Below are 452,807 nucleotides of genomic sequence, written 5' to 3' on the forward strand. Positions count from 1 at the left end.
TATATAATTTAAATTATCCTTTTATTATATCAGTCCTTAATGACGATAGAAGAGCATTCAATGGCGATGGAGGAGCATTGGATGGTGATGGAGGAGCATTGGATGGTGATGGAGGAGTATTGGGTGATGGACTTAGAAGTTTAGATGTAATTCTGCCGTTTTTCTGCCAGTTCTATCTAGGGGTTTTGGAGATTGGCCGTTATCGGCCGCCGTACTGGTGGCTTGGTGGCTTCAGGCTGGGCTTGTTTAGTGCTTTTATTGGCAGGGGTTGTCGTAAAACTTGACTAAAAATGGGTTGAATTCATTCGTATCCACACAAATGCATTATTAGCGCGACTTCAACGACGGGGATCCCGCCCGGTGCCCTAATTGCTCGACGTCCACCGCTGATCACGCCAGATACCAATTTCTGAGTCTTGCACTTTGATGATCGCCTGATAAAAGGCCTCGATTGAGCCATTGAATCGACCACCATGTGAAGACTTGAATGGTCGCGATGCTACTTTCATTTGATGTATGAAAGGCAGTGATAACGCCGAGGTACGTGGCTGTATAGGGCAGACCTGTAGCTAAATCTAAGGCGACCCACTCGAGGATCCATTCACCCCGCTTGTGTTTCGAAGATACAATATTCCCATGCCCGTGGTCCTCTAGGGCATTTACAGTAGTACTGAGTTCTTGAATTGGGACCTGAATTCTTCCGGTGGCGCAGAATAATGTTTCTTGTCTGCGGCTGGGAAGATATTAACTTAGGACGCGGCGAAATGCCCCGCTCCGAAGGATTCGTACTACTATAGGAGAACTTTGAACAATCAAGCTCAAGGCTGAACGCTAATTACCAATTCCATTGGCCCCTCTTGTTAGCCCCTTTGGCTGGCAAAGTTTGGGTTCGACTGGGATGCTGAGACCAATCCAGAACCCAGATCAATGTGCGCATACCAACAAGGTTTAATCTTGCAACGCTTGTATTTTGGAAGAATGGGAGATCCATGGTCGTTGATATCATTCTGCCAGACCCCTTTTCTCTAATTCTTCAGTAATTGTGGTCACTTTTTGAAGAGAATTCTAAATATCGCCCGCTAGGGTGAGTCCTAGACGGCCTGTCCAGCTTTTTCTTTTGTCGACAGATCTCCGATCTTTGTCAGTATGGCTGAACTTCCTGCGAGAGATCAGTCTGGGGGCACTCCATCCCAAGCGCAGGAAACGAAAGTCCCGGCAATTATCATTTGCAATGCGATTCTGATTGTCGCGTCGACATTGGGTATATTTGTGCGCATATTTGTTCGACTTCGATACATTCATTTTGGGTTGGACGATTGGTTCTGCGTGATCGGATGGGTACGTCCTCCTCTCTGGAATTATGGCCATTGATGACAGATGTTATCTATACTGAAGTTCTGACTGATTACATATAGGCTCTCACATTCGTAGAATGCCTTGTTTGTATATTGAGTATGTACCTTGCATTGGGGGGAAAAGCAGCCGATGAATTTGTTCGCGCAGTTGATACTAAATCTTCTACTAGTGACAAATTACGGATATGGCAGACACAGCGACACAATTCATGACTCTGAAAAACTGGTTATGTTTCTCAAAGTAAGTGTCCAGTTCCTTTGATCTCAATTGGAAGATGCTAAGCCTGGACTGCACTTCTATAGCTCGACTTTGTCACAGAAATTTCCTACGTTCTCGCTCTCGGGTGCATAAAGATTTCATTCTGCCTCTTCTACCTCAAAATATTCCCGGGAAAATGGTTTAGGATTATGTGCTGGTCAGTACTGGTCATTCTAGCTGGAGAGACTACCGCAGACTTCTTCGTGGTTATCTTCCAGTGTTCTCCGGTTTATAAAGCATGGGATGCCGCTGGCGTTGTGAAGGGAAAGTGTTTGCAGCTCCTTACCTTCTACTATATCGCATTTGGAATCCGATTGGGAACGGATGTCGCCCTTCTTGCGCTTCCTGTACCGAAGCTGCTCAAATTGAAAGTCACGGGCGGGAAACGAGCAGGTCTGATTGTGATGTTTGGACTGGGTGCATTGTGAGTGTCCGAATGCTAGTTTTACATAATCTCTTTCCACTAACTAACCCTTCCCCCAGAGTCACGGTGACTGGTATCATCCGAATCACCTATCTCAATAACTTCTCAATTGATCATACGTGTAGGTTTGGACACCTCTCCTTTCAAGGGCGACAAACTAACCAAGCAATCTAGGGTCACTCGTCGATACTCTCAACTGGTCATCCACCGAGCTTGGAGTGGGAGTTTTTATCGCCTGTGTCCCTTCCTTCAAAGCCCTAGTGACATTCCGCTTCCCCAAACTGCGCTCGATATTTGGCCTTTCAAGCGACCGTAGCTACGGCGGGCGCTATGAGATGTATGGAAACGGCACGGCCAGTCGACGGGCGACCCGCCCGGATGATCCTCGATCGTGGAAACGGTCCCACAATCACACAGGCATTGGCACGGGCAAGCTGGGTGGCACACAGACACAAACCGAGATTGAGGCAAGTCGCAATGGCTCCGAAGAGCGTATTATCTCCCACTCTCCCGAAGGGATTCAAGTTACGACGGATGTGATGGTAGATCGAGCAGAGCACCAGCAGCCGGGCGACTCAAATTGGCCTCTAGGACGGTGAAAAAGTAAACATGAAAAAGTGGCAGATTAACGAGTGGGGGCTAACAGTTGCATCAAGTGGGCCTTCTTGTCTCTGTGCCTTGTCCACTCCCAAGATCCATTCCATGTTCTTATTTTTCTTAATTTTTTCTCTTTGTTTGTTAAGGTTTTCTAGAAATTGAGATTTATAATGAGGTGATTGTACTACACATATTGTACCATGGTACTTCTATGGCGATCGTAGACGGGAATTTAGGCATTCTTATCTGGCCCCTCCTGCCGCTGTAGCATTACGTCCAGAGCTTGCAAAGCGCAGTGCTTTCGAAATATAGTAAGGAGAGAGAAATTGACATTCGTGTCTCCGAAGGATCTCTTGGTAGTGTCAAGGGGGCTTCTCGGCGCCAAGAAGCCTTGGTACTCTTGGTATAAAGTGATGTTTTATAGTGACAGTCGTGGGACAGGGGGACGCCTAAACCTGATCCTGGCCCTGCAGAAATCTGCAAAATTCCAAAACAAGGAGGCGAACCTGAACCGTAGATCTTTGTTTCTCACATGGATAATGGATGTTCATGAATCTGGTGTTCTTCACGGTGGACTATATTGTCATACTCACCATACAAAATTCTCCGTAAACATTTCTGTCCTTTCGAAGGAATACATGTGGGCCATACAGCTACTTACACTTTGCAAGCGCTAGACAGGGATGTATATGAAGGTACACACTATAGTGACACTAGGACTAGGATATCATTCCTCTTTCTGTACAGGTGGGTCCGCTGAGAGTTAAGCAAAAAGCCAACCGGCACTACCAATCGGGCTGGAATCCACACCTTCATGCGGGGGCTAAATCAGTATATTATCTTCCAACCACTCGGTGAATTAGAACACTCATTCCTTGAATCCATTCAAATTCTGGACTAATATTATAGTGACGAATCGAGCGCAGCTAGACCACATCGTAGCTGGCTTCGTTCCCCCCATCCGTGCTAGCTTCCTACCAACCACTTGCCGGCATAGAACCGGCGTTTTGCCGACTAGTGAGACGCATAGGGCCAAGAAATTCGGCCAGAGATTTGTCGGTGTTTCACCCTGATTTGGTAGCTCGTATGATTGTGTGTTTTAGGCGAACAATCTGGGAATTCCGAGGATTCCCTTAGATTGTGGCTCAGAGCAATAACCAGGAGCCTTGGGAAGAGGCCCAGACTTGTCTTTTCCTGCGTCGTATTACTACATTGTATGTCTGCCCCACGGTTTTTGCTCGGATCAATTCTTCTTTTCCTTTGAAGTATTGATCTTCTTCCTGAAATCCGGCACTCGAGTCCTTTGTCCACTATTCTTTCGTCCTTTTACTTTCATTCTTGATCGGCGCTGCCAACGAGATGGAGACACACGGAGATATCAAGTCTACTGCCGATGCTGAGTCTGCGTCTATTCGAGATACTCCGACAATGCCTACTACTGCACAGGCGATGGATCTAGATAACCTCCCAGATGGGTATTATCGGAGCAAAAACTTCATCGGCTCGCTGCTTGCAGTCTGCCTCATGGCAGATAGTTTGTACCTCGGCTACGTTCTGCCGGTCAACAGCTTGACCAAAATCAATTCTGATCTAGGCCCAAACCCGAATTACAGCATGATTTCAACTGTTTCCACTCTTCTCGCAGGTGTATGTTGTCACGGTAGCCCTGAAACCGAGCCCGAGAAATCGTAAACTAACCTCCCGGTATTAGGTTGGTATCCTTCCAGTTGGACGTCTAGGTGATATCTTCGGTCGCAGATATTTCCTGATCGGTGGTCAATTACTAGCTCTTATTGGGGCTATAGTTTGCTGCACGGCAAAGGATATTCCTACAGTGATCGGCGGCAGTGTGTTTATCGGTTTGGCTGCCTCTGTTCAACTGACCTTCACCTTTGTGATTGCCGAGTTGGTCCCCAACAAGTATCGCCCACTCGTGAATGCTGGAATTTTTGTTATTACCCTTCCATTTGGTGCATTTGGTGGATTGATCGCTCAGCTGTTGATCGCGAATACCGCTCAGGGGTGGCGATGGGACTATTACCTGAGCATAATCGTTTGTGGGCTGTCTCTCATACTCTTTGTTTTCTGCTATTTCCCTCCAGGCTGGGAGGTAAAGTCTCAGGGACGGAAAACTCGTTTGGATGGACTGAAGACATTCGATTATATTGGTTTCATCCTATATGCTGGGGGTCTCGTGCTGGTCTTGCTGGGCCTTTGTGAGTAGTTTTGCTTTCCCTTTCGTGGAGCCTGTCACCCACTCACTGAAAAATGCTGACAACCGGTTTAAGCCTGGGGAGGCAGCTCGTACGCGTGGAGCTCAGCCCACGTGGTTGGTGTCCTTGTCGTGGGGTTCGCCTCGCTGGTTATTTTCGTGATTTATGGTAAGCGACCCCGAGATCTCATGTTTGGAGATGTGATCTGGTTTGCTGATTTTTCCGTTTAGAAATTTTTGTTCCCTCGCAGCCATTGCTCCCAATGTCATTGCTCAAGAACCGTGGATACAGTGCGACCGTTTGTTCTGCGCTCGTCGGTAACATGGTCTACTTCTCCATGAGGTTGGTCCACTGAAGTATTGAATGAATGGCTATGTGTATATCTGACTCTTTCTAGTCTCCTCTGGCCAGAAGCCATCGCAGCTCTGTTCACGACTGATCCAATCCCCGCTGGCTGGATTTCGGTATGTTCTAACTTATCCAGTCTCCACCCAGGAACGTTCCTAACACTGATAAGATCTCTACCGGTACTGGTGTCATCGTTGGCGAGATTGTTGGCGGTGCACTCATGAAGTCATTGGGGCACAGCAAGATCCAGCTCATCGTATGCACGGTTTTTATCACGGCCTTTTCTGGAGCCTTAGCTTCTCTGAACCAGCACCGAGAGGCCTATGGCATCGCAGTATGACACTAAATTATCCCTTGTCATCAAGTCCTATACTGACACTTGATATACAGTTCACGGCAATTGGTGGTTTCGCTGTCGGCTATCTGGAACTCATCACGCTTATCATGTGCCCGTTGTATTGCAAGCCCAAAGATATTGGTCTAGCTAGCGGCTTCCTTGGCTCCGCTAAGCAAGTCATGGGAACGATTGCCAGTAAGTTGCCAACTTTCCATCTTTCGAGCTACTGCTCCCCCGAAAAAAAGTCTAATCAGTCCCCAGCTGCTATCTATATTTCAATCCTCGACAACCGTGTCGCGGCTACTTTGCCATCCGAGGTCTCCGAGGCCGCACTGAATGCCGGCCTTCCCAAGTCCTCTCTGGCGGCGGTTCTTGAATCCGTCTCCGAAAGCACTAGTATGACAAAGATCCCTGGAATTACCGAGAAAATCATTCTCGCCGTCACCGACGCTGTGAAAACTGCCTACTCGGAGTCATTTAGTACGGTCTTCCTCGTCAGCATTACGTTCGGCGGTCTCTCCATCATTGCTGCTCTGGCTTCTGTTTCGGTTGATGATAAGCTCGATAATGTCATCGCTGCTAAGCTTTCGGGCGCTGGTGCAAGCCAAGAGGAGGTTTACCACGAGGAGAAGAATTGATTTTGATGGTACTGATTTATTCGGAGTGGATTTCGACTGTTTTTATGTTTTCAATTGGAGAAGAATGCTTTTTTGGGTCAGCTTGATCCAGGGCTATTACAACTATAACTAATCTATCTTTCAAGTGGGCTTCTCTGCCGTTGCACCCAGTCACTTCAAGGCTCAATTAAATCTCGGTCCGCACCAATCGCGATTTTTGAGTAAGAAGTGCATTGAGTAGTATGGGTCTAATAACTCGTGTATAAAAAAGACGCCAGGTCTCATGTAGTAGTAGATATTAAGCTATGTTGCGAAAACGGCCTCAAATTGCAGATGTGATTTTTTCTTGCCCCAATCAAGAGATAGGTGTCAAGACCTGATTATTGGTCGAAGGATTTGGACCACACCACCCATACAAATCGCAGCGACACTGTTCCTCAGTCGCACAGCTAAGACGATAGTTAGCTTCAATTCTCAAGTAGCGCACAAGCCTTCAACATACTAGACAGCAGGCATTCCGAAAATGATATGCCACAGCTTTTCAATCAACCAACCAATACCATAGTTGTCCGTCATATCAGTCGTGGCAATCCACTCCAGTATGCGAATATAATCACTCTGAGGACGTTCCTGAATTCGTTCCCGTGTCACGGCAAATTGTGCGCAGCATTGATGCCCAATATCAGTTGGCACCTCGCTGGGGTCAATTCCAAGGAGATAACCCAGAACCTCGGGTAGCTGGTTGATCATGTATTGATAGTCGAAGTCAATGGCTACGGGGTGGGCTTGGAATATTGTGCTTGGGCAGCCGGGTCTGTTTGTGCATCGTAGATTGACGTAGCCGTTTATGCTGACGGCTTGATACCGGAGGTTTGCGAGTACGTTTGGCGTGTTTGGCCCCGCTACGTCGTTGTGCCATTGCTCTTCCCGACCGTGGATGAAAATTGTGTAGGGTGCAAGGTTATCGTAGTGGTCGATGATATAGCTCAGGTATGCACTTGCTTCGTGGCCCTTTCTGGAGTATGGGACGAGGAATTCGCTATCGGGTTGCGCATCTAACGAGTAGATGTAAGATGTGCATTTGCTGTTGAAATCTGTTAGCCGGAAATCCCCTGATTTTCAATGACGCTGAATATGAGGTAAGAGATTTACATACTAATCTTCGCAAAACTCTTCTATCCAGTCCGTTGATTCAGGTCCAGATCTTGCAGCCACAATACTGACGTCTTCTGCGTTTTCATGCGGTATGAAATAGCGCTGTAACGAGCCACTGGCCGTTCGATCCGACTGAGACGAGTCTTCGGCCGAGGCATCTCCATTCAGAGAGGAGAGTGAGATTTTGTAAGGGCTAGTGTTACCTGGTAGATGATCTTCTGTAAGCTTCGAACGAGAAGGAGATTATCGGTGTCAGGTTTTACCATCTGATGTTATATCATTCTCTTGTGCATCCTCCTGTTGAAGACCAGCAGTTTTCGACCGCCATAGCGTCTGATCTGTTACAGTCGCAAGATTGTGCATGCGATAACGGACCACCAGAATAGCAGCGGGTACCATTAACAGGAAAAGAATCCTCTTAAAGCCGGTAGTAGGTTTTAGGAACATCGAGAACCCGAAGGATCTCGATGAGCTTGGTCTGTACATGATCGAAGGCAAGGGCATGCCAAGCCGTCAGTTAATGATCGCCAAACATTAAGCGGGAATATCCGTATTAAATTGCATCTGAAAGGCCAACGAGCACATGTTTCCTGACATGCTTCGGAGATACCAGGCAAGCTCGCGATGAGTCTATACGTTTTTGGGTGTTCCGTGGCGGAATTATCGTTCTGAGCTGCGTTCTGTGTTGCCATTCCCTGCCGAACGGACGTTTCTGGCCATGATCAGGGACGGAAACGGACAATGTTGCAGATCAAAGTGCCCAGACCACGATCGGTTATTTTTGCCCTTGAAGATTGGAATGATTCGATTGGATGTAAATTCAAGGAGTAAACATTCTCTAGCTTTCTTTGGCATTGTCCGGGGTGCATATGATCAGCCCTATGGTCTATGTCTTTCGGTAGCTCCATACTGTCCGCGGGCGCTATCTAGGTCACATCCGCTCCTCGGCCTTTTCCACAAGCAGGTAAATTCCATATATCCTTATCTCTCATTCAAGTTTTCTGGAATTATTCGCTCATCGCCCGAGTAATGTCGTGCTTGTCATCGGTCTGGCCAACCTTGTCTTTTGCCGTTTTCGGCCCGAAGCTGTGAAGCATCTCGGTCGGGACAACCGAAATTCGGCATCTTCGTTAACCCGAGGCACTTAGACAATCATGCTCTCGACTCTTTAGTTTTGAATTCGGAATTTAATGAGAGCTGAATTTTAGATTAGAATAATCGGATTTGAATCATATCCTAGAAAAGAAGTACTGCCGACCTCGCTGCCTCCAGGGTTGGAGACCTATGTCGAGAAAAAGAATATTGAATCTACAATCTGTAGCTATGAAAATCTACATAAAACAAGTTAAAAGAAGTCTTTCAAGTATGAGCGACTGGCACGGTTATATTTTGTCGACTCATAAAATTCACGAAATGCACGCTTGTGGCTCGAGTACATGGGCAACACTATAAATTCCTTCGTCCGTCATAGAGCATATTGACCTCGTCGCTGTCAAGTATGACAAAAATATTATTAGACCCTCCTTACCAAGAGGCGACTCAATTTCAAAAACACCAATATCCAGAGAAGATTCCACGCTCCCTGCCTGCTTTATCAGTCAAAACCTCCCTTCCAAACAAGGATCAATCAAACACCACTTACCCCTTCAATCAGAAATCTCAGCGGCAACCACCTTCCACGACCGAATATACGGGATATCCGCATCAGGATTCGTGCAAGTATTATTCGCAAGAACCTTACTCGGCCCAGAACAATGCTCGTAAAGGAATGCGCGAACCTCAGTCTCCTCCTCCCCGAACGCCGAAGCATACGAGTAGGCTTTTTGGTCTTCGTCCAGACTGATGCAGATCTCATTTCCCATTCCTTCGGTCGTAAGGAGTAGTTCGCCGTTTTGCGGCGCGTCGCCGCAGCTAAGGCCGTCCCATGCGTCGAAGTACCACCAGTCTGACGAGGCGGATGCGAGGAGTGCGAAGAGGGGTGCGAGGAAGAAATGCATAGTTGAAATTGCGAGGACTACCCTGATCAGATACTGGGGATCGTGATAGCTGGAAGTGTGCCTTATATGTCATGGAGACCGCTTTGGGATGACTTCCGCTTTAGGAAATGGAACACTTTCCAGATGCAATCCCTTGTTGGTGGGGGAGTGCTGATATCATTGGGGGCATGTAGTATAGGTCAAAGGACCGATAAGGTATTTATCCCCAGGTGTTTTATTGTCGCCATCGTCAAAAGTACGCCGGGTGTTTGTTCCTTTCGATCGCATGTAACTTTGAACTAGCGACAGGAACAGGGCATAGAAAGATGACAACCATGGTCTTTCGAGAGACCCTCTTATCTGATCTATTATTTCCAGTAACATACAGGCCAAGAATCAGTTTGGATTTGGGCTGCCCCTGTTAATCAGTAAACATATGATTCTCTTCGAGCATGAACTTGGATTTGGACAGAGATCATCCTAAGTGCATGCGTAATACGCCCTCCAAGATAATCGTCTCATCACTGAGATCTCTCAAGACAATTCAATTCATAGGGTCCCTTCCATCGTTCTATCAAGTCATTTCGACGAGTACATAGCTTTTAGGAATCTGATGAAGATGCGATTGATCGTCAACATGCTTACATAACCTAAATAGTCTCACGCTGATCCGGCGCCGATTCCCGAGTCAGGTGACGTTCTGAGATTTACACTGGCGAATCAGGCGGTAAACAAGCAGTCACTAGTCGGCCCAAAAGGGAAAAGTCAAGACACTAAAAAAGGTGACGGCGTACGTATGCAATGATGCGGTCATGCACGCCACATTGGACATAGTGGCTGCAAGTCAAGAGGGGTTTGAGAATCTGAAACACATAGCATATGCAATATGGAGTATCTAGGAAGCATACGAGAACCGAATTGAAGAGTTGATGTTTTCATTCTTGGAAACCAGTGGCAGGTCCAATTGTATGGTATGGTATGGTATATGAGACGCAAAAAATGGACATTTCATGAAAAAAGAAATCCACAAGATCAAGGACCAGCCTGATAGTCTATATCCCACAGAAAGTGAGGGTAACCGATAAAAGGACGAGTACCAACTGGGTATACACCACGACCTGAAACACCGGCGTAGAAGCCCCAAAAAGCAAGCATGATTCTATAATTTTTCGTTATACTTGCTTGGCGCGCCACACAAGTATTCACTCCACTCCGCTCACGATGATCGTTTAAGAATAGTCGATGGTGACGGCCAGACGGACAGGGCCGGAAGAGAGGTTACCACCGATACCACCGACGTCAGTCTCGGCCTTGGTGTAGGCGTTGCTAACGGTACCAGCACCGGAAGTGATGGAAGAGCAGGTAGAGCCGAGAGCATCGCAGATCTTCATACCCTGGACGGTGAGGCTGGCACTCTGGGCAGCAATAGCAGAGACATCGAAGCCAGACCAGCCACTGTTGACGGTGGAGCCGAAATCGAACTCACCCCAGGTGGAGGCGTAGCCACCGTTGGAGTCGGTGGGGATAGTAGAGCCGGAAGCAGCGGCGAAACCACCGTTGGTGTCCTCGTCAAAGGCGATGTACTTGGTGGCACCGGCGGCGAGAGTGAAGGTCTTGCAGGCGTTGCCGTACCAGCCGTCCATCTTACCGTCGGAACCGTACTTGTTCCAGATGGCAACGGTCCAGTCGTCGGTGTTGGAGCCCTGGAATTGCATCACGTACTTGTACGAGCTGGCGTTGGAGGCGGAAACTTCAATGATGTTGCTGCCGTAGGGGTTGCCAACGTTGCCGGTGTAGGTGTCGCCGCTGCCGCTGCTGCTGGTCTGGCCACCGAAGCCGGAGGTCGAGTAAGTGCCGCTGGAAGGAGTGTTGGTCCAAGCACCGCCGGAGGAGGTGGAAGAGGACGAAGCAGCGCTGGTGGTGGTGGCAGTTGCAACCTGGCGGCGCTCATGGCCTTCGGGACGAGCGATGGCGCTGGTAGTGAGGGCTGCCAGCAGCAGGAGAGGCTTGGCGAACTGCATAGTTGCGAGGGTTTTTATAAAAAAAAAATGAAGGATTTGTGGTCACGTCAAGTGATCAGAGAGAAAAGAATGTCCTGGACAAGTCGTAATGAACGGACTTGTAGAAAGGAATGACAGAAGTTATCGAAACTTCCTGAAAAAAAGAAGGAATGGTATGAAGAGAATGAAAGTGGTGTGGATAAGAAAGAGAGAAGATTATTGCAACCAGCGAGAAGAGCCATTATATACCTTCTTTCTAGTCCATTCATTCTGCAAGCGACAGAATCTGATGGGCCCCGCGCCACGTCTTTTCCTCGCCTCCAGCCCAGATGACCAGTCGCAGACCGGCGTGCCTGGTACCTGAACGGGGCTATCCATGGGCTGGTACACCGGGGCTACTGCACGTACGTCAAGGGCTGGAGTGGTTTGCGAATGGGAAGCGATGGAGGTGCGTAGACATTTGGGATTCCAGAAGGGCCGACTCCGTGGGTTGACGTGTGGCCAGTTGGGCCCAGTGGGTTACGGTGGCTTGTGGGCTTGGTCTCGATTGGCGCTAGCATCGGAGAAGAAGTCTGGCCCATTTTCTCTGGAGGAGTTTGTTTTTTACAGCGTCCGGAAGGTAAATATCTCATTGGTTGGGGATATTTCAGGCGTGAAAGGCGTTAAGGAGGGAGGAAATGTGGTTGTCGTGATTCGTGGAGCCCTAATTTTTGGCTGTCGGGGGGAACCACCGGCTGGCCAACGTTCGGGGATCTTTCTTCCACAACCTTGAGACTTCGAGGCTTTGTGTCTGGATCAATGGTAAAGAAGGACACAAGGAATGGATTATCCGGAATTCCTTGGTTCAGTAACAAAAGACCTTTCTTTGAAAAAGGGGCTTAACACTGGCACTACATTTGACAATGGGACTGAATTAAGTTGGACAAAATCGTCACTAGGCTTTTATAAAACTAACTATGTGTCTAGCGGCACTTGAAACTCGGCCAAGCCCCGTGTACACATACTACGACACCGGATAATCGCAGTGGACACTATCGTTAAACTCTACAGCGTCGTGGCTTCCTCTCCTCCGGCGAGGCATCTTAGCGTCAAACAGTGGGCCACCGTTTGCTCGGCAGTGTAGTTCGGTGGGCGATCAGACAGCCTTAACTACGCGCTAGCGGATTCTTACGAACTGGACTGGATTCTAGACCTTCCGGCGGGGTCGTCGGAGGCAATTGATCAGTGCAGATTCTCGTTTGACCGCGTATTTGCAATTCCTCCCACCATTCTTTGATCTGTGTGACTCTATGAATATATGGATTGCATTGAATATTCACACCCCTCTTCTCGGTTCAGGGGTAGTTGACTATTCAGGTGGTTACGTGGTTTTTTCCCGACTATCGAATTTGCAGCGCCATGGACAGTCATAATGTGGTCCAGGGCAAGAAACAAAGCATTACAATTGGATGATAATCCCCGTAAAGTGGATGAGGACTGTAATATAAACCAATGATAATGCTTGATTATGTCTTGGCAGGGCAAAGCATGGCCTCGAGCCAATCACTACCCGTTGCGGATCATCAACTCTGGTGAGCGAGAAGAGATTTCCATGGGACGAAATCAACACAACCTGACTTTTGTGTGTTCTCATTGTTAGAATGGAACGAGTCTTTCATGTGTTACTTCTATTAACGCCCATAAGTTTCCGGGTAATCGTAAGGACTACAGTTGTAGAGTGGTGGAAAATGGCCTTTTGCCATCCATCATAGATCTCAGCAGACTGGCAATAGAGTGGTATAAGGCTGTAAATACCTAGTCTTCAATGCAAGGGTATTCTATTATCCTTGGTTTATGCGAAAAGACTACCCACCGATCTCTTGCCGCTCTAGACTGATCTAGACAGTAGGATTGCAATGAAAGGTTATGACTACCCGATCAGGAAGCTTAGCCGCGCGAAGAAAAAAGAACCCTGGACGAGTCACACTTCCATTTGCACACCTTTGAGCCCTAGAGTAGGCCATTGTGATAATATTACATTCCAAATATCCTTCTAACGGCTTTGATCGACTGTTGTGGGCCTATTTCTTACGCCATTCAAACTTTTGCGTACTCCGCTTCTTGTTCCACTGAGGGGGTTTGTCAATAAGGTCTGGGCTCAGTGGAAGTCTCAGCCGGTGAGGATTGCAAGGAAGATCTGAGGATCTGGATTAATACGAAGGAAAAAGGACACCCGGGCAGAATCTGCGGTGATGCTTTTGTAGTAGGAGGTGTTGATGTCATAGCATGTGTTTTGCCGAGACAGTCGAAGTTTAAACGATACCACCATAAGATAGGTCTATGACGAGGCATTGTTATTTTTATCATTTCTATGAATAACTAAAGAACAGCGAGAATATTTTCTTTGCGCGATTGAAAGTTTGGTCTTTGTTCGGGGTGAGTCTAGAAGCAGTCTGTGAGGTCATTGTTAGTTACATCCGTTTTGAACCGATTCGGCGACACAAGATAAAAGAAAACCGCCAAGTATTTTCATTATGGGAAGTAAGACACGAGAGGGACTTGAACAAAACAGGAAACTGAATCCTGTATCGAGAATGTAAGTCGAGTTCAAGTGACCCTTTAAGAGGACCCGAATGTGGTGGACAAGGTCAGAGCATGGAGTTTCCAGAGACGAGGTAGTAGCATTGCTGACTCTGGAGGTACCTAAACCCCCGGAAATTTCCGAGGGCTTGGGCTTTGGCTAGATTTGTGTGATCATCAGTCAAAGCAGAAGAACCGTTTGCAACGTCCCTGATCAGCTCGCTTCAGAGGAAAATATTATGCGTAGGAATAAATTAAGTTCGAATCCATTATGAAAATATGGGCTTCCCAGAGCCCTACATGAGACGTGATCACATAAGTCATATCATACCGCAAACCACAATAGTATCCTCCTAAGACACACAGTCATAAACCACCAAATCATAATATACCAACCGCTCAATATACCGTCGAGACATTCTGCCCCCAGGGCAGAGACATATTTGCAAAGAGAAACTTTGGATGTGTCGTATCATTCTTGACCTTCAAAGCTGTCGAACTTTAGAGGCGATACTGCTTCTTGATCATATCGGCTGCCTTCTCGGCCACAGCGTAGAGTGTACTTGTCAGATGCCCACATAGTTGGAATGGCAAAACGGAGGCATCGATAACGCGGACATTTTTGGTGCCGTAAACTTTGAGCTCGGGGCTGACAACACCTCCCATGTTGCGTGGGAGCATGCTGGCAGTTCCAACTGGGTGGAAGTTTGATCGATCTGAGTTGCTGTCAGTCAGCTTTCTAACGCTTCTGGGCCATTGCGATATATACATACAGTTTGACTTGACCCAGTCATCCCATTGAGAGTCGGATGCACTGTCGGGTAGATTCTCCATCCCTGGAGTATACTCATCTCCCACAAAGTCACTCAAAGGAGCCGTCATGAATGCTTTACGAATAAAACGGGCAACGTCGACCTGAGCGTCGAGGTCCTGTTTGAACATGAAGTAATTCGGGTTGATGGAGGCCGGCATCGATGCGTTGGCGGATTTGATATGGACACTGCCTCTCGAGAACGGAAGCAGCGGCCAGTATTCAGAAGAAAACGAATCGGCGATCGGAAGGAGAACGATTTCGGCGAACGGAACTTGAGATTCGAAGATCAAATCATACTGAAGCTTGAAAGCGGCCAGGATATTGGCTTCTTGAACTGCACCCTTGGATGAGTTAGACACAACCTTTGCATACTCAGCCATGCTTGAATTGACATAGGAAGCGACGTTGGAGACGTTGTTTCCATATATCTGATTAGCTGACGGTAACACGGAAAATGTCGGAGAGCCGAGCCAAAATTCTGTCCCCTGATAGGAAAGGCCGTTGTTCGTCTGATCCTGCAAGTTCTCACCAACGGTGGAGATGTTAACCTTGATTGGGATGTTATACTTACGGAGAATATCCGGGTTGCCAACACCGGATAACTCCAGGAGAACGGGCGATTTCAAAGAACCAGCTGACAGGATGACTTCCTTGGAGGCGTATATCGTCTCGACCCCATGAGCGGTCGTAACCTCGACTCCAACTGCAGTTGCCTCGCTGTGAGAATTGCTGGACCATATGATCTTATTCGCAGACGTGTTTGTGATAATCTTGAGATTAGAACGGTTCTGGTAAGGCCAGTAGTAAGCTCTAGCAGCGTCTTCGCGGACATTTTCCTCTGAATTGACTGTGTTAGGGTGAGAAGTCAGGCCGACCATACTACCACCGTTGACGTCGCGATTAAAAGTGACACCTAGTTGGTTAAAAGTTTGATCAAGCGCGGGGAGCATGGTGCGGTTGGTGATCTCCGTGGGCCAGCCCACTTTCAGAGGGCCGTTCATCCCGTGATAGGTGATATAGTAGTCGGCACCTCGAGATATCTGGTTCAGAATTGGTATCTGGAACATTTCGGATTTTTGATAGTACGGGAAGAGGCTGTCCCAGTTCCATCCTTTGTTTCCGAAAAGTTCCCAAGCATCGACTTGGACGCTTTGAGCTCGGGTATAAGACATTCCTGAGGAGTAAGAGTCAGAACGAGTTGTAACCTAGAAGCAGGGGACGGGTTTACCGTTGATAGTACTTGTTCCGCCGATAGCCTTCCCGGCGCGCATTATTTGTTTCGATCCACCGGCATATTCTTGATCTTCTGTCTGATAGGCCCAATCAATATGGGTTCCGAAAGCGCGGCCGTAGCCGAAAACATTGGTGACATTGGGATTGTTGAAGACTGAATCCCCGGCTTCGATGACGGCGACTGTGATTGCTTTGTTTTCGGAGAGTCTGTTGGCAATAACTAATCCACTCGTTCCTCCACCCACGATGACAAAGTCATATTTTGGTCCTGAATCACTCTGGCTGTTTGCTGGCACTGTACCTAACAAGTAGGTCAGAGAAGCAATTGCGACGATGTGTGTTTTCATTGAGAGTAAGGGGGGCTTGTGAAGGAGATAAAAGCGCGAATTGTTTTGGAAAGGATGAGACTTGTTTGTATAAGGCTGCCTAGGGGAAAAAACCTCTATATGTGTGTTTTGGTTCGTTGCTCTCAGGTCCCGTCGGGCCCCCCGGCCAACGTTGGAATGCTCGCAACGACCTTTTTAGGAATGTTCGTCGACGCATGGGTGATGATAAGCGACTGGAGTTGAAGAGACCCACATGATGATCATCAGCATAGATTGATAATCTGTCAGTAACATCGCAACGGATAAGCACCAAATTATAAATTTCCTGCCTCCATATGGGCCTTGTACTCCCGAGAGTTTAGGGGGTAGGATCCCGATATTGTGGATGTTGACGTCAAACAACGTAAATAGATAACTATCGCCGTTGAAAAGACTACGCAAACGGAGCCTGGTCTTTTTTTACTTTTTTCTACCCTCCAGGTAGTTTTTGGTCCTGGACCTTGCCATTATTAGAGCATCAAGCCATCCAACAGATACTGCACCACCTTCATCCCATATAGTCACGTGACTATAATGCGTCCAATGCTCCCTGCGACATGGTGGAAAGAGTTATTGCAATTACACGATCTTCATGAATATTCTTATGTTTTCATTTAATGAGAATTTGAGAAAGGTCTTATACGGTATAATAAGCTGAAATCTCCATTTGTGTCATCCCCTACACTCCCGGTGTGTATAATCTACATCTCAAAGTATATATCCCTGAAAATACTTCTCAGATCCACCTTGAAAATCTGAAAATCGACCAAGGTTTTATCCAATCAACCTTATTTAAAGCTTTATCCGAATCTCAACAATCCATTAAGAATAGCAGTTTAGAACATGGATATGCGTGAACATAGGCGATGACATGGCAAAAGGCGGTGAGCACATGTTAGAGCAAGGCTGTCTAGTCACATGATAACAACATCAATTCTCTCGAATACCTCTCTCAACGTCGATTCGCAGAGTTTAAAAAAGCTATCATGAGGATAATATCAAAGTCGAAGCAACTGAAAGGCGGTGATTTGATCCGCACGTGGATAACCCAAGCCGCTGGTAGCTATCGGGGAAGCGGCCCCGCAAATGTCAGCCTCGAAGCCACAACAGAGCAGGCATGACATAGCCACGCTCGAATCCAGCACTAGCGAGTGACTACATACTCGAAGGGGCTGAGTGAATAGAAGTTTGAGACGGGATGGCACAGACGCACTACTTGCACAGCTGATTGCTGTTTGCGCCGCTCTCCTCAAATGCATCACCTTTGCCCGACAGGACCCCAACCAATAGTGCGACACGACTATCGAGGGCAGATCTCCACCCGGGTTGGTGGCGCTTGAATGCTGCTAGAGGACCCCGAGCAAGTGGTCAAACAGACGTCTTTTTGGCCCCCATTTGAGGCCCAATCTCCAGATTCTGCGCGCTGATATAATCATTCCTGATTGGCAGCCCCCGAAGGGAACTGGATGGCAACCCTCCAGCCGCTTCCAAACTTCCTCTGGAAATCACCCACAAGCCCTCTGGCTTCAGTCTTCTTAGCTACTTTCATTCTTTTGCCTCTCGCCGACTGAATGACATCCATCATCTGCATGCCTCTGCGACTAGCACTTAGTGCCTGACGGTTTAACAACTCGGCGCTTCGGATGTTTATCAGCTGAGCTTAGGCCCGTTCTTAATCAAGTGCACAACAACACTACTAAAATGGATGGAAGAGATCACACAGACGAGGATGGCACGGAATCAGATCCATATCGGCCGCCGAAGAGGCAGAAGACATTTCACCATGATGCCTCGGCTACTCTGGGGCGTGGCTTATATACTGTCGCCTGGATTTGTGCGCTTCATATTGAGATGGCGGCAGCTCTAGCCATGCTGGACGAAGTCCACGACCCTTTGCATACATACCCAGATGATAGCAACACTTATAAACTGGGGCGCATCAAACAGCACAATGTCGTCATTGCATGTTTACCCGCTCATCAATACGGAACGAATAATGCGGCGAACGTCGTGACCAACCTCAAACGAACTTTCCCATCAATACGTGCCGGGTTGATGGTCGGAATCGGCGGAGGTGTCCCGAGTAAGGCCGATATCCGCTTGGGTGATGTTGTTGTTGGGACCCGAGTTATGCAGTACGATCTCGGAAAACTCCTCGGGGATGGACGAATGCAAAGGACAGCGATACCAAAAGTCCCCCATCAGCTCCTTGGCACAGCTGTATCGGCCCTCCGATCAAAACATGAACTGGAGCCTAGCCAGATTCCGTCCATTTTGAAACAAAAACTAGGGGCATATCATGGCTACGGTCGCCCAAGCTCACCAGATCGCCTCTTTTGCGTGGAATATGACCATGAAAATTCTAATTCCACCTGCGACGATTGTGACCAGTCTAAATTGATCTCTCGCTGTAAGCGGGGTTCAGGCGATATCATGATTCACTACGGCGCGATCGCTTCAGGTAATCAAGTGGTCAAGGACGGCAGGACCCGGGATAGCATTTCTCGACAGTTAGACGTTGTTTGTTTCGAGATGGAAGCGGCTGGCTTGATGGATACCATATCATGCCTGGTCATTCGAGGGATATGTGATTATGCAGACACTCACAAGAGCAAGGAATGGCAGAGGTATGCGGCAGCAACTGCGGCCGCATATGCAAGAGAGTTACTCGAAGAACTTCCAGTGACTGAAGGATATGCAAAAGCTCCTTTTTTGCCTGACCCCCGTAAGTTGCCTTAGTCCCGATTGTTCCTTCACTAAGAAACTTACTCATTTCTCACTGGTAGAGGAAAACCGAGTCCATGAGCGTCGACAGCGGTTGCTGGAATCATTACGATTCGAACAGATTGACTCTCGCAAGTTGACTATCAAGACCGCCCATGCTAAGACATGCAAATGGTTTCTAAGCCATCCCGACTATAAGACCTGGCTTGACCCGTCAATGTTATCGCAGCATCACGGTTTTCTGTGGATCAGTGGTAAGCCTGGTGCCGGAAAGTCAACGATCATGAAGTTTGCCTACACGAATACGAAGAACAAAGCTCGCCGTCAAGGCTCCGTTGTGGCGTCGTTTTTCTTCAACGCTCGAGGCGAATACCTGGAAAAGTCAGTTTTTGGCATGTATCGATCACTACTTCTGCAATTACTTGAGGGATATCCTATTCTTCAATCTGTGTTGGATGAGTCCGATCTCATCCATGACCAGAATGGCTGTCCTTCTTTGAATGTTCTCAAGGATGTATTCTGTGATGCTGTTCTAGCTCTCGGTACAAAGTCATTCACCTGCTTTGTTGATGCTCTCGATGAGTGCGATGAGCAACAAGTTGTGGAAATGGTTCAGTATTTCGAAGACCTCGCCGAGCAATCCGCATCTCGTGGCGTACCATTCTGAGTCTGCTTTTCTAGCCGCCATTATCCTTACATCGTCATAAAACAAGGAATCAGACTTACGCTCGAGGACCAGGCAGGCCATTCTGAAGACCTAGAAGCATACGTCTCAAGCCACCTCCAAATTGAAGACCCCGCTATTATTGACGAGCTGCAGCCCCAACTCCTTGGCAAGGCTGCTGGCGTATTCATGTGGGTTGTTCTTGTCGTCGATATTCTAAATAAAGAGCACCGACGGGGTGGTCTGAGCCTTCGACGGAGACTCGCAGAAATTCCGAGCGATTTGAGTGAACTGTTCAAGGACATATTGAGGCGCGACAACGAGAATGTGGAGGATTTGCTGCTTTGCGTCCTGTGGATTCTCTACGCAAAACGACCGCTGCAGCCAAAGGAATTCTATCATGCTTTGTGGTCCGGACTGTCACTCAAAGGCCTCGTGGATGACCGACCTCCTACATCCGAGGATCCGGACTCAAAAGACAGCTTGAATAGATTCAACAGATGCGTTATCAGCTCGTCAAAAGGTCTTGCCGAAATCACGACGAAATCGAAGAAGCCAATCGTGCAGTTCATTCATGAGTCGGTCCGGGACTTTCTGATCAAAGACAAGGGTCTCCAGCAAATGTGGCCGGAACTAGGTCTTGACCCGGAGGGCCCAAGCCATGAAATGCTAAAACAATGCTGCAACCTATATACGAACCATGTCTCTCCGCCAATAGTCGCAAAACTCCAAGATGAAGAAGACATCAACAGGGAGCATGAGGTCCGGAGACCATACCCGTTTCTGGAGTATGCCTGCCAACATATCTTCTACCACTCGGACGCAGCCGCCAGCTCTGTTCCTCAAGACGAATTCCTTGATACTTTTCAAACTTACGATTGGATTCTGATCAACAATCTTCTCGAAAAGCTCATGTCTCAGACATACAGGTCAAGTGCGAGTGATGCAAGTCTGGACTATATTCTCGCAGACATAGGGTGCCCCAACCTTATTCGCGCGAGACTGAAGCATAACCCTGATGTCCATCGCCGTTCCCCAGCTGAGAGATACAAATACCCACTTTTTGCCGCGTTGGCCGCCGGTAACAAGGAGACTGTCGCCGCTCTTCTGAATACTCCCTCCCACATCTATAATGGAGAAGATCTCACGGAAGGCCTCAATAACAGAAAAGATATGAAAGCCTATGGGCGCCTGACACCTTTGACTTGGGCGGCGCAGGAAGGACGGAAGAGCATTGTTGAACTGCTTCTTCTCCAAGACGTTGACATAAATGAGGAAGATTGGAAGATGTTCACTCCTCTTGTTCGGGCTATAACCCACTGCCATGAAGAAATTGCTACCCTCCTCATTACCAGCGGAGCGGATGTGAACATCTGTGGGCCGCTGCACGCTGCGTGCTGGGGAGGACTGGATAGTCTTGTGGGCCTTTTGCTCGACGAAGGAGCAGAGATCGACCAAGGTTATTCAAGCTCAAGCACGCCGCTTATTAGAGCCAGTGAAGGTGGTCATCTCAGGACTGTGATGCTCTTGATTGAGAGAGGAGCAACATTGAACTTTCAAGACGAACATGGTGTTGCACTACTTTTGGGTGCATCTACTTCCAATTGCTTGAAGTTAGCGCAGTTTCTTATCAAAAATGGGGTAAATGTGAACGCTAAAGATGAATATGGAATCTCGGCTCTTTCGAGGGCATCGCAGTCGGGAAGTGAGGCAGTACTTCAGCTTCTTGCTGACAGTGGAGCTGATGTTCATGCGAGAAGCGACAAAGGATCTACACCCCTTTTCCGGTCTGCAAATGCAAGGATAGCCAATATCCTTATCACAAGAGGGCTAGAAGTCAACATGAAAGACGAGGGTGGAGACACGCCCCTCATAGATGCTGTTCGGCGTTCAAACGATGTGTTGAAGCATCCACGCCGCAAAAGAAGAACCGAGGCCAGCTCTACAAGTGAAGGTTCAAATTTCTCTGCCCGGACAATTATTGCCAACGAGTACGACGGAGTAGTAAAAACCCTTATTGAACACGGAGCCGACGTTAATGTTCAGAATCGAAACGGGCAGAAACCGCTCATGATGTCTCTGCTCTATAGGAACACAAGTTTGGCGAAGCTTCTTATCGAGCAAGGGGCGGACGTCAATATTGAGACCAATGGCGGAGAAACACCCCTTCTGATAGGTATAAGGGGCATGGAGGAAGAGATCGTGAGACTTCTTATTGAGCGAGGAGCTGAAGTCAACGCAAGAGATGATGGTGGAAACACGCCTTTGCTTATGGCTGTGCACTGGAATCGCGAGGTCATTATGCGACTTCTCATTGAGCGAGGAGCTGACGTCAACGTAAGAGATGCTTGGGGAAGCACGCCTTTGTCTATAGCCGCGAAAAGAGCAGATGGCGATGCCATTGTGCAGCTTCTTATTGAGCGAGGAGCTGACGTCAACGCAAGAGATGATGATGGAAACACGCCTTTGTCAGAGGCCATGAAAAACGCAAATGGAGAGGCCATCGTGCAACTTCTCATTGAAAATGGAGCTGTGGACAGCGAGTTGTCTGAGTGAGATACGCTCTGAAATCATGTAGCATCATCGTGTCTTGCGACTAGATATCGATGTGACAACATGTTGCATGCTGCCGTACCGTTTTCTTCCTCGGCTTGGAGATATTGAGAGTGTCCAAGGAAGAGTTGATACTATTTGATCATCAATTTGGCGATTGTGTAGTCTCAAGACTGGGGAGTATTGGGTCTGGCCATTCCGGGTCTAAGACGATGTCGTTTAATGGAGCAGTCATGTAAGAAGTACTTTGAAACTTAGAATCGTGCTATGCGGTGGATCAATTAGAACGAATTAGTCCAGAAGAGGTTCATTTGCACAAGCTCTGTTGATGGAGGACTTCCATTGGATACTTTGATGGGCTCGAACTAGATCTTGATATCGGATGCTGTATGGGGCAATGTCATTTTATGTGCCCAAAAGTATTTTCTGTAATGACCAGAAGTCTTTCAAAATGCTCTGATATGTCAATTCAATTCGAGTAATATGCCTGCCAGAGATGAATTGATATCAAGTTACTTTTGATATTGGCACAGTATGAACCTGCCCCAATGTCATCTACACTGGTCCATGGTCTCTATTCCCTGGTTACAGGGTTGCCATGGCGTTGATGTTTGCTCTTCCGTTTAGGAGGGTGAGGTCCTATCGTGCCTTCCTCAAGTGTGTGTTGACATGTCATTGTGGTGGTTGTCATGAGGGTTTGTTGTTCCTTCCTCACGATGATTGCCCCCGTTGCCATGGCCATGACTCCCAGACTCCCAGACACCCCAGGGCTCCCCTTTTTCTTCCTTCTCCTCCCTCCTCCTCCTCTTCTTCTCTCCCCTCCTCCTCACACCTCGGTGATCTCCTCGTTGGCCCACAAAGCTTTCTTGGTTCCCCCTCTGCCTTGGTGTTCTGCTCGTCCTCTTCCAGAGGCTTTCCCCCCTTTTTTATTCTCCTTTTCTCCAGACCCCGACATTCCGATGGCCTTCCCAGGTATCTGTTCTCCTCGATCTGCCCGCCTCCTTCTTACTGGGAGTGTGGATTTGCCCGAATTCGCCTTGAAGACGGTAGCTGATACTCGACCCTTGGCGAAGGAGCCGCCTATCTACTTCCCCGGTTTGAAGCCACTCGTTCGTCCCTGGCGTCTTCCTCCTTGGCTTCGACCTCATGTCGATGACTTGGTCAAGAAGAAGTCGGGTTTGTTTTTTTCCTCGGCCGTGTCTCGTCCCCTTCGTGTTGCCCGTCTTCCTGTTTTGCCCCCGCCTGTCCCCATCCTCAAGCGTGCTGAGGGTCCTGCGAAGCTGAGACGTCAGGTCTCCTTTGGAGATACCGTCGTCCATGAAGTTGAGCGGTTCCCTTGGCGTGTCTTCCCTCCGCCTCGCTTTGCGGTGTTTGAACCCAAGCGACGGTTGCCCCTTCCTGTTCCCTCTCATCCGGCTACTCAGGAATTGCCGCGTCGTGCTTTGCACCTCGAGGTCACTGTTCGCGGGCCTACTTTTGGTCAGTGGATGACTGGACTCGCTGTTGGCGTTGCTGCCATGACCGTCCTCTCGTGGTTGCGTTGATTGGGGGTTTTTATGTATTTAGATACTTGCTTCTGTTTTCTTGGTGCTCTTTTCTCGGTGCTGTTTTCTCGGTGCTCTTTTCTCGGTGCTCTTTTCTCGGTGCTCTTTTCTCGGTGCTCTTTTCTTGTTCTACTTCTTCCTGTGGGACCGGCCTTTTTTCTTTTGTCTTTTTCCTCTCCTCTTTTCTTCTTCTGATCCAGGGAATCTTCGGAGACCCGCCCGGTTACGCTAATCGGACCACAGATACGACTTCGCCGAACGACCCCCAAACGACGCCGCCGAACCGTCAGAGTTGCAGAGGTTTTGCCCACCGGAGGCTATTAGGGGAGGATGGTGGCGGGCTCTTGCCCAGGACAAAGATATGTTGCCTCCATGATACTCTGATGCGATCTCTACTGACATTCCTCTTAGGTTTACAGAGGTTTCTGGGTCCCGATTGCAGACACATGGCCGCTGGAGGCAGACCGGGGAGGATGGTGGCGGGCTCTTGCCCAAAAACAAGATATGTTTTGCCCATAACATCTTGATGCGACTTTTACTGACATTTTCTCAGTTCAAAAGATTCCACTGGGACCCCATTTCGGGATGGAATGGATGCCAAGGGCAGATTGGGGAGGATCGTGGTGGGCTCTCGCCCAAGAGAAGATATGTTTTCTTGGCGGCATCCAACTCATCTGACCTTTTGCTGACCACTTTGACATCTCGATCAACTCGAGCGCCCTTGGGATGATCAGGCTCTGTCTTGAAAGTTGAATCCTGAAGATTGTCTTTTCTCCCCATGGTTTCCATGTCACAGCTCAAAGGTTTCACGGACCTCTTGGTGTGCCGGAAGACATGCCCTCGAGAAGAGAAACACCTTTGATGAGAAATTGTTTGGACGGGTTCTCGGGATGCAAGAGGATCTTATCATGGAGCTGGGCTGAATCCTGTTGTTTGACTATACTGACCTGACAAGTTGTACATGTAGAGACTAATGCAATTCGTAGTCAAATTGTTCATGTTCTCCATCATGACTTCCATTTTGAACTTCCTGAGTATAGTCCAACAAGAGTTTCATGACTAACTTCTGAGGCCACGGCTTGTTTACGGGCTCGCAGCCAGCGCTCCGTCAACATGATAATCTTGTCAAATAAGTATGTCAACCCCGGTGATGCCAGAAGAGTATCTCAATCTGTCTGTACTGTAATGATTTTCTTGTTCATCAAGTTCCTGGCGCTGTAAATTCTCTTCATCGACAATGACTGGTGGTGCACAGGCCATACTGCTGTCCATATTGTCCGAGGATGGAGCTTGTTATGACCGTCTCTCCGGACAACATGTGGCACCGATGCAAATCAGTAAATTGTAGAATGTTATGATCGGTATTTGGAAGGCTGGTTTAGTCTCTGGACTTGATCTCTTCAAGTTAGTCGGTAGCGCACCCGCAAGGTCCTACGGCCTATGGTCGCATATCGAGCAAAGCTATCTCGTATACGTGATGCGAGGAAAAGGAGCAGAAGATTATGGAGGTATACTGAAGTCGCATCACTACCAGAGCTTATGAACTTGAGTATTTTGTGGTTACCCTGCTAGATTGACACTTCAGTGTTTTTCTACTACAACTTGCCCTTGGGGCCAACATGCTCCTTTTCCCGTAGAGCTTTGTAGAGTGCCGTTTCCAAGTCGATCAACAAACCAGTCACCGCCGCATCCCCAGGTGGCAGCAGCTGAGTGAATAGTGCAGCTGTAATGTCCGTTTTTTGGTCGATCCACTATTTCCCAAAATGCACATTAGTAGACGGATTTTTGATGCTGGCAGAGTACCAAGGGTTTGTTCTCACCCAATGTAGATTTGGCAGCCCACTCCAGCTAACTGTCCCACATGGCCGACGACCGGGAATGTCCTTCAACGTTACCGTCCCAGCCAAACAATGATCAGCCTGGTCGATATCATCAACTGATTTTATCCCGAGAATAGTTCGCATACGGCTCCCAAGGGGCAGCGGCATTGCAGCCCGGGACGCATCACTAAGCTGTGGTTGAAACAGTATTTCTAAGCTATCTTTCGTCAATAACGGCTGTCCACCTCTCAGCAGAGTAGTTAGAAGTTTAATATAGTCGTTTGGTGTACTCCAAAGCCCAATACCTCCTAGATCGTCTTTCAGTGGTTGTCCCAGAATGACTGGGCCGGCTTTAATAGATTTTGTTCCCTGGCCAACACTTATCCGGTTTGCCATTTCTAGTTTCGGCGGGAGCGTATCTGGGTATAACTCTGGATGGAAGGTTGTTGATGTTACTCCGAGTTTGGACCAGATATTCTTTTGCATGTATTCCTCGAGTGAACAATTGCAGACATTTTCGATCTGTGGTGATTAGTTCGTGGATAGCCAACTTTGGGTAAATTGTCAACATCATGTTCGGGATGACGTACCAGGCGACCAGCCCAGTCTAAACCGGCTCCGTATCCCCATGAGGTTCCTGGCTCGAAGAGAAGGGGGTGTTTATATCCTTCCTAAACATAGAAGTTATAAGTTTTGGATTTGGAAATTTAGCAGCGTGATAGAACTGACTATGCTTCCTGTGAATGTGTGTGCCGATCGACCCACCGACTTCGACCACTCCTTCAGCAGATCTGATGAACTGTCGTAAATAAAGCCAGAGGTATGACTCAATAGATCACTGAGTGACCCCATATTTGATTTAGCATGTTGATGGTTAATCCATAGGGATGAGCCCGATGAACGCCAAGGGAGCTTACCGAGGAGTTATCTTCCCTAGGACCGGCCGAAGCTGTGGCTGCATCGATCCTGGAGGATCACCTATCAACCCTCATTAATTGAAATCACCGAAGTGTCCAGAATTCAATTCACGTACCCTGTTTCATTCCCCCCAAGATCTGTATATTCGCAAGCTCGGGTACCCTTTTGCGGACATCCTCATCTAATGAGAGAACTCCCCGTTCAACAAGTTGCATAATGGACACCGCAGTTACAAGCTTCGTCATGGATGCAACCCAATATAATGCATCGAATCCCAACGGTTCTGCATCTTGTGTATCTGTTTTTGTTCTCCCGGAGGCGCGACTGTAGATTCTTTTGCCTATTTGAGACTGTCAGAGCGAACGAAGAAATAAATCGAATTGGACATTACTGGGTATTGACATACCTGAGCTGTCTACAACAATAAACACCGCAGCATGCAACGACCCAGTTGACGGGTCTGTAAATGCGTCTAGAATGCGATCGAGGGACTCCATGGCTGGGTTTGGGCTGTGATAGGCTGCTGATCGCTATGACTAAACTAGGATAGTGGCAGACCCTTTTCATGCAGGGTCTTCCTCAATACATTAGTCGACCTGTCTGTTTACTTTTTATCTTGACGGTGGACCGTGGAGAACAGCCGAGGTACATTGTCGATCGTCCGCATTGACGCGACCGAGGCTTAAGACGTTGCATTGTTCACGGTGGGCTTGGCATATTGGAGATTATATTATCAAACCTTCGACGACAGTGGAGGAAACTCATTGGTGTTTGCTCGCGCAGTTGCCACACGTTCCAGTCCTTCTGTGCTCGCTTGAGTAGTTGCATTCGCCTCCAGATAACGGTTGCTGGTTACCAATTTTCTACGGCAATATTGGGTTTGCAATATACTCGGCAAGGCTTCAAAGTGGGTTTTCATTACTCACACTTCGCGAGAATACGACTTCCCCGCACCACAATATCTGAAGCCCCCGCTTCCCCGGATTCGGGGGTTTCGCGGAGATTTCCCAATGCGCTGTAGTGGCTGGTAGCAAATGCCTCGGCGATTAAACGGAGGCTTGCACCTCATATATTCTCAGAATATTTTATCAGGCTGACTGGATTACCATGGTCTTATCGACTTCAACACAATGATGGATTCGTGATTAGCGATTTTCAACAGTAGTCGCAATCAACAGGGAATAAATGATTGAAAAGATTTGAATACCACTCCATGTTCCGCAGTGTACACGCGGAGAATATCCTTCCCCTAGCCCAGTGCAATTGAATCATCTTCGCATGCGACTTGTCTAGCTTAGGACAGCATCACAGACGCCGCGAAAATACCCACTACGGCATTAAGCATAACCGTGTTGGCTGACGCGCTGTTGCCGGTCGGGGTTGACGTTGAAGAGGCCGTGCTGGTTTTGCTAGCGGTAGCTGAAGACCCGGAAGCATTGGTGGAAGAAGCCGCCGAGGTTCCAGTGGAGGAACCAGCAGAGCTGGTTGTCGAAGCTGTTGAAGCAGTCGAAGCAGTGGCACCTGCGGATGTAGCAGTGGTGGAGGAAGTAGTAGAGGTAGTCAGAGTAATACCGCAAACTGCCAAGGCATCGAAAGTGAATGGCATGTTTCTGGCGTCACAATCCGCTTGCTGGCGCACAATGGAATCTGATTATCGTACGAATGCTGGTTAGTGGTCCATGTTTGACGCGAATAGAGCGTAGCGGAGCTTACCAGGCAAGACGGAGCTGGCGCATTTCTTCCCCATGCAGCAGAAGTAGGCTTCGCGGTATTTCTGCTGATCGCACATGCAGGCTGCATCGTTGGCGCAAGACCCGTTGAAGCTGCTGAAAAAGCACCCGTTCTGACCGAGATAATCATGTAAGTTACTAGTCTCTCGCGTCGCGACGAAGCACATTTTAGCTGAAATACAACAAGACACGAAAACTTACATCGCAGGTCGCGTTTTCATTCTGCTCTGTTTCATTGTAGGCGGCAGCCACCAGAGGCGCGCCAAGAAGGCCGACGAGCGCCAAAAGAGAGGAAAGTCGGACCATAGTGATGAATGTTAAACGAGTGACTAAAGCGAGCGACGAATAGTGAAGACAAAGGTTGGATGTTTTTTCAAAATCGCCCCCAGCCGAACGGCGAGGGCCCCTGACTTTTGTAGAAAAAAGTAGGCATCGTTCGAAGAGCGCTAGCCTGAATGGGGCAGCCTTACGATGGTTTGGAGAGCCTAGTGCTGATTTCTGACTCGATTGTTTAAGTGGCATTGCAGCAGACCCATCGGGTGATTCGGGTCGAAGCGGCCAGTGTGACCCTTCAAGAGCCGCATAGAGGGTCTATTGGCTCAGGTTGGGGGCTAAGTTCGGAGTCAGTCACCGTATGGGGCGAGTTACCGCATCAGGCTGGGGCTGATGGGGATGAGTAGCCATTGAAAGGGCTAGTTATTCATGGAAATCATTTTCGATCCTCCAAGCGAGGGTTCGTGGGGAAAACAAGCCAGGAACTATTCGGTCTTAGTGGAGGATTTACCCGTTAGCCGGTACCAGGCACACCAATCAGTGCACATGACCCCCTCGGCTAAGATGACCGAATCTCCTATCCTCATACATGCATAACCTATCCCCCCGGGTAAGTTTATATAGGGGATTTTTTGATAGGGGATGCTAAGGCTATTTTTTGAAGATTTCTATTCAGTGGATGCTTGAAGTGAGAGAAATGAGTTCCACTTACAGTTGGGCCTTGATGGCCGAGTAAGATGACAGAATCGGCATAGTGAAGGGGTGGCTCTATGTCAAAGAGTTTAAAAAAAGTAAGTTGTGCAGGTTGGACGCACTAATCATGCCGAATGTTGTAGCTAGTACGACCGTATGCTTGTTTCTTCTCAACAGACCACTAGAAGAGAACAGAGAATGGAGCATATGTTGTAGAGTTCTTTGATCAATGCCAGTCATGACATTATCCAAAATAAGGACCTTTTGTTTTGAGTACAGCGCCCTCGCTAGTGACTGTAAGATAGATCAGCCACGACACAAAAACAGCTACCGTGAAGGAGTGTAACTCACTATAAGCATCTGCTGTCCACCACTTATCCGAAATCCACGAACACCGACTTGAGTATAATGTCCCTTGGGCATGTTTTGGCCATCAACGTCTAAAGCACACGCTCGCAGAACCTCATAGTACCATGGCTTGTCCCATTCGTAAGATCCCGGAATGTTGTCTCGAATTGTTTCTGAAAATAACCATGCTGTCTGGCCACAGTATGCTGCCTGGGAAGCACTTGTCCACATGCTACCAAAGTATGGAATTTCATGCAAAAGTAGCTGCAAGAACAGCGACTTGCCACATCCAATCTGACCTGTCACCATGGTAATTCTTCCTTCGTCGATTTCTAAGGACAAATTCTGGAGGCTCGGTATTTTCATCTCAGGGAAACGCCCGCTGACATTACGAAGAACGGCAAACTTTCCGGGAAACGTTTGCTCAATGTCGACATGACCGTGAATGATTGAATCTGGTGGAATGAATTCCCTTTTACCTTCGGCATGTTCATATTCCGAATCGTTTTGTGTAGTTAATTGGCGCACCGGCTTCTCGTCCAGAGTTAGGTATTCTTGTATTCTTTGGAATCCCTTCAATACCGCTATTAGTTGCTCGCCGCCCTTTACCAACGTATTGACTGGTTGCTCCAGAAGGGAAAACAATGTCAGAGTGGAGAAAGTGACGGAGTGGGTCAAAGCGGTGCCATTCCTTTGTGAAAGTAGGCTGTATACGGCGAACCCTAGCATAGGCGCAAATGTGGCAGATGTATAGGCTAGGATATTGTATCATTAGAAATTGGGGGACCAATGAAGATCTTTTTACTTGCACATCACGACCAGCAAAACATCAAAAAGTCGGGCTATCCTGGAGCTTTTGATCTCCTTAGTCCTAAAATCTGATATTCCAGACGCAACGGGCTGCGATATTCCTCCAATACGGATGGATTTCATTGTAGAAAGTGCTTTGGAGGTCACCGAAAGACGCTGTTCGATAGCTTCCAACCATGGGAGGTGAGTATTTCCTGCTGCAAGTGCCAATGGTAGTCCCGCAAGCACACAAAATAACCAATCAGCGGTTGTTTTTCAAAGAAATAAGGCAAACAAAGTCCAAAAGAACCTTACCAACAACAAAGAAGGTAGAAACCAACGCGGCCACGTGGAGTAACCGAAACAACAGCCAGATGGCCAAACCCGCTTCGATGAGACCACTGTAGAATTCATGTAATTCTAAAAGTCCCGTACTGACCCAATCAACACCCCCGGTCAGACGCGTAACCCCCGCCGTGTCTGATATATTTAAGCATGAAAGTCGAAGGGTCTTCTGGAATATCATCGTGCTCAAACTGCCGCGGGCCATAGTTATCACACGATACGTCTTGTGCTCATAGACCGCCCTGGTGATCTGCCGAAAGTGGTCAACACTTCTCCTGATTCAAGCAGACCGAACTCACTTACTGCAAGACCTATGTATACAATAGCGTACGCAAGAATCAGATAAAAAGCCTCCGTGTGTGAATTCGGTGTTGCGACCCCAGATACGAAATCCAGCACACACTGAACCAAAATAGGCTGCGCGAAGGAGAACCCTGTGTGGGCAAGACGCGGTATCACCCCCGTTGTAAATTATACATTCGTATCCCAAGCAGCAAGCATGCAACAATTGCGGGAAGTATGGTCAATACACTCTCTTCGAAGAGCAAGGTCAAGTCATATCCTCCAAGGCATGATGTATAGACCACTGGACCGAAAGTTGCATCGTTCTTCTCGAGGCATTACTGCGATTTGACGCTATGCCGATGGCTCCTGTTGCGTTCCTGAAGTGGACGAGGGGACCTTCAAGCTACAATGAGGGGTGGAGGCTCTACGCCAATAGAAGAGAACAACCAAGGAGGTAAAATATACAGGAGTCTGAAAAGTATCATAGACATTTTGTCATTTAAAGGCCAGTTCCGTCTTTGCCGAGGGCTATCGAAGATGTTCTTCTGACAGATTTCTCGTCCTATACGGAGGAGGCTCGCAATAATAATGATCGAGACTGCCGAGTGACGAGGGGGAGACCTCCATCTGAAAGTCGTGAGTCACGACGATGCTGGGCTGACTTTTGCTTTCGGCACGCAATCTTGCGCTATGGTTTGCATTGCCTGTGGGATTATGACGGCGATGGTTCGTATTTGAGAACAGCTCCACGCTGCCTCGATGCGGTTGCTGCCAGTAGCTTGTGCCCTGGCGTGTACTGCTGATAAGATTCGGGAACAACCGATCGACAAAGACTTTCGTTGGAGGTATGCTTGCTGCAATAATGGCGCAGCATATCTCTATCGTCGAAGAAATCGAGACAAAAGCGGTGTTCCAGGAAGCGTCTTCAGTGGTGTATAATTTGATGACATATACCAAACGAACCACACCGGCGACACATGCACTATTCACATATCAGAAAAGCGAAAGGTACTGTTGATGGTGAATTTCTTACAAGGCCCCAAGCGAGAGAAGGAAAACAAGGATCATCTTCTTTTTTCGTGATATATGGAGTCCTAAATAATCACGTTGTCAGACAGGAGAGCTCACATATGCAATCAGGCAACCAACCTAGAATTGTTCTCATTGGAAGTATCAAGACCACAAGGTCAGACGCCAAAAATAGCGACCCGAATGCAATCCAGAACGGCAACGCAGAGAAGCAGGTAAAGCTGTTAAGTTTATAATTCCACGGATTCCAAGCAGCGCCAATAGGATGACATCTGAACGATGCGCCTAGAATAAAAGTTAAACCCATGGTAACAACGAATGTGAGAGTTCCAATTATCGCCCATCGAAGTCCTGGGAATAACCGTAGGTATAGCATGAGTATCGAGGATTTCACGAGAACGGTTGCAGCGGTATACAGAAGGTGGGATATGAGTCGATACTATGAAGTAGAAACAAATATTTTAGCAGAAGGGATCAGTTGAATAGGAGAATAACGTACCTTGATGGCGACTTGGGATTCGGCGATGGGAAGTGTACTCTCATGTCGTCCGGTGCCGTACTTGACTCCTACGCATGGTTAGCCCGGCCCAAGATTGAAGCGTAGACCATATTCACCTATCACAATGCAAATGACATTTGCAATCGTGACAGCGGTGGCTCCCATGATTAACCAGTCATCTGCCCCTCTTAACCGCAGGACAAAAAAGCGAGCGGCGATGCGGAGAGCCACAATAAAAGTGGTCACAATCATCATGATGACTGTCACGATCACAACCGCTCCCCCTTTATTGGTATAGTCCTATGTAAACTTGTTAAGTTGTCTCATTTCTCCTCGTTACTGCGAACAGCCATACCTGTACCCCATCGGTCGTTCCCAGTGGGGATCCCCCGATTGGAGAAGGTTGGGTCCCATTTCCAGCTGCATGCTTGTCGAAAGTAGGTGTTGGTGTAGACATTGATCCGGGCCCTAGACTGGGGAGCCCATTGGGGCAGGCAAGGGAAGAAGGTCAGAGTTTTCAGCGTGCGTCAGCCTCTCTCGGGGCCACGAGTCCTGATATATCTTGCCTCTTGCTCTGCTGATGATGGCTAGACTCTTCAAAAATTACCGTTGAAACACGGATTACCCCCTGATTTCTGCGTCTTGGCAATTCATCCATGTTATCACTCCATTGGACAAGGTCTTTCAAAAAGCCGGAGAGACTACTTATTATATGTACCCCGCAAGTTAGCCCACAATGTCTTTTCGATTCCGAGAAGCTATTGACGGGAAATTCCCAGGGTCTGCGTATAGAGCGAGCAAGGGTCGAAATGAAAAAGTGGAGCCGGAGTAGAGTATTTGGTGTGTACATTCTTGTGACAGTCGAGTATGTATACCCAGAATAGAGAAAAGGGTGGAGCCGAAATGACGCCCGACATCTCGGGAGAGGTGGATCTCGTTCGGAACACCTTCGCACCCTGGTCCAATGATTGTCATGCTTGGCTGAAGGCTAATTCACATTTTTCGATGACTGATGTAGTGGTTGTTTGAGAAAATGGAGTAGATTGAAGATGGAAAAGGCTCTCCGGCTGATAGGAAGGGTCAAGTGCTGGTGGTCCCTGGGGCTGTTTTGCCAAGGGTAAGGGGGGACTAACTGATGTCCAGACTCCGTCTCATACTTTTCTTGAGTGAGAGCTTTTTTTGTACACCTGGCATATTTAATGGCATATTTAATACCGAAGTCGTGAAGACTAGCCCTTGAATATCTCAGGCTATACCCTCCTTGATCCCCGACTGGTAGATGTTCCCTGAACTGTTTTCAACACACAGAGGATCAGCTTAATTTGGAAAAGAAAAGCCGAGACACGATTATACCTAGCTAATAACAGCATAGAAGCTAAAATTTCAGATGGTGTTTCCCTTCAAAGTCGAGAATGTCAATGCGAACAAGCTAGTTGTTCCCCAGATACATGCTATCTGGTTAATCGGCCAGAATTTCTCTAAGCCAGGTTAGCAATTTCGAGTGAGTGGAACAACAAAATCAAGCATGCAAGGACGTACAGATAGGCCTCCCCCACCCCAATGTTGTTTGTTTGTGGGATTGTTGCTATCAGTTCGGGGGATCACCGAAGAGTCAGGAACTTGCCATTTACTAACCACAGAAGGTGGTGGTGGCCGTCAGCTACGGCGTTTGCCTCTTTACCTCTCTGCCTCTCCATCTTCCATTTTCTCCATCTCTCCATCATTCTCCACCTCCTTCATCTCTCTGCCTCTCTTTTCTCTACCTCTCGTCTCCTTAACTCTCCCTCACTCTACCCATCTCCGATCATCATTCGATACCATCTCACTCACTATCAATCTTCACCAACATCAAGTACGGTATGATAATCAAGACCGCAAATCTCGTATCGACAGCCTACTGATGACAGAGAACAGAACGAGACCATGAGCGACTCAGCTGGGCCGGATTGCCCAGCTGGACAATCCGGGGACGAGCAAGGCGGCACTGATCCACTTGACTTAGTGAGTATCGCTTATCCCATCTGTTCATCACTTAGTAACAGTTTGAATCTAGCTTCTGGGTGAGAATCTGAACACTGCGACAGTCTTCATGCGAGAAGTTCTCTTTTACGTCGGGCGGGTTCTTTCTTTAAAGGACGTCATCGAGAAAGAAAAAAGCGCGCGGGATTACGAAGAGAATTGCAGGCTATGAGGAAGAGCTTACAACTTCACGCATTAACTACCTCCAATACAAGCGCAAGCTTGAGACCGCGATCACAGAACTGGGTGATGAAGACAGGGAAGTGCTGGTTGCGGCCCACGGCGAAGACTTGGCCTACTCCCGGGTTGAAACAACTGCCGGAATCGATATTAAACGCGATACTGGTGCACCTGACTCGGTGAGTACATCTTATCCTAGCTATCCATTATTTACTAACGCTGTGATCTAGATTCTAGGCGAAAATCTGAAGACCGCGACGATCATGCTGAAGGAGCTTGTCCTCCACGTGACGCAGATTTACGCGGCTTTGAGGGCTTCTGAGGACAATGCAGCAAATGCTCAGGCTGAGAACACCTCGACAGATGAGCTAAAAGCGGCACGTATCTCCTACCTTCAAGGCAAGCGTAAGCTTGCAAAGGCGATTTTTGAGCTATCTGAGGGGGAAGAGGAGGTGCTGATACAGATCTACCGCGAAGACTTGACCTACTGCCGGGTCGAAGCAGGTGAAGGTATTTGAATGGCGGCTCTTGGTTTTGAAGCAACGACTACTGAGAATGAATCTGGGATGTGAGAGAACTAAGTTAACTTCCCCATAACTAAAATGCCTGTGAAGAGCGTAAAACAAAACCAAGGAAAACGGGCGTGCAGAGAGTATCATGAACGGCGGGAAGAGCCCAAAGATGGCAAGGGGTCATGGCAGGGAAATGTTGTGATCACTTCGAGGAACCAGCGTGTTCGTTGGCCAAGTGCGCAGCGAGGTTCACAACTCGTCCTTCGAATTCTGTGATTTTCCCCTGCGTAATGCTGATTTGTTTGGCCAGCTGTTCCATGCCATTCTTCATCGTAGTGATGCTTCTGGCCATCGATTCACCGGCGTTGATCGCGTCATTGTGAGTGTTGATCATGGTGTTGTGAGACTTGGTCAACGTTTCGGTAAAATCAGTCAGCGCAGCCATCTGGGCGATGATTTGATCCTGATTGGTCTTGATGGCAGCGATTCCCTTCAGCAGTTCTTGTGTCATGGTCATGGTCGCTCCCGCGGGCTCGTCTTCATACGCGCTGTCGGCCCGATCACGGGCGAAACTGCAGCGCTTGCCCTGGTTATTATGGTGGCAGGAGCCACAAGCAGCCAGCCCTCGGGATCGTCACGCAGAGTGAAAAGGGGCCTTTGTTACGGTTGCAGTGACTGCAGGGGGTGGAGGCGACGTCACCGACTGTCCGGATCGCAAACGCTTCAACATTCTGTCTATTGTTGCCGAGGCGGACGACAAGATCACGGCCAGTGACGAAGGCGCCGAGGCGGACGGCAGGTTCCCGCTTTGTGGGCATTCGAGAGAGGACCTGGAGGAGCATGCTCTTGAAGCCCTTGCCGTCCTTGGCAAATGACCATTCCATCTTCTGGGCAATCTCTGCCTATGCACCAGGGGCCGCTATGGCGCGACCTGTGTAAGGAGCTGGGAGTTGCTCCAATGTGCCCATGGCACCGGTGTGGAGTGTGTCTTGGTCGCTGAAATACGTCAGTTATAATCAGTAAATTTGCAGAAATTAAGAACGTACACAGGCATTTTGTCAGAGAGATGACAAGCTTTCGACCAGACAATGGAAGGAGGGCTAGGGAGAGGGGAGGGAGGGAGAGAGAGGAGAGAGATAATGATGGTGTTGATGGTGATCGTGTTGCTGATGAACAACTGTTGATGATAGGAGAGAGAGGAGAGGACGAGAAAACTAGAGGCTGGAGGGTATATATGCTATTTGCTCCGCGTCTGCAAGACATCTAAGTCAACGTCGCCACTCGAAGACTTGTTCCAATGGTACATGCAAAGGCTCTACGCTAGCTGTCGTACCTGAAGTTGCACTAGAGTATCAAAACCGGTGTATTTCACATCTCATGTCATTATCTGGAGATGCCACAGAGGTTCAAGATGAGAACTTGCTCGCGGCTGCGGTGATACTGCGATTTTACGAGGAATTAGATGGTAAGCGATCCATCACTGGATGTCCCACCAAGAATAATTTGACAAAGGAAATTTAGCTACCCTCGTGGGCATTGATGACGAGACATATCTGCGTGGCACGCAAGTCTTTCTAGAAGCCCAAGCTAGCATGGCCGTAAATGGGCAAGGATTACAAAATGCAGCATTCTGGGTCGGATTCCGCCAGGAGTTTCACAGGGCCTTTATCAAGCAACGGCCATTTAGGTTTGACCTAAGTTGTTGCCGAGACTCGAAATACAAAACGCTTGAAAATGCCGATGACTTCACTTGGCCAATCGAGTCATGCTTCATTGTGCTGAGACTTTGGCTTTTTGCTATGGTACAGACGGTCATGAGCCCCAGGTCTACAATAAGCTATGTGAGTATAATAACCGGTGGAACGATTGTAAGCCATCAAGCTTCAACCCGATATACTTCAAACCCCCCGATCGATCAAAAGACGAGGTTTTCCCTCAGATCTGGTATATTGGGGATTGCCAAGGTAAGAAATCTACTTTGGCTATTATCGATTGTTCAGGGGGATATCTCTAACTTCAATCCAGTGACCGCTATCCAGCATTGGCACATAGCCAGAATCTTACTTTCTGCTTTTGATCCCACCACGCCCCGTATGGGGCCGAAGCAAAAGCGAGCTACGACGTATCACCCAAGACAAGTTGGCAGTGCTAAGATGAATTCCAGGCTGAAATCAAGACGAATGTGTTTCGCCTTTGCGGAATCGCTTGCTCCAACAAAGCAGCACCCGGACTCATTACTGCGTGTATGGGGGTATCCTTGTGTCAGTAACCGGCCATCTACCCTTAAGATTCGATATCACTAAGACTTTTGCTAGGCGGAGATCGAGTCACGGACAAAGTGGAACAAGAAGCGCTGCTTCAAATACTCATTAAAACGGAGGAAATCCATGCATTATCCACCAGGACCACCCCAGGGGAGCTAAAAGAGGCGTGGGATTGTAGTGTTCATGGAAGAATATATCTGGGTTCAAAGAAGGAAAATAAAATAAATAGTCCGGGCGGTAATACTAGAACTACCTATGGAGACGCCTCAAAAGATATCTAGAAAGATCCCTCAAAAGAATGGTTGTCAAAAACGTATCTAGCTAGACAGACTATTGTCTGACGATAACTGGATCCTATCTGGATCGACGGACCGACCGTAACCTCTTCGGCTCGATCCTCGATTGAAGCTGGTTGGAATTTCTTGGGCAAAGATTTCGAAAACTGAGCTGGGTATGTATTTAAGGACCCTCATTATTAGTTTGAATCAACGTTATTACATTCGACAAGGCCAAAAAACTTGGGCGATCCGCCCAGTGAGCGAGAAATATGTGGCCTGAACACGCCACCAGTGCGTCCCTCGGAAGAAGCTATTCAGCTTCAGTTGAGCCACAATCATTTCCCAGGACAGAGCTCAATTTATCTCTCCGTCGGTCTGGTTTCGAAACTATTATTTGTGACCGCACTCGCGCTTCCTGGAGCCATTGAGTTGTGAGGGATTTGGCCCCCAAAAAGGACGCGAATGCACCCCGCGCGTAAAGCCCCTCTTCGGGTTTAGCCTGGGACTTTGCCATCCCCTGACAGGTGCTTATGCGAGATTTGTCTCAATCCCTAAAACTCTCAGTCTCGATCGATAGCCTCAAAGAACCAGGGGTAAGAGACGTTGGAGGGATCCTCCGTTCGGATCTAAATAAGCACAGCAATTTGAACAGAATATCTTGTGATCAGGCACACATTTTGAGAGCAGAATTCTGACCGTCATTACTCATTCCGCGGTCATCTCATAGCTCTCTCGATTACCGATGGTCGGTGTTCCAGGTCGTTCCAAAGCATGTCGTACCTGCAGGCGGCGCAAGAAAGGTGTAAGTTGATAGGGCTTCGGCTTCCTCTGAGGAATGTGTCAGCTTCAATGATATTGACGGAGCCACTAGTGCGACTTAGAGCAACCCTCATGCGGACAATGTAGAAAGGCCTGCATACCATGTGAAGGCTACTCCACGTGCTTAACTATACATCGTTACAATTACGATAGCAAACAAGGTTCGGGACTGTTAAGTCTTGAAACAAAAGCCGACACCCAAAGCAGCCTAGTGTTGATCCCCCGGACCAGGGTTTCACCAATCAAGGCAGAATCGCCTTCGTCAGTGACTGTCATGGATCAGGTCACTTTTTCCCGTGCAGCTTTGGAATCTGCTCTTGAAGGGATGTTCTGGGACTCTTATCTTCCAAACAGTCGCTGCTCGTCCCTCCTAGATTATAACCAGCGTATTCTTGGAGGTTCGATCAGCGTGGTGAGGGAGTTGCTTCCTAGCAGCCTCCTGCTTCGCACTGCGGTTGGAGCTATGGCCCTTCGGTCGGCGGCGAGCACTAATAACGACCCACACTCGTCGAAACAACAGGCAATGAGGCTCCACGCCAGTGCGTTGCAGCAGGTGAGGAAAATACTCACCACCCGTGGCAAAAATGACCTCGAGGTTCTCAGTGCTACTCGAGTGTTCAGCTTCTACGAGGTATTTTCTCAATTCCTGTCAACATCTTTATCAAGGTTTTTCGATTCCTTTGGTGTTTTTAATTCCTAACCCATCTTTTTTTTCTCTAAAAAACTAGGCATTGTATGGAAGCGACTGGGCTGACAGAGGGGAACACTTTCGAAACTGGAGTGTACATCACTCTGGCGATCTTGCACTGATGGTTTCAAAGCCGCCGAGTTATTATCGCACAGGCATTGCTCATCGACTCTTTGTTGATGGACGAGTCAATCTGGTACTTGATTCTTGCATTGCAGCTTGGAGAAAGACTAACAGTTGTGGCCACAGGCTCTTCACGCACTGACAACCCGAAAAGGGACCATCTTGGTACAGCCAGCCTGGCTAAATGATCCGTGGGAGATCCATCCAAAGACGGTTAAAGATATGTTGGTGGACATCATTCTAGAAGTTCCCTCATTATACGAGGGCATTGATGAGATGGAAAGCAACCAGCGCTTCGACTCCAACTCGCGCCAACCGCTTCAACAATCAGCATATGCTACCATCGTCCGTTTACTACAATGGGGCGAAAAATTTGCCATTCAAGGGGTATCCTTACGACCAAACTGGCAGCATCACCCTGGTTTCACAACCGAGGAGATAGTTGGGGTGCATCTGATGACTTTCTACTGGGCCACGCTTATGCTGGCACATGGCGCATATCTGACGATCTCGAATGGGGAGCCACATGGCCTTGATATCGATGCGGATGATTGTTGTCGCAAAATCATCCACTGTATCCCGTTATTCCTCCACCCATCAACTGGTATTTTCCGCCAGCATCTCATGCCTTTCCCAGCAATGACGGCCATACGACATCTAAACTTGACACACCCGTCAGTATTGCGACCAGAGCGCGAGTACCTCTTATCGATCTCCGAGACGCCGCAGCTTGCTGGAATGCGAAAGTTTATGACAAGTCTGCATCCACAGCTATTCACGGACGCTGAAGATATAGTCACGGAGCCGGAAAAATAAGGAGGTTTGGGGACTGGCCAGCCAGGTGCGCTTCCAAATTTTATCCTTTGGGCCTTATTCTGTGTCATCCTTCTTTTTTATTTTTATTGTATCGGTGGAATACAGTACTTCAGCCTTTCAAAAACAAAGCCTTTAAGAAGATGATCAGGAACCAAAATTTGAAAATTTCTCCAAGATATGGAATTTAGAGATAGAGCGCTATACAAGCCAGATATACCTTGGGGTTTAAAACAGCCAAGCACTTCATACGTTTCCTAATAATCAATCGCAATTATGAGCGAGAGAAACCGTTTTTGGATTGAAAGTATGTCTCGGGGCAATGTCGGGGCAATGTGCCCCAACATGACTGTTCTTTATGTGCCGCTTTTCTAGAAAATGAAGTCTTACACCGATGCCAAACCCCACGCATCAGACTTTGGCTGCTTCGCGATGATTTACAGTGACTGTTTGCCCTGCGTCTCAATTGGCAGGAAGCACATCGCCACAAAAGAAGCCAGGATCAACGCACCCGCAGCATAGATTGGTGCGACCGGGTCAGTGCTAGCATAGATTCCGATGATCGGCGCCATGAGACCAGCAATTCGGTTCAAGCAGCTGGCAATACCAGATCCCGTGCCGCGATTGGGAGCGGGGAAGACTTCAGGAGTGTAGGCATAGAGCACACCGTACATAATCATCTGGAAGAAAGACTCCAGCGATGAACAGACCAGCTGAACGTTAGAATCCTTTGAAGCCGTGAAGCAGAACAACAGGATTCCTGTGATTAATGTTGAGCCGGCCATTGTTCCCTTGCGACCAATATATTTGATGTCAACGGTAACCCATCCAAGAAGCGGCCCGGGGATTCCGCAGACTGCAGTGATGGCGTAGTTCCGGTAGGTCTCGTAGGTTGTAGAGTTTTGGCTCAGGTATTGTGGGAGGAAAGCATTGAAAAGTGTGTAGCCCATTCCGATGCATGTCCAGCAGAACCAGATAAGAATAGCTAAAAGCTAGTTAGCAATGTACATAGAACGGGATAAGCCACAATATCATACTTGAGACAGCGGTTCGCTTGTTTTTGAAAAGCGGTGCAACCTGCTGATACGAAAATCTTTCAAGAGACCTCCTAATGATCTCTACGGTAGACAAGCCCTGCTTCTTATCCTCTTCAGGGTACCCTCCAATCTCGTTGAGAGTTTCCTCGGTGAGCCACGTAGTGGTCTTGTTTTTGTGGGCGATTCCTTGGACAGCAGCCACGGCTTCCTCCTGACGACCGCGGGAGACGAGGAACTTAGGCGACTCATACAAAGTGAAGAGGAAGAAACGGCAGAGGAAGCCAACGAATGTAAGGGCTCCTAGAGACAGCACGAGGTATCTCCAACCCCAGTTGTTGGCTTTAGTGCATGTCGCGTAGCTCTCGCAGGAAAAGTTGGGGATGAAAGCCCAAGCAAGCATACTACGTCGGAGTCAGTTTCAACATAAGAAAATATAGATGGTCACGTTGCATACCTGGCAATCAGAGTACCGACAGACCACCATGTGGCCAATCCACTGAGAATACTACTGGAGTTAGGAGGAAGGCATTCCAAGAAGACGGCCGCATCTACGGGTAAATTTCCACCGACACCGAGACCCAAACAGGCGTAAAGTGCACATGTACTTCATTCAATGTCAGCTTGGTAAATGTTTAGGAGCAGGATCCAAGCTTACCCGATCCAGGTTGGCGCACCACCAGCAGCAAGACCAAAAGTGCCGCAAATACAAAGTGTCATGTTGAAAGCTGGACGTCGGCCAATAGCATCTGAAGCAATACCCCAGAACGAAGCACCGATGATCAGACCAACAAACAGAGAGCACGTGGCAAATCGAGAATCTGTCTCGGAGATGCCAAATTCCATAGCGACTGGAGTCAACGTGAGAGCGACACCCTGCATGTTGTCAGCTAAAAACTACAAATTCGGTCGAGCAGTGTCAACCATACCTGCAGCCAGAGGCTATAACAAAAAGTTGTTAATACGGTGCTTGTCAAGGCAATAATTTTAGCAACTTACTTATCAGCGACCCAGCCCATGCCGCAGAGAACAAACAGTCCCCACTGATACCGGCCCATACCGATGTCTTGGACAGCTCGATTGATAATTTTTGCCTTTCCTTCAATTTCACCCAATTTAGCTTTGACTCTTGTTTGTGGAGGGTGGTTTTTCGAGGCGATATTCAGTCCACGGCATGAAGTCATGCGAAGGTGGTATACATACGGTCATAAACAGTGTCGTGCCCTGAAGCAGCGATATCCGATTCAACTTCAGCTCGTAGTGCTTCCAATGTCAGCGTGGTACCAGCGTGAACACCGCTAGCACCGTTCTCTTGAAGAGAAGCCCTGTCAAGACTAGAGTTCGATCCGGCATCTTGAGTCTTTGGTGCAGATCCACTAGCAAGGGGAACCACGACCTCAGGGAATCCTCTGCGGTCGCGGTTGGTAAAGAGGTCCTTCCAATTCACGTCAAACATGGTGCGCGGGTTTGATTGATCGCAACGGGGCAATGAAGCAACTGATGGGTAAAATCACCGGTTGGTGCGACGGAATGATACTACTCGTGCGGGGGGTTATTCTTATCGCGGTATATCGTTACTATATGCTCGTTAAGCCGGTTGTGGCGTTTGGCGCAATGGTGGGTGGAGTTCACAGATGCAAGGGCTTCATCAATTCGAATTGCAATGCGACAGACGGAGGGAGTTGCGCGGCGGGATAGCAAGTAGAGTCGAAAGTGTCGCAACGGGAGTGAAACGCAACTATTTGCTGCTACTTTCAGAGTTTCGAGCTTGTGCTAGATGTTGAGTATGGATCGAGTTTCTCTGACTTGAAACTATCTAGCGATTGGAGGTCGAAAATAAAAACTTCCCGGTGACTTGAGCTGGATCTGAGCAAAACAAAAGGGTTGGTTGAAGTTGGCCCGTTGGGAGGAATGGTCAGTATCTTCTCCAAGGATTGGGGGTAGTCGGCGAGTAGTCTTGATCACCGGTTGAGAGTATAGGAAGAGGGTAAGGAGGCAGAGCGAGGGATTAAGAAGAATGCCCACTTATGATCATTATCATTACTCATAAAAATCTTTCGTGAAGCCGAAACATCCTTAGATAATATAAAATTACTCGTGTGGTACATGCAATGTCGGCCAACCAGGCAAGCTCCATATGGCCCTATGGGTCAAGCTACAGCCACTGATGCATGGCGTACGCCCAGAGTATCCACACCTGATCCACTCGCTCAAGCCTCCTTTGGAAGGACAATTGCAATCCGATTTCCGGCCATCTGCCAAGAATGCTAAGCGAGGATTGGACAACGCAACTCTCACATTTTTCCGTGCCTTCATGGGCATGAAACCCAGTTTATGTGTGTTATCCTACCCGCTGATGCTCCACTCAATGCCAACACCCAACATTCTTTACATAATCTTGAGTTTGGGCCTCCTTCATATCCCCGATCGACCCCGATTGGCCATGGTGCAAATTCATGTGCTGAGTAAGCCACATGAAGCGCCGGGGCAGGGCTCAGGTACAGTGGCAGTAGGCATTGGAACAATTATTATTATAGATGCACTCGTAGTGTTCATCCAATATAATTACGAGATGATTGCTGTAACCGAATGACCCTCATTTGTTTCATCCCTTCGAAATAAACAATCTGTAGGGAGCTATCAGCTAAACGTAGTTTGAATTGGGCCTTCGACTAAACAACTGCTCGGTTTCGAACATAAGCTTCTCCGTGCTATCAACGAAAGTAAAATGTTGGAACCTTGGGATCCTGTAAGAATCTAGCTATGGAGTAGTGAAGATACTCTCGGGTCTGGTCGACTATTTTTGAGTCTTCTTACCATGACATGCCACCTCATCATAAACGTAGTAGTGCCTGGATTTCCGCAGGGTCCCAATGATCGGCGACATCTGTTCCCTCTATAGTCGATCGCGGTCGCGTGATCATCGTTGACTTCGCTCGGACAAGGTCCAGGATATGTAGTATGGAAAAATATAGGCTAGGGCCTCTTAAAATATCCAAGACAGCCATTCCCTCAACGACCGTAATTATGTTTTCAAGCAGAAGGTCGCATGGCTTCTTAAATGTCGCTTTTATATTTTTCTTCAAGCCATACGAGTTGCTAGGCAATATAAGAGAAGGGATGTACCTGAGCAGCCACAAGTTCTTACGAATATTTTAGACATCTGTTCACTGTATTCTGCTGCCTCGGCCATCTACAGATTGGTTAGTAACCAGCTTTGACACAAATCGTTAATCTAGAGATTTATCATACCTTGAAAAGAGCCTCTTGTCCCACTTTTATGGAGCATGAACATAGAGCACGGAGTCGCATGTAGCGCAGACATACTGTCGCATAAGATCGTGGCTAATCTTTTTGGCGGGTTCAAAAGAAGGGCTATGTTTGAGATCTATAACGACAGATGACAACACGGAGCGAGAATATTTGCCATTACGCAAAATCCTCCATTTGGTGATAGCGGGGAGATAAGCCGTTTCACCGCTTGAACGCGATTTTAACTGCAGTATTGTGAGCTGTGAGGCAGAACGTCCCGTTCGCCGGGAGCGCATATGTCATCTCGCTCTTTAGTTCCACCACGTCCATCATTGGAGATTCGATGGGTAGCTTAGTGGTCTGGCTGACTGTCATTCTTTCAATGGAGTAGACAAGGCACCTTGCTGCACATTCTGACTTCGAAATCTCCTCCATCTCGAGATGGATATGCAGGGGGCCGGCTAGGAAGCACGGAGCAGAGACTGCCGGGCTGATGACGCCAGTAAACGTGTCACTGGGCGCTAAAACACAGTTACTGAATGATTTGCAGTCAACAGGCGGCGTATCTGCAATTGGGACCGCACTTTCCACGATTTCGGACTCTGGAGAGACACCAGCGACCGACGTCGTTCTCTCCGTGGCGCTATCGACCGGGCCTTGTGCAGCGCTCATCGTCGATGCCGAGGCCCACATCGGAAGCAATGTACTTTCGTTTGGGTACGGACGGGGTCTCATTTGACCTTTGTCCAGGGCTTTGATAGTCTGTCGAGCATGGTCCAGAAGGACTTCATTGAATCGATGCTCTAGCGTCTTCAACGGCAAAAGCATTGGCAGTCGCCAACTAGGGTACAATCTCCCATGTGTGCGTGTTGTGTGCATCTTGCCATGACTTCGAATGAACGCATTGCATAGAAAACAAGCATCCTTGCTGGAACCTATGGCCCGGGGGAATGGTGTAGATGATTGAATTTCACAGTAGGCGATCAGCTGGACTTCTGCATGTATTTTGCCCTCCTGGAGAGTTCTGGTCGTTTGCTGGGAGAAATGGTCACTTAGATTCTTGGCCTTGTCACCCCTTATGAATCGAGAGAGTTGAGAGATATTATACTGTCTGCCATTGATCTTCCCTAGCCGAGCAAGTACGGTTGAAAGTCTGGGCGAGTGTGCTGGGTGATGAGATCGTTCAAAAGCCTCTTGGGGTAGGGTTGCCAGATGAACCTCGATGTTTCGGACAAGAGCGAACTTCTTGGCAATGCGATAAAGCGCACGAGCGGATTCTTTATATCTAGATACTTTTCAAATAATGTTGAGTAGAGTAACAGTAAATGTCGAGTCTTTGATCACCCTCGTGGGGCCAGAGGGAATCAGGTGGAGGAGTTGCTGCAAGCCAGGTACATTGTTCAATTGGTACATCTTTTCCACAATATCATTGAGACGAGAAGGGACGCGATAATTAGACCATTCATTGACTGACTGGATCACGCTTTTGGACTTTTCTTTAAATAACGATAAGCATTCTCCAAGATTGGACTGGCTGAGCTTTTGGGGATCTATTTGCCGAGTGGCCTCTGTCGCATTTTGTAGTAGGGCTTTGATGGACGCTTTAGATTTGTTTAATTTTTTGCCAGTGAGCCGTAATCGAGACGCAATTCGAGAGGAGCACATTTGTACGATCTTCTCTAGAAGCTCTTTCGTGATCTCCGTAGAGCTGCCTCTCTCTGGTCACTTTCGAATCAGTAGCTACAACGAACGGAGGAGACCAACGAACCATTTAGGGATCCTCGAAGTACGTTAAAAACGTTTTCCAATCCCATTTTCAATGATTGAAGTAAGCCATTTCCGTCTGTATATGTTCTCTTATTGACCGCCAGGAGAACCTTTAATGCACCGCCATTAGGATCCTGCTCAATACATACGGCCGGAATATAATCCGGCCCATCTTTAGTTTTAGCAATAAACGAGAGGATTTCCACCAGGTCGCTTTCTTTAGAGAATGGTAGTACATAGCCCTTTTCGGAATCTCTGAAAGATTTGATGGGCATTTGTTTCGGTTGTTCAGGGACTTCATGGAGTAGGTAATTAAGAGCAATATTCTCTGCACAATCTACCGCAGCAATGTGCAGTTTACCGGCCATTGTGCCAGAACCATACAATCTGAGCGACCGTGAGGAATGTCCGCTTGGATCTCGATGAGATCTTAATAAATCATGAGTCATTATATTCTTATGAGAATTGGGTCACAGGGCAAACATACCCGGGCAGAAACCACTTGAACTGGCTGTGAGGGAAGAAAGGAGAGAGATGCAGATGTTCCTTGTAAATCGGACATGTCACATCCAATCGTAGGTCAACATGTAGCGCGGAGATCATGCGTCCATTTCCATCGGGCTCTGCGGCATGGATGGCAGGGACCTCTGCTGCTTGACGTGGCAAATAGTGCGGCGTCCAGCCTAAAGACGGCGGTGCTATATGATTCGCATGTCCTGCATGGCCACTTCGGCGAGGAACCAGAGTAAATGAAAACAAGTCCATATTCCACGCCAGCTTCCATTTTTTCAGTCCCGTCGTTTCATGCTTAGGTGCTTGTTACAAAACTATTCGCTGGGCGTGCTCGCTCAATTACACCAACATAACGGGGGACTAAGGGCTAATTTCAAGGGCCTCTCGCTATCCACCCGTAAGCTATATACGGTGGCGGCTGTGATAGTGATTCTTCATCATCTGCCAAATTGAGTGGTGTACGTGAAGCAAAGTGTAGTTCATCTTCTAAGCGCCCAGTAACCCCGCAGATTTCGAAGCCTTGGTGTGCCCCCAGGTGTATCATATTGGCCCTGGGGGGTCTGACCCCATGCAGCTGATTCGGACCATCGCTGAAGCAGTATTAACTTGTGCTCCTGTTGGGGCCAGACTGAGTCCTATGCAGGTTATCTTGGGCATGTTGGCATTCTGGGCCACTGGTATCGTGAGGCGGATTTGCGGAAACAGGGGCTTGCTTATAGGGAAAGTGGGGCGAAGCGAAAAGCTGCCTCGCACGTCGGCATGGCATTATCTTTACCCACAGTACCGTATCGTGGTCAGCCTCTGTCATAACAAATATAGTGAATACCATCGCTAAATTCTTAGTATTCTCACTCCATAGGGTCATTTCTCAATTCCAGGGATAATGCGGCTCTTTTCAGTTCGAACCAATCGTACTCAAAGCGATAGATAGCTTGATCCAATTGAGAGCGAAATGCTGGCTTACTTCGACAATTATTCGCTCTCCGTATTCCACGTTAATCATACTTAAGGGCCTAGCCATCGAGCCCGATCCGACCTAGTTCCTCTCCTCAATGAGGCTTTCCTTCATTCCGGCAGATATTCATCTATGTTTTAACATAGCGCCCGGTTTTTTGTCACTGCGAGTCTCTGTGGTTCGCTATAAATGATAAGCTCTAAGAACTCCTCTTCGTTTAATTGAAGTGTGAGTCAAAATTGCGTCTTGAAGCATTGAAAACATCCTTGCACAATTAATATTTATCTGTTCAACTACCTAAATTCAATTTTCAATTCCTATATTTGCTCTTTTCACTTATGGAACCTTTTATCCCTCAAGGGTCAAATCACACTAATGTTCCAACCATGCCAGGCTTAGAGAGCTCGCTAAATGCCAGACTTGGTATGCCAAGTGCCATTCATGAATACTGTCTAAGTGCGCACAATGAAGGGCATACAAGATGCATATGGACCTGCATGAAAAAAGGGAAGAAATAGATAGCAAAGGACATCAAGGTTGACCAAATGGATGGTGTGTTGGGGATCCCTGAGCTGCGCAGGCAATGCAGTTGGTGGAAGCGCCATTCCCTCTACTCAGTAGTGGGGGTCAAAGAAGTTATGGTACAGTGCTTGCCTTCGTCGCTCAATTCGAAACATTGCTGACGAGTCACAGTTCCGTTTCGCAAAGTTCGACAAAAGAACGAAAGAGGTTTCTGTTTACGTGAAAGACTTTGACTACAAGTCCAGAATAGCGGAGATCGAGTCTGCTGTTAACCACTTGCCGAGTATTGAAGATCCTTGGGAGTGTGGAGTTGATATAATGGGAAAAGGCCACACTCCAGTTGATATATGCCCGAACACAGCTTACGATAGCATTGACGGCGAACCCTATTGTGTTGCTCAGGAGCTCCGGAAACGCACACTGCAACGAGAAATGTTGGAGTGGTTGCCAGCAATGATAGAATTCTATTGGCAAAATGGAATTGAATCAGACCAAGTCGAATTTCTTGAGAACGGCAATTTTGTGAGGCAATACGAGTAAGGGAGCTCTGGATTCACCTTTTTGAATTGGTATCTGACTGGGCACTATAGGGACCTTGCATGGGACCGAGGCACGGATGCACTAAGTCCTTATGGACGAGTAATATACGGCTTTCAGTTGATTGAAGGCTGGCATATCCGCTCTATTTTCTGTCTTTTCATAGGTTCTTTGTTCCTAAGTGCTTGCGTCGTGGCGATATCTACTGCGATTCTACACAGCTTCGAGGCGGGATTGACGGCAGGTTCATACGCACTTGCAATCGCGGCTGTGACTCTTGCTGGCTTGACCTTCTTTAGCGCCATCATTTGAATGACGCATAGCATCTCCAATGGATGGGTTACCCTACAATATAGTCAATTTCAAAGTGTTTAAATATATTGATAGACCTCCGTAAGCTAGATAACTGGATCATTTGGGACACTATTGGTCGGAAAGATGTTAAAAGATACATGACGATCTACCTAGAAGATGGGAGGAGATATAGGATACGCTTAATGTAGGGGATGATATAACCACACCAAGCCCCGGACCTAACCTGCAAGAATGGCCGGAAGAAGTATACTTCGCTAGCCAGTAGAGTCCCCTCCTCACAAGAGGGGATATAGCGAGGCTGGGGTTACCACTCCGACCCCTAGTCAGGCTGGAATTGTTAGTAACTGTAATAAATTCCATGAAGTTGTTAGCGGGGACGGTTGTTACCCCATTGATAAAGCGGCGGGTATTACTTTGGCCTAGTACTCCGTAAATGGCACTAAATTTTGGGGGCCAGCCAAGGAACCCCAGCAAATGGACTTTCTTTGTGCTACTAAAAGTGCTAAAAGTTGAACTAGGCCTCGATTTTCTCTAGTACAGTATGTCTTTCTGGATCCTGGCGGCGTTAAGCCTTGCGGGGCCTAATTTCAGTGGCCTTGCAATCACCAATCCCATTCGCCTCCCCAGCAGCTAGGCTTTCGGCTCGATTTCAGGCCGAGTTGGGTTAAGCCGGGTTAAGCCATGTGCTAGCTCGAAAAGACCCGCCCTGATCATGAGGCTCCATGATAACTCGGCTTTTCAGTCTCCAAGCAGCTGCGGGTAGCATCCGACAAAGATTTTAGAAGAATACGAGGAAGATTCTTAGAAATAGTTTAAAATGGACCTAATTGAAGTCCTAACTACAGACTAGTTTGCGTTGCATTGTCCATAGGGCCTACGGACTATAAGGAGAAACTAAGTCAGCCACAGTTCAGGGTCGCATAGTCCCTATTCCAACTTTCTCAGGGTCACATCGTCCCTGCACCCACCATCCAGCCCTAGTCTATCTGGGGCTGGTTGGGCGCCTGGGGTCGACCCCGGTTACTGAGCTAAATACCCGTCGGCTTTTCACGTTTTCCCACGTCTTTGCAGCCTCTTTCACCAGCTTGTTCTTATTCTTTCTGTTTATTTCTTTGTCTTTTAGCTCCATACCCAGAGAGCGTTCTCCCCCTTAGCATTCGATTTTCCTTTCGACGACATAGCACAATGAGACGAATTTTGTCCACATTAGCTTGTTGCCTCCTTCACCCCCTAATCGCATCCGCGATAGGAGACGCGAGATACAATGCTTCTCTCCCATTCCGACCGAGCAATATTACAGGACTAAGTGATATCTATCTTTGGGTTGGGTCGTATGTTAGCTTTTATTCACCTACATCGCTGTTGCTAACTTTCGGGTGTAGGTATTACAATGCCACGACGAAGATAGAGTTCACGCCCGAGATCGGATCGACAACTAACAACTCTGTATGCAAAAATCTCCAGGGCCAAACATTCACAGCGGAATATGAGTCTTTACTCGCTATCACAGAGAGGGGCCCTTACAATCTGGGATCAAACCTAGTCAACACCCTATTGACCCTCTGGAACTCGGATGTAAACCTTACCTCGCTCTCCTCGGGGTCACCATGGACCTCCTCGTCCCTAGACTGGTATCTCGAGTCAGCCCCGTAAGTCAAAACTCACCCTAAATTGAAACATGTAAACCCTTTCTGACTAATTCTAATTCTTGAAGCTGGGTGTACTATGCGAACAATGGCTCAACTGAAAGCGATGCGGGTACCGATTCTTCTGTCAAAGATGTCTTCAATTTGACCCTATCGCCAGAGACTAAAGGACCTCCATACAAACTAACAGCAAACATCAAGGACGCAGACTTGATGCTGAGTAGTTTTGAAATGGATCTCAAGTCTTGCAACACTTCCACTGAGACCAGCCAGAATCGCATGACGCTCGTTGATCGTGATTGGTCTAATAATGCGGGTTGGACCTGGATATATCCCACGGTTGACTTCCAATTTGATAGCCGAACGGCCAACTTCACTTTGAATGGATATGCCGCTGGGTTTCCCTATTTGATCAATAGATCCGATCCCTCGAAGTCACTAGGTCCGGATGAGGTACAGGGGAAGATCAAGGTGTCCTTCTTCGGGGTCATCGACTCTTACCACTCCGATACTTTGGTCAACAGCAGCTCAACGCCCACCTGGCTTCGAACCGTCGGTTTTGGAAACAACTCCGCGAATATAGGCTATGATAATGCCTCTCTTGGCTCGCCCCGTCCATGGCACTGGGGAGCTGTTGCGGTTTGCTCTGTTGTTTCCTTGGTTTTTATGTATTTCTAATCACCCTCTGACGAATGTATATATGAATATAATTAAGCATTAATCAAGAAACCTTGTTCTAAATTTGTTTTCTTCATCCCAAAATTGTCTCCGTATCTTGAGTAAACACACCGAACTTTGTTGAACGCGAAGTTCTCCGGGTCACCCCATCTTTACAATATCGAATTCGATGGAACAACTTTGGATTTGACGTGAGACGAAAGACATGGACATCTTTGAGCTAAACTTACCGATTGAGGTACGGTATTAATACTGTGTAAAACTGAATTAACTGTCATTATAAAGTACGCATAGTGCTCAATAACTGTGAGAAATGTCAATGTTATTTTCAACCTCGGTTGTGCCACTTAGTCCGGGCACTTACAAATTGAAGTAGTCATCAAGAGAGAAGAGAGGTGCTGGTAGAAATCCCAGTCGAGGGACCAGTCGAGGTGCTAGTCGAGGTGCTACACCGATCGATGCAGAGTATCCAGTACACCCGTGATTAACCTAAGACCATATCGCGCACTCACCGGTATTATTCATCATATACAGAACGCTAGCCTTAGCGCTCTATATATCAGCGCAAGTGAGAAGGGCGAGAAGTAAGAATTACATTTTCTGCCTATACTGTACATTCATTCTCGAAATCGGCTCGTCCCCGCCCCGACATAGAAGTATGATACTATGTCCATAGAAAATCATCCAGGAAGCTATGTGGATAAGTTGAAGGGTGTAAATAATCCTTACGGTTTGGCGCAGTGGTCACGTTATGACGAGGCTGAGATTCCCCCTCTTTTAGTCAGAGAGAGAGAGGAAAAGTCCATGTGGTGATCTTAGGATTGTGGCCTCCCAACCTGATCCAGTCGGTTCAATAAGGCTTGAGCTTCCCTTATAAGAGCCCTGCGTGCATTCTTGACTGTCTCGTTTCGCGGTTCGATCCCATCGGCCTTCAACATCACACGCGCCAAAATCGTCTCGCTCAACTTGCGGTACTCAAACTCCAGCTTCCTCGGGCTGGCGGGTGGATCAGCCAGATATTCCTCACAGAGGGGGGTCAACTCTCTCCGGAGGTATTCGATCAACGTGTTCGCCTGCTCCAGTGGGGTCTTCAACGTCATCATGCGAGGTGCTGGAGGGATTATTGCTTCATAACGCCGCTTAGGAGCGACACTAGGCACAGGGAGAGGGCCAGTTGGCTCGCCGCGGGATTTCTTCTCCTCTGCAATCAACAGAAGGCGCTCGAAGTCTTCCTGTCCCGAGTCAACGTGTCGCTGGTAGTAGCTTTGAACCTGCTCGATCACATTAGCTCGCAGAAGGCCATATTGTGAGAAGTGGGAATTGTTACCATTACTGTAGTCTTGGTCTTCATGAAATTCGAAATGCCTTCGAAATCACCACCAAAGTGGGCAAGGAGTCGGGGGAAATCCCGTTGTTCTGGAACAGACCAGTAACTCGTCGGTTGGAGTGATCCATAGCCAGTGGATACCCGCACCTTCCCACCGTTTTCCCTGGTGGTGTCATTTGGATTCTTCGGTCTTACCCCATCGACAAAGTTATCTTTTTCGATGTTGAGACTAGTCCCAGTATCTTGGAAAGAATGGTCGAGATACGATGAATTCGCTGCTGATTTGACCTCATGCAGGAGAGGACCGGGGAAACTTAAAAGCACCGAATCTGCAACTTCCGAATCTGGCGGTCGAGGCAATTGAATAAGTTCATCACTCGTTACCCCTTGAAGTGGAAGGCGCGGCGGTTGATTAGAGACTGGACGCGGCGCAATAAATGATCTTGAATCAGGGGGACCGTTCAGGCTATGTTGGATAACTCGAGGACTGTTTTTCTCATGCCTGCGTTGATCTACCCGGAGGGCATTCAGTTTGCGTTTCTTTTCTGTTATCTCACAAGAGGCGTCTGTTGATATCGTCTTCGCTATTCTTTTTTTGGGAATGGAGCTTGTATTTTCCGACTTTGGTAACCCTTGTGAACCTCTTGGCTTGGCGTTCATGCGCTGGGCGCGAGGTAGATTGGACGTAATCATGGGGGCTTGTCAAACGACACCATTCCTTGCACTCGAGGGGTCGTTTCCGTGGCGCATTCCCTTACAGGGCCTTCTGGGCATTAAGAGCCAGATTAGGGGGCCAGCATATGTAGGACATGGGAAGACCCCTACTTAGTCTTATGGAGAAGCAGTCCTGAGGACTTCAGCTTTCTCAAATTAGGTCAAACGACGTCGAGGTGCTGAATTTAGTTCCACTTGCAATGGACCAGGGCTTAGAGGGTGTCGGACCTCACATTCTGTTTCAAACGTTAGAAGAAGATAACGAAGAGATTTGAAACGATTAGGCAGCAGTGCGATGGCTAGGTATCCAATTGCAAGCCTCTACTAAGCGCCGGGTTGCCTTGTACCCCGCGCCAAGTCTAAGGCTGAATACAATTCCCACCCCCGCAGATGTCTCACAAAACCGTCGCCTTCACCTCCATTGCTAACACCACTTCAGTAAACATGACTCTTACTTATCATAACTATGGTGTCGTAGTTCTTTGTGCGCTCAGCATAGAGCTTCTTGCCGTACAGGCCTTGTTCGATCAAGAGTATCCGTAGCTGAAAAGTGTTAAACAAGACATAAACCATTACTCTTTCGGCCGAATGAAGGACCACTAGATGGTAGGGACGTGCCTTCTATCTGGATAGCATGGTACAAACGGTCCAGCTGCGATAATGTGGAACTTATAACCAAGTTTTCCGAAAGTCGAATATTGTCTGCTAGTAGGAATCGGTAGAGATGTACGCTTGTTAGTAAATAATATCCGGCTCGGTGATATCAGATTCGAAAAGTGAATAACTAGCTATTGTATAGTACGATATAGGAAAGATATTAGAGAACGACCGCTTTAAAAGGACTAGAACGCTCTACTAACTACCTTGTCTCCTAATAATAGTACTTAGTATTCTCCGGTCTAATCCTAATCTAGAATCTAGTTTGCTTTAGCGCTACCTAGAGATAATTAGTTAATGGCGACCGAAGTATCGGTTTTCTAGTCGGGAAAATGATATTTTATATACTATAGATATTCTTTATCAAATAACTGATAATACCTACTAATATTATCATAGTAATAATATTAGTAGGCACTAACGATCTTCTGCCTAGCCTTCAATATTTTATGGCCCAATTAGACCAGGAAACTAAGTTATGAAGAGTGCTAAATCGCGAGTCCCTTAGGGAAATATAAGTTACTATGACTGGGCTGGGACAATTGCTGAAACCGCTTAGAGCCGAAGTTCAGGGAGCAGTAACATTATTTATACAGTTACCTACCACCCCACGTCCATGTCTATGTATCCATGCTCGAGAACCAGTCTGACTTTGTCAACTGATGAGTCACTAAAGCGTGCTTGGACTTGTAGTTAATTGTAGTTCAGCGTTCCGCAGGTTCCACACGCCAAGCTGGCATTAACTGGAAGTCTGCACATTATTTAGTTTGAACAAATCAGCCTCGAGCTATGATTCCTGTGAAGGGTTATCTCCCCGTAGAACTTGCCTAATGTCGACCATATCCACCAACAACTCAAACCCAAGAATATTATTGATTTCACTTGACCGGGAATCATTCTTTAAAAAGCGACCTCCGCCAATACCTCAATTATTTACATGATAATGGCTCTGAAATTTCACCTTATGTGCATTACAAGAATAGAGGCGCCTTTCAAAGGAAACCCATTGGATAGACTTGAATATCATCGTCGGTCTAGTCGCCTCACCTGTCGGTGTGGTGATTCAACCGGCCACCTCAGCTCCGCACCCAAAATTAGGGGAGTTCGCTGGCTTTCGCTTTCAGTATGCGACTGCACCGAAAGAACTCCCTGCAAGAAGCTTAGACTATTCGGAAGGGTGGAGCTTAAAAAAGAGGTTATACCCACCTAACGCACCTATTATCCGACCGTAAAAGGTATTTTAGGGCTGCTGCTCAAAGAATCGCCTTATTGTGTTGCATCAAGAGTCTCCGTATTCTAGGTCTGCATATCTCCATGTCGCCCGACCTTGCCAATGACACAAATACAGAAGCCATCGCCTATTCCGGAGCACTGGATAACCTCCACTACTGGAATATATGTCATTTTCAAAGTCCACCGTTTCGCATAGTAGCACTGTAGCATTGATAGACGGCATCTTCGAGTCTACTTTTTGGCATAGAAAAATTAACAGTGGTCGCCTGAATGAAGGGGTTTGTTATTGGGATTGTAGAAAATGAAGTGAAAGATTTACAGGGTGTCATAGCTAGAAAAGGGACTCCAGAAGCTCTCGGAGACTCGCAATTCGCTGATGAGGTTGTTGCAAAGGTATAAACAACCCTGCCAGTGCCTAACGCTTTAAACGGGGTCTTTGTTAGGCGTGAAAGAAGCGAAAGGCGAAAGATTTGTTACTTAGGGCTGTTTGTATTCCAGATGAGACAATGATTTTGCAAGTATCATTGATCACTAGCATTGGTCTTAGGGAGGAAAATAAACTCTGCTCAAGGTTGGGACCTTGTAGTCCTGTTGCTTTTTCTCTTTACCTGCAGGTAAAAAAAGATTAGTGTCTCCGGGCAATTTCAGGCCACATCTCATCATGATTTGGAGGATCAGGCCCGTCAAAATAGGGAATATGATGAGCATCCTCCTTCAGGTATGTATCCAAGTCATGCCTTCTCTTGCACCAAATACAACGAACATTCCCATTAGTCGGCGATCGCTTTCCACATGGACACCAAAACTGAACAAAGAGAATTATCAGCAGCTCGAACACTGCGATCTTGATAAGTGAAAATATCCTCATACGTACCGCTAAAAAAGCATCTGAGTCCATAAGCCATAGCCCCCGCCCGCCTCTGCCCGGCGGATCACCCTCCCAAACCCGTAAGGTGCTAGTCTTATAGTACTCCTTATCCTGTTTTTCCTCCTTCCACCGACACGTATAGCATATCCAACGGGTATACTGATCACAGTCACAAATCTCCGACAGCCGCAACGGGAGTGTGCTCTGCACCTTTTCATCACATGCTGTACAATAACACACGAGCGTGTGATTAGTGCCATCGATATCAATATGTGGTCTGCGGTGGGAGTGATATCTAGGTGCGTCTCTGACGCGTGGCACATATCGGATTCCTAGGTGGAGATTTAGTGGAAAGAGCCCCGAGCAGGCGGGGAGACGTACTTCGCAGACGTTGACACCGCATTTAAGACATGGGGGGGGCATCATATGGGTCGCATTTTACATTCCATAGACGGACTTCGATTTCTTCTTCCCATTGCGGTCCATACTCCAGACCAAAATTGACATATGGGCTATATACCCAAGGTCTGTACATTCCAGTGAAGTTTTGGCACTTGAGTAAACCCTGGCCGTCACAGATATTGTGGCGCTTAAGACTGTTGAATATTGGTGGTGACTCGAGGATGACCGAGTATAGTTCGTGGCATGTCAATGCGACATTGAATACGTCCAGAGCACTTAGATGTTGAGCCGCACGGTTGAGCAGTTCATACTGCGAAAAAAGATAATAGAGATTTCGAGGAGGATCCATAGGATATAGACTTTCTCATCTCTTTCTTAACTTTAAGAAATTGAAATGTTCCTGGGAGGTGGAAGTATCGAAGATCAGCAATAGCGAAGAGGCTGCTAATCAAGGTGTTGGGAGGGGCAAAAATACGAGAACGAGCAGGTTTCAGAAAGTGACCTAGAACGAGCAGCGAGGGGTAATTCGGTTTTTATTGCTGGTACAAACCCACAAAACAGATTCGCAATATGAAATCAGATACAGTAATATTAATGAATCGCCAAGGCATCGCTCTTCGATCTTTATAGTTTCTATGCGGGATTAATTTATCCTGGAGGGTCGTTTTGTCAGCGATTGTACTTGTCTACTCACTTATCACGTGCCTGCCTGTTTTTGTCGTGATGATTTACCTTGATCATGGCAACATATGACGATCAACGGGCCATGAACAGCTGTTCTTTTCCCGAGATATTCTTAATCCAAGAACCCTTCCACGTTCCATAAAGCGTGATATTTAAATCCATAGCTTCCCTGTTGTCCCTCCCTCTCATACTGTCCTCTGCAGAGCATTCCAGATGGACGCGAAAGCCCCTTCCAGCCTCCCACCGGTATCTGCTCAACGAACACAAGCCTTCGAATACCCCTTAAGTCGTATACTAGAGACGCTACGATTTAGTAGAAATCCAATTCGGTATGCCTCTTTCCTTCTTTCAGATATAAACAGTATACTAATCGTTGTGGAGATTTATGATTTGTTTATGCGCATTTATTATTCTCTTTACTATTCTATGTCGTCAACATTGTGACGCTGATTTATGTCGTTATTACCCTCAAAATATCACGGAAGGCCGAGGTCTTTTTCCCCTTGTTTATGGGGTATGGTTCAAGGTCGCGACCAGCCAGAGACCTTGTGGCGGAAACTGAGGAGCGGGCGGTCCAAGTTGAGAAAGTGTCAGTATCTGTTGACCGAAAAACAGATAACCTTAAGGAAGTTGATTAAGGGCGCTTGAAATCAGTTGTGTATATCTCGAACTCTATTTTGAAACTAAGCTAGTCTATCCTCTATTCAGCTGGCTACAGGATGTTGAAAGGCTTTGAGTGTTTTGAAATAAAAATACTGACTTTCCTTGCAGTTTAAAGGCTGCTAGAGCAGTATTACCACTGGGTGGGAGTATTCCCTTCCAGTGAACTTTACCACTATAAATACCGCTTGAAATAAGATTGTTCATGTAACACTAATAAATATGAGGATTAGACCGGGAATGCAAGTCTCTTCTGTAAAATTGAAGTCCGGCCTGGAATAATATATAGTGTATTACCCATATTCTCTATACTGTTCATGTGACCATTCCTGAGTCTGAATACAGCCCTCGCAGTGCCTAAATTGGGTCTTCTACATATCTTTGGGTCTCCCGATCCATCTCAAAATTTGTCAGTCAAGCTCAACATGACTTGTACCTGTTCGCGGACAGGCGCGATCTTTATGGTCGGTCATAGGCCACAGTGGCTAGAATGTGGGGACAATGTGGAGCATTGACCACCACTCAGCGACACTCACCATGAGTCAGTCTGAATCACCCCGGTTTACCCCACGTCATTTACCACCAAGTCTACCCTGAAGGATTCGGTAGCTACACGCTAAATAGATTATAAATAGGCCATTTGGGTCTAATCTGTTCAGCCATCACACCATTTATCCATTCAAAGATACAACATTTAGCCTATCAGAGAACCGTTATTCTATCGTGGACACATCATTCGCCATGTCAACCGTTTCAAATCCACCCAGCTCTATCGTCTTCTACGATATCGCTATGCGCCCCCCAGTGGAGAAGAATTGCTGTGGAGTAAACCCCTGGAAGACTCGACTGGCACTAAACTTCAAAGGTGTGCCATACTCGACCTCGTGGGTGCCTTTGCCCAATATCGCAAAAGTCCGCAGCAGCCTCAAAGTACCACCCTGTCGCAAATTTGCCGATGGCAGCGACTTCTTCACGTTGCCCATCATTGAAGATCACTCCACTAATTGCTCGGTGGGTGACTCTTTCGATATCGCGGTCTATCTGCAGGAGACGTATCCGAACTCAGGCGCGGGTGACCTGTTTCCCCCTCAGACGCTCGACTACGTCTTCACGCCCCCTGCTGCGATAGCTGTACCGCTCTCCGACTGTCGCGAGGGTGAATTTTCCGAATACGCCAAGTTCAACATGTATGTTGATGGCGCCTTCAGCACACACGTGCAGCTTACGGTTCAATGTTTCCCATTCGACCCTGCTACTGCGGAGATCAGCAAGGCCGAGTTTGCCCGGCGTGCCGGCGTTTCAAGCTGGGATGACTTTTCTTTGGTTGGAGAGGCGCGAGAGAAGACGAAAGAATCGTTCCGGGAAACCCTTGGCGAGCTGGCCAAGCTATTCCGAAAGGACACCAGTGGACCCTTTGTACTCGGAACTAAGGCTTGCTATGCGGACTTGATTGTTGGGGGATGGCTCCGGATGATGCGAGCTGCTCTGCCCGGGAGTGAATGGGAAGAGCTTCGAAGCTGGCATGATGGCATTTTTGGGCAATTGCATGACGCATTGGAGGTATATGCGGAGGTGAAATAGGTCTTGCTTGGGCATTCACTAGGAGTTCATTTTCGTTAACCAATCTCCATTGAATAAGCTTCGTGGTCAAAAATTGCAGGGCTGGATTCCCTACCGATTCATCTATTTAACCCAAAACTAGAGTTTCTTACCGGATTAGCTTATGGTCAAATTTCAGATAGTGCTCTTGACCGTGATCTAACAAAAGGTACGCAATCTATATCCAGTCGTCTTCAATGTCAGCTAGTAATTTTGGGGGCCCTGAGCGGATGCATCTAAAGTGGCCTTACTCTCGCCAATAAAATAACAGCCATGCCACCCCAGATGAGCGCAAATTCTCACCAAGTTCATCCCCATCTAGGAAATCTATGCAAGAGTATTGCATGTCTGTCAGAATAGCGGAGGTAATCAATATGTCCTCATAGACTAGCATTACATCGGAGGATCGAATAACCATAATCTAATTATAAGCAGCTCAAGAAATTCTATATGAGATCTAAAAGCCAGACCTTAGGCAGACATGAAAGAAATTCCAGTTGAAATGTTTGTCTTGAGCTCATCCAGGGCAATTTCAAGCAGCCTCTTCTCATTCTGAGATAAATCGCCAATGGGGAGGACCTCGGTCGCACCATCCTTTCCCAGTACAGTCTTGACAGCAAAATAATCGACGCCAAGCTGAGAGGCAATTGCCTTTCCACCTGGAACACCCGGCAGATACACATATGCCTCCTCCGTCACAGCCTCGCCATTTCCTGTTGACAAAATTGCCTTGACGAAGCGGAAACCGGCATATGCCATGCAGGTTGTAGCACTACCAGCTCCCTGCTTGCTCTTGACGATCTCATCACCACCAAATTGCACGCCTTACACTGTCAGCATAACTCTTAACTCCTATATTTGCAAATTGCCTACTTACGATTGATAAAGGTCTCGATGAGGAAGCTCGCGCGGCTATGGTCGCGCTCGCTGGCGCTGGCCAGGCTGACCACGAGGTTATCTCGGCAGAGATACAAACCATATCCCGTGCGCTGCAAGAGGCTGGTAGCTCCGAGCGTGGTTTTGTCGACCTTTTCAAGGATAACCGTCAGCGTCTCTTCTATCGTTTTTGCCTTGCCATTGGCGTTAACTTCGGTGCACAAATGACGGGTGCCAATGCAATTTCTTATTATGGTACAACCATATTTCGGTCGTCCCTTGGCTTACCAGCGCAAAAGGCATCACTCCTTAATGCCGGCGTGCTCACTTGGAAGATCGTTGCTGCCATCTCAGCTTATGTCACCGTTGATCGCTTTGGGCGAAAGCCGCTCTTCATCATCGCCAGCATGGGGATGAGTGTAAGCATGGCTTCACTGGCCGTGAGCGTCTGGGTCGTACAGAATCACTATACATATGCAGCCTCCGTGGCGGCCACTTTCTTCCTTTTCTTCTACATGACATTCTTCCCACTCGGCTTCCTTGGTGCGAATTTCCTGTATAGCACGGAAATTGCCCCGCAGGATCTGCGCATGCATCTGTCCGCCATTGGAACAGCGACACATTGGCTTTTCAACTTTGTCATTGCGGAAATTACACCCATCGCTTTCGTGACGATCAAGTACCGCTATTACATTGTGTATGCCGTCATTGCTGCCTCTGTTGCAATTTTGATATTTTTCTTCTTCCCCGAAACCAGAGGCCTCTCGCTTGAAGAAATGAACAACCTCTTCCAGGATCCCAAGCACTGGTGGCAAGTCACCAACTACTCCAACGCACTGCGAAAGTGCGGAGTACTGGAGCTTGAGACTAGTGAGAAGATGGAGGCAGTCCGTCATATTGAAGAAGCCGATAATTGAGCAGTCAGTGTGTGATTTTTCAGGGTGGATCATGTTGAATTCATCGAGTCCCACGGTAGCTCTTGGGTACCTCAATTGTAGGGGTAAATCTTGACATTCAAGTTATTTCTGTTCTGGCTGTCACATTCGGCAAGTCCATCTGCGTTGCTGAATACAGTGTTTTGATCCCACATGTAGGGACCTTTCCTGCCTGAGTTCTTTGCATTGTAGTAGCCCTGATAAACTAGTGAAATAATTCCCAGATACGTTTCCATCACGTGGTGTGCCTTGGAGCTGTTGGTCTAGATCCAACAGAATGAGGCCGCAGAGACCTTGTTTGAGACTGTGGCGTATAAACGCAACCTAAGCACCTGCAAGCCAGACCATGGCGGGAAAGCCTCCACTTCGGAGTTTTGTAGGGCATTTGGTCTCTAGATCAAGCGTTCAGGTGCGATAGGTGCGTTCAATCCGTTCCGCGTGTCTCTGGTCCCGATCTCGACTCGTGCATTGACTGAAGACCATAGTCCTAGGGATTTTATTGTGACAATTCCCATCGTGCGCACTATGGGCCCTGTATTTGGCGGTGTTCGGTTGTGATTAGAATCGGTATGCGGTTCGATAGAGGATCGTGAAGCTCGAGTCTGGCCAGCCTGCAGACATCCGCGTTAGCATCAAGGGTCTCAAACTGATGTCCAACAGCCTGGCAACGAATGGTCACTACATAAACACTTCATAGGAGCGGTCATACATTGGAAACAGCGAATAACGGGTCGGTCACGGTGAAGCTGGTGAAGACAGAGCAAGGACCACTAACAATGGTGGTACTGAGCAATGCCATCCAAGCCACACCGGACAGCTCTGGTATAAAGATGCCTGTGTCGATACGATGTTGTGCTGGGATGGGAGACGCAAAGGGATGATGGCGTGTCAAAGGCGTGGTTGATCTATCAGATAGTCAGCAAATTATTGTCAACAAGCTTACGAGGCCAAGGGTGAATAGTAAAATAACAATATGGCCAAGAAAAGGGTAGAAACAAAGTAGTGGAGCTGGTGGGTCTCGAAGTAAAGCCATTTGTTTGCTTCTGAGAAGCTATGTATTACTTCCAGTTCCAAAATGGCAAGAAGGCCCCTTGGTAACCTAGTGGTAAAAAACTAGACTTACTGCACACCTCTGGCGAGTGGGAGGTGTTCGAAACCGGGTGGTGTCAATGCACTCGCCTAATTGACGCCGCTCTCCCCATGATCGTCGGGTTTAAGTACCGGACGGCCAGTGGGGCGGAGTTAGCGGGTGACCGGGGCCAATGCTCCACCTGGGCGGCCCGGTTTCGGCCTTCTTTTTCTTCAATATATTTCTTGTACATTGTATTATTTTTCTCTGTTGTTTTTGGTGATGTTGAGGACTGACGTGTGGGGTGTAGAGTTGGAGGTGCGGGTCACGTCTGATTAAAGTTGTCACAGGGACGGACGAGCCGCATACCACGTAGATGGAATATAGTATACAACTTTAATTAATGTTCGATGCCTACATAGAGGACAGTATTGATGGTTTTCGTGTGCTAAATGGAATTCTTGTTCCCTCTAATAAATCTAGAAGATCTCTCCACCCGTAAGTCAACATTTTTGTGTGGTGCAACAGCAAGATATCCGATTAACGCATATATTCGGGTGCGGTGGAAGGGAGTCGGCTTGTCGAAAGCTGGACACTGTGATCCACATACTTTGGGTACATCCGACCTCGAGTAAATGTACATGGAGTTTGGGATTATATTGAGCTTCTACGGACTTCCCCACACACGAGGAGTATTCTGTTCAATTTACATAAGGTTTGGCACCAAGAATCATAGAAACTGATTTGTGGAGTATGAGTGGGGGAAATGTGGATACATGTTGCAGTGGGGGCTCGAACCGACGACTTCTGTCCCGATTTGGTGGGAGACGCTGTCACTTTGGACTTGCGAATAGCTTCACCCTCGATGCCAGGATATCAGCTTCAACCCCCAGAACTCAATCAGAACTCATTTGAATTGCCTCGAATTTGCGTAGAATAGCGAATCCAAATTATAGAAGCTGTTGCCCAAATTTCAAAAAATTTAATCAAGTGTAAGGTGGTGATCTTCCGGTCGTTATACGCAATGCGGCATACCTGAACCCTTAAGTATCACTTCCCGGAATGAAAATCAACCAACCCCCTCCGGTGGTCGAGTGGTAATGTCTGGATTCCCGGCACTCCCTGTACTAAGGTGAAAAGTGGCCTTTGCTAACCTTCATCCCAAAGCAACGGAACCGGGAGGGAGGCATTACTTCCTCGGTCCGCCGTCACCTAGGGAGAAGCCTGTCAGGAGCTTTGCCAAGACTACACATGGGGCAGACCGGATGAGTGGTTGCGTCCACGGAGCCCGTAGCTAGTAACATTGCCGATGCCAGAGGGACCCCTAGAGTGTGGGATCGCAGACGTGTGATCCTTGAGCCCATATAGGTCTGGGACCCTCCGAAGCACTGGAGGTGTGGGGACTTTTTTGTTATTTTGATAATATTTTTTGTTAATCCTTCCCCATCCCCATTACTCCTCTCCACCCTTTTCATATACTTTCCCCTACCTCGAAGGTTACCACGTCCTCGATATCCTCCACCTCGAGCATATCGAGTCCTCGACCTTGATAGACCCACCAGTCCCGCATCCTAGTCTGAGTGATCGCCATTACCCGAACAGGAATTTGGTTGCTGACAAGCTACTCTTCTCCAGATACTACATTCGCAATACGCTTCGCCGTTTCCCAATACAGGGAATTCGTCTTCAGGAACATGAAACAATGTCGATCGTCGCCGCTGATGACTACATCGTGACAAAAGCAGTATGGAACTGCGATGCGATGCTGGAATATAAATATCGTCGGGTTGCCAACCCGGAATTATGGCCATGCTAGCATCGCAAGTCCCTGGATACTCCATTCAACCATTCGTGAAGCTACAATGGCCATCCTCAAGCCCACCCTGCTCGCTGCATTGGCATCAATGGCTGCGACCACGCAGGCCCAGTCCACCAACCCAAGCGTGGGCAGCAACTCCAAAGCCCAAGGTGCAACCGACGACGTGACCCCCAGCACCGGGCCAAACGGGTACCGCATTTCTTCCCTCCCCAACTACCACTCTACAAACACTAACCACTCCACAGATCCGAGGACTGGCTAAACACCGGCATCACGGGAGACGGCTGGACACCCCCCTTCCTCGCCCTCTCCGACGTCCTCCACATAACCCTCGACCAATTCTACAGCGGCATAGGCTCCCCCTGCGCCCAATACGATACATACTTCCAAAACGCATCCACCAAATACACCATCGACCCCGTCATCCTCGCCGTCATCGCCATGCAAGAATCATCCTGCAACGCCAACGCCGGTGGGCCCACCCCCGGCCTGATGCAAGTATCCTGCGACAACTATCCCAACGGCCAATGCACGGATTCCATCCAGGACAACGTCGATGCTGGGACGAACTATTTCAAGTCCCAGCTTGACGCCGCTGGGGGTAATGCGATCCAGGCGTTTGGCGCGTATAATGGGTGGTTTACGGCGGGGAGCGGGTTGAATGGGGGCAAGGGGTTGACGGAGGGGTCTCCTTGTTCGGCAGAGGGGAGGGCAAATGGGGTTCCGCAGAATTTGGATTATCTGCATCAGGTTTTGAATGGGTGGTTGATGGGGTTGGATGTTTATGGGGGTGATAATTGGATTGGGACTTATAAGTGTGATCAGAGTTGTGCGGATGGTAGTAAGTGTTAGATTAGATACGGCGATGAGATGTCTAGAGATGCTCATTGTGAAAACTCTGTACATTGAAATTGAAATGGGGAGTGTTTGAGAATTGTGATAACCCTTGCAGGATTGAGTAGAGAGTCCAATCTGTACACACATTGATAATGGAGATTTTCTCCTCGGCGGAATCCAGTTCCTTTCTCATGCAACGCCAACCCAATGCTATGACTCATATAAACTCTCCTCGGGCGGCGTATCCAACACAACCGGCTCAACCGTCCTATCCACAAGTTTCATATAATGCTGTTTCGGCGTATCTATATACTGCGGATCAAAGTCACGCAGCGCCAGGCCCATAAACCTCTTTTGTCGAGGGTTCACCCGATGCCATACCGCCCAAAAGATTTCATTCAGTCGAACTGCAGACTCATATCCTCGCTCGGAGCCAAGTAACAACGCCTTTTGACACCAGACGAATTTCTCCCAGTTCCCTGCTTCAGCGTAGGGGTTGAGGATTTGACTTAGGCCCCATAGTAGCGTAGAGTAGCCCCAGGATTTCATAGAGTCTTGCACGCAGTACGGAACGGACCGGCCGATTTCGTCGTGGTAGAACATTGAAAGTAGCAAGTCCACGTCTTGCGTGCGGTCGATGGGTATGTCGGATTCGTTGCTGTGGGAGAGGACGAGGCCTCGGGCTTCGTAGATCATGCGATGGCTGATGGATAATGCGACCCAGAAGACGATATGTAGCTTTGCGTTATCGAGTGATGAGAAGCGGTACGATACACCGAAGAGATCGTCTGTTGGGGAAAGTCGTGGGTTCAATGTTGTACCAGGCTCGCATTCTGAGGGTCCGCCGCCGAAATCCTTTTTGTGAGCTGCGTACCATGCCATCAGGGCGTCCTTGTGTGCGATGCATTTGGCAAGGACTGTTTGACAGGCTTGATAGTCTGAAGCATCGACGTTGTTGATTGCGTCTACTATTGGAGAGGCCTCGCCATAGAATTTCATTAATCCGTTCACGGGTCGATCGTCGCAGGGTTTTGTGAGGTAGTCATAGTCTTCTGGGGACATGCCCCTGCCCGTTGTTGAGAATAGCTGAGATGAGTTAGCGATATTTCAATTAAGAGACATCGAGGCCGGAACATACTATTCGTAGCTTTTGGTGTTGATTGTAAATGGCGTCGATTAAAGGGTTCTTCCCTGCCCTTCGACGAAAGTGCCTTAGGATCGCATTGGTGCCTGCAATATGTGCGACCCATACATGCAGGCCATGAGGGCAGTAGCATGACTATACGTAGAAGATCCACATTAGCTTCGATTGGTCTCCACCTCCTGGAAGCTTCTTAGCAACATACCTCTATTTCTTGAAAGACAATCGTCGTATACACGATATCGTCGCAGTAGTTATTCTGGCTCATCATGACCGAAAGATGGCGGATGGCACTATTATACAGCTGAATGCCATGATGAAAGAGATGAGAATCATTTCGCAGCTTGCCCAAGTAGAAGCACGCCAACGCTGCGATCGCTTTATCCAACATCTCCGTCTTCTTCGGTAGCGCTGAAAACCCGGAGATCAGGTAATGCCACACATCCAGCGCATAACTCGTATCAATGCTCTGCGGGAAATAGATATTCGCAAATTCGGAAAACACTTGACTGCGCATCGCTGGGCCTGAGGCCACAGCCTGCGGCATAATCCATGGCTGTTGGGGCTGCAGCGGGGGGCGTTTAGCGACTTGAAGCTTCCCCGCGCCCTTGGAAGAACCAGCACCACTCGCACCAGCAGTAGTGCCACTATTAGTGGATCGTTTGGACTTTCCAGTAGTCACTTGATGAACGAAGAAGCGGTCCCTGTCGTAGCCCAAACATTTTATCCCCGTCTTTAGGCACCGTGCGCACTCGGGTTCCTGTTGATCGCACTACTTTCCCAATCAGTCACCGTTGCGAGGCTGTCACGCCAGCAGGCAAAAAGGAAAAAGAGACAGATGCCCACCTTGATCTTCCGCTTCCGACATGTCCTGCAACCCTTGCTCTGCCACGGAATGCCACCCATCTTCGCTCCTGCACGACCTCGTCCGGGGGGTTTGTCGAGCCGATATCAATTCCAACCAGGACTAGAAGAACGGGGGGAGATAATGTAAGATTCCTGAGTCGGGGATACAGCTACGGGCGGGGGGTTCCCTTCCTAGGGAGCTCTCAGCCTGGGCTTCTGGTTTGTCGTGGGGCTGAGGAGGGGGGTTTTGGCCCCGATTCTTGACGATGCATCCAATTAGATTGGAGATAAGGCCGAGTTGGGTTTAGTTTAGGCTGCGGTGGACGTCTCGGCCAGTGTAACCGGAATGTAAAATTCCAAATTAATAATTTCGGGGAAAGCCCGGTCAAATCAGTTGTGCTGTGGATGTTGGTGGAGTGCTGAGATGTACATCCCTGCTCTTGGATTAAGGTAATAAGGTTTTATGCTTAGGTTGGTCACGTTGGTGGGCTGTTTTAAGATAGTTATCTATGTTGTCGTTTATCAAATGGTATATTTTAACATATCATAGTTCAGATTACGCTACAGAGTCTATATATGCTAGAACGACCATACTTCCCCAATGGGTGCCAGGTCCATGATCTATCGTAGGGCCATACGTATCACTGACGTTGACCGGCAGTGGCCACTAGCTAGAGTCGATGATCTGAGACCATCACAAACATAGACTTGCACAATTTAATATTCAAGACCTTCCTCATGTCTCAGCATTGGCAAGTCATTGCGCCCGCGCGCAAAGAAACCACTGGCATCTTGGGCGACTTGATCGACGCTCTACTTACGGGCAGCGCGGCTGGTCTCGTTCCACTTTTAGCAGTCCCACTTAATGCCCACCGGTCGGCCGATCACAACAACACAATCTATTAAGCAGGGCTAACATGTTAATTCCAGTGAACACATCGATGGACTTCTCCCGGGCGAAAATGCCGAAGATAACCAGGATGACGATTTCGAGTGCACGACGCGTACTCGATGCAACGGTCTCTCCCAGAACCACTCTAGCAAAGCCGCGAGAATTGAGCATCACAATGCAACCGAAGTCAGTCTGACGAGTCCGAAATCCCTTTTCAATTTCCCCTCGGAGATTCATCACCGCATTTTCTCGTTGCTCGATGTCGTGGAAGACGTACTGCGGTTTAGTCTGACAAATCGATACTTTTGGGCGGTCGGACTTGCCCATATTGAGGAGCATATCATCGCTTCTCTCGCGCCGTGGGCCGGCGAGAAGATCATTTGTGTTAGCGATAAAAGTGATCCTCATGATTTCCCGCCAAACCTACTCACTCCGACCGAAGCCGAGGAAGTCAAAGAGCTGAACAAGCTGTACGATTTCAACTCATTCTCCATTCGGAACACCTACAAAAAGATCGGTGGACCTCCCCTTTCGCAGAAACTGCAAATATGGTTCCTCGATTACGAAGCGGGTCACTACATGGGCACCGCCAACAGAGCAGAGATCATGATGGGTCTCAAGCCTGAGATTCTGGAGTTTTATCCGCGCGACCAGCGGTGGATCCTGCGGAATCTGACTACTCGGGAATACGTGCGAGGAGAAGTAATTGCACTGAAAGAAGAGTTCATCCACGGTCCACAGATTGAAGTCTTTGGCTTCGCTGAAGTGTTGATATCCCGGATCTCTTGGTCGACGCAGCCTGAAAAGATTGGTGGGGGGAATAATATTACTCGTGGGAAATGGGCGGGTCATCGATTCGATATTACTCCTCTCGCTTGGCTTCAGGAGAAACATGGGAAGGAACCTTGGAGGGATGTGAGTAACGAGATACTGCGAGAGATTGATTTGATTCTTGGAGGTCGAATGGGTGATGACTGGCGCGACCAGATGGCACGGAACTATCGGAAGCATGCGAAGCAGGCTCTTGTTGAGTATTCTTGATTTTCATAGCAAGGGCTAAAAGTGCACACGATTGTCAAGCCATACATTTTACATTTCATTATAGATTAGTTTCGATGTTCAATTTTTACTCAATCACTTAGCCAAGGACCATATGGATGCACTCTTGACTCTTTGAGTGTAGGCCAATTCTGAATGATATCTCGCAAATCGTTTCGCCTCATGCTACCAATCTTTTAGACATTACACATAATGGGACATGTGGCTTCTCTCTCGCTTCATCAATTTCTATGGCTCAGAACCACTCTTCTTCTTTGGCCCGCAGAGATTGTTGGGTCTGAATAGTAAAGCCCCCAGGAGCAGTCTTCAAAGTCTTCCTGAAAAGACAACATACGCCCACCCCAGCTCTGACAATCTACATCCACCAATACTCTCTTGGGCGAGATGAGAAGTCCTGAAATGCCCCTTGGGGCTCAGCGGATATTCTCGGGCGAAATGTCAAATCTTGGGAACTCGCAGTTTGAAACCCTCTTCCAGAGGGCACCGGGATCTCTGGCACACGATCACAGAATACAGTTGGTAGCTGGAGCGGTGGGCGGTAGTCGAGAACTTAATACCGTGAGAATATGTCAGTGCATTTGCTTCCGTAAATGTAATATGACGATGGATGTGGTTACCAGGCCGCTTGGTTTGACGTCTATTACGCTTGTCTTCAAGGTTATTGAGACTGTGGGGATGAGTTCATGTATAAACAAGGCTTTCCTGGTGTAACTTGTACTTCGCTCTGGAATTTCGAGTCGAGCTTACCAGGAAAGTAGGAGTGCGATTATGAAATAAACGGAGATCGCGAGAATCACGGAGCTTAGTGGAACACATGTATTTTGAATTTCGTCAAGTACTCTTGTACAATCTGGGATTTGCTTGGGGAGATAATCCTTGATGGTTTTCGGAATTGATGTTTTATGTAGATTGGAAGGTAGTCTCTGATGTAGGATTGAATATTTGGAGGAATCATTTTCATTGGATCATAGAGCCGACTTTGGAAAGGGATGAGACTTGCCTTATAAGAAGAGCAGATGGTAGAATCCGGGATTTTGTGTTTGGTAGATCTTTTAGTTTCTATCTATAGCTCGTTTGCTGTCCTGGGAGGAAGTGAAGATGGAAGCTACCAGAATAGAGTAGACGGTAATGTGACAAAGAAAACAGCACATTAGCCTGCTTAAGGACCATCTTGTTTACCGAAAATGACGCCTAGTATCGCCAGAGTTTTGGTTTACTCAATAATAAGATATAATTACCATAGTATTGCAAATTTTTCAGGTCTGAGATATGTCTAATCAGTACAGATGTGACACATTATAGTACCAGTATATCTGTCAATAAGAAGACCCCCGATGCAAATACTGGGCCTCAAGTAAGTCAAGTATCCGTTTAGCTATACTTCTTATTATAATATTAGGAAGAGACCCAACAAGGCAAATGTCAAATTGCTAAAACGCTACATGATGCGCAGATACGCTATGTGCAATGCAATATGAAAGATACATCCATTGGTAAACCAAACAATCAAGCCTCAATCAAACACCGATGACCCTGCGGAGCCATCAAAAAGAAAGACTTCATAACCATGTCCTCCTCCTTCATCCCTTCTTTAGTTGAAATGCGCGCATGGGGGAATTTCCTGAAGAAAAGCGCCGTACCAAGACGCAGCTCCATGCGAGCGAGATGCAATCCGATACAAACTATCGACAAGATTAGCAGGGACAGAAATGCAAGGAGCTTCAAAATACTCACTCCTTGAGCCTCCTCCAAACGGCAACGACGCATCCTTCATATCTTTCGTCACTTCCTCCCATCTTTCAGGCTTGAAGTCATGCGGGTCTGGGAAAATTGTGGGATCCCGATGCATACTGTAGGACTGTGTGGACACCGTGGTGCCACCAGGAACAAAGTATCCACTAAACGTGGCTCCTTCGGGGGGAGTAGCCCGGGGTAGACCTAAGGGGACGGCCGTGTACAATCGCAGTGTCTCGTTGATGACCTGATTCAAGTAAGGTAAATCGCGCAGATTACGATCAACCACTGGCTCGGGCACGGTCGCCAGTTCTTCGACCAGCTTGTCTCGAACGCGGGTGTCACGAGAAACAGCCCAGGTGAGATATGTCAACGTGACGGCAGTGGTGTCACTCCCTGCAACGATGTATCCTTGTGCCTCCTGTCGAATTTGGTCGTGGGTGAGGCCGCTTTTCTCGGAGTCGAACATTTTCGTGAAGAGGGTTGGCTTTGGATCGTTGGGGTTCTCGGCAATCATTTTCTTGTATCGCTCGATTGATTTTAATGAGTAGCTTCCCATTCTCTTTCCTGCATCTGCGGTCTGCTTGAAGACTGGTAGTGGCAGGTATCTGCCTAGTCTGACGAGGAATGGGAAGGTAGTTCGGATTGGCTGTAGACTGGAGATATGTTCGAGGTCCACGCTATATTGGGTTTTCTTTTGGGAGTCTTCATTAGCCATCATTCTAAACAGTTTCGGTTTCAAGCATGCCCTACCTCTCCAGCTTCGAGCATCCGGAACGATTCTCCAAAACTAAGCTCGCCAATGACATCGGTCGCCATAAACAGCCACCACTTGAAAACATCGGCTACACCACGCTTCCCCATCTCCTCCGTTATCCTGTCAACTGCCATGTGTACCCTCGACGAGATGATAGGCTCCATACGCGTCAGTGATGAATCCGAAATAGGCGAAGCCAACAAACGCCGACGCGAGGAATGGAGACTCGGGTCTGTGGTAGTGAACACATTCTCTAAGTTATTGGGAACGAGCTTCCGATACCAGTCAGATTTCAGGAAACGACTGTTCGTTTTGTGGATTTCTTTGACTGCGTTGATGTCGCAGATATCAATACGACTCGGACCTGTGCGAACAATCGGGCCTGGTTGAAACAAGCTTTTGGTCAGCACTTTATTGTGACCGGGACTATATGATGACTTCAAGGAGGCTACTAACCATATTGTTCATGGATCTGATGGATGTAGAATGGTATCCGGCCGTTGAGCCAGTAGTAGATATAGACAATGTCTGTCCATTTCGAGATCTCAGGACCCGGTATCCGCGATAGTGGACTAGTAAAACGCCTGTATAAAGCATGCTGCGAATATACTTAGCATCCAGGTTCATCCCAGAATCTGACAGACTGAGCTTAAGCTTACCAGGCATAATATCCCGATCAAAGAACCCAGAATCATCGGGGCGTTGCTGACAAACTCCATGACTCCGACTTGCTGCAGACCTTTGCTTTGCTTTTTCGGCGATAAAATGCAGGGTCTGGGAGGATTTATATATCCCTACACATATGTTGGAGGTATTAAGTATAGTACTCGATTTCTTTGTTAGATAACCCCACACTCGGTAGCGCCCGCCCCGACGGTCCGACTTGAGCGCGAGGGCGAGAACGAGAGCGAGGGTGAAAGGGGTAATGGACGAGTGACTATTCGGTCATTCGCCAACAGCCGACGAGGATGATCTGCAATGGATACATGCAGATGTAGCTAAAGTGGGGTAGTGTTTGAGACCCAGCCTTGTTTCGTGGAAACTCACATTTGAGTCTTCACCGACAAAAGTAGGCAACCGAGAAAGTATAAGAGGTGATCCTAACTAATCTAATTGTGGCCGTCGGAGAAGACGTTTAACTCGATGGGATAAGTATATTGACGCATAGTGGACTTCGAGTTACACTGTTCTTTTAGCGGTCGTCGTAAGGCCACCCAGTACATCCATCTATCCGTCATTCACAACAGACCTACATCGACAGTATACTTAAAGTTTGAGCGGCAATAGCGCTGAAAGAATAAGGCTGTCCTACTGCAGTGTTACACAAGTCCAACGAGGCTATGTCTGTTTTACGGAAGACTACCGCCAGTTAGGACTCTTATACCCAGGCGACATTGTAATGTCTAACGGTCGGGTGGCATATTAACCTCATATGTGTAATATGTTTCTATTTCAAAGGATGAGATCATCTATTTCGTGCAGGGTACAGGGTATAATAAACAAGCAAAAAGAAATGTACAGCCCCGACGTCCGGACGAGACAACCACGATAAAACCCCTATGCAAGCTTCGGCCGCTTAGAGTTGAACACAGAGTCCGGCCTGGAGCGCTTGCGCTCAGCAGCGTCCATCTCGGCTTTCATGATCCTCTCCTGCTCCGTCATCTTCTTTGGCTGTGCCATGACAGGTCCCTTCTTTCCAGCCAGTGCATTCTTCTTGGGGCCTGAAGCAAACACGTTCTTCGGTTTTTGTGCTCCGCCAAAGGACATTGAAATCTTGGCGGGGGCTTGAGAAGGAGCTGGGGTGGATGTATTCGTATCTGTCGGGGCAGGAGAATCCTTAGCATCAGAAGATTCCTCCGTTGCTGCTACCGTCGCCTGGGGTGCCGCTGGGTTGGCATCTGTCTTGGGCTTCGCGCTGAATCCGAAATTCAACTTCACTTTCTCCCCTTCTTCCCGCTGTAGCAGCCTTTCCTCCGCAGTTTCCTCCTTCTCTTTTTCCCTCGCATTGCGCTGTGCCCGCTCAACCTGCTCCTGGATCAAGCGCTGCTCACGCTCTTCGTCGCCTTTATCTTGTCGTTCTTTCTTCATAATCGCCTCGCGTCTGCGCATCGTCTCTGGGCTGTTGTCGATCCATGAGATGAATAGGCCCTTCTCGGTCTCCTCGACTCGACAGATTCCGTTCCGCCCCAAGTGTGCAGTGAAGGCTGATAGCGATTTCCATTCCGTAGCGTTCATGTGAATATGGGTCTTGTCGGCGATGACTTGTTGGTAGAAATGATTGGCGTTGACCTGCTTCTCGCCGTGTGCTATCAAGGATTTCAGTTAGTATCCATGTCCAATGAATAGGGTAGGGCAATGCGCACTCGTTTTCAAGAGATCAACAAAGTTCTTCAAGAACTCGTTGGAGAATTGTTTGATGTGTTTCTTGGGATCTTCGCCGATGAGCAGCATTTGACGGACATGCGCTTCGCTTTGGACATGGCACCTTGGAAACCCATATGTTAGCTCCCAGATCTCACAGCAGCCTGAAGTAATGGGAAAGTACTCACTTGAAGCCATTCTCGTCCCGCATTTGACGCTCACTTTCAAATCATTGTCAGCTCCTGGATCTCGTAGCAAAGCATTTAGACTTACCATGCTTGGCAGTACCATCTCAGTCTTCCCAGTCCTAGTAATTCAAGAGCGCAGTCAGTATTTGTAAACCTCGGCATGCGAGAGCTTGTCGACCGGAAGAGCGCAACGACTCGCAAGAACTTGCTATCCTCCAACAAAGACTCACCTTTGCTCTTGATCTTGTTCCCAATGGCCTTGGTGCTACCTAAAAGTAGAGTTAGCTACATGAGCTGACCAGAAGAGTTGTCGAAGAGAACTTACCGGCCTCTGCGCGTGGCATGGTGAAGGGTATGTGCTGTAAGCAGGAAAGGCTCGAGCTGAAAGAATATTTGAGGAGTCTGAATCAAAGTCGTAGTATCGAGAGCTTGAGTCGAGAACAAAAGGGAGGACAATGTCAATCGTGGATTAGTGATCTGTGACAAAATCACTGGCGCGGTGGCGTTGCGAACGATATCTCCGTGTCACGTGCCGATAGCTAATCCAGAGTGGGGACCAACCAAATTTAAGGTACAGAACAGGACTTTGACTGGCCTACTATTGATTACTTCGGAGTAAATGTCCGGATTTACGGCTACAAGGAAAATTGATATTGACACATGTCCCATATGAATTTGTTTACACTAGTCCTAAGGGACAGAACCGAACTCCGGAGTCCCCACCCAGCACCTGTATCCTGAAAGAGCTTTTCTAGGAAGCATCAAAGCATAAGGAAGGAGTACAAGACAATTGTAGGCGAAAAGGTTGAACCAGGGTTCTTCGAATATAGCAAAAAAAAAGCCAGCCCACTTCGCCAGATGTTCCGATGTTCCGTATGAAAAAGGACTCATTAAAAGAATCAAACAAAAACCGCGCTCAAATCGTATGAAGCCGTCGTCATGGCCGTTCTCGTTGAGGTCAGGCCCCGTCTCACAGAGAGTACTCGTGGATGGAAGACGGTCCGTTCTCGTTATATTCGACACGGGTCATAAAGCCCTTAGACAGACCCTGATCAACCACGAAGATGACCCGAGCAGCCATCTGGGTACCGAGGAAGGTAGCTTCCTCGGCGCCGTGCCCGCCTTGAGTGGCGCTCGGGCCATGGCTGGCACCGGGGGTGTTACGGTTGCCCTCGTGCTTGAACTCGGGGAAGTAGTCGGGCAGTCTCAGAGGCTTGATGGAAGTCGGAGTCTGCGAGTGACCGGTCGAGCGGCTGTGGACGGAACCGTTGGGATCCATGCCGGGCGTGCCAGGGACTATGCCAGGGTTGTTGTGGGTAGCTGCCACAAGAAGAGGGTTTACACCATGGGCAGCCGGGTGATACATAGGGCCAGGCTGGCCCATGGGCGCCGGAGTATTAGTGCCGCCAGTAGGAAGAGGTGTGGTGAAGGCTGAAGGGATTTCAGAGGTGAAGATGGTTGCAGAGGGAGAGAGTAGGTATTTCTGGGTGAGGACTCCAATAAGAGCCTGAGCGAAACCTGTACACGTTCAAAATACTTAGTCAGAGTCCAACACGGCCGAAAGGATTGGATGAAAATCCATAACTTACCTCGAACTCGGCTACCACATCCGACGATGATAATGGAGTCCCAAAGCTCACTACGCCTAGTCGCGTTCTGAACAGATAGGATCGTGTGATAGACTTGGGCGGCGATATCTTCAAGGATGCCGCTAGTCAGTCGGTCTCCGCAATTCTGCACCGGCGTCGCGAGGAGGAAGCGCTCGGCGCCAACCTCGATCTCCCGAGTGTGACGAATGTATCGACGGGAACCACTAGTGGGTGCGCTATCGTCATCCAATGGGACGAATTCCTCGAATTGGAACGTGGCCTTCTCCTTTTGATGGTTAGGGGCGTTCTTCTGCTTAGGTTCCGCACCACCCTTCTTGCTGGTCTTTTCCTTCTCCATCTTGGCAAGATACTCTGTGGTGTTACCGCTAACGATGGCAGCAACGTCCAGAACTCCATCATCCTCCTCGCCGTTGGTATCGGTACCGATCTGGGTGCCCTCGCCTGGGCCACGAGGAATAGCATCGTTTCCACCTGTTCCACCAGTCGATGCAGCAGCTGCCGGGTTTGTGCCTTGGCGTGCGGTAGCCGCAGCTCTGGGAAGTGGTGTACCGGGAGCTAGAATCTCGGCAATGTTGCTCCGCTTGAGCTGCTCGCACATCTCACAGGTGAAGCCCTTGGAACCGAGGAGCTCGACAAGTCGGTCGGTCATAGCATCACCGCCGCATCCTTCCAGAGCAATGCCCCGGCCGTATTCGCTGACCTGGCAGTCCGTCACTGCAGTCACGTCCACCTTGCTTTTGCCAACGTCAATAACCGTAGCGGTTGTCACGCCGTAGCCGTAGCATGTAGCTACCGCAGAGTCCATGATGCTAAACGCGGGCACCTTGAACTTTTCAAAGACAAATTGAGTGATCGCCTCGCGGTCGCGCATAGTCCAGGCCGGCTGCGAAATCAACAGGATCGGAGTGTGGAATGGAGGGCTAAGGGCGTTGTAAATGTGAGTCAGGAGGGCGAAGAAGCAAGGCCAGTCGACAATGCGTCCGCCGACGATCGGATACACGGCGCCTTCATCGGATGTGACGTCCTCCTCGTAGAAGGTCTCTTGGACCTCAGTCTTTTCAGCACCTTCAGTATTTTCCTCCGCAGGCTTCTCGGCATTCTCAGCAGGCTCGGTCTTGTCCGCGCCATCTTGGCCAGTGGACTCCGCGTCCTTCATTTCCACATCCGTCTTGGGAGGCTCGTTCTTGGGCGCGCCGTTGCCATTGCTGGATGCAACTGGCTGGCGTCGTTCGCGGACTCGGTAAGGCTCGAATTCTCCCTTCTTCTGGGCAGGGAACATGCGCGTGGGGAAGCGAAAGCGCGCAGGCGTGAATGTTTCGGGCAGCCCGAGCTGCGCCAGGGTCATTTGCGAACCTGGCGCAATCAACTGGGACAAGAGTTAGGAGACTGTGTTGCTGATGGAAAGCTCATAAATAAGGGTATAAAGCTTCACGTACCAGGATATGCTCATCCTTGAAGGGTGGCATGATTGAAGGTTTGCGAATGGGAGACAATGGAACGTCGTCGACTTTCCCTTCCAAGGCCCTTCTGGCGCTCGCTCTGGTATTGGGGCGTCCCATCGTGGTTTAGCGTAGTTAGGGTCTTGGCGTGCTGAGTCACGTGGGGCTGTAAGCCTGAGGCGATAGAGCCATATGATTGAGTTATCGCCTGAGGAATCAGGCGAAAAGGGAAGGGTCGGGTCAGGTTTGTGGCCTGATATTTCAGGTGTCATGGAAGAGGTTGAGATAGCAAACAGCTGGCACGGCTCGAGGAATTTTACAAGACAAACACACTATTCTAGGTACTTGACACGGTTACTCCCGTGCAATCCAACTTTCGTGAACAGGCTAACGTAGAGATTCGAGGTTCAGGTCCTACCACGTAGAGAGTCTGCGTTCTCTGTTCGCGCAACGACTAATCAGCCGCCATCGAGGGCGTGAATACTTAGTACGCTAAAGACAAAGATCTATATCATCTGTTTGTGGAGTTCCACGAGTAGTTTGTTCAGAAGTCTCATAATGCATTGAATGTCAAGATATGCCATTAGTTGTATCGCGCCTGAATTGCATGCTCCAAAAATCACAGAAAGATAAAAGAACCATCGAAAAACTCCAAGACCACACCATTCCCGTAAAGACAGCAAAAATAACGCCCGGCATCCGTTTTCCTCTATGACCAGCATGAGCTCATTCTAGCACAAGAAGCCATCTTATTCCGGACCTGCGTTGTACTTCTCGGTGGCAGACCGGAAGAGTTCCTGCTGTTGCCGGAGGAGCTCCTCTTCGGACAGGCCACTCTGCTCCATCTTGCTCTGCTTCTTCTCCCGTGACTGTTGGAAGTATATGTTAGCTGGGGCAGTCGAGAATACCATAGGAAGATCTGGCATTGAATAGGCCCGTGTATGCGCACCTTTAGCTGCTCTCGGTGCTCCTCAGCCACCGCAAGTACATCGGGGATGTAGTCTGCAAAGCCGAGATCCCGCAATGCCTTCTCAACATGCTCGCATGCAATGGTCTTCTTGGCTTCTTTTTCGCTGATGTCGTTCGCCTCGGAAGAGATCAGAGTGATGAACTCGACGCAACATTCCATGAGCAAATCGCGCGCATCCTTGGAGAAGGTCTGGCCCATGCTAGGGGGAGGATTTCGGTGATGATCTTTTGGACCGTCGCTATAGTGAATCGGTATTAGCAAGGCCTGATCAAACGCGCGGGACTGTCTCTGTAGGCGTAGCAAACAGAGGTTTCCCCTAAAGGGATCAACGCGATTCAAATGTTGGGGCGCGTCTGAAGCGAGACTCAATTGTGGGATCCAGTCATACCTTTGGGCAGCGACAGGTCATCGTTTGCTAAGGTGAATCCAAACATGTCAGCTTGCGCGCAAACGTCATCAGTGTTAAGACAGGTATGAGACTTACAGCTGAACTCTCGATCGGACATGGTGGGAATATAGGTGGTAAGAGATGAAAGAGTGCGTCGACAGCCACGAGTGTAAACAAAGAGAAAGGTAGTGACAAGGGTGAGCGTAACACTTTTTTTCTTTGAGTTCCTGCGTGGGGCGAACTTGAAGCATTAAATGCTCCCCGAGGCGCGCTTGAGACTCGGGCCCATATATTTTCCTGCCGGCAGATCCTCACCGCCTGCAACCACATTTATTCTCAATTTTTTTTCTTCCAGCTTGCATTTCCTTTCTTTCCTTCATCAACCACCTGCTCTCGATACTCTTCCTCAAGAGTGGATTTTAATGTGAATTCCCTCTTGAGGCTGGTCACTAATGGTAAGCTTCAATTCCTCTTCAAATTCCTCCTTGCATTTTCTATGATGAACAACGTTGTCGCCCCTATCATACAAAACCGTGGTGATTACACTGTCCTAGCCAAACGGACGAACTGATCTTTGCACAAAACTCTTGCTTCTGCTCATGACTGCATTATGAAGAATCTTCGACTGACTTCTTCAAGAATTCTAGGATTTTCAAATCTGTTTCTTTGTGGGATGGGAAAAGATATCGCGGGCTGCCGCTTAGAATTTTTCAACACTCGGTTCAACCCATTTTTTTCTCCAGCATATTCGATAGGTACGAATCACAATCACTCTTTCTCAATACACACCCTCTTTGTATGATGATCATCCTACATTCCATGCTAAGTATGAAGGTGTTCTGCACCTAATGCTTATAAAATGTACCTGCTTTTCATCTTTCGGCTGATTACATTTCATCTGCCCCTGACTTTTACACCCATTGCTTTTATGGCATTCAATACTGATTGCTGTATAGAACTGTTCAACCCATATAACTTGAATTTAATCATAAACAATGAAAAATATAAATCTATCCCTGGAAAGAGTCTAGCTCCTTGTCGTTCCATCTGCGTATTGTTAGCATCATCCGAGTTTTCGTAGAACTGTAGCACATACGAGAAGAACCGGCCGCTAAGGTCCTTGGGTGCGTCAAGCACCAGCTTGGCCATAACATGACCCGGCTGCTCGGGCTTGACAAGCTTGCCATCCTTGTGGGCACCTGCAAATTTGGAGTGCATCTCGGCATCGAGGTTTGTGGCGTGGTCCTCACGCAGCTCCCGCTGCATCTCGGTGTCGACCATGCCAGGCCGGATGGCAATAGAGGTGACATCGGGCTCTTCATTGCCCAAGCTCATGGCGAAGTGGTTCATTGCGGCCTTGGTAGCTCCGTAGAGACCCCAGCCACGGTAACCGGATACTGCGGCACCAGAGGAAGTGAAGATAATCTTGCCCTTGGACTCGCGAAGAGCCGGGAGAGCTGCTTTAGTCTGTAGACTGGTCAGTGATATAATTGGGTAGTCTGGTATGAATGAGTCCCGTACGAAAGCAACCAGACTAAAGAAGTTGACATCAAAGTCTTTCTTCCACTGGTCAATATCGGCAGCGGCAATCTTGCCGACCTGGCCCAGGATGCCGTGGTTCAGCACCACTCCGTCAAGCTGACCGAAGGATTTGAGGGCGGCATCAACTGCCTTTTGGGCGAGAGAGAAGTCAGCCAGGTCGCCGTTCACCACCTCAACCTGCTTGCTGTACTGCTCCTTCAGCTTTTGGAGAGGCTCGACGCTGCGGGCCACCACGACGACATTGTGTGCCTGGGGAGCTGTGAGAAGGTACTTGGCAATGGCAAGACCGATACCTGGATGTTGTCAGTCTGAGCTACAGAGGCGAGCTGGGGGGCACCGACCTCGAGAGGCACCTGTAACAATGATAGTCTTGGCTGACATCTTGAACACTATGAACCTTGTCAGTAAGCTTTCAAGTAGATTGATAACAAATTGCGTTGACAGGGTTTGTGGACAAGGGACCCTCTGCCTTCCACTATCGGCCCTCGCTATAAGAACCCAAACACACAAGCTTGGTCTGTACACGAAGAAGATTATCTCACGACAAACGTTCTGAAAATTAACCAGGAAAAGAGAAAGTAGCTCACAATTCAAGTTATGATATACACGAGTAACGTTGTACCTGGAATGCCTCGATATGACTGGATCGATGGGACCTGCAGAATGCTGGCAGAAGCCGTTCGGTGCGGGGCTTATTAATCTCGCGGGGTGCCCGAGGCATTCGGCCTGCCGACGTCATGCTGTGCAACTCTAGAGGACAGATTAACATTATTCATGATAATAGAGAGAAATTGAGTGTAAAACTCGACTATAATTGGATCTATATGAATACTTTGGCGAAGTTAGAGATCCCCTCGAAGGATGGAATTGCTGCGACTTCCAGCAAAACAATACGTAGAATCGGCAATATATATCTGGTTTGACTACAGACTTCGGGTATTTTTTAGACCTTGAAAACCAGATAAATTTCCCCCAGAAACATAGCGATAGAGCAAATAATATCACACTATCCTGTAGATTAGTTGTTCCACACTTGAATAGTTCCTGAAGCCTTGAGAACCTGGAAATTTAGCGTCGCCTTGAACTCCTCTGGAGTGTAAAATCATGACTTTTCCATGTCAATACGGATGTTCGGAAACGGATGATGGAATCCTTGATATAGAGCAAGTAGAAATTTGAAAGCCTGAGATTTTGGTTCAATTCGCACCCTTAAACACTCTTCTTATACAAAGAATAGTCATTCCTGACATATCCAAGGCCCTGCTTACAATGCATCGGATGATAGTTGTTCCGGTTTAAGCTCCCTGGCTTTAGTCAGCTGTGCCACTGGAGCTCTCCAGAAACTTCAGGCATCCGATATCACCAAGCAATCATCCGCTCCCTCGCAATTCTTCTCTCGGTCGCTTCTATCGCCTCCCCTGCGCGGATCACCTTCATCCTTCAACCTCCCTACACGACTCTTACTCCGGCGACCGAAAACCTCCACATCAGCCCATCATGGCCAACTACCTCGCCTCCATCTTCGGTACCGAGCAGGACAAGGTCAATTGCTCCTTCTACTACAAGATCGGCGCATGCCGCCACGGCGACCGCTGCTCGCGCAAGCACGTCAAGCCCTCGTACTCGCAGACCGTCCTCATGCCGAACATGTACCAGAACCCGGCCTACGATCCTAAGAACAAGATGAACCCGAGTCAACTGCAGAACCACTTTGACGCTTTCTACGAGGACGTATGGTGCGAGATGTGCAAGTATGGCGAGATCGAGGAGCTGGTTGTCTGTGATAACAACAATGACCGTAAGTTTGTACCCGCGGTGTTTTTGATTCCACTCAGGAGCTTTGGGTGTAAGTGGCTAACACCTTGTCTTTAATACAGACCTGATCGGCAATGTCTACGCTCGGTTCAAGTACGAAGAAGACGCACAAGCAGCATGCGATGCATTGAACTCCCGGTGGTACGCCGCACGACCCATATACTGCGAACTATCACCCGTGACGGATTTCCGAGAAGCGTGTTGTCGACTTAACAGTGGAGAGGGATGTGTACGCGGGGGATTCTGCAATTTCATTCATCGCAAAGACCCCGGCCCCGAGTTGGACCGCGAGCTGCGACTCAGCACAAAGAAGTGGCTCAAGGAACGGGGTCGCGATGCTCGCAGCGTTAGCCGCAGCCCGAGCCCTGAGCCGACTCGACGGAGATATTAAGCGTCGAGTGACGGTGGTCTCCTTTCTCTCGTTTCCTTTCTGCAAATGTGCTTTTCCTTTCTATTCCTGTCTTCATACTCCCGGCGTTGGGCGAGGTTTGTGGACTGATTGATGCCGCTTTCGAGGCTTTTTGTGCGCAAGCAGCGCCGTAAGGACTGGGGGTTCAGCATATGCTTTCGCTGAATGGCATCTTGTATTTTACCGCATGATATCAGACCTGCAAGTTATCGATTTTAACATGATTGAACGTCCTCTGTTCTGCTTGTTCTTGTACACCGCGCTGCCTACCGCCTTGAAAGCCGGCTATACTAGTAGATACTAGGTGCTTCCTATATGGCAGAGGTATGCACTTGTAATTGGCCTCTTGAGGGAAAGGGATCCTTGTAACTTTGAGGAATCACTAATCTTGATGTGGCACCATGAACGTCGATCTGGTTTGACGGGTATCTGCTCCTTGACATGGCATACTGTACTACAAACACTCTACGTAGATTACTTATAGAATATGGGGACCTATGAACTCGATGCCGAAAATGACAGCCTTTGGCGCCAGAAACGGCCTCCTTTCCACCAGTAAGTTTGGACGGCGAGCCGCCATTTCAATTTTTCTCTCTTCTGTAATATGTCCAATATCCCCAAAGACCAAACTCCCCCTAAACCCCCGCCTAAGCCGCAGGCAGATTCTGATACCCAGCCGGACAATCATTCGGGTCGAAGAACATAGTGCCCCAAGTACAATCGCCACTATCGGCAATCTCAGTGCCTGGATCCCAGTCCCATTAGCCACTTCCTTCCTTCCGAATATTCACTACTCCAAGACAAGGAAAGGGAATAGAAAAAAAATTAAAACATACCACTTGCATCGGTCAATCCGCCTAGATACCAAAACACCTCGCCATACCAATCCGGCCAGGTCACCTCACCCGGCCGACAGACGAACCAGTCTCCAGCTTTCTGCTGTTGACAGACGCGAATATATGCCCAGCCGTCAGAGATCTGGATGCTGCTGTTAGGGCCAACGTAACTGGTGCTGCCGTCTTTCTTGGCGACGTTGATGGTGTAGGCAGAGTCTGTGTTGTGCTGTTATGGAGGTTTGAATTGTTAGCCAAGGACGTAGGTATGGGAATGAAACGGAGTGGGATCATACGAAAGTGGTTGCGTGCACCATAGTGGCGCTAAGTGCAAGGATTCCAGCAGAGGCTGGGAAGGTGAAATGCATATTGGAACTAACGAATGCGGTACTGGTATTAATCTTTCTGGTTCTTAAGCAGAGTTGAAAAAGAGGATGAGATGGTAATTCTGAAACTTGAGTTTGTCCTTTGGAATCAATGAATTTATATCAGTCAAGGCTGATGTACTACTGCCTTGGTCCTACGGCCGCATACAAGACATTTTTATAGATCGTCAAGTGGGTCTAGCTTACGGCCGTAGGTGTAGCCTATGTCGAAAGACAGGTTAACTAAATGACCAAAATGCACAAAGAGCAGCCATAGGAATTCTTAAGAATCTTAAAAACGACTTGCTTTGTTAAGTGTAAGTTGTGTTGAAAACCTTAGTGTAGTAAGTAGTCAAATGCCGGCCATGCCTTTAATGGACAGCACTTCTTTGTCCGCGGGTCTTGGCACCCCACACGCGGCGCGTAGAATCGCGTCCCACCACTTCCTTTAAACCTTCATATTTCGCAAGCAGCGACATTCTCTCCACTTTCAATCCTACTGATACAGCTTATCCAGAGACTCCGGCATCATGGAAGTCAACGGATATAATGACAGTAATCGCGCCTTTCTCCAGGCCTTCATGGCCCGCTCAACCATGACCTTCGAAGAGGCTCAGCCAGTGCTAGCAGCCATACTCTCCGCTCACCGTACGCATATCTCCCCTCTTTCCTGACCATTATCTTTGACAACGTCACTAATCACCACCATACGAGCAGAAGGAGAAACCGTTGAATCAGAGCATATCACCCCAGAGGACCTCAGCTCCTTCGTCGAGACAGCCAACTCCGCAATCTCTCCCTTTGACCTGGAAATCAGAACCTCCCGCCGACAAGACCCTCAAGAAACCCACCAAAATGCCTCAAATACACCTCCCGTACTAGTCTACGCCCTCGTCAATACCACCAGCGATCCCCTAACCCAACTCGCGACCACATACTCCGCCGACGAAATCGCATTCGTCAAGCGAGTCCTGGATTACATGTTCGACACGAATAACACACGCCGATGCGAGGGGATGGTTATAAGCTCCATGCAAGCCGTCCAACTCCACAAAGCAGGCGGAGACCGTCGGCGAACAACCAATCTAGGCACGCAACAGGCCGAAGGCGGCGCGGCGCAGAACTTGACTATGCATCAGGCGCAGGATATGATGAAGTTGTTGACTGAGGAGGGGTGGTTGGAAGTTAGTAGGAAGGGGAATTTCAGTTTGAGTCCGCGTGGGCTGATGGAGTTGCGGACTTGGCTGGTGTCGACGTATAATGATGAGGATGTGAATGGGCAGACGGTTCATCGGATTAAGAACTGTAATGCTTGCAAGGATATTATCACGGTGGTCAGTATGCGATTTGAATCTTCTGGGTGGCGGGGCTTTGCGGTGTACTGATTATGAGCTTGCAGGGCCAACGGTGTGATGATCGGAATTGCTTGGGTCGTCTTCATGATCACTGTGTGCGCAATTTCTTCCGCGCCCGACAGGCAGAGAAATGTCCTGTCTGCAAAAAAGACTGGTCTGGAGAAAACTTTGTGGGTGAGAGAGCTGTCGAGGCGGCGAATCGCCCGAGACCGAGTCGGAGTATGCGACAAGAGACTGAGGCCTCTCCTGAATTAATGGATGAGGATGCTGGTGCTTCTGAATACAGTGAAGAAGAGGAGGGTTGAAATTGAGCAAATGATCGGTGCGCATAGTATGATCAAGGATCAGAATACTTTGCCATGCACCTTGGACAATTTTCTCCAATACCTCTACTAAGTCCTAGAGGCCCCTCTCCGCACCATAGGTGGATGAGTGTTGCGATCTTCAGGCACAAGTCCTTAAAGAGGACGGTTATGCAGGCATGTCAAGTTCCAGGTTCTCCACATGGGCGCAAGAGAGAGCGCCGATTCATCCGACAACCAGATGGACGTACCATAGCTCTGATGAGCGACATTGATCGCCCGGTTGTGCCGCTTCTCGAGAACTCCGACTGTTCGCTATTCGTGATGTACGTCTTAGTCTAGAAGATCCAACCGCTCGGCAAGAGGCCGACGCAATCCCATTATGGTTCAAGACACACATTCCATTTAGTCGATATTCATCCTACCCCGTAAGGCCCTGCCGTAATTGAAGCTGCGCTTGTTGCGAAGCCTGGCTAGACTGTACGGAGTGCTGTTGATATGCCCATTTTTATTGTTTAGAGAACCATCAAGGGTAGGTGCTTATCACACTTGACTTATGTTTCATGCAGGGTCAATTTGACCTTTCTCGAGTCTCTATCGACATAGACTTGAATAGAACGGAAGTTTACCAATGTCTCTAGTGTATCATGTATACTATGCACTAGTTAATGCCTCAGGCGTGCACCCAAGCGTTTTGGCGCTCGACGGTCGGACAACCTTAAAATGAAGAAGAGACATCGAGAACATTTCCATCAATTTCCCCGATGGAATAACCCGAAACAAACACAAAAGTACTTACGCACCGTCCTCTTGGTCCTCATATATTAACTTCATTCTCACAGGGACCTGCCTTTCCCGGCCAGCCATGACGGGCTTTTGTCGGGCATTTTATGGGCCCCGCGTCAGTGATCCCGTCCGGGGCTCCAAAATCACCTCAATTGACCCCACACGAACTCTGCGCCAACCCTCTTTCCCAAGGATCCGGGCTTAATGACGAGATGCCGTCTGCTCCCAACAGAATCGCTGCCTGGTAACCGGGTCCGGGAACAAATGACATTCTCGGTCCTGGAATCTTCGGAAACTAAACAAGTACCGGCATCGAGCGGCACAACTGACAACCCCCCAGAAACCCAGATTTCCCAGAACCTACACAATCTCAACCTAAAATCAGCCCACAATCGTCATGGCTTTTTGCCAGTTTCCGGGTGGAGATGTCCTTCTTAGCCGGTTCTTCCGGCGCCACCAGAAGCCAAAGACTGGGGGATAAATGCTCATCAAGTCCAAGTTGTACCAGCCTCATACGACATTTTTTGTCTCCACGACTCGGCTTGGCGGGGCGAAGCTGCACAGACAAAAAACTCCACTTGGGGGAAACCCAGTGGAAGGAGATCTGCAGCTCGTATAATTTGCCCACATCGAAACAAAAACCCAGTCACTGAGTTTTGCTGTCGTAACCCCGACTGCAACGTGAAGTAACTTTGCTTTCCCCACATTGAACTCACGGGATGGCTTGGGTCTGAGCGAGTTGGGTACTTTGTACTCCTGCTTTGTACAGTATGTATTAAGTGCCATGTGGTTCTGGGATCGGCGCTCTTTTTGCTGAATTCAACCGGCGACGACTGGACTTGCATTTAAATAGCTAGCGTATTGCCGTCATTTCTTTTTTTGACACTTTTGTATTTACTTGAACGTCCCTCCTTCCTCCCTCTGCCACCACTTCTCGAGAGGAGTATAGTCGAAGGACCCCCCACTTCTTTCCCACTTGACCACAGCCGAGTGTCCTCAGTGGGAGGATAGACTGCAAAATGCAGTTCAAAGTGAGTATTACACTCCACTACATTCCTCGGGCCAGTATTAACCCCGCTATAGTCTTTCCTTTGGACGGCACTGCCGGTGCTCCTCCAACTGGACTCACTGGCCGTTGCGGATTCTCCAGCAAGCCGTGTGAACAGATGCTTGAAGGCCTATGCCGGAAATGGTGCATCCGCATCATCCAAAAGCAGAAATGTCTATCAGACCGACTTTGAAGGCGTGACCTGGGACGACGACAATTGGCTCCTGACAACCACTACTCTCGAGCAAGGTCGTTTCCAAACACGAGGCTCCGTCGCTAACGGCTACCTCGGTATCAATGTTGCCAGCGTCGGTCCATTCTTCGAAATGGATGACGAAGCTATGGGAGGCGACGTGATTAGCGGATGGCCGCTCTTCTCGCGACGCCAGTCGTTCGCAACGATTAGTGGTTTCTGGGATTCCCAGCCTACCACTAACAGCTCGAATTTTGGCTGGATCTCCCAGTACGGCAGTGACAGCGTGATCAGTGGTGTTCCCCACTGGAGTGGTTTGATCTTGGAGCTTGATAATGGTACCTACTTGGATGCAAAGGTTGATAACTCGACCATCTCGAACTTTACCTCTACCTATGACTTCCAGGCTGGTGTCCTGTCGTGGTCCTATCGATGGAAGCCCGAGGGCGATCATGGTACCTTTGATATCAAGTACCGCCTCTTCGCCAACAAGCTGTATGTCAACCAGGCTGTTGTGGATATGGAGATTGTTGCCTCCCAGGACTCCAATGGAACTATTGCCAATGTTCTGGAGGGATATTCTGCCGTTCGCACAGACTTTGTTCATTCCGGCGAGGACAATGGTGCTATTTACTCGGCTGTGCGGCCAAATGGTATCGCCAATGTCACGGCCTATATCTACGCCAATCTGACCGCCACTTCTAGCGTGGATCTGTCTTCGCGGAAGCTGGTTGATAACAAGCCATATGTCAGCTCCAACTCTTCTTCTATCGCACAGACTGTGCCCGTCACTTTCAAAAAGGGAAAGACCGTGCGTGTCACTAAGTTTGTCGGTGGCGCTTCTACCGATGCGTTTGCCAACCCTCAGAATGTCGCCAAGGCAGCGGTCTCGTTTGCGGCTATGAACGGATATGCCAAGTCACTTCGCACTCACGTTGTCGAATGGGCAAGTGTCATGCCCGTTGACTCGGTCGATCATTATGCCTTCCCCAACGGCAGTCTGCCCGAGGACAGCTACATCGTCGATTCTGCCGTGATCGCAGTGGCCAACACCTACTATCTCCTGCAGAACACCGTCGGCAAGAACGCCATGAAAATGTCCAACAGCACCACCCTCAACCGAGACAGTATCTCCGTCGGTGGTTTGACCTCTGACTCCTACGCTGGTCAAGTCTTCTGGGATGCCGATGTCTGGATGCAACCCGGTCTGGCTGCGTCTCACCCAGAATCTGCTCAACGCATTACCAATTACCGTGTGGACAGATATGGCCAGGCCCAGGAGAACATTAAGACTGCGTATGCTGGCTCGCAGAACCAGACATACTTCTCTCCTGATGCTGCTATTTATCCCTGGACCAGTGGACGCGCTGGAAACTGTACCGCTACCGGTCCTTGCTGGGATTACGAGTACCACTTGAATGGTGACATTGGCTTGTCGATCATTAACGAGTGGGTTGCTAGTGGTGACAACAAGACCTTCAAGGAGAGCTTCTTCCCGATTTATGACTCGGTCGCAACACTCTATGCCGATCTACTGGTGAAGAACGGATCCTACTGGACTCTCACGAATATGACTGATCCTGTGAGTATCGACCTCTGTCTTCACTATTGATGACAATCTAACAATTTCCAGGACGAGTATGCCAACCACGTCGACGCGGGTGGCTTCACTATGCCGCTCATTGCTCAGACTCTGTCGTATGCCAATCAATTCCGCCAGCAGTTTGGTCTCGCTGAGAACGCCACATGGGACGAGATGGCAAAGAATGTCCTGGTCATCCGTGAGAACGGCGTCACTCTGGAGTTCACCACTATGAACGGCAGTGCTGTCGTGAAGCAGGCCGATGTTGTCCTGAACACTTATCCTCTGGACTACACCACCAACTACACCACCCAGGATTCCCTGAATGACCTTGACTACGTAAGTGACAACTCGACCATGCTCATTCACAAGCATGACAAGCTAACACTCCACAGTACGCAAACAAGCAATCCCCCGACGGACCAGCCATGACATGGGCCATCTTCTCCGCCGTCGCAAACGAAATGTCTCCCTCAGGCTGCTCAGCATACACCTACGCGCAATACGCCTTCAAGCCCTACGCCCGCGCCCCCTTCTACCAAATGTCCGAACAACTCATTGACAACGCCACCACAAATGGGGGCACCCACCCAGCCTTCCCCTTCCTAACCGGCCACGGCGGTTCCAACCAAGTAGTTCTATTCGGCTACCTAGGACTGCGCCTCCTGCCCGACGATATCCTCCACGTCGACCCCAACCTGCCCCCTCAAATCCCCTACCTGAAATACCGCACCTTCTACTGGCGCGGCTGGCCCATCTCCGCATGGTCAAATTACACCCACACAACACTCACCCGGGCAAACAGCCAACCCCTCGACACGGCAGACACCCGCTTCAAGAACTCCTCCATAACCGTGCACGCAGGGCCAGAATCAAACTTTACTTCCTACAAGCTATCCACCCACGGCAAAATCGTCATTCCAAACCGCCAAATCGGCTACGTCAACTCTATAACCGGAAACCTAGTCCAATGCCAACCAATCACTTCCTCAGATACCTACGAACCGGGCCAATTCCCCATCTCCGCCAACGACGGCGCAACATCCACAAAATGGCAACCAAGCCTCGCCTCAAACCTCAGCGCGATTACAATCTCCCTAGAACACGAGGCAGGCCAACTAGTCTCGGGCTTCAAATTCGATTGGGCCCAAGCACCACCGATCAACGCAACCATCATCTTCCACAACAAGACCCTGTCCAATCCCGCGCAGACCTACGAGTCCGGGTCTAGCAGTGATTACCAGGTGATTAGTTCGCTGAGGAATATCACCTTGTCCAATCCGTATCAGGAGGGTGTGACCAATTTGGATGCTATCGCTATTCCGGTCGGGAATACTACGAATGTGACGCTTTCGAGTCCTGTGCCTGTGGCGCGGTTTGCCTCGTTGCTTATTGTGGGTAATCAGGCGCTTGATGAGGTCGATGTTAAGGCTGGGAATGGGACTGGTGCGACTGTTGCTGAGTGGGCGATTATCGGGCAGAACTCTAGTGACAGTCAGAGTGGTGGTTCTGCTAAGCGCGCTATGAATGCTCGTATCGCGGCTAGTATGGCTGGCTCGCGGGCGTTCATGGAGCGTCGGTATAAGAATTCTGTCAAGAGCGGATTGTAAGTGAACCGTCTGGAGCAGATTGATGAGTGATCGAAGGAGATGATTTGTATATATAGTATTCGCACCGGGTTTAGTTCTATCGTTGAGCAGAATAGGATTTATCATTCCTGGTGTCATCGTGATTCATTCCTGCAGGATGTAGTACATACAACGGCCGTGTCAAGACTCAAGCAACATAATAATAATCATAAAGACGATCTCGAAGACGAGTCATCCCCAAACAGTGATAATATAATAGAGTAACTCATCCTCTGCGTTTACTCATCCAGCGCAAATCGATCCAAGAACTTGAACGTAAGTAGTCCATCCTTCACATGGTTGGCGAAATCGTCATCAATCGCATCCGCGACGTACACGCCGTCTCGGTCAGCAGAGATCTGTGCATCATCCAGCGCAAGAACACCCTGGCCCAGAGTACCGACGGGCTTGCCAAAGCGGAATGCATCGACAAGAATCTCCAAGGGCCGACCAGCCGGGTACAAGGAGGTAGCGCCCGACGCCTTCGCCGTGGGCAATGCGGTAAAGGAGTTGGAGCCGAACAGCCCCTCGGCGCCATCTGCAACGATCACGGCGTCAAAGTTGATGGCATCCGTTGCCGAATACGTCTGGTTCACACCATCGGCCAGTCGCTCGCCGACAACAAACACATCGACGCCAACTTCTTTAAGCTGGCTCTGAAGCTCGGCGCCTTGGGCGATAGACGATGCATTCGAAACGGAGGCAAGAATGCCCACCTTCAGGCCATCCAGCTTCAACAGCCTCTGTCCGAAGGCGCCGATGTTCGCCGTTGTGTTATCGTGATAGTAAGTCGGGTCAGGCTCGGGTACTGTAGCACCGATCGCCTCAGCGACGCGCTTTGCAAGGTCATTGCTGATGCGGTTAAGCTGGATGATGACGTTGTCACGAACGATGGTGCTCTTAACATTAGCACTCTCGAAGCGCATCGCGTCCACGACGAACTGCTTTTCCGCGGGCACGAGCGAGTTCCAGAACAGGCGCGGCTGCGACCAGACATCCTCGAAGGTAGAGCTGACGGCACGAAGCAACTTGCCGCTTGTTGTACGGCTGGACGCGGTGAAGAAGCCGTTGCCGACGGTTTGATTGGCCTGTTTCGGGGAACCGTTGTTGAGCGTGTTGGGTGTGTAGGCGTTCGGGTTGAGGGGGATGAACATCTGGCCAGCTCCATCGCGGTTGTTGTTGTGAATGGGGACGCGGGGACGATTGATGGGAATCTGTTCGAAGTTGGGGCCGCCATTTCGATTGAGTTGAGTGTCCAGATAGGAGAAGAGGCGACCCTGGAGAAGTGGATCTTCGGTGAAGTCAACACCACGAACGATGTGACCAGGTTGGAACTAAGACTATCAGCAAGTGTTGACTGGCATACAGAACGGAATATGTACCATGACTTGTTCAGTCTCTGCAAAGTAGTTCATTGGGTTCCGATTCAACTGCATCTTGCCCAGCTTGGTGACTGGCACGTATTCCTCGGGAACGATCTTGGTCGGATCAAGAAGGTCGAATCCAAAGCGGAGTTGATCATCTTCGTCCATGATTTGAACGCCGAGCTAGGTGCTGTTAGCAAGATGAATATCTGCTGACGGTGGAAGTACGTACCTCCCACTCTGGATATCGACCGGCTTCGATAGCATCAAACAGGTCCTGACGCATAAAGTCCCCATTCTTACCGGACACCTGCTGTGCCTCCTCCCACACCAGGCTAGCCTTACCCTGAAGGCCCTTCCAGTGGAACTTGACCAGCTTGGATTCACCATCTTCGGTGACCAGACGGAAGGTGTGCACACCAAAACCGTCGACGTGTCGGAAGGATCGAGGAATACCGTGGCCAGCCATTGCCCATAGAAGCGTATGCAGAGTACTGGGCTGCTGGCTGAAGAAGTCCCAAGCAGAGTCGTGCGCAGTCGCTGCTTGAGGGATCTCATTGTCGCCTCGAGGCTTCACTGCGTGGATCAAGTCGGGGAACTTGATAGCATCCTGGATGAAGAATACGGGGATGTTGTTGCCGACGATATCTAACTTTTGTCAGAGGTATGTCCTGACAGGGTTTCGAGGATCAAGATAGATACCAAAGTTTCCTTCATCAGTATAGAAGCGAGTTGCAAAGCCGTGCACGTCGCGAGCCGTATCGGCACTTCCGCGACTTCCAGCGACGGTTGAGAAGCGAACGAAGACGGGGGTCTCTTTGTCCTTCACAGAGAGGAAGGAAGCAGCGGTGATATTCGACCAGTCACCGTAGGATGTGAAAACACCATGGGCACCCGCACCACGGGCATGAACAGCGCGCTCGGGAACCTATTCAGCCAAGCGGTGTCAGCTCATGATACCCATTTGGCCATAATGAAAGAAGGAAACATACTCGTTCATGATCAAACCGTTGGATCTTCTGGCGGAAGATAAAGTCTTCCAGAAGGGTGGGACCACGCTCTCCAGCCTTCAAGCTGTTCTGATCTTCAATTGGACCGCCAACATCCGAAGTCATGAAAGCGTCCTCGTCCTTCAAGTAGAAGTTGGACAGGAATTCTTCGGTGCCTGCAGTGGCATCTCCCTCATCACGACGAACCAAACCAGCCTCGCCCGTCATGTATGGACAAGCAGCATTGGCAATGCCAACAAGGCCCGTAAGGAGGGCAAGTCCATGCATTGTATAGAATGCGAGAGGTAACTCAATTCGGAAGGGAACAATATAGAAGACGAGCAGCAAGAATAAGAATCTTCGCACGTAACCTGGGGAGTTGGAGCAGGTTTGTTTATATAAAGAAGTAAGCTGTGCCGGGGGAAAAGGATCTATTTGACAGTCATTATTCTTATGAAAGAGCCAATGACGAATCCAATTCGATCGAATGATGCAGGGCCAAGGAAACCACATGGGCATCGCGCAGCCACGACGGGCTCGCGCCTGCCAATCCAGCGGAGACGTGATTATCCTAGCAATAACGGGCTAGAACTCCAGTTTTGTGATATGACTTGGCTCGTCGGCTGGTGGAGACAAAAAGGTCTCGGCATCGTGCAGGGATTCGGCATCGTACAAGAATACGCTTCCTGCCTGGAACCCGTTTGTCCTTTGGCTGGTCTCGAAATTAGGACTGATGTGGTTGGGTATCCACCGGAAGAACGAGGAACTTGTACGCCCAATAAAGGGCGACCAACAGACTGGAGGTCACAAAAACCGACGAGTATCGTTGCAATGGACTAGCACGGCAAGGAAGCGATCGTCCACCGGCCGAAGGGCTGCAACAAACATCTTGGCGGGGACCGGACCCAACCGGAGTAGAAGCCTAGAAAGGAAGACCAAGAATTGATCAGAGTGTGAATTGAAGTGGACATGCTTCTTGGCTAGTGATAGCGTTCTTCAATGGAAGGAGGGCTGATTTTCAAGCGAAATGGTCGAGCCCGTCGTGCTTGGTAATGGCGTTGGTCTGGACGGGGAGCCACTGATCTGCAGTGCTCCATTCAGCGCTGGGGGGTTTGTAAAACCTCAGATGATGTCGGACTTGGCAGCATAGGGCCAGTAGCGTTGAAGTTAGACTAGTCCCTAGCTTCTCATCACAACAATCAACTTGCGGTACTGTTAGTTAGGTCCATCCCAGTAAATGACGTATAGAGGCGGGTTGGGCTTCAAGGTGGAGCTAGGGGTTCTTGCATGGTCGCAAATTGAGGCGTCGCGTCCACAGCTCTTGTTGATTGCAAGTGCCGAGCATCTCGAATCAGACCCTATCGATCTGATTCATTTGCCCCGGATCATATACCCACGACACGTTGGCGATGGGCAGCAAGTACGGAGTACAAGGTACCTTGATCCTGGAGATTGCAAGGGACAGGGATAAGCAGTACCAAGGCGCAGCGTCGCGTAAAATTCTCCCCTGTCTACCTGCAATGTCAATCTTCACCGTACTGAGTTGATAGATTTCTCTCCGTAGTTTTGCCGATCTTGGCTTTCCTGACCAACCCGGGGAAGGGGGGCCTGTGGCTGACTCTCAATGCTCATGGCTGGCTGGCCTTCTTTGCTGTCCAAGCGGCAGGCTTATTGCAAGTGGCAGCTGGAGGCCTAGATGAGGGGAATGGCAAAAATATACCTGGCTCTTGTCTTGCTCACGCGTGGTTCGTCATAGCATCCTTTCATTGCCGAGTATATGGCGGCAAAGCTGGGCATTGCGCGGGGAAGCTTGGCGATGGAAAAGAAATTATCCCTATAGAGTTGGGGAAATTGACTTTGACAATAGGATACTGAGTTTCAGTCTCAAATAAAGCCACGATCTTCAACTAGCCAGTCACCTCCAGGGCTTATCTACACATCTACGGCAATTTAGGAGGCCTCTGTGGCCATATACCTACGGAACAGACTGCTTCAAGAACTTTGCAAGTCTACAGCCTTGGTACCTCTAGCAGCGGAATATATTTCTACAGACGCATGGTCGAATACCAGTTACCTATTACCACAAGAAGATCATCCCTTCATTCGAAACTCTATACAAATCTAGACTACTTCCGCGCCATCGAGGCAACTGTACTCTCAGAACCAGGTAGGCTGTGGTCCACAAACCCGAACTTCTCATACAGGGGAGCTCCAGCCTTACTGGCATCAACATATGCGCCAACTCCTTCACGATCGGCCAAATCACATCCCCATTTGACAAGCATAGAACCTGCACCTCGCTTCCTGTAGTCCGGGTGTGTACCCAGCATGTCAAGATCTAACATCGCAGATTAGCACTCAACATAGCAAAAAAAAGCAAATAGATTTAGAATGTAGATCTTACAATAATGCTTCAGATCCCCCATGATTCGAATCCGATTTTGATCGACCCCGTCAAAGAAGGCAGCACATTCATCCGCAGGCTGGTCTTCATGCCAAGGTGGATAGCGAGTCCCCCGATCGGAAAGCATGGACAAGTCCCATTTGGCATACGCAATCATCCGCGGTCGGCCCTGCTCATCGGTAGAAGCTGTGTCGACCACTTTTATATACTTCTGGAATGGCTTGTTGATCATATCATCGTGATTAGCCTTAATCCACCATTGACGGAATCCGGGTGTGTCGGGGAACAAGTGTCGCATGTCAGGGTCTGTGAAGGCCGCAAACCACAGTTCCGCAATAGCGGGGGCATCTTCGAGAGTGGCTGGTTCGAGCTTGAGAGTGCCCGCGGTCGCCATGTTGTGATCGGGCTTTTTATGTCGTGGAACTGGTGTTGTGTTTCACTCGAGCTGTTGCTGGAGACGAGGTGGTCGTGAGTGAAATGTGGACGAGACGGTCGGTGTAGCCAGATTTAAATTAAACCACCATGACTGCGTTGGTAATACTAAATCTCTTGTTGAGGCAACCCCTCCCAGACTCGTAGACTAATGCGAGCTTCTGTTCGGTCTTACTGTGGCGCCTAAAGAAAGTGACCAATCACATCTAGAAAGACACGAATTGAAACGCTACCGTGGTATGGTCCAGATTAGAGCTGAAAATAAGCTCCCGTAGGATGTTCATTTCAGGAAGTTGCTTTCAATTCCTTTAAAAGGTTAGTATTATCGAGCGAATAAGAATGGCTTTTGCCGTCTTGTCGATCTCTCTGCATTTGGGGCTGATGTACTAATCTGCAGGAGCCTTGTACATTCCAAGACTTGCCCCTCATCGCGGGGTTCCACATCACAAACGAGCAACTCATCATGTTTCAAGACTTTGAAACTTTCTGCCAGCTCCCTTTACACTATATTATCGTGGGAGGCGGCACTGCAGGGTTAGCAGTCGCAGCCCGTCTCAGTGAAGACCCTGAAGTAAACGTGGGGGTGATCGAAGCTGGTCCTTCAGCGCTAAACGGGGAAGATGGCGGTGCGATTACAGTGCCAGGTCGCTATGGCGAGACTATCGGATCCAAGTATGACTGGCAGTTTGAAACCACTCCTCAGCCAGGTATTGGAGGGCGATCGCTCAAGTGGCCTCGAGGACGAGTACTGGGTGGTACCAGTGCACTGAATTTCATGGCTTGGAATCGTGGCCATCGCGAAGACTATGATGCGTGGGCCCGGCTAGGCAACAAAGGCTGGGGATGGGATGATTTACTGTAAGTTCTATCGCCATCGAGTCGGGTTGCTGACCATCTCTCCCCGGGTTTGATGTGACTAACAGTCGCAGTCCGTATTTTCGACGAAGCGAGACCTTCCATCAACCCAGCGCTGCACATCAACAGTATTATCACTCTTCTTATGACGATGAATTCAATGGGACCAGTGGGCCTCTTCATACCACGCATATTAAACAGTACGGACCAGCACATCAGTACTGGCATACCGCTCTTAATGAATTGGGGGCGGCTTCTAGTCCCGATTCCCTCGCTGGCTCAAATTGCGGAGTCTGGAACATGGTGTGCACGATAAACCCTCATCGACAGGAGCGAAGTTACTCTGCATCAGCTTACTATGCGCCGGTCGCAGGGAGGAGGAACTTACATGTCCTGACCAATGCGACCGTGCTGAATGTGCTGATAGAAATGACCAATGGCGAGTGGAATGCGACTGGCGTGAGAGTGCGATATGGCGACGAGGAGAAGGACATCAAGACTATCCGCGAGGTGATCTTATCCGCAGGTAGTATACAGTCGCCGCAACTATTAGAGCTCTCGGGCATTGGTCAAAGAAAGGTGCTCGAAGCGGCTGGAATCGATGTAAAGATCGATAACTCGAACATTGGAGAGAACCTGCAGGATCATATGAGTATGATTTGTCTCCTTGTTTGAGACTAGAGCTCAGTCTAACAAGTTTACTAGTGACTGCAACTATTTTTGAAGTTTCACCAACCCTCTCATCTCGCGACGACATTCTCAACGACACTATCTTGCGTGAGGCCGCCGACCGAGCATACTACGCTTCACAAACTGGGCCATGGACTGTGTTACCCTGTTCTGTTGCTTATTGTCCTCTAGCTCAAGTGGCATCTTCGACCGAACAGGCCCAGCTACAGATAACGGCGCAGAATATTGCCCAAGAGACGGGACGGTTACAGGACGAGCTTCTCGGTGAACAGTTCGATTCAACGAAGAAAGTGCGAGGCCAACTAGAGTACATCTTTGATCTGGGTAACTGGAGCACATATTTCAAGTCAGAACCGGGAAAGAAATACGGAACTCTACTGCAGATGCTCCAGTATCCGTTCTCTCGAGGCTCTATTCACATACCTGCTCAGCAGGACCCGTCACGCAAAAGTTCAGTTGATGATAAACCTATCATTGATCCACGGTACTATCAAGGACCTGGAGAGATTGACCGGGATGTTATGGCCCTAGGTCAACGAATGGCCAAAAGAATATCTCAGACAGAGCCTCTCGCGAAAATTATACAGAAGCGGGTCTTTCCTCCTCTGCCTGAAGATTTGGCTTCTGAACAGAGTGTCTACGAGGACTTTGTTTCAAATTATACAGTTACAGATTGGCACCGTACGTCCAAGATCTCTTGTGTGATATCGCTGCATAAACTAACTGTCGATCTAGCGGTTGGTACCTGTGCGATGGGAGGACGTGAAGGAGCAAAGGCTGGGGTCGTCGATGACCGCCTACGAGTGTACGGGGTACGAGGCTTGCGTGTTATAGACGCTAGTATCATGCCTCTACAGGTTGGCGCACACATTCAGGCAACTGTGTATGCTATTGCAGAGAAGGGAGCCGCCATGATTCGAGAAGACTGGTCTTGATCTACTTGAGGCGTCGTCCATGTCATCAAAATGAGTCAATTCTCCATAGGTCAATGTTTCTAGAATTTTGCTGACCAATTCAAGCAAGAGTGTCCTTGACTTGCTTGACAAAGTCGACCACTGTCTCTTTGAAAGTGTGATATTTCACCCCGAGCTCTCGAGCAACCGTCTCCCCGTCAACACCGTAAGAAGCATGTGGCTTCTCCCCTGCCTTGTAGTTGCTCGTGACCGATCCCTTCGCCCAGTCAAAACTCTCCTTCATAATATCTGCTGCGTATTCATACGAGAAGGGCTCAGGAGACGCAGGGATAAATCTCTTTCCACCAGCCTCGGGCCTAAGCAGGGCTTGAACATGCGCCTCAGCTAGATCTCGAGCATCGATCCAAGCCGGCACACGGATTCCGGGAAGGGGGTCAACACCCGCAGCTACACTCCAAAGAACCGCGTTAGACTCATTCAGTTGGTCAATATTGGGAACCGGGTGAACAACGGGGCCGAACACCATCGGTGGGCAGAGGGCGACTAGGTCAAACTGCGGCTTTTCAGTCTTCACGAAGTCCCATGCCGCAAGCTCTGCAAACTTTTTGGATCCGCGGTATGCGACGATTGAGGTGGATTTGGGGTCAATTGCCGTTTCGTATGTAAGAGGGTTCCAGTGAGTACCGGTGTAGGTGAAACCGGCAGGAGGATTGCTGTCAATATCAACGACCGATGCAAAAGAAGAGGTCAACACGATACGCCGGACTTTACTCCCTGGTTTGGCTGAGGCGGACAGTATAGACTTGACGCCGTTTATAGCAGGTAGGATGAGTTCCTGCTCATTGTTGGTGGTATCGTAGAAGAACGGCTGTGAGCCCTGTTAGTGGCATAGAAGGGCATCTGAAGAGATCGAACTTACACTGGCAACATGAATGACAGCATCGATGCCCTCCATCGCCGCATCAAAAACACCAATGTTGGTAAAATCCTCTACCACCACGAAATCCAACTTTGGTGCGTATTGTGGACGAGCTGCTTTCATCTGTTCCCCCTTCTTGGCCGATCTTGTGGCACCACGGACTGAGATTCCACGAGCTAGGAGGTTGTCAACGACATGGGCGCCGATGAAGCCCGTGGAGCCGGTGACAAGGACGTGTCTGCTTCGGTTAGCTTCTACATAACCTGATAGAATGGAGGATGAATCGTACGTGGGCTGCTGATATGACATTTTGTGAGTGCCTGCAATGTGTCAAGCCGGAGACTTGAATGATTGAGACCTCGAATAGCCCCGCGTGGGGTGGACATGGGGTAATATCTACTCGGACCAACTCCGATTACGGAATGATGGGCGAGAGGTGAAGAACCGATAGTGGCACCCCCACCTTTAATGTGGGGGGCCACTGATTCCATCAATAGGGTCTACAAACAGGGTAGAACGAAATATGCTTCTAGCTGTCGTTTCAGGATCTAATTAAACGTGAAGATGCCAAATTATGGTTTATCTCTATGCAGCGACAACAATCGTGAAGTAGCACCTGTGGACGGACTGCTCGATTGGTTGAAGTCAATGTTGCAGCTATATTGATAAATATTACAGCAAAGCATCTATAAGTATATACGATGGTTCAAATCAAGCTGCTATGACAACGTCCCTTCGAGGAATCCCTCTAATCTTCCTCCGCAGGGTCAAAAATGGGCCCAGCCGGTGTCTTCTCCAGTTTCTGACCGTCCTCCGTGATAATCTCCTTTGCAGGTATAACCACAGCAAATATCCTGGCAACATCCTTGCCACGATTTACCCACTCGTGATTCGTTCCCCGACACACAACGACATCATGCGGCTTGAGAATTTTCTCGACTTCATCATCGGTGATCAGACCCACAGTCCCAGACAGGACGACGGCATAGTCCAAGCTCAAGGTTCGATGCATCCATCCTTTTTCAGCGGGAGGGAGGTCGAAGATCCGACAGGAGGGACCTTTGGTATCGGCCAGAGGAACGAGAGTTCGGTTCGGGTCGGGAAGTTCGCGCATATTATCGGCCGGGAAGCTGCGCGATCGGTGAATTTGCACAACGCCAAACCCGGAGTTTGGGCCTGGAGTGGTGAATTCTGGGACTGTGGTTGGATCATATGGAATGAGTGTTTCGTCCGCAGCAAAGTAGGCTTTGCCTTTGGAATCGTGTGCAGTAATCACGCGACGAACAGGAGTGTCCATTTTCCACATGCGGTTGGAGGTGTAATTAAACGCTTGAAGAGAGGACCTCACGAGATAATTTGCTGGTTACTAGGCCCTTGTCTTAGAAAATTGCTTTAACTTATACTTTCGGTGCATCAGGGGTTTCTCTATATTACTATTAGTCCTAATTCTTCAAGACGGCCCTGTTGAGAATGATTGATAATCGGAGCATTTATAAGCTTGGGGCCAAAACATCCCACTCCACCATCGTGTCGATGTCTTGATTGTAGAAGGTCCAATTATCACACTAAATTGGCTCTTGGACTAGCCTCGAAAATTATAACAATTATAACCCCATTTAGTAAGGCTGTCCTCATTTACTAATCTCCCATCAATCATGGCGCTGTACGGCTCGGGCATTAGTGGTTTAAGTCCGAAACCATGACAAATCTCACCGGATTATGAGCCTCCTCTCAACAAGTACGACAATGGGTGAGCTAAGTAGGGAAATATTGACGATGAGGAGATTAAATAAGTCGTATAAATGAGCTTCGGAAGCAGTCAAGCTGATGCTTGTGGGTGGTATTGTTACTAACGGTATGGATACGCACTCCAAGATCACCGAGATGGAGACTGGGAAAGTAATTCTGTACTGTAGAAGGAGTTTCTATTAAATAAGTTGTCCACTGTGAGGAAGTTCCAAGTCGTACTTCATGCGATCTCTTTATAATAGATTTCCCCATTCGGAGTTTAGCTTGCATTTCCCCGCACTCCCGTGACATGTTGGCCAAACCAGACACTTGCTGACACCATAAACTTCCACCTTTCAACACTCTACCACCATCCAGCTATCACCGAAGAAATATCATTCATCAAGTCAATATGCCGACCGCAATAGCCAAAGTTGGAGATCTGGTGCTGGCTGAAGCTGACGCCTGGGAAACGGTTGAAGGGAATGTATACGTATGTTGACGGAGAATGGAAAGACTAGATCCATGTTAACGCCACTCCATTTGGCAGTTTCCGCGCTCCGCTATTAAAGATCTGGATACTTTCCAGAGTTCTGACACGAAGACGTTCTGCCCGTGGAAGGGTGAGGCAGAGTATTATTCGGTAAAGACCGGCGGTATGTTGAATGATCGTCACTTTGTGGAAATATACTTACTGATGGAATGTTCTAGACGCTGTCATCCAAGATGCTGCCTGGTATTACGCAAACCCGTACGAAAAGGCGATGAATATTAAGGATCATATCGCATTCTGTAAGCCGAATAACTGCTAATATGAAGGATCGAGCTGATTCTTACCGTCTGAACAGATAAGTCCAAGGTGCAAGTCACTGTGGAGTGATGAGCGCTACACTCTGGCATTTGTAAACTGCATTGGAATCAAAATGAATTCTGTTGAAAGTGAGAGAAGAAAATTTAAATCAAGTAGCCTAATGCAATAGTTGAGACCTTCCTCCGGTCCTCAGAAGAAAGCACCGATACCTAAACCAACCAAAGCAAGCCAGCTCCCCGTGGCTTTCACATTTGCGGCCCCCTTAGACGGCTTCGCAGATTCCTTATGAGTGTCCAATATCTTTGCCCCAGTAGATGTCGGGCTGGCTTCGTTGTTGGTACTCGTTGCGGTTACACGGACATTATTGTAGAAGTCCATCGTCTTCCACGTGTCTGGTACGACGGTATGTCCTTTGTCGTAGGCGTTGGCAGTAGCGCAATCAGAGGCACTGGATGACTGAGCGGCGATATAGTCTGGGCTGTCGGGGCAATTCACGTAACAACTGTACGTACAAAGATCAGCACTCTGGAGCGAAGAAAGGACCATAGAAAAGACGAGTGTTTAATGAGTGATTGAGAGGGCGGGAAGTCTAGATTGTACTCACTTTGCGATATTTGCGGACCCTGAGCATTTGCAATCCCAGTTATCCGATGAGCATTTTTCAAGAGCCTTCTTCATGATTGCAACACAATTATCTACAACCCTGCTTGCCATTAGACACGTTGATTCATAGAAGAGTTTGCCGTCGGTACCTACTGTTGAGAAGCGCATTGTGTACTGTCGCTTGGCGTGGCTGCGCTCTGAGACACCGGTGTAGGCTCTTGTGCGGCGGCGAAAAGAGCCGACACTGCTATTATGAGAGGAAAGTAGCGCATGCTGACGTTCGACGGATATATGAGCAGAAAAAAATTAGTAAAAGCGATGGATATGCACTATGATAGAATGAAAATGCAAAAATTGAAATAACGACAAGAAGAACGGGCTCTTTCGTAAATCCGTCCTGAAGATATAATAAGATAAGTCTAAGACCACAAGGAGGAGGTTACATTCGAGTGGTGACGAAATTAATGGAACCTTCAGATCTCAACCTAAGTGATCTGGGCCTGTTCCTGACGGCACGTTGACAGGAGTGGGGATTGTAAGTGACTTGCTCCATGGAAAGGGACTCTGGGCCCTCTGAGGAGATTCAAAAAAGTGAGGAGCGATTAAGTACCATGGAAATCGAGAAACCCAGCTGTCCATGGTTGTAGAAAGGAAGAAATTAGACGAATTCGGAAACAAGCTATAGGCTATGATCTAAATTGCATATTAGATTATTAGAACCCGTAGCGCTTTCCCTTGATGCCGGGTCGAAAGCTAGAAAACTTTCGTGCCGGCTTGCCGAGCATACATTCGGCCCCCGATGGATTGAACTTGTTAGCATTCAAGAGCTGCCATGTCGTCGTAAGATCTTAAGATCTTCTTAGGGTGACATTCCATTTCCCGAAGGGGTTTGGGTTGCATTCTTCGGTTAACCCCAATGTTTCCGTCAACCAATGGTGACGGCGATGTGGCCGGATGAGGAATGTGCAGGACCCTTATCTTCTTGATCTCATTATCTCCTCTGATCAAGAAAAGGTGGCGGGTACCTGAATTAGAATTACAGGATTCTAGTGCATTGACACCAGGGATAATTTAGCCGACTGCACGCATGCGAACAAAAAGCCGTTCGTTCTAACAATGTGGCTATTGTTCGAGGATATTTCGCCAACCAAGGATCCGAGGTCTAGATTTTGGCGAATTTAGTTCTACGAGGCCAATAGATCAAAGGCTTTGCTTCAAGTATTTTCTCAATCCAACTCAGAAATATGATACTGGGAAGGGGGGTCTTTGATGTACTGAGAGACGGACCAAAAATAGTTCTCCCTACACTTTGATCGGAAAATGTTTTAATGATTTGTGGGAGAAGGTGATATTTATGGTCACTGGTATACTCCGCTGGCATGACCTGATCCGGACACTGATCGCGTTTGTTGCGAGGGTAGCAAGCAACTTTGCAGCATGGATGAACCAGAAGAAGTGGATTCATTGACAATGTTACCATCGGCCTATCGGGATTTGGGCATGGGAATAGGGCGATGAGGCGATGTCAAGTTTCTCAAACGAAAAAGCGATTGTTCAAGATCCACAATGATAGGCGACCAATTAGCCAATAGAATAGAACATACGGTAGTCATATGTACTCCAGGCACCTCTCAATCATAGTCCATAATTGACCACTGAAGAATCGTAGACCTTAATCTCCTCCTGGCTTCTCATATTGCTGATCATATACCTCTTCGTCCAGTTCCTTGCCTTTAATTGTAATCTTCTGCATTGGCAAAAAGACAAACAGCATTCGACACCATTCCGTCGAGCTTCGATTCCGAAAGCAATGTGCAGTGCCTCTCTGTACGCTTACGTCGCCTCGCCGTAGATGCCGACTTTCCCCGGAGTCCAGTATCAAATCGACTTCGCCCTCCACCACCACTCCGTAGTCGATACTAACAGTGCGGTGCATAGGGCTGATCTTACCGGGTCGAAGATCAATCATCCTGAATGTAGTTCCTGACTCTGTTGTAAGTCCTGGTGCTTGGTGGAGAAATTCGTCGTAAATCGCTATGTCGGCTTCGTCATCGATGTTGGTTGGGACACTTGTGGTGGCGTATAAAAGTGCTATCTCGCCATCTTCGCCGGCTGGCTTCGATGGCATGTAATCGGGTATTTGCGCATGGGAGACAAACACTGCTTCGCCGTCGGAACTGTGGGTGGTGATATAGCGGTGGATGTAGGGGAGGTCGTTTTTCTTGTGGGGGGACATTATCTGTCAAGTGCGTTCGCATTTGGTTCTGGGGAGATGGTCAAAAGGTTGAAAAAGAAGTATTTGATCAACAGTGAATACTGAAATTCTATCCTTTAGAGTTATAATGAAGCACGGCGGAGATGGCGTCGTGCATCATCATGGCATCATTCGAGGAGCCAAAATTGCGGGCGGCTTACCCGGTGGCACAGACAAGATTGAACGCCTTTACAAACAGCCTCAAATGGATACTTGATATTTCTGACACACATTGGAACTATTTGAGCTTCAGGGCTGCATTGTAGGCTTTGCCTTGATCTGTGCAAGCTTGTTACCCAGGTGGCTCTCTAACATACGTTTATGCCCGTTCGAAATCTTCAAGCGCTCGTCCATCTGCCTTGCCGCTTTGGCAATACACTCATCAAGACTTGGGACCCCTTCGAACTCTCGATCATCTTTCTTTGTCTCCACCACACTACTCCAAAGGGCCTCCAATTCATCCCTCCAGCCAAGCTTGTCGGCAAATTTACGTACCCCATCATCACAAGAGCCAAGCACACAGACATCCTCTTTTCTGCTACCGATATCTCCGGATCTCTCTATATTGATCAAGACCCGCGGAGTCCCCTCTTTGACAAGTCGTGGTAACTGTGAGCATGGAGCAACCTTCAAACTCGTTCCCATAACAAGCATAAGGTCTGCCTCTGGCACAAGCTTCTGCTTTTCATCAAATTCAAGAGGCAGAGATTGCCCGAAGAACACAACATTCGGCTTGACTGCACCGCCACATTCGGGCTGCTGGCAATAAGGCACTTCACCCTCACGGATCGCCTTTTTCATCGAATCCTCTGGGTATTCGGCCTTGCATTTCCAACAATGCTGACTCTTCCAGTTGCCATGTGCCCATATGATCTTGTCTACAGGAACACCCATGTCCTGCTCAAGACCATCAATATTCTGGGTGAAAGCAAAATGCAGCACATTCTTTTTCGCTAAAAGTGCGATGAAAGCATGAGAAATAGTTGGTTTGAGATTTCCCGGATGGCGAGCTTGCGCAATTGCATAGAAAGGCTCCGGAGTGTGGGAAAAGTAGCTGATGTGGAAAATTGCCTCTGGATAGGGGAGATTCAAAGGCGCGAGTTTGTCGTAGAGACCAGTGTTGGGCGATCTGAAGTCAGGTATGCCCGCAGCAGTACTGATACCAGCACCAGTCAAGACCACCACTCGAGTGATCTGGCCGTTCTTAATGCGGCTTGCAATGGCTTGTAGATCGATCTCTTCATCCGTATGAGCAGTCGCTTGCGACCTGTTCTCGGTCGTGAAGGCCATCGCGTTTTTGCCCTTTGATCTGTCTTAAGATCTAATGGCAGGCTAAACAGACACGCTCGAGAGACTGAAACAGGCAGCATAAAATCAAAACATCATGTGACGGGGCTTTGTTGACAACACTGCATGAGCCGCATTGCTGACATTGGTGCCTGCAGGTCGCCCCCAAAGTGGGGCATTGGGTTCGTTGGACTCAGCAACATAACAGTGTACATCGGCTACGAAGCTCAACAAAAAGATAGATCGAGGAATCACTTGCACGAGTCATCTTGGTAAGCTCGGTCAATCAGATTGCAACATTAAATCAATATCTTGATAGGCTCCCTCAGTTCCTCATCCCGCAAACCCCCAATTATGGATGCGTTTACAGTAAACAGTTCGCTTCTACGGTCGGGCAGAAATATGCCTTGACTAGTTCCCACCCTGTGAATAGAAAATTTCTAATACCCCCTCCGGCGGCGATAGTGCGCTCGTACGCATTTTGGAGTCTATCAAACAACATACACTCGGTACCTGCCCCTTCATGGATTTGCCCGAATACATGTAGCCTTGGTCGAATTCTCCAGAGTGCCTCCAGTAGACGAGGGCAGCCCAATTTTAGCAAGTCAAGATGGGCAAGTGGTGGACCGTGAGTAACGAGCACATCAATTCCATCTGGCACCGAACTAGTCCACACGTCTTCACCTCGAGGATATTGAAAGGCCCAGTTACCGTGGCGTATAGAATAAGGACTCCCGTAGACCCTTAGTTGGCGACCATTCGGACAGGAAATCGTCACCTCCTCGTTTTCTAGGTAGATAATATCGCCCCAGTCGAGTTGAGCTCGTTCAGAAGCTGCCCCACCTGATAGGTTATAAAATTTTGAATCAAGTAGTAGATCATGATTGCCGGCAACAACAATTTTGGTGGGATGGGGCTGGATGCGTAACCAGGCGAGTGCTTCTTGGAGTTCCTTGAAAGATCCAGATTGCGTGAGATCACCCGCATGAATTAGAATATCTCCATCTGGAATACTGATCTGAGCGTTATGAGTGTCGGAGATACAGACAATCGTAGTCGGACTTGTGAGCGGCGTAGCTGGAATGGGTTTATGCCAACCGTAAAGTGTGCGCGCGAGGAATATACATGGCTGGTCTCGGAACTTCTGCCATGGCCCTGGTCGTTGTCGATGAAGGAGTTCGCTGAGGTTGGACATCGTCGAAGATATATGAAGGCCAGAGAGAATCGGGGATTTAGAATGGTGATTTCACACGATATGAATGTCACCTAATCTTCTAGATCATCGTAAGGAAGCGTTAATCTTCTGACAGGATGGCATTATCTAAATGGGCTTAGCGTCGCTTAGTGATCTAAACAATCTAGAAAAAGTGACGTCATAACACAATAGCTTGAAGGTCATTCGCTTCCAGGGACAGTAGCGTTAGTCAGTTCCGTCAACAGATCCATCCAATCTGGGGTGTTCAATGCAACATGAGCACTTTCGTCAAGCATCTGACTCCACAAATCTTCCAAGGGAATCTGCCCAAGTTCGGAATTAACTGGGTCAATGGACTGGTCATGCTTCTGCTCAGGATCATCAAAGCGGACAGTTTTAGAGTCTTCAACATGCCCGGCGGTTTGTATATCACTCTGATCGTGCAAGGCAGAGGCATCGAAGCCAGGTGAGGATGGTTGTCGGGCTTGTGTCCCACTGGATGTGATTGGTCTCCTCTCTTGTTTCCAATGCTTGCGAAGAATGCCCATCATCGCGTTGATTCCTTCTCGAGCAACCGACGAGCATTGCTGAGCGCGGCTTAGCAGTCGGCAAGCATCAAGAACCTCCTCCTTCCTCTTAGATGCGAGAATATCGTCCCAGTTGAAACAAACATCAATCAATAAGATAACTGCTGCCATGAAAACATGATGCATGACTGCCCAGAAAAAAGAGCTGTTAACTGTGAAAAGAGGTTCTTCCTCGTCCATAATGCGCTTAACTTCCAAGACCTTCCGGGCAGACTGAAGAGACACAACATGCGAGTAGGAGTATCTTGGGTCTCTTGCACCACGAATAAAGTATTGACGATGTAGCCGACAAAGACGTGAATGGTAGCCCTGTTGGATAAAGGCTCGCTGCCACGCTATTTCCCGTCGCTGGAGATAAAGAGTCGCAAACTGACGGCGTGATGATTGGTCAAAGCGGAAGAATGCTGGAATTTCTGAGTATGCCTGTTGCAGCTTGCGATCCAAATCAAGTACAGTCTCGTAAGGAAGCTCTTTGCCTTGAAGGTGGTAAGGTGCCGCTGCATCGACAATCTCCCGGCATACTTCGGCCAATTTCAGGCGCTGTAGGGTATATGACATGCACGTTGGCATAATCAATGGCAGCCCAGTCTCGATTCCGATTATATCATCTTCTCTATTCAACGGTCGGCGCACATTCATGTGTTGAGGGTGGATTGTGTACGTCCATTCTTGGGGGCCACTCAGGAAACCGATTAACCTGGGACGAGATTGTGAGCAAAATGGCATCCGGTGATAGAATAAGGAGGGTTTATACCAGTCATAAGACGCTAGATCCCACCACAGCCGGCGTTTCAACTCAGTCTCAGCCTTGTCAATTCCCTTTTCTTGACGCTCAGCTACAACTCGAGGGGAATCGAGTAGATGGAGACCGAGACTTTTAGCCTGACTCACAAGCCCACCATGCAAAAACAACGAGCTCACACATGAGTTCAGGGTTAGGCTTGACAAGTGATGTCCGATGATCATGGCTGCCTGCAATCCCTCTATCGTTGGATAGGCAACGTAGTTGCTCTGAACCAAGGCCGCGCCAGCGAGAAACGCCATCTCGCGACTACAGTTCTCGGCAACTTCTGAAGACTCAGTGGATAGCAGCTGATAAAACAAAGCAGTTGCAAGAATGCTGAAAAGGAGAGCGATACTATTCAAGTCCTCCGACCAGCCGCGGGCAAGTGCACGGTACAAATAGCGGATATTTTGCTCCGTTCTGGCGGGAACAACAATATGATACTGGTAGTCGAGGTGACTAAGGTAATAGTTGAAAAGGCTTAACGCATCATCCTCTGGCGGCAGAAATGACGCCAGATGAACGGTGGCTGGATGTTCAGAAGACACATAGCCACCATCACGAATCATAGTCAGAAAGCTGCTGATGGCAGTCCCCTTGTGTGGTCGGGAGCGGGTTGCTTGCATGGGCTGAGGTCTGGACAGCTCTTCTCGGAGAGCTGATGGAACAGCACTCGGGATCCGGTGACCCATGAGGATATTCTCAAGCCGGTCTGCCGTCATGAGTGGATCCTCTGTGCTGCGAGTCTGAACACTCTCGCGAGAGGCCTCTGTCGCCTGTATCGGTTGAGAGGACGTCACGCTATTGCACGGTACATCACCCACCTGATCGACGGGTGTTGCAACGGGGCTAGGAGCCACTGGGCCATTACCGCCGTATGTGCAATCAATTCGTCGAGATTTACAACTGCCACAGGGAACCTGTCGGTCGCATTTCGTCTTTTTCTTTCGACACGACTCGCAAGACACTGGGTCTTGTCTAGGCTGCTTTTGTGGCGTGGTACTCTCGTGTGCTGATTTGCGCTTCATTGCAGTCTCCTGGTCCTGGGAATGAGTGCAGGAGGAGGTTTTCTTGAAGAAGGAGGAGTAAAAAAAACTAGATGACTAGCAGGAAAGTTGGAGAAAGGGGCTTTATTGAGGTGGTCATGGACAGGATAGCTGGAAGTCGTGGTGAATGGTCATTGAGAAATGGATCATTGGGCCTGTAAATCAATGGATCTTGTTACTGCAAGGCGCGACCACGCATGATGTAAAACAGGTCGCGTTTGTTGTGGAAGGATGAGGAGGAGAACAAGCAGAAGGGGACCGGACTGTCCGCGGACAGCCCGGTCTTGGCGTCGCCGATCGAGACGGAGCCTCCGAGGAAGCTTGCAAGTTGCTAGAAATATTTCTTCACGGGAAATTTTGTACATAAAAGCTTGCGATTCGCCATAAAACTCAGATTCATTCCAATTTTTAATCTTCATCTCCTTGAAGATTTTCCAGGCTCTACTTGACTCTGATTACACCGTTTCCTCTCGCTTCTACAGCACCCGCGCACAGGATTGACATTAAACATGGGGTCTGACGAGAAGTTACAAAGTGAATACACGTATGTGATTTCAAGATCTTTATGGCCGGATATATGAAAGACTAAACAGCTTCGAAATGCAGCCCCAGAGCTTGGCTCGTCATCTCTGGAGCGGCTACCTGCCTCTTCTGCACTGTGGGCTTTATGAACTCCTTCGGAATCTTCCAAGAGTACTACGCAACAAATCAGCTAGCCCAAAGCTCCCAGTCGACAATTGCATGGCTTGGCGCAATATCCATTTTCTTTCTATTTTCGATATCTGTCGTTTCTGGTACAATGCTTGATGTGTTTGGCCCCAAGGTGAGTCGGTAGATGCAAAGAATTCGCGAAGAAAAGAAGAACTAGTCTAACAAACTACTTCCTTGAAGCTGCTGGCATACATCGGATCTCTTGGAACAATTTTCGCAGTTATGATGACGTCCCTATGTGAGGAGTTCTATCAGTTTTTCTTAGCACAAGGCGTCCTCCTCGGGATATCTATGTCACTAGTTACATGGCCGATGCTGGCTCTCGTAGGGCAGCACATCAAACGCAAGCGCGCTTTGGCCATGGGAATTGTGCTTGCAGGTTCATCCCTGGGTGGGGTTATTTGGCCCATTGCCGTCGACAAGCTGTTGAAAATCCCTGATATTGGGTTCCCATGGACAATGCGCATTGTCGGCTTCATCATGATTCCATGTCTTTCTTTCTCTTGCGTCGCTGCCAAACCACCGATAATCCCCAATGCAGCCGTCGAAGACATGGACCACAGCCGGGGATCCAGTACCGACAATGCCATTTCTCAAACAAAAGACACTGACAGAAAGACCGAAGCGATCGCATTGCTTCGCAAGCCAGAAATGCAACTTCTCTGTGGCGCCATGTTTATTACATACTTCGGCATGTTTTCGCCCTTTTTCTACACAACTTCATTTTCTGTTGATAAGGGCTTTCCCTCGAGCTTTGGCTTTTACACAGTGTCAATTGTCAACGGCGCGTCTTTCTTCGGTCGCATCCTGCCAGGTATTGTTGCTGACAAGTATGGAAAATTCAACTGCTGTATTGTGTCGACCCTAGTGGCGGGTCTCGTGGCCTTGTGCTGGACAAGGGTGGAATCAGTAGCCGGATTGGGCATTTGGTCCGCAGCCTATGGATTTGCATCTGGGGTGGGTATATTCCCAGTATCATTGCTTTGAACGTGCTGACCGAAGCCTTAGGGTATCTTATCGCTTCAGCAAGCCTGTGCTGCCCAAGTGGCCACTCCCTCTACGCTGGGTCTGGCTATTGGCAGTGTTAGTGGGTCTACGGCATTGTCGTAAGTCATTACTCTAATTGAATATGAATGATTTACTAATATAGAGCTCATAGTGCCATGGCAAATGTTCCCATCAGCGGTGCGTTGGTTGAAAAATATGGGTACCTATCGTTATCTATATTTTCGGGGATCTCGCTATTGCTGGGTGGCGTCTTGCTTGGGGCTGCTCGTTTGGCGCAGAACCGAAAACTTGCTGCCATTGTTTAAAGTCTTCCCTTGATATTTTATCCCTCGTAAAGGTAGATCCGTGGTTGACTGAAAAAGGGACCGAAACTCGTGTCTCTTAAATAGTTGCATTCGGCATGTCGTGCTTAATACTCGGCTTAATGGTGATTTGCGCATAGAAGAAATAAATAGGTTGGGATAATCAAGCATTTGTACAAGGAGCAATGAGTTCTGATGTAGCGAAGCAACCCGTAATAGCCGGCATCAAAGCCTACGCAATGCAAATTGTGCGCTTCCTAGATAGTATAGCGGAACCCTGCCACACCAGCAATGATAAGCTCGCCGCGATCTGCCTTCTTGTTACAATGTCGGTACCAAAGAGCCAGGGACAATACAGTTAGAAGGAAGACAATATTTGCGCTAGTTATATGCATTAGCATGTCCTTTGTGCAGTTTTCAGTTGTTTTAAAATGTTACATAGGGGTACTTACCCAAGCGCAGTATATACACCCGGCCGGTATCGAGGTGCATCTTTCTCGAAAACCAGGCTGGCAATAATCCCTCCGATACCGTCGAATGCAATCAGAGTAGCGCTGGAGAATGCACGTGTCCACTGGCCTCGGATATTATTGGCTTGCCATGCCATGCAAGCGGGAACATTTGCGTTGGCTCCTGCAACAGTCAAGAATACTCCAACGTATCGAGCTGCATTACCCTTCAAAAATCCCATCATAGGCAGACCAATAAGCGAGAGGCAGACGTTGAAAAGTAATACTGGAACCCGTCTTTGAATTGTATCTCCAACCCAAGCCGTCGCGAACATGACCAGAACCGCGAATACCCATGGTGGTGCAGAGAGACATTGAGATGCTCCAACCCCGAATCCCATGCCATCAGAAAGAATGAGAGGAAGGAAGTATGCCATGGCGTATGTGTTGATAGTCAAGCAGCTGCAAGGTAAGTTTAGTGCGAAGACCTTATTGTATTGAGACTGACTACTTACCCGAACAGGACTGCAAATCCCCAGATCTTAATATCAAGTGCCGGCTTTAGAAAACGTCGAAGTGTAAACGCCTCTGGCTCCGCATCCAGTCGATCACGATCAATGCGGCGGATGACGAAAGCACATTCTTCCTCAGTGAGGAAATTCCAGCTCCTAGATGCTTTGTCCGGGAAATCAACAATGAGAATATAACAGAGAATACCGAGACCAACGGTTATCTGATAAAGTCAATATCCAAAAAGGAGCATAGATGATAGAGACTTAACATACCACTCCTTCCATGATGAAGATCCAACGCCAACCCGAAATTCCCTGAACACCATCCATTTGGATCAATCCAAAGGCCAAGATACCTGCCAGGGCCGATGCTACACAGCCCACGCCGTAGAATACGGAGAATCGCTTCTGTACCTCATCTGAGAGGATTGGCATACATGGATTAGTAGAAAATTATAGATGTGAGTATCCGCCAGTTGAAACTCACAACGAAGGTACCAACAGGATAGCAAATACATGCATCCCGGGAAGTAACCCGCTGCAAAAACTCCCAGGAGTATACGGATGGCGAGAACCTGACTCCAAGTCTTGGCAAATCCCATACCCTATGACACAGTCAGGATAAAGTTATCTCAAGATTGACAGTGGAGAACTCACAAGCATCAATATTCCCCAAGAGAAAATGATTACTGATAGAAATTTAGGGGGTCCAATCTTCCTGATTAAAATTGTTGATGGTGGTTGGAATGTCACATAGGTGACAAAGAACATTAGAACCACCAAGGACTTGATACGATTCATTAGTGCCACGCGTGGTGCTTGGGATTTAAAGGGGGTGACGGGACATACATATCGATAGCCGACAAAATCAAGGTCCTTCAGCATTCTACGCACATCAGTTACTCTTGACTATGTATGTTAGGATTGTGATTATTCTTACCCTGCGATGGCTGCCATTCCGACATTACCTCGATCCATCAAATTAACAGAGTATCCTAAAGCAGCACCCAAAACAAGGCGCAAATCAATGCGCCGCATTATCTGTTTCTCGCGGTGAGACAGAATGTAGTCATCCTGGGCGGATTCCTTGGCGACATCCACCGATTCTGTGCCCGCGATCGCCATGATGAATATTTCAACAAACAGAGAATCTAAAAGGCAATCCTTGGAAGTGATTTGCAATTTTATCCCACCGGGTATACGTGTGCTATATAGCCGCCTGAAAGCCCCCTCGCTTTCACAACGCTCCAAGGCCCTAGTGCTCGAGAGCTCAGCGCATCCACGAAAAGGTCAAAAGAAGCGAAATGTGCGACACAGACCATTCAGAGCATTTCTTCTTTCGGATCCGAAAGGTCTATGTGAAGTGTCAAACCAATAGAAAAAATTCGTCGCTAGTAGTGCCAAATTCCTACTTCCCTAAGCAACGACTGGATGAACATCAAGATTCGCTATTCCGAAATGCTGCGTAGACAGGGATCTTTTGGCAGCGAGTGAGGATATCGAAGACTGCTGCACTCATTTCAACTTTGCAATTAAATTGTGCCAGGTCATCGACTAGGATCTCGGAGCTTAGTGTGACTCGAGCCGAAGCAATCAGGCATACGAGGGCCTCGGATCGGATCCGATCCGCTTACAGCTTCAATCCACCAGACGCCAGATCAAGAAGGCTTGATCATCCTCGGCTAACAGGATTGAAAATGTATAATTGGATCATCGGGAACAATTATAGCAATTTCCAGATTGAGTAAAATTACTGGGTATGAAGGGATTGAAGCGAAAGGAGTGCGCAAAGCGCTTGACCAAATTATTGATCTGCCGCTAAATCTTCCGTGTATATAAGGAGATATTATGTTAGTTTCATCATTCATCGATCCCTATTTACGACTAGTCACCAAGTCGGGCTCAAGTTGACCAAAAGGAGGGACTCGGCGCAGGTTCTTAAGAGTACATTTTTGTACTGGCGAGAATGACATTATGATCATTTCATTAAAATTTACGTTGATCTCAGATTTATTGATTCCTGAAGAGCAGGGTCTCGGAACCGGCTGTTTCTTCACCTCGCTTCGACAGGGTTACTCCGCGAGTTCCTACCCCGCACGCCAGCATCCGACTCCGGGGTACGCACAGGCTTCATTATTCTAACTTGAAAGGCAACGAAGCGGGAGTCCGACACCCTATCCCTACCAAAGGTTGCGACCCCTTCGTTTAACGGATCCGAAACGTGGGGTAATCGAGTTCTTCACGACCTCGACCTAGTTCGTCAAGTGCTTCCATGTGACCTAAACAAAACACCAAGATGAACCGTGTGTTTACATCGTTACGACATGGGCGAAGAATAAGCGAAATCGTCTGTATATAACACGCTCTGAATTTCCTCAAAAGATACCCGAAGCAGGACAACTTCATTTACAATCCACCTGCCAGAATAAATCTTCAACATGACTTACTGGGGAAGCCTCATTGGGCTGGCTAGCTTGGCAGGAACTACTTCCGCTGCAGCCCTGGGGGCCTATAATGTCGACCCCAGCTCTGTATCGGTATCCGGCCTTTCCAGCGGTGGATTCTTTTCAGCCCAGCTCGGCGTGGCATATTCGAATGTCTTCCAGACTGGCTTTGGTGTGTTCGCAGGCGGTCCATACGACTGCGCCCGCAACCAAGCGGTAAGAGCACCCATTCGTGGAGCACCTCTCATCAATGTGATCAGCTAATCCCTGAATTGACCTATAGTATACCAGCTGCATGTATAACCAGAACCCGTCTATAACTACACCAATTGCAAACATGAAGTCGTGGAGTGGCAATCAAATTGCGCCAACTAGCAACTTGAAGAATCGCAAAATATATCTCTGGACTGGAACTTCGGATACAACTGTGGGACAGAACGTGATGAATGCGCTGAATTCCCAACTAAGCAACTTTGACACTTCGGCTGATGTTTCATACGTGACTACAAGCGGTGCTGTCCACACCTTCCCAACTGACTTTGATGGCTCGGGTGACAACTCATGCAGCATGTCCAGTTCACCTTATATTAGTAACTGTAACTATGATGGCGCTGGAGCAGTACTGAAGTGGATGTACGGCTCTCTCAACGCGAGAAATACCGGGACCCTTTCAGGCTCTGTTGTTTCTTTCGCACAGACTGGTGCATACGGCGCTTCTGGAATGGACACCACCGGCTACCTCTATGTTCCTGCTAGCTGTCAAAGTGGTACCACTGTCTGCAAGCTTCACGTTGCCTTGCATGGATGCCTACAAAGCTATAGCAGTATCCAGATGAAGTTTGTTCAGAATACGGGCTACAATCAGTGGGCTGGTAAGTGGGAGATGTTCTTACATTATGCGAAAGTATGACTGATTTTCCCCCAGATACCAATAACATCATCATACTTTACCCCCAGGCGATTCCTGACAATTCCCTGCATACAATTTGGAGCGGCACTCAACTGAGCAACCCGAATGGCTGCTGGGATTGGGTGGGTTGGTATGGTTCGAATGCAGACCAGATTGGAGGTAAATGGAATTTCCAAGGAATAATTTTTGAAGTAGTTCTCACTATTTATAGGAGTCCAAATGGTGGCCATTGTCAATCAAGTTGCGCAGATCATGAGCGGTAACTCTGGTGGTGGTAGTACCCCCACCAGTAGTACCACATTGGCCACGACCACGAAGCCCACATCTACGACAACGTCTTCGGGCAGCACTGGGACAGGTGCGCCTCTCTATGGGCAGTGCGGTGGATATGGCTGGACTGGACCTACAACATGTGCCCAAGGAGTTTGCACTGCCTACAGTATGTTGTATGCTCAGTGCTTGTTACCTTTATAGAGGTCAAGGAGAGATTCGCGAGTGAAAGTTCTCGTCCTTCTGTCGCAGGAGCCTTACCACGTATCGAGCGAGGTGCAAGTTGTTAGGTCCAAAATACCAGTCTATTTATTCCCTGATAAGGCTTCATTAAGCACATACGACCATAGGGTGTGGAGAACAGGGCTTCCCGTCCGCTCAGCCGTACTTAAACCACACGCCGGCCAGTTAGTAGTATGGTGGGTGACCACATGCGAATCCTGGCTGTTGTATGTTATTGTATTTTTTTTTATCAAAACCTGAAGTACGTAGTCCCAGATAACTGAGCGAAGTAGCGGTTGAAGAACTTTCTCAGGCGTTGATGTGCAAAACTCCAATGTAGCCACCGCACCCCAAGGTGCCTTTCATACAGCTCTTTCCTGTGGTGAGGAAAGCAAAACGCAATCGGTTGATTGAGCTTTGTTGACTCCTCCTTGGTGCTCATTATCGAAGAATAATGATGGACTGAACACAACGAATGCCCCCACTGCTACCGCTATTGGCCCCATATCGAAAGCGACGAGATACCATTCAGTGCGCACCAAATGGCCATTCCATCCACCCGACAATTCGGCGATTCGATATGCATTGCGAATAAACACCATAACTGTTGAAACCCACATAGCGAGCATGGTCGGCCATCCAGTGACAGAAAGTTGCCGCATACCCTTCGAACGCATCCTGAATATTGCCCCCAACAACAACAGCACAAACAAGACGGCATTGCTGAACTGAAATATGATTCCATCCAGCATGATGTGCGATCCATAGTTTAGTTGGTCCATGTTCTGGGCACTTGACACCAAAACTCCTCCTACGGTTTGAATGGATAATGAGATGATATCCAGGAGGATAAAACCAATCCAGAAGAACTTGGAAGAGATATGGAACAGCCGAGGCCTAGTATTTTGGATACTGCATCTTATTAGCAAATTCTTCCCTTACCTTTTGATCGGGTTGCTTACATTTGGCAAAACAGGACATAGTCTGCGGCGGAAACACAGACCGGAGTGATGCCGAGGCTGCAAATTTGGATCATGAATGGCAGCCAATCATCTGGCTGAGATCGTTTCAACAATATATTCCATGTGCATTACTGTATGAATTCACTTACTGTGATATGAGCCCAGAGTCGCGCCCCCCAACCGAGAGCCTCCCCCACAGCAGCGAGGGCAATGGTGGCCATCCAGTAGTGCTTGTATCTTCCAAAAATAATTTGAAGACCGCATAGGATTGCTGTTGTACCAAAGTAGACAATTCCAAACAAGGCTGCTGGCTTGCTAGGGAGATACCCGTAAAAATCGGTTGACTGAGACATGATGCTAAGAAAGATGTCGACTTGGCTTTGGGCATTGTGAGTGAGAACGACCGGAAAATCTCATTATAAGGTAAATGGTGTGATGTCGACCTTTTTTTCATCCGAATAGGCATCCAGATTTCATATCGTTCTACCTATCCTTCTATTCGGTGGTTGGCCATGAGTAGTGGCAGAAGTTCCGCGAAATCACCGCATTATTTCCGCTAATACACCTTGATTGTACATGTTAGTCACGTGCCTTCGATTTTCCGGGCATGAGAATCTGCCGCAGAATCTCCGCGCAAGTCCCGCTTTCCTTGGTTCCTTGATTCCAACAAAATCGCCGCCAGAACTTGCGCTCTCGAATTTACGGTGACATTCTAGAAATGCAGCTCAAACGAGGACTGCCGCGAGAATCATGCGATTTCTGCCACCGACGAAAGGTCAAATGCGACCGGTCACTGCGCGCAAGGCAGGGTCTTGCCTCATGTTCTCAATGCAGCCTGCGCCAGGGACCTTGTATTTTGAATGACCCAACTGAGAGACGTACACGACGGCATGCCCGTCAAGCTACCCACGGAGGTAGCGCGGGCGTGGCGCTAGGCGACGGAGGATCACGGATGGTTCGGGTTGACCTAACACAAGGGGATAACCCAGCAACATCCCCGTTTGCTTCGGCATCTCAACTCGAACCTCTACTGCCACTGGAGGAAGATCCTTCGACATTAATACAGTATCCCGATGATATGTTCGGTGAAAATTTTCTTGGTCTGAGTCGTGACAATATCTTCTTTCTCGATCAAGTTTTCATGGGCGACGGTGCAGGATCATTTGAATGGCTCGGCCAAGCGCAAGATGCACACCACGATACGCAAGCTTGTACTAGCGCTGATGATCAGATTCGTAACGACGAACTACCACGGCAAATTCACACAGAGCCGCTTCAACAATTTCCTTGGCTGGACAGTGTTGTAGACTCGAACAACGCTTTCACTACTGCACTACATTGCTACTTCAAGTTTGCGGCGCCATGGCTGCCGATTCTGCTTGAGGACGCCTTCTGGCAAGACTACCATAACGGACGCTGTAGTCCTATTCTGGCGTCTGCTATAGCCTGTCGTGGGATGCCTTTCACGACTGTTCCCGACAAATGGGATCTTCAGCAGCGTTTTGCCCATGACTTTCGAGAGGCATTCCTAGGTGCCCAGAGCACGGCATCCAACGACGGAACAATCAGACTTGACAATGTTGAGGCGCTGGCTCTTATGGTAAATTTTGAATACGAAGATTCTAACAGTCCGCCGCTCCATTCAAATTTAGGAAGACTCTTTTTAAGGCACGAATCGCTCGTCATGATGATGTTGCAGTTCCGTATCCAAGAGCGTGTCTCCACGGGGACAGACTCATCAGTGGCGTTGGCCAGAGCTCGGGAGCGGCGCGTGCTCCTTTATTGGCACGTATATGGTCTTGATGCCTTCAATTGTCTGGATCGTAAACAGATATCTCTGATTCCCGACAAGGATGCAAGCGACAAGGACACTCTTCCCCAAACCGAGGCTAGGGACTTCCTCGATGCTGTCTTTGAACTCGCAGTGATTGCCCGAACTATTCTGCAACAGTTAGGCAACAACTCGGCAAGGCGTCGTGGGATTGAGTCAAACGATGTGCATGACATATATGCCCGAATCTATCAATGGAGGAACCACACTTGTCCCCGTCATTTGCGCAGATATGAAGAAAGTCCAGGGACAGTGACGACTCACGACAATAATGGTCACTCAACTGGGATACAGCAACACATCAATCTTCATCGAGCTGTGCTATGGGCATTAGAAATTAATTGCTTGATGCAAGTTGAGTGCTTTGTATCCGAGTTCGGCATCAAGGAGAGTGGAGATCTGCGGGCAGAGATGACTAGATCGCGTGTGGAATATGAATGCCTTCGTGCTCTGAATGACATGTTGGCTATATGTCGTTGGATCGATTTGAACACCATCTGCGATGAACAAGGCAAGCAGCACTCTCTGGTCGATCTCGCGCCGTTGGCGCTACGCAATGTGTGTGCTGGGCTATGTTATTGGGCATGTCAACGCGGTATTAAGGCGATTCAATTTTCCAGTACGAAGGCTCCCGACACAAAGGAGCCTCCAATAAACAGTCAAAACCGCCCTGCTCATGCTTATATTGAAAACGCGCAGCTACTACGAAACGAAGCTGCGAAGGCAACGTCGCACAGGGACACGGCGGATATCCTTGAGCGCCTCGACAAACAAATCGCCGCGCTCAAAGCAGAGTTCGATAATGATCCTGTGCCCGGAGACTAAACGATAAAAGCCAAATTCTGGATGGAGCGAACTAGATCCTCGGAAGTAGGCCATCCTGCGCAGAGCCACCTTGAAGGCCATCCTTGCGATGGAAGTGGATAATATTGCCCGCCTGCAGGGGAAGAAAACAAAGGCGAGATGACTGGGTTTCGATATTTAGGAGATTACATATACTGAATATTACCACCTCTGCACATAAAGAAAGATGATATGACTGTCTCTATCAATATGGAGGCTTATTTCCGAAACACGGAGCTGAGAATCGCACCTAAACTGCACCTAACTGACAACTTTTCCATAACAACTCGCGTGATGGAGTGCGGTTTAGGTGCACCTTAGGTAGTTAAGAATGTATCATCCTCGAAGCACAGACTGGCATTTTGACAGAAATGAACACCGTCAAGCAGAACATTGCGGATCTGAGAGCCTGCCGCAAGGTTCTTTACGCGCATTTCATCATTTCTTAATATCTCTATCAGCCCATGAGTGGAGCTTCGTTCCCCCGTCCCCGGAAGGTGTGCAGATGCCAAGAAACCAGGCATCCCAGGTGGATAGAAGTGAACCATTCAAATCGCACGAGGCTTCAGCTGAGATCTGTGCGCCAGTGCTGGATGATCTCCTTTCTTCTCGCACTGTCTGCGGTATACCCACCTCAATTAACACAAACCCTTTTCTAGGTGCCTCATCCTCGATAAGAGTCATATGCGGCCGTAGAATAAGATGGATGTGGATTGGACCATGGCAAATTTCATAAGAACGCGTGTTAAATTCTTGATTTTAGGATGTTCTAGGGACTATGCCGCCTCCAGTTCTTCCCATAGGTCCAGTCCAACCATGCAAAGCCCATGCAGCCAAGGCACAAGCCACCGAATAATGTGAATGTCCAGCCTGGTCCCATCGAATCCAAGCAAACCTGGAGAAAGGCAAGACCTGCACCAGCAAGGGAGCATCGGACAATATTGTTTGCTGCCTGCGGTGCAGCCGGGGATTCGGGATTCAAGTCGGTGAGAAGCTTGCCACAACACTGATTCGATTGGAATTCAATCAATTTAGCGATACCGCTCTAGAATCCTGGTCAAAGGGAGTGCCCGTTTACTTACATTGAAAGTGATCGCAATTGCGAATCCAATCATAAATTGTAGGATAAGAGGGAGCGCTATATGCTATATGCCCTGTACGTTAGTTCTACCACCATCTAGCACAACCAATTATTGTATTAAATAAAAGAGACCACTCACGGTACTAAAATGTAGGGTCCATCCATATCCAGCGGTGGATATTCCCGTGGCACCTATGGAGAACCATATACTTCGAAACCTGGCCTTTTCGATGAGAAATGTCGTCATATCATCGCCATGTGTCCTGTCAATTGTGAAGTCGTGAGCACGAGCTGTCAGGCGGTAATAACGATTCATTATCTTGCCTAGTTGTGAAATAACTTAGTCAAGTCCGAAGAATATTTTGCATGACACAAGGGCAAAACAGTACCCGAGCAGCATGCACCAACACATGATCCGACCCCGAAGGGAAGATACACTAATCCTGCCTTCAGCTCAGAGAGTCCATATATCTCAATGAAGAGGTTCGACAAAGAGCCTTGCAAGCAGCTGAAATTCATATAGTAAATACCATATATGGCAGTGATGAGCAGACTCAGCAACTTGCCTATGGTTTCCATCGCACTCCCGCGTCCTATGGAAATGGATGCAGCAACAGAATAGGCTGTTGATCATGCTGAAGGACAGCCAAGGCTGGTATTTAAGGTTCTTGGGTAGAGTTGGAGGGACCATTAGAAATTCCAAAGCGGTCATTCGCTTCACTTTGGAAGACTTCTCATTCTTAAACTCGAAATATGAAAGAGAGTCTTTTCTAGCTTGTCGATTCTACGTCACGGTATAACTCTAAAGTCCTGAATAGATTCCATTTCCGACTTCATATATAGCCAACGAATTTCCGTTCTAGCCCTTTCCCCTTGATCCAACGCTTTCATACTTTCTCGGTATTTGTGGGATGGTTCCAGAGTTGCTGGGATGTGGAACGATGTAAGCCGGATTACATGGCGTCCCCGAAGTTCGGGGAATGACAATCGGGAATCGCCATGCGCGAATTAGAGACACGGCCCTAGGGAAAACCAAAACCTCGTCGGGGACAGTGAAGAGTTATTTGACTGGGGCACCTTGGTTTGATTATCTAGATGCGTGGTACAATGGAACCCTTCACGTAGCAACACTCCACTACTGTTGGTATTGGTATATAGAGGACAGAGCCAATCGAGAATTGCCCATAGCGATCACATATAGCTCTCCTAAATACTGATAAAAATTCCAGCACTACCTGAATTGCTGGGTTTATGGATATTCTCATCGTGGGTGCTGGAATTGCCGGCCTCGGCGCTGGAGTTGCTCTCAGCAGAGCAGGTCACAAAGTGACGGTTAGCATATTCCTCCTGCCCTAGCAATCCGCGGCCATTCTACATCTTCTAACCTGTCGCTGGATAGAAGATTCTCGAGCAATCGTCATTAATGCACGAAGTTAGCGCAGCCATCACCATCAAGCCCAATGCCTCGCGCGTCCTCAAGTCATGGGATTTTGTTCCAGAACGGTCTGGTATGGTGGCTCTCCGTGGAATGAGTCTCATCGACGGCACAAGCATGAAGACTCTCGTCCCAACCTACTATAAGGACTGTGAATTAATGTGGGTGTTGCAGATGTATGCTGTTCACCGTGTGGATCTACATTCGCAGCTGAGACAGCTCGCTACCCAAGTCGAAGGACCAGGGCGTTCCTGTGAGGTGCGAGTGCGAGCCAAGGTGGTCGACCCTGATGCTCAGACCCAAAAGGTCACGACAGAAGATGGTGAGGTCCTCCAGACTGATCTCGTTGTTGCGGCAAACGGGGTGCACTCCACAGCTGTGAAGCATGTCCTTGATGACGACAAGATTGTTCAGGCTGGAGATACCGGCTGGGCATGTATGCGGCGGCTGGTACCGAGAGATGAAATTCTAGCAGATCCAGAGATGGCACACATGATTGTCGACTTTGCTGCGAGATACTTTACGGTAGCTGATGGAGCCGCTGGTTTGATTTGTATCCGTGTCGAAAGTGCGTTGTGTTCCGTTTCAACATGGATTGATTACGACCTTCTCTATTCTCCCTTTTGTTTGGCTATACATGCTGGCCATTTTCCTTAGCAACGAAGTCCAGATTTCGTATATCTCTTGAGGGAGTTTGACACATTGCATGTTGGAGAGGGTAGTGTACAAAACTGTTCTGGTTGTTCGAAATGACGATTTGCACCGAATACTTATGACGCATCTGAACTAGATTTCCAAGCGATGGTCAACCCAAGCATGCCCTTAGATTATTCCAAAAAGCACTTCGCTCCTGCTCTACAAACTGTCATTAAGTAAGTTGGAAAGTATCTTGAGTGGATAAGAATATCACCTTCCATGCTGCGCAATCGCTCACAGTGGATCGGAGGAAATCTCCATGTCCTGTGGTACTAAATGCGAACTCCAATTATTAGCGAAAGACACACGTTAGCTGTTACTGTCTAGATCTTGGCAGTGCATTTATTCGATCACTTGTAAGTAACATGAATTCATGAAATCTATTCTCTTTAAAATGTCGCACAATTGATAGAGTGGCGCTTGGGAACAGACTGGTGATCATTCCAATTTCTGAGCGATCGACTTGATCAGTCCCTTAACCTTCTCCAGGTCCCACTCTTTCAGTGCCAAGAGAGGATTATCATCCCGTACCCAGGGGTGCGCAAGGGCCTTGTTAGCGAGACAGTACTGAATTTGGACCTCAAAGGTTGCAGTACTGATATTGCCGGTCTTGAGATCAGTCATCGCTTGCGCCAAAAGAGGCCCCATGTCGCTATGCTTGACCTCCCATCCCTCGGTTCCTAGAACCTCCTTTGTGGCGGCCAGGATCTGGTTTTGCGACATGTACACGGAGTGAACATAGACCGGGCGGTTCAGAGTCTCTTCCGGATGCAAAAGAACATTTGCAGTCGCCGTACCCACATCCTCCAAAGTCGACCATGGAACAACGTTGTTTCCATCACCATAGATGGAAGCCTTCTTCCCTTCGAAATCCAGCCCAAGGAAACCGGTGGACAAACTCCAATCAAGGAAAGCTCCACATGCCGCTAGGGTGTACGTCAAGCGGTTCTGAGCCGCCTGTTTCTTCACGGCCTCGTAGGAAACCTTCTTACGCCCGAAGACAGGCATGTCATGGATACCCAGCAGTTCAGGATCGAGTCCAAAGTCGCTAGTAATGCTGATAACGTGATGAATTAGGATCTTAGTTGAAGTCAATTCGTTATCAAATTGAGGGGCAAACCAACAAGCGATACACTCCTGCCTGGACTGCGGCGTCAATCAGGAGAAGTGGCGTTTCAACCTCGGGGGAGAAGGTAGTGTCAATTACTGCATCTTGTCCAGCGAGGACAGCGGATAATGACTCCACCGAAGTAAAGTCAACAACTTCCACGCGCGCGGCGGTTGGAAAGGGCTTAGGAGTGCGCGTGAGCACTGTCACGTTGAATCCGAGATCAAGTAATGCAGTAAACACCCGAACTCCGACATTGCCACTAGCCTAAGAGCTTGTTAAACTTGTACGTAGGTGTAGGCTTTTGGCTACCCTTACCCCGGCAAGAGCGACGTTCTTGATTATGTGTGGCATTTTCATCTTGACAGTATTGATTGTAGTATATCACCCGGTGAGAGGATCATTAATTTGGAACAGTGGCCCATAAACTCACAAATTGATTATTATTCCGATATTTAGATACTTTGATGTGCACACCCTAAATACAGGTGATCTGCGTGTGAGCGGCTTTAGTGGGAACCCGATACAGACTTGGCCGGAGATCGAGATGCAGAAAAATAAAGTTTAGGCCTTAAAAATAGTATTTCTTTTTCGAACTTGCATTTATTCCCGATTCTTCAACAAGTACGTACATCTGATGATCTCCGTGGCCTTTCACCTTCCACATTCACATACATCCGGTCTCCGAGTCTAAAGCCGGACACGTGGCACTCCCTATCTCCGTATATCTCCACGCTTTGGAATTAGTACCTTGGACCTGATCACTAGAGTTGAGGATTTTCTTTTGCCTCAAACTCTTGCATGTCGATACATTAATCTCAAAGTCAAACTAAACTTGTAAATTGCTCAACCCTTGAGATTTCTTGAATATCTCCACAGTTCAGATTGACTGAGCAGTATAATGTCCGAATCAACTATTGTCCTCATCACCGGTAAGATTTCAGTTGCATCCTATAAAGTCAGTATTTCTCACTTATTTCAGGTGCCAATTCAGGTGTCGGCTATGCGACAGCCGAAACCATCGCATCCCAGCCAGGCTACCACGTAATCTTGGCCTGCCGAGACATTTCGAAAGGAAATCAGGCGCGCTCTCGGCTCGAAACTACAAACCTAAAAGGAACACTGTCTGTTCTTCAACTCGATGTCGAAGATGACAATTCAATCTCCAAGGCCGTGAACTCTGTTTCCGAGAAATTTGGACGAGTCGACGTGTTCATCAGTAACGCAGGCACAACTTCACCCGGTTCCACGGGACGCGATAGACTGCAAAAGATATTCTCAACGAACGTCTTTGGTGCCATGCTTGTTTCAGAAGCTTTTATACCCCTCCTGCTTCAATCTAGTCGCCCGTGTCTTATTCAAATTTCAAGCGCATTAGGCTCGGTCGGACTGGCATCTGATCCAACCAGTGAGCACAGTATTCCACCGTGGGATGAATATCGCATGAGCAAAGCTGCATTGAATATGATGACTATCCAAATGCATAAGCGACTGAAGGACCAGAATGTTCGCGTTTTCGCCTTTTGCCCTGGCCTCGTGCGATCAAAACTGAGGGGTGATTCGGAAGAAGCAGTCAGTGCTCAAGGGCATGCTGGTGATCCAATGGAATCGGGAAAGGCAATTTTGGACATTGTGGCAGGTCGGAGAGATGAATATGCTGGCAAATTTGTCTGGAAGGATGGATATTATCCTTGGTAGTTGTCATGCGCATGGAACATAGAAATAGAAATCGCGCAAACTCGCAATCTAGGGGAACCATTTTTCGTTCCGTTGCAAGGAATAAGAGTAACTAAGCTTCCGACATTTCGTAGTTTCAATCAATCAATCAATCAATCAATCAATCAATCAATCAATCAATCTGATCCAGTGTAATATCTCAGGTATTGACTCTACCTTAGTAGCGGATTCTCCCTACCCCGCCCCCGTGTCTTGGATATATATTTCATCCTCGTGTCAAGATATTTTCCCAGCCTTGGAACCCCTAGGCATTCCAGGTCCTGGGCTTCGAAATCCTCCTGGGATCATATTGACAAGTCCCCACACTCCTACTGGAAGGATGAAGCCAAATGAAAAAGGGTCCTTCGACAAGCGATTTCCTATTCCATTTCAATGTCACGTGATTATATGTCAGCTCCTGATTGTTAAAATAGCCATTGATGAACGTCGAAATAGGCAATTTATTTTAGTATAGAGCATCAAATATTTGCTCCTGATTATGCTAGAATAATGCCAACATGAAAGGAGCACTATTGAGAGGTCGTCTGTCTTGATGGGCAACTAATGTCTCGCTCATTGTCACGGGCCAGTGCCCGATATAGGTCACGTGTATCACGAGACCTTGGCATGTTGACGTGGGGAACGCACGGGATAAACTTCTTCTCCTTAAGCTTTTTGTAAACAGCATGTTGGCCTAGTCAGATTGAATCAAGTCTTACTTCAGCCCCTTCACATACAAAAAGCTTCTTTCTACACCTAGAAGTATCATTGGTCATTGGAAAGTCCTAGGAAAACGACCTAGGCACTCATTGGAAATACCCCTGAATCCCCAGCGATTCAGCGACGAACACCTATTAGAACGGAATCCTCGCGCATAAACTCTTAGCGCTCGAGACGTATTGGAAAGTCCTAGAAGACCTCAATTCCTAGGCATATTAGATCATTGGCACATTGGAAGCGGAAGGTAGACGAAAAGCGACCGAAGCATTACCGGCACGCTACACAACCCCTGGCAGCTATGCAGCACCAGGAATCGACGAGCCCTCCTGGGTGGGCGCAAACGCTACTGCAACAGATAGCACAGACCCAGGCTATGCAGAACGAAGAACGGGAGCGGCACTACCAACAGGAAGCTGCTCAAGAAGAACGGATGCGTCGCCTGGAAGCAATGCTAGAGCGCCAAGTCTCACTGGCCACAACGACAACCGCGACGAACGAAGGACAGGCGACACCAGCGCGATCGGCTACCGAATCGGTGCCGATCTCCCCACGAACAGAGATCATTCACCGACCGAAGCCCCGTCTCCCAGACCCAAAGTTATTCGGGGGAAGCACGAGCGATTGGCCAACCTGGCGAATTTCGATTGAGAACAAGCTTAGCGTAGACGGCGAAGCTATTGGTTCTCCCCAGGACCAATTCATATATGTCTTCTCTAGACTAGAGAAGCTTGCATGGAAGAACACCGGAACCTTTGTGAAACTCCGCCGAGACACTGGCGAACCACAGGCCTTGCTCGACTACCTCGAGAATATCTACGGAGACCCGAATGTCAAAGCACGCGCAGCCAGGCGACTCCACCAGATTCGGCAACCGGAAGACATGAGCTTTTCTAGGTTCCTGCCACGGCTAGAAAAGGAATTCGCTGATGCAGACGCTCTTGATTGGCCTAATGAGGCTAAGCGACAGATTCTTCTTAGCGCACTCAATAAGACAATGACGAATTCGTTAATGAATCGGGGTATCCCCGCTACCTTTTCGGACCTGATTTCTCGGCTTCACGAGATTAGCTCCGATATGGATGCCCTTGACATCACAAGAACGGAACGAGCACGCAAGTCGCATACGCCTGGACAGAATGACGACGAAATGGATTGGACGCCTACTGTGTCGGTAAACCGAACCGAAACCTACACGAAACACCACCGATCCAGGACTGGAGTGCCGAAGCAGGCTCAATGGGTTAGCCAGGACGTACTAGAGCAGCGGCGGGCCGATAGGAAGTGCCTACGATGTGGAAAGGTCGGCCACTTTATCGGGACGTGCACACTACTACCAGCACAACGGCCTAGTAGTGCACGGATTGCGTCCGCTTCGAGCAAGAAGGGAAAGGAGCGTACGGTCAAAGTGAAGAAATCGAAGCCTGTGAGCGACCAAGATTCAGTCACAACAGCCTCTGACGACGAAGATGTGACTACTGAGGATGGATCGGGAAAAGAATAGCTCCTGTTCTGAGCCGCGAGCAGGAGCAAAAGGGGGTCGAAAAGCTACTGGAACGTGAGACATTACCGTTCATAGTCGATGCTAGAGTGAATGGAATCCAATTTACACAAGCTCTCGTCGATAGCGGTTGCCGCTGTTATGCAACAGTAAATGAGTCCTTAGTCCAGTTATTCGACCTCCCGCGCATCAAGATACAGCCACGAATCCTCGACGGAGTTATACCGAATCAGTACCGAATCACCCACGCCACCCACTTCGACCTTGATATCCACGGCCATCAACAAGGCCGTGTGTTCGCCTATATTATCGGACCACAAAGTGATAGTATGATACTAGGAGACCCATGGTTACACGACGTGAACGGGCGATATTCAGCAAGAAGAGGATACCTAGATATTTTCACAAGGTCTGGGGAGCGGACGAGGTGCTGGAATCGCACAGATCGCACTATTGGGCCTATTGGGGTGAGGGCACTACGTGTTGCCCAAGCCGAGGCACTATCTATCCGGCAACTCATACAGAGCGTATCGGATATGAATCGCCTGCGAATCGGTAGGGTTTCGCTAGACGACATCGAGAGAGCACTTCGTCCTAAGAAGCATATCGACCCAAAGGACAAGCTACCAAAACACTACTGGCGGTGGATAGCGGTTTTTAGCCAACAACTTGCTGATCAGCTACCACCACACCGGCCTGGGGTCGATCACAAGATCCCTTTGAAACGCGACCGAAACGGCGTCGAAGAGCCACCACCTTATGGTCCTCTTTATGGCATGAACAAGGAAGAACTCCTTTACCTACGGAAAACGTTAACAGACCTACTCGGGAAGAACTTTATACGTGTGAGCCAATCGCCCGCGGCGGCACCGATCTTGCTAGTCAGAAAGCCAGGTGGAGGCGTACGCTTCTGTGTTGATTACCGAGGGTTGAATGAGCGAACAGTGAAAGATCGCTACCCTCTACCACTAATTCGAGAGACATTGCGGAATATAGGCCAAGCCCGCTGGTTCACGAAGCTTGACATTATCGCGGCCTTCCATAAGATTCGTATTCACCCTGGAGAAGAATGGAAGACGGCATTTCGGACGCGATACGGGCTCTACGAGTGGAACGTGACGCCCTTTGGGTTAACCGGCGCACCAGCAACGTTCCAGAGGTATATCAATCAGACGCTACGAGAGTACCTTGACGACTTTGTGTCAGCATACGTCGACGACATAATAATTTACACCAACGGAACGCTAGCGGATCACCGCCGAAAAGTCGGCGATGTGCTACAGAAGCTAATGGATGCTGGGCTACAATGTGACATTGCGAAGTCGGAGTTCGAACAGGACTCAGTGAAATACCTTGGCTTCGTCGTCGAAGCTGGAAAGGGGATTCACGTTGACCCAAAGAAGGTGGAAGCTATCAGAGCATGGGAGAGACCGAAGTCTATACGGGATGTGCGAAGCTTTATTGGGTTTGCGAACTTCTACCGGCCATTTATACCAGGATTCGCCGACCTTTCGGCACCGTTAACACGGCTAATGAAGAAAGACGCTATATTCAAATGGAACGACGATTGCCAACAGGCCTTCGCGGAACTAAAAGAGCTATTCATAAACGCACCAATCTTGGCACATTTCGAAGAGGATCGCCAAACAGTCGTGGAAACTGATGCCTCCGGCTGGGCAACTGGCGCGGTTCTATCGCAATATGGACCGGACGGGCAGCTATGGCCATGCGCCTATCTATCTCAGAAGCTATCTCCAGCAGAATCAAACTACGAGATCCACGATAAGGAGCTTTTAGCGATTATACGTGCTCTACGCGAATGGAGACCCGAGCTGAAAATGGTGCCTCGATTCACTATCGTGACGGACCATAAGAACCTTCGATACTTCGGAAAAGCACAACATCTTAACGAACGGCAGATGCGATGGGCAGATCTCTTAACAGAGTTTAACTTTGACCTCCGTTATCGCCCTGGCAAGCTTGCGGTGAGGCCGGATGCACTATCACGACGGAGTCAAGATATGCCTAAGAGTATCACTGACGAAAGGCTATCGAACCGCTTCCGAGTCCTACTCAAAAGGGTCAAGATCAAAACGGGACGACTAGACCCTCAACCAGCCGAAGATCGACCTAGCGAGGAGGTCGATTTCGAGAAGGATATACCCCTCTTCGAAGAAGAAGAGCTTCAGGCAGAATGGAAAAGGGCGAGGGCGTCCGACTCGATCTACCAACGAATCTCCCACGCTTTGCTAACAGGGGAGCGCCGAATCGCTACCGAGACAAACATCAAGACAAGCCTATCGGAGTGCCATTTAGACGATCGGGGGTGCTCCATTTTAGACAACGGATCTGGATTCCCGATAATGAGGTCTTACGCACGGGGATTATACAGAAGGTCCACGATTCACACGTCACGGCGCATCCTGGGCGAGACGCTACCTATTCGATACTGTCTCGACGGTTCTTCTGGCCAGGAGCAGCAAAGGATGTACGACGCTTTCTGCGTAATTGCACAATCTGCGGACGGAGCTCAGTATGGCGAGACACGAAGCATGGACTATTAAAGCCACTACCGATTCCACAGCGAATCTGGGCCGAGATATCAGTGGACTTTATCACCGGGCTGCCACCCTCCGGCCCTACAGGAGCGACGAATTGTATGGTTATAACTGACCGGTTGACGAAGAGCGTGGTTCTGATCGGAATGAAGAATACGACGGCAGAAGATGTAGCGGAGGTGTTCCTCACACACTTCTATATGCATCATGGGGTGCCACTAACGATTGTGAGCGACCGTGGCCCCCAATTTGTGAGTTCTTTCTGGGAAAGGGTATGCGAAAGGCTATCGATTCAACGCCGATTATCCACCGCTTTTCACCCCCAGACCGACGGCGCAACAGAGCGTGCTAATCAGGAGATCGAACGAATTCTACGTGTGTTCACGACGTACGCACAGGATAACTGGAAGGATCTACTGCCAATAGTTGCTGTGGCAATTAATAATCGTGACGCTGCTTCAACCGGAATCTCGCCATTCTTCTTCACCCACGGCTATCACGTCGACCCGATTGGTATCGATGAAGCAGGGCAACTAGAAGACGCCCTAACACCACCACGAAAGGCAGGCGAAACGTTCGTGAATCGCCTTCGGGAAGCCACCGATTGGGCCCAGGCCGCCATGGCTTCTGCACAGGCCCTTCAAGAAGAACAAGCGAACCGGCGCCGACAGGCCGCGCCTGTCTATAAGAAGGATGACTGGGTCTGGTTAAACCTTCGGAATGTACGCACTCAACGACCGTCAAAGAAGTTAGATTGGCTGCACGCTCGATACCGAGTAGTAGACGTTCCGTCACCGTTCACAGTCCGACTAGATGTGCCCACTGGTATACACCCAGTGTTCCATATTGAGTTAGTTCGTCCGGCAGCGACGGATCCATTCCCATCTCAGCTAGTGGACGATCTACAGCCACCGCCATTACTGGTTGCTGGAGAGGAGGAATACGAGGTTGAGCAGATCTTAGCTGTCCGACGGAGGAAGATTAGGCGAGGATATCGTGACGAAGTACTAGTGAAGTGGAGAGGATGGGCAGAGCAGACGTGGGAAACACTAGATTCAGTGCGGGATTGCAGCGCCCTAGATACCTTTGAGGAGCAGCACGGCACTGTTTCGGACGTGATTCGTCAGCAAATCGGCACCGAAGCCCATATCGTCGTGCCCCTAACGAGACTAAGACTAGGAGGGGGTATTGTCACGGGCCAGTGCCCGATATAGGTCACGTGTATCACGAGACCTTGGCATGTTGACGTGGGGAACGCACGGGATAAACTTCTTCTCCTTAAGCTTTTTGTAAACAGCATGTTGGCCTAGTCAGATTGAATCAAGTCTTACTTCAGCCCCTTCACACTCATCAAGAGAATAGACTCCGTCATGCCTACAGACCTACCATTATCTGACGGTAGAGACTGAGAACTAATTCAACATTTCAATATACCAGCTGATCTCGCCAAGCTGCTCTCCATATACATTCCTTATTCTGTCAAAAAGTCATCTTTCCATCTGATGCTCTGTGAAAGAGATACCGCTTTAGGCAATTCAAGCGTCCGCCGTTCGCAAAAGGCCGCATTACCGCTTTCGGACAATTAAGCGGCTAGCTACCTACGAGTCTACGTGAATTTCACAAGTTATTGCTGATATTGTTCGGCAAGTCAGACAGTTTTATTCTTGTCACCGGATATCAATTAAACGATGGGGTGTCGGCAAATTCCCTGCTGATGGAGATATAGCACGGTCGGGGAGGGCCGACTGGCTAATGTAGCTTTATGCTTAGGTGGCTAGGGCTGCTTGTTGTCGGAGACCTCAGAGGGCAAATATCTCAATTTACCACGGTTTATTTCGCAGTCCTTTTCCTGCTTGAATTTTATGGATTTTACACAAGACTTACTGCTTAGATGGGGATTCAACCAGAGAGACAAGCTAGGATGGGGCAGATTAATGTATGAGTGTCATCGACTCAACAGGACCTTGTTGGATTGGGAGCATGTCTGCAATTCACTGCTCAAAACCATCCAACTTCTTCAATAAAAGCTAACCACTATCATGCTACACTCCTCGCCTAGTTATGGGTAGATCAATGTGAAATTAGAATAAAGGACTTTTTTCTATCCTCGATCTATCTCTATGTCCAGACATCAACAAATATTACTCAAATCATGAGACAAAGAAAAATTAAAACACAGAAAGTAACAAATCGCTCGCTGACCAATATCTATTTTCATGAATGACCCACAATATCCAGCGGGGGCCGAGGGGGGAGGGCATATAGTACAAACAATCTAATCAATGTACTTGGGGATGGTCTTCAGGATACCATCCCGGGCGATGTCCTCCATGGCAGTGGTCATCTCCTGAATGAAGCGCTTATCGCCACGCAGATCATCACCGAAGAGGTTCTTAATGCTCAGCAGCTCGGCGGGGTTGGTGCCACCGGCGCGAGCCTTGGCCTGGAGTTCCTCGCGCATCGGGTCGTCGACTTCGAACTTGTTGCCGTTGTCATCGACGCCGTTGATGTAGTGGAACCAGGCGGCGGCGATGAAGCACAGACGGCGGAAGGGGCCGGTGACCCAGATTTGTTCGGCGATGGAGGGCATGATGAATTGGGGAATTTTGCCGGAGGCGTTGAGCGCGACGCGGGGCAGTTGGTCCATAATAGTGGGGTTAGAGAAACGCTCCATGAGGGTGTTGCAGTATTCGTCGATGTTGACGCCCGGGATTTCGGGGAGGAGAGGCTTGACTTCTTCTTGCATGTATTGCCAGACGAATTTGCGGAAGAGCGGGTTCTCCATCACCTCGTGCACGTACTTGAAGCCTGCCAGTTGGCCCGGGTAGCCGATGGCGGAGTGGCTACCGTTGAGCAGGCGCAGCTTGTGCTTCTCGAATTGCTCGACGTCGTGCACGTCCTTGACAACCTGGGCTCCGACCTTTTCGAAGGGAGGGCGACCGTCGGAGAACTTGTCTTCAATTACCCATTGCATGAAGGGCTCTGTGACAACGGGCCATGAATCCTCAATACCGAAGTTCTCTGCGAGGGCGACCTTGTCGGAGGGGGCGGTCTGGGGGGTGATACGGTCGACCATAGCGTTGGGGAAACCGCCCTGCTCGGAGATCCACTTTGCCATCTCCGGGTCGCGGAGGCGTGCGAATGACTCGAGCATGTGACGTGTGATGGAGCCGTTCTTCAACATGTTATCGCAGGACATGACGGTGAAGGGCTTGAGGCCTTGCTGACGGCGACGAACAAGGGCAGCGTAGAGGAAACCGAAGGTAGTACGGGGGGCGTTCTCGTTGGCCGGGTCGAGATCGTGCTGGATATCGGGGTTCTCGCTCTGGAGCTCGTGGGTGTTCTCGTTGTAGTAGTAGCCGCTTTCGGTAATGGTGAGGGAGACGATGTGGGTATCGGGGTGAGCCATCTTGGCAATGACGGCCTCGCGGTTATCGGGGGCAAAGAGGTAGGAGTTGATGCTACCAACGACGTTGGCGAAGCTGCCCTTGGCCGACCGTTCAATGACGGTGTAGAGGTAGTCCTGAGAGCCAAGAGCATCCCGCATGCCGGCATCGAAAGGCTGTAGGCCGACACCGCAGATGGCGTAGTCGGTCACGCCATGCTTCTGCATCAATTGATCGACGTAGACAGCCAAGTGAGCTCTGTGGAAGCCACCCACACCGACATGGATGATTCCCTCCTTGACGGCGCCACCGCGCTTGTAGGTTGGGATCTTGACTTGGGTCTCACCCGCGGTCGCGATCTGCGCCAGGTTTTGGTTGTTGAGCTTGAAAGGTGCCATTGTGAAAGGGGGAGGAGATGGAAGGTAGATGACAATGACAAGGGGAGAGAGAAGCGAATAAAAAGGGAGGAAGAGGAAAAGGAGGAGAGAGAGAGTATGTGAGAGAGAAGAAGAGAAATGCAGCAGCTCATGAAGGGGACACCGCCGGTTTTGACGGATCGCCGAAAAATGTCGCCGGGAACAGCATTACATCATGTCATGGGCGGTGGGGGGCCCAGATCCATGGGAGAAGCTGGAGATTGGAGAATCTTGCGAATCTCTGGGTCTCTTTGGGGCAAAATGGTGGAGATAAGGGGGAGGTGGAGATAAACTTGGCCATCACGGAGGCAACTTTCTGTTTTGAGACAAGACTGCTCCATAGTTAGACTCCATAGTCGAGGTCATCTGGTCATGGGCAACTCCTTAGCGAGATCATTAATTGGAAGACTGGAGAAGATGGCTCTGCGATAGACTGATAGTCGATAGTTTGAAGATAAAATTAGGAAGGAATCTGGTCATTCGCAAGTGAAGAGTTTTCGACAGAAAGTCAGCTGCCCCACACCGCCCTTCGGACCCAACTTGCCACCCGATTTTTAAGGGTTTCTTATACTCAACAGTATACTGACTACGGTGTACACTGGTACTTTTGTATATCACTGCCAGATTGACTCTCGGATCTTCGCCTAAAAGCTAATGCAAGCCGCCATGCTTGTCTATTAACGCACATCCTGTACCTCATACTTTGACACGCAATTTGAAAATTCTGTCTACTCGCCCGAGACATCTACAAAGTTCTTCGTAGTTCTTCGCTATGGCCCCCTATTTCCTGATATTCCTTTTTCCTCTCCACAGCTAAGAATCCCAATCATCATTTCAAGAATGGTCCCGTGGAATTAATAAAGCCCGTTCCGTACTTTCCATCGCGATCAAAGTTTGATTGTTTGATCGACGTCCACCGGCCAGGTGTCCACTTGCTAAGCTCCTAGATCGGATGGACCCCTGGGAAGCTCATTTAGGAAATCCAAGCGCGAGATATATAAGCTCCGGCCATGATAAAATGCTCCTTATGGTTGAACACAACGCTAAGAATGTTCGAGAACTGAGTTTCGTACCTCTAGATAGGGGCTTTGCTAAGGTGGGGCCATTTACGCCTAGTATCTGCCAGTTGTGAACCTTTGCCGTATCGCAAATTCTCCTAGAATGTCGCTATTTGGAACTCAACGTGGCCCAGGGAATTTCCATCATCCGCATTTGGACGTTCGATTATATTTCATTTTCCTATTCTCAGCCACTGTCTTTAGGTTGTCTAAGGGGCTGTTACACAGAGGCCGATACTCTTAAACAGCAGCAGAAATATTATTCTGCGACGGATACGAACAGCGAGTCAAAGCAAGGTACTAGGCACGCCATATGAAACTCACCTATCATGACCCTCCGCGTTTGAGCCTCCTATCAGATTTTGCTTTGATGTGGCGATTCTGGTAGGGCTGGTGGCGGGACCGGATAAATCTCGGCTTGGAGCTATCAGATCAAGCCAATTTCTGCATGTCATCGGAGGTGCAGGACATGAGCGGAAAACTGGAATTTTGCAATCACTCCCGCAATCATCGGTCATCTGGAAATGGAAACAGACCATAACACGGTGTATCTATGTTGGCTGTCGCTCGGTCTCAAACGTCTGTCTTACGGCCAATTTTGAGGCCAAGTTATGGCACATGTAGGGAAACCCGGTGTCTTGCCTGTAATTTCGATCTCGGTTTATAGGGCGCAGAATTCTACTTTGATTTAATGCTTGAATAGCTAGTTGGCCAGTTTTATGGTAAGATGGATAGGTATGCCATATCCGAGCTGCTAGAATAGCTGTATCGCCATGATTCATCGAAGAATGGAAAGGGAACGATTGCAAAAAGAACTGATATATCATGGTGCAACACTCACAGTGTTGGAGACATTGAATGTCTTGAGCGCCTCTTAATGCCGGGAGAAATCGTGTTTGTCTGGAACATGATGAGATTTTCATTCACAAGCTAAGACATCTCGGAAACTGATTCTGGGTCACATCAAGTCATGCATAGACTTAATAATTATATTCGAAATCACCCCATTCATATACATGCGGTAATACGCCCATTAATCATCAATACTCAAACGACAGGAAGATTGATCCCGTTAAACATGCGCAGATGCCTGCCCCTGGAACTCCCTGTGCTCATCAGCCGGTCCCTTCTCCCCAAGAGCATTCGAAATCTCCTTCTTCTCAGTCCAAGTAATAGTCGGCTTCCAGCCAACACTCTTCCTCGCAGAGCTAACCTCATTGTACAGCTCATCAACCTCCTCCAAGGTCAAGCCCTTGGTCTCGTAGATCATGGTGTAGACAAATGTAATGCAGAGGAAGCAGCAGCCGAACCAAATGAAGAAGATCTTGGATTGCAGGTTCGCATTTCCGGGTCCGTAGTTGACCAGGTAAGGGGTGGCGAAGCTTAGGGCCCAGTTGAGGAGCCAGTTGGTAGCGGTGGTCATGGATAGAGACTTGGCTCGGACCTTGAGGGGGAAGATTTCGCCAGTGACAACCCTGGAATTTTGTTAGCTGAATGTATGATTGGGATTGAATCAGGAAGGAGACGTTGAACGTACCAGGCGATCGGTCCCCAAGAGGCTGCGAAGAAGAAAATGTAGATGCAAATGAAAGCAATGGCAGCCTTTTGGGCAGCCTCGTTGTGGACGACAATATTTCCAAGGGCATCTTGGCTGGTGGTGGTTGTACCAAGAACAGCAACAAGGAGTTGAGAGACAGTCATGCCAATGGCCCCGGCAAGCAGGACGGGACGTCTTCCCCACTTGTCAATAGCATAGAGACCGGGGATAGTAGAGCCAACATTGACACAGCTAGTAATTAGACTGATCACAAACTCATTCTTGAACCCAGAGTTCTTGAAGAACTGAGTGCCATAGTAGAAAATAAAGTTGATACCAGTCAATTGTTGCAGCGCCTGCAGGAGACAGCCAGTAAGAAGACGCTTTCCAAGGTTACCCTTGAAACACTCCACGTAGCCAGCGCTTCCGATGCTCATCTCGTACTCGTGGTTTGCCCGGATCTCGGCAAGTTCCGCAAGCAACGCGGGGTCATCGCCAGGGAGACGTCTGAGTTTGGCCAGGCTCCTCACAGCGCCTTCGTGGTTATCTCTCTTGATCAAGTAGCGGGGTGTTTCGGGGAGGATGAGCATGCCAACGACGAGGATAATGGCCCATGCAAATTGGACAGCGATCGGGATGCGATATGAGCCAGTGTCGTTACGAGAATGGGTAGCGTTGTTCACGACTGCGGCTAGCAGAAGTCCAACTGTGATGGCGAATTGGTATGAGCCGACAATGAATCCACGGATCCATTTTGGGGCAGTCTCTGATTGGTAAAGGGGGACTTTCCAAGGAGGACTCTTGTTAGTACTGAAAGTAGACATGCAGTAAGACAGGGAAGGTACTCACTAAGCGCCGAAATCAAACCAACACCAAAACCAGCGAAGAAACGACCCGCCAAGAAGAGAGGGATAGCGGTTGCAGCAGTCTGGAGAACAACTCCAAGGGTAAAGACACCAGTCGAGGCAATTAATCCCCAACGACGACCAATGAAATCTCCCATGGGGGCAGCACCCAGAGCACCGAAGAAGGTACCCGCAGATAGAATCGACACAATGGCTGAAGACTGGCTGGAGGTGATTGTGAGGTTGCCATCAGAGTCTGTGTAGCCAGTTGAGAATGTCCTATCCCAATAGGGCATGGCGAGAATGCCACTGATTGTGCCTGTATCGTAGCTGTATAAATCATGAGCTCATATCTAGAGGAATGGGGAGCTGTAGTAGACGTACCCAAATAGAATACCTCCGAAAGCGACGAAGCCACTGATCAGAATGGCAGGCCATGCCTTTCCCGCAGTGCCCTCGGGCTGTTTGAGCAGGATGCCCATGTTTGTGATGAATTTGAATTGAAACAGAAAGAAAAGTCGGTTCCAAGAATCAAGACTAATACCCTAGCAAGGTAGAATAAAGCTAGAGGATGTGAGACCTGGAGAAGATAATCGGGGGATGCAACCTGACATTTATAGTTCGATGATCAGCAACGCGGGGACCCCAGCTCTCAACGACTCACCCCCTTACCAACAAACTTCATCTCCATGGTCTAACAACCCTCCGGCAAGGATGTCTGGGGTGGTATCTCTGCGGGGAGAAGTGTGTACTGTCCTGCCAGTTGTTGGTTGATTGCGGAGCGGTGGAGTCGCTCCGCGATCGGCTCGGGTCCATCTCGGAAGGACCTCGGGCAGGCTACTCGGTGTGCTAATCGTTATAGGCCATCGGAGACAGTCTAAGGGCCGAAAAGAGGCCCGGCTCCCGGGTTGCGACATTTTTAAAGTTTGCTACCTGTAGGACCCTTTGCCGTCCGAGTCGGGCGCAAAAGCAACGACACACGGGCCGTACAGGCAGCTTGGCTATCAGACACTTGATGGCTATGGTTGGTTGTTTTTTTCGCCACTGCCGGCCAAGGCTGCTCCGTACTGTGAGGGATTGGACCCTCCAAACACTAAATGACGAGGGTTTGTAGAATGTAGAGCTTACCGGGGGTTTCTCGGAGAATTTATGCTTAGCGTGAGATCCCCCGCGCCCTGGTGGGTCCTGATGCAACAACAGGACGGATAATGGCCCCTACAGAAGTCTAGTGGTAAATGAAGTCTGGGGTTTTGACAGGACAGTTGAACTTGGCCGGTGACCCAAAAAGGTCCGAGAATATCTGCTGTGCTTAACTGGTGTGGGGTGAGATATTCGGGGGTAGTTTGGGGTCAATCTTACATCGCTATCAAAGGAGTAGCTTTCGGCCAAAGTTGCACCTGGAACAAGGCAGAGGACTACTCTGTTCCGGGCAGGACTATGATTGGATCATAATACGAGTATCATAAGCCACTTCCTTTTATTGACACTCGGGCTAGTCAAAGCCAGAATTTTACAGATATCCCCCGCCCGATCTTGTAAAGATCCCGAGTACTTTTGAGTTTTTCGGTGAACTGCAAGGGCTAGAGGCATCCGATAAAGACGTATTTCATTGCCTGACTCGGCCGGTCGGTATCTTGCAGTGGCCTTTACGGAATGGGATGAGGTAGAGATTGCCTTGCTCCACGGCCGTTGGAAGTTTATTTGAGAAGCTGGGAGCCGGATGAGCAATTCGGGCCGCGGGAGAACGGAGAGAAAGCGGGGTTAAATTAACCCAGAGGATGTGTCTCCAACTTTTAGAGATTTTCGGAGCCGGTAAGCAAATATAAGGAGTCTTCTTAGGCAAAACAGACAGGTCAACGGGTTGTAAAATGCCGACTAAAGGATCAAGCTTCATTTGAACACCATGATGATAGATAGACCGGGGCTTATATTTGAAGCATCAGCACAATATAGCAAGCAGCTAAAGGCTTAAGGAATATATCGTTTTATTCGGTGTAGAAGCCCCATCCGGAGTGCAGCTTCCACCCCTAAACATCTGTTAAGGCAGACTTCTTGTCCTGTTTCAATAGTATGTGTGATAAAATTTCGACAATAATTCAATTGGAGCATTTCCACCGGGTAGCCTATCATCTTGAAAATGCCAGAGTCCCCAGGAAAGTTAACTAGAGGACTTCGCCACCGCCTGCCTGTCAAGCTCCTTTGGGCCCAAGTCAATTATCTTTCGCAGAACCCATTAGCTCCTGCTCGTTTTCCCACGCCCCCACCACGTCGAGAATTTCAGAAAGCTCCTCCTATGTGCCTTTTTTGACATAGATCTCTGAAGTCTGGAGTTGCTTGAATGGGAAGATATAGTCGAGTGTACTTGCGAAACGTCGGCTGCAGAAAGTGGTTGCAATGTCTGCGGCCGACTCTTTGCCTGCATTACCTCGAACGCCAGGTCCCATTCGGCGCATCGCTCGTCCTCTATTCTCTGCGCCTCCGTCCTCTTCCCTCCTAGAAGGGTAGAGAGGCGGTCTGCCTCTTCACCACGGCGAACAAGTTCCAGATATCGTAAATCGGCAAGAGAGAAAGAGGTTATATCTATTGGAAACGACAGTTAGAAAGGGTTTGCGTGATCGCGGTATAGCTGAGAGCGTACTTTGTGTTCCCTTCTTTCTCCTATCAAAATCAATCGCAAAGAAAGAAATTGACCTATCCTCATCTTCAGAGCTATCATCATTGTCTGTAAAGTAATGATGATATTGTAAGAATGCTTTAGTGTCAAAGAGGAAGCTACCGCTTAAGATGATATCCGCAGGTGCGTTCTTCAGAATGTGAAAGTTCAGAGGGTAAGGTGAGCTAAATTCACCATCACGACCAAAGCACCAATTGACATCATAGGCGATACCAGCCGTATTCGTGGTCGAATTATCAGCGAATGTTAGCCTTGTTTGATATTCAGGTCCAGTGTGAATATACACCCCAAGACTGTGTGCATAAGCCTCATCCATAAGCAATAACCTCGAGCCAGAATCAGCGAGAGCTGTATGTACCTGGCCATTGATAGACCCCTCAACCATTGGAGTAGATGCCCCAAGGTATAATAGATGGAACTGCGAGGCACCTTTAGTAACCCGTTCTTTCACCCGACGATGGAAATTAGCGGCGTTTGAGAACGTCTTGGTGAGTTTCAGGAATGGCTTCCCAATAATCACATTATGGACGCAGGTAGGGAGAAGCTCGAATTCAAGGTTGTGCACCTCAGTTTCATCCTTAAAGCTGAATGGTACCATTGCAGTTCCCACAGTTGTGACTTGTTTCCCACTACCGATGGTGACATTGCAGGAAGCATTCCAGTTTATCCGTAGCCCCAAGTGCAATGCATATTCTTTGTCCATGAAGTTTCTCTCTGCCGCATAATCCCCAAGCACGTTCGCGGAATGTCCTGCAAGTTGACAAGGTATATCGAAGACACGCACCTCGCGATCATGGGAAAGAGCACTCCTCGATTCCGATTCTTGCGTGTCATGCACTCCCGTCCTCTGATACGTGAATCGTGGGTTGTTCAATGAGCTTGGAAAACTCAAGAAGTCATGATCCCTTATTAATTGCTCCGAGGGAAAACGGTGTTTTTCCTGTCGTAATAACTCCAGCAATGGATGGGTACCATATCGCCACATCCGTGCAGGCGTCTTGTATTTCCTCGCAAGGCGCTTTAGTACCAGGGTTGCCGACGTATATTGCGAAGCCAAGAAGAAAGCTTGCTGCACCTGTAAGAGTGTGCGATGCAAGGATATCATCGCTTGCCATTGTTGCCCCGATAATTCCGCCCTCGATTCCGTCTGTGGCTTGTCGAGCTCGATGCACTTCTTCTCCACCATCACCAACCCGGCGTAGATTTGTCGAACTTCATTCACTAATTCCTCTTCTGTGACATGACTGGGTTTCTTTTGTATGCAGGAACCTTGATCACCATCCCGGAATGCCCTTACCGAGCGAGCCCTCGGCTTAGAATGGACCAGAAGCGGATACGCTGACAGAGGGGTTGAATCGACTGTGGAGGGCTCTGACTCCCTTGTTCCATCTACAATCGGTCTACCAAAATATCTCCTATGAACTGTCAGAAGATGAATAAACGCAACCTTCCTATCGCATGACATACCGTGAGGGACGACCCCGTCGGCCCCCATGTTGGCGGAGTCCTCTTTGGGCGGTCTGCCGGGTTAACTTTCTCATTAGAACCTAATGTAGAAAATGGAATGGGCGGGCTGGTGGATAAAGTAGAAGTCGAAAATACAAGGTCCAAGTCTATGGAGGCCCCGCAAGTTGTCAGGCAGACTAGCACAGCCACGTTGGGCATACTCGCGGGGAAGAGAGTCACATGCGGCCGCTAACTCCCTGCCGCAAGTCATCCTCGCCCTATGGTCTTATGTGTTGGGATCAGTGATGATTTGATCGCATCACATAAAGTCTACGATTTCTTGACCTGTTCTTAAAAGGATGTTACTTGGGCTGCCACGGGACCGAGAAGACTAAAGGTGAAGAATAATTCTTTTTCATTGCATAGAGGCACATATATGCCTGTTAGATGCCACAGAGACAGACTCTGGCGCGGACATGGGGTTGGGGCGAGGATCTGGAGCACCGCCAGTCACATCTCACCCGACGCAGTCAGGGAACATTGTTTCTTGCTGCGTCTTTCAAAGGGGTAATCGATAATGTGGAAGATTTGGAGTAGCTGTTTAATTTCTGGCATGATGGTAATAGGGTCTGCTTCTATGTCAAAAGTGACTCGGCGTTGTTGCGACAAACAGATCCCACTGAGCGATGATGAGTCGAACAAAAATGCTTTCGAAGCCACGCAACACCTCAAATCCGGGTTCATGCCCAGGAATAAACGGACGCGCTTTGAAATTATCTGGACCCCTCACGTCTCCTATAGAAGCTGGAGATACCCCACCAGGATACAGTAATCTACTGATCAAGGAGAATATTTTCCTCAGGGGAGGAGCTGACTAGTAGACCACTGGTCTCAATTTGATGCTGGTGACTCTAGTCTCATGCTAGGAGCGCGAGGAAAGTGAAGGGCGAGACAGCTGCCACCCCTGGATTTCCTGCGCACCCCCTGGATTTCCTGCGCACCCCCTGGATTTCCTGCGCACCCCCTGGATTTCCTGCGCACCCCCTGGATTTCCTGTGCACGCCCTGGATTTCCTGCGCACCCCCTGGGATCTCAGGTATATGTCTAACGGGAATTAAATCTGTTTACGCCCGTCATGAGTATACGTATCTTTTCGGAAGAGTAAGTAGGCTATCCGGAAGGATAGCCTACTTAAAATCTCTCGATGCAAGCAGGTAACTGTCCTTCAAAGTATGTCTAATGAGATGATTTCGATGTTTGGTCAAGATTCTGAACTTACTATCAAACTCTACTATATAGCAGACTGCCAGATAGACTACTTTGTATTATTATGCCAGGCAGAAATCTATGGCCCCAGGGGGTGCAAGTGGAAAATCTAGGGGGTGGCAGCAGCCTTGGCCAAAGCGAATGCCTAGTTACCTGTGTCGGCTGCTTACTCAGGCCGGATTCCGAGTGCTCAACATTTAAATTCACGTTAACGGTTTGGAATGTTTGATTAAATAATGTTGGCTAGGATCAAGAATTCCATTTTTGTATTGGAAAATCAAGAACGAATATTATAGATATCTATGTTTCAGACTCAACTATCCCTTTAGACTGGATAGCTTACTAAAATCATTCTACTAACCTAATTAATAGTCATTTCTTCTCGCTAGTCACGACCTACGCATTCCCATATATGCGGTTGTTATGGGGCGCACATTTGCACATGACTAAAAACCCTAACTCTACTGTAGACCCTGGCAGCAGAAATTATATGTTCTAGAATCGCGTAATTGTAAATTACTCAAACTCAATTACTGTTTAGGCATTCCTTCAGCAGAGTTACAGTATTTCCGTTTCGCATTCCGAGTCTGTGTTTAGAATTCTCTATTTACGGGATGCATGTTTACTTACACATGTTTGTGGGTCCCATTCTTGCGGGTTCTTTTTTTCGCGGTGAGATGAGATGCTGGTTCAGTATAGTACGTAACTCTATGTATGGTATGTGAATGCTTGATCAGTTCTAGAATGGCCATAAGACTAAGTTTTACAAATTGTTCAAGTAATCCTTGGAATATCTTACGGAATGTGTAGGGTTAGGAGTATAAAGTCGCATCTTTCCCCCCCCATGTCTCTTTGCTTCTCACCACACCCAAAGCAAAACACATTACTCAAGCTCTCTGCGACCGCGCTCAAACAATCGCGTAAGTCTCTTATACCACTGGATAAGGGCTTTTTATCTAATAATGTGCAGAAACTACTGAACTCTCACCGAACAAAAATGCGCTACTTATCAACTGTCATGGCGCTTCTTGCAGTCACTTTCACTGCAACGGCGTGCAACCCAGGCACTTACGAGTGTGGATCTAGTGGTGGGGTTGCTGTTGTCAACGTCTGCAATGGTCAAAGCGCGTTAACCGTTGCTGCGCGTTGTAACCCAGGGCAGAGTTGCACTATAGAGGGTGGTGTTGGTTATTGTGTTTGAGAGCAACTTAGCTGCATGTCGGAAGAGCATGGATCACCTTTCGTGATCTCTATCGCTCACCCTGCTTGATGGAGATTTCAACTTAAACCTGTTAAAGTGAAGGACGGGTCTTCGATGTGTAACTCATCTCTTACTAGCAATTGAGCATGCATACATGTACTGGCTTGCATAAATACTCCTGCCTAATTCGAGATTTTCCAGATCCCTTCAGCTATTGAATTGCTTCTAAGCCTACCTGGACATACTTTGAATACTCATTAGCTAGCGCACAAATGAGCCTTCGCCTACCTACGGAGACGTCATATCCCAGTGATTACAGTCCCCTGGGAGTTTCTGCAAGGCAGAAGCGTCCCAAAATGAAGAAGATGGTCACACTGGATTGAGTTATAGGCCCAAGTCGACTGACAGGTGGGAAGACAGACAAGACCTGCAAATGAGTCATTAAGTTGTGTTTCAGTCGAATATTGTAAAGAGCCAGGTACGACTCGGAGATCGATAGAACCGATCACATCTATCATAAGTCACAATCAACTTAGTAAAATTGTACAATCGGTGGTTGGTTGGCGTAGAGCTTTGGCCTAGCGGTGTGTATTCTGGTGGATGTCGGATGATATAACAATATCGGAATCACAGTACTTTACGCCTACACTGCACCCGAATATGTTTCTGATAAGCGGATCCTCAGGTCTACCAGTTCGTCGTTGACAAACCGCCAGGAAATGGGTTTGTACTTGATCCCCGTAAGAGACAACGTGAAAACCTACGATCCAAAAAGCCCCGGGAGCTTGAATCTCTCTGTGGGTGTCAAGGCACAGGCCTACCATAGTGCTAGTCCCGCGGGTAGATTGTCAATTTGGTTAATTCAATTCCATTCTTACTGGCGAGATACTCCATATGTTAGAATACGGGAGAGCTGTTCAATTGTGTTCATTCACATCAGAGCTTCTGTACCATTTCTTTGGACTGTTCACAGTGTCATTGAGCGACAATAGCTGATAACAGGCCAGATGGTTATGGACGTAAAGCGAATCTACTTTTTGTGGTCAGGTGCCCATTACTGTGGGACATCAGATATTACTCTGGGACACCAGAAAGGTAGAGGAAGCGCGCGGGATTTCCACAGATACAAGCACGGAGTAAGGCCAAGCAGCCATGTCAACCCGTCAGGGTATTGGGGGGGGGTTTCGGTTTGAATAACACAGTGGCTTTAGAGCGTTTGGGTGAAGCAGCCCATGGGGCCGAAGAATAGGCAACGCAAGGGGTCGGCAAAACACCCAAAAGAAAACATACAAAATCCAGGATTCGCATTTAGTCACCATAAGTACGGTCGTATTGCTTAACAGTTGACTCAAGTCAGGCAGGCGGTCTTAAAGCGGCATGAGAAACACCACTTGCTAAAAGTGGCCACTGGCGGCTGCCGTATGTAGGTCCGATTAGCTACAGTACTAAACCCAATCTAGCACCTCCTATAACTAATTACTACGTATTACATGCTGCTACCTTCTCACGCGGCCACGCCCAGCTCTTCCCGCAAATCTTCTACACACACCCAAACCTCAAGTCCTTTTACAAGATAAGCCGCCAGCGGAGACCAAATAATGAACGCGATCAGTCACCATCGCAGCCGAATTTACAAAAACTCTTTTGCTCTGAGTGTTAGATGGGAGCAAGATAACACGGATGTCTTCGGAGACACCGAGCGTTTTCAGGCGATATTAAGCACACTCAATCTGGACTGAGCTGAAGTTTTGATCATGGCAGAAGCGGATCCCACCCAGAGCTGGACACTTAATGATAAAATATCAGGTCCATTTTCAAACGCACAGTAGACACACCTTGCAGATCCATCGTTCTTATTCACTATTCTGGAGAGGTTAAAGGGGGGCAACTCTCTGCTGCTGGAGGCCCGTCCCGCCCAAGCATAAACCTCCAAAATATCATCGATACCGTTGTGGCAGGGAATATCCAGGACTTCGACATCAAAGACACAGACACTGTTTCGTCCTAGATTCCCATTCCTCGTATGCAGCAACACGGGTGTTAAGCGACACGGCTCACGTTATCCAAATTCTGTCTACGACCGATGATCACACTCCAGAGGGCCTTGTATCGCCGTATATTACCCTAAATACAGCCGCTACCTCCACACCCTCTACTCGTGTACTTAGTTCTGGTCGCTCTATTTCCGGGCCTAACTTGCAATCTTACTGAATGAGGCAAACCCGAAATTTTCCAAATCAATAACCGGGTTTAACGGAGTGTATGAAAGGCCATATGGCAATCATAGTACATCCGACATCTATATACAGCAGTATTTCAAAAACTTGAAATAAGAGATAAGCCTAACCAGAGATGCTATAATCTGCTATGTTCCTAAAGATCTTTCGGTTTGTCTTTTGAATCGTTTTTTTTTTTTTTGAATCGCCTCTTGAGACAGCCCTAGTAACATCTCTCTCTTTATCTCTTAAAGTATAAACGATAATATGGTTTAGAGCCTTACTTGGGGTTGTTACTATTATGGAACTTCACTGTATATACCTCCCTATGTAACATAACCGCTGGTCGCTGATGCCCCTAGTATCGTTATACCATTCTGGACTAGCAAGGCGCGCTCTGATTGGGCTCAGTGGCATAGTGCCATGAAAGCGGTTTGTAGAAGTATAATCCAAAACAAAATCCAACACTATTCGAGACCCTAGGGCGCATGAAGAACTTTCCTCGTACTCTATGTGGCTTATTTACGGTGGGGAGCCCTGTTCTCCACACAGCACGGTTGTATGTACAGGGATGCTCCGTATTTGAGAATGCAACTCTATGTGGAAGGACATTTCACCCAGAGGGAGGAGTGGTTGGGCAATAGGCAATCACTTGATCCGTTCTCGATGGTATGATCGTCTGCTAGAAACCACGATTTCTTTACAAAGGTTCACCACTTGGAACTCGAGGAAAGATAGTTCCTGATACGTTGGATAATTGCCGTTGAACGTGGGGGTTGGTAATCGCAAACATAGCTCTGGCAGGCAGGCTGATTGACGACAGACAGAATCCGCCTCAAGAACCAAGAACTCCGCGCAGAGTTGTGCATGTTTATTGTATTTGGTGCTTACTAGAGCGTAGACCATACTCGGCATGACTCGTACTAAGAGGCCTCAATTGCTCCGAGTGAATCATCTGTTCCCACAACTCCTCGCCTCCTGATTGACCGGGTTGATCTGTGTAGAAAAATCCGCCCAAAATTTCCCGCGCTGCACCCCAGTCACGGATTCCCAAGTACAAGGTCAACTCAACCAGCTGCACAATAAACCACGAATAGCCATCATGTCCTCGTGATGCCATGCCGCCGATGAACAGTATCCAAAATAGTACGTCGGGGGCGGTTTCTTTGATTTGTGTCAGGATTGGGATCGGTGCGGTGGAGGATAGATATTGTTGTAAAGCATTCACCATTGGTTGCATGACTGGAAAGACCTGGAAATGCCAGACACACATGTTCAAGTAGATGAAGAGGGTGATGCGTAGGGGCTCGTTTAAAAGGGTTGAGACCGAAGCCGAAGGGTCTGGTGGGTAGCGAACAGAAATAAGGTGGTATTCTAGGAGCACAAAAAGGTCGTTATCTGTTGGAACAATGATTGACGGTCGTAGGCATGCAACCTCATAGTATTGAATCGAGCGTTGGGCCATGTGAAGAAATTTCTTCATACTGTCTTCTAGGCCCTCGTACCAGGGCGCCGCGAAGAATGAAGTCCCGAGAACACATAGTTGAGATGCAGTCCTTTTGAATCTGTCATCCAAAAGGGCGATGAAATTTTTTGTTGAATAGAAGACCTCTATTTCTTGTCGAATTTCGTTGCGCCAGGTTGCTGTTAGAGGCAGGGTCGGGGGCGTGTTTGTCAGAGCTGCTCTCATAATATCACCACTGGATAAAAGAGCAAATTGTTAGAATGAAGAAAAAAAGATCAGATGCCATTAAGGTATAAGGCGTACTGGTAGATTTTAGACAGAATCATGTGGTCCATCGCTTTGAGGCCACCATTGAGCTGGATCAAAACTTCGAGGCCTTTTGTATGTGCCACGGCCGCTTCGGCACTACCTTGGATCGCCTATAGATTGTTAGAATTTGTACATTTCGAGCCGGATGGGAATGAAAAGTACCTCAATTGCCCGGAGCGACCCAACAATAAGGACCGTTGACTTGGCCGCGGCTGGGTCCCGGAGAAGGCCGTTCAACATGTTTATCATGTTTCCTTGAAGGCGGAGATGCTCCCTTACTGATTGTTGTAGATGTCTAGAGGGAGTATTTTGAAGAGTGTTCATCGCGTTCTGGTGGCCTGCAGCCGAGGAAAGTAGTGCTAATTGGATTACTGGCTGCGAAAGTCCCTGCTGCCACCACCATACACTCATGCGTGACTGATCGAGGGGATAAGAGCCGGGAATGGTGAAGTGTCGCACTATTCTATATCAGATGGCACATTCAAAACAATTGTTTAACGAGGGAAAAGTGGTGCGCTAACATTGATGGAAGAAAGAGTTCATAAATTCAGTCATTGGAAATGCGCTTGTAGAAAAGGGGTCTATGAAACCATCACCCAGCAGTGTTTTGGGGGACCCGATCCTTGCCAGCGGGACGATCTGCTTGAATTGTTGAATATCCGTGCCAGCTGTAGCTGCATCCAATTCTGAGCTATCTTGTTCGATCTGCTCAGCTCTGCCTGGTTCGGCCTTCTCTATCGCGGAGGGCACATATGGCAATGGAAGGCGTTGGCGAAGGACAAGCGTCGAAGATTTTAGCCTCCCTATCGCCACGAGACGCTGTTTGCGTTGATTAGTTCTTTGCACAAACCCATATTTTTGCTTCTTAAGTGAGCGATTCTGCCGGTTGTCATCTTGATGATCGATGAAAAGAAAGTCTGTCATGGCGCAATGGGGAGCCCCTTGGCGAAGGATTGAGGGACCCTCACGGATAACAGAGCCGTGTGTTTAGCGGAGAGAGTTTTTCGGGGCCATTTCCCTTCCCGCCCCACGTCGATCATTATGTAGGGTGCAAAGCTCGCTAATAACGGAGCGCTGGCGATTCTAACCCGAGATTGTGCGTGCCGCCTGATTCCAATTGATGGAACAAAGATAAGCCCCACTCCAATGCGCCGAGTACATCTTTATGCAAAGGCAACTCCACCCGGTGAAGTGCGCGGTCGGGTTGGCCGATCAATGACTTGGGGTTGAAATGGCGCAGAATCGAATCTTGGTGGTGAGAGCATCAATCCCGCTATTCGGGAGTAAGTATAGGACTTTGCTTGTAGGAAAGTACGCTGTCACTGACCTAGCCATAGGGACCATTGTGATTCGGCATAATCAGATTATGCCTTAGATTGAGGTCCAGCATGTTGGGGATTCAAATTGAAATTTTCCGTTACTACATGTCCGAGGAGGAAACGGGAAGCCTGGCCGTCTTATATAGGACTGGGACTGGGTACTTTGAAAATAATAATGCATGCGTAAGAGCTTAGGTCATGCCATGATGGCACGACTAGTTCTTGTGAGGCGTTCTGTACTCTGAACCGGCAAATCGTTGTTTGTGAGTGTTTCTGAAAGAGGCTTAGCGGCCATCCCGCACAACCCAAATATGGATTATTCATACATGGCCAAGAACTCGGAGGTACGGTCGGAGATTGCCACCAAATAAAATCCACTACATAATTAAGAACCCTGCCGTATTTGTCCAAAATCGCTCTTAAGTTTGGCCGATTTTTCTGGCTTTCTACTAATGCTATATTCTTCGGATAACCCTCTTTCCAGCGCAACTAGGTAACTGTGCATTAAAAGGGAAGACTTAGACGTTAAATTTTCCTAAAGTAGCTCAACACAGCATGACTTCGACAGATTTTGTCGGGTGGCTTGAATAATGCAGTAGCTTTTAAATGCTTCGGTTCAATCGGAGAAAATCAATATTTCAGGTCACTGGAGTTACACAATGCTGGTGGAGACAAACAGGTGGAATTTCCCGAGATAGTGCTGGGAGATGGATATATATCCTACGCAAGGTACGGAGTAGATCCGCCGCAAAAAGGTACAGCAAGGCTGAAATCTTGAAAAGCAGAAAAATCAGGGGTATCAGCAGGGGAAAATAAAATCGCTCGGTTTTATTTTGGTGCCGAGTTTGGCCATCCACATTATTCCGAGTGCATGAACGGCATTTGCTTTCTAGGTAATTGCAAGCATCAAGATGGGATACATGGATAGCATAAAAGCCCAAATCTGTGGACACAGACTTGAAGGGTCCATTCTTTGTAATTCATCAGATTTAGTAATTCTGTATGATTACTATGTTATCATTGCGACCGTCATCAGGCAAGAAGAAAAATCAGGTCTGAGTAGTGTGTAGTCTACGAGAGGTTGTATCTAGAGAAGGAGAGATTTGAAAAAGAGACTGATACATGAAGGTGTTAGGCTTCGTGTTTGATCAACAAATCAGGATGTGCCAATTGTTCTACTTTCCACAGCCGCCGGCAGTCATGTCCGTCACGTTTCTGCAACATGCAGGGCGGCGCCATGCGGAGAGCGCTCCGACTACGCAAGCCACTTCGTAGTGTTTCTAACGTGTGGTTTTTTGCACATTCCTAGCGCCATACCTTGGCAAGACACTTATTTCAAAGGTGGAGATTGCATATGCGGGGTTGCAGAATGACGCTTCTGGGATCGCCAGGAAGAAACAAAACCTCAACTCTAGCAACGAGAACCACATCTCTGTCACTTCTATACTACCCGATAGCTAAACTTTTTTACCACTATGGATCTATCAGGATCTACCAGAGAGCTCCACCTGGTTTTAAACTCGTTCTCGACCATAGACAGACGGGTGCCCCGCTAATCTTGCAGTAGCCTGGGGAACACCTGTTTCTCTAGGCATGTTTAATTATAAGCTTCCGCTAGAGCTAAATTCCCTGTTTTGGTCCGGGGATGTCCCCTTATTATCCATTCTCCGCGTTTCAACTTACTGTCCACTGTGCTAGTAACGCCTTATGTGAGTTCCTGCTCATTTCCAATCCTTACCCTTACCCCAGATTTCCCTGTGCCGTGCCCAATGCCGTGTCCAATCTAGCAATCGCCAATCTGCACGACCTATTCTGTCTTCGTACCAGTGATTCATTTCCCGAGTACCCTATCAAAAAGAGTCAGTCACAGTCGGCAGACGGTCCGAAAAACCCATTTCCTTATGTGATATCCTGCAGAACTGCGGGATGTTGAAGAACTTTCTGCAGTGGACAAGGGCCAACACGGCTGTATGGCCGCGGAGGAAAGGGGAATTAGCGACAGGATCGAAAATTTAGGCTCGTGCTTTCATATAAATTGCTTTGGAACCACAGTGTCCAAGGAAGCCAATACTCCAAATCTGCCAGAAATCCAAAACGAAGATCTAAAACAATGAAATACACTCTGCTGCTGGCTGCCAGCGCTGCCCTGGCTCTTGCAGGGCCTCAAGCCCACTCTAAGCGGGCCTCTTCCTTTGTTTGTATGTGTAGAACCCACCAATCCGAAGCGGAAACTGACCATCCTTTGTAGGGTTTGGTACAAGCGAGTCTGGAGCGGAGTTTGGCAATCAGAACATTCCGGGTGTTCTGGGAACCGATTACATTTGGCCGGATACTTCAGCCATTCAAACGCTACGCAACGCGGGCATGAACATCTTTCGGGTGCCATTTATGATGGAGCGATTGGTTCCCACTACGTTGACCTCAAGTCCAAATGCGGCTTATCTGGCAGACCTGAAGAGTGTATGTTGTCGTTGTCTATAATACAGCCCACGCTAATCGTTTTATAGACAGTTGAATACATCACGTCTACCGGCGCATACGCTATCGTGGACCCCCACAACTTTGGGCGATAGTAAGTTGATTCTTTCGTCAAACTTAAAGAGAAACTCTGCTCATGGGTGAGTTAGCTATGGCAATATCATCAACTCCACAAGTGACTTTGCCGCGTTTTGGACGACTGTGGCAACAGAGTTCGTATCGAATGACAAGGTCATCTTCGACACGAGTAAGACTCAATATTCCACTAGCCATGTTCCTCTTCTAACCGACATCTGCAGACAATGAATTTAACACCGAGGACCAAACCTTGGTACTGAACCTCAACCAGGCGGCCATCAATGCCATCCGAGCTGCTGGCGCCACCTCGCAGTATATCATGGTGGAAGGAAATTCCTGGAGTGGTGCCTGGACGTGGACGTCAGTCAATACCAATCTCGTCAGCTTGACAGACCCCAACGACAAAATCGTCTATGAGATGCACCAGTATCTCGACTCAGATGGGTCCGGCACATCCGACACATGCGTCAGCTCGACTATCGGCCAAGAGCGTGTGCAGTCAGCGACAGAGTGGCTGCAAAGCAATGGGAAACTTGGGTTCTTGGGCGAATTCGCGGGCGGCGCCAACTCGGTCTGTCAGAGCGCCGTGACTGGAATGCTGGACTACATGCAAGAGAACAGTGACGTCTGGCTCGGAGCATCCTGGTGGGCCGCAGGACCATGGTGGGGAACCTATATCTACTCGATGGAGCCACCCTCGGGACCTGCTTATTCTTACTACCTCAATATCTTGTCTGCCTACTTCCCTTCAAGCTCGAGCGGTTCCACAACCACAACCACAACCACCTCCGCTACCTCCGCTACCTCCAAATCTACATCGACGACCACGACTGCATCGACCACAAAGTCGACAAGCAGCACAACAACCACAACTAGCACAGGATCAACCTCTACTGCCACGGCAGCCCACTGGGCACAGTGCGGCGGCACTGGCTGGACGGGAGCGACGACATGTGCTAGCCCGTATACTTGCCAGGTCCAGAATGCGTATTACTCGCAGTGTCTGTAATCCAGAGGTATCAGAAATATAACAAGGGCCATCCTTCTTTCATCTATTAGTCTTGATCCTTGAATCTCATGCTTGACAACCCCCATCCCGTCCAACACTACTTGTCGAAGACTGATAAACACCTTTATAACCGTCGACTGTCTCCCCCACTTCTTCAAATACAATCTGTGCAAGCTTCGCATTCTGGTATAGTACAACCCCATTGGGATTCTTGACTTCCATCAAGGCACCCATCGCCCCCTCGTATCCCGCGTCAACGACTCCGGCATGGATACCTATACCAGACCGCCATAGAGACGATCTAGGAAACACACTTGCCATGCAGTTTAGTGGGATTTGAACCGTTTCGTTGAAATCAACCAAGTAGGCTCCTTGTTGTAAATTGATTTTTTGGGTGTGATCGTCGAAGGGCAACTGTGAGACTTTGGCGGACTGACGATTCGTGTTGTCGAAATCGATTGTAGCTGCTGAGGTCCATTTGGAGACTTGGCGTAAGGTCAGGTCTATGCCACATGGTTGTTGCTGCTGCCCAACGAGTTGCAGGTTCCGTACCAGCTGACGGTTGATAATCTGGAGACCGCTCAGAATCATAGCTTTTCAATGGGATGCTATTCCCCTGAATAGTTGAAGTCTCAAGCGTAGTATGATATGTGGATTTGTCTACGAAGGGGAGACGGATGATTGCGCCATAACTTCTATCTATTTCTACCATGATTGCTAAATTGTCACACCGCCTGTTTGGAACCAAATGCATGACCTACGTCGCCGGGGCAACCACGAAATATAAAGCCTCATCACGCACGTCGCGAAAGGGAAAAAAAACAGGTAGCAATTGTACTAGTGTACGGAGTACATCGTGCATACATCGAGTATCTTCCTCTTATCTATAAACATTCACCGATTTGGGAGCTGCTTCAACAACCAGCTCTCGCCATCAAAAATACCTCCTTCAAATCCTTGAGTTCCGTTCTCCATCTGTCTGAAGAAATAAACATTCGAAATCGCGATGCCATCAACCTCCAAAAAAAGCCAAATAATTGCACTGTTCTCGCTAACAGCCTCCACTCTGTGTCCCCGTAATTCAGGAAGACCCCCCAGCTTGTCCAGAGGACCTGCAATAAGCAGTACGTAAAGCGACGGGTCGCATAGTTGAGTGATGGCTCCATCTGCAAAACAAGAGATTGCTGGAAGGTAATAGGTTGCCATTTTGGTCGCACGTTCGGTTGAGGTGTTGAATTTGGACGAGGTCAAATCGGCACAATACGACAAGATGTGACTCTCTGCAGCGGCGATGACACTGGCTGTATCTTGCTTGACCGTCATGATTGTAGTTTTGATTTTGCAGGGATAGTGCACGCTTGGTATTGGAAGAGATAATCTTTGAGTGGTTTCCTTGGTTACAATTATCATCCTCGAGTCAAGGAACCAGGTTCTTATAGGAGATAGTTAGGTTAGTCTAAGGAGGATTACATATTGACCTGATCTACTCCCGCCGTTTCTCCGTGGGTCGGTCGAATTCGACCGATTATGTGCCATACCGGGAGAAGGTCCGGAGAGTTCGCGCTTCTCGCAATTTAAAACTTCCCAGACTCTCAAAAGGCCGAGAAACTTCTTATCCACGCTCAGCCCAAGGGGTGTGGATTCAAAAGCTGCTCATGGCCAAAGTGTCATCCTTCATCAACTGAGGCTATCACCAACCTTTATTGACGACTAGCAGCCCTTCCCAGCTAGTCTCCTATCGGATTTTGAGCCAACCAGGAAGCGCCATATAGCTCGCTTGTTCACGGCGAGGGGAGGCGTTGTGTTGGTAAGATGTGAAATCTGTCATCCGTTGGGCTAATCTTTTGACTTTCCTAATGCTTTATTGTAACCGAGGACGGTCTTAGCAGGAGAGATGCATGCAAAATTGCTGTTTTTCCTATGGTACGATTGACATGGAAATAGCGGAGTTCTTCGCTATTAATAAGCGACATTAATCATAGTTATATTGGTGGAACAGCGTTTCGAGCAATCCCGCTTGCCGAATATCCGGATTTATGACTATAATGTCCAACTACTCATGAGATCTGTATTCAACAGACTGTCAAAGAATATCATGTCGCTGTCCGGGTAAAGCGACTGGCTTAGATCAAGACCTCCATCAATAATGTTTGGTGTACCACCAAGTTGAAGATGACCACCAGAGCACTGCAAAATAGTATCGCTTCTCGCCAAATCGTTGCCAGTGAATTTTTCGTCATTATCAATTGTTCCCTGTCGGATTCTTGTTTCTGGCAAGGATGGCAAATTCGGAGTGTTATGAAAGCTCATCGGCGAAGAATACACAGCTGACCCTCCATGCCGAAGGGATGAAGCTGTGTGGCGCGGGTTTGCCCCGAGCATCCGCTCTCCTTCAAGCGGATGCACGGCACCGCTACTTGCAATCCTGATAGTCCCAAAAAAGGGAATGTCAAGACACAGATTGCGAGGGGAGGTTCTTTTGTAAAGAATATCTTGAAGTGTGCGAATAACTGAAATGCTCTGATCTCCAACGGACATACCGGCACCCTGTTGTTTGAGCCTCTCGAAATTCCGAACAACTGTTTCTACAAGCTCAGAATCTTCGCGCCTTCCTTGTAACATAGCCTGATTCGAACTTGTCTCCGGATGTAAAAGCCCTAACAAGAGGGTGGTTGTCGCCGTGAAAGCCTCGAATTCAATAAGATTTGAAAAATAGAAACTCCGTTGACTCTCACGAATGGCAAGCCATCTCCAGATGAGGTTTCGGCTGGCATCCAAACAGGAAACACGCGAGTATTCATATCGTCGATCAGCTGCCGTGCGTAGCATAAATGGCAGGTGTAACAATGTTGCTAACTCGAAGTGCCAGACCTGGCACATTACCCGCTCGAACTGAGTAGAAGACTTCTTTGTGCGGGTTTCTGAAATATTGGTAGGTATTTCCCACCAGGAGGAAGGCATTCGTTCGGCGAGCGCATCAAGTTTTTCACTAATCCTTTGGGTTGTGGAGAATGAGTGTGTCGAGTCTTCTTGGTTGCGAGCAAGTATGAGACCCGCTATGTCGTATAAATGCTTGTGATAAACTTCTTCTGGTGAAAGCCAACTAGCACTGTCGTCAAAAGGAAGAACAGCCGAGCCTGTGGCTGATGGTACACCGAGTAGGGTAGAAAGGTAACGTTCCTATTTGATATAAGTCTTGATGCACAGATAGAAAGCATGAGTATTAGCTTACCCCTCTGGCGACCTGAAACCACAAATGTTGTCTCCTTGTCGTCGAAAAATCATGGTTTTCTTCAGATGTACTGACAGACACTCTGTGTAGACCCAGAAGCTGAGATAACGTGACTGCTTTTCGATATGCAAGCCATGATCTCCGAAGGTTCCCGGCATTAACTTCATGTATTCCTTGAAGAGCCACACATTCTACTCCTTCAATAGTGGCAGTTATTTCATCATCAGATGTAACATTCTGAATTAGAAACTCCATGATACCGTTCATTCTTTCTCGAATTGGCGACTTAGTTTCAAGCTTTTGCATATCGAAATCAGGTGGCAACTGCTGGGTGCAGATAGCTATACAGAGAAGGAGTCTTGCGATCATCATAGGGTGTCCTTGTGATACGGTGCTGACGTTGAATATACCATGAGAGTCATTTTCAGTTGATTCAGGTAAATGTGTCATGATATGTTGCTGAATGAGCCACCACCCATGAGTTGAGGAAAATAGAAAATCCACGTCTGCCTGAGTGGGTAGCATTCTGGCAAGTCGTTGGCGCAGGATCTCAAGCTTTCCAACCGCCGAGCTGGCTTCAGTCTGGTCTCTGGAATTTTCTGGTGCTGCTATGAAGAGAGGTTGAGGCTCATCTACTATCACCGGGATAGATGAAGGAGTCAAGTTGCCAAGTTGACCCTGGGGAATCCCCGCCATCAGTGTCTCTAGTAACGATTCTACTCTGGCCATGCGGCGAGCTAATGCTGAGTCCTCGGCATGGTGTGATTGATGATCATCCACGTACTCCTGACTGAGGCAAGGGGTACTTCTCTCTGAACAGGCAGTGCATATTCTGGATTCTGGAATTGGAATACACTTGATCTTTCGCCGCTTGCCTGCTGATTGTCAGTTGCACTCTGAATTAAGGAGTTTGGGTGCTTACATTCCCAGCAGCTTTTCGTTCCTTTGCGGAATCTTTTTCGCTGGGGCTCTTCAGGCATTGGCCTGCCGAACATCTTCAAATTTTCTGTTGGCTGTGGTGTTTTTCGTTGTCGTAAAACATTCAGTTTTCCCCGGGGGGGGGGGGGGGGGGGGGGTGGGGGAATCGTTGCTGACGTTCGGGCTAACACGGTCCAATTCGGCCGAGCAAGAAGGCTTAGTTAACTATTGTCGTGGAAAAGTGGAGAGTTTCATTACAGTGACCTCGGATTGGTCCATTTCCTTCCCAGATTTTGTATGTGTTTGTATGTAATATGCGGGTAACCTTTCGACATCGGTATGGTCACTCGAATACCCGGTTACACCGCCATGGGACAGCTCAACCTGCCCCTTTTCCAGTCGTTCGAGTCCTTTCCTTTCTTCAATCAATCAACCTTGTCCGTATGATTCCGATAGTTCTCATTCGTCCATATGCATACTAGCCTATACCAATTCAACCGGTTTTGATAACTATTTAGGCCGAAACTCGCTTAATAATCACTTATGAAGTTGGAAGAGCTAACTAGTTAGAGCCACTTTTTGATAGATGTCTTCGACTTCAGGGCAGTTTTCTATTCTAATTAGGTAACCACGCATTAAGCATCTACCAAGGTGGTAGAATGAAAATGGAATAAGTCGAGAATACTGATAGAAACACAAAGTGAGTTGAAAAGATGAGCATAAAGATAGGACAATGTTATTGACACGACAAAAAAATTCACGGCACGACAGAGCTAGTCCTAATTAGGAACGTACCCCCCAGATACAAAATGCTACCTTCGACATCCACATAATAATTGCCAAGCCCTTATGTATGCATATTCCTATACATAAGCGCTTCCCGCGGATGCTCTAGTGTCGTCAGCGGTCATACCCGCCTCTATCACATGACCTCTATTTGTTTATCTCCATGACATACCAAGTCGGCTTCCTAACCCACTTCCTACCATCACCCTTTTCTAAGGCTATTTTACAACCACCTAATTCATCTAAACATGCAGGGATTTGAAGCAGAAGCAATTTCAAATTTCAGAGGCTAATTAATATATTATCTAGATCGATTTCACCCTCATACACGCCCTTCCCGCCCAATCCGCGCAGTACGCTTCCTAACAACCTCGAAACCAGAAGGATCTCGCTTGGTAGATCGGTCTAATCGATTTGACCGGCGGGTGGCTTTCTTGGTGGTCTTCAAGTTGCTAGCTTTGGTGGTTTTCAAGTTGTTAGCTTTGGTGGTTTTCAAGTTGTTAGCTTTGGTGGTTTTCAAGTTGTTGGCTTTGGTGGTTTTCAAGTTGTTGGCTTTAGTGGTCTTTGGCTGTTTCTTTGCTGCCGTGGCATCAGCAGTCTCCTTCGCTGCCAATACAATGGGGTCTTTTCGAGCATGGTTAGCTCGCCCGGGGGGCGCCCTGCAGCTTTCGCGATTGCTGGCTCCTTGACTTGAAGCACACTTTGTATGTAAAGTGGCTGGTAATCGTCTTTAATTGAAGTAAGGAGCCACCACTGGCGATGGAACTGATCCCTTTCGAGAGGCAGATTGCCTTCAATAGCCACCAAAATCTCATGGATGCATGGTAAACCAAGTGCCTGCCGATGGTAATTGGTGCAATCGACCATCTCCAATTCCTTCTTCCTATATGCATCTAGTTGCCTAGCAACCGATTGAAGGGCTTTCCGGTGCACCCAACCAAGAACCTTACGAAACAGGGGCGTAAGGAGGTTCCCTGGCAGCTTCTCACGCTCCTCCGCAATCGATTGGTTGATGGTAATATGGCGAGCACTGACCGCAGTTCGAATCCCACACATAACAGTGTGGAGGTCGCCAACTGAATACTTAATGAATCTCTTCAAATAGGCATGGGCCCCTTCCACTCGCGAGGATGAAGTTTCGCCGAAATGGAAGGTGTTATTAGTATAACAGCGGAGAAAGCGTTGCTGCATACCATCCTTCATCCATTGATTCGAGATGTAGTCAATTGCCTCTGTGAAAACCTGGTGCTTATAGTGCTTCTTAAAGCTCTTCCAAGCAGTCTCCATCTCTGCTATTGTAGGTGCAAAGATGACTTTATTGAAGAGGTCCTTTGCAGAATTCCATCGCCCGTTGATATCGTCTCGAATGTCCCCTTCCTTCTCAAGATAGACAAGAAGATGCTGGGCAATCTTCGGCCGCAGTCTCTTCTTAATATTCTTCTGGATATGCCATATACAAAGCAGGGAGGTTGTATTTGGAAAGGCCGTTGCTATAGCAGCCAGGAGACTCTCTGCATCGTCAGAGAATATAGTTGTTGGAAAGGGGATTTGGTGCTTAATAAGTTGATCCCGAAGGATCTCCAGAACCCACCGATATGCACCCTCTTGCTCATCCGATATAAAAGCGCAGGCAATATAGAAGGTTTTCCTATTAGCTGACCTTCCAACAATATTAACCATAGGCATATTGAACCGATTGGTCTTGTATGTGGCATCAATCCAAAGGAGAGAGGAAAATCGAGCGAGAAGGTCGAGGCCCGAATGAGATGCGCAGAGTATGTGTTGGACCCGGCTTTCTCCCCCTCGGTCTCCTTATAAAAGACGTCCCAGCCCGGCAGCCCCATCAGGAGGGCCGAAGTAGGCGTACGTCCCCTAAGAAACCGCTTCCGTGCACGATAGCGAAGGTTCGCCAAGTCTCTTGGGTTGAGGCGAATGCGGGATTGGTATGGGTCTTCTGCATCAACTTCGGCCTTGCTATAAGCTCCCTCTTGCCGTAGGATACTGATAACTTCGAGGTTCGAATGCCTTAGCATGAATAGTTGAATTACCCGCTCCTGGGTCTCCTTCATCTGCTGGCGCCGGTGAATTGGGTGTATTGCAGGTGCAGAAGCCGTGTGGCCAGTATGAGAGCCCTTCTTAACGGTGAAGAGCCAGCCGTTGGTTTCCTTCTTAAGGTAGGCAGAGAAGTGGCAACCGCAGCGGCGAGAGGTAGTCTGGCGGGTGGTTTTAGAAGGGTGCTTCCTAGGCTGGCCACCCCGATCGCACTGGAGGGTAACCGACCGATCGTTCGAATTCGCAGTGGTAATGGCGTATCCTTGGTGAGAGGCAAATTGGTTAAGGATAGCCCGGGCTTCCTGGCTAGTTTCGACCTCGATTAGCCAGTTGTTCGGCGGTGGTTGAAGAGCCATGTTGAATTGGTAGGAGTTGAATTGGTAGGAGTTGAATTGGTAGGAGTTGAATTGGTAGGAGTTGAATTGGTAGGAGTTGAATTGGTAGGAAGCGAATTAGAAAGAGATATCGGCCCTAAGGAGAGAATCAATTAGCCATTGAATATAAAACTTGGTGGTAGGAAGGGGGTTAGTATGTAGGAATGAGTTTGGAATGCCGACCTGGTATGTCATGGAGATAAACAAATAGAGGTCATGTGATAGAGGCGGGTATGACCGCTGACGACACTAGAGCATCCGCGGGAAGCGCTTATGTATGGGAATATGCATACATAAGGGCTTGGCAATTATTATGTGGATGTCGAAGGTAGCATTTTGTATCTGGGGGGTACGTTCCTAATTAGGACTAGCTCTGTCGTGCCGTGAATTTTTTTGTCGTGTCAATAACATTGTCCTAAAGATAAGGTCAATTTCAAGGTAACAACTTCCTAACAGCCATACTGTTCGGGCATTAATAACTACAACCTACCGAATATAGAACGACTATCTACTATACACATTCCCTTCCGCCTTCTCTTTCGTCGTTAGAAGGTATTTATCCATATCAGGACTAGTTCGCCTGGGGTGTCTCTCGGCTTGATTTCTGATTTTGACAGAAAGTGCGGCTCCTGAGCGATCATTTACTAACAATATCGAAATACTCTTCTTCACTTTCACTCTTTCTCTAACCTCGGTTCAATAAACAAGAACTACATCACCCTCTTACCCTCATACCTACATGTCGGTCTTCAACGAACAGAGGATACCTCCTTTCTTCTTTCGACGCCTATCAAGCATGACGCTACCCAGCCTTCCCTTCGCCAGTTATTCGCTGGTTTTTGTCTCATGGCCTTCTCGGAGCCAAGGTACTATGAAGGACGGGCATTTCAGCCGAGAGATGTAAGTAATATTGCGGCCAAGAGAGAGACATAGTGATAGTGCTAATGTATCGAGAACCTACGAGGCCCTCCCTCTACCCGTGTTTCCCCTTCTCATTTGAGAACTCCCAACAAACTACTCCAATCATCAACCACCGAACAGGTCACCTCAATCAGTGTCATCATCAACACTGATACATCTGCTCCTACGGTGATTAATTGCGTTCGCCAGTTATCCGGTCCAGGGAACAATTTGAAGGCAACCTGGCTAGCTAACATGGATGGAACGCTAGTGGCAGTTCAAATATGAGGAGCTGTAAGTCAGATTACCTTTCTTGCCTACTGTTGGAGTTACTCATTTCATTTAGGCTCGATGCCGAAGCAGAGGTTTACGAGCGTCTTTGGACTTCGCAGCTATCTGGCCTTTCGAATTTCGCCAAGTGGACTTTAAGAAGGAATTTCGCCAAGTGGACTTTAAGAAGGGAAATTGTTTGTTCGAGTATTTTCCCATCCGGATATGCTCTGGTATTAGAGTATCGAGACGGGATCTGACTTGATCGCTTGTGGCGTTCTCTGTCTGTGCTGGAACGAGCTAGTGTCCAGGCTCGTTGCCTTCAGGGCATCAATACTTTGCGACAAGCAGCCTCCCGGCTTGATGACGTGGGAAAGCAGAATGTTCTCTACGACAAGGAGAATGATATGGTAACTTTACTCGACTTTGAGATCGCCCGGGAAGTTGGAAGCAAGTCGGTTATCCCTTCGAATTATGAGATGGATGATATTTTTGGTTTTGAGTACCTGCTGGGATGTCCCTCTGGTGGCTAATTCTATTGTTATGAATTTGGTGTGGTAATCCCTGTGTACTACGCTATCTTTAGTTCTGATTTGGTGATGGGGCACTCCTCTCGTGGCTAGTTTCGGTGCTTTGCTTTGCTTCATGTATGGAATTAACTGCAATGGCAAAGCAAATCAGATTATTGACCGCCTTTTCCATTAATGCGGCGTGCAAGATACAAATGTTTAGTATAATACCCATAGAACTACTTCTTAGCACTATTGCTCTACGCCTAATTAGAAACAAGCCTCTGTGACGAGTACAGAATAGTTCAATAAGAGTAGCCCCGAGCAGTGGTTCCATATAGCTAGGCATTAACAGTGGGGTTCTAGATTTTTAACCATCCCGACTAAATTATGAGTCACGCCTTAAAGAGATAAATCGAGAGATATGAAGATAGCCTTTCGAAAAAAGATTTAAAAAACATAACGAAAGATCTTTAGAAATAGTGGTGGCTATAGCGTGTCTGCGCAGACCCTTCTTACTCTGTCTTGCTTCAAGCTTCTAAAATACCACACACAACACGTATGGACGGCCTCACCTTGATAGGGATTACAGAGGTATCGGGCATACCATTTCCGACTCCTATGGTACGTTCTAGATTGACTGCGACAGAGGACCATTTATACAGGCACCATAGGCATGGCATTGAAGTCTGTCTCAATATTCCTATAAACCTTTCCCACCTGGCTTGCTTGTTAGATGAGTAGCATTTTCCATGTTTCTTGCATCTACATGGGTTTGATACCCCAATTAATTTCTTCTCCTATCGCTTTAGGTCAAAAAAGGTAATTAACTCATGGATGTTTTTATGCCATTCAACCTTGCTAGGTCCCCCACCGCGGGAGCTTAATCGTCTGGGAGTCAAAATCATATTTTCCCACGACGACCTCCACGTTTCCTATCGCTTACTCAAAGGCCTATTCCAGAACCTCCCCGCCCAGCACAGCCCCTTTGAGTAGGCCCCCGGACTTTTTTGTGGCTTTAGCACAGGCCTTGGTATCTGATAGCCATTTTCAGTAAGAAAAACGGTACTCTTAACGCCAGATATCATTGAGCAGCACTTTTACAGCAGATTTATAATGGAATGTTGTTACTATTCAGAGCGGTTTTAAAGCACATCGGACCGAGCGTGAATCGGGTCAATGAAATTGCTCATGCATTACGACTGATTTTCCCGGTTTATCACCATCAAATCTATAGAAAGATCTCCAGACCTCGCTTACCATGATGTGCAGGCTATTTATGGAAAGTAGAAGCATAAAGCCACAAAATGCGGGGCTAAGGGTAACTATCTCCGATGAACAGGGTCCGGCCGGAGAAGGGTCTTCGGTAACCGGTCCCTGCCGTAGATCGGCACCCGCCGACAATAGTACATTAGTTACTCTGCAAAATCTCGCTGCAAGAGTTAGCTCTAGTTGTTCGAGTAACACGGCCGCGTACTTGTGGAGGCTGTACAAATACCTATTTGGTGAGATTTCGAAAAATTCGTTTTTGATTTATTCAATTGGACTCGGAGATATTTGTGCACCCTATGTCGTGTCTCAGAGCCGGAATCGATGAATAGCTAAGGGAATCGAGTATCAGCAAAAGACCGACGACTGAAAGACTGCGATTTAAATATACGTCCTTGAAAATTTAGTAATTCTAGAGATAGCAGCGCATCACTCGACTGTTTACTAGATAGAGCAATCCTTGCTAAGCAAAAATCCCCACTGATGACAACCAGCGGATCCCCGAGGCTATGCCGACCGACGCCCCCATTGGATGGATTTATTCTTAACTCCATAAAGCCCCCTATCATTGGCCCCAAGCTTAATTGAGCTGACACTAATGCCAGTGGCTGACAACGCCAAGCTCCAGTCGGCATCCCTGGTCTCGGCTTTACTGGCAATGTTTAAAGGTACTTGAACCAAGCGTCTTGGCCACAGTCCCTGAAAACTTGGTGCCTAATCTAGATCAACCGTTCAGGGCGGTTGTGATCCACAGTTTGATGACTGCCAAGAAAGCCCTGCTCGCAAAGTGTGGCTTGGGTAGCAGGATTCTGGGCGCATGCTTGGCATTCGATAAATGTTGACAAGATGATTTTTAATCCAATGTTTGGATTTGATGGTGGAACGGAATATAAGACGCACTATGTACAGTATATCTGATGTGAAATTCGGTGTGATATCTGTCTGTATCTATTTCATCGACTCGTTGGTTTATGATGATTCTAAACGCTACTTCCATGCAGGCCGTTACTTGGGGTGGGAATCCTCTTCAAGTTAATGTATCAACCCTGCCGATACCGGAGATTCTTGACTCAACAGATGCCATTGTCAAAGTTAGTCTGTCAGCTCTTTGTGGTGCCGATATTCACACTTACAATGGGGTTTATGAGGATAAAGAGGTGCCATGGGTGATGGGACATGAAGCACTCGGGATCATTGTTGAAGTTGGCAATTCAGTGACTTCCTTCTCGATTGGCGATAAAGTTGTTGTTCCAGATCAAGCTTCGAGTAGTCTTGAAGATCTATCCACGGCTGAGTTGACTGGGCTGGGGCTTGGTTCGGACTATTTCTTAACGACGGGTTGTCAAGGTAAGTCACCAACGATTCCGGTGTTATTCTTCCCGACAGATCATTCCAATACTGAGATTGAATAGCGGAATATGTCCGGGTCCCATTCGCAAACGACAATCTCTTTCCCATCCCCTCACAAAGCGACGACGGCTCCTCAAAATCGGCTATCGAAAATATCGATCTTGATTACCTCCTCGCATCAAGTATCTTCGCTACAGGATGGGGAGCTCTCGATCTATCCGGTTTTCAACCAGGAGATTCTGTCGCTATATTTGGTGCGGGTCCCATAGGACTGATGGCTGTCTACTCAGCTATACTTCGCGGTGCCACTCGCGTCTTCCTCGTCGACGGCGATCGTCAGCGCCTATCGATTGCGGAGGGTCTCGGTGCTATGCCAATAGACCTTACCCACTCAGATCCAATCACGAAAATCCTCCGCCAAGAACCAGATGGTGTTCTCCGGAGCGTTGATTGTGTTGGGATCGAAGCGGCAAACAGACTTGAGCTTAAGGAAGATAAGGTCTTGCAGAATATGACAGCTATCACAAAAGTTGGCGGTGGGATTGGTCGAGTTGGCAAGTTCCACGACACGAGCGACTCGATGAGTACTTCTCCATGGCAATACATCCTGCCAACCTTCCAGCTTGCTATGTCTGGGTTCTTCAAGAAGGGCCCGCAGGTCAGATCAGGTGCTATCGACTCGGCCTTGATCGCGCCCCAACTTATCGAGATGATATTAAAAGGCAAAGCAAAGCCTAGCTTTATTGTGAGCAGCATCATCGGTGTCCATGAGGCGCCGGAGTTTTATGAGAGGGCTAGTCAGCATCTGGAGACGAAGGTTGTGATCAAGTTCCCTTTCTCGTGACGGGCACAGTAATACTGGGCCAATGAATTATGTGAAATGATTCTCATTACAAAGCTTGAAAATCCGAAACCTTTCCTTTCAAAACAATCCACTCCAAGAAGGACCATGGCGTCAATTAACCGGTCTCATCAACTTGGCCAAATTGTCAAACGCCTCGCGGCGTTTATCAACGATCTCATTAAACGTCTCCGCAGGACCGACCGCACCAATAATGATCTGGTCCTTACCCTCGAGAAGACCGCTGTGCGCCTCATCTGTAAACCTATCCACAGGCATACCCAAATCTCTGCCCTTGTCACCCATGTAATCGTGTAATTCAGCTGGGATGATTTGTTAGAGGTATTTCTCAATCGAAGCCAGGGATTAATACCCACTTTGTACAGGCGGAGGAGAGACCTCGATGACCTTGACATTTGTGTTTCGAAGATTCTCGCGTAGACAGAGGGTAAAGACGTTCAAGGCCGCTTTGGAGCCGGAGTATGCAGGGAGAGTTGCGGCGGGGACTATGGCGATGTTGGAGCCAGTACTGGTATCTCTTAGTATAGTTCCTTCGACTTTAAAGTTGCAGGTTTGTTTCTTACAAGATAATGCTCGTTGGTGTATCTCTTTTCGTGAAGACTGGGACAAACGCATGCACAAGCGCGACAAGGCTAATGTAGTTGATGTGGACTTCGTTCTGGAACTTCTCCAGATCAAAGCTAGCGGGATCGCTTAAGTCGTAAACATTCTGGGTACCAGCATTGAGGAATAAGCAGTCAATGTCGGGATACGATTGAATCACACTAAATGATCAAGTCAGTCATTTTGCATGATCAAGGATGGATGATCAGATATGCACGATCAAAGAAGAAGCGAAGCGTCGACCTACCTCTGAGCAAAACCCGGAGTCTTCGAGATATCAGAAATATCAAACGCAACTCCACTAGCTTTTTCCTCACCATACTTCTGCACAAACTCATCTAGACGGTCTTGCCGACGACCAACGGCCGTAACCTTGACTCCCGTCTCAATGAATCGATCAGCCATAGCACGGCCGATACCTGCCGTAGCGCCGATGAGGAGGACATGTTTGTAGGGGAATGACATATTGCTTGATGTTCTGAAGAGTGGAAATTTGACGAGGATCAAATTCTGGATAAAGAGTTGGTGCCAGGTTGATGAGGTACACAATGACGAGGGATGAGACATTCATCCTCGTTGGTGGTGCAGGTATTATATTTCCAGGCTAAACCCCGAAGCCGGGGTATCTCCGGCGATCTGTGCCCTGATTTTTCAAGGCAATGATTAAATCTTTATATGATTTACCGCGGAAGCGTTTTCCAAATTATGGCGCACAGTATTAATTCTGGCTCATAAATGGCAGGAAAGATTGTATCGTGGATAACCCCGGTAGGAACGGGTCTCATTCTAGTATCCAATCTCCTGATTGCTGTGAACTTCGCTCTCAATTATATACAAGAAAATAAAAACATCACTCATGATCCAGCCCAGGCTTACTGCGAAGCATAAAGCTTCACGGGCACACCATGATCATGCATCATCGTCAAATTCGAATTCTTGATCGGCTCCAGCCGGGTATCCGGGTCCGCATTCTCAAGACAATCAAAGTGCTGCAACAGTCTGACGACGGTATAACTAGCCTCGGTAAGGGCATATTGCTCTGTATAAAGATCAGTATGAATTCAAACCTCGCGTAGCTACATCAATATGTAGGCATGCACGAAAGAAGGGGTTCGCTTACGGCCAAGGCAAATACGCGGGCCACCGTTGAAAGGCAGATACTCCCAGCCATGCTTGGCGTTCTCTTCCCAGCGCTCCGGCCGGAACGTGCGAGCATCTTTGCCCCAGAGATCGGTGCGACGGTGCATTGTAAAGACATTGTAGGCGACCAGTGTGCCCTTTCTCACGTATACCGGGGATCGACGGTCGGCACCTCCTCCGACGGGGAGGGAAGTGTCTTTCGTCGCGACACGGAAGTTAACAGGAACTGGGGGTTGAAGACGGAGAACTAGAGTCGCAGGTGAGTAGCTGTCATCAACAGCAGATTCGCAAGAAGACATACCTTCGTTTAAGACATATCGCAGATAAGGAATATCCTTAAGCTTAGTCTGCGTAATCTCGACATTCGCACTCTTGCTATCCCCAAACGCATCAACAATCTCTTTACGCAGTCGCGCAAACACCTGCGGATACCTCGCAAGATAAAAGAAAGTCGACGACAGAAGACTCGCCGTGGTATCACGACCAGCAAGCAAAATATTCAACATATTATCCCGCAACATCTTCGGATCATCCGTCTCCGCCGCCAAAGCTTCCAAAAAGATATACCGACCGTCACCCTGCTTGCGATCCGGATTGCGCTTCGCCTCCAGCGCAACGTTCACGTAGTGATCGACGACCTCGTGGACGCGGCGATTCGCTTCGCGGAATTCCTTGGGGTTGATCACCCAGTATAACCCCTGTGCGCGCGATCGCGCGGCGAGGTAATCCTGGGCGGTGGTGAATGCTTCGGCGAAGCCTTGGGCGTTACGGACGGCGGACTTTTCGAGGACGCCTGTGGTCATGGGGGACATGCAGCCGACGGATTCGCCGAAAAGGAAGTGAGTGGCGGAGTCAAGGGTAAGGAGGAAGAAGAGGCGTTGGATGTCGAAGCTGCTGCGGTCTTTGGGGATTAGGTTGATTAGATGGGTGATGTGGTCATCTAGCATTGAGAGATCGGCGACCTGGGGAAAATTAGACGATGAGCTTCAACAGAGCTTGAAAAGCTGTCTTTAGTGTATGCAAGGTTGACATACCTGATCCCTGGTAAACTGCGGCCTCAACATCCCACGGGCATGTGTCCAACCAGCTCCATCCAACGTAAAGATCCCATCTCCCAACAACGGATAGAACTGCTCATGTCTCGTTCCCAAACAGAAATCCTGGAACTGCGTCGCCAGAATAGCCTTCACATTCTCCGGCTCAATAGTGGTAAGCAACTTGCGCGACAAAAACCGCTGCGTAAACGTCGTGCCATGAACGTCGAACTGATCGCACAAGTAATCAATCCATCTCTTCTCGCGGACGGCCTTGCTCAGCCGCAAAAACGCCGGGATGCCGAACCAGGCTGAGTTGCCGGTCGCTGGGGGTTGGCAGTGTAACTGCTTGGCGAGTTTCCGGTGATGGTGTAACTGGACGAGGTAACGCAGGACTACGAAGGTTGCGTATAAAGCGCCGAATAGCACGATGGCCGGGCTGAGGAGCATCGTGAGTAATTGCGGGGCCCGTAAATCTCCGATTAGATATGACGTGATGCGAGATGGTAACTGTAGACGCTCAGTGCTGGTGGTGATCTATAGTGATTAAGGAGTGGAAAGAGGCATTGTCAAAAGAATGGAAGAGGTATGAGTCAATGGAAATACGAAGTCGATTAAAAGAAGAATCCCCGATCAGCCAAATTGAATGACCGCGGGGAAGTTTAAAATCCTCGGCAGCTCAGCACGTGCTGATCATCAGGTCTTCCTTCCGGAACAAAGTTAATGATTGACTTCTCTTCTCTTCCTCCCGACATCGCAAGCACACCAGAAAAGGGTTTAGACTACCCGAAACTGCGAAGAAGATTACACATCATATTTGCGACTCTCCAGAGCCAATCAGCAAGAATTATCTTATGAACAAAACGAATGAAAATCCACCAGCGACGGGTCTCCACCACGCCGATCCCTGAAGGCCCGCCTTAGTGGGTTCCTCTTTCCCCCTTCATCGTCATCCCCGGAACGAACTGCCTGGACAGTTCGGGTCAATCCCGACGCATACTTCACAGAGCAGCACCCTTAAAACAGGGCAACCATGATTTCAACGCCTCGTGAAAGTACCCCCGCGAGATCTTCCCCGGACCGAACCCGGTAATCAAATCAAAACAGTGCTCCGCATTCTCCATAATGTACCCAAACAGTTTATCCTCCCCCGTCTCCACGCCACACTTGGGGATCTCCGTCGTGAACGTCACACCCTGCGGCGCGATATCCTCGGTGGCTAGCGGCGACAGCGTGCGCCAGGGATCGAACTGGCCACCACTCCAGTACACGTTGGAGGGGCGAATGGTCCAGCCACCGGTTTCCTTGTTTGTCGCGTCGACTTGCGGGGTTTTGGGCAGGAGACCGCTTTTCACGGCGTCGGGGAATTGTCGGTTACAGGTGTATTGTTGGTATTCGAGGGTTTGGAATTTGGAGAGTAGTGAGTGTGGGCCGAAGTTGTTGCTTTGGTAATATCCCCATTCCGTGCAGAATTGCCAGGTCCAGCTGATCGTGTCCGGGTCTGTGGATTTCGGATTCAGTGTGCACTCCAACGGCTTCGTGGTGTCAGTTTGTCGGCAGTTAGTGTCATAGTTGAAGTTGATCAGGTCCACGAACGTGGGCCACGAGGCGAATCGCTCGGCGACGTACTTCTTGCCCCGGTAGGGTGCGAATCCACGAGGCCCGGCTGGTTGGAGGGTTGCTGCGTCTGTCTCGAGATACTCACAGAATGCGCCCAGGCCAGCGTCGCCGCCACCGAGGCCGTAAGCCTGGAAATAGCCATAGATGCCGGCCAGAGCTGCGGTGAAGTCGCCGTTGTTGTTCTTCTCTGCGCCGCTGCCGAAGAAGAGCTTCTTGATTGCGGCAGCTGCAGAGGCGTTCTTGGAGAGTTCATCGTCGATGTACTCGAGTCCCGCTTTGATGTCCTTGGTGCAGTTCGAGTATCCGTTGGCCACCATTCCGGCATAGACTTGGTCAAAGTACATGCTCATGTTCACCCGAGCTTCGACGGGAGCTGAAGATGCATACGAGGCGAAGATGGTATCGGGATAGGCGTCGCGAGTGAAAGCAGATCGCATGCCGGAATATGAGCCTCCCACCATGACCCACGGCTTAGCAGCCGGGGTCAGATCCTCGTCGTGTCCGTCGAGTGTGAAATTCTTCGCGAAGAATGGGATGTCGGCCAAGGCTTGCTTGTTCGTGAGGTATTTGAAGTCTTCGGGCGGGGTGTCCTCGCTGACGTTGAAGGGCAATGATTGTCCGTAGTATCTATACCATGAACAGATTGGTAAGTAATTATCGCAGAGAGAACAGTACTAAAAGCAGCACACAAACAGGAGATGATGAACAACATACCGATGCTCCCATACAATACCAATTGCCCCAAAGTCATCCAGCATCTCCATGAGGAATGAAGTCGAATTGCCCAAGTGCTGCTTCGCTGAGGCTTCTGCGGTCGCCTCGCCGACATCATACACGATCACAGGCCCTCCCTGCTGGTAGTATCGATCATTGACCCAGTAGCGATTCTCATAGCTTCCGACAGAGGGATCACCGTGGTCAATTGGAAGCTGTTCTATGTCAACACCACCCATCAAATCAATCATTCAGTCCTTTTTGATCTCACCGAAACAGTCTTAGCAAGCACACTATCCGAGTCAGCATCCTGTGCTAGCGCATGCGCAGACTTCTGCTGCTTCAGCATGAGATCAGGATTAATCCCCATCTCCGCAGCCATCCTTAATTCCCGTCGAATAGCACCCATTCCCATAGCGGCAGCTGTACCAGACAGCCCAGCCATGGCAACAGCCACCCGACCCAGCACAGAGTACCGCATGATTCCCTAACTGAGAAGCAAAGCGTCGAATCTCAACCCCGAAGAATGCAAAGCAAATGCAATTCTAAAAGTCGTTCTCTAATTTATTAAACTCCTCGTGTCGCCGAGAATGGCAGGCCTCCTTGGTATATATGCAATAAATAAATCCACAATCCCAGTCCCAGGCTCGGGCATAGTGCCAGCGACGCCTCCGAGAACAATACTACAAGAACAATACTACGATAACTATTGTTTGCGGAGGCTACTGCAGGTATCCCACCAATCTGGCACTGAGTGGAACTACGGGCAACCTCGGCAGAAGGCACCCGAGACAAAGATCATCGCGTGCGGCTTGAATTTGATTTCGATTGTTCTTCTAATGTAACCTCCAAACCGCTTGGCACAATTTGCTTTTTTGCTATCTAGGCACCAGCAATGCTTCACAAAACACAATATACTGTAAGTACAGTATTGTTCTTATACTTTCCCTACCTTCCCCTTCCAAAATAAAGCTGTTACATCGTGCTGGCCCAGCTGGGTGCATTAAGATTAACCTTTTACACCGGACTCCGCCACCCAGGGCCGGACTCCGTCGGTGGCTGTGTGATTTGTTACAACTGGGCTACTGACTACGGTGTCCTGCATACTACGTAGCGTAGCGCGCCTTGATCGTAGATCCTGCAGCCGGGATCAGGCGCACGACCAGGAGAGTCCGATTCATCCAGCTAAGACCACTTAACTCAGAGTAATTTTTAATTTACGGGTTCATAGAGCGGCTGTGTTTATGATTATCGGCAATTTCCGAAATAAGACACTCAACACGCTCTAAAAAAAGGGACCACGCGAGGGTTAGATCGTGGCTCGCGTGGATCGCGATCCGGAACCGGGTACTCTATTCGGTTAACTGTGTACACTGGATACAGTCGATGATCAGGCGGTCAGGAATTTTCAGGAATATCAAGGGCAATTAGACATGGCATCGCCGGGTTGTGGCGTTTAGAAGTGGTGATTGAGGTGGATGCCTGCATGAGGACAATCGGTGGGGCTTGATATTGTTCTTGTGGATATTCTGCCTGAGGGGGTATTGAAGAACGTGAATGAAATTTGTAGTCGGAACTTCAGCTCTGCAGGCTCGCCGGTGTTCTAGTGACTGCGATCGAGTGGGCTGTGTTTCTGGTACAGTGGATGGGTGCAGGGCGGGCTGGAAACGGCTTGGGGCTCTGGAATGTTACTCGATCGGGAAGAATGTTGACCGCTGGTCTGGGAGATTCTATAAACGAAGCTAATTTGATATCACTTTTAATGATAAGGAAAAGAAAAGGCCATATTATTGGAATAAGTGAGATCCATCAAGGTACTCTGAACAGCCGACATGTTTTTGGAGTACAAACACCAGCACACCAAGCTCTGGCAAGGAGTACTGTAAAAGACTGCTCGAAGTGTTGAAGAATGTAAACAGAGGATCGACCCCGCTCAACCTAATTAAGAAATCAACACGAAGATTCAGGGTTAGCTCGGCATTCTTTCCGTCTTGGTGGTGCGATCGTGTTGAATCGTAGGGCAGCAGGGCCAACCGACGCTGAATGATCACATATAAATAAAACTACGAGGTAGCTTTCTTGTGGATGCCCTAGACTTTAGACGATTTTACCTTTCTAGATAGGCAACCCAGGCTGGCTTGGAATTACCTGGCCGGGCGGGGTGGTTGGAGACAAGGGCGGGGGTGGCTCTAGTAATCCCCTAACTGTATGAGCAAAAAAGTAGAATGAAAAGGGTCTAGCCTATCCTACTCATACTCATTTCTTTATGTCCTGACTGTGGTCTAATTCACACTAGCTCCATCTCTTTCTACTATCCAGTCCCTCTCCTCTCGCCGTTATGATTAAGGTCATTCTACTACTGTCAGTTCTGCTGTCACTTCCCTTTCAGTCTATCATTACCTTATGGCCATTACCCAGCTTACACTGCCTCTGTTTTCTCTTACTACTAAGCTTATTGTCATCGTATATCACGCGTAGGGTACCTCATTATTCGTTCCGGCAACTTGTCTCTGTAAGATTGCGATAGCTAGGCGAGCGACCTCGCTCACGACCACGATCCCGGGGTGGGTATCAGAGGGAATGGCAGGGCGTTCGACGACTATCAGCATCATCACCAAAGTGAGATTCGTTTCTTGAGCCTCTACTCCGGGGCATAGCAGTTCTTGCCCGTCGATTGCGGAGACTCGGCTACTGCCGGAGGAGAAGTAGCAGTAGCTTTCTGGTCATTCGAGGGATGGGCCAGTCCGTCAAGATTGACACCGGGCACACTTCGCCGTTGTCTGGTGCAGACGAGAAGCTATTGATATCCATCTCATTATCCCAGATCAAACAGGTGATAGAAAATCCAAAATTTGTCCTCGAGCTATATATAAACCTATGAAAGGACGTCTGAGATGAAAATAAAATAGGAAGCCTGGTTACCGGAACCTATTGTAGAAGAATACGTCTATCTTAGCATATATATGATGAAGACACCTCTATTTAGACATACTCAATTCCGATGGAATAAGTCGACCACCTTGTTTAACTACGCGGGTATTCACCTGGTAGAGCTTAAAAACCGATGTCCTGCATTTAACCGACGAAATCACGCGGGACATAAACATGCGTGTAAGCGTCAAGTCCGTCTTTCTCCCGTACAACTGTGCAAGTACACATTTGCGCATCCTGGGCTCTAGACATAAATTTGTCAGGGAATCATGGATTTATCCCAACTTTTTTTTATTCACCCATTGAAGAGATGGTTGGCCTGAATAATATTATACCATTGACTCTTTCTAAGCGACATGCCGGGTAAATCCTCATTGCTCTGACTACTGCCTACCTATTCCCAAGTTCCCATTTTGAAGAGGACCACCATAAATCTAATGTTGTGAGACTTCATCAACCATTGAAATCAATTGAAATGACCTGGTCGCCCAGAGGGTAGTCCCTCGAGTCGCGGTAATCCTCGCCAGCGATGATGCTAGCTGGGTCAATGGTAGTTGTTTACCAGCTGACTAGGAATATACGGCGCGCTAAGTGGCAATCCCAATAGTACACGGAAGCATCATGCACTAAAAATTGCAGAACATTCAAGAATTGAACTAATAAATCTTCTGTTTACCTTGACAGACGCCTAGGACAGAGATAGACCGAGTATAACCCCCGCTATTCTCTTACCTCCGACGCCCCATAATTACCCACCAGTAGTGCTCGTGGCGCGCTGCTGTACCCCGCAAAATGTCTTGGCGACGGGGAGGAGTCCAGATTTGGTTCTGCTGAATATATGCCCCTGAAATGTTATTGATATAGCGAGTCATATGCTGGCTTGGAGGTATGTGTGAAAGAGGAATTTGCCCCGCCTGTCTCTTTCGTTCAAGGAATTTTGAGAAGAACAAGAGAGACCGTGAGTCTTGGGCAAAGAATTTGACCGTCGGAGTCATTGGCGCTGCGCTGCATACTTGTCGTGGTGATCCAGTCGTGAGTGTACTGCTAGCAACACTGGGGTATTCAGACCTCCGTCGGGATTTCGCTATAAAGTAAACCGACATCCCCCTCATCTGAGATCACGATGAACCTGATCATGGGCATCGCTGATCCCGAAAGGCTGTTACTAACTCATACGTTAACCAAACACTAGCCGAGCACCGTAGACCACAGTGCAGTTTCACACTCTATTCGCCGGGCTGGTTGAAACCACCATTACCCCACACGGAATTGCAGGATACTCTTGGCAAGCCCGTCTCAGCAACGGAGGCTTGGCACATCAGGGCGGAACCTTTTATTCCCTGCCACAACTGCAATTCGGGCGTTCGGAGAAGATCCGCATTTTGAAATACCGGGGCTAGCTAGCTGCCGTGACGAATGGAGGTTCTGTCCGCGATTCTGCAAGAAGGGGGTTTCCACCAAGATTGGTGGAACTTGACCCCAAACTAGGATGATCTTCGGAGGTTAGGCAGGGACGGAGCGTGGATAATGGGAATATCCACCGTTCAGGATTGAGTTCATTTTCAGAATGGAGCGTTGGGCTTCCAAGGCAAGCAGATGTGATATATTAGAGCGGTTGGCGCGTGGGATTTGTCTTGTGAAGAATTGACACGTTTTCGCTGAGATTCTCGACCATGTTCTTCTCCGGACTTGTTGTGGCTTCCCTGGCCCTTTGGGGTAAAGGGGTGGATGCTGCTTTCGGTCTTACTACTAACACTGATACTTACGTTGTTGATGCTGGGTCTAGTAACCCGCTCAAGTTTACGGTTGATCGGACGAACTGCGATATTACTTCGATCAATTACTATGGATCTGAGTTGCAGTATCAGTCGACAGGATCGCATATTGGCTCGGGATTGGGTAGTGCGACTGTCACTGCCACGCAGAGCGGTTGGTTATCCTATCACCTTTACGAAGCATTCCACATTATTGTTGCTAACGAGAGGGCTAATGGAAATAGGCGACTATATCAAGATTACCTGCACGACAAGCACGTTGACACACTATTATGTCGCACACAGCGGTGACCCTATCATCTACATGGCGACTTATACCACCGCCGGTTAGTATCATGGGAAATATACTGAGATATGGAATCCTCACTGACTTGCTCAAGAACCCTCGGTCGGCGAACTTCGCTACATCGCCCGTCTCAACGCAGACCTTCTCCCGAACGAAGAACCCTTCGGAACAGTCTCCAACATCGACGGCGGCACTGCCATCGAGGGATCAGATGTTTATCTAGTTGGCTCCGAGACCCGCAGCAAGTTCTACTCCAGCGAGCGATTCATCGATGATCAGCGACACTGTGAGCACACCCACCCCCTGAAATTCTTCGCAACTACTGACAACGACAGGCGTGTCTGGATCTGCCCACCGAGTCTGCATGATCCTCAATCAATACGAGACATCCGCAGGAGGACCCTTCCACCGGTACACCACTCCCTCTTGGTATCAACGGAAATCATTGCCAAAGCTAACATCACCAGTGACATCAACACCAACAACGTCGGCAGCTACACCGGTCTATACTGGTACATGAACTCGGGCCACGTCCAGACCGAGTCATACCGCCAGGGCCTGCACGGTCCATACCTGATGTATTTCAGTCGCAGCGGGACTCCAAGCACGGACATCGATACCTCTTTCTTCGCGGACCTCGGTATTACGGGATACGTCGCGACGTCTGGACGTGGATATGTCTCCGGTACAGCGTCCGGCGCGGATTCCTCGCTGGATTGGGTTGTTCATTGGTTAGTAGGCCCCCGATTGAACGGGTTTATTTGAATCTAGCTAATACAAGCAGGTATAATGACGCCGCGCAATACTGGACCTATACTTCCTCCAGCGGAAGCTTCACTTCCCCGGCCATGAAACCGGGCACATACACTATGGTCTACTACCAGGGCGAGTACGTCGTAGCCACGAGCTCGGTAACCGTCACCGCAGGATCAACGACAACCAAGAATATCTCCGGCTCCGTGAAAACAGGAACAACACTCTTCAAAATTGGCGAATGGGACGGACAGTAAGAGCACCCCCGGCCAATATCTCCCTCCTACCCATCCCACTCAATATCCATACTAACCATCCCTCTCCCTTCTCTCCAGACCAACAGGCTTCCTAAACGCCGCCTCCCAACTCCGCATGCACCCCTCAGACTCCCGCATGTCCTCCTGGACCTCCACCTCGACATACACAGTCGGCAGCTCCAGCGCATCATCCTTCCCAATGGCGATCTTCAAATCCGTCAACTCACCCATAACAATAAAATTCACCGCAACGTCCTCGCAAACCGGCGCCGCAACGCTGCGCATCGGCACGACGCTTTCGTTCGCGGGTGGCCGGCCGCAGGTCACGGTTAATAGTTATACGGGGAGTGCGCCGAGTGCGCCGACGAATTTGGATTCGAGAGGTGTGACCAGGGGTGCGTATAGGGGGCTTGGGGAGGTTTATGATGTCAGTTTGCCGAGTGGGACTATTGTTGCTGGAACTAATACGGTATGTCTTTCTTGTACTTGTGGAGTTGGTTGAGGGGCTGGGGTTTGGAAAGGGTGTGTTCGTTTTGCTGACCCGGTTTCGGTAGATTACTATTTCGGTCATTTCGGGGAGTTCGGGGGATGAGTATCTTAGTCCGAACTTTGTAAGTGACGTGATAAACTATCCTGATGGGCTGATAAAGGGAATTTTGCTAACGAGATGATTGTCTAGATCTTCGATTGCGTGGAGCTATTCCAGTAGATGGGTGCTGTGGCAGGGCTACAGCTAGCTGGACTAGGCAATATAGTTCACGTGAACTGATTGGATTTCATCTATTCCAAGTGAACTACACAATACAAAGTAAATCATTGAAAGATTATCATGTTGAATCAATTCAGCTCTACTGCTCTTTAAAAGCCATTACCAACAAAAAAAAGTCATCATCATAACCCCATAAGAGCAGCCCAGAAAAAGTATAAGAAAGAAAAGTAATAAAAATGTTGAATGTATACACAAGAAGAAACACCACGCGGACCAGTTAAAGGATCCACGTATAATCAAACAATGCAAGGTCTATGCGAGACTAGACCAAAGAGTTAAATCTTAATCACAACGCAACGTGGGTATCATATATCTATTCGGTATCGTCGACGGGGCCGCAGGTGCAGAAGAGGTTCTGGTCGCCGAAAGCTGGAGGAAGAGAGTTAGTGGATGACATTATGATTTAAGAGGAGTATAAAAGGGGTGAGGTGCTTACCATCATCAACACGAGTAACAGTGGGCCAGAACTTCTTCTCCAACAGGAAGGGCAGCGGGTACGCGGCCGTCTCACGGGTGTAAGGACGGTTCCACTCAGTCGAGAGCAGATCACGCTGAGTGTGGGGAGAGTTCTTCAGAACGTTACCATCACGGGGCTGCTTGCCGGCCTCAACCTCAGCAATCTCCTGGCGGATAGAGATGAGGGCATCGCAGAAGCGGTCCAGCTCGGCCTTGTTCTCAGACTCAGTGGGCTCGATCATGAGAGTGTTGGCGACGGGCCAGGACATGGTAGGCGCGTGGAAGCCGTAATCCTGGAGACGCTTGGCGATATCGATAGCCTCGATACCGCAGGTCTCCTTGAAACCGCGGACGTCGAGGATGAACTCGTGGGCGCAGCGGCCGTGGTCGTTGGTGTACAGGATCGGGTAGTGAGGCTTCAGGCGGGAGAGGATGTAGTTGGCGTTGAGCAGGGTGATCTTGGTGGCGTGGGTCAGGCCGCGGTCGCCCATCATGTTGATGTAGTTGAAGGTGATGGGCAGGATGCTGGCACTACCCCAGGGGGCGGCACTGATGGGTGGTGACGAGGAGCTACCGCGCTTGGTCTGCAGGTACTCGCTGGTGGGGTGGGAGGGCAGGAAGGGAGCCAAGTGGGCGGCCACACCGATGGGGCCGACACCGGGACCACCGCCACCGTGGGGAATACAGAAGGTCTTGTGCAGGTTGAGATGGCAGACATCGGCGCCAATCTCACCAGGGGAGCAGAGACCGATCTGGGCGTTCATGTTGGCTCCGTCCATGTAGACCTGGCCACCGTACTCGTGGACGAGACGGCAAGCCTCCTTCGCACCGGGCTCGAAGACACCAAAGGTGCTGGGGTAGGTGATCATGAAGGCGGCGAGCTCATCCTTGTGCTTCTCACACTTGGCCTTGAGATCAGCTAGATCCAGGTTACCAGTCTTGGTGTCGCACTTGATGGTAACGACGCGCATACCGGCCATGGCAGCGGAGGCAGGGTTAGTACCGTGGGCAGACACGGGGATCAGGCAGACGTTGCGCTTGGCATCGCCCTGCGCCTCCTGGTACTTCTTGATCACACGCAGACCGGCGAACTCACCCTGAGCACCAGAGTTGGGCTGCACGGTGACCTCAGCCATGCCAGTGATATTAGCCAGCTGAGCCTCGAGATCATCGATCATCTGGATGTAACCCTTGGCCTTGTCGGCAGGCATGAAGGGGTGAATCTGGGAGAATTCGGGCCAAGAGACGGGGATCATTTCCGTGGTAGCGTTGAGCTTCATGGTGCAGGATCCGAGGGGAATCATAGAGTGGGCGAGAGACAGATCCTTGGACTCGAGGTGGCGGATGTAGCGGAGCATCTCAGTCTCGGAGTGGTGGGTGTTGAAAACGGGGTGGGTCATGAAGGGGGAGGTACGCTCCAGGTTGGCGGGGACGGAAGCAAGGCCAAGAGTACCGTCAACCTCGACGGGGGAAGCACCCTTGTAGGCAGCAAAGACATCCAGAATTCCCTTGACCTCGTCGCGGCCGACAGTCTCGTCCAAGGAGAGACCAACCTTGTTACCATCGAGACGACGCAGGAAGATGTTGGCCTTGAGAGCAGTGGCGTAGATAGCATCAGCCTCGGAGGCATCAGCAAGCTCGATAGCAAGAGTGTCGAAGACGGCGCCGCCCTCGACGTTGGAGCGGGAGGGGACATTGTAACCGAGACCGACCAGCTTCTCACGGAGAAGAGAGGTCATGGACATGATACGCTGAGCAATGGACTTGAGACCGACGGGGCCGTGGTAGATGGCGTACATGGCGGTCATGTTGGCGAGCAGAGCCTGGGCAGTGCAAATGTTGCTAGTGGCCTTCTCACGGCGAATGTGCTGCTCACGGGTCTGCAGGGCCAGACGAAGGGCACGGTTGCCCAGGCGGTCCTTGGAGACACCAACGACACGGCCAGGAACCTTGCGCTTGTACTTGTCGGCACAAGCGAAGAAAGCGGCGTGGGGACCGCCGAATCCCATGGGGACACCCAGACGCTGGGCGCTACCAAAGGCAATGTCGGCACCGAACTCACCGGGGGCCTTGAGAACGGTCAGAGCCAGCAGATCGGTGGCAACGCTGAAAGTACCACCCTGGCTGTGGATGGAGTCACTGAGAGACTGGAAGTCGTTGATACCACCCTCAGTATCGGGGTACTGACCCAGAACACCAATCAGGTGGTCTCCCTGCTCCTTGACCAGCTGGAAGTCATTGGCCATGATATCACCGACCACCAGGTTGATTCCGAATCCCTCGGCGCGGGACTGCATAACGGCAATGGTCTGGGGGTGGCAGAGGTGAGAGACGACGTAGGACTTGTCAGCCTTCTTCTGCTTAGAGATGGGCATGGTGGCAAAGGACATGGTCATGGCCTCGGCGGCGGCAGTGGCCTCGTCGAGGACTGAGGCATTGGCGAACGGCAGGCCAGTCAGATCAGCAGTCAAAGTCTGGAAGTTCAGCAGGGACTCGAGACGACCCTGGGAGATCTCAGGCTGGTAAGGGGTATAGCTGGTATACCAGGCGGGGTTCTCAAGGACGTTTCGGAGGATAACGGGAGGGACAATGGTAGGGTAGTAACCAGTACCAATGTAAGTCTTGCCAGAGATATCAATCTGCTTGCGGTAGGTATCGAGCAGCTTAAGCATGTCGGTCTCACCCAGACCACCCTGGATGGGAGAGCGATACAGGTTAATGTCGGCATGGGGCTCGGCAACCTTGAGGTCCTTCTTGGACAGGATATCCTCGGGAAGGACCTGCTTGACGAACTCGTCGAGCGAGGCCGCGGGGGGATCCAAGACGGCCAACATCTCCGAGGCGGCCTCGGGGGAGGGGCCAATGTGACGGCGGGGGAAAGTGTCGAGGGGCTGGAAAATGTCCTCGGGGTGAGGATCACCGTGAGCGTTCACGGAGCTAGTATACACACCGCGGCGAGCGGGCGTAGCCGTACTAGCATGTTGAGAAGTATGCAGAGCGCGGCGAGTAATGTTCAATGGTGCAACCGAAGCAGTGCGCAGGGAGACCGGCGAAGGGCCGACACGCACACGCGAGCGCAGGGCCAGCTGTCGGCCACCACGCAGGGCAAACCAAGAGGCTGCCATGCTGGAGAGAAGCTACCGGGGGGGAAAGTGACGGAGTGACGTCGGGAATCTTGTTGAGGGGCGGTAGCCAAGGGGGGCCTCAACACATGCACCCAAGAAGCAATTGGAGGGGGGAGGGAGGGGAAGAGGGGAGAGAGTGAGGGAGAAAAGAACCAGGGTCAAGGAAATGATATATTTATTTCCTTAAGGGCAAAAGCTTTAATTTTTTTTCGGGATTCCATCGAACGCATCTTTGACCGAGGGGCGGGCAACGGGCAAAAGATTGTCGGGAAACATTTCACGGGACTGATAAGGACGCTTATCGGGCGAATGACAGTCTAGACCGGGCTTATCGGCAGTGCAAACAGGGCAAAACACCCCTGCCATCGGACGCGCTTCCGCTGGTTTTCCGACGGGAAAGTCGCCCTGGACTCACTCACCTCCTTCTTTCTTCTCCACCGATTTCCACCGATAAAGTCGGGGGATCCACATCGAGGGGGATTCCCCTCCGGCTTCGCGCTCACTCCCGGAGAGCTCTCTCCACGGCCTCCGATCGATCCAAGGGTGAGATCACATCTAGAAGATCTATGTTGCTACACTGACTACGATTACTTGGACGGCTAATTGAACGAGAATGGTTGAGAAAATGCCTACAGTATGAAGGCGACATGAACTACAGATGACATGTGATCCACCCAAGAAAACCCCCGGGTTCCTTTCTCTCCCCGCGGGACTCGCCCCGGCTCGATTAAATGGTATACCGGAAGCTGGCCTCTCCCTCGATCACCCGTTTACCCTGTTCAGCCTGTCGATTGCAGAATCGGAACCAAATACTCATCACACACACAATCAGAATAATCAACACATTGCATCTGCAGGGGATAAAAGGTCAGCACAGAACCAGACAGTTACACCGCCAGGCCAAGGGAGAATCCAGCCCTCCCGATAAGCGATCCCGATAAGGTGGAGGTTGAAGTCACTTACGCGAGCGCGGCGTACATTCCCGGCCGATACTCCGGCGCGTCCTGAGTACGGAACACCAAACTACTAACGATACCGCCCAATCCACCAAAGCCCACCAGGGTCGCACTCGAGAATGCTCGCGTCCATTGTCCACGGACGTTGTTCGCTTGATAAGCCATGCACGAGGGAATGTTGGCATTGGCGCCGGCCACGGTGAAGAACACGCCCGCGTACCGAGTAGCGTCACCCTTGGCAAAGCCCATCATGGGCAGTCCGATGATGCAGAGCAGGGCGTTGAAAATCAGGATGGGTGCGCGGACGTGGTACTTGTCACCAAACCAGGCGGTCGCGTACATGATGATGCCGGCGAAGACGTAGGGTGGAGCGACGAGGCATTGGGCTGCGCCGACTCCGAAGCCCATACCTTCCATGAGGATGATGGGGAGGAAGTAGGCAATTGCGTAGGTGACGGTGGTCAGACAGCTGGACATCTCATCAGTGGTCTGCTTGGATGGTGTCGCAGTGTGTCAATGGTGGTACTTACAAGAAGATCATAGCGAAGCCCCAAATCTTCAGGTCAGCAGCCGGCCGCAGGAACTTGACCAGCGAGAAAGCCTCCAAGTTTCCATCCTTGCGGTCATTGTTGATGCGTCGCACGATAAAGTCACACTCCCTTTGGTTGAGGAACTTCCAGGACTTGGCTGCCCGGTCGGGGAAGTCGACCAAGAAGACATAGCAAAGCAATCCGATAGCCCCGGTAATCTAATAGCAGTGTCAGACAATCCAGATATTCCAATGCAACCTCATTGACCATGGAAGAGCCACATACCACACCCTCGAGGATAAAAATCCACCGCCAACCACTCAACCCATGCTGGCCATTCAACTGCATCAAGCCAAAAGCAAGAATACCAGACAAAGCCGAAGCAACACAACCAATCAAATAGAAAATAGAGAACCGTTTTTGAACGTCATCTTGAACAGTATTAGCCATGGAACCCCCTCTCAATTGAAACGAAATCCCTTGCTCGACAACTTACATCGCGTATACCAGCAAGACAACAGATAGACACAACCAGGGAAGTATCCTGCCTCCAAGACACCGAGCAGAACACGCAATCCGACCAATTGACCCCAATTCTTGACAAAGCCGGTTCCCTGCGAGGGCCATTAGCGAAAAGAAAGAGTCATCTAAGGACGACGGCTAAACGTACAATCATAATCACCGCCCAAGTCATGATGATCGTGCTCAGGAAGATGGTCGGTCCGATTTTGCGGATTAAAATGGTCATTGGTGGTTGGAAGATGATGTAGGGGACGAAGAACATGAGGACGACGATGGACTATACCGGGATGCGGTTGTTAGTATACACGAACCTCGTGGCTGAGTAGAATACGGAGGGAGTTGATACTCACATAGCGATTTCCAACACTCAACTTCAACTCTGTCTTCAATCTAATCGATTCATATGCGTTAGCAACAAACATCTCGGAGAATATAAAACAGAAAGTAAAGCAGAACATACCCTGCAATAGCAGCAGCACTCAAATTCGTCCGATCCATCAACGAGATACAATACGCCAAACCCGTCATCGTAACCAGTCGCATATCAATCCGCCGAATAATCTTCCTCTGCTCCTCCGGCGTGAACTCCTCATCGTAATCGCTGGGAGGCGTTTCCTGGCCCGCGACATCCTCGATGCGATCTACGCTGCCTGGTTTTTCGTCGGACATGATTCGTGGCGGCGTTGACAAAGAAGTAGAATAAGAAGGGGCTTGATTGGATAATGCGTTGAAGATAATAGGTTGGGGGAAACAAGAACAAGAAACAAGGATCCTCGCGGATATTCAAAATAATGGAGGGGTAGTGTGCATTTATCTCTTCTCTGGGAACTAGATCTGGGCACCGGGGTTATAAGGTAGTCGGAGAACAAAGAACACGAACACAGCTACCGTGCGGAACAGACTAGCATAGCAGAGTAGAGTAGTAGAGTACCGTACCAGCAGATCCAACAAAGAAACCACTAGGAAAACGATTCCCCTCCAAGCCCTAGCGCCCTCCATCTCCATATCGACTCCATAATTCTCGCCCAGCAAATCTAGCCCTCCAGTCTTTAGCCAACCCCTCCGCCACCAAACACTTTCCACTAGCAATAGCCGACAGAAAACAGCAAACTACCTCGGTGCAAGACGAAATGCCCGGAGTATGTGCGACTCGGGAATGGCTGCGCGAGACACGTCCCCTCTCGACAAGAGACAAAAGGAGGGGTGTTGTCTCCACAGACAAGGCTGGGCAGTGCAAGTGTACGGGTCAGAATTAGCGATGGGCCAGGGTGGCGGGCGTGGAACAAGGTGACGATCTGGGGATGTTTGGGCCGGGGAGAAATGCGGGGGAAAAGACCTTGATGGTGTGGACTTGGCGACTTGGCGATGGAGCAGTGCGAGTGGGAGGCGAGATCGTGTCGTCAGCTGCTGCTGGATGGGGGAATAATAGGGTTGTGGGTCATACGAACCTGCGACGGGTGTGTCTATCTAAGGTTTTGAGTTTTTGAGTTTCCAGCAAAGAAGGGTCGTTGTCGGGGTGAGATACGCGAAAGGAATAGGGATCAGGGTTTAAAGGCGTGGGATGTCGAGCGTCTGTAAAGGGATGGGTGGTTTATGAGAGAGATTATTGGTTTAGATTGTCTGCGTTGGTTTCCTAGCGCTGTGTAGATACCCCAAACCCCACAGTATTCGCCCCCACAGTCAGGGCCGCCGAGAAAGTTAAGGTTTGGAGGCGGGCGAAAGTAGGCTGTTGCCTCCGAGAGCTAGCGATGGGAACCACGGGATGTATACGAGGTGCAACACCTCCTTGCTGGATTTCAACTTGTTTGAAATATAAGAGAGAAAGTTTAATAAAAAAAAAAGAGGAGTGAAAGAGCTTGGAAATTGAAATGTACCGCGGCATGTCGCGGATGTGGGTGATTTGTTGGCACTAGCCACCACTCGTGATGGTTGCATGGTGCAAAAGCCCCCATCTTGGCTGGACCTTGTCTGTTCGCTAGCCCTGTCGTATGATCTCATTACTTGGGACTAGCGTGTATCATATAGCCGACTTGGATCTTGAGCTGCAAATAAGAATGTATCGATCGGGGATTTTGGGATTTGGGACAGGGATTGTTAACAGACGAGGCTGGACAGCCGCATAGGCCCCACGTGGAGATTTTACCCCAGCTTTTTACGGGTCCAATCGGTTGGTATAAATCAGTTGGTGTCACGATAGGCGAGGACTAGATGGGTCTATACCGGTTTGTACATATCTCATGGATAACATCGCCTGTGTTGTGCAATGATATGAAAAGCGTACTTTGATTATACTTGTCTGGCTATCGACCCTGTCTTTATCTTCGCAACCAGTACCCTCGGCAAAACGACACCAATTCGGCGTCAATTCGGACCAATTATTGCATATATCCCCGCCTTTCATCCGGAACATCCGCCAGCAGTGGTTGCTCCTCTTCCTCGTCGCTAAATCCTCCGGCTCCTTCCGAGCTGACACGTTTTCCTGCGATAGATACAAACCCGACCAAGGCACATCCAACGACTAATCCGGCTAACGCCAAGGCAGCATTGATGGGAGTCGGGTTTCCGTTGAATGGGCCCTGGGTCAGTGCATCGAGTCCATACTGGGAGAAAGTTGCCAGACCCGAGAGGCAGATGATCGTTCCGTATACTCGTCCGAATGTTGCAAATCCGAAGACCTTAATGGCGTAGTCGCTAGAGGATGATGAACCAATAAGGCTTGAAGGTGATATACCAGAGAATGGTATACTTACGACATGGCAGAGTAATATAAAGGTCGTAGTAAGACAAATAATACGACAGTCACATAGCCAGCTCCAGCGGACGGAACGCAATTGACTACCCCAATTATAGTGGTAGACACAACGATAAACCCAAGTACCCTCTCGAGTCTCAGGTTATCCAACAAGTAGCCAATGATAGGAGTCGATAGGATCCCTCCTAGTGGGAGGGCGATATCAAAAAAGTCATTGATATGCTTTGCCTGAGCTGTCGAGTCGAGTAAATATGCATACTGCATGCGTATAGTGGCGATGAAATAATTCATCCGAATCATTTGTAAAATTGTCATGACAGTGATTAGAATAAACCATGGCGAGGTCATTTGCTGGCGGGCAGGTAAGTTGTGGAGGATACCCCGGACTTGGCCGGTGTGCGTTTGACTGTCGTGATTCTTGGCTCGCTGGTTTTTCTTTTTGCTAGTGCCGAGGCACTTTGTCCACTTGCCCAGTCTCACTCGAAAAAGTAAACAGCGCTCTCTGTCCCCAGTGTAGTGTTCTTCTCTGTGGTGGGTTTCATTTTGACTGGGGCGTATTTGCTCGAAACGGTTCTCTGTAAGTCCCAGTTCATTCTTTGGCAAAATACCAGATCCATACCCATCCTTTGGTATGATGCCGATAAAACCGATGGCGAGTAAGATCGGCACCGCAGTAAACCACAAAAAAAACATGCATGGTGTCAAAGACTGATATGAAGCCCTGTAAGCAACGTGATAAATCAGAAATATCGCCGCAGAGACGTCAAATGCGCCAGTTATGAGAGCGAAGATGCGCCCCGAATATTGTGAGAAGGCATTCGCAACTTGAAATGACGGTACGAAAATGCAGGTACCCCCGAGAGCGAGAAGGAAGTTTCCAACGAACAACCATCGATATCGTGAGAAATGGAATGATATTGCCATCATTCCACAGCCGAGGAAAAGGTTAATACATCCTAGGATGTTGCAAGATCGTGACCCAAGGCGATCAAGGATTCCACCTGCTAGTATGGATGATATGTTCGCTGTTGTAGACCCGATGGTATAGAAAAGATTCAGCCTAAGACACGTGGTTCAGCAGAGTTTTAACAAACCAAAGGCTCTCAAAACATAGATCAGACATACTTCAAATCTTGCTCCGGACATAAATGGCCATCGTCACGAAGATCCTCATCACCACAAAGATCGTGGAAAACACCTTCTTCGATAAGGACCGGCTTCAGCGCTGCGAATCCAAAAACGATACCAGAGGCCAGGCTACATGCGAGAATCGTGAAGACTACCTGCACTGTACGACATTAGTAGTGGGTTCAAATGAACGAAGATGGCACATGCCAATCCGCTTGATGGTGGAGTGCTTGTATGCTTGGAGACTCTTGGTGTCATTTGGGAGAGCTGTTTGAGGCCGAGTACGGAGATAGCAGTCGTCATCTCGCAACATTATTGGTGACAGAATCTCAACACCCTCTGCCTCCCTGTGGCCATCAATAACTGTGTGGACAGAACCATCCTGGAGAAGAGACATTGAATACGGTGCTCATCAGAAAGCCCCGATGGTTTGGTTTGGAGAGTTATAGCCGGGGAAAAAGTTCAAACAGAATGGTCTTATTGCACAACAGGAAGAGCATTCCGTCGATTCCGATCCCTTGGTGCTTCCGTTTTCCAGAATCAGACGGCACAGGCCCTTCTAGATGCCCTGCCCGCCATGAACAACGGAGCATGTACTGATTTGCATCACAATTCGGTTCACAACATGATGTTTGACTCTCTCAGGGCCTTGAGTGTGATGCCTATCACGGCATATTGCAGGGCAGGCAACCCCGTCATGATCAAAAGATAACATCTTATCTTGTTCAACGCGAATCTAGGTACATTGGGGTTTGTGGTTACACGGGCAGGGTGAATCTGGAAAGGTTGAGTTGATTACTAGAAATTGTTGGGGAGATATTGAAAAGCTGCGATATACGTTCTTGCTCTGTTCAGAATCTTGAGGAAGCCGATCGGTGTAACCGCTTGTGATCAGCTTAAGTACTCGAAACGTGTGTTGGTGTAGATCACTTTGGTTTGACCTTGGCTATATATATCGAGGGGGGGGTTGACCTGAGAACGAAAGCACACATCAGGTGTTGGCTCATTTTGGTGAGATTCGGTACAAATATTCCGACCAGTTGTCTTCGACATAATAGAAATTTCAGTGTCTGGTACACATGTTGGAAACACGAATTCCACCTGCCTAGTTGTCATTTGCCATGTGGTGGAGCATCATTGTGGCGAAATGTTATACACTATAGCCTGACAGCTCTAGTCTAACATCGACAATACCCCTTCCTTAGAATAACATTTCTCAGTCCGTTTGGAGCCTTGAGTATTAAACTGGCATTAATTGGAATAGCTCACATCAGATTTGATATGATTCTAAGAGCAACTTGCATCGGAGAATAAACGTTGGGGCGAGCCAGCGCCGATAAGGATGCGATAAGAATGTACAAAAAGCCTAACGTGCGATCGACAGCGACTGGAGGTGAGCTTTGAAGTGGTATGATAATAAACCATGAATTTCCACATACACCTCAAGCCTATTGTCCCTAAATGAGTGCCTGTTCCAGTGGAATTAATGTAGCCCGCGGCCAATTAATTTATCGAACCTGGCCAGTGCCAGGGAAATCCGACCACAATGACGTCGGCGCTCGAAACATGACAGCGCCAGTGACGTAGGGCCCGTTAGCTGTCAAACAGCGATCTCAACACCACCAACCTCTTTGTTAACGTTTTAATTTCTCGACCGATTCATTGGGAAAATCAACCTTCAGAACAATCGATTGAAGATTATCGCAAAATCTTCTCCTCAACCCGCTGTCTACCCGAACCTCCAGCCCGCACCGTGAACCGACCGGTGGTAAACAAACGCTAGATCTGCTACAAGTCGTCGTTGGGCGAAACCCTGGACACCAAATGGCGACTGTTTCAATCAACGCCCCCGGCTTAAGCGGGGGTCTTCTATATAACAATGGCTCGAACAATGCACGAGTATGCATTACGTCGGAGACGGGTGAATTCGATATGGAGACGATCAAAAATTGGCAGGATGAAGGGTTCGATGTCGTGTACCTCCCGTTAGATGGGGGAGGTAAGGACTATGAGGGTCGGTTGAGAGGGGTCAAGGAAGGACTGGGAGTTGGCGAGAACTATGCAGTCATTGGTAAGATAATCTCCAACAAGCGGCAAATGGACGGGTTCGTATATAGCTAATGTGAGCAGCATATGGCGAGGCGGCCAACTATTGCTTGGACTATTATCTGAAATCGCAAAATGCTAGCCGCCTCTGCGCACTCGTTGCATACTACCCCAGTGTCATACCGGACACGCGATCTCGATTCCCGCTTTCCCTCCCTGTACTGGTGCACCTAGCAGGCGATACTGTGGATGTCACTACCATTCCGGTCGCGTTGGGCCTGCAAGGCAGGAAGAAACGCAAGACCCGCCCTATCAATCCCGGAATCGGTACGGGTGAACGACTCGAGCTCGCATATCCTGCTTATACCTACGACAATGCCCAACCGGGCTTTGCCGAGCATGACATGGAGGAGTATGACCACCTTGCCGCTGACCTGGCATGGACACGTACGATCCATGTCTTGCGCAAAGGATTCTCACGACAGGCAGACCTGGAGAGAAGATGGGAGGAGCATCAAGAGGGTAGGTTCTTATTTAAAATCGACCGTACTCGGTACTAACGATACTGCAGGAAAATACTTCAAGTCCAATATCACCAAGACTATGGATGCGTACGTTTCACACAAGAAACCTGCCGTCACGTATGTGCCGACAATGAGTGGAGGAATCGGCACACAAGCTCTACGCCGTTTCTACGACCATCATTTCCTCGGAAAACTCCCTCCTTCTATGCGAATTCGCCTTCTCTCGCGAACATCAGGAGCCGACCGTGTAGTCGATGAGCTTTACGTCTCATTTGAACATTCTCAGGAGATTCCCTGGATGCTTCCTGGAGTTCCTCCCACGAACAAACGCGTTGAGATCATTATCGTCAGCATTGTCAGTTTGCGCGCAGGTCGCCTATACTCAGAGCACACATACTGGGATCAGGCCAGTGTCCTAGTTCAAGTGGGTCTTCTGGACCCGAAACTTGTTCCCCAATCCGGCAAGGGAGTCGATCGCCTCCCAATTGTTGGCCGTGAGGCTGCTCGTCGTATTCTACATGAAAACCCAGAAGAAGAGCAAGTGGATTATCACAATCGAATGATTCGACGTGCCCGGGCCCTGAGGAACCGAAGTTCGCGCGCCTCGCAGGCGGGCGAAGAGTCTGCTGTGGAGTTGAAGAGCGAGGCGGAGACCCCTATGCCCATTAGAGAGAAAAATAAGGGTAAATCGGTGCAGGAACAGGGAATCCCACAAACCGAGCCACCCAAGGCCAATAATGGTACACCTGATGAGTCAAATGGACATGAAGAGGACGACGATGGGGCAGTCACTGAGACCGAGTCCACCAAGCAGTCCAAGTCGGAATCTGCCAACCACAAGGCTTTTGTCGAGGAAGGTAGCGACGAGAATGGTGAATGACGAGTCAAATAGCCCGCGAATATTGTGCTCTAGTTGGTTCTTCTGAGCAGTTCATTTTGAACATGGATCCAAATCAGATTGGAAGGATAGTGTATTATATCCGCATTTTCTTCTTAGCGATGAGTCATAATTACCATGTTTTTTTTTCAAGTTTCCATCCGATGCTTTCGCACGAATGCCATCTCTGATCTAAGAAATGCAAACTTATTGACAAGTGAATTCGTGCCAGACATTTCATGACCAAAAATAATCTGGGACTCGACGGAAAATAGAAGAGCACGCAGACATATTAATATATCCCGTAGAGTCAGTAGTAAAGTCATTAAATTATACGCCATGTAAACCTCACAGATGAGGTGACTCAGTTAGGAAGTCTCCTCATAGTCCTAACCGGGGCCAAGCCCTCACCACCATACTGCGATAAGTCCATCACAACAGGTTCAACGTCCCGGAATCCAAACTTCTCATAAAGCGCATGCCCATCATTCGATGATTCCAGCCAGAAATCAACTAGGCCCATCTCCGTGCCTACCTCAAGGCCTTTCTTGATAAGCGCAGAACCAATCCCATAACCACGACACTCAGGAAGAGTAGCCAAAACTTGCAGATCTATACCAAGTTAGCTGAAATTCCCAAATCCAAAAAAGTTGAAACAGTTACATACGACCGAATATCTTCTCCGACATGTATTTCTTTCGCATTGCCACTGTCGAGCGAAGGAATGTATTACAGCCTTCCTGATGCGCACCAGCCGGCCACTCGATATCCTTCCAGTCTTCAATCACCTTTGGTTCGAGGTAGAAGTGCCAAAGAGAAATGGCAATGATCTTTTCTTGGCCGTTCTCGTCGCTGATTACGGCCTTCCAAATCCTTGCGCTCGGGTCATTTTCAAGTTTATTGGCAAGATCTTTTGCTCGAAATGATGAATCACCAGGTGGGCCGAACAAGACTAGCGAAAGATTATTTTTCGGCTCTGTTTTGCTGGGAGTGCAATTGGAGGTAGCCTCTATGTGTGCGACTGTCGCACAATCAGCTTCTGTTGCTGGGAGGATTTCGAAATCCAGCGAGCTCGGTTTTGATGCGGCCATGACGAAGGGTGAGAGAGTTAGAGGAATGCAATACTTGAAGTGGAAGAAAAGCCGTTGCGAGGCAAATGGGACACGTATTCGTACAGAAAATGCGCGAGCCTCGTGGTGATTCATAATAATGCTTGATTTGAGCCTAGGCCAAAGCTAGTGCCCGGGTCAGCACTAGCGTGTCCGTATTAAATGTGCCTTTGTACCCTTTTGGGTCACGAAGCCGAAACAAAATGGATCATCAGCACCGATGCTACCCAAGCGCACGGTCTTTTCTTCTCTATAGGCTGTCTTGCAGGAGCCAATCTAGTGAATATGTATTAAACTAATATACCTTGACACGTTTTTAATTATGGCATCCCGTATATCGTAGATCGTCGATGGCTGCCTGTGGATACGAATTCCTAGCGCTTCCGACCGTCTCTCATACATAAGATCCGCTCGGGGTGTCGGCCCATCGCCCATCTGTATATCATGCTATGGCCGATTGCCTATTAGCATTTTACCTATAGGGTAGATAAATATACAAGATAAGCTCTTGAGAAGAGTACTATGCACCCCGGAATGTCGAAACGCTTTCTACTATATGACTCATATTCATGTTGGGTAACTAGGGTACACGGCTGGTGCACCCCATAAACTTGTGACTATTACAGGGCGATAATTTTTCACCGAGGACCATGGTATCCGTAAACTGATTAGAAATGGGTACTGAAATGTGATTGTGTTCATTTATTGAAAAAGCCGCGACCGAGGGCACGCTCGAGCTTGGAAACACCAGTCGGAAGTTGGTGAATCTGCGCCGAGGTGGCTGATCTCGCTGTCGATTTCATAATATCATATCGACCGAAAGAATATTCGTGGCTTTTATTTCAATAATAAGAGGAAAAAGCGTATGTGACAGAATCCCAAAAATTGCTTTCATATCTCGGAATTGGAGCAAAGGAAATAAGTGTGCGAGGAATATTGATAAGGTTAATCTCGACGTTAATGTTTTTACCCGTCGTCTGTTATATTGGAAGAGGAGCCTACATGGGGCTGGGGAAGAGTTGCGGCAAAGCCTTCCATCCTAGTAACCAATTGTATAAATGTAGACTTAAAACATTCTAATATGTCGACGCATTCTTCAAAGCGTCACAGGTGGAAACAAATCCCCAACAATTCATGACGTTCCATTCCCAAACCTCACTCGCACCAAAGGGCGTGCTCGTTCCAACTCCATCCCGCAATAGAATACAATCGTAGCCTTTGCTGAACGCATCGGTCAACGTGCTTCCAACGCATTGATCGGTATTTACCCCACCAAAAAGAAGCGTAGTTATCCCCTCTTGTTGCAGGAAGCTCTCCAGTTCCGAGCCAGATCCCCATAGCCCAGACATGCGGTTCTTATGAAATAGAACGTCGGGCTTTGATCGCGCGTTATCGTGGGGCATATCCTGGCTGGAATTGTACTCCTCGTTGAAGGGATCGAAAAGTGCAGCGTTCCAGGAATCACGCATGAGAACTCGGCCTCCTGGAACCCTGTTGTTATCACTAAGCTCCACACTCCCGAGGTCTACTCCGAGGCCCTTGTAGAGTGCGGGGTTCTTGGTTCGAATCATGTTCGGTGCTGATGGGAGAAGGCGTTTCTCTCCAACATGATTTTTCCCGGCTGGAGAAGTCTCGTAACAACCGAAGCTGCGGATAGCCGCTGGTGGCATACTTATCAGATCATCCTCCGTCAAGCCCCAGCAGAGCCAGATAACTCGTATGCCGTGATGCCGAGCAGCTGGAATTCCTGCGCTAAGGAGCGCCCGCGTAGCTGCTTCTGCAGGGGTAGGCTTGTCTCCGACTCGTGGTCGCACAGCTGGGTTTAAAAAGAAATTTTGCAGATCAATGAGCAATAGTGCGCTCTTCTCTGTATCAATCTGGGTCGTCTGTGTTGTTGTTTCGAGGTTGATAAGCTGCTTTGAGCGCGATCCGCGGGAGAGATCGATGGTGCCGCTGTCGGGCTCGTAGATCCAGAAGTTCGTTGAGTCTTTCCCGATTCTTTTTGTAGGCGCCATATTGTGTATGTTTGAAGGACTTTGTCTTGGAGAGATACAGGCAAGGTTGTCCGCTAGTGTCTGTCATGTTGAAAGGGGCCTGCTCGGGGGACATATATTCTCGACTCGGCTTATCTCCGTTCCCCGCACTAGCAGCTCATATTTCGTTACAAATCGAATTGAGCACACCTTTCCTTGAGCAGCTACCCCAAATTTGCATTAGAATATCCACTTGCTAAATGTAACCCAGGCATTCGTCCTCCCTGAAGAGACCTGCCCCCTTTCCTGTAAGAAGCACGAAAATGATTGCCAAGACATCAATGATATCGCATTAGATATAACCTCAGGTCGCACCTCTTGACGTATAACCTCGGAATAGCAGGACTGCAGCGCACCCCAGATCGCAGAGACGATTGTCACAATACTTTCGAGAAGGGCAACGTGCGTTGAACACGATGCAGGGAACCCACATGACACAAAGTGGCTTTGCTATTGTTTGATCAGATGTCATGCATTGTACGTATAATCGAAAAAGGTTCTAGCCGAGAGAGTAAGTTGTCTACAACGTCGGCGAGTTGAGAGTTTCTGGCTTCCATCAGTATTGAGTAGTGGTAATATCATAGAAACGCCATGGCTTTGAGATGCCGCGTTATTGGCAAGTACTTACCTTTCATTGCTCTGAATATGAGCCTTCTGTGAGAATTCTGGAAGACGACTTGGAATCTATGTCGTTGGAAACAAAAATTTGGCAGCTGTTGCTTGTAATCTTCTTCCAAAAGCAGCCAATATATAGCCACCCAAAGGGTATAACCAGCCAGCTGTGCCTATAATACGGCATGCCTAAACCTCATACAATCCATAAAGTGATATGTTCTTTCTCAACCAACACTTACTTGTTTGTGTATAAGTACCTACAGTGACGACCGTTACTGCCTTCTATGTCAGGAAACATAGAGATACTGTTCCAAACCCTGATAACAGGATGGACAGCCTGCAGAAAGGTCACACAACAGAATTCCCAACTACAAGTTCCCCGCCTGCATGAGAGATCTAAGCTTCGGTTATATCATCTTGTACTTGTCGACTACTCCGCCTGCAATGAAAGGGTGGTCAGATATGGGCGGGCTTGCTGGTAATCGCTCAGGGTGACGCCAGTCCAAGTATGTAAGTCTCTTGAAGGTCAACTAGGTTCTACTAGAATATGCCCAAAACTCCTGAACTTTTTATTAATTTGACATGTGGGATTTCTGTGTGACATTGTACACCAATTTTGATTGAAATTTCCGTCAAGGAACAACGATCTCAAACGTTGCCTTCGGGGTGGTGAGTAAATCAAGTAGTCTGTTCCAATAAGAGCGATCTCCCTTCTCTTCACCGAAAGGTCCTAATGCTTGCCTAGCTGACAGGGACTGAACCAATTGGTTGTATGTAAGCGTACATGAGAAATTTGCCGAATCCAATGTTGATGATTTCGAAGAGCCTTTTCCAGTACGGTGTATCAACACCCCGTTACTAATGAGTAAACGGCAGTGCTCGTCTCTATCGGTCACATATAGATCGATGATGAAATCTTCTGTTTGCGCTCGAATGCCATTCAATCGAACAGCAACCGATGCCAAGAGATGGTGAAGTGACAAAGCCTCAACCAGCCCAGTCTGGTCAGACAGTACGTTGCCTTCTGGCCTCACACCACGTAGTTCCGTTGCGCCTGAAATATAAAAGTTTCGCCATGGGCCATTCTCACATCCGTAACCCAAACTTTCGTACGTCGATGCGAGTAGAGATTTGGCTTTTGTGTTCTCGGGATCGGCGAACACGGCATGGTTGAGAAGTGAGGCAGCGAATCGTAAATCCCCTTCGTCAGAGAATTCCTTCGCTTTTTGGACCACTGCTTCCACGCCGCCCATACAAGACACGTAACGCTTCGCCGCTTCGACTGGCGGGTGTTCCCATAGATGAGCCGGATTTCCATCGAACCATGTCATGTAACGTTGATAAATGGCCTTGACATTGTGGCTCACAGAGCCATAAAATCCCTGCGTGTGCCAACAGTCTCGCAGTCGAACGGGGAGCTCCAGCTCCTCGGCAATTTCAATCCCCGTTAAACCATCATTCATTAAGCGCAACGTCTGGTCATGCAAAAAAGCGTAAAGGTCACGCTGCTGCGTAAGATAGTTTAACAGAGTCTTTTGACCCCATGTGGGCCAATGATGGGAAGCAAATACGACATCTGAAGTTTCAGCGAAGAGAACAATCGTCTCGTCCAAATATGAAGACCATGCATGAGCATCCCTGACGGCGGCGCCTCGGAGAGTGGCAATGTTATGCAGACATTGGGTCGCATTTTCCGCGACGCACAAGGCCCGCCGCTGCGGCAGATAAAAGTTCATTTCCGCAGGCGCCTCTGTGCCAGGAGTGACTTGAAAGACGAACTCGACCCCGTCAATCACCTCTACTTGGCCGGTATGCGTGATATCGACCGATGGAGGTATTAATGTCACCGTTCCAGCAGAAACCGTTGCCCCCAGACCACAGCTGATTTGTCCAGACGGCCCTTTTGGTAAACGGTCGCCGTACATATATGCAGCTCTGCGAGCCATAGCGTTCCCGGCGTAGATATTCTCAGAGACAGCATGTTCAAGAAAGCCATACGGTGCCAAGATAGGCACGATGCAAGCTGTATTTGCCTCGAAGACCCCCTTCGCACCTCCAAAATGATCGGCGTGCGAGTGTGTATAGATCATGCCCATCACAGGTTTCTTCGCACGATTCTCATAATATAAGTTGAGCGCTGCCTGTGCGCATTCGGCGGAAGTGAGGGGGTCCACCACGATGATTCCACTATCACCTTCAATGATAGTCATATTTGAAAGGTCAAAGCCGCGGACCTGGTAAATACCGCTAGTGACCTTGAATAAGCCTTGCTTGCTTACGAGTTGTGCTTGTCGCCATAGTTTCGGGTTAGCTGTCTCTGGACAAGGCGAGTTGATCAAGAAATCATATGCATCGTTATTCCAAACAACGTGACCATCTTGATCTTTAATTACGCAAGGGTCAAGCTTTGCGACAAAGCCACGATCTGCATCGTGAATAGACATCGATTGATGAGCAAAGAATTGATTGGAGTAAGTAGTTTTGAAAGCGATGGTCGAGATATCGGTCGCCACATATCATAGGGTCGTTGAATTGCGCAGATATTTCCAGCCTAAAAACAAAAGATCGAGTCGATAGCCGCGAAGCCTATGACGATTACATCGACAGATTAGAATCTTGGCTTGACGACATAACGAGAGTGGTTTCAACGCAGTGACACCAGCAATTCCTCAAGCGGAAGCCTTTACCTTCCGCGTTACGCCGAATGTGTACCGTACATTCCTGAAATGACATCATTACAAATGTAAGTGATACAAGGCTCATAACGGTTCGCTACATTTACATTAGTTAAATAGCAAGTTTGTTCCTGCCTTATATTAGATAGGCAATCAAATTTCCCTATAAGGGGTCGATATGTCTTGTCGTTTTTCTAATGGTTTAAGTATTTACTTATATGGGGCTCGGAAAAGTGTGCGTCATGGACGAGGTAAAACAGGAGGTGCTTGTTTTTTTAGGATTCAATGAATACATTTGAACATGCGGACGAGATGTGGCGGGTGGGCATTTTAGTCATTTTCAAGTGGCGGGGATCGCGAATTGAACACTTTATATTTGTAGGGGATTGATAAAATGACCCCCCCTCTGGATATAATGACCCCCCCTCTGGATATAATGACCCCCCCTGCCTTAAAATGCCTGGACTTTCAGACATCAAGGCACCAAGGCTACCAACTTTTTTTCTGCCAAAAGTTTTGCCAGTACTCCCTCTCCGCTTAAATTCTGCCACCTTTTCTGCCCACCTTTCTGCCTATCACCCTGCTACTTTAGTCTCTGCAGTCTACCTTTCTGGATTATATAGTAAATCCACTATACAATCTACTGTAAAATGCACGTTTTTAACAGAGAAATTCATATTGAATTTATATGCATTTTAGTGGTATAGGAGGGGTTCAAGAAAGAAAGATTGGTGGTAGTTACGGAGGACTTAGTGGTGGTGGCGGATCTCGGGGGTTGGCGGTGAGGACGGTAAGGAAAGTGGTGAGATGGTGGTGGAAAGCGGTGTGGGCGGTGAGAGCGGGGGCGTGGAAAAATATTCTTCCATGAGCAAACAAGACAAAACTTTTGCCTTGGCGCCTGAACATCCAGGCATTCTCAGGCAGGGAGGGGGGTCATTATATCCAGAGGGGGGGTCATTTTATCAATTCCCTATTTGTACGGCACGGTCTGTTAGACAATTCGAGTGGCGTCTAGCCAGCACAATGAACGCTTCCCGGAGTACCCCAAAGCAAACAAAAGAAGACATTTTCAATTCGGCACTCACTATTATCACATGGTCGGGAAAGTTCCTGTAGACCATTTCTAGGCAAGATCATTATGTCTTTAATTTTCTTTATATGGCCAGGCCTTGAATGCAGACTCGCAGTAACTACCATTGGGTAGAAACCATCCCCACACTTGCGTCAACCTCAACCCACTCGCCCGAGACCCCCACAGGCCGTTGGTCCAGGCTTTTCAAAAAGACCCTTAAATAGACCCTGCTCCTGTCTAAACGTGCTGACTCACATACCTAGTTAGCTGGGTGGCGGTTCAAGAACATGGCATTTGCTCGGTGTACTTACCGAACTGGGGACACGGTCTGTCTTCCGCGGGGATCCGGACCCTACCTTCTCCTCTAGGTGAAGGACTATGGTCAACAACAGACCTGCTTCTTTGACACCAGTAGCAGATAGTTTGCTTTAAGCTTGGCATTTACAGGGTTAATGGGGTTTTTTTTCATTCTAGGCCCTGTGGTAGTGAGGCATACAGGTTTCGACTATATACCGAATCGATTCTTCATTATTGGCAAGTGCCAAGTTGTCTGTATTATCGTTTTATGGATACGCTTACATCTATTTCTAGAGTTCAACATAGTCAATTTGGACTATAGCTGCCGCGATCCAGGCACGCTTGCCTGATGCGTTCCAGTTTCCACGTGGAACACCATAAAAGCACGGATAATAATTGAAACACAAAATGCCGACTCCTGTTCCGAGGAGAAAGCGAGTTTGGTTCTGTTCCTGTAATCCTTGCAGGAACGCAAACTCTGAAGTCCATTTTTGGAGTCTGAGGCAAATCAGATCAAGCAAGACCTGAGAGTCCGAAACACAGAACCGCCACTGATGGAAGATCTCCAGTTTTATCAAATTCTCCCAGGGGGACGAGCGAACCATCATCTTAACCATATAGGGTGCATGGATGGCTTGGAAAACTCGGAACCACTGGAGACATTGGAGGATTACCATTTCCGGCGATGGCAACAACGTTCGAGACCATCGGATATTGAAGCAGATCCACCATCGACTCAGCTATTGGTGAACCCCATGAAATCTCAACTTAGAACAGCTTTGGCGGTTCAGGGCAGTGTTTTTGGTCTTGCCACTACTCCAAAAACTCCACCGAGGACGATATATAACTCTGGATGATCTGCTACGATGGCCCTGCTTCTCATCAATCACTACAGTCCTTTCGACAATTCATTCTTTTTCTTGTTGATTGCAACGATCTGATCACTCTCTTTCAGATCCTGTCATTCTCTTGTCAATCTCTTTTACAGACATTCTCTTGATTACCACATACTGTCCTTTTCGACGTCCTAGTCAAACGACTCCACATACAAAATGATCTTCTCCAACGTTTTCATCGCTAGCATCCTCGCTGCCACCGCCGCAGCTCTGCCTCACCGTGTCCGCGACTCTAGCTCCAGCTCAAGCGGCAACGTCCAATTCGTCAACAACATGGACTCAGACGTCTACCTCTGGACGACATCCTCCGATTCAGGCAGTATGCAAACTCTTTCCTCCGGCGGTGGTACCTACAGCGAGGGATGGCAGACCAATTCCAACGGCGGTGGCATTTCCATCAAGCTCTCCACCACCCAGAACGAGGACAGTGTCCTTCAATTCGAGTACACCGTCGACTCGGACACGCTCTACTGGGATCTGTCCTCTATCAACCTGGATTCGTCTTCCGATTTCATCAAGAGTGGCTTCTCTGTTAAGCCTAGCGACTCGAGCTGCAAATCTGCTACTTGCGAGGCAGGTGACGTTGACTGCGCCGACTCTTATCAGCACCCTGATGATGTGAACACGCTCTCCTGTTCGGTTGATGCGCAGTACATCGTTACTTTGGGATAAATATCCCGTTCCATTCTTTCATGCTCGAATTCAAAGAAAAAGTTGTTTTTCATCATCATAGCGCTTGCGGTAGATTATAGACTTTCATGATTATAGACTTTCATGACTTGCATGGACAATAGAAGCTTGCCTTTGGGTGAATCGCACACATTTCCAACATCATTTTATTTCTTATAGACACACCCGTCAGTATCTGAAACTCGACCACGGTCAGGATGGCGATCTTAACTTGAGTCTAATTCTAGTAATCTTGGCACTTCCAATTTTTCAAGTCGAGTATTACTGAACATGTCCCATGACAGGTCTCCCGTCTGGCCAGATGGGGAAGTTGTTCGGCCAATACACGTAAAGTTTATTGTTTTATTGTAGATCAATCCAGTGGTCATAAGGCACAGTCTTATCACTTCTAATGAATAAAGATTCTACCTGCCCATACTCATCTGAGCCACTTGTTGATCAATACCACCAAGTGCAGTTCCGGGTGACGTCATGTTCTAGAACCCGTTGCCCACTCTGAATGGAGATCTCGTCCCACCATTCTCTTTGTCATCTAATATATCTATCTGGCAGACAATAGTACCATATAAAGTCCCTCAATATGATCAATATCACGTTATAGACCGGGGTGGTATATGGGATTATAGGGAGCACCAAGAGTGTAAGGTAGTACGGCAGCAGTCGTGCCATAAAGGGTTTAGCTTGGCGTTTAAGCCTGGCTGGAGGGCGCATAATAAGTCCACCAGGTATCCTCATATTCGAGATAGATAGAGAGACTACGTTGAAGAGTGCAAGGTAGATGACGTTATTCAAGGAGAAGACAATTATGCCCGTACTGTAGTATCACTTATAACCTTAGACTACAGAGATAGTGACCGGGTTACGTGATTTGCGGTCTTACACGTGACAAGCTGTTGCCTCTGAATTGATTGCAGCCCAGGGAAACAAACCATCCATATCGACACATATAGCCGCCGCGCGTTCCAAAGCAACACAGTCAACACACAATCAACTCCGACGCCGTGTTCCTGGCCGTCGGATAAGATCGCGATAACAACCCCGCGGACCGCGCAGTGGAGCCAAGCGCGCTCGCCGAGGTCGGGAACACCACCGCGGGGCCGAACATCCCATAAAGCACACACCGAGTGGCACCAAGCGTTTCTACACTTACAAACAATCCGGGGAAGACCAAGGTGCATACATAGCAATAACCGGCAAAATGACCCGATCACTACGCATCGCTGTCCTGGAATGTGATACGCCCATTGCACCCATCAAGGAGCAACTCGGTGGTTATGGAGAGATCTTCACACGCTTGTTGAACAAGGGTCTAGAGGCGTCTGGGGATTCGAGGGTGGAGATTCAGGAAATCAGCAAGTGGCATGTCGTGGATAACCCGGTTTATCCTGATCCGACTGAGTATGATGCTTTTCTACTCTCTGGTAGCAGTATGTATTCTCCTCTCTTCTTTTGTGAGTCACTGTACCGTCGAGAGTATGCATTGACAAGGCTTACTAGAACATGATTCATTCGCGGATGATACTTGGATTGTCAGCCTCACGGAGTATGTCCGGGGCGTTATTGAGCAGCACAAGAAGCCCGTTGTTGGCATCTGCTTTGGCCATCAGATTATTGCTCGTGCCTTGGGCTCGCGCGTTGGTCGTGGCGATGGTGGATGGGAGGTCTCTGTTGAGGAGATTACTTTGACCGATGCTGGCAAGCAGATCTTTGGCAAGGACAAGCTGGTAAGACCCAACCTATATCCAACGTATTCTAAATCATTTCCTTACATGATCTAGTACCTCCAACAAATGCACCGGGACGTGGTCCACGAAGTGCCTGCGGGATGCATCAATCTCGGATACAGTCCCCGATGCGCCGTCCAGGGTCTCTACATGCCTAACCGGTTGTGGAGTGTGCAAGCACATCCCGAGTTTAACGAGTTTATCATGTCACAGGTGTTGAAAGCCCGGCATGACAGCGGAATATTCAATGACCAGCTTTATGAAGACGGCTCTTCGAGGGCGGCGAAGCCTCATGACGGCGCATTTTTAGCGACAGAGATTATTAAGTTTATTGCGGATGCTACAGAGGGTACAGAATAGAATAGTTAATATTTTGCAATATGAGTATCATGGTTTATGAATATATCTGTCAAAATTAGAGCCCTCAATAAAAGTCCCAAGCAATAGAGTAAAAGCAGGTCAAGCGCCCGGCGGGGAAAGTGGCGACGGGCGGAAGACTTGAGGAACGAGACCGCGATAAGCGGCGGGCACCACATAAATTCCAACATGCCCCTCCTCTCCTGTTCCTGATCAACAAGTTTCACAACACTCCTTTTCCTTCAATCTCCTCACATAGCACTCCTCTCACATAATGACCAACCAGATTCGCACCATCGACCCCGCAACCCATGAGGTCATCTTCGACAAGCCAGGAACTTCTCTGGAGGAAGCTGGCAAGATCGCCACCGCCTCGAAGCAGGCATTCCAGTCTTGGCGCGCCGTGAGCCTAGAAGAGAGAACCGCAATTGTCAAGCGCGCTCTTCAGATTATCGACTCTCGCATTGATGACTTGGCTAAGGAGCTCACCACGCAGATGGGCCGGCCCATTCGCTACTGCGCTGGAGAGATTAAGACCGCCGCTCTTCGCGCGGAGCATATGATTAAGATTGCCAAGGAGAGTCTGGCTGATTTGCCGGGTGAGCCTCAAGATGGTTTCAGACGGATGGTTAAGCAAGTGCCTTTGGGTCCTATCCTGATCGCATCTGCGTGGAACGTGAGTAATCGCAGATTAAATGCCAATCTAAAAAGCTCGTGAAGCTAATACGACCCGCAGTATCCTTATCTCACAACCGTTAATGCTTTGATTCCTGCGTTGCTAGCGGGTAACACGGTGCTTTTGCGCCCTTCTCCTCAGACCCCCCTTCTCGGTGACAGGCTATCCGAGATCTTTACCGAGGCTGGACTGCCAAAGGACGTTCTCCACGTCTTGCACATTGGAAGCTTGGACGTTCTCGACCAAATTGCTCAGTTGCCCGAGGTCCAGTCTGTTTCGTTCACTGGTTCGACTGCGGGCGGTATCCGGCTTCGCGAGGCAACTGCCAAGCAGATCAAGCCTGTAAACTTGGAACTCGGTGGTAATGACCCTGCCTACGTGCGTCCGGACGTGGATGTGAAGAATGTCGCCGAGAACTTGGTTGATGGAGCGGTGTTCAACTCTGGACAGAGCTGCTGCTCCGTTGAGCGGGTTTACGTTCACGAGAAGATTTACGATGAGTTTGTTCGCTGTGTGCAGGAGGAGCTTAAGGGGTATGTTGAAATACTCCTTCCCAGCCTTTGGAGTGGCATCTGCTAACATCATTCGCAGATATAAACTTGGTGACCCCCACGACCAGACCACGACCACCGGCCCAGTCATCTCCGCGCCCGCAAAAGAGAAGATCCAATCTCACATTGATGACGCCCTGAAGAAGGGAGCCGTCGATGCCACCCCCAAGAACTCCACATTCTCCCTCGCCAAGACCAGCCAGAAGGGCAACTTCCTGGCACCCGTCGTCCTGACCAACGTCAACCACGACATGGTCACCATGAAGGAAGAGACCTTCGGCCCCGTTATGCCCATTATGAAGGTGTCCAGCGACGAAGAAGCCGTTGCCCTGATGAACGACAGTGATTATGGTTTGACTGCTAGCGTCTGGACCAAGGATATGGCCCGTGGTGAGGAATTGATTGATCAGATTGAGGCTGGAACGGTGTTTATTAACCGTTGTGATTATCCTGCTCCGGTATGTTTTCCAATCCCTGGTTAAACAAAAAGAATACGAGGAAGATGAACTAATCTTTTTGCAGGATCTCGCTTGGACTGGTTGGAAGACTTCTGGCTTAGGCTGCACACTTGGTCCCCGTGGTTATGATGGATTTGTCAAGTTGAAGAGTTATCATATTAAGGATGCTTCTGCTTAGATTTTGTGAGCGGATAGTTAGGCACCTCGATGGCTGCTTTGTTACCACCATAAACTTAATCGGGTTTTATTTTATGACTATCTTCGAATTTAATGTCCTGGTACTCTACAAAAAAATAGATCTTCTTATTGAGTGCTTTAAATAGCCCCCCCAGCTTGGCCTCCTGCCTTGCCTGGTCCTCTCTGAAGTACTTTTCATCCATCCCATATTCTATCCCCAGTCACAACCAAGCGCTTGGCAATCTCCATCTCACAAGAGACCCACTCATCGCGGTCCCGGACCGCGCTGCGCTAATTCCGATGCGCGGTAACAACACGTGACACACTTGTCGCAACAGGGGAGAGAGTAACGTGAGCATCCCAGGGTTATCTCACAATCAATGCTATCAATGACCATCTGTCGATTAGCCTGTTGTTATCAGCCATAGTTTAGTATATCGATCTCTATACCCTGTAATCATGAGCCTGCCGCGCCGTCGGATGCAGGGCCGCGCGATCGAGTGAAATACACCACCATAGGGCGGGAATCCAGCGCTGAGCCTGGCGGAGGTGCAGACTACATAGTCAGATGGTCTGGACAAATTCTATAGTAGATATAAGTGCCTATATTTCGTTTCAATTGGCCGGGCGGCTGCGTGATAGCTCATGACTCCCGTCTGCGATGGAGAAAGTATTGTCGAGGATATATTTGAACACGACGATTATCTCCATATCCAAAACCAAGAAGATCCATTCAACACTGTACATTCTTATTCACTTTTATTTATCGACGCATAATACATATTCGGCTCACAGCACATGTTACTGTGGTAGGTTGGACTGCAGGGCTGCAAGGTAATGAGCCGTATCAACACAGCGGGATAATACACCCGACCCACACTTGATTCGCGCCGAACCGACGCAGTGAGGACATCTATGTTGCCCTTCAACCCACACGTATCGCACGCCACGAAGAAGCTTCCGGTCAAAATGGTTCCAGCGACGAAGGCTTTCCCCGTCTTAATCAAAGTCAAGACAATCATTCCTCTGGAAGTAGGCGCTGGCGCTGTCGGGCTCGAAAGTCGTCGACATCTCCGGATGAATGGTAACTCGGAGCTACAGTCGCCTTTCCGGAATCGTCGGGCTCGCTGAACGCGTTGCTCGGCAATGTAGGATTGTCTAGCAACATTTAACCGCACCACGAGAATTGCTGTCCAGGCTGTGTGGCACGGAAACAAGCATGCTGTTTTGTGTTTCAAGAGTCACGCTATATTGCCGGCTAGCGGGATTTATCCTGCGAGTATTGTTCCTTGGTATGTACCAGGCTGTTGCAGTTGATACAGAACTCGCAAGGGGGCTACTTGGCGACAATGCTGGATTTCATGTGTTTGAAATTCTAGTCGATCAGCCCTGTCCTGATCAGCTCGAGATATTTCGCTGTTTCCGGGTTGACCCTGGCCGATCTTACACAAAGCGTGTAGAGGACTTCTTTGGCAGGAGTACCGGGCGACGACAACGAGAGGGACTTCTGTCGGGAAGGTCATTTTCCAAGCGGTTGGTTCGACGAAGCTATTGAACAACACCCTGTCCGTTGTGTTCGTGGCGAGTGATGGGAGGTCGTTCGTAAATTCCATGAATTTCATCATGGATGATGGTGAGACCTGCGACCAATGGACCACGGAACTGATATGCCTCATGAATCCAGGGTCTCTCTTTGGACACAATGCCCATGGTAGTAGTCTGCTTTCACGCAAACGAGATCCATATTTGCTTAGCCTGCATTGACCGACAAATATTCCACGGCCCAGCATCACTAGCAGGAAGCTCCCACATAGCCTCAAGCAATAGCAGCGTTCTCTGCATATTCCCCAGACCAAAATGAGTCGCCATCGCCGTCAAACGCGTCCGCAGACGCTCCTGCTGCTCAGGCTTCTCAAGGCAAGACCCTACAACAGCGATCGGCCAACAAAGACCAGAATTAATCCGGGCCTGCGGTGAAATTTCGTCCAGATAGGATAGTGCCTCTGTGACGGCTGTTTGGATGAGACCTTTGTACATGCCATCCGGGGTGTAGGTGTAGCCACCCAGCGAAGTGTACAGATAAATGAGCATGGCTTGTTGGAATACTAGACCGGCTAGGTAAACCTCAGGCTCGACAAAGGAGTATGGCGACCAGCGCAGGATTTGGGCTTGGATGGAGGCGAACATGGCCATGTCGTCTGCGGTTGGGACGGTGGGCTGGGTGTCGTCCATCATCCATTGTCGGCCGAGATCGAAGATGCACGGGATGAGGAGGAGTAATTCTAGCCAGCAGCCGCAGAGATTGCCGACGTATTGGGTGCGAAGGACCTCGCGCGCGCGTTGTTCGAGATCAAAGTTTAGGAATAGCTGCCCACTTAAGCGCGCGTCGATTGAGATCATGCTCACGGTTGCGGTGTAGACGTAGTACTCGATGACGAAGTCTTTCAATTCTCTCGGTACGGCGGTGTCGCTTTGCTCGAGGAGTTTCACGAGTAAGGTGTGTGCGGCTGAGAGATGATCGAAGACTGTGCCGGTCATGTCACCTTTGGCAGTCTACCAGTCATGTTAGTTTCAATTGACGGGTTTGAGTCGGTCGGCATTACCTCTGTAAAGCACATCAACAACGCGCCAACCAGTAGCATCAACGGATTCGACTCTTTTCCCTCAATGAAATCATTGACGCCATGTCTGAAGAGTTGGATCGCTTTCGTATAGTGGGAGTTGGCGACCGCATCTGAATCGTCACGTCGTCGAAAGGCGCGGTGCGCAGCACTCTGGGCGATGACCAGTTGAAGAAGTAGGTCGCTAGTGAATGCAAGTGGCACTATCTGGACCAAAAACGGGTTGATAGGAGTGGTGCCGTTGGCCATCACGTCGGCCGTGTTGGCCAAATAATGCGAGAGAAGGGAGTAGCTCTCCGGGTCATATCCAGGTAACATCGACAAAGTGCGCGGCACCACATTCCCAACGGCCATACTGGCAACCAGCGCATTTTCATCCCCCACTATAGTTGACCGGCGGCGATCGATAGTCTCGTCTTGGGCGGGTACCTGGGCCAGATGCTCCTCGATGATAGCGGAAAGCCCCGGGCTCGACGAAGTGGAGGAGTGGCGTCTGGATAGCGGACTAGCAGGTAGTTGCATCGCATCGAGATCTTCAATCGACCCAGCGAAACTAGACCGTCTATCCGCAGGGATATAGCTTGACGAGTCGTTTTCCGGGCCCGAGTTCCTCCTCCCCGGCACTGTCGAGGGCCATTCACACCGTAGGTCATTCCGCCGACACCCCGAGCAAATCGGTCGCAGCTCGTCGCACTTCTTCTTTCGGCGTCGGCAGGACCAGCATCCTGTGCGGACGCGAACAATCCGCTGCACACGCGGCTGTCGATCTGGCGGCATCCTTGTTTTGGGGGGAGTGGGAAAGGGCAGAAGATCGGACGGAACTTGAAGGGGGGCCGGTGCTGATAAGATACGTGCTGGACTCGTGTGGGTGTGGGGTAAGCCAAAGTCTATTTCCGACTCTCCAGAACTTGTGACGATTGGGCTGAATGTTCTTACCTTGGATTCGAAGTGGCTACATTTCTTCCTTGGATATTTCAATTTGGGTTTATTGTTCTGTCATAATTTCAAGCCATTCCACGTGAGGGCATCGAATTGACTATATTTCGATTGAGTAGGGCCTTATCTCTCTTATCTCGCCCGCGTCATCGCTATCAGCACGATCCTACAATATGCGACCGCAAAAGGGGAATCTTTTGATCTTCAACGACGCATTAAGCAGAAGGATGGACACTTTCGAGTGGTGCAATCATGGCTATATGATTAAACAGTAATCAGTATCACGTTACCAGGTTTACTTGAACCAGTCAGTCATTTGTCTGGATATGGCAATGTACGGCGAACATATTCCCTATATATACATCCGTGTTCAGAAATACAATTCATAAATACAGATATCTTCTATGAGATTGACCTATAACGTGGCTAGGAGCAACACTTTCTGCTATTGGGATAGATAATAGAGAGACCTTAAAGTCTAAATATGTTCATTCCCATGTTTCATCGCTGCCTCGCCAGAATCGAGCCTTGAGTTCCAAGCACAATGAATACACAATGAGTATGCAGCGCGATTGATTAAATTTCCGACAGAGTGTTCAGGGTCGATAGCGGGACCATTATTGAGAAACTATTGCACTTTGACATAAATATGTGCAGCTAATGAAGTCATGCAGACTAACAAAAGAGCCAAACCATCCAACGACTACCATTGCTTGCATTGCAGATGGTAAATCAGGCGGTTATCAGGAGCCACTCTTATTGCTACAACCTTGCAGAATACCCCGATAAGTATATAGGACCGCCTGGCTTTATAGAAGATTTACGACTATGATGATTGGTCAATCCAAGTCGGCATTGCTCTGCCGATAGGGTTGATTGGAAGTCCGCACCGGTCCTCTCGTGCTTACCTACTTTAGCAGGCCTGTCACTCTGCCAAGAGTCATTGGCGTGGCCCACCACGGGTCAACCTAATATTTGGGAGAAAGAAAGCTCGTTGATAGGATCGAGATCCCCGGGACTGCAGGGTTTAAGCGGGACTTTGGTCGGTGTTCTAGAATCTGCTGCTCAGCAGGTCTCTACACGAGATCTGTCGTGCTCCTGCTAGATCGCATTCTAAACTGTTGTTCTTCAGACTAGGCTAGAGATTACCAAGGATTGGTTATTCGCATTTCGTCCTCCATCTGGGGTAGATGCTTTCTGATCTTCCAATCCTCGTGGGCTTCCAGTACTTATAAGCCACCCCCGAGCCATTGTATCTACGATCCTTTAGAGGCCGGGTACTGAAACTGTGTTTACAACGATGACGGCATACGGTCGCTATCAATCGACGATGCGCCCAAAACTACCATGTACTCGATTTTCTTGGCTGTTGAAACTGACCGTGAGCGATTATCACGAGATGCCGATCGTGGAAACACATCACTCTGTGTTAGTACTAATTGATATTCTAGTAGAGGTAGAAGAGAATTCTCCGAGCTATCGTATGAATATGGCTAACCATTTAAATCTCCAGCTTTCCAACCATGAAATAAATGGCCCTTTGGTCAAGGCTTATCCCTTATGAGATATGTACTAGCTTGGTTTGGTCCGTATCTTCCTCGGTTAGTGACATTGACCTCCAGAAAGAATAAACTTTTACTCTCCCCAGGCCAAAAAAGTTCAATGGGCCTTTTAGATTTCCACGTGGGAGGTTATATGGTGAGATCGATCATCAATCTGACTACTGTACAGTGGCCAGGTGTGTTTCCTGGCCTATCGGGGTATTCTGTAAGGTCACGGTCTCTCTCGCCCGATCGGCTTTAGACTGGACAGAAACAAGAAGTAATTGCCGAGCGGAAAAGCGATGCTTGACTTTCCTCTTTCCATCTTGGCCAATGCTTATGCCTCTATATGGCGTATACCATCTGCATGGAAAATTCTCGGAAGTATTCCAGTCCGCGCCTTTTCGCAATCTCCAAGGACTAAAGACCAACCAGTCACGAAGCTTTGGGGCGCAACGTGCCAGGAACGCTTATTCTCCACTTGAACAGCCCATTCACCACTCACCAATGAACGATCATCCATTATGATCCACACTGACCAGACGGGCCCAAGCACAGCCAAGCTTCCCCCGCTAACAATTCCCAGGGCGGGCACTCGCCCTTGAAGAAACAGCCAGTCAATCCCGTCTGCAATGCAACGTGCATTTCCCGTCTCCCAAAACAATCTTGTTCTCTGCCGGCTTGGCTGCGTCGGTCTCCGTCGTAGCCTCTAAGCGAAGAGGGGGCAATTAAAAGCCTTGAGATGCGAATGCGCGTCTCTCCACTGGCTGTGGATATTCCATCAGATGCCGTTGCCCGGCGCAAGGGTATAAGAATGTTGACCATCACCCGACGATCGACCGATTCCTTTCCTTTCCTCGCATCGTGAGAATTTCCCAATCTTCGAACAGACAATCCACCGGATTTAATTCAAACCCGTCACAATGTTCACCAAGAAGAGCCTCCTCGCTTTCGTGGGCTGCCTGGCTATGGCCGCAGCGGAGACCACTACCGTCGAGTACCCTACTGCTGCTGAGATTGAGGCTGCCCAGGCCTCCGTCCTGCCTTACTCGCCCGTCTCCAATGTCAAGGGTCTTGCTTTCGACCGTTTCGTCGATGTCTGGATCGAGAACACTGTTAGTACATCTATTGTGGACTATAGTCTGAATTATGCTAACATACCTGACAGGACTTTGCCACCACTGCCGGTGACAAGAACTTCGAGGCTCTGGCCAAGGAGGGTATTCTCTTGACCAACTACTTCGCCGTCACTCACCCCTCCGAGCCCAACTACTGCGCCTCCGCCGGTGGTGACGACTTCGGCATGGACAACGACGACTGGCACCAGATCCCCGCCAACGTTTCCACCATTGCCGACCTGTTCGACACCAAGGGCGTTGCCTGGGGCGAGTACCAGGAGGGTCTTCCCTATGCCGGTACGTTCGCCACCAATTCAGCCATCATTGCCGCTCAATTGGCACTTTCAATAGCTAACCAAATACTCCCCAAATATAGGATACCAGGGCTTCCGCTACCCCGAGTCCGGTGCGAACGACTACGTCCGCAAGCACAACCCTCTCGTGCTCTTCGACTCGGTCACCAACGACGCCGTCCGCCCCCGTCAAATCAAGAACTTCACCTCCTTCTACGAGGACCTGGAGCACCACCGTCTGCCCCAGCACATGTTCATCACCCCCAACATGACCAACGACGCCCACGACACCAACATCACCTTCGCCGGCTCCTTCGTCAAGCGCTTCATGGACCCCCTCCTCAAGAACGACTACTTCACCAAGGACACCCTCGTCCTGATCACCTTCGACGAGACCGCCACCTACCTGCAGGAGAACCGCGTCTACTCCATCCTGCTGGGCGGCGCCGTCCCCGAGCACCTCAAGGGTACCACCGACGACACCTTCTACACCCACTACTCCGTCATCGCCTCGCTGAGCGCTAACTGGGGTCTCCCCTCCCTGGGCCGCTGGGACTGCGGTGCCAACTTGCTCAAGCTTGTCGCTGACAAGACTGGCTACGTTAACTGGGATGTTGACTTGACTACCATCGCCGAGAAGGACTACTTCAACCAGACTGCCCCCGGCCCTCTGTCTGATAACATCTACTCCAAGTACTCCTCCGAGTGGCCCATCCCTACTACTAACGAGCGCTGCTCTGCTGGTCACGGTATTCTGAACACTGTCAAGAAGACCTATGCTGGTCACAAGGCTACCTACAACTACACTAGCCCTGTGCCTTACAGTGCCCCCGCTGGTATTAACGTTGGTGTCAAGTACTCTCGTACTCTGGTGAGTTTTGCATATGATCCCCCGTGACGTTACTAGAGGATGATTTACTAATGTATTTTTGCAGAAGAACGGCAAGAAGGAGAGCGGTATCACCAACTAAATGTGCCTTTTGCATTGAGTGGTGTAGAGCATTCGGATCTTGAGCGAGTCCTGATGATCTCGTGTTATGTTTTGATAGATTGTATATATTAATGGTATGACGAACATATTCGTTGGAACTGAGATTTTTCATCGTAGTGTATTCATTCGTAGTAAAGCAGAACATGGTATAGATCAAATGACTTTTGATATTGAAAATGGACTTCTATAATTAAGGACATCGCTTAAATAGGAAAGCGGGTATTATGCACGCAATGCAAAAAAAGAAAACACAAAAAGACAAAACAAGACATGCAACAACGTCAACCATAAACCCCCAACATTCGACACCCATCTACCCAGCAGCATAAGTACTCTTCTTCCTCAACACCTCACCAAACTTCCACAAAAAGATCGGCGCCGGAATCCCAATCGCAATCGCCACAAAAGCCAACACACTATTCCCCCACCCATAATGCAACTTGTCATACATATACGGGGCGAAAAGCGGGAACCCGAATCCAGCGAGCGATCGCATAAACGCACTAGCAGCGAGCGCACTCGCCGCGAACCTCGTGTACGCATCGACCATGTACGTCTGCATACACTGAAAGGAAATGATAGTCCCCGCGCCGAACAGGACAGCACCGATATTCGGCGCGATCCAGTGCCGGTGCGTCTGCGCGGTCCAGCCATAGATGAACAGTCCCGTTGGGATCAGGACGGCCGCGATGCCGAGCAGGGGCACGCGGAACTCTGGCCTTCCGACGCCGTTGTTGCGTGCCTTGAGACGCTTGTAGATGCGGTCGTTTAGCGGGGCGCAGAGCTGCGAGCCGAACCAGAAGCCCAGGCCGAGGGAGATGTAGTTTAGGCCGCCGATGCCGATGGATTCGTTGTAGTAGTCTTTGCTTGTCCAGAGGGAGGGGAAGGTTGAGAGGACGAGGTACATCATCCCGTAGACGTAGGCCATGTAGCAGGCGACGACTTGGACGATGGATTGGGTGAGGAGGAGGCGGAATGGACGGACGAGGGCGCTGCGGAGGACTTGGGAGAGGGTCTTCTTTTGCATCTCTGCTTCGGTCTGGTAGCTGGTGTCGCCTGTTTCTTTGCGCATGCGCTTTGCGCGGTCGCGGAGGATCCGCGGGCCGTAGGTTTCCTGGAGGAAGAAGAGGCCCATGAATTGGATGAGACCATCTGCGATAGAGACGGAGTAGAAGACCCAGCGCCAGGAGGTGTTTTCGGCGATGAAGCCGCCCGCGATGGGGCCTAGGGCTGGGCCGAGGAGGGGGGCTAGACTGTAGATTGCGATGCTCTTGCCTCGTTCTTCGGGTCTGAAGCAGTCGGATAGGACGCCGCCGCCGACGGCGAGGGGGGCACTGCCGCCTAGGCCGGCGAAGAAGCGACATACGATTAGTTGGGTTTTGGTCTGGGAGACGCCGCAGCCGATGTTGAAGACGAGGAAGAATAGGTTGGCAAGTTGGAGGACGATTGTTCGTCCGTAGATCTCTGAGAGGGGGCCTAGGAATAGTGGGCCGACGGCGTATGCGAGGACGAAGATGGAGAGCATGAGTTGGGAGATGATTTGGTCGGTGACGTTGAATTGGGCGGCGATGGTGGTCAAGGCTGGTGCAACCATTGAGGAAGATACGGGCGAAATGAAGGTGAATAGAGAGACTGTGATGGTCGCTGCCCACTTCTTCTTAGTAGGCCAGTTCTTGGGGTTTTCAGGGTCGTCGGGTCCATCCCATGTCACCTAGCAGTTGGTTAGATTGGGAGATAGATGAGTGTATATGGAGCAGGACTTACCAGCTTGCCGCCATGACGAGATTTAGTCGATTTCAACGTCTTCATTTTCTCCAGCTCGGATGATTCCTCCTGCTGGCCTCTTTCCAGGTCCACATCTCGCTCGTTCACGATTCCACCTCTTACTTCCTGGATGGTATCGACCTTGGCGGCCTCCAGTGAGGATTCATCAGTCATGTCAAGGTCATCGTCGTCGTGACTGTGATACACAGCGTTGTCGTCGGGGTACTTCGCAGAGTGAATGCGGTCGAGATCCGCATCCTTGGGGTTGGACTTGGACATGCGTCTTGACTTGACAGACTCTGCAATCCCTCGGGAAAGCGACGGTGTCCGCGATGCGGGGTCTTCGGTATCTGAAGAGGTATCCGAGGTAGGATGGGAGCGTGTCGATCTATGATCGTGCTCGTCATTTTCCGACATTGCTGTTGTCAATCAATGTAGTCTAAGCAGTCTCGAAAGTCCAGGTAATGAGGAAACAGAATGATATTCAACAAAAATCCTGCGTAGGTAAGAAAATACACGTTTGTCCAGTGTAAACCCAGAGGAAAAAGTCGGCAGACATCCTATTTATACCACCTTATTATCACCACCGGATACCAGGCTGCCGTGGATGACCAGCATAATTTCTCCGACCATGCGCACGGTGATAATCGAGCCTTAATCCCGTTCTTCAATGGAGATTTTGCCCTCCACTGGGCCCCCAGATCGCATCTACAGCCATCGTGATAGGCTGTACAGCGAAGCTTGACAGGAGACTGGCCGTCAACGCTGCTCCTGGGCCCCGCCAAGCAGTAAAAATCAGGTCAATGGCGGCCTGAACCGGCATATCTAAACTGATTTGGGGAAAAAGTGGAGGCAAATCGAGAGTTTCAAGCGGTCCGGAGGACTTTGCGGCCCGGAACCGGGATCGCTGACTCATCCTTTTCGGCATCTCGGCACGGTCACGTGCCTTGCGTATATACTGTTGGATTCTTCGTTGAGATAAGTCGATCTTCGTTATCAGAAGGTGGGTTTTTGTGCAGAGATTTATCCTTTCTATTTTAAGGTATATACGTGATGGCCAAAATGAAGCCTGACCATTGTGGGGCTTTTTTGTGCGCAATCCCTGCATATATATTCTGGCAGATGGATTGGTTACACAAGATTAGAACATAAAGTTTACCTAATCAATCTCTATACGACTGTTGCACGAAATCGATGAGGTTTTGTACATGCGACATGGATACTTCTAGTACTAATGTTAAATTTGCACAATGTAGATGCTTCACGAGGATGAGTGACTAAAGATTGAAGTCAGTTTGTTGTTTGACTGGAACAGGTGGCCGATTCGAGGAGTAATTGGACTCGAATCGACACTATCCAACATACAATTGAAAGCGTGTTGCACTACTTATACCCTAAGCCAGCTTCTCTGTTTCGTACTGCCCAGAGGGATAGCTTTAGGTAGCTATCAGTTTTATCAGTTTTAATGTATGGGAGACGAAGGAATTTCTTGCAGCTGGCGAAATCATAACAGTGAATTTATGTGATATGTTTGCTGATAGAGGGTACATTGCAAATCAGTAAATAGGCAAAAGACAAATGAAAATGCGCTTAAGCCCTGAGCAGGCTTCATAGCGCTGAATCTTACTGGATTGCTTGTGGGTGTACGGAGTAGACAAGCTAGTATAAGAGAGCTCCACGATCTTGACCCACTTACTCCCTCTCACAATCCCACAATCGCCAAGAAAATGGATCTGCTCCACTAAGTATCGGAATGTATAGCCGAACTGTGTAGTGGACGATAGGCCCATTGTTGCTGTCTCCCAAAGCTCTTTGGCGCCTGTCAGAGTGCCTAATGGCCAAGCATTCAGAATTAGCCCTAGGGGTTCAGCAATAATGTTGATGGAAGATCAGCATAAGTTCAGTGCCTTAGAATCCAGCAAGTGGTGGACATTCATGTGCAAAGTGACAAACTTTCCGAAGAATGCAGCGCCCGGTGATATTTTGTGGTAAAGGTTCGAAGGAGTTCGACGGGATTGGGAGACCTTAAGATACATGCTGTGGTTGGTCGGGATTAACAGCAATGTCCACGAGCCGAGGAATAATGGCGTGGAACTGGGCCGATTTCAAACCGGTCGGCCGAGATTCATATTCGTAAGAAAATTCGCTAGCAAGGAGCATTGCGTCCTTCGAAGAAGCAATAATACTAGCCGACCATTACTGAGCAAGGTAAGGTTAGAGATGACTGGATCCACTAGACAAAGTGCGAGATCATTCACTGTGGCGAATAATCGCGACCTTTCATAGACTACCATTTAGTTTAGATCCTTGATGACAATTGTTCGTGGGGTATATAGTAACGAACCCGACCGCGTACGGGGGCGACAGGGCTAGCCTTAATACACTACTGTACGGTCGGAACCGCCGTAGGCCCGACTCGCCCCAGAACACGTGTGAACACGTGGGGCATCTACATTTTCATCGTTCGAATCACATTTCGCGTGGATCTAGACTATACGAAATCGTCGGGTTGACATCGAGTCCTGGAGAAGCTAGTCTACGCTGCTCTGGAAGGGGTAGCATGTCGAGTCGGACCAGTAGGTGTTCTGTGTTCAATGAGTATCCACTTTCATATAGCAGCTATAGGCGATGTGTGCGTTATAACGGAAAGAAGTTAGATCTATCCAAAGACCGAACCATGGTCCCGCATTACTTGGCCTATATAAAACTCTCCAAAATAAGCGATCTACCTAATAACAGTTCGCTTCCCCTGCAGTGGACGCATCACCGACTCTAACTGACTCAGGACCCGGAGGCAAAGAAAAATAAACCAACTCGACTATTGAAAATTCCTTTTTGAATACTATCGCGGGCGTTCGCCGGCTATTCATCCCATTAAAGTACGAGAAAAATGGCTTATTTACTGAAGGCGCCAATTTGACTACTGGTGTAGCCACCCTCGCAATCGCCTACCCGCAACTGACGTTCGTCCGAAGGACGCCCTAAAAACGATACTATTACTCGACCCCAACAAACTTTATAGTGGCTTTAGAGAGGCAGCCACTTATTGTGCCTCCTTGGTGCTCGGGCCTATCAGAGGCCGCTGGGATGATTTTTGCATCTTCGTTCTAGGGGTAGAGATCTCTAGACAATTTCATGAGATTCACGTTCCCCTAAATAAATGTGTTTCCTTCATGAGGAGATGCCGACCTCTGGCACAGCTTCACATGTAAACTCAATCGAAAGGCAGTATAGCATCGATGAATCTATAAAGAGCAACCTTTGGTTCCTGCACTATTGATGTGGCGGTCAGTGGCTAATCTGGCCAATACGGTCCCTCCGGTCTGTCAGCTGAAATTAAACTACCAATCACGGGGCTCAATCGCTTAGACATGACATGAATATCGGAAAGTTGATCGATCTCGCTAGCAGCTCAGCTCTTGTACATCAATGGCGAGGCGAACTCTGGTCTAGCCCCTGATTTTAGAGAGGCTGATACTGTTTAGAACTTGTGTGGCGCTTCTTTATTTTATTTTCAGGAGAACTGTAGTTGACTTTAGTTTGGATACAGCGAGCTGCTAATTTTTGTGTCTCGCGTCATGCAAATTCGCTTCGAGAAACCTGGAGAATTAAGGCGAGGTTAGGCTAGCTAGACCACGACAGTTTCCCTCTCGCAGCATTGTTAATAGTTTCCAGGAGCGTGTATATTAAAGAGCAGGCTGGCGCAAGGTACATGAGCTAAAATTTCTGTACTCATGTACCATGTCTACACCTTGACAGCTTTTACAAATTACTACAGCTTTTAGCTACTACTTTCAAGCTTTTCACGACCATTGTTATCCTTGGCATATAATATCAAAGCTCTCGTCTTACCTACCGATGAGTCGCGCGGGAGCTCCCTGAAAACCATGCACACAATGCCCGACGAACAGGTTCTTCCGCTACCTTCTCCTTTTGTGAGCAACGAAGTATCCGAACATAGAACTCAAAGCTCAGAGAAGGGAGGCCAGAAAGAATTTTCTCACAAGCTTTTCGCGTGTCCGTATTCAAAACATCAGCCACTGGAAGATGGGGAGAGACAGTCATGCTCCGAGTCAGGTTGGACGACAATTCACCATCTCAGGTAAGGTATCCGGCCCACTGTTTATGATCGCACTGACCAAGGATCCAGAGAACATATTTACCACTGCCACGTTTCGCCGATCAAGTGCCCGAGTTGTTCACAGAGTTCCCAGTCTAGTCTGGCATCCACAAGCCGGTTAGATGTGGTGCCACGTTGTGATCGTAGTCTTTACGAGGCAGCCCGGCCCATCAGAGGGCTCGAGAATCTTGCCGAGAAAATTCGAGATACAAAAATTAGGACAAAGAATTCTTCGGAGGAAGATATCTGGAAGGTCATTTATACCAACCTCTTTCCTAATGATTCTAAGGACCAAATTCCCTGTCCCTGTGAGCACACTCTCTGTCTAGGATGTATCTACATAGCGTGAGCTGACTGATCTTTTAGATTACGAGGGAGACGAACAAAAACGCAATGGTATTCCGCCACGCGATCACGAAGCGTCGATTTCTGAAGACGACTTTATTCCGTCACAACATGAGCTTCAATCACAAGTGTTTAGCGATAGTCGGGGAGGAAGTAATGAAGGATCCGAAATCGCTTCAATCTCTACCCCGCCCACATCGGTTGCTGGTGAACACAGTCAAAACTCGCCCATCGAGGGAACATTCGAAGAAGCTTATCGCTGCAGATCCCTCCAGCTTTCGGACAATACTGAAAACATGTGCGAGTCCGATGGTGGCGTGAATGAGCGATCTCGGGCTGGAGGTATCGGAGGAGAGACTCCGAATGAGCACCAACCCCCTCAGTCTTCTCAAGATCGCCAGAAAGAGCAATCCTCCAAGAGTCGAAGGCTTAGGAAGAAGCTACGCAGAAAGACCTTGGAAGCTCAAGTCACTGCTTTCCAAGCTTGGAACAAGCCCCATCGAACCGACGAGCACATAAACCCGGGTGTTTACCGCGGGTTCTGGAAATGGCTTGCGCGCTGTTTAACCTTCTACATCCCTTCCTGGTTTCTCAAGAACTTTATGAAAATGAACGACGTTCGCCGCCGTCTTGCATTCCGACAAAAGGTACTTTTTTGCCTCCTACTTGGGGTCATTTACACCTTGATCTGCTACTTCCTCGTCATTCAACCCGTATCCAGCTGCGTGGTGAAAGTCCATATCGGCATGATTCCCAATAAGAGTCCCTTCTGCCAGGTGGTGCGCACAGTCATTTACGTCTATATGGGCTTGGGTGGTGCATTTACACTGCTGGTGGCGATGTGCGCGGCTCGAGTTCGCTATGCCAGCAGTAAATTCGAAGAACATGACACTCTCCTAGTGATGCACATACCTTGTTACAACGAAAACGAGTCTGTACTCCGCAAAACAATCGAGTCCTGTGTCGAGTCTAGTTACGACAGAAAGCGGAAGCTTCTTTTCATTGTCGCAGACGGCACGGTTGCAGCTCCTGGGCAGAAACCTACCTACAAAATTCTGTTGGAAGATATTTTCAATCACACTGAAGATCTCGAAGTTGGCATCGATAACCAGGCCCGAACATATACATCCTTCGACGCGAATGGTACTTCAGACAACCTCGCCTTTTGCTGCACTGGCTACTTTCGAGAGGTGCCCTACGTTATTGTGGTTAAGGTTGGACGAGAGGACGAACAAGACAAGCCCAAGCCTGGAAACCGAGGCAAACGCGATTCTCAACTCCTGGTCTACAATTTCTTCCACTACGTAAATTACCGCAGATTTTGGAGCCCACTCTTCGAGAACCTTGAATTCAAAATACGAATCTGCCTCAACATAGACGCCCGTGATGCTATGCATATGCTGGTCGTGGATTCTGACACGGAGGTTGAACAAACAGGGATTTCATACCTTGTCAACCAACTTCAAAAGGACCCGAAGCTTGTCGGGGTGTGCGGGTACACTGGAGTCAGCAACCCTTGGGGCAGTTTTGTCGCCTGCAGTCAAGTCTTTGAATACTGGCTTACTCACGCCGTTCTAAAGGCAGTGGAGAGTACATGCTCTAATGTCCTGGTCCTCAGTGGCTGCTTCACTATCTACCGACTGAAATGGCCAAATAATAGGCCGGCCATACTGCATCCGCTTATATTGGAAGACTACGCGGGAACATATGACAAGACTCTGCATGAACATAATCTGTTGTCCATTGGCGAAGACCGTTATTTGTCCACTCTGGCGATTCGCTATTTCGGGGCCGACTGTCGACTACGGTATTTCCCCGCTGCGAAATGCGCGACCTCCGTTCCCGAGACCCTTTCCGTGCTCGTTGACCAGCGACGCCGATGGACGAATTCTCTTATCCACTGCCACTTTGCTCATCTCAACGTCCTCCCTTTCGAAGCATCAATTTTCGCGCACCTCAGGCTCATGTTTGTCATCGGCTGCGAACTCTTTATGGTGTTTATCCTTCCACTTGCACTGCCGGCCGGTGTCGCGGTTGCAGTGATCTCAGTCTTGCTAACCCCCTATGCTTGGGCCATACTACTTGCATTCTGTCTTTTGCCGGTGTTAATATGCATTGTCTGCAATGATTGGAATTATATTCCATTCTATTTGCCATTCTTCCCCATGATCGCCATCTTCAGCATTGTCATCCCATTATTCTCGGCGTGGAAACAAGACAACATCAAATGGGGTAAGACGCGAGGTGGATAGTTGTACAATATCGATCCTCATCTTTTTGTTCTTGCATTTGCATGTCATATAGAATGCCATGCTTTTTTAATTAATAGAAGACGATCATCTAAGTTCCCTACTTCTTCTGCATATTATAGTTTCTGAAGGCCATCTCAAGCTACGCCTATGATTCGTACGTCATTCGAGTTTGAGAATGTAGATTATTACACATTAGCCAATTTTACGATTACCTCAGGCCCTCAGCCAGCAACTTGATGTTGGAATAGCCGAAGAGAGCTGTACAGGTGCGCCAATTCAATAGATCGAAGGTTAGAAATGCTGAAAGGGCCCTAAAAATACAATTTTGATAGGCTCCAATCCATGACTCATCTTGTGGACGATAACTAACTAGTTAGTTAGTTAGTTAGTTGAATGGACTAATTACTCAGCCATGTACCTATTCTGATGCGTTCCGAGGAACATCTGTCTTGGACCTCAGGCAACACAAGCTACCGCAAATTCCCCAGCGGTGTTACGTCAGCTAGAATAAAACCCCGCCATCTGTCCTACCATCTATCTTAAAAGCATGCGAATTAATCAACACCACTCTCGGAATTGCTCATAACTAAAGCCCGTTCCTAGTGGAAGTCTATGCAAGATGGATTCTGATCTCTATCCCCACCGAGGTTTCATGCTGGATACAGGCCGGAAGTTCTTCCCTGTTCAAGCTATCCTCGATCTGCTGGTTGTGCTCCACCAATATAACTTCAATGTCTTCCACTGGCATATATACGATGCAGAAAGCTTTCCGTTATGGTGGCCGGCAGATGGTGGTTTAACGAAAGCGAGCATGGAGTATCATCATACTTCCAATTCCTACACTCCTGAGGATATTCAGAGTGTAATTTCACACGCACAGAGTCTGGGCATTCTTGTCTACCCAGAGACAGACATGCCTGGTCATAGTGACATATGGTATGTCGTTGGATCATGTATTGTTTATGGACAGGATGACTGACAGCTTTGTATTAGGGGAATATGGAAGAAAGATTTAGTAGTAGGCATGCCAGACCCGAAAAGGCCGATGGCTCAACTTGATATCAGGCCACATCGACACGACATGTACAACTATATAGTTGATCTGGTTGCCAGAGTGGACAGATATTTCGGATCTCCCCTACATCACTTTGGTGCCGATGAAGTGGCGTATGTCTGGGAGACTGAAGATGACAATAAGTTATTCGAAACATTCCTGAACTGGCTGAAACAACTTCGCCCCAACAAATCACTGATCATGTGGGACGATCCTCTTACTGACGAGGAAAAGAATATAAACATCTCTAAAGATTGGATCATACAAACCTGGCATGACGGTCGTACTCAAGACGTTCTCAACAAGGGTCACCGGGTTATCATCTCCGAAAGCAACACATTCTACATTGGAAACAGCGACTACGGCAAGGTGTCCTCGTTTGTATTTCCAAAGCATGCAAACGTCATCGGTTTCGAGATTGCCTGGTTCACGTCGGATGGCGATGATCCATATGACTTCCATAAAGGTTGGGTCATAGAACCGCTCAAAGCTGCGTCGGAAATTCGAAGGCAGTGAAATGAGTAAGATGATTGATGGGGATTTCTGACAGAGAGCGGCACGCCACCTTGATAACTGCCTAAACGTCCATGCTAGTTCTAGCCAAACTGTTGCTCAGCTGTCCAATAAAAAATTTACAGCACTTGTCATATCCCGAACCCCCTATACGGAGTACAGTTGTGGCAGATTTTTAGTTGATTTCACTCAATGCATATGCAGTTCGCAAAGATACCCTAGTACATATTCAGAGAAATTCCGGATTTTGCTGTCAGCGGAATCGTATTGTGACTTTAGAGGTCGTAACGAGCTATATTTGGCCGGAATTTAAATTAACTGACACTATACTTGTACTGTAGTTACGGGCGGCACATTACAGTGGCCCGCTCGTTTATGTTCCGAGTATGTAATGAATGATCTGGACTAATCTCTTAGGACTAAGTAAGAAAGTCCCAGTGTGTACTCTATACCGTTGAAGGGAATTTCGAGAATCACTATACTGTAACAATATATCAGTATTTATATGTAGGTCGATGATCAGCGCGAAGGTCATGACAGTTGGACTACGAAGCAGCAAAGCGATTATCGTTGTATTATGGTCAAGGTGATTAATGCCTGCAAGCCAGGTATCGCACGTCACATAATGACAATCTTTGATATGCTGGAGACCAGGGAAATGCGGTGGTTAACAGTACAGAGAAGTTGACTTCGTATTTTCAACTAGTTGCGTAGATCATCCAATAAATAGTCCCAGCCACTCGCTTTCATTCTTACTACTATACAATCCGATATCCCCGCAGCGCATTAGAGCTACATAATTCAAATCTTGTAAGTTGGCGGTATTTCATAGGGCTTTTACTATACTCTGTGGCCAAAACTCAGTCGATACTGCAGTTAAGTTCATAATTTATCGATCTGTATTAATTACCTGTACCCGGTAATATAAGATCGTACCTTGTAGATACGTTGAATATGGTAGTATTCATCGTCATGTAATATAAAAGAGGCAAAGTCTGTAAGGTGGCTGAGAGAATGCAAGAGAAATCGTCGGCATAGTTTTGGCCAGACAGTGCACCGAAGATTAAACCCAGATCACAAGCTTTCTGGTAGGAATGTGTGGTAGGAATGCTTGCAGACTCTTCAGCCTCGCGTGATTAGAGGGAAACTATACTCAAAAATGATTAATAGCCGAACCTTGGAGCAGAATTATTGGGAACCTGGGAATAATAATACACGTGACTTACGGTGGTAAACTTACTGGAGTCATCTCGCAGACTAATGGATGCGGTCTACTTGGTCTTCCAGACGTTTTCACTGATGTCGCCAATCCTGCTATTCAGTCGTGGATAAAAAGTCAGTAATTGCTACTCGTTACAGGGGGTTGCCTACTGGAATTCTTCCCCAAAATCCGGACGGTCAAAACTTCAATATTGTATTTAATGAACTAGAAGAAAAATTGGAATACCTGCCTGGTATTATTCAAGAAAATCTGCGGTCGAAATAGAGAACATAATGAGAATAAATAGAGGTATTGATAGACTGATCCGCGCACCGCAAGTCTCATAAATTATATCTAATTATATCTTCTGTCTTTTTCCATTCGTGGCCTGACGACTGAGTTGCATTATTCAGAAAACTAGAATCAAAAGATCCAATATGGACAAATAGGGTTCAACACTGCAACAAAGGCGCAAAAAGGAACCACCCAGATACTGAAATTCATGGCACTAATATATTTAACACCAGCGTTTATTTGATAGAAGTAGTCGGTATATTTCATTCATATCACGGGGGAGAAATCAACAATGCCCGTGGATATGTTGAATAATCCTGAAGACGGAGCTCCTAGACAGTACAGTGTCAGTAAATGAGTATCCCAATCCCGTGTTGGCGCTGCAAGACACCATGAAATTGCACGATAATACAAACCTCGGGAGAGAATCTGCTAAATTCGGCCAGTGTACAGATATTTTGATAGTAATTCGTTGCGAGAGTGTTAGCGTCTTTCTCGATGAACCTAGTCGAAGTAACCGAAATTAGGGCGAAACCTCCGCTCTGGTGTACTTTAACCTACCCATTCTTGAAGCTCTTGGCTTTGGGAGGCTTTGGAGAGCTATGCTTGCCGTCATTGTTGTTGTTGAATGAGGGAGTGCCTGACTGTCCAAAAGGAGCACCAGATCCATTGCTAGTACCAAACGAGTTTCTGGTGCCAGATCCACTGCCAAAGCCAAAACTGGCACTTGATTCACCGCCGTTATTAGCACTCGGCTGTCCAAAAAGACTGCGAGTACCACCGAATCCACCGCCAGTGCCAGATAAGAAATTTGATTTCGCGCTGGAATCCGGAAATGGTGTCGCATTTGTAGAGGTAGTACTGGTGCCTTGACTGCGGCCAAATTGGGAGGAACCAGCGGACGCGAAGAGTGAAGTACCAAAAGCTTGTGCTCCTGGCTGTGCAGTGGAGGTCGAAAGATTCGCAAAGGGTGACATTGTGGGTGGAGTTGAGGTAGATGTTGGAACAGCGAGTCCGGCTGTTTGTAGTTGAACCATTAGATACTCTGTAGCTTGGATATAGGATCTTGGGGAATCCACTTACGAGATGCAGGTGATGCCTTTCCCGTGTCGGTCGTGGAAGCGGCATCTAAAGACGGCTGTGCGACCTTAGCCTTTTTAGCCGGCGATTGAACAGGACGGGGGAACACTGGATTATCCGACGCGGGTGGCTGTGCTCCTAAATCCTGTACCGTAGCTGTTCACCTAGGAGTCAGTTGCTGATACATTCTTTAGCCGGAGGAGAGCGTACTTCTGTGTGGCAGCTTTACCGTAACGGCCGGCTGTCGAGGGTGCGATTTAGGTAAACCTGAATGATAGTTGAACCGGTTAGCCACTTTCCAGCAAGGAAGATATCATGTCCGAGCTGGGAAAGGTATACCAAGTGTAGGGGGCTCTGGCAGTGATATCTCGTTCGGCCTGTAGGCGTCCAGGGTCTCTCTGCCCAGTCGTAGCTTCTGTAGTTCCTCGTTGAGACGACTCCTCTCCCTTTGAGTCTCAGAAGGCTCAGCCGCAATTTTCTGGATTTGCTGGTCATCCATGCCAACAACTATCTGACTGGAAAATATCTCCTCCAGAGGCGAGAGGAGGCAATTCTCAATTCCGAGGATCGCGACGTTCTGGACGAAAGTTATGATTGTGGTCTAAAGTTAGGCGAAGTTAGCGCTGATCGAAGCTTTGTTAAGGGTACCCAGAGATTACTTACGTCGTAGTATGCCTGCATCTGTTCAATGATCTCTTCGACACCGAACTCGTCATTAGATGAGTGTAATTTGTCGGCTGCTTGCTCCAAGTCCCCACTGTTCAAAACACCACCTACGGTCACGCCAAGGCTTTCCGTTAATGTGGCGAGTTGACGCTTTTTCCTGGACTCTTGCATTCTCGTGAGGAACGAGTCTCCCACAGGAAGTGGGTGCCCACGGTTGTAGTATGAACTGAGTTCCTCAAGTTTCGCCATCAAATTCTCCTTCATTTTCTCCAGCTCGGGTGAAATAAGGTGCCGCATGAGTGAAGCGCGAGTGTGGTCATCGATAAGGTACTGGAGCACGAGCTGAACGAAGTACTCCGCCGAGCTCCAGACGTTCAAGAGATGGGTTTCAGCAATCTTCTTCCAAGGCTTGCATTGGTCTCTGAACACCTTGCCAACCAGAAATTGGTTTGCGTTTCCGGGTAGCTCAATGCCTCGATTTTGGCGCGCTTGCTCTTTGAGTTCCTCTTTCAGTGACTCCAGCGTGATGTAAGTCGGAGTCCAGCCATCCATATAAGGCTTGGACATCTCGTTGAGGAAATTAAATGGAGGAATCGTCGAGTATTCAATGATCCGCTGAGATCCGCGAACGTTCATCGCGTGAGCAAAACACTCGTTAAGCTCACGAACGATCGCTCTCAGACGACGGAAGGGGAATTCCTTGCTGTTTGCCGTATTATTTTTGTAATTGTCGAAGAACTCACCGACATACGACCCGTGCAATGCCTCGTTTGTGATACGAGCAAACTTGCTGCTAATATCAACCAAGAATCGACGTTGTTCCTGAACGCTCGTTCGGGATGTACCCAGTTTTGTAAGCTCTTGCTCGTTGCGTAGGATCTTGTCCTGTATGTCTAGGATAAGGCCAGGGAGATTTCGACGGATATGTGCAAGGAGGATGGTACTGAGACGATGTCTGAGACTTTCGATTCCAACTTGACGGCGTGGAAGAGAAGCCCAGCGGCCCGCGTCGAAGAAATCCTTCTCTTGCACGTCACGGGCATCGTCGGAAACATTCATCGTCTCGAAAGAGCGGTTGCGCAGTACATGCCACCCGAGTTGCAATTTGACTTTCTCATTCCTGATGAGTTGCAAATAGTACTCCTCGTCGTCTGATCCGGCTTCGGGGATATCAGGCTGGGTCACGATTCCAAGTACTCTCTCATACTTGGGATCGAACTTTTGCGCGATGTTCAATACTTTCTGGATATGATAGTCATTCCGAGCACTAATCACAGCCAGGATAATTGTGCGGGAGCTCTTCATGTATTTCTCGGTGAGCTTCTCGACTATCTCCATTCCCGGCTCACCCTGATCATCGCTCGTAGAGTAATAGAGGCCGGGAAGATCGACAAGGGTCAACTCTGGCCGATCGGGGCCTGAAATCTCGACTTTTAACACATCGTCGCTGAAACCAGAGTTAGAGGCTAGGTTATCAGTGCTAGAAAGCCCCATGCACTCTTTCGCCGATTCAATCAAAGCGGGAAGGTCTTCGCCGGAGGAAAACGACTCTGACGTGAAGGCACGGAGTTTCTCCCGCTCTGATGCGTCCTTTCTGGAATGCCCTGGCTCGATGGAAACTTTGATTCTATTGGAGGAGTGTCGTCGAAGAACAATTTCGGTCGCAAACCGGGTGCAGACATTGCTTTTGGCAGGAAATCTCACTCTGGAGATGGCTTCCAGGACGGAGCTTTTCCCACTAGACTGGTTTCCACAGACAACGATTTGAGGGAGCTCCACGAGGCCCCCGACACCGATGGTCCGTAGCTCATCGATTTTGTCCAAGAGCTCCGATTGTTCACCTTTCAGCTGGTTGAGAACGTCCACATCGATTGCAGAGGACATGATTAGTGTTTCTCCCCGCGGGAGTCTGAGGGAGTGGAGGATAGCAAAACTAGTTTTAGGGTAGGCACGAAATTGGTAGGTAGAAAAATAGATCACCCGCAGTTAATAGGGGCGATTACACGTGATTTATATACTAAACTTGAAGTCACATTATTCTGGCCCCCATGCTGTGCACAGATGCATTAGCTCTATGCGCTAGCGTTTCGAGCCCCAAAATCTCTGCCTGCAATTCGGAAATCATTGGGCAAGCGCCACTAGATGTGCACTCTTACCCGCCGGGGCGTGCGGTGGGGCTCTATAGGTACGAGGCAGTAGAACCGCATTCTCTGAGAGCCAATTATAGATCAAGGGAGAATTCCTGGAAAGAAATTAGCGGAGTGGATTTCACTAGCCATGCAAGAAACTCCAAGTCCGAAAGACTCCATACTCGTCGTGCCTGATCTCAACCGAGGAAATTCATCTACACATCTGCTCCCTGCGAATCTGATGGCCGGTTAAATCGAGGATGCCCACAAACCCGAGCGATGGCAGTGTATAACGGTGCCGAAAAGCGTTGAGAGTTCCTCTCCATTATCTCCAGAACTACTCTCCGGCCCGGCACGGGCTGACCATCAACAGCAACGTCGAGTATCCTGGCGAGCACTATTTGTATCTTGCGAGCATGATCGTAGATCCGGGACTTCCGATCTGGTAGGGCATGGGGAAGCTCTTGAGCGTAGGATTGGAGGATCTGCATACCCTGTATCATGCCTGCGGCCACGTCCTTGTTGTAGTCGGAGATGGGGGGTTCGAGAAGGCGACGCAATTTCGCTCTCATTTCTGGGTCTGGGTTCATGGAATCGATGATTCTCCAGTATTCTTCCAAGGGTGGTGCATCTCCTTCATGGCTGGTATGGTTGTTGGTGATTTGCCTGGCGTCAGGAGTTGACATTTTGCAGGGGTTTCGACGGTTTGTATATGACAGTGTTGTTTCTCCGCGTGGAGGTCTCGTATGGATCGTGAAGTTCTGAGTGATATTGTCCTACAGTCAAAGACTTTCGCATGCGGTATCTTTTCTGATGTGCTTGCGACTGGCCGTGGGAGGTTCTGAAATCTGCGTGCGGAAATGTGAGCCTGAGAATCAGGATCCAGATCTGTTACAGACAACTATGGCCGTTCATCACTGGGAGGTGAAGACGACAGTTTGAGAACAAACCTGAGGAATGTACATTTCTGTCGAGAACTTCCTTGACTTTCTTTTCACGTCTCGAGCGTTGAAACGGAGGTCCGGCTCCTTTGAAAGGGAAGAAAACAAGTGGCTGCAGCCGCAGAAGCGATAATGAGAGGATCGCGTAACGCCAGGATTGTAAGAGAGTCTCTGGCTGTAAGAGGAAGGAGCGAGCTGGAGACAGAAGGTTTGCTGGCAGGTTGCCAGTGTTACTTCTACCCGGCTCCATTCCAAGATAGACTCATCGAGGTAGAATTGGCGTGGAAGTCTCAGTACTCGACACCTACGGACATACTGTCACGTTGAGGGGCTGCTGATATGAATGAATAGCTCTCATTCTTTGGAGATATCTTGCACAAGGATAGCAAATGTCGATGTCAAGTCATTCTCACCACCAGCTGGGATAATATTGACCATAAAAGTCGGTCCAGGGTCAAGCCATGTCACACCATTCCCACCACCACCATTCTCCTTCGCAAGTTGAAGGTCAAAGCGGAACTTCCCAATCCTCGACCAGTTCAAGCTTTTCATTCATTCCCATGGCGGGTTGGTAGCCTTGTTGGGCTCAGAACGGGGTGTACTTATCCTGTCAATGTCAGTCACCTGCTTGTGCAGAGAGTCCACCCGGGCCTTTACATATCATGCAACCTTGCGGTGATAATAATCCGGGCAATCGTAAGGTTGTGCTGGTCATCACGCGCACATCTGCTCTACTGGCGAGAGCTGCGGGTCCGCCAGTTGCTCCTCTGGCAGCCACTCCGATTGTTCAGCCCGTAGAGCTTGCCGTACAAAATACCCTGGGCCGTGTGTCCGAACGGGAAGGCTTCCTCGTAGGCCCTGTCCCATTCTTCACCTTTGGCGTCCTCTAGATCTGGTACTGTCTCCAGCACAGACTCCACGAACATTCGATGGCCTCCTTGTGGGCCAGCGATGCTGATGAAGAATTCTTCGCTGCATTTGAAGCTTTGGGCAAGTCTGATGATAGAAGCTGCGACTTTCATGTCGTACTTGTTCACGGCGTTGTCTAGGAATACTCGAAACTCGTGCTGGTTATCCTCATTTGGGCTTGTCTCAAGAAAGAGGTTCCAGTAAGTAACTTTGCCTTCCTGGGTGGGAGGTCCAGGATAGTAGGGAACGGGTGGCGGTTGAGAAGGCTGGGGTGAAAGCATCGTGGCAATGGCTGTTGAATGGAGGAGACCAATATGGGAAGGTCTTCGTAATGTATGGTTGAAAGATTGAAGTCGTGAGTCAGGGTAAGGGTGAAAGTGAGGGGATGGGAAAGGTGGAGGAAGTGAGGAAGGCGGAAGTTGTAAACAAGCAAGCCGGACTTTCCACGTTGAGCCAGCAGGTGGCCATGTGACTCTCTTCGAATCTTTCCTGGTCGGCATCGACAATCTCAGTGGCTCAAGTGACCCTAATTATGGCAGGGGTAGTACTTTGCATGCCCGATTCGTCCCCATCTCTCTACACAGAAGTGTTTTCTCGTTGATCTTCTACTAGTATTAACCAGGCTTGATTAGATATTGAGAATGATTCAAGATTCATAGTAACCGGCTTACTACTGTCGAAACGCCATTTGCACCAAAATAAGACTTATGCATAGAGTCAGATATTCAGCTCTCGATGGTATCCTACGGCCCCCTCAGCGTCGAGGATCCCATGGTCCCGTGGTGAGGATGTAACCTGCTGGAAGCCCCGGACAAGGACTGGTCCTGGAGACCTCCGTTACCAAACTGGGGGGATGGAATTTCCATCAGGGAGGAAGCAAATGTACACCTACCATATAACGCCTGCTGAAGCGTCATACTAGAAGAAAACCTTTGCCCTCAACAAACTAGGTTTGACAATCGCGTCCAGCATTGCTATTAGCTACATGGTATTGAGTCCGTTGAAAGACGCCTAGTTTTCCAGATTTTCAAGGAATGAGAATAGGATACACCACCTATCAAGGCTAGCGAGGTCAACCCAAAGTTTTCAAATGGAGATAGGGGCATACGATGTGGCTATTTGGTACTTTTACAATTCTCCGTTCCGTAGAAAAGCCTAGCCAAGTTCATCCAGAAAGAGTCCATTGTATTGAAGGCCTCTATTTTCTCTTCTCCGTCTCGTAAATCTCGATTGTGATTGTTTCACAGGTGTCTCTCTTTCTCCCAGTATGTGTTCATGTGTTGGCATCGGTTCTCAAAATTTCGGGCTTGCGTATCTGAAAGTATCCAGAAGAGGTGTATGTCGGATTCCCTGGCAGTCTAGAACACCTCGGCATCCTCCCCAGTCTTCAGGACCGTATCCTGGATACATGATCTCGGCAACCCTATTTACAGTCAGATATCAATCAAATAAGATATTCCTCTCCCAGAAACGAGCTCTCCGGGAACAGTGGGTGGAGAGCCGTTAAACGGAAAGCGCAAAACAAGTCAAAAAAAGAACCGCTCACCGATCAAATTTCGTGCTCCTCAAAACTATCCAGCTCCTTTTCGAGACTCACATGGAGACTGCGAATGAGCACCTTCAAAGCGGTTCTCTGTTGAATCGGGGTATCTTCGTCCACAGTGGCATCGATGAGAGCCCACCCAGCTTGGACATAGTCGAAAAAGAGCTTGACGGCGTCTCGGTTGGTCCGGTACACCTCCCAGTCACTGTTCATCAAGAGGGTGAACAGGGAGTTGTCTGTCTCGTGGAGACTGTTTCTAAGCAGTCTTGCGGTCTCGTCGTCCATGTCTGGCTTGAGGGCGCGAAAGACTTGCATCGCCGAATCTTGAGACACGGTTTGGGGTTGGGCTTGGTCGGACATGGTTGAAAAAAATGAAGGTTTTGGCGTAGAAAAGTGGATTTGATGGGAAAAGGATTGAGGAAGAAAGTTGGAGCACAAGGGTGGTTGAGCCTGTATATAAGGAGGAGTGAAGCAAACGAGCTTGGAGTGCAAATGGAAACATCCATCTTCCAATTTTGCACAGAGTCACGGGAACTCCCTATGAAAATCGAGCAACATCTACATTATACTCTACAGTGTACGTGCCATTAAGGGACAGTGTTGTATTGGATTTCAATCATCTGGATTTAAAACTATGCCATTCAGAATCTGTGGCATGGATTCTGTCAAGAAATACCTCGAGAGTCTCTCCCGATAAAGGCCAAAGGGATTCGCAGCCACTAATCACCTATACGTGGACGAAGACTGTCTCGTTCAACTAGCCATATTCAGAGATTGCCAGGGTATAGTGAGACATATAGAGCGGTAGTCTCCGAGAATGCAAATTTCAATAATTACGATCATTACTCGTTTACTGGATACTGGAAATGCACATTTTCAAAAACCGCATTGCATTAGGCATTCTTGTTGCGATTCCACCTGGTGATCCCGGCATAAACCAAAGCTACCCATAACATAGAAAAGGACACGATGAGCCTATATTATCCATCTCCCTGCAAGTGTTGAAGACATTGCAATGATAATGTCTTGAAAGGGGCATTTCTGATATCCAACAGGCATCAATTCAGTCAGCTTTGTGGGACGCCTTTTGAAGCTCATATTTGTAGGCTAGCTGTTCCCAGTTAGAGAGGGCCAAGTAAAAGACCTCCTCCTGTGGAAGATAGCAGCAAGTAGAGGTTCTCAGGTTGATAAGGACAATAGAGCAAAGTACATACATACCCACTGCTCGATATGCCGCTTCAAACACCAAACCCAAACTAAGAGCCGAACCAATCGATTTCTCTTTCGAGGTTGGTATGGAGACAACGAAGAACTTTCAAAGCGGCTCTCTGTTTGATCGGCGTCTCACGCGATGCAGTTGCATCACAAAGCTCCCGTCCAGCCTGAATGTAATCGAAAAAGCTTTTCAGTGCTTTGTTGTTCGGCGAATAAGGTCCGAAGTCACTCGAGATCATGAGAGCGAATAGGGAATTATCAAACTTTGTTGAGACTTTCCTCTATAATGTTCATGTCCTCATGGTGCATGTTTGGGTACAAGGTGCGAAAGATTTTCATTGCCGAAGCTTTCGACTCGGTAATGGGAGTCGGACATGGTTGATGAAGCTGCCATCTTCACTTAGATGAGAAGATTAGTCTTGAGAGAAACGACACGTTGATGGGGAATTGAAGGAATGAAGAGGATATCATGGGAGGGTTATGTTCTTATATAGACGGCGGAGCAAAGCAAATGCGAGTGCAGTGGTGCTTGGCTGTAAAGGAAAGCATCCGTCTTTCAAGAGGCATCTTAGCATTCCAATGGAAGCATAGCAGACAGTATACATCGTCCTTTGTAGTAGACGCACCATGTTGGCCATCAGGAGTACATTATGTGTCAGTCGTACATGCTACAACAGGCAATGACATGCAAGATGTTGGCTTAGCGGTCCCTTCTATAGGTCAATCAAAGAACAGCCTCCACACTCTGCCTAATAATACAAGAGACGTTTGAAGATAACTACTTAATGGATGGTCAATTCTTCGAGGGATGTGCGGTTGAAGTAGCCATGTTCGCGAGGCGTAGGCTTCTAAACTGATTCTCGAATTTGGTGTAGGAGGTTTACAGGCAAGACATGGCGGCCATATTACTTCCCCTGGGCTCTGAGGCCCGTTTTACGGCAAATTAATGTTAGCACTTCGTGCATGGTTAGGAATCGATTGGGGAATACAGGTCTACATGACGCAAAAGCCAAATCTTGTGAAGGAAGAAGGTATCTTGCAGATACAGAACAATGCTAGTTCTTTGCTCATTACTCTTGCCTCAATAACTATTACATATCTATGACAGTGGAAAAGAAACAGTCGAAAAAGAAGATAGAAGAAACATTAACGTCACCATCCCTCAAGAAGGAAGCCGGCCGAAAGTCTTCATCGACAGACAAATCAGATCAACAAGTGTTCACGCCTCATCGGCACAGCAGGTATTCGAAATAATGACAAGTAGAAGAGAAAAATACATGGTAACATGGTAGGGTAATGAGGAACAGACTCCGAGTTTAAAGAAGTTGCGGGACGAGGGAAAAAAAGGAGGAGGTATGATCGGTGCCCATGAAAAAGGGGGAGGAATAGAAGAAGGCGGTGTTAGGTATTTATCACCAGCCGGAAAAGGTAATCGCAGTCGAAATCACGAACAGTGGAATGCAACTTTTTTCAAGAACCCATTTACTCGGGCTTCTTGCCGACCATGAGGTACATGGGGGTGAACAGGTTCTTCTGAGCACCCTCGACCAGGCAGTCAGCGGCGAGAGCCAGACTGTCGGCGGTCTTCTGGGAGCCCTTAGGGAAGAGACCGATGGTCTCACCGGCACCGACGAAGCGGTGGGCAAGACCACGGCCCCACCAGGTCATGCGGGCAATGGTGAAGAAGTCCCAGACGGAGCCCATGTGCTTGAACGAACCGGCCAGCGGGTAGTACCAGGGGGTAGCGTCGGGGCGGGCAGCCAGATCCTCGTGGTGGAGAACCTCGAAGCCAGCGTCACGGATGGCCTGCAGGCCCTCGGAGATGGTAACCATGTTGGAGATACCGTCACCCTGCTCGATACCGAGGCGGATACGACGGTGCTCGGGGTCATCGTTGTTGTACTCGTCAGTCATGAGCCACTCGTAGACACCGAACTTGCCACCGGGCTTGAGGACACGGAAGATCTCGCTGTAGACACCGACCAGCTCGGGAGCGTGGACGGTAGCCTCGATAGCGTAAACGGCATCGAAGGAGTTGTCGGGGAACTTCATCTGCATGAAGTCACCCTTGACAAAGGCCATCTTCTCGGAGAGGCCCTGCTTGACGGCGTAGTGGGTAGCACGGTCAATCTGGTAGTCGTTGTTGTTGAGACCGGTGACGTGGGCACCGGAGAACTTGACCATCTCACGGGCAGGGCCACCGACACCACAGCCAACGTCCAGAACCTTCATACCCTCCGTGAGACCGGTCTGCATGGCGAGGTAGTGCTCGTGGCGGGCGATGGCCTGGTTGAAGGGCTCACCGTAGGCGAAACGGCAGAAGTGGAAGGAGGAGCCCCAGCCGTACTCGTAGAAGTCGGTAGCCAGGTTGTAGTAGCTGTTTCGAACGTTAGAAACTTGTGGCATCGGAAGGGGAATCTCGGTCTGGCGCAAAGCGCGCAATTCGAGTGCAATGGATACGGGGGTACGTACTGACGAGTCAGGGTGGCGTATTCCTTGCGACGAGCCTGTTGAACAATTCAAGTCAGTCAAAGGCCCTTTGCAAACGCAATGTGTCAAGCAAATCTCAATCACATACCTCACGGGTCTCGGCAGTCTCCTCCTCGTGGCCCTTGTTGTCCCAGTGCTTGAAGTACTCGTCGACGGCAGCCTTCTGGGCAGCGTTGTCCTTGCCGCGCAGGGCAGTCAAACCACCACGGACCTTGGCCGACTTGCCGTGCATAGCCTGGTTGAAGGCAGCATCGCGCACAACGTCCTCACGTTCAAGAGCAGTAGGAGCCATTATGAAGAATTGGGAGGAAGGTGGGTATTAAAAGGGGGTAAATCCGAAAGGCGGAAGTAATTGAGGGAATTGGAGGAGGAAAAAAGGGACAAGGGTCCGTATAATAATAACAAGGAACAGCAATTGGAGTTGATCCAAGAAGCTGTGGAGAAGCGAAGAAGAGTTGAGTTCCAAAGAAAGGAGAGGGAGTGGAAAGGTGGTCAAGAAGGATAAATAGGGTGCAATTCGAAAGACAACTTTTTGGCGGACTGGGAAAAGGGCCAGGCCAATCACGAGCCCCTGAGCGCGTACACCAGCGACTGGGCCGAAGATGGGCCAATCACGTGGGGTTGGTTAGTTGGCGGGACTGCGAGTTTCCGGGCGGTGGCTGCGTCGGAAGGAAAAGGCCCCGGCGATATCAGTGGGTGACCTGATCTTGCGGGGAGACTGATAGAGGAGATAGATGGGGATGGAGATCCAGACAAGGGTGTAGATCGTCTAGGCAGAGATATCGGAAGTTTTAGAGTATATTCCGGACTTTGATCATATCACTCCAGTCCAATGGCCCCGATTTCTCAGCAGCACATGCAAAGAGGCTCATATCTATCCCGATCACGTGTTACACCAGCCACACACCGCCACCGTCTATCGATAATCAGGTGAATCTTTGTTCGGCTTCTTCTCGACTGAACTCCGAGAGTCATCCAGCTCACCCCACCACGTCACCATGCCTCCCCAGATCAAGCATGACCTCAACCGTTCCGGCTGGGAGTCGACTGACTTCCCTTCCGTGTGTGAGAACTGTCTTCCGGAGAACCCATATGTGCAGATGCTGAAAGAAGACCATGGCGCCGAGTGCAAGATTGTAAGTTTTTGCCGCTTCCCCAAGCTCCTCCTCTGGGATACACTCAAGCTAACACATTACTCCCAGTGCACTCGTCCTTTTACAATCTTCCGCTGGAAGGCTGACCGTACCTCGCGCCAGAAGCGTACCAACATCTGTCTGACCTGCGCGCGTCTGAAGAACTGCTGCCAATGCTGTATGCTCGATTTGTCATTCGGCTTGCCACTCCAAGTCCGCGATGCAGCCCTCAAGATGGTTGCGCCGGGTCCCGACAGCTCCATCAACCGCGAATACTATGCGCAGAACCACGAGAAGGAGATTGAGGATGGAATTGGTGCTATCGAGGAATACGAAAAGACAGACGACAAGGCGCGCGAGCTGTTGCGCCGCCTGGCGAACAGTGAACCTTACTATCGCAAACCACGACGCATCGAGGGACCTTCCTCCGCAGAGGGTGAGGAGGGTGAGGAGGCTGGTCGGTCAGAACAGCCCCGGACACAATCCCGCTATGGCAATGGACCGGGTCCAGTACGCACGAACGAGGGACGTCTCGGGAACAGGCTGCCTGGTCGTGGGGGTGCCCGTGGAGGTCGTGGCGGTGGTCGTGGTGGCCGTCCTTTCCCCAGTACTGCACAGTTGCCCCCATCAGCCGAAGATATTAAGCCGCCTGCCGACCCTAACGTGACGTCGCTCTTCGTCACCGGTGTTGAGGACGACCTCCCAGAACACGCCCTCCGTTCATTCTTCGCCGAGTTTGGTCAGCTCCGCTCACTCGTTTGCTCCCATCGCTCGCACTGCGCTTTCATCAACTACGTCAACCGCTCCGACGCCGAGACTGCTGCTGAGAGATGCCAGGGCAAGGCGGTTGTCAACGGTTGCCCACTGCGCGTGCGCTGGGGTAAGCCCAAGCCGTTGGATAATATGGATCGCGAGGAGCGCATCCGCAATGCCCGCGATGGCCGAGCGGCTGCTGGACCAGCCAAGGGGCCTTCTGGCAAGAAGGCAATCACAGCTTCCGGCGAGGGCGCGGATCAACAAGAGAAGGCCCAGGGCTACACCGTGGCTCCACCTCCAGGCTCTGGTCAGGTCCAGTACGCCAGTATGTCTGGTGACTAGACGGCAACATCAAAACTTTTCTTTTTCTTTTGACTTTAGGTGATCATAAGGATGACAGTGGCTTGCATGATGCGGATTCTCAAAGCGGGCGTTTGATACGGATTGGTTTCTGGTTCCTTTTTTGTATGTATGTGTATGCAGATCTATTCAAATCGAAAATACCCCGAGACGCCAAAAGTGATACAAAAGAGTCGGGTATATTATAATACATGGTTCAGTCCCACCACAACTGGTAATTTTTGCTTTCTGTCCGTATGCCCGTCGGAGTAGATCGATGTCGCTCATTGCTGGGAGGTATATGCGGGGTGGTCAAGGATTAGGATGTATCGGATTACGAAGAGCAGGCTTTGTGGATCTTGACATCCTGATTGCCGACTTTGATTGAGTCGTTGTCGCCACGCTCGATCTCGTCATGGATCCGGAGTTCTAGATGGATTTGAAGTTAGCCGTAGGTTCCAACAGAAGAAGTCCAGACCAGGTATGGAGGTTCCAGCAATGGACTTTGCATTGCATGCAAGAAAACACATGGAATCACATACCCCACTTAGCAGACTCGTCGCCATCCTCCCGAGCGCCCTGCACCAGGTTGTGTCGCAAGATGTTGGCCACCTCGATGGCGTGGTTAATCTGCATGCCGTTGTCGATTCCAACCCGGCGGTTCTGGTCGAAGTTGCGGCGGGCCTCCTGGCGAGCGGCGATCATCACGCGAGCGTCATCTAGCGAAATATGTTAGAACTTATAGCCAACGGAGTATCATCTATGCGGAAGATGTGCAGAACCAACCTCTAAAAGCGACTCGGGTAGCACGCAGAATCTGCCGGTAGGCGCTGAGAGCAGAAATACTGGGAGCAGACATCTTGAAGAACCGAAAGAATCACAAAAACTCAATTCCGGTGAGGCGTAGACAAAATCCGAGGCAGTTGAATCAAAGACGCAGGGCCGTGATTCGTGAAGCATAACGGGATTATCCGAGTTGTGATTGGCGGGCGGGCAACAGGGGCAGAAAAAAAAGACAGGCAAAAAAACCCAACTGGGCTCCTCCCACAAACGTTCGAGACCACTCATCACACTCTCTCTACAATGGCTTCTGTCCAGGTTGTCAACGTTTCCCTTCCCTCCTTGCCTTCGGGCTGGAGTGCCGACAAGGACTTCAAGCCCGTTGGCGCCCTCTCTGCTGCCGTTCAGCGCAACATTGAGCCCGTGGGCCCGCACTTCCTTGCCCACGCTCGCCGAGTATGTTTTTTTCCCAATGAAACACTTGTCCGTTGATGCGGGCAGCGATCAATGTACGTTCTAACAACCTTATAGAAGCGCCACGCTCGCACTTTCTCCGAGGATGAGCGCATCCAGGCTCAGCAGAACGTCAAGAAGACTGAGGAGGATGAGGATGAGGACATCTCCGAGGATGAGGATCCTATGATGCTCTCCCGTGATGCTAAGGACTGGAAGGTCGGTTCATCGCAGTAATCCGAAATTCTCTTCTCATACTAATCCCTTTCTAGGCCCAGGACCACTACGCCGTTCTCGGCCTGACCAAGTACCGCTGGCGCGCCACCCCCGAGCAGATCAAGCGTGCCCACCGCAAGAAGGTCCTCCGCCACCACCCCGACAAGAAGGCTGCCATGGGCCAGCGCGACGAGAACGACAACTTCTTCAAGTGCATCCAGAAGGCTACCGAGCTGCTCCTGGACCCCGTCCGCCGCCGCCAATTCGACTCCGTCGACGAGGCTGCCGATATCGACCCGCCCAGCAAGAAGGACGTCCAGAAGGGCAACTTCTACAAGCTCTGGGGACCCGTCTTCAAGGCTGAGGGTCGCTTCTCCAACAAGCAGCCCGTTCCCCAGCTCGGTGACGAGGACTCCACCCAAGAGTCGGTCGAGACTTTCTACAACTTCTGGTACAACTTTGACAGCTGGCGCTCGTTCGAGTACCTGGATGAGGATATTCCCGATGACGGTGAGGGCCGTGACCAGAAGCGTCAGACCGAGAAGAAGAACGCCAACGCCCGCCGCAAGCGCAAGTCCGAGGACATCGCCCGCCTGCGCGAGCTGGTTGACGAGTGTCTCGCCCTGGATGAGCGTATCAAGAAGTTCCGCCAGCAGGCTCGTGCCGGCAAGGACGCCAAGCGCAAGGCCAAGGAGGACGAGGCCAAGCGTCTGATCGAGGAGCGCGAGCGCGCTAAGGCCGAGGAGGAGGAGAAGAAGAAGAACGCTGAGGAGGCTGCCAAGGCTGAGCGTGAGGAGAAGAAGAAGGCCAAGGAGGCCGCTAAGAACGCTGCTAAGAAGAACAAGCGTGTTCTTAAGGGTTCCGTCAAGGATGTCAACTACTTCGCTGATGGCGAGGCCTCTGCTGCCCAGGTTGACGCCGTCCTGACCGACGTTGACCTCGTCATGAGCAAGATTGATGTCGATGAGCTTGCTGAGCTGGCCTCGCGTCTGACCATTGCTGGCAAGGACAGCGGTGCCGTTAAGGCTGCTTGGGCTGCCGAGTCTCAGCGTCTCGTTGAGGCCGGTAAGCTGAAGGGTGGCGAGGTTAAGGCTTTCGCTTAGATTATAGATTGAGGCTTGTCCGGTATGGGCTTGCTGATGATGAATATTTCCTCTTTGATGTCCTATAGAGCTGAATGAATCTTGGAATTTTCCATGACCTTGCTGCGTGTCAAATGCATTCCCAAAGTGTAAGGTAGTTGATCAGGGGCTTCACTGGTGGAAATCCATAGATAGTCATCCTCCCCACGAGGAGGTACCTACTCGGTAGTGGCATTTCTGGTCTCGTCTTTCTATAGATCCCCCGCCTAAGTCTAATTGGAACTTTGCCCATATGAAATGTTTTCTTTTCCCCATGGCAACTCAAGGAATTGCGAAGGACCACCTCGGGCTCGACTTTCTTCGTTGGCGAAGTGGTAGCTAGAAATATATATCCGATAGTCCAAACTCCGCTTACCTTTTCTTGGAAGTATGCCCACTCCAGAGAACAAAACTTCAATACTAGGAACTTGACCTAGCAACGACAGTTAAAAACCAGACTCGTCTGATTTCATAGTCAGTTCTTACACCGTCTAGATAAATTAGAACGAGCATGTCAAAGAGTTTGACTCGAAAAGCACCGGGATTACGTGATCCGATTGCAAAATCCGCGGACCCACCGATTGGAGTCAAAGCCCCTCCCCGGGGAAATCTACTCCGTACAACTTCCCGTTTACATCGATCTATCGCACATAGATAAGGACCCCAGCTACTATGCCACCAGAGAACCAACCAGAAGAACTCGCTCATTTCGAGCACGAGCTCTTATCAAATGATAATACCTGGACATATCCTCCAAATGCAGGAACCACTGATATGTTTACAGCCGATAGTCTCCATTTTGATGGTTCTGGCTTTCATGCAGGGGGTCCGTTTGATACTCAGCTATTGGATGCATCCGATCTATGTTTCCTGGATTCTACATATGATGCCACCAACACAACTCCTGCTATCCCGTCTTTCATGGGACATGAATTAGGACCGGATAGTTTTCCTGCTTCGGTTTCTTCCTTGGATGGATTTTCAGATATGATGAATGTCTACTCGGGGACAACGAGTCCTGGGAATGGTCTAGCGCAGGACACGTCAAATACTCAACTGTTCGAGGGGTTCTCGTGGAATTGGGAGACAAGCCCTGCTCTGACAGACCCGATCATGGTCTCGGAACCTAGCGAAGAACCGGCTTCTGCACCGCTGTCACAACAACCTGTTCGCGTGCCACGCACTAGAAGTGGCTTGCCGCGGCGCAGAAGTCGGTATCTCGTCTCTCGACCTGTCGAAAGGACCCCTCCTATCCAAATCCCCACAGCAAAGGAGATGGATCCGATGCAACGATGGCAGGAATCCCCGCCCGAGGATGAACCAGCTTCACTCACTGCAATCATGAACGCTGTCGACGAGATGCCGACTAATAACAGCCCTGGCCAAGCGAGTGGCAGCAGAGTAAACAAGGCCTTCAAACACTATCGTCAATCAGCGTCAATCACAAGCGGAGAGTTCAGTGCCTCTTCTGCAGACTCGGCATACTCGTCGACAGGGCGATCGACTCCTCAGAGCGGTCGCAGCCGTCGGTCAAAGGGGCGGGTTGCTAAGAGTAAAGCGAAGCCATGGAATGATACGAAGCCGCGCATATTCTGCTGTACCTTTTGCTGCGATCGGTTCCGAAGCAAGTATGATTGGGTGCGACATGAAAAGTCTTTGCATTTGAACCTGGAGACGTGGTATTGCGCTCCTCTGGGTCCGTCGGTATTCTCCGAGACGACCGGTCAAGAGCACTGTGCATACTGCAATACCCCGAACCCGTCCCGCGACCATTTTACCCAGGAGCATAACTACGAAGAATGCCAGAACCTGTCCAAGGCATCGCGATCATTCAGACGGAAGGATCATCTCGTGCAGCATCTCCGCCACGTACACCAAGTCAACATCGTCCCGTCCATCGACGACTGGAAGCAGGAATCCAAGAACATCACATCAAGATGTGGCTTCTGCGACCTAAAGCTCCACGACTGGGACGAACGCATCGAACATATCGGTGACCACTTCCGTTCCGGCTTCACCATGAAAGACTGGCAAGGCGACCACGGCTTCCCACCGTCCATCACAGCACAACTGAGAAACGCATTCCCGCCGTACCTCATCGGTGCCGAATCCGAAAGCATGATCCCATTTTCCTCGACCAATGCACACGTTCGGGATCACTACGCGCAAATGTCCACTCGAGTGCAGGCCTCAAGGGGCGAGGGGAATGCCGGCTTGGAAGAAGAGCCTAGTACGGCTGGCGCGACGGATGCTACGAGGTCGCAATTTGATAATTTTCTGGGAAACTTTACGCGCCATTTAGGCCAGTTTGCGCGTCAGCAGATGCAGAATGGCGTTATTCCTACGGATGAGATGTTTCAGCAGGAAGCTCGGAGGGTGGTTTTTGATTGTGGGGATGAGTGGGATCAGACTATTGCTGATAATCCGGTGTGGTTGTCTTCGTTTAGACGGTTGCATTGTGAGAATGAGGAGGGGAGTAATGATGGTTGATTTGGAATAGGGAGTGTTTACATGGGCACTTTAACGATTTTGTATTTTCGGGGTCTTTACTTTGAGCCCATAATATGAGATTTTACCGGGAGGAACTAATAATGAGTCATGCAAGCATACGTCGGGCATTCACTTTTTTTTTCGCTAGACTTTTATCTACCTTCAATATTGCATACCTGAAGATAGAATTAGCCATCATCTCTCCAATGAAGTATATCACCTGGAAGTTCTTACCAAATCATACCAAACACCCCCCGCAAACCGACACTCACTAACCCCCCGATTCTCAAAGCCCGTCTGCTCATAAAACCGAACCAAATAATCATGCGCAATCAACACAATGCTCCCCCCATTCCCCCCTCCCATCTCCCTAATATACTCAATATACGCCTTAACCATCGCCTTCCCAATACCCCTCCCCTGGAACTCCGGGATCGTAACAACAGAGTGAATAGCAACGTTGCCGCCATGCGGATCATTGCCTACCGTTTCGCCGTTGACCACGACGGGTTCATGTCTAGGTAGGGACTGCCAGTTCTCTGGCATCCCCATTGATGACTCTGTGATTTGGGGGGAGGATATTCTTGCGCCGATTACATGGCCGATTTGTTGGGTGCCGGATTGCGTGGTAATGAAGAGGCCGAGGCTTAGGTTTGGGCATACCGTGAGGCGGTAGGTGAACTGTGAACCTGGTTAGTATAGATTTGAGACTTGCTGGGGAATTGACTTGGTACTTTTTCTTCGGAGCAGCGCTCTTGTTCGGGGAATGGGTTTTGGACTGTAATGCAGGATTGGACGTCGGAGACGGAGAGCGGGCGTAGGTATGCGTTTAGGCCGGTGAGGCCGGGGCATTGGGTGAGATGGTCACTTGGTGACATTTGGGATTCTTGCCGTAACAAATGCAATCGATGAGATGTATCTTGATATTAATCCTTGTATAATTTGTAGACTTTATACAATTGCCTATAGTATTACTCATACTCTACGACCCACATTTCGCGCCCTTCCGCACCTTACGCCCTAGAAGGATGGAGCCAGGGTCTAAGGGTGAGAAGTGTGATTTGACCACCATTCACCGAGGAGCGGAATATTATAGGAATGCGATAGCTGGATTCCCATTCTTCCATTTTCTTTAGGTGGCAGATTTGGTTGCGACTTGATCCCACAGCATTGGAGTAGAACTTTACCCAATGAATCGACCAATTATGAGATGGGACTGTAGTACATTTCGGAAACTGGGCGGTTCATCAGGTTGGAATGGTTTCATGTTCAGTCTAAACTCTTATGGAATTGTGCTATGGTCGATCTGTACTGGAACTATAGAAGGGGACTTGTCGTTGGCTCGCCCTGGGCATAACCTTAGGTTTCTAAAAGTATGGTGAGTCACGAAGCAGGTATTAGGCTAAAGAGCATCTAGGAATATGATTGAGTTTTGTAGTGTAATACTCAACCCTTGGAACGGCTACGGGAATCTCGGATTACATGTTCTAGAAACAATACCAAAAGTCTACGCGCTGGCATCAGCCACCTTAACCATAGGGTAGCAGAATATTATTTAGCTCACCTACTAACGCTATCACGTTCGCGCCTAGTTAAATCCGGTCTCGATAGATGAGGCGTGGAGTTGAATTATCTTTCAACGTATCCTCACGGCTTCATAAGGCCTGGATCCGGAGATATCGTAAAAAGTCGATTTCGGTAAGAGATATTTGTTTATTTTTTTAGGGGTTACGTTAACTAACTAGTTAGTTATACGAAGAGTTTTACTAACATGTAGGTGGTAAATTGTATCTACATGATCATCACGCAACGCGAGAAAAGCTAGACTACATTGCCTACGACTTGAAATCAAGAATTATCAAGACAACCCCTGCACAAAATGACGCGAAAAACGGGAAGACGTAAATAGGTTCGGACTAAAAAGATTCTCTTAAAGACCGCCTGAAATCCTCTTATTCAAGTTCCCGAAGTAGCCGGCCGCTCGTTCGAATTATTGCAGAAGAACGCTAGAAATGCCTCTCTGTCAAGGTTGCCGTTTACAAGTTTACTTCCATTTTTCACCGAGCCCCCATTCAAATGATGCTTTCCAAGAGTCCTAGATGATTCCCCATCAGCGATGCTCCCGTTATAGACCATGGACGCTTCGTCAATCTCCGTGTCTTTGTAGCAGTTGCAGGCCTGTGATGAGCGTTCTTGGTGTTCACAATCTTCGATTAAAGTACAGACACTCCGGTCGTCTGGGCAAATTAATGTCAGAAAGACTTGGTAGATCTAGCAGTAATAAATAATGACTCTCTCACCTCGTCCAGTATTCGCTTGAGTATCTTCTGAATATTGTTCGACGAGCTCATCTCGGAAGAGGAATGAACGTGTGGTGCGAGAACTGTCAACATCTCGCGTGTATACGGCAAGCCCCATTCCGCGCTAAAGGTTGTCCGGTTAGGGTCATGATATAGGGACCTGTGTTGTAATCAACATCGACTTACTCCTTCCACAGGGGAGCTGTCCTTCGAGGACATGGCGGGTCGAGCCAAGCGTTCAGAACGACGAGTAGGCATGGGAGACAGGGGTGGCGGAGGCATTTCGAACAATTTCAGCGGACATCTTTACGGAGGGTATACAAAGGGCTTTAAGTACTCTCAATTGCCTGGTCATAGCAATCGCCAAGATAACTCGGCGCTTAGGCACAGGTCTACGTGGGCTGGGGCAAGTGGACGAAAAAGTACCGTAAAGCGAACCAACCCTTAGCAAATTCGAGATTGTCCAAATTTCTGGGAACGGCTGGACTGGTTGTGGTGGCGTTGACCGTGCATCATGAGCTAGAGGGAGGAAGGAGCAAGAGGCTCTGCGAGCGGGGTTCATGGCGCTTGAGAAGACTCATCAGCGCACGAGACAGTGACGGTATCGTTCTACAAACAGAGGATTAGCCTCGTAAAATATGACACATTGGCTTTACCTATCACTGGTACAACAGAGTTATAAAACTCATGGAAAATGAACGGCTGAAAAGGACTTCAAGAGGCGAGGTATGGCTATCGGAAAGGAAAGAAGTAGCAGCTGCGTTGCTCGACCCTAAAGGGATGCGACTCGGATTTCGCGGCAAAGCCTCGCTCGCCAACCTGACAAAGGTCCCACGCATAACTAGCGCGCACTTACTATACAAGATAGGGATATCTTATTGTACGGACGAATGGCCATAGTTGCATCACAAAGTAAGAAACAGAATGCTTTCTTTTAAATGATCGGCGCCAAGCTAGCCGGAAAATGATTGCTTTGATTTGTCGAACCGACGCCCGTGCGAGGATGGCTCGACGCTAGCCTCGACGGAGCAACAGCACGGCCGAGATTCCCCCCTCCAACGAAGGCAATGTTCAGCCCATCGCACGACAACACATGGGGTAGTCAAGTGCCTACACTCATTCCCACTACTGCGACCAAAGGATGCATTAGTACGCTTTAGTGCACCCTCCGTACCATGGAACCAGTCGGTCACGTTGCGCTCTTGGCCAACGAGGGCGGCCCGTAGTTGCCGCCGAACGATCTATTTCTTTTATATCCCTGGAGCCTCCAGTGAGGCCCATGCGCTCACACTCTCCTGCTAATTCATTGCCAGTTTGCTCAGAGGGATGGCCATTGACCAGCGATTCTGGTTTTGCTTGAGCTCTTCTCGCTGCACATGGCAGACAATTGGGGTTCTATAGATACTCCTGGGGTTGGCTGTGCGCGATGGGAATCTACCGTTGACGCAAACGCGACTCAGCAGTCTGGGAACTGAAATCAATCCCTCCACCTCGCAAAGTGTTTACCCCCTCCCTTGCTCATGCGCCCATTTAGGGCCACACCGAGCTTTTACGGTTGCCGCTGGGGTAAGAACTAATCCTGGTCATCTTGACAGATGACAAAGGCGATACACCCTTGGCGTATGCTGCACGAGGGCCACCCAGGCGCTGTGGAGGCTGCTCTGTGAGCGCATGGACAAGTGGTCGAGGACTCGGAAATTTGCCTGGGAGAGAGCCTTACTTGCGTTGACCGACGGACGGGGGCATGCATGTGGCGGTGGTTGCGATGCTGATCAAAAAACGTAACGTGAATGTGATTTCTGTTGACTCCACTGGATGTAGCCCATCCCTGTCCAGTGAGCTCGAGAATAGTATTATCTTGTGTAACCTTGGTACCATGCCAATAATCAGCAGATAGACAACACATATGCGCAGTAACTCACGGCAGATACCGCTCTAACTCGAGCTAGATTTGATCTATAAAAATCTCCAAACTCGGAGGTATTTCCGAAACAACCCTTTACATAATAAACTGTTGCTGTGGGATACGCATCGCTAATGCTATATTATATGGTTAATTATTAGCGTTACATACGAATGTCCTTATGGCAGACTACTATATATATATTCGTTGCTGGCCTTGAGGCTTAGCTAGATCTTTCTCCTAGATAGCTACTTCTAGAAGTGACCTTAACTATATAGTCCGTGACTAGATATTATCCTCTGAAGCTACAAAGTAGACAAAGTAGTAAATTACACTTAAATAAAAGTATATTAATCCTTATACTTATTACCTTGTATCTGTAATTATAATAATTTTTCCACGGTATGGAATTTAATTCCTTATATCTAGGGATTACTAAATTGACCCCCCCCCCCACTGGCCTTAAAATGCCTGGATTTTCAGGCGTTAAGGTATTAAGGCTAACACTTTGTCTTGTTTGCTTATGGAAGAATAGTTTTTCCGTGCCCTGCTCTCACCGCCCTTACCGCTTTCCATCACTATCTCACCACTTTCCTCACCGCCCACCCCTAAGATCCACAACCTACTTTGACCCTGGCTGCCAGAATCCCAACCAGCATCTCTCGGGTACCCAATCCAACATCCCGGGCCCACCCGATGCACAGTCTATACTTTGCCTGCAAGCTCACTGAGTTTAGGAGCCTATGTATTTTTGCCGGCCGGAGGAGTTCGTGATCTTAGCTATGGCTCAATCCTTCTCGAATCCGATAGTGTACGGCTGTGACGGTATACAGCAAGAGGTGAAACAATACCAAGTCGTTTGATGTAGGTTTAAGGGGCTAGAACAAAAGAGTGTTCCAAAGACCACCCGTGAATTCTCATATTCTTTGCTATAAAAAGAAGAGCTACTCATCTGCAAGGTGCAAAATGTACCACACCTCGCTCGCCAATTCACTACTCGTTTCGATTTGCTGGCTGATGCTCAAGCCACAGTCACCCAACTCCTTCTCCCACTCGTCAAAGTCAAACAATTTCAAACTCCAGGAGTGCATTTCCCGAGAGACAATTTTTCCGGTAGCAGCCTTGACGACAGTCAAATTGAAGGAGTCGACAGATCTTCCCTCGTACTTTGAATGCGTTATTTGAGACATGTGATACTCCAAATGTGGCCATCGCCGGGAAGATTTTCGCATTTCAGTGCTGCGGTCTTTATCCTCGGGGATAGCTTGGTCTGTATGCTTCTCCTCGAGATTATTCTCATCTTTCAAGATAGAAATCGCGGCAACAGAGCGATGTGCTTGCGAATGATCCGTGTCGCGGAGTGCTTTGACAACTTGCTGCAAGAACCTCTTTCTTTCCCCGTCTGCTGTCAAATGGCCGATACTGCCTGCGGCGAAAATGATCAGGTCTACTGCGTTCTCAAGTTCGGGATTCTCGTCCACGAAATTCGCTGCTGTGGTGTTACGCCATGCAAGAGTTGTCGAGGGTTGTAATTTGCCCTCTAGAAGGCCTTTGGCGTGATCAATCATTGCTTGACTATGGTCGATACCCCAGATTTCGATCTTGCTCTGCTGATCAGAAGACGTCACCTCTTGTGCAAGAGACTCCATTTTCCGCAGTATGCCACGGATGACTCGTCCCGTCCCAGTCGCCATGTCTACCCCTCGCACAGGGCTCTTAATGGAGACGTTATTTGAGAGGAATGGAGAGAGTAAGCCGAAGAAAAAGTCATCGTCTTTTGCCAGTGCAGTCGGACCGACGATATCTTCAACCCACATATCGTAAAACTCGGCCCAGTAGGGACTGGTATAAGCATAGCTCTCGCCGTGGGTAGATTGTTGTCCGTCCATTTTCATGATGCGTGGTTATTGAGGCAGTGGCGCTGTTTTGACCAGACCGGATAGATTCATGCTGCGAATTGGTTGTTAATGATTATGAGATTATATAGAGTGCCAATGATGGTAGAATCTTGCGCTCAATACATCTCGGCATTCTATGGCGATGTCTGACTCTTTATTACTCATACTATTGTCATCCAATGAGAACGCGCCGAGCCAGTGTGAATACGAGTGGTTTATTTTCATTGCGCTTATCTCAGCCTCACCGATTTCATATACTCGATGAAGACTTATTTGATGGGGTCGATTTGGGATGTAACTTAGGACTCCTTCAAATGATGCATTGCGATTGTTTGAATTGTGATAATTCGGTCTTGAGATACCCGCGGAGTTGTGCCAATGTTGTATCTTCGTGGTAAACATGGGAGTCGGCTATATGAAGCTGTACTTAACACCTCTGCAGGTATTTTCAGGCGATCTGTCAGAAGCATGCATCCAAACATGTGTCCTGTCAACGATCAAAGACAATGTACGGCGTACTCCGTATAAAAGATCTAACTTGTGGACTACCCTCTCCGACCGGTCTCCACCGCCCGAAACAAATATAGAAACATCTTACCTTATTGTTTGCCACGAGTTTGGATCATTGATTTCCGATTTTATTTCTCGTTCTCCATAGCATAGTCGAGCTTCGACTCTCGTGTCTGGCCAAACTGTTTCAACCCCACCGGAATCCGTAGACCCTGTCGACGATCGCCTCAAACACACACTTAACGGCGTGCTCGAAGGATACGTACGCCCGGTACGTAAGAAGCGGAGCATCGAGGGGCCAGCCCCACCGTGAAATGGGTACCCGTAATGATCACCGCGAATGACCTCATCGGAATGGCCGTTGGCTGGGTGAGAAGGGGACTAGATGAAGTTGAGATGCATTAACCCCGGAATTTCTCATGTGTGCACAGTATTCTGTTGCCAGGGTTTGGAGTATTGGACTGCTATTCGTATTATTATCACCGTGGCATGTATACAAACCTAGGCAGAGTACGGAGTACAATGTACAGTATATACGAAGCATGCCAAGCCGAAGTATACGTACGCCTGCAGGAACGCCTGCGCGGCTTGGCGGACTGGCGATCGGCCGACCAGGCCCTGAAACATGGTGGCTACGGAGTTTTGCGAGGTTGGGGGGACTCCCCCGCCACTGTTAGCTGAAGATGCCAAGTTATTAAACTGGGGGCTTGGCTGCTGTCAGTCCACTTTTTTTCACGATCTTGCTGCTGGGCAGATTTGGATTCTTTTATCTGCGTTGGACCCTGATTGTACCTCAACAGTCTACACTTTGATCTTACTTGTTCTTCGTGCTGTGATCTTGGTATGTATAATGGACTACTATGAATAGTCTTTATTATCTGATTATACTAACAATACACTGACAGATCTCATCCCTCTGTACTCCTACTCTCATCTTATCGAGTGATCTCTCTACTATAAACCATTACCACAATCACCATCACCACCACAATCATGCCATCCCTCATCCGCCGCCTTGCGACCGCCGCATTCCTCTTCACAATCACAACAACCGCCTTCCCCCTCTTCCCCCGAGACGTCCAATGGTCCTTCGACCTCTACCCAACAACATCCTGCAACGGCACGGGCGAACTCCACGCCGGCAGCGGCAGCACCGGCTGCCGTGCCGATTTGAACACCGTCGCCTCGGCCTATACACTAAACACGATCGCAGACGGGTGCCGCATCGAGTTTTTTGATAACACTATGTGCGATGGGAATGATATTTCAGATGTTGCGGGGCCGATGACCAGTACGCAGACGTGTCGGGTGCCTAATTTGAAGAGGCAGTATGCTTCTTATCAGGTCTCCTGTGAGAAGGACGAAGTTTGAAGGAACTCTGAGATGGAAGATGTGTATTTGGATTTGGATTTTGATTTGGGTTTTGGATATGGAGTTACATCGTTATTGGAGTAAGGGGAATACTTGGGAGGATATGATATGAATGATTTTTGACATCCCCGGGCTGGTCCCTGGGATTATGGTTAGCGATAGACATTTGGTTACTACTAGACTCGGCGAACTGGACATTGGATTCATCATTTACTGTTACTCCAATATGAAGACGAGAACATACATAGAACAGCCGGGACCATCCCAAGCTGAAGACAAAATCTCTTCATGAAGAGCGCTTCATTATTCCTCGATGATCTCAATGTAAATCCATCTATCCATCACATCCTATACCCAGCGACGACTCTGATTGGCGACGAGTGGCTAGTCCCAACCCCCTCAAACCAGCCCCGCGTCCGCCCGCCAATGAGGGCTTGATGCATGCCCGGGATGATCGCGATGGAACACCTCCGCAGGAGTGATTGAGTTTCGGGGATGTAACGCCTTGTTTCGTGTTTATGCCTTTGATCGTATCGGCGTTGGATATATTGAATTTGAAAAATTTTAAGAGTGAGGGGTTCAGTGTGGAGGTAATTGGCTGGGTTGGCCCTGGATAAAGGCGATTGTAGATGTGATACATCGAGTGTGTCGCCGTTATGCAGGGAGGGCGAGGAGCGTTGAAATTGGTGCCGCACATGGATGCAGTAATTTCTCGAGAAAGGTCACAGCAACAGAAATTCATTAAACCCCAAAGACGGGCCTATTAATACAGCGAAGGGGCAAAACCAGCTTCTTTCACAGCCCTCCCTTGTCTAGGTCCCATATTTGAGTCTAGCTAGGAAACTGAGTATTATTTTACATTTCACTAATAATCAAAAGCTAGTAATCTTAGAAAATATTGAACAGTACAAAAAAGGACAGAATGTGTGGTTAACATATGCAAGTTACGGCCAATGCCCCTGTTTGTCATCGTTCTTGTTGGTTGAGTCCATTTTTCGTAACAAATCTCTTACTCTTTCGTCGGCAAGTATTAACAGGCTCTCCGCATATTCCAGCAGTTTTCCGCTCTCCTTAGCCCTGTGGACGTCAAGCGGATCGCCTGCATTAAGCAGCTGTGTGTAGAATTGGCGCAAATCGATCCTTGTTCTTGGATCTAGCTGCGGCGCGAAGCCATACTCCTGTGAAGCTTCTTCAATCTTGGGAAAGCCTCTTAAAGGCGTGTTGTGATCCAAGGCTAAGAGGTGCTTGAGTCTCCACACCGAAGGGCGTAGTTCATGCTTTTCCACGGGAAAGGCCATAAACTCTCTCAAATGATGAAATCCAACTTCGCGTCCCAATAGATCTCTGGTGCCCCTATCAAATTCATCGCCAATACCGTACTTGTCGAATAGATCTGCCATACTGCCATCCCGCCATGCCCGCCAAAACTCATCAAAGGAGCAGGTAGGTAAGTTGGCAGGGCGATTAGAAACAACCCCGAGACTTCTCTCGTAGTCTCTGAAATATTTATTACCACCAACAAGCTTGCTGTAGAGTGTGCCCAGAGTCTTCTCGTGGTGTTCATCGGTGCATAAAGCAAACCCAAAATCGTACCACAAGTCATATTCAACCCAATTCGGGTTCGGGCTTGAGCTATCCAGAGCTAAAGCGTAGAAGACGAAACAATACCGCTTTTCTATAGGTTGAAGCTCACTGAGATCTTTGTCGCGATCTCCTGGCTCTAGGTAAGGCCTTGCAGCATCGAGAGCTTTCAGGATAGGGTTTTCTCGGCCTTGAAGCTGAGGAACTGCGTTGAGTTGTCGAGAACATGCTGGTTTCGAAGAAACCACGGGAAGTATTTCCCTCGGCTACGTTCGGGCACGACACAAAACCTCTCAATGATCTCGCTCGTAAGCGTGCCGTTCTTTTGCCATTGGTTCAGCGTAACCGGACTTATCTCGGGGTCTTTCGGGTATAGAAGAAGACCACGGTAAAGGCCTAGAAGATGAGATTCTTCCATCCAATGGGAACATCGGCTGAATCCGAACGCCTGGCGGGTTTCTTCGTCCTTTGGACATTTATCTTTGATGACATCGTCAAATAGTATGTCGGCAGTTGTTATTGAGCGCGCAGAGCACTTGGCAAGGTGAGCCAAAGACATCTTATCTTGACACCTCTGACTGCAAAACCAATCTCGGTTACAGTGCTCACAATGGCGATAAGTCTCTTTACCGCATGAATCGCATTCCTCTCGCGCGGGTGTGAACTCTGGTATCGCCGCCGAATCAATATTTTCTTTTTGCTCAGCGAGGAATGGGACATTAGCAGTGTCAAATAGATCATCGCTCGCCAAATCCTGACTGGACTCCTGTTAGCGGATCCTAGGAATAGATATAAATGTGCCTCACCTCAGGGTTTGGATATTGTCTCTGCTTCTGATTTCAGGTATTCTGTTCTCTCGTTGAACTTCAAGATGCTGCGAGACGAGCGACATGATGTAGGGATTGTCAGAATGATGTGTTACGGTCGCCATGGAGGAGCCTCCAACAGTGGACTCTTGAGCTTGTCGAAGCTCTTGGTTATGACTATCAAGGAAAGAACTTTTCATGTCTTTCTCAATATCTTCGAGGATCTCGACAAGCCGCAAGCAGCTGCCTTTGGCAAGCCATGGAACTTCGGGTACAGTCCAAAGATCGTAGAGCTTACCATGGCATCCTCGCGAATCAAATTGCCCATATTTTTGAATAAATTTATAGCAAAGAAAACAACTTCGCTTACTGCAGCCCACATAGTTGAAAGTGGATGCCCCTGTGCAATCATGCCGGGTTGCAGCTAGCAACAACTGTACTTCTGCGTGTACCTGGAAAACGGGCGATTTCAGGTCGTCAAACTTTTGGAGTAATCTTCTTGTTGTCCAGGGGTTCTTCTTTTTCGTATTCTTGAAAAGCGATTGCACCGTTCGGTCATTCAGGCTGAGGTCCAGTGCGGAGAAAGTCTTCGCAAGTGACCAGCGATGCTTTGGGTTCCCTTTCGACTTCAGTCTACCAGTAGGTAGAACTGTCACCGGGAAGATCTGGAGGGCACGAAAGTTTGGAAGTCGTTCTGCAGCTCTAATCAAAGTTTTGAAGCACGTATTTAGCCTGCCTAAAAAGGCAAGAACGTCTCTAAGCTTCTTGCCATTGGAAGCTTTATCCGAAAGATTGTCGAAATCATGCTCGTTGTAATTGCGACAGATAACATAAGCTCTGTGAACCGATTCCTCGAGACCATCCTGTGTGGATAAGTGTGATGCATCATTTATTAACACCCGGAAGTCCTCGAGGTGCGAGAGAACAGACGACAGGTGATCATGCAAATCCGGAGGTAAACCTTCGGGGACACTCAAGTCAGTTTTCTTGAAAGCTTGCCTAGCTTCGCTAAGGTAGAAGTCTAGCCGAGGCCTATAAGATTGTATCAAATAAGTCCAAAACTTTTGTAGAGCACCAATGGCAATAGGATCTACAATTCTTTGTCAATTCCTCATTTTGCAAGACGGAACTTCACACCGACCTCGGCGATCAAGCATAGAGATTTTACGCAGATTCGACGCTATAACCTCTAGCATTTCGATATTCGACGCATGCTCCTTGTGCCCAGCATTTCTTGACACTAGAATGTCGACTCTATCGGGCCACTCGATCATTAGTGACGACGCGACATGTTCGCCTCCTTTTTCATTGGCAACAAGCTCGGATATTCTGTCAAGAAAAGCTCTCTTCAGTTTGTCTTGGTTGAATTCGGATAATATGTTGACGTTGGCCGAGTCAATGCTTTCCAAATCGGATGTCTCTATCGCCTCGCTGGGTATATCAATGAAACCCGAGGCTTCTTCAACTTGCCTACCACTCCTTAACAGAAGGAGTTTTGTGAAAGCTTCGAAACGGGACTTGTTCCATCCATCTAGCCCTGAGTGATGCGAGATACTCATATCTGGAAGCAAGCAATGACGATAGAGGAGCTGCTTGAGGGGTGCTAGCTATTCGCGGTTCTATTATGGGGCCATAAGGTAAAGGGGATTCTTCTCACGTGTTGCATGTCAGCCTAATGCTACAATAAGATAGGATCAGGCATCAATACCCCGCATTTATTGAATAGCCCATTTGCATGCCAGAAACAGAATCCGTTCAACTTATTCATCGCACAAAGCCGTTCGTATTGTCTCCCAAAGAGAGCGGCGGTCACTGAGGCGGGACTTTATTTCGCTACCCTCTACATGTTCGCCAGGACTAGTATAGGATACTGTCGTCAATGTCCAGTTGTATCTCATTATCGACTGAACTATCCATATCTGGGTGGAATGTGCCCCTTTTCCCTTGACGAGGGTGTATTGTACGCTGTACTTCTGCTACGACAGCCCGTAGCTATATTAGGCAAAATGATCGTGGTAAATTGTACAAAGGTCCATTTGGATCCACCCATTCTCAACAGTGGGGCCCAGAAAGGAGTAATGAATGCAAATTGGTGAAGCTGGCTTTGCACTTCTCTGTACTGCGTGTCAATACTACAGGTCCGAAGAGACGGGCAGGTATACAAAAATTTCCAACATCCGGATGATCCATCCACAAAAGCCGACCGGGTAATTCAAGTAAAAATTGGCTTTCTGGGCGAGGACTGACGGATAGTAGAAGGAACTAACACAGAAACGCCTCGGACCGGATATATGGAAATATCTTCACTGTAGACGGAGATCTTTTCTCGGGCTTCACTCAGCCATCGGTCAGCACAAAAGAATTACCGAGTCTATTCACACCCCGGCATAAATCTTATCCTAAGATCAATAGAGCAGAGTATCCATACCACTTCTTCTCCACGCTGATTGGCGCGCTCCAAAAATAACGTTGATTATGGTTGTAAGCCGTCGGAGTTAAGGCAGGGCTTTCCCAAAACGGCATTTCCCCGAAGTATCCCTTGAATCGCCGGAAACGGCTATCAATGACATGATTCTAATATTTCTGCTGCTTTAAAATGGAGCGTCGCGCACATTTTGTGTATGACGTGAAAAATACAAGCATTTTCTAAGTATGATTTCTGAAAAGGCCGAAGATCAAGTTGTAGCTGCGGTGTCGTTTTTCGACCCTGCGTTGAAAGAGGTTCGACGACGGGTGTTTTATCAATGGAGTCGCACTGGTATGGAGCGATATCGATCTTTCAAGCACTTGGAGAGATTTTTATGACTGGACTAACAGTGACACAGTCTTCATCCTCTGCGTCTTTGTGCTGGCCGTGCTGTCAATCTTCTGGGGCTCCCAATATAGCACCGAGAGCAAATATAGGGAGCTTAAAGTCTGGGTTGTCGACTTTGATGGTCAAACGGACGACTACGCTACGAGCAATCCTGTCGTTGGACCGGTCGTTACAAATACGGCGCAAGATTTCATCGACTCGTCCGACCTGCACCTAGGCTATATCATCAAAAATGCCAGCACCTTCAACAATGACCCCTGGGCGGTCCGCCAAGCAGTCTACGACGAACATGCCTACGCCGCAGTCATCGTCAACCCCAACGCAACCGCCCTCCTCCGTGATGCAGTCACACAACGAAACACCAGTTACGACCCCATCGGCGCTATTCAGACAGTTATCATCTCGGCTCGCGACCAAAACACATACTACACCTACGTCCTCCCAGACCTAGCCATCTTCCAAAGCAGCGTCCTCGCCTCCTTCGGTCCCGATTGGGTCCAGACTCTAATCACCAACGGGACAAATCTAACCTCTGTCCCGTCACAAGCCATCAACCCAGCTATCGGCTTTACAAACATCGACCTCCGCCCCTTCACACCAGCAGTCGCCGCACCAGCCGTTACAATCGGCCTAATCTACCTCATCATCATCGCCTTCTTCAACTTCCCCTTCCTAATGCCCATACACGCCCAACTAATCAAACCATCCTCCTCAAACCCGCCTCTCAAAATCCCCCAATGGCTCATCTGGCGCATCTGCTCCAACATCGCGGCATATTTCTTCCTCAGTTTATTCTACAGTCTGGTCAGTCTGGCCTTTGGAATTCCATTCTCGAATTCGCCAGCTCCAGACACGCTGTCTGCGAATAATCCGAATGCGTACGGGAAGGGCTCGTTCGTCGTCTTTTGGATGCTCAATTGGGTTGGTATGACGGCGTTGGGTATGCCGTGTGAGAATATGGCGATGGTGCTGGGGTTCCCGTGGAGTTCGTTTTTCTTGATCTTTTGGGTTATTACGAATGTTGCTACGGGATTTTATGCGGTCGAGTTGGCGAGTGTGTTTTATCGGTGGGGGTATGCGTGGCCTTTGCATCGGAGTAAGTGCATCGCCTTTGACGTGTCGTGTAGCGTGGCTGTGGGATGTTTTGCTAATATTTGTTCTAGTTGTCGAGGCTCTGAGGACTATTTTGTTCGGTACGCATTCGCGGATTGGCCTTGATTTTGCGGTGTTGTTTATTTGGATTGCGGTTTCGATTGCGTTTTTCCCCGTCGCGAGCTTTATTATGCGGTGGAAGATGAAGAGGGGACTTGCTTGATCGTCTAAGATTTGGATGATGGGATCGAGTATATTACTTGGACCCTAATGGGAAGCGAGTGGTTTGGTCCTCCCTGCAAAAGTTGAACGGGATTCTCCCGATAATATTTCTTGTATATACTCCACTCTTCATGTTACAAAAATAAACTTCGCACAATTCTATATGGATCCAATTTATTTCACCTACTCTACATCCCCCTACATAACCCACTCTATATAAAAGAGATCCATCTACTCCGCTGGCGCCCCCATCTCATTCAACTTATCCTTAGCACCCCGACGGCCACTCTCTGTGACGCGAGGATTATGCACAGCCCTAGACGCGATCAGCAGAGGTTCTGTTTAAGGTCTTTTCTCACTGGACCAGTTTTGCGGATGGGCCAGAGGGCTGGTGTACGTACGCTTTCAGTCCGCGCTTGACGTTCTCCTCGTGACGCTCCTCGTCACTGGTGTAATTGGAGAGCTTGTCGGCTTCTTGCTGGGCGTGGGCGCGGGCTTGGTTTGAGACACGGGGGTTGTGGGTTGCGCTAGAGAAGGGAGATGGGATGTTGTTAGTATATAGAAGGATATAGGATAGATGGATATAGAAGGTAGGGTGGTTGGGGGTTAGGGCAGGCTCACGCCTTGTATCCCCGCAGCTTGTTCTCGTCGGTACCAGTGTTTCGGCCCATGGTGGATGGTGCTCTGGATGGTTTGGAGTAAACCTTCACTTTTGTTGATGTTTGAGAGTAATTTTGGAGATTCTTGTGAAACCACAATACGGGTTTGACTCGGTTTAAGTATGTGATTTGGTGCGCCACGTGTGGCCAGGGTGGAGGCGGGGTGTTGACGTTTGTGTGATGGGGGGATGACATGTAGATGTTGGATGAGAGGGAACCGTGGAAATGGGGGGATTGGGTAGATGATATTACTTGGCGATGTTGGAAATATAGGGGTCCACTGTGGCAGAGGGTGATGCTTCTAGACCAGAGGAGAATACAGGTGAGGGTGGGTATGATTGTGGTATGAGGATATACGGTGGCACTTGAAATAGATGGCGATAATATAGGGGGAGGGAGGATGTCAGATATAATAGGTTGGATATACGATGAAATCATATTCCAAAAGTCCAAGTAGATGGTGTTATGGGCATATCATTTCTATATTACTGTTCAGACTGCTGTTCTAGTATCACGTATCTATAATGCTTAATGTTATGCTATGATAATATGCTAATATAAGGTTTGCAACTGGCAGGTGCCACCGCGGGAGCCAGGAACGGGCCCCATCGTTCCTTCCATTTCTGGCATTTCCTCTACTAAGCTGCTCTTACCCGTGCTCCATTCTCAGTCTCCAATTGGCCAATTTAGAAGTATGAGCCTCGAAGGTTTGGCGGCTCTTAACACGTACCCACCGAGTAACACGACAATACTTTGCAATGCAAACAGAGTAACAACACTGATATTTGTTTCTCGCGTGGATCGGAACCATCCTTGTTGTCGGCCCTGATTCACCGTGTAACCGTCATCTCTCCCTCGCTTATCCTCCGTTCCAATCTCTTCCTCCACCCTCTCCCAACCCTTTTCTCTTTCCTCCTTCACCACCACCCCTCTTCACTCTCGTTCATCACCTCAATACCTTCATTCAACTCCATCATCACAAAGCATCCGTCATGGCCTCTCACGACTTTGATCCGGATGTCGAGGCCGTTCCGCCTACCGAAACCGAGCTCTCATCGGTCATGGACGCGAATGAACGCCGTCGTGCTGCCCTGGCCCGCATCGACCAGGCCAAATTCGGCTGGCACCATGTCCGTGCCGTTGTCGTTGCCGGTGTGGGTTTCTTCACTGACTCGTACGACATTTTCGCCATCAACCTGGCTGTCTCCATGCTCGGCGTCGTCTACTGGCAGGGTGCCAAATCTGGTGCTGGCAAGCTGCCTTCCAGTGCCGACACTGCCATCAAGGTTGCCACTTCTGGCGGTACTGTCATCGGCCAGTTGTTCTTTGGATGGCTGGCGGACCGCATCGGCCGAAAACGCATGTACGGTATCGAACTGATGATCATCATCCTGGCTACACTGGCTCAGTCCCTGTCGTCCGCTTCCCCCGGTATGTCCATCGTCGGCGTGCTCATCTTCTGGCGTGTCATCATGGGCATCGGTATCGGTGGTGACTATCCCCTGTCTTCTATCATTACTTCCGAGTAAGTTCCATTGCAAGACACCAGACAGTTTACAGCTCACTAACTGGGAGGTAGGTTTGCAACCACCAAGTGGCGCGGTGCAATGATGGGCGCTGTGTTCGCAATGCAGGGTATCGGTCAATTTGCTGCTGCTATCGTGGCTCTCATTGTCACTGCCGGTTTCAAGGAGTCCCTTCAGACTGCCAAGGACGTTGCCCACTGCAGTGGTGTCTGTCAGCTGGCCGTGGATAAGATGTGGCGCACCGTTATCGGCTTCGGCGCGGTTCCGGCCTGTGCGGCTCTTTACTACCGTCTGACTATCCCCGAGACCCCTCGTTACACCTTTGACGTGAGCCGGGACATTCTGAAGGCCGACGAAGACATTCGGGCGTACATCAAGGGCCACCCCGAAGGTCACCCAGACGAAATCCAGCGCATTCGTGTTCTGCGCAACGAGAGCATCGAGTTCCTGGCACCCAAGGCAAGCTGGGCCGACTTTAGACGACACTACGGACAGTGGAAGAACTTTAAGGTCATTCTGGGTACTGCGGGCTCCTGGTTCTTCCTCGACATCGGTAAGACTCATCCACACATTCCCTCTACGTTTGAGATACATGATCTAACATTACCTTCCTCTCTATAGCGTTCTATGGTCTTGGTCTCAACAACTCCATCATCCTCAGCGCTATTGGCTGGACCGGAGGCAAGAATGTGTACGAGACCTTCTACCGTAACGCAGTGGGCAACCTCATTTTGGTCTGCGCCGGCGCCATCCCAGGCTACTGGTTCACCGTTGGTACTGTCGACACCCTCGGCCGCCAGCCAATTCAAATGGCCGGTTTCCTGATTCTCACCATCATCTTCTTTATTATTGGCGGTGCCTACGATCATCTCAAGAAATATCACGGTGGTCTACTGGCACTGTACGTGCTGGCACAGTTCTTCTTCAACTTCGGCCCGAATGCAACCACTTTCATCGTCCCCGGCGAGTGTTTCCCAACCCGCTACCGCTCTTCCTCCCACGGTATCAGCGCAGCCGCTGGCAAGGTCGGTGCCATCATCGCACAGTGTGTCTTCGGTCCCCTGGTTCACAAGGGCGCCAAGCCAGGCTCCGGCGACTCTCCCTGGCTCAACCATGTCATGCAGATCTTCGGTGGTTTCATGTTCTGCGGTCTTCTCACTACTTGGTTGATCCCCGAGACCAAGCGTCGCACTCTCGAGGAACTGTCCGGTGAGGATCAAAGTTCTCACCACGAGAACTTGACCGCTCGAGTACAGGAGAAGCCCGAGGAGAACAACCTGCCCAAGCAGGTCCCTGCCACCAACACCGTGCAGGGTGAGTAAATGCACGGTGTAACGCAACACGGAACTCGTCTGCAGGCCGCCACGGCCGTTTCGATCGCAAAGGCATATGCAATTCCCGCGAGGGGGATGCTTAATGGGTGGTTCGGTGGGAATGCTTTACGACAGAAATGCGCGGGCTTGAGTTTTCCTTTCTGGTTTTGTCTTTTTTCGTTCTTGTGTTTTCTTGATCGCACCGCTCCAATGATATCTCAGGTCCGGGATGCAATGCGCTGTCTAGATACTCTTATCTAGTTTACCATAGTATCCATACGCAGGGCCTATTCGCTGTGCCTCCTAGCTACACAGTGGTACGAAAATTAATTGCTAATATGAGAAAGTAATCTGGCTCTGATCTCTTTCCGTATTTTGGAGAGGTTCCCTCGTAGAATTACCTGTCGAGGTAACTGTGGGTATTCTGTCCTGAAAAGGTATGTGTTCAACCTAAAAAGTGTATTGCTAGTCATTCTCTATGAACTCCTGCAAATATGGTAACAGGGCACTCGGAGCGTTTCCTTTCTTGGAGGGGTGGTAGGACTTGTGTGAGGGTGGGATACTACCACGCGAGAATGCACGTGCTTGATGGCGTGGAGCGGGGACTTTTTGTGTGGATGGATAGTGTTTTTTAGGGCGGTTCGCATTTCTTGGGGTCTTGGCATGTTAAAATTTATCGGCATATAAGTACTTGCTGGTGATCCTCTTCGGTGTAAAGGTAGGATGTGGACGCGGGGATTGAAGAGAAGAGGGGTTGAGCGTGTCTGGGGATGTTTCGGGTTGTTGGTACACTGGTTTCTTGAATATGGGAGTTTTGGATTCTTATTGTTGGGGTAGACTAGTTCTTTGAGCGATTTATTAGCGTGGATTTGGTATCAAGAAATCAGACGGCTGGAGAAAACGTTGTGGTTGGCTCGGGCATGATTGTTCATGTTGCCGGTAGCCGAGGTGAATATATATCGATGTATGTAAGATCAAGCGGGAACCACTAGAGTAGACTGATCAAAAGTTTTAGCGAGTGTAAGAAATAGGTCCACCCAGTCCGCGCGTAATGTATATAAGCATTACTGGAAAAGAGGAGTAAAATTCGACGGAGATCAATCCCTCACTAGACGAAGACAAGACTGCGTATCTGCAACAGCCTACACCGTTCATTGACTCACCCTTAAAAGAATAACTCTGACAACAAAAACCAAGATGGGAGCTTGCAAGTAGGAAGTAATCCGATTAATGTCGTATTTGAAGTCCCCGGTACATCTTTTGACATGGAATAGTGGGTGAAGTTCTCGGCTCGGGAAAATGCTGCTTCGCCGAGACCTGACGTTTAGTTTAACCTTGACCATCGACCAATTGAGAGATATGATCTAGCAGAAATTGATACCAACTGGGTACGAATTTCTCGGTGTTCCTGTGGATTTAGAAATATCCGGCTACTTCATGCCCCCTCCGTACGTCAAGCTTGGCTTTGGTTAGGCTTCGTTCGGGTTAATTATCTTCTGCCGACTATCTGAAATAGTCGAGGACTAGCTTATGAATACTAATCACGACTACCAGTCCTTACATTTCAAACCTGACAGTGCATGAGGTTTCTCTCTTTTTGTCTATCCATCTTCGTTACACCTTGATTGATATTCACGTCCAACTTCATCTTCACAAGACAGCCAGAACGATTTCTACAAGCACAGAATGACATACTCCTCAGCAATGACGACCGTAGTCAGAAACCCACAGCTCCGTCTACTCAATGCTTTACGAACAAATTCAAAGCCTATAATGACCTTTCTAGGCTTGCCATCCTTTCGGGCAGCGCAAATTGTTGCGCAGACTGGCGTTGATGTAAGCTCTCACACCGAAAAATCGGTACTCTCACTGACAGCCATCAGGGTATAATAATAGATTGTGAGCACGGTCATATTAGCGATGATTCCATGCATAGTGCAACTGCTGCCATCGCTGCTTTGGGGGTGTCGCCGCTTGTTCGTCTCAGAATGACGCATCATGATTTGATTAAAAGAGCGTTAGATGCTGGTGCACAGCAAGTTTTCCCTCGGTATTGATTGAGCTGTGCACATGCTAATTCTGGAACAGTGGTATTGTCGTACCGCAAATAAACACTGCTGAAGAAGCCCGGACTGTTGTCTCGCATGCCAAATTCCCTCCACAAGGAGTCCGGGGACAGGGATCGGCTTTTCCAGCTATCGCACATGGCATCGATTTAGCAACTTATATCAAGACGGCCAATGAGACGCTTATTACCTGCTTGCAAATTGAGTCGAAAGCCGGAGTTGAGAATGTCGACTCCATCTGTGCCGTGCCTGGTGTCGGTGAGTTACTGAGTTTTCAAATCCTGCGAATATACGTACTGAGAACTCAAATAGATATGATATTTATTGGTCCCAACGACCTTGCATTATCAATCCTTGGATATGTGCCAGCTAGAGGAGACGAACCCGAATTTGTTGAGGCTATTGAAAAGATTGTTGCTGCGGCTAAGAAGCACGGCAAATGGGTTTCTAGGTTATCAAATACCGGGGCATTGTGCAAGGAGCATTTGAAGGTGTTTGATAGTGTGGCGTTGAGTTATGATGTTCGTGCGATTCAGAATTGGTATACGGCGGAGTTGCAGGCTGCACGGTCGTGATACCTTGGGGAGGATAATAGGGAGATGTTCGATAACACATATATCCTGGGACAAATTATGTATAGTTATGCCAAGAAACAACATTTCTACCCAAGAGCTGCCTTTAAAAGACAGTAATCAATACTTGGTATGTTTTGATCTTCGATTTTGTTCATAGTATAAAGGGTAATGAATGGCTACTCTGAAGCAATATTGAAACTCCCGTGAGCAACTTTCGCCGTGTTCCTCTGTGTTGCTGTGAAATAGAGAGCCATCCATCTGAACTAAGAGATTGACTCCAATACATTCAACGATAGTCTTGACTTGCTTCTGATATATGCTGGTTCCTTACTTAAAATGCCATTTCTGAGAAAAAATTGAACTACACAGCTCGTATGACAATTCCAGCAATTTGAGATCCATATTTTAGAAAGGCTCATCGACCTTCTAGGCCTTGCGCTGCAGAGTATGATAACCAAGCTTCTCCCGCGCCTCAGCAATCGTCGCTCCACCAGCAATCATCTCACGAATCCCATCCTCACTCTCCTCAACCTTCCGCGCAACCTCAGCAACCTCACGAGCACGAGCCCTCGGCACAATGACCACACCATTCGCATCAGCAACAACGATATCTCGAGGCTCGACTCGGACCTTTCCAATACCAACCGACTCATTGACACCTCCCACCTGCACCCGATCTTTGCCAGTTCGCATCCAACGACCAGCAGTGAATAGAGGGTAGTTATCATCGATAGCGCGGTTGACATCGCGGCAGACACCGTCAATAACGGTTCCAGCAATATCCCTCAGACCGGCGTATTGAGTCATGATGTCGCCCCAAACGGTACAATCCGTGCGACCGCCGTTGTCGATGACCACCACGTCTCCGACAGCAACGTCGTCGATGAAATCGCCCACACTGCCGGGTGGATTGCTGGCGGGGACGTAGCGAACGGTGAATGCAGGTCCGACGGTGACCTTTTTGTAGTCGGTCAAGGGCATGATGTTGAAGGCTTGTCCCGGGATACCCAGTTTATCCAGGGCATCGGAGACGCCGGGTGTGTCTGAGTCTGCGAAGAGGGCTACTAGTTCTTCGTCCTCGGCAGAAGCTCTCTTGGGATTCCCTCTGAAAGTGGGCACCACTTCGGAACTGCCTTGTTCCTGCGAAGACTGGGCCTTGTTGATAGCGTCGAACTTCGTGTCATGCATTACCTCGGAAACAGGCTTGCCAGCCCGAACCTCTTGAACCATAATATTCTGTCGTCGATTGATACGCTCACCCAGGTCAAGAACATCCTCCATGCGTTCAGCAGGGATAAATACTGTCCCGCAGTTATCGGCGATAACATAGTCGTCCTGCTTCACTGTCACACCACGCACCTGGATGGGTATCCCAGAATCAACCTGCACCATGCGGTTCCGGGCACTGATCATAGTGACACCCCGGCCGTAAACGGGATACCCAACGTCCCGACTGCCGTCGATATCACGACTCATGCCATCGATGACAGTTCCACGGATGCCCTTCACTTTCGAGGCGTTGGCGATGATATCACCCCAGCATGAGATTCCGTCCAGACCGCCGGCGATGACCAAAATGCGGTCATCAGTTGTGACAGCGCTGATCACGGGTGTTATCAAATGAGTCGTTGGTGCGGTATCAGTCTTCGGGCCAAGTTGGACAGTACTGGCGCGTCCGATGATCTTTGGGCAGTTCCAGAGTGGTCGGAGGCCGTATGTGGCGCCTTGGAGGTTGAGGAAGTCGAGAGCATCGGATACTGTGTTGGTGTCGAGAGCGGAAAGTCTCTCGAGAATTGAGCATTGACTCATATTTGGTATTAAGTCTGGTATGAAGTGGTGAGTAATGAACGTGTACTATGTCTTCGCCTGACCGAGGAGAGTCGTGGTCTTTTATTGATGAACTTGTTCGTCGGAACCGTATACGAAGGACATGCAATGCTCGGGAACAGCATGAACACCCCGACTTTGACTCAAAGGAACATGTGCTACTTTCAAAATGTACCTACCGTGAGAGAGACTTCGGCTTGGTTGTGAGTGCGTGGATGGCTCTTCGGCGAAATGGTCTCTTGCCGAGTTTCGCCTCTCCTGGTAGCATGTCCGCGGAGTATCCCACAGAAGCAGGGTTGAACAAAGTTTTATGCTCTAGCATGATTCAAAGCAAGAATCCTGCTATCCAATGTCACTGGCAAATTCACGACCTGATATCGGACTTCCACGCTGGCGGCTAGAAGGAGCAGAAGCAAGAAGCTGCATATCTTGTTTGGCGAGCTTCTTCGGCGAGTGCAGTTCGAATCTTTTGAGAGAGTCTACAAAGATTTCATCACCGTTCTTTAAAAGAGAAGGCCCAGAAGATTGGTCTGGGGGACGTCTATTTCGGTGAACAGAGGAGATGTGTTCGAGGCGAACGGCTAGTATGCCCTCATTGAACATTGCCATAGATAGAGACATCTGGAAAGACTTAATAGACGCGATACTTGTCTATTTCAATCTCCGACGTGTAAAATGGAAAGGAGCGTGTCTGAATAAGATTGCGGAGAGAACAAGCCTTGACTTTTCTGGCAAAAGTAGGGCCGGACAAACTCAAGTTCCTTCTGAGTTGAGAGGGTTTCCAATTTTGTTTAGCTTCAAGGTCAAACGAGCGAGTTAACTCCATTCTGGAAGGCACGAAATCATCGCTGCCTCGTTGTTTCCATCTTCCCCACGAATCTTTCATCTCCTTCCACACCGACAACACTCTTTCCGCCTCACCTCACCACAAGTCAACCCGTCAAGTGCAAGTCACTCCCTCTCGCTCCCTTTACACCATTCACAGTATCACTGACCAGAAAGCCATGCCTAGTACCTCAATCTACAACACTGAGGAAATGGCCCGAGGACGAACGCGGTATCGCGAAGATGACGCCCTGGAGACAATCACATTTGATGACGCACTAGGCTTGTCGCTAGATTCACCAGAGGAATCATTGGAGGAGGACTCCGATGACGAAGGTCCAGCTTCAGTGACATCCAAAAACAGGGATTCATGGCCGTCATGGCCGGAGACAACGTTCTTGAAGACCTATCCTATGCGTTCCCCGGTTGAGTTCGACAGTTCCGGGATTGACTTTAAAACTTCCCCGATTAACTTTAATACCATCACCATGCCGGATGAGGATTCACGTATCACAAGCATTGCCACAACTGCGAGCGAGCACATCACTGCCCTACGACTCGTCGCAGATTCAGTCGCACAGCAGAGACAACTCGCCGCCCGGGCTATCCTCTTCGACCCCATCTGCTTGGCCTTGTTACCACTGGTGCCAGCGGGGATGTACTACTCACCCTACAAAGACCGCATCGACATACTCACTATCCTGCTGCTCAGCACCGGTGCTCTCATGGCGTTCGGGAGTATCGTAAAGTGGTCGCTGGGGGGATACCTTGATGCAGCGGAGAGAGTTGGCACGTGGAGATGGCTATACGGATTGGAAGACGACAATGCGACGAAGATGCGAGGTCACTACCAGGGAGGTGTGTCCAACAAAAGATACGACGGAGAGCAGGTGCAAGTCCGGAGCATCCATTCAAAGCGGGATATCGTCCTCGTCACCCGACCTGACCCCTTCGGCGAAATCATCGGTACCATTATCCTCCGTATTGTCCCCATAACGCGCGTTTCAAGGCTGTCAACTGGGTCAAACAGCTCCCAGAAGAGGCGTCTGAACACCCCTCGCTCCATGCGCGATTGTAAAGCGATCATTCGTGCCTGGACCGTCAAGCAGAGTCACCGCGGTGCTGGGATCGGAGCGTGGATGCTCAAAGACGCTATCGAGCTTTGCTTGCAGTATGGATGGGTGGGGCCGGAGTTTGCGATGGATCATGCGAATTCGGTGCGCGTTCTCCCACAGCTGTTCAATGGTTGGTTGGATGCGATGGAGGCTCGAGCGAAGAAGAGGCTACGGCGGGATATTGCGACTCTGACTGCGGCGCTGGAGGTTGCGGATGGATCAGCCATGCCGGGGGTTCTATAAGCGTATGGAGCACAGGATGAATGATGCCATGGAATGGGAATATCACTCACAATATTCGAACTCTATCAGGATGAATATTATTTCTTACTTCGGATTATATCTGTCCTGGAAAGGGCATTGGGAATGGTAGTCATAGGCGAGAGTGTCTAGCCCGCAATGTGTATGAATATTGAATCTCCCTCTTCGTGGTTGTCGAGATCAAACATAATTGCGTAGCCCATGTCGATAATTCAAAATCAATATCAACTGTAGACAGAAAATAACTCGGAATTTCCAAATCAGGCTATGCCGACCGAGGCTGCGAGAGTCTCATTGCTGTACAGGAGGATAACTGCGGTCGGACATAAACCCCAGTCACGATACACGCGTCCAACGCACTATGTCCCTCCTCCGCCAACGACGACAACATCCTTCAACTCCTAGTCTTGCATCCCGAACAATCACCGATCCCAAGCCGAAATTGATCCCGAGTCTCCCGGTACGACCAAAGATTCCATTATTCAATCCCGCCTAATAACCCCGGAGATTGGCATTTTAGCCATCACACAAACAACCATACCATCTTCCATCCCAAGAAGCCTGCCAATTTGCCGGTAAACCTACCCAGTTCCATGTTTTTATCCCGGGTGCGTCTTGATCCGCCCTAAGCCGATTCGCAGGACGCTAAGTTCTTAGAGTCTGGGCGGCGGGTGAGGCGTGCAGTAGGGGCGTCGGTGGCGTGTTAGCCTGTTGGCAGGTGCAGAGTGACGAAAGGTGTGAACTCCCGGCTAAATTGGGTTCAAGGCGACATCAACCGTGCACAATGTGGGAGAATGTGGGATGTGGGGATTTGTCCTGACTCCTGGGGGTTAGGAGACGGTGGATGGGGCTGGATTGTTTCGGTGACCTTATGAAGAAGAGCTGGCAAGTGTGACTTGGCTGGATGTATCAAGACGAAGCTGACGACATCTAGAGACAGTGGTCGAATAACCAGGGGTTTCTTTTGCACAACGAGTATCTCCATGCTCTTTTCAATATCTATCCCTTTCTCCATTATTCCCTCCTCCATCCTGCTCGACCCGGGGAGTATCCGCAATTCCCAGTGGACCCGACCCTTCGGCTTCGCCAATGAGCCCTCGTGCTCGGCCCTACCCCGTTCAGAACGCGGGCGATACCGACAAGTCGAGCGTGGATGTGCCTTTCGAATTGCGTTAACATCTCCAATCCAAGCATCTTCATCATACAACCAGAATACCCATCACTCTTGGCAACAACTCGGAGTTCAAAACTCGGACAGCTAGTCTAAACCCTAACACCAAGCCACCCGAGCCGCGATCCCGAAGCAAAGCAGAATCCCGGGATCTGCTCCGTTCCCCGAATCTTCTCAATTTACCCAGCAATTCACCCGGGTAATTCCCCGCGTCCCACATTATAGCGCTATGCCGGCCTAACTGCTGGATGCAGCCACTGACCGTTGCAAGTCGTGCCCGCAGCCGACCCGGTTCCTGGCCGGAACACGCGGTGCTTCGGCTTGTCTCGGTGGAGACTCGTGCCATTCGAGAAGCACGCTGATTGAATGTGGACTGATGCACCCCTCCGCTCTAGTGTATCCTGTCGGACCATACATAGGCTAGAATGGGAGATGGCCCCCGTGGGGATAAAGTCGGGGAAATTTAGCCAGTCGGAACTTGCAGGCTTCGGGGATTCCCATGTAATGGTATGAATAAATAGAGCGCGAATCCCCGGGAGTCTGGCGTTGACGCGTCTCGGTCGGTCTACTACTTTCATTTCTTTTGGCCTTAAGTTGAGATCTGAGAGATTGAACCCTTCGTGTCAGGATATACCCCCATACAATTCAATATGGTTGCGCCGCTTCCTGGGGGAGACGGCCATTTCGGCCAAGCGGGCCGAACTCGCGGGCAAAGGTGGAATATGGGGTCTACTGAGCAACAAGAAGACCTCTGCGATTGGACTATTCGCCTCTCTGGGTGGCTTGGTGTATGGATGTGAGTCGATCTCGTCTATCTCGCAACAATCGGCGTGATTCTAACTCGGGAATCAGACAACCAGGGAATGTTCGCGCAGGTCTTGACCATGAACTCATTCCAGAAAGCTGTATGTACCACAGCCCTGGGTGTTTATGCTGGGTACTTGACATGTCTGACTTTCTATAGACGCAAGGATACGCTGCGACTACGAGTATCCAGCAGGGCATGTTAACCTCAATTCTCGAGCTCGGTGCTTGGGTCGGAACTTTGTTTAATGGTTATCTCGCCGATGCTGCCGGTCGTCGACTCACTGTGCTGATTGCCGTTGTTGTGTTTTGCGTCGGTGTGATTGTTCAGGCATGCACGCAGAATAAGGACTATGTCTTTGCGGGTCGGTTCGTGACTGGTCTGGGTGTGGGTAGTTTGAGTATGGTTGTGCCGCTGTATAATGCCGAGCTGGTGAGTGATATATACTTGAGGAAATTGCTGTCAGTGCTGACCGATTACAAGGCCCCTCCTGAGATTCGTGGATCGCTCGTTGCTGTGCAGCAATTGGCGATTACTTTTGGTATCATGGTTAGCTTCTGGGTATGGCACCCCCTAACCTTTTATTATCAGTCCACGACTAACGAGTCAGATCGGCTACGGAACAAACTACATCGGCGGCACCGGCGACTCCCAATCCAACGCGGCCTGGCTCATCCCCATCTGCATCCAGATCCTACCAGCCATTATCCTCGCCGCCGGTATGATGTTATTCATGCCCCAATCCCCACGCCATCTAATGAACACCGGTCGTGACGAGGAATGTCTGCAAACTCTGGCCCGTCTGCGCGGTACCTCTACTGATGACTTGCTCGTTCGAATTGAGTACCTGGAAATCAAGAGTCTACATCTCTTTGAAAAGGAAACTGCTGCTGAAAAGTATCCCCATTGGCAGGATGGATCATTTAAGAGTCGTTTCCAGATTGGTTTGCATGATTATATGTCGCTTATTACGAATCCGTCTTTGTTTAAGAGGACTACCGTTGCTGTGTGTATCCCCGGACCCGGGTATGTTTCCCTACTGACGGAGAATAGTGCATGATCATGGTCTTCCAGCAGTGGAATGGCATCAATGCGATTAACTACTACGCGTGAGTCAAATATCACCGGGCACATCTTGTTTGCTTTACAGTCTAACAACTACCAGACCCTTCATCTTCGAAGACATGGAACTCCCAGGCAACACAACAACCCTCTTAGCAACCGGAGTCGTCGGCATCGTCGAATTCCTCTTCACCATCCCTGCCGTCCTATGGGTCGATCAAATCGGACGCAAGAAGATCCTCATCGCCGGTGCAGCCGGTATGGCCATCTGCCACTTCATCGTGGCGGGTATCATCGGCGCGTATCAGCATGACTTTGGCGAGCACCGCGCTGCGGGATGGACTGTTATCGTGTTTGTGTGGATTTTCGTGATTAACTTTGCGTATTCGTGGGGTATGTATATCGCTATCCTTGGAATCCACAAATCACCAAGATGAGAAGCTAATCAGTGTGTTCTTGAAGGTCCCGTTGCATGGATTGTCACGTCGGAAGTCTTCCCGCTTAGTATGCGCGCCAAGGGCGTTAGTATCGGCGGTAGCAGTAACTGGGTATGCGAAATCTACAATCCCATCTTTCCCCTTGGTCTGCTCACTAACTTATTCGCAAGCTAAACAACTTCGCCGTCGCAACTGCTACATCACCCTTCCTCGACAAGAGCGCCCTCGGTGCATTCATCTTCTTCGGCTGTGTGACTACCATTGGTATCGTATATGTGATCTTCTTCGTTCCTGAAACTCGCGGTCGCACGCTCGAGGAGATGGATGAGCTCTTCGGGACGGCTGGTATGGCTGCTGCTGATGCCGCCCGCAAGGCTCGCATTGAGAGTGAGATTGGACTTTTGGCCCTGGTCGGTGTTGAGAGTCCGGAGAGTGAGAAGAAGGTGGAGGAGGTTTCGCATAGTGAGGAGTATGTTCGTGAAGACGAGGGTGTTAAGCAGACGTAGGCCTGCTCTTTTTACTCGATGTGATCAAGCCTCGGGTCGAGTTACACAGCGTCGTTTCAATCTAGTTTGTTGCCCTGGATTTGGATGCAAGGAGGTAGCTTTTTCGACCTGAGCTGACGTACGCGAGGCGATCGTACTCCATCATGAATATGAATGGAGAAGTAACTGTAATAGACAGAATCATATTGTATCGTTCCTGCCACACTATCTTCCTATATTGATATGATCATGAGCAGAATGCGCTACTTCTGTCTACCTAATTGAGTCGATTGTCAGAGCATTCAACTTTCCTATTGTAATTCAATCGACAATCATCCACCTTGCGAGGCCAGATGTGGCGTGAAACTAGCCGACATGTCATGCAATAACGCCCATCCCGCATGGTACCCATCACACAAGACCCATACAAGTGCCGAGGAGCTGTCGTGCATCTGATCCGTCATACAACCTCCTATCGCGAGTAGAACATACCATCCAACCTTTTTATACTCTTTGGTACTTACATGAACGAAAGAACCTCCCAGTTCAAGCTCAGCTCTCGAGTAAACATCCCCCAGCGACCCTCGCTAATTCCCAGAAGAAAATCTGACAACCTCCAATTTCAGCGTGTTAAATATAGTACTCGGTGGGTCCTCGATGGACTTCCCCACAAATGGGCGTTCTGCTTGATCGGGTACCGACCTGAGACCTGACGATCATCAGCCAATTAAATGGCCTAATACGAGCTGAGGCTGGGCTGTTGGGCCTGGTTTGTCTTAGTTGAACCTGTGGGTTGCTTGTGATTGATTGATTGCATGGTTTGATGGGTGTGAGATGTACAGTGTACGTACGGGGCTGAAATGATGGAGAAATCGTTTCAGGTCGATGCCTTTTTTCTTTTTTCTTATGGGCTTGGGCTGCTGCCTTGTTTTTCTTACTTTTGCTTCTCTCTGATTTTTACCTTCTTCCTCCTCCATCCAACCTATCTCCATCAAACCTACCAACTACCAACTACAAGACTCTCCGCTGCAAACTCTTGAACACCTCCTGCTTACTCGTGTCACCAAAATCTACCTACCACCTCCAATAAATCCTCCACACCAAAATGGCCGCCATCTCAAACAGCACCTGCACCGGCAACGTCTACGTCCTCCCCAACGTCACAGACGCAGCCTGCGGCGCCCCAATCTCCGGAAACATCACTGACGCCTTCGACTCCTGCTGCAAGGGCAACTCCCCCGTCAAATACGACAATGACTGCGGCATCTACTGCCTGGCCCAGGACCAGACCGTCGACGAGCTGACCAAGTGTCTCGAGAAGGAGAGCGGCACTTACTCTATCTTCTGCAACAAGCGCGGCAATGCAACCGCGACCGCTGCTGCGACGACCACCAAGGCCACTTCTACTGGTACTTCGACGGGTACCAGTGCGGCGAGCACTAGCTCCGGTGCGGCAGTCGTGAACCAGCCCGTTTCTAAGACTGGTCTTGGTGTTATGGCGATGCTGTTCTGCTCGGCGCTGATGGGTGTTGTTGCTTGAGGGAGTACAGTTGGGGGATGAGATGCGGGGTGGCATGATGATAGGAGTCGACGGGCATGCGATCGTGCAATTAGCGTGGGATATCAGTCTGAACTAGGCTGGCAATGTTGTGATGCATTGCAGGACTGCGCTGAGACACGGAAAAATATCCTGCGCCCGTAATACCCCGGTCGGTCAGCCTGATCTCACGATGGAGTCACTTTTCTTTTGTTTCTATTACCTTCTCGATGTACAACTACGCGAGCCACTACATAATGAGTCTAATCCAGTGCACTTTAATGTCTCTATTCATACACCGGAAGAATAACTCACAAATTGACCTATAGCTATCTACATCGATGACTATCGTGAGCGGACATCTGCCGATCCTCGTCTCCCCACACTTTCGACAGCGCCCGTTTAGGCAATTTTCCGGGGTCACTATAGTCTTGTCTAGTTTACCCCGCTGCAGGGTATTATTCAGGGACCTGAAAATGAGGAGGTGGAAGACATAAATAATGGACCTGGCAGACGAATCTTTCATCATGGTCAAACAAGATGTACAGCACTGCAATTGTTCTGTCCGCTTTGGTGGCAGCGCCTCTGGCCCTTGGGGCTGCTTTGAGGCCGCGACTTGACAATGGCGTCGCAAAGACTCCTCCAATGGGGTAGGCCATTATCCTACCAGTTATGGAGCAAAGTACTGACTGTCGCCAGGTGGAATACCTATAACCACTACTCCTGCACCCCCAATGAGACCATTGTCAAGTCCAATGCGAAAGCCCTGGTTGACCTTGGCCTTGCTGATCTAGGATACCGCTACGTCACTACTGATTGTGGCTGGACAGTCGCCAATCGTACTTCAGACGGGTCGTTGACGTGGAATGAGACCCTGTTTCCGAGTGGGTTCCCAGCACTCGGGGAGTATATCCATGGTCTGGGGCTGCTGTTCGGTGTTTATGAAGATGCCGGCATCAGATCGTGTCAGACGGACATGGAGCAGGCGGGGAGCTTGTGTATGTCTTAACGGTAACATGGAGGATCTGCAGCACAATGTACTAATAATTGTTTCAGATCACGAGGCTCAAGATGCTGCGTTATTTACTTCTTGGAAGATCGATGCGCTGAAATGTAAGTGGCCCCTACCATAGCATACGCTCCCCAACCCTCTATACCACGTCAGCTAATGTCCACCAGACGACAATTGCTTCTCTGACGCAGCGACCGGCTATCCAAACGTCAACTACGAGCCAAGCACATCGCCGAGCGCGCGATATACAAACATGACCAAAGCTCTCGCCGCGCAAGGCCGCTCCGTGCTCTTCCAAATCTGCGAATGGGGTGTTGATTTCCCTGCTCTGTGGGCGCCAGCTCTGGGCAATACATGGCGCATCGGCAACGATATCATCCCAGCCTGGCGAGCTATCTACCGCACCTTGAACCAAGCTGTCCCGCAAACATCTTTCGCGGGGCCCGGTCAATGGCCTGACTTGGATATGCTGGAAGTTGGCAATGATATCCTGACTACCGCGGAGGAACAAACCCACTTCTCGCTCTGGGCTATACTGAAGAGTCCACTTGTTATCGGTGGTGCTTTGAAGGATGAAGTCACTTCGATCAGCGATGCATCCCTGGCCATCTTATCCAACAAAGATGTTATCTCCTTCAACCAGGACTCACTTGGTGTCAGTGCAACCTTGAACCGTCGGTGGTCTGAAGAAGGGTACGAAGTGTGGAGTGGTCCGCTGTCTGGTGGCCGGACTGTTGCTGCGCTGATAAATTGGGCTGATGAGTCGCGCGAGTTGACCCTTGATCTCCCGGACGTGGGTATCCAAGCCGCGGGCACAGTGAAGGATATTTGGGCTGGTAAGACTGTCAGTAATGTCAAGAGCTCTTATACGGCTACTGTAGCAGCACATGGTGTGATGCTAGTGGAGCTCAGCGATACCACTGCATCTGGCACTTACCCGGCTTCCAAGTTCGGGACCTCCAAGGGGTGAGTTGCCTTTCTCAGCAGGGTCCCGATTCAATACTAACTCGCTATAGAAACTCGGTGACATTCAACTCGATCTATGCGAACACAACAAGTGCCAATCATACCCTTGTGGTCGCATTCTCCAAGTCATCGTCAAAGGCAACCAGCATTACCGTGCAGTCCTCATCAACGCAGAAGAAGAGTACAATCAACGTCCCAGCCTCTAGCAAGACAGTCTCAGCCTCCATTTCCCTATCCGCCGGCTCATCAAACACAATTACCATCAGCTCAACACTCGCAATCGACTCTATCCAAATCCAATCCCCAGCTGGCACATACTACCCGTCTACTTCCTTCACCCTCGCAGGCTCAGCAACACTAACCCAGTGCGGCTCGGGCTTCTGTCAACCCGTCGGATCAAAGATCGGTTACCTCGACAGCACAAATACCGCCAGCATCACAGTTTCCGCTACAGTTTCCGGCACTACCTCGTCCAAGTACCTTGAATTGGACTACATCAACAACGACATCGCATTCTCGACTTCCTGGGGTCTGGGCGCAAACGCGCGCAATATTACTGTCGCTGTGAATGGTGGAGATCCTGTTAGACTTGAGGTTCCGTTATCTGGACAGCATAGTGAGCTCTTTGGACCTGGGCTTGGTTGGTGGGATACGGCTTCGCTGGGTGTTGTGGTTGATGGGTGGAAGGATGGTGATAATGAGGTTGTTGTGGGGAATGTGGCTGGTAGTGATGCGTTCCAGACTTGGGGTGCTGATTTTGTTGGGTTCAGGGTTTTTGACTAAATTGAACTGAGTTAGTATATATTTAACATCGAACAAGTCACTAGCGCTAGACTACGTATGATGGGCAACAGGAGACTATTCATTCTGCCCTCATGACACTGTCCAATCATCAAAGATACTGACCTTGTGGTTACACAGCTTTCAGTTATCACATAACTTCCTTGCCTGAATTATCTCTCTCAATAAAGTGACCATCAGTGGGCTACCCAGAAGTAGTTCTCGTAATTGCTGTCACTGTTGTATGCGCCGCGCTATATTCAGAAAGGAAAGCCGCTTCAGTAGCTCCCGCAGCAGTTCAGACTGGCCGGCCGGTCTACACAACGAAGCAGCTACGAAATATGGACTTGGAAGCAAATATAACGAGCAATATTGAAGAAGATATCTCGCGGGAGGAAGAGGTCAAACTGAGTAATGCAACTGCTTTGAAGTATGGACGATGGGGATCATGATCCACCTCAGTGAAGCTGGAGGTTTTTAGGAAACTTGGTGGCGGAACAATCTTCGGAGATATATTCTACACACGGACCTGTCCAGCAACGAAAGAAATTCCTCGCAAGTTCCAAGGTTGGGTGGAGAAGACGATCAAATTTTTTTTAACACGTACAACCCGTATACGGTGTCCATAAGATCCTAACTAGGGTTCAGAATTACTAGTACTATGTACAATAAAAAGTTTCGGAGGGGATAATCGCTGAGCTTCAGATTGCACCATTCTACCATCATCCAACTCCCAAATTTTCAACCACAACCCAATTACCCCAATTTTTCCGGGCGCATTTGTTTCGTCTCACGTAAATCTGGACAAGGAAAGCGTTATAGGCAGACCATATCAGTAGTAAGGGATGTTTCCCTCGAATTTCATATCCATAAAATACTGAACCGCAAAGTTGAAGAACACCGGGTCTTCAAGGAGAGCATGATGACCGACCTGCGGTAGAATCAATTGACCGGCATAAGGAATCCAGGCAGCCATGGCATCTACTTGATTTCTCTCAACAGCGGTATCATGGTCTCCATCGACGATCCAGACTGGACATTTGATTTTGGCCATTGCCTCGGGGCCCCAACTAGGTTCTGTGTTCCACATACTAAAATGCATTATTAGTCTGAATTCTTTTTGGGTTTGAGGATTTGAGAGGAAACATACGTGTCCACGCTATCTTTCATATCTTCGCAGCGTGAAGGTAAAGGACTAAGACTCTCGCATGTATACGGGTTGCACTTATCGCGTTTGCGTAGTCGTGAGGTATCCGTAGAAAATGTAGTACCGTTGGTAGAAAAGTCGGAGTCGAGGCTTCCGGATTTGGAGTTAATGATCGGATCATTTGTACCGGGGATACTCATGTTCGCTTGAATGTTTGCGCCGTGGGCGAATACGCGCTCGATGCGTGAGGAGTAGTTCATTGCTAGGTCGAGGCTGGTAATAGCGCCGTCGCTCCAGCCAAGGACTGCTACCCGTGGGATGTGTAGATGGTCGAGTAGAGCGATTGCATCGCGGGTGAAATCATCGTAGTGGAATCCTTCAAAGTTGGCGTAGGGACTGCGACCTTGGCCTCGAGTACTATGGAAGATTGTTATACAGGTGTTTCAATTGGTCGAAGGATGGATGGTCATACTCTTGAAGAATCACCCGTCGAGTCTGGGCGAGCATGTTCGCTTGGTTGTACATTTGGTTGCTGTTGCCAGTGCCGCCGTGCAGTATAAGGACTGGCGTATGCTTCGAATCCTCTGGACCCATTGTCTTATACCAGAGATCAACTCCAGAGGAGAGGTTCAAATATTGACCGACATCTCCATTTGAAAAGGGGCCTGAATTTGGCTCCCACTCCCAACGAAGTACTGAAGCATTGTAGGTTGGTTTCGGATCGCAAGGGTTGGCACTTGTCAAACGATGAGCATGATGACCGCTGTCATGTATTAAAAACACAAATAAATGCTGTTCACATACGCGATAGATAGCCCACCAAGCATCAACCCTACCAGCCCCTCGGAAAATAGCCGGTTTGTTCGCATTTCGCAATGGGTGTTTTTACCTTGGCCTCGACACTTTGACATTATCAAACCAACAGGGATATATCCGTGTATATATGGTAAATTTCCTACGCGTTGCCATTGCCAATGGATCTGATGCGTACGATTCTAAATACTAATTACAGTCCGGAATGCGGGGCCTGGGCCAATTATCGATGAGTACGGATAGCTAGCGAGTGGTGCCAGCAAAGAATAATCGCGATTAGTGCCGTTTCCGCGGCGCTAGGGGCTCGCCGGGATTGCAAACTAGTCTTAGATAGCGCATAGTACTATCTATGTAGGAGGACGCCTTGGATGTTGGTCTGCTCGTGGATTGCTTAAAGGGGCATGGAAGAGGGTTATTCTGGGCCTTTGGTGATACGAGAGGTAGGACACTTTGAGGGGTAGTACTCTTGATGGGTCAAAAGTAGTCTATAGGAGACATAAATCAGTCTGCACTAATGAATTGCTTTCATGGTTTATACGAAATGGGTGTGAGGCTCTGGGGAATCAAGAAAGGTTTGCTGAAATCAACCCGACCGTGGAGCGATGGTCATTGCGCCACTATCCAGCCTATCTCCGTGATAGACCCTCTTCTAGCACGAGGAAGGTCTGAGATATGAGGCTCTGTGTCTTCCACCGTCTTCCACGCACAGAAGCAAGTAGTTCATGGAGAGTTTCTTGGCAACCGAGGCTTAGCTGCCCCCGTTCACAGCTTGAGATGCTGTCACAATCATGACGCAATGCCCAGCCCATCCTTGGCAGTATTCCTGAACTTGGCCAGAGAACCAGGGAGTAGGACCAATGCCTTGACGTGGTTACTCTGACTTTAAACAAGTATATAAAGAACTTGATTTCTGCATCCACGATAATCCAGATTGTCCCATACTGTATTTCAGTTTCCTTGAATTGGCACTTCTATCTCCTTCACTCTCATACCTTCCCCAATCTTATCACCACGTGATCCAAGATGCTCGGCCAGACTCAAAGACCCGCCGTGCGCGTCATCAGCCGAGTCCGCTGCCGGGTCAAACCTCGTGTCTACAATGCTCGTTTCCAGTCCACCTCGTCAGGCGCGGCTTCTTCCGGTACCAATTCCGCCTTGATTGGCGGTCTTGCTGGTGGCGCTTTTGCTGCCGCAGCCGGATACACCTGGTACTCCTTCTCCGGTGCAAAGACACTGGTCGACACCAACAAGCAAGCCAAGCAATACCTTGAACAAGCGAAGCAGAAGATCTCCGAGAACGCACCCGAAGCCAGCGAATCGTATGCCTGGTTCAAGAAGACCGTGACCCGCTACGCCGTGTTCATCCCCGGCGCTCGCGAATATGTCGATACCGCGTTCAAGGATCTGGAAAAGATCAAGGAGCACCATGGCGAGGAGTTCGACAAGATTACCCAGGATGCATATAAGGAGTTGAGCGATGTATCGAAGAAGGGCGGTTTCGATACCAATACGGCTTTCGAGGCATTCTACGTTTTGCAGAAGCACCTCGATCGTCTGCTCGATCTGGCTGGAGATGTTGGCGAGGATATTCTGGATAACCATCCCAAGGTCAAGGAGAAGCTGGGCGGTAGCTTCGACCAGCTGAAACAGATGGGCGATGCGTATGGACCTAAGGCCAAGGAGGAGGTGAACAAGACATGGAGTCAGGTCTCGGACATTGTGAAGCGCGGCGCAAGCCTAGATGCGGTCGCGGAGATCAAGAAGTTGATCGATGAAAAGAAGGAGAAGCTTCAAAAGCTAGGCGACGAGGCCTGGCAGAAGGGTCTTGACGAGTCTCACCAATTCCTGGAGAAGAACCCCAAGCTGAAGTCGCTGGTCGAGGAGAATGCCGACGCGCTTAAGAAGGGCAATTTCCAGGATTTGTGGGGTATGCTGAAGGACAGCGCTTCTTCGGGCAATACCGAGGCTGTGGAGAATTATGTCAAGGAGAAGGTCGATCAAGTGAAGAGCAGTGGGTTTGGCGATCTGGATAAGTGGTTGAAGGCGATTCCCGGCGGTTCCAACATTATCCCCCAATTGCAGACACTACAAAGTGTTGCACAAAAGAAGGGAGGCGAGGCTGAGAAGGTGCTTAAGGAGACATTTGAGGAGATTCAAGAAGTCTTGAAGAAGAGAAAGGAGCAGGTCGAGAAGATCGCCGAAGATGCGAAGAAAGAGGCCAAATAAACTCTACATGACTGTACCATAGCATTTATGTACAAATAATATCATTTGAACAGAACATTTACTTCGAGTATCCCCTGGGTATATCCATGCCAATCTCATCTTTACATCCAAGTAATATAACGGGTGTGTGCACTAACAAACTTCCTTCCCGTCCATAGGTCGTCCAGTCATTGCGCTTCAGCCAAGCCCTATCATAGCGCCACTGATGTTTCAACGTCATGATGAGTGCAAGCGCAGAAGTTTGATATCCTGGAGAACCCACCAATCAGCATCGAGATTGCATCTTCCATTTCGAGGAAGTTGCGACATGGCCTCTCTTTATTTATCACAGCAGCAACACCGATCTCTAGACACCATCTGCCTGGATAGATTCTTCTTCCAAATATTCTAGACCACAACTTCCATTCTTCAACTATCTACGGACATCTAACCATCCCCAAATGGATCGCAGACCCTCAATCAACCACAAAGCAGCATCAACCAACAAAGTCCCAACACCACACGCAAAAGCCCCCGTCACACGATCATTATCATACCATTCACCACAAGAGTCTCCCAACGCCTCAGGTCCATCAAAGAGCAACACGCGAGACAATGGAAACTACAGTCGCCAACTACAGACAGCTTCCACAGAACTCCTAAACGACGAGAGAGTCGGACTAGGTTCGAAAGCGGGACGAACCCTACAAAATGTCCTCATGGACACTGAGCATCGTTTGAAAGAGCAGAGGAGGGAGTCGCTTCATCAGCCAGGTCATAAGTAGGTGGACCTATATTCTACAGTTTGGCTCTATGGGTATTTGACCGTTCTCAAGGACGTTGGCAACTGGCTAGGTTCATACCGAGATATGATGGTCTCCGAGATACATACCACCCATATCCAGATAGTATACAGCTACGACTGAGACGGGTAGTTGCACGGGTCGAATATGGTCAGGCAGTTCTTCCATAGCAGGTATACGGAGAATGGGGGTGGATAATGGCTTATGATTATTATTGAAACGATTCACAACCAGAATTTATGAATTACGGGGAAATTTTTCAAGCTTCGAGTATCATATAAAATAATGGACATGCTGTAACCTTAGTGGACATGTACAGTGCCTCCCTGGTGACATGATTCGGGTGTCATCTAATGAGATGTCAAGCACTACAGGCTTCCCCCCTGTTGAAAGGCAATCGGTATATAATCATTACCCACAAGCAATGCAGCGGAGTATTCACTAGCGAGTGGCATATGGCTTGTAGTAGGACTTGAAATACACACAAAATAATCCATTATATATGAGAATACAAATGGCTCCAGAAGAATCTATATACACGCCAAGTTCCGGGACAGCCCTTCGTCGCACAGGATCACCAGCCCCGTAGAAAATATCATAAATCTCAAATCCACACATAAATGCAAAGAAAATGCAAGTTTACTGCCCAGTGGCAGACTTCACCATACTCTCAAAGTTAGGTGTTCCCAACCCACTAACAGGATCCCAGCCCTCGGTAGCATTCCAGCTAGCGTAGGGCACGACGGGACCACCGTTAGCAGAACCACCGAAGCGACTGTTTCCATCACAACCAGTGCTTCCACCGGTAGTGATATCGTTCAGGGCATCGGTGTTCGAGTACAACCACGGGTTGAGGAAGCCCATGCTTGGCTGGCCAGCCTTGATACGGGCATCGTTAAGCAGAGCGATGACACCCGCGAACGTGGGCGCAGAGGCCGATGTACCGTCCACCTTGGTGAGACGGCCCTTCTCGTAGATAGCGTAGTTCTGGCCCTGGGCGGCAACATCGGGGAATGCACGGCCGTTGGGGTTGAAGAGGCCTGCTTGACGGGTGCCGAGTTTAAGGAGGTAGGTGCTGACGGCGGCGGTTTGCCAGGCGGGGCGGTCCCAGAGGTCGGAGAAGCCGCCGGAGGAGAAGTAGACGGCCTTTTCGGGTGCGGTGTGAGTGGTTGCGCCGACGGCGGTGACCCAGGGGCAAGCAGCCGGGAATTGAGGGGGAAAGTGAGTCGTGTTCTTGCCGTCGTTGGTCTGGCAGGCTGCGCCGACGCCGGAGTCGCCGGAGGAGAAGATTACGGAGACACCACGGCTGCCGAGTTGGGCGAAAAGGTTGCAGACGCTGCGGGCGTAGCTGGCAGGGACGCTCTGTGAGAGAGGTTAGTAAATGGTATTGGCTTTATGGCTTGGTAGTTTTGCTTACCTGCTCGTCCTCACCGTAGGAGGTAGAGATAACCTGGGGCAGGTCCTCATCATCCATCTTGACAACGTTCTGCAGGAAATCCAGGTACGGCTCATTGTTGTTGTTGTTCGGGTCAGGCTGGTCCAAATCGGGAACAAGGGGTGCACGACCACCAGTGCTGAACTCAGTGACTGGGACGGGGGCGCTGACACCGACAATATACTGCAGATCCAAGTTGGCCTCGCTGCTATCAGCTGCGGAGTTCTGGTCGTTAAGACCACCGTGGTACTCGATGACGGTGAAGTTCAGGCCCTTGGCATAGGGAGCAATATCTTGCTCGAACAGAGCAAGATCGGCGTACCGCGCATACTGCTCCAGGTAGCTAGCAAAAGCAACCTTGTTGCCATTGGAAGCACCGGCCTGGTAGTCACCAACCTTGTACAGATCCTTTAGACACTGAGGAGTGATAGCGCTGTTGCAATCGGAGCTGGCAGACATGGCAGCCTTACGGAAACTCTCGTCGGCGGCCTTGGCCTTGCCGTGTAGGGTAATGCGATTGGGGTGGAGCTGACCGAAGCGAGTGGTAGGAGTCACGAGGTTGATGTGGGAGACGAGAGACTCGGGGATGGAGTACTCCAGGGTACGCAGACGCTCGACGTGCTTGTAGCGGTTGATGTAATATTGGAAGTTGGCATCCAGGAGGTTATTGGCCTTCTCCACGGTCGTCTGGAACGACATCCAGTCGGCATCTTGTTGGATATCGGTGATTCCGTACTCCCTGAGCCACTCGAGAACTGCATCCACGGAGGAAGAAGTGGGCTGCAGCATGCGTTTCATCTCATCGTGAGTGCGGAAGTGCTTTCCATAGTTGGGGTGATCGGGTGTCGACATGTCCAGCACGGCTTGCTCGAACCCGGCAGCGTTACCCTGGGTTAGGGCAACCTGCAACTTGATGGGTTGGTCTCCACGGGGAGTTCGGGAATAAAGCCATCCTAGCAGAGAGGCAACAAATTAGCCATAGCCACCAAGGGAAGAAAGTACTCCTTAAGTGATTCTACCTTCAGGAACAGCAGCGAGCTTGTCAAACACTTCAGCCGCAGCAGTGGACGCCAATAACGAGACCACTGCCAGCGACAAGGCGCCTCGGTTCATCAGAGACCCGAACATAGCTGGAGACAAGGCACAAAATGAAGGCACACGACTCCTAACTAGTCTTCACTGCACCACAGGGATAACCCGAGGCGAAGGTCCACAGTATAAATAACCAAATGGGCCCCGGAATGACGGAGACGAGAGAGAGGGGTGGACCCGCGTAGGAGTATTTATTTATTATGATCAATTATGGTTGCATTGGCACAAGGGAATGGGGAACAGTGGATCAAGAATGTGGTGCAATGAAAGTCTTCAAACCCCAGCCAAGCCAGACCAATTTGGCAAGCTTTAAGTTAAGCCACCGGGTTGAGGGCTGCCCAGCCGGACCTCCTCTTCTTGGCCGTGCAGAGTCTCATCGAACGGACATCGGTGGACCCTGTCCAACGCGGATGCCCGTCGGGGGCGTTGGAGATTTCAGGGCCCAACGGCTCTCGCCCAATCGTCCATCTTGCAGCCTGCGGTGCTGCGGCGGCCTGCCGCTAGTTACCACATATTCAGGTTCAGGTTCTCGTAGCATCGTGGTACCCGTTGGGAAATGATGCTGCCGGGGGTATCGCCGGTGATGTGATCGAGAACGGGGGCTATCAGGATACCTGCGTCTCTGGCCCCCATCGCCTTTCCTTTTTCCTGGCTGAGACATTTGTGACCCTACTGCGCGGTTGCGCAACATCAGTGGCAGCGGGACCCCCGGCCCCCGGTTTTCTCGCTGTCGCGATGATCGGCAGGGGAGGAGGACCCACAATAACAACAAGCGAGGGGCCGGGAGTCTGCTTGAAGGATCGAGAGAGGCTGGGCTTTGCAGATAAAAATAGGGAGAGCCAATCAGGCGTATAGACTGTGGGCGAGCTTTGCGAGATTAGTCCCGTGTTGATTGTTCGCCTAAACGCTTGACAATGTTGTCAATCGCTTTATGATGGACAAAGTAATTCAATAATCGCAGGCCCTGCCAAGATCGCATCCACTTGGCGTGCTGAATCGGACGAATGATTGCAAGGCACGAAGACTGATCGGCAGGGATCCACAGCAGTGGTGTTGTAGGCAGCTATCGGAGAGATGCGATCGAATCGATTAAACTCCGTGGTGATGCATCGGAAAGGACGAACAGGTGCATCATACAAGGTAGGCGAGCTGCATCATCTTCCTCGGGATCATGTCAAGAGGCGGTCGTTGTGACTGTCGGTTTGGGGTGTTGGAAGAAGGCTGGTCCAGAGAGTTCGACGGAATTTCCAAAGTCACCTGCCCCGCTGGCTAATGAGCGGCTGTGGCTGGATAAGCAGCACTTCAGCCCTCTCCCAATACGCCTCGAAAAACAAAGACCCTCGGACACTAGAGGAAGGTTCGATAGGTACAATAATCCCCTGCACTGGTCACGGCCCTTTATTTAGCGTCCAGTCTTTATTACGCCATCTCTAGTCCTACCTATCCGCAGTCAAGGTACCAGTCCCGCGTCCTTCCGAGTTGTGTAGTGTGACCAAGGATATGTTCGTGTCTCGCTGGTCTGACGATGTAGAACGACGGATTTAAATATTGCGGGCTGCTGGTAAAGTTCAATGGTACTGTCCCACGTACTGTGCACCCATAATGGTTGTAACAGGGAAACGGCACGGGTGGATTGATGCAGGCATTCGATAATTCTAATTCCAGTTCCCGCGAACGAGGAAAACAAAGTTAGAAGGCTATCGATTGACTAACGTAGATTAGTTCCACTTTGCTATAGCTATGGATAAGGCTAGTGTTCATAGCGCTGGAATCGTAGATAGTCAAGTATTTTACTAGAAGATGATGGGCTTTGCTCAGAAAAGAAGCAAAATGCCTGCGGAGACTAGATAGACACTCGCTAAATTAGGTCATAAAAGCAAAAATCCCTAGTCCGAGATGGCGAGGATGTTCGAGGATAAACTTCTTTACAGATGATAAGCTGACCTTGGATTTGCTTTTGCTTCTACGTATTTGGTGGATACCTGTGTTCGGATATTCCAGATAGACCACATCTAGCTATTGAATACAATGTATACCCAATGGCCCTATCCAAGCCAATTATTGATTTCGAATCATGTACCGTTTGCTTTTTATGCCGTGTTTGTTACTTTATTTTCCAGTGGTGAGCGGCGTGGGTCGATATATATCGGGCATCACCCGAGCGGGTCCGAGATCCAGAGACAAGATAGCGTTAGCTTTATATAGTGGTGATCAGTAGGACATCACGGACTTATGTGTCTCTTCACCTGACATCAACCTTCAGCCGGTCTTCTGGATTAGGTCGGGAAGCAAGATTCTTAAGCTCATCATCCAGCGACAGACAAAGATTTAGGTATTATGGTTAAAGTATAGTAACAGCTCGACAGGCTCAAAGTCGAGAACAAGAGAAGTCTCACAACAGTCTTTCCATTGGCTCTCCGGAATATACCACCAGGTATATCGACCAGATCCGGAATCTAGATCATCCATGCCGCCAATCCAACGATACCACCCACAACACCCTTGACAATATCCGAATTGGAACCTGCGACTCGAACAGCAGCATTGGATGTGCTCGCACTGGCGGCGCTCGAACTCGTCACCGACGCGCTACCAGAGGGTGTGTTGCTCGTCGTCGCAGCTGCACTCGTCACAACCGTCGTCTGAGTACTCTTCGACTCGGCACTGGTGCTGCCACTGGTGGAAGAAGCGTGGCCCGAGCTGGTAGTCTTCGCCGTCGCGGTTGTGCCCGTCTCCGTCGCCGTCGTCGCAGTGTGACCAGTAGCCGTGGAATTGCCCGTCGCCGTACTTCCCGAACCAGTTGCCGTCGACGAAAGACTCACAACCTTGAAGCCAAGGAGACCTTTCGAAGCCTCTTTGGAGAACACATCGGTGGCCATGCCCGCTGCATCGCCGGAGCAGGCACTGTTGGTGAAGAGAAGCATATTGATATCCGTCGCGCCTTGGGAATCAATTTTGAAAAGGTGACCCTTGGGATTATCGATTTTGATGCAGTCGCTGGGGCCCGTGCCGGACTTGGTGTGGTTATTGCCATCAGCGTCGTTCCATGTAATTTCCCATGCGCCGGCGAGAGGGAGCAGAGACGCTGCCAAGGCGAGAACAGTTGACGACTTCATTGTGGTGTCGTAGTATGTGTATCCAACCAAAGAACTTTTGTGTGAGTGTAACAATTAAAGTAGGAGATCGTGAGAAATGACACGAAGATCGCCTGGTTCAGCGGGGCATCTCCCCTTTTTATGCGAAATTGCTTTGGTGCCTCTTGTCTTGTCGCGACTCCTCGTTATGCCGAATCTGGGGTCTCGGCACGCTGATCCTCGTATTCATGCACCCAACAACCAGTTAGGATGCAACTTCAAAAGCCACGGTCGCGGCTGAGCCGCTTGTCGTGAGATCATTGGTGAGAAAGACATTTTGTTCCTGGAAGGAATTGGGGGTTGAGTTGCCTAACGGATGTGCGGAGTCTACTCCGTAGCATTATGTACCCCAAATTGGCTTTCATGCCTTGCGGGGAGAATAGAGGCCATATCAAACGCAACGCGAAGGAGATGACCACATTGCAAAGTTTCCAGTGTCGTCGATCGCAGATCTCTGTTATGGACCAAGTAAGGGACTCTGCATGATTAAAAAAAAGCTTTCGCAACCTTAAAATCCTTGACGTGTGCCTCTCATCACCCCGCATCCTGTCATCGTGTCGGCCATTTTTGGAGCACCGACTTTATGTTGTCCTACCAACTTTAATGACTTTACACGACCGCACATTATGGCTATCGACCTTTGCGTATACAGTCTCAGATAAGATTTCGAGTTGCTAGATGTTGCGGCTGTTTTGTCTGTGGTATCGTTCCCAGTTTGGCCCACCGGAGACCTGAGACGAGATCAAGGTTTAACTTTGCTCCCCAATGAGTGCTTCATCCAGGGAGTGTAAGGGGCAGAAAATAGGATGGGATGGTCGAGATACATGATCTAAGTCCGTCGTATTTGCCCAGGGCCTATATGATGCTATCCCACCCGCTGTGGGTGCAGCCTTCCCAAATCAAGCGACTACATTTGAAGAGTCACTCAGATGCTGGTTTAACTTTTTAAAGTCTCCCTCCATGGGCGGGCGACCTGTGCTACTTTTCCTTTACGTTGGCAATAGAAATAGCACTCGGAGGATGATTGTTCACTGGACTTGATTGACAAACCTCGTAGTTGTGAGACATGGTTATCCAATGCAAAACGCTAAAAACAAATGTGTGCTGATCAACCATCAAGGTTCAAACCCTCCATTTCCCACTCCAATAGCAGTATGGAGTTTTTCACAGTGTCAGGATGAGCAGGACCCAAAATTCGTTCCTGCTTGGCCACGCACACTAAGAGCAAATCAACCGCTTCTGAGCGCCGGCCAGTAGCTTTACATGTGAAGGCTAGACTGACCACGCTTGCAATCGCATCGGGGTGACCTGCACCAAGCTTCACCATTGTAACCTCTATCACATGATCTTCGAGCCGCTCGCCTTCCTCGTATCTTTCTAGCTGGAAGAGAGTCAAAGCCAGGTTCAGCATACTTGACAGCGTAGCGTGATGGTCATGACCAAGAGTCTTCTTCCGAATGTCCACGATTTGGACCTCGAGTTTCTCAGTCTCTTGTAAATTGCCTTGATTGGAGTATACCGTCGCCAAGTTGGACATAGTCGCTAATGTGCGGGGATCACTTTGACCGAGTCTGGTTTGACGAGTCCTTAGCGCAGGTATAAGGAGTTGACGCGCTTCCTCCCATCGGCCCTGGTTCATGTACGTGGTCGCAAGATTACCCATACTAATGACCGTGTCGAGATGGTCTTGACCAAGGTTGACTTTGCGATGTTGCATAACCTTCACTTCGAGGCATTCAGCTTCCCCCCAACAACCCTGTGCCTTATAGATCGACGCCATATTGCCCATATACTTCACCATATCTGGATGACCGTCTCCAAGACTGACCTTACCTTTCTGCATGACTTGCAATTGTAGACGGCTAGCTTCCTCTAATCGACCTTGTTTCAATAAGGTCGTTGCTAGGTTGGCCATACTCACCAAGGTATCTGGATGATCCGTCCCAAGCTTAATAGTGGAAATTCTCATCTCCTGCATTTGAATATTCTCCGCATCATCCCATCTACCTAGGTGCATATATGTGCCGGCTAGGTTGGCCATGCTTGTCAATGTTTGAGGATGATCCTCTCCGAGTTTGATTTTCATGGTTTGCATAACATGTAACTGTAGATGCTCGGCATCCACCCACCGAGATTGTTTAGAATAAGTCAAGGCTAGACTAGCCATACTTGACAAGGTATTTGGGTGATCCCTGCCGGTTGTCTTTTGGTTTGTCCTGAGAATATGTAGTTGTAGCCGCTCGGCCTCTTCCCACTGGTCCTGTTCCCAATATGTCGCCGCCAGGTTGGCCATGCTTTCAAGAGTACGGGGATGCTCTTCACCTAGCTTGGTTCTCCGCGCAGCTGTCGCCTTTGAGAGTATCTGCTTGGCCTCTTCAAATCGACCCTGGCTTATATATGTTGCACCTAGATTTGCCATAGCCATAAGAGTATCGAGGTGATCCAACCCCAGCGTATTTTGGCGAACTTTGACTATTTGCACTTGAAGTCGCTGAGCGTCGTCCCATCGGCCCTGACACCAATAAACCAAAGCCAAATTGCCCAGGTTTGACAACGTTTCAGGGTCCTCATCGCCAAACTGGGTGTCGAGGGCCTCAACCGCGTCCTTCAGCAGCTGCTCAGCCTCTTCCCATCGGCCTAGGTCCATGTATATCAATCCGAGTGTGGCTTTGGATAAGGTAAAAAGATGATTCTCGCCGGTCCTCAAGTTGCGAGTCTTTATGACCCCCTCCTGAAGCTGTGCTGCCTCATTCCACCGGCCTTCTAGCCGATAGACTTTCGCTAATAGCTCCGTGCAAAGTAGTGCGTTGTCGCTCTCTGGGCCGCCGGTTTTTACCTCTTGTTCTCTCAAAGTAAATGCCATTTTTCGTGCATCTGCCAGATTTCCTATTCGCATTGCGTAGTATGCACCCTGATAAAGAAGCCATGACCACCTTTCAAGAGATTCAAGTGATAAGGGACGTTGAAAGAGGGCCCACTTCACATGCGGAAAGAGTGATTGGCATCTCTTCCAGTTCTCGTATTCAACGACCGGGAACTGGTAGTAAAGGCTTTTGATGAACTGATCCTTCCACTCTTCTAGCTTCTTGTTTGCATTCAACCATGCGCGCACTGTCAATTGTACGAGCCGATGCATCGTGAGAAATGCATGGTCTGACCCGACGGCGACGAGTGAATAGTCTCTGAGAGTTGTGATATCATCCATCAAGCGGTGGTGCTTCTCATCTATAGAGGTAGTATAATCAACAACCCCTGTCGATGAATCGTCTAACTCCTTCGAATTATGATATTTATGAGCCAGTAGAAGGTCACGAGGAATCCCTTGACGGTCAAAAAAACTCATGAGAGAAAGTAGATCAGCTGCCGAAGGCTCGACCCTTCGAATGTACTCAAACGAGATTTGCCACGTTATCAACACGGAGTTCTTTGCTTCCCAATCCCGACAGAGAAGATCTGCTTCTTGATCTAGTAACAAGACCGCTTGGTGATCGCTGTTCTGAATCGCTTGCAGATACTGTGATACTGAACAAAATGGTGAACGATGAGTGATGTAGGCGGCGGCTTGTACAATGGCCAGCGGGATAAAATCGAGGGCCTCGACTAAGCTTTCCATAACCTCGGGCTCCGAGGTAACATTGAGCTTGGTCTTTAACAGATCCACGGCTTCGACCTCGTTCATCGGCTGTACGTTGATAAGGTTCTTGTGACCCACTATATCTAATGCCACCCCTTTGTTCCGACTTGTGACAATGATAGATCCAGAAGAGGTTTGGAGAAGATCCCTGAGCGGTGGCTGCGCTGGAACATAGAGCTGCTGCTGCATGCTACTATGGTTATCCATCCCCGTCACCCTTGGTAATGGTTTTCGAAGAAGCTCATCATCATCGACATTATCTAGCACAAGAATCCATTTACCAATGTTCTCGTCTTGTAGCCAGTTCGCAACAAGCTGGGATATATTGATTTCCAGATTGTGTCGCCGAGGAATTTTAAGTCGATCGGCAAGATCGTGGAGACTTTTTTCATAGCGGGCAGCATTGCTCGCATGGATCCAGAGAATCCAAGTATCCGGGGACCTTTCTCGAACCTTATAGCAGTATTCAATCGCGAGTTGTGTTTTCCTAGCACGATGTTAGCTTGAATGATTCATCCTAGCACCGTGTTATTCTTACCCGACACCGCCAAGACCAACCAGCGCTAGTCGAGACCCCGCTATGGAGGCTTTCTCGTCCATTCGACTGATAAGTCCATCGCGACTAACAAAATCGGGATCTCTTGAGAATGGCACGGTCGACAAAGGATCGGGGCGGATTTCTGGGAGCGCTAAGGAAGGGAAGTCGCTGTCAGCATAGCTGTATGTGGGGTCGCAATTCAGACTTACCTTGTGAGTCAGAAACACATATCGATCCATGGTTGATTCCCACCTGGACGCCCGAATTTCCGTCTCCTTGTACTACAGACCCCATCATGACTATACCATGGCAGCGAACTGGGTTTCTTTAGGAGATGCACCCAGCGCAGGTAATGTGAAGTGATCAGCCCCGGATCAGGTGACAGTGGCGCTTACTGCTCTATCTTTAGCTCAGGCACTAGCCAGGCCCATGGGCGAGACCTGTAGTACAACTCCACCCTCTGGGGGTTTACTACAAGGTATATTCTACCCCTGTGTCTGTATGATATTAATTTCGGGATCTAGTTGAATTGACATTGCATATTTCCTGACTGTTGTGACTTAGCTACCCCTCCATTGTCTTTCCGTGCACTATTACAGCTTCTGTAACATGGACCACTAAAGCCGTGTGCCAGTTAGAATGACTACTATGACCTTCAGCAGGCGAGTAGAAGAATTTGAAGATACTCTTTTACTGGTCGCATGCTCTAGGTATATTTGTAGAGTGGTGGGTGCAGAGAAAATCCAATACAGTATATAGATGATGAGATAGGCTATATGTGGCCGGTCAAGCAACTGGTAACAGAAAGGCCCCGACACTAGGCATGAAAGGAATCAGCAAAGGTTTGATATGGGCCGCAGAGATAAAAAGAACTTACGATATGGCCGCAAAACAAGCACACAAGATGGCTCCTTCCAGATAGTTGGTCTTTCCCTTGAGTACGATGAAGCTGACCAAAAGGACAGAGCCAACTAGAGTCACGATCCCAAAGTAATCGAAATGTAAGCTCATAGGCTTGTCAAGCGCCCATCCGGCTAAAACAATCACAGGTGTGACCAATAGCCCGATTTGGATAGCAGAACCAAGGGCAATGCTGATTGCGAGATCCATCTGATTTTTGCCCGCCACGATTGTGGCCGTAACATTCTCTGCAACATTCCCTGCTATGGGAATGACAATTAAACCCACGAATGATTCGCCGAGGATATGCTTGTCGTTTAGTGTTTCAAAGCTTGAAGCGAAGAATTCGGCGCACACAGCAATGAGAAGAGTTGAGCTGATTAACAATGCTATCGAGATGGCACGATTCGCAAGCACCAAGTTTCGACAGTAATGACCGTCTGGATTCTCTGAGGTATCGTACGCGTGACAGTCATTCGACAAAATCGGAGGAGTGTCGCTCCTCTCCGCGGTGTCGATGTGTACCATGGGTAATCCTTGACCTGCCTGTATGTCCGCTGGTGCCGAAAATTGGACATGGGGGCATGGAACCCGCTCCATTTGCGATGGAAAGATTATGTTTGCTGCTGCCGTATCCGGAGATCCTGTGTGTGACTCTTCATCTGAATAAACCTCATCGTGAAGTCGGTCGTAATCGATCCGACTGGATCCGTTGCCTGAGAAGGGTGTTTTGGACGGATGAGAATGGAAGAGATGCGGATGAGATCTAAACTGGAAGAACAGATAGAGAAAATAGATTCCCAGAAGAATGATGGATACACCCCGACTGAATGACAATGCCATATCGTCTGCCGAATGTGTATTTTTGACACTCCCATAGAAAGCACTCTGTATTGGTCAGGTTAATATAAATGCGAGAAAGAATGGTATATAGCCACGAACCGGAATCATCAGACAAGACACGGTGAGGTTTAGTAATCCAACAAAGGACTGTGTCAAATCGGTATTATATACTTGGTCAGGAGACAAGATACTCCCTGATATGATGGCAGAACCGAGGACAAGAAGCAGATTGACGAGAACAGAGCCAAGGAGGGATGCTTGAACAACTTTGATATTGTCTTTCATCAGGGCTGTGCTGTCGCTAAGTGTTAGATTCTGTCTTTGGTGCAATGTATGAGATCCCGAGAGCTTACACACTAGAGACTGTTAGCTGACCAACTATTTGGGCATAATGGTGATGAAGGCTCACAATATGATCATTTCTGCCAGATTGCCAATGCTTATGTTCAGGAGCGCACTGGCCGTTTCCCCCAGATCCTGGCATAGTCTTTCGGTGGCAAACGTCAGGGTCATTGATAACGGTACAATGGCAATCAAATTGCTGATGAATATGACTATAGCAGGAGCATCGCTAACAGCAATGATAATTGCTAGCAAGGAGACCCCGAAGGAAAACATTATCCTCAAATCAAGCAGGACTTTGCCATGATGGCGAAACGCCAAGGCAGGATTCTCGCAAAACTCGCATCTTAATGGTGCATGATGAACCTGTGTGGTACCATCTTTTGAAACAATACCTCTTAGACATTGGAAGATATCTGTTACTGCGTGCGGAATTGAGATATGGTCTTTGTTTCACGACAAATATGATAGTCAGCATTATCAAGGGTGATTTATTGTTGAGACGGGAGATTCACGATCGGTTTCCCATTCCCCAGGACACTCCCTGGGTCTGGTATTACTCCCAGATCCATATCCAGAAGTACATTGTGAAGAATTGCGAGAATGGGCACAGAGAGAGCTAGTTGGTTGAGGTTTGTCGTGCTCATGAACGGTTCCGTTCTCGACCATGACGATAATGCTCCCAAAATTGAACCGCCTGGTGGATTTCAGAGTCTGATGTTAAATCTCAAGGAACAGGAAACGGAAATGAATACGAGAGTTAGGGTACTTATTGAATAAATATACGAAATTTAGCATCGTGCTGTGGTAATTGCATATGGGGCTAAATAGGGGCTGCGCGATTTGTTCAAAAGGTTGCCCAATCACCGGGAGTAGCGAGTACGATTTAGAGCGTAACTAAGCGGCTCGCGGGCCTTTAAACACCAAAAGTTGACTATATTTCTTGGCAAGTACGCGTCTACGGCGGACGACAGCGGCCACCCTTTGGCAAGTGGCGTTTTTATTAAATTTCAACGGCAGAATTCTCAACTAGTTAGATCACTACTGGGAAATCTGAGAGACTGGTCTACTCACACCTACTGGGCATTAAGCAAATTCTGCTTTGGGCAATATGAGGCCACGATTTTGACGGTGTATTTCAAGACGGTTTGAATTAATTTGAATCGCTTTGAGATACAATCTTAATTGTATGCGCATTGAATTCAATCATGTACGCTTTCAACCACCTACCCACTTACCTACTTACCGACCCCTTTCCTTCTACACCCTCGCCTAAATCTTCTTGTGGACCCTTCGCTGGCTCCAGAGTACTGGAAAAGAAGCATATGGCTATCTCTTCGACCGGACAGCTAGCTTGCTCCGAGCCAACGGGGTGTTACGGTAGCGGTATAAAGGATACCTAAAGTAAGATGACAGATAGAAAGATATAGAGGGTAGAAGGATGCGGACATTGCAGAGGGTAGAGAGAAGTAAGGGGTTGGCGGTGTGATAGGGGGTGGAGTGATTCTATTTAAATATACATAGACCATTACGCAATTAGGACATTGGTGCCTGATATCTAAGGGGATAGGGCAGGCGGTATCAAAGGCGGAATGAAAGACGAGACCTACCAAAGAGTGGCCGCTATCGTCCGCCGTACGCATCTGTCGCGCGGGGGAGAGGAAATAAGAGGTCTTGTGGATATATTAGCGGCTCGTTGACACTAGGTTGATTTAGCGTATGGGCATGGTAAATCCCTCATGAAGTCACTTATCACTTGGTGAGGGGATCAAAGAGCTCGAGATGACTGCAGCTGATTAGGAAAATGGAGTCATCGTAAGGTGATGTTATTTCTAGTGCTTACATGGAGGTATGGTGGGTGAAACGCTTCGAGCAAGATCTCATGACTGGCAGACAGAGGTCCCGTGGCGTCTTGAATTAGTCCATGATAGTACAGGACAATGAGCTAGTAGACCCGCAAATGGAGGCAATAAGCTCTTGAAACTCGTAGGGTAAGTAAGACCTGATCGTCAGTGAGATCCTTCACCTGTCACTAAAGAAACGACCATCGCCCTAAAAAGACCATAGAAAAGCTCGCATGGAGTATGCATAAGTCACATCCCATGGACTCATCACTGTAAACACGGGCAGTATCCGTTACTATGTAATGTGGTGGAGGAACTTCATCTCAAAATTGTGATCAGTTGGTATCGATACTTAAAATTTAAATTAACGTTGTTGATAGATGATACAAGATCAAACGCTATACTTTATATACAAACAGGCAACACGCCTCACAGTCTAGCCCCAAGCCAGAGACAACACCCGATCTATCCAACCTGACCGTCTACATAGCCCCTTCCAAACCCAATCACAACTCTAGTTCGAATCCGCATCCGAGCGAGGCTCAACAGTGGACTCGGCATTCTCCAGGTGCTGCGCATAGAACATCTGCGCAATAGCGTCATCAGTCTGGAGGTACGTCCGGCTACCCTGGATAAACCAGAACGCAACGGCAATAACCAACATGACACCAAATACGGCAATGGCGTAGTTCATGTCGCTAGGAGCCGGGTTGGGGCTACCAGGGAACAGGAAGAACACGGTCGTGATAATGCAGTAGATAATACTGGTCCAATTAAGCCACGGGCCCCAGCGACCGAGACCAGCGGAGCCACCGTCGGGCAACTTGTCGCGACCGACAACAAGGAGAGCCATGATGGGCATGGCGTAGGAGACGGTGAGTGCGATGGTGCTGACGGATAGAATGGCCTCGAGGACAGTGTTGGCGAAGAGGTAGAGGATGCCGACGATGGCGATGACTACGCCTTGACCCCAGAGTGATCGGACGGGGACTTGCCACACGGGGTCGACGTGGCTGAAGTAGCGGCTGAAGGGAAGACCACCGTCACGGGCGAAACCCCAGGTTAGACGAGAGGCGGTAGTAAGGATACCGATACCCTGGCCAACGCCGTTGAAGATGAATAGGGCAAGGAGGGTGGTCCCGCCCTTCAGGCCGACGGTCTCCAGCATGAGTTCCATGAATGGTAGATCGGCGTTGGTGACGTTGTCGACGCTCTGGATGCAGAAGAGACAGACCACCATGAAGATGAAACCCGTGATAGCGCCGAAGAGCACGGCCATCCAGATCACACGGGGCGCGTTGCGGCGTGGGTTGGGGATTTCCTCAACCATGTGGATGACCGAGTCGAATGCGGTCAAACCGTAGGCAGCCTGGACAAGACCAGTGAACCAGGTGATACCATCGGGCCAGCCGGTCTGGTTGATCCATGTACCGAACACGAACTTGCCCGGTTGGAAGGACAGGTCGCTCTTGACGCCGACGCAAATCAGCATCACCAGGGACATGACCACGAACAGGCCGGCGAACCAGACACCGACGAAGTTGTTGATCCACGGGAGGATCTGCTCACGACGACAGCTGACGACGTTGATCAGGGTCAACAGGAAGACGACGCCGATGAAGACGACAAAGTTGAGCCAGCCCTGGCTCCCGCCGGCCCAGTCAGGGTTGAACATGGTCCTCATGCCGAGGATGAACTCGGTCATGAAAGCGACCTGTGACGCAGTAAGGGTCCACCATCCAAAGGTGTTAATCCATGCACACATATACGAAACGAAGCGGCCAAGAGGAGTGCTCCAGAGTCGGTATACCCAGTATGCCTGGCCGAGGGCTGTGGGCATGCTGCTGGTCAATTCACCCAGGGAGAGCGCCACACATAAATTACAGCCGGTGACCAGCACCAGGCCCCAGAGAATAGTAATGGGACCGCCATTGGTAAGACCACTGCTGAGATCTTGAGCAAAAGTAGAGTAGGTTCCTGTCAGGGGGGAAGGAATAGTTAGCCAAATGTTCAGTAGTCGCACGCAATGCCGCATCCACACACTCGATCGACCGAACAAAACGACACAAACGACATACCTAGAACACAAAAAGCCAATGCAAGCATGCTCCAGATATTAAATTTGCGGGTCAATGCCTGGGCATGGCCCATGCCTGCCAGGTCGGTGGCATCTTGCACATCCTGATCATTCTCGAGCGGCACCTTAAGGGGAGGCGAGTTTGATTCAACGTCCATAACTTGGTGACAATTCCTTCAGCCGGAGGTAATAAAGGTGGATTCACGGGGCAAGACAGTAAAACGCGCGCCCATTTTCTGCCTGCAAGTTGAAGGGAGACAAAAGAGGGAGAGACGGAATGGGGGACTAGGCGGCGTTTCTATATAGCTAGGCCACACGGCGTGTGCGTATCGATCGACCCCCCTCTTTTTCTCCTGGGCGTATCTCTCGGTCACCGATTTTCCTCCACCGAAGGAAGCTTTCAGTGGAAAACCTAGGGAAAGAAGGCTGGGCTAAGCGGCAGCCAGGCCCTGGTCTCTGTCTGGTATCTGTCACTGGTGTGCCCCAGGGAAAATACGGGGGCGGCGCAAGATAAAGCTGGGGAGTGATGGACCAATGAGGATGCTCCCTGTGACAAGAATTCACGGGGTCAATAGTCGAATTAGCAGAGATTGGTCATGACCTTGAGAACTGTTGGTAATGGAAATGCTCGTCGCGTGTCGACTGGAATTTTTTTTTTGCGGGGGGTTACGTTCCGCTCTCGGCAGGACCTCCTTGAGTGGGCCGAAGACCCAGTCTTTGATCTTGGGAGGCGATCCACCATGATAACCAGGGCGATAGGCATAGAGTTCGAGTGTAGAAGGTAGTAATTGTCTTGAGTAGAAACAATTATGGAAATAGTTTGAAGATAGCAGTGTAATGATATCGAGCTATATTGGCATGTGTACAACGTAGTATTTGTGATTCCAACTACTGAGCGCTATACCTCGGTAGTACATATGGTATGGACTTGCCCGATCTCGAGTAACGCTCTAATTACATGTAAAACAATGTAAACCCTGCCCTACAGCTCCTTCAAAATTCTTCTCGGCGCCTCCAAAAACCCTGCAGCCGCCCTTCAGCCATGCAAACATCGCTGGGTCAGTCAGTGGCAAGGCCAACCTAAAAGAGCAAGTCCATGCGGGCCGATAAGCCCCGTTATCGCCGCAGCGGCTAAAAGTCCGCTTCAATGTATGCGACCGATACGACGGGCGCTGTGGACAACGTCAACGTCGAAAACGATAACATGCCTATCGAGCAGTGTGTCAAGTATTCACTTCTTCAGATAGTCTCCATCACCAGTGGAGTCGACATATTCCGATGCCGGATCGCAGCCCAACGTCCATATAGAGTATGTACAAGGATTATAAACTCAATTGCTAGGCGCACTTACTAGAACTCTACCCGAGACGCCAAACGCCTAGCTTGAACCATGAAGGCTCGATCGCGTGACGAAATGTTTTCCGGGGGAATATCGCGCAGCCAAGAAAACGGGGAAAGATGAAACGATGGAATATTCCGACCAGTCAGGCAGCGATGCTGACTTCCCTGGTTGCCGAGATATCTGGGGGAGACCCAGACTCGGAGGATCCACTTTCGGGGTTCACGAGAAGCCCAATGTGGGATAGGGTAGCTTGTCCGAATGAATATTGAACGTGGCAGACCGATCAACATGAGCTTGGCTAAATGCCCATGTTAATTATTACACATAGAATCTAGGAACCTATGAGGTAATCGTGGCCACATTCAGCATGCAGCTAGGGCCATTATTCTGCACCCAACCAGCACTGCTAGTCATTATCCTCCTACCTGGGGGTAACTAACTACCCAAGTTTCTTTTTATGTTCATTCTACAAACCAGATCTCATACGCGAGCATCAGACATCACTTAAAATACATAATAAATGTCCTTGTGCCAAGGATACAAACTCGATGGGACTTGTAGTTTCGCATCAAAGAAACTATACGCACCTTACTCACCGAAAGGAGTGCCAGTCCACCGAAATCATCGTCTCAAAGCTCAAGACGCAGAAATATCGCGGAGGTGGGTACTTTTGGTAGAGTTGTCACAATGCAAGACATTAGGCCGAGTGTGGTCACCTTTATTCCGAATCCAATCCTATTTGTTAGGTATGTGGTATGCTAGCAAGTCAGAACTGGCTTCCTACCCACTTAAAGTAACTGTTAGTGGGCCTATGGAACCGATTACAATATTTAACAACGCTCGTAATGCCTGCACAACAACATTGTCGCTTAGTAATTGAGGATTTAAGATAACCTAAGCCGGAGATCTTAGAAAAGATAGCATTATGTGGTAAACTGTTGATAGATATCTCAGAGCACATCAATCAAGAACGAGACACGGGAAATGAGAAAGCCCCGCAAGTAGACGAATTCATCTTATTTGAAGCAGATGGCTCAATCAGATCTGAGACTATGTTCGTCGTGACTGGTGATCTGTAGCAATGAAGCGCGCAATCCGTAGTTCAATTCAGTACATATGAGTTAATCAAGCTCGCTCAGATCGTCACGTGGCGACCCTGTGTGGTCATTCCAGTGGGATCGAAAAAGAGGGTGACATTCACGGAACTTCTGTGTGGGAGTTCTGAATTTATGTTTCTCGAGAGCCAAGGATGGCGCTTCTTCATCAGATGATAGGCTCAACACGTCTTGAAAGCCGGCCAGTGATTTCTGTGAGTCAGCAAGGTTGCTGATACTCAAACGGGTGTCAGGATGCTCTGGCCCTAGAGCTTTCTTATAGCCCTCTAGTGCTCGCCGGTGTATAGCTTCAGCCTCCTTATATTTACCCTGGTCGTGAAGCACTAAACCAAGGTTATTGAGACTTATCAGACTATTGGGATGCTCTGGCCCTAGAGCTTTCTTATAGCCCTCTAGTGCTCGCCGGTGCATAGCTTCAGCCTCCTTATATTTACCCTGGTCGCGAAGCACTAAACCAAGATTATTGAGACTTGTCAGTCTATCAGGATGCTCTAGCCCTAGAGCTTTCTCACAGCCCTTTAGTTCTCGCCGGTGTATAGCTTCAGCCTCCTTGTATTTGCCCTGGTAGCGAAGCACTGACCCAAGATTATTGAGACTTATCAGAGTATCGGGATGTTCTAGCCCTAGAGCTTTCTCCCTGCCCTCTAGTACTCGACGGTGTATAGCTTCAGCCTCCTTGTATATGCCCTGGTCGTGAAGCACTAAACCAAGATGATTGAGACTTCTCAGAGTATCGGGATGTTCTAGCCCTAGAGCTTTCTCCCTGCCCTCTAGTACTCGACGGTGTATAGCTTCAGCCTCCTTGTATATGCCCTGGTCGTGAAGCACTGACCCAAGATTATTGAGACTTGTCAGAGTGTCGGAATGTTCTAGCCCTAGAGCTTTCTCCTTGCCCTCTAGTGCTCGACGATGTATAGCTTCAGCCTCCTTGTATTTTCCCTGGTAGTGAAGCACTGAGCCAAGATTATTGAGACTTCTCAGAGTGTTGGGATGCTCCGGCCCCAGAGCTCTCTGGCGGACTTCCAGGTTTTCGATAAGCAGAGTCTTGGCTTCCTCATATCTCCCATCAAGCTCTAATGATCCTCCTACCCTCGAAGTAAATTCGACATGCTCAATGTGAATATCCTTGAACTCTCGACTGTTTGTCAAATAGAGTGCGTGAGAAAGGTACTCTCTCCATAACCCTTTATTCTTGTAGTTATTGTCAGGGAATACATAATCCAGTTGTTGTGTTGCTCTGCGTATCCAAATATCGAAAATTTTGTTTGCCCTCATCCAATTCCTCGTGGCGAGATGCACAAGTCGATGAAGGCTGAATGAGCTCTTGCCGGCGTGTTCACTAATGAAGGAATACGCACTCAAGAGCCCTAGTGCATCCACCTGTCTCTTTGCTGAAGGTGCAGGCGGAAGGATTGACTGGGGTATATCTCGTGGGTTGATGCAAGCCATGAATGACAGATATTCGGCTGACAGTTTATCAAGTTGTTGGATCTGTTGGAAAGAGACCAGCCAGGTGATGAGGACGGGGTTTTGAGTTTGGTCGTAACGTCCATCATCCTCAAATTTCTCACTCAAAAGCTCGATTGCGCTCGTGTCTTGTTCTTTTAGCAGTGCGAGATAATCGGATAGCGTAATTTCATTTTCATTGATGTAAGCCGCGGCTTGACAAATCGCAAGTGGAAGGAATCCAAGCTGCTCGAGAAGAGCCATTGTTGTGTGATTATTATGCAGCAAACCCTGTTGGATCTGTGATTTTTCAAAGATTTGCATGGCAGTGCTTTCATCCATGTCGGGAACAGACAGAACATTTGGTGAAGCAACTCTAACGGCAAGCTTTCGATTGCGAGATGTGAGGAGAATATGCCCATTCTCGCTGCGAGGGAGAAACGTCTTGAGTGCTGGCACAGCATCGTTCCCTCTAGTCCACATTTCAATGTCGTCTGCGTTGTCAAAAATGAGAAGCCACTTTCCAGCGCTGTCTTGACTGAGATGAGCCCTCACTTGCTCTTTCGCCTTCGCTGGCTCTATTCCTGGTATATCCAGAATCGAGGCAATGCTGAGGTAGGCTTGCTCGACACTCTCAGAGCTGGTACATGGAATCCAAAAAATGGAGCATTCAGGGACCCTTTCTCGCACACGGTAGGCAAGCTCCAAAGCTATCTGTGTTTTCCCAATTCCACCTAGTCCATGAATAGCGGCCTTAGTCTGGCCTGTTGCAGAAATGATCAAATTGTCAAGGTACTCGATCTCCTTTTGACGGCCGACAAACCGAGGGTTCCGAGCAAAGGGTACCTTCCAGTGACCTGCTTCTGTTTTCTGATTCTCTTGTCTAGAGCAGTGTAGAGGCACTACTCCTAGAAGAGCTTTGGTGTACAACGCGGCTGTAAGAGCTGCATATCCCTGCCAATCATCATTTTTGTGGGAATCGCAATAGTCGCACACTCCTCTAATAACGAGAAATGGCAATTGATCCATGAGGCCGGCTGCTTCCATTTCGAAGCAGAGAATATTCAGCTCCTGGGCAATAGCGTCCCGCGCTGTAGCACTTTTCATAACCCGGTTCCCACACGCAATCAGACCATAGTGAACCATAGGCTCATTAGTTTCTCGTGTTGTCCGCTTGACTAGATTGGTAGGATCACACTTCGAGCAGTCGGCAAAATTTCTCTCATGGTCATAAATCGCCTCAAATAGCCAGTCTTTTTCAGGGCGTGAAAACTGCCTTTGAAGCGTTTCGTGATTCCGAAGTATCTCCGAGGAGGTTTTTTCAAGCGCTATGTTTTCAACGCAGAGTCGACTGCGGACCTGAGAGACCGCAGTGAGCAAATATTGCGGTGGCTTGTTGAGCGACCCGGTACGCTCGAAACAACCATTACGAATTGTCTTCCCGTAGTCATATTGAATGACGCCTCCAGAGACCGCAGTTGGCATGCTAACCACGACGTCACCTAAGCGAATATCGACGTTTTTGCTCGGTACACCGCCGCCGATGCCTACCATCAGTCCAAATCGAATGGCTGGAAATGTCGGAAGCATCTGGGCGAGTACAACTGCTGCTGATGTTGTCCCGTACACGCCTGACGGTAGACAGGCTATAACCACATTGTGGCCACTCACGCTCCCAAGTGTGTACGCATTATGGTCATGGCTAGACTGGGAAAGTCCAGGGTGGTTCTTGTCCAGCATCAACTTGGCCGCTTTCATCTCGAGGGGTAACGCGCAGATCCACGCTACTGTGTAGTCATTGTGTTTGAACGACATTCTTGCTGCTATCGGCAATCAGAATAGGCGGAAAGAATAAAAGATACACCTCCAGTTAGTCTTACCTATGGAATCCGCATACGGAGGCGTCTTGAGTTGAATGAAAACCGCTTCACAATGTCAAAATCTGAAGGGAGGGGTAACTAGCGGGTGACTACCCATAGCGCCTAATCCGTTACGATCAAGCCAAGGGCGCTTCGTGGACCAATAGTTCATCATATAATTGACAAAAGCAAAAACAAGGCGTCCCGCATCGCATTACTTTGAATCTAGCACAAGAAAAGGCAAAGAAGCGAACACCATATTGGAAGTTAACGTAGAGTCACTTCAAATTAGAAACCTAATCTACATTATAATGCCTTCGATCTCCGACTTCTTTGTGCGCTTATTGGTCCTAGACTTGGGCATCTCCGTCCTACTTAGATCTAAACCCAGTCCCTTTTGTCACGTCTCATCACTGTCGCTCCAAATTCAGTTCAAAAGCGGTGATTAAGCAGAAATTATCCAGCCCAGAATGTGGAAAAATGAAATAGATTCGGGACTGGATTCTGTGATTGCTATTGATCTCTTACCGGGATAGGGTATTGGCACTCTATCTTGCACAATCTTTACGCACAGTTGATGCCACGTGGCGACGCAAACACAGACGAAAAAAAACCATGGATGGAATGCCCGCACCTCTAGGGCAATTAATGAAGCTGTCTCTCCTCGAAATCCACCTCACCCACCCAATCGTCCCCATACTTCACTCACAACTTAATACAAGGTCCCACAGTGCCAGTTCTCCGCATGGCTAGTGTTACCACTGCCCTTGTACAGCGCGAGCTGGGGATAAGGACAGATAGGCCTCTGAATCTCCACACCATCAGCAGGATTATCATTCCACCACTTAGTAGGAATGAGATAATCCGGCGCAGTCCCGTTCTCTACCCAGTTCATAATAGCCAGGACAACGTCATGCTCGGGATCATTGAACCCGGGCACGCCCCAGTGATGACCACTCAACGAATCACCTTGGTTATCACCATTAATGTACCACGGGGCATTCTGATCTGACGGCGTGGCAGTGCAGTGTTCCATACCCGGGATCGGGAAGAAGCGGTAGAACGAGTCAATAGGGATATTCTGAGGCTTGAGGGCCTCGACAACGTGGTTGAAGAAATAGAATGAGGAGCCAGTTGCGATACTTGGGTCGGAGTAGCCGTGATAGTGGATCAGTTTGCCGCCCTTTTTGTAGAAGGGGGAGATGTCGAAATTGTCGGCGGTCGCGTTACCGGGGTTGATCTTCTCGGAGAGTGCGATGAGTTCTTGGCTGTTCCAGTCTTCCCATGTCCAGTCACCACCGATCTGGAGCATGTATTGGATATAGGTGACCAAGGCTGAATCGAGGCTCGGAGCGCCAACTTCTGTACCGAGAGTGTAGCCAGGGAAAATGAATGTATCGTTCGCGTCAACCCAGGGGTTGAAGAACTTGTTGACAGTGCCGATCTGTGGGGACGTAAGGCAGGTATCGTTGGTTGAAGTCGAGTTGCAGACAAGGGTGGTGAGATCGAAGACGCAGCCGAAGGGATTCTGGAGGATATTGTCCTTGACGCCGTCCTGGGGATCGCACTGTTTCAGTAACTCGGTAGCGACAACAGACATCTGATCGCTTGTGACATGGTAGTCTGCAGTTACGGGGAGATTCCAGACGGCGGTGATGACATTCCACAGCTGCTGATGGGAAGTCCACCAAGCAGGAGCACCAGCGATAACACCGTCAAAGTCATCGGGATATTCCTCAACCTCCTTCAAACCCTGCTTACCGCCAGCTGAGCAGCCGCGGTAATACGAGTAAGATATTTTGTCCCCATAATAACCTTCAGTCACAGCTTTCCCATTCACGACGGCATTGTGGAGAGCAAGGTGACCCCAGTTCTGGAGAGCCTGCTCATTATGGTATCCGAAACTACCGTTATTTCCCTCGTGGCCGAGATCAGAGGAAACGACAGCGAAGCCATACCAAGAAGCAGAGATAATGGAGTCCCAGCTGATAGAACCAGCGAATTCGCCATTACCGTTTGCGAGGAAACGACCGTTCCAATCGTCGGGCAAAACGAAGCCAACACTATGCTGGGTGTTGTTGGGCAAGGTGATGTTTGCTTGAGCAATGCATGCAGCGACGGGGAGCTCGTAAGCACTGATACCCATGGGGTTAGAGGTTGCACCATAGTTCAGGCTAGTCGGGGGAGTGAAATTGTAGTGAGCTGGGTAGTCTTTGGCATAGTAGACAGTTGCATTTTGGGGGAGCAGCTCTGTCAAGCGGGCCACGGTGCAGTTCTTTACAGCGTAGACACCAGCCACCAATCCAGCCAGAGGGAGGACGGAAGACTTCATTTTTGATTGGAAGATCTGATGGTACCCAAGGTATCAATCCATCAAGTGGGCAGGAAGCCGATTATTTATGAATTGAGAGTAGACAGGACCGGATGTGCAATTGCTCCGGGTGACAGGAAGTAATGCTTCAAGACTCGGAGATTATCTGATCCGGCCATCCCACTTCAATATCCATAATAAATTGCATTCGCGACTTGCAATGCAATAACTCGGTTTTTGGTCTCTGAACACGCGTTCATTGTCAATATAGACTACAGGTTTTTATCTTGATGCGGGTCAAGATACGTCAGGAAAGGAAGATCTTCCGTTGATCCGGAGGTTCTTCAGGTTTAGCATACTTTAAAAAGGGGGAAAGGTTTACGTACCTGCTTCAGATCAAGACTAGATGAACTTGAGAACGTTAAGCATGCGTAAGGGAGCCAATACTGATGGCTCTCCTTGAGGATCCATAGTCTGAAACTGCGGAGACTAAGCCTGATGGGGTAACATCGGTGGTGACCTCCAGATCCCTCAAAGCTTAGTATAGCCTACTGTCATGTATAAACGCAGCATCCGTTTCACCGATGATATCCTTTCGAATTATGACTTCTAGAAACTCCTTCAAGTCGAACGTGGAAATCTATCCTGATCCTTACTTCGGGCCGCACCAGCAATGTGGATTATCAAGGCCACGTAAGTTTAGACAGGAGCCATCTCTGCTTATTAAAATTCTCATGCTCGGGTCAATCTCCATGATGTCATTAATTTTTTAGTCTCGGGCAACTCTCCTTTCAATCAATGTGGCTCTCTTTTGAATTTAGGCGGCTCTTTGAGCCTCTGAACCATTCTTACCGTGAACTGGCACGCTGTGCCTATTTTCGTATGTACAGAGATGCCGGATACCCTGAAGATGATGACGATTATTTTGCAATGTTCCTAAGGCAGCAGCCTCTTGGAGAGGTAGTTAAAACTATCTATGCAAAATCATCGACTAGCTATGTCCAGATTAAGGAGGCTGTGGTCTTGGGTCTAGCCGGGTCTAATATGCCCTTGGACGATGGCATTGTGGCGATGGAAAAGTCATTGAAAGTCGAGTTTGTTCCAGTCGCCAACATACCAAGCATTCCTAATAGCCCCATCAGCCTCACCTTACGGGTAATCGTTTCACAAAGTGGCCTCGGGAGCGAAGGCAGTGGGATGCAGCCTGAAAAGGCTTTGGGACGTGAGGTTCGAATTGTACAGAGAATTTCAGCTCTCCAATCACTATATGTATCGAAAAAGCTATCAAAAGGGACTCAAGTCACGCGCGAATCGCCATAGTGTCATATGAATGGTTACATTAAGGAACAGGGATTGGCTATCATCCAATGCTAGCGTTGGAGTTGAAGATCATGTTTAGCCTTATGCTCCAATATAAATACTAAAGGTTCCAGAATTACAGCCTTTCAATCCTAGAGGGCGGCTAGTCAGTACTACTAACTTTAACGTGGTAATTCCCAGCTAAGACGGCTACTCGGTCGAGCGATGTTAAAGATACAATAAAGCCTGGCTTTTATTACGCCTCGTTCTCTGTCGGAGCTTTCGATTCGTTAACCGATATATTCCATGATATATATTTCGGCATAGTGGACTACTCAGCCCAGCCTCGGGCGATGGGTACTTTCACTGGCCCCCAACGTGACACCCCTTACCGTAAACGGCTAGCCTACTGCCTAGAAGGGCTTAGTTTGCTAATTGATACAACGGATTGGAGGGTAAAATGTCAACAAGTTCGCAGTTGCTCGGACATTCGTAATTTGTATGAGGAATCTAATTTTGACAACGTATGTATGTTCGTAAACTCAGGAATTCACTATAATTAGGGCCGTTTTAGCCAGGCTATATTGTACTAAAAATGGCTGGATACGAGAATGCAACCTCGGATTAATCGCACTAGCGTATTTGCCTATGAATAGCAGCGTAGGGCAAGAATACGAGGAAGTAGGCTGGGCAATACGAGGATATCAAAACTCCAATGTTGAGTATAAGTACACCATTGTTCTGCAAGAGGATCCCACGATAGAGCAAACATTAGTTAATAACTAAACAAGATGAAGTTCCTTAGTCTCGCAGTTACCTTCCTCCCCCTCCTGGCCGCCGCCGCCCCCGTCGCGGACCCCGAAGCCGAAGCAGATGGAGAGCTAGACCTTGAGAAGCGCACATCAGCGCAGACTTGCAAAATCGTCAATGTCGACCATTATGTCAACTGCCGGTACGATGCGAAGTTGGACGCGGGCGCAATCTTTGGGTTTCCCAAGGGAGAGAAACTCACCTTTGCGTGTTGGAAGCATGGCGATTGCTATAATGGGGTTTGGTATGTTTGATACTAAATTATGACCTGCTGTTGGATACTAACTGGAGTAGCTCCTGGGATCAAATTACATATCTAAAGACGACATGCTACGTCAATGGGTACTTTACGGATAGTAATTGCTCGAGCAGTAGGTCACCACTTGTCTTGCTGGTGTTTGGACATGACTGATAATGTTAGAAAAACTCCCCAAATGCAAGTAACTGATATGCAAAACTCAACACGGGTTTCATCAGTTACGGCCAACCTCCCCCTTTTGCGAGAGTTTTAAGGTCGGCCCTGGTGCTAATGTCAATGACTTGAAATGGGAGGCTCGACATGGGTTTGACAATGAGGTTGCTAGATACCGTGCGTATAAGGGTACGTGGACTGGTATGTGGCAGAAAGGCCGGAACTTGTTTTGGCTGGCGAAACGGCTTTTATGGGCTGGAAGTGTGACGGAAATCAAGGCTTGGAACGTGTATCAGGCCTCGACTGCTAATGAAACTTCACTTTCGCTGGTGGGCATCGCGCAGAACCGGGCATTCGAGACGGTGGTTGATCTAGGGTCCACTGGGTGCTTCCTCATGGATGGATTTAAGAGTGCGAAATCTTCCATTGTTTGCTCTGACTAGATCGCATCATTAGACACGATATGTGTCTTGTTATCTTAGCTGAATAGATGTCTTGATCGATCTCGGTCGGCATATTGGTGACTTAGTAGGTTCACTTTGACGGTATAACCATACTCTTTTGGAAATCAACGAATGGACTCGATTGTAGAGTTGAAACCGAATCAGCAATATCAGTCCTACAAGGAGCCAAAACACCTGACAATCGCAAAGCCAAGCTTGATAGAGGCGGTAAAACAGTGGGTCGCCGATGGGTGCAATATAGAGAAGGCCAAAATAAATCTGGAAAAAAAAATTAATTCCAAGATTCTCCCAAATCCCATTTCCACATATAGAGTATGTAACACAATCGTATGCCATGCTCGTCGTAGCTGGTTGAGATGAAATGTTAGTGCCGGGAGGAACCGAAACCCATCCGGGCGTTATCATTGGTCTTTATCGCCGCTCGGCCTTGAGGAATCTCCTCCTCTTTCCTTTTTCGGGACATCTTTTCAGAAAAGATTGGGGGGTCGGGTGTATCCCGTGAAGTTCAGATAGACTCGCGATCGATGGGAATGGAATGCGGGGTGAGGGATTTCATCACACGGACGCTCGACGTTAACCTGTCTCTGGGGTATGCGAACTGTTCACCTTCACGATATCTCCCGAGCAGTTCCGGTATTTCCTCACCGTGAATAATAATAATTTTGAGGCTTTTTGTTATCCTGGCGATGATCAGGTACGCTCACAGCCATGCCAACCCCGTTTAGGCATGTACAACCACAATCAGCCTCTCGACCGACCGAGTCCGATACCCGCACCGGCGGCCTGAGCCCTGAATTAGCGGCGAGATCTTGTTGCAAGCTCCAATATCATGAGTAATCGCCATGAATAACACTTGCGGTGTCGTTCCAAGTGGATTATGGGATTGAATTGTCACTTGATGCGGGAATTCTGCGTTCTGTGATGTGGCGCTCGCTGGATGGCGGACTTTCTCGTCGGGCACGTCTATCGATCCGGAGTATTAGCAATGGAAATACTTGCAAGAGTGTTTTGTGTGACTAATTCTGTGTGACTAATTGATGGCCTTCTCCGAGGAGGATATGCGGATTCTGCCGTGGATCTGGGGAAAGGGGGGGAATGCTGGTTTTCTGCAGGAAGGTTGCTCTTGTAGAGTTGACTCCTTGTGTCTGATCCGGTTGCACACCCGTTGTGCTTGAGGAGTTGGGCTTTGTGTGACTGGCGATGTGGCACAGCATCAGCCTTGGAGGATTGCCCTTGCTTTGAAGAGCCTTCTCGGTGCTGCTTTGTTGTCCACCCAAGCGTGCTGGTATGATTTGACCTGATGGTGAATCGAGAATGTCGAGGAGGTGATGGTGAGCTCAGCTCCCAGGACTTTCTCACGGATAACAGGGACCCATCGCAAGGAAGAATCCATCCCCAGCCTGACCAATGTCTGGCCAGCGCAGAAGAAGAAGGAAATCATCATCAACGAGACTTACCATCAGCCTTATATGTCCAATCCTCCCAAGGCTGCACGGCGCAACCATTACCGAATCGGGAAGGCCGGGGACACTTCTGCAACGATCAACTCGAATCAGCTCAACTGAGTCAACACTCGCTTAACTCGGAAAATATCTTCACTTGCCGTCCTCAGCACGATGCCATCGAAATTATTCCCATCCTCACAAGCCAGTCAACACTACGACTGCCATCTTACCCCGTGACTTCCCACAGGCATCAATACGACAGCGAGGAGCATGCACAAGGTATGGATCATGAGAGTCTTGGTAATTAAATTAATGCTTGAACCACTATCGGACAACACCGACTGAAACATGGAGCAGGGGAATCTCGAACACAGAAAGGCGAAAGCCAACGCACAAGCACAAGCACGCTTTTGTTTTGTCACCAGGACCCGAAGATGACACAATAATCACGATGATGATGGGAGAGTGGCCGAACGACCGATGCAGAATGGAAAAGCAACCACAGAAATAAAACACCAAAGCCAGAGAGTATCCGAGTCTCTTCGAACGCCGAACCGAACCATGAAATCAAAACAAACCGTCTTCATGACCATGACCCGAACGAGGCGAAACCAGAAATGATAAAAACTCCATCCGCCAGCGGGGATTCCGACGATTGTCTAGTTTATATATCGCACGTCACGGTCATGAGGCACGAGCGCAAAACAAAGAGCACAGGCGACCAAAAAAGGGAGAATCAAAGACCATATGCACGATAGGCAAGTCAAAGGGTCAAAAACAAAAGTCACCTTCACGAGCGACCCTGCTTCGAACTCCTCCACATCCCACCCGGAACAATGCCCTGCTTCAATAACGCCAACTCCTTCTGCACCGCCAGATTCTCCTGCTGAATGCGCTCGATATACGCCAGTGCATTACTCAGGATCTCCGACTTTTTGAGCGAGCCCGCGCCTGCACGGGAAGACTTTTGCACTCCAGCTGGGGAGATAGCTTTCTCCAGAGCCAGGAACTTAGCGTTCATGTTTGTGCGGTAACGCTTCTCGATGATATTGTGGGCGGCGCGTTTGGCGGCGTTGCGGCCTTGGGGGTCTTGTGGGGCTGACGCTGGGGCTTGGCCGGAAGAGGAGGTTGTGGATTCGTCGGAGAGGGAGCGGGTTTTGCGGCGCTTGTCGGTACGTGGGGGGTTGTATTCTTGGGGTTTGATTTCGGGGCTGGACGACCAGCGTGTTGATTTTGATGTTGATGTGTTGGAGGTGGAAGTGGAGGCGCGGGTAATTGGTTTGTTTGAGGTGGTTGTTGGAGATGTCATGGTCATATCGATTGAGGGGCGGGCACTCATGGACCAGGATTGGTCGTCGCTATCGAGATCCTGCGAGGTTGGGGGTTAGTTTTGGTTGTTGCTGATGCGGTGGAAGGTGTCATACTGAAGAGAGCGAGACGGTGTCTTCGGCTGTGGGCATGCTGAATCCGCTAATGGCAGTTGGTGTACCGAAGGGATCCATGAATAGATCCTTCGAGTCGGCGCTGGTCATATCGGCAAAGTCGAAGGAGACCGGGTCCATGTCGGCGGGGTTCAGGGAGAAGAGGTCAATGGCGCTGTCGTAGGACCAATTGCCGGGCAGAGGGTCGGAGGCCTTGGTCGTGGGGAACAGCTCCATGGGGCGAGACTGTGGACTGAGTTGTTGGTTGAGATATCTCTCGTCTTCGAGAGATAAATTGGATAGAGCGGTGCGGTTAAATGCCATGGTTGGACGGGGATGATAAGAGGTTGCGATCATGCACGGAAGATATTAGGCAGGATGGCAAATGGCGGGGTTCGAGAACAGGATATAAATATCTGCGCACAAGCCTGGGATGATAAGCGTAGTTGTAGCTTGTAGCTTGTAGTGGAGAGTAATTGGTTGTTGTTGTTGTTGTTTGTTGTTTGGGTGGCGGAAGCTGAGGAGGAGAATTATAGATCAAGATAATTCAAGGCCGATGAAATGTATTCAATGATGAACCATGGAAATAAAAAAGAAGTATCCGATCGGCCGTGTCCGAGCCGTTATATAATGGTCCCCGATATTCGATCGCACATCGAAAACAAATAGGGAAAATAGAAATGCAAAAATCCACGGACAAGGGGGCCGGACCGGGATGACGACTCAGTTGGGACCGAGTCTCCCAGCCGAATTGACTTGTGATGTCAGGTTTTTGGGGAGTCGAAAAAAGAGAATAGACCCGATTGAAAAATAATAATGAATTAAATGATAAAATGATAATGTCCACTCCGCCAGTAGTAGGACCCTGTTCTCCCGGCCGTAACTGGCGTAGGTTACCGGCAAGCTCTGATCTTTGAAGTATGCGATTCGCTCGGTGCAGTCGAGCCGAGATCACCTTAGCCATCTGGGAGCACGTTGACAAGGTCCACGGCCGGCTCCGAAGGGGGGCAGATCAGCCGTGAGTAATTCCGAGAGTTCATCTGTAGTCCCGCGTTCATGAAACCGTTGAAAACACTTTAGGGATACGGTACTTTCTCTCCGCTAATAATCCAGATAGTTACTGGTTGTACTCCATCGACTCCTACTTTAAACGGAGGCAAAAAAATGTCAGCGAAAGTGGGGCCGAAAACCCGCGAGAACCAGTGGAAGAGTCAATGCCAAGCCGTTCTCCGGCCGAGTCTCGGGGCCGACACTTTACATAGTTGACAGCATAGCCTGTACTATTGTACTATTGTACTGTGTTCATATCTTTTATGGCATACACTACCGACAAAAAGTCTTATTCTGTAACATTTTACCAATCACCACTTCCTAATTGACTCGCTTGTTTCATCCCCCGACCGGAAAAATTCATTACCTGGTACCTAGCCTTGACTATGACTATGACTACTCTATATTCGGTTCCAATTGCAACTGACTCGCCCGGGTAGCCCTGCATGGCGGCGATCCGCTGCACCTCAACCTGTCAGGTCAAGTATGACACATGCATATTCACGTAGACATGCTGGTTACAGATTATCAACTTTCTGCAGTTGCCCGGGATCAAATCATGTATAGTATTTTGTCAATAGCAGCTAGCTATGGAAATAGATATTCATACAAACTTTTGAGTTGCATATTCCATTGTGCAGACTGCATACGGGATACTACATACTACCAGGGCAAACGTCGCTGCAGATAGTCTGGACTCGACTCGACAGGGGTATATTCGAGTGCAGAAATGCAAGCACTGTGCACACCTAGTAGCGGACCCGACAATCCGTTCTAGCAGAAAGCCACTCTCATCATAACTCGGACAGGGTTCGTGGAACGCAACATCGCTTAATTTCTTCAATCTATCTTTATGGAATTAACCTACCGAGTGGTAGTCGTGGCCAATACTGTAGTGGCCTTGTCAGGCGTCAACCTCGGGAACCTGACACATGACGATATACTTCCAAGGTTGAACCGTGGCGAGATCATTATTCGTGCGAGAAGGATGATACAACGAGATTATACTATTCATTCGTACGAGAAAAGTGATGAAATGGAAACGTTCCATTCATCCGTACCAATTCATTTCTCTCCTCCTTGTATTCGTACCAACTTCTGTCTCCTGAGGATGTTCCAGGTACCGCCCAACCTGCAAGTCCTCCATGCCCCTCCTGCTACGACATACATCTAGACCAACATTTGCGGGACTAAGTAGCTGCGGGACCAATTCCGACACCGTGCATCTCACCCGTGCAGTGGAAACAAGTGGAGGCAGGCTCTCCGTCAACCCTCCACCACACAATATACACATTGTACACACTCTCTAGCGCCCTCGTGAAAGCCCCATCTACAGTAACCACCTGTACTATCTCAAACCTCCCCCCGATTAGGCCCAACCTATCGCGACACCCCGTCCGCAGTGGAACCTCTCTAACGGACCACTAGCAACGCCCATAATTCCCGCTGACCCAGCCCTGGCGCGCGCCCTAGGCCTCAAACTATATTCCTATTCCCGTACCATTGCCACTTTGGGCCGTGGGGTGATCCGGATGTTTCGTTTCCTTTTTGTGTTGGCGCTTTGGGAGGCTGTTTGGAGCCCGATGTCTACCGACGGCTCTGTTTTGGTTGTGTAGGTGTCCTCGTGACACTATCTGGTTTTTGCGACACGAAGTGTTTTCGGGATGTGAGGTTAGGATGGGCTTTCTCGGTGTACGGTTTGGGTTGTTTTGGTTAGAGGGAGTGAGGGAGTCTCCTGATGGGAATTATTGTTGATGTAATGGAATTGTGTCGCGATCTGGTTTCCGTGATAGTAGGGTTGGGATTGGGGTGAATAAATTTCGGATTGTTGAGTCTGGCATTTCAATTGTGTTCACACTGTGATTATTCTGATTATTCGCAATAGGGATGTCTCTATCATTCACAATTATACATCTCTGCACTGAAAATCCTATTCTATACAATATTTACATCAATCCAGATCTACGATCTCTCAAAACAAAACCCAAGCCGCCCTAAACAGCCCGCCCCGGCACCGACCCGGGTGGATCACAGCCGTCAAACTAACAAAGTCCACCCTGCAAGCTGACCGTTGCCCTAACTCCATTCCAGTAACGTTCCCCTCCCCTTTTTTCCGAAAAAGAGAACTTTTTTGGGCTAACCCCATCCAGTATTTACTCGCTAGGGTCAGTCCACGCGGCAAGCTGTCGGTCCGGGTGGGGAGCTGTCATCGCCCGGGCCCTAACTAAATACCTAAATTGAAAATCGTCAGCTGGGCCTCTCCCCGTCCACCGGATCGAGAAATGGATCGCACTGCCGATATAAGGCAGTTTTCCCCGGATTATGGCTTCCGTGGCGGGATCTACGTCGGCAGCTACGGAGATGTGGCTATTAGGGGTTTGTTTATGGGGGGATAAAATTATTACCGCTGTGATGTCAGGCTCGTGAGAGCTCTTCTTGGGCGCGGCTCTTAGGGGCGGGTCGTCAGATAAGAGGGGGTAAGTTATGATACGTGCTCGGCATTTTGGTGGTTGCCTCACGAATTTGACTCGCTTTGCGAAGCGTGATATATCATCCGGTTGAAGAATGACTCAGATGACTGGGATTGCAGAACGAAAGGTCTGCAAAATATGATGTCTCTCTTCTAATGAATTTGCAACTGACGAGAATAATCATTTTCCAGTGATCGAGTGCAAAGTTATCCTTCCTCCCTGCATGCTCAACTTAACACAGGCCTCATCCATTTGAGATAGTGTTGTTTTTATCTAAAGTTCTCGCTGCCAGGTACCCCGCAACCATTGATCCCTAACGATCATGCCCAAGTGTGAAGGCTCCAGAGAACCAGTCCCATCGGCCCTATAACTGGTCAGAGCAGTGACTCTGTTCGAGTAACTACTTACTTATCCTTCAAGACCAAGTTCTACCAAACAAAATCGGCTCCCTAGAATCTGACCATGGGATACATTGCTTCCGCCCCGCACTGTGAGGAGATACACTACAACCGGGAGTTTCGATATTGACATTCTATTAGAGTCACTAACGCGGCACTTTAAGTCCGTTTTCGACTACTTTTGCAGGCATGCAAAAAGGGTTACGAATCCCAGATCGAGGAACTCGATTTCGACCTTGACAGATTCACGACTCTATCGATATTGAGGCTGTCTTTCCACGTGTGTGAGAGCCGCATGGCTAGTGGAAAGCTAATTTGAAACTATGCGGTCCGAGTTCGATGCTAACGTTGGTCCCTCCGATCTTTGACTTCAGTGAGCCCTTGCACAATCCTACCTGAACAGGTGCATGGTTTCCATGCGGCATTCCCGCGATACCACTTATACTTGTTGCTAGCCTCTACGCCTGTTATGCGCAATCTTCATTCTATGGAGTTTTCGCGAGTTGGCTTGCTAGAAGTGCGACATCGCACTTGCAGCGTCACCATCCTGGTGATTGGCGCGGGGTAAAAAGACAACAAGTCTTGCCAGGGGGAGGGGTTGGCATTTAAGGTTAGAACCCAACACCTATCCAATGGGAGGGAGTATTTCATATGAGAGCTGGGTTGAACTGGCACTGTATTTATTTGTCAGGAAATTCTTGTTACATGTCCTCTTCGCTTATTTGCATGCAATACTTGATGTTTTCAATACTCAACAGTACATACATGGTCCTTGAGATAATCGGCTCATCTAATCAAAGCTTGGATAGTATTTTCGTAGCTTTCTGGCTCCCGTCCAAGGATCTCCTTGATCGCCGGTGACACCACAGCCGTTTCTCCTTGTTTGATGGCCTCCCAAGCGGTAGCCCACTCCCTCGAAAGGTTAACTCCATGGTACGTATGCTTGTCCCCGATTTGAGTAAGCCGGACATACTCGTCAACAGAAATCTCCCTAATCTTGAGAGGTTTTCCAATTGCACGACCCAAGATATCCACCGTCTCAGCAAGAGAAATTGCCCGTTGACCCGTGAGCAATACCTTTTTGTTCAAGTAATCGAATTTCTTAGGTTGATCGATGTAACCAACAATCAATTTCGCGGTCGCTTCACCAAGCTCGTCCCGTTTGACCCATGACACTCCCGGTCCAGCTCCCGAGTGCGGAATAGTGATTTCGGTAGGAGGATTAGCGGGATCTAACCACGCCGTGTAAATTGGGAACGATTCAGAATAAAGTCCTTCCCGAACGGAAGTATACGTGACTTTATCCGTGATTTCCGCGAGAAACCGCTCTGTTTCGAGGTGTGCGCCCATGACATGAGCTACACTGTGGTCGGTGAGATCGCCGGCGAAACCCAGAGATGAGTAAAAGATGTGTTTCACGCCACTTTTTATCGCAGCTTGAATTGCTAGTTGATGGACCTGAGATTGTTAGTAGTGGTTGATTGCGGGGAGTAAGGCTTCTTACTTCCACTCGGCGTCTGATCTCGAAGGATGCATATGAAATGAGGATCAGGACGTCCACTCCATCAAAGGCATTATCGAGGGTAGAGGGCTGGTCATAGTCTGCTTTTCGCAATGTGGCACCAGCTTGACCTAGTCTGGTCCATTTATCCGGGTTGCGTGCGATCAAGACTAATTGAGACGCTGAGACGAGTTTGGTAAGGTGATTGACGATGCTTGTTCCAAGGCCACCAGAGGCGGGGAAGACTCCAATTCTAGGAGACATGGCGAGGAGTTGAAGAGGGTATTCGATGAGGTATGGTTGGTGATGTGTGCCTTTTTGAGATAAGTTGCAACAGATGATGAACTTTTGTAGTTTCCTATTTCTTGGCGCCATGCAATTTATCAGCAGTTGATTATAAATGGCTTCATTCGGTCGGACATATCGGCCACCGATGATGGTTGGTGTTCTCTAGCCATCGGAAATACCCCTCGGAGTTTAAATAGCATCTTGTAAGACGTAGGCTTTGTACGAATGGTACCCTAATTCCAATATTATGAATTCGTACAAATATCTCTCCAGATAGCCTGGAAGAAGTTGACAACAGATTTGATCCATGTGTATTTAAGATCCACTTGACAAGATCCCAATAAAGGACATCATTAGACCCAAATCACACCTTGTATGAGAGAATAAACCTCCCCTCGTCATACTCAGTCACAGTATAATACTCCTTGCGCACAGGATTATAACTCAAGTCCTCATTGCCGGCCATAAACCAATTAGTGAACTTCGTCGCAGTCTTACCCTCTTCCCAAGTAAACAGGTCACCAGCATTTGGGTCGCGACCATTGCTTCGCGAGAGATAGAATTTCCCATTGTAGGAGACACCACCTTGCATTTTCAGAATATCCACGCAATGGGCCCAGCTGGCAGTTGCCAAGCCATTGCTGTCTGTGCGAAGTCGGCGAGTCGTCGAGTCTAGCTGGTACTTGACGAGCCGGATCGGGACGGGGTCCTTGTTCGTGTCTACTTCGCCGTCACGGACGAATTCACCGACGAGGAGGGTGTCGGGTTTGTCGCTGCGGTCGAGGGAGATCCAGGAGAAGCGGAAGGGAGATTTAGATCCGGGAGTCCATTTGTACCAGCTGTAGATAGTTATTAGTGATGACCCTGAGAGAAGCGACTTGAGTGGACATACCGAACTTGAGGAAGGACATATTGATATCCATCCGCTGAATATCCCTTTCCATCCTTCATTTTCCCAACGCCATCCGCAGTTTCAACTTCCCAGATGTTATCCAGGTCAAACGCGCGAATTCCATTATTCGTATCGACAACATACAGCAGGTTGCCATACCACATAATACCCCCAGCATGGATGGCGATGGACTTAAAGTCATCGTCCGCAGAAGGATAGACAAGGAGGACATGGCGATACTTGTGTGTTTTGCGATCGACAAAACTCACCCGCACACTGTCACCTTTCTGATACCAGCTCACAATCCATGCTTCGTGGTCATTCCATTTTCCAGTGCCGAGTGCATCGGCAGAGCTGGTGATACCCTGTGGCGTCCACTTGGTAGTCTTGTAGTCGCCAGAGTTCCATGCCCATGCTTCATTAGGAGATCCAGTCCCGACTGATGGGTGACCTTTGTTGAGGTCTCGGTTTCCAGAGTTGAGGACAGCGGTAACGCTGACGTTCTTGCCGGTGCTTTCGAAGTGTTTGGCTAGTGCTGCAAGGTGTGGGCTGTCGGCGGATTCTTGGAGGGTAAAGTCTTTGGCTTTGATGACGTTCTTGTTCATGCAGTAGCGGGAGTCTGCTGCGAGGGTAGATGGGATAGTAAAAGAGAGGAGGGTGGCTGATAATTGAAGGATTGTCGAGTACCGCATCTTGTCGGTTTGATACTTTTTGTACGACTCTCGTGTTGAAACTTTGGAACAGATGGTGGTTGACCAGCGTTATATATGCCAAAACTTGGACTAATCTCCCGCATGCGCATGAGTTATACGAGTTTTTCTGGACCCTGTAACCACGTCTACCTCTTCAAATTCCATCCTCGGTCGTATTTTGCTTGCTGTAAATCAAGGTTGATGTATAAAAAGCTCTATCCAAGATGAGATCGTCGCCGATACGAGACTTGGCAGGCCGCGGGTACAGCCAAGCCCGGGCGGACGGCCCAAAAATAGCCCCGGCATGGTCACAATCCCCTCGTAAAGATGGCTAGCGGAGAAATTGGCCCCTTGGCAGTGGGGCTGAAACCTGGGGAGTGTCTCGCATATTCAAGTCTATTCCAGCGTAGTGATCGCCTACCGGTTTGATGTGGACTAACTTGAAGAAGTGTCATCTCGCGTGATTTTAATTCGTAATTTCGTGAATTGATTCGATTCTATTATATGGAAAGGAGAGAGAAGAGAGGTATCATACAAACGCCGGTCTAATCAATGAAAATGCAGAGGGAAAAGGGGGCCTCTTCTAGTTAATGCCGCCAGTGCCGAACAGTTCCATCTTGATGCGGTCGGCAGCCACACCTTGTTCCTTGAGAGTGGTCTGCATGTCGGTCATGAACTTGTCAGGACCACAGATGTAGTATTCCGTGGTGGAAATGTCCATGAAAAGGTCCTTGTTGGCGTCCAGCTTGCTCAAGTCTACGCGGCCGACGTAGTCAAAGTCGACGCCCTGCGTCTCAGCTTCGGTGGGGTTGCTGGTGAAGAAGGTAGCCTGGAGGTTGGCGTGGCTCTTCTTCAAATCGGCAATGTGGTTCTTGAAAGCGCGGGCTCCAGAGGTGCGAGCACCGTGGATGAAGTGCAGCTTGCGCTCGGTAGAGGCGGTCTTGGAAGCCAGGGTGTTCAAGATGGAGGTCATAGGGGTCAAGCCGACGCCAGCAGAGAGGAGGACAACCGGGGTAGTGGGTTCCACGGCAGTGGCGGACAAGAAGAAGTCACCGCAGGGGTGAGAGACCTTGATGATGTCACCCTTGTTGTACCGGTCGTGCAAGAGGTTGGACACGTAGCCAGGGTGAGTTGCAGCAGCCGAGTCGGTGGCTGGCAGGCCCTTCTCCTTCTTGACACTGATGCGGTAGTAGTCCTGGGAGTGCTGGTCACTGAGCGAGTACTGACGAGGCTGCAGGCACTGGAGCTCGGGCACGTTGACCTGCACGGAGATGTACTGGCCAGGCTGGAAGACTGGCAGAGGCTGGCCATCGACTGGGGCCAAATAGAAAGAGGTGATCTCCTCGGACTCCTGGACCTTGTCGGTGATCTTGAACTCGCGCCAGTTAGTCCAGCCCTTGCTCTCCTGGTAGATCTGCTTCTCGCGGCCGATCATGATATCAGCGAGTTGCCAATAGGCGGCTCCCCAAGCCTCCTTGATCTCGGGGGTAAGGGCATCTCCGAGGACCTCGCCCATTGCCTCGAGGAGAAATTTGCCAACGATCTCATACTGCTCAGGCTGGATGTACAGAGAAGCGTGCTTGTGGCAAATCAGCTCAACGGCAGGGCCCAGAGCTCCCAAGTTGTCCATGTTGGCGGCATAGGCGAAGAGGGCGCCAGCAAGGGCACGGGGCTGATGGCCATTGCGCTGGTTGGGGACGTTGAACACGTTATTCAGCTCCGGGTGGGCAGCGAGCATGTTCTTGTAGAACACCGTAGTGATGGTCTTGCCATGCTCAACAAGGACCGGCACGGTAGCCTTGATGAGTTGGAGTTGGTTGGGAGTTAATCCAGCGACGGAACCCATGGTGGATGTAATTGTGATTTTTGTGGTGAATATTTGAAAAGAAAAAAAAAAACGAAGCCGATCGAGGATGCGTTGCACGGTTTATACAAGAGCAATATTGATTAGGTGTCTCCACTCTGGTATGAAGTAATCTGTCTGTAAGAACAATATCCCCATCAACAAGCCGGGCTGGTAGCCAGCTATTTATCTTCACCCCAACGCAGGGGTTTGCCGCGCAACGCGAGCAAAGCCCGGTGGAAGCAAAAGCGCCATTCGACTCATCGGCGTACCCGCTGGGCGTTTCGAAATGTCGAGAATTGTGTGCCTGTCCAGGTACCAGAGTATAATGTTCCTGTGGTTCGGTGTGATTGAGGACGATTTGACCCGAGAAAAATAAACATCTCCGCGGAGGAGGCTTGATAAAGCGGTAGCAGAGGCTCAGTGTGGTTCGATGGCTCTTTCGCCCGGCTGGAGTTTTCTCGGCATAGGGTCCATTTTAGCCATTTTATGACACCGGAATTCGGGGAATACAAATGAAGGGAACAGAATAGATGTTGCAAGCGACCGGAAGAAAGCTCTTCACATAAATTCATGATGGTACCTATTGGTACCTTAGTAATGAGAAGTATACTTTCTTCAAGGAAATTCCAGGTTTTCTCTCAGCAAAAATTCACGAGCTGTGATATCATTCAGTACTTTTTCCTCAATCTTAGTCCATCCTTAATCCCTGCTATTTGCCTATCTCGTCCTGTCCAAGCGTATAGCAGAGTCTATAATAACCATAATGACGATATCGAGTTAGTAGACATTACTACTCCGCATAGCCCTACCTGCATATCCCTTCCTCTCCATGTCTATTTAGTCCTCCATCTCTATACCCCGTCATAGAACCAGCTTACTCGAATAGGACTAAACCCCGTTTGCCGCTCGGGAGTGACCCGTCGCGTCCTCCCCGAGCCAACAAATCGAACTTTTTCTGTTTGTCACGCGGCGGCCGCCCAATACCGACCGTCAGCCCACTCGACGAGAATTCTTAGGAATTCTTAGCAAAAACCCGCCGACTGCCGCGTACCCGGTACTAACGTGCGATTGAAATTTTTCGGACCAATAATAGTCTTTAGATTAGCACGCAGAGAATATGCCAGGGTCAAACCAGTAGCGAGTTTAAAGCTCAGCACTGATCACCAGTTCAGCAAGACATGTTCAAGCACCTTATCTTTGCTGCTGCATCGCTATCAGGATGGCGGGGTAAACCCAATCATGTCTTGAGATGATGGGGAAATGCATGTACTTAGGTTTGCATCGCAACTAGGGAGATTTCAATTTCAAGAACATGCGACTGGCAGGATTTCGAATTTTCATTATCGAGGGCTCCTGGTGATCGCTTGGTGACATCCGGGACTCCGCGGAGTACTATTGAACAACAAATCATGATCTTGAGATCACAGGCGATCACAGGGGATGGAAAAAGTGTCTAGACACCTGGTATATTTTCTCCGTCTTAAATGATTCAGTGCTCTCTACGCTACTACTTGTCAGGTTTCAGGCGCATCCATCGAGAATCAATGGCTTTTCTATGAACCCATGATCGTAATTGTAGCATTAATAGGATTAATAGGACCAATCAAAAACCAGCAGTCCACCTGTCGCAAACCCTTATAGAGATGATCATTTAGTGGGAGTCCATACAAAGAACTCGCTAGTGGTCCTCGACAGTCCAGACCCTTCCGTTTGCGGAAAACGGAGTCCTCTCCACCCAATACCAGTCTGGGGATTCAAACACATAAACATGGGACAACTACTGATATTGACCTCATCACTATTTGTCTAAAATTTGCGATTCGACCATTTATGACTACAGGGCTCAATATGGATATTGCAATTCCAGGCAAAAAGGCTACTCTGAGGCGATGAGATCGCTCGGCTAGCTGACTCGCGTATCATCTCCGCTTTCAAGACCACATCGATGATACTTGCATTCGATGTTTATCTTGGTCGGAGTGCTGATAGTGACGTCTGCGATGAAAAGAGCTATTGAATAAATATCTCGAAACTGGGTCGGAGAGACAGTTGGTACTGGGAATCTTGACTATTTGAATTGATTCCAAAACTGTCGCTACATTCCGAAGCCCGTTGAAGAAAGTCTTAACAAGAAACTAGCAATTGTCCAGTTGAAAGATCTCAACCCGACAAGATGATATTCCACAAGCGAGAGTCGTCACAGGCCTCTTCACTGGCTGGGCCGCCTGGCCCCGGAGGTCGTGGCCAGCTGCCTATGCTCCAGATGCCAGACAGGATGCGCTTCAACGTTCTCTGTATGGTGGGAGAGTTTATAGGCACATTCCTGTTCCTCTTCTTCTCGTTCGCCGGAACTCAGGTCTCCAATACACCTGCGCCGGAGCCGGGATCGTACCCGAATACTTCCAATCTCTTGTACTCGTCTCTGTGTTTCGGTTTCGGTTTGACTGTCAATGTCTGGGCTTTCTTCCGAGTCACTGGTGGTCTTTTTAATCCTGCTGTAAGTCAATCTCAAGCTCTAAATGTTTCAATTTGAAGCTAAACAACCTAATGATATCCAGGTCACACTTGCACTATGTTTGACCGGTGGCATGCCCGCACTGCGTGGCCTGATGGTTTTCCCGGCCCAGCTGCTTGCCGGCATTGCTTCTGCTGGTGTTGTCAGCGCACTGTTCCCGGGTCCTTTGAACGTCGGCACTCGACTTGGCGGTGGTGCCTCCATCTCGCAGGGTCTCTTTATCGAAATGTTCCTCACTGCTCAGCTCGTGCTCGTCATCATCATGCTGGCTGTCGTCAAGCACAAGTCGACCTACCTTGCACCCGTCGGTATCGGTCTCACTTTCTTCGTCTGCGAGTTGGTTGGTATGTTCTCACCATGAATCACTCTCCTACTTGCACAGATCTAACAATGTCTCTTTCTAGGTGATTACTACACTGGTGGTTCCCTAAACCCTGCCCGGTCCTTGGGTCCCGATGTTATCAACCGCAGCTTCCCCGGATACCATTGGATCTACTGGGTCGGTCCTCTGCTCGGATCACTGCTGGCTTCTGGCTTCTACCACGCGCTTTGCTATGTCCGCTGGGAGAACATCAACCCTGGTCAGGACTATAATGAGTGGGAGACCAAGGCTCGGAAGGACTCTATGGTTGCTTCAGAGCGCACAATGACCGATGGTATTCACAATGGTGTTGGCAATGGCACCGCTAATGGTAACTACACTAGCAACGGTGATGCCACCAGTGGCTTCTTGCGTCCGCCCACTTCCGAGACTGCTCCCGAGCAGCAGGTTTAAGGACTAGATGCGGATGTCGTCATGTTCGGATGATGCGATACTCGGTGGAGCGGGTAGTTCGGGGAAATATGATGACCTTGGACGATATTGACTGTGAGGGACATTCAGAGGTGTCAATGGGCTTATATTGTTGGAATGGAGGAAAGCAGACGCGATGTTTCATTTTCGCAAGCTGTATATCCACTGTTGATTTTGTTCCATGTGAATTTGATACTGTAGTAATTAATTAATTCTCAACTCTGGCACTGAGCAATACTGAAACATTGACAAGAATGTAAAAGATTGGGTAAAGAAGCACAATATGCCGTCGATAATCTTTTCAACGTCAGCCTTGGCAAAAGCTGACTGTCTGATTTTTGAGGGAGGTTCAAAATCCCGTACTGTAATCCACAAGCGCAAGGCTGCGCGCTAGCTTTGTGTAACCTAGCGCAACCCGAAGAGAAGATTATTGGTGGCACCATTTACCACAAACGATTGTTGGCGGTAGAAGATTGGTCAGGATTTTCCGCTAGCGCAATAGTTCACGGCTAGAGCATCTGATTTGAAGGTTTGGTTAGTTTGGCAGCGCCAAGCAAGTCAGCTCGCAATTGACTTTTGAAAAAGCCTTCAAGGTGATGGCACTATTTAGTAGTTGTAGAACCCTATTCACGGAACTGCAATGCCTGCAGAGCTCTTCAACATATACCCCATCCGTATTCTAGGTGTAGATCGAGATATTCTACTACAACGAGGGGCTAGCCACCTGATTAAGCTATAGTACAACTTGCTGACTGCAGCACGGTTAAACTTGCAACAAAGCCGCGGCAGCATAAAGAACAAATAAAAGCAATCAGCCTAATTCTATCGAATTGTACTACAAAATTAATACTATCTTTATTCTTAGCGATAATCCTCCTCCAGGCACTGAGGTAAGAAAAAGGGGTGCATGAAAAATGATTATCCACACACATCTGGCAAGCCGCTCTAGCAAGTCTCCACCCAGCCACCATCAGCCTTGCAGTCCAACAAACATGCAAGGATCGGTCCGAGAGGAATTCGGTAAATGGCCGATACGAGTTTCAGAAATCTCGACTTTAAACTGAACCTGCCCCTTAAAACCCATATCTTCAGAGACAACGCCTTCTATCCGCCAACTCGCCCTCCCCAGATCTCACCCGTCCGTACCCCGGTCCCTTGTACAGTAGCTCGGCCCGCTAGAGACGAATCGAGGATTTGCAGGTCCACCGACTGTCCAATCTCGCCGATTTGCGGGCATCCCTGCATGCTTTGATTATCAAACAAGGTTCTCAGCTGTGTCTCTCACAGTACATTCGGGTCTCGACGTGTCCCTCGGTCGACAGTATAAACATAACGCTGCCCCTCCGCCATGTTCGTTGAGCGTACCGACCGAGTCTAAATCGCGTCTCGCTATGCATTCCACGCCCCCAACCGGAGGAGATGATGGGACTTCCGAGGCTGGCGGCGTGCCTGTCGCGCCCGGACTCGCGAATTCGAGTGATTTACAGTTACTAGGTGAGTTTGCCATTGCGGGGGATGCGAAATAATCCGGTCGCGTGTTGATGGTTTTGGTTGCGCCAAGCCAAAATGGGGTATAAGCAGGAATTGAAGCGACAGTATTCCACGCCGCAGATGTTTGCGATCGCGTTTAGCATTATGGGCCTTGTACCGTCTATCGCGTCAACTATCGCGTTTTCGCTTCCGGCGGGTCCTGTTGGGATGGTTTGGGTAAGTCTGCATCCACTATGTTGTGAGATTGCTCGTCTGGTGATTTGCTCACCCGCTAATGCGCGATCGGGATAGGGATGGTTCACGGCGAGTATCTTCATTATTGTGGTTGCATTGGCTATGGTAAGGATGCCATCTCTATGGTCTTCGAAAAAGATCGAGTTATTGACAAGTTGTAGTCAGATCTGGCATCTGCCATGCCCACGGCCGGGGGTCTATATTGGTGGACCCATTATTTTGCTGGCGAAAAGTACAAGAACCCTCTAAGCTTCTTGATTGGATACAGCAACACGTTGGGTCTGATTGGCGGTATATGCTCAGTAGACTGTGAGTCGGTCCACATAACCTTGACACGGGTAGTTCTAACTCGGTTGACTATTCCAGATACACTTGCTCTCATGATTCTATCATGCGTCTCTATCTCTCGCGACTCGGACTGGACAGCATCGCGCGGCGTAATCTATGCTGTTTACGTGGGGTTGATCCTCTTCCACGGGTTGTCTGCGGCAGTCACAGGCCGTGTGATGCCCAAGATCCAAACAGCCTGCATTTACATCAATATCGGGCTGGTAGTTGCTACAGTCATCGCATTGCCCGTCGGAAAAGTGACTAGAGGGGGATCACTGAATTCGGGAAAATATGTCTTCGGCCATGTTGACAACGAAACAGGATGGCCGACTGGGTGGACTTTTATGCTTGCGTGGCTTGCTCCAATTTGGTCGATTGGCTCGTTCGACTCTTGCGTGCATATGAGCGAGGAGGCTATGCATGCTGCCAGGGCTGTTCCGCTTGGTATCATGTTCTCTGCAGGTTCAGCCCTTATCTTTGGGTTCTTAGTGCTGGCTGTGATGGCTGCTACTATGAATCCAGACGTGTCGCAAACTCTGGGAACCAAATTTGGGCAGCCGATGGCGCAGGTGAGTACTGGATTGTTCTGTCTAGTCCGGGCAACCAAAAGCTGACCCAATGCCGGCAGATTTATTATGACGCCGTCGGCAAAGATGGCGCTTTAGCTTTCATGATCGTACTGTGTATCGTTCAGTATCTAATCGGTCTCAGCTTGGTGAGTTCTACTATCCGGATATAATAGATGATCAAGCAGTGTGCTGATGAATTAGCTCGTTGCTGCATCCCGCCAAGCATGGGCATTCTCGCGCGATGGCGCATTTCCGTTCTCCAACTTCTTTCGCCATATCAGCACACGGATCCAATATCAACCCGTACGCATGATTTGCGGTCTCGTCGTGATATGTCTCATCTTAGGCCTTTTGTGCCTCATCAACAACGCTGCTACCAATGCACTGTTCTCGTTGTTTGTTGCCAGTAACTATCTATCATGGGGCATGCCGATATTTTGCCGGGTGGTCTGGGGTGAGGATCGATTCCAACCTGGAGAATTTTATACCGGTCGGTTTAGCAAGCCGATCGCTTATATCGCTGTTGTGTATTTGCTTTTCGGTGTGGTTTTATCCATGTTCCCAACCGCAGGACCGAATCCGGATCGTACGTTCCTTTTCTTTGGCAATTATTTTCAGATCAGTATACTAACCTTGAGGCTCGTTTAGCACCTGACATGAACTATACTGTTGTCATTAACGGCTTTGTCTGGATCGGTTGTATGGCCTATTACTTCCTCTTTGCCAAGAATTGGTTCACTGGCCCCCGGATGACGGTTGACGAGAATGGCTCGATGGAGTCGGAAACCACCATAGCCAACCCTGTCTTCGAAAATTCGCGGTTTTCGAAAGAAGATTGATTCCCTTGCGACGGGCGCCTCCACATAATGATGACGAATGGATGTTTGTGGAATTGCTGAGCTTTTTGACGAGCTTTCTCTGGAAATATATATCCGGCCAATTAGCCTATTTCTAGTCCCAGTAGCCGACATAATTGTCTTGTTTCTCAATTAGGTGTGTTTGAAGTGAGAAGGACTGCATAAGTAAATAGCTGAACCATCAGCGGTTGCCTACATAGACTAGCAATGACCATCAATCTTTATCGCGCGAAGGTGGATCTCGCTAAAAATAGGGGCCAGATATGACGTCGAACCCCCACACTTCCCCTCACTCCGAAGCCAAGGGACACATAAACTCCGCAACATTTGACCCAGGAACACTGAAAACCAAGCCTAGGCACGTCTACAAGACAGACGATCTTACATTAAAAGGCTCGGCACAGTCATGAGTCAAGACCACGAGGGTCCAGGGGAGCTGGAAGACAGCGACAGCTACGATCTCACCCAGGCACCAACCAGGGAAACTAGGGGTTCAACTGAATCAGTGAACCAACGACAACAAAACATCCAATGGAAGCCTTCGTCAAGGACAGTCGAGGAGACGCTAGCTGAGGGTCTCTCCAATGAGGATCTCTGGCTCTTGATTCGGCGATTTAATAAGGTATGCATAAAGACTAGCTTTGAGGTTTTCGGAGCTAACATGTGATCAGCAAATATACCATGTGAAGGCGGTTCAAGATGCGACCAGTCAGAATCTAGATTTGAGTCGAGCGGAAGATGAACAGTTCCCGCCCGAGAAGTTGCGCATGACTATTGAGCGATTCTATACGTCTGTTATTGTTGGTGTGATCGAGCTCTTTCGACATGTTGGGCGGTTGAGGTCTTGGAGAGAGCCCGGGCGGACTTCTGCATTTACGTTGGTATGTCACTTTCCTGCTAAAGTATTATTCTACGCTGATGGATCTAACGATTAAAAGATCTATTTCTTTTCATGGTACATGGATTTATTGCTTCCCACCATACTAAGTGTATTGATGGCGTTGATCATGTTTCCACCGATCCGACCAGTTCTCTTTCCCGCTGCTCCATCTTCCAAAAACAAAGGTTCATCAACTGGGAAGAATGGACAGCCTCAATCTCAAGACAATCTCACCGGAGCACCGGAAACGCATAAAGGTGAAGCGGCTGAACAAGAAGCCAAGAACATGATCGATAGTGTCGCAACTATTGCTATGGAAAGTGCTGCCGGCAAGTATGGCCAAGCTGTACCCCAAGATCTTGATGACGTTCCATCTCCCTCCGAAGCAATTGATGTCGCGGATATCTCCGAGGAAATTGGGCTAGAGGATCCCACTGACGACAAGACGAAAAAGCCTGTCAGGAACAAAGTGTCCCGGGGTACTGATAAGGCCATGCGTGTAATCAGTGATATCACAGACATATACGAAAAGTTTGCAAAGTGAGTCAATTCTTCGCTGATATCACGTCAATCAAGTCCTGGACTGACGCAAGAACAGCCTCTTGTCTCCCACACCACCATTTCTCTTGGTCACACCACGGCTGCGTCTTTCGGGTATCCTGGGCTTTGTTTGCTTAGTTTTCCCTTTTATATCCAGTCACAGTATCATCAAGGCGGTAGGATTCATCATTGGAGTTGGATTCTTCGGTGATCCACTCTTCACCTTCGCAATGGGGATGTTGAATCGAACGATGCCCAACTGGCAGGATCAAATGGATATCCAAAAGTAAGATCGCAAAATTTCGCAAGTGATTTATACTCTACTAACGCGAGAACAGGACATTATTGGCTGGTGTTCCTACAAACGCGCAATTGACACTGACACTATTCCGAATCGGAGAGATCAATTCCGCTCCACTACCACCACCACCAAACTCCGGCGACAATGAGCCATCATGGCCAATTCGCCGCAAGAAGTCCTCGGCTAAGCTTCTGACCCAAGGCAGCAATCTTGACGCTTCACTCGGCACCCAAACACAGGGTACCAATGAGCCTCTTCCGATGGGCAAGCCCAAGAAGAAATGGATTTACAAGGTATTCAAATTCGTCCGTCGCACTATCGCAACAGCTATTCGCGGACACATTGCCTTCGACCGCGCAATGGCCATCGCCGGATCAGCCCACACGAAGAACTTGATCACCATGCTCCAACAGAAGGCTTTCTCCTCAAAGCCATTCGGCCCACTCAAATTCGACGCTAAATTCATGAAGAAGCGTGGCGCAGCAGTAATAGACTCCACCCAGGAGCCACCAATCCTGTACTTCACGACTTATCAGTCGGCGGGACTGGACGATCTCCGTCTTGAGAGTCGTAAGAAGAGCTCTGTTTTGTTCCAAATTCCCATTACGGAGATTCGGGAATTGAAGAAGACTGAGGGTTTGGGTTGGAAGGGCAAGTTGATTGTGGAGTTGACGGCTGGTAGTAAAGAGGCTGCTGATGGGTTGGTGGTTATTGGAAAAGAGGAAGGGCAGTCGTTCCATCTTACCGGGATGAGGTCGCGGAACCAGTTGTTTAATCGATTGGTGGCTATGGATGCACAGTTTTGGGAAAGTAGGTGAGAGTTTGTGCACATGATACAATGTAAATAGGCAGCTACGAATTGATACCAGGTTGACGTGTTTTGACATTTACTCAGCGGACCACCTAGGTGCCCTTGGAAGATGGTTTAATGGAAGGTGTTTGAGAAATCATGTTCAGATCATGAAAAATATGAATTGCACTATATATACAGCCAACGCCAGTATTGTACCCATATTTCTAGCCGATGCAAGCCGAAATTTATCAACAAGATGAAAAGATCATAAAAAAGCGTCGCCCACCCGAATCTTCTCCAGAAGTGATCGCAAATAAGACATTATACAGTGATCACCCGATTTAAAGGGCAACCATGACACCGAGCATACCAGCAACACCGGCAAAGGTAGCACCCATAGCCTCAGGGCGAGCCATAGCACCACCAGTGCTAGTAGAAGCAGCACTGGTGGAAGTGCCAGTACCGGTTGTAGAGGCAGAAGGAGCAGTAGTAATTGTGGAGGCGACAGTGGTAGTCTGGCCGTTAGAGTTGGTAGTGGTGAACTGGGTGATCCAGGTGGAAGCGCGGCTAGCAGCATCCGAGCCAATGGACTCGGCGGCAGATTTGATAGAAGAGCCGGCAGTCTCGGCGGCAGAGGCAATAGAGGCAGCTTCCTTGGTGATGGAGCTAATAGCAGCGGCACCGCCGGTAGAAGCAGCGTTAGCAAGCGAGGTGGCTTCAGCAACGACGTCAGAGCCAACGGACTGGCCGCCAGAGACGGCGGCAGAGACAGCGCTCTCGGCTGCGGAGACGATCGAGTTCACGTCAATGCCATCGGGGTTGGCCAGGGCGGCGGTGGCGAGGAAGAGGGCGGAGGTGAGGATGGTGAACTTCATTGTGAATTGAGTTTATTTGATATGTGTCCTGTATTGAGGATGTGTGGATGTATTAAGCTGAAGTAGAAAGGAGATCGTTCAGGGTCGTGGATCGGTTGAAGGTTGGATATGTACACAAAAGCGATGGAGGAATTGGGCCCCGGGAGATCTTTATATCTGCCGGAAGGAGGTACCCAATTTCCCACCCGAATATAGATAGAAACAGGGGAGAGTTTGGTTAACCGGGCTGTGGGTTTGGTAGTGGCAACATGACCTCAGCCTGGCTTGGGGAAACGAAACGGAGCAATTCCCTCTGGACGATCTTCACCACCAGCTGGGCTGCGCCGAATTGTTACCCAAATTAACGGCACGGCTGTAGTAAAAGTCAAACTTGGTCAAGCCAATCGTCATTTCAAAGGGTCCACTTGCGACGTCGGTGCGGCCGGTGATTTGTTTCAATATCGTTTCCGCCCCAGTCGACCGCGGGCCGAAGGTCCTGCGAGATCCAAGCCCTGCAGCTGGGGATCTCGTGCTTGTTCTGCTAAACTGCATGAACACGTTATCCTGCCGACACAGCCTGGTTGCCAGAACTGATTTTAGAAACAACAAATCGCTGGATATTCTGCTGCCTCCAGGCCGTTCCCAACAAATTCGTCGCGGCCGGAACCCACCGCATCTGTCGCCCGCCACAGCCTCCAATTATTCACCCCCTGAGGTGGAGATGAAGCCCATCGGGGAAGATCTCCACTGATCAGCCACTGATGGAAGGATGCCACCGCAATGTTGCTGGCCTGTGATTGAGTCTTACACCCAGTGGATCGCACCGGCTGCTGTTGCGTCACGTCAGCTCGTGCCTTGTCCCCAAATAAAAGGTCTCCATGTTCGTCGGTGATTCAAAATTCCTGCATTAGGAGCTCGGTTTCCGATGAGCTAAGCCAAGCAGCCAAGAGCCTTAGATGACGTTTCCATTTTGGCTGGTCGGACCGCGAAATGGAGCACCAAGAAGAGTGTCAGAGTGGCCTGGATCTTTTCCGGACGCCACCGAGAGGCAAAGCACTTCGGAACCCATCGGAGACTCTGGCCTCAGGCAGCATTTTCACAGCCACGGTCACGTGTGTCTAAAAACAGAACGGACACCTGAGGGTTCAGGCTGTAATTACAGGAGGACGCAGCCAGCATGAGATCCTTTTAATTTCCATGGGAGGCCTGAACGGACGCCTGAATAGGAAAGTTTTACGTCGGTGCATAGAGCCTATCTGGTTATCGTCGCACCTAGTGACGCGAGGGCATGGACAATACGAACTAGGGACATCGTAAGTATCCAGTCGAAGATGCGTTGTCCACATATTGGACCAGTTCGAGTGCTAGGTGAATCGCTTTCCATTAATTTTATTGGTATCTAACGTCTCATTCATCCCATGCGATATGTTCAAAGTTAATGCTATAGACATGCCAAACATCCAAACCCTTAGTCCTAACCCGCAAATTCACCATACGCCTGAATGATACCCTCCCATCCACCAGCATGATTATCCTCCCTCGGATTACTCTTCCCATCCAACACGATCACCTCCGTCATGCGCGTGCTAATCGAATACCAAACGAAATTCTGTGGCGCTCTGGTTACTCGCATCATGTTTGCTTGGCACTTGCCTTGGCACGGCTCATTATAGAGCCCATTCCAAGAGCCGTCGAAAAAGGCCCATGCGGCTGAATTATACAGAGCGATATTCGATCCTCCGTCGACGTTGGTTGCTAATGCACTTCGACATTTCTCATCACTTGGTCCACACCAGGAGAAGTCGGGGTCACCTAGTTGCGGATCAACGGTCCAAGGAGCTGGTGCCTTCTCGAACTCGCCCGATCCTTGCATATATGGGGATTCTGATTGCAGCAGACCTGCAAAGACGTTGGATGCGTTGTGGAAGTTATAGTTATAGAGCCAGTGGTGCTCAGAGCCGGTCCCAGTGAGCCAGGTTCCCTTGGTAGACTCGACGAGAATGCCACGACCAGTGGAGATGATGGTGAAAAGAGACTTGCTGTCCAAGTTGTGATCTGCAGTCCATCCCCAGAAATTCTCGATATATACAGAGGAAGTCTCGGTGAGGTGCATTACCATAAAGGCAGCCATGCAATCCTTAGGATCTTGAGAGGTGCACATGGTGGATATACTCGTTTCAGCAGTACCTCCAACCATAACCATGGTGTTCCAGAGTCCTACGTCGCCGGGTTGCTGGCCCGCCGCATTGATCTCAACCACCTTGGCTCCAGGCAAGATTTCAGCGACGGAGAATCGCATATCCTGGATCTCGATAACACCCACGTCGCCGGGATTACCGACTCGAACGACAGCCTTGGGGCTATTCTGGTTCTTGAAGGCATCACCATATCCAGAGATAACAGACCACGCCTCACCGACGATGCGAGATCCGACCGGAATGAGGAGCGTGTCTGAAACTCTATACACTCCAAAAGGAATGTATGTGATCTTGCAGTTTGCCGCATTCTGAGCTAGGATCGCGTTGAGGGCCACAGTATCGTCGGTGAGACCATCGCCCTTGACGACATGTCCGGCAACAGTCTTCACGTTGACAATATCCTGGTCACTGAATCCAGCATACGTGGGTTGAGGCTTGGTGAAGTATTTTCCGTTGACCAGCAGTTGAGGAGGCCTGTGAGTATTCCACGCTGCGCCCGGTGCGTACGCGCCAGGCACCATAGTTCCCCAGACCCACGTATCAACGTAAGTAGTTGCCTCCAAGCGGGTGTGGCCATTGGTATCAACAGCGATTGGCTCCTTGGAATTATACTGCAGGTTCTGGATCAAGAACTGGCTGTTTTGGTAGCCCGGGTCGTGGGAGGAATCGTAGAATCGAATCAGTGGGCCAGAATTTGTGGATGTCGAGTCCAGAATCACCAAGCTGCCCAGGGCGTTGGTTGTCATGTTGACACCCGTGCCGCACGATTCGAAGGTGGTTCCCTGTAGGAGCACTGTCCATCCACCCGATGCTTCGAACGCAGTGTTACATGAGATGAAGTGGACGTTCTTGAAGTTGACTTGCTGGTTTGAGTTGATTATGCCGGTTGCGCCCCCAATGATAGTCTAGGATTGTTAGTTGAGGTTCCAGGACTGTTGGAAGTGTCTCCTGCTTACCACATCGGTGACTGCGATTGTCGAGCCTGCCACGATATTGATACCAGTGTGCCGACTGGTCCCAGTGGGCATACGGACTTGAATATTGGTTAACCCGGCACCCTGCGCGACACCCCATTGCAATGCAGTAATTGACTGGCTCGATGATACCGAATTGGTGTCCAGAATGACGTTCTTGACCAACATCATAAAGCTGGTCTCCGGGTTTCCATTCATCTTGTCATAACCCATGATCAGGAACTCCCCTTGGAAATTGGGCGCGGCTCTGATGATAGGAGGATTGCTTGGATCACCAACAATGATGGTACCGACGGTCAGCGTAAGCGTACTGCCAAGTTGATAGATACCTCCAGGAAGAAAAACCTCGGCTGGATTGCGAGTAACACCACTTCCTTTGCGGCTACCTCCAACTCCATCATCATCAATTGCTTTTTGCAGTCGAGCTGTTTGGTCACCCGAGCCGTCGTTGACAACGCCATAGTTCATCGCGTTGCGAAACACGGGATATTTGTTGGGTTCGCTTGTGAAAGGTGCATAGCCAGCCCCCGCACCATTGTGATCTTGGGCACGAAGCCAATAAACGTCTGACGAGCTCTGCGCTGGACCAGGACACGTCTTGACTGTTGGGGTCTCCGATGGACTGGTGGGAGGTGTCGGGTTCGCACTACTCGGATGCGCGATTTCAGTCGGGCTACTTGAGCTTAGAGGCTCAGGTGTGCTTGATGGAATTGGAGGAGTTGATTGAACAGGAAGAGGTGTTTGATCAACCGGCAGTGACTGAAATGGGGCCGTAGTTGGTTGGCTAGAAACAGTCGGAACAGAGCTGGTATCGGTGGGTGCTATCAAATCAAGTCTATGAAGATATTATTAGTCTCATGTCATATCACGAAGCTCAATTCATATTGAAATCACATACTCAGCTGCCAAACTCAAGAACCATGGTGGCACACTGATTCTGGCCGCTTCCACAGGCCCACCAGCACTGCCTGGCACCTTCGCAATAGGAACAACTGCGCCAGACACTGATGCAGTCAGAGCTGCAATTGCAGCGAGAGATAATTGTCCCCGCATCTTCGATCAATCTCAACCTCACACTCAACACCGTGAAGAAAGGTAGGGAAGAGGAGATGGAAAGGAAGATATGGACCACGGAATGGAACAAAATAAAAGATCTAAGGCCCAGATTCCGGTCACATAGCAACAGGTACTTCGGTTGTGCGGAATCCATCTAGACTGGTATGCCTGCGTGGGGATATCGCCCATCAAGAATGTGGCTTTACGGCAATGCGGTTACGCCGCAGAGACGGTCCGCGTCAATGCCCCTTGCGCGGCCCGTGACTCTAGGAACGTGCCTGAGCGGGATATTCGATCCAGACAGAATGGTCTTTTCGAAGAAGAATACTATCCTTGGAGATTCAGGGTGTGTTTATGGGTCGGTATTTCCGTTCGCTGGGGTCGAGACGTTGTCATCGACGGGGTGAAGTTTTGATTTTGCCTGATTTGGAAGATAGGATCAATAGGTAAGAAGTAGATTATCTCGCCGCACTGCTCAGTCGCTCTATTCTCCATCAAAGTATACATCAAAGTTGTGATGATTGGTTTAGACTGTCATCGCCGCTTTCTTTTTCAGATAGTGAGACTGTGATATTCTAACCAAGATCGTGATCGCTATTGCCGGCGTTGGGAATGGCTGCTTGATGAGAACCAAGGTCTACATCATCACCGAAGACTGAGAAACCAGGCTTTTTGCGATGACCGACGATGGAATCAACTGCCCCCTACTATCTCCTAGATCAATAAACATTCATCGGGGTGGCTGTTTGAAAACCATGGACTCCACCATCTCTGATGTGAGATAAATGGGAGGATATCTCAAATATCCCATATCGGGATATACTACTTTCTGCTTATCAGATGTTTTTACCCATGTTATTTACGTCCAATAAGCCAAATCGAATCCCCCATAATTCCTACTAGACAGTACTATAGATATACACTTTGGTTAATGTGACGATGGCATCGGCTAAATCTCGGCTCTTGTTGCCGTGCAGTTACCCCTTGCGCCAGCGATAATTTGTTGTCTGAGTTTGGCGACTAGTAACATGCCACAGAACCTCTGTTCAGTACAGCGCCATTCGGAAGACATCCAGAGAATGTACCAGCCTAGCGACAGAACGAGATCGCACGAAGCGGAGAGCCACAATGTACGCCCAGCTCAACCACTTGCAAGTCAAAGCGATCTATGAATATTTGTAGCAGACGAACCCGATCGGACTCTTCGCTCAACCTCGAGGCGTGGATATAGCCCCCAAATCACATCTCAAAGAAGCGGTTGGTCATGAATTGGAGATTAGAGAGTGACAAGCACCAGGAGTAAAAGATGAGGTGGGAATAAATCGTCTCTTGCGTTGTCTATCTTCGGCCACTCGCCAAACCCATTACAAAGCCTAGGGCTACGGACTTTTAGTAATCCCCAGTTCTACAAGCATCAATTACAGTGACTAAAATTAGGACTAAAAGCCTAACTGCGGATTCGCAGTGTCTTGGATAAAATTACTATGCAGGAACAACACCTTCAGGCGGGCTATTTGTGCCCAATACATTCAATCAATTTGAGACTGAGAAAGACATACACGCATCCCCTGGGGCTTTGGACCTAAGACCAAGTCTTTTCTTTTGGCTTAGCAAGACATTTTCCTTTGAATGGTAAGGATCTCCAGGTCAGGCTCCCCGCTGTCGGTTTGAGATCTGTGCTGATTGGAGGCCTTAAACGCGGGTATCTGCCACCCGGACCACCAAAATAGAAGAAAGATCTTGATAGGACCTACGAACGATCGTTCATGTTTGTGGCTGCGGCTGGCTTATGCTGGCGCAGTAGTTTGTATGTGCTTGGCCTATGAGTATCCAGCTGTCCACTGGTAAGGCTCGAGACTGACACATTCTGTCTCGAATGATGGTCATCTTGGCAGGGTTACAGGAATAATACTCATCTCACGGCTGGATGCCTGATTAACAAGTATATTCTTGGTCTTCAAGTTGATTTTGTTAGTTCACGAAGGCATAAATATCGAGCTTTGCCCGCACGATATCTCCTCCATCAACCAGCAAATTCACAATAACTCAACAACATACTTCCACCTCAGCAAACCAATACCTTTACTCAACTCATTCAAAATGAAGTTCACCATCCCCACCATCATTCTGGCTGCCAGCTCAGCTTTCGCTGCCCCAGCCGAAGTCAAGCGGTCCACCCAATTCCAAGTCACAGACTTCTGGGCCATCGCATCGTACCCGACAAGCAGCGCCTCTATGCACTTTGTCCTCACCGACCCCAACTACCCCGATGATACTCCCACCGACTGCAACTTGCTCTGGTATGGATGGCTTTCCCTCTTTTAGGTAGCGAGGCTCGATAGCTAATGTTGAACAGGACTTATGGCAACTCGCCAAAGCAGAGCGCCCGATGCAACAACGGAGAGTACTATATCAAGTTCCCGCAGGGTGCCCCTGATTTCAACCTCTTCACTCTCGAGCTTGAGCGAGTCAACGGTACCATTGCTGAGGACCGTCAGATCCTGCTGAGCTCCAACGCAAATGGAGGCGCTCCTGGCACCAAGTGGATCTGCAAGAACGACCCCTCAGAGGATATTCGTATTCGCTGTGACTACGACGGCACTCTGGAGTTCTGAACTTGATGACAGACTATGGTGTGAGAAAAGCCCGGTATCCGATGATGTTTTGCCTATTTGCCTGCAATAATATGTCTCTCCTTTACTGTTTCTACATAGATCAGGTTGCAATTCTTTAACTAAGAAATCGATTCTCATTGTTGTTTTAATTATGGAAGTTCCAGGACTGGCTCTTTCTGCGAAACCATATATCGTACATGTAGCACCGATGCAGAGCAGTGTAAATGAAGGTAGGATTAAAAAACATGCAGAGCAGTTGGAACACAAGCTTTTGTCGAGATAGGGAGCCTTAAGCCGGCCAATATATCAAGATTGTGGCATGTTTACGACGTTCCCTACTCCAAGAGCCGATCATTCCCAAAGGCTTAGCAGGACGGAGATTATTGTAGACTATTGAGATGCTTGATAGCCATAATCAGCAGCTTCAAAATTTAAATTGATATAAATGAATGTCTATCGTTGAAATCGTCTATTAATAGCGCACCTCCTTAACATCCTCAATCGTCTCCCGCGGTTTGACGACATCATGAAATATGACAATCAACACTGACACATATAAACCTGCAAAATCAGGAGTCGCATTGACGCAATAGTTAAACAAATAGTTCTATGTTCTTCCGAATATTCCCTGTGGGGTCACCGATTTGGCCGCGAGCGCAATAAATCCACCTAGAAGTGTGACGGAGCCACTGAAATATGACATCTCAGCAAAGCCATGATAATGGTTGATCATAGCTCCATTAACAGGAGGTCCAATCAAAGCAGCAAATGAAGCGAATCCCATGGCCATCCCCATGTAAGTTCCAATCTCTTGAGGGTTTTCGATGCAGATGGTAAGGGCTGCAGATCCCCCAGAAATGATAGTTCCAGACGCAAATCCCACCGCGATAGAGTAGACGACGATTGCAGCCGTGGATTCAGCTTGGTTAAAACAGAATATGACTATTCCTGTTGCAAACCCGCCAAACATGAAGACATTCAGCCGGCCAAACTGATCAGCCAAGATCCCCGGAATAATCCGACCAAACGTTGATGCTGCGTTGAGAATGGCAAGCATATACGAGGCAAGTGTAGCATCCATGCCTCGAGACACCGCGTAGGTAGGAAGGTAAAAAAGCGGGGCAAACATCCCAATAAACATGAAAAACATTGCGGCGGTGATGAGGTCGAATTTGACGTTCTTGAATGGCTTGGACATGAAGAAAGCCGATTTGCGTGGTGGAAGGCGTGCCGTGACCGTGATACTTGAGAAGGCAAGTATAGGGATCAGCATAAATCCGATTACTCGTACAGACCATCCAAAACCCAGGTTGGTACTGTTTAGCATTTTTGAAAGTGCAATCGGCATGACCACACCACCAATTGAGGATCCTGCTACAACTGCTCCCAGAGCAGCAGCTCTCTTTTTGTCGAAGTATTGAGTCACAGCAGCCATGGCTGGAAATTGAATCAGCCCCATTGCGGAGCCCATGAGAATACCTTGTGCAAGGATAAACTGCCAGTATTCCTTACACAGGCTTGTCATCATGATTGCAAAAGTGTAAAGAACGGCTGCGGGCCGAATGACCTATGGCGATGTTAGCAGAGCGGCTTTAATCATGTTACCGTCGAAATTTAACGTACCCAAGCACCGTATCGGTCAAACAACGGACCTCCAAGTGCTCCAGCAGCGAATTGAAGACATGTAGCCAGAGACCCTATCCAAGCCACATCATCTGCGGATTTTCCGGCGAGCTGGTGCGACAGATAGTACTCTTCAAAGACCCCGAATGCATTGGCAAATCCCAAGGCAGCAAAAAAGATACAAGCGCCTCCAGCTGCAGCTAGCCAGGCTTTGAGACCGCCATCTGGCGCATCTGGTAGGGTATCTAAGGAGATCTTTTCGTTTGTAGAATGTGGCATGTCCGTCACGGAAGACGCTGCTTGTTCAACATCGGTGGGGGCCATTTCTGGGAAAAATATATTTCGAAAGGTGGTTGGGGGTGAGGAACAATGCTAGGATGAAGAAAGTACTGGGAATTCCTGAACTAGGAGATAGCGAGGTATGGTGATGAGTTCATGTTGACCTGCATGGGAATATACCAATGTTTATATAGAACAGACTCGATGGCAGAGATTGCTTGTATACAACACCCCAGCCGGAAATCTAGGGCTCCGCGGTACGCCCGCGGACTCGGACTCGGTAAATGGTAGACGAGACGGACTAAAGACGCAATTCCCGAACGCCGAGCTGACAGCCTCGCGATCCCCTCATGCGCATCCATGGTGAGTGTTTAATTTTTCTCACAGTCTCGTCAAACACTTAAGGGTGCAGCCGACCGCGGTACCTCAAGCGCCAAGGGAACTAGCGACATTTTTTTCGTTGAGCATTACGCCCTGCGAGACTCGTCGTTCATGGCCGAATCCGAACGCCGACGGAGGAGGCCAGCTGTGTACGCGACGCTCCGGAAAAGAGCAGTTAACCTTTGCTGACTACTAAGAATCCAGCTCATGCACGCTGTGTCGAAGACGAAAAATAAAATGCAATAGGGAGTCTCCATGCAGCAATTGTATTCGTTCTAAGAACTCCAACTGCGAGTATGGGTCTCTGTCGCCGCCGCCGAGACGTTGGCGAGCGGCAGCTAGCCAGGCGGCTGATGTTCAACGGTCGGCTGGACCAAAAGAGTCAGAAACCTCCAATGTCACCGAAATCTCATCCAGCACATGTTCAGAAAATACTTTGCCAAGTCGGCAATCAATGTTGCCACCCCCAACATCATCAACAAGCCCTTCTACACCAGCTAGCCTGGGATCAACACGAGAAGTTGAGGTGCTAAGAAGACAGATCAAGCAGCTCGAGGACCAGCTGGTTAAAGCGGCACGCCGATCGATCACTTCTACGCCCGGAACTCCGAGTGTTGACAGTCAAACGATAACGTCACGTCTCGCTGGAACATTTCACATGAATCAGGAAACTCCTTCCGATGGCCATAAACAGCCTATATCACGGTTTATGATGCACAAGACTAGGATATTTGGACAGAGTCACTGGATGTCAGGTGTCGCCCAGGTAAGCAGTTCTTTTACACCTGTGCTTTTTCCATCGAAGCCAAAGGGGTCTTACCATGCTCCAGTTTGGGGATATTCTTCTTATGATTGATCCCATCATCAACAATGAGACTTCGAAAGCAATACTTGACATGCAAAAATGTAAACATCTGAGCAAGATTATCAAGGAAAGGCGAAGGCCCCCGTGGCCTACACCTCTGACCTCGGACCTGCCCCCGAAGGAAATGGCGGATACGCTGGTGGACATCTACCTGCGAACGACAGAGACTATTTATCGGGTTTTCCACATTCCAACGTTCAGACGTGACTATGAATCTGTCTGGTCGGTTGGAACATCGCCTGATACCACATTCCTGGTTCAGTTGAAGCTCGTATTAGCCATTGGAGCAACAATGTACGATGACCACTTCACCTTGCGACTATCTGCTATTCGGTGGATCCACGAGGCACAAACCTGGATCTCAGAGCCGGAGTTCAAGTCCAGGTTGCATATTCAATTTCTACAGACCCAGATCCTACTCCTGCTTGCGCGTGAACTTGTGGGTGTCGAAGGAAGTTTTATGTGGGTTTCTGCCGGGGAGCTCATTCGAAACGCTATGTATATGGGCCTCCATCGAGACCCGGACCACTTACCTCAAGGGACAACATTTGTGTCTGAGATACGCAGAAGGATATGGAATACTGTATTGGAAGTTGCACTCTATTCTAGTATGGAGTCTGGTGGACCGCCTCTTCTCTCGCTGGAAGATTTCAACACCCACCCACCGCAGAATCTTGACGACGAGAAAATAATGCTCGAACATACGATGCCAAACACGGAGCAGTCATTCACGGATATGTCGATCGCGCTGGCTCTAAGAAAGATGTTCCCAACTCGACTCGCGATCGTGAAACGCCTGAACGGAATCAGTGATCACAGTGAATATGCAGAAACTCTCCGGCTGGATGCAGAGATGCGGGCATCTTATAAGGATGCTTGTAAGCATATACAAGCTCGCGGTGGTGACGGTGCAGCCTTACCGTCACAATTCCAGATGAGGATACTCGACTTTACCCTCCGTCGTTATCTTGTCGCACTTCACTCACCTTACTTTCGCGCATCGCAGCATGAGACCGCCTACGCATTCTCAAGAAAGGTTATCGTCGAAAGCTCTTTAAAAATGTGGAACTGCGTTTCCCAACGAGTTTCCCCGGATACAAGCGTCCAAGATCACGATGATTTCTGGCGAATGGCACTCTGCGGCAACGGGAGCCTAGGTTCATGCGCCGCACAAGTCTGCTTCATGATAGCTGCCGATCTGAGAGCGCAGTTAGAAGAGGAGGAAGGTCTCGGCCCCGTGACCCTCAGGCAAGATTTGCTATCAGTTGTGACTGACTGCAAGTCCTGGTCTTTGGAAACCTTACGAGCAGGGGAGACTAATTGCAAGGGGTTTATGTTTCTTTCAATGGTTTCAACTTTGTTAGATGGGCTCATGCGCGGGGTGCAAAAGGACCAGTTGAGCCAAATGCTCGTGGCAAGCGCCGAGGCGGCGCTGGCAAGTTGCATAGAGGTTTTTGAAACAGCGCTCAATGAAGGAACCGACGAGATTGGAAGTTCGCTGGATGATATGACCGATCTGACATCCTTTTCGTCAGCGGACCTTTTAGGAGATTGGGGATTCCTGGTAAACTTTGGTTCATCGAGAGTATCACCTTTGGATATGCTAACACCAAGCCCAGGGCCAGCAGAATCAGTTCGACTTTGGGGTTACCGAGCCAATGAATTGGGTATACACTGGATATTCCTAATTTAAGGAGCATCCTACGCCGCGAGAGCACAGTCAACACGCTACACTCGGATTAATCTGGCAAGTTCCGAATGGGGTAGGTTGTTGGGGTAGTCGGACAAGTATTCCGAAGGAATGACGTTCAACTAGCCTGTAAACTTTAAACCAGCGAACGGAAGTCTAAATCCTTCTGGATCCCCGGATGATTCTTCGACCTGCCCTCATTGGTCACAGGCATGATCTGGTCGTTTATTGGACTCTGGTGAGCGGGAGTACGCCCGATGACTGCCGCCATGAGCTCATTCAAGTAGCCATAATGGCCACTCGCACACAGTATGCCAAAACCTGCATCCCAGCCTGAAGCGCTGCATTGCCGTTTTAATATCCAACAATAAACCTAACAGTAACGGTCGCGGCTACTAACGAGGGGGAGAACACACTGCATAGTAGGTGTCCAAGTCGCGTGGCATGTGGTTTGTGCATGATATCCAAACTGACTAGCTGAGTCTCGCAGACTGTCCTGTCAAATCACCGATGTTGTACCTGTAAGGCAATAGTTGGCTACAGCTGGGATATAATCGCCGGTCGTCATGTCCGAGTCAGAAAGGACCAATGCTTCTTCCTCGCCCGATGGCCAAAACTCCAACAACAGCGGAGATGATAAGAGATCTATCTCACCTGAGAAGTTGAATGGGAGGAGCCAAGGCCAAGATGAAGAGCATGAGGAACCAGAACATGGGCGAGATAAACAACGGGACAGCCCACCATCTGCTCGACATATTCAATTTCGATCCCAGGCCAACCTAGCGCAAGAAGCACAGCGAGAACAGCCACGTGAAGATCCTCGCGCAGAATGGGACAGATCACACAACCTAGTCATACCCCATCGCCCGTCGATGCCTTACTCTCACGACTCAGCCGATATAGCTGATACACCACTGGAAGACCGAGATCAGGGTAATCAGGAGGGCGAGGCCTCAAAGGAAAAGCAACCCGAAGAACCACCCCCTGAACAAGCACCATCCGAGGAGACAGGTCCAGAAACACTGAGTCTGGCATATATAAAGCGAAGCATACGGTCAGCAATTGACAAGTTTAAACAAAAGGCCTCGGAAATCGGCGAACGACTGGGCCGGCCAACTACTGGTGGGGATGATCTACATCCCGGTGTGTACCATGCCGACTGGGCGTCCGGCAGTCAACCACCGGTGTCGGACGTAACGGACAACAAAAACAAGACTGATCAAGAGAAGCGACAAAACCAGGCTCAAAGTAGCTCCGAGGCCCATCGACTAGTGCGTGACTTGACGCAGAGTCATTCCGGCAAACGGCGCAAAACGCGGCCCAAGCCATACCCGCATGGAGGAATGAATTATATTGGGGGTGAGGATGAATCGGCTATGGAATCTGGGTTGCGATATCGTTCTGGTGGTGGTGGAATTCTTTCACAGCTGATCAAGTTGAACGGTGGGAATGAGCAAGGAGGGGGAGGAGGAGGTATGCCATCACGGACACCGAGTCAGTCATCTTTATCCGGGGCTGCGTCTCGATCTGATTCCGAGTCTGGACGAGCGACGCCTGGGAAAAAGGCTAAACCGCCGAAGTGGTACAAAAGGCCCCCCAATACATCGACTTCCACTCTAGTTGGGGCGTCGGGTGACCTGAGCGGCGCTAGTACGCCTGTCTCGAGCGAAGTACTATCAGCTGCGTCACAGCGTCGTGGCCAGCAAGCCGAGCGCAAGACGAATCTGGAAGACGAAATTAGAGTGACAGTTCACATCGCGGAAATTATCTGTCGGCAGCGATATATCATGCAACTATGCAGGGCGTTGATGCTGTTTGGCGCACCCACCCACCGACTGGAGGAATACATGCAGATGACCGCCAAAGTGCTGGAGGTTGACAGCCAGTTTTTGTATCTGCCGGGTTGCATGATCATGTCATTTGACGATCCATCGACGCGAACCACGGAAGTGAAGCTCGTTCGCGTGGGACAGGGAGTTGATCTTGCTCGACTGTCTGATACCCACCTCATATACAAGAACGTCATTCACGACGTGGTTGGGATCGAGGAAGCTGTACAGGAACTCGACGATGTCATGAAGAAAAAGCCCCGGTATCCAAAGTGGGTTGTCGTGTTGGTGTACGGTTTAGCGACTGCCACTGTTGGTCCCTTTGCATTCAGCGCTCGCCCGATCGATTTACCAATCATCTTCATCAATGGACTGTTGGTAGGACTCATGCAACACCTGGCTGCACCGCGATCAGTTCTCTACTCCAATGTCTTCGAAGTGACCTCGACCGTGGTGACATCGTTTCTCGCTCGTGCTTTTGGCAGTATCCCACGGACGGTCATCGATGGCAAGCGCCAGTATATCTTTTGTTTCTCGGCGATTGCCCAATCGTCGATTGCATTGATCTTGCCCGGGTTCCTGGTTCTGTGCAGTAGTCTCGAGCTGCAGTCTCATCAGATCATCGCTGGGTCAATTAGGATGGTATACGCGATCATCTTTTCCCTTTTTCTTGGCTACGGCATCACAGTTGGCACTACGGTCTATGGTCTTATGGACAACGGAGCCGTATCAGACATCCAATGTCCACAGACTGGCGCATTCAAGAATCCCTACGTGCAACGCTTTCCGTTCGTGACGATAATGACTGTCTGGCTCCTGATCATCAACCAGGGGAAATGGAAGCAGCTCCCGCCAATGACAATCATCGCACTGTCCGGGTACATCAGCAACTACTTCAGTACGAAGAAGCTAGGTTCAAACTCGCAAGTTGCGAATACCGTTGGTGCATTCACTGTGGGAATCATGGGAAATTTGTATAGTCGTCTATGGCACGGTCACGCTGCGACTGCTATCTTGCCAGCAATCTTCATTCTTGTGCCATCTGGCCTAGCAGCTACAGGCTCTTTGATCTCTGGTGTCCAGTCTGCAGACCAGATCAAGCAAAATGTCACTTCCCATGGTGCGGCGAGCTCGGCCCCTGGAGCTGGATTGGCATCAAGTAGTTCGGTGTTTAGCTTGGGATTTGGCATGATTCAGGTGGCGATTGGAATCACCATTGGTTTGTTTATTGCGGCGCTGTGTGTGTATCCATATGGCAAGCGTCGGAGTGGATTATTTAGCTTCTAGATTAACGAGATGTGAGTTTCGATATTCTGAGCAGACGATCGTAACCCCCTTTGAAATAAAGAGTATCAATTGAGCGTTTTCCGCATTGGGGTCCTCCTTCTGAACACACTTGTGATCCAGGTGCGAATACGAGGCTTATATCACACGGTTCCTGATCCTTCATCCAGCTAGCCGAGATTTCCGCTACGAATCAGCCCTCTAACAGATAATAGCTGGTACACGTGGACTATGAATACGAAAGCGAGCACATAATCCCCATCAGCGCCCGGGAGAATAGCACTGTAAGCGAGGGTGCATGCATGCATACTGCCGTATGGAGTAGATCTACACATCTTGCAGTTCGCATAATAGAATCTCGGATCTAAATCTGTTATCGCATAATATCATCCGATACTGTCGATGAAAAATCACACTCAATCTTGTTCCTGAAGCACCTGACACCCTTCCCTTCGCCCAAAGGTAACGCAAACCAAATCCGAATCCGAATCCCAAACATGACCATCACTCCAACCCCACCAGAAACCAAGATAGCCAAGCATCACGCCAACACTAATACTTGCTAAGACTAGCATTAACTATTGAAGACCACTGCGGGGCGCAGGGCACAACTTCTTCAATTTCCTATCCAAGCTAGCGCCCGGGATCAGCAAGCGAATCAAACCCCCCCGCCGAGCATGTCATGCCGATCACGACGGTGTGTGGTCGCGGGGGGCCGGTCGGAGGATTCCAAGTTATGCAGATGCGAAGGATCGAGGTGGTATTCGGATTTTGATTTTGCGGTTAGACCCGAGGGGTTGGTGGGGATGTTGACGGATACCAGGAACAGATCGGCGGGATGAATAACGGATACACATTGGTGTCTGTGTCTAGTGATGGGTATTTATACCCTAGTTCGGCCCGGAATGGTAGGCAATTAACTCTGCATTTTGAGTACCTTTGGAGCATTATATTATTTGTTCTGTTTTACAATATTCGGAATGGTCAAGTTCATTCCCCTCGCTACCCTGGCAATTGCCAGTCTGTCCGTCGCCAGCCCAACGGTGTACTTGATCCGCCACGGTGAAAAGCCCGATTCAGGCAATGGCTTGAGTGCGCAGGGTTTAGAGCGTGCGCAATGTCTGCGCAGTGTTTTCGGTGCCAGCTCGGAGTATAAAATTGGGTATATCATGGCTCAGACGCCCAAGAGTGGTACGTCACGTTCTATAGAAGGAGTATCCACGTGGTCCAGCTCATTCTAATGCCATTCTCTGTAGATGGAAAGCGTCAACGCCCCTACGACACTGTTGAGCCCTTGGCCGAGGACTTGGGTCTCACCGTGGACACCTCCTGCGATCGGGACGATCCCGAGTGTGTGAAGGATGTTGTCGATGGGTATACCGGTTCTGGCAATATCTTGATTTGCTGGGAGCATGATGCGTTGACGGATATTGTTTCTGAGTTGGGTGATAGTGATGCGCCGAGTTATCCGGATGATAGGTATGTATAGCAGCGATGCGGGTAGCGAAGAGGAGAAAAGGGAAGTGGAAATGCTGACGAGATGATAGCTATGACATTATCTGGACGGATCCATCGCCGTATACGGCTATTACTGCTAAGACGAGTGAGAACTGCCCTGGCTTGGATAGCTAGATTTTTGATTGTTGGAATATTGGGCGGGGTGTTAGTACAGTGGTGCGATGGATACAGGCCTGAGAACATGTAGGGGGATTTTTAGAAGCATTAAAGCATGGATATTGAAAGCTTCTCTGCATTGGTCTAATTCTTCAGATAACGTCAAATATAAGTGCATTAGAACGCACAACTTGCGGTGGAAGGAGAAAAAGCTGAATGCACGCCTAAGATAGGCAACACGTCGCATCTAAATGCTGATCAGTCACTCGCCATGCTATGCGATGCCAAAGTCAGTCCCAAAGGCGACTCGCCAAAACAATTAAGGGAAGATGAAACATAGTGGGCCTGCCGTATCCATTAGGTAAACACGCCCAAGGAATTAGTTAGTGTCTATCGCTTCTCCTGGAGCACTAGCACAGGCATCGGTCGCATGGGTCGTTGTAGCGGTCTGGTCCTGCCAGACAGCGTACCCGAGTAACTCCAAAAGATGACGCTCGCGATATGTGAAAATCAAAACTCCGTCTTTTTGTAGAAAAAGCTTTGCATGTGCGCGAAGAATCTCCGCGTTTTGGGAGGAGGAGGAAGAAAGGCGGAAGAGGGCGTCTGTCGAGATAGTAATCTCATGCAGAGTGGTGGAAGTTGAAGGAAGGTCTTCGAGAAGGGCTCGTGTCTGCTTGTCTCGAGTCAAAGACTCGCAGTATCTTTCCAGCATGCGGTTGCGCATGATAAACCGTAGCATTGAATCCAGCGAGTCCATCTGCACAAGCGCCTGCGGGAGGGACGTATCTGGCTCTGCGAGCCCCCGTTGCATGGTAATCGCATATTCCAAATCTTCGAGCAACGGGGTGAACTGCATCCGTGCAAGTGACACATCCGTCAGAAGCGGCCTATCATAACCGAGCTTTTTGCGCCAGAAGAAGTTCACCGCGATCAGGGAAATGATACACGGAATCAACACGACATATCCCCACCATCGCTCTGCAGTAACCATGGACCCCGCTCCTGCAACGAGACCATTAAGCCCGTTGATGAACGAATGCCATTGGAACCGGCGAATACGATTGTGCAAGCGGCGCCGGATATCATCACCCGGCTGAGAGACTCGTACAGCGTTGAGATGGTGCTGGAACCGACGGATGAGGTAGCCTGACCAGACGGCGTTGACAAGACCGAACATTGCAGCAAGACCATTCCCAATATAGCCCGATAGCAAGTTGCTAGCCTTAAACACTCGTCGATTGGCACCTCCAATGGCCATCAGCGTGCCAATTCCAACAAGCACTGACCCGAAACCCATCAGGAGGTCCATCACAATGCGATCCACAATCTCGGTACCCATCTCACGGTCACTCACACCCAATCTACTCTCCAGAAGTCGCACCACCTCTGTATTTTTGCTGTGATACTGTCGTAATCGTTTCAAATTCTCCCGCTCCATCCGGAGGAGCTTGACATTCCGCATACTCAGTCGGAAATCTTGTATGGCAACGAAGACCATGCACAACGCACACGTTCCACCGATACCCATGAGCACAGCCGCAAATGTTGGTACGGGGATCTGATTCCACACGTTGGCCGCAAAGTCGGCGGCATTCGCTAGCTCGAGGTATCCAACGCTCGCGAGCAGGCTGTTCCTGAATTGCTGCTGTGATAGCAGGTGGAAACGACCACGACGACGGACGAGTGTGACGGTGTCTTTGGTTGCTTCTAGTGACTCCTGCCATGTGATGTCACTCGCTTCGCGTAGGAGTTTGGGAACAATGGGCGGTGCGGACTCTAGCACTGATAACTCGAGGTCAGATTCGGCTTGTACTTCCGGGCTTGTTGTCTTTGTGTGCATCGTGTGTTGGTTGGAGGATATATGTATCTGTGCGAGCGAGTAGGGTGTGATAAGGGTGTCGGAGGAAGCCCCCGGAGTTGCCATGATGGTTGTGGCCGGCGTGGTCAACTGGATGATGGACGGTTCCTGATCATATATGTTGTAGGCAGGCAGTTTCCCTGCCGGTGCGGGAGGTCGCACAGCCGACCTAGGAGTAAATTGGGTCGGGCTGAGCGGTATAGTAGCAGGGGCGTATAAGGGAAGAGAAAGAAAAAGAGTATGAAGAACCAGGAGCCGGAAGATGGGGAAATGGAAAAATGGGGGAGACTGCAAGCGGGCGAGGCGGTTGTCGCTGACTGGCCAGTTGAGAGTGGAGCCTGAGGTGGATCTCCTTGGCGTCGCCCTGTAGGGCTGAAGGGGTTCCTAGGCTGCAAGCATGGGTTTACTCGGTAGACTTGCTAATAGTATCATCATCATTATTATTATGATCGACATGACACACAGAGAAGCTGTTTAACTCTTCAAACGTGTAATTATACAGGCCTCTCCAATCTATTGTGCAATGCTCGACTCCCCATGATACTCGCCACAGAGCGCAATTCTAGCAAACTGGATCCGGCGACCCGCCGTGTCCCACCTGATGATACGCTGTAATAACAACAAGCGTAGTGTAGTAATAATAGAAACAGTAGTAATAAATGATTATCATATTCCAAACTATTCATTCGACCCCCTAAATGCCTCCACGCGTCATCATTCCAGGCCTTGGACCAACACAATCCGCTATTCAGTTATTAGCCTTAGAACTCAACCCTTCTATACAATAGCTATGCAGAGAGTAGAAGTACGACTTTATGGTAGCAGAGTTGCTTTCTTTATCTAATTTTTATACACTTGGAAATTTCGAACTCCGAATAATATCATGAAGAATATAATGCAGCAAGATGCAGCAAAAGGCAGATAGCTAATGCAACCCACACCTAAAAACGCCTTATAATATGCCGACCACCTCAAACATGATAACAAAGCAAAGCAACAACAACAACCATCACCCCACGACTATGCATGTTTAACCCTGTTTAACCCCCTTACCCTCGTTCCCACTCCTCCCCGCAGTCAAAGCACGAATCAGCTTGACGCCCGCGTCCGCAGTATCGCACTCCCTCGCCTCCCAAAACTCAGCCTCCCGATCCGATCCCCTCAACACCTCATCCTGCGGCTGCTCGCTCGTCGGCGAGGGCGATCCATCCGCTGACGCAGTATCACTGCTATACACGTTCACCCGTTCGTGGAAACGCACACGCTGGCGTACCCGGGACGGCGAATCCGGCGAGCGGTATCGGGACTGGTGTGCTTCTAGGAATGTCTTTCGTACGGCGTATCGACCAGCTTCTTCGCGGCGGAGGGTGTCGCTGAAGATCTTTTGGAGGGCTGTTGATGCGGTGAAGCGGATGCCAAGGTAGACTTGTTCGGCGATGAAGACTGTCAGGAGGAGTCGGGAGAGGCGGACCTCGGACATGGGGCCTCGGTAGAGGTGGACGATTGCCGCTGTTGAGAGTGTGCCCAGCCATGCGAGGAAGTCTAGGCCGAGTAGACAGGGGCCGATCGAGTCTGCGCGGATGGGTGGTGGACGCTGGCATTCTAGCGTGAGCTTGAAGAAATCACCGCGCACTTCGAGCCAGTTGTTCAACAGGAAACCGAGAGGGACGAGTGGCCATGCGACGCCGAAGAGAGCCAGGTAACCGAATTGCACACACATCTCCAGGATGTCTTCTTCGACTTTGTATTCTTCTGCGTCTGCTTCGCTGCGAACTCGTTTTAGGAAGGATGATTCTTCGGCGGCGTCGATGAGGAGGAGGTCAGTTGCTTTGGAGAAGCTGCGTTGACGGGTAAGTCCTGCTTTGCGGTCGCGGTAGTTTTGCCATTTTTGCCAAAGGACGTGCTTGACGTAGGGTAGGACGATCTCTTCGGCGAAGCTGAAGACTTGCGCTGTCATAGAGAGGTAAATAACCTCGGCCTGGAATCGGGAGGTGTCCACTTCAAAGTCCTTATGGCTGGCCATGTTGATACCAACTCGTCGCAGGATATCCAGATGTGGGACTATAGCATGGCCGAAAGGAACGTAGACGTAGGCCGTGAGTATTGTCGGCAGGAATGAGGTGATAAAGTGCATGACGAAGGTCTTTTGTGTCTGGGCGAGATCGTACAGATCCTGCGTCCGGTAGTTCTCGTACTCGGTCAACCTGTTCGCGATACTCGTGAGGAAGGAAGTAATCGCCGGTAACGAGAGCGAGAATAAAATCGTGGGCACAAACTCCAAATAGCCCTTCAATGGGCCATTGTATACCTCAGAGATAAACACCTCGCTAGCAAAGGTGACCACAATCAAAGTCCCCAACGCGACACTAGCCACACTCGCAAATGGCACCAGCAACATCTGCCGTATGAACTGTTTCCATCCAGGAAAGGTGTGCGTTACTTGGCCCGAAACTGGATCTTTCACTTCTTTCTCCCATTGGTACTGGGTGCGATTGACCTTTAAATGGCCCACGCCCTTGACATTCCATCGCAGACTGAGGTCTGCTTCGCGGATCTTCCAGAACTCGACGAAAACGATGCACCAGATACATAACGCACTGCCGTAGATGATCGAGTACGGACCGAGGAACCACCATCCTAGAATTCCTAGCGCAGCTGGGAAGACCAGGAAGATGGAGTAACAGTGGATGAAAGCGAAATAGAATGCGACCTGTCCCGACCAGGAAGACAAATGTTAGCCTCTTTTATCGAAAATTCAGAGTATTCAAAACATGCTATTATTCTCACCTTTTCACCAAACAGCGCCCGAATTATGTCCAAATCCTCGGCCGTCAAATTCGTCTTGCGATTCCATTTGCTTAGCAACTCCGAGGACGCATCCCGATCATGCAATGGGAATGATGCAGTAATATTCTTCCACTTGCCGAACTGTGGCGTAATTCCAGCGCCACCGAGTTCTTTCTTCCAAGTAACGGCGTGATAAACAGAGCGAATTTCCTCGGATGGCGTTTCAGCTGTAGCGACGGTATTTTCGTCGCCAGTCGGGAGGGTGTGTGTTATGCCGAACAGCCAATCTTTTATCCTGAATAAAGATCAGTTTTGGGGACGAATATGATAAAGGAAACATAATTCTCCGAGAGATCGTATTTTTCAAGTTGGTGTAGTGCCATACCTTGATTGATGTACCATCTTCCCCAGATGGTCTCTGGGTACACGAATGCACACCAACAATGCCGAGCCATGGCCATGGCGGACCTGCACTCGATGGCCAGCTTCGGATAGGTCATGAATAAGTGTGCGAAACTCGGATATAGCTTGTGCCTGATCTATGCGATCGTCAGTTTTTGTCCATTCCAGTTTACTATAGAAGGTGACCAGCGGATAGAGCCGCATAGAAGGAAAGGCTTAAATCAAGAACGTCATGTCTTGCCTGCCTAATCTATGCGTCTCGTATTGCGCTGTATGGTTCTCATAGGTCTTACCAATGTCTTCAAACTCGTACTGTAGCACCCAGTCCACACCGAGATTATCGCTCTCGTCATGGCCATGCTTCTCCTGCCCCGCGAGCCAAGACATCTTGCTCGGGCAATGGGCGACGTAGCCAAGCAGAATTATATAGTCGGTCTGCTGTCAATTGGTGTTTTTTTAAGGGTTGTACCTATTCCGTACTGAGTTTGCTGTGTGGGATGAGTGTTTAGGCGATCTGGCGGAAAAGACGGTGAAGAAAAAAGTCGAGAATGAGAGGACAAAAGAGAAAGATAATTGGAGACGCAAAGAGGGGAAAGGGGAAAGGACTGTGGGGGAAAATCCAGCCCTGTGAAAATGCAAATGTACAGTACAGAGTGCAGTAGTGTGGAAACAGGAAATGGGTTTAAGAGCAAATTGCTTCTTGATTAGGCACCGGAGTCGGGGTTAAGTTGTCAATCTAGGGGGTTTATTGGTTTATTGGTTCGCGCTTTCCCCCTTATAATCCCGGGCTCCTAATTATAGGGTGGATAGGTGTGTAATTGCTGTATTTACCAGCATCAGCACTACGTATAGACTCCGTTCTTCCACCATTTTAAAGGGCCTTTGAGGGAGTGCCGATCGGTCTTGGTTTCGGTGAGCTTCTTTTCCTACAGGCTTCGATCCTAGGTCGCGATCGCCGGTCATCGAGAATTAGATGATCAACGGGATAGTGCACTGGTGGGCTATGGCCTTAGATAGGTCTAGAATTCGGTGTTGGACCGTAACTAATCGACTTTCTTTGTCGTAAAACCCCTCAAGTGCCCGGGGTTAAGCCAAAGGCCAAAGGCCAGGTGTTTGCGTCTGCTGCAGGGAGGCGCTACCAGCGATCCACGGATCCACGGGCCAAGCTTCAGCCCTACAGGGCGGGAAAATGCACGGGGGAAAATCCTTGCCATGATGATGGTCATCTTGCCATCGGAGATGGACATCGGCACGATGATCTCGCTCTTCCGGATTCTTGAAATGACCAGTCTTGAGTCACATAGCAACAACAATACTATAGAAATGCCAATAGCTGCAAATATTACTGATCTTGCACCCCTATATGCCAATCTTCCATAGCCTGATTCCTGCCGGGCTGACCGGAACTCCCCGCAAAGGAAAAATGAAACCCTGCAGCCTCTGCTTATTTCTTCCCAGCCTTGTCCGCTTGTTGAATAATAATGTGTACAGTACTGTAACAGGCTTTTCATCATTGTCCGTGCCCCACTCAATCGGTTGAGGGGCGAGGACAATCGGGTATTACCTCTACACCCAAGTATAACTATTCCAGGTCAACATCTAGCTCATCTAAAGTTGATTATTGAACATTATTAAGTCGGATGTTTGCTTTTGTATGGCAATAGTAGAGAGACCGAGGCTAAATCCATCCAGAGTAACCCTTCGCGCCGCAATTTCGCCCTTCCGAAAAAAGCTGCTGCCTGAAGCTATTCGCGCCAAGAGCCCCCCGATGGGGCATTCCGTAATTCCGTTGTCAGGCGTCAAAATTACCAGACCCATCGGCTAAATTTTGACTTCCCCAACGGAGCGCGATCAAGGCCGTGGCGGATATGGTTCCAGTAATATGTATGCAGAACTTGAAATGCAAAAGCCTATCAATAATAGACGCCACCACCGGGGTATCTGATAAATACCAACCGTAAAAATAAGTACGGGCAATCTCCTTCCGGGCGCTCGGAATGGCGCCAAGCCTACTGACTTTTCTGCTGGGTCCATGACGGCATCGCCAATTGGTGTTCTTGTCGACGCTTCTGCCAATCCTGCATTGAATAAATCGAACTTGCTTTCTTGCGGTGTACAGGCATCAACATTCAACTGGCCGCGGCTAAGGACATGCGTTAGGAATCGTGCGGTTCCCAACATCCGGCGTTTCCAGTCCGACCTTGGCGTCTATATATCTTCAGGCAAGGATATAGTCTAGGTACGCAGCGATCGTTCCCACAAAGTCCCTGGGGAAAGCATCCTTTTTATGCCTTTGAGCAGGACCCAATCGCAGTTTTACATTGAGCTATCTTGCCCGGTCGTCATCGGACAGCCTTGCACTGCACCTCGCTGAAACCTACAATACTGGAAGACTAATTATTGGCCGATGCCATTCTCCTCAGTACTCGACATCATGGCTCGTCGATTTCTCCGCGGGCAAAACATGGCCTTTGGGCTGAGCGTATTCCTGTTCACGTTTATGTTTCTCCCGACGTTATTGATCTTGTTAGCCGTCGTGGTCTTTTTCGTGTTGGCTTATCCACGGCTGCGCAAGTCCTATACTGTTGACAATGATCAATTCGATCAACATGTAGAGCAGGAGTGAATGATGAATTGGATCAATTTATTTTGCCTCGGCTAGGTGAGCAGACGATCGGCTTTGTGACTTATCTTTGGCTGCGACTGACGCTGGTATCCTAGGGGTTTCCTTGGCCGGACTGGGCAGCGTTACTATGGAGTCTTGCGGATATGCATAACGTTGGATTTATTTTCTCGATATCATCTGTTATCGTGCGAGGGGCAATGGGCAGGGAGTTAATGGGGTTTTGAAAATTGCCATGAATTTTGCGACATTTTTATGTATGATATAGCGGCGAGGGATACAGTCAAATACTGATGGAGTGACTACGTGGATAGCTTCTGCTTTGACAATGAACAGCATTTCCTCTAAATGGTATACTGCGATAGTCTTCTGGAGGATGGAAAATACACAATTCTTGTGTATTTTATAATTCCTTGGCCACCCTTCAATTGGTGATGCCTGGAGCCAAGATCTCGGACTGAAACAAAAATCGGAGCCGCTTTGCCGGTGCCAGAGTTTCCCCCGAGGACCTTCTGAGCGCCGAGGGACCCAGAAAATCTTTCGCCATCGTCAATATAGGATATATCATTGGATACATGTTTTATTTTCCCCATCTTGACCCTCAGGGCATGTGGGTCAACGGGTAGGGCTGGCAGGGGAGCGCTGGTGTTGGTCTCCCAAATTGGGAGACCCAAGGCCTGGTCTGGAGGAGGGTGGTTAGGCCCCGGGGCTAAGAGGTATATTGTGTTGCATTTTGGTTTCCAATTGTTGTCCACTTTTCTGTTTTGTTTCTCCTTCATAATCCCTCCTTTGACAGAGGTTTATGGGCGGTTTATCAGTCATTCAATTCGCGTTGTAACTTCCGTCTTGAGAAGGCGTTCACTAGATTCACAACTCTAGAATAGGATGAACGATTTGATCGTTCCCACTGATGACCAACATTCACGCCTCTCCAAAACCGAACTCCGTTGAGACTGACATCAACTCACCGATGGCATCATCTCGACGGTCTGCCCATCATATCACCCCCCTAAACGCCGTCCTGTGATCGTGAAAATGAAGACGCAGGCGCAGCCCGAAAAGCCAGCGGTCCAGGAGGCATCGCAAGATCGCTTCAGTTTCTTCTCCTCGGATACCCAACAGGCCACCACAGCATCATCCTGGACATCTCTCTTCCCAAACGGAAACCAGGATCACATCTTCCAGGAAAGCCAGAAAGCCCGCCCAGACCCCTCCTGCCCTGTTTGGTGGGTCGACGTCCGCAATGCCACCGAGGAAGACGTGGGTATCGTCGCAGAGGCCCTGTCCATCCATCCGCTGACAGTCGAGGATATCGCTATCCGTGAGCCTCGCGAGAAAGTCGAGGTCTTCAAGAACTACTACCTCATCTCCTTTCAAACCTTGGCCTCACAGGTCACGGAGGGCGGGGAGCGACTGGGAATGCCCTCATCGGCGGAGATATACATCCTGGTCTTCCAGTATGGAGTCGTCACGTTCTCGCCTAGTGGGTGTAGCCATGTGAGCCGCGTTCGGGATCGAGTTCGCAAAATGCATGATCCTTCCATCTTGTCTAGTGACTGGATCTGCTACGCATTGATGTAAGTATACGACGCAACTCGACGACAACTACCGCGTTGGTCATATTGTATCTAACAAACACCAGCGACGACATCGTGGACAGCTTCGAGCCCTTCACTCGAGCCGTTGAAGCCGAATCCGAAGCCATCGAAGATCAAGTCTTCATCGCCCGGATCGACGACGTCAAAGAACTAATCCCACAAGTCGACATTCTCCGCAAGAAAATCACCCACATCATTCGCTGTTTACACGGCAAAGTTGACGTTCTCAACGGCTTCGTGAAACGCTGCCAAGCACCCGATAGACTCCCTGTCTTCCCAGATGGTGATCTACTGCTGTACCTGGGCGATGTGCAGGACCACCTTGTGACGACGCTGTCCACGCTAGCGCATATAGATGAGATTATTGGTCGGTCGCAGGGTAATTGTCTGGCGCAGTTGAGTGCGACCAATTTGCGGATTAGTTTGACGATTAACTCTGCTATGAGTAAGGTTACTGTGTTGGCGACGATTTTTGTTCCTTGTCATTTGGTGACTGGTATGTTTGGGATGAACGTTTATGTGCCTGGTCAGGATACGCCTGGGTTGTCGTGGTTCTTTGGGATCGTGGGTGTTTTTGTGGCTTTTATGGTCGTTTGTATGGGGATGGCAGCGAAGTTTAAGCTGTTGTAGATCTAGAACGTACAAGGTGACCGCATTGCGGGTGCTGTGATGGATAGACATTAAGCATAGACCATATTAATAGATTAGAAGATATTGGCAGATGTGAGAGTTCTATTCGTAGGGCCATGGGCAAGCATTATTGGGTATTAACCAGGGATGATGGGATGCCTCGTTTTGAACTGATGAAGCCCGTCCATACAGCGGTGGTGGATAGTGGAGGTTCGTCTTCACACATGCTGAACACGATGAAAAGACGTATGGAAGTCGGAGAAGAGGTTCCTTCCTTCAATCCAATATATCAGTGACTGCCGGTTTTATAAACAGCGAGAAATGTTATATACAACAAACAACGCAGAAGCTACTAATATCACCGTTCCTCCTCCTGGCTTGGTCTCTCCAGCAAATGAGCCGACTCCTCATGTCGCAACTGTCGCGGATAAGCATCAAAGTTGAGCTCGCCAACTAGCTTTCGCATATTACTACGCAAGTCAGCCTTCCATCAGCGAAGCAGTCCACAAGGGCTATTGCACTTACTCAAGGAGATCCTGCAAACTAAAACTAACGACAGACCTCAGAACTTCAAGGGCAACAAAGGCCGAGAAAGATGGATCCTCGACATGTGAAATGTTGAGCAGCTTGTCGTCAATCTTCTGCATTCGCCGTGCGAGCGGGAAACTTTCAGGTGTCGAGAGATACGGCGGTAATGGCTGGGCATTTGTAATCGCTGCTGAGAGATGGCATAGCAGCGATGTGATTCGATGAGAATTGAAATCGGCGGATTTTAGAGCAATCTCTGCGAGCCGTGCCATCCACGGTCTATCACTGTCATCTCCAGAATTTTCCGAATCAACTGAGAGAGCGTCCAGGTTCTGGGTTGTATGTGCCATCAGCGACATACTTGTGAGGATGCGCTGGATTTCAGAAATGATGTTGTCGTATGTTTCCTTGGGGAATTTGCCGCCGATGGGTGGCTCAAAGGTGCTAAAGTGACTATGCATGCGCAGGCCGGTGAGTAGCATCATCTCTTCCTTGAATATATTACGTCGCGACTTTTGGAGGTGATGAGCTGGCGAGTTCTTGTCGTCTGTGTTACCCAGTTCACCTGCGAGCCACAACTCTATTGTCGAGTGCATGGCACTGTAGAACTTGGCGAGTACAAAGAGACTCCGGCCAAGGAGCTTCCGTAGCTGGGATTTTGCGGTGATCGGGTACGGGAAGATAACCCAGAAGAACGATATGGCACAGCCAGCGGCGACAGCGGCGAGCTTGTAGGGGCCGAATAGATAGATTGGGTAGTATGGTTGACCGTTCTCCTCGGCTGCAGTAACTCCCAATTTGGCAACCTTCACGCGTGTTAGACAGGCATTAGGCAGGAGGTGAGACGAGACGTACCTGCAGTTCGTAACCGACAATCACGTTCAACGTGACGATAGCAATGACAGATGGGCCAAAGTACTGCGGTAATTTGACATAGGGATAGTACTATAATTGGTCAGCAACTGTTCACCCGCATACACGTTTCCAATACATACCGCAATCACGTTAGCGATGAACAGGAAGACAATAACGCCTGCTGTCTTGCCGTCCACAATATACCACACTATGAGACTCAGCACAAGGGAGGCTGTAGTTGCAAGAATCCGAGCAACGAATCCAAACATTGTCTGGCCGCTTGTCGGACTCATGCCAATGACAATGACAATCATGGCCCAAATACATCTCTGACGAATGAAAAAGTCTTGAGTCTGATGCAGATAGGCGAGGATTCCGACGGAAAATGAAGCTGCAGATACCCGGAACCCAAATGTGCTCTGATCAGACTTGATAACATGCGAAATGGTTCGCAGAATCATACTCCCCTTTTCCCAGATATTTTCCGGTGGTAGATGCTCCGGATCGGGAAACCCAGTTGACATTGATGCACGATGGATATTTGACGGGTCCACATGGGACGATTGCCGACTAGCCTGTAGATCCTCCTTTTCCTTCTCCTTTTCGCTGTGTAGTGAGAACAACTCCCGGATGGAACCCTGCCTCGGAAAGATCAGACGGGACTTTTTCATCGTTCCATCAGCCACCTTTGCGTCGGCAAATTTTACCAACTTCAACGTGGCATTGAGTAAGTCATCCTGGAGATGACCCATGTACAGGATAAGGAAGAATTCCTGACGCACATCAGGGTCAGCCGTAAGAATTGGATGCTTCCGGCCAGGCGCCGTCACGTCTGTATATTTCTCAGAAGCCGAGAATGCCTCCAGCGAAGCTAACGCCTCTGGTAGATGCTTCCTTCGTGAGTAATAACTGCGCAGATCACGCTCAAACTGTGACACAAAGTTCGGGTCAAGAGGGCTAAGTGTTTGGCCCCTTGCTTCTTCATCCCTAGCCGTAGATCCACCTTGATGCGGCAATTTTTGCTTGTCCAAATGCTTAGCTGAAATAAGCTCCAGGGACAGCAAGAAGTGAGACAGTCCCAGCTTGACGAGTTCAGTGGCATCCACAAGCCGCGCGTGATGAGTCTCCACTACTTTCTGGATCTCCGATTGTTTCAGCGCATTCTCTCCTGTCCCATTGAGACTGTCTGTCTCATCGTCACCATCACGCGGCCCTTCATTCTTGATAATGGTTTCCAGTATCTCAGGCAGCATTGACATTCCAGCAAGTGGAAGAAGCAAACCTCGAAAAAGTGAAGCCATTATACTCAAGTCTTCGGATGATAGCTTGCCCCACGCGATCTCCTCCTTAGAGTAGAACAGATCAGCGTGCAGTTTACTATGCAAGCCATTGAGCTTATTTATGGCTGCCTGCAGCTGTTTCTGCTTGGATTGTAAATTCGTGTCGCCCTCGCTCTGCATATCTCGAGTGCTCATTGCGGTCCGTGCCCGGCGCAGGAAACCCTTCCCCGAAAACAAGCCGGTCACTGCACTACCTTCGGCGAATGAAATTTGTGCCTGCAACACTGCTTCAGCAGACGAGACGTATTCTTTGATGTCGTGGAAGACATTTCCCCGGCTAGTGATGGGAAATATGAGAAGAGACACGCCAGTAGCGATCGCGAAACCTATCATGAAGCCTTTCAACAACCTCGAAATGAATTCTAGGCCCTCTGATAGGGTGATAAATGTGCCAGCACGGGTAATAGTCACTGAAGCAAAAATGGAGAAAGCTACCATTGGGTCCTGCAATTCCATAGGCTTCAGCGCACGCAGTGCATTGGCGCCCCTAAATGTTGCATATTAGAGTTATAAATTAATTTAAAACGCCCTAAGGGGAGCCACTCACCAAATCATGAAAATAAGCCAGACTGCAGCCACCGCACAAGCATCGCTACTGTACCCATTGCGCACAGCCTCGCTGGCGTCAGCAGGAGTATTATGCTCCCTCGCCTTGACGGCGCAGAAAACTGCTAAACAACAAAGTGAAGCAGATACGCAAGTGGATAGTAAGTCAAAAAACATGATCTTCATGAACTTCGCCCGGGGCATCAATCCTTGGGAAAGCACCGAGATCAAGGCTGACAGATAGCCAATCGTGGTAGTGATATTTGAGATAGCATCACTCTGGTATCTGGCAATTTTTAGTCGCGTGCGGCAGAATGGGGTCGTTCGGCATACATACATGGCAATTGTGATTGTAGGTGCCAAAGCGCCTTTCAGCATCATGAGAAAGCTTCGAGAATCGAGATCAAGCTTTTCCAACCATTTCAACGGATTCAAGAGACTTCTATTTTTCTGTTAGAATATTTATGTATAGCAGATTCAAGACTGTACCTACTTGACTCTCCCAGGCGTCCGCGCCTGGGGTTTTTGGTCAACCATGGGATGGCTATGCTTGTACCCCAAGCTCTCAGAGTACCATCCGGGAATTTGAGACTCCTTTTCACGAGGCTGGCAGTTCTTCTTGCGAGTCACTTGTTGTGGTGTTGACAATAGGAGAGTAAGATGAAAACTTGACTCGATCTACGCTGCCGGAACGTAAGTGGCTGCACTCGGATCGGGTTGCCGTGCAAGTCGCTTCGTACCGAGCCAAGTGCCGATGGGGCGCCGAGACAACCACTATCGGGCGTCGATTGATCCTCCACCTTTTACTCAATTTTGAGCGCCAATGGAGAGTCCTAGGCGTGTGATATTTCTCCCCAGCACTCGTGCTGGACAAAGTTTGAGGAGAAGGTTCGATGGCGGGAGGATGAATTCGGAAGTCACGTGAACATGGTCGGCATGAAACTATTGGAAAAATGGCTTGGCATGAGAATCGAGTTCTCTCTCGAAGTGTTGGTCTCTGTTTTGGATATGTTTGTGGCCTTTTTCTCCTTGAAATTACAGAGGCAGATACTTCAAAGGATTGTATGTATCCCCCCTGTTGAGTGGAGTTTACTATCGACCAGGTGGGGCGGAATGGACTTTTCCCGTTGCCTGCCGTATGAACGCCCGCGGTTATAGACTGGCCACAAGGTGGCATTGTTGAACTCACGACTTTCACTTATTGATCGCCTATTGTGTTTGGTTCACTGTCAAGGACTTAATTCAATAAAAGTGCGGGGTTGCCACCTAGGTACCATTCAAAAAGGTCGCATCTCCCGAAGATTGGGCCGTCCCGAGCAGATATATATCGCATCCATTCCTACGGTATTGACTACACCATATGTCCAAAAGGGCTAAAGTGTGGCCTGCGACACTGAAGAGACAAGATGACACGTGGAGAATCGAGTTTTAGATCCTCAGAAGTTCAGTAAGCAGCAATGACTATTTAGTTCCCCTCAGCACCTTGAGCATGGCAAAGCTTCTCACAGTAATAGGTCATCTAGCAAATAGTTAGTAGAATTCCAACACAATAAAATGATTCTCTCACTTCGTCTCCACCAATGTGCCACCCTGCAGAGTTACAATATGTGCCATCCTATCTCCAATTAGCATGAAATTACTTGATAAAGCTATAGATGTGAAGCAAGAATCATACAAAGGTACAGTCGGGGCACGAATCCCACTGCTTATCGCCCGTGTGACGATTCCTGTAATAGTCACAGGCACACTTGGTCTCGGCGGGGAGAATTTCGTAATTGGTTGACCAGGTATAGCTGGGGCTGAAAGGAGTACCGCCAACCGGCTGGGATACTCTGTCGGTCACGCAGACTGCGACGTTGTGCAGTTTGGCAAGGGCGCTGGAAATATATGGATTAGTGTCAGGCGAATGATTCAAATGGAGAGAGTCGATGATGAGGTCTATGCATACCCTCCTGAAAAGGCAAGGAAAAGGGGGATCGAGGTGAACTTCATTTTGAAGATGGAGTCTTGGGATACAGTACAATCTTAGAGACGGCTGTGTGTAATGAATTGGAGAGCTACAGGGGAAGTATTTAACCTAGACGAGGGAATAATTCATGTCACCGAATTTATCGCGGCTGGCTCGCAAGGTATCATCTACCTTCGGGATTCCAATAGATAATTCTGAGACCGAGAGAAACTTCAGGATCGACTAGATCAGCAGGTGGCTACTTACATCCAGCCAACGTGTGATCAACAGGGTCGGGATGCTACATACAGTAACCGTTGCAGCGATCGCCTTGTCTCAGAGATTAACCTTAAAGCTCAGCGTTGCCCGATAGGGCCTGACAAAAGAATCGGTTGGGTATTATTTGGGAGGATCCTTGCCTTTCTGCAGGGTACCTTAATCTGGGGAAATTTCGGGGAAAACCAGACCACCCGTTCGGAACGGTTAATTTATATCAATTGGGGCTGGAAGTGAGACAGCATGTGTTTGATTGTAGATCTCACCCTGGTTGGATGTAGGGTCTATCTCTCTGTGGTATAAGATCAGCGTCTTAAGCACTGCCTCCATGTGTGAAAGTACGGGATTGAATCTATCTAAGTTTTGCCAAGATGAATACCGTTGCAAATCTACGACCGGGCGTAGATGGGACGACATATTCTGACTTTCTGCAGAGGAAGAGGTCTCACTTTTGAGATCCTGCACATCCGCTATTCCAGCAATAGGAGAAATTTGTGAAGCCACGCACTGGTATTGTGTGGATATTTACGGCTCCTTCAGGGAACGAGGTTTGAAATGTTTGGTTGCGTCTGGAGAGCCGTTGAGGGATTTGTCTTGAATTCGAACTTCAAGGGCCCTGGGGATGCAAATCGAAACCATATCAAGTAAATGCCCTCATATTGCGAGACCCACTGGTATCGTGCACCAAGTCTAGAGAAAGGACTCCATGAGATCTCAGCATGCCAATCGACATAAATGGTCAACTTTCCCAGTAGCATGGAAGGTATGTAGGAGCGAGCACCAAGACCTTTTACAAATTCAATTACCTTGTCTTTACACAGAACAATGCTCTTCAACGCTCTTGTCGGCTTTTCGTTGGCCACTGTCGCCATTGCGGCTCCGTTGACGGCATCCGGCCTCAACAGTACCCAGTGGACACCGGATCATATCCTCCAGCCAGATGAAGTTATCTTGTACGGAGAGGGCCGAAGTAAGTATTCTGTGGCAGCGAGAGTTCTTATAAGGGTTTTGCTAACGCAATTCCCCTCATAGTGGAAGTTGTCCACGAAACCGTCTACCACGCACTCCTCGCCTCGCAAGAGATTTCGCTCGACGTGCCCGAGGTCGACGATATCACCCGCAGTATCGCCAACAATGGCCGCAACGAATCCCACCTGAACGCCCGAGCGGACTGCGCATTCACTACGGCCGTGGTCACCGACAGATCCCAGACCTTCATCGACTGGGACGTGCAAATGTCCCCCGTCGTGATCGGCACTGGAACCGGCATTGACGTCTACGTCAGTTCCGGATACACCGTAAGCAACAGCATCAATGTCAGCGGCGGCCTGGACTGGAAGGCGATCAAGGATAAGCTGGGCGTTTCTCTCGGAATCGATTATACCCGCACCTGGTCTACCCAGACTGTGATCAACATCAAGGGGAATGTTGCGGATGGTTATTCTGGAGTGATGATTACCAAGCCTATCAAGACTCGCCGGTTTGGTCGCGTTTTGACTGGTTGTCTTGGCTCGCAGACTCAGAGTGGAACTTTCCAGGCGGACTCTTATCAGGAGGGTTCTTATGCTGGGGTGAAGTGGGTTTCTGGTGCTATTACTATGTGCACGAAGAAGGAGTTCCCGCTGTCTCGTTGCAATGGACTTGGAAACTTTATTTAAATGTTTTTGGTGTGGATTGTATCATCGGGGCTGGCGTGTCACGCTATTGGTGCTGGGCCTGGCTACATGGCGTGAATTCAGGAGCGGTGACCTTGAATCTCGATGAGAAGGCCCTTCAAGAGCGCTGAAGAAGGATCCTGACATTTTGATCGTTAGATGTAAAGATGTAGGCATTTGGTTGTTGACAATATTCCGGTTGCTATTCATAGATGTTCCAGTATTGCCATTTCGGGTCTTCCTTGCACATCGAGAAAGATACCTCGGCAAAGGTTCTTCGAGCCACAATTGTCTCTTTGTGAATATGGACATTTATGCATTTAGCATAAATTCAACCCTGCGTCATCACGATTGCAAGTGAGTCAGACTCTCGGATTCTCACACTATTTCCACTTTAATCAGATGGGATGACTCGAAGGCACCCATTTGGAACTGTGGCGATGCTAGTGGGAAACACAGCCACACTGCCACAGCCACGAAAGTGTGGGCCACAACCCGCGGTTGAACGAGCTCGAAATTGAGTCGCGTAGGATGCTCTTCCAGGCTACCGAGGAGATAACAACAACATAAGCTGCAAACGGACTATTCCAGATCTAGTAAACTTCACGTAGAATGACTCGCGAAGCTGTCAAAACTAGGTCACTTCCTGGGGCTAGCCAGCAGAGCAGCTTTGGATGACATCATGTGGACCACTGGCTGGACTTTCGACTGTGGCTGTCACTGGTCCGCTCCGTTCGTATCGCCAGCATGCAAGATACGAAGCCGACTAGAGTGTTTCAGGGAGGAGCGGAGTAACGGACTTCTGGCTGCGGCACAACGTTGCTATCCGTAAGGCTCGGGCATGGACACCTAGGCGAGTGTCTTTGCGGAAGGAGTTGCGAAGTCTGTGCCGTCGGATAAGCTCGTCAAGCCTTGCCGAAGAAGAAACTGCCCGTCCAGTCCAGCGGTCTCTCTGAGCTTTACCGTTGGCCGCGCGCGAGACTGGCTTTTCGCACAATTTCGGGGCGACCTCTCACATGGCGTCGATCGTGTGGGGACTATCGAACCAATCAATCGAGGCACGGCAAAGCCAGTGTCGGACATTGTCCATGGTGGAGCCGGATTCCCTGCAAAGGCGCACCTTGGCAACCTCCGAATCCCTATAGGGCCCAAGGCTGGAGAACGCGTCATTAGCCATGTTCCTTGGGGTGCTGGGGAGTAAGGCGATTGAAATGAAGATATCACTTGACATCATGGGTTTTTACGAGACAATGGAGACAATGCGAGGGGGATATACCCACGAAGTCAATATTCTGCAAGAAGAATGCGCCTGTCAACAGTAGAGAACAGTCGTCAACATTCGTGGATCGCCGGGTGATCTGCCAGCTTGCTTTTTTGGGTTACCAGACTGCATACTCCGGCGTTTTGTGGAGAGATGTAAAATCTGGAAATTCGGTCGTTTTGGTAGCCAGTCATAACGGTCAATTATTGTCATTGTGTTGAGAGGAGAAGACTCAAGACTTGCTTGATTCTGGAAAACACCCCGTCAGCGCCAAGACCCCGCCAAGGCTCGCGATAAATAAGGCCAGGCCCGCTCTTCCTTCACCCCTGATCTTTTCTTTCGCTCATTCCTCCCCGGGCTTTGTCTGTCCAGACAACTCCTTCACATTCCTCCAGGCTTGACTGCCTTGCGCCTTGAATCAGCTGCTGGTTCCTGAAATACATGCGTAAGTCTTCTCTCAATCCATCATTTCAAGGTCCTTGCCACTGGCACGACGTTATCGGAAACCGCGCAACTAACTGTCAATCACAACAGACCGTATTAACTCGTGGGCGAAAGCTCACGCCTCTTCTCGCGGCCTGCCAAACCAACCCTCCACCCTCCCCGAGGCCACGAGCCAGATTCCCGAAGTTGATCCGTCCACGGAATCTTCTTCCACCCTCAAGGATGATCAAGTGACTGCACCATCCGGCGGCCCTGTCACTACGGCAGGGCCCGCAGAGGAAGAGAAATCTCAAAACCCGGGCCTCGTCACCCGCATGCGCAACGGGACGGGCCGGTTCTACAATCACACCAAGGATGCCCTCTGCCACAGCTGGGTCAACGTCCTGCTGGTCTTCGTACCAGTGGGTATTGCCGTCGAAGCTGCCGGCCTCAACCCAGCTGTCATCTTCGCAATGAACGCTGTGGCTATCATCCCTCTGGCGGGTCTACTTAGCCATGCTACCGAGAGTGTGGCTAGCCGACTGGGCGACACCATGGGCGCCCTGATCAACGTCTCGTTCGGTAATGCCGTCGAGCTGATCATTTTCATCATTGCTCTGGTCAAGAATGAAATTCGTATCGTCCAGGCTTCCTTGCTGGGTTCAATCCTGGCAAACCTGCTCCTGATTCTGGGTATGGCGTTCCTACTAGGTGGTCTGCGATTCCAGGAACAGATCTACAACAGTACTGTCACCCAGATGAGTGCTTGTATGCTCAGTCTGGCCGTGACCAGTCTGCTTCTACCCACTGCTTTCCATGCCTCGTTCTCGGACGCTGAAGAAGCCGATCGACGAACTCTCAAGGTTAGCCGTGGTACCAGTGTGGTTCTCTTGCTGGTGTACATCTTGTATATCCTCTTCCAGCTGAGAACCCATTCCTACCTCTATGCCAGTATTCCACAACGCATCATCGACGAGGAGTCGCACCCCGGTGTTCTGGCCGATTTCATGAACAGCTCTTCCGATTCCTCGAGCAGCTCCAGTGACGAATCCGTTGACACCACGAGCTCCTGGACCACTGCCAAGCGCATCAAGAGGGCCATGAAGAATCGCCGCCGTCGCAAGTCCAGTACCAGCTCCAAGGGCACCACCTCACGTCAATCTGTTCAGAAGAAGGTTATTATCGACGAGAATCCAGCCTCCGTTGGTAACTCGATCGCCAGCAATGAAGCTAACTCCTGTGCTGTCGACATTGGTGAGGAGATCCGCTATGATGCCGATGACGATGCGGGCCAGGCCTCCGAGTTCCGCTCTCGTGACTTTGGTATCGCTATGAACCGCATGGAAAGTGCCCGTAGCGAGAAGGAGCGCAAGCGTGAACGCAAGAAGCGCAGAGAGCAGAGAGCCGAAAAGGCTCGCAGCAAGCCTTCCGGCCAAGCAGAGCAGTCACAGGATGCCCGGCCTTCGATGAAGGGATTCACCTCGACCCCCAACTGTGCTGGCGTGCCAGGCGCCGGAGAAACTGAACAGCGGAAACGCTCACCCTTCGGCCCGATTCCTTCTCTATTGTCCAACACAGTTTTCAGTTCCCAGACTCCTGCCCAATCCCCTCAGCTGGGGACTGCCGCCTCGCGCCCTGGAATCTCTCGTAGTAACTCGCTCCCCGCTCGTGTCAGTCGTCAACCCCCCGTTGGCAATGCCGTTCAATTCGCCCGTGGTGCTGCTCGCGTGGCTGGCCCCACCGACGCAGTGGCCCCTGAGACTGCCGTCGTGGAGGCTGAACCGGAGATGTCGCGTACCGCTGCCGTGGTCATGCTGCTCCTGTCTACCGGTCTGGTCGCTGTCTGTGCCGAGTTCCTCGTTGACGCTATTCCCGACATGGTCGCCAACTCGTCCGTCAGTGAGGCATTCATTGGTTTGATTATCCTGCCTATTGTCGGTAATGCGGCCGAGCACGTTACGGCCGTTAGCGTGGCCATGAAGAACAAGATGGATCTTTCCATAGGTGTTTCCGTTGGAAGTAGTATCCAGATTGGTATGTGTTTACTCTCTACAGGGACCTGACTCAAGATTCTTGCTAACTCTTGATGATACAGCCATCTTTGTCACTCCTCTCGTCGTCATCCTAGGCTGGTGTATGGACAAGGACATGTCCTTGTACTTTACCTTGTTCGAGACCATTTGTCTGTTTGTCACTGCATTTGTGGTGAATTTCCTGGTCCTGGATGGCCGGAGTAACTATCTCGAGGGTGCACTTTTGCTTGCCGCCTACATTATTATTGCGTGAGTCCTCCCCCCTGCTGCCGATTTCTCATGACCCTTCTAACGTTTCTATAGTTTGGCGGCTTTCTTCTACCCAGGCGACAACGAGACTAGCACCCTGGCTGGCTCTTAATCCCGAAGTTAATCGTGCTGGACATGGCTGACCCTTTGCTGCGTGATGCTGCATCGAGAGTAGTACTTGATACAGAGCACACGGACTCTTAATGCACCAACATTACCCGATGGTATTCCGATCCTGAACAAGGATTTCGTTTCATCGAGGTCAGGCTGGTGATTGCCATGTCATAACTTTGCAACTTCCTCTTATTCCATGTAATCAGTTCCAGATTGGAGATATTTATTACCTGCGTCAGCAATCTATTACTTGCTACCTAGGGGTGTCTGCATGACTACCCTCAAGGACTGACCAATTTCCATTTCCTTGTAATCCACTCTCGCACTGTTATCTTGGCTCCCTGGTCCGTAGTCCGAATCCAACCTTCCGGTCGTACCGACCCACTTATCCCCAATAACAGAGCCCTTTGGCGGGGATTTATCTCGCTTCCACCTGCCAAGGGTCCTGTCAACCAGCACGAGACACCTCCAACAACCCCATCACACTCGCATCTCCCACACACCAGCCACGTGTGATGCCACGAGTGGCTGTGTCTTGTCTGCCTGAGCCACATCGTGGCTCGGCATACCTGCTAGCGCCCGCACTAACCGGCAGACTAGCTGTTTAGTTCTTGAATGTTCCGTCAGAACTAGCGGAAATCGTGGTAAATGCTTGTAAAACCTGTCCTGTAATTATTCACCCGTCCTCTTTCCGCTTTCCCCTTTCCCCCCTTTTTGGGGGTCTTGAATAAGGGACTGCAGGTATGTTTTTGGATACTCCACTATACACTCCTGGAGGCGTTATTGTATTCTATGGTTTATATTGGAAGATCTCTTGCCTCCTTTCGAGTGCGTTATTTCTCCTACCGATCAGTAAATCCATGGTTAGTATTGTGTTTTTGTTTGTTTCATGTTATGCTGTGGACGGTAAGATTCGCTCGGCTACGCGGGTTGCGTTGATGGCTGAAGGGCTGCAGGAGCGGTGCCCCGAGCGTTGTTTCGCCCTACGCACTTCCGGTACGGGAGTCGGGAGGCCCTGTTGATCGCTTGTTGCCAAGACTTGTCGTGCATATAGTCGTGTTGGACGGAGTATAGTAGATTTTATTCTGTTTAGGGGTGTGCGAGATATTTTGTTTACATTTCCGGGATTTGTAGTTTCTTATGCAGTATCTTTCATTGTTATACCCCTTTGATGGGTTCTGTTTCGACCCCCCTTTTTCGGTATTTACTTATGACTATATCTCCGCCGAGCCTACGAGACTTGGCCCGGTGATGGTGACACATGGAGTGTCCACCTTGGCGCGTGCTGACGGGAAAGTACTGTACATAGCTAGGAGGGGATACAGTATTCTTCATTGTCTGGTCATTCGTTTGGTCATGGGTATGATCGGACTGGACTAGTCTCCATGGCTTCTAGTAAGAACATGTAATACTAGCCCGTTGGTATGGACTATGAGCTGATGACACTCTCGTCAAGGGTATTTTTCATTGAACCCTCAAACCCCTCGGGTCCATAGAATGGATACAAGAGGGTAGGGTGCCCTACGGAGAACATTAATGCCAAGACACATCAAATCGCATCTGCTTAGTCGGCCCGGGCCAGGACTAGGCGCCGGAATTAATCAGTCGTAGAGCGTACTCATTCTACATACAGTGGGAGTATGTACTGTATTGTATTATTATTTGTTGGTTCAGAACAACTCACTAAAGGCTTGTTCGGCGCTAAAACACCCTGTGCTCTCCACAGCCCTGTGGATCGTGGCCCCCCGTTATTGTTTTTTTATCCCTCAACGTGGCTCCGAGGGGTTCCATGACTCCTCATTTTGCAACTATGGGCTTGGAGCTGTGGAGGTCCCGGTTCCGGGCGGAATAAATAATATAGGAGAGAGGGGAGGAGGTCCTCCGTACAGTTTCCTATATTAATGTTATCTGTCCCTTCGTCTCATGTGCGCTTGTACTTGTCCTTGTACTGTTCCTGTTCCTAGTCGACCTTTTTATAGCGCTTGAATCGGCTCCCCATCATTCATAAAGCTTCCACCCCCCCCCCTGACTTGATTACTTCTCTTTCTCTAATTTCTCCTCATTCCTCCCCTCGCACACACATCCATCACAATGTCTTACTACGGAGGCGACCCCTATAACCGCCCACCCCCAGGCCCTCCAGCCGGCTACGACCAACGCCCACCCTACAACGACAGACCCCCCTACGACCGCGCCCCCTACAGCGCCCCTCCACCCATGGCCCGCCCCCCACCAGGTCCCCCTCCCCCGTTGCCCGCAGGCTGGCACCAAGAGTGGGAGCCCAACATGCGCCGCGCCTTCTGGGTCGAAGATAACACCGGCCGCGCGCAGTGGGAGCCTCCCTATCAGGGACAGGGTTACTATGATGGTTCGCGCAGTGCGCCCCCGCCTGAACCCCAGGGCGGTTATTATGCGGCCCCGTCTGGACCCCCGCCTGCTGGGTATGATCAGCGTGGGTATGGGGGTGGGTATGAGCAGCAGGCGCCTGTTGTTGTGGAGGAGAAGGAGAAGAGTAGTAATGCGGGCAAGTATCTGGCTGTGGGTGCGGCGGGTTTGGCGTTGGGTGGTATTGCGGGTGCTTTGATTGAGCATGAGCGTGGTGAGTTATGATTTCTTCGGAATTTTTTTTGATGGGACTCAAAGATGTCGTTTTGTGTTGAGTCCTTGCTAATATGTCATATGTAGATGAGGATTCGGAGCGCGAGGATATTGCTGAGGCTCGTGAGGAGGCTTACTACGAGGGTCGTGAGGACCAGTATGAGGATGATGGTGGTTGGTGATAGAGAGGCAGTATTCTGAGGGATTGATTTCTGTACTGAATGTGATTCCTCGATTGAGGGTTTCATATTCAATTCGAGACTGGGTTCTCATGTCGGTTCTAGCATTGCAGCGATGATTTAGTTATCCGTTCTTCTACTATCAGCGTCATTTCGCGTTGGATATCCTTTTCTCTGCTCGAATTACACTATCTGGTCACGCGATTTGCAGTTCATGATTTTGGATCGTTCCATTCTATTTTGACTGAATCCGACTTTGCAGGCATCTATCACTAAAAGTAAGGTCTATACGAACAACTCATGCATCTAAGATCTTCCCGGGATTCAGCAACCAATGCGGATCCAAACTCCGCTTTAACGTCTTCATCACGTCGATAGTGACAGGCCCCAACTCTTTCTCCAGACAATGCTTCTTCCCCAATCCAATGCCATGCTCGCCCGATACTGTTCCATCCATCTCCAACGCACGATCAACCATAGTATCAACGCACTTCTTCACGCCATCCACTTGTTCTGGAATGTCAGGGTTATACATAACTGCCTGGTGAAAGTTCCCATCACCAACATGTCCGAGTACGGTCGAGAATAATCCCAGTTTCGATGCATCGGTCTTCGACTGCTCAACGATGTCGCCTAGATTGGAGAGCGGGACGGCGACGTCCGTAGACCAGATCTGAGTTCCTTCTGGACGCACGGAGAGAATCGCCCAAAGGGCTTGCTTGCGCGCTGACCAGAGTGCCGTCATGGTCTTTTCGTCCAGTGATGCGACGAACCTTGATCCACCGTGTGCGTGTGCGATTTCCCGAGCCGCTGAAATACTATCCTCGACAGCTCGTTCTGAACCGGAGAATTTGATGAATAGAGTCGGTTTCTCGGACCACATTTTCCCCCCAGTGCCGCCTGTCTGATTAATCACCCGCATTTGAACATCATCCATCAACTCCAGCGCTGCAAGCGCAACACCACCCCGAATCATCGAGGTAGCAGCCCTCGTAGCCGCCGCAACAGATGGGAACGCCGTCGTCGCCACGCCAAAATGCGACGGCACGATAGCCAGTTTCAGCGTTACTTCCGTGATAATCCCCAACGTCCCTTCAGACCCGGTAAACAAGCCATTGAGATTATACCCGGCCGAAGTCTTCCGGGGCCTCCGCCTCGTCTTAAGCACAGTTCCATCCGCCAAGACAACAGTAAGATTAATAACCCAGTCTTTCATAGTCCCATACCGCATAGCATTTGTCCCACTACAGTTTGTTGCAACCATACCCCCAATATGCGCCGTGGGACTTGGGTCTAGCGGTAAGAACAGACCAGTGGATTTAAGCGTGTCGTTCAGATTCACCCAGTTCACGCCTGGTTGCACGACCGCGTCCATGTCTTCTTCGTGGATGGCGATGATCTTGTCCATGCGGGAGAGGTCGATGCTGAAGCCGGAGTAGGGGGTGCTGAAGTGGCCCTCGACGCTGGAACCGGCGCCGAAGGGGATCATGGGGATTTTGTACTTTGTGCATATCTTTGCGATTAGGGAGACTTGTTCTGTGGTTGTCGGCATTATTATGGCAATTGGTCGGGCGGAGACGTTCGATGTTGATGCTTCCGAGTAGCTGTGGCTCTCTAGGTCGTCTGCGTCCATGCTGACGGCGTCTTCGCCGAGGACATCTTGGATTTCTTTGGCAGCCTAGATGATGATTAGTATGAGTTCTTGATTGAGGATGTTAGTTACGTACTTTGAGCATTGTGGGCTTATCGGCGTATTTAGGCATATTCTTCCCGATGCTCTGCTTCGTCTCGGTGTCACTCCAGCTGTAGTAGGCAACGGAGGTACCAACAGCACCGACAGCCAGTCCAGCCATAGCAGAGAGTACCGGGCTGGCCCGATTAGGTACTGCTGTTGACAGCCTGCGTGCCGCTGCGAATTGACTATTTAGCAGCCTAGTCCTTGCACGCAGCAGATGAGTCGTCGTCCTCGATATGATTCCCCTCATGCTTCCGGGGGAAACGCTGCGCCTGATCGGATTCAAATAGCGGATTGGGAGGCTAAAAGGGTGATGCCTTCAGGCCGAGATTAGAGTGTGTTGCCTGAGTAATTTGAAGACTAAATTGACCGGGTTTCTCCTTTCACCCAGCCTTGACGGAAAAAAGGAGTCGAGGTTGAAGTTCCCAGCCTCCTCAGGAGATCGGAGCCGAGGAAAGGCACGACCCCGGATTTTCCCCTTTTGTGGCGCTGAAGGGTCCAGCCACAGCCCCACTAGAAAGTCAATTCTGTACAACTAGAGTAGATATATTGGTAGTCTATCCTGCGTATATCAAATTAGACAACCTTCTAGTCAATTCTGTAGGCGGGACAAGAACATAGGGAAGGATTCAGTGGTTGAATTCTTCCAGGCAGCGATGGTTGAGTGGAAAAGTATCACGAAGAGGAAAGTCCCAGGAGTCAATATCCGCCTGATAGCAGCTGCCTTGACCAACTTCCCAGAACCTATCTTTTTTCCATCGTCAAAGTTAAATATCCTTCCTAACCCACCATCCTCATCACCTTTATCCTCCTGATTGTACCACAGTTCATCCAAACCCGTCAACCAATATGGCACCAGTCCGCCTCACCCCTCAGGACCGAGGTCCTCCCAGAAGGTCCTGTGAAGAATGCAAATGGCCGAAAAAGCGATGCTCTCGCGATAGGCCTCACTGTTCTCGTTGTCAAACTCAAGGCAAAGAATGCAGATACATCGAAGACATCGATCTCACGACGGAAGCCGACAGTTCAATCATAGAGAGCAGGCTGGATGCTCCTGCTACAAACGCTCATGCATTTTCTACACCAGGTCCCTCGATCGGTTCAACTTTGCCTGTCAACTCGGGTTTGTTTAATCTTGGGATCTCGTCTGTCTACCACACTGCACCGAGTCAACGTTCCCCAGCGGAGAACACTACTACTCAGAATACTCTAAACTTTGAGAATGTCACTCTACTCCCGATGCTGGATGCTGAGGAGATTCGGGACCGCTGGTTAAAGCCACACCTAATGACTGGAACTGGTCAAGCACCCAAGCACTTCCACGTCTTCACTGTTCAATACCTGTCTTGCGTGTTGCGATCGTACCCCGGCCAGCTCCTGGAAGAGAACATCATCCCGCCATTCATCCACCCGATGCAATTGACCCGCCAGCCCGTTCCCCCCGCCTTGGCCAATTGTTCATCCATCGTACGGCTGTGGATGAATCGAGCTCCGGGCAGCGAGGAATTAGTCCTCATGACTTTGAAGAACGAGATTGATCGCTTGGTCGCCCAGGTAGGATATAACCAGCAGAAAAAGCTATACACCCCAGCTTTTCTGATAACTAACACGTCCTCCAGAAACAGTCAATCGGCGACTTCGAGCTCCTCTGCTCCTTCCAAGCCCTCCTCATCTACATGATAATGGCCTACTTCTTCCCAATGAGCGATACCACCCTCCTCGGCGAAACCGACATCGCGACACTGCAAGAACTCGCCTTCTACTCGGCAAAACGAGGCCTTGCCTGTCCAGCCGAGAGCAAGCAAACCCGTCCAGACTGGGAATCCTGGATCGTAGCCTCTGCCAAACGACGCACTCTGGTTGCCATATACCTTTTCATCAACATCTACAATGCATCCAAGGACATGCCGAGTTTCGTGTCGAATGAGTTGGCGGATGTCCTTGTCCCCCAGGGCAAAGCGTTGTGGTTGGCGTCTGAGCGGGCGGGCTGGGTGACGGAGTACAATCGTCATTTGGCTAAGTGGGAAGATGGCATGTTGGAGGTTGCCGAGTTGTGGAGGGCTCCTGGGGTTGGGGTGCAGACTGAGAAGAGACGGGAAAGGATTGAGAGGTGGGTTAGGTCGGCGGATGAGTTTGGGATGATGCTTTTTGCGGTGACGGCACATTTGCATGGGTGTTGATAGATGTGATGCTGGTGTGGAGATGGCACAGTTACTCTTCTACAGAGGTGCTCGAATTAGTTGCGACGAATATTCCAGAGACTGAAATGCTGACAGCAATGTAACCTGGATGATCGCTCTGTGTACTTCCCCGCAATTCCCTTGCCGATCCCTGTTCGGACCACGGATTTTCCGATGTCTGTGCGACGCTCTTTAAAACCCCTGCCCCTCTTTGGTTTCAGCTCTCCTTCTTACACTCTCCTGACTGTATTAGACTTATGTCCTCAATGGTCAAATTTCGATCTTGGTGGTTCTGAATAAATTTCGAAGATCCTGCCAGTCCATCCTGCCCTCAGCCTTGTGACGAGACCATTTATCCGAACCACAACAATGACGATGGCTGATGTGCCTGTCATGTTGCGATCGGGACTTGACATTAAACGGGCTGCTGGACAAGAGGACCACCACAAGTATCCCCTTTCCAATAAACCCTTCATATCATTTCCACGGTATCAAACCCCGGCGACGACAAGCTCCCACATTTTCGCTTTTGTGCGGGTGTCGATTGCTGTTTGCCTCTAAGTACCTATATCAATTCCAGAAGACTACACAGCGCGTTTACATGATGCTCCTCCATTTGTGTTTACGCGAAAGTCAGTCGTCTACATTTACATAATTACATAGTTGTCTTGTGGTGCACACTACAGTCTGGATGACGCAGATAATACGCTTTGATATTCCATCACATAACTCATTCCATAACTATTCGTTCAACATGACCCCCACCCTATCCCCATCCATATTCAATCTAGCAAGAAACAAAGTCATCATCACTGGCACCGGTGTGGGTAATCACACCAGCCAACTCATCACTAGTGTTGAAGATAACACGGTCCGCACCGGGGGAACCGCCATCGTACACATCACCATCGCTCAGAATCGGGAACTCGTAGTAGGTGCCGGAAACGGGGAAGTCGAAGCCCTCGTAGTTGTGGTAGACGTGCGGGTAGCTGTCGTCGGTGGAACCGGCCTTGTACAGCTTGTAACCTGCGGCCTGGGCGGCGCTGACGGCGCTGCTGGTGTAGCAGACTGTGCCGCAGGTGTAGGCGCAGGCGCGCTTTTGGGGAGCGGCGACGGCGGTGGTGATGAGGAGGGTGGCCAGAGCCAGGATCTGGAGGAGTTGTTAACATAAAATTAATGGTGGACATTTTGATGGGAGTGTTGGTTTATAGTACCTTGGAGTACTGCATTTTGATGGAGAGGGATTGATAAACTTCAAGATTGAGTGGATCACTGGGGTTCTGGGTTGATCTGCGAGACTTGATTCTCCAGTCTATCCGGGAGATCATTGCCAGTTTATATAGACACGAGAGAACATCCCGAGTCTTCTAACCGACATCTCGACAGTGCATACTGCAGCCCGAAACACCGACTTCGAACAATGTTACATCTGGTCATCCATCAACAAGACAATCTCATTGGCATTCACAAAATCAGCTACTAACGGCCTCCAAACCATACTCTAACAGGAATATCCGCCGATCTGCAACACCCGCACTAGAACGCTAGGAAGGAACGCGGGCGAGGTACAACCATGCCATGATTGGTCGAGACGGCACAGCGTGAGAGATCGAGTGGTGATTGGGACTTTTGCAGCTGCCCAGCGCCCTATCCGAGCGTGTGGAAAGGAAATGATCGACCGGGTTTGGCACCCTTGGGGCGTGGACCCTGGTCGGTACAGGTACAGCTTAGATGGGGTCGAATGTCTTGTTATCGGGCCAATAGGTAGCGGCCATTAGGGGCACGATGTGAATGGAGTAGTAAGCGGACTTTAGGGGTGAAGGATGTGGGGGTAATTTGGGGGCGGGAAAATAAGTCGTTGAAGAAATTGGTCCGGGTAAATCGTGCAGATGATGAGATTTAGCGAGGTGGTTTATATGATGTGGACAGAATTCAAGTACAGGTACCCTACTCAATCTTAACGTTCATCGGAGGTTTCGGCGCCCTCCGCTTCATGGGGTACCGGCCTCCCGTCGGAATCCGTGTTTGTCTACATCTAATCTTGACTTGGCAGTTGGATAAGATGCGGATGAGATTCGGCAAATTCCCTTTCCTGCATTGCAGAATGGATAGATTGCTAGGATGATTTGACATGCAGCATAAGCGTGCAGGACATGCAGACTACCCCACAACAATATCACTAATGCGAGACCACCATTGCCGAGGTTTTTGTGGCTGCGACTCTTGTTCAGCGAATTCTCTCCTGCCAGTCCAAATATCCATGTCCTCCAATTTGACCCAGCGAGTCTTGTTCCAGGCCTTGTATACAGCGACGAATAGCACAAACACGGGAAGCAGGATATAGTTGATCACGAAATCAGTCGAGCTGAACGGGTTCAAGAAGCATGTATACCCCTGGAAGAAGATCAGGAAGACATTCGCTGCTAGTGAGAAATAAGTGCCATAGGGATATAGCGCAGCCTGGAAGGGCAACCCAGCTGGGTCTTCTCCCTGCGCAACTAGGGCACGACGGAACCGAATGTGGCAGACGCCAATGACGGCCCAAACGATAAATGTAGCCACTACGTGCCTTGTGTTAGCAATTCCACTCCCAATTGGCTTATATCGAGTATCTAAATACCTCCAGACAACGTAATCAAAGCAGAATACACCCTCCCAGCGCTGGATGACTGTCCCAGGAAGACGATGCAAGCGAAGATGTTTGTGAAAATGAGACCGACCCAAGGCACGCCCGCGCGGTTGGCGCGCCCGATGAATTTTGGAGCTTTGCCGTTGCGTGACATGAACAGGAGTGTTCGAGACGCCACATATAGGGAGCTGTTTCCTGCGGATATGACGCTGATAACGATCAGAGCATTGATGAGATGTGCCGCGGGCAGAATTCCCGCGTCTTGCAGGGCGATGGTTAGAGGGGAGCTGGCTGTTTTCGAGGTAGATCCGAGCAATCGATGGTCATTATATGGAATCAGAATACCAATGAAGAAGATTGTTCCTGGTAAGATTAGCTTTGTGGTTGTCTCGCTAATTGGGTCTTACGTACCAATATAGAAGATCAAAATGCGCCAAAAGACCTGTTTGATAGCCCTAGGAACGGCCTGTTCGGGATTCTTCGACTCTCCAGCCGTGATTCCAACCCTAAAGTCTAGTTAGCTTTCAATAATCTTCAGCACTGATTGTCAAGAGAGAACTTACATCTCCGTGCCGGCATACAAAGTTCCAGCAACGACAAACGTCTTCGCCACTCCATTGATGGAATCCGCAAATGCTCCAGGGTCATGCCAATACTTGAAACCGATCTTCTGTGGCCCAATGCCTCCAGAACTGATGCAGATAGCAAGAATGAAGAACACTATCAGGGCGATAACTTTGATTCTGTGTTTTTTGTGAGTATTATGGTCTCTAGATAAGACGAGAATGAGTACTGACAAGGACAGCCAAAATTCCATCTCGCCATAAGCTAGAATGCCCAAATTGGACAGACCGAGGAAGAGGAACCAAAAGATGAGAATCCATCCCCATTGCGGTACTGCTTCTGTCCAGTATCCAATAACGAGAGAGATTGAGTTGTACTCGTTTGCGAGGACCTAGCAATACTCAGAGATTCGTGAGTAAATCTATCCATCGAGTGTACCTTTCAGCAGGAGAAGCTAACCGTAACCCAAAGATACCAATATGCCCAACCCAGCGCAAACGCAATAGAGTCATCGATAAAGCGCTCCGCATATTCTGTAAAAGACCCCGTGACTGGAATAACTGTCGCCATTTCACCCAACGATTGCCTGTGACAATTAGCAGCGTGCCAAGCAGCGAAGAAACGGGACAGCGACTCACATCACGAAAAATACGATAAGCCCAACGAGCGAGAAACTGATCAGAGCTCCTGCTGGACCTCCTTCGTGGAGGGCATTTCCTGAACTGACCAGCAGGCCAGGACCGATGATTCCTGTCGCGCGTGTTAGTGATGCCGCACTGTGCATGGCTTTAAAACAGCAGAGACCAAATTCGGGCGACTAACCTCCAATTGCAATCATCTGTAGATGTCTCGACTTGAGCTGCCGCTTCAACGGCTCGACAAATGGATCTTGAACCCCGGACTCATTGTCGCTGCGATTTGTCCTACTTCCCGACCGCAAACTGTTTGTATCCGCATCCTTGGCTGGAGCGCGATATGCGGTAGCGGCGAAGTCGGTTTTATCTGCCATCGGGGCCGGCACGCAGCTATTATAGACTGCTTTGATAATCTGGCAGAATAGAGAGAAACGCAGGCCTTGGAATCGACCCGGGTCCCTCGAGAATATAAACTCCGAAAATTCAACATCGCATGCCTAGAAAACGTGGGGCATAGTGTGACATCGCGGTGACCACTTTCGGGCTGCGTTCATTTGCTGCTGATGTCGTGATACGGCCCGGTCGGGGGCAAACGATGACCGTGGGGCTTGATGTGGCCTATTAGTATGACCTTGAGCTTCACTAGAGGGGATACTGATGCTAGCTCACTAAAACTGATTATTCTAGCTTCTTCGGAACCGTCATCCCTTACCCAAGTAACCACTATAATTTGCAGTGTTGGTTTCGGGCGGTCAAGAATTATCAGATCATGTTACCGCATCGAGCGTAGCGCTGAATGAATCTTGGTAGAGTGGAGCTTCGTGCCTGGCGAGCCTTTTCCGGTCGCACGCCATAAACTTACGGATGAGATCACTGCTTAAATAGGAGTATAGTCTTGGCAATGTGGGCACTATGCACTCTGTGATTCTGTTAACTTCAAGTCCCAAAAAAACTCCAATATTATGCTGCTAAATTGATAATTGATGCACGGGAATACCTTTGAAAGAGAACACATTGAAGCTTTGTGAAGTTACCGAAACCATCGCGTAGTTGGTTATTACCAATAACGGTGGAAAGGGGCATACCCCTGATAGAATTCTATCGATCAAGTTAGTATGGCGACACCGTCATTCTCTCTTTTTTGATGATCGACCTGTCGTTTCGCACAGCCGTTCAACCAAGTGACCAATCCCGACACATCTCAGACACTTTCAGGTCATCATTTCTCAGACCGAAATTCCAATACACTTAGGCCATCATTGATGGAGGGACTTGTCCAATGCGGCGATGGGGATAGAAGACAGGAGAGTGAACCTACCAGAAACAAAACCTTCAGTAAACCAGCAGTCTCTATTTGGGCTCTCTGGTGGTCCAAGAAAGTTGCACACTGTACCAAGGGAGGATGGAAGCGCGGTCTTTGGGCGCCTTGAGATTTTGAGCATCCCTGACTGTATCAACAACATATCAGTGTTTCAAAAAACCCCAAATTGACGACTCCAGTATAAGTTTCACCCGGTTCATATTTTGCTGGCCTCATGAGAGAAAGTTCTCTCTGGTCATCTCCGCTGTCAGGCGTACATATTGAAATATGCGAGGTTGCGAGAGAAGGTTCGGAAAGTTGCGTTTTCTTGTACCGGTGAGGCTCTGTGGGTAATGGTATGTATGGGGAGGAAAAGTAAAAGTTAGCCCATGGTCATAGGTAAAGAACGAATCTGGGGAAGGACAGCTGGTGTACTCGAATAACAGACTGGGTCCTCTCTGGTCAGCAAGCCGGAGAAATCAAGTTCAACAACAACGAAACACGGGACCCAGGGGCGTTGGAGAATTTAGTGGGATCCGTGGATGGGAAGGACTCGAAAAATGTGTATATACTTTGAAAGACCCTCAGACTGGCGTTAATCTAGAATCATCAGAAGCTTCAAGAGATGTAGAGTCATCACAGGGTTGCTTGGACCAATGGACCGTGCCAAGCATGGGAATAGGAGTAGTTCCAGGGATTTTTCGAGGCACGTTCCGAAGCTTTGGAGAAATACCGGCAGCGTTGAAATGATACTCAATAGGAGAAACATCTCGACTCACAGTGAGACAGCCGTCTCAGACACTCAGTAACCAATTGACCGATCCCGAGCCATCAGCCGTCGGAGAAAATTGTTACATCCTGTAGCATTGTATCGGCTTGCCGCAAGGCAGGAGGAGGCTAAGTTCTAGAAAAATAATATTGTTAGCAGATGTCCCATTGAAGTCAAGTGTGTTGCAAACCGGCTATAGAAGTCAAGCTGGGAGATTCTAACTTACCCATGACAGCCACAATAAATTTCGTAAGATATGATCCATTTCCAATGGATCATTCTCATAACGGGCTGTTCAACCAGGACGAGAACGCTCGAAGAAGTTAGCATGAATGATATAAATGTGAAAGCCAGAATGACTAAGGGGACAACTTAATTGATGCTGCGGGGATAAGCCGTCAGAAGAGATCTTTCGTTAACCATCACAGTTTCAGAGTAATCATATTTCATCACTCGGCAAGACTCCGCATGGCTCATGTAAAAACTTCCAGAAAAGGGCAAAGGATTCTCAATTCACAGCGATGTATTCCCATACCTTTTCGTATATTTAACGAAACGACAATATGGAGACACCGAGGCTGGCTTTTGGAAGATCTGTGAGATATGTCAGAGGGTCACTCATGGCAAGCAGGTGGCAACTGTGTCAACCACCGTACTCACCACAACATATTCCACAGCTCCCATTCTTATTCTGCGCTTGTCGTTCCCTTAGACGATATCGCTCGAGTTTAGGTTCAGAACGGGCAGCGAAGTACTATGGTTCAACTGCGATTAGCACAGTCTCCAACTTGAAATGAAATTGACTGGAGAATCTGCACATGCCTGATTATCCGTCGATGAACCGAGCCCCCGCATCGAATACGGAAGTGGACGCAAGATATACACCTGTCAACTCGGAGGCAGACTCGAAGCAGATGTATCCACTGTAGCTGTTAGCGGGATTAACTGAAAAGGTATAGCATTTGGTACACCACTGGGCCATCAGAGCGACAATAAATTGTCATCATCGGTTCAGCCCCTCGGCGTGATCATTATTTGGCCTGCGTTGTTTCCAATAAGAAGCAGAACATCTTTGCCATGTTAATAAATCTAGAATGAGGGAATGAGGTATATACCGTGTCTTAATGTTCGTTTGCGTCTCTCGTACCACTGCAGGCAATTGGGCTCCAACTCAGTGGTATCCATGAGCATTGCTGATGGATTTGGAAGTATTTGGGAATGTAGCCAACACCAGTGGGTTAAGCAAGGCCAACCGTAATCGGACGCAAAGAAGCAGGCAATTCAAATGGCTAGAGACAAATATTCCCTACTTCGGTCAGCTTCTGTAAGTCGACATGTACTTGTCAGCATGAATACGGCCGAGTCAGATCGTGGGACAGACCTCGATTTCGCTTTGGGAAAAAGGGTTCCCGTGTTTCATAGCAGCCATACCAAGACACTTGACATGGGATATCATCAAGGAAGATATTCAAGCCCTGGAATTGATAATTGGTCAGGATGTAGAGTTGGTAAAATCCCAAGACCATGATGGGTTGAGATACCGATACATACCTTGCAGCTTACCACCAACCCCTAATTCACGACCGGGTGTTCTCCTAAGATTTTTCTTGAGACTGCACTGTCAGTAATTTTCGTTGGTTCTGTGTTCTAAAGGTCAGTTGGGGCAGGTGTTCCATGTCCTCGGTCAATAAGACTCTGATTCAAACCTCCACGAAGCATGACAGGTCTCATATGAGAAGAGGCAGTTATAACACTGCTATTGGGAGAGTAAAACTCCATTAACGATGGGACATGGGCGAATATGAAGGATTTCCGTCTCAAGTAAATACCTAAGAGGCAATGTCAAGACAAAGAATAGTTAGTTTTCATTCAAATAGTACATAAAGGGAACCGACGTTACAAACGGAGAAATCCACATTTGGACGAAATACACACCTAGAACCCAAAACATAAGAACAAATATTGAAGAACTGCTAAGGCGCGTATATAATGTGGAAAAATCAAAATATGTTTTCGTAACGCGCCTGGTCGCCATCAACGCGTCGTTTCGAAAGATAAACAAGAAAAATAGAGTAGGCAAAAAGAAAGCAGTTTGAATCATGTATTTCCAAATATTAAACAAGTTATCTACCATCAGCAAGTCAAACACCACGACAGAGCAAGAGTAGCTCACCTTTGGCACAACGCTCAACATGTCTGTCATCCCGTACACAGACCTCGGAGTAAATAAGAATGACGGGAAAGGCAGCAAATGACTGGGGGTAAAAAGATCACAAACAAGAAGCAGCTCGGCCTCATACAGGACATGTCACAAAATATGAAGGGGCTTGAGGGAGCAGATGTGACTGGGGATGATGTGATTGCCAACGTAAAGCAGCAAGGGAACAGGTAGATAGTGCATCAGACCAGTAAGGTATTTCAAGTCATGGACCAGTGTCGAAGGGCCTCAGCAAGAAAGTCAATGTTTTTGGGGTGGTCATCATTGCACTATACTATACCTTGGGGAGAGAGAAAAAAAAGCAGGACATTGCGATTAGGTTAGAGATATTTATGTTTGAATGCCCTCAGTTCAGCGCATCTAGATCACACGCTAGCGGTTAAGCGAGATCTAGTTAAGCAAATCACAAGGCAGCATTGTACGTGCCTTCCTAATTTACAAACCTTTTGGTGTGATGCTGGCTTTGGAAGTATAGAAAATGCTACACTGTCCTCCGAGTCTAAGCTGCTTCGTGATCTCCGGCGCTACATATCGAATTACAGTTTCAAACTTTCGAGGTCGTAGATAGACCTGCATTACATTCTATATCTCAGAATCGAGCTTCATGGTGATTCGGGAACGTTGGATCGAGCAGGGCAATCATCGCGAGCTGGACAAGTTTCCATCAGGTATACCCCAGATTTAAGATCGGCGCTAGTCAACGCTAATCACTAGCGTCTCGCTTAGGGACCCACCCTTGCTATTTCAGAATGCAAAATTTCGACTTCTATTGCTTCTTCCTCTTGTCTTGATAGAAATAGCTCTATTACTATACAGTTTGTGGTGTGGAAAATCGCCGGTCTTGTTCTTCATGTTACCATATCCCTCGAGCTTCCCGGCCAACTGCGGAGCTAAGAACCCTCGAGATCGCAGCCTTGATCGAGAATGGCCAATGGCACGTCCATCGACGGCTCGATGGCACAAGGCAATCATGTCAAAATCTCAAGTTCAAACGCCGCGGCCTGATGGGGTGACAAACGACGATTGTTGCTTCGATGACTAAACCCGGGAACCCCCGCGGAGTCAAGGCATCGACCAACGCGGCCTGAACACATCTTTTTCACAAATATTTTCAGTTTCTTCCTTTCTGTATCGTCTCCTCTTTCTCCTAACACACTTTCATCATTACCTATCATCTCCTTGGGGGTGGAACACCCGGGACATGATCAACATGGCTTCTTGCGCTGGCGACAGCGCTCTGCCAACTTCTCTGTAAAGGTTTGACCCCATTTCGCACTACCACTGAGTCAGTAACCGATGTCTAACATCTTACAGTGCTTTGGAGATATTTCAAGCCTCAAATCGAGTTGCGTGTCAAAAGGCCTTGCTCACCTGGTATGCGTATTCACAAAGTCTCTCAAAAACTCATGCTTCCGCTGACGCTCTTCGGGTTCCAAGTTCAAAGCTGCGTACAGAGCTTCTGACATTTCAGTCGTATTGGCTGGATGGAAGGGAATGCTTCCATCTCTCATGAAAGTGGCTGATCCCGCAAATTCAGAGAGTACGAGGACACCCTTCTTCTTGTCTTGGCAGGCCACGTATTCGAATGAAACGAGGTTCATGCCATCCCGCGTTGATGTCAGCAGGCATACATCAGCAACAGAGTACAGTGCAGTCAGCTCTGTGAAAGGCACTGATCGATGCATGTACAACAGGGGGGTTCCCTCGGGGGTGGCTGCATAATATCAGACCGGGTCTTCTGTGACTTAGGGTAAGTTTACTCTACCGTGCTTCCCGTTGATCTTTCCGGCCAATGTACAAAGTTCTGTTTCTAGATCTTGATACTCTTTGACGTCCTCACGACTTGGAACGGCGACCTGGATAAGAACAACCTTGTTCCGCAGCTCTGGGTGGTCATCCAAGAACGAGTCAAATCCTTTCAACTTCTGGGTCAATCCTTTGATATAGTCGAGTCGATCAATTCCCAAAATAACCTTGACGCCCTTATATCTGTCTTCAAGTGTCTTTATGCGGTCTTGAACTTCTGGTTTCTGCAGGGTATCTGCAAATTTCTGCGGGTCAATACCCACAATGAACCGACCTGCACAGACTAATCGGTTTTTATACTGGATCTGGTTTGGAATCTCGGTGCGTGCTCCACTAACAAAGTCAGTCATTTTCGAACATGCAATGTGGCACGGTGGCAGCTTGAACACGAGGCTAACTCTTACAGATTGCTCGCACAGGTGTCGATGAAATTCTGCTTATACTCATCCGTGTGGAACCCGATCAAGTCACTGGACAACAACCCCTCAATCAAGTGCCTCTTAACAGGCAATGCTCGCCAGAAGTCGCCGGCTGGAAATGGAGTATGGAGGAAGAACCCGATGGCACAACTTTTGTTCCTCTCTTGGAGGCGATTGCGGAGGAGCTCGGGCAACAACATCAAATGATAATCGTGTACCCAGATCAGGGTTCCCGGTTCTGCTGCGTCAGCGACCGCATCGGCGAACAATTCGTTGACTCTTCGATATGCCTGCCAAGGGCCGTCTTCATAAATCACGCCTGACTGATAATGGAGAATGGGCCACAAAATTCGATCTGCAATCTTCATGAGATGACCGCCTCGGGATGCGGGGTCGAGGAGTTAGGGCTTACTCGAGAACATGTTGTAATGTTCGTGCGCCAACCCTTTATCCAAGAAGATCGGCGTCGCATCATGCTCATCCAAGCTTTTTACTACTTCCTCCCTCTCCTTGCTGTCTTTAACCTCGATACCGGGCCATCCAAACCAGCGAAATTGGGTGGACTTTGTCAACCCCGACAATGCAGTGACCAACCCGCCACTCGAGATCGACGATTGATATGCGCCATTCACACGTTTAATCGACAACGGCAATCTGTTTGAAACAATTATCAAATTCTGTCTCGATTCATGTGAGCCCATTCTGGATTTGAATTCTTTCTTTTCCGGGGTCCAAGATTGTCGGCTTGTGCTGTGTCGGGCTAGCTATATTGCGATGTTTGCTGTCCTGCTGTCAATTCCGACTTCCCATTCACCTGCGAGGGGAGAAAAGAAAAGGCACAATCACAACGCCAAAGTCTTTCATAATGAGGAGAGTTCAACATTGCCTCTTGCCCCAGATGGCAACTACGTCGTTCGGAAATCGGATCCGGCGCCACATCGGGAACGACTACAGCCAATTGTCTAGCTATCATCTATCTACCACGGAGCATTGGGTTTGGGAGGGCGGGGTTCTGTGATAGACTAGAGATAGACATAGATCGACTTGGTCAACTTCGAGATTTGGACGATTAGAACGGTTTGGCAATTGCACAACTTGGGCTTTTGGACAATTTGGATTTTGTACAGTCTGGCTATCTTCTCACTACCATGGAACATTGGGTTGGGAGGGTGGGGTTCCGTGGTCGACTTGGGAGACTTGGGAGACTTGGGAGACTTGGGTGACTTGGGTGACTTCGAGATTTGCACATATTGTGGATAAATTTGGGCATACTTGGCAGTTGTACATAGATTGCTGGGACTAGGAACGATATTTGATTGTACATACAAAAGTTCGTTTTAAAGAATCACTACGACAAGGCTGTGGCTGGTTACCTGAGGTAATATCCTACTGTCTTTTGTAGGATTCTGGAAAAGAAGGTGAATTAAAATGCCGAGACAGTACAAAAGGTAAAGATGAGCTTCTATGAAAATTCATGGATGTATTACTGCTCTATTGCATTTATTTTCATTCAACTATTTTGAAAACGCTTTTAATAATGGCGATATGTACATATTCCGTCATATGCATGTCAGATGTCAAGCCCGCAGACTTTAATGCTTATTTCCACTCCGCCTCTGCAGCCACATAACCAGCACAAAACAAACAATTCCGGCAGCATACGCGCATCCTGCAAAAGCAATCAGTCCCCAATACGCGTCTTGACAGCGATGCAGAATTTCTCCTGCGATAGGCACACCGGTCAATGCACTTTGAAATCGTCAGCAACGTTCTGTATTAACGCCTCGACAGAAAGAGACACGAGATGGAAAGACTTACCCAAAGCTGACAATAGTATATACAGTCGTATAATACCGTCCATAATTCTCAACGGGACATAGTTCCCCGACACAAACAGGGACAAGACTGATATTACTCCCACTGGCGAAGCCAAATACCACCGAGAAAATAATGACAGCAACCACGTTTCCACCAGCAGGCATCCACACCGCCAACACAGCAACCAAACATAAAATATTCGTCAGAAGCAACGTATTAAACCTTCCAATTCGGTCTGCCAAAATCCCCGGCAACCATCTTCCCGGAAACGAACCCGCATTCAAAAACACAACCATCAAATACGACAGTTGACGCGGGATACCACTAGCAAGAGCATACGACGCGATATACTCCAAGGGAATAAAAAACCCCCACTCAATAAAAAACACACCCAACGTCGTCAACGCAAGCACTGGATCTCTCAGAATCGTCAAATCCGGTAGAAACACCTTCGCCGACGGCGGCGAGGGCGCCTTCGGCGGCAAATTCGCTCGAACAAGTAAACACCCCGGAATCAACAGGACCAGCGTAATCAACCCGATAATCCTAGTTGACCAAGCAAACCCTATCTTCGGCGCAAGATTCTCCAGAACAAGCGGGAATATCACACCCCCAATACTCCCGCCCGACAACGCAAGACCCGTCGCGGCACCACGTCGTCGACAAAAGAAATGGCCAATACTAGCAACGGGGACGATAAAAATAAACGACGTCCCCATTCCACCCAGAATCCCGATGACGACTAGGAAATGCCAGTATGCAGTGCAAAACCCCATTAACACGAATGTTAACACGATCAGCGTTGAGCCAAACCACATTAAGAAGTGGGGACCCTTGGCGTCGAAGATAGGTCCTATTTGGATTCCGCAGAAGAAGACGAGGAAGTTGTATAGGCCGAATATCCACCCGATTTGCCCGGCGCTGTGTGTTGCGAGTTGGTGAGTTGATATCCAGGCTTGGTAGATGCCGATGCTGTTCATGAGCCCTAGGCCCCCCATTATGGAGCTGAAACTGCCCAGGACAACTAGGTTGGCACGTAGGCCGCCTTCGGTGTAGGTGTTTGCATTAAGGTTGATTTTGGGTTCGTGATGCATTTGATGTTGGGATATATATTTTTAAGAGGGCGGGCGATGGCTTTCGTCAGGTGTATTTGCAGTGCAGATACTGTAGTGTAAATCACTCCATTTGGGGTTTGATGCCTGCTACCTATATACTTATTTCATTCATAATCCACTAAATCATGGTTCCTCTATCTATTCGCTCGGCCATGTTCCGCCGCTACTGGAGGCAGTATAGAAAGCCGAAGCCCGAGTCCATAGACAGAACGGGCTTCCATTTGACTCATTCATACGCTATCCACCACATTCCGAACTATCCAACTAGAATCAACAATCAACGGGAAACATTTTCTCGTAAAAGCGTAAACGCCATGAAACAACTACCAAATCCTTCCAACGGTTCAAAAAGCGGCGAATATGCCAAGCCTCGGCCGTGACGGCCGCTCGGCGATGGGAAGTGGGTCGGCCAGATCTCGGCGGACTGTTTTGCCTGCGGGGAGGATATTTTGGTTTGCCGAGTAGGAGTTGGCCGAGGAGATTGAAAACAAGTTCATTTTCTGACGGAAAGTCGTCATTAATTGAATACGCTTGTTTATACGGGAGTTTTAAGCCTGTGGATTGTTTACTTGGGAAGAATATTGTGATTGGCAAGCCCTATCATTGCCGAATAAGCCCGTATCGGGTCATCAAAGAGTAGAAGTAAACACAAGAGTAAAAGAAAAGAAGAGCGTGGAGCCACCATCAACAAGACAAAAAGAAAAATACAAGAATCGAACCGAAAGAAAAGTAAACACCCAATGATGGTATACAAGAGATATGCAGTAAAAACACCAATACCCAAGTCCGATCCACCCCTAACCCATCCTGATCCATGCGACCTGTTATGCTGCCGAAACCACGAGCGAGAACTGCTCCAAAAGAAAAGACGCCAAATGGAAGTTACCCATGATAGGGTAGTAGTCCATCGAAAATACATTATGCAAATTGTCGATGCATACGCTTCGAAGGACTCGGCGTACGGAGATGAGTCTCTCGTTCACGGGAGCGCTCAGTAACAAAGTCCATTGATCGGGTGTTTTCGATCATAAGCGGTGCATCTTCTCTCTCGGTGTAGTTTTTCGTCGGGGATGCCCGGGGGTCTTGCTGGCCGTAGAAGCCGTAGGCCGGGTTCTGTTGCAGGTGGAGGGGTTGGCCGTGCAGGTTTGGATTATATGATGGTGGGGGTGGATAGTCATGCTGTGGGTAGCCCTGGTTGAGGCGGTTGTTTCTGAAGGAGCGGAAGGACCAGTTACTGGCCCAGGCCACAGTGCCAATAGTGGCTAGGAAGATTATCTGGATGGGGCAAATGTTAGTGAAAGCGCGAGAAGAATGGGGAGGGGGGACTTCGTACAATAGCTTTCCAGGAAATGGGCTCAATGAAGCTGTCAATTATTTGAGCCATCGTCCTGGCTGATAGCATCGCCCGTCTGACGTGTGTCGGATCCGTGTCCATGCACTTTCTGTCGGCGGCGCATATAGGCACGAGACCTGGTACGAGGTTCCCAGCCGCGCATTTGTTGTCTTCGTATCGCTGCATACACTCGGCGATATTGTGCAGAATAGAGTCCATCTCCTTACTCGCGACGGCATCGAACTCATTGCGAATCTCAGACACGAACGAGAAAACCATCCACACAGCAAGCGAGAACAGGGATAAGTTCACGACAAGCTGCGCCCACCACGACAAGATGGCAGGGACGTTGGGATGTTCTTCCAGCAGAGTCAACAACTGCTTGAAGAATGACATATTCGATGGTGCTTTCTGTAAGTCCGGTGTCTTTTCTTGTTTCCCCGTCCTTGTTGGCGGTCCTTCGCGGCTGCTGGGCCTGTCGCTCTCATCATCATCGTACTCATCATCCACCCGCATCCTCTTCCCAAGCGCCTTATCCCGTCGTCGCCTCTTGTGTATCCGTCGCGCCACGGCATTCGAAAAGTGATTCGTCCGCGGGATCTCCCCCCTGCCGGGGCTAGGAGCAAAGCGGCCGTAGATATTGAACAGGGAATTGCGTCGCGTGCCCTTCGACTGTTGCTCCGGGGTTTCCTCGTTATCAGCTACCTCCGGCGAAGACAGATTCTCGGCGCCCGATGAGAAATCGACTTCCAGTTTCCGCGGCGTCGTGAACGCTGGTTGTCCGAATACGGACGATTGCGACGGGAGCGCTGATTGTTGCTGTTGCCGTTGCGGGGAGAAAAGGAAGGAGGACTGCGAGTTTGGAGGGCGGAGAGCTGGTATGGTTGGCTTTTCGGGAGAATCGAAGATTTGATGGGATCCTATAGGATGAAAAATGTGAGACAGTGTGCACAATGGGGGATAGAGGAAGACTCCTGGCTGACTGAACACATACGCTTCTTGTTGTCTTGCTGCTGTTTCCTGACTTGCGAGAAGGGAGAGGTAAAATCGACTGGGCCTGCGCTTCCACCGTGCCATTCGTAGTCCATCGGGATGACCCCTCCAGACTCAGTGCGTGATTCCATCATGGTGGACGCCCGGGTGGATCAAGTCTGGGGATTTGTGGTGAGGAGGGGAGCGGGATGGTGGAGCGGGAAGTTTTTTGTTTGGGTAAACAGACTCCCTCCGGAGCAACCTGGGCGGAGTGGCGGGATGGGGATGGCCGAGGCTGATGCGTTTGCCCCGGGCTGCGAGATGTACATTCATGGTATAGATGTTTGTATTTTGTTTCTGATTTATTGATTTTCTATCTATATTTTGAATGCTCTTCTATTTTTGATTTGATATAGCTAGAAACTGCGTGGTCGTATGGCTTGCAGCTCCATCTGTATGCTGCCGCATTTATGCAAGAAAGAAGCTGAAGCAAACCATAGCGAGGCATCTATAACGAATTCGATGATGCAATACACAAAAAGGATATTCATACATTCATACAAAGCGAAATGATGACAGCGTTATTATCAATCATAATGAAAGGGCGCCAGCACCCAAGATAAGCTGTATACTCCAACCACATGCAATACCACCCCCCATTAAACACACCAAGGACCTGCCTAAGCCCACCATTAAACACCGCTACTCATCCATCTGCCACTGATAATCCAACGCCTCAAACCGACTCTTCTTATTCCTCGCCGCAAACCACTCCTTCTCAAACCCAATCGACCGATCCACCCCATCCCACCGATGCCCCGGCCGAATCCCATACCGATTCGGCTGAAAAGCACCCTTATACAACGGCTTACCCGTCACACTCGCACCAGGACCCTTCTTCGCCGTCAAAAACTGCGCCGCAGGATCATTCCACCGCGCCACATCCTTCAACTCCTCATTCAACGCCTCATCCTCAATGCCCCTCGCAACAGGTATAGCCTTAATCTCTTCTAGCTCCTGCCTCCTGCTCTGACGCTGCTGGCGCTGGAAATCGCCCATGAGCGCTTCACGGGCAGCTTCCTCTTTAGCTTTCTTCTCGGCTTCCGCGCGGCGTGCTTCGGCGCGTTTCATTGCGACGTTGATTATTCGGCCCGAGGCGTCTCGGTAGATTGTTTCTTTGGATTTGGCGTCTGCGGCGGCGGGATCGCGGTAGAGTGCTTCTTCGGCCTTTTTGCGCCGTTCTTGCGCTTTTACCATCGCTGCTGTGTCGGCGGCTGTTTGGAGGCCAGCGCGGACACCGGATTCCATGCGTGGACCCTCGTCGTGGTCGCCGTTTTCGATCATCGGCGCGTCTTCGTCTTCGTCGGCTTGTCGGGCTGCCCGCTCGGCTGCTGCTGAGGCGAGGATTGCATCTGCGGCTTCTTGGTCGGAAGGCTGAGGGGCAGTTGTGGATCCGCCGAGGGTTTTCCAGCCGGATTTCTTGGTGCGGCGGAATTCAGCGCTTGTCATGGATGTGTCGATTGAGGGTTTGTATTCGTCATCTTCGAGGGGGCGGGCGTTGCCGAAGACTGGGGCGTCGTCGTCGGCGATGATTAGACCGTCGCCGGCGGTGTCGGTGGTTTTGGTCTTCTTGCGCTTCTTTTTGGGCCGGTCTGGGGCTGGATCTGCATTGAGGTAGTTCTTGGCGAGGTAGTCTGCTAGTGAGCCCGGCATGATGTGTGAAGGTGTCTGCGTGTGGGAGAGGTGTGGGTGTCGAGCTGCGGAGCTTGCTGGAAAGTTGATTTGAGTCGACTTATCGATAGCCGGAGGAATGTTTGCCCGAACTGTATCCAGCCTAGTCTGGTGTCTGTTCTGGAAGCATGTCGGTCCCTACGTTTCTCGCTCATTTGCGATCAGGTGAAGGGATCAGCTAGTGCTGGACTGGGACCAAGATGCCTCGCTCGGAAGAAGCTGAATGGTGGGCTAATGCCGTGTATGCCGCTATCCAAGAGATCCCCGCCGGCAAAGTCACTTCCTACGGACATATCGCCCTTCTTCTCGGCGAACGTATGTACCCACCAGGCCCACGCATGAACTAGTAGCTAATGGGTTGAACCACACCAGCCCAACGACCACGTCAAGTCGGGGTCTGCCTCAAGTCCCTGCCCAATGCAGATACCGGTGCCCATTTCAACTCCAGTAATGTTCCCTGGCAGCGAGTTATTAATGCTAAGGGGATGATATCTCATCGGTAGGTGCCCAATCTTGGATGGTCATTACGTATACAGGCTGCAACCGTGATTTGATGTCTTCTTTATTGTCGTGTTTGCATATTGCAGGTTGCTGATCGGTCTGTATAGAGGCCCTGGCAGCGCTGAGCGCCAAGCAGAAGCGCTCGGGCAAGAAGGGGTTGAGGTCACTAGGGATAGTATGGGGGAGATATACGTTGATTTCTCGCAGTATGGCTGGTTTCCAAGTAGGTTACCCAGTGAGGAAGAGGAGGAGAATGATGAACAGTTGTTCGTGCAGGATTCATAGATTCTCTCCCATTCGCAGCACTCATGAACAGAGCACCTTGATACCAATGAACCACGTACAAGCATCATCCACTTCAGTTCATTCGATGCCTTAAATTTTGTTTCTACTTGATCCTGTACATCGCAAGCTCTGTACGGAGTAGAGAAGTAAGTTTAATGAGTCCTAAAAAATGGAAATTTGCCCGAGATTGAAAGAGTACGCCCAAACGCTCAGGTCATACAGTCTTCGTATTTCTAACAACTCGATACGCAACGCAAGTCCCCGACAGCCACCCGAAGTGCGACCTATGACCACCCACCTCGAAGGTGAGGACCGGATGGCTGCAGGGTTTAGTGAACGCGAGACCCAGTAATTCGGAGGCTATCCACCCCACCAGGCACAGACACAATAAAAAAAGAAGAGAGCATCAAGCTGGAGCACGGATTTCTATGGGCGTAAAGTAGGCGAGGCGGACGAAAAGGGCTAGAGTGGATACTTGGCACGACATCTTCTCAATGACGGCCACATTCACAGAGTTGCGAAACCACAGATGAGTCGCCGGGGAAGATGATTTGGAAAAGGAGGAGACAAAACGAAAAGAAGCACATAGGCCGACCAGTTTGCATCCAAAACGGAACCCAAAAGAGAAAGGATCGTTAAGACTCGCATATCATCAATGTTGTTTGGAAGGTAGGTAAAGTAGGATAGGGTAGACAGGAAAGGTAGATAGGGGCATGAAGGGGAAAAAGAAGAAAAGGATCATCCAGCAAAGCAACTCCGACAGACCGTCCCGTCTAGGGTCCTAGCCCGTCAAAGATGAAAAGGGGGGAAAGGGGCAAAGGCGAAAAAAAAGTAGACAAGAAAGCCGAGGAGACCAAGAAAGGGGAAAAAAAACTCGCTGAGATACGACAAATCCTGTCACCCTTGTAGCACGGCTCTTCTAACGCCGCTTGACTTCGGATGCCCACCCGTCAATTCCTTCACCTCGTGTCCCAGGTGTAATACCCAGACTGACCCCCGCCATGCCCGGCGTATCCTGCATCCACTCGTGCGAGGCCATGCCACCGGCATTGGCACGCTTCTCCGGTGAGAGATCCAGCATGGGTAAGAGGAACTCGCTGATCCGCATGGCTTCCTCTACGCTGTAGTGATACTTCTCCCGAAGAACGTCGGGCAGAGCCCAGTGACGCAGACGGTGGATGTTGCGCAGCTCGCCCTTGCGGTTGAAGATCTCTTGCGACCATTTACCGGAGAGGCAGAGTGATTTGGGGAACTGTCCGAGCAGCTCGATAATCTGGGCGATATGATCGTCGTCTTTGCCATATTTAGTGCCGGACTGAGGGTCGAAGAGGTAGTCACCAGTGATGAGCTCGAAGACCTGGACTGTGTTAGAGGGGACAAATTCGACCAAGTCCTCGAATCGGAGCGATCTTACCATGCACGCCATACTCCACACGTCCGTGCTGGCGCCCCATTTGGCGCCAAGTATAACCTCCGGCGATCGGTATTGCCGCGTCTGGATGTCATTGGTGAAGTGGTGCCCAACCCAGCATGCGTTACCCAGGTCAGCAATCTTGACGGAAATAATGCTGGCGTCAATCTCCTCTTCGAGAGACTTTGTTGAGCTCTTATCGAGAGAGATACCGGACACTTCTCTCTCCAGGAGATCACTGCATGACATTATTAGCTTGGAGTACAGTGCGAATGGCGGGGGAAGGGTCGACCTACGCTGTCTTCTCTCGCGTCTTCTGCTGTTCATCTTCATCTTTGATGCCCAGAGCCTCCTTCATAGAGGTCTCGTTTGGTGCTAAAATCCAAATGATCAGCAAATAATTCAAAAAGAACACTCCTTCTTCAGGGTGGTCACTCACTCGAATCGTTCACCATCTGGCTCAAACTGCTGTGAGAATTGGAAGAGCTGTGTTTAAAGTCGAAGCTACTAAAGCTGGTGTTCAGCGGACTCGGCAATGGTTGACTGCCCGTAATAAGTGTGCGCCGGCGCCGCCGTCCATTCCGATTGTCCTCTTTCTTCTTCTCCTCGGCCTTCTTGGCCTCTTCTTGCTGCACATGGGCCTTGACAATCTGCTCCACGTCGCCAATCTCAATCAACACATTCTCCGGCTTGAGATCGGTATGGATGATACCACACTCCCGGTGTAGATAATCCAATCCCAGTAATACCTGCTTGGTAATCTGCTTAACCAATGGCATGGGGATACCTCGGTGGTTCCATCGCTTGATCAACCCCAACAAGTTCTCACCCAGGACCTCAAACACCATACATACGTGGACACCGTTGGGTCCCTTGTGTTCGAACGAATCCAGCAAGCTGACCACATGCTTGCGACCTGGGTGAGAAGGCTTGGCTTGGACGATCCGGTTGAGCAACTTGATCTCATCGATGGCGGTCTCGGTATAATGGGCAGCGGAGCGCACAACCTTCAGCGCAACGTGCTTGCCCGTGGTTGTGTCCCTCGACAGCCAGACGGTCGAGAAATGGCCCCACCCAAGCTTGCGCACCACGACGTAGCGGCCATTATTGTACGTTTCGCCCACGGCCACCGGGTGATACCCACCCTTGCAGTAGTCCTCGGAATCCTCCTCTTCGGCGGTGGTTTCAACCTCGTCGCCCGATGAGGTCGAAGGTGAGCGCGACCCTGCAGCCCCGGTTGTCTTGGAATTTGGCGCAGCGCCGCTTCTGTTGTCGGAGATGGGAAAAAAGCGATCAGTTTGAGGAAAAACAAAAACAAGCGGGAAGGGTGTCAAACGAAGTCGCGATCGAACATTTGGAGAAAATCGCCCAGATCGTAGATCGCGCCTAGCTAGATGGTGTAGAAAAAAGTAAAAAAAAAACGGCGACTCACGATTCTGTGGCTTCGCCCGCCTCGCCAGACTTGCCATCATTGGTGACGATGGGCTTTAAGTCAGTGCCCTTTCTCCTCTTCTTGCCGCCGTTGCCATTGGCAGTGGACGCAGCGACACTGGCCATTTGTTTACCCTTGTTCAACACGGCCTTTGTGAGATCAATGCCCTCCATGTTGTGGAGTTGGAAGGGAGGTGGAGGGCAGCTGAGAGAGAGAGAGAGAGAGAGGCGGGGCACCGGGATGCGAGGTGGTTGGCGGGAAAGGAAAAAGAGGGCGGTGCGCGGAGAGGAAGAGGGGGACTTCCAGTGGAGAGAGGGAGATGGATGAAAAAGAAGAGGATCAAGATCGCAGAGCAGTGGTAGAAAGAAAAGGAGTGAGGTGGAAGAAAGTGTTAACGTTTAGGTGTTGGGACCAAGACGAGAGAGAAGTTGGGTGAAGGAGAGATTCCGCAAGCAGCCAGTTGGTTGAAGGTTGGTGTATGCGACGGATGTGGCGAACGACGCTTTCGAGAGAAGCCGAGAGTATTCCTAACCGAGTAAAAGGGAAATAGAGAAGTAAACAGAGAGATGGGAATCAAGGATCATGGAGTAAAACGATGGATAATCCTATTATTCTTCAAGAGTGTCGAAAGACAGAACCATCAGGCTGGAGGGGGAATTATACCGAGATCGCGATGTGGTGCCCAGCGGGGAAAAGGTGGCTGGTGATGGCGCCAACCAGAAGGATTAAATGTGATGAGACTGGGAATTTACTGGAGATGTGATGACCCAAGAATACTCGATCATAAGTGTAAACATAGTTCTAGTATTCATGTAACTATTATCCCGAGACCCCTCTCCTCTCCACCGTCATCACTACTCTCTCTGGATCCTCCTGATGTCACCACCGATCCTCCCCGCCCCAAACTCTCCAAACTACAAAACTGTCAACATCCAACCAGAGCTCAACCTCCACTATCTCTCCTCCTCCCCCAGTCCCCCACCATGTCCAACCCTTATTATCGCCGTCCACTCCCAGACTATTTTATATCCTCCCCCTCTCGTCGCCCTCGTCTATCCACTCCATCAAATCCTCCTCCGTCTGCGTGGTCCTCCCCGGCTTCCACCTCCAAACGCGAACCCCATCCGCGTCGTCTGTATCTCCGACACCCACACCCTCGAGTGGCCCGAAGTACCAGATGGCGACCTCCTAATTCACGCCGGCGATCTCGCCAACGACGGCTCCGTGCGCGAAATTCAAGCTGCAGTAGACTGGCTGCGCTCGCTGCCCCATCCCCAAAAAGTCGTCATCTGCGGGAACCACGATAGCTACTTCGATGTCCGCTCGCGCTGTGAAGAGGACCGCGATGAGCAGTCCTCTGCCTCATCATTCGCCGCGGTCTCCGCGTCGACGGCGTCTATCCACTCCCTCGAGGAAATCACCGCGCCGTCGCGCATCGACTGGGGCGATATTCACTACCTCCAACATTCCGCCGTGACACTCTCCTTCCCTGCTTCCACAGACGCATCCTCCGTCTCATCGACAACTCCACTTACAAGCTCGCGCCCTCGAGAACTAACCATCTACGGCGCTCCCCAAATCCCAGCCCTAATGGCCTTAGGCCCCGAACACGCCTTCACATACCCTCCACACCACGACGCCTGGTCCCGCACCGTCCCCTTAGACACAGACATCCTCGTCACCCATACACCCCCACAAGCACACCTCGACATGTCCCCCCGTCTACTCAACGGGCTGTCCGAACCTCCTTGCCGAAGCCTGGCGCGTACGGCCTGCCCTCCACGTCTTCGGACACATCCACAACTCTGCCGGTCGCGAGCCCATCTTCTGGGACGAAGCGCAGCTCGCGTGGGAGCGGCTGTGTGCGTCTAGACGACCCCGTGCGAAGTATACGCGCTTCGTCTCGTTGGCGGGCTTTTTGCGGGATTTGTTTGATTTGTCCGGGTGGGCTGATGCGGCGCGGGTTGTGTTTTATGGGGTTATGGGGGTGGTGTGGTCGAGGGTTTGGGGTGGGGAGACGCATGGGGGTGGGTGGATGGTTAATGCGGCGTGTATGTATCGCAGTAGCGGCCGACTCGGGAATGCGCCACAGGTTATTGAACTTTGAGAGGGAGTTGATTATTTGTTTTATTTTGGTTGCATTAAGTGTTGTTTTGGTTGCAGCGTGCATAGCGAGTACTTTTATCTTCAATCTACTGCGGCATGATGGCCTGTTATTTGTGGGCATATTAGCCTGTGTCTATTTCGAGGTCTCTGCATTCACCGATCGGTCTATCTATACGAAGTAATCGGTAAACTTTCATTCTAGGTATTTTCTGAATAGTCCTCTTCGACATGTCACGTCATAGGCCGGTTCTGGTCCCAAGGAACACTAATCTACCATACCCGATACGGCAACATAGCTCTTCAAGATTAGCATCTACTTCTAGTTTAGTAGATATCTGCCTCTGGCTTAGTATATTTTGAAGAAGGAGATACCTAAAACTCTATTCCCAAAGGCAAGTTTCATTTACCATTCTCGCCTCTACATATTTCTCTCTTCCACCATTCTCCAATCTACACGAAAACTATTTCCCAACATGGAAACCGAATCAGAAAAACGCTGGAAAATTTCCTGCAAGAGGGTGGAATGGATCCTTAGATCCCTCACTCCTCTCAGGTCACATCAAGAATCCTGCTCAATCTTCTCAACAGTATTCTCCCCCCACATCTCCGACACAGAGCTCCTCGACCTGGGAATCCAACTTCACCATCTGGATATAGAAACCGGCAAAACCTCACCTCGCGCCATCCCCTACTTTCTCCCAAGAACCGATTTCCCCAATTTCTTCCCCGATACATCAAATGGCTGCAAGAAAAGTCTCATGCTTAATTCCGTTTGGAGAACAGCAGAACGAGAGGCAGCTGACCCGGAATCGAGCAACATGATTCACGACGGCAGATTTACGTTTCTCCCATTCACCCTGGAGCCGACGTACGAGATCTACTCGTTTGAAACGGGTCAGGATCTCCAAGGAGATTCTCGCCATCACTCTTCCACGATGTGTGTACATGGATGGGTTTGGGACCAGTAAGTTATCAAAAAAACACCTATGTCGTGGCTTGTGTGTCTATCGCGCTCTGTCTAACTACCCCATCCGCTTGTTAAGTGAAAGGGATGCCAAAATTGACGCTGCGACGTGGACGAGACGCTTCTGTCCTTCCAAAAATTGTCTCCACGAAATCGGATTCGCCGTGTTGAACGATGTGCCTATCCATCTACGATGCTACTCGAAGAAAAGACTTGCACTGGATTAACCCATTCTAAGACCAAGGAAGAGCCCTTCGCGGATAGTCAGTGCCACGCATGGGGTACAGCAAGTATCCATGAGTGCGGTACGGGTTCCCGGCCTTCGAGAGATGAGCTTGGGGCCTTGGTGTGTACTATGTTGGAAACTATGGTTTGCGAGAAGCCGTTCAGCGATGACGAGAGACCACGAAAGTACGACCGTGTTTTCCCGGTAAGATTCCTGGTCAACTAGCATCCGTACTTCCTTCATATAGTGCTGACATAGTCGGGCAGACACTGCTTGTGGTATTTGATAACTCAGGGCACACTCGCGTGCTGAGTGGATACTTTGATGGGAAACTCCACGTTCAGTTCTCTCGGATTTTGGATTTCTCGGAGTACGCCAAGGTACCGCCTAAGGGAACGCCATATCTTGAGAGTACCGATAAAGAGAAGTTTTACGAGATGATGAATTTGTTGCTGAAATGGGCTTGGCCACTTACATTTGGGATTACGAATAAGGAACAATATATTCCGGTGTTAGTGGGTCCTTGGCGGGATGATCATGAAGATACGATTACGTCGGATGAGAGAGACGATGAAAGCGATGAGGATAGTGATGAGGATAGTGATGAGGATAGTGATGAGGATAGTGATGAGGATAGTGATGAGGATAGTGATGAGGATAGTGATGAGGATAGTGATGAGGATAGTGATGAGGATAGCGACGAGGATAGCGACGAGGATAGCGATGAAGACAGTGATGAAGACAGCGATGAAGACAGCGATGAAGACAGCGATGCAGACAGTGATGAAGGCGACGAGGAAAGTGACGACAATGATTGGGTAAAGGTTTGAGTCGCAATCGAACAGATATCAAGCAACGTTGCGCCAATGACGAGGACAGGCTACAGAGAAAAGAATTTGGATGGGACGAACTCTGAGATACAAGAGATGGGGTCGTATTATCTTGCTCAACTGTTGTTATTGGAATACTTCGGAAGGAAAACTCGCGTCAAAGCGTGACGAATTCAATGTATAGCTTAGCTCAAAGTTCAGCAGTTTGACCCTGTTTAATACACATTACTACTAGTACTCTGAAACTACTTCGTCCGCTCTTCTCAGTCAAGCTACGGCGCATAACTCATCTATCCACGAGACACACTAGAGCACAGTTATAGAGTGCTAGGTCCACGGCCGACGGGAATGTCTAGATCATAGTCTGTCGTATTTCTATCGTGGCACTCAATGCCTAATATCAGACACGGGTATATACACATGCATCCCACAAGCGTGGGGATAAAATATTCAACACAAATGCTCAATAACACAAAGGAAACCCCTCAATAACGATCAAGCCAACTCTTTATAGCTTGGCCTTCTCATTGAACCGCGGTGCCTGGAGAGGGTCATACGCGCCCAGACCGAGCGTATCAGAAGGAATAGCACCGGCGTGTCCACCAAGCAGACCCCGCGTATCCAAGAAGCTGGGGTTGAGATCCTCGACACGAGTCGCGCCGATCAGACGCATGTTCATCTCCATCTCATCCTTGAGCAACTGCATAGCGCGGTTGACACCGTCAACACCGTACGCGGACATGGCGTACAAGAACGGACGACCGATACCAACACCCTTGGCGCCCAGGCAGAGCGCCTTCACGATATCCGTGGCGCGGCGTACACCGCCGTCAACGTAGACTTCAATACGCTTATCCCAGCCACGCTCGCGCAGAGCGGGCATAACCTCGGCAAGGACCTCGATACCGGAGCGGGCGGTCTCGAGTTGACGACCACCGTGGTTGGAGAGAACGACACCCTCGACGCCGGCCTCGACAGCGCGCAGGACGTCCTCGACACATTGAACACCCTTCAGCACGATGGGCATCTTCGTGATACTCCTGAACCAGGGGATATCCTTCCACGACAGCGCGGGGTCAATGAAGGAGGAGATAGCGCGGGCAGCGCCCTGGGAGCGATCAATTCCGTCATCACCGGACTGCACGTCAGAACCGGCGTCGCTGAACTTGGAACGCATATCCTTCTCGCGACGACCCAATTGCGGTGCGTCGACTGTGATGAAGAGGCCCTTGCAGCCGCGGGCTTCGGCGTGTTCGACGATCTTACGGGTAATCTCGCGGTCCTTGTTGACGTACAGCTGGAGCCATTGCACTTGGTCGCCCTGCTTGGCATCGATGATCTCGTCGAAGGAGCATGAGGCGAGGGTGGGAATCATCTGGATGACGTCGTGCTGGTGGGCGGCTTTGGTGAGCACGACCTCACCCTCGGGGTGGCCGAGCTTGCCGAGTGCGGTGGCGGTTACGTAGAAGGGGATGGAGCAGGGTGTGCCGAGCATGGTGGTGGTCATGTCGACGTGTTCGACGTCGACGAGGACGCGGGGGCGGAACCAGATCTTGTGGAAGGCGTGATGGTTTTCGCGCATTGTCTGGTGGGAAATAAGATTAGTATGGGGTTTATTTGTGTTCGCATATGAGAAAAGGTTGGGTTTGTAACGTACGATCTCATCGTCTGCTCCGCTGGAGTAGTACGCCCACGCCGTCTTCTTCATGACCTGTCGAGCGACGGCCTCAAAGTCCATCAGGTTGTAGCATGCGGCGAGCGGGGGCATTTGCTTGACGCGCTCCAGACGACCAGCCTCCTCAGGGTCAAACTCCTTCTCTTCTTGCTCCACAGTGCTCATGTCGACCTCACCGAGGTGCTTGGACTGGTCGAGGTACTTGTCCAGGGTGTCAGGAGGGTGGATAGGGTCGAACTCCTCGGTCGCATCCTTGCCTGCATACTTGAGAATGATCTTTTGACCGCCGGGGTGTTCTAGAATATCACAGTTAGACTATGCGACAGGCATTGATTCGAAAGTACCGACCTGGCAGGAACTCGGTGACATCGTAGGCTTTTCCGTGGACAATGACCCAGCACGAGTCCTTGGAGTTGTGCTCGGCGACTGCCGCGCCGGTCAATTTTTGGCTCATGTTGACTGCGGAATGTATGTGAAATGGACAGCGTCTAGTACTATCGCACGCAATTTGTATAGAACTTGCAATCAAGACAATGTGAGAAGTGTCGAAAGGGCAGGGATGTTGGAAGAAAAAAAGGTGAAGTTGAAGAGCTCGGGCTAATGGAGTCCGGGGGAGAGAAAGTTGCGGGGAGCTTCTCGGCCGACTCGGGTGGTTATGATTCGCCGCAAAATCTCCAGTGTACAAGATTTATTTGATCCCGGACTCGATCGAGAGGATCGGGCGATAAAATAACCGTGGCGCGGGATCTCTTGATCGGCCGAACGACCGCATTTCCTGCGGCATCTATAGGTCCTGAATAATCCTGTCTCTATCCTCTATACGAGAATGATCAGCATGCGACATGGGGTCCTGATGGAAGCCTGAGGCCAGCAACAGCCTCGGCACAATTGACAGCGGGTGGGCCACTCACAATCAATACATTACACCTTGAGGCCCGGGACTTGTTGCACCGAGCAGTTCGTGCTTTCGTCTTCGGATGCCGTTTTCAGGGGAATCCTTATCTATAGCGTCAACAGAAGTCTACAAATCACCAATAGTGCCCACATACCACTATTCAATTCTAATGTTCAACAAGTGCCGACCCGAAATTTGGCAGGCGGGAATCGACGGCCTGCCGAAAGGACACTCTCTGCCTGAGGCAACAATCGGAAACCCATCTCCTCCGTTATTTGTGCCTGAGGCAGCGAATTATTCGGACACCGAGAAAAGAGACGAATAGCAGTCTGGCACAGGACCTAGTATCCTCTCCAGGGAGAGTGACAAGAGCAAAGCTCAAAATGTGTGAGAAGAGTAAAACGTATATTTACAAACTTGTTTGCTTGAACCTTTCAATACGTAATAACAGGTTAGTAGTGGGAAAGGTGATGTCTTGCTGTTCGTTGTAACAAAGAAAATTTTGGACTTATAATCTAAGCTATAGCGCTAAATGTAGTCTACACACGTTCTTTCATTGATGGTCTAAAAAATTTTAAATGTAGAATACTTGAATATATTCCTAAGAATGCTATAGAATAAATCAGTGACCCTTTCTTCCTTCAGCCCGTAAGGGGTTTAGCGTATGTAGACTATTTCGCGCAAAATAAATTCCTGAAAAACTTTCCGGCAATCAGAATAGAGTTAGTTCTACGGGATCTGATTAGTCGCCCCGTGCATGCTCCCAGCCTCGGAATCTAGGCGCATTCCGTAAGCCTCCGGAGTTCTATGGAGAGAGAGAGAGAGAGCGAGAGGGTTCTTGTCACATTCCAGGCAACCTGTCTAAGTGCTTATTTATAATAACAAAACCTAAGGGGTCAATTAATGACCATGAGCGGACTTCTTATAACACCATCCACTAGGGTAGGACATAATTGATACCGTATGAGCAGTACGACAGGTTGACAACTAAATTTCTTTCATCTTAAGCCAACGCTTATTTAAAGATGCGCTTCGCTCTTCGTACCCTCTTATGCTGCGCTGCTGTTACTGCGCTCTCCGGAGAAGATGCTCTGAAAAGGTGGGGCGGCCCTAACGGTGAGGGTGAGGTTTCCCATGGGGGTAACAGTGTTGGAAATGGGAATAGCGGCGGGATTGACATTATCACCGGGGGTGGCGATATTGGGAAGATCGGGGTCGGGGTTGGGGGTGGGAGCGGGGGGAGTTGCGACCTGGCCACTTGTGACGCTTAGGTAGGCCACGGGAATGACCGAAGAGGTTGTATGAATACTGATATACTGATTACCACAGTGTCGAAAATCAGGGAATCAATCTGGATCCTGCGACAACGGTAGTGGATCTCCTAGTTTACTTGGACTTCTGCTTGGACAAAATACGCCGTGAGTCTCGATCTCTGATTCTCTAAAACTCCAAGACTGCAGAGCTGTTGAAAGCTAATATGAAATAGGGGTTGCATCTGTACACCAATGACAGGCTGTGATGCTTCTTCTATTTGTAATGGGCAATGTGTAGGATACCTAGAGACAACATATTTGAGGTAATAACAATAACTAAATAGTGCTCGACAGTGCGCGTCCGGTCTGACCTGTTGCAATGGAGTCTGTACCAACCTCCAGAACAGTCCTAGTAACTGTGGTACTTGTGGAAACAGTGTGAGTTGCTCCTAACCTTTATGCTTATAGATTTACCATTGTGGGGTTGTTCTTATAACTAATGTGATTAAATCCTGCGTCTCTATAGTGCCCGTCTGGATCGACTTGTTCATCAGGCTCCTGCATATGTACTGGATCAGGAAGCTTCACCACTGACTACTTCGCTGTAGAGTCTGCTTCATCTGGTGTTACAGTGGGTGACTTCAACGGAGATGGCCATCTGGATATCGTGACGTCGAATGCCGGCGATGGCACAGTGAGTGTCTTGCTCGGGACTGGATCAGGGAGCTTCCAGACACAGGTCGCTTTCGCTGTAGGGTCTGGTCCATCTGGTGTTGCAGTGGGTGACTTCAACGGAGATGGCCATCTGGATATCGTGACTTCGAATACCGGCGAGAATAACGTGAGCGTCTTACTTGGGACTTGTGTGGATTGACTAAACCAGGGTAACTAGTCAACCTGAAGAATCCATGTCCTTCAATAGCAGATCTATCTTATTTCATAAACAAGAGGTATACTCAGGGCCGCTCAGGATTAGCTTCTATCGTTCCCCTTGCGTAGTTTATTTGGTTGAAGATCGTTGAAGACGCGTTATACCGGCAGTTTCTAGATTATAGTAGCCCCTTGATCTTGGCTGTCATAATATTCAATGACTTCACAAAGTCTAGACCTTATGTAGGAAAATGCAGGTCTGGCTAAGACTTTTTTCAAATTTCAAAAAAAAATAAGCATAATAGAGCTGCTTTCGAGCGACCCTGTATAGGGAGCTGGCTACATAGCTATCGCGTGTTCTGTGTGATCTGGGTATTCTGGCTCGTAATCGATCTGTTCCTAGGGACTAATGTGACCTCCACAGGACCAACAGGATATTCCCTGGGTCGGCCTCAATCCATTCCCCTTGGCGCTGTAAAGGTTGCCTGATCGCCAAACTAAAAATACCCTCTCCTTCAACTCCTTCAACTGAGAAGCAGATAATTTCTTATAAAATACAAACGAGGCACTTTCCCTTGTCTATGGATTCGTTATTATTCTGCGGCAATAACGATAAGACTCTAAATTGGAAATAACCAGGGATCTATCACAACTAATTTTTATCCTTAGGATAAATCAGGAAATCCGACTGTAGTTAGTTAGGTCGACGCTGACTAACTAATCGCTCCTTCCTACTCTTTAGAGCAGTCGGAGACTCCACAGCGTACTATCGACAGTCCTAGATACTGCAGAGGGTCAGGCACATATTCTACACCCATCACCAATTTACAATACCGTATAAACTGCATTTTACGGTGGTCCTCAATTCACTGCGGGCAGATCAATGATTGATCTACGCTAAGGTCTTGGCAGTGGGGCCAAAAAAGAGTGATTGAGTGTGTATTGGTCAAGCCGATTTCGAGAACGACTGTACTAGTTATCTACCCAGTCTTCATCAATTCAACGGGCACAATTAACCCCACAAGACCCCATCGTCCTCAGCGACTGTCAAAACTCCAAAATCTTGGCTGACAGCCGCTAGTGTCGATCCCATGTTAAGCGTTGCGGCCTCAGTTGCCTCCAATCTAATGCTTGCCAGTCCAGCACTCACCAACAACAGCCGCTTCAAATCCGGACATCGGGATCTAACTGTATCTCTCCGGTCTACCTTCCACGCAATTCTTGAACGATGATGGGCTAGTTCCGTCGTTGCTGAACGCCCCTAGTGTCCCCGCCTCGATGAATAGGTGTTCGCAGCTGTTGATAGTGACGGGTTTCAATCACACAATTCGCCCTTCATTGCCCCCTGTGATAGTACGCTTAGTGACGGTCTTCATTGAAAATTCTCTAGTATCCTTAAGAAAGTCCCATTTGGTATAGCATGCTTTTGTTGATGCTGAGCCCACCCTTGAAGACACATTGGCAAATAAAAGCACCGTGGAGAATGGCGCTTCTCCCTGAAGCGATTTTTGCAGCTAAGTTGGCGTGCCCCATTTAGGGTCTGTATTGCATTACTAGCTGTTAGTGATTACTAACAGTGGATTACACTAGTATTTCAAGTATGGATATAGAATCGGACTAAATACTAGATAAATATCAACTTCCTCTGATGTACCGGCTCCTTTCTAATATTTTGTGAATTGTGTTTCTCGGTAGCTCATGTATCAAATGTTTTTCGATCAAAACCTTCTAGCCGTTATCCTCGTAGGGGAGTATACTTCTAGCGCTATAATAAAGGATCCATCAGAATTGAAAGAGGTAGACGTATTGACTATTTACAACAAAAAATATCGCCTTGCGCAAAAGGGCAGATATTCGTGATCCACGATATCTTTTACCAGGGCGAAGATGGTGCGTACAATGGCATCCCTATATTACTATATTATACAAGACTGGGGACTATTATAATTTTGACTGCGACTTAGGCTTCGCGGTCGGTTTGGACAGACAGGCATTAAGGTGCTCCTGCCAGCCCTTAGGGACCGAAGCTCGTGCTTCCGGCGTGTCGTCCAAACAGCCTTCAAGAATGCGCGCTTCATCCTCAGACCACCGACTGACCTCTTGCTTGAGCCAGCCCGCAGTCTCCTCGCAAACACGAGACACGTTCTCAAAGGGCAGTTGATGCCCCGTCTTGGGGATTGTAATCTCCTTCACCCGATTATTCTTCCAGCCACCACTGCCCCCAATGCCCGTCCCTGTCCGTGTCAACTTTTCTTCGCGAAGATCCGGTGTTGAGACAGGGCTGCGATCGCCAAAGAGATAAAGCACGGACGGGCGGACGTGTCGTAACAAGTTCCACATCAAAATCGGCTCGTAGCGATAGAAGGGATATGTGGCGTGGGCGGGACCTATAATGTCGGCGTGAAAGCAAGGATCGTGTTCGCTCAGGGTAGCAGGATCATTTTTCGAGCCCAATCGTTTCCGATTGTCAAAGTTAGGACGCAGGTAGTACATCACCTCTTGATCGCGGGAGGTTGTGAGAGTGACGGCATCCGAGTCGGGAAGGCTGCGCAGACCGTATTGCAGCCAGCGCTCGAGTACCCTGGGATCCCAGGTTTTGAACTGCTTCTTGAAATTAGAGGCCGCCTTTTCACGGGATTCCCATGTATCTTTCTTGTCTAGAGAGAGTTTGACGAAGATTGGGCCCTTTCCGGTATACATGTCCTTCTCGATGACCGGTTCAATGAGCACCAGAGAGGTTAGCAAGCGTGGGTGCAGCATTGAAAGAAGTACCCTGGACGAAATATTGTTAGCCGGTCGTTTTCTTTTGATTTGATACTCGGACAGTACTGTGACTTACAGTTGGCCTGCCCCAAGACTATGTCCAACCCCAACAATCGGGCGCGGCATGTCCCTCTTGAAATGGTTGATCATGTAAAGGAGGTCGCGGGCATGATCAAACCACGATGCTAGTTACCTTACTTAGTTAACTAGAACACTCATTTGGCGAAGACGGATGAATACTAACGGTCGTTTCCCAGGAAATCCCCGTTCAAGACCCCGCTTGCTGCTTGGTTTGCAATATCTGCTATCCAAATTGACCGGACGCGTATTCCCTTGTCATTTAGTTGCGACAAGACCCCTTCCCAGATCGGTTCGTAGAGTTCCTTTTCTCTTTGTGTGAGTAGCCGTTGTACCAAATTGAAATATGAGGACTACTCACCTTGGGAAATCCACTTCCATGGGCTCCGATGATGGTCAGGTCACCTGGCTGGGGATCAGGATTCGATTTTGGGGTGTATTGCTTGACAACTAGCTTCAGAGCATCGTCGCCCGTTCTCGTTGCCCGGGGATATTCTCGGACATGCTGCGAGTCAATCACATGCTCGGTGATGAGAAATGGTGATGACGATGCCATAGTAAATGCAGTGCCACAGAGAGATAAACTGTAAGAACCTAGTCCCAGTGCCGGTCAATCCGAGTCCGGGGCTGTCATCATATATGTACGGGACCTGCGTATCCTTAGCTCGGCGGGTCGAGGCAGGGACAGACCGTCTATCTACACGCTAGACGAACTACGATCAACCGTACAGTAGAGGTGGCCCCGCCGATGTGGAGAGCTGAGAAAATCCCCACCGGTTTTTTTTCATTATCGCTTCCTGCTACGTCGGTTGTTTGGCTCCGAATTCTTGTAAAGTCGGGCATGCTCCCAGTTTCAGTTTTCTTGTCGGCGACCCCGAAGCGATGTCATGCTGTCTCTAGTCTTGATTCAAAGATGGAGAAAAAAAATACTATACAAAACATAGTAGCCGAGTGGCTGAGATGTCAAGGCGTTCGGCAATTCATATTTCATCGCATTCGTCAAATAGGTCCAGATAACTAGCGTGTGGGCTCCCTGTCAGAAATCTTTTACCGATAAGCCACGCGGTACAAGCTTGGGCGCAAACACTTCCGGAGCTTGCCGTTCGTTGGTCTAAACTTTACTCCTAGCCAGCCACAACAGCTGTAGCGCCGACATGGCATCAACCACAATTTGGCATGGCCACTAATAAAAGGCAAAAGTCATTCGGAGAAAAGAAAGTAAACAAAACAGAGCCAGGATAAGATCGCAGCCGTGAGCCTTATCCGTATCATTGAGCCGAGCCCTAATTCAAGCCTTTCTGGCAGGCTACCAAACACCTATCGACTTGCCGGACCCACACTAGCATGCTCCGAACCCGCCGAACCGAATGTGGCTCCTTACTATTTGACGCTTGCTGTTTGTGGCGTATTAGCTACGCACTAGGTACCCAAGTAGTCGGAACGAACGATTCTGGAAGCCATGAATCTAAGCGGCCTAAACTTCCAATCACTACACGGGATAGAAATGTGAACAAAATGAGACAACCTCTGTTTCCGGTGTTGTGTACAATTGTGCATTGCTAAAGGACGAAAGCCTCCTACAATAATACCGACGGACGATCATCCTGGGCGACCCCATCCAGACAGAAAGCAGAAACTTTTGTGTAAATAATACTGAGTTCCGTGCTTTGGAGGAAGCAATCTCGATACACTACATAGTCCGCAATATCAAATATTTAGCGTTAACTATTCCTTAATCTTATCACCTAACACAATTCCCAGTGCAACTGTCAATTTCCGTGTTGTAAATTATATCAAGCGAGAAAATCAAGTACTACGGCTTAGTGTGCGTACGTAGATTGTAGGTACATAGATTGTAGCCTGATTCAGAAGCGTGCCTATTCGGGTTTAGCACCGCTAGCTAACCTCTCGTCCTAGTACATGTTTCTATACATACCCCTTTATCGCTGCATTAACATTTCATGATTTTTTCACCCTTTGTGCTCTTTCTTTCTCCCTATCTCGCACGCGTGCCCGGCTAGCGAGGCACTTTTGCGACTAACCCGGATCACCGAAACTTATGCAAGTTCATAGGAGGTACCTGTGTCAGGACAGCTCGGTCGATTTCTACTGAAAACCATTATATAGAAATGGTATCCCATATCATGCCTACAGTCCCAGCCTGGCCATCCACCAAGTCCGAGACGCTCCTGAGCTATCGCTATGCGAATCTCCCTCAATTGAGACCGAACACATGCACAGATTTGAGCTCGTAAGCCATACTAAGAAAGGAAAGTAAAGATTCTCCTGCTGGGCTGTGAAGAAGGACTTCCTTCTGGCCGACTCTGTGTGGTGCCTGTACTGATCACCGTATGCCTGGTTTGCGGCACTTCGCAGAAGGCCAACTGCGGATTCGAATTCCTGGAGGGCCTCGAAGTATTCCAGGCCCTACCCAGCATGTCAGCAATGAATCTGTCTCCAATGGGCGTTCGGCTACAGCACGGTGCGATGAAGGGACAACTGACATTGTCATTGGCCCAGTTCGCGAAACTTGTATCTTGGCCTACTTTATGGCTCTGCTTGTCTATCTCGTTTTACTTGACGGCCTTGGTGTGCTCCGCTGTGAGTTTCTCGGAGGCGGCGGTAAAGGTCGCTTTTGCTTGCTGAAACATCGCCTCCATTCCCGGGTTGCTGGCATGCAGCCCGTCCACCTTGGTAGCATAGGCCCATAGGCTGGTGTCGATCGGGACTTCGGTGGGAGCCTGTGCGCTCATGGCTGCTTGCGAGAGATTGATAGCTAGGGGTAAGAATAAAATAAAGGAAATCGATTTGTGTAAGTGATTTGCTGTTAAGACGAAAGGGAAGTAGTCGGAGGGAGTAGGAACTGGTATTTATGTCGACGACGGTAGCCGTGATCAATAGACATGTTCACCCGCTGAGGGGCAGAAAGAAGGCTTTCGACATGATAGCTGAATATCTGCAGCTGTGGGATCTAACCGCACTAGTAACCCCACTTAGAGTACGCCTTCTATGCTTATTTTAGTTAAAGATCGGCTTGCCGCCGAGCTAAAGTGACGCATCCGAGATTCACTTCTGCATCAGCCTAGGTGTCCACGTTCCTACGCCGTCAGGTGAAGGACAAGTCTCAGCTGTCGGATCCTTCACTATCCTGAGCCACGCTCAGATATACAGTCGGGCTCCCTGACGGGGCAATGAGCTGAGAGCAGCCAAGACCTTGCAGCAGGTCGAATCATCCAACTGGCTCTGTCGGAGGAGAGTGGGGGGTTACAGAACTGCGCACCCAAGTCATGGTTAGATTGATCGCAATCATATGTCTACATTCGTCTTCAAACGTGTCTTGACTGCACGAATTAGAAGTCCAGGCTAGTATCTTCTGTGGGCGTGTACGTAATTTCTGCAGAGGGGTAGGAATGAGTCGATAGAGCGTCTTTATTGGAAGATGATTTGATTGCCACCGCGAGTGGTGTGTGAGGGTGCTTGGTTGCGGATGTTCTCACTATCTATCCCATATCGGTTGATGATGGAGAGAATATCGGGAGAATCGGTGTAGGAGCCGTGATTACAGTACTCTCTCAGATAATTGCTCAAGTGGGTTGTTCAAGCTATGCAATTTTCCCTCGTACTCGCGACCACAACAGAGACTTCGCAAGTATACCATGAATGGTTATCCTGTGATGATACAATTCGAGTGTATTTGTTTTGTATAATTGCATTTGGTATGATGGGAATTGCCTGCTCGAATTCTCGCCTTCCAGAGCAAGTTCTAAAGGCTCCACTCACACAAGCTTAAATGATGTAATGTAGATATCACGGAGACAACATTAAATCGAGATGAGTTCGCCAGGTCATGTTTTGACCGTGAAAATAGTATCTTCTGACTTCTCCCGAAGCACCCAAATACCCTTAATTGCCCAAATACCCTTAATTGCATTGGAATCACGGACGATTGCATTCATTTCTCCTTTATGCAACTCGGCAACCTCCCAACCTAGTACACATATTCTGCTTCTGAAAAGGCCCATGTGCCACAACGAATCTGAGTATCATTAAATATCTTTTGCTATTCATGTTCTACGTCCCCGAGATGAACCTTCCCACCAATCCTAACAAGTACGCTCATTCGTTAACATATTACCACATCGAAGGGTCTCCGCCTAATCTGTAAATGAAAATCGCAAAATTGTCAATCAGTCGCCAATTTTGAAAATAGAAACTTGTCCTGATGCATGTCCCAATGCAAGAATATTGTCTTTGACTGCCGAACAGGAGGGCCGAGATTCAGGAGGTAGCCATAGTGCCTTGCCACTGTGTGAGTTGAGCCACCGGTCTTCCGCCAGGAATATATTCGTCATTGGCCTCCTACTCAAGGGGAGACTTTCTGGCGACAATCCGATTTCAACATATCCCAGATTAGTACAGAGGTATGAACCATCTGCAGAGAATTCCAGGTCTGTAACCCTTCCGTTGACCTGTAAGCTCTTTTGCAGAATTCCCGTGGCCACATCCCAGAGTCCCAGCATGTCACCATTGAAAGCGGACGCTATAATCTCTCCGTTAGGGGAGAAGGCTACCGCGTGGCCATCAAGGCTGTGCAGAAATGTGCCTGTGAGGGTATTCCATAGCATAACCCCGCTATTGGACGAGGCAAACACCAAGACTCGACCATCAGGTGAGAAGGTCAATGAATCCAGCGCAGTAAAGTTTTCCCGAAAGGTGTGCTGCAGGACACCTGTGAACGGGTTCCAAAGCCGGATTGTCTTATCGTAAGAACCGGACGCTAGGAGCTGACCGTCAGGTGAAAAAACTACCGACTCTACCGACCATGTATGACCGGTGAGAGTCTGCTGCAGATTGCCTTTCATTGTATCCCAGATCAGGATATTCCCAATACAGCCGGAGGCAAGAAAACGGCTGCTAGGTGAAAACGCGACCGAGTATACGTCTCGTGAAGACCCGTCTGATCCTAAACCATCAAACTCACGCCGGAGGGCTCCTGTGGCTGTATCCCAGATCTGGACTGTTCCAGATGACCCTGCCGACCCTGTCGATAGGAGCTGACCATCGGGAGAGAATATCACCGTCCGGATGACATTTGAACGGCTCTTGAGAGTATACTTTAGGGCACCCGTGGCCGCATCCCAGAGACAGACAGTCCCGCAGTTAGTCTTAGACAATAGTAGCTGGCCGTTAGGCGAGAATATAACAGATTGTACTGGTTTTGGACGGCCCTCGAGCGTCGGCTGTACGTCGCTTACGGCCACATCCCACAGCCGGACGGTCTTATCGTAAGATGCGGACGCCAGCAATCCACCATCAGGTGAGAAGGCCACTGATGCGACCGAACCTATATGACCCTTGAAAGTCTTCTTCAGGGTTCCCGTAGTAACGGCCCAAAGCCGGACGGTCTGATCAGTATGGGCGGACGCTAGTAATCGACCATCGGGTGAAAAGGCCACCGAGTAAACAGTCCCTGAATCGCAATCAATGACTCGGTGCAGAGTCCCTGTGGCCACGTCCCAAAGCTTCAGGGGCTCATCGGGAAGGCCGCGTAAACCGTTGGAGCCGGAAGCTAGTAATCGACCGTTGGGTGAAAAGGCTACCGACTCCACAAAAGTTCTACCCCCTTCGAGAGTCCGCCGCAAGTTACCCGTAGCCGCGTCCAAGAGCTGGATGGTACAAGTAGAGGCAACCGCTAGGAGCAGGCCATCGGGTGAGAAGGCCAACGAGTTGACTGGACCTTCATAGTTCCGGAGAGTCTGCCTCAGGGCGCCAGTAGCCGTATCCCAGAGCCGAACCGAGTTATCAATCTTCTCGAATCGCTCGCCTGATCCAGATGCGAGGAGCCGGCCATCAGGCGAGAATGATAATGCGTTCACCGAATTTTGATGGCCCTTTAGGGTCCGCTGCAGTGCCCTCGTCGCCACATCCCAGAGCTGAACAGTTTTGTCACACACCGAAGCCAGGAGCTGACCACCGGGCGAAAAAGCTACCGAACAAAGCCTATTTGAGTGACTCTCAAATCTCTGTGGTTGCAAGGCACCCGTGGACGTGTCCCAAACCAGGAAGGCCCGATCAGAAGGTTGGAGATGATCTCGTGAACCGGATGCCAGTAACTGGCCGTCGGGCGAGAAGGCCAACGACGTAACTATATCGGAATGGCCTTCAAGGGCCTGCAGCTCTGCGCTCCAATCTCTTGGGGTATTTGAAAGCCTGCGTATCCAGTTTGGAAGCTCTCCTTGGAATTGCTTGCGAACTATCGACATTTCAGGTGCAAAGAAGATACACGAGGTATAAATTTGAAGGGGGAAATCATCTGCTATTTGTCCGTACTTGAGAACAAACCGCTTTGCATCGTGCAAAAACCTTGATATGTCATTCCCCCTGTCAACCTATACAGATTAGCTTTAGTAACAAAGACACTTCATAGATACTTACATGTAATACCGACTGCAGTAGGGTAATAATTTTCGCAACTTCAAAGGCGAGGCCTAGAATGCTCATTGCTTCCATCCAGTGCAGGAAGTGCTTCTTAAGAAAGAAAAGCGCATTGGCCATTTCCGAGATAGATTCATTGCCTTGTATTAGATGACGAGCCCAATATCGACAAGCGTACTGCATTTCTTGAGAGAAATCGTGGTCGATTTTCCACCGATCAATGCGCGCGCGTTCTGTATTGTCGCTCAGTCCGCACATATTGCTTTTCAGACTATCACCGATGTTGAGACATCTTGCAGCCAAATTCCGGTGGGCCTGTTTCTTATCCACCCATAAAGGGGGCTCATGACGAGTAGCTGGATCGAGAAGATAGTCTCGAAATGATCGATCACAAAGCTGCACCGGCTCAGTCAGATCGCTGGGTATAGCGAGAACCGGCCGTAGTGACCTAATTCTCCGGACTATTGTTTCTTCGCTGAAGCCAAGAAGCTTAGAAAGTGAAGTAACCGATAGAGGGCTCTCAAGCACCAAAATTGCACCGATGATTTCCTGGTGCTCAAGAAGCAGCAACCTTTCCTTGGGGTTGGGCTGTAAACTGAGATTTTGACTCAATCTCCCAAGACCTGTCATATTGGCTTCGGCTTGATCATTCCAACCCATCAGATCACCTTGTGGCATCGAAAGTTGTCTGCTGTAGGCCGGTGGCGGAGAGGTGACGGAAATGGCTATAGCTGCTTCATAGGTAGGGGGATGCTCGCTGTCCTCTTGTTGAAGGGCACTAATAGTATCATAGGTGGCAGCAGTCGAATCTTGGTCTAGCACCGGGGGCAGCCATCGGGTGGGATAGTACTGCCACCAAGGGAGAACTAGTCCCCATCGGTACCTAAGCTGTTCCATCTTGAGTTGCCAGTTAGAGCATTGTGAAGAGCTCTTGAGGGCAAGTATATCTTCAGCAGGCAGCGATTGCAATGCGTTATAAAGCTCCTTGCACCGTCTCTGGGACCTCCACGGGGTAATGTTCAAGGTCAGGAGATGATCAAGGCTGGTGAACCCGAGACCGAGACTGACGAAAAGGATAGCCTTCTGAAAGACCAGGTTTAAATGGGAGCCTAGAAAAATTGCCAAATAGTCCGGGCAGCTCATTTGCACCGCAGCCAGCTGGCACGCCGTTAAGATCCCAGACAGGATGTACCTGGGGAAGCAGTAGAAGAACGGGTGAGAGGGGGGCAGGGACTCCGTATTCGCCAATTTAAGAGCCTCTCTCAATACCCTCCACCACTGAGTGCAGCGGCGGCGAGATGTCGAAGTGCCGTGTCCTCGCTGAATGATCCGACGGACGATGAGTTTCAGAGCGAATTCCTTGTCTCTGCGACTAAAGTTGTCTTCCGCATACTCTCCCACCGCCGTCACATATTTTCGCAGCCCCTGATCTCCCCGCTGCTGATCCAGAATGCTGTCCATGGCTTTTTGAATCTCAATTTCAAGCTGTTCATTTCTCCATTTCTCTGTAGTCCGCTCATCGCTATCTGGCGGATCCTGCAGTTGCTGCTGCTGACGCTGACGTCGACACTGCTCCCTCCATTGATCAAGCGCCTCACTCTGAGCCTGAAAGACGGTAGAAACCCAAAGAGCAATCTTCCTCCCGTTCTTCCCTTCCTGTCCTGGTTCTTCTGGCCATACGTCACGACCGGTAAGCACGATCCTGAAGAGCCTCTGGTACGTTCCCCCTCTCGTAGTTCCCGGGCTCCAAGAGCAAACGTGGCGCGGCCATAATGTGAGATAGCCAAGTGCTTTCCATCGCTCTTAAGCAGTCAGTTTTAACCTCCCATTTAACTTCTCTGGGTCTCAAGGCACGTGTAGCTGTGGTAGAATGTGGGTTGAGCAACTTGGCCGCCTCGCCAGCCTCATGGTCATGCTTGCCAGACATTTTTTTTCTTTTGTGATTGTCGTGTTTATCGCGTGCGAGAAGAATATCGTCGGCTGCGCGCTCATATTAAAGGGGGGAGTGTACTGTGCCGCAAGGATACCAGGCAGCCTTGTGAGGCTCACGGCCCGAAGTTGATACGAGATGGGCGTCGATCGCTCCAATACCAGGCCAGGGCGGCTGCACCCAAACCGCTTATGTAGATATCAGCTGACCCTTGGATCGAGTGAAGAGGCCGAGTTCGGTCGGACGAAGACAGGATTTCATTGTTGAGTATTGGAACCTGTTTCTTCGGAAATCAACCTATAGCCTCTTGCACTTGATTCTGTTAGTCCTGTCTTGGCGATAAACCCGCCATACACATTTCTCAACCCTGGAGCCCGAAGAACCCGGGCTTTCTGGGCGAGATACAATACAGAGAGGTGATATAGAACATTAAGTCTTTTTCTATGATTCGTTAGCTATGAAGCGAGGAAATGTTGAAGGTGTTTCAGTACCAGGAGGGAGGGGTAGGCCAGCAAGGCGGTGCGAAACCTCCACAGGGTCGGGAGGATATGCGATAACCACTTCTCGGATTCATTATAAATTGCCCCTCTTTGTATGGGGAATAAAACCCACCAGGTTTCATTTTGGGATTGCAGAAAATACACTTTTTTTTCATTGGATCATGAAGGAAAAAGACGAAAAAACAAATGACCAGACTGGGGTTCGATCCCAGGACCTTATCGGTGTTAACGATACGTGATAACCAACTACACCATCCGGCCAGTTATAGATACTGGACTATCGTTTGAATGTATTGAGAAGGACCTGAATAAGAGATATCCACAAGAGAGTACGTTTGCTATTTGCAGCTTGCTTTCTTCAGCCCGGGGGATACTTCTCAATTCAAATTTGCATAATTCGTGATTGCTTTCTAGCTCCCTAACTTCTCTCTTTAGTCAATTAGCGCCTCAAGCTGCCTCAAGCTCGCTCAATTCCTCTACTACTCCTACGAGAGGTTAAGAGTGCTTTAACAACGATGAGTCTGTTAGCCTTAATCTATATAGAGAGAGCGGTCAGACAACTTTCAGTGATCACAACATGGAGGGATTCTATCTTCTTCCATGGAACGTCGTGCCTATAGATCTTCTAGCCACCACCCACACTCTAACAACAACCTTTGACTTATAAAACTATGGAAAATTTCTTACCTACAAGAAGAACTACAGATCGACCATAAAGGACCACTATTTACTAATCTTCATTTACCCTATAAGCCTATTACTACAATGTCGCTAGATAATCTCTTTCATATTCTCCTATTGTCTAGGATATAGCGACTTCACAATTATCTTATAAAGTCTATCCCTGTTGGAAGACATGATCTCTTTACTAATTTTGAGCTACCAAAATTAATAGAGTAGGAAAAGATATTATCTCCAGAGAAATCGACCCTATCTCCTCTTTATGAAGAGTATCCAGTGCTAGGGCCGCTAAAAGTCGATCCTAAACGGATTAAGATAAGGTCTCGGTCATGAATTTCTCAATATTGAAGATATTAATCCCTTATAGGTATAAGGCCATCTTTTCGGAGGAGATTATGCTCTAGAAAGACCGCGCTCTCAATAACAAGGCTTCGAGAGATATACGGGTGTAAGGATAACTACTTGTAGGGTAGAACACGTGTTGGTCAGGTAAGGTTGAAAGCACCAGGTCAGATTGTAATAAGACTGTTTCTTAAGGGGTTCGAAACCTACTCCTTATAGTCTTGATTTATATATTGTCTTCTTATGAAAATTAAGAGAGGATAGGACGCCCGGGCTAAGGTTTATGTAACCTAGGTAACGTAGGTAATCTATAGGTTACCCCCCTCTTTCCACGAAATGTAGAATGAGAGCAACCGATAAGAGGAGACTAAAATTTTTTCACATCCCTTGAGCCCATCTGTTTCCACTTACATACATCCCAGAAATTAAAATAATTCACGCATGCTTGATTTCACATGTCAGCACAGCCTTTCCACCAGGATTGGCAACCATAGTACTATCAGTAGTCTGCCCCAAAAAGGTGTTACAATGGAAGCCCGAGGCATGAGTGGCCGTAGTAGGTTCCAGATCATCGGGGACATCGAAATTGCAAATTAATTTGGTGTTCCCTGATGAGGTGACGACAGAATGGCCATTTTCAGTGGAGAGGCCTGGGCCAATACCACCATTCAGCGTGGGAACAAAACCAAAGCAGATGAAGTCTTTTGTAATTGATGCTGCATTGCTAGAAGGCTGGGCTAGGATGCCTAGAGGAATGGAGATCAAGGTAATGGTAGCGAAAATCTTCATGTTGAGAGCCTTGTCAAGCTCTGGGGGAAGCATAAGGTGGTGTTTGTGGTTAAAAGGTTGGTGGAGAGGAATTGACTCGAGGGTAGATAGGCACCGAGGTTGTTGAATAAAGGTTAAGATGAAGAATTATAAAGAACTAGATGAATAGGATCGATTCAAGCTCCGATTCCTGAGGAACTAGCTCGGGTGAATCAGGCCTTTTATAACTAAAATTTCTCTAGATCCATACACACTTGTATACAATCTCGGGCTGCTGGTGGACCTCATTAGTATGCACATAATAGATCTAGGTGAGTCCATTTCATCCGATAGCATGAAGTATGGAGCCTCCTATTGGCAGCTTCATGATCATGATATCGTCACTCTAATAATTGGATATTAGATCATGCGTCATGTAAACCTTATCAGGTATTAAGGTTTATTAAAGATGGTTCTTACCGTTATTTTGGTAGTTGCAATCACGTGCTTCCTAATTAGCGTTTTCTTTTCGCATCATTCGTGGGATCTGGCCACTATCGGTCTGGTCGCTGCACAATTCGAGTGCCTAGATTTGGCACCTGTGTGTGACCCTTACACTTCATCACTCTTAACATGACAGAGATAAAGATAAAGATCCTGCACTTGGGGAATTTCTTCCGAGTCTAGATTCAGTCAATGTACAGATATGTGGTAATTGAATATGTCATCTATCTCATTCGAATCTCGTGCTCCTTAATCAATAATCTTTAAGCGAGTTATGCACTGGCGAAGTCCAACCTATTGTTCATTACTTTGGCTTCCAGCTTTTCGATGTTCAAACACGCAGTGAGTATCTGTCGGGCCGATATAAACCAGACAGAGTCAAGTCAGCTTACATTACTAAAACAGAAAAGGGTTGATACCCCTCTGCTACCGCCTTCCTGAAGCAGCCTTACCGCCCAGTACCTTCAGTCTTTGATTAGCGGGGGCTCAGCTGGCAGAAACACCACTGGATTCTCTTGTAAACTAGATACATGCTGTAGATCGGACACCTCGGTACCCCACCTCCCGAACATCTTCCTGAGGGAGGGCATATATTGACGGTCAATCACGGATGTTCAACCCAAGATCTATTTTACTTACATTCTCTCCTAACGTAATTCACGGCTGAGAGAGTCACCTATCTCGACGCTCAAATTACGCTGCATTTTATGGTAAAATATCGAGATAACAGTTGTCGTGGAAAAGTGGAGAGGTTAATTACAGTGACATGGGATTGATCCATATCCAGCTCAGGTTTCCGATGTGTTTGTATGTAATATGCGGGTAGCATTTCGACATTTGTATTGTCACATGAATACTCTGATCTTCAATCAATCAATCTTTCTTCTGATGATTCCGGTAGTTCTCATTCGGTCATATGTATACTAGTCTATACTAATTCAGCTCGCTTTGACAACAATTTAATGGCTTAATCTAGATATGCTACTACCGTACTTAGAAATGCATATACTGAAGTAATAAAAGAAATAAACATCCAGTGGTTAGAATATAGACGAATGAAATATGGTATATAATATGGTGTTCCTTAGGTGAGTATCGACCGTGTAACCCGCTTCGCCGTGGAGTACGTCACATATCTTCTATTTGAGTCATAATATCATTTGAACGCGAATTTAACCTGCCGTTTGCTGTCATTACTGAAAGGAACGCTCGATCCTAAGCTTCCCTCCGAGATCAACCTTTAGATCCACGGCTTTGGCTCTGTATATCGTTAGAAAAGTAGAACCTCGTGGACTTTTTGACCTCAGTGCCATTGATAGATGACTACAGGACAGATTACTAGGCCCCACGTGGATTTCTGGTCAGGCACTTGACCCATTCTACTTGTCCTCTCTTTAAATAAAAGACACACGACGAATTCTACCACTTGACCAATGATGCTGGAGCCGAAACCATAACAAAGCAAGCCTTATTAATGGAGACGTCTCTCAAATAGCGGAGATCAACGCAATCACCACCAAGCCATTCAGTCCTCTGTCTGCCAGTCGTTCATCACTCAAGAGAACAAACAAACGGCCCCTACTCAGCTCCAATTTGCATGACACCATTGCTGCCCTAGGACATTTTGCTTCACTGGCTCATGTTGGCTGTTGGTCCGGGTTGCTGTCCACATATGTATCCGATAAGCCATCAGTTTCAAGAAGTGCGTTATCAATTCCTCGTCTTCATAATATTGGAGTTGTGTTCGTTCAGCAGGCTGTGGCCACCCTATATCTCCCGTGATCGTAGGGGAATAGTCCCCGGTGACTTTGAAGGCATAGTCCATCGCAGGAAATGAAGAAAGCTTTCCCGTTGTGAAGCTCCCCCAAACCCGCCAAACATGGACTCCCCACAAGATTACAAGGGCAACACCTTCCAAGAACAAATAACTTATAAATGTTGCATTGTTAACAGTTATCTTGAAGGAAGTTGTATCCAGTGAGGCTTTCGTGTGGAATTTGGGTGGAAAATTATTAAGGCTTGGATTCACTATACCATTCTCGCTGAACCCCACTATCAAAAATGCGGACATGCTCTTTAATGCCTCGTTAGCTTTAATAGCCCAGTCAGTGGTGCTTAGAGGCTAAGCATCCCAGTACATCTAATTAAGTGAGGTGATGTTTGGTAGGCCAGCAGCGGTAAAATTGAGTAGCCAATCAAACCCCGTGAACAGCACATCGATGCCGACAGATTCTGTTGTGTAGTTTGCGAGGCTAGAGACCGAGATGATGGTTTCTGATGACTCGACCCTGTTGACCTCGACTACTCGGTCGTTTGGTCATGCGTCCTCCCGTTTACACCTGCATAGATTGCTCTGCAGGTTTGATGGTTCTTTCCAGGACCGACGCTGTTCTTTGTCTTGTAGACCTATTTAGGTCTTTCTCTTCTTCTTTTCCTTCTTCTTCTCTAGATCATCTTCATCATAGTCTAGGTAGACATTGATTCAGATCCCCCTTCTTTTCTGCTTCCTCCGCGTAGGTGTCGATGACACCATCAGTTTCATTTCCTTTCACGCTGGAAGAGTTGGCTACTAGTGTAAACACTGAGTCGTACCCACAGTATAAAGCTGGCTTGGATTAGAGAAAACGTATTTTCCATTCAGATTGCCTAAATCGCAGCGCGTAATACCTTCTTGAAGTATCAGTATATAATGGAAGTGCCTTTGGGAGAAAAGCTCATACTTGCAATAACTGACTCATTCGAAGCGTTACTTTTTGCTAAGCAAACCCAAACACCCAGATGACTCGATTTCAGCGTATGGCTAAGCCTCTCCCCATACATCCGGCAGTCTGAAGATTGAAGCCGATAATGTGGTGCCCAGCCTCTTTTGAATTCCATCTGGATCGTAGGGGCATCATAAATAGTGACCCGAGAACTATCGGGACAATCCATAGACGTATTCATTGATGCCGGCGTCCCAGGAAAGATGTACGAATCACAACGGTCAAAGCAGGACAGGGGCGGGGCAGTAGCCGCGTATGCACGGTTAGTGACCAAGTCATAAGAATATGCCAAGGCGGAATGTGGAACATGGTGGCTTGTATTGTTACTTAATGCCGCTACAGCAGAACCATTGAAGGAACCAACACTAGCTTGAACGGACTGAAAGGAAATCAGCTTATAGACTATCCCAACCGATGTCTTGACTTTTTTGCATCTAGGATATCAGCTTTGGCCAAATCCTAAGCGGGATATGCTCGCTTATGGAAAAGAACAATACCACTGACCCACATCGTGGATGAGAGGAGTATTCTAGATATTGAGAGGATATTCAGAATTAATTTTTGACTAGACGATGCACATTTTACTTGACAATATCAACTCACCTTGCGCTTACCAAACATCGAACTTTGTATGATGGCTCACGGCCAGTGAAAATTCTCCACAACCCCACGAATCCAGTTGTAGGAGCAATACTTAACATGGTAAGGGGGTTGACACCTCCTGTTCTCGTTGCAAGGGACCAGGCAAGTACTTCAGAAGTTTGGTAGATAGCCCATGTCGTCACAGTTAACGTAAAGCTCTGGAGAATTCTTGAAATTGAGAGGGTAGAGCTGAATTTTAAGTGCACAAGTATTACTGAGTTTGTTGAGACGGTGGCCTTTGCAAACCACGTAGTGGCAATGAAGGCTATTGTTGCTAAATCGGTTGATAAAACGTGTCCCGAACTCTCTCGAAGTATCTTCACTTTTTCGCCCATGTCGATAGAGACAAATGATTATCATGAGATGCAGAACCATAATACAATCGCGTAGTTCACTGAGTTTAGGTCGGTGCTCATCCCCTACAAACCTGCACCGGTTGAAATAGAGCTACTTGTGGTAGGGCTTGGAGATGGAGGGTCGAAATGCCCGCCTGAGCGGACCCTATCTAAAGGGGATTGGTATAGCGACCCCCCTGTCATATGGTGACTCCCCCCTGCCTGAATTCTTAGGTTTTCAGGCACCAAGGCAAACATTTGTCTTGTTTGCTCACGGAATAATATTCTTCCACGCTCCCGCTCTCACCGCCCTCACCGCTTTCTACCACTATCTCACCATCTTCCTCACCGCCCTCACCGCCCTCACCGCCCACCCCCAAGATCCACCACCACCACCAAGTCCTCCGCAACCACCACCAATCTTTCTTTCTTCGCGTAGGCGTGGTGGGCGTAGTAGCCCTTCGCGAGAGGATTCGGAAGATGCGGAGGATTCGGAGGTTCTGGCAGAGGATTCTGCAGAGGATGAAGAATCCACCATCACCCGGGCAACCAGGAGATCTGCCAGGTCCACCAGGCCTACGCAGTAAGGCAACTAGGACTGCTTATACTACTGATTGTAGTACTAATTAGATTTGTATGAATATAATGTTCTCTGTCAAAAACGAGCATTTAACGGTAGATTACATAGTGGATTTACTATGTAAACCAGAAAGGTAGACTGTAGAGACCAAAGTGGCAGGGTGATGGTGGGCAGAAAGGGTGGCAGAAAGGGTGGCAGAATTTAGGCGGAGAGGGAGTACTGGCAGAACTTTTGGCAGAAAAAAAAATCGTAGCCTTGATGCCTGAAAGCCTAAAGATTCAGGCAGGGAGAGGGGTCACAATATGACAGGGTGGGGGGGGGGGGGGTCGCTATACCAATCCCCCATCTAAATTTGTGCATTCCTACTACCCTTCCTAATTCAACCACCTACCATGCCACCAATTCGCTCTGAAACTCGACAGAAACCAGCCATTCAAGAGGGTAGGTCTTATCGCCCTTTCTGATATAAATAATGGCTGAATCAAATATCTCCGCAGCAGCGAAGCTATACGAAATACCCTACACCACACTATATGCGCGCGCTAACGTGGTAAAGGCCGAAATTTACGTGGTAACAGACGCTTAAATGGCCATAAACTGACCCAATAGAAAAGGATTCGCTTTTCAAGTAGTTATATCCATGGACACGCGTGGAGGAGCCCCTAGGCCAGCTATTGTAATGGCTAATATCCTTGTTGCTACGCGCGGTAGTTACCCTCCGCCTACTGTAGACTCTGTTACACTCCTCCGCTCCTCAATCTAGTTCACATGGACAGATTGCCAAATTACCTCCAATGAGCACAGCACCCTGATGTGGATTAACCATGGTTGTGCGACCCTTAATTTTGAGTGTCCAGGGGAGTATGTGGCCCGACCATCTAGAGGGTTCTGGCCCACTTCTTAACCAATGTTGCCACAACATCTTTCACAATATACTCACCAGCTCAGCTCATGCATAGCGTGACCATACATGGAGGGCAAGCTATATATATGAATGAGTCACTACAAATATAACATGAAATCACTATTGCAGAACTACCCGAGCCATTGCCTATGTTACAGGAGGCACATCCTTCTCGGCCACGTTCACCATTCCCCTATTGAATAACAAGGTACCTACCTACTCCAAATAGACGGGATATGGGACTGTAATTTAACGGCTTATAGTGCAAGGTCCGGAGAATGTCTTGTCAATGACATGGGCGCTGGTCAAGACGAACTATACTGCAAATGTGCGTGCAAGCTCGAGAGAGTTCTCTCTATGAGAGACTGTGATCTTCGTATCCTAGTTGGACATTCCAACATGCTAGAGAGCCTGACGCCTGCCTTCATTACCGAGCACGATGATGATAACGATGAGAACGAATGGGAATTTGTTACCGACTCTCACCGTGAATGTGCAGATCGGTCGGAAATTGGCGCTTTTTCAGAGCATGTTGAAGATTTATTTCCAGTGTTCCGTGGGGTTTCGGTTACAGAACGTGAGCTGCCATTCTATGAACACAAAACCGGACCGTCGTCGTTGAAAATTCACATATCGTGACGTGCCCTGTCTTACCTGCTTCGCCGGAGATCTTGGGTCCTTTATGTCGATATTCAGTCACTCTCTAGTTACACATATCTATATTGGAGTACTCTGATTAAATGACACGTTACTTGTTTCTGCCAACCCCCCCCAGGAAATCTTTAGTGCTAGCAGTGAATTCAGTGAAAGACTCTTCATTGGTGGCCGGGCCTCTCTGCCGGTCGGTCATCCATGGCACTGGATTAATGGTGACATCATTCCACATCATCCCACATCATCCCACATCATCACATGATCCTAATTTCCTCTGGATGAAATAAGTTTTCGTTTATGTTCTCGCGCCTATCGCTCTAATTTACTCTAATCTACTGAGCGTCGTAATTCCAAAGCGTTCGTTCAAATTAAAATTCATAGTCCCGCTCTCGGCTAGCTGTTATTGTCGTGAAACATATGGAGTTTCATCTACTTCGTGGTCGACCCTTTGAGACTTTAGAACTCACGTGCTTCTAAGCTCGTGAAGATTTAGAGACTTATATCTATTACCTTATTCAGCATGTCAAATGAACAATGGATGGATGTATGGTTCTCCCTCACCATGTAGACTAACGAGTAAGGAATAGCATAAGGTGAAACTTATAAGTTTTGGGATCCCCTTGCCACCTTTATTTCCGTAACTCTATTTTACATTAACTAGGCCTATATATATATAATATAGGATATACTCTTCGATATCCTCTAGGTAGATACTAAAGAAGGTTAATAACCTATTTCCTATATCGAATGGAATTATGATAATAACCTAAGGAGATATTTATTACAGTTCTTATTCTTCTAGTCTCTCTTTAGGTTAAGTAATCCAAGTCTTCTTACTTATATCTAAGCTGTTATGATATTCGATGAGGCTATCTCCATATTGATATTGGAGCCTCAGGCAACCGCGGGCCGAGGATTCTGCCAAGGCGGTGGCTAACCAGCGGTCAGCCAGTGACCCCGCGATAACGATTCGAAACAGTCACACTGTGTTACGCGTTGCCGACCGGTCACTGTGAGTTAGAATGTTCACGGGTTATGCTTGCCTAATTCCAACTGCGGATTCCAAGAGTATCTCTCAATCGTACCGTTGCCTCGCGAGGCCTTACTGCGGGATGGATCCTGTTGAGTATCTTGCAGAACGTGCCAGAAGTGCGCGCCAAGTAAGTCAATCACTAAGTGTTACCACTGAGTGAATCCCCTACTTGTAGGTTGGGTTGTCTTGAAGGTGAACTGTGAAGTGCAAAGTACTAAAGGTAGTAACCGAGTAACAATGTAGGAAAGGTGCTGTCCTAGTAACTTGAATGATTGATCGCGAAGAACTAAATACATGATGCGAAATGAGTGTCCTTATATATCTAGCCCTTCCTACTCCCGACCTACTCCCTGGGAGTAGATCTGGAGTCACCGTATACCCCATCGCCTACTCCTTGGAGTCACGCTGGGAGTATATCCTTGGCGTCACGTGTGGTTTTACCGGGTCCTTGCACTTGTGGTGTAATCTGGGTGTTGGTAAAATGGTGGCCGTTTCCTGCGTCGCGCTAACCGTCTCATGGAGTAAGCGGGTATTGGTTGTGACGGTTAGCCGTAGGCCGTTTCTGGCTTCCGCCCAGAGTGTCTGCCTTGGGGCCCTGCCGGGGCTCGCCCAAGTATACCGAAACGCACGTGACAACGCTAATCCTTAGCGTCCGTGGGATGATTGGCCCTCCGTTGTCCTCAAATAACTGCGGCCCCCGCGCCTCTTGAGGTCCGTAACATCATCCCCTCCTTCCTTGTCCTTTGTCCTCAAAGGATTTAAACGTTGGCCTCTCCCCCTCAGGTAAGTGCATGTTTTTCTTCTTTTTCTGATTTCCCCATCGGCCATGTCCCCCTTGCAACATGCCTGTTGATAACAAGACTCGCAAACAAAATAGGCTCATCCAATACCAGTCCATTCTGACCAACGGGTCCGTTTCCGAGTCGCCTTGCGAACATTGTCTTTCCCGTGGTGTTGATTGTGTGATGGACTCGAAGCACCGTAATTGTGCCGAATGCACCCGTCGCGGTCGCAAATGTGCGAAGAAGTTCCACAGCGAGTCCGAATGGCAGAAGGTGCTTCGTGAACAGAAGAAAGTTGATGATGAGCTCGCTCAAGCCGAGCAACAACAGATGGAAATAATGATGAAAATTATTCGTCTCCGCAAGCAACGACAATTCTTGCGAACTCGTAATGATCGGATGTTGAGTCACGATGCCGAGATAATGGAGCAGTTGGATGCTGAGGATCCTCTCAGTGCTGAGGATCTTGCGGAGCTGGATCGTCTCGCCGATGCCGAGGATGCTCGCGCTCTTGCCGCCACGTCAGAGAATCCTACTCTGACCCAGATGCTGGAGATGAATCCGATGTCGCCGTCTTTCTGGGGCGACCTGGGCCTCTCCGTGGGTGGCGTTGGTGGAACTGCCGAACCAGCCGGTGGCAGCCCATCAGGTTCTCGATAGGTTCCCAAGTGTTCTCCGTTGTATCGTATCCTTTCCATTTCACCAGGTAGTGAGGCTTTCCGCTGACCTTGTTCATGTTCAGGATTTGTTCGACCTCATATTCGTTTTCTGTTTCTTCTTCTACTTCCACATTGGTAGCGATTTCGGCGTTTTTGGGTGCTTTTTCCAATAATGAGACATGAAAGGTTGCATGGATGCGTCGCATGCCGTTAGGTAGCTTTAGACGATAATTGAGCGGTCCTATTTTTTCCGCGATTTCAAATGGTCCCAATTTGAGGTGGTCGAGTTTCGCGCTGGGTCGTCTGGTGCGAATGTTGCGTCGCAAGAGGTAAACTTTCTCCCCCTTTGAAAGTCCGGCGCCTCCTGGCGCGATTGGTCGTAGTAGAATTTCATGCGCATGTTGAGAAACTCGATGTCCCTTGACAGTTGTAGATGAAGCTGTTTCAAGCCAGTCGCCAATAGTCGAGATGACTCCGCGAGTGGTTGTTTTCCGATTGGTTCTCCGATAATAGTGGGATTAAGCCCATAATTTGCGAAGAAAGGCGTTTCTTTCGTGGTTGCATGCATTGCATTGTTGTATGCGAACTGCGCCATTGGTAGTAATCCTGCCCAGTCGTCTTGCTGGAAGTTCACGTAGTGTCGAAGGTATTGTTCTAAGGTCTGGTTGACCCGTTCCGTTTGTCCATTGGTTTGCGGATGGTACGCGGTAGAGAGTCTATGCTCGATGCCAAGTTGATCCGCCAGTGACTGCCACATGTTGGATGTGAACAGCTTGTCCCTATCCGAGGTAATCTTGCTCGGTGTTCCATGATTGGTGAATACATATCTGAGTAGTAGGTTGGCCATCTGTCGTGCATCGATGGTTTCCGTTGTCGGTATCATGTATGCATATTTGGTTAGTCGGTCGACGACTACCATAATCATGTCGTTACCCTCCGAAATGGGTAGCTTCGTGATGAAGTCCATGGTAATCCATTCCCATGGTTGTTTCGGTGTTTCCGCCAATTTCAGTTCTCCGTATGGTGCGTGTCGCGATGATTTGTTCCGTTGACATGAATCGCATTGTTGAATGTACTTTTTGACTTTTCTGTGTAACGCTGGGATGTAATAATTTCGTGTAATTTTCTCGATGGTCTTCTCAATTCCGTGGTGTCCTTGTGTTGTTTCGTCGTGGTGCAATTTGATGATTTCGTTTTGAAGGTTCCCAGGAACGTACACTAGACTGTGGATGTAGACTAAGCCGTCCCTGGTTAGTGCAGTGCTGTTGCCTAGGATCTTCTGTATGGATTCGTCATTGGTGGTTGCTTCTCGAATCCTGTCGATCCATTCGTCGTTTTGCAATTCGCTGGTTGCTGCGAGTGTTTGATGGTTGTAAACGATGTTTCCTTCCTGATCCGTGGTTAGGATCGCGGGTACTGCCTCCTTGGTTCCAAGTTCGTAGTCCGGTCGTCGACTTAGCGCGTCCGCTACTGCGTTCTCAGTCCCCTTGCAGTGTACGATCTTGAAATCGTATTCGGCCAGTGTTTCTGCGTATCTGGCTTGTCGTCGAGTGAGTTTCTTTGTTGTGGTGAAGTATGTCAAGTTGTGGTGGTCCGTCCTGACCGTCACAGTATGTTTTGCTCCTTCCAAGTATGCCCTCCATGTTTGGAATGCCGACACTATAGCCAGTAGTTCCTTGTCGTGGACATCGTAGTTGAGCTCTGCTGGGATCATCTTGCGGGACCAGAAAGCGACAGGTCTGAGCTTGCCGTCCTTTCCTGGTTGCATGAGTTGTGCTCCGAGCGCGAAGTCTGATGCGTCGGTTTCGATGATGATCGGTGAGTCGTAGTTGAATGTCGCAACAATTGCCTGTCCGGCTGGTTTGTTGTACATTCCTTTGAGTGCGGTGAACGACTTTTCCGCCTCGTCGTCCCATTTGAACGGTATTCCCTTTTTGGTGAATCGGTAGAGTCCGGCCGCATACTTCGAGTACTGCGGTATCAATTTCCGATAGTAGTTGGCAAGTCCAAGAAAGCTCTGTACGTCTTTGACGCACGTTGGTGTTGGCCATTCGAGGATGCTTCTGACCTTGTCTTCTTCCATCCCTAATCCGTCGGGACTAATGGTGTATCCGAGAAAACTGGTGTTCCGGACGTGGAATTCACATTTCTTGAGCTTGAGCGTGACCTTTGCCTCCCTTAACCGTTGTAGCACCATCTTGTTGTGCTGGATGTGTTCTTCCTCGGTTTTCGAGAATACGAGGATGTCATCAAGGTACGCGATGACGAACTTGTCGAGGTATCCGTTCAAAACGTGAAAGATGAATCGTTGAAACGATGCTGGTGCGTTGGTGAGTCCGAATGGCATGACCTTGTATTCGAAGTGTCCGAATTTGGTCCTGAATGCCGTTTTCCATTCGTCCCCTTCCTTGATCCTAAGTCGGTTGTAGGCGTTGGTAATGTCGTATTTGCTGAAGTATTTCGCTCCCTGAATGATGTCTTGGATTTCGTTGATTAACGGTAGTGGATGCCGGTCCTTGAGGGTAATGTCGTTGAGTTGTCGGTAGTCAACGCACATTCTGAGTTCTCCTCCCTTCTTGGGTACAAACAGGATTGGGTATCCTGCTGACGATTTCGAGTGTTGAATGTTCCCCTTCTTGAGGTTGTCCTCAATATATTCCTTCAGTGTCGCTGACTCCTTCTGCGACAGTGGGTAAATCGGCATGAACTTTGGTTCTTGGCCGTCCTTGATCTTGATCTCATGGTCAAACGGACCATGCTCTGGTAGCTCACCGTCTGGTGGTGGCGTAAACACATCCTGGAATTCCATGTATTCCTCAGGAATCTTGTGCTCTTCCTCTGGTGATCCTGTTGCACAGAGGGTCGTTGCGTCGTCTTGGACGAGAACATATTCACTTAGTTCCTCGTCTGTCATGTCTGGTCGTTGTTCCGTGGTGGCGATGTCTCTGATGTCGCTTGTTCGTTTGTTGGGCCTGCCTCCTGGCCGAAAACTCCCCTTAAGTTCTCCTTCGTGAGGGTTCTCATGAGTTCCTGCTTCCCCCGAGCTAGGTCTCTTCAGCGTCATGGGTTCATTTCTCCCGGTCCACACCTGCGTAGTCTGTCGACACGAGCATCTGTCGAAGACGATATTTCCTACTCGCCAGTCGATGGCTGGGTTATGTTTCCTCAACCAAGGTACTCCAAGCACCACATCATATTCTCCGAGGTGTGTGACGTCGAAGTTGATGATCTCGAAGTGGTCTCCAATGACCATTGGCAGTGGTCCGCTTTCGTGCGTGATCCCTGGTCCTAGGCTTTCTCCGTTTAGACCGATGATTGGTGTTGGCCGTGGCTTCTCCACGCCTTGGATCTTGTACTTCTGTTTGTACAATGGGCTCATGAAGTTTCCTGCAGCTCCTGAATCGATCATCACTCTAGTTGGTCGAAGCATGATGTTGGCAGTAACTTTCACATGTGCTCCCCACGCAGTTGCTGCAAGGTGTTGTTCGTTGTTTATCCTCCGGTCTCCGTGCCAGAGTCCCGCGTATTCTGGGCTCCAATTAGGTTTCTTTTCCCATCGTAGCGGCTTGGGTTCCAGGCTTCTGTCGATCTTTCCTTGATAGTGTGTCATGCAGTCATTGTCGTAACATCCGGTCGTAGATCTCAGTCGGTGATCCGGGTGTCGAGCGTATCCTTGGCACGAACACTGAGTCTGCCAACATGGGCAAAACCCATCCTCAATTTCAGGTTTCAGTTTGTGTAGTTCGTATAGTTGGTTGGTGAGTTCGAGTGTTCGGTCGATCTTGTTGCCGATGTCTCCCTCATGATTCCTGAATAAGCCGTGGAGTTCATTCTGTATGCGGTTGATGTCTGCAATCACTTCCGCCTTCTGGGGTTTCTTCTGAGGCTGTACAGTAGTATCCGTTTCTGGGAGCTGGGGTGGAGTTTCTGGGATCTCCGGGGTTCCTGGTGTCTCGATTGGTGTCTTCAGGATCCCTACGCCCCACTCCTGGGAATCGTCGGATAGTTCCTGGGAGTCGGTGGTGTTCCAGGGACCGTACTGGGTCCACCCTTGACTCTCAATATTTTCCCAATCAATCTCGGGAAACTCCGTCGCGTGCTCTGCGCTGTTCAGGCCGCGGTATTCGTCGTTGCTTTCGAAGGTGTCCGTGGTTTTTCCCTTCGATCGTTGCCGTAGCTCATCGATTTGCTCTGGACTCAAAGTTGTCCATTTGGCCAATAGTTTGTCGACTTCGTCTTGGATTGGTTGTTTGACCTTGGGTCCTTTCCTAACCAGTGGCTTCTCGGTAGCCCACTTGGTGACCTGGTCCTTCAGGTGCTCATACTCATCTGGAGTAGCCTTGGTAATGGCTTCCTTCAGGCGCTCCGCTCCGTCGTGAGTGGCCCTGAGTTGTTGGGGTCGTACCTCGTCTTGAGTTGCCCGTAGCTGTTGTGGTTTTGCGTTGTTGCGTCCGTTACGCTCACGCGCCCATGGCTTTGCGTTGTTGCGCCGATTGTGGCACTCACGCGCCCGATGTCCTGCTTTTCCACATTCAAAGCATAAGTTGTTATCTTTTCGTCGTTTTTCTTCTTCGGTTGGGAGCCTCGCTGCGTCGAGCTCCATTGGTCGTGGTCCATAGGGATCGCTGTCCCTACTAGGTCTGTTTGGTCGTTTGTCGTAGCGATGGTGTGATGGCCGGCCAGTGCCTCGGCGCCATCCTTCAATTTCTCTTTTCTCCATTTGTCGGTCATACAGACGGTTGTCAATCCGTACCGCTGTGTCGATGAGTTTTTCCATGGTATCGGGTCGGTCGATTCGTGCGAGTTCATCTTTGATGTGCGGCTTGAGTCCGTGGTCGTAGTACGGGATCAAAGCGTAGTCTTCCCATTGCAATATCGCTGCAAGTTGCATGAATTCGGCCGTGTAGGTTGATGCTGATCCGGTCTGTCGGATGCGCTTCAGCTTTCGCTCAGCTGTTTTCTTGGCGTCAATGTCACCGAAAGTTCGTTCCAGGTGTTGTCTGAACGTGGTGTAGCTAGTGAAGATAGCTTGAGTGGTGGTAGACCATTCGGTGTTGACTTTTTCGTAGTACTCCCTGATGTAGGGTTCAAGCCAATCCCACGCCTGTCCTCTGAGGTAGGCTGACACGAAGATGACTTTACTTCCTTCGGTAATGAGGCGTCCCTTGTTGACGTCGATATGGATGTCCATCTGAGTAAGGAACCCTCGTAGCTTGCTTCGTGTACCGTCAAAGGTCTCAGCCTTTGGAAGCTTCGGTGCTCCGATAGCAGTCGCTGGTGCAGAAGCGACGACCTGTGCATGGAGTTGCTCCATGTGGTCCTTCACGCTTGCTGCATGTTCATTGTAGTTGCCTCCCAGGGTGTTCAGGTTGCTTTCAAGTCTTTTGATGGTTTCCTGAAGTGCCTGGATCTTTCTCTCCTGCTCGTCCTCCCAGTCGTCCTCTCGCGCCGCTGGAGGGCGAGGAGTCTTTCCTCGTGGGATGCTGTCGTTGCCTGCCATGATGACTTTGCTTCACGGTTCAAAGACAGGGCGATCAATGTGTTACGCGTTGCCGACCGGTCACTGTGAGTTAGAATGTTCACGGGTTATGCTTGCCTAATTCCAACTGCGGATTCCAAGAGTATCTCTCAATCGTACCGTTGCCTCGCGAGGCCTTACTGCGGGATGGATCCTGTTGAGTATCTTGCAGAACGTGCCAGAAGTGCGCGCCAAGTAAGTCAATCACTAAGTGTTACCACTGAGTGAATCCCCTACTTGTAGGTTGGGTTGTCTTGAAGGTGAACTGTGAAGTGCAAAGTACTAAAGGTAGTAACCGAGTAACAATGTAGGAAAGGTGCTGTCCTAGTAACTTGAATGATTGATCGCGAAGAACTAAATACATGATGCGAAATGAGTGTCCTTATATATCTAGCCCTTCCTACTCCCGACCTACTCCCTGGGAGTAGATCTGGAGTCACCGTATACCCCATCGCCTACTCCTTGGAGTCACGCTGGGAGTATATCCTTGGCGTCACGTGTGGTTTTACCGGGTCCTTGCACTTGTGGTGTAATCTGGGTGTTGGTAAAATGGTGGCCGTTTCCTGCGTCGCGCTAACCGTCTCATGGAGTAAGCGGGTATTGGTTGTGACGGTTAGCCGTAGGCCGTTTCTGGCTTCCGCCCAGAGTGTCTGCCTTGGGGCCCTGCCGGGGCTCGCCCAAGTATACCGAAACGCACGTGACAACGCTAATCCTTAGCGTCCGTGGGATGATTGGCCCTCCGTTGTCCTCAAATAACTGCGGCCCCCGCGCCTCTTGAGGTCCGTAACACACTGCATCTAACCTGCGCCCACTGTATGAGCGATGGGTTGGCTATACGGTGGCCTATCGCTATGGTTTCCCCCTCGAATCGTGTTTGATTCTTGTTTGCACAAAAGATGATGTATTTAAATCAATGCTTGAGGAAGTGGGATCTTCCTTCCTCAAGAAACAGTCTCTGTGATAATCTGACTTCGTGCTTTGCTCTCCTACCTAGTTGACAGGCCGACTACCCTGCAAGTAGTTCATTCATAACACTTTTGATCTCTCTTCTAGATCGGTGGTACTCTTCCACAATCGTGGCGCTTCTGCTTCTTTCTCGGAAGTGTGCACGACCGACATACTCATTCCAGTGTAACTAGACACTACATTGAGTCCTATCCAACACCACAACTTTATGGTCACCGACTAAAGTCCGACAGTTAAGATCTATAAAAAGATTTCTAGGGTCTCTACTCCTTAAAAGGGTCTAGTAAACCTTACTAGATAGAAGGCCTAGTCTATAACCTAAAACCTAAACTTAGAAGGACTAGTTAATAGTAAGCTACTAGAAGGTAGCTAAAATAGTTCCGTAGTTTTATTAGGCTTATTAGTTAATTTATGTATCAATAGAGACTATTTAGGATAAGCGGAGTATATATTACTCTTAGGCTTCTTCTACTCCCGCTAAGGTCTCTCTAGAGATCATATAGACTTTCCGAATAGATCGTAACGATATGGTTAATACTATAGTTTTAGATAATTAGGTAATGCAGGAACGTTTTCCTTTTTATAATAGGAGCTAGTTAATACAAGATGATGACTCGGCCCTATTGACCTCGACTACTCGGTCGTTTGGTCATACGTCGTCCCGTTTACACCTGCATAGATTGCTCTGCAGGTTTGATGGTTCTTTCTAGGACCGACGCCGTTCTTTGTCTTGTAGACCTATTTAGGTCTTTCTCTTTTTCTTTTCCTTCTTCTTCTCTAGATCATCTTCATCATAGTCTAGATAGAGACATTGATTCAGATTCCCCTTCCTTTCTGCTTCCTCTGCGCAGGTGTCGATGACACCATCACAAGAATTTTCGAAGACTTTAAAGTAGTACTTTCTATTCGAAAAGACCCTTCGTCCTACCTATTATACCCTTACGACCCTTGAACCTTAGGCCTTAGGTACCGTCTTAACGTTATAATAGAGAAGGAAGTTGTCAACATGTGGATATGTGGTTATGTGATAGACCCACTAATCTAATCCCCCGCTCTAGATCTTATACAAAAAAGATCTATCAGATTGATCCTCAACGATCTCGCATTGAATTGCCTACCTAGGCAGGAGACTATGTGTCGGACTTTAGGCAGTGACCATAAAGTCGTGGTTATACACACAAGAAGATAGTGTGCATAAGGGTAAATACTCAACGTAGTGTCCGAATACACGGTTATAAGTCTATCGGTCGTACGCACTTCTAAGAAGGAGAAGCACCACGATTGTGGAAGAGTACCACTGATCTAGAAGAGAGATCAAAAGGGATGATAAACTTAATTCAATATAGCTAGGAAACAGGGCAGTATTTATATCATAAGAAACATGGTAAAAGATCACATGAAAGATCAAGAGATTGGAGTGTTATATAGTCTCCTGCCTAGGTAGGCAATTCAATGCGAGATCGTTGAGGATCAATCTGATAGATCTTTTTTGTATAAGATCTAGATGTAGAGAGGGGTTATATGAGTGGGTCCTTCGTCATGTGACCCCACAACATCCACATGTTGACATTAACGATAATAATACCGAAACTAGTAGAGAAATCGATAAAAAACGACAGGGAACGTAGTTAGCTTAATAGAATTCACTATAGGGAGGGGAGAAGGAAGAAGGGTTAGCGAGGGAGTGGGGACCTACTTAACACCCAATTCTGCCGTCCCACTCCGCTTTCCTAACTAATCGCCGGTAACGCCCAAACCATATAAAAATTATGCTAAAATATAATTTGAATCCTCACCAGTCCAAGGGATAAGTTCAGCTGCGCCATGAATGATAAGAGAGTTGGAGCTAAGCTAGTGTGTTGATCTTAAGGGTATCTCTGCTAATTAACTGAAGAAGCCAGGCGTGTTATACTACCATTATATCTTACGGAACACGCTGATGATTTTTGTTGCCCGAGAAGCTAGCTTTTTATTGAAGCAAAGTATCTAATTGCACCCCTTCGGCAATTTTTCATACAAGAATGACAAATTTAATATCGTAAAAATATTATTCAGTCAATTGAGGAGAAGTTCGCGACCAGTGACAAACAGGGATCAGTAATAATAGCGATACTACTGCTATGCGCTGAAGACGGGGCTTGCTCTAATCTTGTTCTAGAGCCAATCATATATCCAGCCACCTTGGACATTCTTGACCACCTTTACTCGCGCTGCAAAAATGAACATTTTATAGTCAAAGTCCCATTGCAGCTACACCTGGAATTTGAATGTCATGAACTTACATCCTGGATTATTAATATGAGCGGAGGCCGATGGGCAAGGGCTTAAACAATCGTGAGGTCTCCTAGTTTCTGTCACGGGCCAATGCACGGGGCGAGACGACCCGGGTGGCGACGCTAAACCGCAACGGGGGTGCTAAACCGCGCCGCGTAATTCAGAGGCAGCACCGGATTCGTGATAACCAACTACACCATCCGGCCCGTTATGTATATTTAGTCCGAGCTAAATACCAAGATGAATATCATATTCTCGACATAGAAAACTTGTCCAAGTCACTCCATACATAATATACGCACTCCAAACGACTAGAGGGGCCATAACGCAGAAGAGCTTTGACAGATCGACCTGATTCTCCCCAGTGCAACATTGCTTACACTGTCATTTCTCAATGCCATCCATTGGAAGCTGCAGAGCTCGTTTCCTGCGGCTTTGGAGTGGTGCTAGCTTGCGGCTGCTTTGAGCTAATACTTGGTTGCTGAGGAGCTGGTTCTGCTGCTTTCAGGCAGTCATTTGGCCGAACAGCTCGAATGCAGACCGCATGCCCGGCCAGCATGTTGTCGCAATAAGGATGAATCGACGGGTTCAAGCTTAGAAAAGTGGCCAAATCAAGCCCTGGGTGCATATTGACAACGTCGTTGCAGGTCTCTGGAGGAGTTCGGAGTTGGGGTAAGTACCAAGCAATACCTGCGCATGTTTTAGCAATCCTCGATCCCATGAATGATAGTCAAGTAGGCCAGGAGTAACTTACAATCTCCCACTTGTTGAGCCTGTAGCTCTACTCCATTCACAGTGGCCGAAAAGAAGAGGCTAACTCCCATAAGGAGAGTTCGAAGATTCACCGCCATCATGTTGAAGCAGAAAATTGAGTCCGAGGAATAAATGGCAACGAGGCAATGAATGCGTTGGAGCGAAGAATCTCTTGCTCTGTTGGGCGGGGACGACTACCTCCATTATAAAGGACTGAGGGTTACAACATACCTTACAGTCGTGGCATTCCATTGCGCGTGACGGCGACATGGGGAAATGCTTTGGGCAAGCGTTGACGGCCCCGGGCCACAGCTGTAGGTAATTCAGCCGATTGGGCAGTTATTCATCTAGCGATGGCTGGAATGCCACATTTTGTCTGGTAACAATAAATAACGAAAATAATTCACGCGGCCATTAATATGTCGACTGGAACACCGGTGGCCAACACATTCAAGGAGGATAAAGGTTCCGTACTCTCGCTGCGCACGGACGCAAAATAAGCGCATCAATAGTAGAGGAACCTGTTGATTCCACAATAATTAGGCGATCGGCGACATCTTAAACCTACTAGCCTTCTCGGTTCAAATAAAAAAAGATATACAGACATAGCTAGAGATAGAAATCCTAGTACACGCTACTCCTTATCATCTCTCTAAACCAGAGCTTTGCGGTGACTCTGAACAAATATATATATATATTCGAACAACCCAGAGAGGAGTGGTGGTATGAACTGATTGTCAGGGAGTGATGTGATAGGAGAGGCCGAGGCTAATGGAATACTAACTTGAAAAGATAGACTTTCCAGGCGAAAACTTTCTGAAAAGTGATCTGTATCTATAAGTCCGATAATGGTAAACCTAGCAGAGGCATCTTCCTGCACTTCTACAGGGGCAGTTTCGTGCTCGGAACGCCGAAACAGTGAGAACCAGGTCCCCTTCACTAATTCCTTCCTTCACACCAGCGTAGTTGAATATTGATTTCTTGGATAGCTCCGATGGTGCCCTCCGGTAATATGCCAATAAATGCCAGCTAACGGCTATTTAGATCATCTATTCCTGCTTGCACTTTTTTGCGTGAATTATACGGTCTAGTCAATTATTAGCAATTAAGCTGTGCTCTTCCCACGGATGATGTGTATTTGGACGGGTTTGATAGCTTATTAGACTTAGCCTACTCCAACATGCCCCATGTCAAGAGTCTGTAATCTTCTTTCATGGGATGACAGGACAAACAGAATTTATCTGACCCAGTTCTACGATGGATGACTGTCCCAAGATTCTCTCCCCGTCTCTCGCAACAGCAATGATAAAGCGGGCGTCAATATTCTCAAGAGGAACGTGAGTTTCAAAGCCAGTTCGCTCATGGACCAGCAAAAGCCTGCCCTCTAGCAATGTTGAGGTCCGAGATGGGATCGAGAAAATCGCCCAATTGTTATAGCCCGTGGCACCGTTCCAGCTCATGTAGAGATCGATTGTATACGAAGTTGTGTGATTGACAAAGACAGCAGGATCCCAGTGTGGAGTAGCGCTCCAGGGAAATTTGAATATGCGGTAGGCATTAGCCGAAAATGTATCCTTGCCAAACTGCCCTCGGAGAACTACGTTGCCGTCTCCGTCATATTCCTTCAGTTTGGGTATCGATCCGCAGCCCACCAGCATGTGTGCTGGTCTTAGGCTTGAAAGGACCTGGAAGCTTCCTTGCGTTGCGCTCACAATATGGTCAGTTGGATCTGTCAGCTCGTAAATTATCCATGCCTTCTTGTTGACGAGGTCAACGTGGATGGCTAGTCCTGTTGATGGACCAGGGTCCTCATTGTCCATGGCAGCATTGTTGTAGAGAGTGAGGGCCAGACTTTCGTCGGTTTCGTTGTGTATACGGACGTCATGTTGCCATGCAAAGGTAACATTTTTACTCTCGAAGTCGCCGTGATTGTTGTTGTCACCCTTCACGATGCCGAGTAAGCGGATATACTCAACATCTGTAAAGCTTAGGTATACTAACCGAAAGTTGCCAGCGGACAGAACCATCCTTGTTAATATAGAAAATAGAGCGGATATGCCGGAAGTTGACCAGATATCCATATTTAGCGGAAGTAACTGAGTTTATATGGTAAGCGTCCCAGGCCTCATGCAACTCTTTCCCACCTTTTACGGCAATGCTGGAGTTGGAAATTGGAATATGGCTGAGTGCATCCCATTTGAACAAAACTTTGTTTGTTTTTATGTCGATTTCGTAGAAGAGAGAGTCCAAAACCCACATGTTGACAGTACCCCTTCTAAGATGGCTAGTATCCGTTTGGGTGAAATTGAGAGCCGAGACCAGCATGGTATTCTGAGGCGTAATGTAGTGCTCGTGGCCATCGATAAAAGAGTCAAAGTCTTTCCCACTTGGGGTGCGAAAATCATCGCGCAGAGTGACTGTGTAGATCTCCTTATATGTGCTGTCGAGGATATGCGTTGCTCCATATCCCAACACTCGTACATCTGGCTCTGCATCCCAGTACGTGATCACATCCTGGCCGAAGAGCTTTTGCATTTTAAAATCCAGGTTCTCCCGCTGTGGGCCGTGCCACACCAAGTCCCCATGGTTGTCAAAGATCGTTGGAGCGTTGCCAGCCTTGTTGGACTTTCGAACGCCTATAAATATGTATCCGGTGTCCGTTTCACCAGTCTCGCTGAGCGACAAGTGGGGGGGCTGCCAATTTCCTGTCCAAAATGATTGATGTGGCCAATCCGTCTCCCCACTGGTCAGCGACAGCAGCAGGTATAAAATCAAAAAAGAACACGCCATGATGAAGATTTCGTTTGCCGTCTGCTAATTTGTTCAAGGCGCATCATAGAAGGCGACAAAGGTTTAAAGACAACTTATGTGGGCATTAATCGACCGCATATTTATTATAGAAAGCAAAACTTCCGGGTTCCGAATCTCACGAGACCATCGACATCAATGACATAGATCCTGGTACACCTTACCATGGATCGCCCGGTAAACTACGTTGACCTTGGATGATGTACAAATAGCCGATCGATCTACTGCCTCTCTATTTCTCTAGCCAGAGCCAGAGGTTATGTATTATTGGCGAGGTAAATAATCTTTCGCTTACTGGCTTTAATCATGGCACGAGCTAGTTTGGTTTGGTAGGAGTATTTCTATCCTCCAGTCATTGGAATAGGGGGCCAAGTGTCATATTCGCTTATAATTCTTCTTAGTACGCGCATGAGCCACGTAGGGCTGGAAAAGCATCTCGAGCCTTCTTAGGGAGCTTTGTGATCACCAGCGAGCTGTGACTAGGGGCGAATGCCAGTGCTCGTCGTTCTTATATCCGCCACTTCTTGATTTCTTTCCTTAACCACATCATTCCACGTGGAATCTTTACCGACCTTTCAAATTATATTCGTGGGAGAAAATAAATAGAATCAAAATTCGGATGAATATCTCAGGAACAGACTGTGATGGCAATGGTAATCACGCCGTGTAGTGTTGGATAGTCTCTCGAGGCTTGTCACTCCGTTGCCATTGACTAATCACCCATACACCATAATAGCTCCTTAAATAAATTTGCTTCCAATGGTTATCATCGCCTAGGTTCTCGGAAGGAGTTGGAAGCGAAATCGCTCAAGGGACGTTTGGTAGGCGAGTCATGTCCCACAGTCCGAGGTATTTGTTAGGCGAGTCCTCGGGGATACGAAGAAGCGGCTGGCCGAGATTGAACGGAGGTAGCGTCAGATCGAGCTTTGCGTGGTGGAGGCTTGGTTCATTCATTCGTTGGAAGTTGGAGAACTTCTTCTGACTAGTCCTGGAGTCGCTAGTATAGCTTGTGGTGAGAAGTAGCGACGCCGAGCGACGGAATCGCTCTAACGCAGGAAGAATCATGTCGTTGGGTAGATGGATAAAAACATCACGACAGAGAAGAAGGTCAGCTGGGCGCGATTCATTTGCTGTTATATCAAGAATGTGTAGTTCATAACCACGTTGTCGTAGCTCGGCCCAGTTTGCACGTTCGTATATATCATAACCGACATAGTTGACCCCCCGGAGATCTATGGTGCTCATCCAAGCGAGATCACCGCAGCCTGCATCATTCAGTGTTTCCACCTGATATGTGTTCAGTATTTCAGCGAATTCCTTCCGAACTCGTCGGGTATGCTGTTCGCTGGAGCCCCACCCGCAAACAGTGTCCAGTGCCTGGTCGGGCCATCCCCGTAGAAATATTTCTGTGCTGTGTGATGATTCCCCAGAATTGAGTATTGCGGGATCGGGATCCCTTTGGAGCTGCAGGTTTGGATAATAATAATCCCAACCATCTGGGGGAAAGGTTTGATCCCATAAAGATGATTGCCCAAGTACTTGCGCCTTCGGCAGTACTTCCTGGAGTGGAAATTGTAGAAGATGCGAATAATAAAAACCACCGGTAACTAACCTCGTGGGCCAAGCAGTGGTGACGGGCTCCCACCTTAACGGATAATATTGAAAAGCATGGAAGCATTCATTCGCAATGGCTGCAGTCATTTCAATAACCGGGCTACTTGTCGGTCTGCTTTTTCTCATGCGGGATGAAATGTGAAAATTAGATCCCTCATCACTATATGTTGGGCATCGAAGCAAGAGGAAATTTGGGGTTACGCTGCTGCTCCTGAAAGACGGAAGTCGACGGATGTCTAGATCTATTTGATCCACGAGTAATGTCTCAAGGTTGTATACAGACGGAACGGAGTATATTATGGTTCCAATGACAAGGTTGATTGTTTTCGTATTCTTGCTGTATCTATGGTAGTGTGGATCGTTGACGACGAAACTCATCTTTGCGCACAGTGAATTGAAACACGGTAGAGGAATCCTATTGAAGTATCGCCGTTTTGGTACATTACCGTCGCTAATAATCGGAGAGCCGTACAGAGTGCTCATCTAGACCGCGGGATTTGACGATGTGTAGGTAGCACCTAGATCGTTATCGTTTTATGGAACTGTCTTAGGATAATTAGTAGCAGAACTTGTATCGTGTTTGTTTCATTTTCAGGACCTCATCGGGCTAAATTAAAAATCTGATTTTCACCACAAACGAGTTCGAGCCGGGCCTTCACTCTTCACCATGCGTCCCAGGGAACCGACTGTGTAATATAATGGATATCCCTTTCTTACCATTCGCGCTGCATGCATTTACTTTATGCTATCTGTTTCGTCTTCTTTTTGCACAAAGAATAAATGAAGTATTTTCGTCATCCTATTCTCAAGTATTTCAATTTCACAGCACCTTGTGATCCGTAATAATAACCTAAAATGAGCGATTGATCTATCTTGAAGGGCGGTGCTGGACTTATGGATCATGCCCAATGTCAATCAAACCTTAATATTGACTGGGTCCGTTGCCGACTGTAGAACTGTAGATCTAGGATGTGTTTCCAACATCAAGAACCGGTTCGGTCTGCTTTCGAATTCATGGGTGACATTAATGATGCAAGGTCCTCTACCCCGGTCCCGCTCACTGCCGACCTGGATCATAATCCGAGGGCCGATTTTGGAAAGTATCATTCTAGACCCTGGCAGTTGTCATTTAAAATCAGTTCTTTACTCTACATCTAATACGTTCGTGATAATTATTGTTCACCCCGCGCCACTGACAGCCCTAGAGTGTTATATTCCATTACAAAATCCCCCCTCAAAGATGCATATTAGAGCCCTTCTTGCTCTCTTTGCAATCACCGGCATCTCTGTTGCCACGGAATCTCCTGATGACAATGAATTTGACAAGAGACTGATCAGTCCCCCCGGCTGTTTTTGTTGCACTGGATATGTTGTGGGAAACATAGCTGGAACTCGCTGCGGCTATGGTGAGCAGGGCCACAATTGGTCTACCCAGTCAGCTTACTCACAAGCACTAGATGATTCCTATTGTGATAGTCGTGATCAGATTTGCTGCAATAAGGGTGCCATTGTCTGGCCTAAGATTGTTAGTCTACTCTTTTCATTTGCATGTCTCCTCTGTTGGGAAGTTAATCAGCCCAAAATTCCAGGATTCCTCCAACAGTAGCTCCGTGGTGTGCATAAGTTGAGTGGTAAAGGACACTGCTCTGACCATCCAAGGAGAGCTGACTGGAAAGCACGATCTCTCAAAGTGTGTTACTAATCTAAAAGTGCTGGAAATCATTCATCAAAAGCAAGCACATACTCTGTTTGAAACTGTCTGAGCATTTGTATATCATAATTCTGCTTTTATCTACTAAACAATCTACCAGCTTATCTTTCTAAATAGGGCTATCTAGGATTTCTTTCTTGTGTGATTTATAGTTCTTGATTCTCGGTTGAGCGCTTTGAAGAAGACGACCTTTTCATCATCAACGGCTTACCCGGTGGTTCAAACCTAGGGGTTGAACGTGACAGCAGTCCAGCGTTAGCTCTTCGCTTATATATCACCGAATTGAATTTAGTAGCCGACCACTAAACTTGGTGTGCGATTCTACAACTGGGGCCAACCTAGAATGGTCTCTAGGCCGGTTTACGTCTGCAGGTGTCAAAGTGTCATCAGACGGAAAAGCTCGAAAACAAATCGGTGCAACCAAGGCTCCAAAGCATTGTTACCAAAAAACATTACATACCATCTTACGGTATACTGTACCAGCTCGCTTAGCTATGCCCCTTGATTTGGGTACCCTGTAGTCATGTGGATGCAGGAGGAGTAAGAACAAGAACAAGAAAGAATTCCGATGAAGGAGTTGAGAAAATAATCATATAGACAGCAAGTAACTAGCTCTATGACATGTCTGTACGAACTAAATTCAGTCACATACATACATTCTTCCGGTTCAAATAGGCGATTATAACAAATATAGCATATTACTGACGCAGTAGATTAACTAGCAATCGTCTGAGGCCCCTCTCGTTATGGCTGCTAAACCCTCACCATGGCCCTAGGCTAGAGGGTATTGTGATTTGGGATACGTAAGGAGGAGAGTCGGTTACTTAGTATATGTAAGAGTCCCCCAGATAGCTACACCAAAAATTACATATGTAATATCATGAACTACGAGTAGTTACTTGTGGCGTCTAGCATAATGTGACATGTATTACCGTGGTTCGTTTCGATGGGGGTTGGGTCCGGGTTCGTAACCGACCCGCATTTGGGCGAGATCTAGAGCCCTTCGGCCTTGAAAGGTTATTTTTCTATTATGGATGCATCCGCTTTTTCATCAATTAGGGGGGTTTTTGCCGACGTGGGAAATGTATGGCATTCGTCTGTCCTCGATGATTATCCATCCAATTTTCATGTCGTCAAACGTTGTTCGGTAAAGGTTCCAACCGAGATATTCATGCCCAAGGAACGATGAGATCTATCGAGACTGCGAACGCACGATTGAGTTTCAAGGGCTTAAAGTTTAGCTCCACCACACTTCACCCCATTCAGAAAAAAGACTTCCATTCCGTTAGTGAATAAGCTAGAAAGCGATGTGGAGTAGCATTGAAAAACGGTTGAGGCGTATCGTTGTATAATTTGAGATTGGGTTTGAGATAATGATACGCCTTAAATTTCCAGGTTCTCAGGCTAGTTTGAGGGGTGTGTCAATCCTGCCGTGGCTCAACGACATCTTCGTTATTTTCAGTTGTCGGTCTTCCTTTGCATTTATTTTGTTGATCTTCATCTTGAACGACATCTCGCAAAACGAAATTCGTGTTTATGCCAACGCATATAAAATTGGCTAAAGCGGATTCTCACAACAATCAATGCTTGGACCCATAGATGCGGTTTACACCTGGGTCAACGGGTCAGATCCTATATGGAAGAGTGATAGGGACTTTTGGTATCAGCGCTGGGTCCAGGAATATGATGCACCTGCCCTTGATCTCCGAAATAGTCAGAACAATGGCTCTGATAAGGCGAATGATGCTTTCGCCGACAATCATTTCCGAGACAATGACGAGCTTCGATATTCAATTCGCTCACTGGAAACATATGCACCTTGGATACGGCATATATACATCGTGACAAATGGCCAGGTTCCTACTTGGCTGAACCTGGACAATCCCCGTGTCACAATTGTCAAACACTCGGAAATTTTCGAAAACTCCTCACACTTACCGGTCTTTTCTTCCACATCTATTGAGAGCAATCTGGATAGAATTGCTGGGCTCAGTGACACATTCATATATTTCAATGACGACATTTTTCTAGCTGCACCTATTTGGCCAGATGATTTTATCACACCATCAGGGGTACAAACCATCTACCTCTCCCACCCAGTTCCATTGGGCTATGATGCATATCCGGAGCATAGAGCTTGGTTTGAGAACAGTGTTTCGGATAAGCCCCAACTGCCATTTGAGCTCGAGTCTGATGATTACGGCTTCGTGGATGATGGGAATGGGGAAGTCAAAATTGAGCGGCTAGCCGGGAAAGTCTATGCCTCATCGGCATGCGATGTGGAAGGCGCAGAGATCCCACAGTCATTGCTTGACGCAGTTGTGGAGAGTGATGTCCCTGTAGGACACGGCCACATAAGCGTTGCCTTACACTCAACCCACAATCGTACCTCAGAGGACGTCGAGGCATCAACCACGCCAGATAGCATGCTAAGGCTGGAAACCAACACCAGAATAAAACTTGCTGCCCTACTAGATGCATTTTCGCAGTGCCCCCATGCCGACGACTTGGTTGCTAATGCAATCAGATCTGTGATAAAGGCATTCAACGGTCGCTTCCCATCCTCAAAGCATCTCCGAAGAGTCCCGTCTCACATGCCTCATATGATGAACAAGCAAATACTTACCGAGCTCAAAGGCATGTTTCCACAACAATTTCAGCTGAATTCAGCACATCGATTTCGCCACCCACAGGACCTGCAGGTTGGCTTTGCCTATTTCAACTATTTGATTAATCGCCACGACTTTCTATCGTCTAACCTGTGCGGGCTGCGGGATCAAGGCATTGAGGCCAGTCACATTTGCACAATTGAAGAAGGTGAAATTCAAAGCATCGAAAGCCTTCTGTACGGAACAAACCTACCCTCAGGGTTTCATGACTTCGTTCAAATGTGCCTTCATAATAGCTCTGAGTTTAAGAGCATCCTGGGATTACCAACGAGGACGGGAAGCACCACAGGCTTATCTATCGAGGACGTGGAGCGTTGCATCGATATGCCAGGTTTGCGATCGCGTTTGCAGAAGAAGGAATATAGACTGAAGATGGGAACCGATGTGACCTTTCAGATGCTGGGAGACGACTACCAGACCACTATCGACCAACTACAATCGATAAGAGACCGACCAACAAAGTTCATTTGTCTCAATGACGACATGAAGGGCCCATCGATTGAAGTGAAACAAGCTTTGAGGCAGTTACTTGAAGATCTGTGGCCTCTGCCTTCAACCTTTGAGCTACCGACTACACCGGTTAATTTCCAACGAGACACGGTAGCAATCTTGCATGGGTATGACGTGTCTCCACATCTTTATTTCCTTCTCAGTTTATTTGTTGGAAGCATCCTCATGGTGCCGTTATTTTTGCGAGTATCGAAGACCCGAGCTCGGGGCAAAAAATAATTGAATTGCCCTATGTTTGATGCAATTGGACTGTAGAAGGTTTTCCGAAGTTGTTCCATTTGATAAGAGATTTTGGATGGACCAATTTTGGACTTCTAGTGTGAGGAGTGTGTTGGTTGTTTGATTGGGGAAAAGCGTGGGCGGGGAACAAAACCTTAATCGAGATTACGACAAGATCTTTCAATACGTAGTTGGCAAAGTAAATTGGTAATTTAATTTCATAGTGTGAACAAAAGGCATGCATGAATGCGGGTTTTGACCATCTGCCGTAATATTTTCCGACTTCGCATTACGTGGGGTTCAACTCCCCACTGTGCCTTTGCTGCTTTCTCCAGTATAAAGGTCTCGTGCAAGTTAACTCGAAGCTGATCCCTGAATATTTCATTCTTTACCAGACGCCACCGGTGATGTTCATTCAAGAAAGCCACATGTCATCCAACTTGTTACTTTTCGTCCTGATCAGTATCAACTTCTCGTGTTTGATATTGAGTTTGGAGATAACTCATGAAAGCCACCGAGGGGGCATCATTTCCACACAAACAAAGGAAATAACTGCCAGACCTGTTCAAACCTGTCCAGTCTTCTTGATCCCTTTTCCGAAAGGCAAATCAAGATCCATTCCACAGATCCAACACAGGTTTGATCGTGAAACCCAATCTGATCGATGTGAGAGAACAAAAAGGCAACGAGCGGTGAGAAACGCATTCCAACATAGCTGGAACGGGTACAAAACCTATGCCTGGCTGCGAGATGAATTAAGGCCGATCAGTGGTGGCTATAAAAGCTCCCTTGGGGGGTGGGCGGCAACTTTGATTGACTCCTTGGATACGCTACTCATAATGGGTTTGGATGAAGAATTTGAAGCCGCACTTGAGGCCGTCCATTATGTCGATTTTTCCACTCCTAAGATAGCCACTGTTCATGTTTTCGAGACAACAATCCGACATCTGGGAGGCTTGATCAGTGCGTATGACTTGACCGAAGGAAAACGTCCTATTCTCTTTGAGAAAGCCCAGGAATTGGGCGAATTCTTGTATGGGGCCTTTGATACCCCAAACAGGATGCCGGAGATACGATGGCAATGGATAAGGTAGGCGATAATTGTCCTCTCGACTCCCGGGAAGGCATTGCTGCATTCCTAGATTCACTTCGGAACGCATTAACCACTATTTAGGAGCGTATTCGAACATTCAGTAATCCCCAGTGAAAGTACTCTGCTTGCCGAGATAGGCTCATTGAGCTTAGAGTTTACTCGGCTTTCGCAAATTACACGCGATCCCAAATACTTTGATGCTGTTCAGCGAATTACAGACACCCTACATCGCACACAAAGCCAGACTAGACTGCCGGGTCTGTGGCCGCTCTCGTTTGACGCCCAAGCATTGAAGTTCTCAAACAACTACTTTACCGTTGGTGGTATGGCTGACTCCACTTACGAATACCTTGTCAAAGAGTATTTACTACTTGGAGCACAATCGGACCAATATCGTGAAATGTATATCTCCGCAATGGAAGGGATCAAAAAGCATATACTCTTCCATGGCATGACGAAAGATAAGGAAGATATCTTGTTCGCTGGAAATGTCCGTTTTGATTCAAAGTCAGGCCAAGAAATCTTTGAGTATCAAACTGAGCATCTGAAGTGCTTCCTCGGGGGTATGGTAGCGCTCGGCAGCCGAGCATTTGGGCGCTCAGATGACTTGCCCATTGCACAGAAATTGGTGAATGGCTGTATCTGGGCATATGACCTCATGCCAACTGGAATTATGCCTGAGACCTTATACATCAGCGGTTGCCGGAATTATGACCGTTGTGAATGGGAGGAAGAAAAATGGATCCGTGATATTTTCGGATGGCCAGACGGAGAGCCACTGCCTACGAATGTCCGGGAGGCTACACAGCTTATTATTCAGCACCATAGGCTTCAACCGCCAATACTGGAAGTCGCTAATCCAGGATATTTTCTGAGGTAAATTATTCACTCGATGGAGTTGATCGAAAAGCGCCGGGTTGACGTTTTTCCACAGACCTGAAGCAATCGAGTCCATGTTTATTATGTACCGAATTACTGGCGACAGGTCACTGCAAGATGCCGCCTGGAGAATATTCCAGAACATCAAGAAGTACACCAAAGTTGAATATGGCTATGCTGCGCTCAATGATACCCGCGACATAAGGACGGCAAGATTGGATGTTATGGAAAGCTTCTGGCTTGCAGAGACATTGAAATACTTTTACCTCATTTTCTCGGACCCAGAACTGATCAGCTTGGATGATTATGTCTTGTAAGTAAGGCGTCCTATTTTATTATTGGAGATGAAAATTCTGATCAATAATTGAACTGCATTTTGTAGTAATACTGAAGGCCATCCGTTCAAGTATTGAGATATCTCCGTGATTATCTATTATTACCGCCTTGTGAGCTTGGACATTGTTCTGGATACTCTATAAATCATGCAAAGCTTGGTTACTGGTCTCCACTATAGATGACGACAGCTCGATTTTCAACGATAGCGCGAGTCGTTACCACCGTTCCAGCTAGCTGCAGAACAATGCCCCCCTCGTGCACCTATCTGACTGCCTCTGAACTTCTCACTAGGGCATATGAGTAACGGCCAAATTCCAACTGATTCTGCAAAGCTTGTGTATGCTTTCCGTTCGGCAATTGCTGAAGGGGGTTGTAAAGGTAACCACTTCATGATTTTGAATGACGAGGCAGAATTAGTTCCTCATTATGGATATTCCGTGTGTCCTTGTTCTCGTGAGGGTTACTTCTGTATGTCATTTCTAATGATCGTAATGTCCCTACAGTAATATTTGTGTCGGGGAAGAATGTTATCCACCTTCAGGGCCCTCTTGCCATGATATGAGCCCTGCCGTAGTAGTATGTGTGTGTTCAGGAATACCTGCTATTCATATGATGCTATCGGGGCAGAGACATGTAATGTTCTTTGAGGCTTTGGGTTCCGAAATTAGCATTGAATCCTTCATGCTCCTATGAAAACGACTTGAGAGACTGTTCACACCAATTGCCTTGTCAGTAGATATGGTCAGCAACTATTTGTTTCCTTAGCAGCAAATGACGTGGATTAAGCCAAGCGGGTGTTTCCGCGGCATTCTAGTAAGGACCCTAACGACTTTCTAAATTTCAGAGGAGAGTTGACTAGTACAAAGACTACATCACTTATAGACAACAAAATATAATTATTTCCAAAATTAACACATAGGTAGGTTATTGCGCCCTTAAATTTACCACTTCTGTATAAGTAGTGTATTAAGCAATCAATAGCAACAAATCAGGAGATTAGTACTGAGGTAGACAATAAGCGCTAATTACTCAAGCCCTACTTTCTAACGCAGAAAGCCCGGCAAGATTCACCTAACCTATAGAAGATAAAAGACAAGATAAAAGACAACAAACCTAATGGACTTCCCAAAATCTATTTCCTCTTGACCAAAATCAATCAAGCTGACTCGCGGCCAGTAATGCAATGCAGAATGCAGGCCAGCGGATCTCGTTCTCCAACCCCCACCACACATAACGAGGGATAGACTCGATTATAAAACCATAACTACTGAGTCTAATTCGGTACATGTCCGTGCGACGAACTCCGTGAAGAAAACTATATGCTAAATCTACCACTTGAGGCACAATTCATACCCCTACTTAAACCGAGAGCATACAACCAAGAAACCTAACCGCGAGCCCTGATAATTATGCATCATCCGTGATGATACTGCCCGCTCGGCGATCCAAAAATGGGTCCATAAAGCCCCACTGATCCGCTGAGGGTCCGGACGGCGCATTCTTGCATCATCGCCCACCAACTTCCCGGTCGCTGCACCCCGTTGGGTTTACGGTGACGGCGTCCGGAGTACTTTTTTGCCGCCTGCGGTGCCGAATCGTCGGGGTAAGTATGTCTTACCCAGCTCGTTACCCCTCATCATCCGTGTCGTTGAATGCATACTACTGTATGCACGGGTCGAATGGTGACTGAATGGGTTATCTTGGTGGTGGGAGATCTCCGGTGTTACTTTCTATCGTTTATGAAACTTTTTGATGATGTCGATATAACCGGGGCAGGTTTTTAAATGGCAAGTCTATCAGACTAGTTCTTCCGAGGCAAACTCGTGGGTGATCATATAGAACTGTACTTTCAAGGGTGTAAGGTTTGTGCTTGAAATACAGTCTTAACATCAAGAATTCAAATCAAGTCCCACTGTTTTTTTGGCTGTTTCCGTGGATATGGTAGCGAAACCGTTAAACTTGAACCCCCTTGCTTGTGCGGCAATCTTTTTTGTCTGTGGCTTCACCATCTATGCTTGACACTGCTGTCATTTAGAATAGTCAGGGCGAATGGTATATCGATGGCATATGTGAAACACCTTCTTTCCGACTACCCGGACCACAAATTCTCTCCATTCTATACGATATGTATGGCCACTCAAGCCCATCTCGATACCCTCCACGTCGACAACAAACGTAATTCCGTCACCCACATCCCCTCCACATCATAATTTCTTCACGAATCATGATTTCCAATGAGATTGACCCGACTAGCCGAAGTGCATCAGTTTTGGTAGCGTTGATGTCATCAGGGACACCAAACTCCGTTCGTGCTGGGCGGGTCTGCAAAAAATGCTTAACTGCTTATAATTGATGCATCCGGGAGCTTGGCTCCACCCAGCGGAGCCGCCATTCGGCGAACCGGCAGGTTTGAAGATGTGGGTGGAGCGGAGCCTGCATCGGCGGGTTCCCATGCATTTGTTTCGTAAGGGCATTGGGAGAATCTGCACACGTTGGAGTAGGAAATACTGGACACGGGGAAATAATCCTTGAAGGCCCCACGATTGCATCTCGTTGCCACTTTTGTGTGTGGCTTGGAGAAGGGTTGCTCGTTAAATAGAGCGCGCTTGCCCTCGCATCCCCTTGGGGTTTCCCTGTTTTCTCCCTTCTTTCTCCATCTGTTTCTTTAGTCCCAAACTTGGACTCCTCAATTCGATTCTTCCCTTCCCCATTCTTCAATTATATACACGTGGGGATCTATTACAAGTATATCCCTTCTTGGGCAGGACGTGCACCCACCACAGTATACATATACTTCCTACGCGCTCTTCTATAGTCACCACAACAACACACTTCCATCATGGCGCCTACATTTGCTGGCATGTCCGGCAGGCCACTTTCCCTGACAGTGTCCACCATCGCCACGATGGGTTTCCTTCTATTCGGCTACGACCAAGGCGTAATGTCAGGCATCATTTCCGCCAACGCCTTCGACGACGTCTTCACAGCCGCCAAGAACGACTCTACCATGCAAGCCCTAATCACAGCCGTCTACGAGCTAGGCTGTCTATTCGGTGCTATGTTTGCCCTTTTTGCCGGTGACCGACTCGGTCGTCGATGGATGGTCATGTGTGGTGCTGCGATTATGATCATCGGTGTCATAATTCAAGTCACTTCCTTTGTTGGCCATATTCCCCTCCTGCAGTTCATGTTTGGCCGTGTCATTACCGGTGTTGGAAATGGCATGAATACTTCGACCATTCCAACTTACCAGGCTGAGTGTTCTCGCACCAGTAACCGTGGCCTGTTGATCTGTATTGAGGGTGGTATTATTGCCATTGGTACAGCGATTGCTTACTGGATTGACTTTGGTGCCTCGTACGGTCCTCCTGATCTGGTCTGGCGTTTCCCGATTGCGTTTCAGATTGTGTTTGGATTCATTATTATCGTTGGCATGTACTTCTTGCCCGACTCACCTCGCTACCTCATCTCCAAGGGTAAGGTGCACGAGGGTGAGTATGTACTTGCCGCTCTTGCTGGAAAGGAAATCGACGACCACGAGACTCAGCTGCAGAAACAGCTTGTCATTGAGTCTATCGAAGCGTATGTCATTTTTCATATCTCTCGATTTTAACATCTACTAACACTTCTCTAGTGCTGGTGTCGCCGAAGGCGCTGGGTACTCCGACCTTCTCACCGGTGGAAGGACCCAACACCTACGTCGCATGCTGATCGGTTCCTCTTCACAAATCGCCCAGCAACTGTCCGGCTGTAATGCCGTCATCTACTACCTCCCCGTCCTGTTGAAGCAGTCCCTCGGCCAAACCGAGTTCATGTCCATGCTCATCGGTGGTATCAACATGATCGTCTACGCCATCTTCGCCACCTTCTCCTGGTTCTTCATCGAAAAGATCGGTCGTCGCAAGCTCTTCATCGGCGGTATGACCGGCCAAATGGTTTCCATGATCATCGTCTTCGCCTGCCTCATTCCTGGTGGCACCGGGCCAGCCAAGGGTGCCGTATTTGGTCTCTTCTTGTACATGGCCTTCTTCGGCGCTGCCATGCTGCCTCTCCCTTGGCTGTACCCAGCCGAACTGTCGCCCATCCGCACTCGTGCCAAGGCCAACGCCGTCTCGACTTGCTCTAACTGGCTGTTCAACTTCACCGTTGTCATGATCACGCCCGTCATGGTGTCTCATATCGGCTGGGGCACGTATCTCTTCTTCGCCGCTATGAATGCTATCTTCATTCCCCCTATGTACTTCTTCTATCCCGAGACCGCTGGTCGCTCTCTGGAGGAGATCGATATTATCTTTGCCAAGGGGTATTGCGAGAAGATTAGCTATGTCAAGGCTTCGCATGAGTTGCCTAGGCTTACCGATGAGGAGATTGAGCAGAAGGCTGTCGAGTATGGCTTTGCGGATGCTAGCCCTGCGGATCCGGAGAAGGGTACTGCTTCCCCTGGGTCAGAGGAGGAACAGTGTGAGAACGGTGTTTAGAAGAAAAAGTTGTGTACAAAAGTATTATTTGACCTGAGGTGTCGAGTTATTGCTTTTCTTTTCTCTGTCAATGTGATGTCTGTGATGTCATTTCATTCCGTTTTCTTGGTCAGTGACAGAACGTTTTAGCACTGAGCGCTACCCTCTGCTTGGTTTGAGATTACGTCTTTGAAAACTAGCATTTCCTCTATATACCCTTCGCTTGCATTTTCGATTTCAATGCCAGGTTCATTGCTCAAAATCAATTGCGGTCAGAGTTGGGGATCTGTTTTAAAGAGTCCATGTAGATACATTAATCTAAAAAAATATACCCTGTGAAGGTTCGCATGAACGGAACCATAGAAATCTGTGTTTAGCCTAACAAAGTGATAGGTCACCTCTTACGTTCCTCGCAATGCACAGTTAGATCCATTTGATTTGAAAGCGACGCTTTAAACATCTGTACGACTAAAATGTAGAAGAGCTGGAGACGAGCTTGTGCGGGGAAAACTGTCGGTTGCTCAAGTCGTGGATATTTCTACCTAAAGTTCATCCCCCAAAATATATAGTTCCCTAAGATCTTGGCTTCACTTAGTCTATTCGTAGACTAAATGACTATATTTATCCGAGGCACCAATCATAATCCCAATCAATATACAAGTATGCAATGCCAGTGCTGGAATGCGTGGCAGATTTGTATGCAAGTCATATTTTGTTAGCGCGTGGCGTTAGCCTCGGCATGGGAGGTGGCTAGTCTCTCTCTAGTGAAATAAGGAATCCCTGCATGAGGCTTAAAACGATACTATAAGAATAAAAAAAAAAGAGAAACTCTCATATTAACAGATGACCACAAGCACAATAATAGTCATTCAGCCCATGAGTCAGTCACGACACCCTTGCGCCTCGTAAGCCCTTGACTCAGACTTTTTAATAGTGTCAGTTGCAAGGGGAGAAGAGAAGAGGATCACCCGCAGCTGACCCTGCGAACCTTGACAAACCTTGGAACACGATCGATCGGCTGATTCCGCTTTGTTTGGTTCCTTGTTTTTAGCGGATTTCGGTCTTTCAGCATTTCATCTCTTTCTTACTGCCTCCTCCTTCTTTCTTATCCTCCACACGTCTCCCCCCGCAGTTTCTCAACTGCATTCCTTCGGCCCTCCCGATCATGCGAATGCGGACGGTCGGCCCCGCTCGCCTCGACCCCGCGCCATGAGCTCCTCCCTCGAGGCAAAGATAGTCGTGCTCGGCGCACAAGGTACCCCCTTCTAAAGACTCCTCGTTTAATCACATACTAACATAACCCCCAAAATCCAGGCGTCGGCAAAACCTCCCTCGTCCAGCGCTACGTCCGCAACGCCTTCGACCCATCCACCACAACCTCCACCGTCGGCGCGTCCTTCGTCACAAAGCGCGTCCTCGACACAACATCCGACACTACCGTCCGTCTCCAAATCTGGGACACAGCCGGCCAAGAGCGTTTCCGCTCGATCTCACGCCTCTACTACCGCGGCGCACACGCCTGCCTCCTCTGCTATGACATCACCGACGAAAACAGTTTCCAAGAAATGGCCGGCTGGCTACGCGAGTTGAGACGGAATATCGGCGGCGCCGAGGACGATGCCGATCCCCTCGTTATCCACGTCGTCGGGACGAAGAGTGATATCGTCGCCGAGGACCCCGGAAAGAGGCGCGTTCCGTTTGAGCGCACGATCGCGTACGTCGCCGATCAGTTGTATCCGAGTCGGGCTTCGACGCCGCCGCCGACCGCTGGCATGGGCAGTATGAGCATGAGTATGGGGATGGGCCTTGGGTTTGGGTCTGGTGTTTTTGGAACAGGTGCGGCGGCGCCTGTGGTTAGTCCCGGTGTGTTGCAGAGTCCGGATAGTAAACGGAGTTCTGCGTTTTGGGGCCAGGAGATTGGGTGGGATTGTTGTCATGAGATTAGTGCCAAGGATGGGGAGGGGATTGATGAGGTTTTTCGTGTTATTACGCGGAAGTTGGTTGAGCAGCGGAATCGACGGGATGCTGAACTCGCCTTGTCGGCTATTGGTACACCTGGGATTGATGTCCCTATCGGTCCGTTTACGCCGGGGGTTGTGGATGGGAATGGCAGTTTCAGGCTTGGATATGGTGATAAACGACGCAGTTGGTTGGGATTGGCGACGCCGACTGTCGGTGAAGCCGAGGAGGTACAGGTGATGAGTACCGCGAAGAAGCGAGGACGGTGTTGTTGATGGTCTTTTTTATCGTTTCGTGTTCCTTTTGGTCTGGGTTTTTGGCTTTGCTCATACATTGCGATGATATCTCTGGGGTGGTGGGCTGCATTTAAAGACTGGCGTTCTCGTTTGGCGCTGGATCTATTGATCTATTGATTTCTTCATACTGACTTTGTTTCGCTTGAATACCATTCATCAACCTACGTTTACAATCTACGTTTATTCTTTTCGCCTAATTACTGGGGAATATACCCTACGTAAAAATTGCAGACTTCCTCGTCCGCTATCGCAGAATCTGCACGACGACGCAGGGGAGCTCTATAGAGTCGTCTGTGTCTAGGCTACTATGAAAGGTCGCCTGAAATTAGCTGATCACCGTTGCTAGTCCTTACAGTTGAGATGTGACACGTTGAGCTTTGCCTCTT

The 452,807-nt window shown here is 48.9% G+C and overlaps 163 protein-coding genes across 163 annotated transcripts; 66 read left to right on the forward strand and 97 right to left on the reverse strand.

The window, feature by feature from the left end:
- Window positions 1-1,146: 1,146 nt before the first annotated feature.
- N7496_005354 (uncharacterized protein) lies at window positions 1,147-2,637 on the forward strand (the record flags this gene model as incomplete). Its single annotated transcript, XM_056698283.1, has 6 exons — window positions 1,147-1,338; window positions 1,416-1,452; window positions 1,526-1,596; window positions 1,659-2,038; window positions 2,098-2,159; window positions 2,213-2,637. 6 exons carry the CDS (start codon window positions 1,147-1,149, stop codon window positions 2,635-2,637), a joined length of 1,167 nt encoding a protein of 388 aa, XP_056556808.1.
- Window positions 2,638-3,994: 1,357 nt separating this feature from the next.
- On the forward strand, window positions 3,995-6,171 carry N7496_005355 (trichothecene efflux pump; the record flags this gene model as incomplete). Its single annotated transcript, XM_056698284.1, has 8 exons — window positions 3,995-4,282; window positions 4,347-4,851; window positions 4,924-5,016; window positions 5,079-5,190; window positions 5,246-5,312; window positions 5,366-5,530; window positions 5,587-5,728; window positions 5,795-6,171. 8 exons carry the CDS (start codon window positions 3,995-3,997, stop codon window positions 6,169-6,171), a joined length of 1,749 nt encoding a protein of 582 aa, XP_056556809.1.
- A 334-nt stretch (window positions 6,172-6,505) lies between these two features.
- On the reverse strand, window positions 6,506-7,752 carry N7496_005356 (DUF3431 domain-containing protein; the record flags this gene model as incomplete). The annotated part of the gene is made up of 4 exons (XM_056698285.1): window positions 6,506-6,599; window positions 6,653-7,234; window positions 7,307-7,508; window positions 7,569-7,752. The coding sequence occupies 4 exons, from the start codon at window positions 7,750-7,752 to the stop codon at window positions 6,506-6,508; spliced, it is 1,062 nt and encodes a 353-aa protein (XP_056556810.1).
- Window positions 7,753-8,951: 1,199 nt separating this feature from the next.
- Window positions 8,952-9,302, reverse strand: N7496_005357 (uncharacterized protein; the record flags this gene model as incomplete). Its single annotated transcript, XM_056698286.1, has 1 exon — window positions 8,952-9,302. One exon carries the CDS (start codon window positions 9,300-9,302, stop codon window positions 8,952-8,954), a length of 351 nt encoding a protein of 116 aa, XP_056556811.1.
- A 1,208-nt stretch (window positions 9,303-10,510) lies between these two features.
- N7496_005358 (putative allergen) lies at window positions 10,511-11,302 on the reverse strand (the record flags this gene model as incomplete). Its single annotated transcript, XM_056698287.1, has 1 exon — window positions 10,511-11,302. The coding sequence occupies one exon, from the start codon at window positions 11,300-11,302 to the stop codon at window positions 10,511-10,513; it is 792 nt and encodes a 263-aa protein (XP_056556812.1).
- A 244-nt stretch (window positions 11,303-11,546) lies between these two features.
- N7496_005359 (uncharacterized protein) lies at window positions 11,547-11,862 on the reverse strand (the record flags this gene model as incomplete). The annotated part of the gene is made up of 2 exons (XM_056698288.1): window positions 11,547-11,634; window positions 11,690-11,862. The coding sequence occupies 2 exons, from the start codon at window positions 11,860-11,862 to the stop codon at window positions 11,547-11,549; spliced, it is 261 nt and encodes an 86-aa protein (XP_056556813.1).
- A 2,479-nt stretch (window positions 11,863-14,341) lies between these two features.
- On the reverse strand, window positions 14,342-16,234 carry N7496_005360 (GMC family oxidoreductase; the record flags this gene model as incomplete). Its single annotated transcript, XM_056698289.1, has 3 exons — window positions 14,342-14,556; window positions 14,614-15,828; window positions 15,883-16,234. The coding sequence occupies 3 exons, from the start codon at window positions 16,232-16,234 to the stop codon at window positions 14,342-14,344; spliced, it is 1,782 nt and encodes a 593-aa protein (XP_056556814.1).
- Window positions 16,235-17,953: 1,719 nt separating this feature from the next.
- On the forward strand, window positions 17,954-22,196 carry N7496_005361 (Pfs, NACHT and Ankyrin domain protein; the record flags this gene model as incomplete). The annotated part of the gene is made up of 3 exons (XM_056698290.1): window positions 17,954-18,977; window positions 19,039-19,631; window positions 19,716-22,196. 3 exons carry the CDS (start codon window positions 17,954-17,956, stop codon window positions 22,194-22,196), a joined length of 4,098 nt encoding a protein of 1,365 aa, XP_056556815.1.
- Window positions 22,197-23,152: 956 nt separating this feature from the next.
- Window positions 23,153-23,737, forward strand: N7496_005362 (uncharacterized protein; the record flags this gene model as incomplete). Its single annotated transcript, XM_056698291.1, has 1 exon — window positions 23,153-23,737. One exon carries the CDS (start codon window positions 23,153-23,155, stop codon window positions 23,735-23,737), a length of 585 nt encoding a protein of 194 aa, XP_056556816.1.
- A 1,595-nt stretch (window positions 23,738-25,332) lies between these two features.
- N7496_005363 (serine hydrolase domain-containing protein) lies at window positions 25,333-26,972 on the reverse strand (the record flags this gene model as incomplete). Its single annotated transcript, XM_056698292.1, has 7 exons — window positions 25,333-25,488; window positions 25,558-26,079; window positions 26,148-26,228; window positions 26,287-26,356; window positions 26,475-26,535; window positions 26,591-26,815; window positions 26,882-26,972. 7 exons carry the CDS (start codon window positions 26,970-26,972, stop codon window positions 25,333-25,335), a joined length of 1,206 nt encoding a protein of 401 aa, XP_056556817.1.
- A 797-nt stretch (window positions 26,973-27,769) lies between these two features.
- N7496_005364 (Cyclic peptide transporter) lies at window positions 27,770-30,248 on the reverse strand (the record flags this gene model as incomplete). The annotated part of the gene is made up of 7 exons (XM_056698293.1): window positions 27,770-28,122; window positions 28,189-28,318; window positions 28,407-28,534; window positions 28,676-28,796; window positions 29,191-29,246; window positions 29,294-29,465; window positions 29,523-30,248. The coding sequence occupies 7 exons, from the start codon at window positions 30,246-30,248 to the stop codon at window positions 27,770-27,772; spliced, it is 1,686 nt and encodes a 561-aa protein (XP_056556818.1).
- Window positions 30,249-31,583: 1,335 nt separating this feature from the next.
- On the reverse strand, window positions 31,584-32,406 carry N7496_005365 (uncharacterized protein; the record flags this gene model as incomplete). Its single annotated transcript, XM_056698294.1, has 3 exons — window positions 31,584-31,920; window positions 31,972-32,032; window positions 32,088-32,406. Coding segments are annotated over 3 exons (717 nt in total), but the record flags the coding sequence as incomplete, so codon positions are not given.
- A 1,983-nt stretch (window positions 32,407-34,389) lies between these two features.
- Window positions 34,390-35,183, forward strand: N7496_005366 (uncharacterized protein; the record flags this gene model as incomplete). Its single annotated transcript, XM_056698295.1, has 3 exons — window positions 34,390-34,526; window positions 34,601-34,844; window positions 34,896-35,183. 3 exons carry the CDS (start codon window positions 34,390-34,392, stop codon window positions 35,181-35,183), a joined length of 669 nt encoding a protein of 222 aa, XP_056556820.1.
- A 196-nt stretch (window positions 35,184-35,379) lies between these two features.
- Window positions 35,380-35,694, reverse strand: N7496_005367 (uncharacterized protein; the record flags this gene model as incomplete). The annotated part of the gene is made up of 1 exon (XM_056698296.1): window positions 35,380-35,694. One exon carries the CDS (start codon window positions 35,692-35,694, stop codon window positions 35,380-35,382), a length of 315 nt encoding a protein of 104 aa, XP_056556821.1.
- A 76-nt stretch (window positions 35,695-35,770) lies between these two features.
- On the reverse strand, window positions 35,771-36,061 carry N7496_005368 (DUF3716 domain-containing protein; the record flags this gene model as incomplete). Its single annotated transcript, XM_056698297.1, has 1 exon — window positions 35,771-36,061. One exon carries the CDS (start codon window positions 36,059-36,061, stop codon window positions 35,771-35,773), a length of 291 nt encoding a protein of 96 aa, XP_056556822.1.
- Window positions 36,062-36,554: 493 nt separating this feature from the next.
- On the forward strand, window positions 36,555-37,600 carry N7496_005369 (uncharacterized protein; the record flags this gene model as incomplete). Its single annotated transcript, XM_056698298.1, has 3 exons — window positions 36,555-36,642; window positions 36,699-37,438; window positions 37,493-37,600. The coding sequence occupies 3 exons, from the start codon at window positions 36,555-36,557 to the stop codon at window positions 37,598-37,600; spliced, it is 936 nt and encodes a 311-aa protein (XP_056556823.1).
- An 890-nt stretch (window positions 37,601-38,490) lies between these two features.
- Window positions 38,491-40,165, forward strand: N7496_005370 (uncharacterized protein; the record flags this gene model as incomplete). The annotated part of the gene is made up of 3 exons (XM_056698299.1): window positions 38,491-38,521; window positions 38,730-39,169; window positions 39,476-40,165. 3 exons carry the CDS (start codon window positions 38,491-38,493, stop codon window positions 40,163-40,165), a joined length of 1,161 nt encoding a protein of 386 aa, XP_056556824.1.
- Window positions 40,166-40,599: 434 nt separating this feature from the next.
- Window positions 40,600-42,652, reverse strand: N7496_005371 (MFS transporter; the record flags this gene model as incomplete). The annotated part of the gene is made up of 7 exons (XM_056698300.1): window positions 40,600-41,147; window positions 41,200-41,600; window positions 41,654-41,803; window positions 41,855-42,072; window positions 42,126-42,138; window positions 42,196-42,295; window positions 42,400-42,652. 7 exons carry the CDS (start codon window positions 42,650-42,652, stop codon window positions 40,600-40,602), a joined length of 1,683 nt encoding a protein of 560 aa, XP_056556825.1.
- Window positions 42,653-44,670: 2,018 nt separating this feature from the next.
- On the reverse strand, window positions 44,671-45,327 carry N7496_005372 (uncharacterized protein; the record flags this gene model as incomplete). Its single annotated transcript, XM_056698301.1, has 1 exon — window positions 44,671-45,327. The coding sequence occupies one exon, from the start codon at window positions 45,325-45,327 to the stop codon at window positions 44,671-44,673; it is 657 nt and encodes a 218-aa protein (XP_056556826.1).
- A 2,901-nt stretch (window positions 45,328-48,228) lies between these two features.
- N7496_005373 (uncharacterized protein) lies at window positions 48,229-49,054 on the forward strand (the record flags this gene model as incomplete). The annotated part of the gene is made up of 3 exons (XM_056698302.1): window positions 48,229-48,324; window positions 48,377-48,741; window positions 48,796-49,054. The coding sequence occupies 3 exons, from the start codon at window positions 48,229-48,231 to the stop codon at window positions 49,052-49,054; spliced, it is 720 nt and encodes a 239-aa protein (XP_056556827.1).
- Window positions 49,055-50,242: 1,188 nt separating this feature from the next.
- On the forward strand, window positions 50,243-51,381 carry N7496_005374 (uncharacterized protein; the record flags this gene model as incomplete). The annotated part of the gene is made up of 3 exons (XM_056698303.1): window positions 50,243-50,388; window positions 50,440-50,706; window positions 50,772-51,381. 3 exons carry the CDS (start codon window positions 50,243-50,245, stop codon window positions 51,379-51,381), a joined length of 1,023 nt encoding a protein of 340 aa, XP_056556828.1.
- Window positions 51,382-52,196: 815 nt separating this feature from the next.
- N7496_005375 (BAG family molecular chaperone regulator) lies at window positions 52,197-52,884 on the reverse strand (the record flags this gene model as incomplete). Its single annotated transcript, XM_056698304.1, has 2 exons — window positions 52,197-52,746; window positions 52,856-52,884. The coding sequence occupies 2 exons, from the start codon at window positions 52,882-52,884 to the stop codon at window positions 52,197-52,199; spliced, it is 579 nt and encodes a 192-aa protein (XP_056556829.1).
- Window positions 52,885-58,667: 5,783 nt separating this feature from the next.
- Window positions 58,668-59,507, forward strand: N7496_005376 (uncharacterized protein; the record flags this gene model as incomplete). Its single annotated transcript, XM_056698305.1, has 1 exon — window positions 58,668-59,507. One exon carries the CDS (start codon window positions 58,668-58,670, stop codon window positions 59,505-59,507), a length of 840 nt encoding a protein of 279 aa, XP_056556830.1.
- A 489-nt stretch (window positions 59,508-59,996) lies between these two features.
- On the reverse strand, window positions 59,997-60,284 carry N7496_005377 (uncharacterized protein; the record flags this gene model as incomplete). Its single annotated transcript, XM_056698306.1, has 1 exon — window positions 59,997-60,284. One exon carries the CDS (start codon window positions 60,282-60,284, stop codon window positions 59,997-59,999), a length of 288 nt encoding a protein of 95 aa, XP_056556831.1.
- Window positions 60,285-60,439: 155 nt separating this feature from the next.
- N7496_005378 (uncharacterized protein) lies at window positions 60,440-61,318 on the forward strand (the record flags this gene model as incomplete). The annotated part of the gene is made up of 1 exon (XM_056698307.1): window positions 60,440-61,318. One exon carries the CDS (start codon window positions 60,440-60,442, stop codon window positions 61,316-61,318), a length of 879 nt encoding a protein of 292 aa, XP_056556832.1.
- Window positions 61,319-64,267: 2,949 nt separating this feature from the next.
- Window positions 64,268-65,076, forward strand: N7496_005379 (putative extracellular soluble lytic transglycosylase; the record flags this gene model as incomplete). Its single annotated transcript, XM_056698308.1, has 2 exons — window positions 64,268-64,413; window positions 64,470-65,076. The coding sequence occupies 2 exons, from the start codon at window positions 64,268-64,270 to the stop codon at window positions 65,074-65,076; spliced, it is 753 nt and encodes a 250-aa protein (XP_056556833.1).
- Window positions 65,077-65,271: 195 nt separating this feature from the next.
- Window positions 65,272-66,749, reverse strand: N7496_005380 (uncharacterized protein; the record flags this gene model as incomplete). The annotated part of the gene is made up of 3 exons (XM_056698309.1): window positions 65,272-66,147; window positions 66,200-66,340; window positions 66,408-66,749. The coding sequence occupies 3 exons, from the start codon at window positions 66,747-66,749 to the stop codon at window positions 65,272-65,274; spliced, it is 1,359 nt and encodes a 452-aa protein (XP_056556834.1).
- A 1,037-nt stretch (window positions 66,750-67,786) lies between these two features.
- Window positions 67,787-68,981, forward strand: N7496_005381 (F-box protein; the record flags this gene model as incomplete). Its single annotated transcript, XM_056698310.1, has 2 exons — window positions 67,787-67,923; window positions 67,979-68,981. The coding sequence occupies 2 exons, from the start codon at window positions 67,787-67,789 to the stop codon at window positions 68,979-68,981; spliced, it is 1,140 nt and encodes a 379-aa protein (XP_056556835.1).
- A 1,524-nt stretch (window positions 68,982-70,505) lies between these two features.
- On the reverse strand, window positions 70,506-72,209 carry N7496_005382 (cytochrome P450; the record flags this gene model as incomplete). The annotated part of the gene is made up of 5 exons (XM_056698311.1): window positions 70,506-70,681; window positions 70,734-71,427; window positions 71,487-71,872; window positions 71,947-72,088; window positions 72,150-72,209. The coding sequence occupies 5 exons, from the start codon at window positions 72,207-72,209 to the stop codon at window positions 70,506-70,508; spliced, it is 1,458 nt and encodes a 485-aa protein (XP_056556836.1).
- Window positions 72,210-73,047: 838 nt separating this feature from the next.
- Window positions 73,048-74,383, reverse strand: N7496_005383 (putative C2H2 finger domain protein (Kin17); the record flags this gene model as incomplete). The annotated part of the gene is made up of 5 exons (XM_056698312.1): window positions 73,048-73,796; window positions 73,854-73,975; window positions 74,040-74,072; window positions 74,125-74,308; window positions 74,365-74,383. 5 exons carry the CDS (start codon window positions 74,381-74,383, stop codon window positions 73,048-73,050), a joined length of 1,107 nt encoding a protein of 368 aa, XP_056556837.1.
- Window positions 74,384-75,009: 626 nt separating this feature from the next.
- On the reverse strand, window positions 75,010-77,115 carry N7496_005384 (uncharacterized protein; the record flags this gene model as incomplete). Its single annotated transcript, XM_056698313.1, has 3 exons — window positions 75,010-75,557; window positions 75,629-77,015; window positions 77,086-77,115. 3 exons carry the CDS (start codon window positions 77,113-77,115, stop codon window positions 75,010-75,012), a joined length of 1,965 nt encoding a protein of 654 aa, XP_056556838.1.
- A 722-nt stretch (window positions 77,116-77,837) lies between these two features.
- nctB (negative cofactor 2 transcription regulator complex subunit NCB2) lies at window positions 77,838-78,564 on the reverse strand (the record flags this gene model as incomplete). The annotated part of the gene is made up of 4 exons (XM_056698314.1): window positions 77,838-77,957; window positions 78,038-78,282; window positions 78,447-78,497; window positions 78,543-78,564. The coding sequence occupies 4 exons, from the start codon at window positions 78,562-78,564 to the stop codon at window positions 77,838-77,840; spliced, it is 438 nt and encodes a 145-aa protein (XP_056556839.1).
- An 892-nt stretch (window positions 78,565-79,456) lies between these two features.
- N7496_005386 (SDR family oxidoreductase) lies at window positions 79,457-80,369 on the reverse strand (the record flags this gene model as incomplete). Its single annotated transcript, XM_056698315.1, has 4 exons — window positions 79,457-79,493; window positions 79,543-79,913; window positions 79,968-80,281; window positions 80,330-80,369. 4 exons carry the CDS (start codon window positions 80,367-80,369, stop codon window positions 79,457-79,459), a joined length of 762 nt encoding a protein of 253 aa, XP_056556840.1.
- Window positions 80,370-81,485: 1,116 nt separating this feature from the next.
- Window positions 81,486-82,194, forward strand: N7496_005387 (zinc finger CCCH domain-containing RNA-binding protein; the record flags this gene model as incomplete). Its single annotated transcript, XM_056698316.1, has 2 exons — window positions 81,486-81,786; window positions 81,866-82,194. The coding sequence occupies 2 exons, from the start codon at window positions 81,486-81,488 to the stop codon at window positions 82,192-82,194; spliced, it is 630 nt and encodes a 209-aa protein (XP_056556841.1).
- Window positions 82,195-83,037: 843 nt separating this feature from the next.
- Window positions 83,038-83,413, reverse strand: N7496_005388 (uncharacterized protein; the record flags this gene model as incomplete). The annotated part of the gene is made up of 2 exons (XM_056698317.1): window positions 83,038-83,274; window positions 83,342-83,413. 2 exons carry the CDS (start codon window positions 83,411-83,413, stop codon window positions 83,038-83,040), a joined length of 309 nt encoding a protein of 102 aa, XP_056556842.1.
- A 527-nt stretch (window positions 83,414-83,940) lies between these two features.
- On the forward strand, window positions 83,941-85,070 carry N7496_005389 (non-structural maintenance of chromosomes element 1 family protein; the record flags this gene model as incomplete). Its single annotated transcript, XM_056698318.1, has 3 exons — window positions 83,941-84,058; window positions 84,128-84,744; window positions 84,810-85,070. The coding sequence occupies 3 exons, from the start codon at window positions 83,941-83,943 to the stop codon at window positions 85,068-85,070; spliced, it is 996 nt and encodes a 331-aa protein (XP_056556843.1).
- A 1,802-nt stretch (window positions 85,071-86,872) lies between these two features.
- Window positions 86,873-90,286, forward strand: treA (alpha,alpha-trehalase treA; the record flags this gene model as incomplete). Its single annotated transcript, XM_056698319.1, has 4 exons — window positions 86,873-86,884; window positions 86,937-88,676; window positions 88,728-89,015; window positions 89,072-90,286. 4 exons carry the CDS (start codon window positions 86,873-86,875, stop codon window positions 90,284-90,286), a joined length of 3,255 nt encoding a protein of 1,084 aa, XP_056556844.1.
- A 257-nt stretch (window positions 90,287-90,543) lies between these two features.
- Window positions 90,544-92,945, reverse strand: cat1 (catalase catB; the record flags this gene model as incomplete). The annotated part of the gene is made up of 5 exons (XM_056698320.1): window positions 90,544-91,638; window positions 91,687-91,851; window positions 91,901-92,316; window positions 92,371-92,596; window positions 92,661-92,945. 5 exons carry the CDS (start codon window positions 92,943-92,945, stop codon window positions 90,544-90,546), a joined length of 2,187 nt encoding a protein of 728 aa, XP_056556845.1.
- Window positions 92,946-94,783: 1,838 nt separating this feature from the next.
- Window positions 94,784-95,455, reverse strand: N7496_005392 (uncharacterized protein; the record flags this gene model as incomplete). The annotated part of the gene is made up of 2 exons (XM_056698321.1): window positions 94,784-94,995; window positions 95,062-95,455. The coding sequence occupies 2 exons, from the start codon at window positions 95,453-95,455 to the stop codon at window positions 94,784-94,786; spliced, it is 606 nt and encodes a 201-aa protein (XP_056556846.1).
- A 501-nt stretch (window positions 95,456-95,956) lies between these two features.
- N7496_005393 (GMC family oxidoreductase) lies at window positions 95,957-97,973 on the forward strand (the record flags this gene model as incomplete). The annotated part of the gene is made up of 4 exons (XM_056698322.1): window positions 95,957-96,351; window positions 96,423-97,000; window positions 97,054-97,719; window positions 97,774-97,973. The coding sequence occupies 4 exons, from the start codon at window positions 95,957-95,959 to the stop codon at window positions 97,971-97,973; spliced, it is 1,839 nt and encodes a 612-aa protein (XP_056556847.1).
- Window positions 97,974-98,052: 79 nt separating this feature from the next.
- Window positions 98,053-99,180, reverse strand: N7496_005394 (SDR family oxidoreductase; the record flags this gene model as incomplete). The annotated part of the gene is made up of 3 exons (XM_056698323.1): window positions 98,053-98,820; window positions 98,872-99,109; window positions 99,161-99,180. The coding sequence occupies 3 exons, from the start codon at window positions 99,178-99,180 to the stop codon at window positions 98,053-98,055; spliced, it is 1,026 nt and encodes a 341-aa protein (XP_056556848.1).
- A 439-nt stretch (window positions 99,181-99,619) lies between these two features.
- N7496_005395 (cupin domain-containing protein) lies at window positions 99,620-100,168 on the reverse strand (the record flags this gene model as incomplete). Its single annotated transcript, XM_056698324.1, has 1 exon — window positions 99,620-100,168. The coding sequence occupies one exon, from the start codon at window positions 100,166-100,168 to the stop codon at window positions 99,620-99,622; it is 549 nt and encodes a 182-aa protein (XP_056556849.1).
- An 843-nt stretch (window positions 100,169-101,011) lies between these two features.
- On the forward strand, window positions 101,012-101,479 carry N7496_005396 (DUF427 domain-containing protein; the record flags this gene model as incomplete). Its single annotated transcript, XM_056698325.1, has 4 exons — window positions 101,012-101,092; window positions 101,150-101,255; window positions 101,311-101,391; window positions 101,448-101,479. The coding sequence occupies 4 exons, from the start codon at window positions 101,012-101,014 to the stop codon at window positions 101,477-101,479; spliced, it is 300 nt and encodes a 99-aa protein (XP_056556850.1).
- Window positions 101,480-101,599: 120 nt separating this feature from the next.
- On the reverse strand, window positions 101,600-102,285 carry N7496_005397 (uncharacterized protein; the record flags this gene model as incomplete). Its single annotated transcript, XM_056698326.1, has 3 exons — window positions 101,600-101,912; window positions 102,015-102,113; window positions 102,167-102,285. 3 exons carry the CDS (start codon window positions 102,283-102,285, stop codon window positions 101,600-101,602), a joined length of 531 nt encoding a protein of 176 aa, XP_056556851.1.
- A 1,400-nt stretch (window positions 102,286-103,685) lies between these two features.
- N7496_005398 (cupin domain-containing protein) lies at window positions 103,686-104,249 on the reverse strand (the record flags this gene model as incomplete). Its single annotated transcript, XM_056698327.1, has 1 exon — window positions 103,686-104,249. The coding sequence occupies one exon, from the start codon at window positions 104,247-104,249 to the stop codon at window positions 103,686-103,688; it is 564 nt and encodes a 187-aa protein (XP_056556852.1).
- Window positions 104,250-104,516: 267 nt separating this feature from the next.
- N7496_005399 (SIR2 family NAD-dependent protein deacylase) lies at window positions 104,517-105,557 on the reverse strand (the record flags this gene model as incomplete). Its single annotated transcript, XM_056698328.1, has 1 exon — window positions 104,517-105,557. One exon carries the CDS (start codon window positions 105,555-105,557, stop codon window positions 104,517-104,519), a length of 1,041 nt encoding a protein of 346 aa, XP_056556853.1.
- A 1,392-nt stretch (window positions 105,558-106,949) lies between these two features.
- Window positions 106,950-109,148, reverse strand: N7496_005400 (Zn(II)2Cys6 transcription factor; the record flags this gene model as incomplete). The annotated part of the gene is made up of 1 exon (XM_056698329.1): window positions 106,950-109,148. One exon carries the CDS (start codon window positions 109,146-109,148, stop codon window positions 106,950-106,952), a length of 2,199 nt encoding a protein of 732 aa, XP_056556854.1.
- Window positions 109,149-109,675: 527 nt separating this feature from the next.
- On the forward strand, window positions 109,676-111,190 carry N7496_005401 (putative MFS monocarboxylate transporter; the record flags this gene model as incomplete). Its single annotated transcript, XM_056698330.1, has 5 exons — window positions 109,676-109,710; window positions 109,773-109,989; window positions 110,058-110,834; window positions 110,886-110,983; window positions 111,037-111,190. The coding sequence occupies 5 exons, from the start codon at window positions 109,676-109,678 to the stop codon at window positions 111,188-111,190; spliced, it is 1,281 nt and encodes a 426-aa protein (XP_056556855.1).
- Window positions 111,191-111,444: 254 nt separating this feature from the next.
- Window positions 111,445-113,273, reverse strand: N7496_005402 (uncharacterized protein; the record flags this gene model as incomplete). The annotated part of the gene is made up of 7 exons (XM_056698331.1): window positions 111,445-111,568; window positions 111,640-112,098; window positions 112,152-112,369; window positions 112,422-112,567; window positions 112,636-112,753; window positions 112,806-113,052; window positions 113,089-113,273. The coding sequence occupies 7 exons, from the start codon at window positions 113,271-113,273 to the stop codon at window positions 111,445-111,447; spliced, it is 1,497 nt and encodes a 498-aa protein (XP_056556856.1).
- Window positions 113,274-114,586: 1,313 nt separating this feature from the next.
- Window positions 114,587-115,976, forward strand: N7496_005403 (putative polyhydroxybutyrate depolymerase; the record flags this gene model as incomplete). The annotated part of the gene is made up of 4 exons (XM_056698332.1): window positions 114,587-114,808; window positions 114,876-115,464; window positions 115,518-115,661; window positions 115,714-115,976. The coding sequence occupies 4 exons, from the start codon at window positions 114,587-114,589 to the stop codon at window positions 115,974-115,976; spliced, it is 1,218 nt and encodes a 405-aa protein (XP_056556857.1).
- A 380-nt stretch (window positions 115,977-116,356) lies between these two features.
- Window positions 116,357-117,309, reverse strand: N7496_005404 (RTA1 domain-containing protein; the record flags this gene model as incomplete). Its single annotated transcript, XM_056698333.1, has 3 exons — window positions 116,357-116,906; window positions 116,957-117,051; window positions 117,106-117,309. 3 exons carry the CDS (start codon window positions 117,307-117,309, stop codon window positions 116,357-116,359), a joined length of 849 nt encoding a protein of 282 aa, XP_056556858.1.
- A 365-nt stretch (window positions 117,310-117,674) lies between these two features.
- N7496_005405 (uncharacterized protein) lies at window positions 117,675-119,612 on the forward strand (the record flags this gene model as incomplete). The annotated part of the gene is made up of 1 exon (XM_056698334.1): window positions 117,675-119,612. One exon carries the CDS (start codon window positions 117,675-117,677, stop codon window positions 119,610-119,612), a length of 1,938 nt encoding a protein of 645 aa, XP_056556859.1.
- A 2,522-nt stretch (window positions 119,613-122,134) lies between these two features.
- Window positions 122,135-122,803, forward strand: N7496_005406 (uncharacterized protein; the record flags this gene model as incomplete). The annotated part of the gene is made up of 1 exon (XM_056698335.1): window positions 122,135-122,803. The coding sequence occupies one exon, from the start codon at window positions 122,135-122,137 to the stop codon at window positions 122,801-122,803; it is 669 nt and encodes a 222-aa protein (XP_056556860.1).
- A 477-nt stretch (window positions 122,804-123,280) lies between these two features.
- On the reverse strand, window positions 123,281-124,310 carry N7496_005407 (aromatic alcohol reductase; the record flags this gene model as incomplete). The annotated part of the gene is made up of 3 exons (XM_056698336.1): window positions 123,281-123,899; window positions 123,967-124,217; window positions 124,269-124,310. The coding sequence occupies 3 exons, from the start codon at window positions 124,308-124,310 to the stop codon at window positions 123,281-123,283; spliced, it is 912 nt and encodes a 303-aa protein (XP_056556861.1).
- Window positions 124,311-124,851: 541 nt separating this feature from the next.
- N7496_005408 (uncharacterized protein) lies at window positions 124,852-125,648 on the forward strand (the record flags this gene model as incomplete). The annotated part of the gene is made up of 2 exons (XM_056698337.1): window positions 124,852-124,882; window positions 124,933-125,648. 2 exons carry the CDS (start codon window positions 124,852-124,854, stop codon window positions 125,646-125,648), a joined length of 747 nt encoding a protein of 248 aa, XP_056556862.1.
- A 7,069-nt stretch (window positions 125,649-132,717) lies between these two features.
- Window positions 132,718-134,226, reverse strand: N7496_005409 (mannitol dehydrogenase family protein; the record flags this gene model as incomplete). Its single annotated transcript, XM_056698338.1, has 1 exon — window positions 132,718-134,226. One exon carries the CDS (start codon window positions 134,224-134,226, stop codon window positions 132,718-132,720), a length of 1,509 nt encoding a protein of 502 aa, XP_056556863.1.
- A 2,148-nt stretch (window positions 134,227-136,374) lies between these two features.
- Window positions 136,375-138,166, reverse strand: N7496_005410 (sugar porter family MFS transporter; the record flags this gene model as incomplete). Its single annotated transcript, XM_056698339.1, has 4 exons — window positions 136,375-136,777; window positions 136,840-137,623; window positions 137,689-138,014; window positions 138,069-138,166. 4 exons carry the CDS (start codon window positions 138,164-138,166, stop codon window positions 136,375-136,377), a joined length of 1,611 nt encoding a protein of 536 aa, XP_056556864.1.
- A 1,503-nt stretch (window positions 138,167-139,669) lies between these two features.
- On the reverse strand, window positions 139,670-141,853 carry N7496_005411 (retropepsin-like aspartic protease; the record flags this gene model as incomplete). Its single annotated transcript, XM_056698340.1, has 4 exons — window positions 139,670-139,711; window positions 140,110-140,264; window positions 140,323-141,747; window positions 141,826-141,853. The coding sequence occupies 4 exons, from the start codon at window positions 141,851-141,853 to the stop codon at window positions 139,670-139,672; spliced, it is 1,650 nt and encodes a 549-aa protein (XP_056556865.1).
- Window positions 141,854-147,358: 5,505 nt separating this feature from the next.
- On the reverse strand, window positions 147,359-148,672 carry N7496_005412 (uncharacterized protein; the record flags this gene model as incomplete). Its single annotated transcript, XM_056698341.1, has 3 exons — window positions 147,359-148,187; window positions 148,256-148,371; window positions 148,424-148,672. 3 exons carry the CDS (start codon window positions 148,670-148,672, stop codon window positions 147,359-147,361), a joined length of 1,194 nt encoding a protein of 397 aa, XP_056556866.1.
- A 3,018-nt stretch (window positions 148,673-151,690) lies between these two features.
- Window positions 151,691-153,145, forward strand: egl2 (putative endoglucanase; the record flags this gene model as incomplete). Its single annotated transcript, XM_056698342.1, has 5 exons — window positions 151,691-151,778; window positions 151,829-152,040; window positions 152,088-152,152; window positions 152,208-152,305; window positions 152,358-153,145. 5 exons carry the CDS (start codon window positions 151,691-151,693, stop codon window positions 153,143-153,145), a joined length of 1,251 nt encoding a protein of 416 aa, XP_056556867.1.
- A 66-nt stretch (window positions 153,146-153,211) lies between these two features.
- N7496_005414 (putative dUTPase) lies at window positions 153,212-153,736 on the reverse strand (the record flags this gene model as incomplete). The annotated part of the gene is made up of 1 exon (XM_056698343.1): window positions 153,212-153,736. One exon carries the CDS (start codon window positions 153,734-153,736, stop codon window positions 153,212-153,214), a length of 525 nt encoding a protein of 174 aa, XP_056556868.1.
- Window positions 153,737-154,039: 303 nt separating this feature from the next.
- Window positions 154,040-154,468, reverse strand: N7496_005415 (uncharacterized protein; the record flags this gene model as incomplete). Its single annotated transcript, XM_056698344.1, has 1 exon — window positions 154,040-154,468. One exon carries the CDS (start codon window positions 154,466-154,468, stop codon window positions 154,040-154,042), a length of 429 nt encoding a protein of 142 aa, XP_056556869.1.
- Window positions 154,469-164,429: 9,961 nt separating this feature from the next.
- N7496_005416 (GroES-like protein) lies at window positions 164,430-165,649 on the forward strand (the record flags this gene model as incomplete). The annotated part of the gene is made up of 2 exons (XM_056698345.1): window positions 164,430-164,802; window positions 164,868-165,649. The coding sequence occupies 2 exons, from the start codon at window positions 164,430-164,432 to the stop codon at window positions 165,647-165,649; spliced, it is 1,155 nt and encodes a 384-aa protein (XP_056556870.1).
- Window positions 165,650-165,760: 111 nt separating this feature from the next.
- On the reverse strand, window positions 165,761-166,735 carry N7496_005417 (oxidoreductase, short-chain dehydrogenase/reductase family; the record flags this gene model as incomplete). The annotated part of the gene is made up of 4 exons (XM_056698346.1): window positions 165,761-165,969; window positions 166,024-166,175; window positions 166,231-166,431; window positions 166,518-166,735. The coding sequence occupies 4 exons, from the start codon at window positions 166,733-166,735 to the stop codon at window positions 165,761-165,763; spliced, it is 780 nt and encodes a 259-aa protein (XP_056556871.1).
- A 407-nt stretch (window positions 166,736-167,142) lies between these two features.
- Window positions 167,143-168,894, reverse strand: N7496_005418 (cytochrome P450; the record flags this gene model as incomplete). Its single annotated transcript, XM_056698347.1, has 4 exons — window positions 167,143-167,309; window positions 167,391-167,657; window positions 167,712-168,372; window positions 168,445-168,894. The coding sequence occupies 4 exons, from the start codon at window positions 168,892-168,894 to the stop codon at window positions 167,143-167,145; spliced, it is 1,545 nt and encodes a 514-aa protein (XP_056556872.1).
- Window positions 168,895-169,445: 551 nt separating this feature from the next.
- On the reverse strand, window positions 169,446-171,259 carry N7496_005419 (putative serine peptidase, family S28; the record flags this gene model as incomplete). The annotated part of the gene is made up of 3 exons (XM_056698348.1): window positions 169,446-170,691; window positions 170,779-170,993; window positions 171,050-171,259. 3 exons carry the CDS (start codon window positions 171,257-171,259, stop codon window positions 169,446-169,448), a joined length of 1,671 nt encoding a protein of 556 aa, XP_056556873.1.
- A 4,123-nt stretch (window positions 171,260-175,382) lies between these two features.
- Window positions 175,383-177,489, forward strand: rglA (putative rhamnogalacturonase B; the record flags this gene model as incomplete). The annotated part of the gene is made up of 7 exons (XM_056698349.1): window positions 175,383-175,638; window positions 175,709-175,810; window positions 175,865-176,501; window positions 176,555-176,776; window positions 176,859-177,249; window positions 177,335-177,391; window positions 177,460-177,489. The coding sequence occupies 7 exons, from the start codon at window positions 175,383-175,385 to the stop codon at window positions 177,487-177,489; spliced, it is 1,695 nt and encodes a 564-aa protein (XP_056556874.1).
- A 373-nt stretch (window positions 177,490-177,862) lies between these two features.
- N7496_005421 (glycine decarboxylase subunit P) lies at window positions 177,863-181,130 on the reverse strand (the record flags this gene model as incomplete). The annotated part of the gene is made up of 2 exons (XM_056698350.1): window positions 177,863-177,918; window positions 177,986-181,130. 2 exons carry the CDS (start codon window positions 181,128-181,130, stop codon window positions 177,863-177,865), a joined length of 3,201 nt encoding a protein of 1,066 aa, XP_056556875.1.
- Window positions 181,131-181,857: 727 nt separating this feature from the next.
- Window positions 181,858-183,807, reverse strand: N7496_005422 (putative phthalate transporter; the record flags this gene model as incomplete). The annotated part of the gene is made up of 7 exons (XM_056698351.1): window positions 181,858-181,981; window positions 182,094-182,555; window positions 182,617-182,834; window positions 182,902-183,047; window positions 183,113-183,230; window positions 183,287-183,415; window positions 183,559-183,807. 7 exons carry the CDS (start codon window positions 183,805-183,807, stop codon window positions 181,858-181,860), a joined length of 1,446 nt encoding a protein of 481 aa, XP_056556876.1.
- Window positions 183,808-185,513: 1,706 nt separating this feature from the next.
- N7496_005423 (putative MFS transporter) lies at window positions 185,514-187,415 on the reverse strand (the record flags this gene model as incomplete). The annotated part of the gene is made up of 4 exons (XM_056698352.1): window positions 185,514-185,829; window positions 185,889-186,950; window positions 187,016-187,178; window positions 187,265-187,415. The coding sequence occupies 4 exons, from the start codon at window positions 187,413-187,415 to the stop codon at window positions 185,514-185,516; spliced, it is 1,692 nt and encodes a 563-aa protein (XP_056556877.1).
- Window positions 187,416-188,842: 1,427 nt separating this feature from the next.
- On the forward strand, window positions 188,843-190,468 carry N7496_005424 (dienelactone hydrolase; the record flags this gene model as incomplete). The annotated part of the gene is made up of 3 exons (XM_056698353.1): window positions 188,843-189,089; window positions 189,149-189,586; window positions 189,636-190,468. The coding sequence occupies 3 exons, from the start codon at window positions 188,843-188,845 to the stop codon at window positions 190,466-190,468; spliced, it is 1,518 nt and encodes a 505-aa protein (XP_056556878.1).
- A 361-nt stretch (window positions 190,469-190,829) lies between these two features.
- Window positions 190,830-191,556, reverse strand: N7496_005425 (GNAT family N-acetyltransferase; the record flags this gene model as incomplete). Its single annotated transcript, XM_056698354.1, has 2 exons — window positions 190,830-191,077; window positions 191,133-191,556. The coding sequence occupies 2 exons, from the start codon at window positions 191,554-191,556 to the stop codon at window positions 190,830-190,832; spliced, it is 672 nt and encodes a 223-aa protein (XP_056556879.1).
- A 1,094-nt stretch (window positions 191,557-192,650) lies between these two features.
- Window positions 192,651-193,589, reverse strand: N7496_005426 (cysteine hydrolase family protein; the record flags this gene model as incomplete). The annotated part of the gene is made up of 1 exon (XM_056698355.1): window positions 192,651-193,589. One exon carries the CDS (start codon window positions 193,587-193,589, stop codon window positions 192,651-192,653), a length of 939 nt encoding a protein of 312 aa, XP_056556880.1.
- A 1,265-nt stretch (window positions 193,590-194,854) lies between these two features.
- On the reverse strand, window positions 194,855-196,666 carry N7496_005427 (alkyl/aryl-sulfatase; the record flags this gene model as incomplete). Its single annotated transcript, XM_056698356.1, has 1 exon — window positions 194,855-196,666. One exon carries the CDS (start codon window positions 196,664-196,666, stop codon window positions 194,855-194,857), a length of 1,812 nt encoding a protein of 603 aa, XP_056556881.1.
- Window positions 196,667-199,318: 2,652 nt separating this feature from the next.
- N7496_005428 (uncharacterized protein) lies at window positions 199,319-199,834 on the forward strand (the record flags this gene model as incomplete). The annotated part of the gene is made up of 1 exon (XM_056698357.1): window positions 199,319-199,834. One exon carries the CDS (start codon window positions 199,319-199,321, stop codon window positions 199,832-199,834), a length of 516 nt encoding a protein of 171 aa, XP_056556882.1.
- Window positions 199,835-201,050: 1,216 nt separating this feature from the next.
- N7496_005429 (type 1 glutamine amidotransferase) lies at window positions 201,051-201,936 on the forward strand (the record flags this gene model as incomplete). The annotated part of the gene is made up of 3 exons (XM_056698358.1): window positions 201,051-201,279; window positions 201,350-201,576; window positions 201,631-201,936. The coding sequence occupies 3 exons, from the start codon at window positions 201,051-201,053 to the stop codon at window positions 201,934-201,936; spliced, it is 762 nt and encodes a 253-aa protein (XP_056556883.1).
- Window positions 201,937-202,207: 271 nt separating this feature from the next.
- N7496_005430 (aldehyde dehydrogenase family protein) lies at window positions 202,208-203,796 on the forward strand (the record flags this gene model as incomplete). The annotated part of the gene is made up of 4 exons (XM_056698359.1): window positions 202,208-202,609; window positions 202,670-203,142; window positions 203,201-203,618; window positions 203,683-203,796. The coding sequence occupies 4 exons, from the start codon at window positions 202,208-202,210 to the stop codon at window positions 203,794-203,796; spliced, it is 1,407 nt and encodes a 468-aa protein (XP_056556884.1).
- Window positions 203,797-205,520: 1,724 nt separating this feature from the next.
- Window positions 205,521-207,193, reverse strand: N7496_005431 (Zn(II)2Cys6 transcription factor; the record flags this gene model as incomplete). Its single annotated transcript, XM_056698360.1, has 2 exons — window positions 205,521-206,348; window positions 206,399-207,193. 2 exons carry the CDS (start codon window positions 207,191-207,193, stop codon window positions 205,521-205,523), a joined length of 1,623 nt encoding a protein of 540 aa, XP_056556885.1.
- Window positions 207,194-209,816: 2,623 nt separating this feature from the next.
- Window positions 209,817-211,275, forward strand: N7496_005432 (putative acid phosphatase; the record flags this gene model as incomplete). The annotated part of the gene is made up of 4 exons (XM_056698361.1): window positions 209,817-210,008; window positions 210,062-210,308; window positions 210,388-211,175; window positions 211,240-211,275. The coding sequence occupies 4 exons, from the start codon at window positions 209,817-209,819 to the stop codon at window positions 211,273-211,275; spliced, it is 1,263 nt and encodes a 420-aa protein (XP_056556886.1).
- Window positions 211,276-211,608: 333 nt separating this feature from the next.
- On the reverse strand, window positions 211,609-213,476 carry N7496_005433 (MFS transporter; the record flags this gene model as incomplete). Its single annotated transcript, XM_056698362.1, has 2 exons — window positions 211,609-213,006; window positions 213,060-213,476. The coding sequence occupies 2 exons, from the start codon at window positions 213,474-213,476 to the stop codon at window positions 211,609-211,611; spliced, it is 1,815 nt and encodes a 604-aa protein (XP_056556887.1).
- A 4,344-nt stretch (window positions 213,477-217,820) lies between these two features.
- N7496_005434 (chitin synthase) lies at window positions 217,821-219,776 on the forward strand (the record flags this gene model as incomplete). The annotated part of the gene is made up of 1 exon (XM_056698363.1): window positions 217,821-219,776. One exon carries the CDS (start codon window positions 217,821-217,823, stop codon window positions 219,774-219,776), a length of 1,956 nt encoding a protein of 651 aa, XP_056556888.1.
- Window positions 219,777-220,395: 619 nt separating this feature from the next.
- On the forward strand, window positions 220,396-221,346 carry N7496_005435 (glycoside hydrolase; the record flags this gene model as incomplete). The annotated part of the gene is made up of 2 exons (XM_056698364.1): window positions 220,396-220,712; window positions 220,770-221,346. 2 exons carry the CDS (start codon window positions 220,396-220,398, stop codon window positions 221,344-221,346), a joined length of 894 nt encoding a protein of 297 aa, XP_056556889.1.
- Window positions 221,347-223,395: 2,049 nt separating this feature from the next.
- Window positions 223,396-223,815, reverse strand: N7496_005436 (uncharacterized protein; the record flags this gene model as incomplete). Its single annotated transcript, XM_056698365.1, has 1 exon — window positions 223,396-223,815. One exon carries the CDS (start codon window positions 223,813-223,815, stop codon window positions 223,396-223,398), a length of 420 nt encoding a protein of 139 aa, XP_056556890.1.
- A 416-nt stretch (window positions 223,816-224,231) lies between these two features.
- On the reverse strand, window positions 224,232-226,468 carry N7496_005437 (dynamin family protein; the record flags this gene model as incomplete). The annotated part of the gene is made up of 2 exons (XM_056698366.1): window positions 224,232-224,519; window positions 224,582-226,468. The coding sequence occupies 2 exons, from the start codon at window positions 226,466-226,468 to the stop codon at window positions 224,232-224,234; spliced, it is 2,175 nt and encodes a 724-aa protein (XP_056556891.1).
- Window positions 226,469-226,928: 460 nt separating this feature from the next.
- Window positions 226,929-227,399, reverse strand: N7496_005438 (uncharacterized protein; the record flags this gene model as incomplete). Its single annotated transcript, XM_056698367.1, has 1 exon — window positions 226,929-227,399. The coding sequence occupies one exon, from the start codon at window positions 227,397-227,399 to the stop codon at window positions 226,929-226,931; it is 471 nt and encodes a 156-aa protein (XP_056556892.1).
- Window positions 227,400-228,385: 986 nt separating this feature from the next.
- N7496_005439 (uncharacterized protein) lies at window positions 228,386-228,844 on the reverse strand (the record flags this gene model as incomplete). The annotated part of the gene is made up of 1 exon (XM_056698368.1): window positions 228,386-228,844. The coding sequence occupies one exon, from the start codon at window positions 228,842-228,844 to the stop codon at window positions 228,386-228,388; it is 459 nt and encodes a 152-aa protein (XP_056556893.1).
- A 1,268-nt stretch (window positions 228,845-230,112) lies between these two features.
- N7496_005440 (uncharacterized protein) lies at window positions 230,113-230,466 on the reverse strand (the record flags this gene model as incomplete). The annotated part of the gene is made up of 1 exon (XM_056698369.1): window positions 230,113-230,466. One exon carries the CDS (start codon window positions 230,464-230,466, stop codon window positions 230,113-230,115), a length of 354 nt encoding a protein of 117 aa, XP_056556894.1.
- Window positions 230,467-231,362: 896 nt separating this feature from the next.
- Window positions 231,363-231,697, reverse strand: N7496_005441 (uncharacterized protein; the record flags this gene model as incomplete). Its single annotated transcript, XM_056698370.1, has 2 exons — window positions 231,363-231,584; window positions 231,641-231,697. The coding sequence occupies 2 exons, from the start codon at window positions 231,695-231,697 to the stop codon at window positions 231,363-231,365; spliced, it is 279 nt and encodes a 92-aa protein (XP_056556895.1).
- A 1,106-nt stretch (window positions 231,698-232,803) lies between these two features.
- On the reverse strand, window positions 232,804-234,103 carry erg6 (sterol 24-C-methyltransferase; the record flags this gene model as incomplete). Its single annotated transcript, XM_056698371.1, has 3 exons — window positions 232,804-233,698; window positions 233,794-233,828; window positions 233,900-234,103. The coding sequence occupies 3 exons, from the start codon at window positions 234,101-234,103 to the stop codon at window positions 232,804-232,806; spliced, it is 1,134 nt and encodes a 377-aa protein (XP_056556896.1).
- A 706-nt stretch (window positions 234,104-234,809) lies between these two features.
- Window positions 234,810-236,042, forward strand: slt11 (Pre-mRNA-splicing factor ECM2; the record flags this gene model as incomplete). Its single annotated transcript, XM_056698372.1, has 1 exon — window positions 234,810-236,042. One exon carries the CDS (start codon window positions 234,810-234,812, stop codon window positions 236,040-236,042), a length of 1,233 nt encoding a protein of 410 aa, XP_056556897.1.
- A 331-nt stretch (window positions 236,043-236,373) lies between these two features.
- N7496_005444 (LYR motif-containing protein) lies at window positions 236,374-236,898 on the reverse strand (the record flags this gene model as incomplete). The annotated part of the gene is made up of 3 exons (XM_056698373.1): window positions 236,374-236,468; window positions 236,582-236,758; window positions 236,826-236,898. The coding sequence occupies 3 exons, from the start codon at window positions 236,896-236,898 to the stop codon at window positions 236,374-236,376; spliced, it is 345 nt and encodes a 114-aa protein (XP_056556898.1).
- A 224-nt stretch (window positions 236,899-237,122) lies between these two features.
- On the forward strand, window positions 237,123-238,591 carry N7496_005445 (putative ribosome associated DnaJ chaperone Zuotin; the record flags this gene model as incomplete). The annotated part of the gene is made up of 3 exons (XM_056698374.1): window positions 237,123-237,275; window positions 237,351-237,491; window positions 237,545-238,591. 3 exons carry the CDS (start codon window positions 237,123-237,125, stop codon window positions 238,589-238,591), a joined length of 1,341 nt encoding a protein of 446 aa, XP_056556899.1.
- Window positions 238,592-239,281: 690 nt separating this feature from the next.
- Window positions 239,282-241,099, forward strand: N7496_005446 (uncharacterized protein; the record flags this gene model as incomplete). The annotated part of the gene is made up of 1 exon (XM_056698375.1): window positions 239,282-241,099. The coding sequence occupies one exon, from the start codon at window positions 239,282-239,284 to the stop codon at window positions 241,097-241,099; it is 1,818 nt and encodes a 605-aa protein (XP_056556900.1).
- Window positions 241,100-241,251: 152 nt separating this feature from the next.
- Window positions 241,252-241,977, reverse strand: N7496_005447 (uncharacterized protein; the record flags this gene model as incomplete). Its single annotated transcript, XM_056698376.1, has 3 exons — window positions 241,252-241,275; window positions 241,334-241,780; window positions 241,834-241,977. The coding sequence occupies 3 exons, from the start codon at window positions 241,975-241,977 to the stop codon at window positions 241,252-241,254; spliced, it is 615 nt and encodes a 204-aa protein (XP_056556901.1).
- Window positions 241,978-243,055: 1,078 nt separating this feature from the next.
- N7496_005448 (uncharacterized protein) lies at window positions 243,056-243,618 on the reverse strand (the record flags this gene model as incomplete). The annotated part of the gene is made up of 3 exons (XM_056698377.1): window positions 243,056-243,336; window positions 243,400-243,523; window positions 243,586-243,618. The coding sequence occupies 3 exons, from the start codon at window positions 243,616-243,618 to the stop codon at window positions 243,056-243,058; spliced, it is 438 nt and encodes a 145-aa protein (XP_056556902.1).
- Window positions 243,619-246,246: 2,628 nt separating this feature from the next.
- N7496_005449 (class I SAM-dependent methyltransferase) lies at window positions 246,247-247,197 on the reverse strand (the record flags this gene model as incomplete). Its single annotated transcript, XM_056698378.1, has 1 exon — window positions 246,247-247,197. The coding sequence occupies one exon, from the start codon at window positions 247,195-247,197 to the stop codon at window positions 246,247-246,249; it is 951 nt and encodes a 316-aa protein (XP_056556903.1).
- Window positions 247,198-248,703: 1,506 nt separating this feature from the next.
- N7496_005450 (uncharacterized protein) lies at window positions 248,704-249,081 on the forward strand (the record flags this gene model as incomplete). Its single annotated transcript, XM_056698379.1, has 1 exon — window positions 248,704-249,081. The coding sequence occupies one exon, from the start codon at window positions 248,704-248,706 to the stop codon at window positions 249,079-249,081; it is 378 nt and encodes a 125-aa protein (XP_056556904.1).
- Window positions 249,082-250,025: 944 nt separating this feature from the next.
- N7496_005451 (uncharacterized protein) lies at window positions 250,026-253,027 on the reverse strand (the record flags this gene model as incomplete). The annotated part of the gene is made up of 5 exons (XM_056698380.1): window positions 250,026-250,867; window positions 250,933-251,420; window positions 251,469-251,733; window positions 251,839-252,500; window positions 252,606-253,027. The coding sequence occupies 5 exons, from the start codon at window positions 253,025-253,027 to the stop codon at window positions 250,026-250,028; spliced, it is 2,679 nt and encodes an 892-aa protein (XP_056556905.1).
- A 1,108-nt stretch (window positions 253,028-254,135) lies between these two features.
- Window positions 254,136-255,598, forward strand: N7496_005452 (SNG1 family protein; the record flags this gene model as incomplete). The annotated part of the gene is made up of 3 exons (XM_056698381.1): window positions 254,136-254,226; window positions 254,294-255,379; window positions 255,447-255,598. Coding segments are annotated over 3 exons (1,329 nt in total), but the record flags the coding sequence as incomplete, so codon positions are not given.
- A 230-nt stretch (window positions 255,599-255,828) lies between these two features.
- N7496_005453 (Con-6 family protein) lies at window positions 255,829-256,268 on the reverse strand (the record flags this gene model as incomplete). The annotated part of the gene is made up of 3 exons (XM_056698382.1): window positions 255,829-255,913; window positions 255,999-256,124; window positions 256,219-256,268. 3 exons carry the CDS (start codon window positions 256,266-256,268, stop codon window positions 255,829-255,831), a joined length of 261 nt encoding a protein of 86 aa, XP_056556907.1.
- A 980-nt stretch (window positions 256,269-257,248) lies between these two features.
- phoD (phosphate:H+ symporter) lies at window positions 257,249-259,104 on the forward strand (the record flags this gene model as incomplete). Its single annotated transcript, XM_056698383.1, has 3 exons — window positions 257,249-257,781; window positions 257,836-258,335; window positions 258,404-259,104. The coding sequence occupies 3 exons, from the start codon at window positions 257,249-257,251 to the stop codon at window positions 259,102-259,104; spliced, it is 1,734 nt and encodes a 577-aa protein (XP_056556908.1).
- A 1,677-nt stretch (window positions 259,105-260,781) lies between these two features.
- N7496_005455 (HpcH/HpaI aldolase family protein) lies at window positions 260,782-261,736 on the forward strand (the record flags this gene model as incomplete). Its single annotated transcript, XM_056698384.1, has 4 exons — window positions 260,782-260,931; window positions 260,979-261,145; window positions 261,184-261,419; window positions 261,474-261,736. The coding sequence occupies 4 exons, from the start codon at window positions 260,782-260,784 to the stop codon at window positions 261,734-261,736; spliced, it is 816 nt and encodes a 271-aa protein (XP_056556909.1).
- Window positions 261,737-262,162: 426 nt separating this feature from the next.
- On the reverse strand, window positions 262,163-263,545 carry N7496_005456 (RraA family protein; the record flags this gene model as incomplete). The annotated part of the gene is made up of 1 exon (XM_056698385.1): window positions 262,163-263,545. One exon carries the CDS (start codon window positions 263,543-263,545, stop codon window positions 262,163-262,165), a length of 1,383 nt encoding a protein of 460 aa, XP_056556910.1.
- Window positions 263,546-264,567: 1,022 nt separating this feature from the next.
- Window positions 264,568-265,746, forward strand: N7496_005457 (uncharacterized protein; the record flags this gene model as incomplete). The annotated part of the gene is made up of 1 exon (XM_056698386.1): window positions 264,568-265,746. The coding sequence occupies one exon, from the start codon at window positions 264,568-264,570 to the stop codon at window positions 265,744-265,746; it is 1,179 nt and encodes a 392-aa protein (XP_056556911.1).
- Window positions 265,747-267,367: 1,621 nt separating this feature from the next.
- N7496_005458 (uncharacterized protein) lies at window positions 267,368-269,745 on the forward strand (the record flags this gene model as incomplete). The annotated part of the gene is made up of 10 exons (XM_056698387.1): window positions 267,368-267,442; window positions 267,563-267,731; window positions 267,788-267,840; window positions 267,900-268,172; window positions 268,224-268,301; window positions 268,351-268,746; window positions 268,794-268,849; window positions 268,906-269,195; window positions 269,265-269,350; window positions 269,410-269,745. The coding sequence occupies 10 exons, from the start codon at window positions 267,368-267,370 to the stop codon at window positions 269,743-269,745; spliced, it is 1,812 nt and encodes a 603-aa protein (XP_056556912.1).
- Window positions 269,746-270,829: 1,084 nt separating this feature from the next.
- N7496_005459 (uncharacterized protein) lies at window positions 270,830-271,264 on the forward strand (the record flags this gene model as incomplete). Its single annotated transcript, XM_056698388.1, has 1 exon — window positions 270,830-271,264. The coding sequence occupies one exon, from the start codon at window positions 270,830-270,832 to the stop codon at window positions 271,262-271,264; it is 435 nt and encodes a 144-aa protein (XP_056556913.1).
- Window positions 271,265-271,801: 537 nt separating this feature from the next.
- N7496_005460 (alpha-galactosidase D) lies at window positions 271,802-274,022 on the forward strand (the record flags this gene model as incomplete). Its single annotated transcript, XM_056698389.1, has 5 exons — window positions 271,802-271,911; window positions 271,961-272,259; window positions 272,318-272,374; window positions 272,441-273,239; window positions 273,290-274,022. The coding sequence occupies 5 exons, from the start codon at window positions 271,802-271,804 to the stop codon at window positions 274,020-274,022; spliced, it is 1,998 nt and encodes a 665-aa protein (XP_056556914.1).
- An 829-nt stretch (window positions 274,023-274,851) lies between these two features.
- On the reverse strand, window positions 274,852-275,760 carry N7496_005461 (alpha/beta fold hydrolase; the record flags this gene model as incomplete). The annotated part of the gene is made up of 3 exons (XM_056698390.1): window positions 274,852-275,110; window positions 275,170-275,583; window positions 275,639-275,760. 3 exons carry the CDS (start codon window positions 275,758-275,760, stop codon window positions 274,852-274,854), a joined length of 795 nt encoding a protein of 264 aa, XP_056556915.1.
- Window positions 275,761-277,002: 1,242 nt separating this feature from the next.
- N7496_005462 (uncharacterized protein) lies at window positions 277,003-278,205 on the forward strand (the record flags this gene model as incomplete). The annotated part of the gene is made up of 1 exon (XM_056698391.1): window positions 277,003-278,205. The coding sequence occupies one exon, from the start codon at window positions 277,003-277,005 to the stop codon at window positions 278,203-278,205; it is 1,203 nt and encodes a 400-aa protein (XP_056556916.1).
- A 1,421-nt stretch (window positions 278,206-279,626) lies between these two features.
- N7496_005463 (S53 family peptidase) lies at window positions 279,627-281,550 on the reverse strand (the record flags this gene model as incomplete). Its single annotated transcript, XM_056698392.1, has 3 exons — window positions 279,627-280,349; window positions 280,405-281,375; window positions 281,442-281,550. 3 exons carry the CDS (start codon window positions 281,548-281,550, stop codon window positions 279,627-279,629), a joined length of 1,803 nt encoding a protein of 600 aa, XP_056556917.1.
- Window positions 281,551-283,970: 2,420 nt separating this feature from the next.
- N7496_005464 (uncharacterized protein) lies at window positions 283,971-284,630 on the reverse strand (the record flags this gene model as incomplete). The annotated part of the gene is made up of 1 exon (XM_056698393.1): window positions 283,971-284,630. One exon carries the CDS (start codon window positions 284,628-284,630, stop codon window positions 283,971-283,973), a length of 660 nt encoding a protein of 219 aa, XP_056556918.1.
- A 1,126-nt stretch (window positions 284,631-285,756) lies between these two features.
- Window positions 285,757-289,114, reverse strand: N7496_005465 (uncharacterized protein; the record flags this gene model as incomplete). Its single annotated transcript, XM_056698394.1, has 3 exons — window positions 285,757-288,769; window positions 288,821-288,971; window positions 289,030-289,114. 3 exons carry the CDS (start codon window positions 289,112-289,114, stop codon window positions 285,757-285,759), a joined length of 3,249 nt encoding a protein of 1,082 aa, XP_056556919.1.
- Window positions 289,115-289,606: 492 nt separating this feature from the next.
- On the reverse strand, window positions 289,607-291,181 carry N7496_005466 (uncharacterized protein; the record flags this gene model as incomplete). Its single annotated transcript, XM_056698395.1, has 4 exons — window positions 289,607-289,637; window positions 289,698-290,608; window positions 290,663-290,858; window positions 290,973-291,181. The coding sequence occupies 4 exons, from the start codon at window positions 291,179-291,181 to the stop codon at window positions 289,607-289,609; spliced, it is 1,347 nt and encodes a 448-aa protein (XP_056556920.1).
- A 2,082-nt stretch (window positions 291,182-293,263) lies between these two features.
- Window positions 293,264-294,984, reverse strand: N7496_005467 (putative amino acid permease family protein; the record flags this gene model as incomplete). Its single annotated transcript, XM_056698396.1, has 2 exons — window positions 293,264-294,726; window positions 294,828-294,984. The coding sequence occupies 2 exons, from the start codon at window positions 294,982-294,984 to the stop codon at window positions 293,264-293,266; spliced, it is 1,620 nt and encodes a 539-aa protein (XP_056556921.1).
- Window positions 294,985-295,973: 989 nt separating this feature from the next.
- N7496_005468 (uncharacterized protein) lies at window positions 295,974-296,236 on the forward strand (the record flags this gene model as incomplete). The annotated part of the gene is made up of 2 exons (XM_056698397.1): window positions 295,974-296,135; window positions 296,168-296,236. The coding sequence occupies 2 exons, from the start codon at window positions 295,974-295,976 to the stop codon at window positions 296,234-296,236; spliced, it is 231 nt and encodes a 76-aa protein (XP_056556922.1).
- Window positions 296,237-297,289: 1,053 nt separating this feature from the next.
- On the reverse strand, window positions 297,290-300,544 carry N7496_005469 (Tetratricopeptide-like helical; the record flags this gene model as incomplete). Its single annotated transcript, XM_056698398.1, has 1 exon — window positions 297,290-300,544. The coding sequence occupies one exon, from the start codon at window positions 300,542-300,544 to the stop codon at window positions 297,290-297,292; it is 3,255 nt and encodes a 1,084-aa protein (XP_056556923.1).
- Window positions 300,545-301,300: 756 nt separating this feature from the next.
- Window positions 301,301-302,920, reverse strand: N7496_005470 (uncharacterized protein; the record flags this gene model as incomplete). The annotated part of the gene is made up of 1 exon (XM_056698399.1): window positions 301,301-302,920. The coding sequence occupies one exon, from the start codon at window positions 302,918-302,920 to the stop codon at window positions 301,301-301,303; it is 1,620 nt and encodes a 539-aa protein (XP_056556924.1).
- Window positions 302,921-304,989: 2,069 nt separating this feature from the next.
- Window positions 304,990-305,863, forward strand: N7496_005471 (uncharacterized protein; the record flags this gene model as incomplete). The annotated part of the gene is made up of 2 exons (XM_056698400.1): window positions 304,990-305,252; window positions 305,515-305,863. 2 exons carry the CDS (start codon window positions 304,990-304,992, stop codon window positions 305,861-305,863), a joined length of 612 nt encoding a protein of 203 aa, XP_056556925.1.
- A 2,256-nt stretch (window positions 305,864-308,119) lies between these two features.
- N7496_005472 (uncharacterized protein) lies at window positions 308,120-309,074 on the reverse strand (the record flags this gene model as incomplete). The annotated part of the gene is made up of 2 exons (XM_056698401.1): window positions 308,120-308,698; window positions 308,754-309,074. 2 exons carry the CDS (start codon window positions 309,072-309,074, stop codon window positions 308,120-308,122), a joined length of 900 nt encoding a protein of 299 aa, XP_056556926.1.
- Window positions 309,075-313,455: 4,381 nt separating this feature from the next.
- Window positions 313,456-314,434, reverse strand: N7496_005473 (uncharacterized protein; the record flags this gene model as incomplete). The annotated part of the gene is made up of 2 exons (XM_056698402.1): window positions 313,456-314,127; window positions 314,174-314,434. 2 exons carry the CDS (start codon window positions 314,432-314,434, stop codon window positions 313,456-313,458), a joined length of 933 nt encoding a protein of 310 aa, XP_056556927.1.
- Window positions 314,435-314,822: 388 nt separating this feature from the next.
- Window positions 314,823-316,042, reverse strand: N7496_005474 (uncharacterized protein; the record flags this gene model as incomplete). Its single annotated transcript, XM_056698403.1, has 2 exons — window positions 314,823-315,297; window positions 315,351-316,042. 2 exons carry the CDS (start codon window positions 316,040-316,042, stop codon window positions 314,823-314,825), a joined length of 1,167 nt encoding a protein of 388 aa, XP_056556928.1.
- Window positions 316,043-316,625: 583 nt separating this feature from the next.
- On the reverse strand, window positions 316,626-317,888 carry fhpA (flavohemoprotein; the record flags this gene model as incomplete). Its single annotated transcript, XM_056698404.1, has 1 exon — window positions 316,626-317,888. One exon carries the CDS (start codon window positions 317,886-317,888, stop codon window positions 316,626-316,628), a length of 1,263 nt encoding a protein of 420 aa, XP_056556929.1.
- Window positions 317,889-320,061: 2,173 nt separating this feature from the next.
- On the forward strand, window positions 320,062-321,178 carry N7496_005476 (uncharacterized protein; the record flags this gene model as incomplete). The annotated part of the gene is made up of 3 exons (XM_056698405.1): window positions 320,062-320,385; window positions 320,447-320,747; window positions 320,808-321,178. The coding sequence occupies 3 exons, from the start codon at window positions 320,062-320,064 to the stop codon at window positions 321,176-321,178; spliced, it is 996 nt and encodes a 331-aa protein (XP_056556930.1).
- Window positions 321,179-322,762: 1,584 nt separating this feature from the next.
- On the forward strand, window positions 322,763-324,659 carry N7496_005477 (putative GABA permease (Uga4); the record flags this gene model as incomplete). The annotated part of the gene is made up of 7 exons (XM_056698406.1): window positions 322,763-322,903; window positions 322,979-323,026; window positions 323,083-323,230; window positions 323,288-323,820; window positions 323,880-323,966; window positions 324,022-324,406; window positions 324,469-324,659. 7 exons carry the CDS (start codon window positions 322,763-322,765, stop codon window positions 324,657-324,659), a joined length of 1,533 nt encoding a protein of 510 aa, XP_056556931.1.
- A 424-nt stretch (window positions 324,660-325,083) lies between these two features.
- N7496_005478 (uncharacterized protein) lies at window positions 325,084-327,216 on the forward strand (the record flags this gene model as incomplete). The annotated part of the gene is made up of 5 exons (XM_056698407.1): window positions 325,084-325,299; window positions 325,349-325,558; window positions 325,616-326,097; window positions 326,156-326,383; window positions 326,436-327,216. 5 exons carry the CDS (start codon window positions 325,084-325,086, stop codon window positions 327,214-327,216), a joined length of 1,917 nt encoding a protein of 638 aa, XP_056556932.1.
- Window positions 327,217-327,532: 316 nt separating this feature from the next.
- On the reverse strand, window positions 327,533-328,066 carry N7496_005479 (putative GPI anchored protein; the record flags this gene model as incomplete). The annotated part of the gene is made up of 1 exon (XM_056698408.1): window positions 327,533-328,066. The coding sequence occupies one exon, from the start codon at window positions 328,064-328,066 to the stop codon at window positions 327,533-327,535; it is 534 nt and encodes a 177-aa protein (XP_056556933.1).
- A 1,453-nt stretch (window positions 328,067-329,519) lies between these two features.
- N7496_005480 (glycoside hydrolase family 55 protein) lies at window positions 329,520-332,270 on the reverse strand (the record flags this gene model as incomplete). Its single annotated transcript, XM_056698409.1, has 3 exons — window positions 329,520-331,148; window positions 331,200-332,052; window positions 332,116-332,270. The coding sequence occupies 3 exons, from the start codon at window positions 332,268-332,270 to the stop codon at window positions 329,520-329,522; spliced, it is 2,637 nt and encodes an 878-aa protein (XP_056556934.1).
- Window positions 332,271-334,373: 2,103 nt separating this feature from the next.
- Window positions 334,374-334,888, forward strand: N7496_005481 (uncharacterized protein; the record flags this gene model as incomplete). The annotated part of the gene is made up of 2 exons (XM_056698410.1): window positions 334,374-334,573; window positions 334,630-334,888. 2 exons carry the CDS (start codon window positions 334,374-334,376, stop codon window positions 334,886-334,888), a joined length of 459 nt encoding a protein of 152 aa, XP_056556935.1.
- Window positions 334,889-335,495: 607 nt separating this feature from the next.
- On the reverse strand, window positions 335,496-336,835 carry N7496_005482 (MCT family MFS transporter; the record flags this gene model as incomplete). The annotated part of the gene is made up of 2 exons (XM_056698411.1): window positions 335,496-336,455; window positions 336,512-336,835. The coding sequence occupies 2 exons, from the start codon at window positions 336,833-336,835 to the stop codon at window positions 335,496-335,498; spliced, it is 1,284 nt and encodes a 427-aa protein (XP_056556936.1).
- A 1,157-nt stretch (window positions 336,836-337,992) lies between these two features.
- On the forward strand, window positions 337,993-339,724 carry N7496_005483 (fungal specific transcription factor domain-containing protein; the record flags this gene model as incomplete). Its single annotated transcript, XM_056698412.1, has 2 exons — window positions 337,993-339,600; window positions 339,656-339,724. 2 exons carry the CDS (start codon window positions 337,993-337,995, stop codon window positions 339,722-339,724), a joined length of 1,677 nt encoding a protein of 558 aa, XP_056556937.1.
- Window positions 339,725-340,292: 568 nt separating this feature from the next.
- Window positions 340,293-342,842, forward strand: N7496_005484 (threonine/serine exporter family protein; the record flags this gene model as incomplete). Its single annotated transcript, XM_056698413.1, has 1 exon — window positions 340,293-342,842. One exon carries the CDS (start codon window positions 340,293-340,295, stop codon window positions 342,840-342,842), a length of 2,550 nt encoding a protein of 849 aa, XP_056556938.1.
- Window positions 342,843-343,819: 977 nt separating this feature from the next.
- N7496_005485 (uncharacterized protein) lies at window positions 343,820-344,471 on the forward strand (the record flags this gene model as incomplete). The annotated part of the gene is made up of 3 exons (XM_056698414.1): window positions 343,820-344,030; window positions 344,096-344,318; window positions 344,387-344,471. 3 exons carry the CDS (start codon window positions 343,820-343,822, stop codon window positions 344,469-344,471), a joined length of 519 nt encoding a protein of 172 aa, XP_056556939.1.
- Window positions 344,472-344,832: 361 nt separating this feature from the next.
- N7496_005486 (uncharacterized protein) lies at window positions 344,833-346,377 on the reverse strand (the record flags this gene model as incomplete). Its single annotated transcript, XM_056698415.1, has 1 exon — window positions 344,833-346,377. One exon carries the CDS (start codon window positions 346,375-346,377, stop codon window positions 344,833-344,835), a length of 1,545 nt encoding a protein of 514 aa, XP_056556940.1.
- A 964-nt stretch (window positions 346,378-347,341) lies between these two features.
- Window positions 347,342-349,887, reverse strand: N7496_005487 (anoctamin family protein; the record flags this gene model as incomplete). The annotated part of the gene is made up of 4 exons (XM_056698416.1): window positions 347,342-349,021; window positions 349,099-349,393; window positions 349,484-349,637; window positions 349,794-349,887. 4 exons carry the CDS (start codon window positions 349,885-349,887, stop codon window positions 347,342-347,344), a joined length of 2,223 nt encoding a protein of 740 aa, XP_056556941.1.
- Window positions 349,888-353,158: 3,271 nt separating this feature from the next.
- On the forward strand, window positions 353,159-354,351 carry N7496_005488 (magnesium transporter CorA family protein; the record flags this gene model as incomplete). The annotated part of the gene is made up of 2 exons (XM_056698417.1): window positions 353,159-353,700; window positions 353,766-354,351. 2 exons carry the CDS (start codon window positions 353,159-353,161, stop codon window positions 354,349-354,351), a joined length of 1,128 nt encoding a protein of 375 aa, XP_056556942.1.
- Window positions 354,352-354,709: 358 nt separating this feature from the next.
- N7496_005489 (aromatic acid exporter family protein) lies at window positions 354,710-358,157 on the reverse strand (the record flags this gene model as incomplete). The annotated part of the gene is made up of 7 exons (XM_056698418.1): window positions 354,710-354,821; window positions 354,877-355,685; window positions 355,735-355,824; window positions 355,875-357,561; window positions 357,622-357,906; window positions 357,958-358,062; window positions 358,114-358,157. The coding sequence occupies 7 exons, from the start codon at window positions 358,155-358,157 to the stop codon at window positions 354,710-354,712; spliced, it is 3,132 nt and encodes a 1,043-aa protein (XP_056556943.1).
- Window positions 358,158-359,085: 928 nt separating this feature from the next.
- Window positions 359,086-359,612, reverse strand: N7496_005490 (uncharacterized protein; the record flags this gene model as incomplete). The annotated part of the gene is made up of 4 exons (XM_056698419.1): window positions 359,086-359,139; window positions 359,188-359,235; window positions 359,296-359,497; window positions 359,569-359,612. The coding sequence occupies 4 exons, from the start codon at window positions 359,610-359,612 to the stop codon at window positions 359,086-359,088; spliced, it is 348 nt and encodes a 115-aa protein (XP_056556944.1).
- Window positions 359,613-360,669: 1,057 nt separating this feature from the next.
- Window positions 360,670-361,502, forward strand: N7496_005491 (uncharacterized protein; the record flags this gene model as incomplete). Its single annotated transcript, XM_056698420.1, has 2 exons — window positions 360,670-360,814; window positions 360,877-361,502. The coding sequence occupies 2 exons, from the start codon at window positions 360,670-360,672 to the stop codon at window positions 361,500-361,502; spliced, it is 771 nt and encodes a 256-aa protein (XP_056556945.1).
- Window positions 361,503-363,201: 1,699 nt separating this feature from the next.
- On the forward strand, window positions 363,202-365,577 carry N7496_005492 (uncharacterized protein; the record flags this gene model as incomplete). The annotated part of the gene is made up of 4 exons (XM_056698421.1): window positions 363,202-363,205; window positions 363,295-365,217; window positions 365,279-365,465; window positions 365,520-365,577. 4 exons carry the CDS (start codon window positions 363,202-363,204, stop codon window positions 365,575-365,577), a joined length of 2,172 nt encoding a protein of 723 aa, XP_056556946.1.
- Window positions 365,578-367,670: 2,093 nt separating this feature from the next.
- Window positions 367,671-368,359, forward strand: N7496_005493 (WW domain protein; the record flags this gene model as incomplete). The annotated part of the gene is made up of 2 exons (XM_056698422.1): window positions 367,671-368,178; window positions 368,265-368,359. 2 exons carry the CDS (start codon window positions 367,671-367,673, stop codon window positions 368,357-368,359), a joined length of 603 nt encoding a protein of 200 aa, XP_056556947.1.
- Window positions 368,360-368,654: 295 nt separating this feature from the next.
- On the reverse strand, window positions 368,655-370,209 carry N7496_005494 (FAD-binding oxidoreductase; the record flags this gene model as incomplete). The annotated part of the gene is made up of 2 exons (XM_056698423.1): window positions 368,655-370,034; window positions 370,084-370,209. 2 exons carry the CDS (start codon window positions 370,207-370,209, stop codon window positions 368,655-368,657), a joined length of 1,506 nt encoding a protein of 501 aa, XP_056556948.1.
- Window positions 370,210-370,940: 731 nt separating this feature from the next.
- Window positions 370,941-372,271, forward strand: N7496_005495 (Zn(II)2Cys6 transcription factor domain-containing protein; the record flags this gene model as incomplete). The annotated part of the gene is made up of 2 exons (XM_056698424.1): window positions 370,941-371,645; window positions 371,711-372,271. 2 exons carry the CDS (start codon window positions 370,941-370,943, stop codon window positions 372,269-372,271), a joined length of 1,266 nt encoding a protein of 421 aa, XP_056556949.1.
- Window positions 372,272-373,058: 787 nt separating this feature from the next.
- Window positions 373,059-373,500, reverse strand: N7496_005496 (extracellular guanyl-specific ribonuclease RntA; the record flags this gene model as incomplete). The annotated part of the gene is made up of 2 exons (XM_056698425.1): window positions 373,059-373,421; window positions 373,486-373,500. 2 exons carry the CDS (start codon window positions 373,498-373,500, stop codon window positions 373,059-373,061), a joined length of 378 nt encoding a protein of 125 aa, XP_056556950.1.
- Window positions 373,501-374,431: 931 nt separating this feature from the next.
- On the reverse strand, window positions 374,432-376,473 carry N7496_005497 (amino acid permease; the record flags this gene model as incomplete). Its single annotated transcript, XM_056698426.1, has 8 exons — window positions 374,432-374,832; window positions 374,892-375,263; window positions 375,312-375,406; window positions 375,464-375,643; window positions 375,698-375,855; window positions 375,924-376,050; window positions 376,103-376,214; window positions 376,287-376,473. The coding sequence occupies 8 exons, from the start codon at window positions 376,471-376,473 to the stop codon at window positions 374,432-374,434; spliced, it is 1,632 nt and encodes a 543-aa protein (XP_056556951.1).
- Window positions 376,474-381,591: 5,118 nt separating this feature from the next.
- Window positions 381,592-383,475, reverse strand: N7496_005498 (trehalose-6-phosphate synthase; the record flags this gene model as incomplete). The annotated part of the gene is made up of 6 exons (XM_056698427.1): window positions 381,592-381,661; window positions 381,758-382,100; window positions 382,152-382,525; window positions 382,597-382,966; window positions 383,024-383,361; window positions 383,426-383,475. 6 exons carry the CDS (start codon window positions 383,473-383,475, stop codon window positions 381,592-381,594), a joined length of 1,545 nt encoding a protein of 514 aa, XP_056556952.1.
- A 950-nt stretch (window positions 383,476-384,425) lies between these two features.
- N7496_005499 (uncharacterized protein) lies at window positions 384,426-385,427 on the reverse strand (the record flags this gene model as incomplete). The annotated part of the gene is made up of 1 exon (XM_056698428.1): window positions 384,426-385,427. The coding sequence occupies one exon, from the start codon at window positions 385,425-385,427 to the stop codon at window positions 384,426-384,428; it is 1,002 nt and encodes a 333-aa protein (XP_056556953.1).
- Window positions 385,428-386,462: 1,035 nt separating this feature from the next.
- On the reverse strand, window positions 386,463-388,004 carry N7496_005500 (putative nuclear envelope protein Brr6; the record flags this gene model as incomplete). Its single annotated transcript, XM_056698429.1, has 3 exons — window positions 386,463-386,819; window positions 386,878-387,797; window positions 387,872-388,004. The coding sequence occupies 3 exons, from the start codon at window positions 388,002-388,004 to the stop codon at window positions 386,463-386,465; spliced, it is 1,410 nt and encodes a 469-aa protein (XP_056556954.1).
- A 547-nt stretch (window positions 388,005-388,551) lies between these two features.
- Window positions 388,552-389,562, reverse strand: cwc26 (putative cell cycle control protein (Cwf26); the record flags this gene model as incomplete). Its single annotated transcript, XM_056698430.1, has 1 exon — window positions 388,552-389,562. The coding sequence occupies one exon, from the start codon at window positions 389,560-389,562 to the stop codon at window positions 388,552-388,554; it is 1,011 nt and encodes a 336-aa protein (XP_056556955.1).
- A 218-nt stretch (window positions 389,563-389,780) lies between these two features.
- On the forward strand, window positions 389,781-390,366 carry N7496_005502 (MGMT family protein; the record flags this gene model as incomplete). Its single annotated transcript, XM_056698431.1, has 3 exons — window positions 389,781-389,895; window positions 389,953-390,079; window positions 390,189-390,366. 3 exons carry the CDS (start codon window positions 389,781-389,783, stop codon window positions 390,364-390,366), a joined length of 420 nt encoding a protein of 139 aa, XP_056556956.1.
- A 919-nt stretch (window positions 390,367-391,285) lies between these two features.
- Window positions 391,286-393,382, reverse strand: N7496_005503 (serine/threonine-protein kinase; the record flags this gene model as incomplete). Its single annotated transcript, XM_056698432.1, has 4 exons — window positions 391,286-392,015; window positions 392,074-392,152; window positions 392,217-393,163; window positions 393,210-393,382. 4 exons carry the CDS (start codon window positions 393,380-393,382, stop codon window positions 391,286-391,288), a joined length of 1,929 nt encoding a protein of 642 aa, XP_056556957.1.
- Window positions 393,383-394,085: 703 nt separating this feature from the next.
- N7496_005504 (uncharacterized protein) lies at window positions 394,086-397,335 on the forward strand (the record flags this gene model as incomplete). Its single annotated transcript, XM_056698433.1, has 6 exons — window positions 394,086-394,929; window positions 394,967-395,260; window positions 395,904-396,279; window positions 396,359-396,455; window positions 396,518-396,709; window positions 396,772-397,335. The coding sequence occupies 6 exons, from the start codon at window positions 394,086-394,088 to the stop codon at window positions 397,333-397,335; spliced, it is 2,367 nt and encodes a 788-aa protein (XP_056556958.1).
- Window positions 397,336-397,843: 508 nt separating this feature from the next.
- Window positions 397,844-399,464, reverse strand: N7496_005505 (L-lactate dehydrogenase (cytochrome); the record flags this gene model as incomplete). The annotated part of the gene is made up of 3 exons (XM_056698434.1): window positions 397,844-398,920; window positions 398,993-399,306; window positions 399,359-399,464. The coding sequence occupies 3 exons, from the start codon at window positions 399,462-399,464 to the stop codon at window positions 397,844-397,846; spliced, it is 1,497 nt and encodes a 498-aa protein (XP_056556959.1).
- Window positions 399,465-400,930: 1,466 nt separating this feature from the next.
- N7496_005506 (FG-GAP repeat domain-containing protein) lies at window positions 400,931-402,032 on the forward strand (the record flags this gene model as incomplete). Its single annotated transcript, XM_056698435.1, has 2 exons — window positions 400,931-401,132; window positions 401,767-402,032. 2 exons carry the CDS (start codon window positions 400,931-400,933, stop codon window positions 402,030-402,032), a joined length of 468 nt encoding a protein of 155 aa, XP_056556960.1.
- A 1,937-nt stretch (window positions 402,033-403,969) lies between these two features.
- On the reverse strand, window positions 403,970-405,425 carry N7496_005507 (alpha/beta hydrolase; the record flags this gene model as incomplete). Its single annotated transcript, XM_056698436.1, has 4 exons — window positions 403,970-404,801; window positions 404,868-404,976; window positions 405,036-405,174; window positions 405,231-405,425. The coding sequence occupies 4 exons, from the start codon at window positions 405,423-405,425 to the stop codon at window positions 403,970-403,972; spliced, it is 1,275 nt and encodes a 424-aa protein (XP_056556961.1).
- Window positions 405,426-407,442: 2,017 nt separating this feature from the next.
- N7496_005508 (uncharacterized protein) lies at window positions 407,443-407,622 on the reverse strand (the record flags this gene model as incomplete). The annotated part of the gene is made up of 1 exon (XM_056698437.1): window positions 407,443-407,622. One exon carries the CDS (start codon window positions 407,620-407,622, stop codon window positions 407,443-407,445), a length of 180 nt encoding a protein of 59 aa, XP_056556962.1.
- Window positions 407,623-409,056: 1,434 nt separating this feature from the next.
- N7496_005509 (WD40 repeat domain-containing protein) lies at window positions 409,057-412,765 on the reverse strand (the record flags this gene model as incomplete). Its single annotated transcript, XM_056698438.1, has 2 exons — window positions 409,057-411,258; window positions 411,305-412,765. 2 exons carry the CDS (start codon window positions 412,763-412,765, stop codon window positions 409,057-409,059), a joined length of 3,663 nt encoding a protein of 1,220 aa, XP_056556963.1.
- Window positions 412,766-415,192: 2,427 nt separating this feature from the next.
- Window positions 415,193-415,546, reverse strand: N7496_005510 (uncharacterized protein; the record flags this gene model as incomplete). The annotated part of the gene is made up of 1 exon (XM_056698439.1): window positions 415,193-415,546. The coding sequence occupies one exon, from the start codon at window positions 415,544-415,546 to the stop codon at window positions 415,193-415,195; it is 354 nt and encodes a 117-aa protein (XP_056556964.1).
- Window positions 415,547-435,081: 19,535 nt separating this feature from the next.
- Window positions 435,082-436,660, reverse strand: N7496_005511 (arylsulfotransferase family protein; the record flags this gene model as incomplete). The annotated part of the gene is made up of 2 exons (XM_056698440.1): window positions 435,082-435,813; window positions 435,872-436,660. The coding sequence occupies 2 exons, from the start codon at window positions 436,658-436,660 to the stop codon at window positions 435,082-435,084; spliced, it is 1,521 nt and encodes a 506-aa protein (XP_056556965.1).
- An 825-nt stretch (window positions 436,661-437,485) lies between these two features.
- Window positions 437,486-437,743, reverse strand: N7496_005512 (uncharacterized protein; the record flags this gene model as incomplete). Its single annotated transcript, XM_056698441.1, has 1 exon — window positions 437,486-437,743. The coding sequence occupies one exon, from the start codon at window positions 437,741-437,743 to the stop codon at window positions 437,486-437,488; it is 258 nt and encodes an 85-aa protein (XP_056556966.1).
- Window positions 437,744-441,586: 3,843 nt separating this feature from the next.
- On the forward strand, window positions 441,587-443,401 carry N7496_005513 (stealth family protein; the record flags this gene model as incomplete). Its single annotated transcript, XM_056698442.1, has 1 exon — window positions 441,587-443,401. The coding sequence occupies one exon, from the start codon at window positions 441,587-441,589 to the stop codon at window positions 443,399-443,401; it is 1,815 nt and encodes a 604-aa protein (XP_056556967.1).
- A 395-nt stretch (window positions 443,402-443,796) lies between these two features.
- On the forward strand, window positions 443,797-445,786 carry N7496_005514 (glycoside hydrolase family 47 protein; the record flags this gene model as incomplete). Its single annotated transcript, XM_056698443.1, has 4 exons — window positions 443,797-444,491; window positions 444,576-445,370; window positions 445,429-445,686; window positions 445,756-445,786. Coding segments are annotated over 4 exons (1,779 nt in total), but the record flags the coding sequence as incomplete, so codon positions are not given.
- Window positions 445,787-448,548: 2,762 nt separating this feature from the next.
- On the forward strand, window positions 448,549-450,187 carry N7496_005515 (putative MFS monosaccharide transporter; the record flags this gene model as incomplete). Its single annotated transcript, XM_056698444.1, has 2 exons — window positions 448,549-449,291; window positions 449,344-450,187. The coding sequence occupies 2 exons, from the start codon at window positions 448,549-448,551 to the stop codon at window positions 450,185-450,187; spliced, it is 1,587 nt and encodes a 528-aa protein (XP_056556969.1).
- A 1,188-nt stretch (window positions 450,188-451,375) lies between these two features.
- N7496_005516 (Rab family GTPase) lies at window positions 451,376-452,400 on the forward strand (the record flags this gene model as incomplete). Its single annotated transcript, XM_056698445.1, has 2 exons — window positions 451,376-451,421; window positions 451,481-452,400. The coding sequence occupies 2 exons, from the start codon at window positions 451,376-451,378 to the stop codon at window positions 452,398-452,400; spliced, it is 966 nt and encodes a 321-aa protein (XP_056556970.1).
- Window positions 452,401-452,807: the final 407 nt, after the last annotated feature.

This window comes from Penicillium cataractarum, assembly GCF_028827025.1.
Source record: "Penicillium cataractarum strain IBT 29864 chromosome Unknown utg000004l, whole genome shotgun sequence".
Taxonomy (NCBI): Eukaryota; Fungi; Ascomycota; class Eurotiomycetes; order Eurotiales; family Aspergillaceae; genus Penicillium; species Penicillium cataractarum.